Raw genomic sequence first — 472,496 nt, forward strand, 5'->3', positions numbered from 1 at the left:
AAGCCCCAGTACATATGTGCCTTGCCTTTCCCTTGAGGGTGGAGCCCTGACTCCATCTCAGATGCTCTCATCCCTGACAAGGAGGACCCCTCCTAAATGCAGTTCCTGAGAGTGTCTCTGTGTCCTCATTGTCTTATTGTCAACTGACCTGTGCAAAGCCCCCCCTTTTCGCGACCCCCTGAAGGGTGTGGTGCTTTGCTGCCTTCGATTCCTCCCACCTTAATAAAATCTTTTTTTTTTAAAAAGCTATTAGCCCCACTTTATAGATGGGGAAATTGAGGCTCAGTGAAGTCAAATGACTTGTCCAGGATCACATAGGCAGTGCTGAGGCTAAAACCTGGCAGGCCCAGCTCACAGGCTGGAGTCCCCCTCTGCACTTCCTGCAACTGTCAGCCCCTGCAAAGGGCAGATCCAGGACAGACAGAGCTCCAGGGAAGCAAGGCTCCTGCTCCACACCCCACAGCCTGTTTTTTGTTTTTTAAAGATTTTATTTATTCCTGAGAGACACACAGAGAGAGAGAGAGAGAGAGGCAGAGACACAGGCAGAGGGAGAAGCAAGCTCCTCCAGGGAGCCTGATGCAGGATTTGATCTTTGAACCCAGGGATCACGACCTGAGAGGAAGGGAGACACTCAACCACTCAGTCATCCAGGAGTCCCTTCCACTCATTATTTTAGTCAAGAGCTCCAGCAGCCCTCTGGGAAGAAGGTACTATTATTTTGCCAATTTGACAAGTAAAGAAACTAAAGTCCAGAAATGTTGAGCAACCAGCCCAACGTCACTCAGCTCATAAAAGGCAGAGCTGAGGCTTGTCGTAGATCTGAGATCAAGGTCTTGCTGAGTCCAGATGACTCCTCACCTTGTGTGCCCATGTGCATGTACCTGCCCATTTGGCTGCATGTAAGCACACCCCAGGGGCAAGGGGAGCAAATAGCAGGGAGTGGGAAACTGAGGCTGGCTCTGTACAATATGAGGCAGGTGCAGGGGCTCCCAGGAAGAGACAGAGGAGTCCCTGCCCCATGCCCCTGCTTCATAGAAGCCCCCACGGAGTCCTGTCAACAGATCTTTGAGGGAGCTACTCAAAGAGGAGGAATCTACAGCTTAAATAGGGAAAATGACCTGCCTGAGTTAGCCATGAAGTACGAGGCAGAGCTAGGATGTGAACCCAGAACGGTCAGACTCCAAAGGCAGGTTCCTCCTATGCCATGTGTTTATGGGCTGCCTTTAGGTAGGGCTCAGCATGATGGTGGGTGAACCCATGATCCCAAAAACACAGCCCTAGTCCTCCTTACTTCCAGAATATGCATAATAATAAGGGAAGGAAGGCCGCCCTTCTCTGTACCGCAAGTTCCACAAGGACAGGAAGACTCTGTCACGCTTATCTCTGAATTTCTGTGGTATACAGTAGGTGGTTGAACATTGCTTGCATGGAGGATCTGTGTGCTATGTGCACAGTGCTTTACCTGACCTGGTGACAACTCTGCAATCCAAGTGTCATTGTTCCCATTTTACAGGTGGGGTATCGAGGGTCAAAGGGGTGGCCCACTGTCTCAAGAACCATGGATCAAAACTGGATAGCCGGACTCTGCACTGGGTTTGGAGCCTGCTTAAGATTCTCACTCTCCCTTTCCTTCTACCATTACCTCCCTTCCCTCCAAAAAACACCCAAAACTGGAGAGCCAGAAATGCAGTCCTGCGTCCTCCCTGCACTGAAGCCAGGGAGCTGTCCCCTGGGGGACACTTTCCTGATCCCTATACTGCACAAAGTGCTGAGCTGTGCTACTCAGATGTGGAGGGCACAGGGCCTCCAGGGGCGGTGGGGACTTGATAAGGTTGCAATCCTTCAGGCAAGAGGGCGCTTGAAGGACAGAGGGATTTAGATGGGCTCTCAGGCCAGAGAAGAAGCCTCAACTTCCATCACTTTTTTTTTTTAACCTCCATGACTTCTAAGTGAGAGTGATGATGTCCGTTCCCCCAATGGAGATGCTGTATCTCTCTGGACCCAGGGGATTCCCACCATTGTCCAGGAAGCTCCAGCTCAATACCCCTGGCACCCAGTGTCCCAGTAGGAATAAAGAAAGTAGCAAGGTGTCAGCATGTAGTCATTATGGTGAGACAGAGTTCTTTCAGGGAGATTGTGTCACTTGCTGTCCGAGTGGCCAGGAGGATTGGAAACAACTCTCAGCTTTAGCTGGGCCAGGTGGCCAGGCAGCTTCAGGCAAGTGCTGTCATTGCTGACTGCCCGGTGATGGCGCTTCTGCAAGGCCCTGAGACCATCGGGCTTCCCGTCCCCATGCGGTATACATGTGGCAGTGAGGCCAGACTGGACTATATGAACCTGGCCAAGTCCCCAACCTCAGGTTCTTTACCTGTAGTGAGAGCTTTTTTTGTACAATTTTCCTGAGGATAAAATGAGATCCTGTCTACCGTGTCAGGAACCAAAGAGATACTTAATAGTTCCCTTCCTAGCAGATGGGGAAGCTGAAGCCAAGAGTATCTCACTCCTAAGTCTCACAGCAATTTGTCTTGGCTTACCCCTTCTTCCAGTCCAGAAAGCTCCTGACCTCCCTTGAGCTCATCTGCCGCACCCCCACCCCGTTTCTCCCCAGGTCCTCTGGTACCATCCCCCTTTCAGATGGTGACGTGGCTGCTTATATATCTGGTCTCTCCCTTGAGTGTCTTATAATCTCAGCATTCTGCACACAGTAGGTGCTTGATAGATATCCTTACTGATGATGCTAAAGGCAAGCCTATATCTGGGTAAACCTGGGTTAAATGACTGGTCTCCCAAAGTGTGGTCAATGCCCTTAAGGCAATCCAGAAGGTGTTTGGGGTGGTACCTGGAATAACTTAAGTTAAAAAAAAAAAAGAATTGTTTTAAGGAAAAAATATTTCAGCAAATTATAGTGTAGGTGGTATGCAGGTGTGATAAGAATTATGAGGGTAGAACACAAATAACCGCAAGGAAAATATACGAGAGGGCAGGCAAGTTTGACTTCTCAGCAGTTGTATGTGTGTGTGCACGCGCCCACCAGAGACTCTTGGTGAATCACATGTCCTAGCAGAGCGTCCCCTCCCCTCACCCGTCAGAGGACAGCACTGGGGAAGAAGCTGTGTAAGGATCCTCTCAGCTCTGATACCCTAAGGCATCCAGCCTCAAACGGGCCCCTAGCCCCAGAGCCCCACGTCATTTGTCAACTGACCACTGGAGGGCGTGAGTCACACAAATTCCAGCCACTGGGTAGCCAAGGTCTCCCTGGCTGTGTACCGCCTTGAATGACTGGGAGATGACAGAAGCAGAGGGATTTTTCCTGGAAATGCCCAGGTGGTCACCTGGGGTGGATGGACCTAAGGTGGCCCAAATTTGGATGACTTTGCTTGCTGAGTCCCTGGAATGTGACTCATACTGGCTGGCACTGTGGGTCAGGACCTGACTAGCTTGTGGGGGGTGGTCTAGCCAGGAATTTTCTTTAAGGGTTGGATTCCTTGTTGACACTTCCCAGAACATTTCTTTCTTTTCTGCCTTTCCATGCTGCTTCCTGGGTTGAGGATTAATATGTAAAGTGGCATCCAGGCAGCCCCAGAGGTATGGTACTTTAAGAGGCAAGGATTCACTTGCAAGTAGTATATTTGGAAAGTGCAGGGGACATTGGTAAGCAAATGGAGAAGGACAGGCAGTCATCAGGGGTACACTATTTTTTTTTAACATTTTATTAATTTATTCATGAGAGACACAGAGAGAGAGGCAGAGACCCAGGCAGAGGGAGAAGCCGGCTCCATCCAGGAAGCCCAATGTGGGACTCGATTCCGGGACCCTAGGATCATGCCCTGAGCCAAAGGCAGACACTCAACCACTGAGCCACCCAGGCATCCCAGGGGTACACTATTAAGCCAGTTACCACAACAGGCAACTGGAGCTTAACCTCACAGGGAAACATAGGATGTAATGTAGAGCCCAGGCCCCAGAGTGGTCCCACCTGAGGGGCAAGGCTGCTAGCTGTTGGCCTAGCAATTCCAGAGCATCACTGGTTGGGGCTGCTCCCAGGGAGATTTAACTCCCCAAGGCCTGTTGCAAGTAAGTGGCCTTCCTTGGTTCTGGAAAAGCTCTCAGACCCAGAGATGCAGATGCTGGCAGCCTGAATTCACAGGATGGGCTGGAATGACAAATGTGGGCAGAACACGGGCTGCATGCTACAGGTGGATAAGGGCTAACCCGAATAGAGGAGGAAGAGAAGTGTTTGGTCACTTTCTCCCCAACCTCAGCCTCTGAGGATGTTGGATGCTGATCCAAGAAGGAGTTCTAAATGCCTTCCAATCAGCTAACTGCAGCCTCTTGGATCCTTCCCTGAAAAGCTGTCCATTTTTGGTTGGGCCATGTGAGCCCTCTGGGCCTCTGTTTTTTCAATTGTGATTCTCTGGAGCCTTTACAGCTCTGATAATTTGGGCTTTCAGAGTCTCCCCACTTCATGGATGTCCTGTCTCTGGTGCTCTTAGGAGAGTCCCCTTCCTGACCAGAGTGCCCACCAAAAAGCAGAACAATAACTGGCACCCCCAACTCCAGACTCTGGCCACTTGGTGCGCAAAGATGTTCAGAGCACCAATGCATACAAGATGGTCATCACTGAAGAAAGGCATGCTGGCCAAGCTTTAGGGTCCAGCTTTATGGTGGGCCACAATATAGTCAAAGAAAGGAAGTATATCAAGAATTTTTTATGACAAGGAATAATGCGTGTGGTATCCATAGAAAAACATCAGATTATATATAGTGCTCAATGATTCCCACCACATAAAATAAAGGCACCGGGGGGTAAAAATCTGTGAGACAAAAATACTAAAATATTAACAGCACTGGAAGTATGAGCAATAGTTATTTTCTTCTTTATGTTTCTCTGTACTTTCCATGTGGGCAGGGGGTGGGGAAGGCCAGGGGAACAGGTAGTTTGTTTGCTGTGTGTATGGGGAGGAGAGCCCACAGAGGAGACTGACATTCCCCCACTGGAAGGAATGCTTTGCTTCCTCCTGCCTGGCTGGCTGCTGAACTTACTAGGGAGACACCAGAGGGAAACTGGGCCTTCAGCATTCAATACCTATACTTCTGCTACCTCATCCTGGTCCCTCGGGGCCCTTCAGAACCCCTTTTACTTCATTGTATTGTCACTTCTAGAAGGTTCCCCGACCTTCGATTCCCATGCTCCCTGAGGTTCCCATCTAGCCCAACACAGATCCTACTATTTTAATTGTGGCTCAATCATCTGTCTCCTTTACTAGACACAAGCTCCCCAAAGCCATGTCTCACACACACATCTTTGTGGCAGTAGCACTGTGCCTGGCATATACTAGGTACTCAGTAAAAGTCGTTTATTAAGGGACACCTGGGTGGCTCTGAGAGTGGTTGAGAGTCTGCCTTTAGCTCAGTGGGTGATCCCGGGGTCCTGGGATCGAGTCCCACATCAGTCTCCCCACGGGGAGCCGGCTTCTCTCTCTGCCTATGTCTCTGCCTCTTCTTTGTCTCTCATAAATAAATAAATAACATCTTTCTAAAAAATTCACCTTTTAAAATTGTACAGTGCAATGGTTTTTAGTATATTCACAAGGTTATGCAACCATCACCACTATTCAATTCCAGAACATTTCCATCACCCCAAAAGAAGCCCCATACCCGTTAGTAGTCACTGCCCATTTTCTCCTGTCCCCAGCCATAGGCAACCACTAATCTGCCTTTTGTCTCAACGGATTTACTTATTCTTAATATTGTATATAAATGGAATTATGCAATATGCAGTCTTTTGGGCCCGGCTTATTTCACTTAGCATCACCTTGTCAAAGTTTATTCATGTTGTAGGTTGTATATTCTATTGTACGGACATACCAATTTTTTTATCCATTCGTTAATTGATGGCCATTTGGGTTGCTTTTACTGTTTGGATATTGTGAATAAAGTTGCTATGAACATTTATGTACAGGTTTTTGTGTGAACAGATGTTTTCAATTCTCTTGGGTATTACTTAAGAGTGGAATTGCTGGGTCACAGGGTAACTTCATGTTTCACTTTTCTTTTTTTTTTTTATGTTTAACTTTTTGAGGACCTGCCAGACTGTTTTCCAAAGTGGTTGCTCCATTTTATACTCCCACCAACAATGTGTTCTGATTTCTCCACATCCTCACCAACATTTGTTATTGCCTTTTTTTTTTTTTTAAGATTTTATTTATTTATTCATGAGAGACACAGGCAGAGGGAGAAGCAGGCTCCATGCAGGGAGCCAGACATGAGACTCCATCCCGGGTCTCTAGGATCACGCCCTGGACAGAAGGAGGTGCTAAACCTCTGAGCCACCCGGGCTGCCCATTGCCTGTCATTTTTTTTTATTATAGCTTCCAAGTGGGTGTGCTGTGGCCAATGGCCTTTGGATGGATGGATGGATGGATGGATGGATGGATGGATGGATGGTTGGATATGTAAAAGTGAATGCCAGTATCTGAGCTATGAGCTCTGGTTTTCGTAGGAGAGTGCTCCCCAGTCACTGGAGCCCACACCAAGTAGAGACAGACCAATCTGCAGCCAGCCCTACACTGTGGTTCCAGATACCCACTCTGCCTCAGTCCTAGGTAGTTCAAGACATCCAGGGGGCTTGGACTCCCCTAGGCCCCTGGAGAGGCTCTGAAGGACCCTTTTCTGGATGGGGCAATCTCTGGCACCCCCTTAGGCCTCAGTTTCCTCTTCTGTGAAGTAGAAATAATAAGCCTGCCCTGTGGGATGACAGTAGAATAAGGGAATGTTCACAAACTGCCTACAGAGGACGCAGTACATGGTGGGTGTTCCTTTTTTCCAGTTGGTTTTCACAGAGGTTTGTCCAGTATGTGCATAAATGTTGCTTCATTCATTAACTACTGGAAAGGAACTTGAAAAGAGGGGGCAATGGAAGCGGGGGAGGGAGAGAGACAGCTGAGAGGTTCATACACAGCAGGAAATTGCAGGGGGGGAGGAGCAGTGGTCAGGTCACCGAGTGGGTGGGAGTGGAAGACATTCCCGAGAGGATTAGCACTGGCCTTAGGAGGGGATTTCTTCCCAGCCATTTGTATCCTCAAGCACTCCTGTTTTCCGGATCCCTGAGCTGGGGTCCTTCTATTTAGGGCCTCCAAGGGGGTGGGGAGATGGGAGGGGGCACCTGAGAAGTGCTAAATCCAACTCAGCAAGGGGGGACCAATCTTCATAGATTCCAGGACCAACCTTAATAGACAAATAACGGCTTCTCAGCACCTCAAGCTACTCAGAGCCTCATAGCATGGAGGATTTTCAGGTCCAGTAGGAAAAAGAGGCTGTGTCTGTCTCTGGCTGAGACATTATAATGGGATAGGTCATTGTAAGAGCAATGACCTGTGTTTACTGTTGTAGATCACTGTAAGATGAGCTGTCTGGGTCCCCTAAGTAATTTGTTGGTTGGGGTAGTCAAAAGGTCAGGAGAGAAAGAAGAGAAGGATAAAATAAATCGCTGAAATGACTGGGTGGTGGCAGCCATTGCTCTGCCTGCCCCCCACCCTGGGGGGAGCACTAGAATTATGGGGGCCCGCAGAGGCTGCCACCACAACCCTGAGAGTCCCCATGAGGGAGGGCTTTTAGAGCCAGGCCCACTTCAGGGAGATTCTTGGCTCATCTGAGAGACTCCAGGTGAGCGAGTTCCCTGATCCAGGTAACATGGTGACAGTGGTGACACACCTCACAAGGCCACTGTGTAAGTCGCCAGATGACTTCCAGGACCCTCGTCAAGAAGAGAAAGTTGCATGTATTGGGGAGGAGGGAGAATAATGCTCTCTGTTTTACCAGAAGGGAAACCGAAGCATGGGGTGGCTTGCGAGAGGTGGAGAAAATGCAGAGAAACACAGCCAACTTTGTGATTGCAATTTTGTTCCAGGCCCTTGTTTTGTCTATAATTCCATATTAATTGTTTTGTCGTTAATACTTAACTCCTGGGGCTCCTGGGTGACTCAGTGGTTGAATGTCTGCCTTCGGGTCAGTGTATGATCCCGAAGTCCTGGGATCGAGTCCCACAGTGGGCTCCCCGCAGGGAGTCTGCTTCTCCCTCTCCCTCTGTCTCTGCCTCTCTCTCTGTGTCTCTCATGAATAAACAAATGAAATCTTTAAAGAAAAATACTTCTATCTGGAGAGACTCCTTCTAGAAGCATCAGGACATCTGCCCTGGTGCAGCCACTTCTGAGAGGTTTTCTGGGCCTCAGTCTCCCTGCTGGGTACGTGACCCCTCCCAGTTGACTGGACAGGTGGGCCCCTCTCCCTGGGGCAGCCAGTGGCCCTGGAGGCAACCTGGTGGGCCCCTGCCTCAGAGGGTTTGAATTGGAGTTTCCAAGAGGAGCAGCAGTTGATAGCAGGGTAGATGTCCAAAAGACCCTCAGAGAGAAGACAGAGAAGTCACGGTGAGCAGCGCTCTGAGGTGAGGGAATGGAGGGGACATGGCCCCAGCCAGGCCCTGTGGACAAACCCCAAGCCCCGAGGCAGATGGCATTTGGGGCGTGGGACTCCCCGCCAGGCTGCACGACGCCAGACCATGCCGTCCAGCCCAGCTTCCTTATTGCCTAGAGAATTCTACAATAAACTCATTCCCTGAACCTGTGGGAAGGACTTGCCTTGCTCTGGCTCTTTAACAGAGCCCAGTCCTCCTTAATGAGGACACCGCTGCTGCTTTATTGAGGGAGTCTCTTGTTCCGGGATAAAAATGAGAGCAACTGTTTCACCTGCGATTGAGGAAGAAGGGGAGCTAGACTACGATAAGGTGTCACACTGGAAAGTACCCTGATACTGCATTTTCCCAGGCTCTGAGGAAGCAGAGCTTGGCCGAAATTCCTGTGGAAGGATGGGGATTAAGGAGGGCACTTGTCGCCATGAGCACTGGGTGTTGTATGTAAGTGATGAATCACTGAACTGTACTCTTGAAACCAATACTGCACTGGATGCTAACTACCTAGAATTTATTACTTATTTATTTTTATTAAGATTTTATTTATTTATTTATTTATTTATTTATTTGGGACACACAGAGAGTGTCCCTTTTTTTTTTTTTTTTTTTTTGCAGAGAATAAAGTTTACTTCATTCCACCAAGGTGGAATTTCTTTAAAAATACATTCTGGTAGCTGCTTTCCTGCAGCCCCAAACCCTGTGGGTGTTGGAACACCCCCTACCCACAGCCTGGACCTTCATAATCAGCAGCCAAAGCAGGGAAGCTTCAGGATTCAGGGTCTCAGACATGTTATAAAGCCCCAGGCCAGAGCCAAAACAGTTCTGATGACAGAGAGGGACACACAGAGAGAGGCAGAGACATAGGCAGAGGGAGAAGCAGGCTCCCTGTGAGGGAGCCCAATGCAGGACTCAATCCCTCGGGATCACCACCCCGGAATCACCACCTGAGCCAAAGGCAGACACTCAACCACTGAGCCACCCAGGCAGGCTCCTCAAATACCTTGAATTTAAATAAAAATTTAAAAGATAAAGAAATAAATTAATTTTTAAAATGTATAATACTATTCAGTTTTTCTTGGTTTATAGAAACATCTACGTTAACGTGAAAATAAGTAATTTAGGGGCGCCTGGATGGCTCAATCGGTTAAGTGTCTGCTTTTGGCTCAGGTCATGATCCCAGGGTCTGGGATCCAGCCCCTCATTGGGCTCCCTGCTGAGTGGGGAGTCTGCTTCTCCCTCTCCCTGATCATGCTCTCTCTCTGTCTGTCCCTATCTCTGTCATAAATAAATAAATAAATAAATAAATAAATAAATAAATAAAATCTTAAAACTAACAAAATGAGCTGCTACTTGGCTAAAGGATGGAGACACAGCCAACACCATTTTCTGTCAGCTAACATATATTTGGTCCTTACTATGTGCTAGACATGGTTCTTTTGATGTAGTAAATCCTACTCCCTCTAACAATCCTCTAAAGTATAGTGATAATGTTATTTCCATGTCACTATGGGAAAAGGTGCAAAGAGATTAATTGCCTTACTCACTCAGTTACCCTATCCCCCCAACCCAGCAACCTCAGTTTGTTTCCTATGATTAAAACTCTCTTATGGGGACACCTGGCTGGCTCAGTGGTTGAAGTGTCTGCCTTCAGCCCAGGGCGTGATCCTGGAGTCCCAGGATTGAGTCCCACATCAGTCTCCCTGCATGGAGTTTGCTTCTCTCTCTGCCTGTGTCTCTGCCTCTCTCTCTGTGTCTGTCATGAATAAATAAATAAAATCTTAAAAAAAAAAAAAGAATCTTTTATGGTTTATCTCCCTTTCTGATTTCATCTTGTTTTATTTTTTCTTCCCTTCCCCTATGATCCTGTTTTGTTTCTTAAATTCCACACATGGGTAAGATCATATAATAATTGTCTTTCTCAGGGATGACTCCCAGGTTTCTAGATGCTGTGACTGAGAGGCACAGATGCCACTTACTGAGGCACTGAAGACAGGAGGAGGAGCTGATTTAGGGGTGGGATTAGATCAGAAGCTCAAAGTTGGCCTCATTAAGGTTGAAATGCCTGTGGGACATGAAAGTGGAGATGAAGGAATGAATGCCGAATGAAAACATGTATACATGCATGAATGGTCAGCCCCAGCCAGGCAAGGGCATTCACAGTATAGGAAACACAGCTCTGGCCACATGTGGCAGGGAAGCTGTAAAGCTGAAGTGTGCCGTAGAAAAGATTCACAGAGGCTTATAACAGGCCAGAGCAGAGAGTCACAGAGACACACAGCATTTGGGGCAGGTTGTTTTCAATAATATTTATCAAGTGCCTGGAATCCAGCAATGGTTTCATCCATGAGGGGCTGCTGCTCTCTCTATTGGAAAGACTCCTCTGAATCTAGGAGTAGGGTTTGGGGTGGAGACCACGTCCAGAACAGGGTCTTGCCATCCCAGCACCCTGGGAACAGGAGGCATTCCTCACCAGTCAGTGCAGGGGGCAGGTAGAGGAAGATGGAGGGATGGGGAAGAACGGGGAGGTTTCCACCCTCCTCAGGAGACAAAGGGCTCTCTTCATGATTTAATTAAAGTGCCCATCAAAGGCCTCAGAAGATAGGGATTAGTTGGGATGAAATAAAATTAGTTGGAGTGAACATATTAAAGTTTAATTTCATTCTGGGGGCATTTATGGGGTTCTGATATTAGAGAGACAATCAATCCATCACTAAATTCCCATCTGTCCTGTAATATTGGGGGCATTTCTGAAGATGTCCAAGTCCTGTTTTGAGAGGCCCGGAGAGCTCCCAGGGGGTGAACACATTTGTCCCTTGTCTCTCAGTGAGAGGAGAACTATAGGAAGAGGGAAGGAAGGGAGGAAAGAGTGAAGGTAGGAAAGAAGAGAGGGACGGAGGGAGAGATCTTTGGATTTAGAATATGCCTAACTTAGAGGTGAGCCAAAGCCTTGCATGGACAGCTTTTCCTCCAGATAACCCCATGACTCATTTCTTCTCCTCCTTGAAGACTTTGTTCATATGTCATCTCCTCATTGAGGCCAACCCTATCACCCTTACTTAAAATTATAGTTCCTCCCCCGACCCTCCTGCCCTGGACCTTAACTTCACATCCTATATTTATTTATTGTTTGTTCCGTGTTTTCCCCCACTGGAAAGAAGGCCCCATGAGAGTAGGAAATTTTGTCTGTGCTGTTCATTGATGTACGCCCAGACCCTAACACAGTGTCTATCTCCATAAAAATTTGTTGGGTGAATGTATTGATTAATATATCAGAGAATAAATTATTTGTTAACTACAAATGCTATTACTTTCCAAGGAGAGTGGACCTCAAGGATGGTCCTGGGCTAGTGGAGCCCACGGATCTGAAGGTGCTTTATCCTCAGGCACAGCTGCCCCTGCAGATTCCAGGTACTCAGAAATAAACCACAAGTCAGGGAATGAAATACTCTTCTAGCATCAATTTGGGAGCCAAGGCCTCATCCCCATATCCACTCCCTGGTGCTGTGCCTACCAGCCAAGTCTGAACCCCACATACTCCATAAACAGTGAGAAATAACAAGCACCCTTCAGCCCCATCTTCCAGGCATCAAAGCAAGGTATAAAAAGTGGCTTTCTTGTCTCTCGTAAATGGTAGAAGGGCTGCCCAGGTTCATGTAACCCAAGAGAAAGCCCTGGGGAGTGGTCGGGAAAGCTCTGGACAGCCGTCATCTGTCTGGAACATATTAGTCCGAAGTTTAACATCTGCAGAACCTGAGCCTGGGACACTCTTTCTCTTTCACTTACAGAAATAAATAGTTTTGGATCTCACAATATTCAGGAGTTTCCCTAGTTACTGCTATTGCCAGTACTAATTTACTTACTTAGTCGTTCATAGTTTGAAGCCTGTTTTCTTCCAGAAGCAATAACTTGGCCCAGGCAACATGAACAGTAGTGAAAACATTTTAAAATGTGAAACCAGGTTCTTTTTTTTTCCAAGCGTGGTTTCTTGGAAATCTCATTTTTCCTGCAACAGCTGAAAACTCTTGGCCGGGTGTGACATCCTTCTAAGCATTATGGAGACAAGGAATTTCACAGACAGAGAGAATCTGCCTTATCCACCTTAGTGTTGCCCAGAGTATCTAAACCCCCCACCTCTTTCATCTCTTCCTCCTGGAGCATAGTCTGGAGACCCACACTACACGCATTCAGAACCCTTTTTTAGACTAGAGCCCAACCTTAAAAGCAGGGCTCCTATCATGGATGGAAATGGTGGTCCTTTCACTACCTGGTACCGGAAAAATGGATTTCCTTATGCAGTATTATGAACTTTGACTCCTACCTCACATCAAACACAAAAATTGATTCAAAATGGATCACAGACCTAGCTGAGAAAGGTAAAACAACAAAACCTGGAAGAAAAGGTAGGAGAATATCTTCATGATCTTGGGATAGACAGAGATTGCTTAAACAGAACACAAAAAGTACTAACCAGAAAAGAAAAAAAAATTGATAAATTGGACCTCATTAAAATTAAAACCTTCTAAAAAAATTTGAACTTTCTGTTCATCAAAAGACATTATTAAGAAAGTAAAAGAGCAAGCCGTAAACTAAAAGAAGATATCTGCTATATTGATATCTAACGAAGGACTTGTCTCCAAAATATATAATGAACTTCCACAAACAACAAGAAAAAGACAAACAATTCAATTTTTAGAAATAGTAGACAAGTTTTACTTCACAAAATGCCCAAGTGGCCAACAAGAATTTGAGAAAGTGCTCAACATTATTAGTCACAGGAAAATGCAAATTAAAATCCATAACACACCTATGCAAATAGATGTAACTAAAAAAACTGTAGGGGATCCCTGGGTGGCCCAGCGGTTTAGTGCGCAGCCTTCAGCCCAGGTCGTGGTCCTAGAGACCCGGATCGAGTCCCATGTTGTGCTCCCTGCATGGAGCCTGCTTCTCCCTCTGCCTGTGTCTCTGCCTCTCTCTCTCCCTGTCTCTCATGAATAAATGAATAAAATCTTTAAAAAAATAAAATAAATAAAAAAACTGTCAACACCAAGTGTTACTGAGGATGTGAAAAAACTTTACTGGTGAGTGCAAATTGGTACAACTACATTGGAATATTGTTTGATGGTATCTACTAAAACTACAGGTATGCCAGTCTTATGATCTAACAATTCCACTGCTTCCAAGCCACAGAATGAGTGCATATGTTCACCAAAACACATGGCAACAGAATCATTGTATCCAAAAGTGGGTCACCCAGGTGCCTAAAACGGGAATGGATCACTAAATATGTTGAGATATATTCACATAATGAAATTTTATACAGCAAGGATCAACACACTATGCCTCACAGGCCAGCCTGTAGCCAATTTTGCATATTTGTATCCCTCATGGCTGCATTTGAGCTACAATGGCAGATCTGAGTAGTTACAGTAGAGAATGTATGGTCTGCATACCTGAAAATATTTTATCTGGCCCCCCCTTTTTTTTAAAGATTTTATTTATTTATTAGAGATGGAGAAGGAGAGAGAGAGAGAGAGAGAGGCAGAGACACAGGCAGAGGGAGAGGGAGAAGCAGGCTCCATGCAGAGAGCCCGATGTGGGACTTGATGTGGGACTTGATGTGGGACTTGATGTGGGACTTGATGTGGGACTTGATCCCGGGTCTCCAAGATCACGCCCTGGGCCGAAGGTGGCGCTAAACCACTAAGCCACTGGGGCTGCCCTTATCTGGCCCTTTATAGAAACAGTTTGCTGACTCCTTGCACACAGCAATGATAAAGACTAATCTCTACTATACACACAAACATGGAGAAATCTCACAAACAAAATGCTGAGCAAAAGAAGCCAAACAAAGAGTGCACCCTGTACAATTCGATTTTGTATAAAGTTCAAAAACAGGCAAAATTGGGGGTCCCTGGGTGGCTCAGCGGTTTGACGCCTGCCTTTGACCCAGGGCGCTATCCTGGAGTCCCAAGATCGAGTCCCACGTCGGGCTCCCGGCATGGAGCCTGCTTCTCCCTCTGCCTGTGTCTCTGCCTCTCTTTGTGTGTGTCTATCATGAATAAATAAATAGATAGATAGATAAATAAATAAATAAATCTTAAAAAAAAACAGGCAAAATTAATTTATGGTGATGGAGGTCAATATAGTAGTTACTTCTGGTCAGGGAGTTAAGAGGAAGGGGGCACAAGGGACTCCATGCTCTATCTCTTGAAGATGGTTGTGTTCCACAAGTGTGTAATTATGCAAAAACCCATCAAGCTTCTCATTTAGATTTTATGCACTTGACCACATATACTTTCCACCTCGGTTTTTATTTTTATTTTCTTATTTTTGTGCTTGCTTCGGCAGCACATTTACTAAAATATTTTATTTACTTATTTTTTTTTTAGAGAGGGCCAGAGTGTGTGAGCAGGGGAGGAGGGGCAGAGGGACAGAGAGAGAAAGAAAAATTTTTTAAAGATTTAAAAAATTTATTTGAAGAGAGTACATAAGAGAGCATGAGCAGCAGGAAGGGGAATGCAGAGGGAGAGAGAGAGAAGCAGACTCCTTGCTGAGCATGGAGCCCTATGCAGGGCTCCACCCCAGGATCCCAGGATCATGACCTGAGCCAAAGGTAGATGCTTCACCAACTGAGCCACCCAGCACCCCAGGAGAGAGGGAATTTTAAGCAGGCTCCCTGTTGAGCACAGAGCCCACCATGGGGCTCCATCTCATGACCCTGAGATCATGACCTGAGCAGAAATCAAGAGTCAGAGACTCAACCAACTGAGCTACCGAGGAGCACCTCTACCTCAGTTTTTAAAAGGGAAAAAAAAATACTGGCCTCCATATATTTACCACAGGCAAAGCACAGTGGAGGGTATTTCTTCCTTTATCCCAGAGATTAGAGTTGACCATGGAGCAGCCACACAATGGCCCCTTTCTGAATGGGGTATGCCAAGAAGAGGACATTTTTACCCACAGGCCACCATGCTTAGTATAACTTGCTCCCATCAACCTGGCTCCAAATACCTGGGTCCAACTGATGGTCCCAAAGGCAGCCTCTACACCTGGCCTCAAACTTCAGTACACCTACCAATCACCTGAGAGCTTGTTAGAGATACTGATTCCTGACCCTTCCTCCCCCAATTTCCAGTTCATTTAGGTCTTGGATAGCATTGTCAATAAGCCCTGCTGGTGAATCTGACAAAGAAGATCCAGAGACCATACTCTAAGAGATGGATGAGAGGATGCAGAGGGGAAGGCAAGAGAGCTAAATGGCTCTGGCCGAGACAGGGAAGGAGAGCCTGAGCCAAAGAGGTGATGAATGAGGTTGAGGGAGCAGGGAGATGAGGTGATGATCATGGGCAAGGGGATTTGAGGGTCTTAATGAAGCTTGGCTGTGGTGGTGTATAGTGGAAAACCTCTTTCCTATCTCTCCATCAGTGTGTTGTAACCTACCCTTTTCTTACTAACATGCTATAACATGGCCACTTGCAACATGTGTTAAAGTGCTGAGTCCAGCTTTCCAGGATAAGAAAAGAGGCTATCCACAGAGACTCGGTCACAATCAGATTTGATAACCATACAGGAAAATGTTTATCACCCTCCTTCCAGCACTTGGGTCAGTCATTCCCATTAGACTCTCTGGTTTCCTTCATAAGGTCCAGAATTAAAGCTACTTCTCCCCACATTCAGGTAGGTGTCTGCATAGATGTGTATGTAGACAGATGTGTGGACCCCTACCTGACTGTCATGGGCAACATTACGCCATATGGATAAGAAGAGTCAGCATTACACAGATGACATGAAGTGAACTGATGAAAGTCCTCTTTAGCTATTAGCAGGAACACAACAAGTTCTTCAAATACTGATATGTAATAACCTCCAATTTTTACCTCCAAGGTAAATTTTTAAGTGTAAAAAAGCAAGATGTAATAGTATCACATGACTTGTGAAAAGCCAATGAGGGAGTGATACATCTGTATATGCTTTTATGTATTAAATATCTCAGGAAGAAATACAGGAAACTAGCACAATAGTTGCCTCTAGCAGGGACAACTGGGTGTGGGAGACAATCAAGGTTGAGAGGGAGACCATTTTTATTCTATACTCTTTAGTACAGTTTGATTTTTTTTTAACCTGGCATAAATTTTATTTTTAAAAATGTTTTTAATTAAGAAAGGAAAGGAGGAATAAAGGAAGAGAGGAAAGGGAGTAAGAAACAGAGAGAACCAAGGCAGATATTGGTTCTCAAAAAGCCAGTTCAGAGTTCAGAGCTATCTCAGAGCAAGAAGCAAGCACAGACTCTAGAAGTTTCCTGCTGACTACACTGTGATGCCCACAAGCAACAAGCCAAGTCTGTTCACCATGCCTAGGGCTGCCTCCTCCACTGCTTCACTCACAGGCTGTGGTAAGAATGTGTTGTCTTAAGGTTGTGCCCACACCCTGGGTGGAAACACTGTGCTGTGCCAACATGGAATTTCCGACAACAGTTCTTCCAGCACAGTGTAGCAACTCAGAAGACTTGAAGGCAGAAGCAGGAAGGATAAAGACCAGAAGAAGCAGAAGCTTGGCAAACATACTAAGATCTGTAAAAGGGCCCCCCAGTCAACTGTCAGAGAGGAAGAGCTCAGAGGCAGGATGGAGCAGTGCTTATAGCTGTAGGCCAAGCTATCTAGAATCAAATCTTGGCTCTTCCTCTTAGAGACTGTGAGACCCTCCAAAGCATAATTTCTCACATGTACAACAACAGAATATCCCATCTAGCGTATAGTGAGATTAAATGAATTGATGTATATAGTATTTAAATGGTGCTTGGCACAGAACAAACGCCAGGCAGATATTAGCTATTATGGCTCTTGTGTCTTATTTGAATTCTAATAGTACTCTATAAGGCAGGAAGGGATTATTGGACTATTTTACTTTGATACACAAAAGATTAAATAAATAGACTTCAAAAGGGTTAGATAGTGGAGTTGCTGATACTAAGCCTATGCACCTAACATTTAGATCAGGATATAATGCTTCCAGCTCTGGAAGGCTTCTTCATGCCCCTTTCTTGTCAATCTCCTGCTTCAGGAACTGCTATTCTGATTAGTTTTGCTTGTTCTTGAAATTCACGTAAGTGGAATGATAGGAGATGAATTACTTTATTTCTGACTTTCTTAGTTCGTTGTTATATCTATGATATTCGCTGTATTGTTGAAAGTAGCAGTAATTCATTCTTTTTCATTGTTATGTGAATTTATTTGATGGAATTTTGGGTTTTGTTGGCATTTTGTTGATACCCTTTATTATAATATCAATAAAAATACTTACTGTTAGTATCCAATTTTTTTGTTAGTATCCAATTTAATGGTGAAACATTGAACACTTTTCTTCTGAGTTTGGGAACACGAAAAAATGTTCACTATCACCACTTATATTCAACACTTTACCAGAAGTGCTAGCCAATGCAACAAGTCAAGAAAAAGAAACAAAAGAAGATTGGAAAGGAAGCTGTAAAGCTGTCATTTTTTTTTCCAGATTGCATGATTACATATATAGACAAGCCAAAAAATCCATTACTGGAACCAACATGTGAATTTAGCAAAGTCACTAGCTAGAAGGTCAATATCAAACATCAATTTCTATATATTAGCAACATTGAAAAATAAGATCTTAAAAATACCATTTACCAACAATGTGTGTGTCTGTGTGTGTCTATATACATATCTGTGTGTGTGTGTGTGAGAGAGAGAGAGAGAGAGAAGAAGGGAATGATAAAGCAAATAACAAAATATCACTATTTAGGGAATCTGGAAGAAGAGTACATAGAACTCTTTATACTAACTTTGCAAAATTTCTTTAGGTCTGAAATGATTTTAAAATAAAAAGTCTAAAAAAAAATAAATAAAATAAAATAAAAAGTCTAGGGGGATCCCTGGGTGGCTCAGTGATTTAGCACCTGCCTTCGGCCCAGGGCATGATCCTGGAGACCCAGGATCCAGTCTCACATCGGGCTCCCTCCGTGGAGCCTGCTTCTCCCTCTGCCTGTGTCTCTACCTCTCTCAGTCTGTGTCTCTCATGAATAAATAATTAAAATCTTTAAAAATAAATAAAATAAAATAAAATAAAATAAAATAAAATATCTAGGGACACCTGGGTGGCTCAGCAGTTGAGGACCTGCCTTTGGCTCAGGGCACGATCCCATGGTCCCGAGATCGAGTCCCACATTGGGCTCCCTGCATGGAGCCTGCTTCTCCCTCTGACTACATCTCTGCCTCTCTCTGTGTGTCTTTCATGAATAAATAAATAAAATCTTGGGATGCCTGGGTGGCTCAGCAGTTGAGCATCTGCCTTTGGCCCAGGGCAAGATCCTGGGGTCCTGGGATGGAGTCCCGCATTCAGCTCCCTGCATGGAGCCTGCTTCTCTCTCTCTACCTGTGTCCCTGCCTTTCTCTCTGTGTGTCTCTCATGAATAAATAAATAAAATCTTAAAAAAAAAAGTCTAAAAATACAGTTATAATAGTATCAAAAAACACCAGATATCTAGGAATAAACCTATTAAAAGATGCGCAAGAGGCACACTAACACCATAAAAACATTGCTGAGAAATTAAAGAAGACATAAATAACTGGAGAGATACTATACTCATGCACTGGGAAACTCAATACTGCAAGATAGCATTGACTTAAAAATTCAATGCAGTCTCAAAATCCAGCAGGATTTTATTTTTAAAAGGTTTTATTATTTATTCATTAGAGACACAGAGACAGAGGCAAAGACAGAGGCAGAGGGAGAAGCCTGATGCGGAACTCAATCCCAGGACCCCAGGATTATGACCTGAGCCAAAGGCAGACGCTCAATCACTGAGCCACCCAGGTGCCCCTCCTGGCAGGATTTTAAAAATACAGATATACAGAGAACTCTGTATCTGTATTTTTACAGATACACGGAGAACTTAGAATAGCTAAGCCTGGAGGTTGGGAAACTGTAAAGGGCCAGATAGTAAATATTTCAGACCATTCAATCTCTGTCACAACTCATTTCTGTTTGTAACACAAAAGTGACCATTGACAATACATAGATAAATCAGTATGGCTGTGTTCCAATATAGATTTATTCACAAAAATAAGCAGTAGGCCAAATTTGCCCTGTGAGTCATAGTTTGCTGACCTGTGGCCAAGACAATCATGAAGAAGAAGAAAAGAAAGTTGGAAACTGAATTTACCGGATATCAAATTTACTAACTATAAAGCTAAATGTGGCATATGACTAAAGTAGACTTTGGCTCCAGTCAGACTCAGTTTGTGTGATATAACCTTTCTTAATGTTAGTTTCTAAAATGTCAAGAATATAATAGTAATAAAATGTAACCTCTCTTCCCTCTAAGTGGTTAATATCAACAGAGAGAAAGTACTCTTTAATGGGAAACTGCACAGCTCTATGTGTGACCTTGCCCCCTTCAATATTTTTAGTAAACTCTCTAGTAAAGACATAACACCTGCTTATATTGACCCAAACCTGAGAACAATGTCTAATATATTAGGAAAGAAAATTGAGGTTCATAGAGACTTTGATAAGAATGAAAGAATCAGGTAAAACCAACCAAAAAGGGGTGTCTAGGTGGATCAGTCGGTTAACACATTTGTCTTCTGCTCAAGTCATGATCCCAGAGTCGTGGGTTTGAACTCTGCATCGGGGTCCCTGCTCAGTGGGGAGTCTGCTTTTCCCTCTCTCCCTCTGCCTGCTGCTCCCCCTGCTTATGCTCTATGAAATAAATAAATAAAATCATAAAAAAATAAAAGTTGAATGTTGGAAAAAGTACAATCTGGTGGATAAATTGTGAAGTCCAGCTTCAATTCAGGGAGATTAAAAGAGTTATATACCAAAGTGTTCATAATAGTCTTATTTATAACAGTGAAAACAACTGAAATGTCCAATAGCAAAATGGTTCAACAAATTATAAAATAGAATATTAAGGTACAATACACTCTAAATGAAGGAATTTTATATAGCCATTATTATTATCTTATATCGTCTCATTATGAAGTGAGGGTTTGAAAAATATGTAATGTCATAAAATATATGATCTGAGGTTTGCTTGGGTGGCTCAGTCGGTTAAGTGTCTGACTCTTGATCTCAGTACAAGTCTTGATCTTAGAGCCCTGAGTTTAAGCCCCACATTGGGCTCCATACTGGGCATGGAGCCCACTTTAAAAATATATATATACACACACACATATTTTATACATATACATACATATACACAAGTACATATGTGTATATATATGATCTGAATTTTGTTTTAAAAAATTAAAACATATAAGGGGCAGCCCAGGTGGCTCAGCGGTTTAGCGCCGCCTTCAGCCCAGGGCGTGATCCTGGGGTGCTGGGACCGAGTCCCACATCGGGCTCCCTGCATGGAGCCTGCTTCTCCCTCTACCTGTGTCTCTGCCTCTCTCTCTCTGTGTTTCTCATGAATAAATAAATAAAATCTTTTAAAAAAATTAAAACATATAAATAGACAAGAAGGTAGACTGAACACTAAACATGTTAATGATTGATTTTTCTTTTTACTTTTCTTCATTTCCCAAAATCTCTCCCTCTTTTATAATCAAGTTGGGGAAATAGCAATAAACACTCTTTTAACATATCCTTGGGTGTTTTTGCTGATCATAAGCCCAGGATGAGTCAACAGTGAGACAGACACGTCTGCCAAAAAACTAATACAACTCTCAGCTACGTGAAGGGAGCAGAATGTCCTGTAAATAGGAGGTGACAACTTTTGGTCTGAAGATGGCTCATTCTCATATGGAGCCTTGTGTCCAGGTCAGGAAACCACCTTTTTAAAGAACATTGGGACACTGGGGCAAGTCCAAAGAATAATGACCAAGGTCATGAGGAAGATTTATACCATGTATATTTATTCACTTATGAGTTCATAGTTCAACCTCATAGGCACTGTGGGTGAAATGGAAGAATTGTATCAAAATACGGTTGATATATCTACAGATCCTTACAGGGGCTATGATGACAGCGTACAATATTTAAAGACCTGTGGTGTAGAAAAGAGACCCAGAGATATAAAGGTTCAAGACAGGGCAACCCAGGTGGCTCAGCGGTTTAGTGCCGCCTTCAGCCCAAGACCTGATCCTGGGGACCTGGGATTGAGTCCCACGTTGGGTTCCCTGCATGGAGCCTGCTTCTCCCTCTACCTCTCTCATTCTCTCTCTCTCTCTCTCTCTCTGTCTCCCATAAATAAATAAATAAAATCTTTTAAAAAAATTTTTTAAATAAAAAAATAAAGGTTCAAGACATCCCAGGAAAGCATAACCAGTCAAATAATTTTCTATAAGGGCGCCAAGACCATTCAACAGGGAAAGGACAGTCTTTTCAACACATGGTGTTGGTAAAACTGGATATCCTCATGCAAAAAAATTGAAGTTGGGCCTTTTCTTTACATCATATTTTTTAATTGACTAAAAATGGACCAAAGAACTAAAACTTTAAAATTCTTAGAAGAAAAGATGGGGGGAAATCTTTGTAACATTGCCTTTGACAAAACTTTTTTGGAAATGACAGCAAAAGCACAAGCAACAAAAGAACAAAGAGATAAATTGGAATTGATCAAAATTTTAAAATTTTGTCCCCCAAAGGACTCTATCAACCAGAGTAAAAGGCAACCTATGGAATGGGAGAAAATATTTGCAAATCCTATATCTGATTTTATGGAGATAGATAGATAGATAGATAGATAGATAGATAGATAAATAGATAGATTATATGGGTACCTGTACCTCCTAATCTTTCCTGGACAATTTTAAAAGATTAATATCAAAAATATATATAACTCCAATAATTCAACAAAAACAAACCAAAAAAACAACCAAAAACAACCTATTTTATTTCATTTCATTTTATCTTATTTTATTTATTTTTTATTTTTTATTTTTTTAATTTTTTTTTATTTATTTATGATAGTCACACAGAGGGAGAGAGAGAGGCAGAGACACAGGCAGAGGGAAAAGCAGGCTCCATGCACCGGGAGCCCGACGTGGGATTCGATCCCGGGTCTCCAGGATCGCGCCCTGGGCCAAAGGCAGGCGCCAAACCGCTGCGCCACCCAGGGATCCCTCTTATTTTATTTTTTTTTTAAATTTTATTTATTTATTTGCAAGAGAAAGAGCATGTGAGCACAAGTGGGCAGAGAGGCAGAGGGAGAGAGAGAAACAGACTCCTCACTGAGCAGGAAGCCTGACAAGGGACTCTGGGATCATAACCTGAGCCAATGGCAGACACTTAACTGACTGAGCCACCCAGCTTGCCCCCATCTAACCTAATTTTAAAGATTGTATTTACTTATTTTATTTTAGAGAGAAAAAGAGAGAGCATAAGCAGGGGGAGATGGAGAGAATCCTCAAGCAGATCCCCTATTAAGCCTGGAGCCCAACATGCAGCCTGATGCCAGGCTTGATCTCATGGCCCTGAGATCATGACCTGAGCCAAAATCAAGAGTCAGAAGCTCAACGGACTGAGCCACCCAGGCACCCCTCCCCCACAACCCATTTTTAAAAAGGGCAAAGGACTAGAATTTACATTTCTCCAGAGAAGATATGCAATGGCCAATAAGCACATGAAAATATCACTAATCATTAGAGAAATGCAAATCAAAACCACAAAGAAATACCACTTCACACCCATTAGGATGATGCATATTTCAAACAAACAGAAAATAGTAAGTGTTGACGAGGATGTAGAGAAATGAGAACCCTTGCATATTGCTGGAAGGAATGTAAAATGGTGCAGCCACTGTAGGAAAGAGTATGTCAGTGTCTCAAAAAGATAAACAGAATTATCAGATCCACCCAGGCATCCCAATGTGATACTATTTTTAATCTATCATATTGGCAGGTATTTATTTAAAATATATTACAGAAGCCAATGTTGAGTAACAGCAGAAAAGAAACATTCTCACATGCCAGTTGTGGGTATGTAAAATCATACAATTTTCCTGGACAGCATTTTGGTAGTACGTATCAAATGCCTTAAAAATGCCCATACACTGAGCGCCTGGGTGGCTCAGTCAGTTAAGTGTTTTGACTCTTGATTTTGGCCAGGCCATGATCTCTGTGTTGTGGGATCGAGCCCTGCATCAGGCTCCGCACTCAGGGAGGAGTCTGCTTAGGATTCTTTCTCTCCCTCTCTCTCTGCTCCTCCCCCCCAACTACTTGGTTCATGTGTGTGCACGCTGTTTCTCGCTGTCTCTAAAAAACAAAAAATGTCCATACATTAGAGCTAACTTGAAAGTATTCTCACCAGCCAAAGATGGGACAATTTGAGCATCAAAAAGAACTGTTACAATGAATCGAAAGTCTTTCAATATTTTTTATAAATCCTTAAGTGGATAATGATACTTAAAAAAATTCATTATCTTGGAGGTGGAAGCAACAAAAATAACGAGCAACAACTCATTATTCTGCTAATTGATAAAGATTATCAAGCAGTTATCTTGCTTTTCTGGTAAGAAACGTTTACAGGCAACCAAATAAATGATAAGGATGAATACAAATAATCAGTGATAACAAATGTAAAAGGAATGTTATAATTAGAAAATCATCATTTTGTAACTCCGGTGAAATGATGGATCTAAGCAATAATCATCAATCTCCATTAAAATCATCAAGTGGAGGATTGATGAGAAACTCGATAGCAAATGAAACATTCTGACATCACCTGAATTCAATGATCTCTCTTAACATAAATTAAAGTGAGATCATAGACATTATGTTCTTTCGGATTTGATGCAACAGGTAATAGGAAGAGCTGCCTATGAAGTATAAAAAAAACTTTCAATATAATCAAATCAAATCTCTAGAGATAATTATTAGTTTAAGGGAAATACTGGGGATAAAGGAAACATTAAATGCTACCACAAAGAACAATTAGCTAAATCCAGATTGTGGAAAGGTTTACAGGAGAATTGACCCAGATTCTTTAACAAATAAATGGCATAAAAATAAAGGGACATCAAACCTACCAGAATAGCTAAAACCAAAAAGGACTGGGAATACCAAGTATGAGCAAGACAGGGAACAACAGATTCTCATTATGTTGCTGGTGGGAATATAAATTGGTACAACTTTGGGAAACTGCCTGGCAGTATCTTTAAGGCTAAAAATATGATCTAGCAATTCCTATACACTTACCCAAAGAAATGAAATCATGCGAAAACCAAAACATGCATACAAAAAAACGTTTATGGAAGATTTTATTCATAGTTAAATGCTGGAAACAAACCAAATGCCTATCAATTGGAAAATAAATGTGTACAAATGGAATACAACACAGCATAAAAAGAATGAACTGCAGGTTTGCAACACAACATAAATGAATCTCACAGATATATTGAATGAAAGAAATCAGGCACAAGAGAGTACATACTACATGATTCCACTTATATGAAGTTCCAGAACAGGCAAAACTCACTGGTGACAATAGAACTCAGAATAGTGATTACCTCTAGAGGAGGGAACAGACAGGGAAAGGGCATAAAAAGAATCTATGGATAGGTCCTGTCATTCCTTATAGAAATATTCAGTCTTAATTTGGGTGTTGGCTACATAGTTGTGTCTCTATGTAAAAAATCCTCATGCCATACACTTAAAATTGGTGTACTTTATGCACTCTCCTATTAATTTTTTTAAAAAATCCAATTTAGGATCCCATATTGCATTCGGTTGTGATATCTCTGAGACTTTTCCAATCCAAAATAGTTTTTCTGTCTTTTAAGACCCTTGATACTTTGGAAGAGTACTGATCAATTATCCAATTTTAGTTTGTCTGATGTTTTCTCATGATTAGATTGAAGTCATGCATTTTGGGCAAGAATAACACAAACATGCTGTTGTGTTCTCAGCGTCTCTTACTTTCTCCCATTTATAACTGTCTTAAATATTTTCTCTACATACATTGAGAACCACATTATAGTGTTGTAATTTTTTATTCAACTGTAAAACATAATTTGGAAAACTCAAAAGAAGTAAACTATTGTATGTACCCAGAGCTTTACTCCTCCCTTTGCTCTTTCTTCCTTTCTGATGTTCTTTGTTTACCATTTCCTTTTTTTATCCTAGAACTTCCTTTAGCCAGTTTTTAGGGTAGACAGAGTCTGGAGGCAAAGTCTCTTAGTTTTCCTTCCTCTGCAAATGTCTTGACTTATTGTTCAATCCTGAGGGATATTTTTTTTTTAAGATTTTATTTATTTATTCATGACAGACAGAGAGAGAGAGAGGCAGAGACACAGGCAGAGGAAGAAGCAGGTTCCTCAGAGAGAACCCGATGTGGGACTCCATCCCAGAACCCCAGGATCATGATCTGAGCCAAAGAAAGACACTTAACCACTGAGCCACCCAGGCGTCCCCTGAGGGATATTTTCTATGTCACTGGTATAGAATTCCAGATTGACAGTTCTTTTCTTTTGGCACTTGAAAATTTTTACACCACTTTCTTCTGGCTTCCATAGTTTCTGCTGAGAAATATACTGTCATTCAAACTGTTTTCTTCCTATAGGTAAGGTGTCATTCCTTTTTTTTTTTTTTTAAGATTTTATTTATTCATTAATGAGAGACACAGAGAGAGAGAGAGAGGGGCAGAGGGAGAAGCAGACCCCATGCAGGGAGCCCAACGTGGGACTCGATCCCAGGTCTCCAGGATCATAACCCGGGCTGAAGGCGGCGCTAAACCACTGAGCCACCCAGACTGCCTTAAGGTGTCATTTCTTTCTTGCTACTTTCAAGATTTTTATCTTTTGCTTAATTTTTTAGAAGTGTGAGTATAACATATCTTGGCGAATTTCTTTAGGATTATCTTGTTTGCTATTTTTTCAGCTTCTTGAATCTATGTCTTTTGCCAAATTTAAGACATTTTTGTCCATCATTTCTTCAAATTCACTTTAAGCTTCACTCTCTTTCTCCTCTTCTGGGACTCCAAAGACACAAACGTATCTTTTGTTATATAGTTTCATAGGTCCCGATGGCTCTTTTTTTTTTTCCTTCAATCGATTTCTCTTTATTGTTCAGATTTGGGAATTGCAATTGTTCTAACTTCCAGTTCACTGATTCTTTCTTCCATAATCTCTAATCTTTTTTTTTTTTTAAGATTTTATTTATTTATTCATGAGAGACACAGAGAGAGAGAGGCAGAGACACAGGCAAAGGGAGAAGCAGGCTCCATGCAGGGAGCCCAATGTGGGACTCAGTCCCGGGTCTCCAGGATCATGCCCTGGGCTGAAGGCGGTGCTAAACCGCTGAGCCACTGGGGATGCCTAGTAACCTCTAATCTTCTGTTAAGACCATCAGCTGAGTTTTAAATTTTTGGTTATTGTATTTTTCTGTTCTAAAATGTGTTTGATTCTTCTTTGATCTTCTGTTTCTTTGCTGAGATTTTATATTTTTTCATTTGTTTAAAGCATGTTTGTCATTGCTTGTTTAAGCACTTTCATGATGACTGCCTCAAAGCCCTTGTCACCTCTCAAGGTGATCTGTATCACCTTGCATTGGTGTCTGTTAATTTTTTTAAGATAGAGAGCATGCAGTGTGTAAGCTGGTAGGGAGGGGCATAGGGAGAGGGAGAAAAAGAGAACCTTAAGCAGACTGCTCACTGAGTGTGCTGCCCCAAACCTGGAGCTCATGACCTGAGCTGAAATCAAGAGTTGGATGTTTAACTGACTGAGCCATCCAGGTGCCCCTCTGTTAACCATCTTGTCTCATTCAAGTTGAGATATTCCTGGTTCATGGTGTGATAAGTGAGTTACAGTTGAATTTCAGACATTTTGGATATTATATTATGAAATTCTGAATTTTGTTTAAATCTGTTTTAGGAGGTCTTCCCTGAGGCAGCATCAAGCAGGGAAAAGAGGCACATTGCCTCATCGCTTCCAGGTGAGGGTAAAAATCCAGCTTCCTCACTTAGCTTCCACTGACACTCTGGGAGGTAGAGATAAGAGTGCCTTTTACCACTCATTGTGTGGTTTCCACTGATATCAGGGTGGGGAAGTGTTGTTATCACTGGGTGATAGAGAGAGTCTTGACTCTCCACTGGGCTTTCTCTGACACTACCTCAGTGGGGAGAGGGAAGTGATCCTTACGACAGACACCAAGTGTGGGGATCTAGACTCCCCATTCAGCCTTTGACAATGGAAGTAGAAATGGGGGCACAGTTCTTTCTGTGGTATTGCCTGGAGTAGAGCAGTTTTTCTCTAAAAGTTTTCTGTTTTGCTAGGTTGTCCCTTTCCCTGTACTTTGGCTGGAAATAGTAGACTTTTCTTAGGGTTTTTTTTTGTCTTTTTCTGTGCTCATTGAGTGTTTCTAGGCTGTCTGCACCCAGGACATGGTCTGGAATATAGGATGCAAAAAGATGGGATGCCTGGATGGCTCAGTGGTTGAGCATCTGCCTTTGGCTCAGGGCATGATCCCATGGCCCTGGGATGGAGTCCCACATTGGGCTCCCTGCATGGAGCCTGCTTCTCTCTCTGCCTGTGTCTCTGCCTCTCTCTGTGTGTCTCTCATGAATAAATAAAATCTTAAAAAAAAAAAAAATTCTAGTGCCCAGGTCCCTAGCTGATTGGTCTGCCTTCTTCTCTCTACCTCTTTGAGTCTTGTTATATTTGTTTTATATATCATGTCTAGGATATTTAGGTGTACTTAAAGTGGGAGGAATTGGGAAAAGTATGTCTACTTCATCTTGCCAAGAAGTAGAAATGCAACATCATTTTAAAATTGTATAAATCTGTGTATTTCAAAAGTGACAAGAAAATAGATTTTGCTCCACAGATGATATTACCACTGAAGTAAGTAAGAAAGGGTTTTATGGTTACCAAGAATGTTGTATTAAATAAAATATCTTCCTTTGAAGGTATCTACTTTTAAGGACATTTTGTTGGTCAGGAAATATTAGGAGGTGCAGGGAACACTATAACATCATTCAATTTTTTTTTAAAGATTTAATTTATTTATTTATTCATGAGAGACACACAGAAAGAGAGCAAAGACACAGGCAGAGAGAGAAGCAGGCTCCATGCAGGAAGCCCGACGCGGGACTCAATCCCAGGACCCCAGGATCAGGTCCTGAACCGAAGGCAGTTGCTCAACCACTGAGCCACCCAGGCGTCCCATCATTTAAATTTTCAATTGAACTTTTAATTTTGAGATCATTGTGGATTCACGTGCAGTTGTAAGGAACAACAATACAGAAAGATCCCACGTACCCTCTACTGGTTTCACCCCATGGTAACATATTGCAAAACTAGTACAAAATCTCAACCAGGACAGTGACATTGACACAGTCAATGTCATATAGAACATTTAAACCACCAGAGCAATCCCTCATGTTGCTCTTTTATTAACCATGTTCATATTCCCTCCTACCCCCATTCCCCTGTCCTTGGCCCTGGCAACCATTAATCTGTTCTCCATTTCTATAATTTTGTTATGTCAAGAGACTATATAAATGGAATCACACTGTATTTAACCCTTTAGGATTGGCCTTTTTTCACTCAGAATTATTCTCTGGAGCTATGTTCCAGTTGTTGGGCATATCAATAGTTCTTTGTACTTTTTTTAATTTAAAAAAAATTTTAAAGATTTTATTTGATTATTTATGAGAGAGAGAGAGAGAGAGAGAGAGAGAGGCAGAGGGAGAAACAGGCTCTATGCAGGGAGCCCGACGTGGGACTCGATCCCAGGACTCCAGGATCACGCCTGGGCCGAAGGCAGGTGCTAAACTGCTGAGCCACCTGGAAATCCCCAATTTTTAAAAATTTTTTAAATATTTTATTTAAATAAATTCATGAGAGACACAGAGAGATAGAGAGGCAGAGGGAGAAGCAGGCTCCATGCAGGGAGCCCAATGCAGGAATTGATCCTGGGACCCCAGGATCACACCCTGAGCCAAAGGCAGACGCTTTAACCACTGAGCCACCCAGGCATTCTGGTTCATTTCTTTTTATTGCTAAGTAGTGTTCCTCTGTGTGGATGTACCAGTTTGTTTGGCTCTTAACTCACTGAAGCGTGCAATTGCTGGGTTGTTTCCTAGTTGTATGTTTCATTTTTTAGGAAATGGACAGACTGTTTTTCAGCATGGCTGTACCCTACATCAATGTGTGGATGATCTAATTTCTCAGCATCTTTTCCAGCATTTGAAGTTGTAAACAATTTTTAATCTAGCTATTCCAATAGGTGTTTAGTGATATCGCACTGTGGCTTAAAATTTGCATTTCCCTAATGGCTGGTGATGTTGAACACTCTTTTCCATGTGCTCATTTGCCATCTGTAAATCTTCAGGAACATGTCCCTCACGTTTTTTTGTCCATGTTCTAACTGGATTTTTTTCCTGTTTTACAGATTGAGTTTGAGAGTTCTTTCTATATTCTAGATATTCCGTTATCAGATATGTCATTTGCAAATATTCTCTCCCAGTATGTAGCTTGTCTTTTTGTCATTATAACAGTTTCTATCACAGAGTACAGGTTTTTAATTTGATGAGATTCAATTTTTCCTTTTATAGACTGTGCTCTTGCTGTCTAGCTCTTAGTGGTGCTAGATCCCAAAGATGTTCCCCCTCCTTTTTTTTTCCTAAGAGGTTTAGTTTTACATTTTACATTTAAGCCCATGATCCATTTTAAGTTTTTTTTAAAAGATTTATTTATTTATTCATGAGAGACACACACACAGAGGTAGAGACATAGGCAGAGGGAGAAGCAGGCTCTTCGCAGGAGTCCAATGAGGGACAGGATTCCGATCCCGGATCCCAGGATCACAACCTGAACCAAAGGCAACTGCCCAACCACTGAGCCACCCAGACATCCCATTTTGAGTTAAGTTTTGCATAGAATACAAAGTTTGGAGGGAGGTTTATTTATTTATTTTTCCTAAAGATGCCCAATTTTCCTGGCACCATTTGGTGAAAAAGGCTATCCTTCATCTATGAATTGCTTTTGTCCCTTTGTCAAAAGCCATTTGGACTCATTTAAGCTTTTTCTTTGTGAGCCACCCAGGTTTCACCTGGGTGCCTGGTTTCACCAAGGTCTGGATGGGCAGTCTTTTTCTTAATGCGTTCCTTCTTAACTAAGTAACTTCAAGAGGAGTATTTTACAAGGAGCCTGAGAACCTTTTATAACAAATATGGCTTTCAAAGTTCCCTTATCATGAAGCAGACCAGGGAAGTCTCAGGAGGATGCTGACCACACTCTAGATGGAGAGTTGGACTAGAACAAGGGATAGCAGCTCAAGGAACGGGTCCCACCAAGGAGCCAGGGTAAAAAAAAATGGGCCCAAATACAGAAAGAGGTCAGAGCTGCAGGGAGAGAAGCCCAGAAGATGAAAGGCAAGAAGCCCAAGTCCCCTCAAAGTAGGGGACCTGGGGAATTTGGGGAGCCAGAGATGACCTGGGGAGATGGGGTTTAAAGGGCCTTTGTGGGCAGCCTTGGTGGCGCAGCAGTTTAGTGCCTCCTTCAGCCCAGGGCGTGATCCTGGAGACCCAGGACCCTGCGTGGAGCCTGCTTCTCCCTCTGCCTGTGTCTCTGCCTCTCTCTCTCTCTCTCTCTCTCTCTCTGTCTCTATGAATAAATAAAAAATAAAAAATCTTTAAAAAAAAAAAAAGGGCCTTTGTGCCTAGGCAGTAACTGACCTAAGGAGCTCCAGTGTGCCAATCAGGGAGAGGCCATTCCTCCCTTGGGGCGCATGCAGCTGCACCAAGGTTTGGCAAGTGAAACAAAGCTGAGGAAAGGGCCTTGGTGACTAAGACATTGGTTGTGCTGACCCCAGCCAGCACTAACCCCTAGTGAGAGCCAGACTCTAGGTGATGACACTGTCACAGAGGTTCCTGACCTGGGGCCCAGGCTTCAGTGGGCCTGGGATTTATACAGCTATTGCATGGTGGTCTGAGATGCTGAGAAGGTTTGTTTCTGTTTCCCCAAAACTGAGACCAGAGCTGAGAACCACAGGGACTAGATATACCATATAGCAAGGTCCATGAGCCACCAGCTTAGAAGGAAACCACTGGCTTAGAAGAAAGCCACCTTCCTACCAGGCCAGCTGAGAAGTGACCATTGGAAGCACCAAAGCCGCACCCCCTTCTCCCCACCCTGGTCTCTATAAAGCTAGAGGATTGTGGGAGTCGGGATATGTCTTCTGGGGGAGGAGAATGTTTGGGAAAAGAAGTTATCCCATCTTTTCTCTCCCTGGGGGTAGAGGGGGAGAGTGGGACTTCTGACTAGTTTTCACAGGGACAAGGGCCAATAAAAATCTGTGGATATCTGCATGATGGGGAGACTGGCACCTCCTTGTTTATTCGGATGTCTGCAGAGCCACCATGCAGCCCTGAGGCTACTGGTCAAGAAAGTACAAAGATCACTCCCTCCAATCCCAGCTTCCTGCCAGGTTCTCTCCGCAGGCAGAGCTGGGGCTATGGAGGGTAAGATGAGCTGGAGGCGAGGAGGCAAGCGTTGCTGGGCACAGAGGCATGAGCAACGGGTGCTTCCGGCCAGAAGTTGGCCTGAAGATTCCAGATCTCAAGGAACTGTCAAGGTCTGCCAAAGTCCCTTGACCTCATGGCACACCAAGGGTGTGTGGTCTGCTCAGGCAGGAAAAAGTACTTCATCACTGACGTTGTTTAGTATTATCTGTGCATAATGATGATAAATGATGCAAACTGACTTTTATCAGTCTAGTGATTGCTTTTAAGTTCTCTGTGGTGTCCTCACCATACTCCTCGCCCTCCCCATGTGCCACTGGACATGGATGCTGACAATGATCCCTTGTAGCAGAGCCCTTAGCAGGCACCTCCTCTGACTCAAACCAATCCAAAGATCGGTGAGGGAGTAACCAAGGGGGATGGAGGGGTCGAGCAAGAGCAGACATCTCCCACACACTGCAAACACGCACCCCTCAGAAGAAAAGGAGCCTCCTGGTAGCCTTGGAGGAAGAGGGAAGCTTGGATCTGAACACAAGACTGAAAGCTTTAAATGGACAGAACTTACATTGTTAATATTAAGATTTAATAACTTAAACAAGACCGATTTTTACTCTGGCTTTACTGAGGTACACTTGACAAATATAACTATATGATTTAAAGTGCACAAAACGAGACTGTTTTGATGAATACAAATGACTAAGGTGTTATGGAAACAGATTGAGACATCCTTTGGCCTGCTCGTCGACAGAGGCATACCTACAGAAAAGACGGTTGGTGAGCAGACAGAAAAAGAATGCCATTCCTTGTTAAAAAGTGAGTTGGCAATTCCTCAACTAAAGCAGTCCCATTGGAATTTCTTCTGTGCTAAAGCATATACACACTTTTCTGGAGAGAGGTTATAGGCTTTCAGCATATTCTCAAACCCTCAAAGGGTTTCAGCATATTCTCAAACCCTCAAAGGGTTCCTGACCCAAAGAAGATTCAAGAGCATAAGGGACTCACTAGGCTGGCTACTGACCACACAGACCATCACCTAAAACCACTCTTTCCGATGACATTTTCTTAGTAGCCTGTGTTCAGCAGACATTTTCCTACCACTGTGTGACCTTGGGCGAGTCCCTAAACTTCTCTGTTCCTAAAGTCCCTGATTTGTAAATAAGGATAACCACCCCCACCCACCTCACAAGGCTCTTGTGAAAGTGAAATAAGTAAATGTGCAGGAAGCTGGTACATTGTCATTGCTACATAAGAGATGGCTGTTATTACTAACATTTTTACGAATGTATGTGCTGGACCTCTTGGGGGGAACCTAGAGAATTTCTGCATGGATATTTGGCTCCCTCATGAGTGGCTCAAGTAAGCAATACCCGTTTCTGAGAAGTGGTTTTTTTGTTGTTGTTTTGTTTTGTTTTTAGCAAAGCGAAAACTTAGAGCCCAAAACCAAGAAAAAAAATTAGCCAAATAGCTGAATCACTTGTCTCACCCAGACAGGGGAAACCCCATGCCGCCATGCTCAGAACTGATCCAGGTGCCTCAGAATGCACCCATTTACTAAACTGGGGAAGTTGGGGAGCTCTGTTCCTGTCCTTTGACTTGACAGTGGCTTACTGTCTGTCCCTCCAGTAAAGGGACAGCCCAGCCCCATTTCACAATGCCAACTCATGCCCTCTGCTGGTCGTAAACCAGCATACATCCTCGAAAGAAGACTTACTCCTCAACCCTGCCACTCACTTGGCACCCTGGAAGGAACCTATGCCTCCCAAGGGGTACACAGTTGGAATCTGAGCTGACCTCACTGAGCTGTCCCCCAAGTAGAAATGTCCTCATTAAAAGGGATGGAAGCAGGAGATGGAATGTCTGCATTTAACCCTGTACCTATCTCCTGTGAGCCATGTTGGTTATTAATCCCAGGGAAGCTCCCCTGGGAATGGCCTACAAGAGTGATAGTGGTCATTACTGTGCTAAACACTAATACTTGCAATGCAGATGTATGCAGTTGGTTGTAAAAGAACTAGCTGAGAGAAGACAAGAAAACTAGCTAATTGAATCTCTTGCAAGTGCTTCAGAAAAGCTGCCTTTTGTGTACAAAGTCAAACATTGGAACCAGGCCAGTTAGTCTTCTGGTTCAGAAGGGAGAGCTCAGGGCAAGGATATTTGCCCTTGAGCAGGAACCACTCTTACTACAGATGCCAGGTCTGGCTTTCTGCCACCATCCCAGGAAGTCCACACTCTAGGTGGAAATGCCAAAATGGGCACAGATTTTGGGAATTTCCAATAGCTGAAGCTCCTGCTCAGTCCACAAAGTCAGTGCTATTCTTTGTATCTCCTTTGGTCAAGACTCTCCTGGTTATTTCACTTTCTCTTTTGACACATCACATGGGGGCAAATACAGTATTGGGCCACCAGTGGGGGAAAAAAAGGCATGGGAGTTTCCTGGTGGTTTGCTGGAGCTCGCTTATTTGTATTACTTGTATCAGCTGTGTTTCTAAAATCCATCTTTCTGGAAGTCAACTCATTATGAACAACCATTATGAGCAGCCATTCTGGCATCCCTGAACCAAAGTTAAACATAAATGTGACATGGGATCAGGCATTGATGCGGGAGCTTGAATATGAGTTAACTGCTCTCCTCAAAAGAGTCATCATTGATCTGTGCTTTCATGATTTCATGGCAATGAGTTAGGGACAAATTGGGCTAGGCAGGGCTATCTAGGGGGCCATGGAATCCTGCTCACAAAAGTCCCAAAAATGTGAAGATGAAAGGAAACCAGAGATAAATAAACCAGACCATCCTGTCCCAGATGCCAGAGGTGGGGTCTTGTTATAACAGTTACTTGTGACCAACAAAGAATTACCTGACTCTAAAAAGGAAGTAAGCCATTAAAGATGTTATCACTAGTCCTTACTCAATGGTGATATCAATAAATATGTTAAAAGATTTAGGTTCCCTGGTTAGCTTCCAATAAAAGACAGACCCTACAAGCCCTCAGTGGCAACCCCGTTGGGACACCTCTCACTTTTGAGAGCATTCTCTGTATCCTCACTTGATGAACTTCTATCCCTTTATTCATTTTTTGTCCACAAGATTCATTTTTGACTCCATGAGACAAGAACCAAGCTCTCCCATATCAGCAAAACCTAGACCATTTTCACTCCCGCAAAATCACAGATAAAGATGTCTCTGAGCAAGTGATCTAGAGTCCCCTGCATGAGGCTCTACAAAATCTGATTTTCCAACCATGTAATGCCAGGTGAATGTCTTCTCCAAACAAAATCATTTGTATTGGGCAGCCCTGGGGCAGGGGGCTCAGCGGTTTAGCGCCCCCTTCAGCCCAGGGTGTGGTCCTGGAAACCCGGGATTGAGTCCCATGTCAAGCTCCCTGCATGGAATGGACCCTGCTTCTCCCTCTGCCTGTGTCTCTGCCTCTGTGTCTCTCATGAATAAATAAGTAAAGTCTTAAAAAAAAAAATCATTTGTAGCTGCTGCTCCTTTTCTTCTCCTTCAAAAGATGATAACACTCAAATGGCCTGGGATACCTGGGTGGCTCTGCCTTTGGCTCAGGGAGTGATCCCGGGTCTCCGGATGGAGCTGGCTTCTCCCTCTGCCTGTGTCTCTGCCTCTCTCTCCCTGTGTCTCTCATGAATATATAAATAAAATCTTAAAAAAAAAAAAAAAAAAAAACCTCACATGGCCTACCTGCCATTTTTTATTTTTGCCTTGAGTGGTAGGAAGCTCAGAGTTAAATTTCATGCTCAACCTATTTTATCTACACTCTGATTGAATATTTCCTACTTTGCCATAACCAGCTTCTAGTCTCTCTCTTGAAATTCTTCATTTCCACAGTATTTAAAATTATAAAGCCTCTCACGTCCTTTTTTTTTTTTTTTTAATACAGAGGTAGAAAAAAATTAATTAAACCTGACTTTGGGGCAGCCCTGGTGGCTCAGCAGTTTAGCGCCTGCCTTTGGCCCAGGGCACGATCCTGGAGTCCCGGGATCGAGTTCCACGTCGGGCTCCCTGCATGGAGCCTGCTTCTCCCTCTGCCTGTGTCTCTGCCTCTCTCCCTCTCTCTCTCTCTCTCTCTCTGTCTGTCTCTCATGAATAAATAAACAAAATATTAAAAAAAAAAAACTGACTTTGGGAGTAAGCTCCCAGGCCACTTAAAATAGAATTGAACACCTAATGTTCAGTGAGGCTTGGTGACTGCTATTGTTCAGAAATAATTGGCTCTGGGTGGGGTCTGTGTTACCAATTTGAATCTATTTTCTTGGAGCTGATTTGAATTGATTGGTGAGGCTGAGGGACAGTCACTTCCTATACTCTTTTGTTTGAAAGGATTGTGTTTTGCATCACAGCCCAGGGAGGCAGGCAGGTGCAGTGACTCAAAACAATCTTTTCTGCTCTTGGCAAAGCACTTCCCACAGCTACACACATCCATGTTCTTATCTCTCAGCCAAACCTTGCTACAACAAGTAGCAGCTTGGCAAAAATCTCAATAGAACAAAAGGTCTCCAAGCCCTGGGGATTAAAAGAGGTCCACTTATTAAAACAATTGTCAACTAACAAAGTAGCAGAACAGCTGAAATATTTGGACTGAGCTCAGGTTTGGCTACAGGGAGGTGCGATCGTTTCTGGTTCATGGAATGAGTAAACATGAAGTATATTCGCAGAATTGTCTTAGGGCCCCATTATTTACAAAACCAAGCAACTTCAATTCAATCAATTAGAATCCTCAGTTAATTGGACTCTTATCCACCTCATTCCTAAATGTAGGTGCTCTTACTTTTTAATATAAAAAGCTAAATTACAAGAAGTTACATTCATGTCTGAGGGGTAACAAAAGTACCAATGTTCAGGGAATGTCCTCGATTTAACTCAAGTTCTGAAATAGCTGTCTGTACCCATACTGCAGATGGCGTTGCTGTACGGAGCCCATAGGTGCTATAGCATCCTCAGTCCCTGTAAGAAAAAGTATCTTCTTTCAATTTAATTTTAACAAGGGTTCAAAAGTGTGTTGACCAAAATAGAGTAGGTTTCTGTTCAATTAAACCAGAAAGGGCAAGGGCAAGATGTCATAGCAATCTCCTCCAAGAGCACTTTGGCCAAGCAAGCTTTGCTAAAATGCTTCTTTTCCAAATGCCTCTCCTTGAGGCATTAAAAAAACAACTAGGGATGCCTGGGTGGCTCAGTGATTCTGGAGTCCCGGGATTGAGTCTCGCATCGGGCTCCCTGCATGGGGCCTGCTTCTCCCTCTGCCTGTGTCTCTGCCTCTCTCTCTCTCTCTCTCTCTGTGTGTGTGTGTGTGTGTCTCATGAATAAATAAATAAAATCTTTATGAAAACAACAACTAAAACAAAAACAAGGGACACTTGGGTGGCTCAGTAGTTGAGCGTCTGCCTTTGGCTCAGGGCGTGATCCTGGGGTCCTGGGATCAAGTCCCACATCGGGCTCCCTACATAGAACCTGCTTCTCCTCCCCCTGCCTGTATCTCTGCTTCTCTTTCCGTGTCTCTCATGAATAAACAAATAAAATATTTTTAAAAACAATAAAACAAAAACAAAACCCAGAAACCTGTGGCCTGAAAAAATGTGGCCTGAAAAAAATGTGGCCTGAAGGGTTCAATTCCTTAAGGAAGTAATTGTGTCCTTCTGGTCAACAAAAGTTACTGAGTATCTATTCTGTGTTTGGATGAAGGCAGAGATATTCATGTAGCACTGCTCTTCATCCCCCCAGAAGACACAGGGGGGCTGATGGTCCTGAGGCTCCTGTGCAGCACCCAGCAGCCACTAGCGATCCACGGTGCCCAGAAGACACAAGCAGCTCTAATCTCCTACACCAATGCTCACTGTGTACCTACTATGTGCCAGGCTGGAAAAGCAAACTGAGTAAGGTGCCGTTCTAGCAGAACTCACAGTTTAAAGGGACATGCAGACATACAGACTTCTATCATAGCAGGAATGTGCCATGACCAAGATGGGTGGTGGTGTGGTGTGAGCACCAACAGTGTGCAACAGTCCTGCCCAGCCTGTGCTGAGGGTCAGGAAAGCCTCTTGGAGGCAGACGCCAGATTCAGGCTTAAACACACCACAGCAAATATCTGAGGCGCACGGGCTCCAGAGGCAGGCAAGGTAGGTTCAAACCCTACCTCTACCATTTCCTAACCATGTGACCTTGGGCATGTTGTGTAGCCTAAGCTCTCATTTCCTCATCCAGAAAATAATAGTAGCACCCACTGCACAGCATTGCTAGAGGATGAAATTTATAGAATCCACAAAGGCTCTGCACATAGAACTTGTAAACGTCAGGTAGTCATGCACTTGACAAGTATTTACTAAGGGCTCACTGTGTGCCAGGCACTGCAATAGGTGCTTGGGTTAGAATAGCATGCAAAACACGGAGAAATCCCTGCTTTCCTGACTATGTTGGTGTGAGGACTCAGATGAAAAGAAAACAAATCAGGAAGCACATAGTTTGTTAGGAGGTGGTAAGTCCGTGAAGGAACACAAAGCAGGGCAAAGGGTTGGAAATGTGGAGGACTGCAGTTTTATTTTTTTATTTTTATTTTTTAAGATTTTATTTATTTATTCATAGACACACAGAGAGAGAGAGGCAGAGACACAGGGAGAGGGAGAAGCAGGCTCCATGCAGGGAGCCCGACGTGGGACTTGATCCCGGGTCTCCAGGATCACACCCCAGGCTGCAGGTGGCGCCAAACCGCTGCGCCACCAGGGAGGGCTGCAGTTTTAAATTGGGAGAGCAGGCAGGTTTTCACTGAGCTGGTGACAACTGAACAAGAAACTGGGAGGCAAGGGAGCAAATCACGCTGGGAGGGGAGGGGGAGCAACCAGGCCCACAGCAGGGATGGCCAGTGCAAAGGTGTTACGTGGGATGAGCCTGGCTATGTCAGGAAGGAGCAGGGAGGCCAGTGCAGTTGGAGCAGAGGGAGAGGGAGAGTACTCTCTAGAACAAGGTGTGAGAGGTCATGGGGGCCAGATCACATGGTGCCCATGGGCCGTTTTATAAACACTGGCTTTTCTCTGATAAATGCAAGAAGTCACTGGAGGGCCTTGCGCTGATGATCTGACTTACATTTTTAAAGAACCAAACTGGCCACTGCAGTCAAAAATAAATTATTGGGGAGGGTGACAAGGACCAAAGTGAGGAAACAGGTAGGAGGCCACTAAAATCATGCAGGTGACAGACGGTGGTGGCTCAGGTCAAGAGGGCAGTAGTGGAGGTGATGAGAAGTGGTCAGATTCTAGGTAGATTTTGAAAGTCAAGCTAACAAGATTTGCTAATGGACTGATTAGAGAAAGAGGAGGAACAAATGACCCCAAGGATTTGGGCCTGAGCACCCAGAAGGGTGAAGGTGCTTTTAGTGAGAAGGAGAACATGATAGGTAGGTCAGGAGTGGAGAAACAAGGAGGTCAGATTTGAGAACCTCCTGAGTGGTGAGGAGGAAATGCCATCCAGGCAAGTATGGTGTGCTGGAAGGTAAGTGAAGAAGGTGAGGAGGGACTCACTCTGCCAAATGCTGCCATGGGTCAGCTAAGATGGGGAGTAAGAATTAAACTTAGCAACACAAAAATCATTGGTGACCTTGACAAGTGCACCACTAATTAGTGAAGGTCACAGGCACTGCACCAAGTACCTGGGATGTGGAAGATGCTGGAAGGAAAAGCAGGCTCTTCACTCCAGCTTCTCCTGCTGGCTGAAGAGTCACAGCAGGGAGCCTCACCCAGACCTGCAACACTGTAGATTCTGAGTGTCCCATTGCTGATACCAACTAGTCCATTCGTGTGAAAGCAGATAGGTAGCTGCTGGGAGTTCAAAAGCGGGATTCCAAGTTCCCAGCCAATTCACTGGCTCCTAGAACACATACTGAATACCAACCAACCAACCAACCAACTAACCAAAATAGCTCAGAAGCAAAGCAAAATAGTAGTGGAGAGACCTCAGCAGTGACTTCATGAAAGTGCCAGAGACCTAATCTCTGTTATATCCAGAAAGAAGCAATAAGAATCATTATGTAAGTTCCCTTAGGGGAGGGACTGCTCTGCTTCACAGCTGTACCCGGTGCCTGTCACCCAGCAGACACACAGTAAATATTTGCTTATTGACTAGCTGCCATACAACTTGCATGTTATCCCATCTAATAATCTCAGCACCCTGCAATTAACAGGTGCCAATAAGAGACATACGAGAAAGACAAACATTGGGCAGAGTGAGTTCTGATGAATGTGGCCAACACAGAGAAGCGCACACCATCTAATTCATTCTGAAGTTGTGATGGTACGGAACAGGGGCAAGAGGCTATCGAGTAACGACCACACCTATCAAGCGTGTGTCTAAAGTCAGCTAGGTGCATTACCAGGTGGTTTACATGTATCTGTAACTCCATGACAATGCTCCAAGGTGGGTAATATGATTCCCCATTCTACAGATAAGGAAAATGAGGCTAAATGAGCTGAAGTAGCATATTCTAGACCAGTGCTGAATTCTGGCTATACCTCAGAGTACCTGGAAAAAATATAGTAAGACCTTGAAAGTAGGGATGCCTGGGTGGCTCAGTGGTTGAGCATCTGCCTTTGGCTCAGGGTGTGATCCCGTGATCCCGTCCTGAGATTGAGTTCTGCATCAGGCTCCCCTCAGGGAGCCTGCTTCTCCCTCTGCCTGTGTCTTTCATGAATAAATAAAATCTTAAAAAAAAAAAAAAAAAAAAGACCATTAAAGTAGAAGACAAACTATCATGCAGGAAGAAGTAGAATAAAATTAACCCCTTCTGCTTATGCAATTACTGTGGCTGAAGACTGCGAGTGGGCATCAGTGTACAACAAACAGAATATAGATTTTGGAGTTGGATAAATTTGTATTTGACCCAAATTCACCATTTCCTCATTGTTAAGCTCTGGGCATTTTTACTTTTTTTGAGTTTCAACGTCTCATCTATAAAATGAAGAGGTAATAATTACTTGGAGGGTGTTGTATTAAATAAAATGAGATGATTTACATGATTATAGATATGTAATAAAATGATTTATTTTATACTATATTCTAATACTAGAATTATTGTTTCTATGCTTTGCTTGGGTAGTTTTCAGAGTGTTATTCCTGCTCAGCATCTCTTGGGAACTTGTTAGGAATGCAAGTTCTCTAGCCCTGTATCAGAACCTCTGGGCGTGGGGCCCAGCAATCTGTTTCCAGGAGTCCTCCAGGCCATGCCCTGTGCCCTCAATTGCAGAACCTCTGGGCGTGGGGCCCAGCAATCTGTTTCCAGGAGTCCTCCAGGCCATGCCCTGTGCCCTCAATAGAACCACTGTTCTATCTCATCCTCTCAGGCTGCAAGAGAGCAGTGGAGAAAATCTGAGTAGCCAGGTAACTTGGTGAGATCACAAAGTTATTCACTGGAGATACCTTTCGAAGGTGAGTCTTGGGAGGAAGAGTGCTCTTACTGGGAATAATAATTACCAATAAAACACAGACTTTTGTCATTTTGTAGGGGGAAATAGGGGAGTCTGCATCTATGAGTCATACTGATGAGATTTAGAGACTCTTATAAGGGAGTATCCCTGTTCACGTTTCTCTACCCAAATCCACGCCTGAAGGCAAGTACTTTATATATCTTCCGTTCACCCACAGGGAGGACAAATATGTTAACATGTATACATATGTGTTAAATAACCAGGCTCAAAGTAAATGGGACACACACTATCAAGGAAATCCTCCTAATGCACCCACAGTGTAATTCCAGGAGTAGGGGGACTTAGCATAACACAACTGTGGAAGAAGAGGGACACTTGGGTCTTTGTTCCATGGGCTTGCAGTAGGCTCAGTATTGTGGCCATTGAATCATACATAGTTCGATGTGGGGGGTGCTCTGATGTGTATATAGCATTTGCTGATTTCTGCAATGAAATTACTCTTACTATGGAAGATTTCAAGTTACTAATAGTTGAACGGCTTGCTTTACAAAGTGTCTAAATATTTGACCTTCAGCCCTAGAGCCCGGGGTGTGTCAGCCTCGTACACCACTGTGACTGTGACGTCTGCTGTGGGTGGGCTGAATTTTGACATGGCAGGTGTCATAGTATTTTATTTATAGTGCTTGTAAGTACCTTCAGAATATTTATGATAAATCTTATGAAGATTCAATTACACTCAATGTGGTTTTATGAACCCTGCCTTGTTCTCAGAAGACCAAATTTGCACAAATTTGACTTCTTTCAGTAAAAACAATTCTTAGAACTAGAATCTCATACAATGGCACCTTTTTTTTGACTAGTACTTGTGAAAATAGAATCACCAATATTATATTGAGTTATGACATTGAATTGAATAGAAAGTTAATAATAATATTAAAAAGATTATAAGTAGCAATAAAGTCCTTCATTGATAATCTCTTCAGAAAAAAATAAGTAATTATATATATTTATATTATATTTAAAAGTTATATAAATATTAAATAAGTTTTAAAAATTGACATTGGGGCACCTGGGTGGCTCAGTGGTTGAGCATCTGCCTTCGGCTCAGGGCATGATCTCAGGGTCCCAGGATCAAGTCCACATCAAGCTCCCTGCATGGAGTCTGCTTCTCCCTCTGCCTATGTCTCTGCCTCTCTCTGTGTATCTCTTATGAATAAATAAAATCTTTTTAAAAAATCGACATCATGGGCAGCCCAGGTGGCTCAGCGGTGTAGCGCAGCCTTCAGCCCAGGGCGTGATCCTGGAGATCCGGGATCGAGCCCCACATCGGGTTCCTTGCATGGAGCCTGCTTCTCCCTCTGCCTGTGTCTCTGCCGCTCTCTCTCTCTCTCTGTGTGTCTCTCATGAATAAATAAATAAAATCTTAAAATTGTATTTAAAAAAAATCGACATAATTTAAAATCATCAGGAGGTTTTTATTTATTCTAATGTTGCTATTTATTGGATCACAATCATCTGGAGACATTACATGACAATCATCAAAAGGAAGGGTGGGGAAAAGTAGGGAGAAGATGATGCCAGGTTATGGTCACAAAGGTCCAAAGAGAGTAACAACTCAAAATTCCCTGCCCCTTGTTCCATATGCTCATGTACTTTTGGAAGTTCCCTGGAGGCTTTTCCTGTGAGCCCATGGTTGAATCCTCTCCTGCTGAGCCCAGGCTTCTTCACAGAGCTGTCATAGAGCACTACCATGGCACCAGACACCACCATCTCCTGTCATAGCCAAGACCTAGGGGCCCTAAGTACTAAAATTGCAGGGTTTTCTGGTGCAGAGGAAGGGAACTTCTCTTTGCATTAAACCCTCTTTGCATTAAACTCCTTTGAGAAGGGGTGCCTAAGCAGTCCAAGAGAGGTTGGACAGGTGTGCAAATTTGAGAGATCCTCCCCTCTTTCCCTGCCTCAGTCATTCTTATGGGCTCCTTTCTACCCATTCGTCATCCATGGCTATATCACCTTCTTCACTTAGAATAAGTTCTTGGGGAGGCTCCATCCTTCACGCAAATAGTGTTCGGGAAAGTCATCTTATTGGGTCTTTGGATGCATTTGGATTCCAGATGGTATCACCATTCAAGTCACAGTCAATAAATGCCAGTAGCAGCTATTGATACCTAGGGGGCAAGCAAGGTGCCTCCAGAATCTAAAGAAGCCCCTCCAAGAGGCAAACCAGTCAAATCGACACTTAATAGAAGAGATTACCATCCCAAAGTAGGAGAAAGGAAGGGGAGAAAATGAACATTTCTTGAGGACTGGCAATTTTCTAAATATTTCATATATTTTGGCATTGAGTGCTTACAACACTTTTGGAGGTGGGTATAATCACCCCTATTTTACAGATGAAGAAACAGAAGCTCAGAGAGATCATGTGACTCAGGTTTTGTTCTCAGATATTTGGCAAGCATTAATCAATTTTCTGTCTCCATAGTCTCACCATTTCCAAAATGTCAAATAAATGGAATCATTCAGCATGCAGACTTGAGTCTAGCTTCTTTCACTTAGCATAAGGCATTTGATGTCCATTCATGTTGTTGCAGTTCTCTTCTTTTTATTGTGAAGTAGTATTTCATTGTATGGATGTACCACAGTTTGTTTATATAGTCCTCAGTTGAGGACTATTTAGGTTGTTTCCAGTTTGGGGCAATTACAATAACACAGCTGCAATCATTCATGGACAGGTTTTGTGTGGTCATTTCTGTAGGACTGAGACTTCTGCATTATATGGTAGATGTATGTTAACTTTATAAGGAAGTGCTGAAGTGATTTCTAAAGTGGCTGTAGCATTTCTGCATTGTCATAGGCAAGGTATAAGAGTTCCAATTACCCTGCATCTTAGTCAGCAGTTGTATTATCCATATTTTTTTAATTCTTATTTATTTTATTTTTTAAGTAGGCTCCACACCCAATGAGGAGCCTGATGTGGGGACTCAATCCCAGGATTCTAGCCAAAGGCAGATGCTCAACCACTGAGCCACCCAGGTGCCCCTGGTTCCACCTTTTTAACCACCTGATGCATGGCGAACATAAACACGCTATTAAACACACTTGTGTGTTAAAAAAAAAAAAAACCATACACTTTGCCAATGAGAGTGTAAATTGATCCAACTTTTACATAGGGCAAATTTTGCCATATTGGTTCAAAATTACAGGTATTTGCCTTTTCACTCATCAATTCCCTTCCAGGAACTTATCCCACAAATCGACTTGCCCATGCATGAAATGGCATTTGTCTGGGGTTATTCACTGCAGTGTTGTCTATAATAGCAGAAAAATGGAAGCACACCAGATGTCTCTCAACAGGAGATCACAGAAAAGTCGTGATGCCTCTACATGGTGGACTAAAACCAACCATAAAAAAGAATAATGAAGGCTTTTATGCAATTTTTGAAAAAATTCCAAGATTTATTATTAAGTTTTTAAAAATCAAGGTTCAAGAGAGAGTTTATAAATGACTAACATTTATGTGAATTAAAAAAAAACAGGCACAGGAAAAAAATATGTACAGTTTTCTGTGCATGGTATTTCTCTGGCAGGAGATATAAGAAATTGGCACTGGTGCTTGCTTCCAGGCCTTGGGTAGGCTAGTGGGTTGGAGGGGGACTTTTATAGTGTACTTCCTGAATTTTCAACCATGCAAATATCTTACCTATTCTAGAACTAAAAAAAATTACATGACAATTATTCATTGATTACATGAATTAGGAAACTAATTTGTTAAATAAATGCCTTCTGGTCAGTACTCCCCTATACTATTAGAGGGAAAGGATTGAGGGAGTCCTGGCCCGCAGCCCACTCCCTGATTCCAGCATGGTCCACAAGGGGAATACACCAACAGAGGAGTCCTTGGGCCTTGGGAGTGGGTAGTGGGATAAAAATGTTTATTTCATTCATTTGCCATCAGGGGCCCCCCTCTGTACCCCTGAAACCAGGGTCTTGTGGCCCCACAGAGTCACATTAATTTGGGGTTTTCTCAAGCTTGTATAATTAGGTTCTTTGCTGAAAAGCTGCACCATTAATCTCTAAAGTGGCAACTGGCCTCCAGAGATGCAATCTCCTCTCCACAGGAACTTTTATTCAAAAGCCTGATATTCAGTGCTTTCCTGCATAAGATAAGCAGCACAAAGTGAGTAAGGCCAGAAGGTCTTGAGCTCCCCAACTGGCACAACCCAAAGAGTTGGTCTGTGAGTTCTGATTAAATTCCAGCAGTTGACAGCGCAGGTACATGTCACTGACCACTCAATTTCAACGCCCCAGCTTGATAAGGAAGATGAAAGGGAGACCAATGGGTTCACCTCCAGGAGTTCCCTGTTTCTCTAGGCAGGGGAGGGGGGCTCCAGGTGCTAATGAAGGAAAGCAGCTGTGAGCTCTGCCCTGGAGTCCCCTCTGGCAGGTTAAGATTTGGAGGAGACAAGAGGATCAGGGAGGGGAAGAATCATGGGAGGAGCAACAAGAGAATGAGGACAAGGTGGAATGGGGATCTTGAACTCCCAGTCTCCATTTGTGATGTAATATGGTAATTTCTCTAACAACCCTACTGAGAGAGGATTACTGTCCTCTGCTCTATCCCATTCTACAGGTGAGGAAGCTGAGGCTCAGAAAGGTACTGTAACTTGCATAAGGTCTCACAACTAGCAAGTGCCCAGGTCAGGATATGAGCCTAGGCCTCTCTGATGCCATTCTCTTGCTTTTGGGGCGATTTTAATATATCAGAAGTACCCTCTTTTAAAATCAGAAATGAACTACCTTTAAAGATCTGTGCCATTTGAGGGTGCCAGGGTAACTTGGTTGAGTGTCCAACTCTTGATTTTGGCTCAGGTCATGATCTCAGGGTTGTGGGATCGAGCCCTGTGTTGGGCTCTGTGCTCAGCGGACAGTCTGCTTGTGATTTTCTCTCCCTCTCCCTGTGTCCCTCCCGCCTTGCTTGCACTCTCTCTAAAATAAATAAATAGGGACACCTGGGTGGCTCAGCAGTTGAGCGTCTGCCATTCGCTCAGGGCATGATCCCCAGTCCCGAGATCAAGTCCCACATCGAGGACTTGCACGGAGGCTCCCTGCATGGAGCCTGCTTCTCCCTCTGCCTGTGTCTCTGCCTCTCTCTGTGTGTCTCTTATGAATAAATAAATAAAATCTTTTTAAAAAATCTTAAAAACAAAAAACCTGTGCCATTTTTCTTTTCAATGTTGCATCTCAAAATGATATTTGGCATTTGTATATTATTTCTATTCCCAAAATTTCCTTCTCATCATGAGCTGATTAGGGGAATCTCAAGTCCTTCTGTTAGTCAAAGAGACAGAGAAGAGGCCAATGGCCTGCAGAACAACATGGCTAAGTTTTGTTGTGACTACTGCGACCCATACCTTGACTCTCTATCTGTGAGGAAGATACATTGCAGTGGTAGGACACAAAGAAAATGTGAAAGACTACTACCAGAAATGGATGGGAGAGCAGGCTTAGAGCCTGCTCAGCAAAACAACTGCAGCATTTCAACAAGGAAAGATACCACCTACTCCATTCTTTGCTCTTCCTCCTGAAGGGGAACAATCCTACCTCCTCCTACTCTTTCCAGTCCTCCTTGCCCTGATATGATGCCAGCATCCCAAGGGAAATAAAGGTAATAACAGTTTATCTGCCTTGTCACAATCCATAGGGGTGGATTAGAATGGGTCTTTATGTAAATTAATGTTTGTAAGGTGCTTAGAACAATAACTGGCAGAGTAAGCACAATATAAGTGTTTGCTATTACTATCATCCTCATCTTCATAGTGATCATCTACTACCTGCTTAGAATAACACATTCTAGCCACCTAATCCAGCTTTCTCAATCCCTTGAGATAAAGTCCCAAATCCATAGCGTAGCTCTGGCTAGGCTCTCCTAGTTCATCTCCTATGACTCACTCTTGTGATCTGAAACACCTGGACTTCCTTTAAGCTTACAAATATGCCAAGTTCTCTAGACCTTGGTCCTGTTGTATTAACCACTGAAATTCATCCTTCCATTCACAGCTGGAATCTTACTTCCTCTTCTTCCTTCCTTGTATCCATTCCTTACTCTCCCCAACAATATTAGTTTGAGTCTTCCTACCACACTCTCCTCTAGCATCCTTTGCTAATTATCCTAATGGCATATAATTACTTCTCTAATGTCTGTCTTCTCACTAGACGGTAAGCCTCCTGAGAATAGGAGCCCTATTTAAAGACGCTGTGGTATCCTCGGGGCCCAACAAAATGCTTTGAATGAGTAGGAGCTCAAAAAACTACCGAATTGCATTAAACTGAATCAAGATGGATTGAAAATGATGATGACATTGATGACAGTGAAAACAATGACCTTGAAGCTTAATATACTATTATTAACTATATATGCCATGACCTATTAAAAAGTAGGACCTAGAATCCAATCAATAATAAAAGGATGAAATAATAATAATAATAAAAGGATGAAGAACAGAGGAAACAGATAATAGAATTAATGCTTCTTTATGCGATAGCATCTACTACTATTGCTATCTGGAAAGAAGACAATAAATAAAGCTGAAAGGAAGAGATGGGGGTCCAGGCATCAGGGTTCTACCTCAACAAGCAAGTTACTCATTCCTGATTGGTCAATCCAGAGGGTATTTAACTTTGCCCTGTGTGCAAGGATATTGCCTGGTACTTCTGGTGATGTCATTTGAGGACTTTTGAGAATGTTCTTGCCAATCCAAACAAATCTGAAATGACCACCAAGGGAAGTAAAGGTAATAAGAGCTTATCTGCCTTGTCACAGTGACCATTTCTGTCTACCAAGACCCAAGGTTCAACTCACTTCCAGTCAATAAGGACCTACCCAATCCCTCTCTCTGCCCACAACAGCTCACCAAGTAACTTCAGTTTCCATTATGAGCACTGGAGGGCTTGCCTCACAGGATCCATTAGGGTTTATCCATTCCTCTCAATTTTTAATACCAAGAGCTTTTGGGTCGCCTGGGTGGCTCAGCGATTGGGTGTCTGCCTTTGGCTCAGGGCGTGATCCCGGGATCCAGGATTGAGTCCCACGTCTGGCTCCTTGCATGGAGCCTGCTCCTCCCTCTGCCTATGTCTCTGCCTCTCTCTGTGTGTCTCTCATGAATGGGTAAAGTCTTTTAAAAAAAAAAAAAAAAACAAGAGCTTTTTACCCCCCGTGGATTAGGGGCAAAGGGTCTCCTGACACTTCACTTAATGGAAAGTGAGAACCAAATGAGATAATGATCTATGATGGCTCTTTGAAAAAAACAAAACAAAACAAAAATTACATTCAAAGGTCACAATTTAATTTTGTTAATAATAGTGATTGTTTCTTGCTCTTTCCAATTAATTTTTTCTTTCCTATTTTTAGAAAATAAAAATTGCTGCTTCCTTCTCAGGAGCATGAGAATGCTATTTAATGAGCTTTTATTTTATTTTATTTTTAATTTTTATTTATCTATGATAGTCACAGAGAGAGAGAGAGAGGCAGAGACACCGGCAGAGGGAGAAGCAGGCTCCATGCCCGGGAGCCCGACGTGGGACTCAATCCTGGGTCTCCAGGATCGTGCCCTGGGCCAAAGGCAGGCGCCAAACCGCTGCGCCACCCAGGGATCCCTAATGAGCTTTTAAATGGCTGTTTAGGGCAGCCCCGGTGGCGCAGCGGTTTGGTGCCACCTGCAGCCTGGGGTGTGATCCTGGAGACCCGGGATCGGGTCCAGCATCAGGCTCCCTGCATGGAACTTGCTTCTCCCTCTGCCTCTCTCTCTGTGTGTCTATGAATAAATAAATAAAATCTTTAAAAAAAAAAAACAAAATAAAAATAAATGGCTGTTTATTATGAATGCCCCCCAAATTTCTTCTTTTGCACATCCCTTTTGGATTAGAAATTCCTCAGAGGATTGGCTGATGGAATGGCCTTTTTGGTCTGACTCAGTGTGGATGATGAAGTTGAGTGACTGATCATCCTGACATGGACACATAACTTTCTACACCTGCATTTCTGCCTTCTGCTTCCCTGATCTAGCCCTCTCCCCCCAAATTTTTCCTGAGTTCATCCGCAGTGTCAGGAAAGGGGTTTCAGCACTCCATAATCTCTATCAACCTGCTCTAAAACTGCCTTATGTAAACATACAGTTTATAAAAAGCAGTACGATGGCTTTCCAAATGCAGCTTCAGACCACCCCTTAGCTGCTCCCTTTCCAACCAGACTGCTCTTCCGTGCCTATCAGGGAACTACTGAGAATGCAGGGGATCCCTGGGTGGCTCAGCGGTTTAGTGCCTGCCTTTGGCCCAGGGCACCATCCTGGAGACCCAGGATTGAGTCCTGTGTCGGGCTCCCTGCATGGAGCCTGCTTCTCCCTCCTTCTGTGTCTCTGCCTCTCTCTCTCTCTCTATGTCTATCATCAATCAATCAATCAATCTTTAAAAAAAAGAGAGAGAGAATGCACAACCACCACTACGACCTGTAGCAGCCACCACATGGCTGAGTAACCCAGTTCAAGTTGGCAAAACTTGACTGAGTGTTGGAATCACACAGACCCAGTGTCCATTCTGGCTCTATCATTAATGTCTGTGAGAGCCTAGACCAATCCTTCACTTCTCTGAGCCGCAGTGTCCTCATCAGCAAATGGGAACAATGTCTCCTCCCACAGTTGCTGCCAGAATTTGAGATAATGTATACCAAGTACCTAGTTCCATATCAAGTGCCCACTAAATATATGTAGAAAGGGTAAATATTGAACAAGTGCAAAAAAGGTTCTAGAGAGGGCGGTATTCTTAGGGAGAGATCAGCGTTACCCATGGATAGAAGTCAAGAAAGGCTTTGTAAAGGAGACTTAAAGGAGCCTTGAAAGAGAGGTGAGGTGTTTGGCAGATGGGCCAAGGGAAGGGCACACCAGCAGGGGACTTGGAGCCCAAAACACTGGGCCCATGTGGGCAGATAACATGATGCAGCTGGAGCAAAGTAAGAGGAGGGAGGGAGCCCTGGGGTAGGAGCCCAGGACCAGGAAAGAGCTAGATCAGAAGGGCTTTGCAGGGTTGAATTGTCAAGTTGTAGGGGATGTAGCTGGCCCACAGCATAGCCAGATTCTTGTCAGTAAGAGCCCTGTCAGGATAAATGAAGTACAATAGTGATTGGAAAATGTAAGATTGAATATCATATATTCAGACCCCACAACATAAGGGTCTTTGAGCTAATGGAGATCTTTGCACCATCTGAAAAGTAATTCCTAATCAGAGAGGACGGCAGAACAATGAGAATATGGGGGATAATGATGAGGCTGGTTTAGGAGAACTGAATCCCCCAGTTGCCTCTTTCCATACTGGTGCACTAATGACTCTGTGAATTTTGTAAGTACCATCTGGTCCCAGAGGCTTGGCTGGCAAGTCAAGTCACAAGTCATAAATAACAACCTGGAGATGCTCTCTATTCAACCCTTACTGTGTTCTTACTACACACAGGGCATTGCTTTTGACCTCGGGGGCTCCAAGATGATCAAGACACAGTCTCTGTCCCCAGAAATGTAATTTCAGGGCCCAGCCCAAACTGGTACCCACAGGCAGTGCTCAAAGATGAGCACAGGTTGACTGAGGCTGGACAGGGCCCCAGAAAACCCTAAGGTGGGTAACTATACTCTTGGAGAAAGAGAGGAGCATGGGCCCCCAGAGGGTCTTCTTCACTATCCTGATACCTAAAGGGTTTTCCTCTGGTATTAGGCCCATGTTTCATCTTATCCGTTCTGAGGTGGCTGTCTTTTAAATAAACATGGAGGTTTTTTTTTTCACGAAGACATATTTGACAAATTCAGAAAAATAGAAGGAAGAAAAAATTACCCACAACTTCACTACCACTATTCATACTTCAGGGACTCTCTCCAGGTTGATTTTCTCTACACAGGCAAGTTTGTCTGATTGTTTCTTTGTTAAATGAACACACAGTACATGCAGTTTGTGTACTACTTTTTCTTGGGAGCATCACATCATAGGCATTTTTCTTTTCATTAAAAATTCTTTGGGGAGGGGGATCCCTGGGTGGCTCAGCAGTTTAGCGCCTGCCTTTGGCCCAGGGCGCAGTCCTGGAGTCCCGGGATCGAGTCCTGCATCAGGCTCCCGGCATGGAGCCTGCTTCTCCCTCTGCCTGTGTCTCTGCCTCTCTCGCTCTCTATGTCTATCATGAATAAATAAATAAATAAATAAATAAATAAATAAATAAATAAATAAATAAATCTTTAAAAAAAAATTCTTTGGGGAGCCTGGCTGGCTCAGTCGGTAGAGCATGTGACTCTTGATCTCAGGGTCATGAGTTCAAGTCTCATGTTGGGTGTAAAGTTTACTATTTAAAAATATATATATATATATATATTTAATGGTCATCCCTTTAAGAGCCTATGCCATTGATCACATGGCTATGTCAGAGACCACTTGGACTGGTTTCTCTCAGTTTTCTCTTCTCAGTTACAATGGAAGGTTTTCGGGAAATATTAAAATGAGTTTGTTCCCTCTGATCAGTGTAAGAATATGGAGAGAAGTCAGTCTGCAAGCCCAAGTTCACCCCAACCACCAGTGCCAAGAGACTACATGCAATTAACAAGCACAGCAACTACATTTATTGAGTGCTAGCTGTGTACCAGGCTCTAGCTAAGTATATTCCATGCAATAGCTCATTGGATCCTCACAACCACACAGGGAGACAGCTATGATTTTCATCTCTCTTACACAAATGACAAAATTGAGGCTTACTGAGGTTAAGTAACTTCTCCCAAAGTCACTTAGCTATTAGCCCATTCTCTACAGCATCAAGCCTCTTTTTCTGGATTGTGGTGGCCATATATGAGTCAGAGAGACACCTCAGTTCAGTGCTTTTGGTCACAGAAAACACCAAGAAGACTCTAGTGCTCTCCAACCCTTTTCATTCCCTGGCATACATAGAGAGTGGCAATGTCAGTAGGCACACTGGAATGATGGGCTGAGGTTGCATCAGGCAGAGGTGACAAGCTGAGGGCATTCCAGTTAAAAACGTAGTTAAACTATTTGTAATTTAAAGTCACTTCATTTTCCCAGGTCCTTTTGTGCCTCTGAGACTTCTAAGAGGGGGTGAGAATAAAATATTTTTCAAGTATAACTTAATGGCAACTGGTTATCATCTCTTTGCACCTTTGGGAGAGCAGCCTTCAACCAATAGAAAGGACTTAACTTGGGACGTATATGTTCTTGAGATGTGACCTTGGACTGTCTTAGCCTCTCTTGGGTTGATTCTCTGAAGAAAGGTGAAAACCACCCCACAGGATTACAAGCTGAGGGCAGGGGGGTAAAGAAAGAGAAGCCCAGTAGAAAAATTCAATTTCAGACACCACTGAAGGGAGAAGATAATTGTTCCTTTCAACCGAAACTAATCAAGAAGGTGAGTTTTCTAGAAATTGGTGATAGTTTAAGTGGTACCTTCCAGATACACTGAGATTTATTTGGTTTTCTCCTGGCATTTGACTTCTTCTTGGTACTTCTTTTTTTAAAGACTTTATTTGTTTATTCATGAGAGACACAGAGAGAGGCAGAGACACAGGCAGAGGGAGAAGCAGGCTCCATACAGGGAGCCCGACGTGGGACTCGATTCTGGCTCTCCAGGATCACGTCTTGGGCTGAAGGCGGTGCTAAACCGCTGAGCCACCGGGGCTGCCCACTCTTCTTGGTAGTTTTATTAAGCTAAAATTCACTTACCATACAACTCACACATTTAAAGTGTACAATTCAGTATACACTTTATTATTTTTTAAAAATTATTTATTTATTTATTCATAGAGACACAGAGAGAGAGAGAGAGAAGCAGAGATACAAGCAGAGGGAGAAGCAGGCTCGATGCAGGGAGCCCAGCGTGGGACTCGATCCGGGTCCCCAGGATCACACCCCTGGCCGCAAGCGGTGCTAAACCACTCCGCCACCAGAGCTGCCCTATTTTTTTTTTTTTTTAAAGTAGACTCCACACCCAGTGTGGAGCCCAACACGGGGCTTGAACTTGGATCCTGAGATTAAGACATGAGCTAAGATCATGAATCAGACACTTAACCAACTGAGCCACCTCGGCACCCCCAATTAAGTCATTTTTAAGGTATTCATAGAGTTGTACAGCCATCACCCCAATCTAATTTTAAACTGTTTTCATTATTCCAAGAAGAAACCCTGTATCAATTGGCAGTCATTCCCATTCCTGCCGACACCTGCCCCTCTCAGCCCTGGGCTAATTTACTTCTTGTCTCCATAGATCCTCCTACCGCGGATATTTCATGTAAATGGAATCGTACAATATATCCTTGTCTTTTTGTGACCGGCTTCTTACACTTAGTACAGCGTTTTAAAGGTTCATCTGTCTTGCAAGGTGTATCAGTACTTCATGTTTTTTATTACCAAATAATATTCTACTGTATGACTATGTTATATTTCATTCATTCATTCATCAGTTGATGGACATTGGGTTGTCTGCCTTTTGGTGTGTGTGGCTATTATAAATAAAGCTATGAACATTTGTGTACAAGTTTTTTTCTGTGAACATATGTCATTCCCCTGGGATATATACATGGAATTGCTGGGTCTATTGTAACTCTATGTTTAACATTTTGAGAAACTTCCAAACAGTTTTCCAAAGCAGCTGCACCATTTTGCATTCCCACCAGCAGTGCATAAGGGTTGTGAGCTTCCTCAAGCAGTGGTTTCTGACATAGCCAAGTATACAAGGGAAAGACCTAGCATCGAAGCCAAAGAGAAATCAACACTGCAGCCAAAGCGAAGAACAGGATGAGAATGTTCATTTACCTTCATGCCTGGGGGCTAGAGGCTGAGGCGGACATGGCAAGTTGGCCCCTTGGACCTCTTCTCTTGGACCTCTTCTCTCTCCAGTTTGATTATAAAGATTTATGGTAATAGAAAGGTAACAATGTCAGAAAAAAAAAAAAGTGTTTTCGAAGTGATTCGCCATTTTCCAGCCAGACTTATTAGCAACAAATGTTATGTATTTGTGTGTAAATGTGGGCTAATGTCTATAAATAGGAAAATTTTAGGGAAAAAAACTTTTTCCCTAAAAAAAGGTATAAAAGAGACTTCTGGATTCCCACGGGTCTTCATGAGTGCCTAAAATGGAATCTCTCCACACATTTCCAGAAACTTTTCAGATCAATAGGGGGAGCATATTAAACCACCTTAATCTCACCTAGATGGAGATATAGATGGAATTTTTGATACATAAGAGGTGCTCAGTATCTGAGGAATGAATGAATGAATGAATGAATGGCAACATTGCAGAGGAAATGAAACTATGAAGGATGATTAACATGACAGAGGACAGATCTAACCAGTTTCTCAGTCACTATTTCGGCAGAAAAAAGGTGTTCCATGAATAAAAAGCAGTTCGTTTAGCTCACATCTCAAATAATTGTGTGCTTTCCTCCAGACAACTGTCCTGCTTGTATGTGCAATACAGGTGATTTATGTGTGCTTTTCAGCTCATCGTACAGAATAGTTTTATACTCAAGGTTTGATTTAACAAAATTAGTAATTTTGCCATTCCATCAGGGACATTCATGAGTAAGCTGGTGGTGATAAGCCCTATCTTGATTCATGCTTAGGTACTAGCAGTTTTACTCATCATTGCTTTTGCACCATCAGTGTAAATGTTTGCAGAGTGGGAACGACGAAGTCTTAGTATTATTATGAAAGTAGTTTTGACTTTGAGGATCCTATGAGGGTGCTTGGGGGGATTCCCAAGAAGCCATGGACCACACTTGAAAATCACTGCTCTTGGGGATCCCTGAGTGGCTCAACGGTTTGGCCTCTGCCTTCGGCCCAGGGTGTGATCCTGGAATCCTGGGACCAAGTCCCACATTGGGCTCCCTGCATGGAGCCTGCTTCTTCCTCTGCCTGTCTCCGTCTCTCTCTCTCTCTGTCTCTCTCTCTCTCTCTGTCTCTCATGAATAAATAAATAAAATCTTAAAAAAAAAAAAAAGAAAATCACTGCTCTAGATATAATCTGAGTAAAGAAGATACAAGGAGGATTTTCACCTACCTTCTTCTTGATACCATGTCTTTCTTAATTTGGTCTAAGATTGCATTCCTTTTTCAAGAAACTAGTGTCATCTGATTGGTTTGCATTCAGTAGTTAACATGAAAAAAATCTTGGAAGATGCGATGCTAGGGGGAGCTCAGTCTTGACAGAGAAAAGATGTTTTTTAGGTTAATAAGGTAAGCTAAGAAGGGCACTGCAGACAGGAGGAGAGCATGGGCAAATACACATGGAATGAACAGGTTGGGAATGCTGGGAGAGTGAGGAAATCTATGTGCAAGGTGCAAGGTTGTCAGACGACATCAAGGACAGGGTGGGAGTGAGGTCAGCATTGGGGGTAGGAAACCCACATCAATTTGGCAATGGGATATGTAAGACTGCTAATTAGAGGTGCCTGCTTTGGGTTTGTGGCTAAAATTGGCAGGCATAGGGGCTAGTGGGCTCAACCAATCTCAAAGTTATGAACAGTCATCAGTTTCAGAGGTCTAATGAAGCTCGTCTTGTGCAACCATTGTTCAAAGCCCAAAGAGAATGAGGTAGCTCCCAGACGTTGGTGGGAAGAGAGTCGCTGTCTCCAGACATGCTATGACTTCATGGTATTGGCAGCACCCAGCAGCAGCTAAGAGATGGAGGTAGAGGTAGCTCTTAACCTGCTAAGGCACAATTCTTGAACTTTTGGTGTTTCCCTTGAACTACAATCACCCATCCCGTTGTTAACAAGGTCATTCCCTCACACTGAATCTGCCAAATTTCATCCCGTCATTCAACAAAGGTAGTTTGTTTTGTTTTGCCCTGAGTATTCATATTAATCCCCATCTGCTAGGGAAGCAAGATGGACAGGCGGACAGGTTCATTTCAGGAAGTTGGGAGGAAGTTTGGGTCTTAATTCTGGACAACCTTTGCTTTGAGAGAAATCTTTTCTCTGCCTCAAAACAAACTTCCTGGAGGATGTCTGTGAGAGGTACCCAGGCCTGCCCACCGTACAATGAGGGTAAATGTTCCCACCTCCAAGTCAACACCTGAGCATCAGTGATAAGGAGAGCTCCCCCACGCCCCCACGCACAACCAGTACTTGGCCAAGAAATAATCAACCATCTCCCAGCCTCCACCATTATTAGATAACAATAAAAATCTAAATGAAAGAGAGACATCCATTTGCCTAGTATTATCATTCTTCCATTCAACAAAATATGTAGAATTCACTACTTGGAGAGCAGGCATACAGCTGGCCCAGAGGATTCTGGGTGCATGCTCCCTGCCCTAAAGGGGCTCACTCTCTGGTAGGGGAGTTACTTCTGTGAAGACATGATGACAGAACTATCTCTTTGATCCGTGATTTCTCAACCACATCAAATAGCATGGGCGTTCCTAAGCAAGTGGTGTGGTTTCGTACTTTGCTTAAACTGTCTCTGGCTGTAAGGCCCCTCCACCCCCAGCCCCACCCCCAAGCTATTGAAAACCACACACCCATGTTCCTCTTCTCTGCCAGCAGGTTTCTTTTTTTTTTTTTTTTAATTTTTTTTTTTTTTTTTTTAATTCACGATAGTCACACACACAGAGAGAGAGAGAGGCAGAGACACAGGCAGAGGGAGAAGCAGGCTCCATGCACCGGGAGCCCGACGTGGGACTCGATCCCGGGTCTCCAGGATCGCGCCCTGGGCCAAAGGCAGGTGCCAAACCGCTGCGCCACCCAGGGATCCCTGCCAGCAGGTTTCTCACCTGTCCTAGATTCCAACCGGAAGAGGGGAGAAGCCACAACCTTAAATCAGGTTCTGGAATTCTATTTTTACCTTCAACTGGACCTTTCATTACTGACTTGAGACTGTTTTGTGACTCAAGGCAACCATATCTTTGGGCTTTTTTAACCTAAGACTGGCCCCCAAATTTTGAGGGCTGAGCCAGTTTTAATCTAGGAAGAGGGGAAGTATGGAAATCTCCAGAAAAAATATAAAGAAATAATGAGAGGGGGAAAAAACTCTAATGATAACATTTTAGAAGCCATATTTATTCAACCTTCCAGCTACCCATACCTATCCATACCTTAGATTGGGAGTGCCTTCGTGTTTAGCACAGGGCTGTGCAGAAAGCCAATGATCGGTTAAGATGGGCATAGGCACAGGGGAGGGAAATGAAACTAGATGACAGAACAAGGCAACTGTACCCCGGAGCAACTGCTGGATGTGCAGGCTGGTCCAGGTAAGGAAAATGAGGATGACAGAGAAGGAACTCACCCAGTCCCAGCACTATCAAGTGACAGAGCTGGGACCTAAACTCAGATCTGTCTGGCTCTAGAGCTCACACTAAATGAGCCTCTAGCTCAATAAGCCTTCTCCTCTTTGGCTTGGAGGCTACTTTGTAACCCTTCATCTATATGCATTTAAGAGCTGGGGCCCTGGGTAACTGAGAGCCTACCAGAACACAGGATCCATGCAGGGATCAAGACACATTCCTGTCTACCAAGGGATGCCTCTCGCCCCGATTTCAAAAGGGTTAAACCACAGGCAGAGTGGGGCTGGCTCAGCTGTGCCACTGGCCAGAAAGCCCTTTGCTTCCCCCACCCTGGACGGGCAAATCTGCACTCAACAACTGTTGTCTGGTGGTGGGACCAGTGTCTGGTCATCCCCTCTGAAGAACAGTCCCTTCCTGGGCAGCTTTCTATAGGCTTGTCTCTAAATCTTCAATATCTAGTATGACGGCACACAGTAGGTGGCAACATGTGTTTGCGAAAATGAATGAGCATAACGTTCAAGACACCAGAGCTTTCAAAAACTGATATATTTACTTCACTACTTGCTGATCAGTGAAGTGCATACAGATGTCTCTGAGTAACTTTAAGTCATATAATTCATGGCAGGTCACAAACATGCTGGCTCATCCCTCTGGCTGAGAGTCCTTGGAGATATTCAAGTCCTAGTGCGACTTTTCTGCTTTTGGCTGCTCCTTTGCTGAAAAGGGGCTCAAACTGCCTGTGCTTCCATCTCCCCATCTGCAAAGCAGGGCTTCCTCGCTGTGGTAACTGGCCACAGCCATGCAGGCAGCTCCCTGAGCCAGCTTCTGTATGAAGCCCCTCGCACGCATGAGAGCTCCATAGTCCTCACTCCCACCCTGGCAGGTAGGTGTGGGCACCACTCCACAGGAGATGGGGAAACCAAGGCTGAAGTAGGCCAGGTAAGTTCCCAAAAGCAACTCCTATGGAATTGGGACACGATCCAGTCTGTCTCTCCACAGGGTTTCAGGCTCACCATAACTCACAGGAACGCTTGCTCCCCACCTCCCTCCTTGCTTGCTCCCGACTTCCATTTTTCCTCCCAAGATGGTGGCAAAGAAGGGAAGGGCCAGCAGAACAGACTGCAGGTTCACAAGAGGTCTGTGTGCTTTAGCGTCTGCTGTAGCTGCTCTGCCTTTCTTCCTTGTTCCATGCAGCCTGCATTTCACCAATTCATGGTCACAAGAAACTCCATAAAGGCAAGGACTGGACTTCAAGGAAGGACTTCCCACCAAGCCTAGAGGAGTGGCTGCTTGATGGACTGCTGGGCATGGTGGGACCCTGAAGTTCAGGGACACCAAGCAGGGCAGGACAAGATCACAAACAACCTGGGCCCGATGAGGAACATGCCAGAGAGATGCATGGAGCACCGTAGTCCAGAGGAAGGAGTGGTGGAGGATGGCGCTCCCAGGGGGGACATTTACTTGCATTACCATGTATCACATCCTGCATGAAGCTCTTCAACATCATCATATTTAATCTTCACAAAGGAGGAATCTGAGCTCAAAGGCAAGACCCTTGAAAAGTTGCAGAACTGACATTCAAATCCAGACCCGACTGGTTCGAAAACCCACACCGTGTCCTCTCAGCACAGCCTGAGGGGATGCCCACTCTGGGTCTCAAAGGACAACATCCAGAATAAATGCATCACCTTCAGAGCAAAGTGACAAAACACAGTATCCCCAAGTCCACATGGCAACTGGCCAGAAAAGCAAATGTAAGGGATGCTGGGGAAAACAAACATGGCAAGAAGAGCCAGGTGAGCAATAGTCAGCTTCTCCTACTCCTGATTTCCTGCTCTAGGCCAACAGGCCAATGCATATTCCATAAGTGCCGCTGCTGAGTAGTTCTATAAGCGAGGTCTCTCAACGTCAATGTCTTCAGGGCAACTCGTTCTCTAGGCCCTAGAGCCTCAGTTTTGTTTTTTATACTGTAAGACAGAGATCATTAGAAGTGGGTGAGGGAAGCCAGTGGGGGAGGGAGGACCCAGAAAGTCCCAGGAACCATGTTCTTGCAGGTGTTAGCTGCTTCCTGCAGGGGCTTCTCAGAGGTAGCAGGGCAGGCACCAGACAGTCAGATCTCTAGCTGGCACTGGGACCCCCTTTCTTCTTTAATGTAAAAGGAATCTGACGGGGTAAGAGGGTGCACATAAGACAGACACGGAAGCATCAGAAGGGAACACAGGCATGTCATCCTATTCTTTAAGCCGAGTCTTAGTTCAAAGGAAAAAAAAAAATCTCAGATAGAGGAAGACCCTCAGAAGCCATTCAATCCAATCACTGACTTTTAAAAATGAACCCCGGACCTCACATCTGGAGATTCTGATTTAGAAGGATGGAGGGTGGGGCATGCTCCACCCAGCTGTCTAGGTTGTTCTAACACCAATGGATAAGGACCAGCAAATTAGTCTGTATTTCTGATCCTTCCCTTCCTCTACCAAAATAGATACTTGAATGTTTCCTCAAGAACCCTGCTTCAGTATGAAGAACCCTGGAAATGAGGAGCTCACTACACTCCAAGACAGCTTCCCTGTCTGAGGTACCACAAGGCTGCTGCTAGTTCTGGCACTATTGCTTCCAGAAAGCCCTTTCTCTTCCTTCTTTCTGCTACCCCATCTCAGCTTCTTCAGCACTGTTTGCTTTTAGGGACTGAGAACTCCCCACCCCTGCAGAAAACAGACACAACCAGAAGGGCATCTGCCACCATGTCTGGGCTTCTGGAGGAGAGGAGCAGGGGGCTGGTGGCACTGGGTGCCTCTGCAGCACTGGTTGGGCTCAAGCGTGGGGCAGGGGTGACCCCTGGTGGCCACGGAGATTACAGCTGTCAATCCCCTAGCTGGCAGGTGGAGCTGGGAGCCAAGCACTTACTTTGTTCATGATCCAGTCTGCATCTTCTATGGCTCTTTTAATAATCTGCTGGATTCTCTCAGGATTGTCTTCATCTGAATGAACCCGGAAACTCTAGAAGTTTAAGCATAAAAAAAGATACAAGGCAAAATTCACAGGACCAGCATCTTCAGAGCCCCAGTCATAGGCCAGATACACTGTGGCTACTTTCCACTCAGCACGGTTCTTACCCCTCGAGAGACAGAACACTACCACCTACAGATGAGGATACAGAGGCTTGGATGCCCTAACTGGCCACTGTGCATAGCGCCAGCATTCAAATCCTGGTCCATTCAACTACACAGGCTGTCCTCATGCCAGCAGAGCAGCTACAAAATGGAAGACTGGTCCCCAAGTTACCCCAAATCAAGCTGGGCCCAAAGATTATCAGGCAGCAGGAGTCCAAGGAAACTTTCATATCTCAGTTTCATTTGCTCCTCTGAGGGAGCTGCTTGCACCAGGCTGCACAATAGGAAGGAACAGGGCTTCTCCAGGCCCATGCTGGAAGGCCAAGTAGATGGTGGGCAGTGGAGGTAGTGACTGGAAACTCTAGCCAGGCCCGGTGCTGAGCAATTTGGTGCCCTTTGACCAGATGTTCACCCTTGAGAAGGAACGTGAGATTCGGGCTCATTGGTGTGGCACCCAGGGCCCTTCACAAGAGTACCTGGCACCTCCTCTGTCCCCTCACTCTCAACCCCACAGGTCCTAGTTGTCTTTAGGAGCACCTCAAATGCTCACTCTCGGAAGTCCTCCCTGATGCCCTCAGACAGCTAGCTGCTCCCTCCTCCATGTTTTCACAGCCTGTCTATTGCTACACTTTTTTTTCCTTTCCACATTATATTTATATTCATTTTAGTTTTTTATTTGGAAATAATTTCTCATCTACAGAAAAGTTGCAAGAATATGAACGAATTGGCTACCAGAATCACCAATTGTGAACATCTTACCATATTTGCTTTATCATTCTCTCCTTATGTGAGTTTGTACTCAATTATCTGGGAGCATTTAGAAGTTGCAGACATCATGCCCTTGACCCCCAAATGCTTCAGTGTTTTAATGAGGAGATGACATAACCCATTAATACAATACTATCATCTCATCTGCAGCCCATATTCAATTTCATGAATGTCTCCAACAATGTACTTTTTAATAACTTTTTTTTCTGGTCCAGAATCCAATGCACTCATTACATTTAGCAGTCACACTTCTTTACTCCTCTTGAAAGCAGAGCAGGGCTGCCTTTCTCTGAGCTTCATGACACTGACATGTTGGATAAGCAGAGGCCAACTATGTGGGAGATGATCCCTCCATCTGGATTTACCTGATGTTTTTTCATGAGTATATTCAGGCTGTGCATTATTGGCAGGTATGCCTGTCAAAATGATGTTTTGTCCTATACTCTATTTTAACTATCCATTTAGCTGCCTTATTTGAGTCCTGGCACCAAGCTGGTGGCTAGATCACATATCTTCTGTCTTCTGAGCAGAAATCAGAGTGGTTTTTGGTGGCCTTTTATCAGACTGCCATCCCTCCCCTCCACCACCACCCAAAACATTATCCTGCCCTCTGCCCCCACCCCTGGTCCCCAATGCTGAGGCAGGCCCCCTATTATAGGGTACCCCCACTCCTAGCCCTGTATACCCTGCTCCCACCTGCCTGACAGCATGCTTGTAATGCTCCTGGATGCCCTTGGTTGGCAGCTGCTGGCAACAGCGCAGCAGGTACCGGTAGAGCTGCAGTGGCCTCTGGACCAGCTCTGCTCCTGGGAGTGGGGCCATCTGCAAGACCCTCTGTCCCTGGAAAACACAAAGCATTACTTCTAAGGCAGCGAGCCAATCCTTGGCCCTGACCCCCACAACTCTGCAAGGCACGTCAAATACAAGGTGGAGGCCAGGTCCCCTTTGTGCCACACCCCACACAGCACAGACCCCGGGCTCGGTAGGGCAGTCAGTCCTGCAGAAGTCTCAGTCCAGAGCTAGCCTGCCAGGACCAAAGACAAGATGCACAGTCTCATCCTCGCACCAACTTCCGGTGGTGGGTGAGGAGGTGTCAGGGACCCGCAGAGTAGGGGAGACTGGCAGGAAGACCCTGAACTGCAAGACAGAGAAACCAGCTGACTACCCGCAGCAGAGGAGAACCACCAGAGGTCTGGCTCCACCTTTCCCTAGACCCAGCCGGCCCATCTGAGCCCTGCATCCACGGGGTTACAGGGATTGGGGGGGGGGGGGGTTTACAGATGGGCATGTGATGGAAGTGGTCCAATCAGGGCACATCGCTCCACCTCTGCAGGGGTCACAGGAAGTCCTCGTTCCTTCCCTCTAGACTTTGCCCCTGAGGCGGTTTCCTCCTCTCTCATCTTGCCTCCTCTGGAAGCCTGAGACTGGAGCCACACAGCAGCAGGTGGTGCTAATAGTATGCGCGGAATCAAGTCTGAAGAATTCACTGGAACCCTACAACTATCCACCTGAAGGCAGTCCCACCTCTAGACTTTTCAGTGACCTGAGCCAATTAATACCCTTTGCCAAAGCAACTTGGGTTTGTTTTTTTGTCATTAGCAACCCAAAGAGTCCTAACTGATGGACATGGCTCCAGCTTTAAGGAAGAGTGCAAACAGGGCAAGGCCCCTACAGTTCTCCTGCCATGAATATCAGCCTACTAGTCTGATGACTGTACTAAAGGCCCCGCCAAAGAAAAAATCCAGAAGGGAACCCCATACAATGGGGGCAAAGACCTTCCAGGGCCACCACAGAGGACATAACACCAAAGTCCCTACCTGATGGGCAGACTCCACTGGCAGGCTTCCCCAAACTATATAAAGTGCTAATCAAATATTGTAAAATGCTAGTCGTGTAACAGATGGTTACCATCTGCAGTCTTCAAAATTAACATTTGGAAAGAGCACAACTTTGTTTCGGTAGATAAAAACCCAAGCAATACTTAGAAACCAACCCAGCAAGTATGGGCGGGAGATTATTTTCAGCTCAATTATAATACTTAGTCATTCTCAGTAATAAGTAGCAGAGAATGCATGTGTGGGTCCACTCAGAAGAGTTAAACTAAAAATGTTTTAATTTAATTTAAAGTGTGGGTTTGCTATTAAGGGGCAATGAACTTCACAGCATCCTTGCTAAAATTGTAGTCAAACTCTGCCACCCCTAATGATTGCTTGGCATATCCTGCTCTTTGCACTTGACTTTAGCCCCTCCTAGGCTCCTCTGTGAAGGCACCTCTGTCTTCCCAGGCAACCAAACCAAAAGCATCACCAAGCCAACCCAGACTCCTCTTCCATGTCGCTATCTCGCTAAGTCCTATCAAATTCTACCTCTGAATGCCCCTCAAATCTGCCCCCCCCATTCCCACTGCACATCCTTGCTTCAGACTTATCAGAGCTCCCATAGACAACTACCAGAATTCCTAGCAGGTCTCCTTATCTTCCAATCTATTCATCACTCAACAGCCAATGAATCCTTCCAAAACTAAATCTCAGCATGGAATGTTTCCTTAAAACCCCAGATCTGATATCCACCCCTACCCTTGTAATTCATGACAACTTTCCCAAAATATAGGAAAAATATGAAATTATTTTAAGCAGTATATGGACCAATGTCTCTTTATTATAATGATTTTATATTTATTTTCATGTGTAATGAAAAAAAAAATCCCAGAATTTCATACATATTGTGGCTTAAACGGTTTTTAAAAGGAATGGGCATAAAACTGATATTTTTAAATGTGTCAAGCAAATAAGAATGCAGTTGAAATGTGTATATGACATAAATCATGAAAGTGGTACTAAAGTTTGGACAGCACTGGCCTTTGGAACAAAGTCCATACTCCTTCCTCCAAGGCCCATGCCTACCCCTCATCACATCTCCCACCATTCACCTCAGAGTCCAAGCAACCAGAGCTCTAAGTGGCACACTCCACGACAGCCTGTGTATGTGTATATATATATATATATATATATATATTATATTCCTATACATATATTATTTATAAGGAATTGGCTAACATGATTATTAAATCTGGCAAGTTTGAAATGTGCAGAGCAGATGTCCCAGTTGGAGTCAATGTTAAACCAGGGAAAGCCAATTCCCAGGCTGAAGGCCATCAGCCAGGAGAATCCTCTCTCACTTGGGGGACAGTCAGACTGTTGTTCTATTCGGGACTTCAAGTGTTTGGATAGGCCCACCCACATTAGGGAGGGCAATCTGCTTTACTCAGTCTCCTGATGTAGATGTTAATCTCATCCAGGGGTTCCTGGGTGGCACAGTAAGTTAGGCATCTGAGTCTTGGTTTTGGCTCTGGTCCTGATCGCAGGGTTGTGGGAAGGAGCCCCAGGTTGGACTCAGTGCTCAGTGTGGAGTCTGCTTAAAAGATTCTCTCTCAGGGCAGCTCTGGTGGCTCAATGGTTTAGCACTGCCTTCAGCCCAGGGTGTGATCCTGGAGACCCAGGATCGAGTCCCAAGTCAGGCTCCCTGCATGGAGCCTGCTTCTCCCTCTGCCTGTGTCTCTGCCTCTCTCTGTCTCTCATAAATAAATAAATAAATAAATAAAATTAAAAAAAAAAAATTATCTCTCTCCCTCCACCCCTCGCTCCCACTCTTACTCTCAAATTAATTAATTAATTAATTTAAAACATATAAATGTTAACCTCATTCAAAAACAGACTCACATACACACCCAGAATAATGTCTAGCCAACATCTGAGCACCCTGTGGCCCAGTCAAGTCGACACATAAACCTAACCATGACAGTAGATGTTTAATATTCATGTGACCAATGAATCCTCCCACTCTTGCCTACAACCTGTTTCCTGCAGGTCTGATCCTTCAACACTCAACTGTTAGGTCTGGCACCGCCTCCTGAAAGTCTTCAGTGATCCACCATCCTTGCCACCGTGTTCAACGGGAGACCTATGGGTACCTCAAACACCCCTTGTGAACCCCCCATCACTCTAGTTTAGGCTTCATCATCTGTTACCTGCATTACTGGGAGGGTATGTACCTGCCCTCAGCCTCCTTCCAGCCATGTTCCATGGCCACCACAATGCCTTGTCTAATGCCCAACTAAAAATCTTTCCACAGCTGGACAAGACAGGATATTGTGAATTATTTTCAATTATTAATTTTCTGAGGTAGAATAACAATGTGTTGTGTGGGAGAACGTTATTCTTCAGAGATGCAAGTGGAAGGAAGTATTTAGAGGTGATGTTTCATCAAGTCTGCAACTCACTTTCCCATGGTTCCACAAAGAGAAGAAACGGGGTGAGAAAGACAAAGCAAATGTAGTGAAATGTTAAGATTGTGTTTAGATGGCAGGAAAAAGGGTAGACATTGTGCTGTTATTTCAACTTTTATATATTTTGAAATTTTTTGTGACAAAGTTATTTTAGGAAAAAAACCCTTCCATGGCTTTCCCAATTACCTAGGGGATCATATTAAACATACTAGGCTATACCAACTCCTAAAGCCTTACTTACCCACCAGATCCATCCCTCATCATTCCTCCACCTGCCAGGCACATTGATATACCACCTATGGTTCCTTTAGTAATAATAACAAATAATAAGCACTTACAATTATTACTCCAGCAGCCTTACTAAATGTGTATCATGTGAGATGACACGATTCTAAATGATCACATGAATTAACTTATTTTGATTTTCACAATTAATTCTTTTTTTTTAAGATTTTATTTATTTATTCATGAGAGACACAGAGAGAGAGACAGAGAGGCAGAGACATAGGCAGAGGGAGAAGCAGGCTCCAAGCAGGAAGCCTGATGTGGGACTCGATCCTGGAACTCCAGGATCATGTCCTGAGCCAAAAACAGATGCTCAACCGCTGAGTCACCCAGGCGACCCTTCACAATTAATTCTACAAGAAGGTACCATTATGTTCTCCTTTTATAGATAAAGAAATGGAGGCAAAAAGAAGGCAAGAAGTTTGTCCAAGGTCACATAGCTGTAAGTGCAGAAGCCAGGATTTCCACCTGGGAACTCTGGCTCCAGGGTCCAGGTGGGTGCTATTCTTCCTAACTGCACCCCCTTTCCCAATTTATTTTTAAGGGATGACTTCTTCCCGTTGAGTCTAGCCTCCTGAGACTGTTGTCCGTGGCTCCATCTCTCCTGGGCCATAAGAGACCAAGTGAGTACTTCCCACCTCTGGAAATGGGTTCTTGAGCAGGGTTACAAAGAGCCTGAAATGGGACACCTGGGTGGCTCAGCAGTTGAGTGTCTGCCTTCAGCCCAGGGAGTGATCCTGGAGTCCTGGGATCGAATCCTGCATCGGGCTTCCTGCATGGAGCCTGCTTCTCCCTCTGCCTGTGTCTCTGCCTCTCTCTCTCTCTCATGAATAAACAAAATAAATATTTTTTAAAAAAAGAGAGAGAGAGCTTGAAAATGAGTTCATGCACCCCAGCAATGGAGCGTCCTGATCAGCCTCTTCCTGCTCTAAACTATCCTTGTAGCTCCTGCCTTCTGGTCTTCCAGAAACATCTAGATTTCTGCCCAGTTTTCCAGCCTTCTCCCTTGATTCTGTGTGTCCCTAATACTCTTCCAGAATTTCTTTTTGGTTAAGTCTTTCTATCCCCACTTACTCCCTGCACAGAACTAGACTTTCTCCCTCATCTGTTGGCCCACAGCCTGTGGGGCCTGCTTAGGTCAGCAGGAATCGCCCCGGGCTCCAAGCGTTTGCCTCCCCATCCTCCCCACCGGCCGCATGAAACTCCCATGAGGGCAGGGCCTGTGTCACATTCCTCCATCTCTGTCCTCTCAGTGCCAGCACCGTACAGCCTGGTACCAAGCACATTCTTCCATCAATACTTGCTGGCTGATGAACCTCAGAATCTAGGCCCTAAGTAGTCTTGCTCATCACCTCTGGCAGCAACACCCTCCCTTTACCACCCATCTATGCCAAGCCTTTCTGGTCACCTCAGCTTCCCTCCAGCTCACCTGCTAGAACTCCCTCCAGGCAACTGATGCCTCCAGCCTCATACAGCCTGGAGAGACCATCAGGCCAGAATATCCTCAAATCCCCTCCTCCATGAAATTTATCCTTGCCTGAGAGCTGACTGATGTGCTAAGCATGGTGCTAGACATTTTTACATCAACCCTCTGACAAAAAGAATTATCCCATTTTGCAGCTGTGGAAACTGAGGCTGATCATGAACACATGGCCAGGGAGTGGTGGGGCTGGGACGTGGACTCTAGCTCTCACTCCAGTGCTCCAACCTCCCTGAGTTCTTGAAGGAAAGGGGCCCTTCCTTTTCCTTGTCTCTGTTAGGCTCTCAGAGCCTCTCTCCTGGATTAATCCAACATCCTTCTGAAATGTCTCTTCTCTAGTCCCTCTCCTATGCTCAGCCACCATGAGCAACTAAAAACAAAAATCTCATCTTTGAGACCCTTGCTTGCTATCCTTTAATGGTGCACTCAGAACAAAGTCTCAGCTCATCAGAGTGTGTGTCTAGTGCGTATAGTGGTGGTGGTGTGTGTATGCTTGTGGGGGGGGGGGGGCGGGGGGTTCAAGGCTTTCCCCAGTCAACTGCCAAGCTCTATCCCATTTGCAACCAAATTCCAAATTCCCCATTCCTTTCAACGTCTCCCTGGCTCAGCCTCCTCAGCGCCTTTGTTACGTATAATGTCTAGCATGCAGTGGTCACTCAACAGAAGGGTGTCAAACTGAACCCTTCCTCCCTGACACCTTCCAGTCAACTTTCTTGCACCCTGAAGACCAAGTGGAACAGTGGAAGCACATGGGCCTCAGGTCATAACAAGACTGATGTGAGGATTAAGACAGCACACATGCCTGGCTCACAGCAGCAGCAGCTCACTAAAGAGGAGACCCTTCTCTACCCCCTGGAAAAGCAGCAAAAGGGAAAACAATACGTCATGATGCCTTTCAGTGCTTCTATCCAAGGCAAAAATGGCCTGCTGAGGGGTAGCTGCTCATGCAAACTGACCCTGGGAGAGGTTGTGGATTTCACTGATTTAGTTACCTCTGTGGACATCAAAGAAAAAAAAATACATCTTTTTTTCTTTGAAATCGAACTAAAAAGCAGGTGAAACTTATTTAGCTTTTTCTCAAATCAGAACTAAGCTCTGGTTATTCATCCTGTAGCCTCCAATGAATTAGGAAGTTATAAAAATACCTAAGGTGGCATGGCTTGACTCGTGGCAGGTGCTCAGTAAGAGGTGTTAACTGAATGAGCAGAAAAGTCATCCAAAGTAGGGACTCTTTTAAGACCAGAGCGCTGAAGGCGACCTTTTCCCATCCAGGGTAAAAGAAATCTCTTCTCCACATCTCTGGCAGGGAGTCACCCAGCTTTTCTCCCTTAACATGCTCCCTTGTGGTGGGGAGCTCATGACCTCCCAAGTCTGAGCTCTCCACTTCATTCAGCCAGAGCTGTCAGAGTCCCTTTGGCTCTGAGCTAAAATCTGCTCTGTAAACTTTACTGTCGGCCTGAGCTCTGCCCTCTGGGGCTTAAGTCTCCCTAGACGACCCCCACCCCTACCCCCCACCCCCGCCCTGCAACCAAATCCAATCTGTCACTCTTCAGTCAATGACCTCAGCCCTGGATTCTCTTCCAGGATCCCCACCCTAAACGCCTCTCCCAGGGCCTGCCCCGTCCCACTTATGCTCCTCTGGACATACACACACCCTCATTATCAATCTCACTCTCAGATGTATTGTCCAGTGGGAAAGCCACAGTTTTCCCATGTCCTGACCAGCTCCATGGGTTCTGGAGCTCAGGTGGCAAGGTCACGTCCCCTACCTGGCAATTCAAGGAATGCCGCTCAGGCTGCATTCTCTGCTTGGGCGCCATGTGACCCTGGCACTCAGCTCAGGGGAATCTTTTTTCCATGAACTCTTTTAAATCTGTTTCCCATCTTGTATTTTGTTGGTTCAGTCCAGAGTCACCATCTGCCACCATATCTAGGGTACCTGACCCTGTCTGTTAGCCAGCTCAGCTCAATTCCATACAACAAAAGCACAGAAACAATCATATCCCAGGCACAAATGGGGTACAAAGAGAAAGACGTTAACTCCAGCAAGCCATGTCACTTACCCATCCAATGCCATTCAGGGCGACTAGCATCTGTGTGTCTCTGGGCTCGGCCCTAAGACCAGAGATGAATGGCCTGACATGTTACCCAGTTGTCCTACCTTAAGCTTTCTTCACCACTGGTGCCATGTCTAACAGTCTACCGCTCAGGGAGTGATCAGCCTATGTGCCAGGTAGGTGTTGGGAACTTTTACATGTGTTACCTCACGTATCCTCACAACAATCTTATGAGGTATGTATCATTAGCCCCATTTTTATAGATGATAAGACTGGAGCTCTGAGAGGTTAAGTAACTTGCCAGAGACCACACAGGTATTAGACAGCAAGACCAGGAAAGAAACCACGGGTTGTTGGATTCCAAAGCCCCTGCCCCTACCTGCTTTTAACACTACCTGCTATGTCCATATTTGAGCCATCCACAAAATGCTGCGTGGATCAGGGCTAAGGACCCCACGGAGAACTCCCCTGGGGCTCATTCAGGACTAGGACTGCATTCATGAAAGCACTTGACTGTGCTATTATCCAGTACTTATTTTTCAACTTTCTCCATAAAACTTTGCTCCATCCTTTTCTGATACCAAGGACACCATCTATAGCTTCCTGCTGCATAAAGATGAAAAAAAAAAGTCAAAAGGCTGATGTCAATTACACAGACAAAGAAAAGGGGGCAACTAAGGAAATGCTAAAAAAGCTCTTAGGAAAGCCAAAAGAGAATATAACAGAATAAAGGAAAAGAGTGATAATAAAGCCACAAAGGGAATTTCCTGGGAGCCAAGTGCTATCACTGGTACAGATGCTGAGAGGTAGGCCTATGGCCCCATTTAACCCCACTGTCTCTTTCCCTACCCTGTGCCCTGACATAGGGCACCTAAAAATAATTGGGGAAAAGTCATCTTTTTTAAAAAAAGAAAGAAAGAAAAGAATTGAACTATAGAACATGACCAGAAATTATGTCCTATTGAGCACTGATACAAGACTAAATTAAGCCTGCACAGGCCATTGTTTAAAAATGCAATTATTTCTCTGGATGGGGAAAGTCACAATATAGAAGCAGAGTGGGGGATCCCTGGGTGGCGCAGCGGTTTGGCGCCTGCCTTTGGCCCAGGGCGCCATCCTGGAGACCCGGGATCAAATCCCACGTCAGGCTCCCGGTGCATGGAGCCTGCTTCTCCCTCTGCCTATGTCTCTGCCTCTCTCTCTCTCTCTCTGTGTGACTATCATAAATAAATAAAAATTAAAAAAAAAAAATAGAAGCAGAGTGGTTCTGCTCCCCCAGCTCCGGGGCTCCAGCTTGCACACGCACGTTCTCCCAAGCTAGAAACGAGGCAGCAATCCACACTCCTCCAGTCCCTTTCCTTCACAGTCAAGGCTCTTAAGACGGACCCTTCCCATGCCCCCCACCCCCCCACCTTGACGCACCTGGCCAGTACCTGGGCTCCCAGCTTTGCAGCTTTATAACATTGCCTTGCTCTGAGGATCCAAACAGCACTCTCTCCAGCCCAACCCAAAGATACTTCCTAAAAAACACATCATGTCACTTCCCTTCTCCAAAACCTCTGTGAAGTGTTCTTGACTCACTGCCTTCTGAAATCTGGTTCCAACTTCTCTTGTCAAACTCATCTCCTGCTATCTATATGCCCCGCATTCTAAGTACATCCTGAACTTAGCAGGTAGGTTCATGGGCTATGGGATAAGGCGTTCAAATCCTGCCTCAATCACTGGCCAGCTGGGGGTCCTGGGGATGTTTCTCAACTTCCACCTGACCAGAGTCGGTTGCACATCTGTCAATGGGGCAACTAATAATATTTCCTACACACACACACACACACACACACAATTTCCTACACAGAATCGTTGTGAGGATTAAATAATGCTCCCAAATCTAACTTAACACGGTGTCCGGCACAGACAATGTGCTTAGTAACTATTGTTTAATAGCATCTCTGAAACTGCTGTGCTCTTTGAAGTCTCTCTTTCTCTCTTTCTCCAGATCCTTGCCTCAAGAATTCCTCTGGATTTTAGCTCCCATGTCACTTCCTCAAGGCTCACCCCCCATGCTGCCCATACTGCTCTAATAAGGTCTCACGTTGTGCTGTAATCATTTCTGTACCAGTGTGATGGAAGAGCACAGAGTGGATTTTGACAACAAACGGCCCTGGTTTAGGAGCTTACCTCTGTCATCTATAAGCCATGTGATCCTGGGCAACTTGTGTGACTTCTCTACATTCTGCCTCTTCTGTAAACTGAAGAACCAAATACGTACCTCCTGGGGAGGAAGGTGTTGTAGAGATCAAGCAAGCTAATATAAGTGCCTAGCACTGGGGCTGGCACATACTAGGTGCTTGAACATCTCTTACCCTTGCCTACTCCACCTGGCTATCTGTTCCTTGCTGACTATAAGCTCCTGGAAGGACAGACTGTGTTGTATTATAGGTACCCTGCCACGGTTAACTGTATCCAGAACATGACAGAAGCTCAATAAATGCGTGTTGATTGAGCTTCATGTACCACAGAGGAGACTAAAGCCAAGACAGTGCCTATCCTGATATCACAAAGCCGGCAGGTGGCAGAGCCAGGTCTCAAACTCAGGCTCTGAATCCCTGGCTCTGGATCCTCAGCTCTCTTCCCACACCTGCTGCCTCAAAGGCTAAGGAGCCACCCTGAATATCACATTTATCAGTTCAACCACCCTGAGCCAGTTCACCAGTTTAGAGTGAATCTGGTGAGCTATCCGAGGCAAAGCAACCTGGAAAAATCAGACAAAAGGCAAACATGCTGGTCTCAGAGCAGAGCAACCAGCAATGTGGAGTCAAACTGCTTTGTGCCAATGGCCTTCCACACACAGGCCACAACATACCACTCTGGTTTGGGGGCAAAAGAAGGGAACCATTATACACCTGCCAGATGTCAGCCACTCAGCTGTGTACTTCATAGGGGCTATTTAATCTACAACCCTATTGCTTCCATTTTTTAAAAAGATTTTTTATTCATTTATTCATGAGAGAGAGAGAGAGAGGCAGAGACACAGGCAGAGGGAGAGGCAGGCTCCATGCAGGGAGCCCGATGCGGGACTCAATCCTAGGTCTCCAGGATCACGCCCTGGGCTGAAGGCAGCGCTAAACCACTGAGCCACACGGGCTGCCCTATTGCTCCCATCCTACAGAGGATGAAAACTGAGGCTCCAGGTCACACAGAACTAGGTGAGAGCACAGCTGGGCTCTGTACTTAGGTCTGTACCCTCCTAACATGCTCTTTCTACACACATGCAGCTCTGATCTCTTGAGCTGAAAGCTCTGGATTTATCCTCTCATGCTCTCCCTCCCTCCCCTCCTCCCTTACCCAACTACTCTTCTAGGCCCCCACATTGCTCTGCCCTAAAGGAATCCAGGTCTCACCTAAGAGGACTTCTCTGACCACTCTGCAGTCCCTTCTATCTTTCTTCATGATACTCTTCACCACCCGACATAGATTTGTCTATATTCTCCCACTGGAATGTAAACTCCATAAAGCTGCGAGTTTTTTTGTTCATGGCTGTGTCCCTAGTACAGTACAGTGCCTGATACATGGTAGGCATGGGTGCACATGTATTAAAATAGTCATTAAGGACCAACAAGGTGCTAGGGGTAACAGAAGCAAACAGAAGCCCCTGACCCCATGTAATTTATACATTAACAGAAAATCAAAACTGATTATTTGGTTATAACTAATTACTACAAAGTAGAATTCAGGCACCAGAGACTAGCTCAGGGAGTCCCTCACCCAGTCAAGGGTCAGAGGTTTCTTGAGAAAAGGACATTAAATCTGAGGTCTGAAAGAGGAGCAGGATTTAGTGAATGGGTGGTGAAGGCAGAGAGCAGTTTGCAGGAAGGCCTAAGGGAGGAAGGGACTGCCAAGCCCACAGGAGCCCAGGGAGGGGGAGTCGAGGGGGAGCAGAACAAACAGGATGCTGGCCAGGAAGGCGGGGTCAGGTCCAGAACCTTGGTAAGAGCTGAGGAGTTAAGATTAGTCCTAAGGTCCATCAACTCATGATGGATAAATAAAACATGGTACATTCATACAATGGAATATAATTTCGTAATAAAAAGCAATGAAGTACTGACACAGGCTACAAAATGGCCAAACCTTGAAAACATTACTCTAAGTGTAAGAAGCCGTTCACAAAAGACCATATATTGTATGATTGCATTTCCAGGAAATGTGCAGAATGGGCAAAATCCATAAAGACCGCATGTAGATGAGGGGTTGCCCAGGGGGCCGGGGCATGGGAGATTGAGAGTGACAGCTAAAGGAGAGGTTTCTTTTGGGGACAATATGTTCTAAAATCGATTATGAGTATGGATGCACAACTCTGAATATACTGGAAGACATTTGATTGTGCACTTTGAATGAGTGGATCGGAAGCTGTGTAAAAAACGAAATGCGGGGGATCCCTGGGTGGCTCAGCAGTTTCGCGCCCGCCTTCAGCCGAGGGCCTGATCCTGGAGACCCGGGATCGAGTCCCGCATCGGGCTCCCTGCGTGGAGCCTGCTTCTCCCTCTGCCTGTGTCTCTGCCTCTCTCTCTCTCTCTGTGTGAATAAATAAATAAAATGTTAAAAAACAGAAACAAAAACGAAATGGTCCTGAGGACTAAGGGGTTTCGGACTCAGCGGGTCCTGAAGCGTTATGCAGACGCATCCATCAAAACGTGAAGGTTGCCGTGGGCAAGCTCGCTCGGGCAGGTGGACCCCGGCGGGCCCCGTCCGCTGTCAGGAATGCACCAGCCCAGGCTGAGCGCGGGGGGTGCGCCAGGCAGCGGGCATCTCTCAGGGGTGACGAGTCCCCTGGGCTCCCCGCGGCCCGCGGCCCGGGGCCTGCTCCGCTCCCCAGAGGCGTCCCGGAGCCGCGCGCCAGGGCACCCGGCCGGCCGGGCCACGAGCGCCAACAGCGGGGCCCAGCCGGAGGCCCCACGCCCCAGCCCGCCCCGCCGCCCCGCCGCCCCGCCGCCCGCGCGGCTCCGGCCCCCGCGCGCCCGCCCCTCCGCGCCTCCCCTCCCGCCCTCCGCCGGCGCCACGCGGCTCACCCGCCTCCACTGGGGAGCCACAACCCCGAATGCGGCGGCCGCGGCAGACACGAGTGCGCCTGCGCCCCGGCCCGGCCCCGCCCCCGCCCCGCCCCCGCCCGGCGACTGCTCGCCGAGCGCCCCCTGCCGGCCGCACGGGGCACTGGGGGCTGTTTATCAGGAAACCCTAGAGGCCCGACCCGCCGGGTGCCCCTTGCCTGACCCGACCCCACCCAGATGAAAAAGAAACCTGTCCCACGGACAGCCTTCTCTGCCTTGCACACTCGCTCTTCCTTCCGACTCCTGCTACCTCGCATGTAAGCTCGGAAGGCAGGCTCTCCCCATGTACCCGATTGTTGGGCCGCCGCTAGAACATTAGGGGGGCTCAAGATTCCTGAAAAGGCTTGCTGGAGGACTTTCCGTAAAGCACTTGGGTTGATGACAGGAATTGTATTTGTAAAGGAATCTGCGTTTTGAGTCATTTCATCAACTTACAGTCCCATAACACCTGTCAAAAGAATAAATATGACAGTAATAGGCATGCTTCTTTTCAGACCCGTCTATAATTATAATTGAGGAAAAGAATACAGAATTTAAACCCAGAGCTACTGCCAGTATCATTCTTTGAAAATGAAATAATGCTGTTTTATTAAATAGGCTCTCCCCGCTCTCTAATGTTTAAAGCTAAAGTGCTTCTCTGAATTGATTTAAATACAAGTTTTATATCCTCAAAGAAATAAAGATGAGTCTTTATCTCAAGACAAACCCCCTGTTCAATGATGCCGCTGATCCTCTGCTGTCTGAAAGAGAGTTGGGTTCTTAGTGGATAATATTGCTTCTGTTCACGTCTCACTTCTCTAGGGCTTTTTAAACCCATTTGTAATGAAAAGGCTGATTTCCTTACACAGACTGACTCTATGGGTAGCTGATTTAACAGGACATTCCTTTTTCTCTCTCTCTCTCTTTCTTTCTTCTTCTTTTTTTGAAAGGAAAATATTGCTCCCTGGTGGCACCTGAGAACTTATTTTTCTCCTATTCGACTAGGAAAAGGCAGGGGATGTTTCTTAACAGAAGTGAGGGATTTTTTTTTGTTTTGTTTTTTTAGTTTCAGCTTTTCACTCTTGTTTTTTTGCTAACTCCCTTTATAGCTTTTTCTCCCTTGTTTTTGTTTTTTCGCTTCACCTCATATACTAGCCTTCACCTAACATACAAATCATAGGGGCGTTCCTCCTGAAATATCCTGATAATTGCCTCAACCTTCTCTTTATTTTCAATATGTAGACTTGGACCAAATATGTCTGAAAGATACGATTGTACCCTCATAAATCAGCCCTCTTAGTTACACACACAGAGTCAGGGGCACATCATTAGTGAAGATCCAATCAATACATCATTAAGCTTTTAAATCCCTTATTAGGAATAATCTGCAGTATCACCATCTATTCCTGTTTTCAGCCTTGGGATCACTTGATATTTTGAAGAAATTTCAGTCTGTTCTTTGGCCCCATTTCCCTTTTTGTTCCTAGATCACTGTGTTCCTGCATCAGAAACATTGTTCTAATACCTAGATCTCATAAAATATTTAAGATGCAAGCTGTTCACTTTACCTCAGAAAGACACTACCTTCAGAATTACTTGTGCCTCTTCTGTCTACAAACATACACGATTTTACAGTTCACAAAAATTCCTTATAAACATCCAAACAACAAGCAAAAGTTAATCCAGAGTTGACTAGGTTTGGACAAAAATTTTCAACTTTTCCAAAAATAATGGAAAACCTAGTTTTTCAAAAATAATTGGATTATAATACTTTGAACTTGACAGCAACCTTAGATTCTTGACAGCTTCAGTAGTAAAACTAAAGCATTCTTTCTTACCAGGCCAAACTCACTAAAAGAACGGCACCAGGCCCATAATCTAATGAAAATCCAAACATTCTTATTATGTCAATTTTCTTTACATTGAAATTTTAGTAGATGAACACCCTCATGTCGGACAGTGCACGATATTTTACAGATAAATGGAATTGAAAGACTTACTTGAGAAATTTGTCACTCGAGAGTTGACTGTCCAGGGGACATGTTCTCACAGGGGAGTTCATCGACTCTCCTGAGAAATACATCTCCACATTCTCTTGATTTCTGACATTATGTCATTTAACCCTAACAACTGCTGGTTTGTAACCAATATTTGTAGAAAAAGACACAAGTCCTGATGCTTCTTCCAGTTTAAACCTGTTTTTAGATTTCAAAGAGAAATGATAACATTTGCGTCCTCTGGTTAAATCGGGTTATTGTCTCAAAGGTTGACCATGTAAATAATTCAAATTAATTCATCACTGTACAATAGATTTAATAAGCATAATAAACACTTTGAAGAAAACACTTAGGACCCTAGATCTGCCCTTGCTTTCACTCCCATTATCTCAGATTTCCCTGTGAACAGAATGAGTGGTGCCGTGTTGTTCCCTTCTATTCAAAATATGCAAAGTTGCTACTTACCAGTTTGCTATTTGCATGTCTCAAATCCTGCCAGAGCACAGGGTGAGGGGCATGGTGACCGGTGAATGTGCCAAAAGGGGACACCAGGGCGAAAATGGGAAACCCAATGAACAGATAGATCTTCTCCACCCCAGGCTATTACAAAACATAACCCTCACCAACTACTGAAGATTTGTTTTTAAGATAACAAAAATATTGGGTATAAAAGGTTAGGTGAAATTGCAGATACCTAGTGTCTTTTTTTTCTTTAATTGCTGTGTTGAAGAAGAGGATGAGCAAGGATTTCAAGATTTTTGTAAAAAGGAATACAAGAGGGGCACCTGGGTGGCTCAATACGTGGAGTGTCTGACTCTTGATTTTGGCTCAGGTCATGATCTTGGGGTCAAGAGATTGAGCCCCACATCAAGCCAACATGGGGCTCTTTTTTTAAAAAAAAAAAGATTTTATTTATTTATTCATGACAAACACAGAGAGAGGGAGAGACACAGGCAGAGGGAGAAGCAGGCTCCATGCAGGGAGCCCGACGTGGGACTTGATCCTGGGTCTCCAGGATCCAGCCCTGGGCTGAAGGCGGCACTGAGCCACCCAGGCTGCCCAACATGGGGCTCTTTGCTCAGTGGGAAGTCTGCTTGGGAGTCTCTCTCTCTCTCTGCCCCTCCCCTGCTCACTGTCTCTCAAATAAATAAATGAATCTTAAAAAAAAAAAAAAAAAAAAAAGGAGTACAAGAGAGACGAGAGAACAGTAGTGACTATTTACAACATACCCTAGGAGAGTAATTTACAGCCTGGGTTTTAGCCTTCCTGGACCTCTGTCCTGTGTTACTTTCAGCAGCACCTAAATCTAAAAACTCTTTTTTTTTTTTAATTTTTTTTTATTTATTTATGATAGTCACAGAGAGAGAGAGAGAGAGAGAGAGAGAGAGAGAGGCAGAGTGAGAAGCAGGCTCCATGCAGGAAGCCCGATGCGGGACTCGATCCCGGGTCTCCAGGATCGCGCCCTGGGCCAAAGGCAGGCGCTAACCCGCTGCGCCACCCAGGGATCCCCCTGCAGCACCTAAATCTAAACTTGCTGACTGGCATATATCATTCAATAACTCCTGCTGTGTTCACAGTAATATATTCACAGTGGCCACATGTGAGAACACATTGATGATCGGATGTGTCATCTCTGAATATGAGTCTGAATATGAATTAAAGGGCCAAAGATAAGAGTTAAATGCCACAGTTAATAGAAATGTAGACTGTAAGATATGAACCACTTTATTAAATAGGATTATTTGGGAAGAGGAGAGGCAGAGAGCTGCAGAGGAAAAGGTGGGAGACGAAGAGAGAAAAACAGAACAGTGGATAATGATAAAAGGTAGAAGGCAGTTATCATTTCGATGCTGTCCCAAAGAGAAAGGCCTAAAAAAGTTAAGTGGGGCGTTGTTGATTAAGGAAAACCATTATTCATGTTGGCCAGGAAATAGGGTGTTCTGGCCAATCAAATATGTAGTGAATAGTTACCTTCCACTTTAGCGAACATTTATTGAGACTCTATCAGTGTAAAGCCCTGGGTCCCCACAGAGTCCTCCGGACCCCCTCTCTTCCACTCCCCTTCTCCTTTCCTTCTCTATTTCTTGTTGGGGGCAGATCCCATCTCGACACTGGCCTGTCTCTGCCTTCTCGGTATTCTCTCCATAGATGTGCCAAACTCCTTACCTGCAGGGTCTAACCTCTTAGGCTTCACTCCGTGGTTCCAGTCCCCTGCTGCAGCCTTTCTGACCCTCAAATGCACCATGTTCTTTCTTCCTGCTCCTCTTTTAGATCCCAACTTACAGGTCTCTCTCTCTCGACTTCCCTGATGCGCCTACTCCCACTTGACCATTGGTACTAATAATCCTTTTGCCCCAGAAGAGTAGCCTGTACTTGCCCCATGGCTTGCATCACAGTTTATAATGGTAGATACCTTATCTTGGATTTCCCCCGAAGAAGACTTCGAAGCTGTCAGTGAGGGTGGCAAAAATGACACAGAGTTGATGGGTTTTACTTTCAATTTATGATCTAAACTCAAAGGCATACTGGATGCTGCCCAGGTCTCTCAGAACTCCCACCCTCGCTCTCAGTGGATGACACCATCACTCAAGAGCTTCCTCTTCTTCTCAGCCTCTCTTCTTCCTGGGGATTTGCCTTCTGCCTTTGAAATACCAATCCCTCTGCTGGTTCTTTGGACTCTATCCTCTCTGCCTTCCTAAAATCTTTGCTTCAACAGTTATCCCCTCTCTCCTGTTCCATTAATTTCCTTTTCTTCACCTGCTCATTCTAAGCGACATATCCATGGACCAGGAGCCCTGGCCTCATTGGGAGGTTGTTAGAAAGGCAGAATCTGGGGTGCCTGGGTGGCTCAGTTGGTTAAATCTGCCTTCAGCTCATGTCATGATCTCAGGGTCCTGGGACCGAGCCCCTATCAGTCTCCCTGCTCAGGGAGAGTCTGCTTCTCTCTCTCCTTTTGCCCCTCTCCTTGCTCATTCTCTCTCTTGTGTGTACACACACATTCTCTCAAATAAATAAATAAAAAGTCTTTTTTAAAAAGGCAGAATCTTCCACCCCAGAGCAGCAGAATCAGAATCTGGATTTTAATGAGATTCCAGATATATAGTTCCTAGGCATATTAAAATTTGAAAAGCACTGGGCTATTTCTCCACTCTTCATTAGAGCCAAATTTGTATCCATCCATTCAACAAATGTGCATAGAACATCTTCAAGGTACCAAGCAGACTTCCCACATTAGAATCATATATGTGTGATGCTCTAGGGGCAGAGAACAACAAAGGAAGAAAGAAGATATGATCAGGTCATAAGGAAGACCTTTGCAGAGAAATAAAATATGATTACATGACAGTCACCAAATGGTTACTTTAGATCATTCCAGAGAGGCAACACTTAGAGATCAAAATGACAAGAAGCCATCATTAGGGTTGTCTACACAGGTAATCCCACCTCCTCACTCATTCACCCATTCACTCTTCCGGAGGTACCTTTGGCTTCCACCTTCATGTCATGGAAACTGCTTTTCGCAAAATTTTGGATGTCTTCCATATTGTCACAAGCAATGGCTCCTTCTCTGCCCTTAGTCTCCTCTGCTTCTCAACAACCTTTGGTTCCACTGACCACACCCTTCTTCTTGAAGCATTGTAAGATTAAGTTAGTCACCCAAGTAACCTTTTCCTTACCATATATTGTTCAATGTAGCTATTGTTGGGGGGGCGGGGGGATGAAAGACCTTTTTTGAGAAAGAAGAGAGGGCGGAGAAGAGAAGGTGAAGGAGACAAAAGATATCCCTTTTATTCCAGCATAAGCACAGAATTCCAAATCAGAAAAAAACAAAACAAAACCATTTTATTTTATGTTTCTAAAACACTTTTGTTATGTCAGGTGTATCTGGAAGTGAGATAGATAGCTGCTTTGATCCAGCTCACAAAGGAAAAAGCTGGTTCAACATTCCTTCCACACCTGCCTCCCTGAGCCCTACATTAGCTCTCAGGGAATCTGAGTGGGAAGGAAGGGCTGGCAGGGACTCTGGGCTCTCTTGCAGGACCACCAGTCTAAACTCCAGGCTAATTCTGGAGGGCAGATTGCTGCAGTGAGGGGCATGGGGCGGGGGGTGCAAAGGTTGAGGAGGAGGAAGAAATCACTTGCTGGAAACTATATAACCTCACGCGGGAGGTGGATGGAAGTTATTATTAGCCTGCTGATGTACAGAAAGACCTAATGTAGCACAGGGAAGGTAGCTGAGGGTTGCTAGTGTCTAGCTTATCGAAGTGTGGATTCATAAAAACAGAGGACAGTCTGTGTACAATGTTTTCTACACACATATTGTCAAAACTCTTGACCTAAGTATTTACTTTTTATTACCAAATACCATCAAGCCTATTAGGAGCGTGCAGCCCTCATGGTGCTCAAGAACTACATGCTAAAGCTTAGCCTTAGCCTAGGGCAGAGAGGCTATTGCACATTGCTGTTGTACACGTGCACCATCAGAGTCATTTGACACTCTGACTTCATGGCCATCTCCCCAGGTGGATCCAGGCTCATCAACACTTGGCTCTCTGCTTATGAGGATATGGCCAACGGTAAAGAAAAACTCACAGGTTAGAAGATATTTATAGCTTCACATCCCTGCCCTGCCCCAAAAGCAGGGTACAGTAGTAAAATAAAAATATATATATATTTTGTGACACATAGAAATTATATGATATTCCTATTTCAGTGTCCACAAGTAGAGTTTTATTGGATCACCCATTTGTTTACGTGTTGTCTATGGCTGTTTTTGTGCCACAATGGCAAAGTTGAGTTAGCTGGGACAGAGACCGCATGTCCCCCAAAGTCTAAAATATTTACTCTCTGGCCCTTTACCAAAAAAAGTTTGTCAGTCATGTCTACAGAAAGTAGTGTGGATTCTAGGTTCTGTGGAGTGGAGGCCTGTCCTATATTCACAGCATTATCTGTGGGGCTTTCTTTCATATTTTTCCTATAATGGCTGTAGCAAGCATCTTGTTCTTCATTTAAATTTCATGCTATCCCACCTCTGTGTTTTCTTCCCGCTGTTCCTCTTGTCTGGAAACCACACCTAGTACTCTCAGTTTGCTTTTATGCCAATTTTCCCCAACCTTCAAGCAGGCCTTCTTGAATCTCTCCGCTATCATTTATTTCTCCATCTTCTTTTGGCCATAATTCTTTCTGTACTGTCTCACGACATACCAGTTTCCTACTTTGCATTATAATTATTTATGCACATGTTTTATTCCCCGTCTAGACTATAAACTCCTTGAAGAATGCATTGGCTCATTATGAAATTAGCATTCTGAGAACCCTTATTTGCATCACACATAAGATCTCTTGTCTTCAGCAAAAAGAAGTATACTATGACACATATAATTGGCACTTATCACACAAATCAATGATAATAGGGAACAGGGGCAAGATGGTTAATTAAAACCCACAGCAAATTCCTCCAAAATTCATTTTGCCTTACCATTTTACCAACGTAATACATACTGGTTTGGATTAAATGTCCTTTCCACATACTTTGTAGATGTGTAACTGCATTGGCCACCATGCAGTTAGTGGGAGCGAAAAGATCAGAAGTGAATAATAATCCACCAACTGAAATCATCAGGCGTCCGGCAATGGAAAGCTTTCGGGGCATCCTTCCAGTGAAGGTTACGAGCCTCTGAACTTTCCACCCCCAGGGCTCCATAAAGATTTAAATTTGTGTATATGCCATTTGGAACTTAGACATGGAACAATAATCTTTTAGTATGGCCTGGATGCCCAAAAGAATAGATGAATCTAAAGCAAAAGAAAAAAAAATAAAACAACCAAGTTCCCCACACATATGCTTGATTAGGCAGGCCAAATATTCTATTGCAAACATTAATTCAACAAGAAATGATAAGGCAATAAAATAAATATGAAGAGTAGCCCTGCTTGCCAAAGCAACATATGCGTTTGGGCTGATTCTCTGCACCCATGACTAGTGTACACAAATATTGTGTTAAACCTCTCCTCCTAATAGCCTCATTTCTCACATGCTCTTCAGAGGGAAAAATGTGATGCTAATTTAAGATGACTTATCCTGCTAAGCACATAAATAAAAAATAGTTCAGAATCCAGAACATGACAGAGCTCCCCTTTCACGTCTAATTAAGTACTTTTAATTGGCAATTCAATTGGCAGACTGTATGTTTTGTACTGGAAAGTGGAAGGCAGAACAGACCCCTAGTAAGATACAAAAGAGATGTGGGCCGCGTACAATTGCTTTACCGTATGTGATTCAGGAAAGTTATGTTAGGCATGGAAAAAAGGCAGCTATCTGTACATCTGGGGAGGAATTAGCAGCAAACAGGGCAAATGCTAGAGGATCTGATCATGATTATAAAATGTCATTTAGGAAGATATTTACATTGTTAATTAAGCAATGAAGCTGATAACCGCTACTCTGTAAATTGTGCTAATTACCCCAGTGCCTTGGAAGGTTCTCTAATCAGCCAGATCAATAGGTTCCTGGTTTATGCTAATAATGCAGAGTCATCCTCCTTCTGAAGTGCTCTGCTTACAGCATTCCGAACCCAGTCCAGCTCCCGCCCACTGTCCTGTGCTACAGGCAGCTAGCATTCATCTGTCTGCCCACATTACAGCGGTGAGGCTGATGTCTGCTCACCCCCAAGGCCCACAGCGAGAAAACAAGAATCCTACCATGCACTGTGTCTCCATCAATTGTTCAGGGGAGAGGACTGCCTGAGCCTTTGTGTTTCATGAGATTTTTATGTAGTCACAGCCCCATTCTCTTCCAACAATTAGAAAGACCACATGGCCCTGAGGGAGAAGGACTTCCTTCGAGGGAAGGAAGACCTAGATTCAAGTCTCCACTCTACCATTGACTTAATGGCACGACCTTGACAGGATATGCCAACTGTTTTTGATGAGCTTGCGTGTGTGGACCAAGAGGGTCAATCTGGTTCAACTATCAGGTGGACTTTCAGGGGTTTCTGTCTGTTTTTGTTTTTCACTGAATTGAGCAGTTGTTAGTATGAATAGACTGGGCTCTTGAGCCAGAAGAACTAAACTTTGTCATCAGCTTCTCCAGGACACCAGCATGGGAAGGGATCTGAGATATGTAATACAGGCAAAGACAGGGGGATCCCTGGGTGGCGCAGCGGTTTAAAGCCTGCCTTTGGCCCAGGGTGCGATCCTGGAGACCAGGGATCGAGTCCCACATCGGGCTCCTTGCATGGAGCCTGCTTCTCCCTCTGCCTGTGTCTCTGCCTCTCTCTCTCTCTCTGTGTGACTATCATAAATAAATAAAATTTTAAAAAAATACAGGCAAAGACAGTTTCATGTCAAGTGCTCTCATGTTCACCTGGCTCTTGGTCATCCAAAGGAATGGGGAGAGTGTGCATGAAGGAGACCCAGAGAGAATTCATTTACCTCATTGCAATTTACAATTTCCATCTCTTTCCTCCATCAAACCTCAAACAAAAAATCACCAGCTGGTAGCCAAGTGTCCTGGTTTGAAGATTAACTTATTTGCTTTCTCTCTCATTTCTTGGTAGGTGTCCAAATGAACAGTCAAAATCCCACCTGGAAGGTAAGAGGGTAGAAAAGAGAATTAGCCAACGGCTTGGGTAACTCATGGATTGATAGTCAGCCCCCAGGTAACTGAGCTGACTACCCAAGAGCCATGATGGCAGCCAAGAGAGGGCTTGGAGGTGGAAAGCCAAGGTGAGAGGGGCACACAGCACAATTAGGGTTGGAAACAGCTGGGATCCATTTCTTCACTTGAGAAATAGAACTCCTTCTGTGCATCTCTGCATGGGGCTCCTGAGCTTTCATCACCAGCTCCCCAGCCCCCGCAGGCAGAGCCTCTGTGTTCAAGGCCAGCTCCTGTGCTGGGCTTTGGGATGGAGCCAATTTGTTGAGTTGTTTCAGTGCTTTGATGTGTAAACTAATCATCCGTCATTGTGCTCTAATTAAACCTAAGTGGTGCAATGGATTTGCTGTCATAGAGGCCAGGGCCCTTCCTGGATTGGAGGAGGGAAGGGCAGTGTCCTCTGAAAGCAACCCTGCCCCAGGAGAGCCAGAGCAAGGAAATGCCAGATATGAATATAAAAGAGCTGGAAACCCTGTCCTGGTCCAGGAGGCTGGAGAAAATGTGACAAACCAGAAATCAGGACGGATCTATGCGTTTCTGATTTCCTGGGTGATGTTGCCCTCAGTGTGAGTGTCTAGACATAACAAGCTCAGGTCAAGTGGGTAATCACAAGGTGACCTTACAGTTTGCCATGGTAACAGACCTCACGGGGGCCAGCTGGCCCTGGCATCATCAAAATGTAACCCAGTTTCATAAGGCGAATGAGCAATTTCCACTTCGACACCTAAACCAGACAACCAGAATGTACAGGCAGGACAGTTTCAGGACTCTTTAGAAAATGCTGATTTCCATGACTAGGTTCCCTTTCCCTCCAAATATTTGCATTCTAACTCAAAAGAAGTGCTTCTAAATAATGAAGGGAAGAGTGAGTCCTCCTTATAAAGGAGAGCCAGAGGAAAGGGGGAGAAGATTGTGGTGGTATGGTTGACATTGTGACATGCATCCTGGGAGTAAAGCCACCTAGTCTCAGATCCAGCTTTCCCCTGGCTTAGGTGCATCACCAGAGAGGGCAAGCAAGAGGTTTATGGCTCTCACAGTTCCAACATTTTGTGAGTCCTCACTGTGGACAATGTTGATTTATTCGTGCCCTTGGCTTGATGCAATTGATAAATCCCACTCCATAGAGAGTGGGTAATGGCATAATGAAAAAGCTCTTCTCTTTTTCACCCATGTATTCATTCAGCACTATTGATTGGGCATGGAGGTACAAGGCATGTTTAAGATCAAGGCTGTGCAAGATACAGACGAAAGAGCTTATGCTCTCAGAGGACAGATAAGATGACCACACATGATTGGACAATTGCAAGTAATTCAATAGTAAATGTACCTTGGAAAGAAAAAAATAGGTTGAGCATATCATATGGAACGTACAATAGGGCAGTAGAGGAAAAGAATGTGGCAGACACTGCTACCTATCTCTGTCCTCCCCATGCCCCATATCTGATCTCTCCTTCTCTGGTAGTCTTAAATGGTGCCTCAGATTCCAGGCAGCCCGGGTGGCTCAGCGGAACTGGGTGGCTCAGCGGTTTAGCGCCACCATCAGCCCAGAGCGTGATCCTGGAGACTCAGGATCAAGTCCCACGTCGGGCTCCCTGCATGGAGCCTGCTTCTCTCTCTGCCTGTGTCTCTGCCTCTCTGTGTGTCTCTAATAAATAAATCTTGAAGGAAAACAAAACAAAACAAAACAAAACAAAAAAAAACCCTACCTTTCCCAGACAACCTTATAGCTGGATCTGGCCCCACAACTAGGTCCTGAGAATGGGACCTAAATGGATGTGATGTGTTCTATTTTCAGGTTACATGTTTAAAAAGAAAGCAGCCTGCCTTCCCTTGCCTCTTCACCCCTTCCTGCTGTCTAGAATGCAGATGTGGCCGTGAGCCACCTGCAACCATGCAAATTAAAGTCACATACTCAGGGCAATAGAGCTACGAGCTATTAGGATCCTACACAGCCAGTACTCTGAAGGCACCACAGCAGTTTGGGTCACTTCCAGTGTTATTCTTTCATGGAAACAATACACTATGTTATTGAAATCACTGATATATTAACTTTTGCCACTTTAGGTGTATCCAAACCAAAACAGAATGATACAAACCAAATAACAAAGAGATGCCAAGGAGAGGAAACCAACATGAAAAATATTCAGTTAGTCCAAAAATATTTTTTATCAAGTACTCATTATGTGCCAGGCCCTGGTTTTTTTTTTTTGTTTGTTTGTTTTGTTTTCTTTTTTTTTTTTTTTTTAAGACTTCTTTGTTTATTCATGATAGACACAGAGAGAGAGGCAGAGACACAGGCAGAGGGAGAAGCAGGCTCCATGCAGGGAGCCCGATGCGGGACTCCATCCTGGGACTGACTCCAGGATCACACCCTGGGCCAAAGGCAGGTGCCAAAACGCTGAGCCACCCCGGGATCCCCTGGGCCCTGTTTTTTCTCCGGGGATTCACACATGGATGAAGTGAAGTCCCCCACCTCAAGAAGGGAACACACAAAACAATCATTAAATGTGGCAATAGCAGCAATAGACGCCTGGGTGGCTCAGTGGTTGAGCGTCTGCCTTCGACTCAGGGCATGATCCTGGAGTCCTGGGATCCAGTCCCACTTCGGGCTCCTCGCATGGTGCCTGCTTCTCCCTCTGTCTATGTCTCTACCTCTCTCTCTCTGTGTCTCTCATGAATAAATATATAAAGCCTTAAAAAAAAAAAAAAGAAAGAATCACAAGATGTCACAAGGAAGTGGGAAGTGGACACCTATTTCAGCCAAAAAGAGCCACACATTTCTTCAAGCTGGGCCTGGAAAAACTGGGTTGGGGTTTAGTGGTGGAAAGAGTGGAGGAAAGCCTGCTTAGCAAGAGGCTGCCTCCTTGCCTGGCTTATGTTGGTTCTTTACCTGGAATGGCTGCCTGGGAGGTTCTTTTCTCTCTCCAGGTCCTAACCAATCTCGCCCGTATGGTTTCGTGGAAGACTCTGCTGAGCCTCCTGCACCCTGATGCAGAAGGAATATCTCCAGTGACTCTGCACCAAATTCTGTGCAAGGCCACATGTCAAGCATACTTGCATGCTTGACTTCTCTCCCCATTTAGATGAAACTCCTCCAGGGTTGGAATGATGTTTTCTGAAGTTCTGAGCATCCCACTCAGCACATGGCACAGAGCCTGGAGTTGGGAGCCCAGAGCCATGTAAAAAGAACTTGGACTTTGGACTGAAGCTGACACAGGTTCAAGTCCCAACTGACTATGTGGGACCTGGAGCAAATTACTTATCCCTCTGTGCCTCACCTTCCTCATACATGAAAATTGGAATAGCAGAATTGTTGTAGCTATTGAATAAGATAATGTTTGTAGAAGTATCTAGCCAATGTCTGGCACAAAGATAATCTCTTTTCCTTTTTAAAGTTAATATTTATTGGGGTGCCTGGCTGCCTCAGACAGTAGAGCATGTGACTCTTGATCGTGGGGTCTATGAGTTCAAGCCCCATATTGGACATAGAGATTACTTAAAAAATAAGCAAACAAATATTTTTCCAAAACCAATCCTTAACTCTGCACATTATATTATTTATTAGAAACTGCAATAAACGAGGACTCTGCTTGTTCACAATGACTACATGCTGGGGAGTTTGGAAGATTCCCATAGATAGAGCCTAAATTCAACTGGTTTAAATGTTATGATCATTGCTGGTGCTAATCCAGGGAGGTGTGTGTTGAACGTGTGAGAGGCAGAGGAGGGGAGTTTGCTGGTCATTCTTGGATCTCATTTACAAAGTTGATTATTTATTAAGCCTTTAACAGTTGTCAGATTGGACCTACAAAGCAAAGATTGTTGTCAGCAGCCCAAGCTGGGAAAACAGATCCTCCATGTCCTGCGTGCCTCCTGGAGGCACTTCTTTTGCACAGAAAGGAGATAAGGCATAGTATTTGCAATTGCCTGGCCTTGAGTTTTTGATCCCTTCTTCGACATAGTCTCCAATCACTCCCCCCACTCCCTGAAAAAAAGCCTATCCCTACCCTGGACTTCTCTGTGTCAATAAATGGCCACCACCATCACCCAGTTACCAAAGCCAGGAACCCAGAACTTGTCTTTAATTCTCCTTTCCCTCATTGCATGTATGTCCTTCAGGAAGTCCTGTCATTCTATCTTCAACCCATCTCTTGAATTCATTCTCTTCTCTCCATCCTACTGCCAACCTGCTTCAAGCCACTGTTGTCTGTTGTTTGGAGCCTTGATACTCAAAGAATGATCTGCAGACTGGCAGCATGGGCATCATTCCACAGCTTGTTAGAAATACAGAGTCTCAGGATACCTGGAAGGCTCAGTCAGTTAAGCATCTGCCTTCAGCTCAGGTCATGATCTCCAGGTCCTGGGATGGAGGCCCACATTGGACTCCCGACTCAGCAGGAAGTCTGCTTCTCCCTTTCCCTCTGCCTGCTGCTACCCGTTTATGCTTACTCTCTCTCTGTCTGTCAAGTGAATAAATAAAAAAAGTCTTCAAAAAAGAAAAGAAAAGAGGGGTGCCTGGGTGGCTCAGTGGGTTAAGCATTTGCCTTCAGCTCGGGTCACGATTCCAGGGTCCTGGGATCCAGCCCTGCATCAGGTTCTCTGCTCAGTGCGGAGCCTGCCTCTCCCTCTCCCTCTGCCTATCACTCTTCCTGCTTGTACTCTCTCTCTCTCTCTCTAATGGGTGAATAAAATCTTTTTTAAAAAAAGGGCAGCCCGGGTGGCTCAGCGGTTTAGCGCCACCTTCAGTCCAGGGCGTGATCCTGGAGACTCAGGATCAAGTCCCACATCCGGCTCCCTGCATGGAGCCTGCTCCTCCCTCTGCCTGTGTCTCTGGCTCTCTCTCTCTCTCTCTCTCTCTCTCTGTGTCTCTCAAGAATAAATAAATAAAATCTTTTTAAAAAAAAAGTTTTTTTTTAAAAAAAGAAAGAAAAAAAAGAAATGTAGAGTCTCAGACCCTGACTTAAACCGAGGGAATTGGAATCTGCATTTTAATAAGATCCCCTGGTGATTCATTTGCACATTAAAGTTCAACAAGCACCCAAAATCCTGCAGGAGCCTAATTGGTCTCCCCCTCTTCCTGCCTACCTCCAATCCTTAGGGCTGGGATCAGATCTGCCAATTCCCACACCACTGGGCAGAACTATTTTACTCCACTCCTCCACATGGCACAGGATTGAGATTCTAATGTTTTACAGATTCTTTTTTTCTGCAAGACAAAGACAAGGTTTCTTGTTTCCTGCCTGGTTGCTGAGGGAAGGCATTTTAGGCTCTTGCATGAGGGCATAGGGGACCACTTTGAGGGTTTCAGTTTTAAGTCTCCTTTACAAGTAGGTCCAAGCCTTGTCCCTTGTCCTAGCACTAGCAGAAAAACTCTCACTCATATCCATTAGGGTTTCCTCCAACTCCATCTCACCTCCAACCAGCCAGAATCTACTCGGGCTCTGCCTACTGTGTGTTTAACCCCCCCCCCCCCCCTTTAATTCTCTGACCCATGATTATTTAGTTTTCTTTCTATCAAACTCAGCTACATAGTTCAGTTAAGCTTTGTTTGACTTTGTTTTTTTTTTTAAATGAAGGCATTTCTGTGTGTTTGTAGGGGGAAGGAGGAGTGAGGGGTCTCTATTGGCCCAATTTATTGTTACCAGCCAGAGCCAATTTTTATTTTATTTTTAGGATTTTATTTATTTATTCATGAGAGACACAGAGAGAAAGGCAGAGACAGAGGCAGAGGGAGAAGCAGGCTCCCCGTGGGGACTCGATCCTGGGACCCTGGCATCACAACCTGAGTAAAATGAAATGAAAGGTAGACACTCAACTGCTGAGCCACCCAGGTGCCCCCAGAGCCACCTATTAAAAACTGAGATCAGATCCTGTTTAAAAAGATCAGTGGTTTCTCTTCATGTTTAGGAAAAATCCAAAATCCTGAGTAGGTAGTCTGGCCCCTGCCTGCCTACTCAGCTCTTCTGCCATTTAGGCCCAAACACACAGCCATCTTTTCCATATCCTGTATGCCCAGGGTTTTTCAGCCTCAGGGCCTTTGCACTACCTCTGCCTAGAAAGTTCTGCCCCCCTCCTCACACTGCTGCTCCCTCTGTCCATTAGGCTCCAGTTCAGATGTCCCCTCCTGAGAGAAGGCTGTTCACCCCCACTGCCCACCATGTTCATGCTCATGTGTCCTCCAAGTCACTCTGAGGTAATTGTTCATCACAACGTACAATTACCTTGTGTATTTTTGCATGTTTACTTGTCCTCTCTAGAATGTAAATTCCATGAGGTCTCAGCTAAGGTCAGCACCTCACAGGTGCTCGTATTGGAGAAATGAAGTTGTGGAGTTATGATCTATAGCTGCATTATCCTATACAGTGACCACTAACCACACAGAGCTTCTGAACACTCAAAATGAGGTCAGTCGGAACTGAGTTGTGTGCTCAAATGCAAAACACACACTGGATTCAAAGGACTTCATGTGAAAAAAAGAATGTAAAATACCTCGATAATAAATTTGTATATATTTACGTGTTGAAATGACACTATTTGGGATTATTATGTCAAATAAAATATATTTTTTAAATTAATTTCACCTTCTTAAAAATAGAGGATTCTAAATGATGTGTGTAGCTTACAATATCTTTCTATTGGACATTGCTGTCCTGAGAGTGAATGAAGTCCCTGGAACCCAAGGGGATGGCAGGTGTCATTTGAACTCGTATCTCATTTCTGTTTGTTCTAGTAATACTGGATGCCTCTGGAAATCCCGGTGGTTTGGGAAGCAATTCCTTTGGCACTGAGCGACATCTGAGACCTCTGAGCTCATTCTTGACTGTGTTGAGGGATGGGCCACTAGGCGGGGGTGGGGGTGGGGGTGGGGGTGGGGAGACAACCAGCCCCCTCAGGCTTTGTTCTTAATGCTACTCCAAAGTGCTGACGACACCCCTGCTGGGTCCAGCCTCCCGGGAAACAGTGGGGAACTGATTGACAGCCATTAAGAAAATGGAATCGAACATCTCAGATCAGGCATCAAGGCAGAATCTTTATCAAGCAAGCATCAGGCCTGTTGGCTCTCCAGCTAAGAGGAGGGCTTGCCTTGAGGACCTTCACTGCTTGTGATTGTGTGATAGTCTCCCATCCTATTTAATATTCCAGAATTAGAATTGTAAAAGAACATTATTGTGTAAATGCTTGCTATTCATTAGGCGTGTAGGCAAGTTAGTTAACCGCTGTGTCCCTCGGTTTTCTCTCATGTAAAGTAGTGATAATAATTGTACCTACCTCATAAAGCCTCATGGAGTTGTGAAGACGGGAGGTACACCAAGCAGTACCCTTAGAACAGTGTCCAGTACACCCTAAGTGTTTGATAGAGATTAGCTGCTGTTATCAGGATTGCTATTTATGTTTAATATGAAAACTTATTCAGAGCCGCCTGGGTGGCTTAGTCGGTTAAGCATCTGACTCTTGGTTTTGGCTCAGGTCATGATCTCAGGGTCCTGAGATGGAGCCCTGCATTGGGGCTCGGTGCTCAGTGCAGAGTCTGCTTGTCCCTCTCCCTCTGCTCCTCCCCCTGCTCTTTCTCTCTCTTAAATAAATAAATAAACAAAATCTTAAAAAAAAAAAGAAAGAAAACTTATATACCGAGAACCCTTTCCTAAACCCCAAAATCCTAAGCTAAAACTGAGAAATGTGCTCTTTATCACCCCTACAAGCCCAAGAGCCATTTCTGGAGACTGGTGATGACCCTGTCCTGAAATATTTTGCAAAAAGGGATACAAATGCAGACTCTTTTGCTGCTGTAATGGTCATTTATCATTTTGGCTGTCACACATGCATTTCCCTTCTTAATAGTACCCCAATTTTTGGGGGGGGAATAAAGTTCCCCTTGTTTTCTGTAGGTGGTAATTCCTAGCACCCCTCCCTGAATAAGTGCAGTGCCTCTCTCTGTCCAGGTACAGACTGAGGCAAGCACGTGACCTAAGCTGCTCAGCTGGACAGATGTTCTCTTGAGCACTTTGCCCAAAGAAAGAGCTGGTTCGGGCAGCCCTGGTGGCCCAGCGGTTTAGCGCTGCTTTCGGCACCAGGGAGTGATCCAGGAGACCCAGGATCGAGTCCCACATCGGCCTCCCTAAAGGAGCCTGCTTCTCCCTCTGCCTGTGTCTCTGCCCCCCTCTCTCTCTCTCTCTCTCTCTCTCTCTCTCTGTGTCTGTCGTAAATAAATTAAAAATCTTAAAAAAAAAAAAAAAGAAAGAAAGAGCTGATTCCAGGTTAGTCTCTGCAGCCACAGAGGGCTCACCAGGCTGTCCCTGTGGGGAGACTAATGCTAGGGCTCTCATGATCCATCTACAGGGCACTTTTTCCTCTCAGCTGCCTGCCTCAACGATATTCTTCTAGTCCTTTCCTTTCTGGGTAACTTGATGAAAATCAGTTTCTGTTGCCACCAAAAGCCCATTGACAAAACCCTTCTTCCCTTTCCTCTCTCCCTGTTCCCCACCCCAAGCTTTCCTCCTGATGCCAGAATAGAGAGCAGAGCAGATGGTCAGAGGAACTGTACTTCTATCAGTTCTTTCGTCAGAGTTTGAGGGTGAGGGAGTGTTTGTTCCATGCTCTGCCGACAGTCTGAAATCACAGGTCTTCTCACCTGCAATTGAAGTGTTATGACTGGAGCGAAAGCATCCTTCACGGAAGTCAGCGTGTGGTGAGAGGGACCTGGGTTCAGGTCTCAGCTGCTACTTCCTGGTGATATGACCTTATGCAATTACTTAATTTCCCTGATCATCAGTTTCCTTACATGTCTATACACACACACGCGCACATGATTGTGCTGGCTGGTAAGGCTGGAAACTTAGGCAGGACTTAATGTTGGATCTTGAGGCAGCATTTCTTCTCTGGAAAACCTCAGGTTTTGCTCTTCAGCCTTTGACAGATTGGATGAGGCCCACCCATATTATTGAGAGTAATCTCCTTAATTTAACTGATTGTAGCCATTAACTACATCAACAAAATGCTCTCACAGCAACACCTGGATTAGTGTTTGGGTAAATAACTAGATACTGGAGCCTAACCAAGTTAATACATAAAAACCATCATAGGGATCATAATACAACTTTATATCCTTGAGGATTAAATAAGAAATACATAGAAATTACATAGCACAGTGCCTAACATTTAGTAGGTACTTTTCCTACTATTACAGGCAGGAAAGGATAACGTCATTCACACAATGTCCTATACACCAGGCTCTGTTCTAAACAATACAAATATTAACTCTTAATTTCATCGCCAGGCAACCCTAGGAATTAAGTAATGTTCTTTAAATGAGAAACTGGAGGTTCAGAGAGGCTAGGTAAGCTGCCCAAGGCCACACGGCTAGAATGTGGTAAGCCTGGATGCAGATAACCATCCCTTTGAATCAGGCTGCCCTTGAGCTGTCTCCCCAGGATATATAATCCAACTACACTCAAAATCCCAAGATAAAGTGTCCCTTGTCTTGTCATATAAGTAAAGCTCCACCTAATCCCACAAACATGGCCAGATTTAGCTGCCAATATGTTTTAGAAAAATATTTTAAGGTAGAGTATCATACCCTGCTGCCATCCTCCCTGCTTCGCTATCACCCCCTACCCACGATGACAAAAAGTCAACACCTTTCCATCTAAGAAAACTTGGCAGCAGTCCCCCCACACACAACGAATGGCTCCTTCTGCCCACTCCCGTCAGGAGCATCACATAACAAATGAACTTTCCAAACAAAGAAATGTCAAGTCAGAAATAAAATCACTGGTTAATTGTAGTTTTTTTGGAATGGATGACTATATAATATCCTAATCAAAAAGTTGGAATCACATTTGCATTTAGATAAAGGCTTGTTTCAAAAAAAGTGATGGCAATAAAAGAAGGCTCGAAATTATGGGTACTTCTCCCAAGGCCAGTCACCACTGACAGGGGCAGGCGGCCAGTATTGTGCCCAAGATAGCGAATCCGAGAAACCACCAAGGAGCCGACGCAGATGCAAGTGCACGAGGGTTTATTTGCAAGCTCGAGCTTGGGTCCAAGTATACCCGACCCAGTGATGCAGGGACTTGGACCTCGAAGTGGGTTACGGCTGGGTTTTTTATAGGCTAGTCTAGGGGATTTTCAGAAGGGGTGAGGAATTTCTCAAGTTCTGTTTACATTCTGATATGAGGCTTTCAGGGGCATTGAGCTCTGTTCTCATTCTAATATGGGACTTTCTACCACGGGGATGGGCTCTGTTGTCTTTCTGATAGGGGATTCCCTGCCGAGGACATTGAGGACATTCTGCAGTTTTTCCCATAAAGTTCAGCTCTTATTCACAGGGCCCTAAGATGGCTGTACTTGTGCTAATGCTAAACGTTAGGTGGGATGGCCTTGATTTTTCTCGGCCTCCACAGCCAGTAGGTGTCAAGGTGCCAAATTTTGGTCAAGTCTAGGGTTTCAGGATTCCAGAACTTCAGGAATGCTGCCTTGTGTCCACAAGTTCTTTCAGGGGCCCCCCAATTCTACTTCCACTATGGCAATTAAGGGCCTTCAAGCAGCTCCCCTACCAATTTGCTGAAATCCTCTCTCATAGTAGATGTTACTTTGTGTTTTAAGGATGTCTGGGAATTTATAAACTAATTTATATTAATATTAATTTGTATTACTCTTCAGTCAGATTGAGTGCCATGATAAAGATGTTTAAAATCTAGGGCCAGGGATCCCTGGGTGGCACAGCGGTTTGGCGCCTGCCTTTGGCCCAGGGCGCGATCCTTGAGACCCAGGATCAAACCCCACATCGGGATCCCGGTGCATGGAGCCTGCTTCTCCCTCTGCCTATGTCTCTGCCTCTCTCTCTGTATGACTATCATAAGTAAATAAAATTTAAAAATAAATAAATAAATAAATAAAATAAAAATAATAAAATAAAATCTAGGGCCAAGGTGGTGGGGCACTTGGGTGGCTCAGTCAGTTGAACATCTGCCTTTGGCTCAGGTCATGATCTCAGGGTCCTGGGATCCAGCCCCAAGTTGGGCTCCCTGCTCAGCAGGGAGTCTATTTCTCTCTCTTCCTCTGATGCTCCGCTGCTGTGCTCTCTCTCTCTGTTAAATAAGTAAAATCTTGAAAAAGAATAAATGAAAATAAATAAAATCAAGGGCCAAAGAATTCTTAACTGTGACTGCTTTTATTTGGGCAGAAGACAATTCCATATGGCAGCTGTGGGATAGTGAATACACAGGAAGACATTCCTGGGTGTTCTTTCCTCTCAGATTAAGAAAGATCTCCCACAGACCATGGGCCATGCTTGGGTGCAACTGTGAAATATAGACATCTCATCTTTGTGCAGCTTCACATTTTCTATCTTTCCTTGTTCTTCCCTGATGTCAAGCTTTTTCTCTTCTCCCCAGAACCTGGACTCAGGAGCCCCAGATCTCAGTATTGGGATTTCTGGTTGGGCAAAGAGCTCCTCTACATGATGATTCCAAAGTTACTCTCCATTTTCAGACCAAGCACTGGAGATTTAGATTCCAGGCTGGCATGATCCTGGATCCTGAGAATTAATTTGGTAGAGCTTGAATGATACTGGTTACACCCTGGGGTTTGGCTTTTCTCTTGTCTTTATCTGTCAATGTCAGTGTCAAATTAGGGAGAAAAATGAAATAGGACAAGCCAAGGGCAGCCTTTCTGGGAGTTATGCCAGGCTGGCAAGATAAGGCAATGTGCTGGCAGGAGGTCATGACCGGGTCAGATGACAGAGAAAGAGGTGTGTACAGGGAGAGAGATGGTGTTTTGAGTCCAGAGGACCAAGCTAAGGTCGGAGGTTGTGGAGGTAAACTGGAGTCAGCATTCAGAAATCCAAACTGGACAGGAAATGTGCGATCTAAGCATGAGCTCCAGGCCGGTCACAGAGAGAAACAATCACAATGCAACTGTGTTTTTTTCCGGGCCTGGGTTAGAGAAGAAATGGAGCATGTGGATCATAAGGGAACACATTTCTCTTGTTCTCCTCCCTGTCAGCGACTTCAGAGGCACAAGGCTCCTGCAAAGACAGTCCTATCCCCCCTCCAAAACACATCCAAGGGTCCAGGGGGTTTCTCAAGTGGTGGCCTCACAAATAATGATATGGCGACCATGAAACTCTGGGCTTGCCTCTCCAGCCTCCTTTCTGCAAGATTCCCTGGTGGGACCGCCACTGCCATCACAGCGCAAGCACATGCTTCACCATCACCAGCCCCCAGAGGCAGAGCAAGCTGTCCCCCAGCACGGGCCATATGCCTGGCCCTCTGTGGTAACCTCTGCAGAGCCCACTAGCTCTCCTGGGCCAGACCAGTGCAGACCACACCTGCACTCCTGCCCCTCTCTGCTGGTGGGACCCTGTTCTGCACACAGCAGGACGGCTGGAGAATTGACACCTCTGCCAGCCGCTCCAGCACCTACCCTCTGCCAGGGACTGAAGATAGCGGTGTAAATACCCTGACCTCTTCAGGCCTAGAGCAAGAGAACTTGATGGTGTGTGTTGTTTTTTTGTTTTTAAAGATTTTATTTATTCATGAGAGACACAGACAGAGGCAAAGACACAGGCAGAGGGAGAAGCAGGCTCCCCAAGGGAAGCCAGATGCAGAACTCAATTCCAGGACCCTGGGACCATGAGCTGAGCCAAAGGAAGACAACCCCTGAGCCACCCAGGCATCCTGAAGGTACGTGTAGACTGGCTCCCAGAGTCAGTAATTCTCCTCCAGAGAATTACAGTTGACTTTTCCACAGTGGTAACTCAATTAATGCATCTTTCACTGACGACCTTCCCTTCCCAGTCCCATGTCCCCACATGTGTCCTGGCCTTTCTGAGACCCCTCCTGAAGAAAATCCTTGCACTAAATTGCTGGACTCAGGCTGTGCTTCTGGGTGAACCTATTGTAAGTCACCTAGCCTGTCTCCCTGCCCTGTCACTGTTGACATAGCAACCTGAGTGGCCCCTGATAACTTCCATCAGAGCAGATCACTGCCTTGCTCAAAACTTCCTAACAGTTTCTCCTTACATCTATAATGAAAAGATGGAGACCAGCTAAGGAGCTACAAATATTCTGTGCCTTGATCCAGGTGATGGCTGCATGGACATACATGTATGTAAAAATGCATTGGGTGGTGCATGTATACATATGAGATTTGTGTAAATTATGCCTTGATAGGGCAGCCCGGGTGGCTCAGTGGTTTAGCGCCGCCTTCAGTCCAGGGTGTGATCCTGGAGGCCCCGGATCGGATTGAGTCCTGCATCAGGCTCCCTGCATGGAGCCTGCTTCTCCCTCTGCCTGTGTCTCTGCCTCTCTCTCTCTCTCTCTGTGTGTCTCATGAGTAAATAAATAAAATCTTAAAAAAAATATATGTGCCTTGATAAAAAAGTGAGAAGGGGGAAAAAAAAAGAAGAGAAAGAGGGCAATAGACTGAGAATAAGACTAGAATTTTCTTCTAAACCAGCTGAATTCCCACTTTAGGCCTAATTAATATCAGAGCTGCTATGGATATTTTGGCAAAGAAGAAAAAGCTGAAGCTGAAAAAAGGCTCTTATAAGTATTTATTAATTGCACAGGGAAAATGGTAACTTTATAGTGTTTAAAAGAACAACAACCACAAAAGCTAGTATCACCAACACAGAACCAACATCATGTGCCCCCTGATATGATGCACCAGAAAGACACAGTATCACTTCACTGAGGTTTCTGCTGAAAAAATGTGGAAGCTGAATCTAATCATGAGAAAACACCAGACAAGCACAAATTTAGGTACATTATACCACATAACTGGCCTTTAATCTTCAAAAATGTCAAAGTAAAAAATACAAAGAAAGGCCGAGGAGCTATTCCAGATTAAAGAGATGTGATAATTTAATGCAGCGAGTGATCCTGAAATGCATCATAGACCTGGGAACACATCTATAAAGGACATCATGGTGATAATTGGGAAAAACTTAAATATGAATTGCCAAGTAGATGACACTCTTGCAGCAATGTAAAATTTCTTGATTTTGATAACCACTGTGGTTATGTAGTTGTTCTAGGGAAACATACACTGAAATATGCAGGAGTGAAAGGGAAACTTGCTTTCTAATGGTTTAGGAAAGAATGCAGAGAGAAAACTAATGGGGCAGAATGAGGACAATTGGTGAATCTGGGTAAAGGTCATGTGGGAATCCTTCTACTAGTCTTGCAACATTTCTGTAAGTATTTTTGTTTGTTTGTTTGCTTGCTTACATTTCTGTAAATGTCACCAAAACACAAAGTGGAAATGACACCAAAACACAAAGTTATTGGGATGCCTGGGTGGCTCAGTGGTTGAGTGTCTACCGTCAGCTCTGGTTGTGATACTGAGTCCAGGGTCGAGTCCAGCATTGGGCTCCCTGCGAGGAGCCTGCTTCTCCCTCTCTCTCTCTCTCTTTCTCTCTCTCTGTGTCTTTCATGAATAAATAAATAGAATCTTTAAAACAAACAAAAAACCCCACAAAGTTATTCAAAAAATCTAAAGCAAAGCATGACGATTTAATGAACAAAGCAACATTTGTCTATATAAATGTAAAGACATCTTTTAAAGAAGGGGATCATGAATTATCTGTCCCTTTCCTTTACTTGTCATGGAAAGCAGAGGGCCAAGGCTGGTTTTGTGAAAGACCTAGGAAAGGGAACACCATTTCTACCCAGGGTAACGTGACTTTCCTGGCTTGAATCAGGAAATGAGAGAGGTACTCTTTTTTTTTTTTTTTAATATTTTATTTATTTATTCATGAAATAACCAGCGAGAGAGAGAGGGAGAGAGAGGGGCAGAGATACAGACAGAAGGAGAAGCAGGCTCCATGCAGGGAGCCTGATGTGGGACTTGATCCTGGGACTCCAAGATCATACCCTGGGCCAAAGGCAGGCACCAAACCACTGAGCCACCCAGGGATCCCCCGAGAGAGGTACTCTTGGACAAGCAAACAGAATACATTAGACAGCCGAAGGACCAGGCCCTCAGCTTCAGGGATTTCCTGGTGATCCTAATAATACATTACAAAATTTTCTTCAGGGATCCCTGGGTGGCGCAGCGGTTTGGCGCCTGCCTTTGGCCCAGGGCGCGATCCTGGAGACCCGGGATCGAATCCCACGTCGGGATCCCGGTGCATGGAGCCTGCTTCTCCCTCTGCCTATGTCTCTGCCTCTCTCTCTCTCTCTCTGTGACTATCATAAAAAAAAAAAAAAAAAACCACACACACAAAATTTTTTTCAGTAATAATAGTGTAAAAAAAAATCTCTTCAGGAAAGGACTAGCTGAGACTAAGCTCTGTCCATTCTGAAGTAACAATATCTCAGAGTATTAAAGTTACACACCTCAGAGTTGGGTCTGGGTTCAAATGCTGACTCCAACATTTACCAGATAGATGGCCTTAAGAAAGCCCACTTGACCTCTGCAGGGCTCAATGTACTCACCCTTGAGCCAAAGTTTTCAATAGTATCTACCTCTTAGGCTGTTTTGAGAAATCAACAAGAGGATGAATGAAAGGCACTCAGTACTGTGGCTGGCACATAGAAAGTGTTTAGTATGTGGAAATAAAAATATAAAAAAATAATAATTCTGGGGCACCTGGGCCGTGCAGTTGGTTGAGTCCCTGACTCTTGGTTTTGGCTCAGGTCATGCTCTCAGGGTCATAAGATCGAGCCCTGAGTTGGGCTCCATGCTTGGCACAGAATCTGCTTGAGTTTCCCTCTCCCTCTCCCTCTGCCCCTCCCTCACTAAAACAAATAAATCTTTAAAAATACTACTACTACTAATAGTCCTAAGAGTCAGATGTGTTCACAAAGCTGGTTAGGGGCTGAAGAGTTTCCTAAGAGTAACTTATATTTATTGAATATTTACTCCATGCTTGCTATATGGAAGACTTGATTTCATTTAATTTTCACAACCATCCAATGAGATAAGCATTATTCCCATTTTACACATGAGAAAATAGGACCTAGAATGGTTAAGCCACTTGCTGAAAGTCACACAGCTAACAGAGTTAAGTCCGCTATAGAAAGTTAAGGCAACCTAGCTGGTTCAAAGACAAGGGGCAGAGGGGTGATATGAGCACAACCAAATATCTGTCTCTGAGATAAGCGGGCTCCAGGGTCAAGGGGCCTACACTGACTTTTGAAGAAAGTCAGCAAAAACTATTGCCTAAGATAACCCAGCCTGGGTTCTAGAAGCTTAGGCCACAACCAACAATGACTCAGAAATGGGTCCAGCTGCAGCAGGAAATGGTTTTCTTGGCACAGATATAACAGCTCTCAACACTGGGCCCTGGCAGCCTCAGTAGAGATGCTGGCGGGCATCAGCTGTCATGTATCTTCAGCTGGTATCAGCAGGAAACACCTGGTGACAAGCTGGAGTCCTACAGCAGGAACATGGAGCTGGGGTGGGAGGGTAGGACAAGAGGACCAGATTTAGGGACACATATTAACACCACTGCCAGGGACTCTCATCACAATGAGAGAGGACTCAACCACAGTTTGGATCTCCCCATGGCAAATGGCAGGAGACCAAGAAGTCTTATTGCTTGATAAGAGGATTGTATTTTTCACCCCTAGACCAAAGAGGCTGGACGATTGATTATAGTTCGCATATCAGAAAAGAGTTCTAATGCACACATTATGTTAGCCAGACAGTAGACAATAGCCAGGCCATTTATTTTCTTGTTTCTTACATTAGCGAAAGGTTTGGGGTTTGTTTGTCTAATAACAGTCTTCATTTAGATCTTTGCAAATAGCCTTGAATGAGAAATGTCCTTATGGGTATGGGAATATCCCAGACCTGGAACAGACTTTCTTAGGATAAGACTCACCCATTGAACCTCAAATACACTGACTCCTGCCTCTGCTGAGTGGGGGGAAAAATCCCACAGACTCTAAATTTTAAAGCAGGACTTTGCTGTTTTTAAGATCTGTAATGCAGGGAAAAAGAAAGAAAATGCTTCCCCACCAGGAAATGCTTTCAAAGACCATCAGATCAGCTTCTTAACACACTAATTTTACATGCAGGCTTTCTTCTTTATATACCTGGGTACACCTAAGACCTCCCCTTACACACACAAAGTTCCAGGAATTGCTTTGTGGTCCACAGGAGAGAGAGGCCTCACACTGGCAAAAAAAAAAAAAAAAAAAAAAAAAGATTCCAAAAAAGAAAACTGATAACTTGCATTTGCAAACAGATCAAATATGCATTTGAAAACTGGGAGAGTTGGAGTATTCTGAAGAAGAAAGGGGAGCATGATGCTGAAGATCTGTAACGTGGTCATGATGGTGGGTCAGAGGGACAAAATACTCAGAATCATTTCTGTTGGTTTGGTTTTAACTGAATACGTGACATGACTGATTTTGGAGTAGTTGGTTTCCTCATCCTCTTCTGTAATTCTGCACAACCAAGGGTCCATTTGCAGCCTGGATCCTAGCAGAGAGTAACTCCTGGAGGGGGATTTGGGTGTAAGATGCGTCCCCCACCACACCCGATCTCCATGGCCATAATGCAGATGATGGCAAACACCACACAGTCTTCTGGTTGGGAGCAGAGTGCTGCAAACCCCACAGCCCCAGCTGGAGGGGGTACACAGAGGGAAACAGCCTTCCAGAGACAGGGACTGTTAGCAGCCCAGTTCTTGAAGTCTGAGCATTGAGCTAGTAAAGAACCAAATGCTTGGTACTCGGCTTTAATAATAAAGGTCAGGAAGGGAGAGGCCGGGACTCTGCTCAGACAGCTCAGGGCAAACCAGTGGGAACTCAGAAAGATTCTGGCTGACTAGGAACTGCTTCCATAGCCATTCCCAGGCCACGGGGACCACCATTCTTTAGAAGGGGGAGGTGGGGAGGTGCCTGCTGCAGGAGCCACTTCAAGGCTTGATCATTTACAGCCTATAAATATGTATTGCACTCTACATCTCAGTTTCATTTCAGAGTGTGGGCTCACTTACTCTTAACAAATCCTTTTGTCACTTTCAAAAAGTCTCAGCTTAGAGAAACCTTCTCCTATTACAAATGGGCACCCAGACCCACAGAACCATGCCTTCTAGGGTCAAGATGCTGGTAGTTAAAGAGGGCAAAACCCCCCATCTCTTATCTTACAGAATATTGTTTTAACACAACTAACTTCCATCACAGTGTGCCATGTACATGTATACCACATTTTTCTTATTTTCATTTTGTCACCGGTGTGTGTGTGTGTGTGTGTGTGTGTACCAGTTGGGAATCTTTCAGTAGCCAATGACAGAAAACCCAATTTAAACTGGCATAACCAATAAAGGGGTTTTATTAGTTCGTTTACTCAAAAAATGTTTATGGACAGCCTACTGTCAGTAGTGTCAGGAAACTGAGACATTTGGAGGTAGTATTAGCTTCAGGCAAAGCTTGATCCAGTGGCTTAAAATGTTTCATCAAGAGTTTGGTTTGTCTCTGTCTCTTGGCTCTGCCTTCCATCTGCTGGCTCTTAAGCTCCACAGGTTAGTTATTCCACTCCTACTTCTCATCCAGGAGCTCCTCACTAGGAGCCTCACATTACTCTGTCCTGTAGATGAGAGAGTCTCCCTTGGATATCTACTTCAGAATTCAGAGGACTCAGCCTCTGTGGCCAAGTACCTGTTTCCGATGGATCAGGGTGACTGGGGTTAAGATATGCTAATTAGCCTAAACTGTTAAAGATCCACCCTCTGGGCCACACTCACCCCAATCACCTGGAGGCGGGAGGTGAATTCCCCAAGAAAAAATAGGGATGCTGTTGACTAAGGAAGGGTGAATGAATACTAGAGAAGGAAGCAACAAATGGTCATCTCTGCATTCTATCCCTGTCCCAGTTACATGGCTGAGAGTGCAAACCAGAGCCAACAACCTGAGTTAGAATCCTGGCCCCAGGCTCATGCAATGTGTGACTTTGGGCAAGTTACTTAACCTCTCTGTGCCTCAGTTTCCTCACCTGTAAAATGAGGGTAATGCTACTACTTGTCTCATAGGAGCATGATGAGAATGATAGGAGTTAGCATTTGTAAAGCAGTTAGAAGAGTGGCATTTAGCAAGCACTTATACCCGTTCGTCAAATAAATGTGATCAGAACTAGTGCAGGAGTGTGCACCCAGCAGGTGGTCCAATAAATGCCTACAGAACGAATGGAGTGAGCGACAGAGCTGGCAGGAAGTCCCACTATCTCGATTTTCTCTCCCAGCCACTTCATCTTTTAGGGCTGGCCCTCCTACCCTGGGGTCTGTTGTTGAGAAGCTGTTTTCCCAGGCAAGTGGCAGCTGGGCAGAGATGGGTGCTCTCCACCCTTCATGATTAAGATGGCCCTGCCCTAGAAGACATCATTAGAGCAGCAGCCTTTCCTATAAACTGAAGAGAAATCTGTAGGGTGGATCCCAGGGGCCCATCGAAGCACTTCTGGAATAAATGATCTACATGTGTCACGATCATCTGTATGACGATTTAGGGCTGGTTTATCCCCAGCCTGTGACTTTTCACGCTTCTCAAGCTGTATAAAAATGAACTGTAATCAGGGTGATCTATAGATAGACAGCTCCTGTTTCTGAGCACTCTGAATGAGGGTGGGTGTGTTTATACATTTGCATAAAGCTGATGGATGTAGAGGGCTATGGTGTTTCACATTGCTTTTTTAAAGAGGGGATGGGGTAGTCTCTCAGAAGTAGAGCCAGAGAAGGAGGGGTGGAAACAAGGGAGGCAAAAATAGGGAAGAATCACAGCTTTTCCAAATGACAAGGAGAGAGAGTAAACACAAGATAAAGTTTATCAATGCTTCATCTGCAAGGGAAGAACAAGCTGATTTAACAACAACAAAAAAACCCCACTGACCAACAGGTGAATGTGAGGACAGAGGAAGGAGAGTACTATCTGATTTTCCTGTCTGCTCTTCCCTGCCCTTTTCCTGTATATACATTAGGGGAAGATGGAATCGGCTCTGTTTTCTATGTACAGGGATATTTAGATATGCAAATGAGCACAGCTTGTTAATGAGCCAAGGGTGATTACACTGCGGGGAGCTGCCAGCCCTGCTGAACAATAGGTGAAGGGACACCAGGTGTCTGCGAGGGGAGGATGGATTATTCTGAACACCTTCCCCGCCCCTGCCTCAATGTCACAGACCTGTCTGCAAAATCAAAGTGGTTCCTTCTAGCTTCCAGATTCTAAACCTAATAGGTTAAGATGAGAAGTGGGAGACCAGGTAAGACTTGGTGTCTCATCAGAGAGCTGCCCCAGAAGCTACTGAACTTGACTTGCGACAAGAAGGGAAGATGGGCAGCCTGTGAAACATGAAGCTTCCTCAGCCGGGAAGAACCGCCTGCCAGGTGTGGTGGAATTGGGGCAGGAGAAGCCGGTCCCCATGGAGTCTCTTTGGACAGCACTTGGCTAAAAGATGGTGATTGGGAATCCACCTGCTTTTCAGAAGTCAGGGCAAAATTTTACAGTGGGAAACAGGAAAAAAAAGAGTCTGCTTTGGATTTCTAGGGTGAGATGCTCAGCATTATTGAAAAGGGCATGGACTTTGTAATAAAACAGACCTGGGTTTGTTGATCCATTAGATCTGTTTTATCCATGGGCCCTGGCTGACTAGGTGCACAGCTGACCTTCCCCTATGGAGAATATGTGGCCTGTCCCATATTACTGTCCTGAAACCACTTGACGATTACCCAGCATAGGAGGCAATTACAGAAGAATCTTGTGAAAAACTTCTGTTGCTCATGTAGATGCTCAGCCTGGACATCCTGGTCAGGAGGAGTGGTACAAACCCAGCCAGCTCAACCAAGATCTGCAATGCATTTCCAACTGTTGTTGAACAACAGTGAGCAACAAAACAGGACACCACCATTTCCTGTCAGCCTCCCAATCTCCGTGACACCCAAATAAAGAAACATGGGCTTTTTTTTCCAAAAGTGAGAAGTCTCTGCTTGAACTTTTTTTTTTTTTTTTTTAAGATTTTATTTATTTTTTTCGTGAGAGACACAGAGAGAGGCAGTGACAGAGGCAGAGGGAGAAGCAGGCTCCATGCAGGGAGCCCGATGTGGGACTCGATCCCGGGACTCCAGGATCATGCCCTGGGCCAAAGGCAGGTACTAAACCACTGAGCCACCCAGGCTGCCCTTTTTTTTTTTTTTTTTTTTTTTTTTTTAAGTAGGCTCCACACCCATTGTGGAGTCCAACACAGGGCTTCAACTCACAATCCCAAGATCAAGACCTGAGCTGAGATCAAGAGTAGGACACTTAACAAACTGAGCCACACAGGCACTCCTCTGCTTGAATTTTTATAGATCCATGAAAGGCTTGAAATGATATCAAAACAGTGCAAGTCTTTGTTAGGGCCTCTCAAATCCCCTACATCTGCCACGTGCCTTGATTGCTGCAGGATGAGGATATGTTCCTAACCTTCTATTAAGGACATCGACTTTGCACCATGTCACCACAGCATCACTCAGCCTTGTCTATAAATATGGATGCTATGCTAACAAGACTTATTGCTAATTTAATGGCAGTGGAGTACAGGCTTGCGTGCTGCACACATACACAGAGAATGGTATTGAAAACGGGAAAGATAATTAGAGTTTAATAAATGGTAATTTGCTCCTTGCTGCTGCGTATGTCAGGGGTTGGGAAGGGATGAAATAGAGCAGGGCCTTCCAGAAAGTGAAATTTAGATGGCGGCTCTACCATGACAGCTTCATTTTGATTCTAATGTTGCCTACGATTGAAGTTAATTCTCATTTACCTACAGATCCTCTTCCCTGAAAATACCCCCCTGTGGAACATGAGTAGAGAAAACAATTAGATCAGAAATATTTATCACTGGGATCAAATCTTAACTAGAGTTATAGAATGAAGAGGCCAGGGCTCCAGAGACAAAGTGAAGCTGGGGATTAAAACAATTATCTGGATTGTTCAGGAGGGGAAAAAAAAGAATCATTTTTGCTTAAATAAGTGTCTGAATTTTCTGAATAATTATTCCCACCCTTTATTTGATCCAGTGTTGAAGACCTGGCCAATGGACCCAGTAGCAAAGAATGGAAGCTGTGAGTAGCAGAGAGAGACAAATGGAGGCTGGTTAAGCCTGAACACCCCTGGCCTCTTAGAGCATGGTGGGCAGAGGCTGGGGCAGTCAGGAGCTGGAGGGTTCTTTGGAGAGGGTGGCAAGAAAGTAGGTAAAGCTAAAACCAAGGCCCAACAAATCAGAAATGTAGCCTGAAGGGGATTGGATTTGGTGTGGAAAGTCAGGAAGTTGGAAGACCAAGCAAAACAGATCAGAAGCTCTGTGTGTGTGTGTGTGTGTGTGTGTGTGTGTGTGTGTGTGTGTGTATGTGTGTGTGTTTAGGAAGGGTAAAACAACTGTCTACACCAGAGGTTCCCAAACCCAACTGTACATCACATTCACCTGCTGAGCTTTCAATACAGATTCTTGGGCTCCTCTGGTAGACCAAAAGAAGTGGAATTTCGGGGGCAGGGGTGGACTGCTGGTGCGTAGGTGGAAGATATGGTGTCATCTGATGGGGCCTGGAAGTCTTTCCTTTTCAAAGACAGCTACTATACTTAAATGTCCAATGATCTATCAGTTAAGATTCATTCATTGCCCACTTAGGTGTTCATTTGTTAAACATAAGTTTCCCTTGGAAGGCAACCCAAGTTTCCAAGCCTGCTATGGTAATTAAGAATAGCTAATTGTGGTGGACTTAAAATGCCACAAATCATTTTCTCCTTTCAAGAGCTGGAACTTAATTTCTCCCTCCTTGAGTGTGGGTTGGCCTTAGTGACTCACTTCTAATAGACAGAAAGAATATAGCAGAAGTGACGGTGTGAAGCTTTCAAAGCCAGGTCATAAAGGGCATTGTAGCTTCTTCCTTGTTCTCCCTTTTGGGTTGCTCACTCTTGGGGAAGCCAGCTGCCATGTAATGAGAACAGTCAAGCAGCCTATGAAGATGTCCATGTGGTGAGGAACTATGAGTTTCTACCCACAGCTATGTGGAGAAGCCATCTTGGAAGTAGACCCTCCAGCCTCAATCAAGCTTTCAGATGATGCTGCCCCAGTGGCCATCTGACTGCAACCTCATGAGAGACCCTGAACCAAAACAGCCCAGCTGAGCCCCTGCTGATACCTTCAGGAACAAAGTTATCTAATAAATATTTGTTGTCTTAAGTTGCTAAATTTGGGGGTAATTTGTTACTCAGCAATAAAGAATGCACCAATCAGGGCAGCCCCAGTGGCCCAGTGGTTTAGCGTCGCCTTCAGCCTGGGGTCTGATCCTGGAGACCGGAGATTGAGTCCCACGTCGGGCTTCCTGCATGGAGCCTGTTTCTCCCTCTGCCTGTGTCTCTGCCTCTTTCTCTGTGTGTCTGTCACGAATAAATAAATAAAATCTTAAAAAAAAAAATACACCAATCATAGCTAGGATTTACATCTCTATATGTTCACCTACTTAAACCTCATAGCAATCCTATGATGTAGTTACTATTATTAGCATTTTAAAGATAAGGAGACCAAGATTTTTTTTTTTTTTTTTTTTTTTTTTATGATAGTCACAGAGAGAGAGAGAGAGGCAGAGACACAGGCAGAGGGAGAAGCAGGCTCCATGCACCGGGAGCCCGATGTAGGATTCGATCCCAGGTCTCCAGGATTGCCCCCTGGGCCAAAGGCAGGCGCCAAACCGCTGCGCCACCCAGGGATCCCAAGATTTTCAAAGTTAAATGTAGGGGATACTGTTAGTTCCCTTTCCTGGGTAGATGTCCCCACTCCCCAAGCTGAAAGTGTTGGCTTCTAGGGAGCACCTGGGTGGCGTAGTTGATTAAGTGTACAACTCTTGGTTTTGGCTCAGATTGTAATTTCAGAGTCATGAGATCAAGCCCTGCATGAGGCTCCATCCTCAATACAGAATTTGCTTGAGACTCTCTCTCCCTTTCCTTCTGCCCCTCCCCCACCCTGCTCTCTAAAAATAATAATAAAAAAAAATATCTTTTTTTGTTGGCTTTTAGTGACTCACAGCTTTTCTCCTCTCCAGAGAAATATACTTGGCTGAATAGGAATAGTCTCACCTAGCCTTTTTCTCTACTGTGACAACCATTAGTCAATGACTAACTGTTGTGGGATGGGACTCTATAATGTAGGACCAACTCTATGGCACAATTTATTATCCAGAGTTACCTGTGGGGTCAGGTGAAAAACTCTAGGTGGGATTGCATCCTTGCTTAGATTTGTCTGCCACCCCTCACCTGCCTCCTTCATCCCCTTTCTCCTAAGAGCACTCTCTCAATAAATCAAATGTACTGAAATCCTGTCCCAGGTTCTGCTTTGAGGGAACCCAACCTAAGGCAAATTACCAAATTAACTAATGGTAATTTGCTCAAAGTTAGGCAGCCTGGATTTGCACCTAGACTGGCTGACTCCAGAGTCCATGCTCTTTTTTTTTTTTTTTTTTTAGATTTTATTTATTTATTCATGAGAGACACAGATAGAGAGGCAGAGACACAGGCAGAGGGAGAAGCAAGCTCTCCCGGGAGAGACTGATGCGGGACTCAATTCCAGGACCCTGGGGATCACGACTTGAGTCAAAGGCAGACGTCGAACCACCGAGCCATCCAGGTGCCCCCTGAGTCCATGCTCTTGTTAACACCTCTGGTAGAACAACTAATACCAGTAGGTATCAAATTCTGGACCTCTATTCTACTACCAGACAAACTAGTTCAGTTTGGGTTTTTGGACATGCTAGTCCTGCCTACACAACTCACACAGATCACACTATATAAAAGCCAGCCGCCTGCCCCATCTCCACAGTCTTCATCTTTTACCACCACCACTCTTCTGCCCTTACCAGTCTGATTCTTACCCTTGCCATTAGTTTTAGCCTCCTCCTTTGGAAAGGATTTAAACTTTCCTTCCTGTAATGGGCTGAATTGTGTCCCCCACAAAAAGATATGTCCCAGTCTTAACCCCTGGCACCTGTGAATGTGACCTTACTTGAAAATAGAGTCTTTGCAAATGTGATTACGGTAAGGATATCAAGATAAGATCATCCTGGATTTAGGGTGGGCCCTAAATCCAAAAACTGGTGTCCTTATAAGATAAAGGATAGACTTGAAACAAAGGGACACAGGGAGAAAGCCTGTGAGCGCAGGCAGAGATTGGAGTCGAACATCTGTAAGACAAGAAAAAACAAGGGTTACCAGACCCACAGGAGCTCAGAGAGAAGCACAGAACAAATTCTCCCTCAGAACACCAGGAATCAGCCCTGTGGATCCCTTGATTCCAGTCTTCTGGCCTCCAGAACCATGAGAATAAGTTTCTGTTGTTTTAAGCACCCCCACCCCCTGGGTTGTGTCCATTTGTCATGGCAGCTACAGGAAGCAAACGTACATCCTTTCAGGGCTCCTGGTTCAACTCAGCCTGAACCTTAGCTACAGAGTGAGCACTAGGAATTATTTTTGTTTTAAAGATTTTATTTTTTTATTCATGAGAGACATAGAGAGAGGCAGAGACACAGGCAGAAGGAGAAGCAGACTTCTCACCGGGATCCTGATGTCGAACTACTCCAGGATCAAGTCCTGAGCTGAAGGCAGACGCTCAACCACGGAGCCATCCAGGCATACCAAGCACAAGGAATTACTAAAGCCACTTGGTCTACCAAGCACACGTTTATCTCACTTGGGTCTAACCATGACCTTGTGATGTTTCTTAGGAAGATGGTGCTATTACTCTTTCTTTCTTCCTTCCTTCCTTCCTTCCTTCCTTCCTTCCTTCCTTTCTTTCTTTCTTTTTTTCAGCAGCTCAGGAAAAAGGCTCAGGAAATTTACATGATTTGTCCAAGGTCCCCCAACTGGATGGCATAGAGGCTGGAATTTGGATCTCTAGATTCCAAATTCTGACCTCTTTAGTCCACAAGAGGATACTGGAAGGAGTACAGTGGACAGTGCTGCAGTCTGTCTGTTCACTGTTTACAATCCCTCACTTGAAAATGTAGTTACTGAGTGGGGGCAGGCAGGGAGGTGGGATCAAGCTTGCCACCCTTCTGCCTTGTGCAGAATTACAATAGACCTTTGAGAGCATCTAATATCTTCCATAAACTGCGGCAGCAAAGCCTAACTGAAACATTTAAGTGACCTCTTTAGATTTTTAATGATGCTATAAATACAATGCTGGTGTGATTTATACAACTATTAAAATAAATGCTTCCACTAAAATAAACATTGCTACCCTCAGCATATGTTTACTTGCATAACATAGGCACACGCTTACCTGAATATGCAAAACCTGAAGCCATGATGATAAAGGCAGGGAAAGGGGCCACACGCAGAGGAACAGGGTGTGTGTGTGTGTGTGTCTTAAGGAGTGTCTTCTTCTAAGGAGAGGTGGCCTTTCAGCCTTGAAGCCCTTGCCTCGCTTTTCAGTTTGGAGAAATGCCTCCATGGCCTGTTGCCCAGCTGCCACTCCATCCATGAATTTCAAATTATGCACAGAAAAGCACTTTTAAAAATGCTCTCCCTGACCTTTCCGCATGGTTCAGCTCACACGGAGAGCCTCACTTGGGTCTTTACCATTTCTCATGGCACAGAGATGTTCTGTAGGGCCCCGGACTGCCGGGAGGTTTGGGAGCAGGGGAGGGGCATGACCAGATTTGCTAATCCCATTTTGAAGGCATGAGCTATTGGGGCTCTGTCAAAGGAGACATGACCCCAGGGTCTGAATTTAATTCATCTTCAACATTCTTGAAGTTCTTGGATCTGCTATGTTTGTTCATTATGTGAGATAGAACATTTGAGAAGAAATTAAATAGGTTGGAGATGATGCCCAGGGGTCATAGGACTCATTGAAGGAGCAAGGGGACAGGGTTTGCTCTTGCCTGTCTTGTTTACTGTGACATCCTCAGTGTTTACCTTGGGTGTCTGGCACACAGAACCTGCTGGAAATAGTGCAGAAGGGAGGGAGGCAGAGGGGAAAGAAGGGAGGAAGGAAAGAAGAGGCAAAGGAATTCTAGATAATCTAGAGCATGCGGAGACCCAGTTTCAAGCCCTGGTTCCATTACTTACTAGCTGAGTGGGCTTTAGGAAAATTCCTTAATTTCTCTAGATCTCCATTTCCTTATCCCAAATTGAGGATAACAACACCTTCCTCTTATGAGTCTTACACAATATATCTCATATTAAAATGTCTAGAACAGTGCCTGGCACAGATTAGGCACTCCATTCTATGCATGTTTGTTGAATGAAAAAAAAGGAAGGAAGATGGAGGGAAGGAAGAAAAGAGACAGGGAGAAGAAGAGAAGGAGGAAAGGAAAGAAGGAAGGGAGGGAGGCAGGAAGTCTGGTTGTTTCCCTGTGGATAAATAGCCCTGGAGCTTGGGGGTGCACCGGGTACAGCACACAGAGCCAAGTCAATCACTTCTCCGGCAAGTCAGTGGAGCATTGCCTGCCTCCTTATTTATGTGCCAGATTTTCATCATTTACCATGCACATTTAGGGAATTCATTCCCGGGGAAGTGCAGCCAGTAACATGCCAGCTAGTCAGACAACACAGATAAGAGCAGTTAAGGCTGTAATTCCTATCCCATTGACAGCCCTTCAACACAAAGAAAAATAATGATTTGACTGAAAGCTTCTATTCACAGTAACAATAAGTTACCAGGGACGACTTGGGTGCAGGGCAGGCGAGAGGTGGGCAGGAGGATCGTGGGGAGTCAGCCCCCACTCTTTGTGCCAGCTGTGAAATAGAAAGTCCAGTCAAGCTGTGCACCATGAGCCTGTTTAGATTTTAGGCGAATGATTTAATTTTTCCAGTTTGAGGGTGGGGGGAGTGTAAGAGCTTACTTCTTTCTTCTATTTCACTCAATACCTTTGGAAACTTTATAGTTATGCCATTTGGAATACAGAATGTTTCAGCTGCTGTAGAAAACAGTCTGGTGGTTCCTCAGAAAGTTAAACACAGAATTAGTTTATGACCTGGCAATTCCACTCCTGGCAAATAAACTCAAAGGAATTGAAAAGAGAGGGCACCTGGTGGCTCAGTGGTTGAGCATCTGCCTTTGGCTCAGGTTGTGACCTGGGGGCCTGGATCAAGCCTCACATGGAGCTCTCTGCTCAGCAGCAGGGAGTCTGCTTCTCCCTCTGCCCTTCTCCTCTGCTCGTGATCTTTCTTTTTCTCTCCCTCTTTCTCTCAAATAAATAAATACAATCTTTAAAAAAAAATTGAAAAGAGATACTCAAACAAGTACATGCACACACATTCATAGCAATACAATTCACAACAACCAAAAGGTGAAAAAGCTCCAATGTCCATCATCGGATGAATGGTTAAATACACTGTGGTATATCCATATAACGGAAAAGTATTTAGCTATGAAAAGGAATGAAGTACTTAGGCTACAATGCAGATGAATCTCCAAAGCATTATACTAAGTGAAAGGAGCTAGACACAAAAGACACAACTCCTTTTTTGGGAAATATATAAAATGAAATGAAATATCCAGAATAGGCAAATCTACAGAGACAGAGTGAAGATTGGTAGTTGCCAGGGGTTAGGGAAAGAGGTAATGGGGAGAAACTGCTTAATGGGAAAGCAGTTTTACCTTAGCATAGTGGAAATGTTTTGGAACTAGATAGAATTGCTGATTGTGCAACATCACACAAATACTAAATACCACTGAATTATTCACTTAATTTTTTATTTTTTAAAGATTTTATTTATTTATTTATGAGTGACAGAGAGAGAGGGGGGCAGAGACACACAGGCAGAGGGAGAAGCAGGTTCCATGCAGGGAGCCCGACATGGGTCTCGATCCTGAGTCTCCAGGATCACACCCTGGGCTGCAGGCGGCGCCAAACCGCTGCGCCACCAGGGCTGCCCGAATTATTCACTTTAGACTGGTTATTTTGAGATCCCTGGGTGGCTCAGCGCTTTAGCGCCTACCTTTGGCTCAGGGTGCGATCCTGGAGACCTGGGGTCGAATCCCACATCGGGCTCCTGGTGCATGGAACCTGCTTCTCCCTCTGCCTCTCTCTCTCTCTCTCTCTCTCTCTCTCTGTGACTATCATAAAAAAATAAAAAAAAATAAACTGGTTATTTTATGTTATATGAATTTTACCTCAGTGAATTATTTGTAATTAATTAATGTACTTATTTTAATATATGCACATGATAAAGAAAATTCCAATCTCATGGATGGGTGTAAATGAAAGATAGGTCTCCCTTCCATACCTGACCTTCAGATCTGACAATTTCTAGAGATTTTTATGTTCACTTCAGAGATATTTTAAGCTTTTGCAAGTATATATATAAAATGGAAGCACACTATACACACTGTTCTGCAGTGGCAAATTTTTTTTAAGATTTATTTATTTGAGCAAGAGAGAGAGAGAGAGCGAGTGTGTGCACACACGTGTATTGTGGGGTAAGGGCAGGAGAAGGAGAGAGAAACCTAAGCAGGCTCTGCGTTCACGTGGGGCTTCATCTCACAACCCTGATATCATGACCTAAGCCAAAAACGAGAGTCAAACACTTAACTGACTGGACCACCCAGGCATCCCTGCAGTGGAGAATTTTTTAAAATATAATTTCATGGGCCTTAACCCAGATCCAATCAGAATTTTCAAGGATGGGCACAGGATCTGTTTTTACAAAGCTTTCCAGGGGCTGTGAGTGTGCAAGCGGTTGATGGGGATGGGGCTGGCCCAACTTGTGGCTTCACTGCCATTCCTGAGTTCCCAGGCCTCCTGCCTTCAGCTTGGTTGGCCTCCTGGGGTCTTCTTAGTGCTGGCAATGCATATGATCCCTGGCCCTCAGTTCTCCTCCTTAAATACTCCTCTGTGCTCACCATCTCCCTGAGACCACCTGCCACCCTTCCAAGGATTTGGCTCCCAGGGGTCCCAACCACTGTGGGCTGTGAGGCTCCAGATTCCTCAAGATCCAATCTGGCTCTGCCTGTTGGCTTTTCACAGGCCATCATCCAGGGTCAGCATCTTGGAGGCTAGATCTCTAGAACCTGATGGAATTCTCACCTTGACTCTGTTCCTACCGAATAGCTAAGACGAGAGACTCACAAGAGACTGACAAATCAGAATGTTAATGTGTTTCAAAAATGTCTACCATTCATTGAGCCCCTACTATGTGCCGGGTATGGGGTTAGGCATTTCTTACAATAGCTCCCTCAGGGTAGATCTTGTTAAATTTCATTTTATAGGAAAGGAAGGAAACTGCAGTCAAGGAGCTGGCAGGCTAAGAAGTGGGGAAGCCAGTCAACCCTAAAATCCATATTCTTTCTTCTAGTCCACTTTGCCACACGGTCCAAAGCCTGGCAGTCATGATGCCAGGAAATATGGGAAAAATGGGTCTAGTTAGGAATGGAAACAAATATGTCTGCATCTAGGAGAGCCCTTCCTGCTGGTGAGTCCCTGGGAACTAAATTATAATCTGAAAATGAGAGTCAAGGGAACAAAGCATCTAGAAGTATTGTCCACAAAGCTACAGACACAGTAATCTTGACCCACAAAGAACTCTCATCTCTACTGGACTTAATGTTGGCATTTCCCCATCACCGAGAACCCACCCCCCCTTACAGAATGTTAGGTAAAACCTGGCAGATTCCTGTTCTCTCTTCCATCTACGTACGGACTAGCCCAATCCATGGACCTAAGTTCAAATCGCAGCTCCTCCATTTATCAGTCACGTGACTTCAGACTTGAGATGTCTCACTTCCCCTCCACCGTCCAGGATGTCTCCTGCATAAAGATTGTGTATAAAGCTCTCGGGAGGGGTGGGGGTAGGGGGCTGGTGTTAGCTCCCTCCCCTCCTGCAGACACAGCGTTCCTCCAGGCTCTTTTCTTCTGCTACATTCCAGTCCTGAGGGCTGTCTCCGGTCATGTTTATGGGACTTGGGTAATTCTTAATCCTCTCTGTCCTGGCCCTCTCTCCCCTTTGCCCTCAATCCAAACAGGCATATGATCAGGTCCTGGCCCAGACGCAGGGTAGATATAAAAAGGACATTGTATCTGAGACAGGGAGCTTGGAGCTCCTTGGGGGTGGATTTCTACCTCCCACGGCTCACTAATAAGGCTTGGGGAGTCACATGGAGACACGTGACCCCCCCCCCACCGGGGCCCAGATGGTCCCCCATCTCACTGCAGACTGGACAAGTTCTTTGGGACAACAAATCAGCTTCCCACTGCCTGATTCCCGGTTAGCCTCATGGCAGGCTTACCTGAATTCATAAATCAAACCCTCTTGTATTCCTAATGATCATCATTATTTCAAGGGATCCTTGGCCTTGGCTTATATTCACCAGACTGTATCTGCCTAAGATGTGGGGCAGAACTAATATCCATGGAACATTTACAACATGCTAAGTGAGTTATACATGAGTTATTTCATTTTGTCCTCAGAACAATCTTGGGAGGTGGGTTCTGTTTCTATCCCCAGCCCAAAGGCAATGACTAACATTTATACAGCACTAGGTAGCAGGGGTCATTCTCAGTGCTGCATGCTTATTAACTCATTCTATTGTCACTGCAGGCCTATAATGTAGATACTCCACATGACTCTCTTGACTGAGATTCAGAGAGGTTGAGCAAGTGGTCCAGGTCACACAGCCAAGCAAATGACGGAGCCTACGGTTCAAGTCCAGGCAGTCTGACTCCAGAGGCTCCCGACACTCTGCTGCACTGCCTCTTGTTTTTCTCAAAGCACGTCCCACATGCAGTTTCAGCAACCCACAGATACCATGACAGATCAATAGGGAGTGAGTCAGATGAGGCCTGGCTCAGCCACACAGGTTCCCGAGGTGCTGAAGGACAGACCATGCTGATTGATTTCTCGGCTGAGTCTTTAAATGTCAGCGTGTGCGTGACCATCTCAGACCTTGGGCACAGAAATAAAATGCAGAAGGAAAGGGCATTCTAATGCCAGGGATGAGAGGGAGTCTGGGCAACAACAGAGCAATGGCCTGGAGCACACATGTGTGCGGGCTGGTAGGCATCCTGTACCATGGGGACGGGCCCCTTGTAGGCAGTGGGGGATGGGGAGGAGAGTGGAGGGGGGGCACTGGTGAGAGCTGCACCCTTGACCTTGGGCTGCTGGGAAGCCATTTATAGCATGACACCAACCCAGGAGAGCTGGGTCTTAACCTGATTTAGCTCCTCTATCTGTATTGATTGGTCACTGTTAGGAACTGCTCACTTAGATCAGCCTGGCTGCCTGAGCACAGCTCGTCATCACAAATGCTGTGCACAAGAGCAAAGACAGCTCACCCTGCCTCCCACCCCCAGAATCCACCCAGACTCCCTCCTGCATGACCCTCTGGGCCTGCCCAGTTCAATCATTCACTGCTCTATGAGCCGGAGGGACAGACACACATGACAGAAATGGCTCCACCTACTCTCCTGCAGCCTGGAAGGAAAGACTGGCAGGATAAGGAGGAAACGGATACATATCTAACATGAGTTTCAGATGTGTTGTGTGCAATAAAGAAAATAAAATGGGGTGAGGTGAGAGGGACTGGGGGCTGTAGGGGGAGGAGAAGGCAGCCCAGGAAGGTCTCTTCAAGGAAGTGACATTTAAGCTGAATTCTGAGTGTTGGGGAAAATGGACTACTCTGAGATCTGAAGAGTTTTCAAGGCAGGGGAACAGCAGAGGCAAAGGCCCTGTGGCAGGAGCAGACTCAGTCTTTTTTGACTGGGAGAAGATCAGTGCTATGAACGGCAGAGAGGGAGGTGGTGAGTGAGGAAAGGAGGGTGGGAGCAGATACACTCCCAACCTGGGTGCTTTGTCCCTGTGGGATGGCTATCCTTCAAAAGTAACCCAAGTTCACCACCAGGACTTGACATTGATGGACCTTTCTCCTCCTCCCATCCATATTCCCAGATATGATTTTGGATAGGCCCTTTGCCTTTGTAATCTGGGTAAAGGGTTAGAGAAAGAAGATGACTCTTGCCCCACCATGCCTTAGAGAAAGATCCAAAATGGGAGGCTCAGAAAGGACCATGGGGAACTTCCCCACCACTTGCACATCCAGATCTGCCCTAGGTTCTGTCTGGGCCTCTGTTCCTGCTGGCCTAACATTGCCAATGACCCTGCCCTCATTCCACTTAGGGAAATCCTTCTCACTTGCCTAACATAAATGATTCTGACTCTGTGTAGCCTTCCTTTTTTTTTTTTTTTTTGAAGATTTTATTTATTTATTCATGAGAGACACAGAGAAAGAGAGGCAGAGACACAGGCAGAGGGAGAAGCAGGCTCCATGCCGGGAGCCTGATGTGGGACTCGATCCTAGAACCACGGGATCACGACCTGAGCCAAAGGCAGACGTTCAACCGCTAAGCCACCCAGGCGTCCCCGTGTAGCCTTTATTGACTCAAATCACATTTAACTGCTGGGCTGGGTTGGCTTTTGTTTTGGGGTTTTTTGTTTGTTTTGTTTTGTTTTGTTTTTACTGTTCAGCTGGCATTTGTTTGAAGGTCTATTTGATCTTTCATTTCCTTTTGTTTTATATTATAGCTTTCTGAATGCCTGTTTCTTCCATCACGCCACAAGATCTGTGAAGGGCAGGACTTCAGATGTCCTGGCTGTGAAGCTCTAGGTAAGACAGACTTTCCAGACCTCTGCTTCCTTTAATTCCTGCAAACCAAGATTTAATATCAGAAGTTTATTGGGAGTTGATTCCAGGAAGTGCCAGAAGGCAAATGGGGGAGTGAGACAAAGAAAGGAAGGAACCCCAAATAGGGTGCATTACCAAGCAATTTACCGAACTGGGCACCTGGAATTTAATCCTGTTGGGCAACCTGGTGAGACAAAGGAGAATATAAGTGCACAATTTGGCTGATCAGTCAGTACAGATACCTCAGTTCCACCCAGAGATTTGGAAATAATTGGTCTGGGTGTGGTCTGGGCATCAAAGGCTTTTTGTTTTATATTCCCCAGGCTATTGAATATACAGCAAAGTTCAAGATCACTAGTGTAGGGTGCACCTCAGAGCTGAGTTGGGGGGTGAAAAAAGTGAGATGTTAGCTACCAACTCTGTTCATTGTCAATTGAAGAGATATTTCCCAGCTTATTCTGTGAGTGGTCTTAGCATGCTCTCTTGGCCAGAAAAAAAAATAAATTAATTAGTTAAAACCAAACCCCCAAACTCACAGATGTTGGTAGTCAGCAGTCCCGGGTTCATGAGGGTGAATATGGGTAGGGTGTTGCCTGCCTGCATTGCTACATGCTTCATCTCTAAAATGGGGGTTCAAATAAAGTGAATTTTTTGAGAGGATTAGCAAATGTCTGCTCAGTACCTGGTACACAAGAGGCACTCAATAAACGTTGTTATTATGATCTCTGCTGTGGGTTATTGCCGTATTCCCTTCCGCACCCAGCCGGGGGATTTGCACAGAGCAGTTGCCCAGTATCGTAATTATCTCCCCTCTAAGACAGCAGTGCTGGAAATCTGAATCGATGGGGCTGCTGAGACACATCATTCAATCCAGCAGTTCCTGAGAATCTGAAATAGAGTCTTCCCCTAGATGATCTGATATTTTTAACCTTGGCAGCACACCGGAATCACCTGAGGATTTAACAAGAAAAATCCCTGTGCCTGGGTCCCACCCCCAGAGATTTCGGATTTAATTGGTCTGGGGTGAGGCCTGGGCATTCCAGATTTGTAACAGCTCTCCTGGAGACTTGAACATTGCAGACAAGGTGATTATTAACCAAGAGTGGGGGGTCAGGTGGAGGGTTGGGGGATGAGCAGGGATAGGATGGTGGCATAATTTTCCCCTCTGGTCCATCCAAAGCCTGTCCTCCACTGTGTCCTGGGGCTTTCAGAGACTCTGGTGTCTTGGAAAGAGGCGGGATTGGGATCCTGGTGGGGGTCCTCCTATCAAAGGGGGACTGTCCCCCTATCAAAGGGTGCTTGGCCGGGTCAGTTGGTAGAGCATGTGGCTCTTGATCTCCGGGGTCATGAGTTCAAGCCCCACATTGGGCATGGAGCTACTTAAAACAAAACAAAACAAAAAAGAAGGAATTGAAGTCATTAGGGAGAGAGATGGGAGAAACGATCTCAGAGCCTTCATGAGCTCCTTCCAGGCAGGGTGCTGGGCGCTGTACACACATGGTTAGTAAAAGCAGTCACAGCTCACCCATATGGGTTACCTGCTGTGTGTCAGGACTCTTCTAAGTGCTCATTTGCTGCTCTCATGATGCATAGCTTGTATCCCCATTCCACAAACAAGGAGATTTGGAGAGGAGGAGTGACTTGCCTGAGGTCACACAGGGGTGGCGCCGGACCACAGCCCAGTGAATGAGCTATCATACTGTCTTAATCAGACGTGGTAAAAAGCAAGGAGGCCACAATCACACCAAGGGGACAGAACAGTCTCTGAGTCCAATCCTGGCCTGCCCAATTCTGAAACTCTTCCTGGTCCCTTGCCCCAGCCTGTTCCCATGGCCCAATATTCCTTCTCTGGCTCCACTCTGGGCAAGTCTGGTCTCTCTTAATCATTTCCTCCCTATTGATGACCAGGCCCATTAAAGCAGACCCTGCCAGTAGCCCATGTAGCCTCACTGGGTCTCAGCCACAGCCAGGGCCTCCATCCCAACTGGTCCCTACATGGACTCCCACCGTCATCAAATCAGGCCCACTTAGCACAGAACGTACATCTCTAGCCCAACAAGGATGGTGCCTATTGGTAGGTCCCAGGGTGGCCTGATGTTCCTGCTGGGGTGTCTTACCACATTCCATCTCCAACATATTTTTAACCAGGGCTGTGGGGGCACCGGGAAAGATGTGTTTTGCTGGAGTGTGCACAGCCCAGCCGGTCTCAGGCACCCACCAGCTCCTCATACCCAACTGGGCAGATAATGCAGGACTCACCCTCTTTCCCCTCCCAGGCTCAGATCTATGTCCTTTTGAGAAAGTTCAGGAAGGCTGTGCTGCAATCTGGTAACACTGTTACCAATCTAAGGGCTTATAATGAACCAAATTATGCTGAATTAATTGGTTGTCATTAGCAGTGTCAGGGAGGGGGCTGGGGAGCAAGCAGCATCCACCAAGCTTGGGAAAAAGAGAGGCGGAGGCAGGACAGCCCACAATACAAAATGCGCTGCACAGCTTGTGCGAGAGAATTCCTTACTGTCAGCTCTTGCCAAAATAGCCAAGGCACCCACTCTTGCCTCTGACAGCACCTCTATTCTGAAACTGGATTCCCAGCCTTCGGCTTTGAACACTGCCTCCAGGTGCACCTGTCCTTGTTCACAAGAGCCACAACACAGCCTTGATGACAAGAATGAGGCTGTACCAGCCCCCCACTTCCCCAGTGAGCTTCAGGGTCAAATTACAAAGGAATCGGGAGGCCCCATCTCTTGGCCTAACATCCTCCTTCCTGCCTTGATGGAACAGGCAAGTGAGGAGTCCCCAAGTTAGTAATCACATCTAGTTAAGTGCTTGTAGGAAACAGAAAACAGAGGCTCAGAAGAACACACATGGTCTTGATCTTGAGATGGTGCAGAACAGCGCTGGCGTAGAGCCAAGAGCACCTGCCAGAGGCTACTCAAGCCCAGAGGTCTCATCCTGGCTCTGCTACTGATGAGCTATGTGGCCCTGGACCAGTCCTTCCCTTCTCTGATATTGAAATGACCAGTTGATGTGAATCTGGGGGTCTCAGACACTGAGAGGAGGCAGGGGTCTTGCAGCCATTACTGAGATGTAGGAATCTTCGTGTATGTCCTGCACACACGTTTGTGGGTGGGGAAAGGAAAGCCTCACACTCACATGTACTATTGTTTTTTCAAAGGAATATCGAATTGATGGTTATGAATAAAATAAAATTCCATTTTAAGGCAGTCGCTGAATTCACAGGAGTTTTTGGTCATTCTTTTCTTTTTTTTTAAGATTTTATGTATTTATTCTTTTTTTTTAAGTTTTTTTTTAAGCTTTTCACTTATTTATTTATTTCTAGAGACACACACACAGAGAGAGAGAGAGAGAGAGAGAGAGAGAGATGAGGCAGAGACACAGGCAGAGGGAGAAGCAGGCTCCATGCAGGGAGCCCAATGTGGGACTAGATCCGGGTTCTCCAGGATCACACCCCAGGCTGCAGGCAGTGCTAAACCGCTGCGCCACCGGGGCTGCCCTATGTGTTTATTCTTGAGAGACACAGAGAAAGAGGCAGAGACACAGGCAGAGGAAGAAGCAGGCTCCCTGCAGGGTACTTGATGTGGGACTCGATCCCAGGACCCCAGGACCACGACCTGAGCCAAAGGCAGATGCTCAATCACTGAACCACCCAGGTGTCTCCATTATTTTCTTTTTTTTTTTTTTTAATTTTTATTTATTTATGATAGTCACACACAGAGACAGAGAGAGAGGCAGAGACACAGGCAGAGGGAGAAGCAGGCTCCATGCACCGGGAACCCGATGTGGGATTCGATCCCGGGTCTCCGGGATCGCGCCCTGGGCCAAAGGCAGGCGCCAAACCGCTGCGCCACCCAGGGATCCCTCCATTATTTTCTTTTTTGATGAGACTTTATCTTTTAAATTTCTTATTGTGGTAAAATATGCATGACATAAGACGATCTCAACCATTTAGAAGCGTACAGTCGAGTGGCATTAATGAAATACATTTGAGCTGTTGTGCAACCACCACCACCATCCATCTCCAAAACTTTTTCATCCTCCCAAACTTAAACTCTACCCATCAAACACTAACTCCCCATTATTCCCCTTCTACCCAACCCCTGGTAACCACTGGCTATTATTTTCTTCTTATTTTTTTTTTTTAGGGGGGTAGGGGTTTAGAGGGAAAGGGAGAAAGAAAATCTCCAGCAAGCTCCACTCTCAGCATAATGCCCGGCACAGGGCTCGATCTCACAACCCTGAGACCATGACCTGAGCCAAAATCAAGAGTTGGATGCTTCACTGACTGAGCCACCCAGGCAACCCTGGTTATTATTTTCTTAATCAAAAGACACCCGGGAGGGGGCATCTGAGTAACTCAGTGGTTGAGTGTCTGCCTTCAGCTCTGGGCATGATCCTAGGGTCCTGGGATCGAGTTCTACATCAGGCTCCCCACAGGAGCCTGCTTCTCTCTCTGCCTATGTCTCTGCCTCTATGTCTCTCATGAATGAATAACTAAAGAATCTGAAAGAAAGAAAGAAAGAAAGAAAGAAAGAAAGAAAGAAAGAAAGAAAAGAAAGAAAGAAAGAAAGAAAGAAAGAAAGAAAGAAAGAAAGAAAGAAAGAAAGAAAGAAAGAAAGAAAGAGAAAAGAAAGAAAGAAAGAGAAAGAAAGGAAGGAAGAAAGAAAGACCCGAGAAATCAGAATAGTGGTTTCCTCACAGGCCTGGAAAGGGCACAGAGGAGCCTCGTGGGCAGCAGGAACTGTCCTATATCTTGATGTGCTGGCAGTTACAAGGGTGTGGACGTATGTAACATTCACTGAGCTATTCAATTACAAGTTATGCACTTTGCCGTACGCTTATTATACCCGAAATAACATAATTTTAAAAAGGGGGTGAGCCATGAGTTCAAATGGTTAAAATAACAACATCACAGGCAGGGAAGGGCCACATCTTTCCCCTGGTCAGGTTGTTAGGTGAGTGTATACCTTGCTTGTACAAACAGGGCAGGATTTGTCCTATCCTGAAATAATGCTAGGTAATGGACCATTTGTTTATTTATTTGTGAGAGAAAAATCATACCTTCTTTGAGCCAGGCCCTGTATAAGTCCCTGGAGATGCTGAGAGGGTCCCTAACCTCATGCAGCTGCATCAACCAATGCTATCTCCCTCACCCACCTCCGACATGAATGACCAGGTTCTGTGCCACCCCACCTAAAAGCTCCTGCTCAATCTCAGCTCACTTCCTCTCCTGTCCTCTCAGCAGAGGTCACCTTAAAGACTCTCTGAGGGCACATGGTGAAGCTCTGGCCAGATGATCATTAGTAGGGAGTAATCCTCTTTGCCAGGCAAAACAACCTCTACTCCTTCATAAACCTGTTACTCCTCAAACCCTCTGATCAAAGCACCTTGGTTTAACTCTAACTGGATGGTGTTGCAGTTTATCTGCTTTTGTGTCTTTGACCTGGAACTTCTGGAAGAAAGGGACTTGCTATATTCCATCGTGGTGTCGATTCTATTTATCCAGTGCCAAATATGTGCAGAGCGCAGAGCCTGGCACGTGGTAGATACTCACGAAGTTAATTGAATGGATCGGTGAGTTGGGTAGAGGAGTAGCAAGTCCAGAGTGGGTCCGAGGGTCACACAGCCATGACTGCAGGCGACACTCATGCCCAGACTCAGGCCCACCCTTCTTCTCTTGGCAGGCAGCAGCCACCCCATAAAACTTTCTGTCTATCCCTTTGAAGAGGTGGGTTTGATTTACATCAGCCATCACGCAGCAAAAATATGGGCCTTCAAACTTTTATTGCCTTTTTATTATTCCTGGTGACGCACAGAAATATCATCCAAAACATTAGCAATTACTTGAAGTTGCATGTTCTAGCAGTGTGGGGATGGGGGCTTTTCTAATTTGATAAGTCAGGGTGTTTCTATCAGGCAGGCCCAGGAGCCTCGGCAATACTGCAGCTGATTCAAAAGCAGAAATGATCTTTCAAGCCTCATTTTCATCTCCATCAGCACCCTATCAGACACCTTACGCCTGAGCCAATTCCCATCCATGTATAATTTATACATTTGATTTCAATAGATTAATCTCTGCCTCATTCACCAGGGGGTGGGGCAAGGAGAGCTCCCTCTTTTATTTTTCATGGTGAGTGATCATGTATTTTTCCATAGATTTCATTCTGCTCCCGCCTGGAGAATCATTTTTGTAAGACTAATCTCAAGCTTGCTTTCCTTAAGTTTTTAGGACTAGGTGGACTGGTGGCCACATATGTGGTTTTTTTCCAATTTCTGCAAGAGGTGGGTTCATCGCAGGCAGATCAGAGGGGAGACCACCCTGTCCCCTCCTGATGCTTAGAAATGACCACCTACTTTGGGGCTGGAAGATGGATGCTGGGAGAAGGCTGAAGCCACACTCACCCGGCACCAGGGAGCCCACTGACTTTTTTTTTTTTTTAAGATTTTATTTATTCATGAGAGACAGAGAGAGAGAGACAGAGAGGCAGAGAGGCAGAGACACAGGCAGAGAGAGCAGGCTCCATGCAGGAAGCCCGACATGGGACTCGATCCTGGGTCTCCAGGATCACGCCCTGGGCTGAAGGCAGCGCTAAACCGCTGAGCCACGGGGCTGCCCAGCCCACTGACTTCTGAGGCGGGTGTTCGCTCCCACCCCCTAAGTTCCCAGGGCCCTCCTCAAGTAGCTTAAATAGGTCTCCTGGAAGAAGACCAGAACATCACCAGAGAAAGACTAAGTGCTATTTCCTAAGCCTAACAAATTCTCACAATGCCAGACTCTGTTGTTCTCCCCTTTCTCCAGTTTTCTGCCCTGTTGGCTACTGTGAGAATCTCACCCAATTTTGGAGTCCCAGGGTTCCAAGAACTACCTTGGCAGTGATAGAACCCCTCCCCACACCTCGGACCCAAAGCCTCTCCTCAAGGGACTTGTGCTTCTCTGTGCCCTAGCAACCTCATGCCTGGCAGTCCAGCCACAGCCTTCCTTCTAGACTTCTAGAAACTCTTCCTGGTGGGCCAGTGTGGCAGCTTGTATTCTCCAAGATGGCTGCCACAAGGTCTCCCATCCCACATGTCCTCACATTGCGACACTGATGATTCTCCCATCCGGAGACGTGGGCTAAGTTTCCTCCACTCGAATCCAGGCAGACATGTGACTGGGGCAGAAGTAATGTTCTGTTTCCACCTGGTTCTCTTGGAACCCAGCTGCCGTGTTGTGGGGAAGCCCAGACCACATGGAGAGGCTCCGTGCAGGTGGCTGGGTGACAGTCCCTGCTGAGATCCTAGCCGACAGCCAGCATCATGGCCTGTCACGTGAGCGAGGAAGCCTTTGAAATGTCTCCAGCTCCAGCTACCGTCTGACCCCAGGGATCCTTAACCAAAGCCGTATAGCTGAGGCCAGGTAGTCTATAGCACCATGAGAGATAATAATAAAATGTTGTTGTTTTCTGCTACTACTTACGGAGATGATTCATTTCAAAGCAATAGATAACTGAAATAGGCCTGGTGAGCAGAGCAAGTAAAGACAAAAGTGGGCCTCTGGCAGCTTTTCCACCTCCCCAGCTAAAAAAGATACCCCATCTTTATGCAAAATCACATGCACACGAGTGCTGGCAGCCTCTGGTCCTCCCTTAGCAGATGCTTGGAAAGGAGGACAAGGTGGGGGGGATCCCTGGGTGGCTCAGCAGTTTAGCGCTGCCTTTGGCCCAGGGCGCGATCCTGGAGTCCCGGGATCAAGTCCACGTCGGGCTCTCGGCATGGAGCCTGCTTCTCCCTCTGCCTGTGTCTCTGCCTCTCCCTCTCTCTCTCCTTGTCTATCATGAATAAATAAAAAAGGAGGACAAGATGGGGAAGAAAGAGAAACAATATCCATTTAGTGCTTGCCATATATGAGGAAAGTGACTTCTTGCCCATTATACAGATGAAGAAACTGATGTCCAGAGAAGTTAAGTGACTTGCGTGAGGTCACCCTGCTAACACGTGTGCTGTTTGTGAAGCGAGGTCTGCATAAGTAGCCTATGGTCTAACTAACACACATGTGGAGGAAAGAGATACTCAATACATATCAGTTGAATGAATGAATGAATGAATGAGTGAATGAATGAATGCATTCTGCTTGCCTTCTCTCTCTGGCCTTTCTCTTTCCTGGTGGCTCAGAAGGCAAGTTGAACAGTCAATCAGACAACCCACCTGATTTGCTTTTCCTAGGAAGGGGAAGAGAAGGGAGGACACGGGTGTGAGCTGAACCCAGGACCGCACTGTGGCTAGTCTCATGGAGACAGGCTGGCCTTCCTGCTGGGCAATGGTCACCATCCCGCCCTCCCTCTCTGGCCAGGGCCTCGGGGCTACCTCCTCTGGTCTCAGCTCTCTTGAAGGTTCAGCTACCTGCCTGGGTTCCTGGTTGTCCTGCCTGTGTGTGCAGTATCTGGTGTCAGTTCCTAGATGCAGGGCCAGCGGGCTTCTCTGTGCACCCTTGTCCTCTCCAAGCACAGCTGGAATCAGAAATAACTTTCTCCAGTGCCACAGGCTTTTGAGAGGGCTGCAGGTCCTGTAGCTGCACTGCCTTTCCCTTGTTCATTTTTTATTTATCCCAATCATTTTTTCCAGAAAGGGGGAGAAGGCAAGCATGCAGAGGAAGCTACACTGACCAAGCACTGACCATGTCCAAGCACTGTATAATGTACACAAATCATCTCATTTGATTTTCATAATAAGGCTACAAGCTACATATTATTATCCTTATTTTACAGACAAAGAAAGCGAGGCTCAGAGAGGTTAAGTAATTTTCCTGAAGTCACATAGTTATATGATTTGGAACTTGATTTCAAGCCCCATCAAGTCTGTATCTAAAGCTCTTTTCCTTTTTCCCAGGAATGAGAGTCCTCTTGCCCCCAAAGCAGATAGGACCATTATGGGACCAGGTGATAATCCCATCTCTGTCACCCACATATGGAGCTGGGGCAATAAACACTGGCAAAGATCACAAGGGCGATACTCAGTAAAATGAATCTGAGCTGGCCTGAGCTTCTTTGCTTCTGTCTGCAAGACAAGTGAAATTCAGGTATTTAGTTCTGGCCTGAACTCATCCCTCAGCCAACTACCACAACCTGCCACAACCCTGCCTCCCAGAGCTCAGACCAGGCCAGACGCCTCCCCCACGTAGCTGACCTAACCCACCACTGAACTCCATTTCTGCTGAATCCCATGGCGGCATAGAGGTTCAACACCTAGGCTCAGGAAGCTAAACAGCGTGGGTTCAAATCCTGGTTCTTAATACTAATATGACCTCTAGCAAGTTATTCAACCTGATCTTGGCTCAGTTTCTCCATTCGCACAATGGAGCTAATGAGGGAAAACTCACCCCTGAGGACTGTGAGTTAGCTCGTTGAAAAGGTTTATCACATAGGAAGTTGGTTACCAATGCTATTTCTGGTTTGATTTAAACGCTGCCTGAGCATACGTCCTCCACACCCAGAAAGAACACTTTCTAGGGCTTGCAGCATGCCATTCCAAAGCCCATATGAAACAGCCCTGCCGGCCCCCTCACCCCACCGATCGCCCATCAGAGAGCCAGCCAGGGACTGGCTGGGAGGCCTTTCCACATAAAGAAGGATGCTCTTTGAAATTGGCCAGGTGTGGCCTTCATAACTCACAAGCCAGCTGCACCCTTCTTTCCCTTCATGTGGCACAAACTGCTTCACCACATTCAGGCCTCACCTTGAACCCTCAGATCATTTCCTCCAATTGCCTGTGCCTGGCCTGGAGGCAGTGCCCCACGCAGAGAGCAGGAGAAACAGCTGCTCATTATTTTTGCCTCCTCCCCTCCATTAGGATATGAATCACTTCACAAGAGAGGACTCTACAGCCCGAGGGTGAAGTGGTGACCTCACTGCTCCGTTCACTAAGTTCCAGGCATCCCCAAAATGCCAGTGACCTTTTCGTTCCCTTTGATGAGTTGATGCCAGGCTTCAATGGCAGAGATTGTGCCCCCAGCCCCCAAGTTCAGGTGCAGAGCCATTCCAGCACATCAAGGGATTCTAAACTCTAAATGGCACAGGTTAGAGTTTATTGAGTGTGTTTGTGGCTTTTTCCCATCAGTACCCTGACCGGTAATAGCAAAGTCAAGTTGAAGCCAGGTTGGCCCAAGATGTAGAAGCAGAACACTAATTCTGTTAGGCTTCTCAACAGAGCCATCCCGAATCGCCAAGGTAACCCCACACACCCTGTCCACCTGCCTCACGTGTATAGCAGCACACATTCATTCCCTGGTTCCTTCTGTCAGCTGACATGTATTTACCTCCTATATCAGAATTTTTAAAAAGATACTCACTGAGCTCCTGATTTGTAGCAGGTCAAGTGCTAAGTGATAAACAGGTACTGTCTCATTTGTTCCTCATAATTACCCTGTGAGGTAGGTAGTATTATTAAACCCATTTTATTGAGGTGGAAACTGAGGCTCGGCATGGTTAAGAAACTTGTCTAGATTTCACATCCAATGAACAAACAGCTGAGCCAGGATTTGTTTTGTTCTCTGTTTTTTTTTAAGATAGATTTATTTATTTATTTACCCATTCACTCATTCATTCATTCATTCATTCATTCATGAGAGACACACACACAGAGAGGCAGAGGCACAGGCCCAGGGAGAAGCAGGTTCCATGCAGGGAGCCCAATGTGGGATTCGATCCTGGGACTCCAGGATCATGCCCTGGGCCAAAGAAGGACACTCAACCACTGAGCCATCTAGGCATCCCATCTTTCTCTTGTTTTAATATCAAGAGGTCTGAGTTCCTGGACTTTTCTACAACATATTCATTAACTGTCATTGCGAGAAATGCCAAAGTTAAAGATGAATAGGCAAAGGGGAGCCTGGGTGGCTCAGTCAGTTGAGTGTCTGCCTTCAGCTCAGGTCATAACCTCAGGGTCTTGGAATCGAGTCCTGCATTGTGCTCCCTGCTCAGTGGGGAGCCTGCTCGCCCTCTGCCCCTCCCCCTGCTTGTACTCTCTTTCTTTCTGTCTCTCTTGCTCACTATCTCTCTCAAATAGCTAAATAAAATCTTCAAAAACAAATGAATGGGAAAAAATAATTTAAGATGCTGAAATCTTGCAATGGATACCTAGGTAGGTATTATGATATAATCATCCCTGTTATGGTTAACATTTTAAATTTTCATCATGTTTTAAATAAAAAAGTTAATAATAGAAAGAAAGAAAGAAAGAAAGAAAGAAAGAAAGAAAGAAAGAAAGAAAGAAAGAAAGAAAGAAAGAAAGAAAGAAAATACCAGGGACCCCTGGGTGACTCAGTGATGGGCATCTGCCTTCAGCTCAGATCATGACCCCAGGGTCCTGGGATCAAGTTCTACATCAGGCTCACTGCAGGGACCTGCTTCTCCCTCTGCCTGTGTCTCTGCCTCTCTCTCTGTATCTCTCATGAATAAATAAGTCAAAAATCTTAAAAAAAAAAAAAAAAAGGAAAGAAAGAAAGAAAAATACCAAAGTTGAAAACCTAGAAAAAGTAGCCCCACCAATAGCTGTATTCAAAATCCACCATCCTGGTACCAGATCTGAGCACCTCAGCATGGTCACCTAGACTCAGTATGTGAGGAAAGCGTAAGCAGTGCTTCCCAAAGTCTGTCCTATGGAACTCCTACCCCAAGAGATGCTATACCATAACAAACAAACAGACAAAAATGCCAAAAAACTCAGTTCCATAATTAAACAGGTTTGAGAGACTCTATATACTCTAGTTCCTAAGGGTTTACTACACTCCTTAGCAAATTGTAAGTTTGAGAAGTTTTTCAGTAAAGAGATCTGTTTCCCTTTCTTTAACTCAGCACCTCTTCAATTTATATAATCCCAGAATCCTTTTATCCTTTTTAGGTTCCATGGAATCAGTGTTCAGTGGAACAGACTTTGGGAAATGCTGTTCTGGTATCTCCACCCTCGCCTGAATCAGACCAGGTTCATCTGCAGATCATCAGCCTGCCAGCTATAACCACCCACTCCTCGGGCAGTGCCAACGAGGCCAGCAGCACGTGGCCTGGGCCCGTGGAGCAGAGCTCCCGCTCCCACTACTAGCAGAGGGGCCCCCTGGCTGCCTCTCAGACCCCTGGACTCCGGAGCCAGCAGCCAGCCCAGCCCACAGATGACCTCCCTTGACTTGATCCCCCGCCTTCAGGGAGAGCCTCCCGGACTCCCAGTGCCAGCCCTGTCACAACAGCCCCCGCAGCATGCATGCCTGATCCCTGCCTGAGAGGACCCGCCAGGAAGAAAGCCTGGGTGACAAGCTTGACCCACGAGGTAGGGACCCCCTGAGCAGCACTTGAGCAGAGCCCTGTGCTGGGGAATCAGCCTGTGTTTAAGCAGAGGCATCCGACAGCTTGCAGGACGAAGACACAAACAGCTCCCAAGCTCCAAACGCCTTCACAAACTTCCAGTGTGTGAAAGAACCCACCTGCCTCTCCAGCACCCCACCCACCAGGTGACACCGGCAGCAGCCACTGCCACCGCCTCCACCCCCGACAGCCAAAGTCATGCGAACACTACCAGCCTTTGCCGGTCGGCTCCTAAAGTTGGGGCCAGCATCACTGGTACATTCTGTCCAGCTCAGAGCTGAGGGCACAGGTCAAGGAATAGTGAGAATCCCAGGATGGGATGGTCTGGGGATGTGGGGTGTGTGAAATCAATATAGTTGTCTACTTCCTCATGAAATTTGCTTCTCCAAGACAAGCATCCTCTTTTTAAAGCATTGGGATTAGGGACGCCTGGGTGGCTCAGTGGTTGAGCGTCTGCCTTCAGTTCAGGGCCTGATCCTGGGGTCCTGGGATCGAGCTCCACATCGGACTCCCCACGGGAGCCTGCTTCTCCCTCTGCCTATGTCTCTCTCTGTGTCTCTCATGAATAAAAAATAAAATCTTTAAAAAATAATAAAGAAAGAAAATAAAACAATGCTGATGGCTTCATGTGTGTATGTGTGGGTAGGGGAGGGAAGTCCAGAACACAGGAAGAAGCCAAAATGTAAGGGTTCTATTAGACAGCACTGCCTTTAAAAGGTCCATGTTTCCCATGATTGATAATGAACTTCGGCATCAATAAACTGCTCACCTTCTCCGCCTTACCCCCACTCCCAATGGGTCCCCCCACCGTGAAATTTATAGTGCCTCTCTTGGATTGCTACAGTCTACAGCATGCGTAGAACCGAAACAGCAGCTAGAGGGCAAGGCAATTAACCACTTCCCTAGGCTGAAGTTCCAGCCTCTTACTGCCTTGATAATTTACTTGGTAAAGTGGCAGGCACCTTGGCTCAGAGTCACTTTCCAAATCTATTTAAAAGTCCCCGAGTTCTGCTGAGTCTGATTTCACTCTCTGAACAGGACAAAAAACAATAAAGTCTTCAACAGTTCATTGTCTGGTGCTAAATATCACCCGTGATACTTACTTAAAAGCTTGTAATTACAATACAACTTGGTTTTCCTGCAGAGCTTCCATTCCTGGTATACTAGGAGACAGAATTAGTGGTTTTATTGTCTTAGCGCATCTTTGGAGCAGTGGGCCAAAGATTATATCACTGGGTGTCATCCCTTCTCCACCACGTCTTCTTATTTCTGCAGAGATCCTGCAGCCCTCAGACCCAGCCTCATGGTTCTCCTGGACGAGTTGTGGAGGTTCTGAGCTTTTGGGGAAAATACAAGAAATGGAAATGCTAAGACCAAAAGGAGCCAAAATTATATCACAATCTGTCCAATTCTGAACCAGTGATATTGTCTACCCTGACCTCTCCTTGCCCCCCACTGCATTTTCTCCTGCTTCTTATTCAGTGAACAGCTCCACCATCCACCACTGGCTCAAGTCACCAACTTGGCGGTCATCTGGGACTTACCCATTTCCCTTGCCACTATCCCCTTGCCAGATTCACCCAATCTCCTGAATCCTGTCAGGGCTATTGTTTCTTCTCAAGTTTACCTCTACCTTCTCTGTTCTGACCACCACCACTTTTCCTGGTTTAACAACAGGCTCCTACGCAATCTCCCTGCCTCCAGGCTTGCTCCCTTTTCTCTATTCTCCACACCACAGCCAGGATAATCTTTAACATAAAACCCAAAATAGATCAGGTCACTGCTCTGCTTAAAACCCCTCAGGAACTTCCTGCATTCACCAGGACAAAATTCAAATTCTGACCTTGGTACCTAATACCCCTCCTGTCGGCATCATGGTACCTAATACCCTTCCTGTTGGTGTCTGGGGCCACCTCTCCAGCTTCCTTTCTTGTACCCTCTCTCTCTTTTTTTTTTTTTTTCTCCAAAGATCTTATTTATTTATTCATGAGAGACACAAAGAGAGAGAGAGAGGCGGAGACATAGGCAGAGGAAGAAGCAGGCTCCACGCAGGAAGCCCGATGTGGGACTTGATCCCAGGTCTCCAGGATCACACCCTGGGCTGAAGGTGGCACTAAACCACTGAGCCACCAGGGCTGCCCTTGTACCCCTTCTCTTATCAAATATTAAACTATTGTAGTTCTCAGAACACATCATGCCTTTCATGCTTCTAGCTTTGGCACATACTGTTTCCACGTTCTGGAGCAAGTTTCCATCTTTCTCCCAGCTAAGTCCATTCCATTCTCCAAGACTCATCTCCTGCAGAACTTCCTCTGGAAAACTTTCTAGAGAGGTAAAAAGACCATCTTGCCTCCCTACTCTTCCCAAGTGTTCACATAAAATCATGCTGTTGTTGTTGTTTCTTAACCCTCTGGTATACGACACAAAGTGAGGCAGATCTCTGAGTAATGCCTGACCCATAGCATTCATCCTTCCTTTCCTCTACCATAAGGGAGCCCCACTTTGCTGTACTCACTCTCTCCGAAGAAGCTCCAAGCTTCAGGGAAAGCTGACCGCATCTGATTGGTCCAAGGGTAAATGCACTTCCTTTCACTAGAACTGGCTCAAGAATGTCACGTGACCTAGTTCGGACCAATGAAATATGCTATTTCTTGAAAGAAACAGAAAAGAGAGGGATCCCTGGGTGGCGCAGCGGTTTGGCGCCTGCCTTTGGCCCAGGGCGTGATCCTGGAGACCCAGGATCGAATCCCACATCGGGCTCCCGGTGCATGGAGCCTGCTTCTCCCTCTGCCTGTGTCTCTGCCTCTCTCTCTCTCTCTCTCTCTCTCTCTCTGTGACTATCATAAATAAATAAAAATTAAAAAAAAAAATCTTTAAAAAAAAAAAAAAAAAGAAACAGAAAAGAGGTGCGAGATGTCCCTGCTTCTGCCTTCATATCAGATATATATTTGGTGTCAGGATCTCTTTGGCAGTTGGGTGAATTCTATGGACCCCTTCTTAGAATGATATTTTTATTTATGTATTTTTTAAATTAAAAAAAGATTTTATTTATTTATTCATGAGAGACAGAGAGGCAGAGACACAGGCAGAGGGAGAAGCAGGCTCCCTGCAGGGAGCCCAATGCAGGACTCAGTCCCAGGACCCTGGGATCACAACCTGAGCCAAAGGGAGACACCCAACCACTGAGCCACCCAGGTGCCACGGGAATGATATTTTTAGACATATCAAATAAACTATGTGCAAACAATTATAATGTCACACAACTATTAAAATATGAAAACATAAATACTTTTACTTTATTAACCAATAAAGTATTAACTAATTAATAAAGTATTAATACTTTATTAACACATTCCATATCAAGATCTAGTGGCAGGTCTAATAACTACTATAATTTCAAATTTTTAAGCATAAAATATATTTCATGATATATTCACAATTATAATGTTACTTAAAAATACATGTAACTTCTATTGGTGGCAAACTCATACTATTCTACTACTACTGTAGTTTGTTGCCTACATTCATAATCAAAGGAAATACCAAATTTTAGTTAGAGATTGGTTTTGTGATTCTTTTTCCTACTGAGGTTTGTGCATCCCTGAGTTTGTCCATGGAGCTCAGAAAATTCCTGCTCTGGACTTTTATACTCTCTGGTTGTGATGGCTGGAACCACTGCAGCCATTTTGCTAACGACCTAAGGATGAATTAGTATGGAGGTTAGCATAGCAAAAAGATGAAAGACTAGGTCAATGCTGATGCCGAGTCTCTAAACAACCAACCCCAGAGCCCATGGACTTCAGCTATGAAAAATGATAAAATTACATATTGTTTAAGCCCATTTGAGCCAGCATTTCCATTACTTTAGCTAATTTACAAAGTATAAAAAATATTTAACTTTATATCAGAGTCACTGTCATAGGACAGAATAAATTCGACATCTACACTATAATGAATACATTACATTTTAAAAAGGTAAATACTCAGAACTCCTCACTTTTCAATTATCTTACTACATTTTATTACTATGTATGCTCTTGAGGTTATTTACATCTATTGTGTCTGTGTGGTAGAAATACTACATGTAATGTAGTGCTACCATGGATCTCTTTCCAAATCCACATTCCATGACTTAAAGGTGGTAAATTGAAATCAGCCACAGTGGGAGTATCCATCATGGATACTGTTGATTGTAAGAACTTAAGAAAATGATGGTGAAATGTCAATAATGCAGACTCGATTTAAACACATGTAGTATCTCTACTTGCTACATTGTGACTGGCACAGAAAATTCAGGAAATGTTCTTTTAGAGCTCAAAAACTACTACTTGATTCAGCAAAGAAGTCACTATGTCATTAGTGAACAAATGAAGAGCCAATAGACATCGGTGGTGTTTCTCTCCTGTATTACTCCTTAACAGAAACGAAAATGTCAACCCATACTCACATTGGAATTATACTCACTTATTTAGTGACATGTGTGCCTTCTTTGCTGAATAGAATAGTAATCAAGCATTTATTCATAGTCTGATTTTGTCAAATCATGGTTGAATTGCAGCCATAGTTTAGCTATGGGCATAAGAGTTCAACAAAGGTCAGGCATCATGAGAATCAATTGCCTGTATGGGATTTACAATACTGCATTGTGTATCTTGTTATTTGTGAATTGTGTGTTACATTCCTTTTCTATCTATAAAATTTATAAAATTTTATAATAAACATATAAATTATATAAAGTTTATGACAAACATTTTTTTCTGGAGAGCTGTTTTTTTTTTAAGATTTTATTTATTTTATTTATGAGAGATCCATAGAGAGAGGCAGGAGACATAGGCAGAGGGAAAAGCAGGTTCCCTACAAGGAGCCCAATGTGGGACTGGACCCCTGGACACGGGATCACACCCTAAGCTGAAAGCAGATGCTCAACCACTAAGCCACCCAGGTATCCTCCCAGAAAGCTGGTTTTTAAACATTTACTAGCACCCTATTTTAACCATCTTTGAATCCTGAATAGTGTGGGCCCTAGCTGATTATTAAGTTTATGATTCTGTCACACAGAGTAAGCAAAACTGGGTGAACAGCTCCCTTACAGAATTGTTTCACCAGGGGACTCCTGGGTGGTTCAGTGGTTGAGCATCAGCCTTTGGCTCCGGGCATGATCCTGGGATCAGGGATCCAGTCTCGCATCGGGCTCCCTGCGTGGAGCCTGCTTCTCCCTCTGCCTGTGTCTCTGCCTCTGTGTGTGTGTCTCATGAATAAATAAATAAAATCTTAAAAAAAAAAAAATTGTTTCACCAGACTTATTTCTTTTGAATGTGCTGTCTGTAACAATAGTATCTTTCATACTTGTTGCAATTGTCCTTGAGTGGGGACACTGGCGCTTTCATCCTCATATGCATAGCTTGGTGCACTTGCCCTAACAGGGGGATGCCCTGAAAGTAACAAAACTTGCAGAACCGGAGCCACACCCAGCCTTCCAATAGTTGTCTTTTCCTGCAAGTTTACCATGACACACATACCAGACCACTCCCTGGAGAGTATTTCCATGATAACAGGACTGGGGAAGGGAGCTTCCTTCCTCACCAGAGGTCCAGGGCAGTGGGGCAGCATGCTAAGAGGATAGTCCAGAGGCAGGCAGTGCCACAGAAATAGGGCACTCTGGGCAGGGGTGACTGTTGTGCAACAGGAGGCACTGAGCTCCATCGGGAGCGAGGGTCTTTCCAGAGCTGGGGAGATAATGTCAGACCACCTGGACTTGTTCACCAATACCCTTGGGGACTCCCAGATATGTTAGGGAAAGCCTAGTCCTACAGTTACTCAGGTGGGACTACCCAGCAGCAACCTTCCAGTTTCACTACTCAAGAGACCTCATTTGTACATTCGTCAAGCTTCATTTTGCAGACAAGAGAGCCCATCTCAGGAGAGAGATGACTCAACCAAAGGAGTCACATGGTGAGTCAGAGTCCAGCACTGTGGATGTGTCTCTGTTTCATCCAGTCTGCTCTAGGCAAGAATTCTCCTTTAAATAAGCAATAGAAGCATCAGCTCCTTGCATAGAAACACTCAGAGCCAGCTGGCATGTCTGTGAACCAGCAATTGTGCTTCTCCCAGACCATTTACAGCTTTGGAAGGAGAGTGCAGGGTGAGGGTGCTCCAGAAGCACGACGCCCAGGGCTTTTACACAACGGCCAAGCCGTCCCCACCTTGGCTCATCATCCACCTGATTCATCTGTGTCTGTGTCCGTCTGGCCCCCCAATACAATGCAAGTTCCCATATGCAGAGAACATGACATACATGAGCTATAGGGTCAGAACTGGTTTCAAATAACACTGTTGCCACTTACTAGCTGTGACACTGGGCAAGTCCAACATATCGATTAAAGTAAAGGTACAAAAATTCACTGAAGGCCTATAGAAGTCAGGATCTCTGTCGTTGTGGTTGAATCCCAATTCAAACAGGATTAAGCAAAAAAAGATAATTTACTGGCTCAGCCACCCCACTAATCCTGGAACAGATCTCGCAGACTTCGGATGGGGCCGGACCCAGAGGAAGGATTTCTTCAGGACCCACATTCACTCTCTCCGTCTCTGGCGCTCCCATTCTCTTCTTGGCTCTATTCTCCAACAGGCTCTTTACTCAGAGGAGGAAAGCGACGGCCCAAACTCCAGGCCCACCCACCGCGGGGCTCAGACCAGGTGGAAACGAGACTCCCTCTCTTCTCAGTAACGCCCACAGGAATCCTGGGAGTCGCTTGGATTGGACCGATCTCAGTCACGTGCTGGACCTCTGAGCCAATTACTGCGGCGAGATAAATCCAGAGCACTGATTGGCCACGCATGGGTCACATGCTCCTCCCCGAGGGGATGAAGCCCCGCCCAGAGCCCAGGTGCTACAAATGCTGTAGCGAGTAGAGAGAGTTCCTCAAAGAGAAACAGAGGACTGTTCCCGAAAGCGAGGGCAGTGGATTCTGGATCGCTGAAAAGATGGCATCAAATGCCCACTCTGGGGGCAGCCCGGGTGGCGCAGCGATTTAGCGCTGCCTTCAGCCCGGGACCTGATCCTGGAGACCTGGGATCGAGTCCCACATCGGGCTCCCTGCATGGAGCTTGCTTCTCCCTCTGCCTGTGTCTCTGCGTCTCTCTCTCAATCTCTGTGTCTCTCTCATGAATAAATAAATAAAATCTTAAACAACAGCAACAACCAAATGCGCACTCTGCCTACTCTCTGCCAGGCCCTTGTTTCATTATTTTCATCAAACTCCACAACAATGTAATTTAACCTTTCAGAACTGCAGTTTCCTCTTTTAAAATGAGAATAATGAGATCTAATAAGAAGAATAGCTACCGCTTATTTAGTACTTACTGTACCAGGCACTGGGCTAAGTGCTGTATGTATTCCAACTCACTTAATTATTTATGTCTTAAGATGGTTGTTAGACATAAATTAAAATAGATGACATAAAAGGTCTGAGGCATTGTACCTGGCTGTAATAGGTGCTAAATGCTTAAATGTATTTTATTTGTTTCAGCCACTCACTTCCTTCAGTATTAAGCATCTAATACGTAGTAGAGAAGTTGCATTAATGAATGAAAGTGGATTATTTCTGCATTTAATTATTTATATTTTACCTGGTTGCACAAAGGATGTGATATACAGGACATACATCCAGCAATATAGTGCAATTATATAGGGGAAAATGAAATCAGAACCAATGGAATATGGAACTGAGAATGGAATAACAAGATAAGTGGAAAAATAAAATGTATTCGTGGAGACCATGAAATTAGTTTTTGAATTTGTCTCTGAGTTTCCTGGTAAACAGAGAAAAGGGAAACTGCATTAATCGTAGTTCTACAATTCCAGGGTGCGGGGGTGGGAGGCAGAATGTCATTCCTCAGCGAAAAGAATTTAAAACAATTAATGCAGGCAGCCGGGGTGGCTCAGTGGTTTAGCGCCTGCCTTCAGCCCAGGGCGTGATCCTGGGGACCTGGGATTGAGTCCCACGTAGGGCTCCCTGCATGGAGCCTGCTTCTCCCTCTGCCCGTGTCTCTGCCTCTCTCCCTTTCTGTCTCTCATGAATAAATAAATAAATCTTTAAAAAAATAAAATAAAACAATTAATGCCTTTAAGATAAAGGAATTATAGGGCACCTGGGTGGCTCAGTGGTTGAGAGTCTGCCTTTGGCTCAGGTCAGGGTCCTGGGATCGAGTCCCACATCAGGATCCCCACAGGGAGCCTGCTTCTCCCTCTGCCTATGTTTCTGTCTCTCTGTGTGTCTCTCATAAAAAAATAAACAAAATCTTTAAAAAAAAGATAAGGGAATTATGGTCAGAGGCGGGACAGGTACAGAGACAGAGATAGATTGTGTTTGGGGGAAAGAACAGTGGCAACTCTAGCCCAGGAAGTAATTGGTGAGGCAGTATTTCACCTTTTGTGGGACAAATGCCTGAGGTACTTCTGATAACAAGATGAGATGCCACTTGTGGTCTCTGATAAGCACTCATCTCTTTCCGTATGGTGCCTCCCAAAGCCTTGGAAGGACTTTCCTGTGACATGAGTCCACGTTTAGAGAGGAAGTATAAGCCTTGTCTCTGGGAAGAGGCTGACCCTCTCCCAGGGCCTGCACTCTCTCCTCAAGAAGAGGCTCTGAATATGTTTCCCATGGAGGCGTGGGAGGAGAAATCAAGAGGTTCTCACCTAGCATCTCTCCTAGACCGGGCACTTCCTTTTGACTCCCAGGCTCTGGCCTGCAGCTGGGAGAGAGTTAATTGTGGTGACCCAAATCTGCAGTCCCATTTTCAGCATGCTGAAAATTACTTTTTAATCCTGGCTTTCAAGGCTTGCCTGGGGAGCCATCTGCTGCACCCTCCCCCACCTCGGGCACATGGGATTACTCCCACCTGCCCCGCCTAACTTGCTTTTGCGGGGCCTAATTCTGCTCCTGCCCATCCAGATAATAATAATTTGGAGGATGACAGTTTCATTTGTGGGGTGGGAAGAGAGCCTAGGTTTTAAAACAACAAAAACCCAGGTCTTCCAGCCCAGATTAAATAGGAAGCAATTTGAAAGGTCAGAATCCACAAACAATTTGCAGGTCTAGGATAATCAGACCTCCCAGACTCAGTGATGCGGTGCCATCTGCTGCAGGCTTCTGAGGCTGGGCAAACAGGGAGCTTGGGGTTTTTCTGGGCTCCAATACTTGGGCAAGAGTGGGTTACAAAGGGGGTGATGCACCCGTGTGGGTTCGTTCTACCCAAGGAAACAGCAGAAACCCCTAAACTCCCATTGGACAAGACTCCGAGATCATGGACCAATTTGTTAGACCACCTAATGTGTGTCTCAGGCTACAGCCTTAAGGACCTCACTAACCAGCGGAGGACAGAGATGAGTCAACAAAGAGGACCCAGTATGAGACCCAGTATAAACTGTGATGTGTGCTACAAATCCCCCGCTGAGGGAGCACCAACTCAAAATCTCAGTTGGGTGGGGTTTAAGATGAGCCTTGAATAGGAGTTCACCAGATCGACAGATGAGACCGGACATTCTGGGGAAAGGGAATCGCAGAGCCAGAGGTCTGAGAGGGGATGGTGCTTCTGAGGAGGATGCAGGGAAGGAGTTCTCATCTGCATGGCTGAGAGGGTTGATCGCTTGGGTACCACCCCTATGAAGGACAATCCGGCAATAATTTTTGAAATTTCAAATGCACATACCCAGAAATTCCACTTCCAAGAAAATTGTCTTGCAAACACACTCCCACATGTGCAAGGTGACGTACTCAACAAGGTTATTTAATGCAGCATTGTTTGTAATACTGAAAGGTTTGGAATGACCTAAATGCCCACCAACAGGAGACTGGTTAAGTATGGCCATACGAAGAATTCTCTGCAATGGAAGAAAGAATTAAGTAGTTCTTTTATGTTCTGGTATGAAATGATCTCCAAGAGTATGGTTAGGTGATTAAAAAAAAAAAAAAAAACAAGGAATCAACCAAATGCAATGTGTAGACCTTGCCTGAATTTTGATTTGAACAAAGCATCATCTGTTAAAAACGAGGGAGAGAGAGGGACGCCTGGGTGGCTCAGTGGTTGAGTGTCTATCTTTGGCTCATGGCGTGAGCCCAGGGTCCTGGAATTGAGTCCTGCATCAGGCTCCCCTCAGGAAGCCTGCTTCTCCCTCTGCTTATGTTTCTGCCTCTCTTTCTCTGTCTCTCTCATGAATAAATAAATAAAATCTTTTTTTAAAAAGGGGAGAAGGGGGGACCATCAGGGAAATCTGAATGCTGACTGGATGGTTTATGGTATATATATGTTTTACATGTAATAGATATTGTGGTTATGTTTTCTTGTCATTTTAAAAGCAATATATGCTGATTTATTTAGAGAAGAAATTATATGATGTCTGGTATTGGCTTTAAAATAATCAAGGGTAGGGAGGCACCTCAGTGGTTCAGTTGGTTAAGCAGCTAACTCTTGGTTTCAGCTCAGGTCATGGTCTCAGGGTCCTGGGATCAAGCCCCAAGTAGGGCTCAACACTCAGTGAGAAGTCTGTTCAAAGATTCTCTCTATCCCTCTGCCTCTCCCCCTGCTCATACTTTCACTTGCCCTCTCAAATAAATAAATAAATCTTAAAAAAAATAATCGGGGGTAGGGTGGGGGTGTCGATAAAATAAGATTGGCCATGTGTGAAAACTCTTGAAGTGGGCTGATGGCTATATGGGGGTTCACACTATTTTCTCTACTTTTGCATATGTGTGATTTTTTTCTATAATAAAAAGTTTTTAGAAAGCAAGAAGCAGAGTAGTATATTTAATATGCTGCCACTTTAAGTAAAAAGAGCAGACCCTCACAAAATATTATATATGTGTGTATACATATATATGTATGTATATGTACGTATATGTATGTATATGTATATATACACACACAGATGTGTATTTATTGAATGAATGAATATCTTTTGGGGAATTATCAGACTATTTGGGAATAAAATTAGCTTAAAAATAATTATAGTATATTCTGAAAAATGTGAGGATATGAAGAAGGAAATGAATAACAGTAAGCCAGGAGAGGGGGTAGTTGAAGATTTCTCAAAAGGAGATGACATCTGTGCTATAGCCCAAAAGATGCCCAGGAGCTTGCCAGATGAGGAGTGTGAGGAGTCACACATTTTGAATTGAGGGAAAAGCAGGAGCAAAGGCAAGAAACTTGAAAGAATATGGCATGTTTAACTAAAAATACTATTTTTGTATAAAAATTACCAAAATCAATACTGTACTGTTGACTTATATATAGAAATTTAACAATAGCTCTTCAATTAAAAAGAGGTACGCACCCACAAGAAGAAAAAAAAGTAGAAACAATAGACCTGCCTCTTTGCTCCTATATGTGTAACAAGTCTCTAGAAGAAACACATGCAGCTGGTAAAATCAGTTGCCTCCAGGAAGGCGGACTCTGGCTGGAGGACCAGGCAGGAAGGAGAGACTTTTCAGTTTTCTTTTTTGCATTTTTTTAAACATAAGACTGTTTTGTGTATTTATGTATTATTTATTTATTATTAAGGAAGCTCTGCCCACAATGTGGGGCTTGAACTCACAACTGCAAGATCAAGAGTCACATGCTCTACTGACTGAGCCAGCCAGGCATCTGGCTTCTTTTGAATTTTGAGTCAAATGAAAGCCTTACCTAAGCTTTTAAGTTAAGTTTTTTAAAAACAAAATAAGATTTGGAATCAGAATTACCTGTTTAGCTTGGTCAAGTTATTTAGTCTCTACTTCTATGAACCTGTTTTCCATCTATGGGATGGGGACAATAACATTAGAATCTTCATCATGGCAGTGCTGTGTGATTAAATGAAATAACATACTAAATTAAATAATGTAATAAATGAAATTCTGCATGGAGAGCACCCTTCTGAACCCCTGTTGACATAAATGGCAAGGCCAGGACTCAACCCACGACGATTTTTTTTCTTTTTTAAAGATACTTTATTTATTTATTCATGAGAGACAGAGAGAGGCAGAGACACAGGCAGAGGGAGAAGCAGGCTCCATGCAGGGAGCCCGACGTGGTACTTTTTTTTTTAAATATTTTTTTTTCAATTTTTATTTATATATGATAGTCATAGAGAGAGAGAGAGAGGCAGAGACATAGGCCGAGGGAGAAGCAGGCTCCATGCACCGGGAGCCCGACGTGGGATTCGATCCCGGGTCTCCAGGATCGCGCCCTGGGCCAAAGGCAGGCGCCAAACCGCTGCGCCACCCAGGGATCCCCCGACGTGGTACTTGATCGGGAACTCTGGGATCACGCCCTGAGCGAAAGGCAGACACTCAACTGCTGAGCCACCCAGGCATTCCCCCGCTTTTTTTTTTTTTTAAGATTTTATTTATTTATTCATGAGAGACAAAGAGAGAGAGGCAGAACCCACGATGATTTGATTCCACAGGCCGTGCCCTTTCTGATCCAAAAGTTAATCACCCAATCAAGTTCAAGACAGCCTCCAGGTTGAAGATGGGAATGGGATCAGTAGGATCTCTGAAGTTTAGATGTTATGGTCTCATGGATCTTTATTATTCATGAGCCGCTCTGCCAGGGAGCATGTGCAGGTGCTCATCATCAACACTCCGGTATTTTCAGTGGCCTTGTCTCTCCTAGGAAGGATCACTGAAGGTCAAATGGATGAAAGGTGTAGTCTTGTCTATAGGACTAGGACCAAATCTTACTCTCTGAGAGATAAGTGGTTCTTCCCAGAGCTCCTCACAGAGTGCTGGTTCCAACAGTAGAGAACCCTGATCTGAAAGTCACGAGGTTTGACACCCAGGGTTGGGAGTTGAGGTTTGTCTTTATTGACAAAACATATAACATAAATCATATACCTTAACCTCACCAGGCCTCAGTTTTCTCATCTGCAAAATGGGAATAAAAATGCTTGCCCTAGCTACCTCTCGGGGTTGACGTGAATAGTTAATGGAAAGATATGTGTGAAATGACTTTTTGTAACTTAGACTTGAGGCTATTAGGATATTTCCCGATCCACTTTACCCACACATATTCTTTGGTCCACAGATATATATCTTCTATATAAGTTAAAAATGTGATCAAAGGTAAGTTGAAAACGCTGACCTTCCATTAGCAACTCGAAGCTGTCACTTTGAAGTTCCTGAAACTGTCCTCCTCTCCTCTGTCAAAAAGATTACAACACACACAGGTGGGTGGGAAGGATCCTGTGCCCCATAAATACACGTAGGCGATATCCATCTATTTCAAATGTCTGTCCTTGGTGAGAGCTGCAGCTGTCTTGATGTGGCTAAATGAAGTAGGGAAAAATCAGAAAAATGCAAATGAGATTCTTATTTTAGGCAAATCAATCTCAGCAATGCTCATATCTGATCAAGATTATCTTTAGGACGATCATTAGGATAATGGATTAATGCAAAAGTTTATTTTTGCCCTGTCTGTTCTCAGCCCTTGAGATCCTTCAAATCACATCTTGACTCTGCCAGACTCCCCCCACAAGCCCCTTACAAGCCAGTGTGGTAACAGTATCCCCAGCCTTAGTGCTGGAGGGGACCTTGGCAGTCACAGGGTCTAATCTAGCTCACCACAGGTCACCGGCACCGCACTGCCGTACTCACGTGACGTGAGCCAGCTGCAGCCTCCCTTGGACTGGAGGGTTTCCTTTGGGGAGCCCCAGAGAGGGGATGAGGAAGACTTTGGGGACTTTTTTCATGAGGAAGTCTTTGAGGGATAGTGCAGTGAGGAGGTTAAGGGCATGAGCTTGGAAATCAGGCAGTCCTGGTTGAATCCCAGCTGTCTTGCTTACTTCCTATGTGATCCTAGCTTCTATGAGACTCATTTTCCTCATTTGTAAAATGGGGATGACATCTATTTCATAGGATTGCAGTGTGATTTAAATGAGCATCATGTGTACAAAGCACTTTGTGACATGTCTGACATGGGGTAAAAGTAAGAGCTTTTCTTTTTTTTTTTTTTTTTTTAAATTTTTTATTTATTTATGATAGTCATCACAGAGAGAGAGAGAGAGAGGCAGAGACACAGGCAGAGGGAGAAGCAGGCTCCATGCACCAGGAGCCCGACATGGGATTCGATCCTGGGTCTCCAGGATCGCGCCCTGGGCCAGAGGCAGGCGCCAAACCGCTGCGCCACCCAGGGATCCCGAGCTTTTCATATAAAGCTGAGCACTTCATATATATCGGCACTGTCTCACAATTTTTCTGTGCACTTATTTAACACCAGCAACAGCCTTACAGCATAGGTGTTACTAGTCCGCTCTTTAAAAAACACACACAAGGGGCACCTGGGAGGCTGAGTAGTTGAGCGTCTGCCTTCGGCTCAGGTTGTGATCCCGGGATCTTAGGGTCGAGTCCCACATCAGGCTCCCCACAGGGAACCTGCTCCTCCCTCTGCCTCTCTCTGTGTGTCTCTCACGAATAAATAAATAAAATCTTAAAAAAAATACATACATACCAAAAAAAGGAGGAAACTGAAGACCCTGAGAGGTCAAGGTACACGCAAAGTGGCAGAGTTAAGATTTGAACCCATGGCTCTAGAGCCCAAGCTCTCACTCCTACCATTCAGCTATCGCTAGCTCACTTTTTGAACTAGCAAAGATGGAGAAGGAGTCTTCCTGCCTGGCACAGAAGCTGTACTTGTAGTGAACCCTTCCAGAATTCTGTATAATGAGAAAAAGAGGGCACCAGGTCAAGAAGGAAGGGGCAGGTAAAGGAGAAGATAGAGGGAACACAGTGCTTTCACAATGCAATATGGAAAGAGAGAAAGAGAGAAAGAGAGAGAGAGAGAGGAGAGAAAGAGGCAGTGGCATCCCATCGGCAGGCAGCCACCTTCTGGTGTGGAAAGTCCATCACCTGGTCAGAGCCCCCAGCACTCCTGTCCTGAGCCTGAAGCTTTAGTTAAGGATCTCTCTCCCCTGCGTGGTAGGAAGGGGGCTGGAGAGACATCCTAGGTCTTTGTAGAGATGAAAGTCAAGGCACACTCCCAAAGCCTTTTTCATTTCAAGCATTAGATCACTTTGAACCAGAGCCACAATGGGACTGGAAAGTGGGAGTCAGACCGGAGAAAATGGTATTTGGAAATATCCTCCCTCTGAGTCCAAAAATGTCTGGCTATGGAAAAGCCCAGATTCTTAGGAGCAGCATAATGATTGAGACTAAAGACTCAGAACTCAGGCCTATTTCAGCTGTAACACTCACTAGATCCATGACCTTGGGAGACAGCTTAACTTGGGGGCTTGGTTTTCTTATCTCTGAAGTGGGGCTAACAATACCTTCCCATAGGGTTTTGAGGATTAAATATGAGAATTTGTACAGAGCCGAGATAGGGTCTGGCACAGAGCAAATGGTTAATAAATTGTAACCAGTTATTGTTACATGTGGTGGTTTAAAATTTCTGAAAGACCAAAATACTGAAACAAAACAAATGAACATGGGGGAAAGAAAAAGACAAACAAACCAAGAAACAGACTCTTAAGTATAGATGGAACAAACCGAGGGGGTCTGGCAGGGGATGAGGGAAATAGGTGATGGGGATTAAGGAGGGCACTTTCAATGAGCAGCGGGGGTTGTATGGAAGCAATGAATCACTAAATCCTACACTTGAAGCTAATATTGCACTTGTGTGTTAACTAGCTGGAATTTAAATAAAGATTTGGGGTACAGGGAAAAAAATAAAAGACAAAACTGCATACTCGGTTGACTGTGTGTGTCAAGTCGGGGGTGTGTACATACATACACATAAAATGCATTGATACACGTTTCCCCTGATATGGAACTGAAAACCAACACATGCTTGAATCAAAACGGGGCACGGTCTTCCTACTCCTCAGTCCAATGGGGCCTCGGCAAAACAGAGATTATTACCCCATTTTCCAGATCAGGAATCTAAGGGACTCAGCAGTATCTAAGAAGCTTGCTCAAGGATTCAAGGCTAATCCAATGTCCCTTCTACCCTTTTCTTAGCCTTCCTCAGAATTTATGCCCACCTCCCCCTCCCACGCAAATTCTTTTTCAAACAATAGGATATGGATTTCCCCTAAACCTCAGTCTGGTTATGGGGAGGAGGAGACATGTAAGAAGAGGGGAGACGACAAGGAAAGCAGAGGATGACAGAGGAGGGTGAGGTGAAGTTACTGAGACCCGGTCCCCTCCTCAAAGCCAGGGTAGCACCCTCCCCCCCTGCCTGCCCCACCCCCAGCCTCGCGTCTTCGCCGGCCTCCCTGCCTCTTCCTAAGGGCTTACAGGGATGCCGCGAAGGTTTTCCCCACAGCGGGGTCTCTGGGCTCCTGGGACCCTGGGGTGTCTTCTGAGCCTCTTGCCCACCCTGCTGCCAGCTCCGTGAATGCTGCCTGGCTCCGGGCTGTGAAGGGCGGGTGGTACAGAGGAGATTCCAGAAGGGAAGATTGGGTTGGGGGGTGCAGAAGCTGCACTCTGACGATGGAGGCAAAGGGAAGGTTCTGCAGAAAAGACATCATTGTGAGGACTGTAGGAAATAGGCTGTGCAAAGGGCCGGGCGCCGAGCCTGGCGCGCAGTAGGACTCTGCATGCAGAGGACGGTCCTCCCTGCCCCCAGGGAGCTCTTGGAGACCCCCACCTGCCAAAGCTGCGTGTCCATTTGTCTCACACACTCAGGCTTCACTCCATTACACTTGGAAATTTGGCTTCATTGATATGAAGGGGCTAATTACTACATGAAACATAATTACAAGACAGGAAATGGATTTATAGACACTGTCAGTGGGCGGGGCGGCGGCGGCTGGGGATGCTCTGTGCTCTACAGGGCTGGTCGCTGCGCTGCCCGCTGCCCGGGAGCAGGCTCCGCTTCCGCTGCTGGGAGTTCTCGCTTTACAGAAAAGTGTGCTTCGGGAGGGGTCGGCGGTGCCACAGATTTCTAGAAATCAAATCCAGTTTTCCCTCTGATTGTGTTACACAATTGGCGGTATGTTCCCACTGGATTCCGCAACGTAATAAACACCATTCTTAAGAATGGAGTCAGTCCAGGGACCCCTGGGTGGCTCGGTGGTTGAGCGTCTGCCTTTGGCTCAGGTCCTGGGATCGAGTTCCGCATCAGGCTCCTGGCAGGGAGCTCCCGCAGAGCTCCCCTCTGCCTATGTCTTTGCCTCTCTCTGTATGCCTCTCATGAATAAAAATAAAATAAATCTTAAAAAAAAAAAAAAAGAATGGAGTCAGTCTTAAAGGAATCACTTCAAGAGAAAAATGACAGTAAATGATAGACCTTAAAACTAGCAAAAAAAGGGGATCCCTGGGTGGCACAGCAGTTTGGCGCCTGCCTTTGGCCCAGGGCGCGATCCCGGGGACCCGGGATCGAATCCCACATCGGGCTCCCGGTGCATGGAGCCTGCTTCTCCCTCTGCCTGTGTCTCTGCCTCTCTCTCTCTCTGTAACTATCATAAATAAATAAAAAAAATTTAAAAAAACTAGCAAAAAAGGAGAAGACTGTAGAAAATATACAGCAGCAGTGGCTGCTTTTCTCTGGGCGACATGAGCCCAGAGAAAGAGCCCTATGTGCAATGGGTTACTTGAGAAGTACGCTCTTTTCAAGTCCTTTATGGTGTAGTGGTTTTGGCTTTAAAATAATATATCTTAATTTATACACACATACACATGCACATGCACACGTGCAAATAAAAACAACAATAAACATAAGCCAAAAGGTCCATCCTTGTGGGTAATCAGATAGACCAATTAATTGTAGCTAATATTTATGGAGCACACTCTGCAAGCACTGGGCTTTGTGTATATTGATTGTCCATCTTCACAAAGTCCCCATGTAGAGGATTCAATCACCCCTAATTTACAGCTAAGGAACCAAGACTTATGGGAAAGCTCTGCCAGGGTGCCTGAGTTCACAGAGGTAAATGCCTGAGCAAGGGTTTGTGCACAGCCTGTCTGAATCCAGAGCCTGGTTTCTCAAGGAAAATGAGAGAATCCCCCAAATTAACAATGACGTACTTTCAAGAATCTCAAGAAATATCCCTCTCTGAGATCAAGCCTTTGACCCTTGATCACCTATCTTTAGGAAATAATCTTAAATATGAAACAGCTTTATTGCACAAAGATCATCTTTGCAGAATTCCTTATCTATAATAGGGAAGAAAATGGAAGTTAAATGATCAACAACAGGGGAAATGTTAAATAAATTATGGTACATCCATAAAATAGAGTATTAGTCAACCTTTAAACCTGATATTTATGAAGCGTTTATAACAACACAGGGAAATGTTTCTGTTATAGAGAATTTTTAAAAGCAAGATTCAAAAAATACATATGCATTACAATTTCTACAAGAAAGAGATGTCCAAAGGAAGACATACCAAATGTTAGTTAGGGTTTTTAAAGCATAATCATGACTATACGAAACAAGTTTCTGTCTTTTATGATAGCCCTTCATTGTTTGTATTCTTAACAGCCTTTCACAGGCTCTACCCACGATTGTAAGGCCTTTGTGGTGAGATCTTGCTTATCTTTCCTCACAGATGTCTGTCTAAAAAAACCACCATCATCATAATTTATTATTCCAATAACTGTAAGTTTTCACACAATGGGCTTCCCTTAAGCAGAAGATAATCTGTGCCAAAATTACCCCCATTGTCCTGGTTAATGACATCAGGTACACAGTAAGGACTTTTTAAAAAGACCAGAGAGCGGGATGCCTAAGGGGGCAGAGCTGCAGGTACCTATGAGTCTTCCCCACTCCTGAATCATCACGGATTCATTCATTCATGCAGTCAACAAACCATCATTGGTTGCCTACCTTCTGTCAGGCACCACGCTAGGTTCCGGGAATGTGGAAATAAAAAACATGGCAAATGGGCAGCCCGGGGAGGAGGGGGGGCGGGGGGGACTCAGCGGTTTAGCGCCACCTTCAGCGCAGGACCTGATCCTGGATTCCCTGGGTCGAGTCCCGCATCGGGCTCCCTGTGTGGAGCCTGCTTCTCCCTCTGCCTGTCTCTGCCTGTCTCTCTCTCTCTCTCTCTCTCTCTCAGTGTGTGTGTGTGTGTGATGAATAAATAAAATATTTTTTTAAAATGGCTAAAAGGGACACCTGGGTGGTTCAGCGGTTGAGCATCTGCCTTCGGCTCGGATGGTGATCCTGGGGTCCTGGGATTGAGTCCCAGATCCAGCTCTCTCACAGGGAGCCTGCTTCTCCCTCTGCCTGTGTCTCTGCCTCTCTCTGTGTGTCTCTCATGAATGAATGAATAAAATCTTAAAAAAAAAATGGCAAAAAGTTTAAGTCATGTTTGCTTGAGGAGCCTCTCTGCTGCATGCCTAAGAAAATGGGAGGAAACTGAGGCCAAAATAAGTAACTGAGATGATAGCAAGTCATTGGCTGAAGACAGCACTAGAAACCAAGTCATCCAACACTTGGCATTTGCTCCTTTCTTGGTAGAAGGAGAAGGGGAACTGGGGAATATGAAGTCCTCTTGAGTCTGGGATGGCAGGTTTTTTGTAGTAATAATCAGTTCAATCAGTATTTTCTGGTACCTACAGTGGGATGAAGAGGACAGTAGCATGGGTGGCTTGTCTTCTACCAGCCAGGCCTGTGCCTAGGTACTTGTAGACTAGGACACCTTAGCCCCTGTCTTCTGAAGACAAAGGCCTATGGGTGGTCAATAGGCTTGGTCTCTCTAGAAGCTCCATGCTTTTTCAATCCAGGAGGACACTCCATACCCCCACTGAGCAGGGGTTTTCTTTTTTTTTTTTTTTTTTGCGCAGGGGTTTTCATGCTAGAGTAGAACGAGAATCAGACAGACTTGGGTCCTGCCCCCCTACTCCACCATTTGCTAGCTGTGTGACCTTGAACAATTTGTTTTTTCTAATTCAGGGTCCTCAGGATTGGGGTTGTGGCCTGAAGCCACAGCATCATTTTAATAATGATTAGCCTGCCTAATAGTTCGGGCTTTTCCCCAGGCCTAGTGAATTGGATTTCCAGAGAGGGACTCAGAAACTATATGTTTAATAAGCATCCCAAGTGGTCCTTATCGTAAGTGTTCAACAAGTGGTAGCTTTATAGAGTTGTAATTTACTTATCAATATCAATCATCAGTTTAACAGTGATGTCACTTTCCTTCAAGAACAATGTTTTACACCTGGATAATTAAAGGACTATTCTGAGATTTTTCTTTCTTTCTTTTTTTTTTTTTTTTTTTTTTGAGATTTTTCTTAAACAGCCATCTTCCCCAAAGGTGAATTAAGGTCTCTAAATCCAGATATGAAAAATGATGATCTGTAAATTGCAAATGAGCACTTCCTCTGCTTCTACCTACTAATGTTTCAAACACTTTAGAGCCTGGCCATATATGGACATTATCATGTCAAGCATGATATATTGCATACAATATTTCGCCTTCATAATTACATTAAATTCATTTACAATTCAACACTTGTAAAATTTTCAAAATGTAGCAGACTTGGGAACACAATCTTTGTATATTTTGGGAAGTGGTCATATATGTTCTTATTACTCAGTTTATTCATCCTTTTAAGTCTTTACACCCAAGCATGACCAATCATGTCTATCCTTTATTATTATGGATTTTTTGCAATCTTTTCTACAAATACTCTAGTATCCTTTCTGAAACACCACTTCTCTTCTAATATTATCTGGTTTTCCAACTCGTTAGACTGATACTTTCTTCTCAGTGTAAAATTGCTGACATCAATGAGGTGTGAATTCACTCTCCTGGGTTTTGTTCCTGTATGAATTCTCTGGAGAACCGTGAGTCATGACTTCTAGATGAAAACCTTTGTCTATTTTTGCTCATTGATTTCTTAAAATAAGCTGTCTAGATGAGCTTCTTATGTCATGTGAGGGTTGAGCTATATCTGAAAAGTTATCCCATGTTCAACAGACAACAGGGCTTTTTCACATGAATTCTCTTTAAGTTTTAATTCCTTTTTGAGGTAGTCTCTTGGTATCTCCAGTGGCCTTTTATTCATTTATTTGTTTTTCAGGGAGATACTCATCAAATTGTCCTCCACAACCCTGGTTTGGAAGACCCTGCTGGTTCCTACCACTTGCCTAGACCCCAGCATAAATAATCAAGGCAGGACTTCCAGTTTGGTCTCCTTCCAGGAATAATAGCAATATCAACTCTTCATGTACATTCTGCTAAAAGCTTTACCTACATTATTCCATTTAATCTTTAAAATAGGAATCCCTGGGTGGCTCAGCGGTTTAGCGCTGCCTTTGGCCCCGGGCCTGATCCTGGAGTCCCGGGATCGAGTCCCACGTCAGGCTCCCTGCATGGAGCCTGCTTCTCCCACTGCCTGTGTCTCTGCCTCTCTCTCTCTCATGAATAAATAAATAAATAAAATCTTTTTAAAAAAATCTTTAAAATGAAACTTCAAAGTGAACACTATTATAATCCCTATTTTGAATATTTAGTTCAGAGTGGTTTTTTTTTCTTTTCAGAGTGGTTAAACAACTTCTTCAAGGTGACACAGCTAGTAAGTAGCAGAGCCTAGTCCTTTGGACGCTAATGGCAGTGCTTCCAATCTCTGTAGTGCTGCCTAAAATCCCTCTCACTTTGGTTGTGTCCCTTGTGACCTATTGGAAGTCCCAACCTTGCCAAGGGTAAACCCATAGTCTTTAAAACCTGCAGCCCACACTTGGCGCTAAGGCCTTGCCCAGCCCAGCTGGACTTGTACTACAAAGAAGCTACTCTCCAGCTTCTTCTCCACAGCCATTCTCTGATGGATGGATGATGAAATTACTTCTCGTTGCTCCAGGCACTCTCTTGCAACTCCAGTGCCCTCAACACACTCCTGTATCCCAGTTCTAATTATCACCAGGCTGAGTGGACCCTGAAGGAGCTTCAAGGTAGAAGAGAACCAAATTAAAAGCCCAGGTGGCAAAGATGCTATATTATCCCTCTGTATAACAAATTATCCCCCAAAGTGTAGCAGTTTAAAACATTTATTATCTCATAGTCCCCAATTGGCTAGGAATCTGGATGTAGCTTAACTGGGTGCCTCTGGTTCAAGTTTTCTCATGAGATTACTTACAGTCAAGCTGTTGGCCAGGGGTGTGGTCTCATCTGAAGGCTCAACTGGAAAAAAGGAGTCCAAGCTCACTCACATGTTTGTTGGACTGAGCGTGTTGATTCTTCACCCTGCCACATGGACCTGTCCATAGGACTATTTACGTGGCAGCTTGCATCCTCTGACACAAGTGAGCTAAGTGAGAGAGCAAGGAGGAAGCCCATCTAAGGTCCAAGCCACAGTCTTTTTGTAACCTAATCTCAAAGTGCTCCATCACTTCTGATGAATTCTATTTGCTAGAAGCATGTCCTAGTCACCCAAGGGGAGGGGATTATGCAAGGGCATGAATACAGAAGATGGATATCACTGGAGTACTAGAAAGCATTAATGGAACTAATTCTTTTTTTTTTTTTTTTTTTTTTTAGAATTTTTTTTTTTTTTTTAATTTTTTTTTTTTTTTAATTTTTATTTATTTATGATAGTCACAGAGAGAGAGAGAGAGAGAGGCAGAGACACAGGCAGAGGGAGAAGCAGGCTCCATGCACCGGGAGCCTGACGTGGGATTCGATCCCGGGTCTCCAGGATCGCACCCTGGGCCAAAGGCAGGCGCCAAACCGCTGCGCCACCCAGGGATCCCAATGGAACTAATTCTTTACTGCCATCGGCCCTCAGAAAAAACATACACACTAACTCTATCTATCTTAATTTCTTCTCTAGATAGTAGCTTTTACAAACTCTTCTGACTGATTTTTGGAGTCTCCTACAACAAAACAGTATAATAGTTGACACCCGTCAATGTTTAGCATCTTTTAGATGCTGGGTCAAACATCTTAAACTTGAAAGATGCAGAAACTGAGGCTTTGAGAGGTGAAGTAACTTGTCCAAGATCACATAGCTTGTAAAGACCAGGCATATTATTTAAAAACAAAACCATCTTGGGATGCCTGGGTGGCTCAATGGTGGAGTGTCTGCCTTTGGCTCAGGTCGTGATCCTGGGATCCTGGGATCAAGTCTTGCATCAGGCTCCCCATGGGGAGATGGGGAGCCTGCTTCTTCCTCTGCCCATGTCCCTGCCTCTCCCTCTGTGTGTCTCATGAATAAATAAATAAGATCTTTTTTTTTTTAGATTTTATTTATTTATTCATGAGAGACAGAGAGAGAGAGAGAGAGAGGCAGAGACATAGGCAGAGGGAGAAGCAGGCTCCACGCAGGGAAGGGAGCCTGACGGGGGACTTGATCCCGAGTCTCCAGGATCATGCCCTGGGCCAAAGGCAGGTGCCAAACCACTGAGCCAGCCAGGATCTCCTAAATAAGATCTTTTTTTAAAAAAAAATCTGACTCCAGAATTTTGTTCTCTTTACTATGCTAGTCTGTGCACACCCTTTATTTTCATTCCTGCTTTTTGTTTAAAAAAAAAGATTTTATTTATTTATTCATGAGAGACACAGAGAGAGAGGCAGAAACATAGACAGAGGGAGAATCAGACTCCTTGCAGGGAGTCCAATGCGGGACTTGATCCCCGGACCCTGAAATTATGTCCTGCGTTGAAGGCAGACACTCAACCACTGAGCTACCCAGGAGTCCCTATTTTTGTTTCTGTTTATTCCCACTTTATGGTGACTATGACTTCTACAATTTGGAAGAGGTGGAGGATACTTTAGGCAAAGGGAAGATGTTTCATTTTAGGGATCCTCCCAACCTATCTGTGAAAGGTAGAGGGGACACATTTGAAAAGTGAGTGCTGAGATTTGCAGGAAGTCCCACAGAAATTCCAAGTATAGTAATAGATTGAATATGGAAGAGAAAATTATCCATTGGAATCCCTTGCTAGAATGAAAATTCCTAGCCAAAAGTTGTCAGGCAAAACTCTTCCAGGCTCCTGAACTATGCTCCCACAAACTTAGATCCACTTGTGATCTCAGGGTCAGTGCTAAACAAACTGCTGATTGGTTGTTCCCTGTACCTCAGACATCATGCAAAGAGTTTTACCTACACTGGGTCATTTAACTCCTACAAATATTCCTGCTGATGTGCATACATCATCTTGAGGTGGCTCAGCTGGAAATGATCACTATAATAAGGGCAATGTGACTCTAGAAGTGACCCCAGTATAAACTAGATGGTTTCATTCTGCTCCCCCAGGGAACACATATGCACTTGATCACAAGGCAAAAGAGGAAGAATGGGTCAGGGAAAATCCATCTTGGACCTCATTCAGGCAGGCTCAGCCATACAGTGAGCTGGGACCACAGCCACATGCCTGGTGAGCAGCAGGCAGAAGTGTGAATGGACAGGGACCAAGCTGGGGAAGCTGAATCCCTGATTGCATCCTGGGATAATGACACAGCCAGATGCAAAATGAGCAGTTCATGCTCACCTGTGGTTTAGCTAGCACAGGCACAAAGGTTTCCCAATCTGTAGATTAGGGTGTGGCAGAAGGAATCCAAGTGAAATCAGGCTTCCTGGCTCCATGTAACTTTCTCTTCACAGCAAAAATCAGGCCAGAAGGACTTAGTATCCCTCTTCCCCATCCTGGAAATAGAGCTTCCAAGAATGAAGTAGGGTACTAGGACCCCAACCAAAAAAGCTTGATTTAAGGCAGTGCTTGCATTCCCAGAAAGAGCTAGAGTCCTCTGTAGGTCCCTCAGGCAGAAGGTGAGTCATCATAACAGTACCAGCATGGTGGGGTTGGGGGTGGAAGGATGGGAAAGAGAGAAAAGAAAGGGAAGGCAATGGAAAGTTTATTTTGCTAAGAATTCAGGAATCTAAGGTTCCAAGCATGTCATATCCAGATCTTCATTAGTAAGACTAATTCCAGACTCCATTGGCCATTGGGTTGAGACAGCAGATGGAGGAAAACCCTTGACTAGAACGATAGGTTTAAAAGTTCAGAGGAATTGGAACTTCACATAGAAAGCATCAGTGACTAATTCAAAGGAATGAGGGTTGAAGGGGTGGTCAGGACCTTATGACTCTTGCAGGAAAAGCCATTCAAAGCTCTTGTCTCTGTACTTGCATCTCAAGATATCAAGATAAGAAACCATGATCTCAGTAACCAAGAAAGTAACCAAGAAAACAGAGAAAAAAATGGGGATCTTGCCTTCCAGTTGTCACTTTGCCACTACTTGTTTTGCAATTCTGGTCAGGTCACTTATCTTCTCTTATCCTTGATTTTCCTGTGAGGAATGAGCCCCTAGACCGTAGACCCCATGGGGACAAGGATCTTGTCTGAAGTAATTACTCCTGTGCATATCAAAGAAAGCAGAGTACCCTACACAGTGATAGCTTAATGAATATGTGCAAATTAATTAATTAATTAATTAATTAATGATGTCAAAAGGTTGTGAAAATCAAACATGATAGTTGAATATTATAAGTCACAGAGACCTAATTCTACAGAATTGTAACTACATCAAGGTCTGAACATCAAAAATAGACTAAGGCATGCTTACAGTCAGAATACTACCCTTCTCCCCTCTCTCTGTGTGTCTAAAGCAAGAATCTCAGCTTCAAGATGGTATGGCCTTGAATTACCTGTTGTTCACTTGGTGACTTTCTTATCTTTTTTGTTTTCATACCAAGTCTACTACAACTTAACTTTTCTTCATCTCAAGTGTTTGATGGCCATGCTAGAATCCAAGTTGTCCAATCTGATGTATAGCATGTAGATAACTTGAAGATCTTTGAAGCATAGTGGTAGTCTTAAGAGTGGCAAAACAAACAAACAAACAAACAAACAAACAAACAAAAAAACCCTGGAATTGAGGGCAAGATTAGTGATGCCATCCCTTGTGAGGAATGTGAAAGAACATAAGGGCCAGAAAGGCAACCATTGGATGTTTTTCCTCTTACTCTTCATTGTAGGGTAGGGGTTTTTATGGGACACAGGAGACCGAACAGGGAAGAAATGGAAAAGATAGTGGCAAAATCTTATCTGTAGAATCCTTGTAAAGTCTTTTCATCAATGAACTTGAGGTGTCATATCATTCATTCTTCTGTGGCTTCTTGGCTTCATGGAGTTAATAAATTTCCCTTATCTCTGCAAGCTGAATTAATTCTTCTGTATGACCTAAAAGTCCTTGTCTAAAGAGGAAAGATTCCTTATACAAACAATGGAGATAAGGAATAGAAGGTTTATGGAAGCTGTGAAGCAGCGTGTCTGAATGCATGCATGATCCATAGACTACCTGCGCCAGATCACCTAAGGTACTTGTGAAAACTTAGATGCTATGCCTTCACCCTAGCCCTACTGAATCAGACTCTCTGGGGAAGAAGAAGGAGGAAGAGTAGAAAAGCTGTCCAGTACCCCCTTGGTAGAAAGATGGGAAGAGAGTCAGGGAATAACCGTATATGATGACATTCCAGCCAGGTAGAGTGTTATCCATGGCAGACTAACTGGAGATGCAAGACCATTCTCGAGACCACTGAAAAAGTAGAAATGCTGCAGTCTATCTTTAAATTATAGGAAGAAAGAAAAAAGAAAGAAAGAAAGAAAGAAAGAAAGAAAGAAAGAAAGAAAGAAAGAAAGAAAGAAAGAAAAGACCAAACAACAACAACAACAAAAACAGAAGCAGAGCTGAAAGCAAAAGATTAAACCAGTGGGTCAGGAACTTAAAAGATTCTTTCATTAGTCAAGAACAGGAGCAAATTGAAGGCCTAGATGAACACTGATAACAGAAAGGGACTTAATTTTTTTTTTTTTCCAGAAAGGGGCTTCTTATCTGCCATGTTAGTGTGGTTCATGGGTGGGTCTGCCTAGCCTAAAGGTTTTTCTTCAATTGTTGCAATTTTTGCACACCCAGGAGGAATGTCCTGGTCCACCATTTCCCCTGCTGTCACCTTCCATGACTCTAACTCAAATTTGCTGAGATTGACAGAGCTGCCAGAGGAGACAGCCTGGCTGTCTGGTATGTGTAGTTAAAAATAATCTTTAGAGTTTTCTAAGCTGGCTTCTGAATATCTATGGCTCTAATTGGTGGGTGATCTTCATGCTGTTATATGAATTTGAAAACTATTGTTTCCAGAATGCAGTGTTGCCCTGACTGATATCTGCCAAGCATCTCCATACTGTCCCTGTCACGTGCTGGCCCCAGCCCCACATAATCTGTCACCTCCAGGGGCCACAATCAATACGTTGATCCACTGGATTCCAAGTCTTCTCTTGCTTACCAAAAGATACCTAAAAAAGCCATTTGAACTTGAAAGAAAACAAGGGGGCTTTATTGCAGCTTCTTATTTTATTTGTTTCTTCTCTGGGATTTCTTTGTTTCAGCCACCTCAGAGGGCAGGTACAACAAAATGACAGAAATGAAAACACTGAGCCACATTAAAATGCTCTACCAGCAACTGCCAAATTCTGAGCATTTGGAGAATAAGCTGATGGAAAGTACAGCTGTCCCTCTACTAGCAACAGGGTGTGTAGGCTCAGATTGATGGTTTTGGACTTAAGCCCAGGAGTTTAATGATAATGATAATGATGATGATAATAATTATTATAATAATAACTAACATTTATTGAGTGCTTTCTACGTGCCAGCACAGTACTACACACTGTGTGTACCTATCTGTATCTATATCTATCTGTATGAAAAAAAATCTTATTTAATTCTTAATAGAGTCCTATGATGTAGGTAATATTATTACCCCCATTTTACAGAGAAGGAAACTGAGACACTGAAAGTTTCAATGGCTTGAACAGAAACCCAACTCAAACTAGTTTAATCCAAAAAAAAGAGATTTGTTGGCTCATATAACTCAGAAGGATGGGGTGGAATGGAGTGGGGTTAGAGATAGCTTCAGGCACATCTGGATTCAGGGGCTCAAATAATGTCTCTGATGTACTTTGCCACTTTCTCTTGGTCAATCCCTCAGCTCTGCTTCCCTGTCCATATTGACTTCATTTTTTGCTGTTTTAGTTGAACATCCAGGTGACCACAGGCAATTCCAGGCTACATTCAGAATCCATGAGGCTATGCTTGTGAGTAGGCAAAGAACTGATGAACTTAGGAGGACTTGCCCCTTTGATTTTTCTTCTCATAGTTGCCAGACCCACGAACCCAATCATGTCACTCCTTTCCTTAACACTCATCCTTGCCCCTCCATTGTCACTACAGGATTATCAAATCTCCTTAGCATAAACCTAGGGCCTCCCATGATCTGGTTTCTGTGTTTCACCTCCCATGACCCTCCCACAGATACCCTATGTCCCTGGTAGGCCACAGTACTGACACCTCCTGAATGTTCTTTCACACCTTCATGCTTTTGTTCCTGTTGTTTCCTTGGCCTGCAGTATCCTATCCTCACTTCTGATTCCTCCTGGAAAATGCTTATTTATCCTTGAAGATTTAAATAGCCTCTGAACAGCGGACTCTATGATTGGGTAGGAATTCCCACTCCTGGTTCAGACTCCTTTCTTAGCATCACCCACCAGGACTACAGGCAGACTATAATAGATTTACTACCAAAAGAACCCACTCCATGAATTGAACCATGGCCAGGTTACTGACAGTGACTGTCAGGGTAACTTGTGGGTCCCAGGAGCCCAGCAACAGTGGAGAGGATGAACAAGTGATGTGGTCAGGATAGCAATAATTATAAGGAACACAGAACCTGTGGCTTTGAATTCTCACAGTAAAATCATGGATCTTTCCATCTTCTTCTTCTCCTAAAAGCTATCCTCTTCTTTTCCTCCACCATCTGCCTGCTCCAACCACAGCCCCAAGAGAATCCCTGAAGGGTTCACTGGCCATCTTCACTACAGAGATGTGAGGACTTATGCAGAGGACCCTGGCTGAGAGGCCAAGGTCAGAGACTTGAGTCCCAAGAACTCAGGAACTGGGGCAACCAGAGCAAAGTCATGCATTCTTTTTCTTTCATCGTAAATGAAAGGCCAGTGTAATAATAACAACAATAATAACAATAATCCTTTTCATTTTCAATGTGCTTTTATATCCATTATTCCAAGAGGTATGTGGCATGCACCCATCTTACAGATGAAGAAGCTGTGTCTCAAGAGGGTAAGAAATTGCCCAAAGGCCACTTAGCTAATTATAAAGGATCCAGAACCAGGAGTTGGTCTCCCGCTTTGGGATCTTGGCACCCCTGTTAATTGCCATCACCAATGGTTACCCAGCAAGTGTGATTCCCAGTCTCTCAGTGGAGGACAGGGGAGCTCAGATTCAGAATATAGAGTTCCCAAATGTCAACATTTTAGCTTTAACAAATTTATTTGAAAACACATTTCTTCAAAATGATTTATTCCTAAACAAACAGTTAAAGCAGGGTGGGGGGTGAGGCAGTTGTCAAAGAATGAATTGAACAGACGGGATAACAGACAGGTTAAGAGGAATAATTAGGGGTTTTTTTCTTGTTATTCAACAGCTTCTTTTTCAGGCCTGTCAATCACTGTTTATCACACTTGAAGCAAAACAATGTTTTTTTTGTTTTGTTTTGTTTTTTCATTTCCCTTCTCTGAGGCCAGGAGGACCTACTGGGGAGATAGTTGCTAACAGTGAAGTTGGACCAGCATGACATACAGGCTGGAACTGGGGTGGCTTAGAAGTGTTTACAGCAGCATGGAAACCAGGATGTCCTTGCCAATGGGAATAGTCCTTACTAGTAGATACACCTGGCAAGAAGGGGGAGCAGATGGTTTCCAAGCCCCTATGGTGGGCTGGCATCTTTATTTTAACTTATCAACAACCCTGCCAAAATGACACTCTTAACCCCATTTCACAGGTGAAGATGCTGAGGCTCAGAGATATTAAAAAGCACATATGAAAATAAAATGCACAGCTAAATGCAACAAAATTCAGTGTTAAACAGAACTGCATCATGGTTCCAGAAGAAATGTCTATTTTTGCAATGAAGATGAGTGTGGAGCCAGGGAACGCTGTGGTTCAAGGAAGTTCCTGTCCTTCTGGGACCCTGGGGCCTAAGCCAGAGCAACCAGCCTGATTCTAAATAAGGCAAGAAACAGAGGAAGAGCAAGTACTTAACTCAGGGGCAGAGGGCTGGAAAGGGGACTCACTCCTGGAAGAATAGATACTTAACCTAGTTAGTGGCACAACCACATTCCAAATCCCACCCAATGAAGCCCTTGGCCTATGGATGGAGTTCAGACATAGACCCACCTTGGAAAAACTGAACATGATAGGGGAAGAGAATGGAAAGTGTAAAGGGAGCATAGAGGTGAGAATCTGACCCAGGAGGAGGAGGTAAGACTTCCTAGAGAAAGGGAAAATTCAGCTGAGTGGTGAAAAAAAAGCGAAAGAAGAAAATTCCCAGCCTCCAAGCAGAAAAGACAATAAGCAATATACATGCCAGAAACTCAAGAAGTGGGGAGAAAACTATGATTAGATGTAATGTGAATGTTAAACTTGAAGCAAGAAGTGGCCATTAATAAGGCAATAGCTGATAATAGCTAATTTCTATAGAATGCTTACCACATGCCAGATACTTCTAAGAGCTTTACATATATTATTCATTCATTCACTCTACAAATATTTATTGAGAACTCCAGGGTTGGCTACATGATGTGTGAGGCTCAGTACAGTGTGAAAATGTGGAAAGCCTTGTTCAATAGCAAGAAAAAACTTCTTACTTTCTTCTGCAGTCTCTCTTTCCACTAGTCATGGTACTTTACATTTGGTTTTTAATGTTGCATTCCTGGAGCACAGAGATACTGGCAGGGCAAGTATAAAACATCACAGATGCCCAGTGCCTTGCCCTGGGACTTGGACCAGAGGCATACATATACCTGACTCTGATCTTCCCTGTGCCCATACTGAAGTCTCCTCGGAGACATAGAGTGGCAGTGCTTGCTGGGTAAGGGCAGAGGAACAGGTAGTTGAGATCCCATCTCAAAGAAGTGGGGAATGATAGGGGCAGGATCACATGTAACCTGAACTCCAAACCCTGGAGTGTGCTCCACCGTTCCATCATACTACTTTTAGATACAGATTCAGGGGATCCCTGGGTGGCACAGCGGTTTGGCGCCTGCCTTTGGCCCAGGGAACGATCCCTGAGACCCGGGATCGAATCCCACATCAGGCTCCTCATGCATGGAGCCTGCTTCTCTCTCTGCCTGTGTCTCTGCCTCTCTCTCTCTCTGTGACTATCATAAATAAATAAAAAAATTTAAAAAATCCATATTTAGATACAGATTCAAAGATAAAATTATTAAGAATTTCAAGATGGTGACTACAAAGCATTAACCTGCAAAAATGGGGGTCTCCATTCCCTTTTTAAAAAGATTTTATTTATTTAATAGAGAGAGAGTATGAACAATGGGGAAGGGCAGAGGGAGAGGGGAGACTCAGCAGGGAGTCTGATGCAGGCCTTTATCCCTGGGATCATGACATGAGCTGAAGGCAGATGCTTAACCAACTGAACCACACAGGCACCCAAAGGGTCCCAATTCTAAAATTGGACCCTGTACAAGTGCTCCAGTTGTGTTCCCATGAAGCTGTTCTTGGAATACTGCCATGTGTGAGGTTCTATTCCTGACTATAGGAAAAACCATTGAACAAAGCAAACAAATAACAATTCCACCTGGGGGTAGCAAGCCAACAAAACAAATGAGGCAAATAGATAGTGATAAGTAAGATGTGGAAAGCAATGTAGGAAGAGGCCATAACAGTGCTAGGATAAGTGTAGTTTTTAAAAGAGACGTCAGGCATAGGCTCATTAAGAAGGTGACTTGGGCAAAAATTTGAAGGTAAGAGGTACGAGTGTAAGAAGGAGAAGATTTCCAAGCAAACAAAACAGCAGATACAAAGGCCTTAAAGCAAGAGTGTTCTTGGCTTATTCAGGGAAGCCAGTGTGGTTAGAACTGGGCAAATGAGGGGAAGCTGGTAAGGGATGAGATCAGAGAAGAAGTAAGGATTGCATACCATGCAAGTCCTTGTAGACCATTGTAAGGACATGGCTCAGACTTTGAGTATGATGGGGACTTTTGGAGGGTTTTAAAGAGAGAAGTGATATGATCTAATGTATTCTAAAAGGATCACTGTGGCTTATATATGAAGAAGAGATGACTGAATTGACTGAGTCTCAAATATTTAGAGGTATCAATGCGAGTGAAAGTTTATGATAAGGACCAGGAAGACAGCATGAACCAGAGACTATTGCAGTAATCTACGAGAAAGATGATAGTATCTTGGGCTAGAGTAATAGCAGAGTGATAGCACTGAAGGGCATGAGAAATTATTGGATCTTAGATATATTTTGAAGGGAAAATCAACCCATTTCCTCATAAATTAAATATGGAGTGTGAGAGAAAAGGAGGACTCCAAAGTTATTCCAAGAATTTTAGCCAGGGCCATTGAAGGGATGTTGCCATCAACTAAGATGGGGGGAAAATTTGGATAAAACTGGTATTAGGAGAAGAGTGTTTTTTTTTTAAGATTTAATTTATTTATTCATGAGAGACACACACACACACACAGAGAGAGAGAGAAAGAGAGAGAGAGGCAGAGACACAGGCAGAGGGAGAAGCAGGCTCCATGCAGGGAGCCTGACGTGGGACTCGATCCCGGGACTCCAGGATCAGGTCCTGGGCTGAAGGCGGTGCTAAACCACTGAGCCACCCAGGCTGCCCGAGAACAGTGTTTTGAGAAGGAAAGGTTTATCCTTAAAGTTAGATGCTGCTGGTGCATCAGTATGAGGAATGAGAAGTAACCTTTGAGTGTATCAACATAGAGTTCATTGGTGACCTCACCAATAGTTGATTCAATGGTGTCATAGGGGTTATGAAATCCTTAGTAGTGTAGGTTTAGAAGAAAATGAAAGTGGACCAACTCATCATTATGAAAATTAGTTTTAGAAAGAAGGAAAATCAAGTATTTCTTCTTTTTTCTCAGGATAACCAAATAGTTTATGAGAAGAATTTTCTTATAACAGAAGTATTCAGCTAGCAAATAAGGAAGGAATAATAGAATATCATTATTTTGCAGACTGATGAATAAATAGATCTTAACAGTGTTCACCATTGGCATTATAAAAAGATATGTACTCCTGAATAAAAAGGACCTTGAATGTGATTAAGCCTCTAGATCTAACTATCAATTTACAAAAACCATAGGAAGAGAAGAATCCATTTAGCAACACCACAGGAAGGCAATCAGGAAAATCCAGTCTATGGAAAACTCTACAGGAAAAATGGTTAGTTTCTTTAACAAAAACATTTCAAAAATGAAAAAAAAAAGAGATGGAGGGAGAAACTTATACATTAAAAGAGATTTAAGGGTAAATCAACAAATTACAGTGAATGACCCTTATTTAGATCTTAAACAAACTGGGAGAAAAAAGCATGACATTTGAAATGATTGAACATTTGAATAGTGGTTGGATATTTGATTATATTAAGCAATTGCTGGGTTTTTTTTTTTTTTGGATGTGATAAAGTACTGAAGTTTCTGGTAAAGAGTTTTTACCTATTAAAGGTACATAATGAAATATCTACAGATGAAATAATCTGTCTGAGATTTGCTGCAAGGTAATCTAGAAGAAGGGGTGGTAGATAAAACAACATTTGCCATAAATTAATAATTATTTAAAATAGGGTGATGGATCCATGGGGATATATTAAACCATTTTATTTTCTGTATATGTTTGAAATTTTGTACAAAAATGTTTGTGAAAAATAGAAATCTAAAGGAAAGAAAGAAACTGAGACTATGGGTATAGATATTTCTTTCAAGGAGTTTTGCTATAAAGGAGACTAGAGAAATAAGGCAATGACTGGCACTATTCTATTTAATCCTTAATAACAGCTTTTTGAAGGAGGTGCCATTATTATCAGCCCTATTTTACAGACACAGATATGGGAAATTAAGTAACTTGTGCAGGGATACACAGTAAACGGCAGAGCTGGGATTCAAACCACAGTAGTCTGGTTTCAAAGCTTTCACTTTTAGCCACTATGCTCACTAGATTAAATGTAAGGGATTAACATAGTCAGCTTTGCATTTTTTAAGAGATATTTATTTATTTATTTATTTATTTATTTATTTATTTATTTATTTATTCATGGGAGGCAGAGACATAGGCAGAGGGAGAAGCAGGCTCCATGCAGGGAGCCTGATGTGGGACTCGATCCAGGGTCCCCAGGATCACAACCTGGGCCAAAGGCGGCACTAAACTGCTGAGCCACCCGGGCTGCCCAGCTTTGTGTTTTTTAAACATCTCGTTGGTAGCTATAAGTGATAGGTTTCTAGTTGAGGGAAAAGATGAGCGTTATTTTTACCAAGTGTCCCTATCAGAAAGAAAAGAGGCAATGGAGTTAGCATGGTGCCTTCAGATTCTGGCCTGAATGCCTGCCTCCTAAATTTAATTTCCCAGGCTCACTCTCCTTTCCATGTAATAGGCATGGTTCCACTTAGGTCTTGATGTCAGCCCTAGGTAAATGTCAGCTGGTAAAAGGATACAAGCTTGGAAGTAAGACAAATTCATATGCAAAGACTAGATTTCAAGTAGAGGGACACACCACTTATTACTGTGTGGCATTGGGTAAATTTACTCAACCTTTCTGAGTCTTGGTTTCCCCAGTTGAACATGAGAATAATGATAATTGTCTCTTAAAGGTAAAATGAGTGATTGGAAGTAAAGAACCTGCCAGAAGCAATTAGGTGCTCAACAAATATCAGTTCTATTCCCTTTCCCCTTATGAGATTCTTGGGACGTGTTACGCCCCAAGCCTTTGTGGTATTTGTGGGTTAATTTCTACATTTGGGCAGAGCAAAGGCCATCAGGCTTTGACAGCCTTATCTGATCCAGTTGCATTCTATCCTGATCTGGTATAGAATGCATCCCAGATCAGAATATCCATCCCCATATCCCCGTAAATTCACTAGGTAAGGCTCTCTTAGGACTGCAAGACTGTTCCACATAAATTGTTTCTGCCTGTAGCTTCACAATGGGTTCCCTGCTGGGGGTATCAGCACCAAAGGCATGGACAGCTCCTTCCTCAGGCCTTCCTTCCTTTAATTCCAGAACCTGGCCTCTGCCCGTGGTTCTGATCAGGATTTCCCTGCTTTGTTGCCCTCTTGCCACAGCTTTAAGCACTCAAATTAGAGTCCATAGATTTAGCATTTAGTAATACCAAAAAGTACCTGGTTCCAAACAAACCAGATTAACTAATATCTTCCCAAAATTGCTCAAATAGACAAACTTTCTAAACCTGTACCACTGTTTAACTGTTTAGGAAATATTGCATAGTTATCCATTGAGGCTATTCTGACATAAAACTTATGTTTTGCAAACAATATAACTTTTAAAAGTTTTTAAAATGATCTCCTACAGGTTCAAATTAATGTCTTTCATAGTTGCATTTTCTGTGGCTTTGTTGTCCATGTGTTAAGAAAATGCTTGTATAGCTGCCTTAGCTTTTCACAAATTATTGAGGGATTAAGGGCACATCTGGGGGGACTTGGTATTCTAGACTTGCATTGAGAGTATACTGCTTAAATAATTCTTTTCTCTCTTCTCCCCCAGAGACAGGCATGGACTACAGAAAGAAAAAAAATAGTAACTGTTGCCATAGGGAATAGGTTTGTTTTGTTTAAAGGAACTCAACTGAATGATACATACATACATTAACAAAAAAAGTAGAAACTTAAATGTTGATATATAAAACTAAAATGTTAAATGCTCCATGTTGTCTTCAAGCCTCCTTAAGTTGAGGTTTTTCTTCTCTTCGCCCGAGTGCTGAGCTGATATCAGCACTCTGGTATTAGGGTGCTTGGAGAAGGAGGCCTGATAAAGGCTTCTTGAGAGTACTCAGATGATCCCACTTCTGGAAGGTGAGCCAGCATTTACTGTGTTACTGCCGCATACCCAAATCTCAGTCAGATGCTTTATCCATATTATCTCAACAAGTCCTTATAGCAACTCTGGAAGGTAAGTGTTAGTATCCCCATTTCATAGATGTGGATGGAACTTAAGGCTGAGGATGGGTCATAATTTACTCAAGACCATGCTGTTTGCAAATGGCAAAGGCAAGATTCAAACAGTTCAGTCTTAACACCAGAATATACTACCTACCTATGACTTCAGAGACTCCAAGAAGGCAAAAGGCTCTGATGGCATAATAGGGGCTGAGCATGGAGTTGATGGTTCCAGGATGAATGTGGGAGGTTCAGGGGCATCCTTCACATCTGTGAGCCAGTGTCTTTCAAAAGTTTATCTTAGAAGCACAAGCTGGTGCTAGGATGACTGCAGCAGATTCACTTTTTGGACATGTTAAAAGTACAAATATATGGTCCTCATTTCCAAAGATTCTAATTCAATAGGTGTGGAATAGAGCCCAGGAATTTTAGTTTTAAAAGATTTCTAGGGGGGATTCTGAAACACAGATTTAGGAACCACTTCTCCCGGCAACCTTAAAAGCCTCAGGCTTTCCTTTTCTGCCTTTGGTTATAAAACACTATTCAAGGGACTCAGAGCCAAGGCACTACAAGGAACTACAATTCTCATGGAAATGGTCACACAGCACTTAAAGACTGGTCAGGACAGTGATTCTCAATCAGAAGGCCATGGGTCAAAACCAGGGACATGTCCTTAACACCGACATATTCATTTCATCTGAGAGCTACTGCCTATCCAATGAGCCTAGAAATGAACTTATTGGAAGGAAGAGATAACCATTTCCTCAGGGATTAATGTTAACCTCTTCTGCACTATTACAGAGCAACCACTATATTCTTCACCATCTGGTATGTCTTCCAGAAGGGCTTCTAATTAATCTCTGGGGAACTTTCCATGTGTTTCCCCCATTACAACACGAGGGGGTTTGCACTTGGAGACTCCTCTTAGGCTTTTCTATATAGGAGACTGGTGCTTCCTTTTCATTTTTGAGTGTTCTGGGAACATTGCCTGCTGCCTGCACACCAAAGGAGGTCTGAGTTCAAATAGATATAATAGTACATCTATATTCTATGTGAGTAGTGGGGACTAAGGTCAACAGTCTAAAGGGAGATGCTGCTTCTCAGTGCCAGTCAATCCTTGTTATACAGAAATGCAGGCTCAGTATTACCTGATTAGGATGTAGGAAAAATAAGGCCAGAAATAGGGATTTCTAAAAGTTGGTTGGAATTAAAATTTAAAAATATCAAGTGCATAAACAAAGGATTTCTGTAGACCACATCTCCACATCTGGCCAATTTACAAACCAAACGCAGCAGAAGACAACTACTTCTTGATTTTTGGTTAGCTTGAGAGCAGGCTGCCACACATGGCCATGTCTGCCAAAGGAATCAATTCCATTTTGGAAGCTGTAATTCTAAAGCTCTTAGTCACTGCTGTGTTGATTTGGCCACCTGTCAGGATGAAGCTCTTAGGGTAGCCTTTGGTTTTAGGGAGAGGAGGGAGAAGGGCTGGGACAGAGTCACTTCTTACTACCACCAAACATGCTCTGGTAGATTGTGCTGAAGCATCTTACTGACATGCTAATAGACTTAAAATGCCACTGCTAAAGACCACTCATCTCTTACTGTTGTCCAGACTCAAAAAATCAAATGGCCAACTCAAAGCTGTTAGAATTCAAACAATTATACTGATTCCTTTTCCTCCTTCACATATTGCAAATCTCCCATGGAAAAGAATCACTTCCATTGACAAGCACCACCTTCTATAGCTGGAACAATTTGAAACTGGCATTACAATCTGCTTATCTTGCCAACCCAGATGCCAAGTGAGTTGGGGTATTTGACCATTTGTAAAGAATATTTAATCTGCTTCTTTACCTTCTACCATCACAAAATGACTGTGAATTCATTCATTTTCCTTCACTTTCTAAAACCCTTTAGTCAGTCTTTTCTGTCACAAAGAAGTTGTGGTGGTGGGGAATCAGTCATCAGAAGAAAAATATTCCTCTTGCCTTGCAACTCCCACTTCCACCAGTCCTCTTCTTTCCCACTCTCTGGTGGGTGAGAACTCTGGTGGATAAATGCTTTTCCTGAGAAAGAAAGCCTCAACTAGGTGGGTGGTTCTGAGACAAAAATAGTGGCAAAGACCTGGCTGATGGAGAAGTATCCAAGGAAGTTTTGTGGGATCTTCCTGTCTCTTCAAAAGCAGCTGGGCTCTGGAATTGCAGATTAAAGGTATAGTTCCTTTGCTAAAAGTGTCTGTGTGTCTCAAGTTCCCAGCACAATCAGTGGCTCCCTTGAAATATATGAGAGTTCCCACAAAGATGGAGAAGAAAGAAAAAGATTTTCAGAATCACCTCTGGAGCTTATCCAAAATATTCATTTTTATTCTCTTGATCCACCCTAACCCCCTGGTCTATCAGAGTTGTTAATAGGTATAATGTCAATCATGTAAAGTTCAGAAAATCTCCCTAAGTGACTTTGTTTTTTTTTTTTTTTTTTTTTCCCTAAGTGACTTTGATTCACTTCTCTTTCCACTCCCACAATATCTTCACCTCTGGATTTATTTTTTTAAAAAGATTTTATTTATTTATTCATGAGATACACAGACTGAGAGAGAGGCAGAGAAACAGGCAGAGGGAGAAGCAGGCTCCATGCAGGGAGTCCAACATGGGACTCGATCCTGGGTCTCCAGGATCACGCCCTGGGCCGAAGGCAGGCGCCAAATCGCTGAGCCACCCAGGGATCCCCTCACCTCTGGATTTAATTGAAAATCATTGAATTGAGAATTGCCCAGATTCTTGGGTTACTTTGAGAGTATTGTGGCTACATGGAGTCTATAAATGAGGTGTCCATTAACATACACACACACACAACTTGGACCTTAAATAATATAATGGATGGGATTAGACATATGCATAATCACCTGAAAGACCAGGGTGACTCCTTTGCATAACTAAAGACATTAACAAGCCTAAAGAATGTGTGAAAGTGAACAGGTGAGTAACACTGAGGTAAGAGAAAGTTGGTCAGTTGGAGAACATAGACAAAAGAACATGAAGCAAGAGGTTGGTAGTGCCCATCCCCAAGGGAGCCTCGAACAATCAGATCTGAAGCATCATGAACCATTGGCAAAACCACCTCTGCCATGAGGAGAATAGATCAGGCCACCTGAGACTGGTATTAGTTATTGGTAGGCATCCTCTAATCTATTATCTGTGGGGCTAATTTCTTGTTTGTTCAAGCAACCCTCTGACCTCCTCTCTTATAGGGAGAGAGGGTGCTAGTTTATATTTCTGGTTCCTGAGACAGTACGCTTTCATGGTAAATGGCTTTTGGTGAATCATGATCTGGCATCCCATGAAGCTTGATCCTAAGGCCCTGCCTGACATGGCTCAAACTGCCTCTTCAACCTAATCTAAAACCACTAAAGATGATACAATATGACTTCTTTTTTTAAAAGGACTATTCTCTTTTTTTTAAAAAAGTGAAATTCACATAACATAAAATGAACTATGTTAAAGTGAACAGTTGAGTATAATGTAGTACATTCATAATGTTGTGCAACCACCATCTCTATCTTCCAAAACATTTTTATCCCCCAAAAGGAAACCCTGTACCCATTAAACAGTTGTTCCCTACTCTCCCTTCCCCCAGACCCTGGCAATTACAATCTTCATTCAGTCTCTGTTTTTCCTATTCTGACTATTTTATATTAATGAAATCATGTAGGGTGCCTGGTTAGCTCAGTCGGTAGAGTGTGCAACTCTTGATCTCAGGGTCATGAGTTCAAGGCCCACACTGCACATGCGTCCTACTTAAATAAATAAACAAATGAATGAAAATAAATGAAATCATGCAATATATGATCTCTGTGCCTGGCTTCTTTCATTTGGCATAATGTTTTCAAGATTTATTCACATTATAACACATATTAGTACTTTGTCCACTTTTATGGCTGAATGTTACTTTCCATGCTACAATTTGTTTATCTACTCACTGATAGACATTTGATGTTTCCACCTTTTGGCTACTGTGAATGTACCCCTATGAACATTTATGTATGTGCATTTATTCAAGTATTAGTTTTCAATTTGTGTATATACCTAGGAATGGAATTTCTGGGTCAAATAATCCTATGTTTAACTTTTTGAGAAACTACCAAACTGCTTGCAACAGTGACTTAAACCATTTTTACATTTCCATCAGCAATGTAAGAGAGTTCCAATTTCTCCACATCTTTGTCAACCCTTGTTATTATCTGTCTTTTTTATTATAGCTATCCTAGCAGGTGTGAAGTGGTACCTACTGAGGTTTTGATTTGCATTTCTCTAATGACTAGTGCTATTGAACATCTTCTCATGTGTTTGCTGAATATATATATATATATACAAATACATGTATGTATATATTCTTCAGAGAAATGTCAATCTATTGCATAACTTAACAAATACCAAGAAAGAAAAGAAAAAGACTCAGTGCTTCTCAATAATAGTTAAGGGACACCTGGGTGGCTCAGCAGTTGAGCACCTGCTCAGGGCATGATCCACAGTCTCAGGATCGAGTCCCACATCAGGCTCCCTGCCTGGAGCCTGCTTCTCCCTCTGCCTATGTCTCTGCCTTTCTCTCTGTGTGTCTTTCATGAATAAATAAATAAAATCTTTAAAAAAAAGAATAGTTAATATTTATTGAGCGCAAACTATGTGCCCGGTACTGTGCAAAAGGCTTTACAGCACCTCATCTATTGCTCACAGCAGATGTAACATCACAAAGGCCTGAAGCATTGTGTTTTCAGTGCGAGGGTCACATGCTTTGGAATGTAAGTTTGTGCATATAGCCAAAGGGAAACGCTGAGATGGGTACATTCATTTATTTAAGTGAATATATCTCAATGTTATTTAAAAAAAAAAAAAGAGTGCAGACTTGTGCCAGCATAAATAAAGCCTTGGAGAATCATGCAGTTGGGTAAATGAGTACCTGCAAGTTAAAAAATCCACCAGGCAATAAAATGTACTGAGCCCTATTATACACATATTTGTGAGAGTGAACACAAGACAGAGGATATGGACTTAGCTGGGTAGAGTTGGAACAAAAATGCAGATGGGTTATCAGCAAGCCCTGGAAGTCTGTCCATTTGTAGTCTCTCTCTCCCACTAGTAATCTCAAGGGTTCACAGAAGGCCCTGTACAACTGAGTATGGTTTGTAAAGGCTTCTAAATAGCACTGTCCTAAAAAATTTCAAAAGCCAACCCATAGTGATCTATCTTACAATGGTGGCTCCAAAGGGTTTTGCTAAGGAAGGCAAGAAGCTATGTCAAAAGGACACAGACCTGTGTTCCACCCTGTGTGTGGGCTGCACTTGGTGACTTGCACTCAGAGAGTCTGATGTGGCAGAAGGGGTGTAGGGAGTAACTTCACAATGGGGAAATGGGCAAACACTACCTTAGCCAGGTGACTGGTCAACATCAACAGTGATATGTCATCTTGATACTATGTGTTCTTGATATATGATGAGAATGACACTTTACCTCAATGTTAAGTTTTTCCTACCAAAAACCCATAGCTCCAGTTTAACACTGAGAAAAATATCAGACAAACACAAATTGAAGGACACTCTACAAAATAACTTACCAGTACCCCTCAAAACATTCAAGGTCACCAAGAACAAGAAAAGTCTGAGAAATTGTCACAGACAAGAGGAGGCTAATAGATATGACACCAAAACATTTTCTTTTAGTGATAATTGTTCTGTGTTTCAAGTGTTTACATTTCTTTAGTGAGAGGGACTCTAATATAGTGGTTAAAAGTAAGAGCTATAGTGTTAGCTGGCCCTGGGTGTGAATAGTAGTTCCCTCTACTTATTAACTATAAGAACTTGGTCAACTTAAACTCTTTGAGCCTCAGTTTACTCATCTGAAAACAGAAATAAAATTATAATACCAACCTCATAGAATTGTCATGATGCTCAAATTAGTAAAGGCTTGTGACATGCTTGGCATCAGGTCTGGCATATAGTAAACAATAATATGAGTTATTTTTGAATTCATCTTTATTTATTTTAGTAAATGGTATTATGTAGGGATTTAACTTTTCTTTTTACCCTACTTTTTAAAAAAGATTCTATTTATTATTCATAAGAGACACGGAGAGAGAGAGAGGCAGAGACATAGGCAGAGAGAGAAGCAGCCTCCATGCAGGGAGCCTGATGTGGGACTCCATCCTAGGACTCCAGGATCACGCCCTGGGCTGAAGGGAGGCGCTCAACCACTGAGCAACCCAAGTGTCCCTTTTACCCTACATTTTTAATCAATCTGTCCCAGCATTTTCTGAATGATCCACCCTTCCTAATTGATCAGAAAATGCCACTTTCATTGACTATTACTTATACAAACTTTTATTTGTTAGGGGTTTTTCTGTTTCATTGATTTGTCTGTTTATTCTTGCACAATTAGCATACTACTTTATTTTGTAGCCTTGTATAGATTTGTAATATGTTTTACAAATACAAGTAGTACAAGTACTCCCATGGTATCATTCTTCATAATTTGTTTGTTTTTATTCAAAATTCATTGAACAACTTCCATGTGGAACACTTTCATAAGCTTAGTGAAAGGGGTACTGGAATTAGATCAGAGTTCCCGCAATGTGTGTGGAGGGAAAGAGAGAGAGAGAGAGAGAGAGAGAGAGAGATTCTTTCATTAGCCACTTAAAAGCATTTCGTGAGTGTTAGTTTCATGCCAGGCACAGTGTTTGGTTTTGGAAATACAGGCTGAGTAAGACATGGACTCAGCTCTCAAGGAGCATTCAGTGTTAGGGTCAGAGACAAGAAAACCTATGATTCTAGTACTGAAAGGTTTTAGAGAATGCTATGGGAACAGAGAAGTAGGTTATCTTAATGAAGAAGCAACAATTGATAAGACTTTTGAAGGATTAAACTGTGATGGTAAAGCAGAGGGAAAGTGGGGGGTGGGGAGGGACTGAAGGGGCGGGCTGCCTAGTGAAGGGGAACAGAATGAGTGAAGGCATGTCAGTTTGTGAAAAAGGACAACCAGCTCAATATGGCTGGAGGGGATGAGGAAGGTAGAGGGGGATGGACTAGAATGTACTTGTACGTACACATAAAATAACTCCAGGATATTTAAAGGGCAACTTCACTGCCTAAGTTCTAGCTGATGTCCTTTCTTCTCCCTGAAGCTTTTTAGCATGTTCCATTCTACCAAGATCTTGTCAATCCAGATCACTGAGGAAGAATCCTGTGATACTTTGTGACATCTCTGTTCATTTTTTTAAAAAGATTTTATTTATTTATTCATGAGAGACAGAGAGAGAGAGAGAGAGAGGCAGAGACACAGGCAGAGGGAGAAGCAGGCTCCATGCAGGGAGCCTGACGTGGGACTAGATCCCAGGTTTCCAGGATCACACCCTGGGCTGAAGGCGACTCTAAACCGCTGAGCCACCTGGGCTGCCCATCTCTGTACATTTTCATTTAATTTCTATTCCTGAGCCTTGAAAGCAGCTTCTAAATATATTAACTTATCAGGCATTCCTCTAGAAATTGGAGTATAGAAGTGAATAAAACAAAAACTCTCATGGAGTTTATAGTTTTAGTAGAGGGAGAAAGATAACAAATAAACAAGTAAATATGGAGTTTGTTGGATGGCAGTAAAGGATACTTTGGAGGGAAATAAATCAGGATGAGGGGGATAAGCTGTCTATTGTGATAGTTGATACACTGTATTATAATTATCTGTACCTCCTTCTTCCCCACTAGATAATTTTTTTAAGATTTATTTATTGGGGTGCCTGGGTGGCTCTGTAGGTTAAGCATCTACTTTAGATTCAGGTCATGATCCCAGGGTCCTGAGATTGAGCCCCACGTCGAGCTCCCTGCTCAGCGGGGAGCCTGCTTCTCTTCCTCACTGCTGGTGTCTCTCTCCCTATCTCTCAAATAAAAATATAAAATCTTTTAAAAAATTATTTTTTTATTTGAGGGGGGAGGGGTGGCGGGAGAGGGAGAAAGAATCTTTAGCAGACTATGCACTAAGCACAGCAGAGCCCATAAGGGTGCAGGATCTCACAACCCTGAGGTCGTGACCTGGGCCAAAAAGAAGAGTTGGCCCTCAATTGACTGGGCCACCCAGGTACCCCTTGATAGAGAATTTTTTGATGGCATACATTTGATTTTATTAATCCCTATAGCTCACTGGTCCAGTACCTGGAATAGAGCATGTGTTAAATAAAAATAGAGGAATGGTTTAGGTTAAACCTGGGTGAGACTCCCTTGTTCAAATCTAGTCTCTGTCACTTATTATGACTTTGGGTAAGGTACTTAGTTCTCTATGTTTTAGTTTCCTTGTCTTAAAAATGGAGATAATGATAGTATATCCTCATAGGGTTGTCAGGAAGATTAAATAAAGTAATATATTAAACACTTAAAATACTTCCCCTGCCTGAATAAATAACTTTATTTATTATTAAACTCTTTTAATAGATTATTATTAAACTCTTTATTATTAAAGAACCTACTATAATCTGAATATATTCTAATAGTATGGACTTTAGAGCAATTAAAATAATTTGCTAGTTGAAAAATCTGGTCATGCTTGGATAGGTCTTCAGGTGAACCTTCTGAATTTATACCAGCATATCCTTGCAGTCCAAATAAGGTTTGAGAAGTTTACCCAGAATATGAAGTTATGAGCAGCTCATGGCTCTAGCTGTCCTACTGCAAACTTTAGACTCCACTTTGCATCCAGCATCTCACCAGAGCTGAGCCTCTCTGCCTAGTTTGGGGACATGGCGTTAAAAATAAAATTATCCAGATTTATTTGGTGATAACGTGTTCTGACAGTATTTAGCCTACAGGCCATGTACATTTTCAGCATCCCTTCTCAGTAAAGAGATTGCCTGGAGCTATATCATGTGTCTAGAAATATTGCCTTCTCAATTGTCAACAAAGTAAAAGGGAGTCATTTCTTAAATTTGTCTGGGACGCTGTAGTTTGCAAAGCACCCTCCTATCCATTATCATTCAATCCACAGGCAAACACTCCAGAGAGACAAGGCAGGGTGATCATTTTCACTTAGCAGCTATGGAAACGGAGGCTTATAAGGTTAAGCCTCAGCCAAGTTGGCTGAGCTTCTTCTCACTCATGATTTAGTCTCTAATGCCCTACACCAGGCTTCCCACAAATCCTGGGTTCCGTCCCAATATTCAACATGTAGATGTGGATCCTTTCTCTTGCTGTTTATCCATTTTATATTTGTTTCAACTTGTCCTATATATCCCCCTGTTTAGAGCCACAATATTGACAATGGTGCTTTTTTCAGGTCAAGTGAAGTTGACCTCAATCCACTAGAGCATCAGAGGCCCTCTGCTCCAGTCTCTTGCATTTCTGTCACTGGGGCTGACACCCTCTAGTTGGAGGATGGAGGCTAGAATTCTGAAATGACTCCAAGCAGGTCCATAGTTGCCCTAAGTAATAATGACAATAGACAATCTATTACCATAGCACAAATCTAAGCATACTGAGGTTATATATTCTCTGTTAATTCTCAGGCCAGGAACATCTTTTTCATCACTAGTATCTGATAGTTTAAGTTTGCAAACGTATTTTACCAAATAATGGTAATGAATAACCATCATCATAAAATAACAATATAGGGACATTTTCACACCAAAAAGATAGGAGAGATAAAATCTCAGAATAAGGGACAATGCATTTAGCTTCATGAAGAACTCACAAATCATCCTTATATTTCTTGTTCTACAGAGGTCTGTGTAGACACTTAATCAGGCTCTTGCTCTAAGGCTGGCATTTGGAATCACTGCTCTGGGAATTATAACATCGTTTTTACACTTTTTGTCCTAGTATCCTTAACTCCTGCTGTGTTCAAAGCTGGAGAACTCCAGGCCTAAGAAGATGTGTGTGTGAACTAACAAAGTTTCTCTGTACATCTGAACTGGAGCCAAGATTTATGAATCATTCTTTCTGGATATACTATTAAAAGCATTGAACGTGATATAATTAGGCATCATTTGGAACAGTGCATTTGTTTTTGTAGTGTTTGGGATAACATGTTAATCCCAGGAAGTCTTAGTCTGGGAATAATTATGGAATCTGCAGTCAGCAGAGGGAAGTACCTAGTTGGATGTCACATGTTACTGTGACCCATAGGGTTGTCATCCACTGATGAGATCTTGACCTTTCTATGTGACCAGTACCCATTAAAAAAAAACCTATTGTGAAATTTGGGCAGATGTTATAAATGTCATTATTAAGTAAAAAACATGTTACAAATATAAGGCAAGAGATAGAAGGAGGGTAATAATATCTTTTTAGTGTCTACTATGTGTCAGATACATGCAAGCAAACCAAATATCATTCACAATAAGCTTGAAAATCTACTTAGTTATCATTGTTTAACAAGTGAGGAAACTGAAGTGAAAGACAAAGAATTTAAATAGGTCACATCACTGTAAAATGGAAGAGTTTCAAGCCTGTTCAACTCCAAAACTATGCTTTCTATATCACAATGCTAAAGAAAACAGAACCAAGACCCAATACCTTTTAGAGTAGTGAAATGTAAACAAAAATACTTGGAACTAAAAATACTTGCAGGTTAAAACTAAAGAAGAGTGTCTTAAACTTCACAAAAATTATCTATTAAAAACCAACCAATAACATCATACTTAATGCTGAAACACTGGATGGTAGAACACTATTTCCTAAGATTGGGAACAAGGCAAAGAAGTTTGCTTTCATCATTTCTATTCAAGAGTCCATTGGAGGTCCTAGCCAGTGCAATAAGACAAGAAAAGGAAACAAAAGGCTTAAATATTGAAAAAGAAGAGATAAAATATCTTTTTAAAAATATATTTTATTTATTTATTTGTTTGTTTGTTTGTTTATTTATTTATTTATTTCAGAGAGAGAGAGAGTACAAGCAGGGGGAGGGGCAGAAGGAGAGGGAGAAGCTCCTTAGCAGGGAGTCACATATGAGGCTTGATCGAGGGACCCTGGGATCATGATCTGAGTCAAAGGCATAGATGCTTAACTAACTGAGCCATCAGGCCCTGAGATAAAATTTCTTTTTCTTTTCTTTCTTTTTTTTTTTTAAGATTTTATTTATTTATTCAGGAGAAACACACAGAGAGAGAGAGAAAGAGAGAGGCAGAGACATAGGCAGAAGGAGAAGCAGGCTCCATGCAGAGAGCCTGATGTGGGACTCGATTCTGGGACTCCAGGATCACACCCTGGGCTGAAGCAGCGTTAAACCGCTGAGCCACCCAGGGATCCCCTGAGATAAAATTTTTTATGTATAGAGTAATAAGATTAGAAAATCTTCAAAATCTAGGGAAAAAAAGCTAATAGAACTAATAAATGAATTTAGCAAGGCCACAGAATATAGTGTCACTATAAAAAAAATCTATTGTAGGGGCACCTGGGTGGCTCAGTTGGTTAAGTGTCTGACTTCCCCTCTGGTCACAATGTCGGGGTCCTGAGATTGAGCCCTGGGGCAGGCTTCCTGCTCAGCAGGGAGTATCCTTGTTTTTCTCCTCTTCTCCTGCCCCTCCCTTTGCTTGTGCTATCTTTGTCTCTCTCTCAAATAAATAAATAAAATATTAAAAATAAAAAATATTATATTTCTATATACCAGCAATGAAGCAGTGAAAAATGAAATTTAAAAGCCACTTATAATAACATTAAAAATCTTAAAATACTTCAGATAAATTTGACATAACATGTTCAAGATCTATGCATTGAAAAGTATTTAAAAATATGCTCAGGGGAATCAAAGAAAACCTAATTAAATGGAGAAATATACTGTATTTATAAGTTGGAAGATTCAGTGCTGTCAAGATGTCAATTCTTCTTAGATTGATCTCAATCTGGACTCGTGAAATAGCAATCACAGATTTGTTCATGCCTTGTTTGTAAAAGCTAAAACATGTGAGCAACTTAAACGGGACATTATTTAATAAAGTAAGGCAGACCCTGTCAGCATTTTACCCATATAACCTGGGACTTACCATATCTCTGTATGCTGGCAGACTTCCAACTGCTAGCACCTATGTATACTGACTGAGGACTTTCTCTGGCCACCAGGGCTCTCTCTGCCCAGGTACATGGTAAGCCTTGGGAGTTAATACTTCTCAGAAGCAGCCCGCAACCAATGGTAGATGGGGGGATTAATAGATAAATATTCCAGCTCTCTTTAGATAGAGGGCTCTATACATGCATATTATATATTGGCTCCTGGAGTTCCTCAGTGCACTTGAACTCTGGTTATCTACAGTGATGACTTGCTTAATGAAACACCCTTTACTGGCTTCCTTTCTCTCCCTTGTCTTACTTTCCCACTTCCCTATTGGTAGTTTCTGGGATCACCTCTCACTTGAAGTACTTGTACTTGAATTCTTATCTTAGGGTCTCCTTTCGAATTCAGCATTTTGGGTTTTGTTTGGTTTGGTTTGGTTGGTTGATGGGTTTTGTTTGTTTTAAAGATTTCTTTATTTATTTCAGAGAGAGTAAGAGTGAGCATGAGCAGGAGGGGCAGCAGGAGAGGGAGAAAGAATCTCAAGCAGACTCTGGAAGCACCAAGCACAGAGCCTGACGTGGGGCTTGATCTAATGATCCTGGGATTTGGACCTGAACAGAAATCAAGAGTCAGTCACTTAACTGACTGCACCCCCCAGATGCCTCCGAATCCAGCATTTTGAAAGAACAATTAACAGATTATTATGGAAAGATCACCAAAAACATACTGTCAAGTAAAAATGCATGTTATAAAAACCATAAGTGCAATATAATAACATGTATTTTAAAACATATCAAAGCCCCCATATATTTCCAAATGTGTGTGCAGGTGAATACACACAAAACAGTTTAGTTTGGATGCACATGTAACCTATAATAGTGATTACCTCTGAGGAGAGTAGGACAGGATGAAAGAGTCAAGTGAGATTTTCACTTAAATAGCAAATTTTGAGTTTTTTTTTTTAAGATTTTATTTATTTATTTATTTATTTATTTATTTATTTATTTATTTATTTATAGAGACACACAGAGAGAATGAGAGGCAGAGACACAGGCAGAGGGAGAAGCAGGCTCCATGCAGAGAGCCTGACGTGGGACTCGATCCAGGGTCTCCAGGATCATGCCCCGGGTTGCAGGCAGCTCCAAACCGCTGCGCCAGTGGGGCTGCCCAAACTTTGAGATTTTTAAAACAAAAATCTACTTGTGAATTATTTGTGTTTTTAAAAGTAAGTTTAGGGACACCTGGGTGGCTCAGCGATTGAGTGCCTGCCTTCAGCCCAGGACGTGATCCTGGAGTCCCAGGATTGAGTCCCACATCAGGCTCCTTGCATGGAGGCTGCTTCTCTCCCTGCTTATATCTCTGCCTCTCTCTCTCTCTCTCTCTCTCTCTGTGTCTCTCATGAATAATAAAATCTTTTTTTTTTAAGTAAGTTTAACATAATTTATAACATGATGGACAGATTCACTTTACTTCAGCTAAGAACCAACACTAGGGACAGGGGGAGTGGGCAGAAAGAGGAACACAGTCTCCACCCTTAGGGAGCTTCCAGAGCTTCAGACAGGTAAACATTTGTGATGCTGTGTGATAGATAGCATGACAGAAATAAGCAGAAGGGACTGCAGGAACCCAGAGATGGGGCCAGCCATAGGAAGAAAATGTGGAGGTTTAGGTACACTTCAACTGAAACGACTAGGGTTCAATCAGCACAGATGAAGGCATAACAATTAAGAATTAAACCAAGTGCTTGCCACCTGGTCAGAATAAAGCTGTTTTTAACAGAAGGGTCATGATATCCTTAGAGGGGTGTCCTGGAGCAGGAATTTATTAGTGTTTCCAGGGCCACCAGGAATTTCCAGTTACATTGGCACAATGACCCCGGCTCATCTGCTCTCCTACCAGCCTCCCCTCCCTGCTCATACTGCCAGCCATCCCATGCTCTGAGACCATGACCACTTAGCAACCTTCTGCTGGTGATCTAGTTTCCCGTGAATGCTTGCCTAGTGGAAGAGAATGTACTCACTTGAGGAGGCAAGTATTATCATCTAGCTGCATCTGTCACTCAAAGGCAATCAAGTACCCTGTTTCTTGCTTCTGGACATTCGTTATGAGGCCCCTTAGCTCAGAAGTTCCACGTTTTGCTGAACATAAAAATCTACCGGGAAGTTTATAAAATCCTGATGCCCAGATCACACACTATACCAATTAGATAGGATGGGTGCCAGGAAGTGGTTAGCTGCTACCTGGCTCAGAAGACCCTATCTTGTCTATCTCTGCCCAACTCCAGCTTCAGTGAAGTCATATTGGGAGCTTAAAATCAACTGTGGTGAAAGTTTTCACACCATGGAAATGGGCTATAGATAAGAGCATCCTCCCTTCCTCCCTCCCTCCCTCCCTCCCTCCCTCCCTTCCTTCCTTCCTTCCTCCCTCCCTCCCTCCCTCTCTTTCTTTTTCTTTCCTCTTGCCAGTTGTTACAGATTTACCAGCACATCACTGAAGCCAGGCATCAGTAGTTTGTAAAGATGCCTACCTAGGTGGTTCCAATGTGCAGCAAGATTTGGGTAGCACTCTTAGTCTTTCCCTACACTGTGCTCAGTGAAGTCTCAGGGAACTTGTTTTCACCTGCTAACTCTAGGAATGTCTACTTAAGGCTCAGCCCTCTTTCTAACCTGGGACCAGTGTCTTTGGGAACTTCCCAAGACGGCAACCTTTATTCTGTTCTGGAGGCTGAGCTCTGTAAATTGATGTGTTAGGGGTGTATAGGTGGAAGTTTTGTGTGGGGCTCATTATTGCCTTTTAGAGAAAACTATCTTGTTTTATTTGGAGTCCAAGTTGAAAAGGGATCCAAGGCATATTTCCTGTACAACATTATGAAACATGACTTATTTTATTGTATGTCCAATGCATGTGAGTTATACTTTTCTCCATTGACTTAAGAAGTCAAAGGAATAAAGGGCGCATAAAATGTTAAACATAATCATTTAAAAATATATTTAAAAAGTTTATTTAAAAATCAATTTTAAGATAAAATACTCATTACTGACTCATTTGGGAAGGGGAAAAGTGTTGGACATTGCCTGGCTATCCTGGACAGAGATGTGGGTCAGGGCTAAGGTTTGGTCATGGAGTATGGAGATGGGACAAATATTCCATCCAGGGGCAGAGGGAAGTAAGATAAAGCCAAAGTCCTTGGATATATGCAAAGGATATTCTGTGGAGCTTAAGTTATGTTGTTGAGTTGAATGGAGACCCAGCTGCAGGGAAAGAACATCCTAGACCTTCAGAGGAGGGCCTGGGCAACACATGAACTTGAATTTGGCTGGCCTTCCCCAGTCCCTAGCTTGTTACCATTCCCCATCTTACTCTTAGTTGCTATTGGTTACTGACACCATACTGTGGTCCAGACTGATTGTTCCACTGTCCTGTCTGGCTTCCCTTGCTATGTCTCCCTGCTGTTGATTGTGAACATGGTCTATGTCCCACAGTACCATCAAATGCTCAAAGGTTTACAGCCTTGCTCACACTCTCTTTTATCAGGCCTCTGGCTTTACTTCGGCACTGACAGCTGTATGCCTTGTCACAAGGCTGATAAAGGGCTACAGGAAAATAGATGAGAGGAAACACGAGAAGTGATTTACAATTTATTAAGTATCACATCCCATCCTCAAACCCCAACTCCCCAAACTGAAGAGCACTTGAAATGGAGACACCAGAAAAAAAAATTTGACCAGTCAACAATACATAGGGGTGGGAAGGAAGCTATTGAGTGGTTACTCTGTCTCAGGTACTGTGCTAGGTATTTTGTTGTGTTAACATATGAACATATTAAATCCTCTCAATATACTTTCAAAGTAGGTATTACTTTATACTTCAAGTAGGTATTACTACCCCCTTTTCACAGATGAAGTAAGTGAAGCTCACAAGTGTTAGGTACACGAAGTCACACAGCTGAGAAATTTTTCACAGGTTCACCTGTTTCAAATAAATGTTGCAGACATTGGATGTCTAAGTTCTTCAGGGAAGGGAGACATGCAGAGGGCCTAGGATAAGAGAAAGGCTTCAAAAAAAATCTGAGGTTCCAGGAGCAGAGCCTTGAAAAGTAAGTAGAACTTGGGTAGAAGAAGTAGAAGGATGTTCATGGCATATGGAAAGGAGGAAGAGCATGGAGAAGGTATGTGTGCTGAAAGGCCAGGTCCTACCTGTGTGCCACTGGGGGGGTTGGATAACAAATGTTGAAAAGGTATCATGGACTCAGTGATGGAGGCCTTTGGCTACTAGAGTCCTGAGCAGAAGCATTTCTGCCTATTCTTCCCTGTACTTCATAGCATCACTTCCTTGGCCATTCCCTCCAACTGTGTGGGGCAGTGGGAAGACTATGCCCCAGGGAGCTGGCCACTCCCTAACTTCGTGAGGTTTGGGTAATTTCCTTTGGCTTCCTGACTCTATTTCATTTGCAAAATGGAGTGTAGTGATGATTTATCACACGAGATAACACAAGTTGAAGCACCCAGCTCTGCTGAATGTGAGTTTCTCCCACTGTAGTCCTTTAACACCACCCCCCACCTCTCGGCCTGGCCCAAGTTCTACAAAGTCTCCACAGACAACTCATGGTGGGGAGCCAGTTCTTGGAAGAAAGGGAAGATCACCTCCCACTTCCTGCACATTCTATTCCTGCTTATGCATTCTGATGTCCTGCTTGCTTTTTTAGGCTCTAAGTGCTATCCTGCTGACTCACTTCCGACTTCTCGTTCATCATACTCAGCTCCTGAAAATGGAACAGAATGGAAAGGGCCGGATATTGTACTGTCTGGTGATGTGTTTAAGGGGAATTGGGTGTCTGTCAGGCCAGCTCCACGTGGATGGAGTGCTGGGGACATGAACTGAGCAGTGTCCAAAGTGTATTTCTCATCTGACACTAAGGACACTTTGCTTTGGATAGTAATACTAATAATAACCACCACTCTCAGTGTCACTGATGAGGAGCTAGGCAGGCGCCAGGCTATGTGCTTTCCATGATTGTCAATTTAAATCACCACAACTGTAGAAGTCAAGGATCTTCTCTATTTTATAAGCAAGGAAATTCAGACTAAGATAAGTTAAGGAACTTGCCCAAGATCACACAACAAATAGGAGAGAGCAGGGAGTCAAACCCATAATCTAGGTCTGTGCTATCTAATATGGTAGCCACTAGCCACATGAGGTTATTGAGCACTTGAAATGTGAGTAGTGTGACTGAGGAAATAGAATTTTTAATTCAATTGAGATGTGCTGTAAATGAAAAATATACATCAGATTTTGAAGACTTAGTATCAGAATATTTATACATATGTACAATTTTTTACACTGATTACATGTTTAACATGACCATATTTGGGTATATTGTCAAATATATATTTGTATATATTGTTCTCTGCTGAGCAGGGAGCCTGATGTGGATCATGACTTGAGCCAAAGGCAGGCACTTAACCAACTGATCCACCCAGGCACCCCACTGCTAGAATATTTAAAATTTCATATGTGGCTCTCATATTTCTATCAGAGAGCTAATCTAAACCATGAACATTAAATAAGTAAGCCAGTGATTTCTCAATGTGTTCTTTAAAGATTTATTTATTTATTTGAGAGAGAGAGAGAGAGAGAGAGAGAGAATGTACATGCAAGCTGGGGAGGGGGGAAAGAGAGAGGGAAATAGAGTCGTAGGCAGACACTGTGCTGACTGTGGAGCTAGACGCAGGGCTTGATCTCAGGATGCAGAGATCATGACCTGAGATAAAATCAAGAGTTAGATGCTTAACTGATTGGAATGCCTGGGTGGCTCAGTGGTTGAGCGTCTGCCTTTGGTTCAGAGTGTGATCCTGGTCCAGGGATGGAATCCCACAATGGGTTTCCTGTGAGGAGCCAGCTTCTCCCTCTGCCTATGTCTCTGTCTCTCTCTCTGTGTCTCCCATGAATTAATAAATAAAATCTTAAAAAAAAAAAAAAGATGCTTAACTGAGCCTCCCAGTTGCCCCAGATTTCTCAATATTTTTGATATAATTTTTTGAGCATAAATCCCTAATTATATTTTTGTTTATAAGTTATATACATTACACTCTCTGTATATTACAAACCATTGACAAAATAGACATTTTCTTTTTTTTAATATTTTTATTTAAATAAATAAAATAAAAATAAGAGAGCCTGATGTGGGACTCAATCCCGGGTCTCCAGGATCACGCCCTGGCTGCAGGCAGCGCTAAACCGCTGTGCCACCAGGGCTGCCCCAAAATAGACATTTTCAAAGATGAAATAGGGGCACCTGGTGGCTCAGTCAGTTAGGAGACTGACTCTTGGTTTTGGCTCAGGTCATGATCACCAGTTGTGAGTGCAGTTTGCTTCAGATTCTCCCCCCCTCTGCCCTTCTCCTTGGATAGGCACATGAGCATACTCTCTCTCTCTCACTCTCAAATAAATAAATAAAGTCTTAGGAAAAAAATGATGAAATAAAAAATAGGCAGAAATAGAAGTTGTACTAATTTCCTCCTGGTGCCTAATGGCTCCCTTTGGCCATTAAGGGTGTACTCATATCATTTTGGGAACCCCTGAATCAGACTTAGAGCTCCTTAATGGTAGAGACTCTGTTAGGTCAGGTATCTTACCTCCCCTATTGTTGAACCTAGCATCATGCCTAGATATAGTTGGTGCTCAATAAATGTTTGTGGCAGGAATAAACAGTTCCTATCACACAATCATTTCTGGTAGATTGAATCTATTTCCTTATTTCACATGTATTGAGTACTTTCTAGGTGCTGAAAAGTAAACAAAGTTTAAGACTCAGCCCTTTTATTCTAGGCCAATGCTTTTCAAATTTTAGTGTGTGTAAAAATCCCCTGGAGGGCTTATTAAACAGATTCCTGCCCATGAGACTCTGATTCAGTAGATCTGGGGTAAAACCTGAGACTTTGCATTTCTAATAAGCTTCTAAGAAACTATACTTTGGAGGACACTGATATGCATGGGGAAACTGGAAGCACATCTTAGATATCATGTGAAGATGGAGGTTAGGAAATAAAATTAACATATTTTGAACTTTTACTACTTCAAGAACTTTTGAATACATTACCTCATTTAATCCTCAACTCAACTTGATGAGGCACACTTTATTATCTCCATTTTAAGTGGAGGCAACTGAGACTGAGGAAGGTTATATTTAAAGGGCTTAAGTCCCAGAACTAATAAACGGCAGAGCTTGGATTGGTATCTACCTCTCCTGCACTCAATAACTCATGCAGCTCCTTATTAAGTATCTCCACCTTTTAGACACTGCCCCAGGAACTGGGAATACAACATAGAGTGCGACAGATAAGTTTTTTTAATTAATTAATTAATTAATTTACTTATTTTCTGTTTATTTATTCATAAGAGACAGAGAGAGAGGTACAGACACAGGCAGAGGGAGAAGCAGGCTCCATGCAGGAAGCCGGATGGGGGACTCGATCCCCGGAGGGGATCATGCCCTGAGCCAAAGGCAGACACTCTACTGCTGAGCCAGTTAGGCGTCCCATGTGGCAGATACGTTTTAGATCCTGGTCAAACTCAGTAAACAATTAAAATATAGAGTTCTCAGCGCTATGAGAGAGGCAGTGCAATGGAAATACATAACAGAGATACATACTCTACAACAGAATTAGGAAAAATTTTCCAGAAAAAAAAAGATAAAATTTACGTGAAAGGTAAAATTCATCTGAACGATAAATTAGAGGAGTGGATAGGGAGTGTTTGGTGCCAAAGATAAGCATGAAGGCCTGGAAGCCACAAACCATTTGTGGAACTGAAAGTTCAGAATGTATGAAGTATAGAGGGTGGAGGTGATAGATAAGGTCATTGAGCAATATGAGAAACAGATCAAGCGGATCTATTATTGACTTTTTTCAAAAGTCCACACGATCAGACTTGTGTTTTTAAAAGGTTGCTATACTCCCAGTGGAGGATGGAATAGAGGTGTGTTAGCCTTCAGGCAGGGAGATGTGCTAAAGATGGTAGTGACATAAATTAGGGTAATATTGTGGTAACTAGGGAGGAAGGAGGGTGTTTAGAAGTGGTTTAAAATGTCCAAGACTTGACGATTGATTAGAAGGGAAGGAGTGGGCAGACAGACATCAAAGATGATCTCCAGAGTTCTGAGTGAAGTTTTCCTAAGGATAACATTACGTGAGCTTATCATTTGGTATTTTAAAATAAAGTTCAAGTAAGTGAGGTTATGTGATAGTGAAAGATGCTATTTCAGTGAGATTTCAGTAACGAAACATGCAAGAGAAAATTACGATCTCCGTGGTTAAGTTTATCATCTTTGTTGCTTTAATTTGCATCGAGAGCCTTCTCGCCCCTTGAGAGTGTAGTGGTGAATGCTGGAGACCGCACCTCTTTTTGCCAAGATGAGGATTAGCCATGGAGGACCAGCCATAGGCTGGGAACTAGGAGTCTACTGAGTTTCTTCTGTGATTGTCTTGTTGGGTAACCTTGGAACTGAGTTTCTGAAGTTTGACATCCCTTTTTGCTTTCTCTATTTCTTCTCCACACTTGATGACTTAGAAACGGATAGGACATGGCTCTTATCAATGGACCAGCGACATTGGGACTCCGCCTTCTTCCTCGAAGTCCCGCCTACCTCTCTTTAGACCACACCCCTTTCACTTGGCCCCACCCCCGAAGAGGTCGTCGCTGATACGACAGCGAATTCTCCACAATCTTGACCTATAGGAGACCTGGAGGGTGGGACCGAGATCAATCTTTTTTCCATTTGTCAAGTCAAGTGTCTATCTGGCCCCAGTCCCATCCCACTTCGTCTTCAAGCCAAGGATTGGTTGCCTCTGTTCTTGGTCCCCGGTTCATGATTGGTTCTTTTATTCCACCCTCTCTTCCAGCTTTTGCGGGCGGGATTAGCACGCAGCTTCCTGCTCCTGCCAAAAAAAATAAAAGAAGAAAAAGAAAAGAGGAGAGAGGCGAAAGAAAATGTCACGGAGATCTTTGGGTTTTAATTCGCTTTCAGTCTTGTCGGTCAGGCCCAACTCTGCCTTTTGATTGGTCTTTCTATCTGCCCATCCCGGGTCGGGGGCGGGATTTCCCCAGGAGACCCACACCTTGTTGCCACTGGCCGAGCAGTGCGCCTGTCTGAAGCTCCGGGCTCAGGATTGGAGGCAGACGCAGACAGGTGGGCGTGGATTGGCTAGGGCAGCCGGTCAGTGTGAGGCGGGGGCGGGGCCTCGGTGGCTGGTTGCGCGTGTCCGCCGCTGGCTCCGCTCTATCCGGCTTTGCTAGGGGAGGTGAGTCCGGCCGCGGCGGCACCGGCGGCTGAGGAGGCGGCGGCTGAGGAGAAAGCGGCCGGCAGCGACTGAGGAGAAAGCGGCCGCGGGGACGGGAAGCCGGGTGGGGGGGAGGGGGGGAGACGGAGCAGCCTTGAGCCCTGCGGGGGCCGTCGCGCGGGGGGACCCACCCGCTCTCCCCCCCAACCCTCCTCAGCAGAAGGGCTCAGCAGCCAGCGGCGGGGGCAGGAGTCAGCCCGCTTCCGACTGCACCCCGCCCGCCTCCCGGGGCTCCTATTCTTCGGCCCCGGGACCCTAACCTCCTCCCGGGGCGGTTCCCCGTCTGGGCGTCCGAGTGCTGCCCACCTCTCTTTCATTCCTCCCTGCACCTCCTTACCTTCACTTTGCCCCGGTTCTCTTTCTCCTCTCCGTCCTGCCCTGTCGCCTCCTCTGCTCACCCTATCCCTCCCGCCTCCTTCCCTGGCTCTTCTCTGTTCTGGAAAGTTTAGTGCCCCCCTCCAATCAGGTCAGCCCGACTAGGAGTAGGGGGAGATGTAGGAAGGCCCGAGAATCCGAGGGGGGGGGAAGCTGGTTTCCCTGAAAATTTCCCCCCACCTTTTTGGGGTGGTTGGAATTCTTTTCAGTTGTGTTTTTGAGGAGGTGGTAGGTGTTTAGAAAAGGATGTGGGAATGGAAGGGGTAGATGAGTCAACCCTCTTACAAGATTCCAAGGGTGGCGTGTTACCTGATCCTTTTCGTGTGTGGAGTTCAGGGGGTCGGGAGGTTTGGCCTTTATTCCCACATTCAAAGTTGGAACCTCCCCCCAATTAAGGATGGAGTTTTAGTACCCACTTGTGGCAGGAAACCTGGGGGGAAGGGGTCCCTTTTTCCTTTTCCCTTTTCTTTTTCTTTTTCCTTTTCTTTCTTTTTTTCTTTTTTCTGTTTTTCTTTTCTTTTTTTTCTTTTTTTTTTTTTTTTTTGGCAATCCACACCCTTCTACACACGCTCACCCCAAAACCAAACACCAAGATCCTCTAACTTGTTTGGATTGACTGATGAAGACATAAAGCCAGTTCCGCTCCATGTTTTTTGAGGTGGAGTGAGTGGTTTTTCTTCATTTTTAAATGGCCAAATGACAGCTTGACCCAGTTTGCTTTCCAATCAAAGGGCATTTTTTTGAATGTCTCTTTGTGGCGCAAGAGCCAACGCAAAAATGATGGCGGCTTATAATGGCGGTACATCTGCAGCAGCAGCAGGTCACCACCACCACCATCACCACCACCTTCCACACCTCCCTCCTCCTCACCTTCACCACCACCACCACCCTCAACACCATCTTCATCCGGGGTCGGCTGCGGCTGTACACCCCGTACAGCAGCATACCTCTTCGGCAGCTGCCGCAGCCGCAGCAGCGGCCGCAGCTGCAGCCATGTTAAACCCTGGGCAACAACAGCCATATTTCCCATCACCCGCACCGGGTCAGGCTCCTGGACCAGCTGCAGCAGCCCCAGCTCAGGTACAGGCTGCCGCAGCTGCTACAGTTAAGGCGCACCACCATCAACACTCGCATCATCCACAACAGCAGCTGGATATTGAGCCGGATAGACCTATTGGATATGGAGCCTTTGGTGTTGTCTGGTGAGTATCAAAAGAAGAACACAACTTCTCCTGATTTCTTCTCACGGTTGTGATTGGGCGAGTCATCTGTCATGCGTTCTCCATGTTGACCCAAGTGGAGCAACTCAACTGGAGGAAGCCACCCTCACCCAGAGAGGCCCAGGCCCAGTGTGTTGGCTGGCTGGGTTTATGCTTTTGAGGCCTGGACCATTTTGGTAGAACACCCTCAGACGACTCACACACGTTTGCTGTCTACCAAACTTTTTGTTTAGAACCTCAGCAAGCCACCAAATGTAGGACCAATAGATGGATGTATGAAACGTGTATTCATACAGACCTTGGTCATCTCTTAGGTTTGATTTAGTTTGAGTCAGTTGCCTAATTGCAGCAGATGTCATGTCACGGATGACCCAAACTCGAGTCCTTAACAATAGTCTTGTCATTGGGTCATACTCTTCATAGCTACTTTGCTCTCCTTTTTTGCCTTTTCATTCCTTAATTTGTGATCCTGATCCCCAGAAGGAAGATAGGGTTCATACTTGAACCAGTTAAGTCGTTGCTTAAGTGGTTTATTTTAAACCATAAAGCTACAGTTGGGAAGTATGTAGCTTTAGCTTTTTGATAAGAATGCATTAAATATAGCATCACACATGAGTACCACAAATGAGGTCAGTAGACTGTAGCTATGCCATGGCCCACATTCAGTGTAATGTTTTAGTGTCATATAATGTTATTTAGTGCCTCTTAGGTTGCTGTTATCCCTTGGTTGGTTACTATAGTAGTATACTTTTTAAATATATGAAACTGCTCCACTTTTGCTAGTGCTAGGGTATTTTAAAAAGTCTGAGCACTTCTTAAATGCCACATTTTGTCTATTTGCTTTTCTTAGGAAGATTAGTAGTTTATAATAGAATGAATTTATCATCCTAGGTCCTGTTGCTAAAACAACTAGAATGAACTGAATTTTTTTTTCAAGGGTTAAGTATTCTGGTGTGGACAAATGAATTGATGTTTTCAGTGCATTCAAAAATAGATTCTTGTTAATGTCTAGAAAAGCCCCTATCACCACAGGAAAATGAATTCTTTGGAACTAGCCTGGTAAATGTCTCCTTTTGTCATTGTTTTTCAGGCTATAATTGATATAAGTGTCATGTTTGCATTCTATCTGGACATCTTTATATTTCATATATTATTATCTAAGCTACAAAGTGATCTGTTTTTTTGTTTTTTTGTTTTTTTTAAACTAGTCGGCTCTAGTGTTTTCTCGGCTAGCTCTCCAAGGAGGTTGCTGCTGCAGTGCTCCCTCTAAGGTGTATGGGATTCCTGGTGGGAAAGAGTGTAGCTGATAATGGTGCCTCTTCAGTCACTCCGCTCAGGGACCTGTCTGTTCCTGCCTTCGTCTCTTCCATATCCTGTCCCCAGGGATTGCACTGTGAACTTCCATTCCTGCCTAACCCTTGAGGATTTCAAAGCTTGGGGCTTACTTAGTGGGTGTGGACAGGAAAAAGGTTGTTCCTTGCTTTAAATTTTGTCATCTACTTAGAATTTGTTTGGATTTTCTTAGACCTGGATGCCCTCTCTCATTTTAGTGCTTTACATACTACACTAAGAACTAGAACTACTGAAGGGGAGGTGGATTGCAGCACTCCTGACTATATTGTAAAACTGTTCTACATTTCTCTCAAATGGTGATATGACTTGTAGAAGTTTTCACTTCAAGTCAGTGCTAAAGGAAAAGATTTTTTGACTTAAATCCATTCTAGATTCTTTAATTGATTGACCCCTTCTAGATTCTTTAATTGATGACCCCATCAGAGTTCATTCCTTGTACTTCAAGTGTACTTCCTTCTGTATACCATCTTCCGTTGTACGCTAGTTGTTTTGGGTTTGCTTTGTCTGACTACATATTTGTAAGCCACTTGAGGGTATGGACTGTGTTACCAGAGTACACCTTTTTCTCCCCAGCACTTAGCACAATGCTGTGGACTCCTTGCTGCTTGATGACTTGATCTGGTCAGGCTGTTCTTTTTTCTTTAACCAAGTTTTTCTGGTTAGCTGCATTGAGTGTTTTTAATCAGTTGTTACAGGTGAAGTACAATTCAGTATGAAAAAAAGGAAGAGTTCCAGGTGTGTGTTTTAGTATGCAAATGCTTTTCTATTTTTATATTTACATATTGATGACTTGCTGTCTGAATTGCTTATTATATTTGGAATTTAACTGCTATATGACCTGTTAAAACTAGAGATTTGAATACCAAAACCAGACTGAATTGCACTAGTGTTCTAAAATCCAAGCTAAAGATATTAGTGAGGTTTTTTACGTTTTAACTAGCTGAACCAGAATTTTTTTTTAATTTAGAGAACACCTACTAATGAACCTGAAACTATTTTCTAAAATGATTAAAATGGGACATAAAAATATTTTCCCAGTGATACATCATTCGATTAAAACATATGACTACTTGGGCATCATAAGATTCACTTAGATTCTTGTATTTATTTAATGCATTTTGCAGGTATTTTTCTTTTGGCATACTGCACAAAAGGAAACTGTATTTACTCTCATGTCTGTTTCTGGACATGCACCCATAATTACTAACTGATGGCTGAAAACATTGCATGTAATTTTGAGAGATACTGTTTTTTCTCTGTGTAGACACGGAGAGATATTTGTAGAAGTGGTATAGCATTTTACCAGTCAGATTTATCATTAAACAATTTAGTTGATCAGCCTTGATTTATCTCTCTGCTGCATTTAACTAGTGGAATAACTTATCAATATTGGACAGTTGTGTAAAAGTAGTGAATTACCTATTAGCTTGCTGGTAAAGATGGTGCTTTGACAGTTCAATTAAGGTTTCATTAACAACTGTCTGCTGTGCTTTATCTCAAAGTAAGGGTTCTGGTTTACCTGGTAAATATGATCATGGGGTAGCCTGAGATACATTCATTCCAGTGATAGAATATTGTTCATGGGTTATCAAAGCATCATATATAATTTGAGCCTTCTTTATCAGATGCCAAGGCTTCAAATGCCCATATGGACATTTTCATATTGCAAAACCAAAACATAAAACAACCCACAAACAGAAACCTCAGTCATTTGGTGAGGATAATATCAATCTCTATTTGTTCGTAGTTCACATTTGCCAGAGGAAAGTGAATATGCAGTGCTTAAAAATGTGACAATCTTGGGACAAAGAATAATACAGTATAAGGCTTCCAGGGGCTCATGAAGTGCATATTTTTTAAAGTTGGAGGAAGTTGACCACACGAGAGAGGTTTGAGGCCTGCTAATAAACTCAGGCAGTTTTGACATGGACAATCTGAAATATTGATTGGATTAATGGCACATAATGCCACCTTGATAATGAATCTGGGAAAAGCTTCTACTTAGAATATTAGTGTTTTGGTTTTTAATTTATCTGATTAATTGAAAGATCAAAGATCCTGGGATTCATTTGATCTGTTGCCTTTGTATTCCAAGTAAAGTTGGAGAACTTTGAATTTTATTATTCTAATACCTTTAGCCCATTACTTTTATGTCAGTGTCTCAAAACCTAAGTATCACTGTAGTGATACTTTAGTTACTTACTAGTTGAGTCAGCTTAATAAATTGTTTAACCTCTCCATTCCTCATTGTAAAATGAGGATGATAACAGCACCTCTCCTAGGATTGGTATGAGGATTAAATGAGGTAATCCTTGTAAACCAATGATTATACTGTCTAGCATATAATAAACATTCAATAAATGTTAGCTGTTTTTATTGTAGTTATTGTTGATAGAAAAAACCTGTTGTGTTAATGTATGCAGAAGTGGCTTCATGTATGGCCAGATTTATCAGGTGAAACCAACAACCTGCAGACTGTTTTCGGAGGCATGACTTCTAATACCGTAAAGTGCCCCCTTAGTTATGCTGTGTGCTATATATCTGCTATTAATAATTAAAAACAAACATTAAAATATATAAAATACATGTTTATATGGACTTGGCAGGTGTTCTAGTCAGTTCATCTACACAGTTTTAGAAAGTGTTGTGGATTTACATAGTGGGAAGGAAATGAACTTTTTCTTCTCAGAATGTAACAAATGAAGGACATCCTTATCATCAAAGTTCAGCTTTAGTGAAAACTCGTTTACTTGTGTTTGGATGAAAGAGTGAGAATTGCTAAAGAAGATCCCAGTGAGGTGGGGGAAATATGTGTGATTTAATGAAAAATTATTCAGTGTAAATCCTCATGCGTGGCAGATATCATCTAGCTTGCTCATCTTGTGAAAATTAGAGGCATCATTTTTTTTCTAATGTTTTCGCTGGACCTTTTCCTCCTCAAATAGCTGATTTTAATTTGGAAAAATGGAGAATGCTTTTGGGATATGTTTGGGGAAAATCCTAGAGTTAGTTGCATCAGAAAGAGTAGTATACTGGAGTATATTCTATTAACTATGTTTTACAGGTTAAGAATTTGTAGTTTTGAGAAGTTTCTCTATCAGCCAAGATTAACTGCCACAGCTGGATTCTTGGGGCGGGGCGATGGGGGTGCTGCTTTGTGAGAAGAGCTTTGAAGACGGCAGAGCCTGCACCATAAAAAGGAAACGGTTGCTCTTCTAGACATAACAAAGCATCCGTGTGAAACTGGAAATGTGGAAATCTATATTGTTAATTTTAACTACAGACAGACTTTTAGAAACTGCAGGTTCATGGTCATAAAGTAGAGAAGGCAAAGAGAGAGAATAAAAGTAACACAATCTAATGATATTGAACTGGTTTCTTGGTGATACAAACTCCATAGCCTTTAACATTGGAAGTCATTTTGTACTTAGGCTCCTGACAAAATTTTTCCAAATTATATTAAAAAACCAAAAATAGAGGTGCCTGGGTGGCTCAATGGGTTAAGCGTCTATTCAGGTCATGATCTCAGGGTCCTGGGATCAAGCCAGTGTAGGGCTCCCTGCTCAACGGGAAGCCTGCTTCTACCTCTCTCCCTTTCCCCTGGGAAGCCTGCTTCTACCTCTCTCCCTTCCCCCTGCTCGTGCTTGCTCTTTCTCTCTCTTTCAAATAAATAAGTAAAATTTTTAAAAAATAAAAATAAAATCACAATACAGCAAAAGAACTCATTCACAATACAACAAAAGAAACTCTTTATTCTTGGGCAGAAGTTTTATGTCATACTATTGATTATTAGAAGGAAAGAAGATAAATATTTTTTATTAAGAAAAAACATTTTAGAAAGAATTGCCTTTTCAGACAAGCTAAAACGACAACATCCCTCAAAATTACATGCAACTTTTTTTAGTCATTACTTAGTACCGCTGGTGCATGTCCTGAAAAAAAGATGGGAGCAGATAATGTTACCTTTTAAATGTTTGCTAGTAGAAGAATATTTGCAAAATGTATTAACTGAATATATGTTTGAATGTAAGTTCTAAGGTTTCTGGGGCTTTACCCTCAAAGCATGAGCAATTATAGAAATGTTATTTCATGATATTAAGGCTGTCCTCTAATAGGAGTATTGGAATATTTCATTATCTTCACAACTTGGCATATTAGAGTTTTCACTGACTTCTGTATTGTAGAATGACTATTCTTGGTGATTTTTATTAGATTTGGTGATGGCTTAGCAGTTCAAGAATCAACTGTTTATGTAATGTATGTTTCTTTCTTATGCCAATCTGATTTCTTTGATGGAAATTGTCAAGGCCAAAGTAACTTTTCCATTTGTCATCCAGCCAAACAGAAGTCATTGGGTAGAAGCTCTTTCATTATAAAGTTCTATTTGGGTTTTATTTATGAATCCATGTGCATCCATAATACTCCAGTGAATTATTTGTTGATTAGGTCATCTAATATAGCTTGTCAGTTTGATCCAATTGTTGCTTAGGGGTAACACAGAGAGTGCCTGAGGCAACAGTTGTAATACTGTCAATAAGCCTGTGACATGTCCTCATAGACTTAGGTGGTAGTTCTAAGGTACCTAGCTAAGAGACATTAGAAAGAATTCTAGTACTCTGGAATTAGGAAAAGGAAACTAAGGAAAAAATGTTGAGTTGCACTTTAACAGTTAATTATAATGGTGTGAGTAGAGGGAGTGTGTATAGTGATATCTGTCATTGATTATGATTGGCAGTCTTTACACCTAGCTTCATACCTGTGTTTTGAATTGCTTTGGCTGATTGAATCATATCTACTATCAGACAGAAGAAGGTTTTGATGTTGTTAGAACTCACTAGTCAGTGTATTTTTATTTTCAACCTGCTATAGTCCAGCACTATTGTATGCACTAATGAGGATATTTAGTTCTATAAATAATTTTACAAACTCTGTCAAGCTTTTGTTATTACCTGTTCTGTACTTGTACTGGCATATAAAGATGTTTAAGTCATGATAATTGCCCTAAAGTAGCTTATAGTTAAGTAAACAGTATGCAAAATAATATATCCCTGCTTTCAGGGAGTCTTGATCTGGAGTTAAACTAATTTTAAAATAAAAATATAAGGATATATTTTCACTTGTTCTTTAACAATACTTATTTATTGGTTATTGATTATTTCCAGGCCCTGTGCTAGATGAGAGGGAATTTTTTTTTTTTTTTTTTTTTTGAGAGGGAATTTAAGAAAGATATAATCTGGTGCAGGAAAGAGAAAGAGACTTGTAGTGGGATAATTATTATCCATTTGCCATCAATGCAATAGTAGCAGGTACATAGTAGTAGATATGATTCAATAGAGATATTCCCTGGATATTATGAGAACATAAAGGAGAGATTTCTCTGGAAGGTATGAATGCTTTCTAGAAGAGGTAATACCTGAACTGAGTTTTAAGAATGAGAGCTAATGGGGAAGAACATTCTAGATGGATGGACTCAGATGCAAGAGACTATAGGGCTGGAGTTGCTGAAAGTTAAGTGTAGTGGAGAGGGTGGGAGGTGATAGCGTGGAGGCACAAACTAAAGCTGGACCCTGAAGTTGGAGTGTCCAGCTGAAGAGACCACTGGTACTGGGAGAGGGGCAAAATCTTACACTTTTAATGAATAAAGCACATATATACCTATACCGATGTATAGCATATCTATGGTATTAAAATTTCACAGGGAGTGTAGTTGCGGGGAAAAATGTTTAAAAAGGGTCCTTGGAGGGGGTAATAATGAAAAAAGTTGAAACACTGGGATTAGCAACCATTGAAAGTTTTTAAGAGAGTGACTTGTTCAGAGAGATAAATATATAGATGTTAAAGAGAAATGTGGAGGTAGTTGAGGTCTGAGCCTTAGGGAATGTTCTCAGTTGTAGGTGGAAGAAATTGTTGGAGGCAGAACTAAAGGGCAGTCAGATAGGAAAATATATTCATAGTGATTGACAACCGATGCATGGCAGAAGATTGTTAGGAAGATGGGAGTGATCTTTGGTACAGATAAAAAAAAGTCAGAAAATGAGAGGGGAAAAAAGGCCATTGAATTTAGCAGGTAGATCTAATGATGGCATTTGAGAGAATAATTGTGTGATTTTTTTTCTCTCTGATATGTAAATATATGTGTGTGTGTGTGTGTATTTGATTCTAAAGAATGTCTTAAGTATTAGTAGCATGTTGTTTTATTATTAATAAAATTCTCCCAAATCCTAAGTTTTTATTTCTAGTTTAATAAGCCAGAGAACTTGGTGTTTATCGTGTTCAAGGTGCCATTTCCTTGGAAAGAATTTTTTTTAATGACGAGGTAATAGAGTACTCAACTTGTTAGGAGATGAGGTTCTGGTCCTACCTTGCTGCCAACAAGACCTTGATAAAATTATTTAAGTTTTCTGGGTCTTGGTGGTTTCCCTATTTATAAAACTTTGTGTTTCCTAAGTTTCTGTTATAAAATTGCATTGATATTTATAAAGCATTATAGCTTTAACTTGTGGTCAAGTCTGTTAGTGACCATATGACATCTTTTTGCAGGATTACAGATGTTGAATAGCTTCTAAAATGTTTAAAGGAAGAATGAGATCATGTAACCCTATTCCAATATGGTGACTTTCATAGAATTTTCAAATGTGGGATCAGATTTTAAATGTGTAGTTTGTCTAAGATTTATTTTCTTCTATTGACTTAGTGGTAAGGATTATACATATTTAGTTATGAAGAACCTGCATATTTGCAAATGGGCAATCAATTCCTTCCTAAGTGTAAATTTGATACTATTTTTCTGGTAATACTTTACCCTTTACTGTTTTAGATATATTTTCTTTCCTAAATATTTGGAGTGATTTAAAAAATTTTAAAGTTTAATATTAAATATTTTGTCTGTGTGTGTGTGTGTGTGCGTGTAATCAAATAAGATGATCTGGGGGCCAGTGCTTACATTAGCCAAGTTGATTTACAATTTTTTTTAAAAAGATTATTTATTTATTTATTCATGAAAGACACAGAGGAGAGAGAGAGGCAGAGACACAGGCAGAAGGAGAAGCAGGTTCCATGCAGGGAGCCTGATGTGGGACTGGGTCCTGGGACTCCAGGATCATTCCCCTGGGCCAAAGGCAGGCACTAAACCACTGAGCCACCCAGGGATTCCCCCAATGTTTTGTTTTTAAGAATCAATCTATCTATCTATCTATCTTTCTTTCTTTCTTTCTTTCTTTCTCTCTCTCTCCTTCCTTCCTTCCTTCCTTCCTTCCTTCCTTCCTTCCTTCCTTCCTTCCTTCCTTCCTTCCTTCCTTCCTTCCTTTCTTTTCTTTCTTCCTTTCTTCCTTTCTTTTCTTTTCTTTCTTCTTTTTTAGGAATTGCTTTTAAATTCTGAATTTGGGTAGGGAATTCACTAGTTTGCAGATCGACCTCCCACAAAATGAGCTGTGTCACAGCTTTAAGGATGTAGTTGTTTAGGGCATGCAATGCCCAGAGATAGAGCAGGAGTGTGACTTCCTAAAGCCCTTCCACAATTGGAAGGGAGCATTTTCATAGAAGCCCTCAGCTGACCAGCAGCACTGCCCAGTAGATATATAAGCCACATATGTGACTTTAAGTTTTCTAGTGGCCACATTAAAGAATGTGAAAGGAAACAGGTGAAATTAGTTTTAGTAATATATTTTTATTTACCTGCATTTATCCAAAATGTTGTCATTTCAGCATGTTATTACTATAAAAATTATTTTTTAATAAAAATTATTAATTAGGTATTTTACATTCTTTTTTTCCCCCCCATACAAAGTGTACTACCTTATTGTCCAGCACAGTACTAGAGTCTCTTTGGCCTCTATTGGGTTGTATACTGATTTCTGAACCAATCATGTCAGTAGAGATAGGATTGCTCTGGACCTAGGCGTGGAGATAGAGATGGAGTCTGTTATAAGTGGTAAGGATGAATTCCCCCAACAGATACTGGGAAGGCAGTCATTAATTACCAAGAACGCATTCATCTTACTTATATCAGACTCAGAAGATCTTGACTGGGTGCATTTATAGAACAAAGTGGAATGATGTTCTCTATAGAGAAGTTGTCCTATCTGCCCTGAATTATTTGGAGTATTTTCCTTTTCTTTTCTGAAGCCTTGTTTGCCTAAGGTACCAGAAGATAAAATTGGTACCTGATCCTTGCCATGTTTGCTTTCCTTCCCAGTTAGATCAGATATACTCCATTGATTTCTTTTCCTCTCTCAATGTTGTGGTTTTGCTATCTAGATAAAGTTCTCAGTCTTGTTTTCAATTTCAGTAGTATAGGGCTCAGTATTGTCATGCAGCAAACTCCTTACAGGGAAATGGACAACACAGAAACTTTTGGTTTATCCATTCCTTGACCTAAAATTCTTGCTCTGAGCTACAGAGAAAAGGTGAAGAGAGACATTTGAACAAATAGATAAAATTAGTCATTTGACCCAGATTGCAGCTATTTTTTTTTGTCTGCATAGATAAAAACCATCCTCCAATTTACATAAGCAGGTGATTTTTTCTTACATGCTTATTTCCTTAATGTACTATGGCAGAGAGCTGCAGATTTGCAAATTGTGTAAGTAAATTGAAATAAACCAGGTGACTTGGTTTCACTTTATTATTTTACCAGTACAGAAGTACCCAAAGGGTGCAATTATCGAGTGATTATCTCATTGCACATCTAAGTTAACAGGCAGCCTGGTGCAAAGTTTTTTTCCCTCTCTTTCTTCTTCACTTCCCTCTCATTTTAGTTTTTTAAAATAGGAAACTATTGATTTCTATATTTATCTTTACATGGCTAAAATCTGTAGTAATACAGATATGGGGAAATTTGAGCTTTATTCAGAGTAATCCAGAAGCCATAAAAATTGGCAAGTAATGTAGGTAATGTGCAGAAAAAGGGACACATGTATACTTGGTTTGGGTTTGAATTGCCTGAGAAAGAATTAGGTGAGAACTTCAACCACGTTTAATTGGTTGGCTTTCTCTGTTTTCCTTTTCCCAGGTTCTTCATGTTGCAGTCATTGGGGTTATTTTGAAATTAACTGGGTGGGTATTAAAGCCAGTGTTCAGAATAAATAGTATGTATATTCTTTGGAAAATCAAAATAATTAATTACAATACACTTTAAAGTACCATTTCTATATGTTAGACATTAGAAAGGTACAACAGTTAGTTTAAGGGGCTCTTTTCCCAGAAGATTCATGAGGACAAAGACTCAAAGTGCCTTCTTTGTAGTAAAACAATGGTTTTCGACAATATTTTCAAGCAATAAATTCCAATATTAACCTTAGCAATTAATGCTATTTAATTCCTCAGATGTTATAGTAGTATTTACCTAGTGATATGTATGAAGATTAAATTACACTCCTTTTAGCTTTGAAGTTATGAATCATAATTTTAAGCTAGCAAATTAAAAGTTTAGCCAGTCTTTTTATCTTAGCACTTACATATTATTTCTTTTCAGTTTAAAGAAAAGTAGTTCAGAAGAACTTTGAGAACAAAAGCAGTTAAAGAATGACCAGAGAAGGACAAAAGTTAAGTACAAAGGGACTTTATGGGTTAGTGATTAGAGCCAGTAGTACTGGATGATTATGGACTGGATTTAAATATATTTTTTAAATATATTTTTTTATTGAAGTTCTATTTGCTAACATATACTATGACACCCAGTGCTCATCCTGTCAAGTGCCCTCCTCAGTACCCATCACCCCGTCACACCTCTCCCCCACTGCCTCCCCTTCCACTACCCTTACTCGTTTCGCAGTTAGGAGTCTCTTATGTTTTGTCACCCTCTCTAATTTTTCCCCACTCATTTTCCCTCCGTTACCCTATAATCCCTTTCACTATTTCTTACATTCACTGTATGAGTGAATCTTGACTGCCTTCTCACTAGCTGTGGGCTATTTAACCTCTTTGTGCCTCAGGGCTGTAATGTGTAAAATGGCGATAGTAATAGTATATTTATTTCATAAGGGTTATTGTATGGATTAAAGAATCAATGTATATGTAAAGTCATAGCACTGTGCCTGGCCCTATGTATGTGTTGACTCTTATAAAATTACCAGTTTGAGTAAAAAATTTAGTATCTCCTTAAAGCTTACTAATTGAGGATAAATAACCCAACAGCTTTTGTCTGACTCTTGATAGGTATCAGATAGGTGACTATCGCAGAGATTTTTTTTTTTTTTTTACCGATTAGCTCCAATGGTTTTTGAAAAATCATTCAAATTGTAGAATGCCTTCCAAATGTAAAATTCCCTTTAACACATAAAAGGAGGGTTTTCCTTTCTCTTTAACTCCCTCCTCCCACTCTATTATCAAAGTAATAATATATTTATGGTAGGACTCTTGAAAAATAGAGAAAAGTTATAACCTACAACTCAGAGATAGCCACTGATAGCATTTGATGAATTTTTTTTTTCTAGTTTTGTCTCTGGAATGTGTGTATGTGTAATGAGTTGAGATCATGATTGCATTGGGTATTTACATTTTTGTATCTTGTTTGTTTCACTAACAGCACAAAGATATTTATTTATTTGTTTGTTTATTTATTTATTTATTGGGCTAATTTTTTCATTTTCACAAGCCTAGAGCTCTATCTTGAAAGGAATTAGAGTTGGAAGATACTTTAGAATGCATCCAGTGTAATTGCCTCATTTTATAAATGGGAAAATTGAGAACCCAGGGAAGCTAAGAGATTTGTTCAAGGTCACACAGCTGGTTAGAGGCTGAGCCAGAACCTTTTGCTCTTTTGCTGTTTTACCAGTAATACCTGTTCAACTAATGTGCATTGAAACTGGAGGAAGTGTTCTTATAAAAGCAAAACAAAACAAATAAACAAAAACTCTGAATGAAACCAGGAATAGTGCATCTTAAAAAAAAAAATGTACTCAGTTGCTTTTTGTGTGCCATGACTCTAAGGTTTCTGGTAAAAGTTTAACGTCATAAACTGCAAGGCTTTTGGTGGAAAACTCAATCTTTTCACATTATGTATAATTGTGTTGTGTATCTGCTTTGAGAATATCATGCACTATTTTATTTTTTGAAAAATCTTAAACCTCAGAAAATACGAAAGAATTGAACAGTGATGTCCCCATAAAACCATTCTTCTGGAGTAACATTTTGTGACTTTTGCTTTATCTAGTTGGAGGCTATTTCTATAGAATTTGCTGTGGTTGGGTTAATGGTCACTGCATTAACTTGCTGTTCCATGTAGTAAGTTTTGTCAGCTCTCCAACTAGAAAAAGAACTGGAAGTTTTCAAACTGGTGACTTTTGGAATGCTATTTATTCTCCTAATACTTAAAAGAAAATTCAGTGTGAATCAAATGTGTAACGGGAAACACATACCAGTCAAAACTAGGCTTCAGGCAGAATAGAAATATTCCATTCTGCAAAGTTTTTCTTTTTTGTGGTATTCATCTCAGGTTGGGAGTAAAGAAGCATTTTCAAAATAACATAATTTCTGGTTTCACAATTTTGTTCAGGGGACATAACGAGGATATTTACATTGTTGAAGCTAAATTTTAAGTTACTGTAGGTTTTTTTTTTTTTAAATTATCCTGTTAGTTACATGAGCTGATGATGCTGTGATTTGAGTCACCCAATTCACTGCTCTGTATTTTTCAGTACCAAATAATTCCTTTGTTAAACTCATTTTCATTAAATGAGCCATTGTTTCCCAAAGGGTAATGATTATTTCTATGTATAGCACAAATCCCTAAGAAATAGATTTCAAAGTCTAAAATATTAGTTAATGATTGGAAGTGGTTGAAATCATTGCTCTGTGTATATCAAGGCACAACTGTGTCTATGAAAGGAGCAGCTGTTGTGTTTGCTCCCTAGGCTATAATATGAGATATTATGCTTACTGGAAACCAACTGACAAGTCTTTAAAAGTGAAATCTTTTCGGTTTATGTGCAAAAGGGTTTTATTGAGTCTAGCATGCTATTATATTACATAGTTTCATAACATAAACACCTAGAATGAGGTAGCTGGAATTCAAATCTGAATGGCTTGTGACAGGTAAGGAAATACATAGACAGCAGATATTGATTTACTTGATACAGCTGATGTCAGTATCTGCAAAGAAATTGTTGACTTCTTAAAGTACCTCAGCAGTAAAGACATTAAAATAGGGACACTGTGATGGTTACCTGGTATAGATGCTGAAGATCTGGTTATCAACATGTATCAGCTTATCTCTGTAGGGAGGCAAACTTTAACTAGTTTTTAATACCTTGATTTTTTTTCTTTTAAAGTATATGCTTGTTTCCTAGACAAAATCAAAATCATTTTCTGTCCTTCTTTCCCTCTCAATGCTAATAAAAGCAAATACTTATAACCACTTACGACACATTCTTTATCCACTGATACACGGAAAATGATGAGAGTTTTGGAAAATTATGAGGGTTTTGAAGGCTGGGACCATGTCTTATTTGTATCTCCAGAGCCGAATATGGTCCTGGGTGTGTATTTATTGTTTGTTGTTAATGGAGAAAGTTCCTAGTGCGAAGTTTGACATGATGATGACTATCAAAGAAGAGTGCTATCATTGGCCCTTGCATTATGTAGATCCCCACTTCCTCATGCACTGTAGGAATTTTTATGAGGGAACACTTAGAATGGTATTCAGACTGTTCTATGATAGTGATTTTGTTTTATGGGGTTTGGAATTTTTTTTTTTTTTTTTAGAGTAAGGAGCCCTAATCTAAAAGTAGTTTACAGTAACCAACTATCCCCCAAATAGTCCTTGTTTTGCTACTGCTTTCTATAATCTACATTTTTTTTTAGGGCAAAGAGGGGCAGTGTGGGGGGAGAGGGAGAATCTTAAGCAGGCTCCATGTCTAGTGCATAGCCCAGTATGGGGCTCAATCTCATGACCCCAAGATTGTGACCTGAGCAGGAATCAAGAGTCAGATGCTTAACTGACTGAGCCACCCAAGTACCCCTATGTAATCTACTTTTAAGTTAAGAATGCTGTTGAGTTGTTTAGGAAAAAATACATTCTCAATGCAGAGCCATGATCTCATGTTAGAATAATAGAAACTATGTCTAAAGTCTCATCTCCTACATACCAAAGCCATCCCTGATTCTAGCACAGAAAAAAAAAGTACATTGAATTCTATCTCCACATTCTGTTATATAAACTTGTGAATAAATGACAGATTAGTATGTGCTAGCCATCCTCTTTAAAATAATAAGAATGGCTTATTTCAGTAGTGTACTGCTATATGTTTTGCAGGATTTCTGAAAGATAAAATAGTCCTGGTTTTTAGGGCTTGCCATATTCTGGTGGTGTAAATATTCCTGTAGTGGCCAATTGCAAGCTACCATCGTGAAGTCACCAAACGCTTGAAGTAGAAAAAGAAACATAGTAGCACAACATTATAAAGTATTTTTACTCTACAGATAAACTAGGTGTTAACCTTAAGAATATAAATCATGGGGATTCCTGGGTGGCGCAGTGGTTTGGCGCCTGCCTTTGGCCCACGGCGCGATTCTGGAGGCCCCGGGATCGAGTCCCACGTCAGGCTCCCGGTGCATGGAGCCTGCTTCTCCCTCTGCCTATGTCTCTGCCTCTCTCTCTCTCTCTGTATGACTATCATAAATAAATAAAAAAAAAATAAAAATAATTAAAAAAAATATAAATCATATTAAAATAATTAGGAAGTGATGATATCTGAGTATTTAGTTTTAGTAATCATTTACTTTTTTGTAAGTTTATATAATTTAATTTTTAATAATGCTTATGTTTCACAGCTTGCAAAATACTAGAAAATGTTATAATCTCTCAGGAGCCAGTATGAACCAGCTCTAACACACCATTGGTTTATTAAATCTTGCTTGAGAGGTTTAGCTAGTGGTGGAGAGAGATGAAGTAGGATCCATATTTGTAATGTACAAAAAGTCCCAAGTGGATTAGAGATTTAAATGTAGGGACACCTGGGTGGCTCAGTGGTTGAGCATCTGCCTTTGGCTCAGGGTGTGATCCCAGAGTCCCGGGATTGAGTCCCACATTGAGCTCCCTGCATGGAGCCTGCTTCTCCCTCTGCCTGTGTCTCTGCCTCTCTCTCTCTGTATCTCTCATGAATAAATAAATAAATAAAATCTTTTTAAAAAAAAGATTTAAAGGTAAAAAATAAAGCCAAAAATAAGAAAATATGCATAAGTGTTTTTATCATCTTTAATACATAAAGAACTCTTAAAATCGGGGGATCCTTGGGTGGCTCAGCGGTTTGGCACCTGCCTTTGGCCCGGGGCGTGATCCTGGGGTCCCGGGATCGAGTCCTGAGTTGGGCTCCCGGCGTGGAGCCTGCTTCTCCCTCCTCCTGTGTCTCTGCCTCTCTCTCTCTCTCTCTCTCATAAATAAATAAAACTTAAAAAAAAGAAAAAACTCTTAAAATCAATAAGAAATAAGGGTGAATAACTGGAAGGAGCCTCGGTGTCCATCGAAAGATGAATGGATAAAGAAGATGTAGTTTATGTATACAATGGAATATTACTCAGCCATTAGAAATGACAAATACCACCATTTGCTTCGATGTGGATGGAACTGGAGGGTATTATGCTGAGTGAAATAAGTCAGTTGGAGAAGGACAAACATTATATGGTCTCATTCATTTGGGGAATATAAAAAATAGTGAAAGAGAATAATGGGGAAAGGAGAAAAAATGAGAAATATCAGAAAGGGAGACAGAACATGAGAGACTCCTAACTCTGGGAAATGAACTAGGGGGGGTGGAAAGGGAGGTGGGCAGGGGGGTGGGGGTGACTGGGTGATGGGCACTGAGGGGGGCGCACTTGATGGGATGAGCACTGGGTATTATTCTATATGTTGGCAAATTGAACACCAATAAAAAATTTATAAAGGAAAGAAAGAAAGAAAGAAAGAAAGAAAGAAAGAAAGAAAGAAAGAAAGAAAGAAAAGAAAGACAAGAAAGACCTAACTAAAAATAGGCAAAAGCTAGAGAACGGGCTATTCAGGAAGAAATAAAATTTATTTTTAAATATTTTATTATTCATGAGAGAGAGAGACATAGGCAGAAGGAGAGGCAGGCTCCCTGATGCGGGACTGGATCCCAGGAGCACCCCCCCCCCAATCACGCCCTAAGTGGAAGGCAGATGCTCAAACGCTGAGCCACCCAGGTGTCCCCCCATTTAAAAACATTTTTTAAAAAGATTTATTTATTTATGATAGACCTAGAGAGAAAGAGAGAGAGAGAGGCAGAGACATAGGAGGAGGGAGAAGCAGGCTCCATGCTGGGAGCCCGAGGCGGGACTCGATCCCGGGACTCCAGGATTGTGCCCTGGGCCAAAGGCAGGCGCTAAACCGCTGAGCCACCCAGGGATCCCCTTAAAAACATTTTTAAAAGATTCTTACTTTCATTCGCAAAGAAATACAGAAATAGGATACCACTTTTAACCTGCTAGGTTGACTTTTTAAAGATTTTATTTATTTATTTGAGAGAGAGAGAGCACGGGCAAGGGGAAGGGGCAGAGGGAGAATGACAAGCAGACTCCCTACTAAGCCCGAAGTGCGGCTTGATCCCAGGACCCCAAGATCATGACCTGAGCTAAAGTCAAACACTTAACCAACTGAGCCACCCAGGCTTCCCACTAGTTTGACATTTGGAAAAAAGTGATGACTCCTTCAGTTGTTGCAGATGTAGTGAAACAGACACTCTGAAACTTATGATGATAGTGTATATGGATAGAGACTTTCTAGGAGAACAGTTTCTCAAAATTTACACCCTTTGACTAGAGATGTCATTGAGTTTATAGATGCAAAGAGGAATTTTGGAGTGATTATCTTTGAAAGATACAATTTATTGAGTGAAAATCAGTGTCAAAGATTGTCCCCTTAAATATTAAAAAAAAATTACTCCTACGTTCCTGGAAAGTCTGGAAGGGTATCTACCAATAGTGCTTATTTCAGTGAGGTGAGAGTATAACAGATTTGCACTTTGAAGTTTATAGTAACTTCTACTTTAAAGAAAGACTCTTCTTTATTATAAAGTATAGCCCTAAGGAGGTACGATAGTATCCCTCTTTTAGAGAGGGAGCTGCAGCTCAGAGAGGTCTTAAGTGACTTGGCTAAGACTTCAAAGCTAATTAAGAGATACAGAAAAGATATGTGATGGAGGTGATTAAGAATAATAAAGTATCCCCAACCCAGCCTAAGAAATAGAACATAAAACCAACACTGTGAAGCTGTGCATAAACACCTCCCCATTCCATCTCTCTGCCTTATCTGCCCCACCAAGAAGAAACTACTGTCCTGAATTTTGTTTTTTACTTGCCTAAAAGAAATGGATTTCTTGATGACAGTCACATATCATATAATTCACCCATTTAAAGTGTACAATTAAAAAATGTACAATTTAATGGTTCTTAGTATATTCACAGAGTAAATTTTCATTTTAGAACATTTTCATCACCACCAAAATAAACCTATCCATTAGCAAATCACTCTCTGTTCCCCATGCTCCTGGCAACCATTAATGTTTGTTTCTATAGATTTGCCTATATTAGACATTTCATAAAATAGAATCATTTGATATGTGTGGTCTTTGTGGCAGGTTTCTTTCACTTACCATAATGTTCTCAAGGTTCATCCCTTTTTATGCCCAAATAATAACCCATTGTTTGGATATATTACATTTTGTTTATCCAGTTGGATATTAGGGTTATTTCCACTTTTTGGCTATTTTGAACAGTATTATTTATGAACATTCACATATAAGTTTTAAGTGAACATATGTTTTCATTTCTCTTGGGGGTGTATACCTGTGAGTGGAATTGCTGAGTCACTTAGCATCTAGTAACTATGTTTAACTTTTTGAGGAATCACTAAACTGTGTTCCACAGTGTCTGAACCATTTTACAGTACCACCAACAATGTAAAAGGGTTCCAATTTCTTCACATCCCTGTCAACACTGTCTTCTTGATTATAGACATTTTAGAGTGAAGTGGTACTTCATTGTGGTTTTGATTTGTAATTCCCATTAATATGATATTGAGCATCTTTTTGTGTGCTCGTTGTATGTTGTCTTTGAAGAAATATCTATTCAAGTCCTTTGACCATTTTTAAATTGGGTTGTCTTTTTGTTTTTAAGTGCTTTTCTTATCAGATACATGATTTGCAAATATGTTCACCCATTCTTTAGTTTGTCTTTTCACTTTCTTGGTCGTTGGTGTCATATCTGAGAAGGTTTTACCTAACTCAGAATCATCAAGATTTACACCTATATTTTCTTCAAAGAGTTTTATAGTTTTAGCTTTTTTTTTTTTTTTTTAAGATTGTATTTATTCATTCATGTGACACACACACACAGAGGCAGAGACATAGGCAGAGGGAGAAGCAGGCTCCTGAGGGGAGCCTGATGTGGGACTTGATCTCAGGACCCCAGGATCATGACCTGAGCCGAAGGCAAATGCTCAACCACTGAACCACCTAGATGCCCCTATAGTTTTAGCTCTTATATTTAGGTCTGTGATCTCTTTTAATTTTTTGTATATTGTGAGGTATGGGTGCAGTATCACTCTTTTACATGTGGCTATCCAGTTGTCTCTTCACTATTTGTTGGAAGAATTATTATTATTTCCCAATTGAATGGCCTTGGCACCCATGTTAAATCTTTTGGGCTTAAATGTAAGAGTTTATTTCCAGTTTCTGGATTCTGGAAATTTTATTCCATTGATTTATAAATTTATCCTTATGCCACTCCAACCCTGTTGATCACTATAACATTGTAGTAAGTGTAAAATTGGGAAATGTGAGTCTTCCAACTTTGTTCTTTTTTAAGATCATTTTCGTTATTTTGGGTCCCTTGCATTTTCATATGAATTTTAGGATTAGCTTATCATTTTCTTTAAAAAAAAAGCCAGCTGGGATTTTGATAGGAAATTAAATTGAATTTATAAATCAGTTTGGGGAGTATTGTCTTCTTAACAGTATTAAGTGTTCCAATCCATGAACATGGGATGTTTTCCCATTTAGATCTTCAATTTCTTTCAACAATTTTGTAGTTTTAGAGTATGTTTTACACATCTTGAATTTATTTCCATGTATTTTATTGTTTTTAACAATATTGTAATTGGGATTGTTTTCTAAATTTCATTTTTGGATTAGTCATTGCTTGTGTATATAGTAGATTTTTGTATATTGATCTTGCTCTGCACCCTGATTGACTTGTTTTATTATCTTATTTTTTTTTATTTTAAATAGACTTAATTTTTCTTAGAGCAGTTTTAGGTTTACAGCAAAATTGAGTAGAAAGTACAGAGGGTTCCCATAAACGCACTGATCCTGGGCGTATGCAGTGTCCCTCACTACGAACATCCTGAACCAGAGTGATAACATTTTTTACAATCAATGAACCTACATTGACACATCATTATTATCCAAAGTGCATAGATTACATTAGGATTTTACTCTTGGTGTTCTGCATTCTATGGGTTTTGACAAATGTATAATGACATTGTATCCTATGGAATAATTTTGCTGCCTAAAAATTTTCTGTGATGTATTTATTTATTCCTCTCCCCTAACCTCTGACAACCATTTATCTTTTTATTGTCTCCATAGTTTTCCCTTTTCATGTCATATAATTGAAATTAAAGTGTATGTAGCTTTTTCAGATTGGCTTCTTTTACTTAGTAATATGCATTTAAGTTTCCTCCAGATTTATTTATGACTTTATAGCTCATTTCTTTTTAGTGCTGAAAAATACCCTGTTGTCTGGATGTACTACAGTTTATCTATTCACCTACTGAAGAGTGTGTTGGTTACCTCCAAGTTTCTGCAATTGTGGTTAAAGTGCTATAAACATTTATGTGCGGGTTTTTATGTAGACATAAGTTTTCAGCTCCTTTCATTAAATACTAAGGAGATTGATTGCTGGATTGTATGGTAAGAGCATGTTGAGTTTGGTAAAAAAAAAAAAAAAAAAAAATTGACAATCTGTTTTTTAAAGTGGCTGGACTATTTTGAATACATTCTCACCAGCAATGAATGAGAGTTCCTGTTGCTTCATGTCCTTGTCAGCAGTTAATGTTGTTGGTGTTCTCGACTTTGGCCATTCTAAGCAGTGTGCACTGGTATCTTCTATTTGCATTTCCCTGATGACATGGTTGTGGAGCATCGTTTCTTTTCTTTTCTTTTCTTTTCTTTTTTTTTTTTTAAGATTTTATTTATTTACTCATGAGAGACACACACACACAGAGGCAGAGACATAGGCAGAGAGAGAAGCAGGCTCCATGGCAGGGAGCCCCATGTGGGACTCCATGATCAGGCTCTGGGCCAAAGGCAGACGCTTAACCTCTGAGCCACCCAGGCATCCCTGGAGCATCTTTTCATATGCTTATTTGCTATCTGTATCTTCTTTGGTGAGGTGTCTGTTAAGGTCTTTGGCCCTTTGGTTTTCATATTTTGAGAGTTTTTTTGTAGATTTTAAGTTAACAATCCTTTATTAGATATGTCTTGCAAATATTTTTTCCTTGTTTGTGTCTTGTCTTCTCATTATCTTGATACCTTATTTTTAAAGAATATTGAGGTAAAACATGCATGCTATTAAATTCTCCCATTTAAAGTTCATTGAATTTTAGTGAATTTTTACAATTACAATACAAATTATGCATCCATTATGAGTTTTTTTTTTTAATTTTTATTTATTTATGATAGTCACACAGAGAGAGAGAGAGGCAGAGACATAGGCAGAGACACAGGCAGAGGGAGAAGCAGGCTCCATGCACCGGGAGCCTGACGTGGGATTTGATCCCGGGTCTCCAGGATCACGCCCTGGGCCAAAGACAGGCGCTAAACCGCTGCGCCACCCAGGGATCCCCATTATGAGTTTTAAAACAGTTCTATCACTCCCCCCACCGCCCCAAAATTCACTAAACAATATATTTAGTTTTGCTTATTTGGGGAGTTTATACAAATGGTAAACAGATTTTTAGAGTACTTGGAGCTCCTTACAGAAAAGTATAAATACAGAATGCAGTAACTTTAAACTTGGGGCCCTTTTTCTAATTAACAAATGTGATAAAGAGTTGAGATGAGTTTGTTTTTCTTCATCAACAGTTTAGTGGATCTTTGAGGGAACAGATGAATCAGGATTTATACAGAATCTGTATATTTTAGAGCATGGTTGCCCCATTTATTCAAGCTCCTCAAAGCGGAGGAAATGCCAAACTAGGTTAAATATAAAAATGGTTTTTTGAGGCATATCTTTAAATTTTTCTGTAGCTAACTTTTTATGGTGTCCATGATATCTTCAAAGATAGCATAAGTCTCACCACCTTTTAGCTTTAGCAATAAAAATCATTCTTTTCTATTACAATAAACTTAGTTGGGTTTCTTACTTAAACTAATGATTCTGTTGTTTTTTGAATCTGAGTTTTGAGGAATTTGATTTTAGGGATAACCCCTGAATTTCAATACTGAGCAGCTGCTATTACTTAACAGCTGCATCCTCAGATAATTTGATTCTTTGCAGAATGCTGTGAGAACATGGTTTATATGAGATGGTGGGAGGAACGGTTAGTTTTACAGACTTCCCCCGTTAGACAAGTTGCTGAGAGTTAAAGGTTGAAGTACTAGTTTTTCCAGTTTCAATGTTTTACCATTCTGTAATTCCATGAGGTATTTGTGAAAGGAGTTCATAATCTTATCCTAAGAAAATTGAAAAAAAGACATTTAAAAAAATGACTTTGCACAATCCCAGAGATGATTTTTCTGTTGCCTTAGTTATCATTCAACAGTGCTAGTGACAAAAGTAGCACCAACTAATTTGGGTTGTATTTCAATATCACTTGAGTTCCTAACTTGAATTTGAGAGTAATATAAGTTGTCACATGGCTTGTGGGGTCTCTGTGGAAGTGTTTAATGAGACCCATTCTTCCTCAAAACCAGAAATGTGGCTTATTTCCATGGAAGCTCTATTTTGTGGTTGTAGAAGTAGAAGAGATACAAAATTCATTTTGTCCAGTATATTCATGTGGTGTTCTAGTAATTGATGATTCCTTCCTTCATTTTTTTCTATACAGGGGTATAGACTGGATTTCTCAAATTATTATAAAATCAATTTTTTAGAAAATAATGTCATGTAATTTAGTGTGCAAGATTGGAAACGTGATGCCCGTTGAAACTGCATAAATTAGAATAGGGTATTCAAACTCCAGAGAGAGAGAAAACAATTATAGATGAGGCAGGTCTTAACATTTTTTTCTTAGAATCCCTGTGGTAGTAACTACATAGTCCTCATTTAGTGGCTTTAATTCTGAGTGTTACTGTCCTTTTGCCCTTCTGCTCAAAAGAGTTCTGTATCTAATACTAACTTTATGCCCATTTCCTTTCATTTCATTCTCTTTCACTAAATGTTAATACCATTATTAAGCTTCTTTTAGCACTTAAAAAGTGAGGGTGAATGAAGATTCTCAAAGAGAATTTCCAGATTAAAAGAAAAATCCTTACCTAACTAAAATCAAAACCTGCAATTGGGGATGCCTGGGTGGCTCAATGGTTGAGTATCTGCCTTCGCTCACGGCGCATCCCAGGATCCTGGGATAGAGTCCCACATCAGGCAGCTTCTCCCTCTGCCCATGTCTCTGCCTCTCTCTCCTCTCTCTGTGTCTCTCATGAATAAATAAATGAAACCTAAGAAACAAACAAACCTGAAATTGTACAGTGTTTTACGTAAACATTCTTAAATTTGCTAAAACATACTGTGATGCCTTTGGATAGTGATGAAAAGTTTAATATTAAAGATGTGTGTAGTATAATTAGCACAGGAAACTATGAAATAAATGCTTTCAGCAAAAGTTATTAAATTATGATGGATTGACAACTGTTTTCTCACTAAGATAATAACCATGTCACCCCTTACCTTTTTTGTTATGTTCTCAGTTGAGTAGCACAACTGGAATAATTTATCCCTAAATAAACATAATGGGTAATATTAGTGTCTGAAGAGAACATACTTCAGTTATAAAGCTTGATATATACCCTCCAAGAGGAAAAAATAAATTTGAAGATGACTTATGTAAATACACCATTTTTTCCTCAGTCTACTCATTTTCTTATTTGATGTCTCAGGATTTGGGTTGTAAAACCAAAATATTTTATTGTATCTTTCCTATTAAACTGTGTTCTTTTAAAAGTATTTGCTAAAATGCTCTCCTGAAAGGGGAGATAACTTTATAATATGAAAGTCCTTTTGTGTTTTGTCTGTATTTGTCTGTATAAAGAAAGTTCCTAATTCTTTCTCCAGAGATGTTGTTTGTAGAGTCAACTTGTGGAAGATTTATCCCTTCACTCTCATAAAAGTTCAATTAGTAATGTGGAACATCTTACTCCCTGCTCTTTTCTGGAGCTTTTATGACAAATAGGGGGTTCATAGAAAGGAATCATGATATAATGAGAAACCTTGAGAGGTGCATTTGGAGACAAATAAATAATTAAAAACTGAATGAAATGAGAAGGAGTGATTATTTACCTGTTGAGAAACTACAAGCCTTGAGAAAAGTTGAGGTAAAATAATGTTTTATGGAAAACCCTATCAAAATAATGGGTCTGTTCTTTAACCTTTTAAATAGTTTAAATAACTGATTTCAGTTAAGTAGTTGGGCGAATGTACAGATTTAAGATGTCAAAAATTTTTTTAAGATGTCAAAAATAATTTTCTGAACACAAATATAAGACTGCAACATTTTTATTGCTAACTTTGACAATAACATAGAAAGTTTATCAGATTTCCAAATCAACAGGAGCTAGAAAAGACAGCTAACATAGTAGATGACAAGTATTCAGGGAGAGTACTCTAAGAATGATAGGCAGAAATTGACAAGTAGAAATTTAGGAGGGTTAAAAGTAAAAGTCTGAAGTAATCTTTTTTTTTTTTTTTAAGATTTTATTTATTTATTCATGACAGAGAGAGAGAGAGAGACAGGCAGGCAGAGGGAGAAGCAGGCTCCGAGAGAGAGAGAGAGAGAGAGAGAGAGAGAGAGAGAGAGACAGGCAGAGGGAGAAGCAGGCTCCGTGCAGGGAGCCGGGTCTCCAGGATCACACCCCCTGACAGCACTAAAGGCGGCACTAAACCGCTGGGCCACCCGGGCTGCCCTATCTCTTTTTTTTTTTTTTAAGGTTTATTTATTTATTTATTTATTCGTCAGAGACAGAGAGAGAGAGACAGAGAGACTGGAACAGAGACTAAAGGGGGATGTTTTAGGTTTCACCCTGCGATATCAATCCCAGCATTCTGCTACTTACTGGCCATGTGACTTTAAGCAAGTTGCTTTAGCTCTTTGAGTCTCTCAGTTCCATCTTCTGTAAAACAGGAATTATAATGGTACCTTTCTCGTGTTCTTTGAAAATTAAATGAGATAATATATGTAAAATGCTTAATATAATGCTTACCCGAAGTAAACAATAAAAGCTGTTTCTGTGGTTATCTCTTACTGTTTATCATCTCTTTTTAAGGAGGAAGGTAGAGTGATTATGGTACCTAGTCTAATTGGTGAGCCCAAGAAAACTTCCCTGACAAAATTACTACCTTGAAGAAGCTTGTACTCTTTGTAAACAAATTGCAGTTAAGATATGCATACAGATAGGCACAGGATGCATACTGGGGGAAGATAAGGAGGGATACCCAGGTCCTCAGTTTGTACAATTCCAAGGGGACATTTCTTACAACATTATATTATAAATGGTAGTCCCTGTGTATTTTTTTGTAGTAGTCCAAATTAGGGGAGGGACATCTGAGTTAAATTTTGATGGCAAAGGTCAAGGGATGACCAACAGAGGGAATTTCACGTACAGAGTAATGGGGACATGTGAGACCCTGTACGTTTGGGGACCTGGAATTACTTCATTATGACTAAAGTTAAAAGATGAGGGCACCTATGTGGCTCTGTGGTTGAGTGTCTGCCTTTGGTCATGGTCCCTGGGTCCTGGGATTGAGTCCCCCATCAGGCTCCCTAAGGGGAACCTGCCGCTCCCTCTGCATATGTCTCTGCCTCTCTCTGTGTCTCTCATGAATGAATGAATAGAATCTTTAAAAAAGGAAGGAAAAAAAAAAGATGAGATGGGGTGGATGAAAGTGATTGTTAAGAGATGAGATTAAGAAGGACCTTGTTATTTTAATGTTTTCAGATTTTATCTGAATCTAGGAGGCTATTGGATAAGTTAAACAGAGGATTAAATGATCAGGTTTATTTTTATAATGTCCTCAGCAGTACCTGATAGTACTGAGGGGGAATGGTTTGCCATAGGGACAGGTCCAGAGACTAGGGGAAGGCAAGTATAGTAGTCTAGGTCAGTGCTACTCCTAGTATGGACCACACACTTTATTATGGTCTGGGAGTGGTGAAAGTACCTTTTTCCTTACTTGCTTAAGGCTCATCCCTAGTCATTTAGAAACTTGGTTGGCAACTTGAGGTAGTTCAAAGTTGATAATCTGCTGAACTTTGAGTGTTCTTTAGCAGGTCTTACACTTGTCTCAAGACAGCCCCTTTTCTCTACTCCCACAACAGCTGTTTCAAACCTCTGTCACTCTCAAGTTCCTACTCCAGCTCTTCCTCACTTTCCACAGATGGCTTCATCCTCTATTTCATATAGAAAATAAAGCTAAAGGATGCAGGAACAGGATAACTTCCTGTTCCACCTACAGACAAATATGCGTGTCAATGTTATTCAGCTTTTCTCTACTTTTCAAGTTGTCTCTAGATCCTATTCTCCCATTTTTTTTTCCAGGGCCTTTTTTCCTTTTATTATCTTTTTATTTAGGTTTTCAACCTCTGCCTCGCTGTAGTATCTTTACTGATAGCCTATAAACGTGCTCAAGGCTCACCCCTAAATTCAATCTTTATTGTCCTTTAGATTACCAACCTAACTTCTCGCTTTCCTTTTCATAGCCATGCTTCTTGAAAGATTAGTTTTCAGTTATTGTCTCCACTTCTCATTTTCTCCCAATCCACTGTATGCTCCTTTCTTGTACATGCTGTACAGCTCAAACTGCTCTGACAAACTAGCAAGTAGGTACAAAATCCAGTGAGCACATTTCAGCCCTATGATTTATGATTTATTAACCTAATGGGTAATGATTTTGAGTATCTATCTTATTTACCATCTCTTTATACTTTTTGGTAAAGTATCTGTTCAAGTCTTTGCTCATTTTTTTTTTCTTTGCTCATTTTTAAGTTGGGTTGTTTATTTTCTTAATACTGGGTTTTGAATAGTCTTTATATATTTTGGACATACGTCCTCTTTTAGGTATGTGATTTGCAAATATTTTTCTCTTATTCTCTATTTCTTTTTTAAAAGAATTCTCTCAACAGTGTCTTTCATAATATAAACATTTTAATTTTGGCGAAGTTCAGTTGATTAATTTTTTTTAATGGATCCTGCTTTTGGTATCCTATGTACAAATCATGATTTCTTCTGCGTTTTCTTCTATTTTAGTATATGTGCTGCCGAAGCGAGCACATCCTACGTTTTCTTCTAAAAGTTGCATAGTTTTATGGTTTATGTTGAGATCAACAATTCATGTGTGAGTTAATTTTTGTATAAGTTGTAATGTTTAGGCTGAGCTGCTTTTTTTTTTTTTTTTTTTTAATATATGGCTATCTAGTTTTTCCAACACCATTTGTTGAAAAGCAGATCCTCTTTTTCCATTGATTTGATTTTGTACCTTTTAAAAAAATCTACTGGCTGTATTTGTGTAGATCTCATTTCTTCTTTAACTGATAGATTTTTTAGAAGTGTGTTTTTAATTTTAAAAATTGATACTTATTTTTAATTTACTACCTTGTAACATTTTGTTATGATTTGAATATGTGGTCTGCATTATATCATTTTATTTGAATTTGTTGAGATTTATCTTATGGCTTAGTATGTGATCACTCTTTGTAAATATTCTTTGTGTCTGAAACATGTTTCTTCTACAGTAATTTAGTGTAATGTTTTGTATATGTTTGTTAAAGTTTGCTAATTGTTATTTAAATGTTATTGCTTTATGTAATTAAATATTTATGCAATTAAACTTTTTATATGCATAATCTTTCAGTTGGTAAGTACTGATAAATGTATTGTTAAAATCTTACTCTGGTGAATTTTTATTCTTTGAGTTCTATCACTTTGCTTTTATGTTTTGAAGCTTTTATTATGTACAAGTTTAGAATTTATATCCATATTGAACCTCTAAACATGTATTCACCCTTATCTCTAAAAATTCCTTTCCCACAAAGTTTATCTTTTAATAATGCAGCTACCACTTTATTTTTAATTAATTTCTGTTGTAATTATAATTTACATGCAACAGAACATACTTACATAGTTTGATGAGTTCTTTTTTTTATTATTATTATTTTTTATTTACGATAGTCACACAGAGAGAGAGAGAGAGAGAGAGGCAGAGACATAGGCAGAGGGAGAAGCAGGCTCCATGCACCGGGAGCCCAACGTGGGATTTGATCCCGGGTCTCCAGGATCGTGCCCTGAGCCAAAGGCAGGTGCCAAACCGCTGCGCCACCCAGGGATCCCCAGTTTGATGAGTTCTGACAAGTAAGCAAGCATCACCCCAGTGAAGATACAGATCATTTCAGTACCCCCAGGAAGTTCCCTACTATGTGCTGTTTTCCTCCCGACCTAGGCAACAACTTTTTTTGTTGCTATCACCTTTGATGAATAAGGAAAAACTTACTCTTATATTTTATTTTATTTTATTCATTTATTTTTAAAGATTTTATTTATTTATTCATGAGAGACACAGAGAGGCAGACAGAGGCAGAGGGAGAAGCAGGCTCCATGCAGGGAGCCCAATGTGGGACTCATCCCGGAACTCCAGGATCACGCCCTGAGTGAAAGGCATACACCCTCAATTGCTGAGCCACCCAGTCGTCCCATTCTTACAGTTTATATAGTTGGAATCATACTATATGTACTCTTTTGTGCCAGTCTTATTTCACTCTTCATGTTTTTATAATTCATCCATGTTGCTTGTCTGAACCCAAAGTATTTGCCTTTGCTTTTTTTCCTAGAAATTATATACTTTTAGTTTTTATATTTCATCTCAATTATTGTATATGGAATAACATAAATATTTGAAGGCTTTTTATTTTTTAAAACTGATAAGCAGGTCTTACAGTACTTTTTGTTGAAAAGACTTTCTTTTTCTTATTGAATTGCCTTTCTCTGCAGTGGAAAGTCATATGATTGTGTAATATAGTATAGTCTGTATTTCTATTCTGCTTCATTGGCCTTTTTCTGTTTTTTTTTTTTTTTCTTATAAATTTATTTTTTATTAGAGTTCAATTTGCCAACATATAGAAAAACATCCAGTGCTCATCCCGTCAAGTGCCCACCTCAGTGCCTGTCACCCAGTCACCCCCACCCCCCGCCCACCTCCCCTTCTTTTTCTGTTCTTATGTTAATGCCATACGGTCTTGATTATTGTAGCTTTAGAGCAGGATTTCTTAACCTCAGCACTATTGACATGTATATATCATATTGTTGTGAAGGCTCTCTATATATTATAGGATGTTTAGCAGCATCCCTGGCTTCTGCCCATTAGGTGCTAGTAGCATCCCTCTAGTTCTAACAACCAAAAATGTCTCCAGAGAATGCTAAGTGTTCCTTAGGGGACAAAATCACCCTCAGTTAGAACCACTTCTTTAAAGTAACTCTTGAAGTCAGAGAGTGAAAGTCCTCCAACTTTCATGGTCTCATTCAGGATTATTTAGCTATTCTAGAACCTTTGCATTTCCATACCATTATAGAATTAATTTGTCAATTACTGTTTAAAAATCTGTTGGGGTGTTGATTAGGCGATGTCGAATATATAGATCAAATAGAAGAGAATTAACATCTTAACAAAATTGAGATTTAATCCATGAATATGGTATGTCTCCACTTATTTTTGTCTTTAATTTCTCTTGGCAGTGTTTTTGTTTTCATTTATAGGTCTTACGCACGTTTTATTAAATTTGCTCCTAAGTATTTAATATTTTCTGGTGGTATTGGAAATGGTATTTTTATTTTTAAATTCACTCTTTAATCTCATTGACTAGTTGTAGGCCCTCTTGCCCTGTTCACAACTTTATATTCAGTTAAGGCACTGTGGTATTTGAAGGGGATCTCTTTCACTCGTCCTATTGCTTCATCCTACTGAAGGCCTTATGGAAAAAATTGTCAGAAAAGGTACAGATGTTGGGTCTGCAAATCCTCAAGTTTCTAGTCAATCAAACCAATCCACTTTCAGCAAATAAAACTTTGTTGTTTTCTCCTTAGCCACCTTTGTGGTCAGTTTGCTTCTCTCAGTATCTCAGAGTGCAAGGGGCTTTGGATGTTTTCTCTCTTAGCAGGGACTTATCTTGCTGGAATATATTTACTTTCTTTGAATTCTTAACTTTCATATATACAACCAACCAGGAAACTATGATCTTGCTTTTTCTTTTGTATTTGTCTCTGGTAAAGCAACATATATTTAAATTTTTTATCTAGACAGACATTTAATCCATTTACATTGAGCATGAGTAGTGATCTTTTTAAATTTATTTCTACCATCTTACATTTTCCATCTGTCCTGCTTTTCTTTCTTTCTTTCTTTCTTTCTTTTCTTTTCTTCTTCTTTCGATTATTTATTTATTTATTCATAGAGACACACAGAGAGAGAGAGAGAGAGGCAGAGACACAGGCAGAGGAAGAAGCAGGCTCCATGCAGGAAGCCTGACATGGGATTCGATCCCGGGTCTCCAGGATCACGCCCTGGGCTGCAGGCGGCGCTAAACCACTGCGCCACCGGGGCTGCCCCAGTCCTGCTTTTCTTATTTTTGTATTTCTTCACTTGATTTTGAATTGCTTGAGATTTCCTATCCCCTTTCTCTAATAAGTTTCATCTTTTTTCTTTTCTTTTTTTTTCAGTTGTAGAAATTTTGTTTTATTTTTTTAAAGATTTTATTTATCTGGGAGAGAGCAAGTAGAGAGAGCACGAGTGGGGGTAGAGCAGAGGAAGAGGGAGAAGCAGACTTTCTGCCTCCACCGAGCAGGGAGCATTGAGCAGGAAGCATCTTGAGGCCAGATTCCAGGACCCTGAGATCTTGACCTGAGCTAAAGGCAGACACTTAACCAACTGAGTTACCCAGGTGCCCCTGTTATAGAAATTTTAAAATGCATGTTTTTTTTTTTTTTTAATTTATTTATGATAGTCACACAGAGAGAGAGAGAGAGGCAGAGACACAGGCAGAGGGAGAAGCAGAAGCAGGCTCCATGCACCGGGAGCCTGATGTGGGTGGGATTCAATCCCGGGTCTCCAGGATCGCGCCCTGGGCCAAAGGCAGGCGCCAAACCGCTGCGCCACCCAGGGATCCCAAAATGCATGCTTAAAGTCCCTAGGCAGTAATACTGTTTTCAGATTTGGTCTTTTTTTTTTTTTTTTTTTTTTTTTTTAAGTATTTTTAAGTAATCTCTATACCCAACATGGGATTCAAACTTATACCAAGATTAAGAGTTGTAGGCTCTACCAACTGAACCATCCAGGCACCCCAGAATCTGGTCAATTTTAATAGTCTCCTATTCCTATATCATACTTTTCTCCCTATCTTATTTCTTCCTATTAAAAATACTGATTTCACATTATGCATCTAATCATTCTTTTATCTATAGTCTTTGTTGGCCTAATTCTATAGTTTGCTATTCTTTAGCTCAGATTCATAGATGATTCTTGTGATTTCTTTAAATTATGAACATATGGCCTTTGGAACTTTTTTGTAATTTTTTTTGAGGCTAAGAATCAGATCTTTTTTCAGAGATAATTTGAGTGTCTAGGGGTATCACCTACTTTTAAGTAAATTTTTGACCTTAGTTTTTTAGGTCATACAACTAGTCTGAATTGTAGCACCACAAGGGTACAGACGTGTGGTTAATAATTCTTAGTGAAGACATGTTTCTGTTTAATTGCTCTACCATGAACCAAAGCCGATAAAAACCCTATTCCCATCATTTGCCTCTGCAGAATGAGTTTTTTCCTATTTTACAGTCTAAGGATGCAGCTTTTGGGGAGTCTTGGCATTAGACAGGTATTAATCCATTCTGTCTCCATGGTAGGCCTCAAGGTAGTCTTCTCATGTCAAACAGTAGTCTATTAAAACCTATACTTTTGTCCCCCATTAAAACCTATACTTTTGTCCCCCCCAAAACTCTAGTTCTAGTGTTCCTCACTTTTATGGATTTATGCTTCTTTGTTTCTGCTCTCAAGACTTCCTTTGCTTCCCTCCCAAAGTTAGCCATATATTTAAAAGCATGTCTATTTTAAAATAGATTTTATCCAGCATTCTAGATATATTTTTCACCCTGATTTCCTATTATCCTATATACCAGTCTATCTTTGAGAGTTACCTGTATTTGTTTTTGAAGTACGACAAGCAACAAGGTATCATATAAGGTGAAAAATAAAGTTCACATTCAGCAATGCCTTTCCCTACTTCTATGGTGGCAAAGGCATCCTACGCTTTTCACTCACTTCAGATGTTCTTTTTTTCTCTAGATATTCTTTCTTTCTGGCTCAACTCCCATCTTCATCTATACCCCAGACAGAATGAATTAATCTCTTACATTTGTTTCCATCCTGCTTTATATATATATATCTTTCTTAAAAGGGGAGATACCCTGTATACATGAAGAAAGAGACTGGATTTTATTTATTTCTATGTCCCTAGCATGTATTAGGCATTCCCTAAAGTTTATTGAATTGAGTTTTCAAAATCTTTGTAACTTAATTTACTGTTTATTTTTAGGAAATAACTTTTTAAGCAGTTATAGTTTATTTAACATATTGGAGATAAAATAATTTTATCTGGTGTTTGCTAAATTGCTTGGGCTAATTATATTTAAGGAAAGATTAAAGTGTGATTAAAATGTTATCTGTCTTACAATCTCCAGAGGGACTGGGATGGTATGGTTTTGGAACAAATGGATATTTAGATCCCAATTCTAATTTCTGGTTTATCTTATAATTATGGAATATGTAGGGGTGTTGGGCTGGCTTAGTTGGAGGATCATGCAACTCTTGATCTTGGGGTCATGAGTTTGAGCCCCATGTTGAGTGTGAAGATGACTAAAAACAAAAAACCCACGAAAAAACCAAAAACTTAAAAAAATGGAAGCAGCCTTTGTGTCTGAAACATCAAAGGGAATTTTGCCTTTGGGGCACTATTTTAAAAAAAAGAAAAAAAAGGAAGTTTTCTAAATGACTTTGATTACTTTGAGGGGTTTGGGATGGGCATGTATGATGTTATTTTGTTGCCTGAATTTAATTCTCTTTTTCTATGGAAAATTACATGGTCATTTTGTGGCTATTATAAACTCATCCTATAATAAGAAAAGCAAGTAGGTGTCCATTGGAGCAGCTGATTTTATAAACACATATCCCTTCTCCTTAGTATTCATTCTAATATTTGAAGATGTATAGATGAGGAAAAGTAGTAGTAGTGTGAAAAAAAAGAGATGGGAAGAACACATAGAGAACAGAGACAGGTTGGGCATAAGACCAGCTAGAAGAGAAGTTGTGATGACTTAACAATAGAGGAAGCACAGGTCAGAGAGGGCAACAGGAAGTGCCAGTACCAGAGGTTGGAGAGTGGACAGCAAGGTGGCTCATGTTGCCCAAAGGAATGGGTTTTCATGTAAATGTTTTTTTTAATAGCCACTTTTTGTTTTAACATCTCTACAATCAAGATGTTTCTTACCATCAGTCATAACCCATAGATTAATAAGCAGCATGTTTGCTTTTCTTTTTGGTGGTACATAAAATACTGGCACGTTTACCATTAGTGGCGTCTTACAGTTAATGAAATAGAATATGACTTTACATTGCTTATAAGGAGGAATATTGGCTGTATTAACCTGTTTACATTATATGATCTGGCAGTCAACGCAGTTTTTTAAAACATTCAGAAACAGACTGGCAGTATTAAACTGACTCAGACAGCTGGCTCTTGGTATTATTTCACTAGAAATCTCTATCCAAGGTGATTTATGTGAAATGAGCAACTTCTGCAAAATGTCCACCGCTAAACAGACTGCATTTATAATTGCCAGATATTCCGAATTGAGTGTAAGTAATCACTAGACAAATGAAGGTAATAACCTTTCCCATCCTTGTTGTTAGGGGCTGTTTCCTTGCAGCAGCTAATTGTTCTTTATTAGGCAAGAAAAACTTGTGTTGTAACTTCTTATTGACATTGCTTAGATAATAACATCTTTACACAATTTGTGCCTCAAGTTCATTTCTGTATTTTATTGTTGAATTTCTTTGGAATTTTGACATGAACTGTTGAGCCCATGGACTTACTTTTCTTGTTTGACAGAATTGGGCATTTGAGCGAAAATTCCTCAATTCAACAACTGTTAAGTTTTCCTCTTTTGCTTTGGCTGTTATAAAGCTCATAGCCAACTGTGCAGCCTTCTTGGTTAAGGAATGTAGAATAATTTAGCTTTGTTTTGCATAGAGACAACCTTCAGCCCCCTTCATCCTCACTTCAAAACTTTCCTACCTTTTTTTCACCTTCCCCAGACTTATTTCCTCTTTTTTTTTTTTTTTTTTTAATCCTATACCGTATGTTTCTTAGGTACCTCTCATTTGTTTTGGAATGGGTGGGATATAAATATCCCACCAAAAGGCTAAAAACAAAATCCAGCTTTTATTTTTTATTTTTATTTTTTTTAAGAATTTATTTATTTATTCATCAGAGACACACAGAGAGAGAGAGAGAGAGAGAGAGAGAGAGAGAGGCAGAGACACAGGCAGAGGGAGAAGCAGGCTCCATGCAGGGAGCTTGATGTGGGACTTGATCCTGGGTCTCCAGGATCACACCCCCTGGCTGAAGGCGGTGCTAAACCACTGAGCCACCCGGGCTGCCCCCAAATCCAGCTGTTAAAACGTTTTTTCCATATGGTCAAATAGCAGATTGAAACAGGTGAAGCGGAAAGTCCATTACTGTTTTCCTTTCCTTATATGTGTATTGAATGGGATGAGTTGTTTTGGGGAAAAGAGAATTTTGTTTTTGCTGAACATTTGTGATGGTTCTAGTTTTTGGGGGCTAAAAGGGATGGTGAATTCTTTCAAGTTATTTCTAATTAGAGGGTGGATTTTTAGAGAAATGATAAACATTTGAATGACTTTTAAAGTTAGTTACTATTGATTAGCTGAAATAATGTGAGAGAGCTGTATACTTTTCTAGGAAAGGTGCTTTTCTCATGGCATTTTGCCTGAGAATGGAAAAGGTAGGGAAGTACCCATGTTTCTATACATCTGTGGGTATGTGTTTTAAATTGAGTTAATTATGTGAATAAAATACAGAGACCCTTTAGTTTCTAAAACAGTGGAAGGAAAGAAATGGGGATGGACAGGGTTAGCTGTCATTGGTGTCTACATTGTATTCAAACATTTGTTGTCTCTTTCACCAAATTGAGTCTAAAGAGGTAATTGGACTCCTCTTATGGTTGGCATATTTTGCTCTTTCTCCCTATTCCGCCTTTAAAGTAACAGTGTAGCATGAAATATTGAGAATTATAGACAAAGGTATACATAAAATTATATTAATCTAATGCTTTGTGTCATGCCAATTCTCTTATTTTAATATTTGCTCTCGGTGCTTTCTGTTATTTGTACTCACATCCCCTTTCCTCCCTTCTCCCGTTCTTATCTTGTTTTGCTATGTGCTTCTCTTTCTATATTGGATATAGACCTTCTTTCCCTTTCTTCCCCTGTTTGCCAACCCTTGGGGATAAAAGTCATTCCAGAGAATTGTCTTGGAATACTGAAATTATAACTATTTCTAAGCCTATTAGGCATCTGGCATTGTAAATTAATCTGAAACATTAATCTAGAGATTAAAATAAGGCATCTTGATCAATTCGATGCAGAGAATACTATTATATTAAACCTTCATTAATATGGAGGGAATTAATAAGAAAATGTTCGGAAACTTAAGCTGCTTCTTGTCAGTGATGTGCTATTCATTCATACTAGAGATGACAAATGAATTCCAGATATTCATGTTTTATAACACTAACCTTACATTACTATCATAGTCTCTTTCCTATAAGCTTTGAAAGATTCCTTTTAACAAATATAAATTCACAGAAAATTCCAGTCTTCCTCAAGCATTTTATAATTCAGACTGTAGAACAGAATTCTTAAAAGGTGTTCATTCTACCTTAAAGTGTATGTTGTTATTTAAACACTGAACAGAATAAGCAAATAAAATGGCATTGAATGAAGCTTATTAATGCCTCTATTCAGTCAGCTAAAATTATGAAAGAGTACTGCTTCAATCTGTTTCTGTACATTATTTTTTTCTTCCTGGAAGCTGTATGTCATTATTGTTGTTAAAGAAAGCTGAATGGGAGTTTAGATCATTGCCTATCTAAAAGAAGAAAATTAAAATTTATTTATTAGATTATTTCTTGACATACCTTTTTTCAAGCACTGAAATAAAAATGTCTGTAAAATCTTTGAATATATTATAAAATAGATCACGTTATTTTAAAAAGTTAATGGACTTTATTTTTTAGAGCATTTTTTTTTAGATTCACAGCAAAATAAGTTAAAAGTACAGTTCCCAGCTATCTCTCTCACCTTCCCCTTCAGTCTGCCCACCATCAGTATATCATACCATTGTGGAACATTTGTAACAGTTGATGAACCAACATTGGCTCATTATCATCCAAAGTCCACAGTTTACATTAGAGTTCACTCTTTGCATTGTGTATTCTGTGGGTTTTTGCCAAATATGTAATGACATATCCAGGCTTAAAGTATCATACAGTGTAGTTTCACTGCCCTCCCCCCCGCATTCTTCATCCTTCTCCCCAAACTGATAATCACTGATCTTTTTACTGTCCGTAGTTGTGCATTTTCCCAAATGTCATATAGTTGAACTCATGTAATATGCAGCCTTGTCATATTGTCTTTTTTTACTTAATAATATGCATTTAAGGTTCTTCCTTGGTTTTTTGCTGCTTGATAGCTCATTTCTTTTTAGTGTTGAGTATTATTCCTTTTTAGGGATTTAGCATAGTTTATTCACCTGCTGAAAAACATAATGGTTGCTTCCAAATTTGAGCAAAATGAATAAAGTTTCTGTAAACATTCATGTGCAGGTTCTTATATTGGTCATAAGTTTTCAGCTCATTTGGGTAAGTGTCAAGAAGTGTGACTGCTGGATTATATGACCATGTTACTATTTTTTAGAAAATAAATTCTATAGAACAAATAAAACCCCCATAAAAATCTTCCCCTGGCTAGCAAAATTAAACCTGGTCCAGGAAATTGTTGAAGACTCTTCTGAGGATCATTTCAGTTGTGGTGCTAGTAAATTTTATCACTGCTGTTATTTCCTTATGCCAGTATTACTGCAGTGTTCTTATAGTTAATCTCCTTATAGCTGGTTTCACCCACTTTCCATTTTATTTTGTCCTTATTTGCAGGTTTCATGGAAGATTAAAAGAGATTGTGCACCTAGTACAGGGCCAGAGTAGTCATAGAATATTTGATGTAGCGCCCTTTCTACCCCATTTCCTCAGGTTTTTTTTTTTTTTTCCTTTTTTTTCCCCCCCTCAGTTGTTTTTAATAAAGTTCATCCATAGGGGTGCCTAGGTGGCTCAGTGGTTGAGTGCCTGCCTTTGGCCCAGGCCATGATCCCAAGGTCCTGGGATCAAGTCCCCCATCAGGCTCCCTGCACCTATGTCTCTGCCTCTCTCAGTCTCTCATGAGTAAATAAATAAAATCTTAAAAAAAAAAAAAAAAGTTCATCCGTAGCCTTAGCATGCCATTAAAGAACCCCTAAAAACCAACTTCAGCCTCTCTTCCTAGATTTATTGTACTATTATGAATTCTTTTCTTTTTATCTTTTTTGTTGTTTATTGTAAAAAAATGACATAAAATTTACCCTTTTAGCTGTTTTTAAGTGTATAATACAATAGTGTTAACTGTATGCACATTGTTGTTTTAACAGATCTCTAGGACTTTTTTTTTAAGATTTTATTTTTTTATTCATGAGAGAGAGAGAATGGGAAAGATATAGGCAGAGGAAAAAAACAGGATCCCTGTGGGGAACCTGATGCAGGACTTGATCCCGGGACCCTGGGATCACGGCCTGAACCCTGAGCTGAAGGCTGACCTCTGAGCCACCCAGGTATCCCTAGAACTTTTCATCTTGCAAATCTGTAACTCTATATCCACTGAACAACTTCTCACCTCCTACCCTTCTAACCCCTACTATCCATTTTCTACTATGTTTCTGAGTTTGACTACTTTAGATAGCTTATATAAGTGGAGTTATGCAGTATTTATTTTTGTGACTGGCTTGTTTCCCTTAGCATAATGCCCTCAAGGTTCATTCATGTTGTGGCATATGATAGGTTCTCCTTTTGAAACTTTTTTACATATATATATGTGTAAGGAGTATTATGTATATACATATTTTCTTGTATCTGTTCTGTTGATGAATCTTCCATCTCTTGACTATTATGAATAATGTTTCAATGAACATGGGTGTGCATATAGCTCTTTGAGATCCTGTTTTCAGTTCTTTGGATATATACCAAGAAGTGGGATTGCTGGATCATATGATAATTCTATTTTAAATTTTTTGCGGTACCTCCCTACTGTTTTCCATAGCAGCTGCATCATTTTACATTCCCAGCAACAATGCACAAGGTTTCCAGTTTCTCCACATCCTCACCAGTACTTGTTTTATTTGTTTTGTTTTGTTTTTTTTATAGTGGCCATCCTGGTGTAAGGTAGTATCTCCTTGTGGTTTTGATTTACATTTCCTGAATTATTAGACTGTTGATTGAATATCTTTTCATATGCTTGTTGTCCATTTGTGTATCTTTTTTGGAGAAATGTCTGTTCAACTCCTTTGCCCATTTTTTTTTTTAATTTTTATTTATTTATGATAGTCACAGAGAGAGAGAGAGAGAGGCAGAGACACAGGCAGAGGGAGAAGCAGGCTCCATGCACCGGGAGCCTGATGTGGGACTCGATCCCGGGTCTCCAGGATCACGCCCTGGGCCAAAGGCAGGCGCTAAACGGCTGCGCCACCCAGGGATCCCCCTTTGCCCATTTTTTAATCAAGTTTTTTCGTTGTTGAATTGTAGGAATTTTAAAAATATATTTGTGATATTAATCTCTTATCAGATGTTTGGTTTGCAAATATTTTCTCCCATTCTGTAAATTGACTTTTCACTCTACTGATTGTTTCCTTTGCTGTGCAGTTTTAAGTTTGGTATTGTTTCATTCATCTTTTTTTACTTTTATCACCTGTGGTTTTGATGTCATCTGAGAAATCATTGCCAAATCCAGTAATGAAGGTTTTTCCCTTGTGTTTTCTTCTAGGAGTTTTATAGTTCCAGGTCTTATATTTAGGTTTTTAATACATTTTGGGTTAATTTTTGTGTATGGTATATGGATGTCCAGTCTTCACAATATAATGGATTATACTATGACCTTTAGGTCAACAGCTTCAGAAAATCTGTGAATCCCTGAAATTGTGTGCAATACTGTGTGTGTGTGTGTGTGTGTGTGTGTGTGTGTGACTTTTTAAGAAGAGGATCCATTAACTTTGATCAGATTTCGAAGTGATCCCCTCTACTCTCAAGGCTAGGACTATGAAAGTCTAAAAGAGGTAATAATCTAAATGTAAATTTGTCATTGAGCCTGGCTACGGAAAATTGTGGTTATCATTGGAACATAGCACATTTAAGAATGCAAGGTGTGTTCAGGCTACTAATGAAGTGGAGAGCCTTAGTGAGAAGCAGGATGGGACCAGTATCAAGTGTAGCCATCTGTAGGCACTTTAGTTTTTCAGTTAGTTTATAGTATCATGGACCTGGTTGGCATCATATCTGTTCTTGTCAAATATTCTGAATTTTTTTTGAAAACAGAAAACCAAACATTCGAATACAAACCACAAAGAACTGGAGGAAAGTCTCTTCCACTGTGGGGCAAGGTTAAAAAAAGCTTATCTTTGAGCTTTATCCTGAGGCTTCTTTTTTTAATCCTTCACATAGACCATTATATATATATATATATATATAATATATATATAATGGGGGAGCAAATGTATGTGGGTTTTATGTTGGTTTGAAAGTTACCTGTTTGGGATGCCTGGGTGGCTCAGTGGTTGAGTGTCTGCCTTCAGCTCAGGTCGCAATCCGGGGGCCCTGGGATAAGTCCTACATCAAGCTCATGGTAGGGAGCCTCCTCCCTCTGCCTATGTCTCTGCCTCTCATGAATTTAAGAAAAAAAGAAAGTTACTTGTTAATCAGGTTTGCATTTGATGGATGCTTCCAAGCAAATTCACTCTTTAGAAGCATTGTTAGAAATACTTTATTACCCCCATCCCCACCCCCACGTATCACTGAAAACTTGTCATCTACACAAGGGAAAGCTTCCTTCTGCCCTCAAATTCATGCTTTTTTTTTTTTTTTTTTTTTTTTTTAAGTAACTCTTTATATAGTAATGTTGCATCTACAACACATTAGAACTGGCTTTTTCTGACAGGCTCAGCCAAAGAAAATAGTTTTCTGTGCAGTCTTGTATCTTAAAAACATTATTGGCTATTAAAAAGGGTGGTTGGGGGGAAGAGTGCTAGCATAGCATACAAAATGCATTTGAAATACCTGAATTATAAGAATATATTTTGGCAAAATGCATCCTTACAAGTCCCAGATGCCTTATTATGAGTTTCTGTTAATATATTCATCTAACAGTTGAATTTTGTCTTTTAACAGTTCCTTTTGTCTGAAACCAGGATGCCTCCCTGTCCTTGTGAATAGGAGTCTGGGAAAAGGGAAATGTGTACAATCCCCTGTGTTTCCTGTAGCTCTTCTTTTTGTAGAATCAGTTTGGATTGTGAGATGAAATTGAAAAGTGGAATTTAATGTTGACCTCAAAAGTTGATAGTCCAAAAGGCTATTTATCTTGACGAAAGCCTGTCAGTTGTTGAATTGAGTAGAGTGCTTTTGGCTGTAAAAGCTTTAAAATGTAAACATTGAGGAAATAGCATGTTTGTAATGACTAAGTAACATAACATATGCAGGTGCACATCTTAAGATTTTCTAATTTATCCTAAAAGTTACACCTAAGCAGTCATCTATAAGGGAAATTTTAATTGTTAGAATGGGTTATACTGTGTAGTTTAATGCCAAAGTTCCTTTTGTGGCTCTTCTTAAAAAGTATTTTGCTGGGACGCCGGAGGGGCTCAGTGGTTAAGTGTCTGCCCTTCAGCTCAGGGCATGATCCTGGAGTCCCGGGATGGAGTCCCACATCAGGCTCCCTGTATGGAGCCTGCTTCTCCCTCTGCCTATGTCTCTGCCTCTCTCTCTGTGTGTGTCTCTCATGAGTAAATAAATACTTTTTTTTAAAAAAGATTTTATTTTGGTCGATCATAAAAATGGTGTTCGGAGGACTATTTGAAATAATAGACCACATGGTTTAGAAATAAGCAGAGGGCAGCCCAGGTGGCTCAGTGGTTTAGCGCCGCCTCTGGCCCAGGGCGTGATCCTGGAGACCCAGGATCGAGTTCCACATCGGGCTCCCTGCATGGACTCTGCTTTTCCCTCTGCCTGTGTCTCTGCCTCTCTCTCTCTGTGTCACTCATGAATAAATAAATAAAATCTTTTTTTTTTTTTTAAAGAAATAAGCATAGGAAAAGAACGTCCTTATGTTGTATATCACACCTACCTTTCCTCACAGTATTATTTCTATACCATCCCTTGGAGCTGTTTGATAGGTAGAAACTTGTCTTGTGTGAAGTCTTCCATCTATTTTCAGAGTTACTTGCACCAATGAAGAGGCTTGATTTATAGAATCTAATTGTATTTGTTTAATTACTAGATTGAAAAGTTCGTGATGTCAGGATGGGTGTCTGTTCCCTTTGTGTATGTTGATAGTGCCTAACAGCGCCTTATAGGTGATTTGTAAATACTTGTTGAATTAATAAATTAACATATTATCCTTTTTTGGATAATACCCCTAAACATGAATTTATGTTTGAAGATTTTAATTAAGCAAATTTTTTTTGGAATAGAAAAAAATTGATTTTTTTGTGATATTGATAGGAATTTACCTTAATATCACATTCAGAAAGGAAAAGGTTGCAGTTCTAGATTATTACATAAATATGAAACACAGAGTCTGAGCCTTTGTAGTGAATATTAACCAGGGATGTGCATTAGATGTCCACTTCCCAGCCCAGACTTGCTAAATCCTAATCTCTGGAAGTAGAGACATCCATTTTTTTTTTAATAAAAAAATTTTTTTTATGTTTTAAAAAGATTTTATTTATTTATTTTACAGAGAGAGCACAAGCAAGGGGATCAGCAGGCAGAGGGAGAGGGAGAAGTAGGATCCCTGCTGAGCAGGGAGCCTGATGTGAGGCTTGATCCCAGTATCCTGGGATCATGACCTGAGCTGAAGGCAGATGCTTAACTGACTGAGCCACCCAGGTGCCCTTAAAGCTCTTTAAAAAGCTCTATCAGAAACTCTAACATATTGTTATTGTTTGAGGGTTCCTTTTTTGATGGTTTTATAACAATTAAATATTGCATTGTGTGGCACAGATTTTCAAATATTTAGAATTTGAAAAAAGTCATGAGCACAATAATTGCTTTAAATCTTACTGGCTATTTAGTAGATATTATGTCAGTTTTCTAGAGGTGGGACTTCATATTACCATATAACCATGAAAATTCTTTGTATGACCTTTAAGTAATATACAGATATGAGGAGAGTATAGAGAAGTAGCAACAGAGAAGAGATTTAGGATGTGTTAAGTGGTCCCTAGATTTTTCCCTCAGTTGATAGCGTTTTTGAGAACTGCTTATTGCACAATGCCTAGCACAAAATAATGTGGACAGAATGAATTGTATTATGACACAGTAGGTTGAGATGGTATAGAAGATCCATTAGGCCAGTATTTGAGAAGATTAAAGCCCACTGAGGTTACATATAGTGGGTTTAGCTCTGGACACAGAAGCAGCATCCTGGCTCATATCTAAGTTTTGCATTTAGTAGTTCTGTGACTATGAGCACCTTCTTTAATACCTAAGAGTATTGTTTTCTCATCTGTAAAATAAAGATAAAATAACCCTTACATGGTTATCATAATGATTGAATGAGATCCTGTATTTTAAAAAGTTTGACAAATGATAGGTATCAGTAAATGTTGCAGCATGCCTTCACTAGCTCATAAGGATGCTTAAATAAGAAAATATTGTTTTGTTAAATGTCTAACCCAAAGTCTGAAAGCTGCTGAGTGATAGAGCTAGTAATAGATAGAACCCAGCCACTTAACTGCCAGTCCCAAAAAGAGGCATTGATGGAGCATAAAGTCTTCTAGGTTTTGAATCGTCTGGGCTGTGAATTGTCAATAAGACTATAAGTTCTGTATCATTGCATTTTATTATATTTTGCAGTATTGTGCATGCTGGATAAATCAATTTCACTGCACTGAAGTTCAGTATATGGGGTGCCTGGCTGGCTCAATCAGTGGAACATGTGACTCTTGATCTCAGGGTTCTGAGTTCGAGCCCCATGTTGGGTGAAGAGTTTACTTAAAAATAAAATCCTTTTTAATAAAAAGTTCAGTGTATGATTAATCAAAAATGTAGCTAGGAAAATTATTTTATTTCAACTATTCAACATTTTTATTTGATTAAGAAGGATCATATGTTTTATGTTTCTTTGCATTGACACTATTCTGTTAGCAAATTTTCTCATACTCATAGAATATGTTTTTAGAGCACATAAGATTCAGAATACTAAAGTATTGCCTTAGAAAATTACTACTGCTTTCTTATAGAATGGATGTATTAATTGGTTTACTGAGTTAGTTGGCAACCACAGCAAGTATCTCTTCTGATACTCTGAAAATACTGAAATTGCTATTTTCTTTGCTAAACCTGATATAGTTTTTTAAAGTTACTATAGTCTTTTTTTAAATTAATGTGTAGTTTTTTAAAAGAATAAGTAAGAATTTACATGTCTCAACACTCAAAAAAGATACAGAAGTTTACACAATTTTCCTTCATCTATCTCCCCAGTCACCCAATTACCCCACTTAGAGGCAATTACCCCTCTTAGAGGCAATGTTTCTAGTTTCCTTTTAAGGATCCTTCCTGAAAAATAACACAATAATTCCATCTATATTTCACTGGACAAAATTGGATCACCTGGACACACTGGCTGCAGAAGAGAAGGAAAATAATCTTATAGCTGAATGCATTGCTCCTTTGAAAAAAGATGCAGTTCTGTTTCTTAGGAAAAGGAGAACATCATGGTATTGGATGGCAGACAGCCAGGAGTCTTTGCCTAAGATTGTTCTGATTTTTTTTTTTTTTTTAAGATTCTATTTACTTATTCATGAGAGACAGAGAGGCAGAGAAAGGAGAAGTAGGCTCCATGCAAGGAGCCCAATATGGGACTCTATCCCAGATCTCCAGGATCACTCCCTGAGCCGAAGGCAGAGACGCTCAACCGCTGAGCCACTCAGGCGTCCCAATATTGTTCTGATTTACATTCACCAACAATGTAAGAGTTTGCGGTATTGTTGTTTTGTTATTTTTTAAAGTAACTGTGTATAATTGAATTAGTATAAGCTAAAGAACTTAAGTTTTTTGCCTTAACTTTAGAATCAAATTCCAGCATAAAGTGTGACTGATGGAAGTTAGGAAGACCTTGGTTATACTTTCACCTCATTTAAAAATAGGAGTTAAGTCAATATTGAGTATAACTGCAAGGAAAATACTTCTTATAAGGATTATGAGTGAATCTTTTACTCTTAGGCAAAATAAGTGAATTTTCACAGAGACAGAAAATATAATCTTACATTTATGTATATGAAGGTTATTGTTGGAGGCACCTGGGTGGCTCAGTGGTCGTGATCCCGGGGTCCTGGGATCAAATCCCACATCGGGCTCCCTGCAGGGAGCCTGCTTCTCCCTCTGCCTATGTCTCTGTCTCTCTCTGTCTCTCTCATGAATAAATAAATAAAATCTTAAAAAAAAAGAAAAGAAAAGTTATTGTCTCATTTCTAGCTTGCCTTGAGTTTATAACTTCAAAAATTATCTGGGTTGATTTTTTTTTTTTAAACTTTGTATAGGCTGCCCTATATGTACCAAATGAGAGATAGTTCAGGAAATATGGGTCAGAGATGAATTAGAGCTCTCTAGGTATTAACAAGTGGTGTTTTATACTGTATCTTCAATATCAAAGATACCACAGAAATCCTAATCATTTACCATTATTGTTGTATATAGAGTTGTAAATCAGAAAAGAAGACCATTCATGGTCTCATGTATGGTAATATTTCAGCTAATGGAAGTCATAGGTGAGGCTATGGCAGGGAAACAATTTGGGCAAAGGGCATATAGGCTTGGGAGTAGCTATTGCCTTGTTTGGTAGCCTCAAAGAATATATGTAGTAGAGAAGAAGAGAGGCAAAAGTAGAAACAGATTGGGTTTTGAGTGTTAGGATAATTATGAAACGTGTATTTTATTCAATTTTGTTTGTTCAGAGTTTTTAAAAAAGAAAATGATTTTTTTGCATTAGATGAAAGTATTAGGTAAGTGGTTAGACTGGATGATCCCTGAGATGCCTTTTATTTAGTACTATGAATTTATAACCAGTGATGGGGCTGGACTATAGACATGTCACATCTGTGATGTCAGTTTTAGTTATCAGTCATAAGGTTTATAGCTTAATACAGTAAATGAGGTCACCGAGGAGGAAAGGTTAGAATACTCTGAGAATGAATGTCCACATCAAGGGAGTGGTTTCTCCTCCGCCTTTCTCCTTTTTTTTCCCCATTGAATGTAATTTTAAGGAGTCTGGGTGGCTTTGTCTTAAAGTTTACTGAGATTTGCTACTTGTGTCCGTGTGTTTTAGCATGCTATTCTGCTTTGTTTTCTGTTCATTAGTTGGATCTAGAGGCTTGATCCCTTTTGTGTTTGTTTCTTTTTTCTTCTTTTCACAATTGAGCATGACTGCTTTACCTAGGTAGTTGTGTATAGTTAAGAGGTGCATAATATTGGGTTATCTCACCTTTTGTGATAATAGTAGACATTGATGATTCGTGCTTATATCCATTGATTTGCTAAGGTTTGCAAAATGGTGATATTCTATTATTCCCTCTTCATTTATTAGCTGAAGTATTTCTTATAAAGTGAAACCCTGTCTTCTCTTTGATTGCCTGTTGATTGATGTAGTTTGTTATTGAAAAGGTAGAATAAATGCATAATTTGTTCCCTTTATCTGTTTTAAAAAATGATGAGTTGGTTTACTAGCATCCTCCAGCGGTGACCAATTAATATTATTAATTTATGGATTTAAACATATTTGATATCTTCATTTCACTGCAGTTAATTGTCTTTACTGTTGTACAAATTATACTCTCTTGGCACTGGGCTCCTGAGTCCTTTTTTTTTTTTTTTTTTTTTTTTTTTTAATTTTTATTTATTTATGATAGTCACAGAGAGAGAGAGAGAGGCGCAGAGACACAGGCAGAGGGAGAAGCAGGCTCCATGCACCGGGAGCCCGATGTGGGATTCGATCCCAGGTCTCCAGGATCGCGCCCTGGGCCAAAGGCAGGCGCCAAACCACTGCGCCACCCAGGGATCCCTCCTGAGTCCTTTCAACATAAACCTAGTAGTCTAGTAATCTAGATATGATAAAATGTTGCAAACTTAATCCCATATATTTCTCCAGAGTTCCCTGGGTAATAGAGGTACTCATTCCTTTTGGATTAGTTGTTTCTAAGTCTCACTCTTTCAGTGGACAAATCTTTTTAAAGTAAAAAGTATCAGGAGGTCATACTGACACTTCAAATTGAAATTATGAACTCTGATCTTAGACTTTATCTCCTTTCTCACATTGAGAATCCTGTTTTCAGTGACAACATAAATGACAGAAGTAAAACATCACAGAAATATGCATTTATTTCATTCCACAGTACATGCGCAGAACTCAGCATACCAGTGCTGACAATGTGATTAATGAAAACAGGTGAAGATTTTTATCAGCTTTATTGAGATAAAATTGACAAATAAAATTGTAATATATTTAAAATATACAACATGATGATTTGATTTATGTATACATTGTGAAAGGATTCCCACAATTGAGTAACACATTCATCACCTCATACACCTCCCCCCCCTTTTTTTTTTGTAAAAACACTTAAGCTTCTTAGCAAATTTCAGTCATACAATACAGAATTATCAAGTGCGTCATCATGTAGTACATTAGATCCTCAGAATTATTCATCTTATAACAGAAAGTTTGTACTGTTTTAGAAAACAGATTACAATAACAAACAGCTTTTTAAAAAAATTGAAGTATAGTTGATGCACAGTTAAATTAGTTTCAGGTGTACAGTATAATGATTTGATAACTCTATACATTATGCTATGCTCACCAAAAGTGTAGCTACCATCTATCACCTTACAGTATGCTATTACAATACCATTGACTATATTCCCTAATGCTGTACCTTTTACCCTGTGACTTATTTGTTCCATAACTGGAAGCTACTCTCCTTTACCCATTTTGCCCAAAACTCCACTCCTTTCCCCTGTGGCAACCATCAGTCTGTTGTCTGTTTCTGTATTTTGTATGTTTGTTTATTCATTTGTTTTTAAGATTCCACATATAATTCCACATGTGGTATTTATCTTTCTCTGACTCATTTCACTTAGTGTAGTACCCTCTAGGTTGATCCATGTTGCAAATGGGAAAAGCATTCTCTCTGGCTCTCTCTATCTTCTGGCTGACTGACATTCCACATTCCATGGATATATATCCATATATATATATATATATATATATATATATATATCCGCGCCACATCTTCTTTATCGCAGTTTGCTTCCATATCTTGGTTATTCTAAATAATGCCATAATAAACATAAGGGTGCATATATCTTTTGGTTTAGTGTTTTCATTTCTTTGGATAAATACCCAGTAGTGGAATTACTGGATCATATGGTATTTCTGTTTTAGTTTTTTTTAAGAATTGCCATAGTGTTTTCCACTCCGTAGTGGCTGCAGCAATTTACATTCCCACCAACGGTGCACAAGAGTTTGTTTTTCTCCACTTCCTTGCCAATACTTAAGAATTTGTCTTTCTAGCCATTCTGACAGGTTTAAACAGCTTTATTAAAGTATAATTAATATACAGTGAACTGTACTTATTTAAATTGTACAATGTAAGATTGATATATGTATACATTCATGAAACTATCAGCCCAATTGAGATTGTGAACATGCTCATCACCACAAAGATTCCTTTGTCTCTTTTTAATCCTTCCCTTCTTTTAAACTTTATTTATTTATTTATTTATGATAGTCACAGAGAGAGAGAGAGAGGCAGAGACACAGGCAGAGGGAGAAGCAGGCTCCATGCACCGAGAGCCCAATGTGGGATTCGATCCCGGGTCTCCAGGATCGCGCCCTGGGCCAAAGGCAGGCGCTAAACCACTGCGCCACCCAGGGATCCCTAATCCTTCCCTTCTGTGGCTTATTACCTCCACCCACCATGTCTAGGGTTTTGTTCATTATAGAGTGGTTTGTATTTTTTAGAATTTAATGTAAATGGAATCTTTCCAACTAACTTATTTCACTTGACCTTTTTATTTTGATATATATCCATATTATTTTACAAATCAATAATTAGTTTTTATTGCTTGGTAGTAATCTATGTAGGGATTTACCACAGTTTTGAGGAATTTCTGTTTGGGGGCTATTACAGGTAAAGCTGCTATGGACATCCATTATTTGTATGGAGATATGTTTTCATTTCATCCATGAGTGAATGGCTAGGTAATATGTTAAGTGTATATATAACTTTTTAAGTTAAACTGGTTTTCAAAATGTTTTGCCATTTTGCATTTCCATCCATGTGTGAGTTCTAGTTCCTCTACATTCTTCTGATCCTTAGTGTCATGTAAATTTTAGATATTTTAATATGGTATCTTACTGTAGTTTTTAAGAGGTTTTTATTCTCAATACAAATCCTTTATCAACTGTGTGGTTTTCAAATAAGTTCTTTCAGTTGGTGACTTAATCTTTTTATTCCCTTAACAATGTCTTTTGAAGAGAAGTTCTTAATTTTGATGACTTCTGGTGTATCAACTTTTCATTTGGATTATGAGTATTTTTTATTACTCCATTTTATCTTTTTTGCTTTTTACCTGGAAATTTATGCTTTGTTATTTTAGAGATTATAGCATACACCTTTAACTTAATACAGTGTGTTCCTTCAGTTGAGGCTATACTACTTTATGGATAGCATAAGAACCTTATATCGTCTATTTCTGTTTCTCCCCTTCTGATCTTGGTGGTGTTATTTTATGTTTTAAATCCCACACTACATTGTTATTTTGCTTTAAATAGTTGATTTCTTTCAAGGAGATTTAAGTAATAACAAGTCTTTACCCATGTTACTATTCTGTGCTCTTCATTCCTTTGTGTAGATCCAAGTTTTTTTCATCTGGTATCATTTTCCTTCTGCTTATGGACTTATTTGACCATTTACAGTACACTGGTGATGAATACTTTGTTTTTGCATATCTGAAAGAGCCTATCTCATCTTCAGTTTTGAGAATTATTTTTTTTATTTTTGTTGAATATGGAATTCTAGAGTGACAATTTTTTCATTTAAATACTTAAAAAGGGGATCCCTGGGTGGCGCAGCGGTTTAGCGCCTGCCTTTGGCCCAGGGCGCGATCCTGGAGACCCGGGATCGAATCCCACGTCGGGCTCCTGGTGCATGGAGCCTGCTTATCCCTCTGCCTATGTCTCTGCCTCTCTCTCTCTCTCTCTCTCTGTGTGACTATCATAAATAAATAAAAATTTAAAATAAATAAATAAATACTTATAAAGATGTTACTCTGTTGTCTTCTAGATTGCATTGTTTTCAGTAAGAAATATACTATGATCCTTATCTTTGTTCTTCTGTTTATAATGTCTTTATTCTTTTTTTTTTTTTAAGATTTTATTTATTCATGAGAGACACCGAGAGAGAGGCAGAGACGTAGGCAGAGGGAGAAGCAGGCTCCATGCAGGGAACCCGATGTGGGACTCAATCCCATGACCACAGGATCATGCCCTGAGCCAAAGGCAGATGTTCAACCACTGAGCCACCCAGGCATCCCTATAATGTCTTTATTCTCTTTTTTTTTATTTTTATTTTTTTATTATTTATTTATGATAGTCACAGAGAGAGAGAGAGAGAGGCAGAGACATAGGCAGAGAGAGAAGCAGGCTCCATGTACCGGGAGCCCGATGTAGGATTCGATCCCGGGTCTCCAGGATCACGCCCTGGGCCAAAGGCAGGCGCCAAACCACTGTGCCACCCAGGGATCCCTATAATGTCTTTATTCTTAAATTCTAACATACCATACAGCAATGTTAACTGTAGTTATCTTGTTATACGTTACATCTCTAGTACTTACTTAATCATATGGATGAGATTTATGTGGTAGCAGTTAATTTTACATTTAATAAAATGAAGCCATAGAAGCTATAAGAACTATACAGACCTTACATTTCAGTAATCTGCTAAATAAGTTATTCCCATAGATATAAGAACTGTTTTCTAATAGTCTCCTTTAAAAAGTAGACCAAAATTTTCATAATACTCTATAAAATGAGACTATCTGTTCTAATTATACTCTATAAATAAGACTATCCATTTCTTTTCTTGTTGATTTTAGTTTGAAGTATGCCAGAAGACATAAGTTTTATGGCATTTAATCCAAGTAAAACAGATCATATTGGATATGTCCTCTTCTCAGCTTCATTTTCAGTAATATGGTTGTTATATATTTTCCAAAATAAAAAGCCTTTGACATGGTGGCATCGGATTTCTTTTCTTTTTTGACAACTAGCCTGTCTTCTATGTCCTGCATGTCATTTTATCATTTTTTAAAATGTTGGCAGGTAGGCACTCCTTGTTGAACAAGAAAGACCTAGAAATCATTATAACTAACAATATACAAGATTTTCTTAAATGTGTTGCCAAAGAGCAAAACCTCTTTGTATTGGTGACATATAGCACCTGCACAGCGGCTTTTTCTTATTTCTAAAGTAAAATGTCTCTTTGTCAGGACCAACTTTTCTTTGGCGTCATGCTTCTGGTTTCAACACATTAAGATTGGTGTATTGCTCATAGCTTAGGAAAACACAAAAAAGGAATGAAGGAGAATAGAGGGTAAGAGAATGGGTAGGCTTCTCAGCATTTTTGTCTTCAAAAGACTTTTAGATCATTGAAATGCAACATTTAGCATGTTAACTGTTTCAGAAAACTTAATGGATATACATGTTTCTTGACAACAAATAACAGATCTAGAACATTTTTTATCACTCCATTTTATCAGTATATGGTAATTCTTCCATTTGTGTGATACTTCTTCTCTTTTTTTTTTTTTTTTTTTCTCTTCTTCTCTTTGGAGGAAGCTATAGTTTGCATGGGAATCTTCTTGTTCCCATTAACTACATAAATATTTTTGGAACGTTATCTTAGGATTTCTTATACCTTTATTAAGGTTACTCTATCCTAGAGCTCAGTGACAATATTTTTTAAAACTTGTTTTCTAACCAGGTTTATATGAATAAAGCCCTCCCTTTCAACAAACACCTCCTGTGTAACAAGTGGCAAGGAGATAGAAGTGAAAGGAAACAGACTGTCCTGTCCTTGTATAGAAAATGGCTTTTATTATATATGTAATTTTTGTCGTATTCTTAAAGTTTTCCTTAACTAGATTTCTGAGAAATACTCTCCCTCAACGAATGAATAATAGCTGGCTGGGAAGGGAGTTGAGGGGAAGAGGGGACATATATTAATGAAACAAAGAACTTTGGTTTCTTTGAGATATTCTTGTGACCAGATGCTTGAAAAATATACAATGGGTTTCTTAAATATAGTTCTGGCTCTGAAATACATACATACTTAATGAAACCAAAATTGAGCACTCCTAAAGTAGGCTGATCTATATATAATAGAATAGCATTTCTAAAAGTAGAACTTTTGTGGGCGGTCCCCATTAACTCTCCCTCCATGTCCTCACTGCATATTCTCCTTAACTCACTCCATAGACATGCCAAAAGGAGCGATTTATAACAAAAAGGAGAATTCTCTGCAATGTAACTGTAGTCAAAGGGGTCCTTAGAAGGTATAAAGGGACAGCTTTGTAATTGCTGCTTCATAGAACTTCAGAGTTCAGAGGGAGCAGCCTGGTATAGAAAAAAGAGCATATACCATAGAGTCCAGCTGACTGTAATCCAGTCCCAGTTCTCCCATTTATTCTCTGTGACCCAAGGCAAATTTGTTAACTTCTCTGTGTATCAATTTTCCTTTTTGAAAAATGAAGATAACAATCTTCCCCATGAAAATTGCACATCAAAGGCTCTCACTATTCATTTATTTCATTTGTTCAGCTAATTTATTGATGTTGTACTAGACTCTTTAATGGTGTCTGCTGGTGTTAATAATTGATGAACATTGTGTCAGGCTTTTTTCAGCTGTTAGACTGCCTAAGTCAGGATACAGTCTGCATTAGAACACATTAGATTTTCAACCCAGCATCTCTAAAAAGGGAATGACAAGAAAGATTGCAAAAAAATGGCTATTGCTCAGTAACAAGGGTAGCAGAAAGGAACTGTAATCTTTTACTAGAATATGATAGATTCACAAGTTTTGGCAGTAGCAGTTATATGCTCATCAGATGTACTTAATAACTTCTGAACAAGCAAAATGACTTATTTTTGTTTATGTGTGGTGAAATTAAACTCTCTGAAAAGGCTATAATTTTTTACAGCTTCCTTAAGATTTGCTATATAGGGAATGGTTAGATTCTTTATTCAGATTTCTGAGCAGAAGCACCACCAAAACAAAGCCAAAAGTAGTTTCAAATCCAAGTAGCTTGAAAGTTGATGTTAGATTGTTTCTGTCCTAGGAACCTTAAAAAAAAAAAAAGGAACATATTTCTGTAAGGCTGCCTTTCTTTTTTGCACCTTCAAAATTACTATTATGGATATATTTATAAATAGTGCATTATTAACCCAACTATGACCACTTGTCCTTTGCTGACCAAGTTCAAAGCTTGTATACCAGGGAAAGGAAGTAGTTTTGGGAGAGATGAGGGAAGTTCTTGACAAAGGAACTACTACTGGTTTATGTCTGTGGTAGTAAGGTCAGTGATGAAAGATTAAATGACTGGAAAGGATTATTTTAAACAGTGCATCTCCTAGGAGTATGTTTGAGGAGCAAATTAAAATGTTTATGATATAGGAAGGGAAGGAGATAAGGTAAAAAAGGTAATATTTTTATATAATGAAAATGAGCATCTGGTGGTAAAGGTTGGTATATGAGCTTGGTCTCTTGGATTATAAAATATAAAAGTTCAACTCAAACTAGCAAAAAAGAGTTGTTGGCTCACATAACTGGACTTCAAGATAAAAGTAGATCTAGCCTTATGTATATGTGAAATTTAAGACTTGAATATTATCTTGTATTCTTGTTTCTTTTCTCTTTCTCTGCAAATTGTGTTTATTTTCTTGAATTATATTTTCCACATGGACAAGGCAAGATCAGTACACATTCTTATAGGTTATCTTCTTCTTCTACTTCTTCTTCTTTGAGAGAGAGAGAGAGAGAGAGAGACCTAGAGGGAGGGGACAGAGGGAGAGGAAGAGAGAGAATCTTAAGCACGTACCACACTCAGCACGGAGCCAGGCGCGGGGCTTGATCTCATGACCCTAGGATCATGACCTGAGCCAAAACTAAGAGTTTAGTTTAAAACTAAGATGTTTAATGACTGAGGCACCCAGCACCCTAGTCTTCTATCTTCTCTTTAACCAAAGAGGAAAGGAGATCTTTCCCAGCTTCATTTTAAAATTTGCAAAGAAGTCTTTTTGTGTAATAGAGGATGAATGGATCTGTTTATCAGAATAAGATGAGAAAAAAACTTTGGGAAGGTGCAGATAACCATTAGCCATCTTAGGTGGAAATTGTTGCTACATGTGCTAGGTAAAGATGGTTTTCAAGGGAGAAGAGACTGTGTGTTATGTATAGTGGGATTACATGTTAACACCACACTGTTAACACTACTGTTGCTGCCTCTCTGTCCTAGTCCTCCTGTTTGATCTCTTGTCTCTTCTCTAAGCAGTGCAGTACCCCTATCAAATTGGGAGGGTAGTCAACTTGGACAGTGGCCTGGACCTAGGGAAGAGTTTGTTGACCATTCTACCTGGCAGTGTATCTCATTCATGCCATTCCTAAATCACATTAGTAGCTTCTACATGTGATAGAATTTCTTTACTTTTTTCCCCCTAGACTATAACTCACATAGTTGTGGAAGAAATTTAGAGTTCTTTGGAAGAGATCCATCTCTATCCAAGTTTTCACTCAGGGATCCTACTACTAAAGATTGTAGTATAACTATGTACTCTAATCTTCAGAGGCTTTATTATAAAGCAAAATGGCAGTAATACTCACTTTCTTGATCAGGATGTAAAGTATCATATGATTACAAATTTTTTGTAATTAAAATAAGTATAGTTGAAGTGATTATTTCATTAGGCACTCCCATTACATAAGTTACATTTAAAAATTACATCAATAGTGTAGCTAGATGACATATTCTAGGATTTTCTAAAATAGAAAAGTCATCTTTCCTTCAAGTATGCTCCTGTTCTTTTTTCTTGGTTGTGTGTTCTAACTCTTGCACTTGTCTTAAAATCAGAAAACCAAAATGGAGAATTTAACCTTTCCAAAATTCCTCATTTGTTTCTCCATCAAGTCTCTCATGAATGAAGTATAGTCGCATGTTTACAATAATGCCTTACTTATTAGTAATATTCAAGACATTGTCAGCACTAGCATTCTTTTATAAGTCAAGAATATGCTTCCTTTGAAAAAGTTGAAAAAGAATGATAGGGCAGCCCAGGTGGCTCAGCAGTTTAGTTCCACCTTCAGCCCTGGGCATGATCCTGGGGACCTGGAATCGAGTCCCATATAGGGCTCCCTGCATGGAACCTGCTTCTCCCTCTGCCTGTGTCTCTGCCTCTCTCTCTCTCTCTCTTCTCTCAGTCTCTCATGAATAAATAAACTCTTTAAAAAATAAAAAGAATGAGAGCTAACTCATTACAGAAGAATCTAGTTTATTTTTTTATTATTTTTTTAAAGATTATTCATGACAGAAGCGAGAAAGGCAGAGACACAGGCAGAGGGAGAAACAGACTCCACGTAAAGAGCCCGATGGTAGGACTCGATCCTGGCATTCCAAGATCACGCCCTGAGCCGAAGGCAGACACTCAACCGCTGAGCCACCCAGGCATCCCCAGAAGAATCTAGTTTAAACAGCATTCTGGACTTACACTGACTCACTAAAAATAGGAATTAGTTTTTGAAGAAGGTGACAAAAAGTATAAGTCCTTGATTCTACTATGTAAAATTATAATTTTACACATGAGACAAGAGTACAACATAGTTTACTTTTAGTGTAGTTTACATAATTAAACCTAGAAAATGCAGGCTGACCAAAACTTTGCAGAACTGTTATTATTGTGACTCAGTTGGTATAGACGTTGGGTTTTTGAAAATGTAGTGTTCTTAAATATTTTAAATCCTCCTAATCTGAGTATAGCCTTAGATCTCTAGCCCTAAGAGGATATAATCAATGGAGTATTAAAGGAGGAGAAAATGTCTATCAGTCATTGCATTTGGACTAAGAATGTCATCTGAACTTCAGTATTGGAATCCTGACACCTGGGCTTCAAAAGAGAAACTTTCAATTGGCCATTGATATAAATTGGTAAAAAGCTTACGTAGATCTTGAAGACACTTCCCTAGTTCCCCATTCCAACCTCTAGTTCCAAACAGCAGAGAGAAGAGGAAGGAGAATGTTGAAACATTTTCATTTTCTTCAGTAAAGAAATGAGACCCTAATAAAACTGTATTTTTTACAAATCAGAGGGAAACTGAGTCAGGGAACCTGTTTAAGAAATCTCTTACTATTGGAAGATAAAGAATCATTTTCTTTTCAGCTAGAAAATAAGAGGTGCATCTTCTCCCAGCAGTTGCTTTGTAGAATACATAAGTGAGACACTGTGGGGTCTAAACCGCAGTAGGATGGAGCCTTTCCCTTGTTTCATGCTTTGTATTATCTGGCCATGTCTTATATGTTGCAGCACCACATCTCATCACCAGTATCTCCAGCCAGACTTGATGGTAGTTTTCTTTTCTATCTAATGTGATTTTGCTTGGGCCAATTGCTTGTATTTCAGTTTGGTCTGGGCTGTAATTTAACTTTAAAATGAGGCACCAATGTACAAGGACCATACTACAAGTTATTTTCATTGTGTAACTTCTGAAGACAACTGCACAGAAGAATGTGCAGATAGCAAAATATTTACTTGATAATGAAAAATTGTCTATTCTCTTAAGTGTTATTTCCTTTATTAAGATTTAATAAATGAGTTACATTTCATATGTGTATGTATATATTTAACTTGTTTGGGGTTTTTAAAAAAAGATTTTATTTATTTATTTGAGAGAGAGCACAGCGGGGGATAGGGACAGAGGGAGAAGCAGACTCCCTGCTGAGTGAAGCGCAATCCCAGGACGTTGGGATCAGGACCTGAGCCGAAGGCAGATGCTTAACCCACTGAGCCAACCCAGGTGCCCTTGTATTTCACTTTGAATTGGCATTAAACAAGAAAACTCAAATCTCTCTTTCTTTCTTTAAGTCAGTTTACAAGCATTTTACATAGGTTTTTTTTTACTCTCTTTGAATTAAGATTTGCTTAATTGCAGGGTAAATTTGTTAAGACTTGTTACTGCTTGTTAGGTGGAGAAGCAGCAGTTGTATTTCATTTTTATAAATGAATTATCCTTACTTGATTTATATATATTAATGTAGTTGGATTGGAAAACATTATTAAAGTAGGCACAATAAACTAGTAGTATATTGTTTTGTCCTGTTTGAAATTACCTGTGGTTGTGGGACCATCAGACATCTTCTTACCTGATGCTGATATGGTTATAATGACAGATGCTCATACATTTTCACTGTCTTCAATTAAGATAATTGATTTTAAATTTTAGCAGCTAGAAAACCATTGAGGATATATCACTTTTCAGTTGTGATTCCTGCTTTTGTTAGTCTCTTTGACAGATTGAATTTCCATTTTATTTATAGTGAATGTTCCCTAGGTTTGAATTCATCAGGATTTAATAAGGATCCTAGTTCTTTTTTTAAAAGTTGAATATTTACAGACTCGTTCACAAAGGTTTATTTCTTGGCACTTTGCATTTGCCAATTCTGTAGTTTTTGAAAGCATTGACAGATTTTTAATAGAGTACTCTTCCTTAGAACTAGAAATGACCTAACTAATTGCACACTCAGCCATTATCTTCCTTTTGTATATAAGGAACCAAGGCCCAAATAATACCTAGAAAGTATATACTAGAACCTTCTGTTACTCCTTTATCACAGAGCAGACTGTCAGTAAATTATTGAAATAACTTACTAAATTTATGGGTCAGAGCTCTTTTGAAATAGTTGCTCATGTCAGATCTTTTGTGATAATACTATTTTGTGGTAATACTGAATCTAGAAGTTTTTTTTTTTTTTTCATTAGTCATCATAAGAATTAAACAGAAAATAAAGCCTCAAATGTCAAAGTGATGTAAAACAGGGCAGGAGTGATTAATTCTTTTTCTTCCAATGATAGAAATCTAACTTATGGTAGTTATTAGTTATTTGTTTGTATCATAACTTGTACAAGTGGAGGGTAAACGTGAAAGGAACCGACCAGCATAGAATGCATTAAAGGGGAAAAATACCAATATTGAGTACATCCTCATACATAAGTAAGGACATATGTTTGCAACTAATGACTAAAATTCTACCCCTGAAACTAATAATATACTATATGTTAACTAATTGAATTTAAATAAATTTTTTTAAAAAGACACATATATATCATTGTTCTCATTATTTTAATTTGATGGACATTTAATTATTTAACCAATCATCTATTGTTAGACATGAGGGCTTTTTCCTAGTTATTTTTCACCATTATGAAAAACTTCCCAATACCATTTTTGTATATAGTCTTACTTAGTCTGATTGTTTCTATAGTAAAAATTCCTGGAAATAGAACTGCTGGGTCAGAAAGTCCACTCATCTTTCAAGAGTTTAGGTATACAATGCCAGGTTACTCTATAGAAATGTACTAATTAGTAGCGTAATTTTTGCTAAGTCTGTGGAGAAAAAATAATCTAGCTCATGGTTTCAATGTTAATGTCATTCCTTTTATTGTTGAAGTGTAGAGCACCATTTCCTTTTTTAGTTTTTTAAAAATTAGAATTACATTGGGGCACCTGTGTGGCTCAGTTGGTTCAGCATCTGCCTTCAGCTCAGGTCATGATCTCAGGTCCTGAGATGGAGGTTGGCATTGGGCTCCCTGCTTAGTGGGGAGTATGCTTCTGCCTCTGCCCCTCCCCTCTGCTTGTGCTCCCTCTGTCTCTGTCTCTCTTTCTCTCAAATAAATAGGTAAAAATCTTAAAAAAAAAAAAAACTTTATTTACATACAATAAAATTCATGCATTTTAATTGCACAGTTTGATGAATTTGGGTAATTATATACAACTGTGCAACCACCACTCCAGTCAAAAAACAGAATGGGTCTCCAACCCTAAGATGTTTCTTCCTATGCCTTTCCAGTCAGTCCCCATCTGTAACCCCATCTGTAACCATTGATCTGCTTTCTGTCACTGTCGTCTTGTCTTTTCTAGAGTTTCAAATAAATGAAATCATACAGTCCGTGGTCTTTTGTTTTTAGCTTCTTTTAGCTGAATGTTTTGAGATTCATCCACATTGTTTTGTTGAATAATACTTCACTTGTTTGTAACATTGCGTTGTGTTCTATAATATGGATGCACTAAAGTGTATTTAACTGGGCATTTGGATTGCATATTTTTGGCTATTTTATGAATCATGCTGCTATGAACTTCTGCGTGTAAGTCTTTACATGGATATTATTTTTTCATTGCTTTTGGATAAACACCTAGAAGTAGAATTGCTGGGTCACATGAAGTATATGCGTAAGTCTTTAAGATTCTGCCATACTGTTTCCCAAAGGGTCTGCACACTTTACATTCCCGTCAGCAGTGTATGAGAGCTCAAGTTGCTCCCCGTCCTCACTAGCACTAATGGTCAGTCTTTTTTTCCTCTAGAGCTTACATCTTACCAGAATAGAGGAATACTCATAATTACAGTATAGTGTGATTAGTACCCAAAATGTCAATCTTTCTAAATGTTAGCCATTCTAGTGGGTGTGTAGTGGAATGTCACTGTAGTTTTAATTTGCATTTCTTAAAATATTTTTTCATGGGCTTATTCTCTGTCTGCATATCTTCTTTTGTAAAGTGTGCCCATCTTTAATTGGATTATTAATCTTACTATTGAGTTGAAGGAGATATATATATATATATATTCTGGATACAAGTCTTTTCTTAGATGTTTTAAAAAATATTTTCTCCCATTTTGGTGGCTTGCCTTTTCATTTTGTTACTGGTTTCTTTGGAAGAGCAAAAGTTTTTAACCTTGAGGTGAGTGATGGAATCCATTTTATCTTTTTTTCTTTTATAGCTTGTGCTTCTTTTTTTTTTTTTTTTTTAAGATTTATTTATTTATTTATTCAGAGAGAGCGAAAGAGAGGCAGAGACACAGGCAGAGAGAGAAGCAGGCTCCATGCAGGAAGCCCGACGTGGGACTCGATCTGGGGTCTCCAGGATCACACCCTGGGCTGCAGGCGGCCCTAAACCGCTGCGCCACCGGGACTGCCCAGCTTGTGCTTCTTTGTATCCTAGGACATCTCTGCCTAACCCAAAGTCACAAAATTTTTTTATTTTTCTCTCTTGAAAGCGAATAGTTTTGCTGTTATATTTAGGTCTAGGATCAACTTTGAATTAATTGTCTCTATAGTGTGAGATATGGGTCATGGTTTGTTCTCCATGTGGTTATCTCATTGTTCCAGCACCACTGGTTGAAAAAACTTTAACTCTATTACCTTGTCCTCTTTGTTCAAAATCAGTTGATATGTAAGTTTGAGTCTATTTTTGGACTTGACTCTTGTTTTATGTCTGTATCTCTTTTTTTTTTTTAATTTTTTAAAATTTTTATTTGTTTATGATAGTCACAGAGAGAGAGAGGCAAAGACATAGGCAGAGGGAGAAGCAGGCTCCATGCACCGGGAGCCCGATGTGGGATTCGATCCCGGGTCTCCAGGATCCCGCCCTGGGCCAAAGGCAGGTGCCAAACCTCTGCGCCACCCAGGGATCCCTATGTCTGTATCTCTATCATTATGCCAATGCCACATTATCTTGATTTGTGTAACTTTGTAATAAGTCCTGTAATCAGGTAGTGTAAGTCCTTCAACTTTGTTCTTCAAAAAACTGTTTTGCATATTCTAGGTCTTCTGTTTTTTCGTATGAATTTTTATTTTTTATTTTTTTTAAATTTTATTTATTTATTCATGAGAATATACAGAGAGGAGAGAGAGGCAGAGACACAGGCAGAGGGAGAGGGAGAAGCAGGCTCCATGCAGGGAGCCTGACGTGGGACTCGATCCCGGGTGTCCAGGATCACACCCTGGGCTGCAGGCAGTGCTAAACCGCTGAGCCACCAGGGCTGCCCATCGTATGAATTTTTAAGTCAGTTGTTGATTTAATAAAGCCTGTAGGACTTTGATTGGAATTGCATTGATTTTTTTTTTAAAGATTTATTTTTTTATTTGTTTTTATTTATGAGTAAGCATGGTGGGGGGGTAGAGCAGACTGCATTGAGTGAGAAACCTGACACAGGGCTTGATCTCAGGACTCTGAGATCATGACCTGATCTAAAACCAAGAGTCAGTCACTTTACCAACTGAGCCATCCAGGCACCCTCTAAAGATAAATTTTGGAAGGCTTGCTCTTTGAATAATATTAAGTTTTTGGAACCAATGAACGTGAAACCGTGGACATGATATTTCTCTTTATTTAGCTTGTCTGTAATTTCTCTTCATAATGTTTTGTAGTTATCAGTATATAGATCTTGCACATCTTTCATTAAATTTATTCTTAAGTATATGATTTTTTAATTCTATTTTGTACATTGGGGTTTTTTAATTTTTATCTTCTAATTGCTATGGCTAGTATATAGAGATAAATTGAATTTTGTATAATTAACTTTATATCCTGGAACTTTGCTACATTAACTTATTAATTCTGGTAGTTTTGTTGAAGGTTCCTTACAGTTTTCTATATGCATGATCACAGAATTTTTCTTCTTAAATTTTCATCCATATGCCTTTTATTTCTTTTTCCCCTATTGCATTGGCTAGGTACTCTAATATCTTGTTAAATAGAAATGGTGTGAGTGGGCATCCTTGCCTTGTTCCTGATGTTAGAAAGCACAGAACCTTTCATCATTGAGTATGATTTTAGCTGTCAGTTTTCATCTGGTTGAGGAAGTTATCTGCCTTTAATCATGAAAAGCGTATTGAATTTTGTCAAATGCTTTTTCTGCATTTATTCAAATGATTGTGCTTATTTTCTCTTTTATTCCAGTCTAACAAATTGCATTGATTTTCAGAAGTTAAACCAACCTTGCATTCCAGGGTTAAGCCCCACTTGATGGTGATGACTTTTCCTTTGTATAAATCATTGGATTCAATTTTGTTAACATTTGCTAACATTTTGTTGATTTTTGCAACCTATGACCTTGAGACCAACCTATGACATTGGTCTGTAATTCTCTTTTCTTGTGATGTCTGTGTCTGCTTTGGTATTAAGACAATACTGACCTTATAAGATGGATTAAGTATTGTTCCCTTCTCTTTTATTTTCTGAAAGAGTTTGTAGAATTCTGTTATTTTCTTAAACATTTGATAGAATATACCAGGGGAGCCATCTGTGTTTTCAGTTTTCCTTAAGGGAAGTTTTAAATTATGAATGCAATTTATTGATGTAGAGTTTCTTCTTGGGTCACTTTTGTTTTTTTCTGTCTTTCAAGGAATTTGCTCATCTCGGTTGCTAAATTTATGAGCATAAAGATTTTTTTTTTAAGTTTTATTTATTTATGATAGAGAGGCAGAGACACAGGAGGAGGGAGAAGCAGGCTCCATGGCCAGGAGCCCCACGCGGGACTCAATCCCAGGACTCCAGGATTGCACCCTGGGCCAAAGGCAGACACTAAACCGCTGAGCCACCCAGGGATCCCTGAGCATAAAGATTTTTATAATATTCCCTTACACTTTTAATAGCTACAGGATCTGTGGTGATGATACCCTTATTCATTCTTGATACTGATAAATTGTGGCCTCTTTTACTCTTTTTTTCTCCCTTGATCAATATTGCTAGGGAATTGGTAGTTTTATCAGTCTTTTTAAAGAACCACCTTCTGGTTTAATTGTTTTTTTGTTGTTGTTTTGTTTTTTAGATTTCATTTGCTGTTCCTTTTCTAGCTTTTTACAAAAGATTTGTTTATTTTAGAAAGAGAATGTGTGTGTATACTTGAGTTTGGGGAGAGGGGACACAAGGAGAGGGAGAGAATCTCAAGCAGACTCCCCACTGAGCATGGAGTCCATCCTAGGGTGTGATCTCACCACCCATGAGATCCATGACCTGAGCCAGAATCGCAAGTTAGATGCTTAACTGACTGAGCCACCCAGGTATCCCTCCTTTTCTAAAGCTTAGCTTCCCTCCCCTCCCCTCCCCTCCCCTCCCCTCCCCTCCCCTCCCCTCCCCTCCCCTCTCCTCCCTCCCTCCCTCCCTCCCTCCCTTCCTTCCTTCTTCTTTCTTTTTTTCTAACTTAGCTTCTTAAGGTAAAAATTCAGTATTGAGTTTGGATCTCTTTTTCTAATACAGTCATTCAAAGTACTAATTTACCTGCAAATACTATTTTAGCTACATACCAAATACTGCTTTGTGGTATTTTCATTATTTTTCAGTTCAAAATATTTTCAGATTTCTCTTGTGATTTCTCTTTGATTCACTGATTATTTAAAAGTATGTTAATTTCCAAATATTTGTGTTTTTCTCTTGATCTTAGTGTTACAGATTTCTAATTTAATTGCATTGTAGCCAAGGAATATTTTTTATATAAGATTATAATCTTTTTTAATTTATTGAAACTTGTTTTACGGGTCAGAATATTGTCTGTCCTGGTAAACATAGCATATGCTCTTGAAAAGAATATCTATTCTGCTATTGTTAGGTGTGATGTTCTATAAATACAATTAAGGAAAAGCCAGATATGTCCTTTTTTTTTTTTTTTAATTGGAGAAAGAGAACACATGTGTATGCTTGAGTGAACACGAGCCAGAAGAGGGGTAGAGGTAGGAGAGAGAGAATCTCAAGCAGACTCTGCACTAAGTGTGGAGCCTGATGTGGGACTGGATCTCAGAACCCTGAGATCATGACCTGAGCTGAAACCAAGAGTCAGATGCTTAACTGACTGAGCCACCCAGGCATCCCCAGATATGTCTTTTTTGATGTTTTGTCTAGCTGTTCTGCCAGTTAATAAGAGAGGTTATAATCACAGCTCTAATTGTGAAATTGTCTACTTTTCTCTTTATTTCTGTAAATTTAGCTTCATTTATTTTGAAGTTATATTATTGGGCACATGCACACTTAGGATTGTTATATCCCCCGATGAAAAGAACTTTAATGTATATAAAATGTCTCTTTTTATATCCTATATAAATTTTGTCTTGGAATCTATTTTATATAATATTAATATAACCATTCCAGACTTCTTATGCTTATTGTTTACATGGTGTATCCTTTTTCATTCATTTACTTTTAACCTTTCTTTTTTTTTTTTTAATTTTTATTTATTTATGACAGTAAGAGAGAGAGAGAGAGAGAGAGAGAGAGAGAGGCAGAGACAGGCAGAGGGAGAAGCAGGCTCCATGCACCGGGAGCCCGATGTGGGATTCGATCCCGGGTCTCCAGGATCGCGTCCTGGGCCAAAGGCAGGCGCCAAACTGCTGCGCCACCCAGGGATCCCCTTTTAACCTTTCTTGATGGTTAAATTGTGTCTTATAGACAGCATATGATTGGGTATTATTTTATTATCCATTCTGGCAGTCTTTACCTTTTAATTGGATTTTTAGTTCATTAATGTTTAATATGGTAAGGTTTAGGTTTACTATTTTATTATTTGTTTTCTATCATCTCTTGGTTTTTTTGTTTTTATGCTCCTTTTTGCCTGCCCCTCACTTTGGGATCATTAGAACTATATTTTTAGAATTCTATTTCAAATTTTCCTTTTGCCTTTTTGGCTTTACTTATTTGCATTGTTTTTTTTTAGTAATTGCACCGGGGATAGCAGTGTACATCCTTACTTCTTCACAGCTCTCATCTACAATTAATGTATTACTTGTCTCAAAATATCAAAATCTTGCAACATCGTAGTTCCCAAAACATCTCCTCCTTTCTGGCCTAGTTGTTACATGTAATGCAGTACGAGCCCCACAGAGTCATTTATCAGGTTTTCTCAAAAATTTTGTTAGTCTTAATTGTAATTTTGTTAAGTTTACAGATGAATCAGTAATCTACATGCTAATAATATTTTCCCACTTAATTATGGCTGTGTAATCCCACTTGAGAATTTAGGGCTAAAAACAACATGCTCATGAATCTACAGTCTGCAGACTCAATGGGGATAGTTAGTTGCTGCTTCATTTGGTGTCAGCTTCCTTCCTCAGTGTAAATGGTGGCTAGACTGGAATAGCTAGAGCTCCTCCGGTACCTTCAGCATGGTGGCTACAGGAGAGCCAGACCTCTTAGATGGTAGCTCAGCTCCAAAAGTCAAAAGAGAATTTTGACTGGCTTATGTTTGGGAAAATTTCAGCATTTGAATAACATTGTTTGTCACAAGCTTCCCCCAGATTCAAGGGAAGAAGATAGGCCCATCTCTCATGAGAGGAATGATGAGTTGCTGAAGATTTCATTTGTTTTTTTTTTTTTTAATATTTTATTTTATTTTTTTAAAGATTTATTTATTTATTCATGAGAAACAGAGGGGAGAGAGAGAGAGAGAGAGAGAGAGAGAGAGAGAGAGAGAGAGAGGGGCAGAGACACAGGCAGAGGGAGAAGCAGGCTCCATGCAAGGAGCCTGATGTGGGACTTGATCCCGGGTCTCCAGGATCACACCCTGGGCTGCAGGCAGCGCTAAACCGCTGTGCCACTGGGGCTGCCCAGACTTCATTTGTAATGTGGAATTGGTGGCTGTTTTTGGAAGATAAAGTCTGTCACCCCCTTCTCTTTCAGGAAGGCGGTTAATACTGTTTATTCAAGTGGTCTTTTGTATTTTTCAGTAAATTGTTATGTTTTTATATATCTATATTCATCTATTACCTATCTGTCCTTCATCCCTTATTAGGTTTTTTTCTGTGTATTTTGGATCATTGAGGATCTTTTTTCATAATATTATTTTCATCTTTAGTATGATTTTGACATTGAAAAAAGGCTGTCTTAGCAAAGCAAGGTAGTAGAATATTTCTGATGTTATATAAATTTATTTTACCCTCATGTGCTATACTAACTCTCTAGAGGACTTTTAAGAATTGCCATTTGGAAAGGAAATAGAACTTTCGGCTTCTGGTCCAGCATCAGGGAACTTAGAAGTTACCATTCCATCCTAAACAATGGTGAATTGGAGTGAATTTTATTTTGTAATGTGTGATTCCTACTCTGTTTCTTGCAAATTTATATATAGTATTAAAAACGTGTGAGAGAAATGCTTCTCGGCCTTTTGGCTAAGATCAAGTATAAAAATGTGTGAGAAGAGTGACAAGGATGAGTCCTGTAGGTAGCTCTCTGGAAGGGAAAAAAGTTTAGTAAACCAGCCACTATTGAGATTATGCAATCACATGCCTTTTTAGTGTGAATTAAAATCTTTTCGCACTCAACTTTCTAAGATTATGCTTTGCTCCTTCTTCTGAACTATAGAACTTTTCTGAGGTTACCTTTTATTCCAATGTTGCTTGAATAACAACGAAATACACATTAACACAAAGATGTCTCGGTGAGTCAGTTGTGGGGTTCCTCTAAGCCTGTGCTGGCGATGTCTCTCTTGCTTGGAGAGCTCTGTGATAGCATCCATCTCTGCAGGAGTGAACTTGGGGGTTAGCATCACAGCGTCATAATCAAATTCTTCATCAAGTGAGAAGGGCTGAACTTCATCTCCGAGTGTCTCTTCCATTTGTTTGTCCGGTCCTCTCACAGCAGGTCCAGGCTTTACCCCAGAGAGAGGCAGAGACACAGGCAGAGGGAGAAGCAGGCTTCCTGCAGGGAGCCTGATCTTAGATTCAATTCCAGGACCCGGGATCACACTTTGAGCCAGAGGCAGACGCTCAACCACTAAGCCACCCAGGTGTCCCACTTGGAAGAATTTTCTGACCATTTTACCTGCTGGGTTTTTGACTCATAGGTTTTTCACATTGTATATTCTTATTCTATTTTTCTTATCAGTTGTAGTTGCTACTTAAATTAGTGAAAAACTTCAGAATTCCTTTTCAACTTGAAATTCTTTGTTGATCCTTTGTCTGTTGATAAATATGTTTCCTGCCTGGTGTTGACTTCATTACATTGTTCACCAAAACTACTGCATTCTCTAAGAACAGACAGGGATTTTGAGAAAGTGTCTTAGGATATAAGTATGTAAAGCTGCCTTCCCCCCCCCCCTTAATGGAACTTTTCCAATCAGTGGGAGACAGGGGCTAGGTTTTGGTTACCTTTATTAGACATTCGTAAGTGATAGTTTTCAGACAAACTTTTCTGGCAAACAAACTTGGCATTTCTCATCCTCATGACTTTGATGGGTAGTTTTGTCTTTCCTGAAGTAAAACTAACAACAAGCAGAGCAAGGCTTTCAAGGAGAGATTCAGGATCCATGTGGAAGTAATTTGCATTTATTTGGTAGGAGGTAGTAGTAATAGTCCTGAAATCTTTTTACATGGAACCCTGTGGGTTTAGGAAAGCCTCTCTTTTTCCCTGAGATGGTATTTTGGATTTAAGTGGCAAAAGAAAAGCAAAGAACAATTTGATGCTGCCCTAGTTCTAAATCCATTTTATGGTTTTCTTATGGTTAGCTTCTCTCAACTCCCACTACTGAAACTATTGCACCATTGAATTCCACTTTAGTTCTGTTTGAATTTAATCACTTTCCACTTTTCTGGTGGTTTTATTAGGTGTTCATCTCCTCTGAATGCCAGGTAGTAGACCATTTTTTTGTATTCAACCACATTTTGCCTGTCTCAGATTGCTACCTTGAATCTTCACCTTGGTTCAAGGTTTTCTGTCTTAGCTGAAGGGAAAGGAAATAGGCACCTCCTTTCACCCAATGCAACCTTTCAAATTCATATCCCAAAGGAGGATTGAAAATCCTCCTACCGTGTAATATACACTTGAAATTCTAGCTGTGGTATAACAGGTGGCTTCTCTAACATGGCTAATGAGCTGTAGCTGACGCAAATGCGTCCCTTCTTACCTGAGATTTTATAGTTCGCAATTATATAAATCTCCATATTATATTAACCTATAAATATATTTTAAAGTGGTAATATAGCATTCTTAAATGTGTATTTGATCCAAAGGCTGGTTTGCTTCAGATCTAAACCTGGGATGATGTTTTTATCTCTTTTCCTCCAGCTAGCTGTCTTTTCAAGTGGGAGAAAATATGGATTACCCTTCAAAGGGTTGCAGGTGTCATTTGCTGGTGAAAAATGGATTTGAGAAAAAGTGAGGTCTCAGTCATCAGATACATCCCTGCCAGCTGTTTAAGCAGCCAAATCCTCCCCTTACCTACCCCTTCTTAAGTGAGGTATGAAGAAGATCTGGTAATTTACCTGTAGATGGACGATAGAAGAAAGCCCTTATTATTTCTTACCAGCAACATTTAAGCCCACCTCTGTTTCCTCATGTGGGTCTGGGGTAGACATCATTAGCTAATTATGATCACTTTGCTTATTTAGAGCTATTTTGCTACCTTCATCATGCCAACAGGCTTTAGTGCAGAGAGCCAAGGTTGTGTAGAGCCCTGTGTTAGAACACCAACGTATGAAAAAGTTTGGTGTTCCTATTGTCGGTGATTTACTTGATTTCCTTTATTGTTCTGCATACAATAATTAAAAATCAGAGGTAGAATAAATTATAACATTTGCCATTGCATTTTTCCAAATATGTTTCCCAAAATTTATCCTTTATCTGAAGTGTTCATATTGTGGTTAACCTAGCATGAAGTATGTAGAATGATGATTTGTGCACCTCCCTGTACTTAGTTTATTGAAAACATACCTCAAACAAGATTAATTTCTTAACTCTTAGTTTTTAGAATATTTTTGCAGGGCAGCCCCGGTGGCTCAGCGGTTTAGTGCCACCTTCAGCCCAGGGTGTGATCCTGGAAACCTGGGAACGAGTCCCACATCGGGCTTCCTGCATGGAGCCTACTTCTCCCTCTGCCTGTGTCTCTGCCTCTCTCTCTCTCTGTCTCTCTGTCTCTCTCTGTGTGTCTCTCATGAATAAATAAATAAAATCTTAAAAAAAAAAGAATGTTTTTGCATATTCAGAAATTATCCTTAACTAATAAAATAGCATGCTTTTTTTTTTTTTTAAGATTTTATTTATTTATTCATGAGAGACACAGGCAGAGGGAGAAGCAGGCTCCATGCAAGGAGCCCGATGTGGGACTTGATCCTGTGTCTCCAAGATCACGCCCTGGGCCGAAGGTGGCACTAAACCACTGAGCCACCCGGGCTGCCCCTCATGCTTTGTTTATATGGGCAAAATACTGTTTTCCTTTACATTACTATTGTAAAATAATTACCAATTCATATTTAATGAAAATACATATTTATCCCAAAATTTCATTTGTAAAATTGGGATATATCTTATACACTGTGCTGCTTATATGCCAGCAGATGTATTCCAGATTATATAACAGGAAAACATGGGGGAAGAAAGCTAATAAATGTAAGAACTATACACCAAGAACACTTGAGCAAAAGACAATATCTCACCATCAGAATTTCAATTCAAATGAACCAAAAATTCCTAATAAAATAAATTTTTGAAATAAATGAAAATAGGCAAATACTTTATTTAAATTTGAATACTTTCAGCATAAATACTCAGCATTTCTTCATAAATACTTTCAGCATAAGTTTTCTATACAGCATCCTCAGATCATGGTTCAGTGAGATTACAAATGAGTAGCAAAACAGCATATTTTCAAATAGATAAAAAGGGAACTATGTATTACAAAAAGCTATACTACTAAAAAGACATAAGAAAAAACCCTCATCACCAATTATTCAACTTTAAAGCTGGCAAAGCTATAGTTTTATTCAGCTCTATATGCCTATTTCAACAAGGAAAAATACAATGGACTAGTTAATCCCCAAAAGACCTACAAAAACAGTAATAATGAAAATTAAGTTGAGAACTATTGAAATGGTTGATTTTTTTGGGAAAAACTTAGAAACTAGACTATAAAAAATTAGAACAGTACACTTAATACTTTGAATAAGTCAGTTGCAGTAGGAAACACAAGAAAATTTGTTGGGATCACTGTTGAATATTTTTCAGCAGATAACTGTATCATGTAATAGCTACTAAATGCTGAAAGATACTGGTTTATTTTGTGAGGCAGATAGATATGGTACCTGATATGGCCAGAGCATAAAAATGAAAACCAATCTTGTTGATGAACACAGATGAAAAAATTCTAAATAAAATAATGAAATAGAATGCATATTAAAAGGTATTCAACATTTAAAAAAAAATTCACCACAATCAAGTAAAACTTAATGTAGAAACTTAAGGTTGCTTCTGTGTGAGGAAAACTATTAAGATAATCCATGTAATTATTAGGAGAAACAGTAAAATCAATTAAACCAACATTCACTGACCTAGGATAGAGAAGAGAAAGTATTATTCTAAGCAATGGGAAGTTTCAAAGATAAATATAGTAGAGTCCTTGCTCTCAGGGACTTATAATCCAGTAAATTTAAAAACAAAGTTAGTGTAATTCATGATGTCACCGTAATATTTTTAAATATTCTAAAAATATTTTATAAAAGTTAACATCCATTTCTGACAACTCTGAAAAACATAAAGGAAATAGATTTACCCTATTAAAAAGGTTTCCCTATATATTTGTAACTAAAAGTCAACATTAACCAAAATGAAAAAGTAGAGGCATCAGCAAAATAATGCTGTTATTGAATGTCAGCAAATATACAAGGAAAACAAGGTATAGATACATGCAAGAAGGAAATTAAGTTATAGCAATGTAAATGATAGTTATAGACCTAGAAAATCTCAAGAATTCAATGGCATAACAATTGAATCTAGGAAAGTTGCAAATTGTAAATTGAAAGTTATGTTACTGTATTTTAACAATAGATTATATGACAATAAATGTAAACTTACAGTGGTACAAATTAAATACTTTAGCTTAATGTATGTGAAAAATAAATCTTTAATGGCAAGCAGAAAAGAAGTTTGAATAAATAGGGAGTTATATCCTGGCTAAAGGGAAGGCCAAATGTACTGAAATTCTGTGTTTACTATATTAGTATATTTAATATTTAACCAAATAAGATACATATTTTAAAGGCTTGCCACTAGCATCACCTGGAAGCTTGTTATAAATGCAGAATCTCAATTCCCCACCCCAGGCATAGTGAATCAATTTACATTTTAAGATTTTAAGAATTACAGGTGATTCTTATGTACATTAAAATTATAAATACACTGTTTAAAGCAATAGTTCTTGAATCTTGTTAAAAGTCAAAGTCAGCTAGGAGCTCTTTAAAATACAAATTTTTAGGGGTGCTTGGGTGGCTCAGGTGGTTAAAGCATCTGCCTCCAGGTCAGGTCATGATCTCAGGGTCCTAGGATCAAGCCCCACATAGGGCTCCCTGCTCAGCAGGGAATCTGCTTTTCCCTCTCCCTCTATCCACCCCCCCCACACACACACACACACTCATACTCTTTCTCTCTCAAATAAATAAATAAAATATTTTTTTAAAAAATACAAATTTTTAGGCCTGCCACAAGTTTAATGAAATAGAGTTGCTTTGGCTTTTGTGTTTCTTTTTCTAAAGCCCACCAGTTGATTATGATATGCTAAATTTGATGGTAGCTGCTTTAAAGAATTTGATAAAGTGGCAATGAAGTGTATATGAAAAAGTTGTAAGACATTGGCTGAAAAATAAGCCATAGAACAAAATAGCAGTTTTGAAAATTGATTCATGGATTATATTACTATAAACCAATACCTCATTGTATACATTATAAGAGTTAAAACATTGATATTAAAAGAAAAAAGAGAAAGACAATTTTTTCTATTTCTTTGAATAAGTGATTAATATGTAATCTATGTGGATAAATGGAAAAACTGTAAATATGAAGGAAAGAAACTATACAACATAAAATTATTCAGAATAGGGCCTAGAATATTGTAAACTGTTTATACTCTGAGGTGACGATTTGTTTTTGTTCTAACAGCCTCCGTGAGGCATAATTTACATACCATAAAGTTCACCCGTTATGAATATGACACTCCCCCGTTATCCACAGGGGAAATGGTATGTTCCAATAGATGCCTGAAACTACAGATTGTACCAAATCATATATGTATGTAAAGATTTATTTATTATAGAGAGAGTGAGGGTGCACATGTGGGTGGCACCTGAGGAGGGGCAGAGGGAGAGAGAGGGAGAATCCTCAAGCAGACCCCCCTGCTGAGCACAGAGCCTAATAGGAGGCTTGATCCCAGGGCTCTGAAATCATGACCTGAGCCGAAATCAAGAGTTGGCTGCCCAAACTGAGCCACCCAGGTGCCCCCCAAATCTTCTATATATTGTTTTTTCCTATACATAAATGCTTATGATATTGCTAGGTATTTATGATAAGGTTTAAATGTTTTTAGCTTTTTTAAAAGTTTTAATTTAAATTCTAGTTTACATGCAGTGTAATACTAGTTTCAGGTAATAGAGTTTAATTTATAAATTAGGCATAGCAAGAGATTAACAGTAATAAGGAAAATGGAACAATTACAACAATATACTGTTAATACTTATGTCAATGTGGTCTCTCCCCTTCTTTCAAAATATTGTACTGTATTCATCCTTCTTGTGTTGAAAAATGTTGATGATTGATGAACATAGGCATTGTGACGTAGCATTAAGCTATTGTATTGACCTTTTCACATTTTGTCAGAGGAGGGGTCGTCTGTTTCCAGATAGCAGTTGACCACGGGTAAGTGAAATTGTAGATAAAGGGGGAGTACTATAATAATTCAGTGACTTTTAGTAAATTTCACTATTGTGCATTTATCACCCTAACCCAATTTTAGGACATTTCATCATCCTAAGAGAGACTTAACCCTTTACAGTCAATCCCGCATTCCATTCCCACACCTAAACAGCCACTGAAATGCTTTGTCTCTATGAATTTGTCTTTTCCAAAAATTTTTTGTAAATGGCCAGCTTTTTATTTCATTGATTTTTCTTGATTTGTAATGTGATTGTTTCCATTCTCATTTTGCTTTCTTTGGGTTTAATTTGCTCTTTTTCCAGTATTCTTCACATATGCTCTTTTTCCAGTATACATTACTGAGTGGAGTCCTTTATTTCTGTTATAGCTGTTTAAAGGTGTAATTTTTCCCTCTAAGCAAGGCATCCAATAAATTTTATGTATTATGTTTTAATTTTCATTCAGTTTGAAATATTTTCTAATATCCCTTGTGATTTCTGTTTTGAACCATTTGTCAATAGAGAAATGTTTTAATGTCCTAATATTTCTTAATTTTATTTCTATTATTTGTAATTCTGTTGTGGGCTGAAAAAAAAACATAGTTGGACTCATTTCAATCCCTTCCATTTATTGAGACTTGTTTTTTGGTCTTTTCTAGAGCAGGTTCTAAGTGTGCTTGAAGAAAAATAAGTATTCTATTCTCATTAGGTATAGTATTCTATAAATGTCACTGAGGTCAACTTAGTTAATATTATTATATTTGTTTCTATCCTTGCTTAATTTGTGTCTAGTTGTTCTGGTTTTGAGAGTGGAATATTAAAACCTCCAAATGTAATTGTTGAATTATCTGTTTCTTCTTTTCTGTCAAGTTTTGCTTTGTGAATTTTTGGGTTCTATTTTTAAACATGTATAGATTGATAATTGTTCTATCTTCTGATATTGACTATTTTACTATTATGAAATGTCCCTTATTGTCTGCAGTAATACTTCTTATCTTAAAATCTTTCCTGCCTTTTTTTTTTCCCCTGCCTTTTATTAATATACCTTCTCCAGCTCTCTGATGGCCACTATTTGTATGGTATATCTTTTCTATTCTTGAACTTATAACCTATTTCTATTTCTGAATATAAAGTGTTTTGTTGATAACATGTAGTTTGTATTTTGCTTTTTAAAAATTGAGACAATCTCTGTCTTTTGATTGAAGTGTTTAGTCCATTTACATTTAGTGTAATTAATAATCTGTATATGTTATAAACCTAACAACAGGGGCACCTGGGTGGCTCAGTGGTTGAGCATCTGCCTTTGGTTCAGGGGGCTCAGGTCATGATCCTGGGGTCTTGGAATCGAGTCCTGCATTGGGCTTCCCACAGGGAGCCTGCTTCTCCCTCTGTTTGTATCTCTGCCTCTCTCTGTGTGTCTCTCATGAATAAATAAATAAAATCTTTAAAACAAAACAAAACAAAAAAACCCAACAGCATATTCTTCTAGCCTACAAGAGACTTACTTCAGACATAAAGACACCTGCAGACTGGAAGTGAAGGGATGGAGAAACATTTATTATGCAAATAGAAATTAAAAGAAGCCAGAGTTGCAATACTTTGGTCAGACAAAATAGACTTTAAAACAAAGGCTGTAACAAGGGACAAAGAAGGACATTATATAATCATAAACAGTACAATCCAACAAGAAGATCTAACAATTATAAATATTTATGCACCCAACATGGGAGCACCCAGATACATAAAGCAATTAATAACAAATAAAAGAAATAATGGATAGTATGGATAATAGTAGGGGACTTTAATGCCCACTTATATCAATGGATAGATCATCCATGTAGAAAATAAACAAGGAGACAGTGGCTTTGAATGACACATTCAACCAGATGGGTCTAACAGATATATTCAGAACATTCATTCTAAAACAGCAGAATACACATGGAACATTCTCCAGAATAGATCATGCATTTTTTTAAAAGTTTTTTTTTATTTACTTATTCATGATAGACATAGAGAGAGAGAGAGAGGCAGAGACACAGGCAGAGGGAGAAGCAGGCTCCATGCCAGGAGCCCGACATGGGACTCGATCCTGGGTCTCCAGGATCAGGCCCTGGGCCAAAGGCAGGCGCTAAACCGCTGAGCCACCCAGGGATTCCCGAATAGATCATGTATTAAGCCACAAAACAAATCTCAACAAATTAAAAAAAGACTGAAGTCATACCATATATCTTTTCTGACCATACTATGAAACTAGAAATCAGCCACAAGAAAAAACCTGGAAAGCACACAAATATATGAAAGTTGAATAATGTGCTACTAAACAATGAATGTGATCAACCAAGAAATCAAAGACAATATAAAAAAATATATGGAGACAAATGAAAATGAAAACAAAATAGTCCAAAAGTCCTTGGGAAACAGCAAAATCTGTTCTTGGAATTTTATAGAAATACAGGCCTACACCTCAAGAAGCAAGAAAAATCCCAAATAAACATCTTAACCTTACATCTAAGGGAAGTAGAAAAAGAACAACAGGCAAAACTCAAAACCAGTAGAAGGCAGGAAATAATAAAGATCAGAGCAGAAATAAAATAGAAGCTAAGAAAAACCCCCCAAAAAAACAAAAATCAAAAACAAAAACCAATAGAACAGATCCATGAAATGGGGAGCTGGTTTTTTGAAACCATCAACAATATCAATAAACCTTCAGCCAGATTCATCCAAAAAAAAAAAAAAAGAGAGAGAGAGAGAGAGAGTGAGGACTCAAAATCAGAAATGAAAGGGGAAATATAACGAGTGACACCACAGAAATATAAAAAGATTGTAAGAAAATATTATGCAAAATTATATGCCAACAAATTGGACAACCTAGAAAAAATGGATAAATTCCTAGAAACACATAACCTCCCAAAACTGAATTAGGAAGAAATAGAAAATAAGTACAGACTGATCACCCACAATAAAATTGAATCAGTAAGCAAAAAAAGTTCCAGCAAACAAAAGTCCAGGGCTACAGGGCTACAGGTAAATTCTACCAAACATTTATTTTATTTTTATTATTATTATTATTATTATTTTTTTTTTATTATTTTAAAAAAATTTCTTCATGAGAGACACAGGCCTAGACATAGGCAGAGGGAGAAGCAGGCTCCCTGCGGGGAGCCCAGTGCAGGACTCCGGGAACATGCCCCGAGCCAAAAGCAGACACTCAACCATTGAACCACCCAGGTGTCCCCTCTACCAAATACTTAAAGAGGACTTAATACCTATTCTTTTTAACTATTCCAAAAAATCAAAGAGGAAGGAAAACTTCCTAATTCATTCTTTCTATGAAGCCAGCATTACTCTGATACCAAAACCAGATAAAGACACTGTAAAAAGAGAGAAAATTACAAGCCAATATCCCTGATGAACATAGAAGCAGAAATTGTTAAAATATTGGCAAACTGAATCCAACAATACATGAAAAAACCCATTCATCACCATCAAGTGAGAATTATTACTGGAATACAAGGGTGGTTCAGTGTTCGCAATCAGACTGATACATCACATCAACAAAAACTGTGATCATTTCAGTAGATAGAGAAAAAGCATTTGACAGAAGTACAGTAGCCATTCATGATAAAAACCCTCAACAAAGTAAGACTAGAGGGAATATACCTCAACAAAATAAAAGCTATATATCAAAAACCCACACCAACATCACGATGAGATGCATTTTCTCTGAGGTCAGGTACAAGACAGCAATGTCCACTCTCACCACTGTTATTTAACATTGTGCTGGAGGTTCTAGCTACAGCAGTCAGAAAAGAGGAAGGAATAAAAGACATCCAAATTGGTAAGGAAGAAGTAAAACTTACACTATTTACAGACGTGATACTATATATAGAAAACCCTAAAGACTTCACCAAAAAAACTAATGGAACTGATAAATGAATTCAGTAAGGTTGCAGGATACAAAATCATGGTACAGAAATCTATGACATTTTTATATACCAATAACAAAGCAACAGAAAGAAATGAAGAAAGCAGTCCCTCTTACAATTTTACTTAAAGATAATAAAATACCTCGGAATAAACTTAACTAAGGAGATGAAAGACTTGTACTCTGGAAACTATAAAACATTGATTAAAGATATTGAAGAGAACACAAGTGGAAAGATATTCCATACTGATGTATTGGAAGAACAAATACTGCTAAAGTGTTGGTACTACTCAGAGCAATCAACAGATTTAATGTAATCCCTACCAAAATACTAACAACATTTTTCATAGAACTGGAACAATCCTAACATTTGTATGGAACCACAGAAAACCCCAAGTAGCCAAAACAATCTTGAAAAAGAAAAACAAATCTGGAGGTATCACAATTCCAGATTTTAAGTTATACTACAAAGCTGTAGTAATCAAAACAGTATGGTACTGGCACAAAAACAGGTATATAAGTCAGTGGACTAGAAGAGAAAGCCCAGAAATAAACCCACATTTATGTGGTCAATTAATCTTTGACAAAGGAGTAAAGAGTATGCAATTAGAAAAAGACAGCCTTTTCTAACAAATGGTGTTGGGAGAACTGGACCACTGGCCTATACCACACACAAAGAAATTCAGAGTGGAGTAAGGACCTAAATGTGAGACCTGAAACTATAAAAATCCTAGAAGAGAGTACAGCCAGTAATTTCTCTGACATTGGACATATCAACTCTTTTCTAGATGTGTCTCCTGAGGCAAGGGAAACAAAAGCAAAGATAAACTATTGGGACTACATCAAAATAAAAAGCTTCTGCACAACAAAGGAAACAACAAAACTAAAAGACAACTAACCTGAATGGGAGAAGCTATTTATTTGCAAATGACATTTCTGGTAAAGGATTAGTATCTAGTTAGTATCTAAAATATACATGGTGGCAGTACAAACGGATGCAGCCTCTGTGGAAAGCAATATGGAGGTTCCACAAAGTGTTAACAATGGAACTACCCTATGATTCAGTAATCACACTGCTGGATATTTACCAAAAAAATATAAAAGCACTAATTAAAAGGGATACATGCACTCCTATGTTTATAGGAACATTATTTATAATAGCCAAATTATGAAAGCAGCCCAAGTGTCCATTAATAGATGAATGGATAAAGAAAATGCAGTATGTGTATATTATGACTAATTCTTTTTTATGGCTGAAATAGTATTCCATATATGTGTGTGTGTGTGTGTGTGTGTGTGTGTATATATGTAATTTTCAGCCATAAAAAATTAAATTTTGTCATTTGCAACAACACAAGTAGATATAGAGAGTATCATACTAAGTGAAATAATAAGTCAGTTGGAGAAAGACAAATACCATATGATTTCATTCATATGTGGAATTTAAGAAACAAGCAAAGGAGGGGGGCAGGAGGGAGAGAAAAACAAACCAAGAAACATACTCGACTATAGATAACCTAGTTACCTGAAGAGAGGTGGGTAAAATAGGTGATGAGGATTAAAGAATACTCCTATTATACTGAGCACTAAGTAATGTATAGAATTTTTTTAAAAGATTTATTTATTTATTTATTTATTTATTTATTTATTTATTTATTTATTTATTTATTTATGATAGACATAGAGGCAGAGACACAGGAGGAGGGAAGAGCAGGCTCCACCCTGGGAGCCTGACGTGGGACTTGATCCCGGGACTCCAGGATTGCGCCCTGGGCCAAAGGCAGGCGCCAAACCGCTGAGCCACCCAGGGATCCCCTGTATAGAATTTTTTAAATCATTGTATTATTGTACACTGAAACTAATATAGTACACATAACTAATATAACTAATATACAATTCCAGTATAGTTAACATATATAAAAATAAAATAAAAATATATGTAATCTTCTGCCCACATATTTGCCATTTTTCATTTTTCTTTTTTTCCTGTGGATTTGAGTTACCATCTGGGGTTATTTCCTCTAAGGCAAATCTGCTGACAACAAATTCTGTCCATCATTACGTATTTTGGAATGCTTTCATTTTGCCTTTATTTTTGAAGGATAGGGTCTTTTTGTTGTTGAATATAGAGTTTTTGCCTGCCTATCACCACCCCTGCAAATATGGCATTCTTCTGCCTCCTGACCTCCATTGCATCTGATGGGAAATCAGTCAACAATTTTATTGTTTATTCTCATTATTTTCAAGAGTTTCTTTGACTTGATCTATCTTTGACCCTGAGATGTCCACGTGCAAGACTCCTGTGTCTATCTTATATGGGATTTTTGAGCATTGGGGATCGTATATTTTTATCAGATTTGGGAAATTTTAAACTGTTATGTCTTCAAATACTTTTTTCTGTCCCTTTCTCACCTTTTCTTCTGGTACTCCCATTAGGTGTTATGCTGGTACACTCAGAGTTCTTGCATAGCTCTCTGAGGCTCTGTTCATTTTTCTTCAGACTTTCCTCCCTGTTCTTGAGATTGTATAATTTCTATTGATTGAGCTTTTCAGTTTACTGATTTTTATTCTATTTCATATCCACTATTAGGCCAATCTACAGAGTTTTTCATTTCTAGGATTGTACTTTTCAAGTCTAGAATTTGATTTCTTTTTTTCTTAGTTTTCATATTGTGTATCCTATTTGTTGTCATTGTCACCGTTAAAAAAAATTCTTTAAAAAATAATTTCCTTTAATTCTTTGAACATATTTATAATAGTTGCTTTTGAAGTGTTACTGAATGCAACATCTGGGCTCACTCAGAAACTATTATTTTTTTTTCCCAGAAACTATTTCTATTGACTGCTTCTTCCCCTGAGTATGAGTCACATTTTACTGTTTACATATCTTGTAATTTTTTTGTTTAAAACTGGACATATTTAATAATGTAATAGCTCTGGATCTGATTTCTCCCCAGCCTCCCTGCCACCTGAAGGTCGTCATTATTGACATGTTGTTGTTGTTGTATGTGTTTGCTTATATTTAAGTAACTTGACTTAATGTGCATAATCTTTCTGTGTCCATTCAGTACAACTGCTCAAATTGCTCAGGTTTTTAAAAATTATTATTTTAATTTTTAGCCCAGCCCTTTTGGAGTTCCCCTTTGTGTCTGTATCGCTTGGTGGTCAGCCAGTGATTGGTTAAAGGTTGTGCTCAAACATCTTGAGCCAGTGAGGCTTCTATCCTTTCTATGTTAGGGAGCTCATCTAATTTGCAACTATGCCCCAGCTTTTATTTTCTGCTGAGCCTCTCAGTTCTTCTCTTCACATGTGGGAAGCCTCTCAGTCAGCCACGGGTGTGTACAGAGCTTAGGCCCTCTCAGGTCAGCTCTGAGTATATAAGCAGCCTCCAGTTAGCCAGGAATCTATGGGAGTTTACCTAGCCCCACTGTGGCTCTCATTTCCAGAATCTCCTTGTTAAATTCCTGGATTTATGTTGCTCTATCCCACTTCCCAACTAGGATAGCAACCTCAGACTGGCAGAGCTGTAGGCTTTCTCTTTTCTTCTCCAGTTGAGTTTAATGCTTTTATAGTCAGTGCTCCTGAGTGTAGGGTTTGCATCCTCCCCTTCAGATCACATCAGCAACCTTAGGCAAGTGAAGCTGCTGATTTTCATGGCCAACTACTGCATGGACTGTGCTTAGGTGGGGGTAAGGAGCAGCCAAGCAATAACATCACTCACTTTCATTGTTCTTACCCAAAGTTCCACAGTTTTTCATAAACACTTTTGAATGTATTGTTTGACTTGGGTTGTTTTCTGGAGTCCTGAAATGGTTGTTTTTGACATTTTTGTCCAGTTTTATAGTTGTTTTGAGGGGAAAGGTTTTGCTGACCTCTTCAGCTTGCCACAGCTGGAAGTCCTGCCTCCTGCTTTGTATTTGCAGCATTTTGGGTTTTGGTTATTTTTAAAAGGCTAACTAATTAAAAAAACCTGAAGCATTGTAGCTGCTTCAGCACTTTGCTTTACAATGGAAGAAGTTAGGAGATTGTGATTAGATTAGGGGTGGGACTATAGTTCTGCTTTAATTCTGCTGACAGCACTCTCCTGTGGAATGTTTCTTATAGCATATTCCTGTGTAATGATGAAGAAAACGTTTATTTTTTTTGAAGTAAGCAAATTCCTTTGGAATTCTACCAAAACATAAGGAAGATATTATGTATACTCACTACAAAATAAATCAGTGGCACAAGGAAGTATATGACAAAATTCATTGGTTTGGTATGGATGTGTATTTTTTACAAAAAAAAAATAATAAAAAGAATTGTCCTCTTTAAAATTACTCATTATACAAATTTCAACCTGATGTGTGTTTTTATCCTCAAAATTTTAACTGAGAAATTTGTCCTTTTAGTTCTATAATAACACAATACAGAAATGTACACAAAATAAGATATATAGCTCAGTGATTTATCACAAAGAACACACACCTCTATAGCTACCATTCAAGTGAGAAATAGCATCACTAGCACACAGAAGTCCCTTCTGGCCCTCCCGCACACACACCCCCACCTTGTATCGCTTCCTCCAAGATAACTACTAACCTTAACTTTTATGGTAAGTACTTCTTTTATGAATAGTTTCTGTCTCCTAAGCATACATCCCTAAACATTAGAGTTCAACTTTGCTTATATTTTTAATATTATGGAAGTGAAATCTTACATTATTTGTGACTGATTTCTTTCGTTCAGAAATTAGGTGTATGAGATTCATCTGTGTTGCTGCATGTAGCAGTAGTTCAATCCCTGTAGGGTTTTTCAATTATATGAATATACAACAATCTGTTAATCTGTTCTACTGTTTATGGATGTTTGGATTGTTTCCCGTTTTAAGGGTACTAAAAATATTGCTGCGAACACATTTGTATGTTTAGTGATGGGTGTGCACATTCCTTTGGGGTATATACTTGGAGTCAAATTGCTGGGTCACATTGTATTCATATATTCATTTTAGTATATAAAGCCAATCTGTTTTTCATAATGATTTTACCAATTTACATTCCTACTAGCAGTCTATAAGAATTGCCATTGTACCACATCTTCACTAAAAATTTGGTATTGTCCACCTTTTATTATTAGCCATTCTGAGAGTTATATAATCATTCTCATTATGGTTTTAATTTTCATTTTCCAAATGACTAATAAGGTTAAGCTCCTTTTCATATGTTTAGTGGGTGTCTGGCTTATCCTTTTTTTGTAAAATGCCTGTTCAAACCCTTTTTAAAAATTGATTTGTATGAATTCTGCACATGTCCAGATAAACACTTTGTTGCTTATATGTGTGTTACAAACATCTTCTGAGTGACTTGCATTTTTACTCTTAACAATACACAGATAATGAACAGATGTTCTTGATTTTAAAGTAGTCAAATTTTTTTTTACATTATGATTTGTGCTTTTTGTGTACTGTTGAAGAAATCTTTCCCTGCCCTGATATCTTGAAGGTATTCTACTACATATTATCTTCTAAAAGCTGTACAATTTTGCTTTACACATTAATATCTACAATCCACCTGGAATTTGTGTATGGAGTGAAGTAGGGGTGAAGATTCATTCTGTTTTACCCTATGTATATCTAGTTGTTCCATACCATACATTAAAAAGAATGTTGTATCTGTCAGGGTCCAATGAGGAGAAAGAAACTACACATTTTAAAGTTGCGGAGGTGGGCAGCCTGGGTGGCTCGGCGGTTTAGTGCCGCCTTCAGCCCAGGGTGTGATCCTGGAGACCCAGGATTGAGTCCCACATCAGGCTCCCTGCATGGAGCCTGCTTCTCCCTCGGCCTATGTCTCTGCCTCTCTCTGTCTCTCTCTCACTCATGAATAAATAAATAAATAAAATATTTTTTAAATAATAAAAGTTGTGGGGGTAGAAGGGAATGCTAATTAGCTGTAAAGTTGTTTGTAAAGTTTAAAGTTGTAGTTAGACAAGAATAGAAAACTAAGGTATCGTGAAAGTAACAGCTACCTCTAGCTATGGCTAGAGGAATATCATGGAAGAAGTTGGAATTATTAAGACTTAGAACCCCATGTAGCAGGAATTCAGATATCTAAGGAGAGGTTACAGACTCACTAGTGCTGGTGTCTGAGGTGGAGGATACAGTGAGGCTGGTTCTGCAAGTGGGAAAGCTATAAACTGGGTTCAGCTGCAATTATAGAAAGGCATTGCCACTGCTGGGAGTGAAGAAGTATTGCTAGGGTGACACAGAAACAAGAGACAGACAGAAAGCCCACAGGAAGGGGCAAGTCCCCTTTTCCTCTGGCCTTGTAGTCTGCTCTAAAGCCGCGTATTAGCAGAGCCTAACATGGAGCTAGTTGGCAAAACCAAAATATGGTTTGCAGAGTCCCGATATTATAGAGTTGTGTTTAGACAGATAGGTTTGAAGCTGTGAGACAATAGCGTATGGCACAGACTACCTGTCTACAAAGACACCTTTATGATTAGTCACGTGTCTGTATATGTGAGAATGTTTTGGGGTCATATTTCTGTTTCATTGATCTTGCTCCAAAATTGCATTATCTAAACTATTTTAGCTTTATGTTAGGTTTTCATATATGGTAGAGCAATTTTTTCCCACCTTCTTCAAGGGTATCTCAGCAGTTCTTGGCATATTTGCATTTCCATAAAGACTTTAGAACTGATTTGTATAGATCCACAAAAAGAAAATCTTTTGGGGGTTTTGGCTGGAATTTCACTGAATCTGTATAAATCAGTTTGGGTGGGGAGAATTGAAATTTTTATACTATTGAGTTTTCTAGTCCATGAATATGGTATGTCTCTCCGTTCATTTACATCTTTAATTTCTCTTGCTAATGTTTTTTAGTCTTTTTATGTAGAAATCTTGCTTACTTAGCTTTTGTTAACTTTAATCCCAGATACTGGATGTTTTTTTATATTATAAATAGTATCTTTAATTTTTTTTATTTCAATGTTTTTATTTTGACAAGTTTCTTCATTCTTTAATAGTTTTACTTCATTATACCAACCACCAGATTCAATTATTATCAACATTTGCTTCATTTGTTTCAACAATCCTTGATAAAGTATTTTAAGGCAAATCTTAAATCTCATGTCATTTCACCTGTGGATAAACTTAAGTATATATACATTCCTAAAAAATAGGGACATTTGATTTATAACCATAATTCGAAGCCATATTCAAATTTTTCTTTTTATTTCAAAAATTACATTTTACTGGTATGTTGGTTCGTATGCTCAGTTTGCTTTTAACAGCATATTAGGACTTATATTTTAAGTAATTATTAAAATATTAGCCACTAAAATATTGAATAATACGTAATTAAAAACGATTTTTTTTCGAATGATGTGAACTTTGCATTTCTGAATTCATTGTAATTTTTCGATATCATCAAAACCATGTGTTATAAACCTACTGTGTAAACAAACCCATTCTTTTCTTTCATTTGGTATCTTCTATATTTATAAACCTAATGTGCAACAAAAATTTCCATTCTTTAAAGGAAATCTTTATATTTCTCAGTTTTCCTTTTCCTAAGCACATATCTTTTAAGAAGTCATCATTGGGATTAAAAGCACATTTTTATGTGACATAGTTTTGATTTGGTTATCTTTTATAACTTTTTTGCCACAAATTGATAAATGTAAAAAGGAGGCACAGTTTTGATTTTTTTTCCTTTGTGGCATTGTACAGAAACCTGTCTTTCATTGCAGGTGGTTCTCCTTCCCATACAATATTCATGGATCTGTTTCTAGGAGAGGACTGTGGCTAGTGGGCCATGAAAACTTCCTATACTTGGCAGGCTAGGCTGTGTCATGTTCACTTTCCAACATGAGAAAATTCCTACTGAAAAGACAGTGTGGCAACTTTCCTGCAGGCAAGTCCTACTCCTCACAAAGATACTTGACAGTGAGGAGTAAGAATCTCTATGTCTTTCCCAGCATCTGCAGCAAGAATGGAGCTAATTATTAATTCATGGTCTAAAGAACAAAAAAGTGTTCTTGAGTCAATAATAATTAGTATAAAAGGATTTTGCACTTATGTTTTAACTTAATTATGATTATTGATGGGGAGTTGGGGTCTTAAAAGTTAGATCTTATCCATTGGTAACAAGTATTTGAAAATGAATATGACAACCTGCTATTGGATAATTTGTGTCTTATTTCTCCTCCCTTATCAGGACCCTTAATTATCTCACTACAGATCAGAATGGATGGCCCATGGATGCCTCACCTGCCGGGATCATTGTTATTTATACTTGTTTGATCACAGAATTAGAGGATGTTTAAGCTCATATGTAACTCTTTCAATTAAATGTATATGTTTTGCTTTTTCTGATCAATAGTGGAATGTTAGGATATTAGAAAAAGAATGAACCATTTCACTGCTTTGGTTTAGCTGTTATATAGGGTCTTTTCTCCTTATAATATCAGATTAACAAATTTAAGTATCAGTTTAGTAGAAGTATCTTGAAAAAAAGGAAAATGATCTCTTTCTTATGTATAAAGCTAACTCAGCAAATACCAAATTTGGATAAATAAAAGAAAAACCAAATATCAGAAAACCCTAACTGATGGAACAAAGTATCTAACTATGAAAGATGAGAATCTTTTTTCATGCATTTTTGGGTGGAGGCAAGGAAGCCTAGAAGGTTTATTCCTCTGAATAATGCGCAACTCTTTAAATTATGTCAAAGTACACAAACTGTAGCCTGTTAAAATTTTGGTTAGGAAGACCAAAGAGATGTAAAAATAAATTCCTTATTTTTTAACCTATAGTGTCCCTGAACATATAACAGGGACTAAGATACAAATAAGATATATAAATATTTTTTTTAGACTCGTTTGTTGTCAGAAATTTCACCTCATAGTTTGCAGTTGTTTTCTCAAGCTGACTTAATACAAGTAAAAATAACTTTTAAAGAAATGAATGCAAAGGCAATAATCTAAATATTTAGAATCTAGTTAGGAGGTTCTGTTACTGAGATACATACTGTATTGGTACAGTTGACGTAGTAATTGTAGTGTGTATAGCAAAAAAAAAAAAAATAGAAGATTGCTGATTATAAGTTTATGTGAATAGAAGAACCTGATTTTCTCAATCCGAGTGAAACATTCTCATTATAAATTATTTATTTGCTTTGAATAAAAACCCGTAGCAGAAACATGAACTTAAAAACTACTAAACCATGTAGGGAAAAAATTCTATGTGTAAAATGAATGAAGAACATATAATTTCTTGGAGATTCTTGTTTAGTTGTTAAACTTAAAGTTATACTATAATTTAAAGCTGTTGTAATATTAGGTTCTAGTGCCTAAGAATGTATCCCCAATAAGCTTCATTCGTGTTTCATTCCAATCCTTCTACTTGTCTGTAATTTAAGCAGATTTGTGGCAAGTAGTCAGAGTTTCCTGGGATTAAGAAAGCTCTACAACAAAACAACCACACCAGATCTAAAAAGGTTCCTATTTTGGTTTTGCACTCTTTTGGCTGACTATATTTCTCTGAAGAATGGCTTGTGGATTCTTCTGGCTGTTTTAAAAAAAGTTAAACTGGTATTCTCAGTATTAGAGAAGGATTGATATTCTTCAGGCAGATGTAAGAAAGGGTTCTTTTTTACAACACTTAGAACTGTATTTTTAATATAGTTTACAGAATCAAATATTGATTTAAAAGTTACGAAGTAAATATTTATTTTAGTGTAACTTGATTGCTCATGAAGATAATGAGGTGAAATGACAGATGCACTGTTTTATGTAGCGCTTCCAGTATTTAGTAGAGAAAGTAACTGACCAGTAAGTGAACCATTGATCACGGGATGGCTCCTTTTTTTCTAAAACGAGGCAAGTTGCCCTAAATGTTGTTTATTATTTCTACAGCTGGAGCTTCATTAACAAGTACAGTTGGAATAACCAGGGTATTGCTGTCGCAGAGGAACTAAGCACAGCAAGCCTTTCAGTAACAAAGAAAATAAAAGAATTCCTGTGTAACAGGCTTCCACACTTATCTGTGTTCTGTGGTACTGTTTGTGCTGAACTAAAGCATCTGCTACCTCAGGTTAAGAGAGAACAAACTCAACATGGCGTGAAATTACTGCACAGCCATTCACATTCATTAGAGTTATATTGTTACCAGCCACAGGAATGACTGGCTTTTGCATGAATAATAAAATGCTGCTTTTGAATTTTACCTTAAAACATTGCAAGGCTCAGTACTAACCTTGAGCCAGGAGTGGGTTTATCTTAGAGCAGTTCTCCTCACTACAGTAGAGTCAAGACCAATAAGAAGTTAGAAGTTAAAAAAAAAAAAGAAAAGTTAGAAGTTAGGAAGTATTGCTGTATGAGGCCTGGGGGAAGGGCCTTGTGTTAAATCAACTTACTCATTTTTAAAATGAACATTTATTGTGTAGACTAGCTGTTTGAAGACGTTAAAATTAAGCCAGCATTTGGCAAACATCAGTAATAGTTGACTCAGGAAGAATCATCAGTGGATGCTAAAGGTTATGGGTCAGAGTTTGATGAGGAATAGAACAGTTACACAGTTATCAAGGGAAAAAATAGTAATTTTGCAATGTGGTAACGTGACCGACACTTCATCAAGTTATCAAAGTTAATCACCAGAAATGGGGAAAATTCATGTGCCTCCTAGTAAGTTGCAATGAGAAGGCATCACTTATGCGTTATTCCCGTTAAAAATGCATAACCTGAATCTAATCATGAGAAAACACCACACAAACCCAAAATGAGGAGCAGTCTACAAATAAGTAGCCTATACTCTTCAAAAATGGCAATGTCATGAAAGACAAAAGATGCTAAATAACTATTCTGCATTAAGGAAGACTCAAGAAAAACAAAAGGAAGACTCAAGAGACATTGACAACTAAACACAATGTGTGATTCACAATGTGTGGTTCAAATTTTCCTTCCTTGCTTTTTCATTTCATTGACATTTTTGTCTTCTAGTATTTAGTTATAGAAGTGGTGTATTAAACAGAAAAAATATTTTTAACAATCTGAATATAATACTATACCGAGTTTCCTGCCTGTTTTACTTAACCTAGTTTATGTGAATTTTTTAGGTAGTGTTGTGGATTTGGGTTAGGATTTGATTTTGTTTTGTTTTTAATATGGGACACTTCACAAATTACATGTCATCTTTGGACAGGGGCCATGCTAATCTTTGTTATGTTCATAATCTATGTTATGTGTTGCCAAAATGAGCACTGGGTAGGTGTTTTTTAAGCAGTAATCACTAATGTTAGGTTTCTTAGTTGAATTACAGTTTAAGCCACTGAACATCTAAAAATTACAATTCTTGTTTTACCAAATTTTGAGTCCATGGAAGAATAGAGTTCTCGTATTGTTTATATACTGGAATGGACCATTTAGGAGTTTCACAAGCACTTAGGAAAAGAAGTAGTGATCACAAAGATGAATTTATAAAGAAGTTTGGTATAGTTTTTAGACAGGTTAGTAGATAATAGGAATGCTTCGTTTTCAGGAAGGCAACTTGATGAGTGATTTCTTGTGGACAAGATGAAGAAATAAACTGATATAATATATAACTGATATAAGTAATACTATATTAAATAAGTAATGAATGAATAATAATTTGATGCCAGACTCATGGGTGGTTTCTAGTATTGTAACTGTTGCAGAGATCTATTCTGTCCTGTTCTAAATTTTAATAACGTGGATAAAGTCATTGATGACCTTTAGAACAGACTTTTAAATGACACAGATCTGGGAGGGGTAACCAAAGCATTGGATGACTGAACCTAGAACTGATAGATGGTAGGCAGGAATCAACAAAATAAATTTGACAGGAATAAATTCTACAGGGACAACCAGTCATAGGTGATGGGTGGAAAGGAAACCAGCTTTCTTTAAGATAATTCATGAATAATCACTTGCAAAATGGTCAGTTGGTCGTATTTAACAAATTTAGTGCTTTGTTTCCTTTAACTGATTTAATATGTATCATTTGGGTCCAGTCAGAAAAATGGAAACCATACTAGTATGTCAAACAGGGAAATTTAATACAAGAAATTGGTTAAAAAGGTATTAGAAGACTAAAAGATTAAAAAGTGGTGGGGGGACACTGAACATTAAAGAAATTACAGAAAAAAATAAAGAAAGAAATTACAGGAGGCAACTGACACACCAAGAGCCTTGTAAGAAGCAAAAGGGAAGAGGTCTTCATAACCCAGAAGCTACAGCCCTAAGCTGGCACTCAGGACTTCTGAGGAGGAGACACTGTTCAGCTACTAGTGGGATTGAAATTCATATTACTAAAAGATGTTCATTTATGTAAGAAGCCAAAATAATAAAACTGTTTTCTCCATGTTGAACTAAATGTAATGGTATCTGAATGAACATCTTTTCCATCTTGAATGTGGTTCTGAACATGAAGCATGAAACTAATTTGACTTTAGCTGTATTAATCTATACTTCCCCACTCATCTTTAAAATGGCTTTATCATTAAGAACCCTCCTACCTGAGATGTTTTGCTAAGTGACCTCTCAGAAAGTATTTATAGAAATTTAGAGGAGGATTAAAAAAAATAGGATGGCAATTAAGTGGAATGGGCTAAACGTTCTCTTTGATTTTAAGTGTATAATTGTTTTAAATATTCTTTCTCACTGATACCTTAAGCATTGTTAAGTAGATTGAGTAGTCTAAGATAAAGATAATTGTCCTGCTCTGAAACATTGAAGAACAAAGTTTAGAATTGATTTCTCTCTCTCTTGTTTTTTTTTCCTTCTCCCCCAAATATTGCTTCTTTAGGTCAGTAACAGATCCAAGAGATGGAAAGAGAGTAGCACTCAAAAAGATGCCCAACGTCTTCCAGAATCTGGTCTCTTGCAAAAGGGTCTTCCGGGAATTGAAGATGTTGTGTTTTTTTAAACATGATAATGTAAGTCTAATTGGGTATTTGGGATAGGCTATTTCTTACGCATGCTTAATTGTGTTAGTAGAGAGCAAAAGAGTTAAAAAGGAAATGTGCAAATTATTAAGTTTGGGAACCTGAGACAAATTAAACTTTTTTGTGAACAACGAGCAAGTTTAAGTGAATTCTAAGATGTGTTGATCAACAGATAAATAATATTAATTGATGTAAAGCAAATGTTAATACTTAGCTGAGGAACAATACTACTATTTAACATAAAAAGAGTATAATATGTAGAATGAATGACTTAAGTGGAAATAATTGGTCCCTGATTTTAAATGCTTTATTCTTAACCTTTAATATTTTTAATCAGAGATTACTTTAAAGATGTAGGAAAACCGTTTCTTCTCTTAAGAAACAGTATAGCTGTTAAAGTAACATAGGTTAGCTTATTAATGACTATGTTTAGAGATGTCAAGACTCATGGGTAAATAGAATCATAGTGATTTGAGATATAGCTTCTCTTCAATCCTTAATTAAATGTTTGATACATGTAAAATTTGCCTAGGAATGTTAGCATTGGACTCTTGCGTTTTCGATTTCATGTGAAAAGAAAACCTGCCCACGTTCTGCATTTGATACTCAACCTATGTTATTTTAATTGTTAAAATAAAAACTTTTCAGAAATGTAATGATTCCTCATGAATCTGCTTCCTTTGCACAGGAACCTTTAGAACTTTGGCCAAAGTGTAGGTCTCACTTTAAGAAGAAATTTGTAGAAGTTTGAGGTATTTGATAAAACTAGGAATATCAAACAGATAATGTTTACTTGAAACTCCTTGCTTTGACATATTTCATTTTATTGATAACTCCTCTTGACATCCATTTTCCTTAACTTTTTAAAAAAGTTATTACGGTCTTTCAGTCCATTGGAACTGGCTAAAAATGTGTTTGTTTCAGTGACTTTGAAAAGACCACTCGAGTTGCTATTTTATGACTAGTCGCTCAATTTTGTAAGTGATTTAGGATGATGTCTAGTGCTTGCTTAGTTATTTATTTCTTAGATGTGCGTACCACCCCAACATTAAAGAGGACAAACGTTATTTACATTGTTAGAGACTCAAGTAAAGGGATCTATGGTGAAGAAATTTTTTGAAAGAGGCATTAGAAATTTGCTTACTAAAGATTTCAATGGTTTATTATATTCAGACCTATCTTGGCTTCTTTTATAAAGGAGGGATGGTGTAATAGGCTGCTATCTATATATATTGGTATCATTGCTCGTGACTTGTTTCTATGGAGTAACTATAGGTATAGGTAGTTACAAAGATAGTGTCAGTGAGTAGTGTAAAAAAGAAACAAACTAAATTCTTGAAAATCATACCTATCAAAACACAGCAATGAATTAGAGCTCCTGAGCTCTGTCATAAGTGAGCGCTTGTGACTTCTGTGGGAATATTCAAAAGTGAGACGTTAGAGATGAAGATAATATGGTGCCACTATTTTATATATCATGAATTTAGCTATACTCTGAGATCTACAGATGCATCTCAGGACCACAAACCTGGTATGTATGGAATACCATTCTTAAGTAGCAACTGGTATTTGATGTAATTAAGGCAACAAATGTCTATTCATTGTGTCCTGTATAGAGGCAGTGCTAGGTCATGTGGAGGTTACAAAAAAGGTTTAAAATGTCCTTGAGGGATCATGTATTTAACACTTGTTACTCTATGTCAGAATGTATGCTAGGTGCTTTCCATACATTAATTCATATAATCCTTAAAAATCTTGTCAGATAGGGCTTATTATCCTTACTTTGCAGAGGAGGAAACCAAAGCTTTGAGTTAAGTAACTTGCCTAAAGTCAGGGTGGCACAAGACTGGAGTCTGTCTTGCTTCAGAGACCATGTTCGTTAATTCAATAAACACTTATTCTACACATCCTATATTCCTAAACTACATTAGCTTCTAGGGCTTTGTATCCTTAAAGAGTTTAGTAATGTAATGAATACTATGATTACAGTGCTCTGGGAGGACTGCCTGCATGGTTAAGCATTAATGCAAGATAGTCTGTGTTCTGTACATGGAAAAAGCTGGGGAACCAAACCTAGAAGTATATTATAATCACCCAAGGTGATCCTTAAAAGGCCAGATTCATAGGTCTCATCCCAGACCCACTAAATTGGAATCTCTGGGGTTGAGGCCCAAGGATCTCTAATTTCTAAAGCTCAGATGAATACTGCCACACAAGTGCCGTAATATGACGGAAAAGATAAATTGTTGTGGACTTTAGAAGCCCAAAGATGCTTTTAAACATGGAGGAGGTAAACTTTAAGATGAGCCTTTTGAGATTAAGATTTGATTGAAAGAAGGAGAAGAAAAGAATGTCATGATGAAAATGGCATTTAGAAAGATTAACCTGGTCATTGTAGGAAGGTTGAATTTTAATTTGGATGCTTTTAATGTGTCAGAGAATATCTACAAAGCCCTGGGAGGCTTTGGATTTTCTTTTGAATGGAACTTTCAAAGTCACAGCATAAGGGCTGTGTGTGGCTGGCTTAGTCGGCAGAGCATGTGACTCTTGATCCCAGGATGGTGAGTTCAAGCCCCACATTGAGTATATACAGCTTGCGTTTTCAAAAAAGTCACTGTATCAAATTCATTGATTTTAGTTGATCTGACTGATTGAAATATACACACACACTTTTTTTTTCTTTAAAGGACGTTTGGTTCATCATCTTAAGGATAGATTCACCTTGATGTAGTAACTTAGGAAAACAGTAATGGTTTTAACCTTCTATAGGTTGTTGTTGGCTAGGCTTATCACTAGAGTCTAGTCAAAATCTGAGCTATTTTAAAATCTGGCAAAAATATTCTCTACTTCACCCACCTGTGCACTTGTGCATGCATTTATACACACATGTAACAGTCATATTATCTGTCATATTATCATCATGGAAAAGGCATGATTTTTTTTCAGTTTTGTACTCTTTTGAATCTCTGATAAAAGCTCTGATAAAAGCTAAGCTCTTTTGGAAGGATGCACATACACACAATATTCATGTCATGTTAGACTTTTACTAGTCCTCTAAAACCCACTTGGAACCGAACCCCCTTAGGGTCCACTAATTCATACAAAGATCCCCTGCAATACAAATCTGGGGCTTTTTCTTGCTCTTAGGCAATAGCACTAAGTGTGCAGTAAGCAGTCAGTCTATTTGAAGAATGAGTAAGTAAATGAAAGTGAGAGAAAAAGGAAATCTCTGAGTCTGGAATGATAACCTCAATGATCTCTCTCTTGGAGTTACTTTTTCCAATCTTTTAATTCTGAAATATACTCTAGGAGAATAGAGAAGACAAAGAGGAGGTAGGAGAGGCAAAGAAAAATGATTCACTTTCCTTTGTAGAGTCTGACATAACTCAGGGCCTTGAGTTCATAAGTAGGATAAAGAATCCTACCGATTTGGTGCCAATAGGACCCTTCCCTGAATGCAGACATACTGTTTAGCTGCAGACATTATTAATGCTAATGTTTCTGCTGCTAAGGAGTGTGAAAAGGCAAAGGATGCTGTAGACTAGATTGCTTTTCAATAAATTTGGTTTTGCTGACTCTCTGCCTAAAATTTGTGATACTGGGCAGATTCTTGGTGTATTTAAAATAACACATTCTTGTGTTCATGACTTGGAAAACTCTATTTGGTTAATATGTATGTTCTCTCCAAGTTGAGCTCTATATTCAGTGTAATCCCAGTCAAAAACCCAGCAGTGTTTGTATGTATGTGTGTGAGGAAATTGGCAAACATTCTAAAGTTTATGGACACGGAAGAGACGTAAAATACCCGAGACAGTCTTGAAGAAACAAAGTCTCTTTCACAACAGATATATAAATTAACTCAAAAATAGATTGTAGACTTAAATGTAAAAGGTAAAATGATAAAGCTTCTGTAATAAAACATAGGAAAATATCTTTAAGACTTTGAGATAAGCAAAGAATTCATTAAGAGCATTAGCCATTTTTTAAAATTGATTGATTGATTGAGGCAGGGAACACAGCCAGAGGGAGAGGGAATCTTAAGCAGGCTACACATTCAGTATGAAGCCTGATGCAGGGCTCAAACTCAGGACCCTGAGATCATGACCTGAGCCAAAATCAAGTTTACCTGACTGAGCCACCCTGGTACCCCAAGCATTAACCATTTAAAAAAAAAAAATTTGAAACTGGACAGCATTAACATTAAGAGCTAATGCTCATCAAGTTAAGAGAATGGAAGGACAGACCTCAGACATATATTCAACAAAAAACTTGTTTCCAGAACATATTATGTGATAGACAATTATAAATATTTAGCATCTGAGGAAGACCATTAGAAGTATTTTACTTGACATTTTTCTAATTATAAATTCTGTATCTAAACATCATATATCTTACAAATACCTTCTACAAATTAAGAACTTTTGCCCATTAGTAAAAGACTTAGGAATTTGACAAAAGAGGATAACCAAAGAGCTAATAAGCATATGACAAAGTGCTCGAAGTCATTAGTTGTCAGAGAAAAGTAAACTAAAAGCATAATGAGATACTAATATACCCACCAGAATGGCTAAAATCAAAAAGATTGACAATACCTGCTGTTGACAAGAATGCAAATCAACTGAAGTTCTTCACATTGCTGGTAAGAGTGTAAATTTGTAAAACTACTTAAGAAAACTGGCAGTTTTTACTAAAGGTAAATACATACCTACCCATCAGTCCAGCAGTTCTGTTCCTCAGTATACTCAAGACAAATCATATATCCATCAAAAGACATGTACAAGAGTGTTCATATCTGCTTTTTCATAATACCTAGAAATTGGAAACAACCCAAATGTCGGCCAGTAGTACTCTGCATAAGTACATTGTGTTACATTCCGTTCACATACTACACCAATAAAAAGGATGAACCACTGATCCACACGTCAACAAGGTTGAATCTCATAGGCATAACAGTAAAGGAAAAACGATATACACAAAAGACATAATTCTTTGTGATTCAATTCAATAAAAATTTCAAGGACAGGCAAAACGAATCTGTTGGAAATAAAAATAGTGGTGACCTCTGAGCAGGGATGGGTTTTGACCAGAAAGGGATGAGGGGGCCTTCTAGGATGTTGAAATATTTAACTTCTTGATGCAGATTCTAACCACGGAGTAAAAATCCATCATACTATCTACTTTGTGTAAAATTAATCAAAATATACACTTAGGATTGGCATACTTTATTTTATAACTCTATTGAAAATGATTGTAATTACATAGTCTCTACTTTAAAGAACTTAAAATCTATTGGGGATTAAGAATGGGGAAGGGGTAGCTCCTTTGCTAAACATGGGATTTAACTTGCCTTTATGAACAGTTAAATTTCTAGTATTTATATTTAGGATTAAGATTATTTACAGTAGTTTTATTGGTAAAGGGCTAAGAAAAAAAGCCACTATGCATTGTATAACCAATTTATAGTGAATCTTAACATCACAGAAGTTTTTCTGTTAACTTTAACAGAAGTTAAAATTCTAAAAAAAAAAGCGCATAATCGGCTTTTGTCCAGTTCTTAAAAGATTAGAGAAATGTGCTGAGACACTGTTTGGTTATGACCATTATTTACAGAAGTGTTTTACTTCATTTTTTTAATTAGACAAGTCTGCTTGCTTTTTTTTTTTTTTTTTTTTTTTTTTTTTTGAGATCCTTTGAAGAGTTGGTGGTTGGGCAGCCCCGGTGTCGCAGCGGTTTGGCGCCGCCTGCAGCCTGGGGTGTGATCCTGGGGACCTGGGATCGAGTCCCATGTCGGGCTCCCTGCATGGAGCCTGCTTCTCCCTCTGCCTGTGTCTCTGCCTCTCAGTCTCTCTCTCTCTCTCTCTCTCTTCTCTCTCTTCTTTCTCTTCTCTCTCTTCTCTCTCTCTCTGAACAAAATAAATAAATCTTAAAAAAAAAAAAAAGAAGAGTTGGTGATATTTTAGGTTACTCTGACTCCTTACAAGTCAAAGTCTTTACAAGAGTCTCCTATTTACATCATAAGGCTAATCTCACACACTTTATTCCCACAAATAATAGTGGGGTTATAGAAGGACTCAGGCTATTTAAATGGGGATTCAGGCATGAAGTCTAGAGTTTGAAACTGGTACTATTCCTTCTCACTTATTTACATTACTTCTGAGATTCCTGGATCATTTCTACTGATCTAAAAGCACTGTTTTTGCCCCCCTAGAAACACTGTGGAATGCCATCCTCTGATAAACATTTTGAGATAAAATAACAGTAATATAAAATAACAGGCATTTTAAAAATTCTAAGCAAAAAAAAAATTTTTTTGAAGCAGAGTTTAAAATATTGTACCTTTAAAGCTAACAATCACAGCTAAATGCTTTAGTGCAAATGTCTGACCCTGTTTTATATGCCTTTTCCACAAAAAGCCTCATCAAATCTGGAATAAGAAAGCCTCATTCTTCTCCATCAAGGTTTAAAATGTATGGTTGTCACTTTCTCTAGATAACCTCTAATTATAGCAGATAGATTTGAAGTGTAAAATAGCTTTGTCTAATGGACGCTGTCACTCATTGCATTCTGGTTTCCCCCAAGACAGGATGTATGTTGTTCAGATACAGAGTTGAGAGTCCGAAAGATGTCAAGTAAAACACTAATTTCTGCCTCCCTCAAACATCAAATATTCATGTTAAAAATTGTTCTATCGCATAATGAGAAATGAACTTGCGTGAATTTGTGACACTAGATAATTATAGGGTTTTTAATTTGTAGGAATGAAATAATTTAACTTTTGTATGATAAAAATTATTTTTTGAAGAAACTGAAAGATATGTTACCTTTCCTTTATACCAAGATTCTACATATGAACATTTTAATTCAGAAAGAAAAGATCAAGATTCTTTATAAAACATCTAAACTATTTTCAAACTTTTATGTGTAACTGGCTTTAAAGTGAGTAAAGGCTTTTTCATTACAGATTTTAGCTTAATTTAGAACTTTAAAGTGACAAATGCTTGGCTAAAAAAATGAGCAGGGTTTCTTCCACATGTAAATTGCAAGGGGAAAAAAAAGAGAAATCGATAGGTTATAACTTAAAACACAGATCAACCATAATATGTAAATCTTATTTAGCTCCTGATGTAAACTAAAAAACTTATAAAAAGGAAAGAAAATTGGAAGTTTGAGACCTAGATATTTGATAGTATTAAAAAACATAAAATTTTTAATTTGATAGCTATATTTTTTAAGGTTTTTTTGCATTTGAGGTGAGCTTTTTAAAATCTCTTTTCAACTTTTTTTTACATTTTTAAATTTAATTTGCCAACATATAGCATAACACCCAGTGCTCATCCCATCAAGTGCCCTCCTCAGTGCCCATCACCCAAGTTACCCCATCCCCCCCACCCACTTCCCTTTCCACAACCTCTTTGTTTCCCAGAATTAGGAGTCTCTCATGGTTTGTCTCCCTCTCTAATTTTTCCCACTTAGTTCCTCTCCTTTGCCTTATAATCCCTTCCACTATTTATATTTTTTAAAAGTTTTTAATCTTTGGGGTGCCTGAGTGGCTCAGTTGGTTAAGTGTCTGACCCTTGATCTCAGCTAAGGTCTTGATCTCAGGGTTATGAGTTCAAGCCCCATGTTTTCATCTTTTAGCAATACTTACTGATGTATGGCTGAAATAAGTCTGGTATTTGCTTCAGAATTATATAGATAGAGTGGAGGTATAGATGCCATAACATGGCCATATGTAGGTTACTAAGACTGGGTATTGATTACATGAACATTCCTGATACTATTCTGTCTACTTTTACATGTTTGAAATTTTCCATAATAAAATTTTTTTTCTTGAAAACTTGGCTAAAGATAGAAAATTTGAACATGTACCACACAGTTTATTTATTTCCTATTAAATAACTTCTTCCATATTCTTTGAGCCTCAGATTTCTCATTAGTTAGATTATATTCAAATTTTTAAGTGTGACATCATAGATGGAACTTAAAAGAATAGCTGGACAGCTGGTAGGGGAAGTAGGCCTATTTATTATGTTTCAAAGGCAGAAGTGACTTTGTTAGTATGCTACTTTTATAAAGGACTTGAATTTCAGATGCCTTAAAGTCTTTCTACCCTGGTGACTGACTTCTTTTTTTGTACTTGGAATAAAATCCAAAATGCTTAACAAAATTTGAAGAGATTTTTATGTGATATATCTCCTGCCTTCCTCTTCTATTTTATCCCAGTCTGTTTTCCTCCCACCCTCTATGTTCCATAAGCACTGGCATTTATGTTTCTAGAATTTGCCTGGTTTCTTCTTGCTTCTGTGCCTTTACATGACCTACTCATATCCTGACCAACTCCTATTCAGCCTTCACCTCCTAGTGTTACTTCAGGGAAACTTTTTGTCCCCATTCCTCTTGACTTTTACCCTTCAGATAATATGTGTCATAATTATATTATTGTGTGACTGTTGGCTTGTTTGTTTAATACCTTCCTCTCTACTAATTATGAAAGCAGGATGGTATCACTTTTGTTTATCAGTATAACCAGAGAGCCTACCACATTGCCTGCCAGGTAGAATGTACTTAGTAAACATTCTAAGTACATAGAGGAAGGAGTAAAGGAATGAATGGTAGGTGTGTCTCCTCATGCTCTTAGAGCAACACTGATTGTTAAAAATAGGGCAATTCTTTTCAACACACTTTCCGTGCAGGTGTCTGGTAGCATGTAGTAGAACCCAATTGCCCCTCTCATTTTAGTTTAGATAGAATGGTCTTTTACATAGTAAGTTTACAAATCCATCTGAATGCTTAGGACTGTTTCCTGACTGATAAATTTAGTTGACCTCAGTGGGCAATTGTAACTAAGCCTTATTAGCTCATTAAAGAATTTATAGTATTTACTTGCATTTATGTCTTATTTTGCTTCCTTTTTAGTTCTCTGAATTTGACTTTTTTTTTTTTCCTTTTCTTAGGTACTCTCTGCCCTTGACATACTCCAACCTCCACACATTGACTATTTTGAAGAAATGTATCCTAACCAGGGAATGTGAAAGAAGGGGACAATTTTTTGTTAATTTATTCTTCTAGCACCTTTTGGGTTTTATGCTTTAAGGTGTATAAAATCTCATCCTTGCAGAAGTGGTTGAGTACCTGGAACCAGGTAATTTTGAAATCCCAAGTATCTGACAGCAGTGTTATCAATATATCCTGAATTGTGATACCATAAAACAGAACTTTGGAGGTCATATTTTACTTAATCTCCACACAGCCTTATGAGATAGGTTATTTCCATCCCCATTTTACAGATGAACACAGTGAGGCAGCTATGTTGTATGAAACTCAAGAAAGTACTCTTGTTGCTATATACCAGCTGCCTATCAGTTAAGAGGTCTAATACTGCCCCTTTTTTCTACCACTTGAGTAAGGTGAAAATTAAAGAGATAATGTAAGTCGAATCCCGAGTTCTTTGGAATAATGGTGGTGGTGATGGTGCTGGTAAGAGTCATTACTTATGTAAGTTTTTATCAGCTACCAGGCACAATTCTAAGTTATTTACACATAGGAGTTTATTTAATCCCTATAGCAGTCATCTGGGAAAGACACTATGATTATTCCCGTTTTACAGAAGAGGAAATTGAGGCACAAAAGATTAAAAAAAAAAAAAAAAAAAAAACTTGACCAAGATCACAGAGCTAGTAAGTATTGAGATTGAGATTCAATTCCAGACGGTTTGATGCTATGGTCTTTATTTCAACTCCTATCTATGTGATTCTTTCAGGATAGAGGCTTTAACATTATATTACTACTGTTAATGTGTAAGCATAGTATGGTAGCTATCATGGATAATAATGAACTGTAAAATAATGCCTGGTATTTGTTCCTGGGACTGTGCATGAAAATAAAAATTGGGACATAGGTTAGCCCTAGGCAAAGCATTACCATTTACCATTCTGCATTTAACTAGGTAAAACTTTAAATGAAAGACAGGGAGTCCTAAATCATTGAATTTGGTGAGCTCATGACAGTATAGTTTATTTACTCTAGGCTTTTAATTAACACTAGGACTATGACTTAGAATGGAAACCTGTATAAAAGCAAGATACTTTTTCTGACTTAGCAGTGAGATAAAAATCTCATTCTTACACAGGTGGTAGGTAATTCTATACTACACAATTATCTTTGATAATTCTCTTTCCCTAAGGGAAAGAGAATGGCGAAGCTGACTGGGGAATTGGGAAATGTTATAAGGTAATAGAACTGTCACTGATCAACACTGCTGGGATGTTGTGATCTGATAAGCCTAAAGCTCTTGAATGCTGTAATCCTTGGTGCTATTTTAACCCATGCATCTTTTATGGAATTAATAAAGTCTTATCTCAGTGTACTTGGGGTTCTCCAACCCTGCACTTTCCAGAGAAAGGATGTGTCTTGACCAGATTTTGGCTGATAAGAGTATCTTTGTATACCTGAGATCTTGGGCCTAGTCAGGTGGTTCTTGACATATGCTTTGTTTTTTAAAAGCACAGAATTACCCTGAGGATAGAAGAATTGAGAAAGTTCTTTTCTCCCAGATCAGAAGTAACAACTGAGGAGAAAGCATTGATGATTCCATTCCAAAGACTCCCTAAAGATTCCTCAGGGCCTCGTTGAAGAAGGGAAATAGTGGTAGTGGGGCCATACTTACATCATTTATCAGAAGTTGCTTCCTACACCTGGCCAAGTCACCTTTATCCTTTTAGTTGGCCAAAAAAGAACCTACATATTAGAAGGTATTCCTATGGATGTGTAATGCTATTTCTACGTGTTTGGAAATGAGGTTGCTGACAACAAACCTTGAAATTAGAAGAAATCTTCTTTATTAAATAAGAATTTTATTGTATTATAGGTTGTGTTGGAGTCCCCAAGATCACCCTCAGGTAAATTGCTGAAAGAACTCACAAGATCCAGGAAAGGTGTTCTATCATGGCTTTAGTTTATTACAACAAAATGATACAGATTGAATCAGCAAAGGAAAAAGGTACATAAGGCAAAGTCCAGGAGAAACCAGGTGCAAAGTTCCACTTGGCTTCCTGGTAGAATTGCACAGATCTTGCTTAATTCTCCCAGCAACAGTGTATGATAACACAGACAAATGTTGTCAACCAGGGAAGCTCACCTGAGCCTTAGTGTCCAGGGTTTTTATTGGAGGTTAATCAGGTAGGCCTAGAGCACTTACATGACTGACCTTAGCTACTCAGTAAGCAGCCCTCCTCTTTCCCCACCCAGAGGTTAAACTAATACAGCTGGCCCACTGCCCCAAGCATACAAACACTGGTGTCACCATAAATCATATTGTTAGCATAAACTGTCTGATGTGACCAAAGCCCCAGGTATACTATGATACTCTTATGAGGCAGAACATTGCAAGGGCTCAAAGATTATTTCCCAGGAGTTGGTCCTAAGCCAGTCCTAAAGACTCTTGGAATATGTGGGGTTTGGGCAGCCTAGAGCTACTGAGTTGACCCCTGCATGTAGGCCATCTATGAGGAAAGAAAGTTTTCAAATAATTAATTGGTGAATATGGATATATTTAAATAACTGCCAGATATATTTAGATTCTCTTCACTGGGTACTTAGCTAATTCATAATATTCATTTTCTGTCTTAGAGTTCAAGCATGAATTGTTTATATCAGGCATTAATTTTGTATACTTGGGTTTGTCATTCCTTTAAAAACTGTGCTTCTAAAAGCTAGGAGTTCTCAATCACTTAGTATTTACCATAATTGGAGTCTGAGAGATCCTTGATTGATTATTATTTCAAATATTTGCAAAGAGAAAGTTAGCATAGTTATGGTTTAAAACCACGAATGAAAAAAACTAAATAAATAAATAAATAAAACCACGAATGACATAAGTGGTATAGTACCTGTTGGTGGCTGATTTCAGCCCATTTTGTTAGTTAGCATAATGTTTCTATGCAATTCCACTCCCCAGGATTGTTTGTGAATGTTTAATTAAAAGTCTTTGCCATAAAATATTTGTGGAACCATCTGATATATCATTTACATAAATGTTTTACTCTCTTATTTAGTTTTTTTACCTTCCAGTTAAAAAATTGACACCTGTTGCTTTCATAGTAATTAGCTACAGAAGAGTCTTTCAAACCTAAACCTCAACTATTCTTGTTTTCTGTTGTATAATTTTTAGCTATATATAAAATCATGCACAGAAAAAGGGTGTTTTCCAGGGGTGGGGCTACTTGGAAAACATTGAATCCTTTTAACATAAAAAGGAATTATTCCTATAGCTGCCCCAGGATTATAAAGACTTTGTTGGGAGGCATGGTTTAGCTTGGAGTATAGGATACAAAAAATTTGTGTTTTAGAATAGCTATTAAATGGAAATGTAAGAAATGCCTTAATTACATACAAGCTCTGCCTTTGGTGATTCTTTTAATATCCTAAATAGAAAGTTTTCTATGTCCTGTACTTTTTAATACAGATAAATTTGTTGTAGCCAATGCAAAAAAAATTTTTCCCTCAGTTTCCCTCTGAGAAATAAGAAAACTTACTATCAAAATATAAAAATATTGAAGATTAATAATACCTCAAGTTAGTATTTGATTTTCAACTTAATGTATTATTCATCTGTGTCAGCAGCTCCATCTGTAGTATCTCAAAAACATGGCATATACACATTACTCATGGTTTTAGACTGTGGCTTTTTTTTTTTTAATTGGAAGACTGTTGCGTCTTTGCAGATTTTAGAACGGATAATATTTTGAGTTTTAAATGTTTAATCATGGAATTATACTTTGAAGAAACTTCGAGGTCTGAGGCTGTCATTTTAGGTAAGTTCTAAGTATGTTGCTATGCATCTAATGGATGTTCTAATATTTACTTAGCTGATAAAAGAATCAGTTTTTAGAGTCAAGAATATATATTTATCTTATTATTTGTTAAAGGAAAGAAATAATTTTAAGTAACCTTCCATTATACATACAGTACCATATCACTGCACTTTTTTCTAAGATTAAAAATTTGTGCTGTTATATTCTATATATAACTGTTAGTACAGAAACATTTTAAGATCTCTCTACATGGACTTAACAGTTAATATCATTTTAGAAAACCTGAAGTCTTTGAATTTTTGATGTAATCATATATACAATTGGAGTATAAGCATATAGTATCATACAGTTAATCATACATTTTTCCCTGAAGCTGTAATAAAATGATTGCATCAGTGCCCACCAAAAGTTTGGCTTGAGTTTTCAGACCATGCATGTTTAGATAGCTCCTTAAGCAGCTTTTAAAAAAACTATCTAGATTATGACTGTTTATAAATCTACCTATAGGGTACAACAGATTTAGCAGGAGTCCAATATGGAAGGAGCAATAATCTACCATGATCTCTGTATCTTGTAACTTTTCTATTTTCATATTTTTAAAATCTGATGTATCAACCTGGAAAATATATTCTGTAGGAAAAATTATGTATTTTTTTTTTCTTAACCCATCAAGGTATTTTTTTTAAGACTTTATTTATTCATGAGAGACACAGAGAGAGAGAAAGAGAGGCAGAGACACAAGCAGAGGGAGAAGCAGAGTCCATGCAGGGAGCCTAATGTGGGACTCGATCCCAGGACTCCAGGATCACACCCTGGGCCAAAGGCAGGCACTCAACCGATGAGCCACCCAGGCATCCCCCCAAATTATGTATGTTTTTAACTGAACTTTTAGCTGTTAGAGGATCACATTATCCGTTTTGCACTTTGAGTTTCTGTTTGGAAAACTGTATGAAAACACTTTGGCACTTAGTTACTTTGAGCCTACTGAAATTTGACCCAAGAGAAACCAGTTGTAATTATATGATTGGAAATCATTTATCATGCTTTAGTCAGGATTCTGAATTCTGCACATAAACATGCCTTTTCCCAGAAAGTACAGGATACCTGATGGATTGGAAATAAAAATTTGACTTGCCTTGGGAAAAGTTTACTTTTGACTTGAAACATAATCTTAGAGTTTTATGGAGAAGAATATGGATAGTACAAGTTTTCTGTGCTAGAAGCAATTACAGCCTAAAACCCAGTTGAAATGAGAAGTCTAATGGGCGACCATGTGTCTGGTTTGTCAGGGCCCCTGGATTTTACCTGATGGTCCTGTATAATTAATAAGTTCCTCCTTTTACTTTCAGAAGTGTCCTTATTCAGATAATAGGTTTGGCCTTTGTAGGCATTGTTAAATGGGGAATCTCTTGTCAAAAAGGCAGTAGGGGAACCTCCATGCCTATTTTGACCAGTTAGCATCCTTGGTGAGCAGTAATGTAGTTTGGGGTTCCTCAGATGTAGTCATTTAATTTTAACTGATAGTATTTGTATACTGTATTTTATAGAAACATTTTGTAATTTAAAGAATACACAATACATGATACCCTGGTGCTATGAAATAGCTCTATAACCCTCAGGGAATTTTCTAGGAGTCTGTGAATTGCAAAGAACAAACCAAATGAAATATGTATATATATATGTAAGTGCACTCTTACTCCCAATCAGACAGTACCAGTAAGGACCAGAAATCTACATCCTAGGACCTTTGAGGATTCCCTTATTGTTAGAATTTCCTCTTCATTTATTCTGTAAACTTAAGCATCAACTATGTGCCTAGAACCAGAATTTGTTTTTCTATTATGCTTATTGTTGTATTCCCAACTATTAGAATAGTGCCTAACATATAGTAAGTGCCACATAAATGTTTGCTAAATGAAGGAATAAGATAGTGTCTTCCCTTCAATTTGTAATCTAGCAGGGGATACAATCATATAAATAATAATTATAATATAGATTGGGAAGCATAGCAATATAAAAGAATTAGCCTATTCTGAGAGCATTGGGGGTATGATTTTCACTCATTCCCATTTTAGTGTCCAAGCTGGATTACTTGAAAAGCATTTGATGACTTGAAACAAAAACTTGCTTACCCACTGTCTTACCAATTCTGGCTCCTTACCCCTGAAGCCTAGACAGAAACAGAGAAAGACAAAACAAAGGAAAAGGTACCAGAAAAATCCAGCTGAATTCCTGACTTTAATTGTCACTTATGTAGTATCTGGTCTGCCTTATTTATTCGTTCAGCCAAACATTTAGCAATACTTTGTACATAACATTATACTAATCTCTGTGGAAGATACAAAGACAAATTGTTCATTTGTTTAGCTTTTTTTTTTTTTTTTTTTTTTGGCATTTAATGTACCAAGCACTGTTCTAAATACCTGACTCTTATCTCCATTTTACAGATGAAGAAACTATAGCTCAAAGAGGTAAATAACTCATCCAAATTCACTAAGAAATGACACAGCTGATCCAGGGAACCAGGAGTGCTCTTAATTCCCTGCTCTCTATTAGTGCTTTTCCTTAGAGTCTATGGAGTGAGATAAGATGTAAAGAAATAATCATCATATATGGTAGAAAGTGCCAAAAGAATATGGGCAGGTGGTATGGAACTTTATTATTTTTTTAAAATATTTATTTATTCATGAAAGACACACACACGGTGGGGGGGGTGGGGCAGAGACACAAGCAGAGGGAGAAGCGGCTTCATGCAGGGAGCCCAATGTGGGACTTGATCCCGGGACTCCAGAATCACACTTTGGCCTGAAGGCAGGTGCTAAACCACTGAGCCACCCAGGGATCCCGGTATGGAACTTTAAAAGAAAGAATTTTTCAGGCAGAATTTAAAAACAGTAAGACTTCATGAAGAAAATGGCATTTCAGATGAGGGTTGAAGGATGAGAAGAATTTGGATAGGTAGCATTGAGGAGGGTGGATATTCATTCCAGATGGAGAGACTTAAGTATCAGGAGCATCTTTTAGGGAATGACAAATCATCCAGTTGGCTAGAGTTTAGCATCATGTATAATGATGGGGCAAATCATGGGGAGGGGACCTTGAATGTTAAACTAAGAAAATTTATGTTTATTCAGTAGGAATTTGAAGGCACAATGAAAGATTTTTTAATGAGAATGACAAGACTGGAAATGTCCTTTATAAGTTTAAAAAAAACTTATAAATTTAACTCTTTTTATTTATTTTGTTTTGTTTTAACAAAGTTTCTATTTGGGATGATGAGAAAGTTCTAGAATTAGTGGTGATAGTTACACAACATTGTGAATGTACATAATGCCACTGAATTGTACATGTAAAAATGGTAAATTTTATGTTATGGGTAGAGGCCACTTTTAGACGACAGACTTGAGTAATGGAAACTTGCTCAAGGTAAAAAGGCCCACAGTGACCACCTGGCTGAATACATACAGACCCATCAGGCAACCCAGCTCAAAAAATCCATAGTCCCTAACTGACCAATGGGCTACTTACAACCAGGTGCAATTACCCAAAAGGAGAAAATTCCATAGTCTCCATACCTCCTCACTTCCTACTTTAAATACAGCTCCCATTCACTGCCTCTTTGCAGACAGTCTTTGCTGTCCTGTCCCTCCACCACTTTGCAGTGTATTCAATAAACTTCTGTCTCCCGTGTTCTGCCTTGGGTGAATCCTTTCATTCCCCGCGCCACCGGCTTCCACCTGATCATCGTCCCACATTTGGGAGCCTGCATCTGATGGAGTGGGACACCACATTATGTATATTTTACCACAATTAAAAAAGAAAAAAAAAACCCTTAAAAAGGTCGCAACTCTTAGGGCTGAGAGGCAGCTACTGTTGTGTAGACCAAGAAAGTTGAACAGAAGGATTTTTTAAAAATATTTATTTATTTATTCAGAAAGAGAGAGAGGCAGAGACACAGGCAGAGGGAGAAGCAGGCTCCATGCAGGAAGCCCTATGTGGGACTCAATCAGGGTGTCCAGGATCACACCCCGGGCTGCAGGCAGCGCTAAACTGCTGCGCCACCGGGGCTCCCTGAACAGAAGGATTCTTGGCAATTGATTGGGACCTCTTTAGCCATGTACTCAACAACTGGGCTTTAATATTGATGGTTGGTTGCGTATTCATAGAGGCCTGGCAAGAAAATGAAAAACCAGGAGGAACGTCCCTAGAACGTCACAGAATGGCTGGCCACATTGACAGAGAAGTTGACATCAGAAGAGGAATTGGTGTACTCCGAGAAAGGAGAGGCAAGATCCAAAGACAGATGTTGGGGTGTTAGCAATCAACAGGTTCAGCAGGAGTAATAGTGTGGTTAGAATGTGGAGATTGTATTCCAAGAAAGGAATTTGTAGTTAGAACAAGTTGTTGCTTCAAGAGAGAAAGTAGAGCCATGCTTTAAGGTAGATGGATGGAGTAAAATAATAAAGTCCTTAGGGTTCAGATGGTTGAGAAATTGAGGGGTAGAGATTCTCTGCCCTGATTGCACATTAAAATAACTTAAGGAGCTTTAAAAAAAAAAAGTTCAAACCCTACATTTTTATTTAATTGGTTTGAGTTTGGTTCTCAGCATCAGTAAGTATTTTTGAAAAGCTCTCCCCAGTGATCTGAATGTGCTCCTCCAGGTTGGGATCCACTAGGCTAAAGCACCAGAATAATTATCAGCATGAATGTTGAAGGTACAGTGACTACGTGAGGAACTTTAAATGTGCACATGTGAACCAGCTGTTTGTGTCACCTAGCTAAGATCTGGATTGTTATAAAAGCTGCTAGAAAAGACAAGGATAAGAAACTATGGAATTAATTTCTGGTATGGTTTTCTTTCTTTCTTTTTTTTTTTTTTTAAAGGGGAAGTCTTTGAGCAATAGCGCTGGGACCAACCATAGCCTGGAAAATGGGGGAGATGGAAGCAGCTTACTCTGTCTCCACTTGTTAGGTCTTTACATGTGGACTGCTTTCAGAATCATGTTTGTGCTCTTCATATATTCATCATAAATGCTTTTTGATGACCAAATTAACTGTGATTGATCTACCAATCTTTAAAAACTTCAGGACATAATTCATCTTCTGTTTAATCTTTAAGAAAGTTAGAATATATTCTATTTTAGGAAAAAAGTTCCAACTTTATTTTCATTCTGACACAACAGTGGAAAGGATTTAAAGTGAAGTATCAGAAGTTTAAGGCTATGTGTCTTTGACTTGGAGCCTTGAACTAATCACCCAAAATATCTGTTTCATATATTCTTTCAATTTTTAAACCTGACTAAAAGAGATAATTGATTTATGTCCAGTTCCATTCATTTAGCTGATTTTCCAGAGTGAGCATGAGCTAGGAATCAAGAATGTGCTGTTCCCTCAGGTAATTTCAGCTCCCATAGGCTTCCCTAGTGAGAGAATTTCACCAAACTGAGCATGATGCTTTGAGAGGTAGTTTTATATTGTATGACCCCTTAACAAGAGCCAGCTGCTTCATATGGGGTTCAGTCAAAAGAAAGCAGCACTGTTTCAACACCAGAGAACACAGTACTGTTGAATTTAATGTTTGACACATTGGTCTCCAACATGACATCTTCCCAGATAATTTTTTGTGATAGTGTTCATTTTATGCCCTAACTTTAGAACTTTACCCTCGAAACAGAGGTAGTAGTAGGGTAGTATGATGTGTAATGACCATTGCTGTTATCCTTACAGGGTTCATGGTTCAATTGGGGATGATTGATGATTTTCAGATAATTAGAATACTAGGGTAATCTGTTTAACACTAGAGAATTAACCAAATTTTCTAAGCAGAAAAAACCTCTGCCTTTCTCTCCTTCCCAAGAAACTAGTTTGGAAGACTTACCTGATGCTTAAAGATTTCATAGAATAAAACATTTTCTCTAGTCCTTCTCTTATAGGAGCCATACAAGATCAATGATCTATTAGTGGGATAAATCTATTTTTAGTATTTCCAGTTGAATTTTTATTTTCCCACAAAGTTTTAGGCAGTATCTGATTTCATGTTTGTGAATCCGTGTAACTCCCTCTGCATAGCTGTTATAATAGTGTGGAACAGTGCTAATAGGTGGCACATCTAAGTGTATATTAGATCATTCATTACATAAATGTTAGAAAGTGGGCATCTGAACAGATGAATAAGGCACTATATCAGATCTTCTACCTTTTTATAAAGATATAATTGACATATAGTAAATCTATCTTGTCAGAGAAGCAGACCCCTTTAATTGGACCACCATTTTATTTCATCTCTTCACTGCCATAAAAAGTACTGACTTCTCTGATATACCTCTCCTAGTTTCTTTCTTCTTAGAGATTTTTGTTCTCTGTATATTTTGAATCCTCCCTGCCCTCCATAACTGTTTTTTAATAACTTTGACTTTTAAAATCTTTAACCAAAAATGAATTTCATTAGTAATGGGTAACACTGGGTAGGTAAGGAAGCATCTGTAGCTTCACATTGAGAGGCTTGTCTTCCCTTCAGAATGCTGTTTGTGGTTGTTTATACCACTGATAGCAATCTGCTCTCAGGTTTTAATGACATCATTCTTGCAGCTTTACAATAGATCAGACTGGAATAAATTGCTCTCAAATTCTGTTGGGCAGAAGGATATTTGAAACCAGATTGTCTGGACACGAAGTAAGTTTTTTAGACCTGTTAAGAAAGGTTGGTGGGTCTAATGTGAAAGCTCATTGTCCTTAGAAAGCATTAAGATTTGTTGTAATAGCAGTAAGAAGCATGATGCAGTTTATATGATACATGCATTTATCTTCTGAATGGATTAAGAAGTGATTGAAGAATTTGCCCTTTCTCTTCATGAATTAAAAAACTGGAAAAGTAAAATGTTTCTAATCTAGGAGAAGGCTCTTCTTTCAGATATCTTTTTTTTTTTTTTAATGTTCAGAAAAAATGACTATTCCAGTCATTTCTTTTGGCTTCTATATCTTGGCTCTTAATCTCTTATTTTTGTGTGTATGTGCATTTACTTTGGAGGGTTATGATGGAAAATTAGTAAATCACCAAGCCCTACTATCTATATTTGACACAAACCAAGTTTGCCTCTTCAGGGTACTTTGGAAAGAAGAGAGCTGAGGTTTGAAATAACCTCTTTTTCTCTAGGATGCTCTTTCTGTTTTATTCCTATGTGTTTATAGCCTTAGTGACAAGGACTCAGCCAATAGAAAGAACCCTCTGGGCTATTGACAGTATGTAGAACAAAGTATGTAGTATGTATCTTTCCAGTGATTTCCCCTTTTTTCTGGTGATAGAATTGATTTTTAATTAGTTTTAAATTGCAAATTGAAGATAGTTTTTAATTTTTAAATTTTTGACATTCTATACACAACAGATTAATTACCTTAAAAAGAAAAGGAATTTGTCATTGCCTGGGAAAGATTGTTGTATTCAAACATTTTAACAACGTGACCTTTTATTCCATTGATTTCTATAGAGAAGCACAGGCATGCTTCAGAAAAGGTCAGTGATTCTAATTGAAGCACACAGATTTTTTTTTTTTTTTTTTCTAGTTGCAAAGGCGCCCATGCTTTTTGTTGCAAACAAGATGATGAGATTTAGGGCTGACCATTTGTTACAGGAGAAAGCAATTCTCTGTGATGCATTGCTGTTTTTCTTCCACATGGAAAGCATTGTTTGAAATCAACAATATCCATAAACTAGATTTTCATTATCCGTGCTATTTAATGCCCTCATTTTTATTTCAGAGGCAGTTACATTCTGAGATCTAGGTTGAATTTTCCTCCTCTATGGACCTGATTTTGGGGGGCGGGGGGAATGTGAATCTATTAAGTCTCACATATTTATGGTTGTGAGATTTTCTTCTTTCAAATAGGAATGGCAAGGTTTCAGAATGAATGCTTAATGTGAATTTAAGCATGTTTTCACTGTCATTCTTGGACTTTTCATATAAGAGAATTCTTGGCTAGAGGAGCTAGACAGGACTAACTACATACTATAATTTATTAAGCCACAAATTCACTGTGTCCTTTTGGAAAAATCACCTGACTCGTGTTTGTTCTATGTATCACAAAGATGAAGACTTAAAAAAGGAAGGGGGGGAGGATTGTAGAACCTTTGACCAATATGATGCCTACTTGATAAATATTTAATGTTGCAAGATTTCTTTTTGGTCTGGCTTAGTGTTGATTTTTGTCCAATATGCAATGGAAAAAAAAGAATGATCCAGTTTTCATTATCTGAAATCAATAAAGACTGTTTAGGGATTAAAATTGTATTTTCAGAGCTTTCTGTCCATATTCATTATGTAGGAAATAATTTGACACAATAAATTCTCCATTTTCTTCTCCCAGTCCAGCTAAACCAGTTAAATACCCTTATTTTGCTTTCTGAAAGCTTTTAACATATCATTAATAATTTTTCATACAAAATCAGTTGCTCATTGCACATAAAACATTAAATGTGTTCTCAGACTTGAGTTCAATTGAACAGGCAGGTCAAATCACTAGTTTTGAACTGCAGATGGTGAGAGTTTTTGAACCTGATAGGTAGTCTTTTTACATAAGACCATATCACAAATTTTCATTTATATACAATGTGAGCTGTCCAGGATGATTAGCTATTAAAGTTTTCGTTTAGCAGTGTTTTTTTTACGACATTAGTACATTTTTATTAGTAAACATTAATTCCTAACAGCTTATAAATTCCCCCAGTGTTTATTGATAGTAGAAGCTGTGTAATGAATTGGTTTTATTCTTTCTCTTTTGTCTAAGAGGTGGGAACATTCTAAGTCATAGACTGGCAGGCCTGAATATGGGAATGTGGAATGTTGACTTTCTCCTATATTTTTGTTATATTAGGAAACTATTGAGTGTCTCCATTTCTTCTCCTACAATGCTTTGATGGCTCCCTCAGTACTAAATACTAGAGCCTAAGTTGATATTCTTGATTTTAAAGCACTCTATAATCAGTACCCTTCTCATCCTTCTGCCTGCCATACTCTCATCATCCCTTAGTTCTGCTGCCCGACAGTAATGGTCTTGAGTTTAATGACTTGCTATCACATCATGAAACAAGAACAGAGGTCCTTATCCTCTGTTTATTTCAAAATCCTTATGATTAGTTCAGGGCCTACCTAGTCAGCATTCTGCTAGCTTGATGTAATAGAAACAATCTGTTGTTTAAAAAAAAAAAAAAAAAAAAAAAAATCTGTTGTAGTGGCAAGGAGCGTGGAGTCTGGAGCCAAACTACCTAGGTTTGGATTCCAGCTTTACTTCTTACTACCTGTGTGACTTTGTGATCTTATTGCCTGTAACCTCTCTGTACCTCAATTTCCTGGTTAATAAAATGAGAATAATAATGGACCTATCTCATAGAGTTATTTTAAAGATTAAATTGGTATAGATTGACAGACTGAGAACTGTAAGGGAAGGCCTTATAGAGGAGATAGAACTTATAGAAGCTGAAAGATGGTAGGAATTCCTGTGAATTTTCTGATGCAAACAAAATGTGTCAAGCCAACTACCAACAGATGGCATTAGCAAGTACTCATCACAAACAAATGGACTTTCATAATGGCCTACCATTAACAAACATAGCCTGTCTTTATAGAGGATTCTTATTTTTAAATAAGCTGTGAATTGTTAATGACCAATGGGTTGTTAACCTCAGTACCTCATGTTTTACCTGGTCTCCTTTTCCCAGAAAAATGTATTCAGCGTACAACTCACTGACACCTCCAAGACTTCCATTCAGACTGAATCCACATTATGTGTTTCTTAGTGCTTTTTCCAGTACCTCTCCCAAACCTTTCTTGTTAATTAGAAAGATATGACAATTTCCTCCTTTAGCCCACGTCCCAAGAACCATTCCCTTTCTTCTGCCCCATGGTTACGTCTCCTAGTAGTGCCCCTGCCTGCCTGCATTCAGTTTACCCAGGCTCTAGTGTATTAGCAAATCATGAGGTTGTTTTAAAGAACTGTTTAAACTTCCAACTCACAGTTGGCATTTTTTCCCCCTGCTTTGAAGAGAATCGCTATAGATAGAGCCAACTTATTCACACCAGCTCTTTGAAACACCTGTGTTCCAGGTGAAGCAAAAAAAAAAAAAAAGAAAGAAAGAAAGAAAGAAAGAAAAAAAGAAAGCTTGAATCTAGTCTTTTCACCTCTCCATTAAAAAATAAATAGGTCTCTAAAACTTCCCAGCTGTGGGAATGAAATGCTGTCAGGCCTCCCAACTATTAGAGGGTAATATTGGATGACAACAAAGCCACACCTAATTTGAGCTGTTGAAAAGCCTCATAACCCCATTATCATTCTCCTGAACTGCTTAACCTTCTGATTATTAGCCTCTTGACACATTTAATTCAAGTGTGAGAATTTAGGGAGACTCATAGGACCATTTATTTGATATTTTTGTATATCCCACTGTTCTGACTTAATTTGTATTTTTTTTAAGGTTGGTAGATTCTAGGAGGCATGTCTTATGTGGAGACCCAGAGGTTTCAGAAGCCACTAAATATATCAAACCTGCCTTAATTGGAGGATGTGGGGAAGCAGTGGGGCTTTTAGCCACTTCATAGACCAGCTGAGTCTCTGCTACCAACTCAATTTATTTGAGAGCAGTACTTCAGGGAACTTCATAGAGTTACAGCACAGTAGCACAAATCTGTATTTTAGCCAGATACAATTTATTTATGTACTACTTACTATATTTGCTCTCTGCATACTATATGAATGCCATTATTAAGTATTGAGAGCACTGATTTGTGCAGTTGGTAATGGATTTAATAATTGCATGTTTAATTGATAGTCTTTCCCTCTTATTGATACATCACTTATAAAGGTGGCAGGAGAACCAAATGGTAGAAAATAGAATTAGGTTGAAGTGGCTTTTTTCCAGAGGAAATATGTTATGCATGAGCTGAGCAGTTTTGTTTTGCATGTGTATGTTTTTACTGTTTTGGATATGTGGAATACTAATCAGTTACTAATTTTTACTACCCTGAGCTCAAGACAGAAAACCCATTAGGTTACTAGAAGCCCTTTACCAAAGCCAGGGTCCCTGTGTGGAGGTTCTCAAAAGTCTCACAGAGATTAGCACTTTTATAATTGCTCCCTTGAGTTTCCAATCTGTCCAAAACCAACCCTGCGTCTCTCTCAAAAATAATATGCCCTATAGAAAACTTTTTTTGGTCTGAAAAGGTTTTTATGTCCTCATATGAAGGAATGTGACTATCGTTGACATACTGTTTGGTGCCAAAAACCCACAAGACCCCATTTAATAAGTGACTAAAAATTTCCTCTTGAGCGGTGATATCCTTTAGAGGTTGCCTTGATCTTTCCTTTTACGATCAGTAACTAAAAAGATCTTTTTAAACTGGTTGCCTATTTTGTGTTTTTGTTTTTTAAGATTTTATTTATTTATTCATGAGAGACAGAGAGGTAGAGATATTGGCAGAGGTAGAAGCAAGCTCCCTACAGGGAGCCTCATGTAGGACTCAAACCCAGGACCCTGGGATCACGACCTGAGCCAAAGGCAAACGCTCAACCACTGAGCCACCCAAGTGCCCCTATTTTTTGTTGTTGTTGTTGTTGTTGTTGTTGTTGTTGTTTGTATTTGCATTCTTTTGGCCTTCAGGGAGGGGGAAATGTTGGAAAGAATAAGAACACAGTCATACATTTTGGCAAAGGCATAGACTCTGATATTGGGCATTCCTGAGTTCATATCCTTATTTCCCCTCCTCCCATTTGCTTTTGACCTTCCCTGAGTTACATGTTACTCTTCCCAGTTTTTTCAGTGATAAATGGAGATATTTTTCTTTGAAGGACTGTTCCAGTAATAAGTGAATTAGTGTATATAGTACATTTGGCACCATGCCTAGCTTATTGATACTTAATAAATTTAGTACCCTTCCTCCCTCCCATCACAATGATGATGATAGTAGCTACCAAGTAGTTCTTGTTCCCTATGTGCCAGGCATTTATATGTGATTCACATACAACATCCAAAACCTGGCAGTAACCCTGTGTGGTAGATATCATTTGTGCCTATTTTATAAATGGAGAAACAAAGAGAAGTTATTTAATTTGCCCAATGTAATCAAGCTAGTAAGTAGCAGTTGAGATTTTAACCTGGTATTTCATTCCAAAGCCTACACCACACTGCCTCCCACTGCCTAAATTCGTTAAACTCCTCATTTTAAAAACCATCCTCTTGGTCTTCTCTCTTCTGAATTAGAATTATTTCCTTAGCCATGTTCCCTGAAGTTTACTTTATCCTTTGAAAGAGAGCACAAGTTAAGAACAAAGGCCAGGATCTTGTATTTGTTCTGCTGCATACTAGCTATGATCTTTGGTTGGTTCCTTTACCTCTCCTAACTCTTCACTTGTTTGTATAATGGAGCAATGATAGGACTTATTTCTTGCAGTAGTTAGTAGTAAGTACATGAGGCTAAATAAATTTAAAGCTGGATGGTTAGTCTATAGAAAACTCTCAATAAATATCAGCACTTTTTTCCTCAATATTTTTCTTTTCCAGTCAAGCTTCTGTGGCCATATATAGTACATTAAAATCTTTTTGCTTTCTTATTTTCTCTACTTGATTTTTACATATCAATCTCCGACTTTTCTAACCTCTTGAATGTTGTCTTGCCTTCATCTATCTTTTTTCACTATTTTGTCATTGAGTTGGCATGCACTGTACACCCACTTGGTGCCCAGTCAGTATTTATGGATGCTAATGATGATGGTTACACAAAGATGCTGCTGGCACCAGCCCTGCAGCCTCTGAGGCTGCTTTGAATAATCATGACTTCCTAAGAACAGAAAAAGAGTCAATCATCTTACTCATAATTAAAGGTCAGAATCTGGTGTCAGCATTTGTTTCTGTGGTGATTGTGTAACTTTTTCTGCAGAATTACCTTTGACAGTCGGAGTAGTCAGGTTTTCTGGCATGAAGCTGATTATCATACACTCTTACGTTACTTCCTAAAATAGATGCAGTGTCATAGAGGTGAGTTAAGCAAATATTGATCATAGTACAGATTTGTTTTAATTGGAATAGGGGGTCAGAGGAAGCTTACCATTGAGAGTATGTTGGGCTGCCAGGCTCTAGATTAGTTTCCTAGCCTTTCCCATAATCATTTTTGCATCAAAGAAAATTGTGCAAAACTGATTTTAATCCTAAATACTTCTTTCTCTGCCTCTCTGGTATCTTTAATATATTCCCACCTCATTTCTTTGATCCTTAGAAGAGTCATTTGCTTTTTTCCTGCTTCCATCTCTGTCCTTCATTTTTTTTTAAGATTTTATTTATTTATTCATGAGAGACAGAGAGGCAAAGACATAGAGAGAGAAGCAGGCTCCCCGCAGGAAGCCTGACGTGGGACTTGATCCCCAGACCAGGATCACACCCTGAGCCAAAGACAGACACTCAACTGCTGAGCCACCCAGGGGTCCCTCTGTCTGTCCTTCATGAACACATTTTCATTCTCAGCAACTTTTGTGAAAATCTAGTCTAGCAGGATGCCCTGCATATTATATTTCGGCACTATGCATTAAAAACTGCTAATGACACTGATGTGCATTATTCTAAAGAATGTTAAGATGTTAAGGTTGAATTTATAACTCACTAATGGTGATGTGCTTCCCTAATTTCAATATCTAGGGTTTTTTTTAATAAAAGGGGAAAAATGAAAAAAAAATTTTAAAAATTTTTGTGCAAAAAAATAGGAAGATTGTGACCAAGAGTAAAACCAACAAAAAAATCTGTTTATGGCAGATTTCATTTAGTAGAAAATACAGATTATTTCTTACCATATCTAATGATTCCCAGATTTATATTCTCAATTTAGACCTCTTACCAAAAGCCTGTCCTATAATTCCAGCAATCTCGAGTGAAGACTCTTTGTTTTCCTTCCCATTTTCTTGTCAAAGGCTGCTAGCCCAACCCTCTACCCCCACACAATATGTTAGCTGGGGGTTCCTATTATTTTTATATTTATATATTTATGAATACATAATTGAATATATACTAACGTATATACACATGCTGATTTTTAAAATTCTCATCTATTTAAAGAAGTTAATAATGAACATGTAGCTATTCAAGAAGCTATTTCAAGTAAGCATATATGATTCATAGGTACAAGGAAATGTTTATTGAGTATCAATTTTAGCTTAATTTGACTAAAAGGAAAGAGGAGTAAGATTTGAATGAAGTGAAATATTCAGGAGGTAGAAAGAGATGGAGGCAAAGAATGCGAGGTAGAAAAACTCACCTCTATGAGATTTTTTAACTTCTGTCTTATTTTTCTGTTGATGGCAAAAGGAGAATCATTATTTAACCTGTAAGCCTGACATTCTGCACCCCCAGTCTAGATCTGTTACAAGGGAACCTGTCTTAAAAATAGCATATTGGAGGCTCATATACTTTTCAGCAAACTGAGATAATCCTTTAGCAAATTGTGGGGTTATTTCTTACTTGAGGTTGTGGCCTTCTAGTGACAGAACTAAGACTAATTCAGGTGCTAGAAGAAATGAATAAGAGTACTTGTGTGGATTTGGGCAATTATTTCAGACATCTTCGGATTCAGTTCCTTCCAAAAGGAAAGACAAACTCAAAAAGAGAACAATTAGTTCTTTATAATAGCCTGTGACTTGTGAGAATTCTTTGAGATAATTCAAAGTGCTTAGAATGTGCCTGGTGCCTAGTAAGAACTCAGTAAGTGTTAATTGCTTTTATTTTTATTATTTCTCCTGTGTTTAAAAAAATTTTTTTAGGTGAACCATTTTAAGGAAGTCAAATGTATGTAAGTGTTTTTACAGATAGAGGTAAATTGCCAATTAGAATGTGCATCTAATTTAGAAATTCAGTAGGAGCTGAAGAAATCTTGATGGTTTTCTCACATTTTTTTTTAAGATTTTATTTTTAAGGAGTCTTTACATCCAATGCGGGGCTCGAACTTAAAACCCCAAGATCAAGAGCCACATGCTCTACCAACTAAGCCAGCCAGATGCCTGGATTTTCTCACATGTTTAAAGGTCTAAATCTCTGTAGTTATTAGAATTTAGTAGTCCTAAGGATTTAGCAATTTCTCTCTTTAAGGACATCTCTTGGTTGTGCTATTTTGTTTGTCTTATTTCTATTGGCTATGCGATGGCAAGTCTGGCATATTCAATTGCAGAACAGTGCCTACGGGGCTTTATGCGATTAACAGCCATGGCATTGTTGTAATCTTTGAGTAAATCTATTGTAATTGCTTAATTGTCCATCTCCCTTGTTAGGCTATAAAGCTAGTGAAGGCAGTGACATTCTTGCACACCATTGCACTTTTCAGTGCCTAGAACAGTATCTGGCACATGCTCCTGGTCAGAATATTTGTTGAAGAATAGAGTGACTTCCCGTTTGAAAACCCAGGGCAAGAGAGAGGTCCTAAAAGATGAATTATGTATTGTAGTATTGAATCTCTGATTTTTGTTTAAAACCTAGTTTTGGGGACACCTGGGTGGCTCAGCGGTTAAGCATCTGCCTTTGGCTCAGGGCGTGATCCTGGAATCCTGGGATCAAGTCCCATTTCGGGCTCCCTGAGTGGAGCCTGCTTCTCCCTCTGCCTATGTCTCTGCCTCTCTCTCGGTGTCTCTGGTGAATAAATAAATAAAATATTTAAATAAAGAAAAGAAAAGAAACTTGGTTTTGTATCATGCAAGTAATGGCATTCTCATGAATTTCATTTTCTCTCTTAATAGTAAATAAAGTGAGGGAAATTTCATGGAAAAGGTCAGACTGCAGAATCATTACAACCTAGGTTTGAATCCAAGCTCTGTGTCCACAGCTTAAGCTCTCCCAGCCTTGGTGTGCTCATCTCTTAAATAGGAATAGTTTCAAATTAGCTATTATGATAACTAAATGAGGTGACATATAAAATGGTACATAGAAGCTTCAACAAAAAGTTAGATTCCTTTCTCCTTTTTTTCTCCTCATAGCACATAATTTAAAGCAATTTGGGGGCACCTGGCTGGTTCAGTCGGTGGACATGCAACTCGATCTCAGGGTTGTAAATTCAAGCCCCACACTGGGTGTAGAGATTACTTAAAAATAAAATCTTAAAATGTAATTCAGCTTTTCTTTATTTCAGAGTGATCTGCATACTCTGATGATATTTGGGTAAGAAATAGGAATAGGCCGGCTCCTATGGGAAACATGTTTGTGGGGTAGAGAGTGCACTGAACTAGGAATTGGGAAACCAAAGGTAGTTCTAGCTTTTTTCAGACTAGGAATATGACCTGGGGTAAACCACATAACCGTCCTGGTCTGAGTTTGTTTCTATTAAGTGATATCCCCCAGTGTCTAATAATATTTGAGAAAGCAGCAAAAGGACTGTTTTCTACCCCATTAAAAATAAGCTCCTAAAATGTCAACATTAGCAACAATAACAAGATCCACAACAGGATGCTCTTTTAAACAACGCAGAAACACTGTTGTTTGTCTTGGGCACTTGAGGCATCAAAGCTGCCCCCCACTCTTGAATTTATAATTGTTAATTTGCATCATTCATTTTTTTGAAGCAAATCAGTACATTTGGAAATCCATATTTCGTGGAGCTACTTAACTAATTGCTGCAATCAGCAGCAATTTATTTTATAACAGGGCTGTTCAAATCACTCTGAGGTTGGCATACCGTACAGTGTTTTTTATGATCATATTTTCAATGACAAGTTTTAATAGGGGAAAATGGTTAATCTGTTAAAAACTCTCCTGAAAACCGTAACTTTAATCCTATATTTTCTCTTTAGCCAAAGGTAACTTAAAAGGCCATAGCAAAGTCATTGACCTAGTGGATACACCAGCTGTTGGAGAGGCATCCCATTTAGAAGAACCAAGAGAGGGAAAGCATACCCTGTTTTCCCTCTTGTTTAGAGACCCTCATTAAATTACTCAGAAACAATAATCAGATATCTGCTGTTCAAGTTAATGGCACCTCTGAGTCCCTGTCAAGAGAGCTTTATTTAATGCGCAACAGACCTGGAGTGATGCAGGTGCTTTTTCAGGCCCTCATTTAATTTAAGCTGCTTTAGTTGGCATGGCAACTAGTTGAGACATCTGGGAGACATTATGCTGGGGATTGAGACTTCAGAGGATTTATGCTGGAGCAAAGCAGAAACCTTATCATAAAGTGGTGTGTGTTGCTTCTAAATTTCTGAAGTTGTACTGTTAAATCTTCAAATTCAAGAATTCTTTGTACAGAGAAATCAAGTTTTTAAAGGTTGGCCTATTTGTTGGCTTGTTTCCTATGAAGAAAAACTCCTTTATGTGGAGTGAAAAATGTATCTCCCCTGAAGAATTTACTTTGCTAAACTAAAGGTTGATAAAACTTACTCTCTGCAGATTCGCCGTTTTAATCACATTATAAAAATAATACATTTAACATTTTTCAGTCTTTTGTGTTTAAAATATTTTAGAAGAGAAGAAAGTATCTCTGCACAGAGGTAATAAGCAAAATGGTTAAGGTGGACAAAGCTCTGTATGGTTTTGCCCTAGACTTTCTGGTTAATTTAAGGGTTTATCAACCTATGCCCATTCTTTTATATATATATATATATATTGGTTTTATTTTAATTCCAATATAGGTAAAATACTGTGCTATATTAGTTTCAGGTATGCAATATAGAGATTCAGTAATTCTCTGCATCACTTAGTGCTCTATCCCCATTCTTTTAAGTCAGCTTGTCATCATCTTAACCAAAGGTATGAAAGTAGCACTCTCCTTTCTTAAGTATTGTAACAGACAGTTGAATAAAAGGTTTTTCAGGTTCACAGATCCTGAGGACAGTGACATGGTAATGTAGTCATTTGTGTTTAGCCCGGGGAATACCGCCGGTTTATATTTTATGAAAAATTATGCACATATGTATGTGGTTTTGGTAGAAAAGAAATGCCTTTACCATTTGAAATCATGCTTTATATTCATTTTGAATGCCTTGCTTTTCATTTTGATACCTGATACACTTTGCTCCGTGTTAGGGTTGAACCATATGAAATTATTATTTTTGTTGGTCAGTAATAGTCCAGTATTACCAGTTCAAATCCAATAGATTTAGGGTGAATAACACCCTTATCTGGAAATATATGTTTTGAAATGCTAAATGAAATGTAGGAATTTTTTTCTGAAATGAATAATTATTTGTAAAAGATCTGGTTATAGAATCTTAGCCATTCCAGCCAGCCAATGTTTTCCTTCTCCCCTTTCTTTCTTTTTTTTTTTTTCCTTCTCCCCTTTCTTGGAAAAGGTAGTCTCTGTTAGAAGAAAGCATATGACGTTATTTCATACTTACTCTCTGTTTTTGGCTTCTGTATCGTTTATACATTTTATAAGTCAAAGCAAGATTTTTCATGTGCCAGCAATATGAATTCAACCTGATAACTTGAAAATTAAGATGTTTTCTCTCTGCTACTTGCATGCGTACCAACTGTCACTACTAACAGTAAGGATTCTGGCATCATAATTTGGCTGCCCGTTTGTAGATATTAAAGGCAGAATAGAATATAACCTGCTCTTCACTTCCATGCAACTTTTCAATCCTTGCAGGAACAAAAAGTTCTCAGATTCAGCAGACATGACTGACATCCCAGATAAATACATTTATACTGTCTTTGGGAATTTTTTTTTTCCTGAGTAAAATCTCAAGTTGACAACACTTAATACAGTGATGGCAGTTGTAAAGTTTTTCTGTTTGTGTTGTTGTTGTTTATTCATAATATTTCTGTGTTTTAGTCCCTTGAGATTTCTGGAGCCAACTCAAGAATTTTGGGAGTTCTGATTAAGGCTTAATGGTACAAGTAGAAATTTTTTTTCCTGTCTCTATGATTAAGATTTCCTAGTGGGTAAAAAAATTTTAATTTTATGTACAGGAAAGAAATAGTAGGACTCAGATCTTTTTCTATCCTTCAAAAAACTAAAGCTTTATTTCCTGGAAGCAGCATGAGTGAGCTATGGGGTCTTTGAACCCTTCTCTAACTCATACAGAACCCTGGCAGCCTGGCCCATGCCTTCTAAGACAGAAGTTTGGAAAACTCTTCTCCAGAGAAATGGATTAACTTAAGAGAAAGCATCTATTCATAATTGAGGATCCCTCATGAAACAAAACTATAAAGCACTAAGCCATCCCACAGAGCTACATTATAGTCACATAGTAATAAGCTAAGCATCCAGTGATAGGGATTGCTTAAGTCATGACATATTCCATAAAACAATACTATTTAAATTATATAAAAGAGATATATACCATGGAAAGGTGTTCACAAGTTATTTTAAATGGGAAAAAAAAGTATATGTAATATGTTCTATTTCAACACTATAATTATGCTTAAGGAATGTATTAGGAAATAATCAAATTCACATAAATATATGGATAGAGATATGTTTATCTCAGATTTATTTAAAGTAAGAAAATTAGAAATAACTTGGATTTTCAACAATGATAGATTGGTTAAATGAATTCTGTATGGTAGAACACTATGGTCACAAAATTTCTGCTTATTAGAATATTTAATAACAGGAGAAAATGCTTATATTTTATTAAGTTAAGAAAACAGGTAGCAACGCCACGTATACGTCATAATCCCAATTTTAAATATACATATACATATGTATGTACAACATTTTCACAAAAATGTTACAGGTTCATTCAAAGAGGTAGAATTCTGGGTAATTATTCTATTCCTTGGCTTTTTTGTATTTCCCTAGTTTTCTACAGTGTTTTGTTTTGTTTTGGGTTTTTTTTTAATACTTTTTTGGAAATTTTCAAAAATACAGAAAAGTAGAGACAATATAATAACTCATTTACCTAATACACAGATTCAACAATTGTTCATCATTTTGCCAATCTCATGTCCTCTCTCCCTTTTTATTGGGAAGGCTGGAGTTATTTTAAAGTAGATCTCAAACATCAAATTATTTTACCTATAAATACTTGAATATGCATTTCTAACTGATAAGGACTTAAAAAACCTAATGATTGTCATTATCATACCTAGTAAAATTAGCTAATTCCTTACTATTCCCTGATTTCCTCAAAGATCTCTTTTTTAATCAAGTTTGTTTAAATCGGGTTCTAAACAAAGTCCATATATTGCATTTGGTTATTACATCTTTTAAGACTCTTATTCCAAACATCCCTACTTTCCCTTCCTCTTAAATACCCATCCTACTTTTTTGTCATTTATTGGAGAGATTTTCTTAAGGAATGATCCACATTGTGTGTTTAGCTGATTGCTTCTTCATGGCATCTCTTGTTCTTTTATTCCCCATATTTCTAGTAAACTGGTAATTAGAGCTAGAGGATTAATTATATTGAGGTTTGTTTTTTGTTTTCTGAGGCGATGGGGCAAAGGGAATTTTAAGCAGGCTCAATGCCCAGTGCTGAGCCCAACACAGAGCTAGACATGGGAATCCATCATGACCCTGAGATCGTGACCCAAGCTGAAATCAAGAATTGGATGCCTAACCAATTGAGCCACCTAGGTGCCCCTATATTAAGGTTTTGTTTTGTTTTGTTTAAGATATGAATATTTTCCGGGCAGTGGTGTGAATATCACAGACACATGATGTCTTCACACATTAAGTGTTGCTAAGGTTGAGTGGTCAATTGAGGTAATGCTGATCGGTCTCATCCCTTTCATCCCTTAGCTTCTATAAAAACACAGTGAACATTTAGTATATTTTATTACAGCTTTTAAAATTATAACTCAAAGGAAGATAAAATCCAACCATTGAAACAGTCCTCAACATAGTCAAGTCCAGTTTTACTTCTGTATAACCTTAGGTTACCTGCCTTCTGTTAACCTTAATTTCCTCATTTATAATTGGGAATACCACCTCCTTCCCTGTAGGGTTGCCATGAAAACTAAATGAGTTGATATTTTTAAAATACTTAGGGTGCTGGTTTACCTAGTAGGTACTCAGTATGTATTAGTTCATTCACTCAACGGATGTTTACAGGAGACTTAACTGCATGCAGGCATTTGTTTCTGAGCTTTTGAGATAGACTTGGAAACAAAACAGACAACAACCCTTGCCCTCATGGGGCAGAGTTGGGGAGACAAACAATAAACACTGTAAGTAAATTACATAGGATAAGTACTAAAGGAAAAAAGAAAAAGAGCTGTGCGTGGGGGGTAGTTTTTGTATAAGGCATGCAAGATGTAATATTAGAGTGGTCAGGATAGGCCTCATTCAAAAGATAAGATTTGAGCAAAAACACAAAGGAAGTAAGAGAGAAAAACACACTCCAGGCAGAGGGAGTAGCTAAAGCAAAGGCCTAAGGTCAGAGTATATCTAGCATATTTAAAGAATAGCAAAAGTGATAGGAGAAAAGGTCAGAGAAGTAAGGAGATCAGATCATTTATGGCCATATGAGAACATTTTAAGGACTTTGGCTTTGACTATAAATGAAATGGGAAACTTTTGCAGAAGAGTGACCTAATCTGGCTTTTATTCAAAAAGATGTCCTGTGAAATGCAGCCAAAAAATAAGATAAATTGAAGAATGGAAAGAGCCATGGATAAACATGTACTAAAGCAAATATTGCAAAATGTTAAGTGTAAAATCTAGGGTGTGTGTGTGTGTATGGATGATCACTTTAATTCTTTCAGGTTTTCCACATGTTTAAAAATTTTTGTAAGAAAAAAGGTTAAGCCATTAAGAAAAAAAAAATATAAATCTAACCCTGGTAATAATATAGTAATTTAACTTAGATGTATTATTTTATAGAATGATTCTAGCATATCACCAAAGACTGTCCTTAGGAAATTCTACATGTAAAATCTCATGTCCTCACTAACCTTCATTATGGAGTAGAATGTAATTCTTCAGAAAGTCCATTAATAAAACCTAAAATAAAAGTAACCTAAGAATATAAAAACATTAAAAATAATATTTTCTATATCATAAAGTAACTATCAATATGTAGACAAAATAGAAATGTAACAGTCAAAAATTTATTCTGGCTGCTATGTTTTAGAAATCTAGAAATACAGAAATCTAGTCTTGGGCCAAGGGAGGTAACAGTGGCCATGATAAGTAGTCTTAATTCTGTGGCTAAATTTTGAAAGAACCAACAAGATTCTCTAATGAATGGATTGGAGGTAGAGTAAGAGAGAAAAAGAGAAATCTAGAATGACTCCAGGGTTTGTAGTTTGTGGTATAAGCAGCTTGCTGGAAAAATAGGTTTGCTGTGGCAATGCCTACAACTAGAATAAGTGATTTGGTGGGGGAAGGATGGAGAATACATGTTTGGACAGTTTTGAGATGTCAATTAGACATCCAGAGAAGATGATGAGTATACAAATTGATTAACAAGGCTGGATTTAAGGAAACAAGATTGACTAGAGATAAAAGTTGGGAGTCATCTGCATATATGTTGTTTAAAGTCTTGGGATTGGATTCAATTACCCAAGAAAGTGAGTGTGGAAAGACAAGAGGACCACACCTTGGGGCATTTCAACATTACGTGGTTGGAAAAGAGAAACAACAAAGGAGGATTGAGAAGGAACAACCAGTGAGAGAGAAGAAAAGCCAACAGTTGGGTATTCTAGAAGCCATTTGAAGAAAATGTTTCACGGAGGGCGTTTTGACTGTGTGTCAGGTGTTATCATTATTAATTCTCCTCTCTCAAGTTGTTACTACTTACTTTTGCTAAAACGTTAAATTAGAAGAGTTTTTAAATCATTCTATCATTCTCCCCAGATTATGACCCCAGATTATGACTACAAGAGTCTTTAAAGCTCATAAAAGTAAAATCCAAAGTATAATAGCACTTTTGAAAATTTTAAGTTTTGAAAGCAAACCCCTTCTCATCTTTAGTTTTATATGCCTAGCATTTACCCTTACAGCGAGAATGTAAATGCTAAAATAAGAGTCCTGGGACCCTCTTAGTTCATTTATAGTTCATGCTAAGCACCCTACAACTACAGCTGCCCCTACGATGGCCTATCTTCTAGGATTAGCTATGGGACAATACTGATGTAAAAGGTGTTTTATAGGCTGTCAGATGAGTTGTCCTTTCAAAAGATTCCATGATATCATTCTGGAAGAAGAAAGTTAGGATCAGAAGAACTGTGTAAGAAAGGAGAATAACCCTGCAGCCCAATAACATCTCTGCTTTGTTGCTTTGCCTTTCCCTGCTTTCAGTTGTACAGGGCTAGGGGAGTTTTAGTGTTTTAACTCAGAACATGAAACTAACTTTCACAAGGTGTCAAAAGAATTTGAAGCCTGGTGGACATCTTGTAAAGTTAAGAGTACTCTCCCCTTGTTTTAAGGAAGGTTAAATTTAAATCACAAAATTCACCCAAACTTGTAATGAGTCCTTTGTGGGCAGGGTAAGGCATGAATTTGCCCTATTCTAGGTATAGCAAAAGAGTTACCTTCATAAGAGTTCTGAATTCCACATCTCATTGCTCCCTAGGCTCCGGCCTTTGATCATCTCCATGTGTAATATGAACAAAACCCTGAGTGTATAAAAGTACAAAGCCTAGGAATCTTAAAACTTAATAAGGGAGGGATAAATGTAAAAAAAGAAAAAGTTAAAAAAAGAATTAAGATGGTAGATAGACTTGGGTTTGAACTAATCATTTTGCACATTTCTAGGAGTACTGTTCTTTATAAAGTAACTTAAACCCCATAGTTGATGGGTAGGTTGTCATACTTTTCATTGGTGCCATGGTGGCTTAGTGTGAGACCACCAACCCTCTCTTGCTTGGATTCAAAGGATGCTCCAGTAACATGTCTGAATACACCCTGAGACTATTTAGTCTTCACATTCTTCCTGGTCCGGTTGTCATTTAAAATGTTTATCCTTTTTGAGAAGATATTTCCCGATGACATATCCAATTCAGGATTAATATTCAATAAATATAAAGAACTTATGCAACTGAACATCCAAAAAACAAATAATTCAATTAAAAATGAGCAGAAGACATAAACAGACATTCCTCCAAAGAAGACATACAGATGGCCAACAGACACATGAAAAGATTCTCAACATCACTTGTCATCAGGGAAATACAAATCAAAACTACAATGCAATATCAACTCACAGGTCAGAATGGCTAAAATAAAAAACAGAAGAAATAACAAGTGTTGATGTGTAGAGAAAGGAACTCTGTTACGCTCTTGGTGGGAATGCAAACTGGTGCAGCCACTCTGGAAACAGTTTGGAGGTTCCTCAAAAAGTTAAAAATAGAACTGCCTTGGATCTAGTATCACTACTGGGTATTTACCCCCAAAATACAAAAACACTAATTCAAAAGAGATATATGCACCCCTATGTTTATTGCAGCATTATTTACAATATCCAAATTACGGAAGCAGCCCAAGTACCTATTGCTGGATGAATGGATAAAGATGTGGTACATATATACGCAATGGAATATAAAAAGAATGAAATCTTAACATTTGCAACAACCATGGATGGATCTAGGGAATATAATGCTAAGCAAAATAACTCAGTTGGAGAAAGACGAATACCATGATTTCACTCGTACATGGAATTTAAGAAACAAAGGAAAAACAGACTTAACTATAGAGAACAGTTACCAGAGGGGAAGTGATGGGGGAGGGTGGGTGAAATAGATGAAGGGGATTAAGAGTGCATCTATCATGATGAACACTGAATACTGTATAGAATTGTTGAATCACTGTATTGTAATCAGCGTATTGTACACCTGAAACTGAATACTGTATGTTAACTACCCTAGAATTAAACATTTAATTTCAAAAATATTTACCCTTATTTTTCTTTTATAATGCTAATTATAGAGAAGTCAATTTATTTTTGTTAACTTTTACATGGTAAATTCTTTAATTTTGGCGATTTTTTATCTTGTAAGGGCTGGAATTTTCACTTCTGTCATACTGTCTAGAACCTTCCTTTCCCTAAGCTTTTTCCAGCTCTAAGAATGGAAGTTATCCTTTAGACCTAGTGCCTACTTTGAGGGTATTGGGGGCTGAATTCTCAAAACTCTCCTTAACTTAAAACCTCAAGATATGTTGTCACAGAATTGATGCAGAGTGACCTACATAAAATTATCGTCTCTCCTCAACCACTCAGCTCAGATCATGTCAAAGTTTTTCTTTATCAGATTTTGCGAGGTAAGCTTTTCTTTGTGAAGAAAAAGGTGGTGTCACTGTATAAGTGAAATGTTTTACTTTTCATTTGAACTTTAATCTGACCTTTCAAGGCTTTCTTCTTCCCTAAAGACTTTTCTCTTTTGACCAAGGAATATTTATTTGATGTTAAGAGGTTTTTAAGGTGTCCAAATGGTTCTTATTTTCACTGATAGAAGAGAGACCTCTAATTCATTACTCCATTAAGTAGGTCAATCTAGGGAGGTAAATAAGCAGGATAGTTTGTGGAACCCTGTGGTCTGTCACAAAGTTTCTAGTAAGCAGCTTTTAGTAAAAATATATGGCTGGCATCAGGTGACTACATTGAAAAGTAACTGTGTTCCCTATTGATGACATTTATTCTTCAACTGTGGGCAAAATGTATACCTGAGTCCAACTCTAGAAAAAGAAAATGACTCTTAAAGCCAAAGTATTGAGATTGAGAAACATCCAGCTAAATAATTCTCCAGACTGGTTCATTAAAGAGACTTGATAGAGAGGCAGTTTGAGCCGACATTGCTGGAGCTTCTTCTGGCCATCATTTTACCATTACAAATGGAGAATTGTTTAAAGCTGAAACAGCTTTCTTACCTAGTAAAATACTCTCCCTGCTCCACTCCCATACCAAGATTCATAGAATTCAGTTATTCTTTATAGAGGTTAAAAAGCATCTGCCAACAGAATGAAAACACACAATATTAAAACTAGGATGTTCACCTTCCATTGATTTGTTGATATTCTGTGGTGGGGGACAGAATGAAGATACTGGATATTGAATTTTTTTTTACACTGTAACAATATATATATGATTTGCTGTGTTTTATTCAAAAGACTCAGCCTTGAAGCTGTAGCCTTTTTCTACCAGTGCTAAAACTCAGTCTTTTAAGATGTCAAAAATATTTTAAAGGCACTGATTACTCTCTTGTATCTCAGGGGTGGTGAATACTACTGACAACCCTGTGCAGGTTGCTGAATTTAGTCTTATCCATGAAAATCTGCCTTGGGAAGGGCTCCCTATCGGGTAATGAGAATTATTTTTGTTGGAGCATGCCCAGAATCACAGGTTGAGAGTACCCATAGCAGAACTCCAGTAGCCACCCACATTTATGAGCCATTCAAGGATATTGGTATGATCAACTTTAATTCCAGTGCCTGAAAAGCTTATCTATATTTAAACCTAATTCATCTTTTGAGTTACAGGCATTATTTATAGGTTGTGCAAACCTTTGATGACACTTATCTTACTGTTGCAAAATTATAGTTTTTCGAGGTGGGACTAAGTCAAGCTTTTCATAATGGTTATTATGCTGTTATTTAGAGAACAATCTTATATCCTATATTCTCTGTTTCTCTTGTTTCCCCCAAATCATTGGTTGACTGAAAAGAATTAAATGTCTGCAATTAAATCCATTTGTTATTTCAGGTTTGAAATATCTCCATTCAGCTGGCATTTTACATCGAGACATTAAGCCAGGGAATCTCCTTGTGAACAGCAACTGTGTTCTAAAGGTAGTTTTCAGTTTATTCAAATATCTGGGAAAAATTTAGAATGCCAAGTCAGTTTTAAGAACAAGGTGTTTTTGTGAAAGAGTTAAATTTATTTTCATCACTTTACCAAAAATTAAAGAACCAAGTTTTCTCTAGCAAAATTGCTAGTCATGGCCATAGTAGCCAATTTGTAGTCTTGACTCATGGTTTCTTCATGATAGTTTGCATGTTTTAGAAACACTGAAATTGGAATTATGATGTGACCAGAAAGAAGGTAGAGAAGGTGATTTCTTTTTTGATTCCATTGCTAAAGGAAGTATATATCAAAAGATATACTAGAAGACCAATAAGTTATTTATATGAGTATAAATGAAGTATGAATTTTAACACCATCTGTGTTGTGGTTTGTTGTGTGTGTGTTGTTGCTTTTGTTTTTTTTTTTAAGATTTTATTTATTTATTAATGAGAGACACAAGAGAGGCAGAGACATAGGCAGAGGGAGAAGCAGGCTTCTCACAGGGAGCCTGATGCAGGACCCCAGGATCACGACCTGAGCCAAAGGCAGATGCTCAACCACTGAGCCACCCAGGCATCCCTGTTGTGTGTGTTGGAGGGGGGGGTTGTTTGTTTGTTTGTTTGGGGTATTTTTAGATTTTATTTATTTATTTGAGAGCGCACAAGAAGTGTCAGTGAGAAGTGGGAGATGCAGGCTCCCTGCTCCACAGGGCTCTATCCCAACCCTGGGATCATGACCTGAGATGTAAGGCAGACACTTAAGCTCCTGCGCCACCCAGGCACCCCAAGATTGTCTATATTTTTACACAGCTAACATTCTTATACCCTGTGTGACTGAGATAGCAAAGTAGAAACACTTAAAAGTGAAAATAGCCAGAAAAGCGTCAGATGTATTTGACAATATATAGTGGCCAGTCCCTCTACTGCCTTTGAAGAGGAATTACAGGATTTAATTACAAAATCTCAAAGCCATCAATTTCAATTTTTACTTTCCCTTAGTATTTCCACCCACCCACCCAAACCTCTGCTCATTGTTTTTTGTTAGAGTGGCACACAAATCACAAAATCCACATATGTGCATTTATAGATGTTTTTGTGGAACTCCTAGTGAGAGGCCCACCATATTTTCCCTATCATAGAAATTAGAGATAAGGGCTGCCCTAGGGCTTTGTCATTTCTGTGTAAGCAAATTTAAATTTCCATTTATTTTATGAGTGGCTACAGTATTACATGGTGCTTCAGTCTATTGTAAATATTCTTAACGTTCCAACTGATGTATTTGAAAAAAATCGGTGTTTATTCTGTTTTAATAAATAAAGTTTATTGATGTTTATGTTTAAATAAATAAATATTTATTTGAGAGAAAGAGAGCGCACAGTGGTGAGGGGCAGACGGAGAGAGAGAGTTCCAAGCAGACTCCATGCTGAGCACAGAGCATGACACAGAGTTCAGTCTCACAACCCTGAGATCATGTCCTGAACCGAAACCAAGAGTTGGATGCTTAACCAACTGTGCCACCCAGGCACCCCAAGAAAACTGGGTTTTAGGTGTTGCCTGCTTTATAAGTTATCAAGCTGTCATTGTTACTTAGCTTGATGGCAGTTAAGCTAAATATTAAAAGCAAGTATATAAATAAGATCATTTTGTATTTTAAATGCTTTCTTTAAACTCTGGGCAAATTTTCTTTAAAAGCTGGTATGTTATACTGTGAAAAAAATTCTCCATTATAGCCTTGAAGAACTGTTCCTGATTTAACCCTAGAAAGATATTTTTTTTAAACTATCGTTCAAGGGATGCCTGGGTGGCCCAGCAGTTGAGCGTCTGCCTTCGATTCAGGGCATGATCCCCGGAGTCCCAGAATGGAGTCCCACATCAGGCTCCCTGTGTGGAACCTGCTTCTCCCTCTGCCTGTGTCTTTGCCTCTGTCTCTCGGTGTCTCATGAATAAATAAATAAAATCTTTAAAAAAATTTTTTTAAGTAAAAATAAAACTATCTTTCATATTTTCCCTGAAAACAACTAATGTTGTAGTTCACTCTCTTTCCACAGAGAAATTAATTGTTCCCAGTATCCACTAAAGTAAATACTCCTTCTATAGGTCATTGAATTCATTTCCCTGCTACCTTTCCACTTTTTAAAGAGAGCAACAACCTATCCGCATAACATTCATTTTAATTTTTAAAAAATTAAAAACCTTAGGAGTTCTTTATTCTGTTCAGACCAAATCAGCTTTATGTGCAGTTTAAGTCAGTTTCTTCTTATTTTGGTTTTTGGTTGGAGAACTTCACAAAGCATTTTATTTAGAACCCGTCATGCTTGATGCCATTATCTACTTGAAGTTTGTGTTTTCAAATTGTCTGTTATGGTATTGTAACTTATAGTTATACAAATGAGTAACTAGAGAAAAATGTCATTTATGAATAAACAATACACAGCTCAGGATAAATTGAAATTGTGTCCACTCCTTTGACTTGTCTTAGCAGCCTACTTTTAAAACCCAGAATGGAGTGCCAAGCTACAGACACTAATTCTTTCTTCTCAAATGTACAAATCCATCGAAAACAATTATGATAAAACATTTTTAAAAATTAGTATCCTTTCATATTGTGAATATATTTTGTTTCCTATTAAGCACAAAATGGTTAATTTTGTTGGATATCTCATTATCTTTTTGGTTATCTGATCATATCAGCTTCTTACTTTGGGTTTAGCTTCTCTTCCAGATAAATTGCCAAAAATGAATCCAGACAGACTGATGTTTTTAAAAACAAAGGACTTGCTTTAGAACAGAAAACATTTTCTGTCCGGTGGGTGGTTGGTTTTTGTTTGTTTGTTTTTTGTTTTTTTACTATAAACACAAGAAAGATATAGGAAAATGGATTTAAGTTCTCTGGTTTTATTTTGTATTAAAAGGTATCGTAAAATGTCAGGCCCACGGAAGAGAGTTTTAAAATACGTGTTGTTTGAACATTAGCCTTTGGGAGAATTTGCTAAGCAACTTATAGGGCTTTTTTTTTTTTTTTTTCTTTTTAGGATGGCTTTCAAAGATTTTTTAAGTTGTCAGACCCTTTTTTCAAATAAAATCTTATGCTAGGACTTCAATTTAGAAAACAATGTTATTTCATTATTTATAATATTGACTCATGAAGTTAATCATTGAGAGTGCTGGGGCTTAGAAAGCCATTGCTCTCCTATCTTAACCCCAGTGTTCCCACCTTTTGTTTTGATAGCCCAGTATTAAGAAAATCTTAATTCCTGAAAATAAGCAGAAGTTGCTTTTGGTTGTGCCGCTGCTGTCCACTAACAGCTCACGTTGCAACCTCAGCATACTTTTCAATTGAACAGAAATAACAAGAAAAGATTTATTCCTGTGTCTGCATATAAATTAACCAATCTTTCTCATTTACTATTGTGTTACCAGGTTCTAACATACTATGCAGAACATAAGAGGCATTCAGTTAAACATTTACACCATGAAGAAATGAATGAACCTAGTAGCATTGGTATTCTACAGTGTGCTACATTTTAACATACACATTTGTGAATAGTATTTTAAATAGAGAGGAACATGTGAAGTTTAGGATTCAGTTTGAAACCCATAGATTTAAGGAAATTTTATTATGTTTCCCATAAAGACAGTGAACATAGCTCGAGGTCTTCAATATAGGCCCCATTTTTATTTCCTTATAATACCTTTCTTGATAAGCCTTGAAAATAGTTTGGTTTATACATTAAACCTAGAAATATGCATTGAGCTGTCTTTTTGGTTTAGTTATCAATTGAAAACAGATTAAAGGTCAGAAGAATATTATTAAGATACATCATTTTGTATAAAAATAAGGAAGTTTTAGATTTTTATCCCTCTTATGCAAATAAGATCAAATTATATATTGACACAAATATACTCTACCTGTGTCATTGAAAACTTTTTGAAGTTCAGAGATATATCAAGATTTTGATTTTTTGCTTATTTTGTTTTACTTCACATTTGTAAATATATTTGTCTCTATAACAATATTTTGATAATCCTTTCTATTTAGATTTGTGATTTTGGATTGGCCAGAGTGGAGGAATTAGATGAATCCCGTCATATGACTCAGGAAGTTGTTACTCAGTATTATCGGGCTCCAGAAATCCTGATGGGCAGTCGTCATTACAGCAATGCTATTGACATCTGGTCTGTCGGATGTATCTTTGCAGAACTACTAGGACGAAGAATACTGTTTCAGGCACAAAGTCCCATTCAGCAGGTATGATTTTACTTTAGGCTCTCATAGCTTTCAATTCTATTATAGCTTTAAAGGAAAAAACGTCTTGCACACATGTCTTGGGCTTATTCGTTGTACTGTCTAAATTGCTTTCAGCAAATTGAGGTTCATTTAAAATTCAGAAAGTTAGGAAGTTGAAGATTACAGAGAGATTCATTTTGTAACTTACGAACCTATTAGAGGGGGTGTTGACTTTATTACATGCACTGATGCATAGCAGCCGACTCTGCTGTAACAATTTGCACAGGTGTAATCTTTCATAGTTAGAGGGCCTCTGTTCTTTATGACTGAATGGGTCAGGCTTGAAAATGTATTTGATTGCTTAATGTACTTTGTGCTTTGAACATAAATTTTGAGTGTTGATTTCCTTAAATCTGAACATTTAGGAACATTTCTAACCATTATTTTTGGGCTAACATATTTAAATATAGCAGAGAACATTAGAAGCTTATTAAAATGTAGCTTTAGGAAACCATTCATGATGCTTTATCTGCCCGAAGAGCTAATTCATTACCCCACATATTTTCTTTTTCTTTTTAATAAATTAATTTTGTATTGGTGTTCAATTTACCAACATACAGAATAACACCCAGTGCTCATCCCGTCAAGTGCCCCCCTCAGTGCCCGTCACCCATTCACCCCCACCCCCGCCCTCCTCCCCTTCCACCACCCCTAGTTCGTTTCCCAGAGTTAGGAGTCTTTATGTTCTGTCTCCCTTTCTGATATTTCCCACACATTTCTTCTCCCTTCCCTTATATTCCCTTTCACTATTATAAAAATATGGAACGCTTCACGAATTTGCGTGTCATCCTTGCGCAAGGGGCCATGCTAATCTTCTCTGTATCGTTCCAATTTTAGTATATGTGCTACCGAAGCGAGCACCCCCACATATTTTCTTGGGATAATTTCTAAGTATTTATTTTCTATCCATAAATCTTAACAGTAGTGTTTGCATGAGAATAATGTAACAATGTGCTCAAGCTGCAGAATCAAATTCGTAGATTCAAATCCTAGCTCTGCCACTTACTATCTATTAATTCTTAAGCAAATTAAACCATTTTGAGGATTGTTGTGCAGATCAAATGAAATAATAAAGACAAAAATGAGGCCTGGCACTTAGTAAGCACTCAGCAAATATTAGTAACTGTGATAGTGGTGATATGCCAGGATGCTAGGGATGCAGTGGTGACGAAGACAAAGTTCCTGCCTTTGTGAAACTTTCACATAAGACAAAATAAATATGTACACAAGTAAATATAAATCCAAATAATGATAAATTCTGTGAAGAAAAATTGAACCAGGTTAGGGATAGGGAATGATGATTGAAGAGAGCAGTGCTAAAGGATTCTCTGAGAGGATGATATGTAAGGAGTGACTCAAGTGAAATGAAGGAGCGAGATACTTGGTATGTTTCAGGAAAAGGGACAACCAACATAAGTAAGCCTCTGAGGCAAGAGCAGGTGTGGCCTTTGGAGGGATGGCATGATCAAGGGGGAGATTATAAGAGACAAGATCAGAGAGAGAGAGAGAGAGAGAGCGCGCACGCGCATGCCTGACTGTGGTGACCAGATGCAGACTTTGGATTTTATTCTGTCCAAAGTATAATGGAAAGCTGTATGAAGGTTTTGACCAAGGAAGTGTTAAGATTTGATCACATTTTAAAAGATCACCCTGACTACTGTGTATCTTTGTAAATAATTCATGTACTTGACCCAAAATGGAATTAGTTCTTTTATATCCATCTACAAAGAATTAATTGATACATTAGAAACTGTATTGCTATGATCAGCATTTGAAATTATTTCTCTGCTATACTCTATTTTTATCAAGTTTACATCTTAAAAATTTATCTTAGTGACAAAAAATTATCATATATAATTTTAATGTTGGGTACTATTTTTTTTTTAAGATTTTATTTATTCATGACAGAGAGAGAGAGAGACAGGCAGAGGGAGAAGCAGGCTCTGCAGGGAGCCCAACGTGAGACTGGATCCTGGGTCTCCAGGATCACACTCCAGGCTGAAGGCGGCGCTAAACCACTGGGCCACCGGGGCTGCCCCAGTGTTGGGTACTATTAGCAGTATCCACTTTACTATTCAGTTTCTTTAGAAAGTAGATTTTAATGGACTTGCCTATAAGACCCATCATGTCTGGACACAAGAGGCTGCCATACAGAAAAGTTTAAATAAAAGTTAAGGGGTTTTTCAGGATGCCTGGATGGCTCAGTCAATTGAGTATCTGTCTTGATTTGGCTCAGGTTATGAACTCAGTTCCTGAGATCAGCCCTACATCAGTCTCCTTGCTTAGCAGGGAGTCTGCTTAAGATTCTCCCTCTCCTTCTCCCTCTGCCCCAGCCTCGCTCTCAGTCGCTCTCTCTCAAATAAACAAATCTTAAAAAAAAAAAAAAAAAAAAAAAAAGTTAAGGGGTTGTTCAAATCCTGTATATTGAATTAAGGATCTTGAGTTGCTGCTGAAAAAAAACGTGTGTGTGTGTGTGTGTGTGTGTGTGTGTATACACACATATGTATGTATATATTTTATATATATATATAAAGTATGAAACAACTGGCATAGGATTCAGATATCTTATTTTCTAGAGAAATGCATACATAAGTCTGAGCTTGCCAGTCTGATGTAGCCACTAACAGAGAATGCATATCTTTCTAAGTTGCATAGGATTCAGAATGCATATCTTTCTATCATCAGTATATTTTAGGATGAGAAATCAAGGATCTAAAGTGCTAAAAGAATCTATAACTTCTAAATGGAAGTAGTTATTTCTGTAGCATTTTTTTCTGTATCTTTGAGAAATAAAAACCCTAGGAACTATAGTTCCTAGCAGACTTCATAAAAATGTTTCTCACTCATGGATCTTACCCATTTTAGACAATTTTCTGAATGTTTCCATTGGTTTTCATAAGCCAGTCATTTTCTTCTGCCTTGAGGGTAGTTGTTAGAAGTCTAAAAGTATCACCAACACACTTGCCCCAAAAAGCTTTGTATGAGATCTTCTTTGGAAAACAAGCTACTTGATCATCTCCATTATCCTGGAGGACAGGGATCCTTATCTAAACTTCATAGTTTTGATTAAGTGCAGAAAATAGTACTTTGTATCTGGCAATCCCAGTACTAGGAAAAGAAGTATTCTGTAGGTAAGAATTTTCCATCCTGGAGGAATCCAAATGACATGTTACTGCTAAATAGGTTATGAAGTTAGAGCAGTTTTCACACCACAGAAAATTGTGAAGGTGGCTTCCTACCTACCAAGACTCATGAGAAAACCATTTTCTGTCGTGCTCAGCTGACTAAATGTGGCCTTATGCAGTGTCAATATTCCTAAGGACTGCCATTTTCTATCAGTGTAAGAGATTTCTAGCACAACTAGAATGTAAATGTGTCCTGGCCCAAACATCAATTGCTTAGCTTTCGTTTCAGATGTGAATGTTCAGACTATTTACTAAGTCACAGCTGCTTGGTTTATGGATTAGCCCCTTGATGAGCCTAAATCCATCTGAAGCATGAGAATCAATTCATTAACGTTTGAAAACAACAGTCGGTAACCATGAGCAAAAGAGCAGTTCACCTCTTCAGGGATCACAGATACTGTCTAATCAAGACCCAGGCCAGGTAGATGCAGACTCCTGAGTTACTGTAGCCTTAGAATGCGCTGCTTGCCAGAGTGTATTTTATTTCTGTCATGTGGATTCCTAATAAAAACATTTTCCTGGCTTCTTTAAGTCTGCAAAGTGAAAGTAGGGGCTTCTACCAGTTCATGGTAACTCACTTTAAGGGCTTGTTTTTCCTCACACTTTTGGTCCTCATCTCCAAGAGTGGTGATGTAAGAGTGATGGAAAGTGGTTTCTATGAGCTCTTACTATCTGTGTTTCATGTTTCTTTGCAGCTGGATTTGATTACGGATCTTTTGGGCACACCATCGCTGGAAGCAATGAGGACAGCTTGTGAAGGCGCTAAGGCGCACATACTCAGGGGCCCTCATAAACAGGTAAATGAGAGGGCGGGGCTTGAAACTGGTAACCACCTGGACAGGACTTCTCTTCCAACAGAATGACTTGAGACTTTTTAAATAAAAACATTAATTACAGGTTTTATTTAGTTTTTATGTCATGGTCATAAATAAAATGTTAGATATTTGTCAAACCAAATAAAATATCATCATTCCCAGTGCTGTGGGAGAAAGTAAATACTTCTGTAGCACAGCTGCTAAGAAATGACTCCTGGCTTTTTGTCTCCTGGTTTTTGATGTGTCTAGGAAAAGTTACTGGGGATGGAGCTTTCACTTCAGTGCCGTGTATATCAAAATGTCTTTTCTAAATACTGAGCCAACACTTGGTTTCTCAGAATATGAAGCTGTTTCTGTTGCATTCTTGCCACTAACACAGAATCAGATGTGAATGCTCATAGAAAAGAAGTATGAAGTGAGATAGCCAGATTTACACTGAACAGTATTGCTTGTAACCAGAGAAAAACAAGATGGCTTTTATCTCCACTTGTTGGTTTAGCAGCATTTTTTAGAAGCACTTTTCCTAATCTCTTTTGGACAGAACAGCTTAATGATGTGAAGAGTAAACAAGGGAAATAGTTTTCCTAAAAATGACAAACTGAAACAGAAAAGAGAAAGATTGAACAGGAAGACTCAGCAACTGATTTTCTTGGGCCCTGTCTTGTTTTTTTTTTTTTTTTTAATTAGGCATTTAGATGATCTGATTGATTTCAATGGCCAAATGACAGACCAAATTTGACACTGTTCTCAAATTACCAGCCAGACATTTAGGTGAGGCCTTGTCTTCCCCTTTTCTCTGTAATTCCAGTGTGACTCCAGAGCTTCCGTTTTCATACTGTATAGGTAAAGTGTGTTCTCTTCTAAAACCAGCCCAAACTAGAAAAATAGAGATGTACATGCTGATATTTTAAATAACCCCCTGCCAGTTACCTCCTTCTGTTGCATTTAGTTTATAAACTATGAAATAATTTGAGGCCCCAACTCTCTTAGAAGAGCACACAGTAAGTCTTAACCTAGAGGAAGGTTCTGTATTAATGGAGAGAACTCAAAAGATCTGTTATGTTCTATTTTTTGGCCATTATCAGGAATATTAAAGTAATTTATCAATACTTCATTGTAAATGTGTCCTTGTAACTAGCAAAATAACTTTCCTCTTTTACTGATCTTAGGTCAGTAAATCTTTCCTGGCTAAAGGTAGCCAGTAATGAAATGTGATTAAGATCACATACCCTGGTGCCACCCTTCCATCTCTAGAGGAATTTTAACTATTGCTAATGGTTGCCAGCTAATTAATCCTTTGTGTCAGAGCTGCTAAACTACAACCGAGAGAGCAAGGCTTCCTAAGGATTTCCTGCCTGCCTTCTAGAACAGCTCAAAAATGTAACATACTACACCAAAGGTAACTATGCTCTCCTTTGAATATTCTTGGCAGTGAGTCCTTTTCCTACTAGAAATTTTAAAAATCTATTAGTCATAAAAACCTAGAACTTTCAATTAAATAAAAAAATAGTAAGTATCATATTATTATCTAAAACAAAGGAGGGAAGAAAGGAAAATTTAAAGTCCTATATTTATTTAACTAGTTAAAAATAGGTTAAGATGTTAAACAGAATTTTTTCCTATACATTTTTACGTGAATCCGACTCTTAACAGTAATGCCTCTTTGAATTTATTTTGCTTATCGTTAAATTTAGTGATGGTCTTAAGAGAGCACCACAGTAAAAGTTAGGGGTAGACCTGGCTAGCCTTGCTATTGTAATATTTTGGTTTGAAGAGAAAGACTGGTGGAGTGGAAACAAATTAGCCAACCATTTTTCCCTCAAAGTCTAGATATAGATACAGTTTGCACAAGACTTTAAAGTCTTAACTTTAGATGCTTTTAATCAATGCTAGAAATTGTCTCCTGAGTCAGATGTTCATGGTCTTTGAACACTAAGCCCAGGTAGATTTGTATAGAGTAAGTTACATCTACCATATATAATTGAATGTAAATGAACTTAGCATAATCGTTGGTTCCGGTTTTCCCCCAGTATGGAAATTCAGGGTTTCATCTACATTTGCTAGTTGATCTTTATACAACACTTCTCTCTAGAAGTTAGCAGACCCTTGAAGCTCTTTACTTAAAGCCATGAGTCAGACTCTACTTTTCCCCTTCCCACTCTCTAAATTTGGTCCAAAGTCTAGTATATACACTATAGCTTGTGTAGTTCTGTACATCATGACTATTCTGCAAAGGGCATAGTTCTTAGCACCCCACACCAGATATATACTCTGTTTATATTTCTTTGGTCTGTAGTGATGAAGAGTACAGGCTGTGGTGGCAGTCTCAGGCTCACCACAGGGCACAGCATGTTGACGGTGTCCCAGGAGTTGTATGCTACAGTTTTCAGACAGACTGAATATGAAACCTGCCTCAACCGGTAACTCACTTTAGAATAGTATCTGACATTCTAAACACTTGATAAATATTAACAATTAAAGTTATCACCCTAAAATTTTTAGATACAGCTTGTGATGATTTTTTTTTTACTAACAATATTATGATCAAGTGGAGTTTGTCCCAGGGATTCAAAGATGTTTCACCTACAGAAAATCTACTAATATGTTTTTACATTTTAAGTGAGAAAAATCACGATTATCTCAATTGATGCAGAAAGGGCCTTAGGTAGGTTTGGTCCTTTTTATGCATTACCATGATAAAAGTTCTTTACAAAAAAACTATAGATAAATTTATAGAAAAGTACATGAACAAGGCAGAATGAGCTGTATTAACACATTACTAATTACATGAGATAAAAATGCATGCACAAGAAAAAGCCTGTAACTTTTAGAAAGGACTCTGAATTCTCAATGAAGCTGCTTAGACTATTGGAGGTCCTTGCAGGGCAAGTTATACTTTATGGTACTTATTCTAAATTACTTGATATAGGAGTTAGATGAACTATATTTAAACTCATGAGGAATACTTCTAAAATTTCAATAAAAGTTTTTGAGTTTGGACTATAAAAAAGAAAAACAAGCCTTTTTCAAGTAGTTCCCACTTAAGTAGCTACTCAAAGTTAGATGGAAATAACCATTCTTTACTACTAACAATAATTAGAAGTTTGCTATACACTAGCCACTGTCCCAACCACTTCTTACGCATTAGTTCATTAAATCCTCATAGCACTATAATGTACCGTTTGTTCCTTTTTACAAACAGGAAATGAAGGATTACAGCACACTGCCTGACAATACACCTTCACAGCAGATTTTTTTTTATTAGTTTCATTTGTATATATGCAAGTAATATGCAAGTACATGTAAAATAAAAATTTTAACAGTTTGTCATCCTTCACTACCCCAGGCTATCCCTGTCACCTCTGGATTAATTTGAGAGTAACTTCCCAGACATGTTTTTCTAAGCATTTATTTATACATATTTGTACAAACAGAAATATGTACTATTATTTGTTGGGACTTCTTAAAAAATATAACCATACATATACAAAAGGAGAATCAAATTAGCTATTATATAGTTATTATATATATTATTATTATATAGTCACAGATTACTGTCTCAAATTAATTTTCTTATGTGGTTGATTAATATACTTCCATACACTCTATCAGTCAGGACTCTTCAGTGAAGTTCAATTAAAACTGGCTTAAGCAAAAAAGGGAACTTACTGGCTCATGGAACTTTTTATATGAAGTTGTTGGTCTACAGCTAACGCAGGCCTAGCTAGATTCAAGTAGTCAAGTGATGTTCTGAGCCAGGAATCTGATTTTCTCTGTTCTGTTTTCCTGTGTGTTCACAGGATTCATTTTCAGACAGGCTTTCTTTTCCCCTGTGTGTTTGTAAAAATGGAACCAGCAGTCCAGGCCTACATTCTACTAGCATATCAGTCCTTCAGGAAAGAGCTTTCTCAAACAGATCTAGAGAAAATATGTGGAAGGTCTCTGATTCAGTTATAAATATGTTTGGTTATGAGCAATAAAAAATCTTGCTTCCAGTGGTTTAAAGAAATAGGGGTTCATTTTTTTTCTCATATCAAGAAAGTCCAGAGGTAAGCAGCCTGAAGCTGGTACAGCAGCTCAATTATGTCATCAAGGACCTAATTTTTTTTCTTTCTTTCTGCTCTGCCATATGTAGAATATTGATTTCATACCCCCTTGCTTATTTCCTCCTGGCTACAAAATAGCTATAGCTTGGAATCCTATTCACATTCAAAGCAAGAAAACAGAGGAAAGAAAGAACACTAGTGGTGTCTGTCCCTTTTATCAGGAAAGGCTATTTTCCCAGAAGCCTGCCTAGCAAATTTCTGCTTATATGTCCTTGTCTAGAACTGTGTAATATGTAACCTCCCAGATGTAAGACAAGCTTTAAAAAAATGAGTGTTTTCTAACCTCTATGATAAAGGTGGGTATAGGAGAAGAGGATGGGGGGGTATGTGTTGGATTAGCCAGCCCATTGGCTCTCCCCTGTTTAAGAACATGTGTCTTTCCCAGAGCCAGTCAAGGTGTTCAGGGGAATATTTCATTCGATTGGCCAGGCCTGGGTCAGGTGCCCATTCTTGGAGTTAGATTGCAATCAGGCTTGGCTTGATTTATGAGTAAAAAGGGAGTGGTTCCCCAAAAGTCAAGGAATGCTCAGTAGACAAAAACACTGTTCGGTATTTTTTATTTGTTGTTTCTTTTCTACAACTCAGAATCTTGGATGAATGCAATCTTAGCTGCCATGGCCCAAGTATCTTTTAAAGTAGATACTTGTTGGGGCACCTAGGTGGCTCAGTTGGTAGAGCTGCTGACTCTTGATTTCAGCTCAGGGTCGTGGGATTGAGCCCTATGTCAGGCTCTGTGCTCAACTCAGAGTCTGCTTGAGATTCTCTCTCTCCCTCTCCCCTTGCTTGTTCTCTTTCTAAAATAAATAAAATCTTTAAAAGAAAAAAAAAAAGTAGATACTTGTTGGGGCACTGACCTGTTGGTAAGATTGAAAAGTCTATTGTCAGCCCTTAGTCTTTTGTTCGTCTAAAGTTTAGATTTTCCTTTTTTCTCAGATTGTTCCTGACCAGTCATGACAGAAATACATGTAATATGTTCACTAGAGTGAAAATAGTTCTATCTCCTGACAGGAACCATGTCTTACATTTAATAGATTATGTTAGAGTTCATTCAGTTCAAACCAATTATTTTTCAGGTCGGGATTTCTTTTATATAACCCCGGAGTGCTCACTATACAGTGCACTGTGCATTGTGCATTCTTAACTAATGTTGCTGACTGATGATCACAGCTTCTTTGCCACTAGCTGAAAATTTACAGGACAGGACTTAAAGAGCTGAGCCAGCCAAGCCAACTCTATTGTGGTGACGAGCACTCTGCACTTGGCTTCTGATGACTGTGACATAATCAGTTAGGACCCCTCACCTTTCATGTGTCCAGAAGCTCATCCTTGCTTCATTTCACTAATAGTCATTAGTCATTAATGGAGTACTCTTTAACCCTTCCTGTCCTCGTGATTAAACACTGGCACCCACTCACTCCTAAGTGGCTTATAAACTTGCAGAACAAACAGAAAATGGACTGGTGTGTCTTAAAGGGGAAAAAGTAATGTGTATGGGAATGCCTGGGTGTCTCAGCAGTTGAGCATCTGCCTTCGGCTCATGGCATGATCCTGGGATCCCAGAATCGAGTCCCACCTAGGGCTCCCTACATGGAGCCTGCTTCTCCTGCCTGTGTCTCTGCCTCTGTGTGTGTGTGTGTGTGTCTCATGAATAAATAAATAAAATCTTAAAAAAAAAAAAAAGTAATGTGTGTGAATGTTGGGGGAAATGACAAAAACTTTCTCCCAAATGAAATATTTAGGGCATATTTCTAAGCATTCTGGTTTTTTTTTTTTTATTCAAATTGATTCTGTTGTACTCCATGAAAAATATAAACTTCTTGTCTAGTTCTAATACCCTGTGCCCAACTGGTTTCAACCATAATGGCTGGTGAATTCAAGGGGAAGAAAATCCAGCATCTCTAGTATTGCATCTTTCCTGTGGAGCCTGTGCTATAACTAAATTATTAGCTCCTTCTGGAGAGGTATTGGCATAACTGACTGACTTCTTTTTCTCTGACCCCTTTCTTAACATGCATATAAACACAGAAAAGGAGAAAACACATAAGATAGCTGCTCCAGGCTGTGGTGAAACTTGGCCTTAATTTTAATGTGTTTCTTAGGGTATAATTCTACAAAGAAATATGAGATGGGAGAGGGTATAAAATTTCAGGTTGCATTAACATTCAGTCATTTGATTTTCACAAGCTCCTCATGTATCCAGTCATCCTCAAGTCTCAACAAAATTTGCCTTCTAATTTGTTCTCTATTCTCCATCCTCTAAGACTGTTTGTTCATATGTTTTCCTTGCCCATCTGAGACCTGATATTCATCTTTATTGCTCCAACACCTAGCCCAAACCCTGGCATTTGGTGGATGATAGATGATTAGCAATGCTTTGGATCAGTAGGCTGCTCTGTGCCAGTACAGTCTAATAAATGAAGTTTAAGCTGAAGTTCTAGTGACTTACCTGAGTCTAACGTTGGCAAAGTTAGAATTGGAACCCACCTGTTCTAGTACTTATCCCAGTATTCCTGTCCCTAAGCTATAACACACCTCCACCAGAAAAATAGGATTAAAGGTTGAATTCACTTAGAAAATGGAAAGGAGGGGTGCCTGGCTGGCTCAGTCAATGGACCATGCAACTCTTGACCTAGGTTTGTGGGTTTGAGCCCCACGTTGATGTAGAGATTACTAAAAAATAAAATCTTAATTAAAAAAAAAAAAGTCAAAAGGGAAGAATTGCTTATGGTGAGATATTTTAGTCAGTAAGAATAGGCTGGAATTTGGCTGCCAACCTGCATAAGCCATTGAAAAAGACCAGCTATTTGCAGTCAAACCAAGAATCAGAATCTTTCAAAACTATAAATTACTTCATTTTACACAGTAAATAAATTCTTATAGAAAATATGTAAATTAAAAAAAAGAAAATATATAAATTAAGTTGTAAATTAAAACCTCTTGCCTTCACTCTCCACACGTCACTCCTTATCTTGACTAATATAGATCATTTCGAGGCTACCATAGACTTAAGTATTTTTAACAAGAAATACTTCTCTATCTGCAAACAAATATTTGAGTGCCAATTATAAATGGGTTCTGTGCACATAATGCTTTTTATCTGTTATAATCCTATCTAGTTTCATATAATTTTAGAACTAAAGTAAATTTCAAAGATCATTTAGTTCAACCACCTTGTTCTGTGCTAAAGGATATTAGGATTCCGACATGTTTATTTATCTAATTAGTGAATTAGAACCCTCATCTCATGGCATCTCTGTCCTTGATCCTGCAGAAAACTTCTGTGAGGTGAATAATTATCTCCTGATGACTTTGAGATGGCTTGCTGCTATTCTTATTGGATTTTATTATGTGGCTTTGTTGAAAGTAGGCAGACATGTAAGACATAGTTTACATGCTTCCTTTGCACAGTTTACATGCTTAACTTTGCATGTGGCTGTGGCTTTATATATTTTTGCCTCCCATGTCCAGGCATGTTTAGTTTCCCTTCTTGCCAGAGCATTTATGGTTTAAGGCTAACAGGAGTACCATATTTACAGGATTAGTTTTCATTTTTTGTAGGCTCCTTTGTGTGCTAACCTACAATAGGTAATCCTGCAATATAAAATATGCCATTGGAAGTCAGTGACAGTTGTTGCTTCTGAAGATTGGTTAATGAGGGGAATACTCATTCCTTTTGAGGTTAGACATATGTGCACATGTTTTTTGAGCTGGGTACTTACCTTGTAATAAATTGGCTGTATTCCATATCTTCACAGAAACTCACATATTTTAATCCTTTATTTTTTTACAGCCATCTCTTCCTGTACTTTATACCCTGTCTAGCCAGGCTACACATGAAGCTGTTCATCTCCTTTGCAGGATGTTGGTCTTTGATCCAGTAAGTAGTATTTATTTTTATTTTTTTTTAATGAATTAAAAATACATGTGTTCTAAGAAAAACATCCTGGCTTTAAATAAATGAGCAATATAAAGAAGGACTTTTCAAAGATAAACTTCAATCCCCAGTTTCATATGTATCATCGTGCTCACTTGCTCACTCATTGCACAGAAGTTTGATTTCTAACACATAGATATGTAGGTGAAGAGAGATAGGGAACTGTACCATCCTTATTTATCTCAGGATTTGAAAAAGGAGTTTGACACCAAGGTAAATCAGGAGAAAAGAATTTTAACATTCTTGGAGGGATCCCTGGGTGGCGCAGCGGTTTGGCGCCTGCCTTTGGCCCAGGGCGCGATCCTGGGGACCCGGGATCAAATCCCACGTCAGGCTCCCGGTGCATGGAGCCTGCTTCTCCCTCTGCCTGTGTCTCTGCCTCTCTCTCTTTCTCTCTGTATGTCTATCATAAATAAATAAAAAATTAAAAAAAAAAAACATTCTTGGAAAAGAATCTGTCCATTATATTGTATAAGAAGCTGTTTTTACTCTTTTGGTGATTGAGATAGTAGCTTTATCAAATGCCATTTCTAGACTTGACTCTTCTGGGACAAAGTTCAGGTCTTCATTTATCTACTTATCCAAAGAATATTTATTATTCATCTCTGTGCTGGTAACTATTACCAAAGAAGACTCAAAAATGACAACATTTAGAAAAGAACATCTTACTTGCCAAGAGTATAAGGAAGTCCTCAAGGACAAAACACAATAGGTACTTAAAGGGGGAAAAAAACCCACAAAAGTACCATTTGTGATGTTTACATTGGTATGTTCATAATGAGAAAACAGCTACATCTCAAGGGACAGAGTGAATTTTTTGTTCATTTGGTGTTTACTTTTTGGCTTCCATTTGTTTATTTTGGTATGTGAGGTGCCTCATGATATAGGAAACAAAGCAGAGTGGCACTTCTCGTTTCCACACTCCCTCCTTGTGGTCAAGTTCCTATCATTAAGGATAGTTTCCACCATATAACCTGTTCAGTGAGCTAGTGACTTAGGTCGTTAGTTTGATTTTTTTGTTTTATTTGGCAAGTTTATCTACATAGCTAAACTATATATACAACAGGAGATGTTAATACATAATGACCTTTTACATATGTTTTATATATCTTTTGTGGTTAACAAAACTAGAACCACATGAACTTCAGTCTTCCAAGGTCATTTCTGTCTACCTCTAGAGGATGTTATAAAGGCCCTGAGGTTAAATTTTACTTTTATGTGTTAGAAATATGTTACACTCTTTATTCTGTTTAGATTAGGAACCAAGAACCATATGATTCACCTGTACCAGGTTTTACTTCCAATACTTGAAGCTGTAAAGTGTCCTATTTCTCTGAGATCACATGATTATTAATGATCCTGACCTGACAGGAGCTCATAATCTTTACAACCCTAAGACTGGAATTTTGTAAGCCATATGGTGGATACCAAGCATGTTTTCCTGAGACGCCTTTTAGACATCAGTTCTATACATGAAATGTAGTCCTTTTTCCTAAAGAGTGAGGTTGTCACACCTAATTAAAATGAAACTTTTAGTATGCTTATAGTTATACATTAGATTAATCTCTAAGAAGGAGATAAGATTTATCTGGTAAAAAAGGATAGATTCTTATTGGACCTATGTAAATAACTACATGGTCATTTAAGAATTTTTTAAAAAGAATTTGTTAAGCCACCCCATGTAATATTTACCTATTTTTATCATTGCCTTATAGAACAAAGCCAATTGATATATATTATTTGTTTACAGAATCATTTTTAAATGGGCCTGATGCTTTATTATGACTGATATAAGGATTCTTTCCAATTCGGAGGGATTTTGAGATCTATTTCAGTTAGAAATAGATACCATTTTTAAAGAATGTTTCATTCTGACTTTAATCTATTAAATTGAGGGCTAGCAAGAAGAAAGAAATGAGGTTTTTAAAAAGTATCCATTAAAAATAGAACATTAACCATAATTAAATCAGTTTATTTAGTCCAGTTAGTCTGAGATAATTATCTAAGTACTTTTTTTATCTTAGGTTAAACAGTCTACTGCCACGTGTCTGCTCCTAGACTGACACATTCCTAAAAATCCTGACTCAGTTACTTGATGTAGTCTAGGTGATAGCTGTCTGTGGTGATAATATCAGCTATACCCATATGTTTATATCCTGAATTCAGTAGTCAGAAGTATCTGGTGTTAACAGTCCCCTACTGGGGTTCTTGTGATGTTTCTCATGGAAAACTTAATTCCTTAGCTTGAAGTAGAAGCCTTTAGGCAAATGTAAGGAGAAGACAGAAACCACTAGAGGATAAGGTTAAAGGTCTCTGTCTCTTTATTACAATAATATCAACAGTATTGGAAAGGATGGGGTGTAGTAAATAGTCTATAAAGATGTAATTAACTATTAACTCAAATAGTGAAGGCATTAAACAAACCTCCAGAGACATTAATTTATCTAAATGCAATAGACAGTTACAAGCAATATTTTTAAAAAATAATTATTATTCGGAATTTAGATAAAATTATTCACTTTTTTCTCTTGCCAGACACATAACTGTTACCTTGCATACCCATCTTCCTATTATCACATACTCTTCTACACTCTTTACAAAAATACATATTACGTTGACCCAAAGAAATTTGCACAGCTTTTTTAACCCCTTTCTTTTTTTTTTTTTTTTTTTTTAAGATTTTATTTATATATTCATGAGGGACACAGAGAGAGAGAGACACAGACACAGGGAGAAGCAGGCTCCATGCAGGGAGCCCGACATGGGACTCGATCCTGGGTCTCCAGGATCACAACCTGGGCCGAAGGCAGCACTAAACTGCTGAGCCACCCGGGCTGCCCCTTTTTTAACTCTTTATTGATGGCTCCTCTATAATGTATTAATGAAGAGCCTTTGTATATTAAAATTAAATTGTTCATATATTCAAACATGGTTTATTAACTCAAATTAATTATTACTAAGGTCTTAATGTTAACTAAGAATCGGATTAAAATTTAAGTTGGCAAATTAAGTCCTTATGATTTGTAGCATTCTAAAAACTAATTTCTTTTTAGCACATTACCTATTATCATTCATCTAATGTAGTTGAACACATAATTTTACAATTCTGTAATCTTATACAAAGGGATATTAGTTTATCTGGCCAGCAAAATCAGTAGGGAAAAAAATCAAATTCAAGACGATAAGGCTTTTTGTGAGAAAACAAACCCAAAACTTCTAGAATGCTGTAGTGGCATTACTTGTACGTGGCAGTAAGATCAGGAAGAAAACAGAGATATTTATAATTTTATGACTATTGGCTTGGACTGATTTGTTCAAAGAGTCACCTTGCATAGAAATATCACATGACCTTTTTATCTTATACAATTATATACCAGATATTAAAAGTTTTAAGTTAAGAGAAACATTTTGCTTCTTACTCTATAACTTACTAACCAAGAGTACCTTTTTAATTTACAGTTTAAAGCTTTAATCTTATCTTTGAGTTATAGCTTTTTTTTTTAAAGGTTTTATTTATTTACTTACTTACTTACTTACTTACTTACTTATTTGAGAGAGAAAAAGAGAGCAGAGAGGAGCAGAGGAAGAAGGACAAGCAGGCTCCATGATGAGCGTAGAGCCTGAAGCAAGGCTTGATCCCACAACCCTGAGATCATGACCTGAGCCTAAATCAAGTCAGAAGCTTAACTGACTGAGCCACCCAGGCGCCCCTTTGATTTATAACTTTAGCAAGAAAAAAATTTTCAGTAGCCCACCTATTTAATAAATAAGGAGAATAATGTTTTAAAAATCTCTTCATTTCTTCATATGTGTCTTTAATATGTTGAGATTGGTTCTAAAAGCCAGTTGGAATAGGAGTTTGCCACATTTACTTTTTTTTTTTTTTTTAATTTTTTTTTTTTTTTTTTTTTTTTTTATTTATGATAGTCACACAGAGAGAGAGAGAGAGAGAGAGGCAGAGACATAGGCAGAAGGAGAAGCAGGCTCCATGCACCGGGAGCCCGACGTGGGATTCGATCCCGGGTCTCCAGGATCGCACCCTGGGCCAAAGGCAGGCGCCAAACCGCTGCGCCACCCAGGGATCCCCACATTTACTTTTTAAGAGATCTCAGGGATCCCTGGGTGGCGCAGCGGTTTGGTGCCTGCCTTTGGCCCAGGGTGCGATCCTGGAGACCCTGGATTGAATCCCACATAGGGCTCCCAGTGCATGGAGCCTGCTTCTCCCTCTGCCTATGTCTCTGCCTCTCTCTCTCTCTGTGACTATCATAAATTTAAAAAAAATTTTTTTTAAATAAATAAAATTAAGAGATCTCATAACATGATATATTAACTCCCCTCAGAAATATACAAAGTACATCAATGTGTTTGCTTAGAAATATTTTTTATTGGGATGCCTGGATGGCTTAGTGGTTGAGCATCTGCCTTTGGCTCAGGTCATGATCCAGGGTCCTGGGGTCAAGTCCCACATCAGGGTCCCACAAGGAGCCTACTTCTCCTCTGCCTGTCTTTCTGTATATCTCATAAATAAATAAATAAATAAATAAATAAATAAATAAATAAATAAATAAATAAATAAATAAATTTTTTAAAAAAGAAATAGGGGGTCCCTGGGTGGCTGTGGTTTGGCGCCTGTCTTCAGCTCCAGGGCGTGATCCTGGAGACCTGGGATCGAGTCCCACATTGGGCTCCCTGCATGGAGCCTGCTTCTCCTCTGTCTGTCTCTGCCTCTCTCTCTCGGTGTCTCTCATGAATAAATAAATAAAATATTTTTAAAAATATATTTTTATTTGTAAAAAGGGAAGTTTTATCAACTCTTCAAAACTAAAAGAGCCAACTCTGATAACAAAATCTAGGGTAGAAATAAGCATCCACTTCTATTATAAATGTTGATAAGTTAAGGTATATATACAATAGGTAATTAAGAATATATATGATATGGGATGCCTGGGTAGGTTAGTCAGTTGACCATCTGACTCTTGGTTTCAGCTCAGGTCATAATCTCAGGGTCTTAGGATCTAGCCCCCGTCAGGCTCCCTGCTCAGGTGGAGAGTCTGCTTGTCTCCTGCTCTCTCTGCCCTTCCCCTCACTCACATGTGCACATTCTCTCTCTCTCTCTCTCTCTCTCTCAAATCAATCAATCATTTGGGGGGGGGCAGTATAGGACATAATTAAGCACCACTAGATTCTTCCAAAGAACATTATTGAAAATCGAATAATTTTGTGATATCTTTCTCAATTTAGTAAGGCAGTCTTTCTTTTAAGTGTTCATACCCTTTACAAAATGACAGTCTCCTTTCTTTACCCTTGTTTCAGAAGTTCTAAAGAGACGTTAATTTGTTTAGAGAAATGAAAGTTGATCATTGCATGGTAGGGATTTGATTTACTTTTTGTTCAAAGGTTTCCCTTAGGTAAGACACTTTAGAGGACCCCATGTTGGTGCACACAGAACATACAAACACAGAGCATCCTATCAGTAGTTGGGATAATACCAAAATCTTTTCAACCCTGTATTCTGAAATTTCAGGATATATCAGAATCCACAGACAAAAAAATTAACAGGGAATCCAGATTCCAGCTGCTCATGGCAACTGAGAGACCCAATTTCTGACATCTGCCACCTGACAGAAATGACTTAATGGTCAGATGATAAAATTAAAACTCAGATTTAACCACTGCTGCCACCAAGTGTGTTCACGATTGACCATGCTCAATCAGAAACAGAAATAGACTTGGCCAGGAACCAGTTGTAGTGTGCAAAAGCCAAGGAACTCAGTCCCTCACATGAGACTGGCCAGAGGCACTGAGGCCTTCAAGGGACCCAGTCCCAGGAAAAGGGTACTGTCAGCCAGCTTGTTTCTTTTGGTTCTGGTAATAGATCTTGATCCCAGTGGAACCTCCGGGAATAGCTGGACCCATTTAGAAAAAAAAGAAGAAACTTACTTGCTGAGAGTACCAGCAAGTCAGGCTTCAGAAGGGCTGGATCACCAGATATACCATATGAAAGGTAGTGAAAGACACAAAATCAAGGTTGTCAACTTTACATTCTTCTGTTTGTGGTAGATAAACAGCAACTGTCTTTTGTGATTATCATATCCTGAAAAGTTATGACTTGCCTTTTAACATCAGCATAAAAATCAGAGATATAAGTGTTTTTAGGGAAATCAGGTTCACGGAAAATATTTAACATTTTGTTATTTGGGGTGCCAGAACCAGTCAGGATGACCCAGTTAGTTTTGATTTGAGTACCAAATGGTTTTCTTGGTTTTTGTGTTATGTGAAGTGCTTGATTATACTCAAAATGAGGTAGAGTGTTCATTTTTCTCTGACTCTGTACTAAGTCCATCCTTAAATACTTTAAAATGTACCTACATGTCCACAGAGCTAAAAAAGAGGAATTTTTCTTAATGGAGAAATGAGTTTATGATTTATGTAAATCTGAAACTTCATTAAGTATTCTGATCTAAAGTGCTAGAAAACCACAGGCCACTGGTATTCAGATGGTGCTAGCCACCACAACATGGCATTCAGACCTTGTCTGCTGCCCAACCCTAGCACTTTCCCCATAGGCTTTTGCCCTAAGTTCATTTGGCATTCTAAGAGAATAAAAGTTTCAGGCAGCTTTGTAAAATTGCCACTGTGATCACATCTCTACCAAATGCTGAAACATATTTAGAAAATATAACTGTTATTTAAAATGTAAACTTATCCCCTTCGAAGCATTGCATATTTAAATGTCATGGTATTTGCCACTTTTGACCATGCATCTAACTATTTCAAGGTAGGAACTCTAGGATCTTAGCAGAGTGCTTTCTGGTGGTATATGGTGGTTGGTTGTCCTGAGTTATATACTCCCTGCTGCTATGTCACCTGCCTATACATTCGCTCATTCCTCTTTATACAAGATGTATTATAAATTAAGGATAAGCTATGAAGAGCAGTTACTGTGTCTTATGAAAGATCCTGTGTGGACAGTCGTGTTTATCTGTAGTGTTGATGTCCTGGTCTCCAAATTTGATTTCAGTCCAAAAGAATATCCGCTAAGGATGCCTTAGCCCACCCCTACCTAGATGAAGGGCGACTACGATATCACACGTGTATGTGTAAATGTTGCTTTTCCACCTCTACTGGAAGAGTTTATACCAGTGACTTTGAGCCCATCACCAATCCCAAATTTGATGACACTTTTGAGAAGAACCTCAGTTCTGTTCGACAGGTTAAAGGTGAGTATCTTTTTTGGCCCTTGGCCAGGCAGAATGAATAATAACATTTTCCATTATGTGGCCATGAAAAGCTGAGTCTGGATGGTGACCAAAGTTCCTCCATACGTTTATTTTACAACCTTGTGTATAGCTGTTTGTCCAGGGCATATATGCCAAGAAAGCTATGTGTGTTATAAAAACACTGATTTCATATTACATTCAGTGGTAGGTCAGGCAGAGGAGCTTTCCAAACTGACTTACTTAGTAAGTGTGACTCAAAGTAGATAATATGTATTCACTCAGTGTGATTTCACTGAAACATATTGGACTGTCTTATATAACATGCAAATTTTAAAAAGAATAAACATCCAGTGAGGGAATCATTCTTTGAATGATCACAAGAGAGGGGAATTTCTGATAGTCTACTCATAAAATTTCCTGACATGATCTCCTATTGGGGTAGGTTAAGGACATCCAAAATTCTGAATGATTTTAGACATTTTAGAAGAGAGTAGTCCCCAAGATAAACAGCCTAGAATTGTGTACCTATACACGAGCTGTGGTTTTTTTAAGTGATTTTCGAAAGGGTAATAATTACCAACAATTTAGAAGATTCATTCATAATGCCAACCCTGTGGAATCATTCAAGTTTATAGACCATTTTACTCCTCCCACAGATGGGGTTTCAAACCCATATAACACCACTTGGTCGATGGGGTGAAATGGGGAGGTTGCCTCTGTTTAGCAGGCACTGTCATTTTGATTTCAGGAAAGTTCCACTGGATCCTGCCTGATACATGATCTGTACGTTTGATCTTAACTAAACCAGTGGGAAATGCTGTTCAGAATGCTGGCCAGTTAGCCAAGAATCCACTGCTCCCATGCCTGCAGATTGTCAAGAATTATATGATGTTTGTTTTCTCCACAGAGATTATTCACCAATTCATTTTGGAACAGCAGAAAGGAAACAGAGTGCCTCTCTGCATCAACCCGCAGTCTGCTGCTTTTAAGAGCTTTATTAGGTAACTATATGTATATAATTCTTACTTTGTTATTGAAAGGGTGCCATTGTGATTTGGTTGTTCAGCATATTTGTTTTTATTTAGATTAGATAATACAGATAAAAAGATAAATATAGATAAAACTTCTTTTACAAGTTTTGGTTTTAGTCAAAAGCAAATTAAAAATGTACGCATTCATTTTTACACTGATGCCAATTTAGTGGTTGATTTGGGGTGGTGCTTTGGCAGTTGTGTTCACAGATGATCACCGTACGGCAGCATGGCAGCCACTGCCCTCAAGTTATTTTTTTTTTTTTTTTTTTTTTTTTTTTTTTTTTTTTTTTTTTTTTTTTTTTTTTTTTTTTTGCCCTCAAGTTAAACATGGTCCTCTTGGTTCCTACTACCATCCCCACCACCTTAATAATAACTACAAGCAAGATTATTTTATAGGTATAGTGCTGGTGTGTCCTATCTAGAGTTTTCATAGCTGCTTTGGAACCCAGCAAGCCTCATTTGCTTGTGTCTCTCTCTGTCCTTTCCTTCTCAATGTCTTTTTCCCTAATTCCTTGCATCAATTAAAGCCCAGTAAGGAGAAAGAAACCACACCCATGAATGTGAAGAGGGAAAAGTTTTTTTTTAAGATTTTATTTATTTATGCATGAGACACATAGAGAGCGAGAGGCAGAGACACAGGCAGAAGGAGAAGCAGGCTCCATGCAGGGAGCCTGATGTAGGACTCGATCCTGGGTCTCCAGGATCACGCCCTGGGCTAAAGGCGGCACTAAACCACTGAGCCACCGGGGCTGCCCTGAAGAGGGAAAATTTAATAGAAGCATTAACTAGAAAAGATGGTTAACTTCTAAAAGGTATATAAGAAGATTCTGGAGGGTCCCAAAGTAACAAAGGCAGAAGGCAGGTACTCCCTTTAGACTGAGGAAGAGTGAACAAGGAGGAAATTAAAAATTTGGAGGAGACCCCTCCACTCAAGCCTAATAAAATTTGGACCACTTAGTAGAAGATATGGCTGCCACAAGAACACACACAGTTTGAGGGTGCTGAAGATGCTTTTCAAAAGGTGTGGGTGGAATTGGTCTATCAGAGAAGCCTGCTGGGTCCCAGAGAAACTTGCCAGAAAATTTGGGTAGAACAAAACTGGGCCTTCCACATTAAAAAATCCGACACCAGAACCAGGAAGGAAAGCTGCTTAGGAAGCCTTGGCCTTGCAGTATCCTTCCACCACAAGCCAAGTAGCAAAGGATAACTGTGAGTAAGTGTCTGGCTCCAGTATAACAAAGCAGGACAGAGAAGGGTGGATTTAGATATCTGAAAGGCCACACTCTTCCTCCTTTCTTCCCCACCTGCCTTTCTGCCTCTCCCTTTTCTCTCTTCCCCTTGCTTCCCTTTTAATTGGCCTTAACATGGTGTTGAAATTGATTAAATTTATTGAATCCATTTTTCACGAATTTTTGTTTAGAACTTTTTAAATCAGGGTGACTTTCATTTCTTCCTTGTATTTTTCTGTGGAAAGAAGGAATTAGGTTGTATGTTTATTCCTCTGTGGTTTAAAATTACTTTATTATTTTCCCCTAAGAGTCAGTGACCCGGGAAATCATGTGTTTTAATACCTTTCAGGTGTAAGTTATTCATTATCCCAGGCCCCAAGGAAGCAAAGTGGTTACACACACATCCTCAAGTTTATAATCTAGTTAACAAAATTAGATACGTGAAATAACTGAGAAAATTGATCTATGGATAACAAATGCTAAATGATTATTCATTACTACTGAGTTCATACTTGATAAAAGAGTGCTTATAAGGCTCATTCACATAGGTTTCCACTTAAAGTCATTGTGTTTTGAGAGGCTACTTTTAAATGGATAATTCTGCATCCTGTAAGATTATTTTCTGGTTGATTGTAGACATTATTACTTCCTTTATATTACAAAGTAGGCACAGTGGAAGGCACTTTGCCTACATTATCTCATGTATTCATCACAATGTCCTATGAGGTGGATGGCAGGCATTATCCCTTTCCAAAAGAGGAAAGATGAGGGAGGGCATTTCCTTGATGTCCCACAAGTAAATGACACATCGTCCTCAAGCCCATCACTGTTGCCTTGCTTATAGATACAGATTCTTGAATGAACAATTTGGAACAAATACAGCTTTAGAGAAGTTAAATAAAATCCAGAAATGGACTTTATAATTTTTTTAAAGGAAGAGAGGAAAATACACAGCATTGACTCTCCCTTTTGCCTTTTGTGGTGTCAATAGCTGGTTTCACCATATTTCCATTTTCTTCCAGTTCCACTGTTGCCCAGCCGTCTGAGATGCCCCCATCTCCTCTGGTGTGGGAGTGACGGTGGAAGATAATGTACTACTGAAGATGTAATGTAGCTTTCCACTGGAGTCTGGGATTTGCAATTCTGGAGGTTAATCATGCTTGTACTGTAATTTTACTAATGAAGTTTTAAATTAACAACCACTACTTGTATGATATGAATAATATTTAGAAATGTTACTAGACTTTTAATCTTGTAAAGTGGTTGTGCTTTTAGAAGAAAAATATTTTACCCAGAGTTGCACATGTTTTATGAATTTAGTGCAGCTGTTATGGCTCACCTCAGAACAAAAGAGAATTGAACCAAATTTGGGATTTTGGGGTTTTGTGTTTTTGTTTTGTTTTTCTTTTTTTAAAATGAAGTGAGATTGTTCACACACATATACACACACATAAAGGACAGTCATACATTTTGATATTTGAGCCATTCCTGAAAATTTGGGGTTTTCTAAAATGAAAGAATCTAGAAACCTTGCCTGCGACCAATCATGGAGCCACATGAGCTGATCGTGGCTGCACCTGGGGGGGTGGGGGGTGGGGCATGCCACCTAATGATCAAGCCCTATAATTAGCTTCTCATTAGAGCCGTGACGGTGATGTGTGCTGTCTAAAATCCAATGTTGTGGGTAGAGAGAATGAGTTTGTGACTAGGAGAGACGAAACTTCTGTTTTCCTTACCCAGTATAAATATATATATATATATTTAATCTATTTTTATTAGAAGTTTTTCTGCTCTTTCTTACATAAAGAAACCCCGAAGCATGCATCTTTCATGTGTGTAAATAATTCATTTCTGGGCTAATTTCAAAAGAATCCCAACATTGCTGTATAGAGAGAGAACTAGCTTGCACATTTTAGGTCTGTGAAATTTTGTGAGACTTTTCCTGCACTGGACAGTAAAAAAAATAAATAAATAAAGACAAAAACAAATTTTTAAAAATTTTAAAGCCACAAAAAAGGCACATAGGGAATTATGTCAAATGTGTTTGTGTCCTTAGGCAAAGCTGTGGGAGTCTTGAAATGTCACAGTAGTAAATAACTTATTACTTTTTGACAAATTCTTTTTTCTGTTGGAACACTGAATTCTTCTGTGCATATGTATATATGAATACAAAATTGAAGGCCTCTACCTCCTGGAGTTATACAACTTGGCTTGTTTACCTCCACATGCTGATGATGACTATTTTTTTTTTTTAAGTTCAATGTGGAGACTTGAAACTTGAATGTCCCTTCCAACTTTTATATTAAAAATAAAAAGACAAGAAAATTGAAGATTGTTTTTCACCTGTACAAGGAATACTAATGGATCGTCTTAAAATTGGTCTAGGAAAAAACCTTGTTGTGTGTTATGGACAATTAACTGTTAAAGTTATTGTAAGTTATCTGTATTTAGCAGAGTATTTTCATCTTGAGTGATCTGAGCTGAATTTGAAGACTATTAATAAGTTATGTTTGGAAGTTTTAACTTCAATGAAGTAATTATTTGCTGTGAAAGAAACAAACATTGAATTACTAAACAAAGATGGTGCAATATCTTTGTTTTTTTTTTATGAGGCTCCTGAGAATCAACCCAACTGAAGCATTTCAATTCACTTGAATGAGAAACGTGTTTAGTATCAAAAGAGCCCAAGAAGACACTGGTGTGAAAGGTACAATCTCAGAGGTTGGTCAATTACCGTGGCACACTTACTGGTCACTTTGTACAATGTAGATTTGAAGTACAGTGGTGAAAACATTAAATGTGACATTCGAAAAAGATGTGTCATCTGTTTTCTTTCAATTCTTTTCCTTTGTTTTCTCTTTAGTATAGCTTTTATTCCTGATTTTGCAGTTTTAAGACATTTCCTATTCATATTTCTATTTTGATCTTTGAGGAAATTAGTTGTGGTTTTTAAAAATCTTACCAGGATCTTTACATTGCCAAAAATATATCAAAAACTTAATATTTAAAGACATTATGAGTCAAATATATATAATTTGAAAGTCTTTTCAGACCTTAGAGTCTAATCCAGTGGTTTAAAAGCCTTTTTTTTCTTTTTGAGCAAAGAACTCTATTTTCATGTGAAACCAAATTTCAATACATTGGAGTCCAAAACATTAAATACATAAACTGGATGAAGCAGACTGCTGAGGACTTGACCTTACCCTTCCCTTCTTTTCTGCCTCCTTCCCCCGGCAGCCCAAAGGTAATTCCAGTGAAGGACAAAGTCCCAACTGGGTGGTAGTATAATTATGACCTGACCCCAGACTACCTAACTTTGGAATACTTCCCTGTGGTAGATAAGGCAACATGACTCTTGAGTTTGTAGATGGCATGTATTTCCCCTGTCTTTTCTTGATTTAGCAAAATGGATTTTTTTTCCTGACATGGAGGGAACTGACTGTTCTAACTCGTATAAATTAATACACTTACACATATTAGTTTGTACATCCAATAAACTTTTGAATACCTAACTGAATACAAGAATTACTTACTATCAATAAGCTTGAATAAGGAAACTAGTTGTCATTACTTACAAGAGAACAATATGAATTGCACATATAACAGTTTGAAACAAATTCTTCACAAATATTAGAGAAAATATATTGACCTGTTCCCACTGGAACCTGTTCAGCTAACCAAGGATGTGTGTCTCGTTTTTTGTTTTTTGTTTTTTTTTAATTTAAAATTGTTGGTAATTGCAAAAATGTGGAATTTCTACAGTCAGTGGAATCAGTATGGACAGATAAGTTAGGGCTCTAATCAGCTCCAATTTGTTTGCAGTTTAGGTATAAGAACCCAGAAGATGGAGGTAATTTCTTGTGATAGTTCATAAAGTTTGGAATTTTGTTTTTCTTATATGCTAAATCATTTAAAATACTACTTTTATATTAAAAATATATTAAATAATAGAATACAACATTTGCATGAATTTTGAAATAAAGGCCCCTTTTGGGGGAGCTATTCCTACTGTGCTCTAAGTAGTGTCTAAACACCATGGGTAGTAAATGAGCACTTTGAGTCTTCTCTCCACCTCTCCTTCCTTAAAGACTCTTTCCTTGTCTTCCGTAATACCACTCTGTTTTTCTCCCTTCTTGGGGGCCTATATAGGCTCCTTTTTCTGCTCAATCCTCATAATGTTGTGCTCCCTCGGCTAGGGATAAATCCTGGCTTCTAAAGCCACAGGTTTTTGATGTGGCTACTTGGTAGAGTCACCTGGAGAACTATCAGAAATTCTAGTGCCTAGGCTACCCCCAGACCAATTAAATCAGATTCTCTCTAGAGGCAAGTCAGGCATCAGTTTTATGTTTTGTTTTTTTGTGAGATTTTTTTTTTTTAATTCTCCAGTTGATTCCAATGTGCAGCTAAGATTACAATCCACTGTTGACTACTCTCATCTTGTGACCTCATCTGCCCTCATGGCCTCAATGAGTGTAAGAGAATGAACCCAAATCTCTTACCTATATACCCAGATTTTTCTGCTAGGTCCCTATTAGAAATTTCCACTTGGTTATCTTCTAGGCATTTCAGACATGTCAAAAATGAAATTAAGGGACGCCTGGGTGGCTCAGCGGTTGAGCATCTGCCTTCCAATCAGGGCTTGATCCCAGTCCGGGAATCGATTCCCAAATTGGGCTCCCTGCAAGGAGGCTGCTTCTCCCTCTGCCTATGTCTCTGCCTCTCCCTGTGTGTCTCTCATGAATAAATAAGATCTTTTTAATAAAAAAAAATTAAATTAATGTTTCTCACACAACTTTATTATTATTCTCACTTTTCCATACTGGTTCTCTTTTCCCCCATCCTAGACTAGGGCCATCCTTAGCAATTCATGAGGAATTGTGGAAGAAAAAGGAATTTGTATGTTTGGGGGCAAGAGGACAGAGTTGTGAGCTGGCCCAGGCTATAGCACCCTCTTCACATTAAGTTAGGACCTGTGCCAGGATGGTACTCTTGATTTAACTTTTTTCTGGAAGAGGAGGTAGAAGACAATGGCTCAAGTTACAGTGTTCCATCTGCTTCCTTCCCCTCAATCCTGGGCCTGGACTTCACCATCCACCCCATTATTTAAGCCAGAAGTCAGAGTCTTCCTCACTCCCATCTTTCCTCCAGAATTCATGCACATTTTGCATTCCATTCTTTAATATTCTTTTAATGTTCTAAATGGTATGCCATAAAATAAAAATAAGTTTCTTAGTTAATGAGTTAGAGGCTAGTGACTCTAACTTTCCATTTTGGAAATCAGGGCTGAATTGAAGAAACTGATAATACTTGCTGAACTTAACATCCTGTTTCTTCTCTCAAGATTAAAGTAGTTTAAGAATCAAACCCATAAGTGGTGACATTTTTCCTACACTTTTTTTTACATATGTGTCAGGTGTACAGCTCTATACTTTGACATCTGTATACACTACGAAGTGATCATCAGCAAAAGTTAAGTTTACCATCAATTACCAAACGGTTGCTCCTCTTCACCCATTTTGTCCACCCCCCGCCCAACCTTCTCTAACCATTAGTCTGTTCTCTGTATCTATGAGTTTGGTTTGGTTTGGTGGTTTTTAGATCCCACATGAGTGAAATTATATGGCATTCGTCTTCATCTGACTTCTTTTGCTTAGCGTAATAAATACATGCAAGGTCCATCCATTGCAAGATTTCGCTTTTTTAATTGGCTGAGTAATATTCCATTGCATAAATATATCACATCCTCTTTACCCATCTATTGATGGACACATAGGTTGTTTTTATATCTTGGCATTTTGTAAACAATGCTGCAATGAACATAGGAATACCTATATCTTTTCAAATTCATGTTTTCATATTTGTCAGATAAATACCTAGAACTGGAATAGCTAGGTCATATGGTAGTTCTTAATTTTTTGAGAACTCTCCATAGTGTTTTCATAGTAGTTGCACCAATTTGCAATCCCAAACATACAAGGGTTTCCTTTTCTCCACATCCATTACAACACTTATTTTTGTTGTTTTGAGAACAGTAGCCATTCTGATAGATTTGAGGTGATATCACATTGCGATGTTGATTTGCATTTCCCTAACAACTAGTGATGTTGAACATCTTTTCAGGTGCCTGTTGGCCACCTGTATGTGTTCTCCAAAGAAATGTTTAATCAGATCCTGTGCCAGTTTTTTAATTGTGTTGTTTTTCTGTTGAGTTGTATGAGTTCCTTGTATATTTCCGCTAATAACCCCTTATCACATAAATGGTTTGCAAATACCTTCTATTTAGTAGGTTGCCATTTTGTTTTGATAATGGTTTCTGTTGCTGTGCAGAAGCTTTTTAGTTTATTTTTGCTTTAGTTTCCCTTGTCTTTGGAATCTGATCCACAAAAATGCTGCTAAAACCAATGTCAGGGAGTTTACTATCTGTGTTTTCTTGGAATTTTATGGTTTCATGTCTTATATTCAAGTCTGTAATCCATTTTTAGTTCATTTTTGTGTATAGTGTAAGATAGTGGTCTAGTTTCATTCTTTTGCACATGGCTGTCCAGCTTCCCCAGCACCATTTCTTGAAGAAACTATCCTTTCTCCATTGTATTTCTTGGCTCCTTTGTCACAGATTAATTGTCCATGTATGTGTGGGTTTATTCTGGGCTCTCAATTATGTTTCATTGATCTGTGTGTCTGTTTCTGCACCAGTACCATACTGTTTTGATTACTATAGCTTTGTAGTATAGTTTTTTTTTTAAGATTTTATTTATTTATGAGAGACAGAGAGAGAGAGAGAGAGAGAGAGGCAGAGACAGAGGCAGAGGCAGAGGGAGGAGCAGGCTCTCTACAGGAGCCCAATGTGGGACTTGATCCCAGACCCCAGGATCATGCCCTGAGTCAAAGGCAGACGCTCAACCGCTGAGCCACCCAGGTCTCCCTGTAGTATAGTTTTAAATCAGGGAGCCTGATATGTACAGTTTTATTGTTCCTTCTCAAGATTGTTTTGGCTATTCAGGATCTTTTGTGGTTCCATACACGTTTTAGAATTATTTTGGATAACTTTTATTTCTTGAATAAAAGTGAAGTATGCCATTGGAATTTTGATAGGTATTGCATTGAATCTGTAGATTGCTTTGGGTATTATGGACATTTTAACAATATTAAGTCTTCCAGTCTACAAACACAAAATATCTTTCCATCTGTATACTCTTAGTTTCTTTCTTTCATCAGCATCTTATAGTTTTGTTGTTTTTTTAAAGATTTTATTTATTATTCATAAGAGACAGAGAGAGAGAAACACAGACAGAGGGAGAAGCAGACTCCTCACAGGGAGTCTGATGTGGAACTTAAACCCTGGACCGGGATCACGCCTTGAGCCGAGGCAGATGCTCAACCACTGAGCTACCCAGGCATCCCAGCATCTTATAGTTTTCAGTATACAAGTCTTCTACTTCCTTGGTTTAATTTATTTCTAGGTAATTTATTCTTTTTGGTGCAATTGTAAATGGTTCGGACTTTAAATTTTTTTTTTTAAGTAATCTCTACACCCAATGCAGGGCTCAAATTTACAACCCCAAGATCATGAGTCACATGCTCTACTGACTGAGCCAGCCAGGCATCCCAGTATTGTTTTCTTAATTTCTCAGTTGTCATGTTACTGGTGTATAAAAATGCCACAGATACCTGTATATTGATTTTATAACCTCCAACTGTACTGAATTAATAGTTCTAATTGTATTTTGGTAGTTTTTATTTATAGATATAGATATATAGACAGATAGGGATATATAGATATAGAGAAAGTCAGTCATGTGTGCAGATACTGGCAGTTACACTTCTTTCCTTTCCAATTTGGATAACTTTTATTTCTTTTTCTTACCTAATTTCCATGGCTAGGACTTCCAATACTATGTTGAATAAAAGTGGCATCCTTGTCTTATTCCTGATCTTAGAGGAAAAGTTTTCAGCTTTTCACCATTGAATATGATTTTTTTTTCATTGAGTCTGATTTTAATATAGGATTCTCATATATGACCCTTATGAGATATGTTCCTTCTATTCCCACTTCATTGAGAGTCTTTATAAATGGATGTTGAATTTTATAAAATGCTTTTCCACATCTATTGAAATGATCATATGATTTTTCTTTTATTTTGTTCATGTGAAGTTATCACATTGATTTGTAGGTGTCGAACCATCCTTGCATCCCTGAAATAAATCCCACTTGATCATGGTATATAATCGTTTTAAAGTATTTTTGGACTTGGATTGCTAATATTGTGTTGAGGATTTTTGCATCCATGTTCATCAAATATATTGATCTGTAATTTTTTACGGGTGTCCTTGCCTGGTTTTAGTATAAGGGTAATGCTGGCCTTGAAAAATGTGTTAGGAGCTTTCCCTCATCTTTGGTTCTTTTTTGAAGAGTTTGAGCAAGGTCAGTATTAAATCTTTGAGTAAAAAAAAAAAAAAAAAAAAAAAACTTTGAGTGTGTGGCAGAAATCTCTAGTGAAGCTGCCTGGTCCTGGACTTCTGTTTGTTGAGAGATTTTTTCATTACTGCTCCATCCTCCTTACTACTAATCAGTCTATTCACATTTTCAATTTATTCATGATTCAATCTTGGAAGATTGTATGTTTCTAGGAATTTATCCATTTTTTTTAGGTTGTCTAGCTTGTTGGTATATAATTGTTTTCCCTACTTTTTTTTTAAGATTTATTTATTTATTTGCATGAGAGAAAGCACAAACCAGGGGGAAAGGCAGAGGGAGAGGGAGAAGTAGACTCCCCACTGAGCAGGGAGCCTGATGCAGGGCTCTGTCCCAGGACCCTGGGATCATGACCTGAGCCAAAGGCAAATGCTTAACCAACTGAGCCACCCAGGCATCCCTGCTTTCCCTACATTTTTAGGTGACTTTATCAGTAAATGAACAAGGCCCAGAATCTTGGAAAGAAGTAGTAAATTGCTATTGGTAGAACTTTAAACAAGTAGACCTTCTTGCTGGGAGGTCAGCATCTATGTTAGGTAGCAGACTTCAGAGGTCTCTGATCCAGTGGTCAGTTTCCTCATGTGTCAGGGAAATATTCATCAAAGATCTCTAAAGAGGGGGCAGCCTGGGTGGCTCAGCGGTTTAGCGCCGCCTTCAGCCCAGGGCATGATCCTGGAGACCGAGGATCGAGTCCCACATCGAGCTCCCTGCATGGAGCCTGCTTCTCCCTCTGCCTGTGTCTCTGCCTCTCCCTCTTTCTTGCTGTGTGTTTCTCATGAATGAATAAATAAATAAAATCTCAATTAAAAAAAAAGATCTCGGGATCCCTGGGTGGCGCAGCGGTTTGGCGCCTGCCTTTGGCCCAGGGCGCGATCCTGGAGACCCGGGATCGAATCCCACGTCGGGCTCCCGGTGCATGGAGCCTGCTTCTCCCTCTGCCTGTGTCTCTGCCTCTCTCTCTCTCTATGTGACTATCATAAATAAATAAAATTTAAAAAAAAAAAAAAGATCTCTAAAGAAGAGTTTTTTTTTTTTTTTTTAAGATTTTATTTATTTATTCACTAGAGACAGAGAGAGGTGGACACAGGCAGAGGGAGAAGCAAGCTCCATGCAGGGAGCCCGATGTGGGACTCGATCCCAGGTCTCCAGGATCACGCACCGGGCCAAAGGCGGCGCTCAACCGCTGAGCCACCCGGGCTACCCAGATGAGTTTATTTTTATTTTTATTTTGATAATAACACTAATTTTCAGAGCTCATCATCCTCACAGCCAACTTACCTTCATCCAGTTCTTAATTGTAGCAACTATATCATAATTTTTAGAATGAACAGCTTTAGAATCTTTCAGAATGCTTATCCTTAAGAAAAATCTTGTACAGACAATATTGCAGGTTCCTTTTAAAAATATTAGAGTGTGTGTGTGTTAGTATTGCATTCACATGGCACAATCTACAAAAGGACAGTGAAAAGGGAATCATTTTCCCTAAAGCCAAACCACCATTTCTAGTTTCTGTGGATCATTCCAGAGACACTCTGCATAATCAAGCTTATATATTTTTATAGGAATGATAGCATAATCTGCACACTGTCTTCCACCTCCCTTTTTCCATGTGATATATGTGAAAGATTGTTCCACATGAATACCTACAGAGCTAATGCTTCTAATTTGAGCCACATTTTTTATTATGAAGGTAAACAATGAATAACTTGAATTAATGATCCCGTATCCATGTTTTTATCCTTTGTCACAACATTGTTTTCCATGAGGACAAATAATTCAAGGTAGAACTAACCCAATTTTCTCCCAGGTAAGCCATTGTGCATGTATGTAGTAGTACATGTTTTTTACATCATTTCTTATTTTATTACAGATTCTTTTTTTTTAAGATTTTATTTATTCATTCATGAAAGACACACACAGAGAGAGGCAGAGACACAGAGAGAGAAGCAGGCTCCGTGCAGGGAGCCCCATGCAGGACTCAATCCTGGGACTCCGGGATCATGCCCTGAGCCAAAGGCAGGCACTCAACTGCTGAGCCACCCAGGTGTCCCTATTACAGATTCTCTTAAACGACATATTCAAGCCACATTTTTTGTAAACAAACCATTTTCCATCTCCCTAAACACACTGGGAAAATCTAGAGGCATTTAGTTGACAGGTTCAGATGTGTCTCTGTCTACTCATCTCTGTACTTTTTTTCATCTATCCTATTTGCCAAAACTCATGTCATTCAAGAGTTCTTCAGTTACTTTACCAACAAGGGCCTTGAAAATCAACATGTCTTCACATACATCATCATACATATGGCAAATAAACGCCAATTGAATGACCACATATTTAATATCCATGCTCTCAGCTAACTCAAGAATCAGGGGAAGTTGAGTTTTGCAACTAGTTTTGTTCATATGTCTTTTTAAGTACAGCAAAAATGTTTTTATTTCCAGCAATACAGATGATTTGATATTCTAAAAAACTATGAAACAAACACCTAAGAATCCTTGATGAAATATAACAATAAGTAGCCAAACTTCTAGAAAGAAGGGAAATCTTTAAGGACCAAAACCAGAGAACACTAGAGCCATTGCTTCCCTAAGGTCATTTGCCAACTGGTAAAAAATATAGCAGCTAATATTAAAGCTAATATTTATCAACTGATTATAATATGTCAGGCCCTGCTTGAAGTACCATACAAATATTAATTGTACAACAACCCCATAATGTGGGTACTATTATTAGTCCCATCTTTCAGTGGAAGACACAGACTCGAACATATTAGAACCTTGACTAGTAATACTACACGGGGGAGACAGGAGACATGACCCTGAGCAAGAAATGGAATTAAAATTTAGATTCCCACATATAGCTGAAATATTCAATGAGCTATTCCTTCAGTTAAAGGAAAAAAACAAAGTCCAGCCTGTCACAAGGAAATGTATCTGTTACAACCTTAGCTGTTGGTGGGAAAGAAGTCTTCCACAAGAATACTAAACCATACTTAGTTTACCCATACTCATCATTTAGAGTTCAGATTTATGCTACAATCAAAGCCTGGGAAATGCAAATCAAAATACTAAAGTGGCTCCCAGCTAATAGTGCCCTGGAGTGCCTGGCAAAAGCAAACATAGATAAAACACACCAAAATATGAGCTCACAACCCCAAATTACAAAACATAAAGAAATAAGCGACTATATAGGAGAGACCATTAAAAACTAAGTACTGGGGCAGCCCAGGTGGCTCAGCAGTTTAGTGCCACCTTCAGCCTGGGCCCTGATCCTGGAGACCCGGGATCAAGTCCCACGTCGGCTCCCTGCGTGGAGCCTGCTTCTCCCTCTGCCTGTGTCTCTGCCTCTCTCTCTCTCTGTGTCTCTCATGAATGAATGAATAAGATCTTAATAAATAAATAATAAGTAAATAAATAAATACTAAGTACTAAAGATATGGAAGTACTGAATGCAAAATACAAAATGATTATGCTTTAAAATTTTTAGAGAAATGAAGGTATAATATTGTACTTTACAGGTTGGGGGGGGGGGCGCCTGGGTGAGTCAATCAGTTAAGTATCTGACTCTTGATTTCAGCTCAGGTAAGGATCTCAGGGTTATTAGATTGAGCCCAACATCAGGCTTTGCTCTGGGTATGGAGCCTGCTTAATATCCTCTACCACTCCCAACCCACTCTCTCCTCTTAAAAAAAAAAAAAGAAGGCCAAGCTAGAAAGAAAAGTCATTGAACCATGACCAGGCAAATTTGAAAATTAATAAATTTATGCAAATGAAAAAAATCATTGAAAAAATATAGAATGAATCAGTTAAACAGTTCGATTGAACACTGCCAAAGGAAAAACTAAAACTTGTGAAAGATTACGAAGAATACATTACCTATTATATAGCAGAAACACACAAATATGCACAGGAGATAATAAAAAACATTAAGAGACTTGAGGGATATAGTGAAAAAGATCAAATCCATATAAAATGAGAGTTCAAAAAAAAAATGGGAGTTCCAAAGATAACAGAAGAGAGTAAAAATTAAATAGATGAAAATTTTCTAGATTTTGTCATAATAGGGAATCTTTGGATTTAGGAAGAACACAAATCATAAGCAGGATATATAATGTGTAGTGAAATGGCAGGATGACAAAGCAGTCCTATATATAACAGAGAAAAATTGCCTAAAAGGATTAACATTGAAAACGACTTCTCAACAGCAACAACTGAAGCTAGAAGACAACAGAATGAAATTCAAAGTTTTAAGAAGAAATGTTAACCTAAAATTATAAACTGTCATTTAGTGCAAAGACTTAAAGATATTTTCAAAACACAAATTCAGTTTGCTATGAATAGATCATCACCAAAGGATGTACTTCAAGAAGAAGAAGGAACGCCTGGGTGGCTCAATGTTTGAGCATCTGCCTTCTTATCAGGGCGTGATCCTGGAGACCGGGGATCTAGTCCCATGTCGGGCTCCCTGCATGGAGCCTGCTTCTCCCTCTGCCTGTGTCTCTGCCTGTGCGTGTGTGTGTGTGTGTCTCTCATGAATAAATAAATAAAATCATAAAAAGAAAAAAAAAAAAGCAGATCTCCAATGCAAGAATTGATGAACATGTAGGGAAAACTAAGCAAATGCAGATTGCATAAAGCAATAATAATAATGTCTAGTTGGGAAGGGGATAAAATCAGACCGGGATTCTCTAAACTAGGATACACACACCTGTGGAGGTAAATGAGACTCTTGGAGTTGCAGAGGCACATCTGTTTTTTTAAGAGAGTCAGCTTCAAATTGTTCCTACCATCCTCATTATCCCATGTGACCACCACCTCCCCCTTCACAATTACCATTCTCCTGCTTTACAAAAGAAACATACTTCTTAGACCATAATTACTACTGTGGCACAATGACCCTGTGTGTAAAAAGCTTGGTCGCTAAGTAAAAGGGACAATATGAAAGTTTTTGTTTATAAAGCCCCCACCTCTTTCATCTCCCTGCTGCCAAATAATACATCAATCCTGAGAGAGAACTTCTTGAAAGTAAAGCAGAGAGCATTACTAAGAAATATTGAGACTAGCAGAATTTTCGTTCACTCAGGCAACAAATTCATACCACAGCTCTGTCTTAAAATTCAGAAGTGCGAGGGTTTTTTATGGAAACATGTATAAAATGAAGCCAGACTTTTTCTAACAGAAATTAAATTTTGACTGCTTGGTTTGCCAATAAGGACTTTTCAATCAATTCGTATGGTAGTCATTTTTTCCATAATTAGAATTAGCTGGAATCCGCAGCTACCAAGTTCTGACAAAAATAGGCAAAAGATTTAAAAATTATCAAAAAATATTGTACAAATGTTGGCGAGAATGTGAGAAGTTGGAACCCTTGTACATGGCTGATGGGAGTGTAAAATGGCGCAGCCGCTATGGAAAAGTATGGCAGTTCCTAAAATTATAATTATTTTTTGATCCAGCAGTCCCATTTCTGGGTATATACCTAAAAGAATTATAAGCAGGGACTTAAACAGATATTTGAATGCCAATGTTCATAGCACTAATTCACAATAGCCATAAGGTGGAAACTGCCCAAATGTCCATCCATGGATGCATGGATAAACAAAATGTGTATTTATATATTTTTATATATGCATATACACCATGGAATATTATTCAGGCTTTAAAGGAAATGCTGATACATATACACAAATGAGCCTTGAACACATGTGACATGAAAGAAACCAGACACAAAAGAAAAATATTGTATAATTCTATTTATATGAGGTACCTAGAATAGTCCAATTCATAGAAGGTAGTATAATGGTTACCAGTGGAGAATGGACAGTTAATGTTTTATAGGTATGGAACCTCAGATTGAGATGATGAAAAAGTTCTGGACATGGGTAATGGTGCTGGCTGCACAACAATGTGAATGTACTTAATGCCACTGAACTGTATAGTTAAAATGTTTAAAATGGTAAATTGTGTGCATATTTTACCACAATATACACTACATATGTAAAGCTGTGATGTCCCAGAAATAGAAGTTTATTCATTAGATAATTTGTCTCTTTTCTAAGTAATAATTTATTTTAGATCCTTAAAATGATTTTAATTGTAAATTTAAGGCTTCACTTCTGGACTCTCAATTCCATTCTACAGTGTCTTGATTATTGTTGCTTTACAGTAAGTTTTGAAATCAGGAAGAGTGAGTGGAGTCCTCCAACTTTGTTCCTTTTCAAGACTGGCTCTTCTGAGTCCCCTGCATTTCCATACGAATTTAATTTTTTTTAATTTTTAAAAAAGATTTTATTTATTCATGAGAGAGAGAGAGAGAGAGAGGCAGACACATAGGCAGAAGGAGAAGCAGGCTCTCCACAGAGAACCCCATGCGGGACTGGATCCCAGGACACCAGGATCATGCCAAGCTGAAGGCAGACGCTCGACTGCCAAGCCACTCACATATTCCATATTTTTAAAAAATTTTAAAAGATTTAAAAATCTTTATTTACTTGAGAGAACGAGTAAGAGAGGGCACAAGCAGGGTGAGGGGCAGAGGGAGAAGGGGGTGTCTGCTGGGCTCAATCCTGGGACTCTCTGGGATCATGACCTGAGCCAAAGGCAGATGCTTAGCCCACACTAAGCCACCCAGGGGCCCCTCCGTATGAATTTTAGAAACAATTTGTTAATTTCTGCAGAGGCCAGCTAAGATTTTGATAAGGATTACACTGACTCTTATAGATCAGTTTGGGGAATTTGTCATGTTAACCATATTAAACCTTTCAATCCATGAACGTGGGATGTCACCATTTATTTAGCTCTTCTGTTCTTTCAAGGTTTTGTAATGTTCTATTACAAGTCTTGTACTTCCTTTATTAAATTTATTTCCAAGTAGTTATTTTTTATGGAATTGTCTTGATTTCATTTTCAGATTGTTCATTACTAATATATAAAAATACAATTAATTTTTGTGTATTGATACTTATCCCACAACCTGGCTGAACTCATTGATTAGTTCTAATAATTTTTTTACATAAAATTTATTATAAAATTTATTATTTGGATTTTATAATAAAGTTTAACGTTCTCTGGAAAAAACACTGTAATCCAAAAATTTTATATAAAACCTTTTCTGGTTCCCCCCCCCCCCCCGCCCCGGGGATAAAACAGAATAATGAAAAGTTTCCAGTTATTTTTTTTATTTCCAAACAGGAAAGCAGCAGGTCCCTCCTAGCACCTCAGCTGTGATTCCAATGGAAGGATTCCACTTCCACCACCAGGGCGGCCACTGCTGGGCTAATGGTGTTTGTCTCATCACAATGCAAATAATTTTCCAAAGGTGCTAAATATTGCCTCATCTCAGAAAGACAAGGAAACTGTTCAGAGCCTCCTCCCCCCTTTATAAAATCAGTCTTTCACTTACCCTTTGCTTTGGGCGGGGGAACCTGCTGGTGGATCAGCCCCGTCCTCCCTCCTCCCCAGGGCCATTTGCCTCCTACCACTTATCTGACCTCAAGTGAAGAGCTGGCAGTTCCCCCACTAAAGGAATTTCAAACATAAGGCAGCAACTGCCCAGAGATTTTTTTTCGGGTAGAAAATCCTGGTAGGGAAAGTGCTTGGCTTTGAAAGTCTTTATCTACAGATAACAAACTTGGCTGGGTGAGAGGTTTTCTGAGGAATGGTCACATTAGCAGCTGTATGCTTACACGTTCCCTGGGCAAATCCCGGCTTAGGGGCCCCACGTGCTGCTCCCCCCACCCCCACCCCCGCCAGCAAGCAGTGTTAATCAGCATGGAGTACAGCTTAGGAGGGGCGGCCTGGTCCCCAAAGCCACTGTTGGGGCTGGGCTCCTCCGGGCAAGCTGTGTGGGAGTGCTCCACCTGCCCCGGCCAGCCCTGGGCCACCAGCACTCGGGGTCCGACAGCTTCTGTCACCCCTGCCCTTCATCCTGCACACCACGAAGAACCTTCACCCTCACCTTCACCTCCTCCACCCCCTCCCGCCCCATGCCCTCCTTCCCCAGGGCTCTGTCCTTCTGTCCCACCTCCTCTCCAGGGCCCAAACCCCTGCACACCCTCAGCCTTCTCCTGTGGCAGGACCTGACACCAGGCACCGGCCCTCCCAGGTCTCGGTATCCCCACAGCCCTCACCAGGGGAGGCTGTTCATTTGTTCACACACCCCAAGCTCAGGGTCAGGAGGTGGGCTCACCAGCCTCCCTGCTCCCCCAGGCTACCAGCACACCGTTTCCCCTCCACCCTGTGAAGTTTAAGCCATGCCTCAGCCTAAGCCCACCTTCCCCGGGTTACTCCCCGGTGGTCGTCCCCACCCATCCACCCCACGCCCTGGTTCTCTGGCCCTTGACCCCATCTCCAAACACCTTCCCCCTCCTCTCCATTTCAGCCACACCTTCCCATGCACAGAATTTCTTGTGACACCAGGAATTCCAACCCTGTGCCCCCCTGTCCTCATCTCCCCGCCTTCAGGCCCACTCCCGCAGGAACTCCCACCACACCAGCCCTGCCTCCTCACATCCACTCCCTCACATCCATTCCCAGGCTGTAGCCCTCAGGCCCCCTCGGCCTCCTCCCCTACCTATTCTGGAGCACATGCTCCGTCTCATCAACCCCTCCTGTCCAATGTCTCAAAACTGCCACTCTCCCTGAACCCCAAACCCAGATTAAGTCAAGCCCTTTTTCCTGAACCAGACCCCACAGTGCAGAAAAGCACACAGCCTAGGAGACCGGGCCCCCAGATCAATGGCCACCTACTTCGGCTGGGCCCTCTACACTGCCACCAATTTCTCTGTCCCAGTCCCCACAGGCCCACTCTGACCTCACCTTAATCCTTCCATTCTCTCCAGCAACTTGGGGGCCTTGAACCACATTTCCTGCTCTCTTCTATAATGTCAACCTCTCCCCGTGACCCAGAAACTTCCAACAGCATCTAAACAAGTGAAAGTGTCCCAGTCTCTCTCATCTGAGAAAGAAGCCCTCTGTGGGGCACATCTCCCTCAAGCTCCTGCCCCATCCTCTCCTTTCCTCCTAACCAGATGTCTGCACTCCCTGCCCTGCTGTCACCTGGCCCCTGCCTCCACATGCCACAAGTGCTCTCAGAGGGCCACTGCAGGGCCATTCGGTGCTGCTCTGACCCAAGTGATCACACACACACCGTGTTTCCATGGCATCACATTCCTGTTGTGCACCTGTGCCTCGGCGCCCTCCTCACACCACCCTTGAGGATGGAGCTCCTCCAGGACCTCTTACGGGGCCCCTCTGCTCTCAACACTTCCACTCCCATCAAACGCTGATGCCACACAAATCTACACCCCCAGACAGGTTCATCCAACTGCCTCCTAGACTTCTCCACTCAGAGGCAGCAGACACTGCTCAGTGTCAACACAGCCAGAAACAGATTACCTTTCTCTTCAACTCACTTCTCCTGTATCCCACTCCTCAGTGAATGATTCAGTTAAAGACCCATATTTGCAGAATGAATAAATCCTCCCGCATTCTTCGGGGCCAACCAAGACCTGTCCATCCTCTTACTATATCCCTGTGTTTCTTGTTTAATTGACGCTGGCTGCCTCCCAGGCAACCCCTGGGAGGCTGCGCGACCCCTCGGTTCCGACGGGACAGGGATCCTGCCGGTGTCCCCACGGCCCTGAACGCCCCGCACACGGGAGCCGCTCAGTCGGCGTTACGGGCTTGCGGTGAATGGACGAAGTGCGAGCGAAAGGGAGCGCAGCGCGCGGCGCACTCGGCGGCCGGAGGGGCGGCGGGCGGCAGCGCGGGGCACGCCAGCTCAGTCTGCACGCCGCGCGCCCAGGAGCCGGCCCACGCTGCGGGCGAGGAGCCCCGCCCCCGGCCCACGCGGCGCCCCCCGGCGGCCAATGGAAATGGCCTGCGGGGCGCCGCCTCGACACGCTATAGACGGACGAGCCAATGGGAGCGCTCGGCGACGAGCACCGCTCCCGCCGCGGCTTCGCAGCCAGCCAATGGGAGAGGCCGGCGTAGCGCTCCAGGGGGCGGAGCGGGCGGCCGGGCGCCGGGTGCCGTCGCTGGGCGGGCTCGGGCCCGCTTCCCACGTCTGCGGCCGGGGCCAGCGCGTCCTCGGCTCCTGCCCGGCGCAGCAAACGGATGATGGGGTCTCCGGGCGCCCGGCGCGGCCTGGAGTGGCTGCTGGGCCTCTACTTCCTCTCCCACATCCCCATCACGCTGCTCATGGACCTGCAGGTGGTGCTGCCGCGCGAACTCTACTCAGTCGAGGTGAGGGCGACGTCGGTCTTGACCTCCGGCCGTCGAGGTTGGGGCCCCTGCGCGCGCTGCGGTGTGCCATGGCGCTAAGACCCCCCCCCCCCCGGCTCTGATTCTGCCCCCCTTTCCCTCCCGCCTCTCCTTGGGCCTCGCTTAGGTCCTGCCGTGCCCCAGGCCGTCCTTACCTTCAACTCCATGTCTTGCTTGGGGTTTTCTTTGCCCCCGACGCTCACCTCAGCTGCTGGGGGCAGACGCTTTGGTCCTTTGGGAAAGTTAGTTCTTCCCTGGGCGTGCATAAGGCTCCCCGCCACCCCCCGCCCCGGTCAGTTGTCAGTATTTGACGGAAGTAGCCTGGATGAACCAACGTCTCAGTCACGCGCTGCATTTGTGTGTTCCTCGAAAGAGCCCTAATACCGTCTAATTCCAAAGAAATAGTGCGAGTAGAATTAGACCCGTACAAAGGGCATTCACAGATCGTCATTACTCCAATAGCAGGATCCAGCGGCTTCCAAAGCTCCTAAGTAACTTAAAGACATCTTTTTAAAGTAGCCTTTTTTGTTAGGTTTGAACAAGAATGATCACCTGAATAGAGAGGCGAAAAGCTCCTTTTCCTGGTTGTTGATGAGTATTCTTTACCCCAAACTTTGCTTTAATGCTTTTCATCCCTTCAGAGCTACCGTTTTATTTTCCCTGGTCTTTTCATGTCAGGACCCCGAACGTCCTTCCACGGAATCCCTGTCCTCAGTTCTGTGCTCCTCCAAAATGCAGAACTGCGAGCAAGACTGAGCTGTCTACTTAAAGACTTGATTTTGCCTGTTTTTCTTTAGCTTTTTCTCTGTAGAGCAGGAGTTCTTCAATCAAAAGTCCATGAACCCCCGATGGAGTATATGCGAAACTGTGCCTTATATTTTCTGGGAGGAGAGTCTGTAGCGTCCATTAACTTTTCTACCGGTCTGACCCTCCCAGAAATGCCACTGCTCAAGAGTACCCCACGCCATAGTCTTTTTGTTTGCTTCTCGATCCAAGCATGACTGGGAAGACCTCTGACTTACCTTTTCTTGGGAAAAATGTAGTAGTGTGTGACAAGAGCATGGGACTCTGCAGGTGCAGCCTGGGGACCTGGTTCTTTCAAGAACTGCTATGGTATTGTGGGCAAGTCAGGGCTCTGTAGCCTCACCAGCCAAGTAAGAGAGCTGGGTTACAAGGTCAGACATGCAAGGCCCATGCAAGTTTCCTGGTGCCACTGTAACAAAATGCCAGAAACACAGTGGCTTAAAACATTTGTTCCCTCCCTTTGGCGGTCAGGAGTGCAGAACGAATCTTGCACGGCTGGTTCCTTGAAGGTTCTTCGGTAGAATCTGTTCCTCGCCTCTTGCAGTTGGTGGTGGCTGCCAGCGTTCCCTGGCTTGCGGCCATATCACTAAGTCTCTGCTTCTGTCATCAGTTTGCTGCCTTTTTCTCTATAATCCAGTCTCTTTTATAGAGGTACACTCAATCTAGAGGAACACTTAGGACTACACTTAGAGTCAACCAGGTGGCCAGCATAACCTCCCCATCTCAAGACCCTTAAACGCATCTGCAAAGTCTCTCCTGCTATATAAGGTTACTGGCAGATTCCAGGGATGAGGACGGGATATCTCTGGGGACCATCATTCAGCCTGCGGCGTAAGCCCAGGTAGCACATACCCTTTCTCAGCAGGTCGCCACAGCTCCACACCCTCCACACCCTCCACACCCTCCACACCAGCCATTAGTTGCCAGGAAGAAAGGAGAGCCTTGTCTGGCTTACAGAGGCTGCATGGCCAGCAAAACTCAGGCAGGCCGCCTGTTTACAGTCTTCAGTGTTACAAATCCTTTTAATACTGGGCACCTGGCACGCCTGGGTGGCTCAGCGGTTTAGCGCCTGCCTTTGGCCCAGGGCGCGATCCTGGAGACCTGGGATCGAGTCCCCACATCGGGCTCCCTGCATGGAGCCTGCTTCTCTCTGCCTGTGTCTCTGCCTCTCTCTCTGTGTCTCTGATGAATAAATAAATAAAATCTTAAAAAAAAAATACTGTGCAATGTTACTCCAGGTATTCCAGCTGGCACTTTATCTTTTCTGAATGTCCCAATTCCTATAGGTCCTTGCTCGCCACTCACAAAATATAATTAAAATGTGTCCAGCATCATAAAGACCCCTTTAAGCTTATATATTTGATTTGTTTAAGTTTTATCACCTTTATTAATGTTGACTTATTATTAAAAGGTGAAGGGCCATTGCAAGCAGGATCTGGCCAGAAATTGTGTGCGTGTGTGTGGGTATCTGATGCTGTTTGAAGGTGTTAGCAACACAGAGGCATTCTATTTTGGAAGGGCTGTCTCTTCACTCTTGTTGCTTTGGAGTAGAGATTTATGGTTTTGTTGTTTCTTTGTGGGTAAATAATAAAATCCTTGAGTTATTATCAGACTCTTTCAAAAAATGCCAAATCTTAACATCTGTTGTGTTTTTCTTCCCTGAATAGAATGAATTTCCCTAGAACTAAAAAGTTTATGGAGATCCAGTAATGGTTTGGCTAAAATTTGCCAGTTAAACATCTTCCTTGGTTTGAACCGATCAACACTGGGAAGAACTCTTACTATGAAACAGTAAGAATTTTAGTTTTACTTAGAACATGGAGAGGATGGGGAAGCATTTTGTAGTATCATTTGCAGCTGGGCAGCATTGCATCTCTTAAAGACAGGTGAGCATCTATGTGTGAAATCAGTCTGTGCTTTTTCTTTCTTTTTTTTCTTTTCCCATAGATAGAGCATAAGTGGGGAGGGGCAGAGGAAGAGAATCTTAAGCAGGCTCCACACCCATTGAGGAGTCCAATTCGGGGCTCGATCTTACAACCCTGAGATCATAACCTGAGCCAAAGTCAAGAGTTGGACACTTAACCAACTGAGCCACCCAGGCGCCCCTCTGCCCTCATTCCAAGGTAGAAAAGTGCAAGATTGTTTAGTAGCAACTCTTGGTTTAGAAATCCTTGTGCATAGGGCCAGGTACATAAGTTGCATGGATAACAGTGGTAAGTTAAGTCAGATGTGAGTCCGGTATAATCCTTTTCTTGGATCTTACCTAATAAGGATACTTATGAAAGACCAGTTGCATGTTGAGATTTTTTTTTTTAAGATTTTACTTATTTATTCATGAGAGACAGGCAGCGGGAGAAGCAGGCTTCCCACGGGGAGCCCAATGTGGGACTCGATCCCAGGACCCCGGGATCACAACCTGAGCCAAAGCCAGATACTCAACCACTGAGCCACCCAAGTGCCCCTACTTGCTGAGATTTTAATAGGATGAAATTTGCATTTCTCTGAATATGTGTTATTTACGTTCCATTAAGTAATCATAACATTTCCTGTGTGCGTGCCATTGTTGTAAAGACCATGTACATTAATTCATTTTATCTTACCAATAGTGAGAGGTAAGTACCGTAACAAGTTCAGTGAGATTAAGTTCTTTGCTCAGAGCCAAGAATTGCAGCCCCTAGGTCCCATACTCTTCATTTGGCGAGGGACCTGTGATTTGCCTTCCATCTGCCCTTGATCCATGCCCTGTTCTGGCTTCATGTGGCTATTATGTGACTGTGGGCAGGTGTTTGGATCATAATTGATTACTACAAGAGCTAGCTGATTAGATTAAGTTTTACTAATTTTTTTTTTTTTTTAAAGATTTTATTTGGGCAGCCCGGGTGGCTCAGCGGGTTTAGCGCCACCTTCAGCCCCAGGGTGTGATCCTGGAGACCCGGGATCGAATCCCACGTCGGGCTCCCGGTGCATGGAGCCTGCTTCTCCTTCTGCCTGTGTCTCTGCCTCTCTCTCTGTGTGACTATCATAAATAAATAAAAATTAAAAAAAAAAAAAAAACTAAAAAGTTATATTTAAAAAAAAAAGATTTTATTTATTTATTTATGAGACAGAGAGAAGCAGAGACACAGGCAGAGGGAGAAGCAGGCTCCATGCAGGGAGCCCGATATGGGACTTGATCTTGGAACTCCAGGATCATGCCCTGAGCTGAAGGCAGACTCTCAACCCCTGAGCCACCCAGGCATCCCAAATTTTACTAATTTCATCTTGCAGCCCTTAGAAGTGACCATGCTGTTAGAGCTGTCCAGATTTATGAAATAGGTAGATCTGAGCAGTTGTATACAAATTGAATAGAAAATGAAATTCAAACAAACCAGAATGCCTTTTAAATTCTAGGGTAAATCTTCAAAGCAGGTCATTCCCACCAATATTTCTTTAAGAAAATCTAGAAAGCGAGAAAGGATCTTAACCATTTGGTTCAAGTTGCTTGTTTTACAGATGATGAAACAGAGTCCAGGAGAGTTGCAGGGACTTAACCTTTATGAGTATTTTCTACCCCATTACTTCCCCTAAAAAGTGCCTAGAAGGAAGCTAAGGATATGGCCGTGGATTTCAATTTCAGATCAAGTACAAATTTGATTATCACTTGGTCAGTAAACTGGCTATCTAGCCAGAGCCTTTCTGAAATTAATATCGTGCTAACAGAATGTTTGTTTCTGGATATTTGCTTAAAGCTTACTTTCAGCAGTGGGGCCTCTATTTCACAATAGTGAGCCTTTATCTTTTGATTAAAAATTAACAGGAAAAATTATCTTTGGGTTTTCCATTGCAAGCTAAATTCTTAACATTGGAAGTTACCTTTATTTATCATAATATCGAGACACATACTTGGCTTTGGAGGCAGGTATGTTAAGACAGGATGTGCAATGCCACAATCTGCAGTAGTCCGTATAGTGTGGGGAACCCTACGCTTTGGACCATTAGAAAGGGCTCAGAATGGGCAATCTCAGACCTTCCTGCTGCTTTTGTCTGCCAGGAGCCACGTCCTCACGGATCTGCATCTTGTGATTTAACAGTGTAATTAGTAGGAGGGTGGGCCCCAAGCTGGAACTAAGACTGCTGACCCTCCTGCCAGTGACATGGCCTAGCAGCTCTGTAATTTGTGGTTTGGACAGTTTGTTCTACAAATATCCCACTGGGCTCCTAAAAGAAAACTTCAGAACTATGGTAGTTAAGAATGAGGAGGAGCAAAAAAAAAAAAAAAAAAAAAAAGAATGAGGAGGAGCTTGAGATTTAGGGATTAAATTGTCTAAAATTGCATCTTTATAGAGGTCAGATCTCCCTTCCAACCCCACTCCCTACATACACGCGCGCGCGCGCGCGCAAGACAAACTCAGTTCATTTCTGTATGTGAGGCCATCTGGCCCTCGGAGCTTTATGTGCAGCCGCTGTTGTTCAAGGCCAGATGGCAGGATGCTTCTCACAACTGTGCTTTACCAAGAATGAGTGTTGACAGATACGGGCCTCTGTGTGTTCATTCCGCAAACTAAGAAGCTACCAATGCTAGGCATTGTTGCTCTTGGTAGTGGGCACCACCCCGGGATATGTGTTGTCACCGAGTCATGGTGCCAGCTAGCACGGGTCACTGTCAGAGCTGGGGAAAGCGGCCCGGAGGAGGGAAGACTGGAGTCAGAGCTGGTGAGTTTCTGTGAAGTGACCATCTAGGCTGCCCTGGGGCTGAGTAATGGTCTCCTCCCGCGGGGTGGAGCTGCTAGCATGTCACGCCAGGCAGCTGTACTCAGCATGATCTTTCTGTCTCCTCAGTTGACAAACCTGCTGAAGTGGTACACTACGGAGTTCAAAGACCCTCTGCTGCAGGCTCCTCCGACGTGGTTTAAGTCCTTCCTGTTTTGCGAGCTTGTGTTCCAGCTGCCTTTCTTTCCCATGGCAACATATGCCTTCTTAAGAGGTTGGTGACTGGTGGGGAAATCACATTTTTGCCCTGAAGTTAGGTCCCAGGAGTCTTTTGGGAAAGTGTCTCAGAGAAGGGGAGTGGTCTGTGTCATTGGTGTGAGGGTGACCCTGGCTGGGGTGGGAACGGCCTGGAGAGATCTCGGGCAGGGACGTGGATGCGGCTCCAGCTGGAGCCTGCTCAGCTGGGCTGTACAGCTGCCTCAGTCAACTGGAAATCTCTCGTACACCCAAGGCTGCTTACAGATTGAACCTGTCGCTTTTGGGGGGAAGGGGGGGCGGGTATTTTTACTTTATGCCCCTGCAGAATTTTTTTCTTATCATTGGCTTTTCTGATGTGGGTAGCACCACACTGGCTTTTAAGCAGTAGCATCAAGCTCACCCCTCAAGGGCATAACTTCTCATTTGTTCTCACAGTGTTCCCCTGTGACTACTGCTTCTAGAAAGACGGTGGCCATGTTCCTGTCCGTGATCACTAAGCTCCTACAGCGTATTTCCCCTCGGAGTCCCCAACTCCATGTCTTGGCAGAATCTGTTGGTCTTCTCACCTGTAGATAATTACTTAGCAGATGCTGTCGGCACCCCCTCCCCACCCCACTAAATCGTCATGGCCATTTTACTGCCCTAGAGTTTTTCCTGCAGTAAATTCTGACCCCCGCCCTTGGTTCTCTGGCACTCAGTGTGCTAGAGCCCCAACCCTGTGCTCGGCAGTATTATAACACTTCCAGTTTTCCATGTGTTTGCACTTAGAAGGGAGGTGGAAGCGTTCAGCTGAAGGGAGCAGAGGTGGGGAATATTGCGCCCCTGGAGTCACAAACAGACCTAATGCTTCTCTCTTCCTCCCACTTTAGGAGGCTGCAGGTGGATCCGCACCCCTGCAATCATTTACTCCGTTCACACCATGACCACTCTAATTCCAATTCTCTCCACGCTTCTATTTGAGGATTTCTCCAAAGCCAGTGGCTTCAAAGGACAAGGACCTAAGACTTTCCGTGAACGACTAACCCTCGTATCTGTCTATGCCCCCTACCTTCTCATCCCTCTTATGCTTCTGCTTTTCATGTTGCGGAGCCCCTACTACAAGTATGAGGAGAAAAGAAAGAAAAAATGAAATAATGACTGGCCCAGCAGGGAGATGCCCAGAGGGCAGTTTCCTGTTGGACCCAGTCTGAGGAAAACCTCTCAGAACCCATGTCTTCAGCAGCATTTGAAACATACCAGCAACACATAAGAGCAAGATTCTGGCAGGAGCCAGAGTCAAAACCTCCCTTTCTGAGGATACTGGCGAACACAGACCAGTCACCTGAGCACGGACACAGGGGTGTGGGCTAGGCTATCCGGAAGTGGTGCCAAATACCTCATCATGTGCCCAAGTTCCATTGTGAGCATGACCAGACCAGATACTGGATAAACTTCCAAGAAATGTGGCCTGCTTGGCATGTTCATGAGTCACTTGACCCATAAGGCACATGTGATTAAACCCTTAATTCCTGATTCTCTACAGCATATCCTTTATCAGTGAAATGAAGGGTGGCATGTTTCAGGCCATTTTTAAGTTTGATTTATGCCTCTTTTAATATTAAAAACTATCATGGGGTTGGTTGGTTTTATTGTTTTATTTTTTTTTTGCCTCCACCCTTGGTTGGGGAAAAGGTTCTGCAAGAGGTTCAAACTTGGTTTTACTCAAGGGTCAGGTTCGGCCTGACTTTCAGAAATGGGTTAAGCTGGAAAGTTTTGTTTCTGTCTCAAACAGGTCATCCCAGAAAAGATTTTTTTTTTTTAAATCTCCTAATTCATCCTCTTTCCAAACCTTAGTCTTGTTTTTACAGACCACCTGACATAAGTCCCTTCACTCTGAGGTCTGGTGTCTCAAACCTGATGTGGAAGTGCGCTTCCTATTGGATCACTTCACCCTTCCTTATACTTTCATCATCCTTCCTAGCTTGTTCACCAAGTGGCTTGGAACACCACTTCATTGGTGTTCCTTAGCTTTCTTTAAATTTATACTCACGGCCAACTCAAAAAATCAAACACTTGTGAACACACATGGAAAATAGTAACTGGTCCTGTTTGGTTGCCCTTTTTTGTCTGTTTTGCTCACAAGCCATACTGGTCTGATTGTTGGGAGTATCATCTGACTCATATGTCTGGTCCAAATAAAGGTACCTGCTGACCACTGCCTGGTTTGTTTTATGGACTATTAAGGGGCTAACATGCAGGATTCTTTCAAGGTGTTAAATATACACTTCAAGGGCACCAGGAAAAGAGATAGATCAAGCCATTTGAAAACAATAATTTATTGCTCTTCCTTTCCAAAGCTATGTGAATTTACAAAAAAAGAAGAAAAAGAAAAAAGGATCAGAGTGTACAGACTGCTCAGTTCAGGCTAAGAATGCCAAGAAGCGAGAGCCTGGACCACCATGGCTACTAGGTGTTCACCAGCAGATGCACATGGCCATCTGCAATAAGCTCCCCCATATTGGTTTACTGCCTTCAGAGATGCTGTGTTCCTTACACACCATCTCTCAGGACAAACGTGGGTCATTAGTCAAGTCACTGGAACGGCACAGAGGTTTTTTGGGTTTTGTTTTGTTTTTTTGCCCTCCTGCTATAAAATGAAACTTTCAGTTCATTTCTGAAAAATAAATTGGTCAATAAATTCATTTTGTTCTGCTTCTACTTTACACAAAGCTTCATATTCAACCCGATACCTGAAAAACAAAATTGTGAGAAGCCCTAAGAATGGATGAAATCAACCATGGATTTAATTCTACAGAAAAATATAACTGATTTGAACAATGTCAAGACATGGTGTGAGTTCACAGTGATGTTAGGATAAGAAAGAACAAAGGAAAAAAAAAAAAAGAAGAACAAAGAGGCAAAGCCCAACCTAGGGCCACCCTTAAGAAGTCTCCAGCCCTGCCCAAGAGGTTCTTTCCTTTCAGAGAACCAGCCAACTCCACAGACAATTGCTACCTGAGCTTTCAAGCTCTCAAACTAGTAGAGGTGGTTTTTTACTAACAAATTTTCTATTCTCATCAAATGTAATTTTATTTTTTAAATCTTCAAATCAGGATGACAAATGAGATACTATTCTGGGAGGACAATGATGAAAGGTAAGAGGTGACCAATCATGAAGGAAAAGTAGAATTGCAGTTGAGTAAAGAACTTGCTTTATACATCATAACTTCTTACCTTTCAAGCTGCATTTTCTTTTCTGCTATTAGTGCTTGGAGTTGCTGCTGTTGGGCTTCTCTTTGTTTTGCTATAGATTTGAGCAAGTTCCGAGCACCAATGGCCTAGAAAAACAGTATTATCAAAGGTCATGGCTTCATTAATATCATCTTCAGCATTAAGTCCTCGGCCAAGGAAGGGCCACTTGACTATCTCAGCCCCCAGCCAGCAAGACAGTCAAGCCCCAGAGCTTCGGGAATGAGGAGGAATGACTGATCCCAAAGTGCCTGATAAGACCCAGGCTGCAGTCTCCGGGGCATGTCTACAAGTATCCCTGAGTCTGGCACACAAGTGGTCAGTGGCCCATTTGGTGTGCCATTTTGCCTTGTGTCCTTTGCCAAGTCCTCGGTACCACGTATGCCTTCATTGCTTCAACTTACAAAATAAGCATAAAACCAACTATCTCAGTGTTGTGAAGATTAAAGAAAAGAATAACAAAGTGTACTAGCATGTAAGAGTTCAATAAGAGGGTAACTGGACTTGTTACTTAAAATCCTGTTATAAATAAATAAAAATCCCACAGCCCCCACCCCACCTCCAAGAAAAAGTCAAGATGGTAGGAGGAGAAGCCAGTGAACCATGTCCCAGGCCAAGATTTAGAAGACATGCTGATCTTACCTTCATCTTTTCATTTTCTGCTTCTTTTGCAAGTTGGTCAACAAGCTCAATTAAACCACCAACTATTTTCTGAAACTGGCCAATTTCTTTTAAGGAAAGAACAGAAAATAAAATGTTTTATTTTCTCCATGTGTTCCCCTGTGGCAAGAGGGCAGGGCTAACTGCCCCTTCTAACTTGTGTCAAAACAGTTTGGTGCCTGTTGGCCTAAAGTCTTCTGCCCTTGATCTAAATCCAGAGAAGGGTGCTCAGGTACCCAGGACTCGACCAGGGTGTACTTGGACCTTGAGTCCCAACTGAGCCAGCCAGTGACTGTTAACCTCAGGTAGGAGGCTCCTGATGGGCCCATCCTCTGCATAGACTCCATCCCGCTTTCCCAGGAGTGATGGGAAGCACAAAGGGCCATGTTCACAATAGGACTGACTGAGGACATGAAGAGAGCCTCTTGCCTAGCCACAGATAAAGCACTAGATTTCAGTTCATGGTAGTTGGAGGGGGTGGGGGGAGGGTTGCCAACTGTGACCAGAGCTAATAACTCAAAGCATTTAAGTGCCTAATCTCCCATTTGCTTTTTTCAATGTCCTTGGGTGTGGTGGGATCTCATTCTACTGAGATCCTGAACTAGGACCCAGGAAGAAAGGACAATACGCAGTGAGAAAACTGGCAGTGGAGCTCATGCTGCCTTTCACCAGTCGAGCTCTCTACAGACTATGGAGTGCCCAGAAGGCTCAGAAATCCCTGCTCTTCAACCAACAACAGAAATCCCTGCTTCAGCTAGAGCTGCTCTGTATTCACTGCCACTGGGCTTGCTTGCCTGGATATCAACCAAAAAAAATGACTTCGTTGAGTCTGTTGAGCCTCCAAGAAATCCAATCCAATCATGAGTACATAACTATTTCCCCACCCCAAGCCAGCCACAGTTCTGCCCCCCATGAAGTTCAAGCAAAAAAATCAAGGATGAGATACCCTCTCTCCATTTCACCATTGGTTTTCATTGGTGCTCTGTGTCTGACTACATGAGAACATTAGCAAGGAGACAAGGCGATTGGTTTCTGGGAATTCACAAAGGCCTGACACAACTTCCAGGGAGCCACTAGCTCCATTCTGGCAGAGACAAGAACTGCGAGTGGGGGTGGGGCCAGCCAGAACAGCTCCGAGCCAAGTGGCACCATGTCTCCCTGAGTGACACTCACTGTCCACAAAGTCCTTGCACTCCTCCTTGAGCTCTATGGTCTGCTGGGTGACCTCAGGGTCCAACACGCGCAGCTTGTTCAGTTCATCAAAGTGCAGCCCTGCTTCACCCAGGATGTCCTTGGCCATAGCTGTGAAGAAACCAGCCTCAGTCCCTGATCACTTCCCAGCCACCCTAGGAAATGCCTGCATCCAGCCCAGGCCCACTCCCACTCCCAGACACCAGTGCCAAAAACCCAGATTTTCCTCCAAAGGCTCCCCTTCCCTCTGCCTCCATCTCTCTGAGCCTCACCTGTTTCCCTTCCGGCTTCCCTAGAGAAGAGAAGCTCTGTGATAGTGGCAGCCAGGAGGAAGTGTCATAGGAGCAAGGGTCAGGAAAGAATAAAGTCCAGGTGGCTTGTCACTGGCATCGTTCATTCAACACACATTTCTTGAGTGCCTACTACATGCCAACACTGCTAGATGCTGGGGGTACAAAGATGAGCGCAACATGGTGCCCGCCCGGGAGGAGTACATAGTTTAGCTGGAGGAAGACAGACATGGAAACTGAGAAAGTATACTGTGTTAAGTGCTTTTACAGAAATATCACTGTTGCAGGAGAACAGAACAGTTAACAAGGTGAGGGAGTAACATTTGAACTAAATTCTGAGAAGCCATAAGCATATTTATCCCCAATTATGTACCCAAAAAGACGTGAAAGATCTTTTCCAGCACAGTACTAGCATAACACCAAAAGCAAGTAAAAGAGGAAATCTGCGTGAATTAAAAATCAGAGTTAAAAAATAAGCCAGGAATAAGAACATTACCCACAATGTATGCCACAGGCTATGGCATGCTGGCCTGCACTAGAACCAAGGTCCGTTCCATCGCTTTATAGCAGAAAACACAAAAAGGAATGAAATATCAGCAAGAACGTATCAAGTGAGGAGGCTACGGAAAGGCTTTCCAAGCAGAGAAAACAGCCTGGACAAGAACGTGAAGTCACCAAACAGGCTAGATCTAAAAGTTGAAAGCGCCGAGGGCAGAGCTGAAAAAGTCGGCTGGAGCCAGACCAGGAAGACCCTGTGTGCCCAGCTAAGGAGTCTGGATTTCTTTCTGTAGGCAGGAGAACCGGCAGATTTATCTTTTCCCTTCCCAGGCCACCCTGCATCCCTGGTCCAAAAGATGCCTCCATTCTGGGAAGAAAACACTGAAAACTCACATTCATCCTGGCAAACACACACACACACACACACACACACTATATATATATATATATATTTAGGTTTTATTTATTCACAAGAGACACAGAGAGACAGAGACACAGGCAGAGGGAGAAGCAGGCTTCCTGAGGGGAACCTGATGCGGGACTCGATCCCAGGACCCTGGGATCACCACCCAAGCCAACGGCAGATGCCCAACCACTGAGTCACCCAGGCGTCCCCAATGCACACAAATTAAAAAGCACACTCCCTGTCCAAAAAGGGAGGCAATTCCCAAACGCCAGGTGTTCCAAGGGCTACCACCAGCTGGCCCTGCGCCAGCACTTTCCTCTGCTCTCACCTTCCCTAGTTATTTTCCTTCCAGCTTCCTGAGAGAAGTTCTGTTCCACATGGGGTTGTTATGGGAGTAACTTCCCAGAGCAAGTAGACCATAGGAGGAGCAGTGGTTAAAAAAGAATTGTGTCCCGTGGCTGCCAGAACTGATTTTCAAGACAGCCAAAAATCCAGATTTATATATGAAATCTGATATTTATTTATTTATTTATTTATTTATTTATTTATTTATTTTTGAAATCTGATTTTTAAAGGTAAATACTGAATTCAAAACTTTAAAGGAAAAACCACATCCAACACTGTGGGCCAACTAATGCATGTCTATAGATTGTGTATGACTGGGACACAGAGTCTCTGGCCTACTGGAATCCACTGAAGGAAATAGGCTAGCATCTGAAACATTTTAATCATCTCAAGCTTCCTTTTAATTGGGCTTTTTTTTAAATATAACACACAGTAATATATTAATTTCAGGTGTACAATATAAAGATTCAACAATTCTATATTCTCAGTGTGCATCAGGATAAGTGTATTCTTTTTTAATAAATTTATTTTTTTATTGGTGTTCAATTAATTGGGCTTTTTAAAAAAAGATCTGCCTTCCTGGGACCTGCCTGAGTGGCTCAGTGGTTGAGCGTCTGCCTTCAGCTCAGCTCGTGATCCCAGGCTCTCGGGATCGAGTCCCACATCGGGCTCCCCTGCAGGGAGCCTGCTTCTCCCTCTGCCTATATCTCTGCCTCTCTCTGTCTCTCATGAATAAATAAATTAAATCTTTTATTAAAAATCTGCCTTCCTGTTGTTCTATTACATTTACACACAGAGTTTGAGCATTTAACACCTACCAGGTGATTAATCAGACCAACTGCTCTAGAAAGCTTCCAGTAATCTTAGGTAGCAAATATCTACCTCCACTTCCACTCCCTGCCCTGAGAGGATGCATTTATTCAGAAACACCTACTGAGTCCCTGCTCTGCAGACAGAGTGGTGAAGAAAATGCTTTAGTTTCTGATCTCTGGACAGACAGTAAACAACCACAAACTGTGAGGACAGTATGAGGAAAAGCACACGGTGCCATATGAAGCTGCAGCAAGAGGACAGAATTCATATGGGGCAGGGAATGTCTCAACAAAAGCTTCTGAAAACATGACACTTAAGCTGAGACCTAAAGAATGTCCAAAAGTTTGCCAAGTGAAGCAGGGAGGAGGCATTCCAGGCAGAAGGAAAAGCATGTGTCAAAATCTTGAGGCTAAAAGAAATGTAATGCATTCCAGGAACCATAAGGCTAAAACCCAGTGAACAAGGGGGCATGTGGAAGAGGTAACTCTAGATGAGGAGGCCTGAGCGTTCATGGAGAGCTCTGAAAGCCACAGTTATGAACGTGGGTTTTATCATAAGGGTAGTGGGCAGCCAGCAAATTCTCAGCAGGAAAGGCAGACATATGTGTCTTTTACAACCATCACTCTGACCCAGGGTGGAGGAGGGAACAAGAGAGTGGGGCTACACATACCTTGTTCATCGCTGTAACCCTAGCATCTAGCAGGGTGCCTGCACTCAGTAAATGTCTGTGGAATGAATGACTGGAAACAGAAAAGGCTATTACAGTACCCAAGGCTTGGAAGAAAAGCGTCCCCATTTGCGATGTTACATAAGCTGATGTAATTAGTAAAGCCCCGACTGAATGTAGGAGTCTGGGATGAGGGAAGGAAAGAGGCAGGCAAGATTCCCCTGTATCTGGCTCGAGCGCCAACTTTTAAGTTCGGTGGGCAGAGCTGAATGAGACGGATAAGACCGGATAAGGAGGGCAGGGAGAGGGTTCACAGCCGACTATCAGATTCCCTCCCAACTCCCACCACACGTGCGTGTCTGAGCATCTGAGGAACACCGGGCACCAGAGCCGCGCGGGGCTCCCCGAAGACGGCGGCGGCGGCGACACTCTCCGCCTCCCTGGCTCTCCCAGACCCATTCCCGGCCCCGCCGGCAGGCGCCATTCGCGGGATAGTCGGCAAGGGGCGCCGGGCACACAGGTAGGAAGACCTGGGTGATGGAGCTGGCTGTCCACACTACGGAAACGCCTCGAACTTCTGGGCCGCGGTTTCGTCACAGGGCCGCTGCGAGCATCCACGCAAAGCTCCAGGCCCCAGCTGGAGTCTCACCGCTCGCAAAGACGCGCGCGGAATCCCCACGTTTCTTTCGGCCTGTCAGGTTCAGTCGCCCCGGGTCCGCCCGCGTCCCCCGGCCCGGAGTCGCTGCCTACCTGGCAACCCCGTAGCGGCGGCGCGCTACCGCCCGAGCTGTTTCCTGCAGGCAGCCTCTCTCCCCGGGCAGCAGCAGCCGGTGCCTCGCCCGCCGGCCTCAGCCGCTGCCACGGCTACTGTTTACCCGTAACGTCATTACCTGACTGCGGAAGTACTTACCCCGCCCAACCCGCAGAGCCTGCTGGGAAAAGGGCCTGTGGGGAGGGACGGCTGCCTACAAGATCCAGAGGCCTTTGCGGCGGAAAGGCTGCCGGAAGTAGCCGAACGCCAACAGCGGAATTCTCCCAGGGGCCCCTCCCTCTCCCGTGATTGGGTGCTGGGCATGGCGGCGGGGCGGGCGGGGCTGGGCCGCGGCTCAGGGCGGAGTCCGCGGGCGGAGGATGTGAGCTCACGGCCCGGGATTGCTGGCGGGCAGGCGGCCACAGCCCCGGGCGGCACGGGGTCGGCTTGCAACCCAGCTGAGAGGAGACGTGCCCCCCGGGAACGGTGAGAGGCGGGGTGCGGATGCCCTGGGGGACAGGATGGACGGGCCGCGGGCTGGAGCAGGAGCAGGGGCAGGAGCCCCACCCGGGGCTGGGGAGAAGGCGTGGGACGGCGGAGGGGAGATGGAGAGCGCAAGTCCTCCACTGGGGTGCGTGTCAGAATCGGTCGGCTTCTCGGTGTGAGGAGGGGTGCGGCCCGGGGAAGACTCCACCGACCACGGAGAGGTTGGGTCTCGCTAATCTTTCCAGACCTTTGGGACGAAACCTAAGATTTACACCTCGGATTTCTGCTGGATCCGCCTCCTCTACCCAAGATTGGCCACCCGCCCCCCACCCACCCCACCGAGTGTCATGGACCCATGGGTCCGTCTTCTAGGACCCCGCCTTCTTCCACGGCCGTGGTTGTGGTCCTGCCCTTCATTCTGCTTAGGTTCCCATTAGCCTCACTGAGGGAGACTCGGATACGCCCTCAGCCCCAGGCATCCCCAAATACCCACACACAAAGTCCGGAAGGAACTGCAGTGAGGCTATCAGTGGAAACTTCATTCTCTCTGGAATTACTTTCTGGGGCGTCACCTGCCAAAGATTCCTGGAGCCCATTGGCCCGGGAGGAATCTGAGCGGTCGGCATCTGAGCTGACGTCATCCAGGGGCTCAAAGCAATTGCTTTGTAGGCTCTGTTGGCCACCCCCTAGCCTTTGAGTTCCTTTACTTTGGCGGAACATATGTTTGCTTTCTTTGATCCTGGGGAAATCGGGGCTAGACTCAAAATGCATAGGGGACTTGCTAAAACCTGTTAAGGAGTGGATTTACTCCATTGGGGTGGGTGGGGGAAGGTGAGGTGATTTCATACTATCACGTGTTACTTAGGGATTGGACAATCTGCTGGTGAGGTTCATCTCCTCCGTACTCCATCCTTGAGGCAAGTGAGTCTCCAGGACAAGCCACCAAAGAAATTTGGCATTTCAGAAAGCAGCCGCTCTGGTCCTTCCTTGGACAGTCTTCCTAGAGGGCTACCTAAATCTTTTCAGGGACAATTTCAGTCTAACAAACTGAAATAGATTAAATACTTTCAGATGTGCATGACATTGTGCTAATCACTGTTTGGGATAGTAGAGCAGTAAACTTGGGGAAGCCGGTGCACTGCTTCTGGATCGCACTTGCAGGAGGTGATGTGCAACAGTAAACTTTTGCATACTGTGATGACTGCTGAGGCAATCACACCTTTTTTTCTGTCTGCATTACCAACACTGCAGGCCAGGCGTCCATCAGTTGCCTAGACTGCTGCTTCCTTTACTCTTCCTGCTTGCTCTCGTGCACCATTACAGTCCATTCTCTACAGGGCAGGCAGAGTGATCTTTTCAAAATGCAAATAACTCAGGACCTATCACTCCCCTGCTTAAAACCCGCCAATCGATTACCATTGCAATTAATCTAAAATGCAAACTCTCTAATGTGAACTGGCCCGTGCATTACCTGATTTTACATCAAGCCAACTACCCTCTTCTTTCTAAGTACTGGACATCTTGGCCTTCTTTCTGTTCCTGAAATTTGTGTCTGATTGAGAAACTTTGCACTTACTCTTCCATCTGTTTAGAACACTCTTTCAGACTTCAGCTGGAATGTCACCTTCCCAAAGAGGGCTTCCTGTGCCCCCATCCGTCTTAGTACTTCTCCCTAGTCATTCTCTTATCCCTAGTTTATTTATTGCATCTTACCTTCTGGAACTGCTTACTTAAAGGTAAGGTTGGTATCTATCTCTCTGTTCCTACTGCTTAACATAGTAGGCACTCAGTCTTGTTTTACTGCTGAATGAATTAAATGAAGTAATGTATATATTGTCTACACACTACCTAGACCATGGTAAACATGCAGCAAATGTTTGCTCTTTTTTTTTCAGTGAATGAATTTTAGTGATTCCTTAGAAAACCAAGATGTATATATAGTATAGAATCTAGCTCCTGAGGGGTGACCTGGCTTTTCCCTCCTCTGCTTTCCTCACTCCTCCTTCCTGTGAATGCCTATCTGTGTTTCAGTTTCCAAATCACTTAAAAGTTGTTTTTAGATTTATCATCTGGTCTTTTCCAGCCTTGTGGGTAGGGAAGAAAGGAAGGGATAGGGCTGGGCCCTATCCTTTCAGGAAAAAGAAGTAAAAATAGCCATCCTGTAGTTGTTCTAGCCTGAAAAATGGTGACAGTTTCAGGAACTTGGGACAGGGCGGGGATCAAGAGAGGTGAAGGTGAGGAAACCGCTGGGACCTGGGTAACTCTGCCGGGAACATTGACCAGTACCCTCCACCCCAGCTCATACCATGCTCTCCTGGAGCTGCTTTTACTTTACTTTCTGAAGCCACACTGTGGGTGGTGCTCAAAGTAAGCACTGGCGCAAGCTGCTTTGGAGCTTGGAATCTTTAGAAAGGAAGTGCATCCTGTCCCTCTGGCTCCTGGGACTCTCCTGCACTGGCAGAAGTCTTGGGTCCTAGGAATCTTGGGAAGAAAATATGTGGCTCCTCAGGGTAAAGACTTCTGCTGCCCCATCTGCTCCTCAAACCATCTCAGACTAGCTCCAAGGGTTTACTTGTCCTCTGTGCTGCCTTGACCTGTGCCGAGGCTCAAGGAGGCTGGCGAGATGATGGGCAGGCTCTGGAAGACTGTGCTGGTTCACAGTACCATAAAGAGGAGCAGGAATGCCTCCTTTTGCTGTTGCCTGGGGCCTTAGCCTCTGCCAGGGAGTCTTTTGCTTGTCAAGGAGAGAATGAGTACATAGTCCCTGCCTGTCCCCTCTCAGCTGAGGGCTCTTCACTGCTAACTCCTGTCTGCTCTCCTGTCTCCTGCTTACAGTGCTGAGAGTATGAGGCTCTGGCCTCCGCTGGCCACTTACTCGTGATCCTTCCACCACGGCGGAGCCTTCCAAGCCAACCTCCTGCCGTGTGGTGATCTACCTGCAGCGGGAGATGTCAGGAGATACCTGTCTGTGCCCAGCCTCAGGAGCCAAGCCCAAGCTGAGCGGCTTCAAGGGAGGAGGCTTGGGCAACAAATATGTCCAGCTCAATGTGGGGGGCTCACTGTACTACACCACCGTGCGGGCCCTAACCCGGCATGACACCATGCTCAAGGCCATGTTCAGCGGGCGCATGGAGGTGCTGACTGACAAAGAAGGTGAGGCACGGGGTCTCATTGGGCCAGCTGAGGAGGGAAGGAAAGAGTTCCTGAGGAAGTGCTTTGGGGTAGGGCTTAAGCCTGGCAGATCTAGACTCCGGATTCTCTTTTCCTATTACTCGGTACAGGACTCTTTCACCTGGAATCCTTGGTAGAGTTTCAGAATTCTTTGAAGTTGTACATAGAATGGTGTGTGCTTCCACATTTTCCAGGGAGAAGATCCATACTTTTTTTTTTTTTTTTTTTTTTTTTTTATGATAGTCACAGAGAGAGAGAGAGAGAGGCAGAGACATAGGCAGAGGGAGAAGCAGGCTCCATGCACCGGGAGCCCGATGTGGGATTCAATCCCGGGTCTCCAGGATTGCGCCCTGGGCCAAAGGCAGGCGCCAAACCGCTGTGCCACCCAGGGATCCCAGATCCATACTTTTTAAACATGCACAGAGGACTAGATTCTCATAAGAACCACCCCTGCCGTGACTGGGCAGTGCACAGAAGGCAGGCAGGGCCTGGTGGTTCCTGTGTTGCCAGGAGGTGGGCCTGAGTGCTCCTGAGCTTAGAACTCTCTGGGCTGCCACAGAGGCTGGAGGACCTCTGCCTTCCACAGTATGTGCCATCTTTGGTTGAAAAGAACAGCCACAGACCTAAGAGGTGGTGTGCCCACTTCTGTTACCCTGTGCCATGGGCTCTATGCTTATATGCTGCTTACCCCCTGCCACCAGGCTCGTCAAGTGGCCTTTGCCTGCTGCTTGGTATCTGGGAGCAAAGAGTAACTGTCCGGGGCTGTCTGAATCCCTAGGTTGGATCCTCATAGACCGATGTGGAAAGCACTTCGGCACCATTCTGAATTACCTCCGAGATGACACCATCATCCTCCCACAAAACCGGCAAGAAATCAAGGAACTGATGGCTGAAGCAAAGTATTACCTCATTCAGGGGCTGGTGAACATGTGCCAGACTGCTCTGCAGGTATGGGAATAAAACGGGGTTAGGTCGAGGAGGTTGGGAGTTGGTGCCACCCTTAGCGACATAAAGGTCCAATTCCTGAAAGGTTGCGTGACAGATATGGTTGGTGAGTCCAAACCTAGTTAGGTACACCAGCTGTTGGCCAGGCCAGGGACACTGGCAGCCAGTCAGTTTGTATGGTGATGGACTCAGACAGTATGACTATGCCCAGCTTCCAGTTTCTGTGTCGTGATATCCGGATTTTAGGTTTTCTGGAAATGGGGTTCCGCTTGCCAGCTGACAGTTTTTGTTGCCAGGTGCCTCAACAGGCAGAGGGTGGCTTTGACAGAGGGGTCTGACAGCTCCTGGGGAAAGCCTGGCTTGGCCTGGCAAGTAGGCGATCTCAAAAAAGGTTCTCAGCTGTGTGTGTCCCCCAGGACAAGAAGGACTCCTACCAGCCTGTGTGCAACATCCCCATCATCACGTCCCTGAAAGAGGAAGAGAGGCTCATCGAATCCTCCACCAAGGTACTGGGACCTCTGAGGGCTACGGGCAGGGGAGGACGGGACCTTGGCCTGGCCCTCATGCTCTCCTCCCTCCCAGCCCGTGGTGAAGCTGCTGTACAATAGAAGCAACAACAAATATTCTTATACCAGGTAGGGTGGGCATCTGGGGGCTGAGGGCTTGGGGGCCGGGCTTGGGGAAGGGCTGAAGAAGGAGCTAGAAGGGCTAGGCAGCCAGCGACAGGGCAGCTCACCCAAGAGAAGCCACCTGCACTCCTGGCACCATTGACAAGGTCTGGGTCTCAGGCAGGAAGAACAGAGAGAGAAGGGAAATTAGGGCAGAGGCATTTGGAACTTGCTGCAGGGCCCTGGCTGTGATATAGATGAGAACAAATCGGAACACACACACAACACCCCCCCATCCCACCCCACCCCCACCCAACATGTCCTGTCAGGCGGCGTGCCAGGTGTTTTCCCAGCATTATCTTATGAGGTGGAGGAGGGACGCCGGGAAGCCCGTGGCTAGGACTCCTCCTAAGCCAGTGTTCATGCTTCAGAGCTGGGCCAGTTTCTCCCTTGCCCGCCAGTGTCCTCTGAGCTAGCCACAGGTATATGCCGAAGGCCGCAGGCTCAGTGAGTCCCCGTGGACAGACATGTAGCCAGCATCCCCCTACAGCAAGGGAACGAATCCTCTTGCTACTTCTCTTCCTTTGGAGCCTAATGAAAGGAGGCCTCCCTCCCTCAGTTCTCTCTGCTTTAACTTCAAACCAACTCCCCGCCTCTTCCTCACAGGCCCCCAAACCCAGAGGGTGCCTGCGACCCTTCTTCCTGCCCCCTCTGGCATCTCAACTTTTCCTCAGTTCTGCATGACAGGGAGGAGGAGGGAGGGAGGCACCCAGCTAGCACCCTCCCTCGTGCTGAAACCTCACTCCCAGGCCTGCTGGCCTTCATGGGTTTTTCAGCAACTCCGACGACCACTTGCTGAAAAACATCGAGCTGTTTGACAAGCTCTCCCTGCGCTTCAACGGCCGCGTGCTCTTCATCAAGGACGTCATTGGCGATGAGATCTGCTGCTGGTCCTTCTACGGCCAGGGTCGCAAGCTGGCAGAGGTGTGCTGCACCTCCATTGTGTATGCCACGGAGAAGAAGCAGACCAAGGTGTGGGGGCTTCCCTCTGCGCAGGTCGAAACACCCCAGTGTAGCCCCAGCTGTGCCTTTTACCACAGGGAGTGAAAGGGCATTCGGTTTACTCTGTTTTCCCCAGATTCACATGATGGTGCTGGGCAAGGACAAAGCCAGTTCAAGGAGTTCGGGGAATGGCTTGGGAATCCTTTGTCAGCTGAGAGGTGGGGGCTGTTGACCAGCAAGGAACAGTGTGGTGCAGTGGAAAGGACTGGGTCTTTGGAGCTGGCCCAATTCAGGTCTGAATTCTGGTTCTACCATTTACCAGTTTTCTGACTTCATCCAAGCTATTTAAACCAGCTGGACCTCAATTTCCTCACCTGCAAACATGGGCATGACGGTATCCAGTTAATGAAACTATTAGGGAAATGACGTGCTTCCTAGGAGCAACAGTGCAGGGTCTGATCTCTCTGGCTCCTGCCAGTTGGGTGTTCCTGGTCAATCAGCTTAACCTCTGCAGTTAACAACACCGCGCCAGGTACATGTGAAGGGTTTGACAGGTGATAGTTAACACAAACTCAGCAAACCCTGACCTCCCAGACTGCGAGCAGTCAGGTCCTTCCCAGAGAGAAGCTGTCCGCTGTGTGTATAATGGAGGCAGCAAAGGCCTTTGCTGGGCTAGAAGGGCAGCTCACTCGGGAGAGTTGCGTGTGAGGGGCTTGAAGCAGCCAAGCTTGTATAGCACATGCTCAGCCCCCAGGCCCCCGAAATGCCTCGAGCTGGGCAGTCTGAGGGTTGGGGTAGGACAGCTTACAGGAGGTGGCTCTGCTTCCTTCTGCTGTTTTGTGGGTGGGGACTCCCGTGTATCCGTATCAACAGAGTCAGGGTTCAGGGACAGGTCTCATGCGGGCAGTTACACTGCAGAAGTGACAGCAGCACCTGTCACCTTCCTTAGTGTTTTCTTTTTCATGAACTTTTTGACTCCTAACACCCCACCTGTGAGACAGGCAGGGCTAGAGCATTGTCCCCATTGACAGATGAGGGAGCGGAAGCTCAAGGTAGGCTAGAATTCAGGCACCTTTCATGTAATGTTCACAACAGCTCTCTGAAGTAGATACTAGCCTTGATTTTACACAGGTGGAAACTGAGGCATAGCAAGGCTAAGCCCAAGGTCCCACAGCTAGTAAGGGGTGGAGCTGTACTTAAGCCTAGGTCTGACCACAGAGCCAAGGCCCTAAGCTCCGCACGTAGTAGTTCATCAGTCTGGGATCAGGTGGGGTGTGGGGCATGTGCCCTGTGGCATTCTTATGGCCACAGAGTACAGCTCCTCAAGTCTCCTTCAGAGAGCCCTCCCTGCCCTCATGAGACAGAAAGCTCTATGAGGAACTCATAGAGCCAGCAGAGTCATGGGCCCTGACAGGTTGCTGCCTTTCTGGGATGAGACGCCACTCAGTCCTCCTGTCTTCCTTATCCCAGGTGGAATTCCCAGAGGCCCGAATCTATGAGGAGACACTCAACGTCCTACTGTATGAGACCCCCCGAGTCCCTGACAACTCCTTATTGGAGGCCACAAGCCGAAGCCGCAGCCAGGCTTCTCCCAGTGAAGATGAGGAGACCTTTGAACTGCGGGACCGGGTCCGCCGTATCCATGTCAAGCGCTATAGCACTTATGATGACCGGCAGCTTGGCCACCAGTCTACCCATCGCGACTGACAAGACCCTCAGGGAGTCAGGACACCCTGTCTCCCCTCCTATGGAACCCCGCCCCATTGGCCACCCCCCACGCTGGCGCTGGCTGGGTTTCTGCTCCAGCACCCAGAGGCATGACAGGAAGGCAAAGGGCCCGGCCCAAGCAGGAGAGGGACCAAATTCATTTGCCCTGCTCCCTGAGCACTTCACGATGACCATATCCTGGACCCTTTGCTCACCTTTCCTGACAGGGAGCTGCTTCTGCCCCTGGGGCAAATGGACTGACCTGCCCACCACCTATGAGAACAATCTTCTCAACTCTTTGCTGAGTGTCCTTTTGCTCCACTGAAGGGCTGCCTTGAGGCCTCTGAGGAACAGGCTCGTTCTGGTGCTGTGGAGGCCCAGTTTCTTACAGAAGGTGGGGCTCCTTTTTCCCTGACGTGTTTAAGCACAGGCTTCATGATTTTGGTTTTTAAAAAATTATCTAGGAAATGAATAGTTTTAGGTCTAACAATGAGGGGACTGGGTATATGTGCTACCCCTCTAGGGGTAGGTCCCCTCTTGGCCTTTCTTGATGCCTTTGGGGTCGGTTTCTTTAAAGCACTTTGTACTTTTATTCAGGAGATTTGTATTCTGCCCTGATCCCCATCATCTTTTTCTGACTCTAACCCCTCTTCCCTGCAGAATCAGTCTGAGAGGGGCTAGAGAAGCAATAAAACAAAGAACTAGCTTTGGCTTTGCTGAGCTGGCCAGGCAGCTGTTTCAGATAGCACACGGGAAGGAAGGGCATTTACGCTGGGAACTGTGGTCCTAGTAATGCTCACGAGAAAGAACACTTTAAGGTCATATAACTGACTCCTAGCGCCTTACATGATTGCTAGGTTCTCTTGCCCTCAGCTCCAAGGCATGCTTTGCTTTACTTACTAGAAAGCCAAAGAGCCATAATGGGGCCAGGAGCATGAGGCCCAGAAGGCAAGCTGTGGAGCCTGTGGGTACTGCGCTCGATGCCCATCAGCCGAGGATGGGGAACCCAAGCTCTGCATTCCCAGCAGCCCTGTGCAGAAGTGGCATGTGCTTGGCCATTGGCTAGTTACCTCCTGCCCGCCCCGTACTATTGGTTTTGTGTCCTGGCTGGGATGGTGGTTCTGCCCAGCCTTGGGTCTGAACGCAGGGTGATGTGAGCAGCCTAAGTCCTTTGAAAGGCTGGGTCATGTGGCCACGGAGCTGCTGAGCCCCAGCTCTTGGGCAAAGGAGCAAGTTCCTCCTTGGGGCTTTTTTTCACTATCTTCTGTTTGGCTTGGCCCTTACCTGAATTATTTTCCAAAGGAATGCCATCAGGGAGAGAGCTGCTCAGCCAGCCTAGCAAGACCCCATAGCCACTGAGTGGTAGCCACTGGGCAGGAGCACAGGTTATCAGGGCCCTCTCCTGACTATGGTCACTGTAGCTAAGTGGCCTGCTTGTGGCTGACCCACTGGAGCCTCTGGGCAAATGCCAGGCCATGGTTCAGACACCCACAAGGACCTGAAATGACATGATGGGGCAAGGGAACCGTGACTAACCTGGCATTTTATGCTCGTCACAGCCTTGAATATGTAGACTTTCAGGTGAGGCACCCTGCTCATCAGCTCCAAACACTTCTTCCAGCCCTCACTGGAGTAACAAGATGAAGACAAATCCATTTCTTTGGCCAGATTCCGACTTTGGCTTTGTGGCTTTCCCACAGAGACTGGAATGCTCCTGGCCCAGGCTGAGGGTCTATTTCCTCAGCCCTGGCTCTCTAGCCCTCCGGCCCTCCCTCCTGAGGCCTGCTAATACTCAAAGCCTTGGCTCCCCACTGAGGTATTTTAATGCTTGTCCTTTGACCTCCCCTGCCCTGCAGCCTCTTTGCAGCTTTGACATTTAGATCCTCAGCTGTCTCAGTGGTGATTAGTCTTTCTTCCTGAGAAAGCACAGTAATCCTGGACTGATCAAAGTATCTCCCTGGTCTTAAGAAAAATACTAACATTGCAACCACTGAAGTAATCTTAACTTCTTTACTCAGACTTTGTGGCATATGGGTTTGGGGAATTTTCTTTGTGCCTCTCAGCCCCATTCGGAAAGCAGCTCTTGGCTGTGTGAATTTTTCAATTCGGAGCCCGTGGGGGGTGGGGGGGAGCAAACAAAAAGTGTGGATGAAGGTCAAACTTTGTCGGTTTCTGAGAAAACTAGAAGCCCGCTGTTCATCACATGGGTTTTATTCTTATCTCACCCACGTCTGCCTAAAGGATGGCCCAACTCCTGCCACCGAGAGAACTGCTTTGCCACTTAACTGCAATCCTTTGTTGCTCACCACAGGTGATGGAAACAAACACTAATTTCTAATAAAATTGTGTTACATTGCGGTAGTACAGAGTCGTGCTTGCAGTGATTAGAGCTGGGTCAGCTCACTGCTATGGACACAGTTGGATTTCCCATTCACCACCTTGTGTTCTCCCGGAATCATAAATCCTATTGCACTCAGTTGCCCTGCAACCCGGGCTCCCCCTGGTGGAGGATTAAGGACAACACTAATGAGGGCTGGAACTGAGATTTAATATTAAGAATAAAACGACCTCTTTAACAATCACTATGGTAGTAGGGAAGCAGGAATCCTAAGACTCGGGAAAATGCAGCACATTTCACCTCTGGCTCTTGGAGATCTGCAATCAGCTCAGAAAGTAGCTTGGCTCAGTCACCGTCCATACGTAACTAAAGCTCCTTGGCTGAGTTTCTGCATTTGCGATGTGGAGGCCTGACAGGCTCAGGGCTGGCAAGCTATTCCAGGGAACTTGAAGGGCTTGCCTCACTCCTTCCCAGGCCCAGTGAGGCCAACGATGTCAATGGTTAGCCAGTGCTGAGAGCCTGAGCCTGCTGCTGGCCTCCTGCTCTGCACTTAGCAGAGGATAAAGAACGAGTCCAGTCTAGCCCCCAACCAACTGGCTGAGAGGCATGATGACCCCAGGAGACATCCAGCCAAGCCCCAGCCTCAGGAGAGAAAGAAACAGATACATACTCTAGTAGATGGGGCAGTTTCCTGGAAAGGCAGCAAAGGAAAGCAACCAAGGGCCCCAACTACACCAAAAAGGGAGCCTGAGACCCCGGGGGGGCAGAAATGGCGAGGGTGGCCAAGTGTGCACTGGTTTATTGACCAAACCTCATATTCCAAACAACTTGTGTGACAGGCCAGGAAACCCCAGGCCTGTGGCAGCTGAACATAAGAATTCCTGGTGGAAAGCTTTACTGGAACACAGTGTAGCCAGGGCTTACAGGGGAGGCCAGCCTTGGAGGAGTCCTACACAGGTCTTCTGGAGAAAACGATTACACCCACGCACTGAAAAAGAACCCCACAATCAAATGGCGCAAATGATAAAAAGACCCACTGTGGCCCATGGTGGAGAGAGAGTTCTGCAGCAATTGTGGGATGAGAGCTGTTCTTCAGGGGCTGAGCCTAGGCACTCAGGCCTCAGCTGGCCTACCAGTGAAGGCCTGAAGGTGGGGTTTTCTCATCTTTATTGCTTTCCAGGGAGAAGGGAGGGATCCGGACATCAAAGTGGGAGCCATCAGGCCTCTCAAAGCGGAATGTGCCCCTGTGGGTTAGAGAGAAGCTGGGTTAAAGGGAGCGAGGGCTGAGGCCTTACTGAGGCTCTTGAGAGCCATAGGCCCTCCGTTCCAGAACTGAACACAGTGGATGAGGCAGGACGGGCTCTCTCTGGCCCAGCTCATGTCAGAATAACGCTGGTCCAGAAACCTAAGAGCCCTTTCTGGCCCTACATGAAAAGAAGAAACGCAGCTGTCCTGATTCTGGCCCTTAGATCATACTGCATAAGCTACCCAACTATACTATCAGGTTAAAGAGTGAACCACCGGGAAAAAAACCAACTCCATGGGCAACTCAGTGCAGCATCAAACCACCAGACCTCTTAGGCCTAAGTCCTCAGTCTGTGAAATTACAGGGAACTAGAAAACAGGTAGAAAAAAATTAGACAAGTCCCATGCAACAATCAAGAGCAAATAAGGCTGCATCTCAAGATGTTAACCACAAACTATGAGCTCTCACTTTTCTGACCTGCGGCTGTGTCTGCGGGGTTGAGGTAGCCCTGTCCCCTGCCCGCACTCACTTACCACATGTGCCCGCTGGAAGCTTGCAGGGAGACGTGGCTGCTATACTGGAATGCGGGCTGCTCCTTGGATAACACTGGTTCCTGTAAGGGTTCAGGCAAAATCGGTAAGGCCAGACAAGCTCCCTGTACCCCAGGCCACATGCTGACTGCCAGAGCATCAGGAGGATGCCCCTTAGGCCTCCCACAGTGACTGCCTGCCAGTACCACCTCCCACGGCATAGCCATTGACCTGGGCCTTTTATTCTGATTCTGGGAAAGAGAACCTCAGACTTAACATCTGTGGGCATGGAGCAAAGATGCTAGGCATAGGACCTCCTCGGTAAATAGCCCTTCCAGAGTCCATTCACTGAGTGCCTAGATGCCAGGCACCACGGTGGTGCTCTGTAACCTCTGCTGACTTAAACCTCCTAGTAATTACGAGGTAATAGGTGTGACCCCCATTTTATCAGGAAAAAAACTGAGGGATCCCTGGGTGGCTCAGTGGTTTAGCGCCTGCCTTTGGCCCAGGGCGTGATCCTGGAGTCCCAGGATCAAGTACCACATCGGACTCCCTGCATGGAGCCTGCTTCTTCCTCTGCCCGTGTCTCTACCTCTCTCTCTCTCTGTGTGTCTCTCATGAATAAATAAAATATTTAAAAAAAAAAAAGGAAAAAAACAGATTTTTTGTTAAACTGGCCCACAGTTATGTGGTGAGTAAACCACACATAGCTGGCATTCAAAACCAGACTATCTCACTCCAAAGCCCTATTCTCAATATCCTACCCTGCTTCCCAACTCCCTGCTAACATGGAAAAATGGATGTTAAATGTGGCCCCTGGCCATTTCTTGTGACTTTATTTCTCAAGAGACAGAGTTGGGTAGTGCAGGATTTGCAAAATCAGATCTCTGTGGACTAGCAGAGGATGCAAGTATGTAAAGAGGCAGAAGAATGACAACCAGAAGCGATGGGATGAGTGGGGACCTGGGGGAGCCCCACTGAAGGGCACTCAAAATCATATTTTTAGTAAGGCTCTGTGCTGGCAATAAGACCTCTACATAAGCTTTGATGTCAGACTCCCTTGGATTCAAATCCAGGTCCTTCCACTACCAGCCACACGACCATGGGCCAGTTATTCACTTCACAACCTCTCTCTTCATCTGTGAATCAGGTTGTAAGAAAACTATCTCATGGTGGTGTTTGTAAGGTGTCACCCAAAACAGCCCAACACATTCACACACTGCCTCTGTCCCTAGCCACAGAGGAGGAGAGCAGGCACTCAGCCCCCAGGCCTGCTGGGAAGGAATAGAAAGTAGGCATTATTGGCCCGATGATGCTTACCCTGCCCACCACTCCTCGGCCTCTCACTGTCTCCAAGGTGCCAGATAAACTGAATATCCTCCAGTGTCGCTCCCGGAGCTGCACCACATCACTATCGAGGTTCTCTAAGCGGATACAGTAGCGCCACTGTGAGGAGTGGAGGAGAGAGTTCACAGCTGAAAAAGAACACCTCGGGCCACCCCACCCAGTATTCTAGGAAAGCAAAAGGCAATAAAGACAGACAACCTGCAGTGCACAGCCCCACCCCCTCACCCTGCGCCAGAGGCAAACTCCAACCCCCACCACCACCCTCCTAACCAGTTCCCCCAATCCTATCCCCCCAAGCACACACTCACCCAGTAGACATGGGAATTCTGGGCTTCCTGGGGAAAAAAACAAAGAATTTAAGTCCCAGAGGGCAGAAACCTCTGTTCCAATCAACAGTTCTCCAACTGAGTAGGTGTGTTCCAGGAAGGTTACAGAGACAGAACAATGCTGTTATGTGTGGGATGGAGAGTGGACTACAGCCAACAAACCCAAGAGAAGGCAGCCTCCCCTGGCCTCATCCCTGGCCTCCCTCCTCCTTATCCTATCAAGATCACCAACAGAGCTGGGTGCCAACGGAAGTCAGCCACAAGGCCCTTCCCTTTCTCCCCAGTCATCCAGCTAGCTGCTTCCCCCAACTCCTGCAATCACTGCTGGCCCAGGCCACTGCCCTCCTCATCGGCCCTTCCATAACCCAACACCATGACAATACTTGATGTGGTAACCTCTCCCACTACCATGAGCTCCTGTAAGGCAGGGACACGGTTTCATTTTTATTTGAAGCTCACAGCCAGGCAAGAAATAGTTCAATAAACATCTGACTAATGCATATAAAGTGTGAAGATCAGCCTATAGAGATTTAAACAAGTATGTGTATACTCTTCATAAACAGGAATCCCCAGAACCAGAACAGAAGGAAGAGTCAGCCTGGAGGACTCCATCCCAGAACTTGAGGATTTACCTGCTGCTCTAGGTCCCAGTGTCTGCCCCATATGTGCAGCCCTGGGAAGCAGAACCACGGGGCACACAGTTTAAATCTGGAACCCACTCCAGCAGTCACACTGGGAACAGCACAGAAAACCTGGGGGCCTACCCCTGGGGGAAGGGGCCCAGGCCAGGTACACACCCTCATGCCCATGTAGAAGGGGATGACAGTGACACGAATGTTCTCTGTTGTCTCCCGGTGAACATCAGAGAGCTCCAGCCAGGGGTGGTTCTTCTCTTGCCAGGCCCGTAGTGTCTCCCGGGCCACAAAAGGGGGTGCTGAGGCAAGAAAGGACTAATCAGTCAGGCCCAATCCCAGGGGTTCTCCAACTGCCCCTCCTAGAGAATACTCCCCAAGGCTGGCTGGGGAAACGAGGGACCCAAACATGAAGCAAATGCACAGTCTGGAAAAAGGCACGAGGCCACCAAGAATAAACCCTGAGGAGTTATGTGACATCCTAGGAAGAGAAATGGGCTAGGAGTGAGGAGCTCGGGTTTTCTGACCCTATTGTAACCCTGACCTTGCCACTCACTAGCAACCTTGAGTCCCTTCCATCCCTGAGCCTCAGCTTCCATGTCTATGAGGAAGAGATAACAGCCACCCACCCGATAGGTCTAATGGGACGTCTAATGGGACGTCGAATAAGGTTGTGGATAGGGAGCTTTGAAGTTACTTCTATAACACTATCTTTGAAGAAAGGGCCCTCTTGCTCCAGCTTCCCTTCTTGAGAGAACTCACCTTTTGTCTGGTCATACAAAAGAAATCTTTCAAACAGCTCATGCTGGATGGGAACCTGATCGGTAGAGGTATAGGGGAGGATGTCTTCGTGGCTGACATAGTCCAGGCCTGGCACAGGGAGGAAAAGAGGCAGTGAAACTCACACAGGAAAAAGGGAGGAACAAGGCTGAGAAGAAACACAATTCCAGGGGGATCCCTGGGTGGCTCAGCTGTTTAGCGCCTGCCTTTGGCCCAGGGCACGATCCTGGAGTCCCAGGATCGGGTCCCGCATCGGGCTCCCGGCGTGGAGCCTGCTTCTCCCTCTGTCTGTGTCTCTGCCTCTCTATGTCTATCATGAATGATGGATAAATCTTTAAAAAAAAAAAGAAAAAAGAAAAAGGAAAAGGAAAAGGAAAAGGAAAAGGAAAGGAAGAAAGAAAGAAAAAGAAACACAATTCCTGGCCTTGTCTCAAGGTTGGATGAGCCTGGTACCATCACTCTCAGCTTGTCTCATCCCTCCTAGCAGATTAGAGGCATCAGAATCTTCTCATTGAGACCCACCAGACCTCATCAATAGGCATATTCAGATGCTCACTACTCACCTGGGATGGCGTAAAGGGCCCGGCTGTCATCATGGTTAGCCAAGAAAGTCACAGCTTCTGTCTGAGATCTCTGAGACTAAGGCAAGAAGCAAGTCAGAGATTTTCTTAGTCACTATCCAGTCCTGAGAACGTGGGCCCAGTGCTGATCCAGGCTCTCTGGGACCATCCTCCCTCTCTCTGTTCAGGCCTTTCACATGGAGAGAAACCCCCGGCCCAGCCATCTTGCTTACTTACTATATGTGGACAGTCTCGGGCATCAATCAGCACCTGATAGTAAGTGTGAGTTTTGCCTTTCACCTCCTTAGAACCATGGCCAGCAGGATTCTCTGCTCTACAGGGTAAGAGAAGAAGCCCAATATCACCCCAAGAGAAACAGAAGTAGTGCCTGCCCTCGCTCCCTCCCACCTCCTTACCCCCAACAGACTAGTTAATGCCGGCTCTGAAGGGGTTTCAGCAGCAGCTGGGTATCTGCTCAGCAACACCCAGGCTCAGCCCCTCCCCAACCAGAGGCCAGTAAGGGAATGCGGAGGGCCCATGGCTCAAAGTCACCATTTGTCTTACTCGCTGGCTGCTTCTTGGAAGAAGGGGACCATGCTGAGAAAGTCAAATTGCCCTTGGCCTTGGCTCCATCCATGGAGCCGCAAGCACCCCACTCTTCTCACATCCATGGGGATGTCTATAATTACTTAATGGAACTAGGCCTTTTTTTTTTAATTTTTTTAAAGGATTTTATTTATTTATTCATGAGAGACACAGAAAGAGAGAGAGGCAGAGACACAGGCAGAGGGAGAAGCAGGCTCCATGCAGGGAGCCCAACGTGGGACTCGATCCTGGGTCTCCAGGATCAGGCCCTGGGCTGAAGGTGGCACTAAACCGCTGAGCCACCGGGGCTGCCCCGGCCTTTTCTTTTTTAATGTACTTGTGTAAGAGATCGAAAGAAAGGTTCTAACTGAACAACAAAAAAATCAAGAAAATTAGTCCCTCAATGCTTTTTGGGTGACTTATAATGCAAATAGAGAACAGCTTGGGAAAGCATCCTGGGGAGGCCTACAGGGACCCTCTGACTTAAGACTGTCCCTGGCACTCAGCACTTTTATCTCCATGGTGTCAGGGAAGTACCCTGGGACTACTTCTATGGCCCAGGAGAATGTTGAATTCACCCCAGGGACCCTAATTACGTATGTTGACCATGAGTCAGGCCTCCTCCTGGGGGTACTGCAAGGTGCAATGACAGGGGTACTTACTTCTCCGGAGCTGCAGAAGCCACATCCCGGTCATATAGTCTGGCCTGCCAGGGAAACAGGACGACACCTCGGTAGCCAAAAACACTATGAAGGAAGAGCTAGGAGGAAAGAGAGCCTCAGTGAGGAAGCAGTCCACGTCCACAAGTCCTTCCAGGTGGGACTCAGACTGCTAAGCGGCACAGGTGGCTACAATCCCAGCACAAGATCTTGCCAATCTTTCCCTTGAACTCTGTGATCTACCCTCACCAGCTTCAGAACACTCTTACCTCCTCTTTACCTGGCTGACTTCTATTGATCCTTTAGACCATAGCTTAGAGCTCTAGGAAGCCTTCCCTGACCTCCCCTCCACTTAGCATAATGCTTAGCCACAGACTCCATCTAGACTTCCTCTCTAGACTGCCAGCGCTACGAAGGCATTGCTTTCTGAGTCAAGTTCAATGCACAACACCTGGTCCATTGCAGGCATTCAAGCGGGAAGTTGAGTAAACAAAAAGTCCTTACTTACAAGGGGCCTAAATCTATCTCAGTGGATCTCGCACAAAGCTGATAACGAAAACAAGAATCTCACACCCACAGCTTATATTATACTGCAATCAGTTCAACTATGACAAAGAATCAAGAGTTTGTTTTTCTTTTTTTCTTTCTTTCTCTTATTTTCTTTAGAGAGGGAGGAAGGGGAGGGAGAGAGACAATCTATAGCAGGCTCCACACCTAGGCCAGAGTCAGACGTGGGGCTCGGTCCCAGGACCCTGAGATCATGCCCTGAGCCAAAATCTAGAGTTGGACATTTAACTGTTTGAGCCTCCCAGTCACCCCCAAAGGTTTGCTTTTCTTTCTTTTTTTTTTTTTTTTTAAGATTTTATTTATTTATTCATGAGAGATACACAGAAAGAGGCAGAGACACAGGCAGAGGGAGAAGCAGGCTCCCTGTGAGGAGCCCATTGTGGAACTCAATCATGGGACTCTGGGACCACGCCCTGAGCTGAAGGCAGACGCTCACAACCACTGAGCCACCCAGGCATCCAAAGCTTTGCTTTTCTGAAAGCTCCCTTCACTGGCTTCCCACCTTCCACTAAATTATAGGATTCAACAATCTGGCTCTCTCCTTCCTTTGGTTCAAATTATCTCTGTCCACGCTAACTTAGAAAGAGAACCCTTTGATACATGAAAAGGATTCAGATCCAGGAAAACAGAAACCCCATCTTAAAAAATCTGTGATTCTGGTCTGGCACTGAACACCAAGGCAGAAAACTATAACATTCGAGCCTATGACCGAAGCTGACCCTTTCAAGATGCAGGGCATATCCTGAAAATGAAAAATGACCCAGCCCAGCACTCACCTGCCCGGTCTCATATTTTCCATTCTGTTTTGGCACCTCAAATACACCAACCGTCTCCAAAACTTTGCCCTCTGGTCGGTTTCTGGTTAGGAAGGAAAAGAACAAGCAACTGAAAGGCTGAGGAGGTAATGGTACCTAGCCCATCAGAAAAAGCTACTAGGATACCGAGGGGCCAGGCAGTGACAGCAGAGAAAGGCCCAAGCCGTGGGGCAGGTGAAGCAGGGAAGGGTCCTGCCAAACCACCACTCCAGATCCCGTCTTTTCCTCTTTGAGATCTAGCCACAGGCCCTGCCTCGGTTTCTGTGTTATGTCTGACGGCTCCCACATCACTTTCTTCTCTCTTCACTCTCAGCATTCCTCATATCATGCCCTCGCACCCTGCTTATTTGTACCTCTTGCCTGTTTCTTTCCTGACCTCCCACAGCATTTTAACCGCCCTTCCCACCTTGCATTTCTGTTATTTGTGCCCATGTCTCATCTCCACTAGAGACCGTAGGTTCTCTGGGAGCAATGCCTGCGTCTGATGAGCCTGTGTTCCCCCTCAGAGCCAAGTGTGTAAAACATTTGTTCTAATTCCATCTCTGTCTATGCCCAGAAACTGCAGCCTTCACCCTGCCCTTGAAGGGCTTAACCATTATCACCATACGTCCTACTGCACTCCCCGCATTGCACCTAGTAGTCTTTCAATCTAGTTTTTGTTCAGATTTACATCAAATTTCCCTCGGGTCTTAAGGTGCAAATACTTATCATCCATCTTTCCCCAACACCAGTGTCTAATTTCAGCCCCCCCCAAAAAGGTCAGTTCTCTCAGTGGTCTCTCTGGACAGGGCTGCTCTTTCTAGGGGTCCTTCCAAGGTCTGCTATTCTTAGCCTTTTGGAGATGTGAACCGTATGCTCCCCCTCACTTGATCCTCCAGGCCGTCTGACCTGCCTGTCCCATCGCTAGAGGCCATGCTCACACCATCCCGTGACCTCAAGCCCCCTCCCCGGGTCACACACTAAGAACCAGTCTCCCCAAGGTCACGCTGAAACCTGGGCCCTACGCAGGGCCCTCCTAAAAGTCCTGTTTCCCACTTCGAGCATCTTTCTGAGGGAGGCCTTGTCCTAACCCGGGGCTGGGGTTCATGTCAGAGCCCTAAAGTCTAATTAAAAGGCTGCCCACTAGCAACAGCGCCCGAGATCCCCATCTGGGGAGGCAGGATTCGCTCTGGGAGGGTTACTAGCTCCCGCTCGGGGCCAGCCCGGCGTAACCCGGGGCTCTGGGCCGCGCTCCCTTCTCTGTTCCTGGCGCACGTCCCAGGCAGGGCGGGTCGGCTGCCGCCGGGACCCTCTCCCAGGTCGCACCCCAGTCACCCTCGGCCGGCCGAGCCTCCCGGCCGCCTCGCTGGCCGGAACACGCTCCCCGGGCTCCGGGGACGGGCCCCGCGCTCAGTCCCTCACCGGGACGAGAGGTGCCTCCGCGTCGTCGCTGCCGCCGCTGGCGGGAAGGCCCCAGCTCCACCTGCCACACAGAGTGGCCTCGGCCCCCGAGCCCCGGTTAGCGAGCGGGCCCACCAGCGGCTGCCCACGGCCAGGGCCCGCCGGGCCACGCAGCCCGCCATGTCCCGCGGAGCGCCCGCTCGGCGGCCGACACTGGGCCCAAGCCGCGGCCGCGGGCCTTCTGCCCCCGCCCCACACTGCCCCGCGCCGCGTCCCCGCCCCCTCGGCCCCCGGCCGGGCTCAGCCCGCCCCGCGAGCCGCAGGCTCCTTCCGGCGCGCCGTGGGCGGAAGTCCCGGCCCCGCGTCACCTGACCCTAAGTCCGGCAGACATGGCGTCCTGCCTGCGTGCGGGTGGTCGGCTGGTGCGCGCTTTGGCTCCCGGTGGGGAGCTGGAGCCAGAGCAGCTGCCCCGGAAGCTGCGTGCAGAACTTGAAGCCGTGCTGGGGGAGAAGCACAAGGACGGTGATTTTCCCAGTGGCCCCTCGCGCCTGGTTCCCTTCCGCCTGATCCGAGATCTGCATCAGTACCTGAGAGAGACGGGTGAGCCCCAGTCTCCAGCCCGGACTCACCTCCCTTTTTCCAGAGTCTTCTCCCACCTCTGGCATCGTTACGAGGGGGAAAAAAAATGCCATCACTCTCCGTCACCCGCGGAACGGTCATCTAACCAACCCAAGAGTCACCTCATAAACCGTAGGGCAATACACTCCCTTAACAGCTTCCGTGGATGGGGCTTTCTCGGGATGGCCGAGAATTTTCTTGTGCCGTTTCTGCTCTCTTGAGAGTCTCCCCTTCACTACGCAGCCCACTCCGGGCCGCCTGACCTTTGAGGAGGTCTAGTTTTAAACCAGTACCGCCGCACAAGTTCAATTTCTTAAAAGCCACATTAGAAAATGACGTAGGACAGTGAGCTTGTCCTGTTTGGGAATCTGAATTTCTTTCCATCTCAAAAGCAAGCCAAATCTGATAGGGTTTTTTATTTTTCTCTTTTTCTTGTTTTTTTTTTTTTTTCTTCCACGTAGGATGATGGAAAGCCGTATTGAAAGACCTGATCTGGGAGTAGCATCTGAGTGCTAGTCCTAGCTCTGCCACAAAGTCCTCTTGGAGAATTCATTTCTCTTCCTTGGGTCTCAGTTCCCTTAACTGTAAAGGAAGGGAATAGGACAAACTAGTTTGTAAGGTCTTTTGCCAGAGTTAACATAGCCTATCCAGAGGTACAAAGGGTAGACCACTCAACTATTAGAACTAAAACATACTTGTTGACAAAGATACTTAATTCATTACTTTGTACTATGACAAGTCTAAAGATGCTTTCCTTCTTTACTTACCTACACACAAAAACTTTGATATTTTATATCATTCAGTTCAAAGACATTCCTAAAGTCCTTTGTAACTTCATATTTGACCCATGGACCATTTTAAAATGTATTTCTAAATGTTTAAACATATGGAAAACTTATCATTATGCCTGTTATTGATTTCAGATTCAATTGCATTATGAACAGAGAACATACTCTGTGATGATTTCAATTCATTGAAATCTGTTGAGACTTGTTTTACAACCCAGCATACGGTCAATTAGAATAAATGTTACATGTATGTTTGAAAAAAAAAAAAGAACTAAAACATACCTTAATGATCATCTAGTACACTGTTCTCTGAGCATTTACCATCACTGTGACTTAAATCTATTCAGGGCAGTTCTATTGTGGCCACAGCATGACTTAATCTAAAGGTGAACTTAAGTGGCTTACGTGTTAGCTGTGACGTGAGCAAGATAATTGAGAGCTAACACTTAAAGTCAGCTATGTGCACTAAGAGATATTTATGTGGAATTGTTCTTGATTCTTCTCAGTTGAAAATGAGCTTCGAAATGAATTAAAATAGGAATAGCCATGTTTTATTTTGATAGGAAAAAGCAGAAAGGCCAGGCCCTTTTCTGATCTTAATTCTTCAAGCTCAATTCTATGGGTCATTATGTTTGTGGAAATCTTTTCTTCCTAGGTTCCACACTATACCTTCATGAGCTCCTAGAAGGCAGTGAAATCTATCTCCCAGAGGTTGTGAAGCCTCCTCGGGTATGTAAAAGATATATTTGTGAGAAGGGGTGTTGACTAAATTAGACTTATTCACAGTACATTCAGATTTATGAAACAGCCTTTGGGCTCAAAAGTTAGTCTTTTAAATCCCTGAGGGCTGGGGTGGGGAAACTGGATATCATCCTCCCGGCTTGACAGCTTGGAAAGTAGATCCAAAAAAAAACAGGTTCCAAAGCAGAGGAGGCAGAACTAGTACATGGGTCTCTTGGCACCCTTAGCAGTGCTTTGCCCCCTGAAACCAATGATTGTGGCATGGTTTTCTAGCAAGCTGGGAATATTCTTCTCCTTTGATTTTTCTGCCTCAGAACCCAGAACTAGTTGCCCGTTTGGAGAAGATTAAGATACAGCTGGCCAATGAGGAATATAAGCGGATCACATACAATGTCACCTGTCAGGTAAGGGCCTGTTCTTCAATACAAGGACTGAGTAGCCCCTGCAAGCAGAGCCCTGCACTGGGAAGAGGTACAGAAGGGAAAAAAATATCATAGAAGCTTGGTTTTTATACCCATCAGGGACCATAGAAGTTCTGTGCTGCATACAAACCTAATATTCCCACCTCAATTTACTGAGACTCAGGGCTCAGGTGGTGACTGATTCTTAAAAGTTGTAGAGCTAGGGGATCCCTGGGTGGCGCAGCAGTTTGGCGCCTGCCTTTGGCCCAGGGCGCGATCCTGGAGACCCGGGATCGAATCCCACATCGGGCTCCCGGTGCATGGAGCCTGCTTCTCCCTCTGCCTGTGTCTCTGCCTCTCTCTCTCTCACTGTGTGCCTATCATAAATAAATAAAAAAAATTTAAAAAAAAAAAAAAAGTTGTAGAGCTAGAGATAAGCCTTAGAGCCTTTCTTCTGACAGGGCTCCCTGTCATTCTGTGGCATGTTCCTGCCCTAGAGCAGAAGAGGAATGGGTGGGTACTGGGAACCTATGTCCTTTCTCTGAAATGTTTGATCTGTGATCCACAAAAAAAATCCAGCTGGTCCCAGACAACAGAATCCATGGAGAAGGCAGAGTTAATGTTTTGGGAAATAAAGAGAGCAGAGCCCGGATTGACAAATGATTACTCTGGACTGCCTCTGAGCTGCTTCCATTTGGAATCATTTGTGTTTTCTTTTCCCCAGGATTCAAGGCATGGTGGGACTCTTAGTGACCTGGGAAAGCAAGGTGAAGTACTGGGAAATCACCCTGTAAGCCTCTCCCCTGGGAGGGGTTGGTCACAGCCCTTCTTCCCACTCCAGTGTCCTGGGTTTAAACCTGAGCTATTCAGGCTTGACATATGAGGGAAACCCAATTGATAGGGGAGGTAGCCCTGATATAAGAGGGCCTTGTGGAGGATGCTGACCTAAAGGTTTCTTCCTTGGCTTCTTCCCTGAAGTGAGGTCAGTGAAAGCGCTGGTCATCACCATCTTCAACTTTATTGTCACGGTGGCAGCTGCCTTCGTCTGCACTTACCTTGGAAGTCAATATATCTTCACAGAAATGGCCTCAGTAAGTAGGCACTGGGCAGGGCAAGGTGCCCCGGGTGGGAGTGTTGGTGGGAGAGGGAGGACATATGTGAAGGTGCCTTGAACAAGTTAGATGTTAAATATTTATGCAGCGAACAAGAGGAACATTTGAGCTGCCCAGCAGTCGTGGGTACCTCAAAAGAGAATCCAGATCCTCTTTTCTTCTCTTCCTCCCAACTTATGGGCTGGGTTTTCTTCCCTTCCCCCCATCCTTTCTAGAAGTGCTGGAGGCTGCAGAGCTGGATGCTGGCCTGCATCCCCTAAGCCTGGTTCTCTCTCTCTCTCCCCAGCGAGTACTAGCTGCATTGATCGTGGCCTCCGTGGTGGGCCTGGCCGAGCTGTATGTCATGGTGCGGGCGATGGAAGGCGAGTTGGGAGAGCTTTAACTCATGGTTCATTGTCAAAGTCTGGAGCAGGTTTTGGGGGACTTTAGGCTCCCAGCTGCCTGACTCAGAGTCAACCTATCAGGCTCTTTGTCCATAACTCCGGTTAGTCAGAGAGCTGTACCAAGGCTGTTCCTGCCGGAGCCCTGTCCTCTGTCAGTTTCCAGAGGGGCAGGAAAAGAGACTCAGACAACAAATGAAAAGAACTGCTCTTTCAGTTCCTTCTCCTGAACCCAGTGCCCATCTGCCTTCTCTAGTCCATCTCGGCACTGCCAAAGCTGGTTTTTTTTTTTTTTTTTTTTCTATCAGGAGTAAATGGAATCCAGGTCTTCCCAAAGTAGACCATACTGTCTTGAACCTCCCCAGGTACACAAATCAATGGTCATCCTTGCTCCAAAGATGCTTCACACAGACCTGTAATTTAGATCAGTAACCTCCAAAAAAGCAGAAAGGATTCCTTTCCTCTAGTTTGTTTGGGAAGAGGAACTGATCACAGGTCATTAAATAAGAGAAGGACAGGTTGGTACAAGGATGGTGAAATTGGGAACTAAGATGCCACATTTCCAGAATCTTAGTTTCGGTCTTCATCCTCTCCTGGCCTTTTTCAGATTTTCTATATGCTTTTACCTGTCTCTTCCACTCACCAACCCTCCTCAAACTTCTCACCTTTCCATCACCCTTTGCTCTGCCTCCAAAAATGAAAACAATTCAGATGGCAAAACAGTATGTCTGCTTTTAATTGAAAATCTCTTGTGCTTGTATATGTTGGTGGGAAGAGTATCCCTACTGTGGATTATCTCAGCTGATAAAGGGAGATGTTCTTTGTAGATATGGACTGTTTCCAGATTTAACTGTATATATGAATATGAATAAGCATACACATGAATATGTATATGTAACATTACAAATACGTGTACGTATTATCCGTTAGCCTAATGGGGGAGGTTTTATGTAGGTTATTAAAATGTCTGAGTTTAGGGGAGTGCGAAAAAATAGTTTGTTAAGTGTGCACAGCTGAGTAATTGCTTTATGTGATTACTTTTGGTCTTTGTAACAATCCTGGAGGTTGGAAGAGGAAATGGCTTTAGGCCCCTTTTCCCAAAGACAAAACTGAGGCTGAGAAAGATCAGATGATCTTTCCTTCTCTGTTCTGAAGTCTGAAATTCTGTGTAATGTTAAACTTCTAAGAACTTAGATTAGTAGGCATACTGATAGAATCTGTGTAAAGGTACTTAAAAACTATCAGCAATAGTTATTTATCCAATAAATATTTACTGTATCCCCTGTATTCTTATTTCAAATCTTGTGACAACACAGAAGCCCAAAGATTCCTCAGTTCTTTTTTTTTTTTTTTTTTTTTTTTAAGATTTTATTTATTTATTCATGAGAGACACACCAAGAGAGAGAGATTGAGGCAGAGGGAGAAGCAGACTCCATTCAGGGAGCCCGATGTGGGACTCAATCCCAGGACCCCAGGATCATGCCCTGAGCCAAAGGCAGACACTCAACTGCTGAGCCACCCAGGCGTCCCAAGATTCCTTAGTTCTGATAATTGTTCATTGTTTTTGTTTTTGTTTTTTTTAAGATTTTATTTATCCTTGAGGGACACAAAGAGAGAGACAGAGACATAGGCAGAGGGAGAATCAGGCTCCATGCAGGGAGCCCCACATGGGACTCGATCCCAGGACCCCAGGATCACGCCCTGAACTGAGCCACCCAGGTATCCCTCAGTGTCTCTTTGTAATGGTATACTCCTTTCCGTTTGTTCACAGTATGAAATCCTGTGGTCTTTGGTCTTCCTCCCCCACCCCCACCCCCTCACCCCCAGGATACTCTTCTGTTTTTAGAAATTACATACTCAGGGGACACCTGGGTAGCTCAGTTAGTTAAGCATCTGAATCATGATTTCGGTTCAGGTCATGATCTCATGGGTTGTGAAATTGAGCCCCAAATCAGGCACCACATTCAGCAGGGAGTCTACCTGAGTCTCTCCCTCCCTCTCCCTCTGCCCTGGCCCTGCTCACTTTCTGTCTCTCTCTAAAACAAATAAATCGTTTTAAAAAGAAAGAAAGAAATTACATGCTTGTTGGTTCAGTAGACATTTGTTCTAGTGTTTGTCAGTTTCTGCTTGATACATAACCAGCCTGAACTTCTCTAGACAGCACATGAGAGAGAGGAAAGCTTTCATTCCTTCTGTTCCACCATAGATCACTTTGTTGAGAAATCTTAGAATTTCTATTGTTGGTTGAAAGAAATGTCAACTGTGAGAAGAAGTGCAGGTGGCATTTTATAATGTCTGTAGCAACCCAGACCATTTAAGACCGAGTTTAAAAGCCACACTGAATTTTTGTGGAGATTCATGGCTATACTACTTGCTCCTATAGCCTTAAGCTTTCACACACACCCAGATAACTGGATTGGAAGGTTGGAAGACTTGTAAATGTTAGATAAAGAGCAGGCCTCTCGAACAGCTTCTGACCCGAGGCATCCTCTCCCCTGACCCTAGAATGGGGTCCTTACCTGATCCCAAGCCTCTACTCACAAGCCAGTGGGCTTCTGTGGCATTGAACACTTATTGAGAGCTCCTTTATGAGCCGAGTACTATGCCAGCTTCTGGAGATCAAGAGGTAGAAGACCTAGTTCCTGCCAAGGAAATCTTTCCTGTGCAGTGTTTTCCATGTGCAGGGGCTAAGTTGGAGATAGCAATCAGGCGGTCTGTTCTCCGGTTCTTGTTGCAGAGAACTCTGCTCCCAGCCACTTCCTCTATCTCTCAATGCTCCATATTTTTTTCCAGCGCAGTCTGGGCCTGGTGCTTCCCAGGGCAAAAGGGGGGTGCTTGGCAGGAGGCCAAAGGAACAAGAAGTTTGGGGTCTTCCCAGTCTCCTAGCCTATTGTATGGCAACTCAGGTGAATTGAGAGCTTTTATAATATGTCACAGCACGTGAAGCCTTTCACTTAATACTGCTTCTTATTCCCATAATGGAAAGAAGACAAATATTATCACCCCCTTTTTGCAGGCTCATATGCTTTCAGAGAGTTGCAAGGTTACGTAGCAAAGCCAGGATTCGAATACCCTAGACTGATTGCAAACTACATGCTTTTTTGGAGCAGAGCAACTCCAGAAGTGGAGGCAGCTGGAGCGTCCTGGAACCAGTGGGAAGAAAGAGCAGAAGGTGCCAGCAGAGCCTCCCATCTCTCTAGGGCCTGTCAGCCAGAGCCCTAAGCCCTTCAATTAACCATCCTTCTAACTAATCCCAGTAGAATCCTGGGTAATGCCTCCCACCCAGGATCTGTGTGGAACCTGGCCCTATTTAGGGATTAGGTGATGGAGATACATTTCAAAAGCAAACGGCGCTTGTCCTTATTCGTTTGCAGCACACAACAATCCAGATTAAGGTATAGAGTTTGGGTTTTATTTGGAGATTAGTTGGTAATACAGATGATGGTGATACAAAAACCCAATGTTGCCAGAGTGCATACCCCAACCCCCTGCTAAATCTGTCAGGTTGTCTCCACAGCCTCAGGTCAGAGGGCAACCAATCTGATCTTTGTGAAAATTAAATGAACACAAGCCCCGGGCTCCTCTTTCTACTTTATTCCTTTGATAGGACTTTCTCTTCAGATCCATGGTTCTGATTAATTTGTCCAGGTGGGAATAGTTCAGAAGAGGGGAGCTGGTTCCTAACAGTCTGGAATGAGTTTCAGTCCTCTCCTCACCTAACTCAGCAGTTAGCCAATGGCCTGAAAATGAGGAGGGGCTGCCTATTCTTTAGAGGAAGGAGGTATTGTCAGCTGGGGTAAGAAGAACTGGTGGCCAAGCCTGGCCTGAGAGATTGAAAACAGGGCCTTTACCTCATTTCTCTGAAGGTACCATTTGCCACGGCAACGGGCAGGGCTCTGGGTGCTAAAGCCCAGCCCTGGTGACTCTGGGCTGGCCTGGAAGACGGGAGGGATCCCTGAGCTAACCTTCCTTCCGATAAGAGAACTTCCTTGTGTAAAAGGAGGGGCAGGGGACCTATCTCTGATATGTTCAGTCCTAAGGGGCAGGGAGGGCTGCAGAGCCAGAGGAGTGGTCTCACAAGTTCTAGACTTAGATTAGGAGTGGTCCAGGTTGGTGACAATGGCCGAGGCATAGATGAGGTCCGATAAGCTGCCCAGTGAGGTCTGGGTAGTGGCTCGCTCTGAAGAAAGGTGGACCCCTGATGCTCCAGCTGGTCCCCATGGGGCTACAGCTTTAGCCCCTGCCCAGCTTTGCCCTGGACCCAAGCCAGGAGCTGGGCAGGAAGCTTGTCGACACATTGAGGCACACAGAGGCGTGTTGGAGGGCGGATGCTGGCCTAGTGTTGGGGGCTCCTGGGACTGCTGGAGGGTATCTGGAAGAGAATGGGCTCTCTGGGTGTGTTCAGGCCTGGGGCTTAGGCCTCCTGCCTTCCTATTCTTGATTCTCTTGGCCCGGCGGTTCTGGAACCACACCTGGTAAGGGAAAAAGGAATCTCTTTGGGCTCCAGCTCGCCCTCCCCCGGCTACCAGGAAAGCAAAACCTGGAAGCAGGATACTCAGAGAAAGGGGGCTGAGCGAGAGTACCGCCACCCTGAGGGAAGCTCACCTGTATCTTGTCCTCAGGAAGGCAGGTGACCCGAGCCAGGTGCTCACGGGTGCCAATGTCAGGGTAGGGCCATGCTGCAAACACCCGTTCCAGCTCCAGCAGCTGCCCTCTGCTGAAGGTGGTCCGCTTTCTCCGGTGGGAACCCAGCCCACTGGCATGGCCTGTAGGCCAGAGTAGGGGGGTCAAGCCAGGACTCCCTGTGAGAGCCTCCATTCCAGACTCAAAACCCCCCAGCAGGCCCTGAAGCCCCTACTCCGCTCCCCCCCGCTTCAGCCTTCCCCCATCACACCTTCCCCACGTTCTCCCCCTGCCCCCCTGTCCCCACCAGATCACCTGTTGAGGGTGCATCCACAGGGCTGGCCATGAAGCTGGCAGAGAATGAGGAGCCAGAAAGCCATGCCAAGGCTGTGCCCACGCCACACCCCTCCTCGTGGGTTTTATCCTGCTCAGAGGGCTGGCCCCGCCTCCAGGAGGAGAGACGTTTCAGGTCCAGCTGGAGGGGAGCAGAGCCATCCCAGAGGAAAAGGGAGACCAGGGGCAATCTTGGGGCTTGGGTGGTATAAATGGGGCAAAACTTTCATGGCCCCTGCCCCTCCAGAGCTTCATAAAGGAAGCTGGCCTGAGTCCCCACTCTTTACACTGCAAACTGGCAGCCTGTGTCTGAAATCCTGTATTTTGTGAAGATCTTCCCCGGACTTGTTCCAGGAAGCCAAAACAATTCCTCTCTCGAATGCTCTCGTGCTTTACCTGCGCCTTCTGGAGCCCTTAGTGCCCTAGTGCTGGCTGCCTGCAGGGGAGAACAGGCGGAGTCCTGTGCCACAGCTGAAGGGCAGGCTGGTGAAGCTGGGCAGGATAAGGATGGTGACAAGGGAATGGCAGGTGAACTGAAACCACCTTGCCCTCAGCAGGGCTGGGGAGCAGACATTACCACCAGCTTGGCCCCAGGTCGGCTTTAGAGATCTGTCTGCATCTTACCCTTCCTCCATGGCCCCTTGAAAGCCCATATGGGCTCCTTAGAGTCCACGATCCTAGAACCAGAAGAGGTTCCACAGGTACAATCAAGGTGTTCTAAGATTAGGGATCCCTGGGTGGCGCAGCGGTTTGGTGCCTGCCTTTGGCCCAGGGCGCGATCCTGGAGACCCAGGATCGAATCCCACGTCGGGCTCCCGGTGCATGGAGCCTGCTTCTCCCTCTGCCTGTGTCTCTGCCTCTCTTTCTCTCTGTAACTATCATAAATAAATAAAAATTAAAAAAAAAAGGTGTTCTAAGATTAGATGTTTGTACCGAATATTCATCCTTGTAAGTCTTCTGAGTTACTTTTCTAAGAAATGGGTACATATGAATTTCCTTTGAGTTCTTGTCCTTCCTTCTCATAACCTCAGTGCTCCACACCCCAGACCCAAGATGGAGGCCTCAAAGAAAAGCTCATCCTTGGGGTAGGTTTGGGGGAGCACACCAATTCCCTAGGCTAACCACACTGCAGGCTCAGGATGGGCAGAAAAGCTGAACTAAAACCCCACCCCCTCTGCCCCTTCTCTCTCCTCCAAGACCTTAGTCAAGTCCAAGAGGCGAAACAAGCCCAGGGCAGGGAGGGGCACTTGGTAGCAGCTCCTGTCATCATCAGTGGGGTTCAAGCTCCTGTTAATGTTGGTAGGTTGGTAGGGGCTGCTTAGCTCAAGAGGCAGGCTAGTATTCATGAGGCCCTCCCCAGCCCAAAGCTTTTTGGATTCACAGAGATGGCCTGAGCCCAACATGGACTGGACACAAGGATGCTCTCCTCCCCCAAGATATCATGACAGCTCAGCCTCCCCTCCTTTTCCCAAGCAGATCCCAGTCTCCTGCCTGTCCATCCCAGTCAGGACAGTAGCCTTAAACTCAGGGGCATAGAATCTTTATTGGGCTGGGAGAAAGAGGTTGAGGAGGAAGCAGTGGAGGGATCAGCTGTGTAGGCTCAGATTCCTACTGGGGGCTGGGGGCTGAGCAGCCTAGCCAGTACTGGGCGATGGAGCGTGGGTAAGGAGGGCTCACAGTGTCCACTCGCCGTGTGCGAAGGTTGACTCGGTAGTACTTGTCTGGAAGAGAGGTCAGGAGAGAGTGTGTGAGGGCCAGCCTGGCCCTGCCCATTCCTGCCCTAAGAAAGAAGACCCAGGTCTCTCCTGGAAGGGTAGATGAACATCCAAAATGCAGCTAAGGGCTCACATCCTGGCTTTCTGGAGTCACCACCCAAGGGCCATGTTCAGCCCATGAGGATCAGGGACAGGAGGGAAGACCAGCTAGACCAGCTACAGGGGATGGCAGAGGCTCCCACCTTCTGAGAAGAAGTAAACACTTTGGATGGGCTCACAGGTGGCCGGCACAAGCCAGTCCATGTTGTAGTCATCATAGTTGTAGGTGTCTAGGCCACTCTCCTCACTGGAGAACCAGGACAGCCAGGCTGAGCGGGATTGCCGCTGGGAGGTCCGGCTACGGCCTCGGCCACGGTTACGGCGTGAACGGTAGCGTTTACGGTTGCGCCGCTTAGGATTCAGCTTCTTGACCCAGGATCGGGGTGCCGACCCTGAGATGTAGATGCGGCCAGCCATGGCCGCGTCCACCTGCCTAGGCAAACCAGGCCAGTCCTGGCTGATGAACCCGGGCTCTCCAGCACCACCTGTGGCAGAGAATGGGTTAATGAGTCTTGGGAACATGTAGAGTTCATCTGGTGCCCAATGATGGGCTGTGCCTTGCCGAAGGACACAGCAAGCTCATGGCAGAGCACAGTGCCCAGGCCCTCTGACTCCCTCTTTGGTGCTCTTTCTCCTGGCCCTCCTTCACCTCATCCCTCCCCACTTGGCCTCAGCCACAGCCCCTCCTCCTGCTAGCTGTGCCCTTGGCTGTGCTAGGCAAAGTCCGAGGTGTGGGATTGGGTGGACCTCCCCCCAAAAGTCAACAGAAACAAAGTCTGGCCTGAGTAAACAGCTTTTGATCTGTAGCTCTGCAATCACAGCCCCCTCTGGCCAGCTGTGCCCTGCCCCTACCTGGGGGATCCCAGTGGGAGAAAGTGAGATTTGCCCTCCTTCCATACCAGAGGGTCTGTTCCAGAAGAGAAGCTCAAAGAAGGTCTCCCAGCTGTCCCTCTGCAGCAGGGCAAAGTGTTCAAACACGGTGGACAGGGAGCTGCCCTCACACTCCTCCTGACTGGGCTGCTGCTGGAACTCATACTCCCAGTACTGTCTCCCTGAGCGGGGAAGTGGGATGGGGGAAGGCATGTGAGCAAGGCTGGAAAGGCAGCCCCAACCTGCTGAAGATAGGAGTTCCTGGCAGGGGGTGAGCACAATTCCACTCTGCCCCTCCAGAAGTGTGCAGGCAAACCTAGACGGCCCCACTGCCTGCCTTTCTCCCACCCACTCCCTTCATACCCTTGAAGAAGTAGACCCGCTCCCGGCCACTGTAGCTGCGAGCAGGGAGAGCAAAGGCTGCGTCCACGTTGTCCGGAATGCCCTTGAAGCCTTCAGAGATGTTGCGGGGGTAATCTGGGTCCAGAACACCATCCTCGAAGCGCCAGTACTGACTACCCTAAGGGGCAGGGAAGGAGGAGGGAGTGCGGAGGTGGCTGGCTGGGCACAGGCAGAGTGCCCCACCCAAGGCAGCAGTCCCAATTCTAGGCTTGTCACCGGGGACCCAGAGCCTCGGGCTTCCCCATCCTCAAGAGGCCCAGCCAGGGCCCACAGGCCAGGATCCAGCCTTCTTGCCCACCCTAGTCCTGGGCACAGCAGCCCTCAACCCCTGCCTAGATACCCGTGACCCTGACCCACATCCCCTGGCCCTGGTACCTTGAAGAGATAGGTCTTCCCCTGACAGTTGATGCGGGTGAAGGCTGCATCAATGGGGCCCTCAATGCCCCAGACATCTCGGATAAGCTTGGGGTACCCAGGTCTCACTGCCTTTTCATCCAGCTCATAACAGTACTGCCCTAGAGTGCAGGAGGCTGTGTGAGGGAGGGGATGTTCCGGGGGCAGACCCTGACCCACCAAGACTTGCCCCTGGAATCACCTCGGAAGGCAAAGAGGGAGCCATTCTTGAGGTCAGTGAAGGCGTCAAAGGGTTTCCCACTACATAGCTCCTCCTCTGCTGCGGACTCAGAGATGTCTTGATCAGGGGCCTCAAGCACTAAGGTCCCCTGCCCGGGTCCTGGAGCCTCTTCCTCAGGGATCAGAATAGGTACCTGGGCAGGAAACTTTTCAGACTGGGCCTGTAGGCCAGGGCTCAGGGTGGTACTCTCCAGCTGTGTGAGGACGCTCTGTTCTCTGGTCCCCTCATGATCGTCAATGACCCCATACTCATCTTCTGGCAGAGCGAATACATCCCCACGAGTCACTGCAGGCAGAGTGGGTGGTGGTGAGTCTCCAGCTGCAGAGGGGACCCCAGGCCCACCCAACCCTTCTGGACGCACCTTGGGGTTTGCACTCGGCCACGTAGTCCTCGCAGCAGCTCTGGTAGTAAGAGCAGAGCTCGTCACACTGACACTTCCTGTCAGCATTGAAGCCCTCTGTGCAGCGGCCCTTGCATGATTCTGTGGGGAGGAGGTGTCAGTTGGCATGGCCAAGCCCAGACCACCATTGCCCACCCTTCACTGGCCCAAATAGTCACCAGCGCCCTCTTGTACCTTGGTCAGCCAGAACAACCCATGCCAGCAGGGCTAGCACCAGCAGGGGCCTGGGGAATGCCATGGTAGGGCTGCTAGCTTCTAGCCCTGAACTGGGCTCTATGCGGTCTCCACTGCGATGCCTGAGGAAGGGAGGGAAGAGGTGTGGACAGGGAGGGAGGGAACCAGAAAGAGGAGCTGCCTTGTCTGCTGCTCTGTTTGCTCAATCTCTGGCCCAGCCCCCAGTACCCTGGACCCCAGAGGTTGCTGCTGCACTACAAAGGGTCACATTCCTGGAACTCTGGGCCTGGGAGAACTGTGAACAGGATCCTTGCCAAGCTCAATCTCATCCCAGGAGGGGAATAGCACAGCGGGTCTGAAGGACAGAAGGAAGGGCCACTGTGCCACTCACAGGCTGTGTGACCATGGGCACACTGCTTTACCTGCCTTGGCTTTCTTTTTGGTAAGGAGAGATTAATACCTGCCTTGTGTCCTGTTTTTGGGGGTGGGGGTGTTTACACAAGCTAAAGCAGACAAAATGCCTGGTGCCTGGAATAGCGCCAACTTCATTCTCCATAAATGGTTATTTGTCTGTGATCTGTTTGATCAGGTGCATCCCTGACTGAGTGTCTCACCCACCCATTGTGTATTTAGGGTGGTAAAAGGGGGGGTGAAGGAATGCTGGTGAGCACTCTGGGGGATTTTTATTTTTAATCATAAAAAAAACAGATTTTCATGTTTAGGTTCTACTCTTGGGTGCATTGTTTTTCCCAAGCTGGGCCTCACAGAGCAGCAAATTGGATGAATGGTAACCGTTTGGACTGGATTTGATTCCTTGGTCTCTCACTAATTCACTGCTCCTTGGCAGGCACTGCTCCCTGTCTCCACTTTCACTCTCCCTGTGGTAAAGAACAGCCTCCTTCTCCACACTTTTAGACTCTTGAAGATAAGCATCCCTCTTTCCAGAAAATACCCCTGGCACAGAAGGCCTGATTCTGCACCCACTGTCAAGGGTCCATGGGCCTCCTGAAATCCTGCCACCACCTGGAAGAAAATGATTCTCAGAGTTTCCAACTGAGTCTTTCTGTTCCATAATCAGAGAAGGGTGTGTGACTTTGGGCTACGTCTTTTCTAGGAGCTTTAGTCAGTTCAGCTGTTAAATGGGAACACAAATACCGACCCTGTAGGCCTGTCATAAGGCTTGAGAAAGAGGCATAAAGGGTCTGGAGAGTTGTACCGCATCGTTATTAGGATCACTTTAACTAACCACTGTTAGGGGAGGGGGCCCGCTCCACTGTGTTGCCTTCACGTTGCAGTGTCACGGGGTTTGGGGGTGGCAGGGGAAGGAGGCGGTCGTCGGCTCGGCACCCTCTCCCCCGAGTGGCCTCCCCCTCCCTTCCGCTCTCCGTCCCCTCCCCTCCCCTCCCCTCCCTCCCTCCCTCTCCCCCATCCCCTAAGCAGGGCGTGGGCGTGGCTGAGGACAGGCCTGGGGGCGAGGCGGGGCGGGGCGGGGGGTCCCACGTGACCGAGAGGCGGGGTGTCAGCTCCCCTGCGGCTTCTCAGGGGCGGGGCTGCTGCAGATCCACACTGGGCCGGAGCCCGGCTTTGTTCTTCTCACAGGCGTCTGGGTCCATCCCTCGCAGCCCCCTCGCTCCTCCGCCCACCCCCTGCCTCCGGGCCGCTTCCCTTTACCCAAAAGCTCCGTCCGGGATCCTGCCCTCGCCCCTCCCCCCAACTTCTGGCCGGCGCCCTGCCCGGTGGGCCGCCTCCTCTCCCTCCCTGCCTCCTGCACCATCTTTTCCCTGGTCCTCTGTCCTGCCCCCCTTTGCCCAAGTCCCGGGTCGCCCGCCGGGTCCCGCCCCCCGGACCCGGGATGTCCCCCGCAGCCCCGCGCCCATGGTCCTGACGCTGCTCCTTTCCGCCTACAAGCTGTGCCGCTTCTTCACCATGTCGGGCCCGCGGCCGGGCGCTGAGCGGCTAGCGGTGCCGGGGCCGGACGGGGGCGGCGGCGCGGGCCCGTGGTGGGCCGCGGGCGGCCGGGGGCCCCGCGAGGTGTCGCCCGGCGCGGCCGCTGAGGTGCAGGGCGCCCTGGAGCGCGCGATGCCGGAGCTGCAGCAGGCGCTGTCCGCGCTGAAGCAGGCGGGGGGCGCGCGGGCCGTGGGCGCCGGCCTGGCCGAGGTCTTCCAGCTGGTGGAGGAGGCCTGGCTGCTGCCGGCCGTGGGCCGGGAGGTAGCCCAGGGTCTGTGCGATGCCATCCGCCTGGACGGCGGCCTGGACCTGCTGCTGCGACTGCTGCAGGCGCCGGAGCTGGAGACGCGCGTGCAGGCCGCCCGCCTGCTGGAGCAGATCCTGGTGGCCGAGAACCGGTGAGGTCCTGGTGCTCACGGGCTGAGGGGAGAGCGGGGGTGCTGCGGGGGCAGCAGGGGCGGTCGGCAGCCTGGGTCTCTCCTGCGACTCGCACTGTGCGCTTTCGCGCCTCACCTCATCAAATCCCAAATCCCTATACTACACCCCTGTTGGGGATCAGCGTGTCCATTTTACAAGTGAGGAAAACAAGGCTTGGGAAAGTTTCATGACTTGCCCAGAGTCACAGCACAGTGAACTGGTGGTGCAGCCAGGATTCACTCCCAGAGCTGGTGGGGGTAAGTAATTAGGGGGAGGAAGAATGTAGCAGGACAGGAATTTGTCCCTGGTTATGAGGATGGACCCGGGATCCTACTGCCAATGGCCCCTAAACCCACAGACCACCTCCGCACAGGCCTGGGTGCCCTTCCAAGCTACCTTTTCTCTGCCACTGAGAAAGGAAGAGAACACAATGCTTAGGAAATGGGACAGGAGGAGGGGCAATGATCACTGAAATGAGTGCTGACCTGAGGGTTACTTGCCCCTTTGTGTCACCCTCAGTCCACCTCCTGCTTCCTCCTCCTTCATTTTGGCCCAGGTTACAGGCCAGACATGATCTCATTCTGCAGCCACTAATGGGGAATGGAAGGTTTTCAGTGGGATGAATGGGTGAGAGAAGAGGAATCAGGTGAGGAGCTAGGCAGGAGCCAGAGTATGTGTTCTCTGTCCCTTCCCCACATAGTGCCAAGATGGAGTAAGGGGGTGGGGTCCAACTGGGGCCTGGCTGCCCCTCTCTTGCCTGCTTTTGAGATCTCCCCTGAAATATGAGGACCCTTTGCCTTCACTTTCTCTCATCTCTGATGCCAGAGCAGACCAAACTCTCACAAGTCTCGTGCTGAATTCTCTGGCCCCTTAGGTTTAGAAGGGTTTGGGAAGGGTCGCTTTCAATTCATGCTTCTCTCACAAGTATGGGCATGGGTGAGGGATGCTTTTCTTGCCATTTTCAAGTATTAAAAAATAGCCTTGTGGGTGGTGGAAATGATACAACTGTCAAAAATGCATGAATGAGGCCGTTTAAATTCAGAGAGCAAGTTAGGGTTCTGCTTGCCCAGCAAGTCATTAATCTCCCATCTAACATCAATCATCAGACATTTGCAGGGCTGGCAAACAGAGTGGGCCCTCACTGGAAGCAGTGGGCACAGGGTGGCGGTGGACTCTGTAGGCCTGGTATGTAGGGCGTGGCAGTTAGAGTGCTTGGAGAAGGGGTGCAGCCAACACCCCCGGAAGAGGAGGGCTGCAGGTTGCAAACCGCACTGATATTTTTCAAGGTTGAAAATAACAATACTCAGCTGATTTAGAATTACTGAGGAAAGAGTCACAGTAACAATTGTCCCCGGCCTCATGAAACAATGTGCTGGCACTGACAGCACTTCAGGACCAAGGACAGAGCCCAGCAAGTCCCGTGGCCATCAAAATTTTTCTGAAGGCAAATCTCCTCTCCCTCTGGCCAAGGCTGGAAGGGAGAGAAGGGAGGTCACACATTGAGAATTCGTGTTTATGAAATCTTGCCCTTCCTTCATCAGCCAATCTCATCTTAAAGAAAGTTCCTCCTCCGTGCACCCACTCCTTTTCCCATTTCCTTCCTCCCAGGGTGCTACTACTACACCCTCTGCCCAGGAGCCTAGGTCACAGCATCCCTCGCCCCCAAATGCCAAGAGAAGTCCAACAGGGTAGGACCCTTGAACTTGGTCTCGTGACACCCAGTGAGGGCCCCATGTAACTACTAGCCTTTGAAATTTACAGCCCAGCCCCATCAGGAGACCATAATTAGGTTAAATGGTTTAACTCAGATTAAATGGCTTTCCCAAAAATACACAGTGAATAAGTGGAGGAAACATATTAAAAACAAACAAACACCGGAAAGCTATTGCATGTAAATTCAAAACGTGCAAAGGTACAAAAAAAGATACACACTTAAGAATTATTTTTTCCTACCCAGACCCCCTCCCCGGATGCAAACCAGCAAAACAAGTTTCTTGCACAGTGTGTCCTTCCAGAGAAATTCTATGCATACAAGGATTTTACACATAAATGTGTAATATATATATATATATATATATATATATATATATATATATTTGTGTGTATAATTTCCCCTCTCCTTCGGAGCTGGGATTTGAACCCAGATTCATAGCCTCTGAGGCTGCAGAACCTGGGAGCTGAGTTTATAGTTCTCAAAACAAGCACACAGTTCAATTTCTGTGAATGTGCCAAGTACATAGGGAAAGGGGATGGCTGGGGGTGAAGAGACTTAGAGTAAGTCCTCTTAAAAAACAAAAACAGGGGCACCTGGATGGCTCAGCTGGTTAAGTGTCTGCCTTTGGCTCAGATTGTGATCCCAGGGTTGTAGGACTGAGTCCCACATCAGGTTCCCTCGCAGGGAGCCTGCTTCTCCCTCTGCCTATGTCTCTACCTCTCTCTGTGTGTCTCTCATGAATAAATAAAATTTTTAAAATCTTAAAAACAAAACAAATAAATACAGACAGGTGCAGGTTCAGACTCCAGCTATGCCTCTTACCAGCCGTGTAACTCTGAGCATGTCGTGTAACCTCTCTGAGCTTTGGCTTTCTTGTTGGTAAAAGAAACAAGTGAGTGATTAGAACCCATCTGTTCTTTTGGGAATGACTTTGGGGAAGCTCAGTGATCGGCTCAGGCAAAGTTGTGCCATGTTATGGGGTCACCTGGGACCTGCAGTAGACACAAAATCACAAGCACTGTGGTCACTGTGATGCTCACTGGGCAGGGACTCCATGACTGGCTGAGTCTCTTAACTCTTTGGGAGTAATGTTAGCTATGGAGGACATCATTTGTGGAGGTCAGGAAGACAGAAAACTTTCACCTCTGCCTGAAGTGAGGCAATTCTCCTGCCTGCTCTGCTGGCATCCAGGGTCCCTCCCTTGGACCTTTCCCCCCTATAGCAGTCAGAGTGTTTCCTAAAACCCTTTCAAGAGCAGGTCACTCCCCTTCCTGAAGCCTCTCAATGGCTCCTCATTTGCCATCAAGATAAAGTACAACTGCCTGGAGAGGGCTCAGAAGGCCCTTGGGACCCTTTCCATACTCTCCCCTTGAACCTCCACCTCAACTCATACTCTCCACCTCTCCACCTCCACCTAGAAATAGCTTCATTTCAGCATGGCTAAGGTGGGGACAGGTCCCCAAGTGCAACCAGCTCTCAGATATCTCCAAACCTTTGCATACATCTGTGCCTAGAATACAATCTCCACAATCTCCCCTTCTCCTCTTCATTAATGTCCCATCATCTTTCCAAATTAATGCCATAGGCACCCTTTCAATATAATTAATGTGTATTTCCTATATCTGTGTCCTAGTAAAATCTTTATTCTTATTTTGTGTGTATGTATTTTTAATTCACACAAATGGTGCTGTGTTATATAGTACATTCCAGTTCATACTTTCACCCACTCAGATTTACGTGTTTAAGATTCTTCATGTAAAAAAAAAAAAAAAGATTCTGCATGTGCTATGATATCATCTGTTCAGTCACTTGTAACTGTTCCATAGTCCTCCAGAGTGGGTGCTTGCCCATGTTACCTCTCCACTCTCCCAGGCTTGACAGCAGACTGCCACCGTCTTCCCCCACCGCAAACAACCCTGCAATGAACAGCCTTTTCCACATCCTTTTGTGGATCTGTGACAATTTTGTTGGGATGCAAACTCAAAAGCCCCAGTTTCTGGCTCATAGGGTCCATATCTCTTTAACTTTACCCACACGTCCCAGTCTCCTTTCCAAATTGACTACCCCAGGCATGTACCCACCACCCACAGAGCTTCGGGGTGTTCATGGCCCCACACCTCGCCAACCTTCTTCTTTTTTTCTTTTTAAGATTTTATTTATTTATTCATGAGAGGCACACAGAGAGAGGCAGAGACATAGGCAGAGAGAGAAGCAGGATCCTTGCAGTCCAATGCAAGACTCAATCCCAGGACCCGGGATCACACCCTGAGCCAAAGGCAGATGTTCAGCCACTGAGCCACCCAGGTGTCCCACCTTGCCAACCTTCTATGTTACCCAGATTCTGCTTTTTGCCTATCCAATAGGTGTAAAGTGATAGCTGATTTAATTCTCACTTCTCCGATTACTGATGAGTTAGAGCATCTCTTTATTTAACATTTTCAATTTCCTCTTTTGTAAATTGCCATTTATATCCTTTGCCATTCCCTATTGAATTTGCTGCCTTTTTCTTGTTGATTTGAATATGTATGTGTTCTATATATGAATCCTTGTTGATTTTTATATTTTTCTTCGTTGGTTTTAAACATTGCAAATATCTCTGGCTGGCTGTCCATTCCTCAAACATGGCAAGCTCACCAGCCCTCAGGGCTTTTGTTCTTGCTGTTTGTTCTGCCTTTTATGCTCTCCTCCCAGACACTTGTAGGCAGGAGTCTCTTGATATTGAACTCTCAGATGTTACCTCCTCCACCCAGGCACTGTCCATTACATCACCTGGGTTTGCTAGCATTATAGCCATATCACTCTTGTTCTGGTCACTCGTTGTTCACATGCTTATTGTCTCCACATTAGCTGTGTATACGTTCAGGCACCTGTACTCACTGTTCAGCTTCAGCCCCCAGCACAGTGTCTGGCACACAGTAGTTCCTCAATAAAAATCTGTTGAGTGAGTAAACGCACCCCAATCACACAGCATGGACTGAAGAGAGGTTTGAGGGCAAGGCTAAGGGTGGTGTACTTCAAAGTGATACTTCAAATGATGAAAAGAAGTTAACATTTAGTGAGTCTTCCCCATCTGCCAGGCACTGTGGGGAACACTTTACATGGATTATCCCGTTCTTTCTCATAATGACCCTATGGGGATAGGTATTCCTTTTATTTATGAGATGCAGAACTGAGGTAGAAAAATAAAGGAAGGCATTCAAGGTCCTACAGCTTTCTAGAAAAAAAACCAGGACCCAGGGGATCTTCTCCAGAGTTAGGATTCTTAACCACAACACACACTGTGGGGAGGAGGCAGCAATAAGGGAGGAAACAGGTGTGGCCAGGTTGGAGCATCCTTATAATCAGAGAAATCTGGTCCTTCCAGAAGGAGGATAATGCTCTCCGTCATGTCCTATATGACACTAGTGAGGCCAGAGAGGTCAAATGACCGGGGCGGGGGTGTGAGCCAACTTCCCGAGGACACCGCCACTGCATCGTCCCTGTCCCATTTTCTTTCTGCAGGGACCGCGTGGCACGCATCGGGTTGGGCGTGATCCTGAACTTGGCAAAAGAGCGCGAGCCGGTGGAGCTGGCGCGGAGCGTTGCAGGCATCTTGGAGCACATGTTCAAGCACTCGGAGGAGACGTGCCAGCGGCTGGTGTCGGCCGGAGGCCTGGACGCGGTGCTGTACTGGTGCCGCCGCACGGACCCCGCGCTGCTCCGCCACTGCGCGCTGGCGCTGGGCAACTGCGCGCTGCACGGGGGCCAGGCGGCGCAGCGGCGCATGGTGGAGAAGCGCGCCGCAGAGTGGCTCTTCCCGCTCGCCTTCTCCAAAGAGGACGAGCTGCTGCGGCTGCACGCCTGCCTGGCGGTGGCGGTGCTGGCAACCAACAAGGAGGTGGAGCGCGAGGTGGAGCGCTCGGGCACGCTGGCGCTTGTGGAGCCGCTCGTGGCCTCCCTGGACCCCGGCCGCTTTGCTCGCTGCCTGGTGGATGCCAGTGACACCAGGCAGGGCCGCGGGCCCGACGACCTGCAGCGCCTCGTGCCGCTACTCGACTCGTCCCGCATGGAGGCGCAGTGCATCGGGGCTTTCTATCTCTGTGCTGAGGCTGCCATCAAGAGCTTGCAGGGCAAGACCAAGGTGGGTGTGCGGTCAGGCGGGGACGGGGGGGGGGTTAGACAGCGTCTGGGAAGGCTTCCCAGAGGAAGTGGCATTCAACTGGGACTTGAAGTACACATAAGGGTTAGGTGAAGCACGGAGAAGGATGAGAGACCAGTCACTGACCTTGAAGGCAAGACCAAGGGTTTTAAGCAGGGAACACGAGTGTTACAAAGATTACCGTGGCTACCATGGGGAGATGGAATTAGCAAGGGTGACGGTGGAGGCAAGGGGGCCAGATAGGAGGCCACGGCAGGGGGACAGTTGGGAAGGTGGGCTGGAGCATGACAGCCGAAGAAGAGAAAAGCAGATGGATCCCAGGGGTGTTGAACAAACAGAATTAGGATTTGGTGGGTGGTTGGATGAAGAAAAGGGAAGAGCTGGGCAGCCCAGGTGGCTCAGCGGTTTAGTGCCGCCTTCAGCCCAGGGCATGATCCTGGAGACCAGGGATTGAGACGAGACCCATGTCGGGCTCCCTGCATGGAGCCTGCTTCTCCCTCTGCCTGTGTCTCTGCCTCTTTCTCTCTCTGTGTCTCTCATGAATAAACAAATAAAATCTTAAAAAAAAAAAAAAAAGACTTCAGCTTAACATTTAGTGGACATTGCATTATCAACTAACAGTGGCATTTAGAGTACAAGGCCTAATTGGAGGTATGAGCCAAGCTGTGGGTAAATCAAACCAGGCTGCATGGAGGGGGTGCTAATCAACTTGGATTCCACTAGGATTCCCACAAGCAGGCTGGTGAACTAAAGGTCTGGGAACACCATGACTGGGCCCAGAGGTAAGAGAGCCTTGGTGGGTGGGTGTCGGCCAAGTGTGGGCTGGAGAAAGGGGGGGTGAGCTGAGAATGGTGGGCAGGGGGTGCACTGTGCCAGGCCAGGCTCAGAGTTCATCCTAGGGAGATGGAAGCTGTTAGAGGCAGGCATGAGGTCCAGAGTTGAGCTAGTTTCAGGAGGGGAATTCGCAGAGCTACCTGACTTACTGGGTGACGGCAGGGCCAAGGCTGATGATAGGAGTTTCCGCGCTGAGAAGAGGCGGGGGGGAGGGACTGGGCACGTTTGGGGATGGCTGTGAGCTGGTGGCCCCAGACACCCCCTCTCCGCCCCTCCCTAGGTATTCAGCGACATCGGAGCCATCCAGAGCCTGAAACGCCTGGTTTCCTACTCCACCAATGGCACCACGTCGGCGCTGGCCAAGCGCGCGCTGCGCCTGCTGGGCGAGGAGGTGCCGCGGCCCATCCTGCCCTGCGTGGCCAGCTGGAAGGAGGCCGAGGTCCAGACGTGGCTCCAGCAGATCGGCTTCTCCCACTACTGCGAGAGCTTCCGGGTAAAGCTGCGCGTCCCGGGGGCGTGCGGCCGCTAGGGGCGCCCTGCGCAAGACAACAGCGCCCCCTTGCGGCCCCCACGCCCGCGGCGCCGCGCGTGGCTTGGGGGATGGGAGCCTGGCCTCAGCCGCTTTCTGGGTCGCTCGGCTCTAACCTGGGTCCCGTCGCCATCTCCAGTTCCCTTCCCTTGCATCTTATGCTTGGGCTCCAAGGGCTGAAGGGGAGAGCCCTTCCTCACATCCGACCCCTCCCCCAGGAGCAGCAGGTAGATGGTGACCTGCTTCTGCGGCTCACGGAGGAGGAGCTCCAGACCGACCTGGGCATGAAATCAGGCATCACCCGCAAAAGGTAAGGAGCCTCCTGCCCGCCAGCCCTGGCCCTCTGCCCCTGGTCAGTCCCAGGTCGGGACCTCAGCGTCCTTCTTTCCCCCCGTGGTAGATTCTTTAGGGAGCTCACGGAGCTCAAGACCTTCGCCAGCTACGCCACGTGCGACCGCAGCAACCTGGCTGACTGGCTGGGCAGCCTGGACCCGCGCTTCCGCCAGTATACGTACGGCCTGGTCAGCTGCGGCCTGGACCGCTCCCTGCTGCACCGCGTGTCCGAGCAGCAGCTGCTGGAGGACTGCGGCATCCGCCTGGGCGTGCACCGCGCCCGCATCCTCTCGGCCGCCAGAGGTCAGCCTGCCCAGCCGGGACCCCACCCCTAGTCTAGCCCCAGCCCTGGGGGGACTTCCGAGCCTCGCTGCGGTCGGTTTGAGCACAGACGCTGTGCCAGACTGGATTCTGAGGATGCAAAGATGAGTATGTTGCCCTCAAGAAGTTCCCAGTCTGAGCTGAGGAGGAGGGTGGAAGTGAGGCAGGTACATGAACACGTAGTTGACCACGGCAGGAGGCACCCCCAGGATTCCAGTGCCAGCTGACAGGAAGCGCAGCTTCCCTGTCACCCAGGTCTGGGCATTTACAGGATGCCCAACCAGGTCTTGAAGGATGTATTGGGGAGGGGCGTGCAGCAGGAAGAGCAACCAGACAAAAGGAGCAGTAAGTATATGCAGATGTGGAGGTGAGGCAGCCAGGAGGGGATAGGGGTGGGAAGACACCTAGGGGTGGGGGGCTTGTGCGATTAGCCAGCAGCTTACAAAGTATGGATTCTGGAAGTGCTTTAGGGAGGTCACCAGGGTGGAATGGATTCTAGGGCTCTAGCAACCATTTTTATTTACTAACTTATTTTAATTTGCTAATTTACTATTTAGCTAATGTTTGTCATCAATTACTATATGAATTAAGTTTTAAACATTATCTCATTAATATTTATATCCATTCTATGCAGTGGGTGTTAATTTTTTAAATCAACTTTAAATTTATTTTATTTTATTATTTTATTATTTATTTACTTTGAGACAGGTGAAAGCAAACGAGAAGGGAGGAGCAGAGAGAGAGAGAGAGAAATTTAAGCAGCCTCCATATCCATCCTGGAGTTTGACTCAGGGCTCACTCAGTCTCATGACTCTGAGATCATGACCTGAGCGGAAATCAAGAGTTGGACACTTAACTGAGCCACCCAGGCACCCCTCTATACTTATACTCTACTTTTTTTTTTAATTTTTTTATTTATTTATGATAGTCACAGAGAGAGAGAGAGAGAGAGAGAGGCAGAGACACAGGCAGAGGGAGAAGCAGGCTCCATGCACCGGGAGCCCGATGTGGGATTCGATCCCGGGTCTCCAGGATCGCGCCCTGGGCCAAAGGCAGGCGCTAAACCGCTGCGCCACCCAGGGATCCCTATACTCTACTTTTTGAAAATGTTTAAGTAATAAAAGAGGTATAACTTAACTTAAAAGTGTCTCATATGAAGAGTTTTGAAAAATGCATACGTGTGTAACTGCCATCATAATCCCAGATAAAGAATATTTCCATCAAGGGTGTTAATTTTAAGCATGATGAAACTAAGTTTTAAGAATTTAAATACATTTCCCAAAGTTATGCCTTGGGAGATCCCAAATACATATCCCAAATCCATTAAATAACAGAACTGGGATTTGAAACTCTGTCTTCCTGCTTCATAAATAGACAAATGCTATCTGTGAGTGTTAAGTCTGAAGATTATATGAGGATGGTCTTTTCATTCATCCATTCATTCAACAAGTTCAAAGCAGATCAGCTTTTATTATTTTCACATTGCAGCTCCCAATAAAACCTCAGTATTTCATTTTTTAAAATCAGGGAGGTCCTGGGGCACCTGGGTGGCTCAATTGGTTAAGTGTCTAACTCTCGGTTTTGCCACAGGTCGTGATCTCGCAGGCCTGAGTTTGAGCCCCGTGTTGGGCTTTGCGCTCAGCTCAGAGTCTGCTTCAGATTCTCTCTCCATCCTGCTCACTCTCTTTCTCTCTCTCAAATAAATAAAATCTAAATAAATAAATAAATGAAAACCAGGGAGGTCTTACTGCAAAAAGAGCTTACAAATCCCTTGTATAGGAAGTAGAGGGAGCCATGTACATTTTTAAAGTGGAAACAGGGATCCACTGAGACTTGGATTTTAGAAAGACCCCTCTGGTTGCTGTGCAAACAGATTGGACTGGTCAAGTATGGATTTGGGGAGATCACGGAGAAGGCTGAGTCGGGGGTCTGGACATAGGGAGGGTCCTAGGGCTGGAGTTCAGAATGTTTAGTAGGAAGAATCCAGAGCATGGAGTCAGGTGTCGTGAAGGTCTGTCTGTTCTTTTCACTGCTATATCCCAAGCACAAAGGATAGTGCCTGGCACACGGTAAATACTTCGTAAATATTTGTTGAATGGATGAATGGATGAATGAAAGGTAGGGGTTTAGGACAATATCCAGGTTCCAACTGTGGTAGGAACTGGGAAGGAAGTGGCCAAGGGAGGATTTGGGATATGTTGGGTTTATAGTGTCCCCATGCAGGTTTGGAGCTCTGGAGAGAGGGCTGGAGGTGCAGATACATGTCCCTAAAACACAATGCCTGCCTCCTGAAAGGGACCCACCAATAGTAGGCAGTCTTCCTGTAGGCCCAGCTCTCTATCTCAATGACCCTATTTCAAACAAGCCACCCTGCCTGGGCTGGACTGGGCTAAGAAGGCTGAGTGGGCAGAGAATGATGTACCTGAGGGTGAGTGATGAGGAGGGGTGACCCTTACCACACTGTCACCTTCTGCTTCAGAAATGCTACACTCTCCGCTGCCCTGCACTGGCTGTAAGCCCAGTGGGGACATCCCAGATGTCTTCATCAGCTACCGCCGGAACTCGGGTTCCCAGCTGGCCAGGTAAGAAGGGACAGGCAGGCGGGCAGCCTGGGAGCTAGGGGCCAGGCCAGGGCAGTGACACAGGACCTCTTCTCAGCCTCCTAAAGGTACACCTGCAGCTGCACGGCTTCAGTGTCTTCATTGATGTGGAGAAGCTGGAAGCAGGCAAGTTCGAGGACAAACTCATCCAGAGTGTCATGGGTGCCCGCAACTTCGTGCTGGTACTGTCAGCTGGGGCACTGGACAAATGCAAGCAGGACCATGACTGCAAGGACTGGGTGCACAAGGTAGGTGCTGACCTCTGTGGTCCCATTCCTCCTCATCTGCACTCCCCAGAAACCTCTGTGGCCCAGCTGCAAGGCAGGAGCCACAGCTCGGACTGTAACTGGTCTTTAGTGGGTCAGTAAGGCTCTCACGATTCTCATTCAGAAAACGGGGATAACTTGCCTGTCTTATTCACCTTGTGGGATTGTTGTGAGGGCTCAAGAAGGAGGAAAATGTTTTGGCAAATAACCTCTGTGGGGGAAGAGGGGCAAGAGAGCCTAGTGACTGGCACAGTAGAATCTCAAAGGATGCAAAGCTGTGAGTTTGAATCCTGGCTCTGGTCTTAGGTAAGTTATGCAATCAAGATGAGCTTCATGTTTGTTACTGTGAAGTGGGACGCCTATTGTCCCTAACCTCCTAGGATGTTGTTACAAAAATTAAAAAGAGCTGAAATTTGTCAAGTCCTTAGCAGAATGCCTAGTTCTGTAGTAATTGCTCTATAATGGCAGCAATTATTATTGGAATTATTATGAGTGCTTACCACTGTTTAATTAATGCCATTGGATCTTCAGTGCCTGGCACACAGTAGAAACTTACCAAATACTCGTAGAATGGACAGATGGATGGATGGATGGATGGATCCATATCACATCTACAGTTTATTAATTATTAGTGAGTAGGGGTTGAGCTGAGGGCTACAACAGTCATCTAAGATGGAGCCTTTGTCCCGAAGGAGCTAAGGAGACAAGAATAGGCCCAGAAAGGCTAGATCATATATGCATTGGTGTCAATGCTGAGCTAGGTAGGTAAAGCTCTTACTTGCCATAGGAGTACGGAGAAGGGAGAGAATATTCAGGGCTGGAATAACCAGGGAAGGCTTCATGAAGGAGGCAGAACATGAGAAGATTCTTAAGAATTTAGGTAAGTGGAAGAGAAGGCATCCCAGGCAGGGCAACTGCATGAGCAAAGAACAAAGTGGGGATGAGGAAGGTGCATCATTAGTAATTTCTTTTAGATGAAAAAACTGAGGCTCAGAGACGTAGAACACTTTTTCCCATGGCCACGCTGGCGTAGAAATCGGAAAAGCTAGGCTGTGAACTCCATCTTTCTGATTCCAAAGCCCATGCTCTTTCCCAGCACCTGACCGCGTTCCATGGCACAGATCTGAGGGACTTTGAGGGCACGTGGGAGGATAGGATTCAGCTAACACCAGAAATGATCGTCTGCATCTCTTCCCACCTCCACGTTTAATGATGTCATGTTGGTAGCTTGAAATCAGCCCTGGTGGGAGTATTTACACAAAGGAAATTGATAAATACTACAAATTAGGGTTTTATTTGTTTGGTTGTGTCTCTCCCCCCTGCCCCGCCCCTGATTGTTATTTGTTAAACATTTGCCAGCATACCACTGGCTGGATAAGAACTATGGAACCAGGGGTGCCTGGGTGGTTCAGTCATGTAAGCATCTGACTTGATTTCGGCTCAGGTCGTGATCTCAGAGTTGTGAGACGGAGCCCCAAGTCGGGCTCTGCACTGAATATGGAGCCTGCTTAAGATTCTCTCCCTTGGGGATCCCTGGGTGGCTCAGCGGTTTGGTGCCTGCCTTTGGCCCGGGGCGCGATCCTGGAGTCCCGGGATCAAGTCCCGCATCGGGCTCCTGGCATGGAGCCTGTTTCTCCCTCTGCCTGTGTCTCTGCCTCTCTCTCTCTCTCTGTCTATCATGAATAAATAAATAAACAAATCTTTTTTTTTAAACAAATCTTTAAAAATAAAAAGATTCTCTCCCTCTTCCTCAGCCCCTCCTTCCCACTCTCTCCCCTTCTAAAAAACTATAGAACCAGTTTGCAGAGTGTCTAAAAGCTGGGAGAACACTTGTGTTTAAAGCCCTGGGAAAAGGGATCCCGCAAGGGCAGTGAGGCCAGGACAGCAGGTGTAGGGAGAAGGTTCTGACACCAGAGTGCATCCATCCTGACAGTGGGGAGGAGGATCAGGCCCTGGAAGCCATGTTTTTAGGGGCTGAGTACTGGGCTTGGTTGGTGTTGGGCCAAAGAGACATCTGAAGGATCATGGTTGGTGGCTCAGAGCAGGTGGCAGGATAAACAGAGGGGTATCTGAGCTCCATATGAGATCAGACGTTGCTGTGTTCACTCCGTATCCCTGATGGCTACAACCATGCATGGCAGGAAGTAGGCTCTTGAAGAGTTTATGGAATACTTAAACCATGATCAATCAAACAGATGAAGCTGAGATAACTGGGGAAACCATACGTGTCCACCAGGTTTACCAGGTCAGAACACTTGACTGCAATCAAGTGTTTGTTCTTAACCTGCAGGATGACCTTGAATAAGCCATTCTTCCTCTCTTGGCCAGACTCTGAATCTGTGCAATGAGCAGTGTGCTGTCTTTGGTTCTGTGTAATTCTGGGTAAGACAAATGTCTAAAGGCTCTCAGATAAATTTCTGCAGGGTCAGAATTCATACCAGTTCCCAGCAGAGAGGCAGAGGGTGTGGTTGAAAGAGCCCTGGACTTGGAATCTGAAGGCATGATTCAGAAAACTGGCCCCTCCTGGGCTGGGCATTTGTGACCTGGTGGCAAGCCCCTTCCCCTCTCTGGGGTTCCTTCTTCTCATTCGTAAAATGAGAGGTTCCCTAAAAGCTAATCAAGATTGAAGTTATACAGGTTCTTTCCCCAGTAAGGCTCTGCTCCACAAGGGTGCTTGATACCCATCCCTGTCCCAGTGTACTGCATCGAGGCAGGAGGCAGGTGGGGTGGCAAGAACCTTTGCCTTGGACCAGTCCCAGAGGTTCCATCAGCCTTCCTTGGATGGTGTTAGTGCTTAATTGCCTCTGGTTTTAAAACTCCTTTCCCTGAAGCCACATTTAGTGGGTAATCAATATGGGAAACCACAAGTGAACTGCACTCAAGAAAGTCCAATCCCTGAGGCTTTTTTCCTCTTTGAAGGAAAAAACATTCAATAGGCACTTACCAGAGCACCCATTAATAGTAAGTAATATCGTCAGAACAACCTTGTAAGCGAGGTTTATTATCCCCCTTTACAGAGGAGGAAATAATAACACCTATTAGTTATTATTAAGCACACACTACATGCTGGGCACTGCTCTAACCACTTGCCACAGGACGTAGCAGGTATCTCCCCAACAGAAGAGAAAACAGAAGCTGTGAGGGCCTGTTTGCCTCAGGCCACAAAGCCTATGTCAGAGTTGATGTGAACCCCAATCTCATGATTCTAGAGTGCAGCCCCTAACTGCTATGCTATATTTTCTCTCTCATTTATTCATCCACCCATCCATCCATCTATTCATTCATTCCAACCATCCAGCCATGCATTAAGTATTTGGCAAGGACTATGGGCAAGGCTTTGTGAAAGATGCTGAGATACAAGATAGGTAAAAACCAGACATGATCCCTTATGTCTGGTGAAGACAGATATTAAGTAAATTGTTCATTGCTTAAGTTTGCCACTGTAGCATGTGCTGAAGAGTTTATGAGAGCCTATAATAGGGAGATCATGCCTGGTCAGAGAAGGGAGGAGAGACTTCCTGGGAAAGTATGGCTTAAGCTCCAATTAGAGAAATGAGTAGGCATTAGTTAGGTGAGGAAGCAGGGAAAAGAGCATGTGCACAGGGCTTGTGTAGGGAAGGAGGATGGCAAATCTAAGGGCCTGAAAGGTCTGTGATCCGGAGAACGGTGCAGGGGTGGAGTGTAGAGAAGGAGTTGTGGCCAACCACTCAGAGCCTTCAAACCACAATAAGGAGTTTTAATTTTATTCTAAGAGCCATGTAAAGTCTTGAAGAGTTTTAAGTAGGGGGTGACATGATCAGATTTGCATTTTGTATGGAACAGCCAGGTGAAGGGGCAATGTGGAGAACAAGTTAGAGGGAGCACAATGGAGGAGAGACCTGGTAGGAACAAAGATGGAGGGTTGGAGCAGCACAGTGGCAGGATGGAAGAAGAGAAAAAGTGGGTAGATTTGAGGGATCCCTGGGTGGCGCAGCGGTTTGGCGCCTGCCTTTGGCCCAGGGCGCGATCCTGGAGACCCGGGATCGAATCCCACGTCAGGCTCCCGGGGCATGGAGCCTGCTTCTCCCTCTGCCTGTGTCTCTGCCTCTCTCTCTCTCTCTGTGACTATCATAAATAAATAAAAATTTATAAAAAAAAAAAAAGTGGGTAGATTTGAGAAACAAGGACAATTGGTGGGGCTGGTGATGGATCAGTTTGGATGGAGAGGATGAGTTTTTTCTTCTGATACCAAATTGTGTTTTTCCCAACACCAACAACCAATTCTCCAATTTGCCAACACCAACTGGGTGTCCCACAATTCAGTTCTTTTTTAAAAAATGCTTTTAGATTTATTTATTTGAGGGAGAGTGTGAGTGTGAGCAGAGGGAGGGGCAGAGGGAGAAGCAGACTCCTCGCTGAGCAGGGAGCCTGACACGGGGCTCAATCTCACAACCTTGAGATCATGACCTGAGCTGAAACCAACAGTACGACGCTTAACCTCAGACATCTTCAGTTCAGTTCTGATACTGACTTACGAAGAGCAAGTATCAGACTCCAGAGGGTTTTGTGGTTTTTTTTTAAAGATTTTTCATTTTTTCACGAAAGACAGAAAGAAGCGAGACACAGGCAGAGGGAGAGAAGTAGGCTCCCTGCGAGGAGCTCGATGCGGGGCTCAATCCCAGATCCCAGGATCACGCCCTGAGCCAAAGGCAGATGCTCAACCGCTGAGCCGTCCAGGTGTCCCAGACTCCAAAGGGTTAAGGGCTCAATCCCACATGTCTGCCCTCACTTCAGTTGAAAGCCCTAGGTTCCCAGGCTACCCGAACTTCTGACTTGGCTACCAGTTCAGGAGCTCCCATGATATACAGATCCCTCCCCCGCCAGTTCAATAATTTGCTAGAATGACATGCAGAACTCAGAACACATTTAACTATTACTGGTTTATTGTCGAGCATGTAACTCAGAAACATTTGAATGTAAAAGATGCATAGGGCAAGGTATGGGGTGTGGGGGGCACAGGCAGGAAGGCACAGAGCTCCCATGCCCTCTCCAGCCACCCTCCCAACACCTAGATGTGCTCACCAACCCACCCCCTCCTTGGGAGATTTTATGGAGGTTTCGTTATGGAGGCATGATTTAGTCATTGGCCACTGGTGAGTGAACTCCCTCTCCAGCCCCTCTCCCATCCTGGAAGGAGTGCATCTGTGAATGTATGAGGGGTACTTAAAAGTTCCAACCTTTTCATCATGGCTTGGCCTTCCTGGCAACCAGCCCCCACCTGGAAGCTACCTGGGCACCCCCATCCCCAACCTCCAGTCATCCAGAAATTCCCTGTTTCAGGAGCTCTATGCCAAGGACCTGGGGCAAAGATCAAATATTTGGTTATTACACCACAAGGAGTAAGGAGAAGTCAAGGTGGACTTCAGCACCAACACCCCTCCCAATGTCTGCCTGGCCCCAGGGTCCCTAGATCGGAACCCATGTCTCATCCTCTCCTCTTTTCTTTCTGCAGGAGATTGTGACTGCTTTGAGCTGCGGCAAGAACATTGTGCCGGTCATCGATGGCTTCGAGTGGCCAGAGCCCGAGGACCTGCCTGAGGACATGCAGGCTGTGCTCACCTTCAACGGCATCAAGTGAGGAGAGGGGTGGGTACACAGCCCTCAGCCAGCAGCATCCTCTGCTGGCCCCCTAACCCACCAGCCTCTGTGCCCACAGGTGGTCCCATGAGTACCAGGAGGCCACAATTGAGAAGATCATCCGCTTCCTGCAGGGCCGCTCCTCCCGGGACTCATCTGCAGGCTCTGACACCAGTTTGGAGGGTGCTGTACTCATGGGCCCAACTTAACCAGTCCTTGGTTCCCAAGGCCTGTTGTGACCCCCATTTCCATCGTCCTTCCCGAAGAAGCAGCTCCTCAAACTGGTCTCTCTCAACTGCAACAGCCTGGGCCCTTCTCAGAAAATGGCTGTCACTCTGCCCCCACCCTCATGGCCCACCTCAAACCCAGCCTCCTCGGTGTCTGGAAAGGGAAGGGAAGGCAGGCATTGAGGGTGGTAAGGGCCAGACCTCCCTAGTCTCTGCCACCAGGTTCTCTATCTCAGGTGTGGGAGAGACTCTGGAGGTTGAGACTACACACACTATACCCACCTACCTCGTGCCCGCCCTGTCAGCAGCCAGCTTGGCTAGGGGGAAGGCAGGCAGCCTCTGACAAGAGTTAGGGCAATGCCCACCCCCCTGGGCTAAGCAAAGGGCTGAGGCCTAGCAGCCAGCTGGAGGTGGGGGTTCAGTGATGGCTCTCCACCTAGATGGTGCCTGGCTTCTGGGATCACCACTTCCTGCCACCCCGTGGCCTTGACCTATAACCACTCACTGTCCTTAGCTGGTCTGGTCCCAAGTCCCCTCCCAGCCTTCCCGAGGTGCAGTCCTCTTACCACACCCGGGGTCAGGGTGGGGCTAAGCCAGCCCTCACTCTGGCTGGTCTGCAGCTGTGGTCAGCTTTGCTGCACTCACTGGTGCAAGGGAGCTGCCTGCTTGGGTCTGGGCCTGCTTGGGTCTCGCCAGGCAGCTAGCTACCCTACCCATGCCTTGTTGCTGTGCCTCAGTCCCTGCTGGCCAGGCTCAGCTGGCTCCCCCAGCCAACCCCTCCCTACCCACCTGCTCAGGGGATGGCCAGGAGAGGCAGCCCCTGCCTCGTGGCACAGCAGTCGGCTGGACAGCCTGTAGCAACACGGGAAGAGGCGGTACTCTGAAGAAGGGTGGGGGGCTCATTGGAATCCCCTGGGAATTTTCCTAAAACTGCATTCAGGAGACCTGGGCAGGGCCTAGGTTTCTGCATTTCTCACAAAATCCCAGGTGAGTGGATGCAGATGGTTAAGGAATGACACTTCAACTAGCGAGGCTCTAAAACACAAATCCCTCACAAATCTTTGCCATTTCCCCCGACATCCCACACCATAGTTTCTGCCATCACCTGAGCAACCCAACCCATATTTTCTCCATTTTACAGAGAAGGAACTGAATGACATGACATTTCAGTAGAGTCAGCCCCAGGATCCAGACCCGGCCTTCTGGTGCTCAGTCCACTGCCTGTCCTGAGAATCCTCCTGGAGGCTGTGCCCTGGGCAGGGCTGTCACTCTACTGACAGCTCGCTTCTCCTCTGCCCCAAGGGTCTGGCAGTGGGGGACAGGTTTTCACACACAAAATAGGCTGGCCCAAAAGCTATGCAGAAGTAAAGCAAGAACATCCCTCTGCCCCTTTCTCCACTAGGTGGGAGAGCAAGAAGGTCTCCTCCTTCCAGTAAACCCGGGCTTCAGCTAACAGGATCAGCTGGAACCCTCCCTTACCTCCCCTCCTCACACCTCAGGCTGGCTCGGCTTTCAGAGCCACCCCCCACAAGTGCTAGCCAGGTCACTCGTAGCTCTTGAGCCACATCATCAGAGGATCAGAGGTCTCACTCCAGGCTTGGGACTCCTTTTCTGCTCCCTATCCTGCCGAAGATACACTTTAGCCCATCCTGGCCCCCGCCACTCTTGACCCTGCTTCCTTCATGCCACAACAGTGCCCACCAGTGCCAGGCCCTGGATGTGGTGGTGACTGAAGTGGCCTAGACACTGCCCTCATAGAGCAGAGAAAGTAACAATACAATGGGATGAGTACCCTCCAGGGGAAGCTTTCTCTTTGTCCCTGATCAGTCTCACTCCCTCGTGAGGCGCCCCAGGCAGCATTCTGGGAGGTTGCCAGGCCATGTCTTCTGTTCATACACCTTCTCTTGCTGCCCCTTCCTGCCTCTGGGGAATCAGAGCCCAGCCTCCAACCTCACCAGAGCAGCCGAGGTGATGGGGTGATGGCCCTCACCTCAGCCGGGCCAGTGTGCCATGACAGACTGCCCAGGTTATAGCCAGGGCAGGCACCTTAACCATCACCTTGCACCCAGGCCTGGCCCCACAGGGCTGGTCCTGAACCTGAGCTGAGAAACAGCCTTTCCCCACAAAGCCTGCTCAGACATTGGTCTGCTGGGTCAGGGTTTTCTACTTGGCTGGGGTGTAGATGCTGCTTCTAGTGAGGGCTGTCAGCTAGGTCCCTACCTACCTCACCTCGCCCATCCCCCGGGACCAAGGACTGCTCAGGGATACTCCGAGATCAAGAAGTCCAGCTCCAACTCATTCCTTCTCCCCTGCCCAGGAAGAGAGGCATCTCATTCTAAAATGTATGAGGTGAGAAGGGGCTCAGAACATCATCTAACCCAGTGTTTCCTAACTTGTCCACCTGTGACCAGACAATTCATGGGCGCTGTTTATCTAGCCCTTCATAGAAGGGCTTGCTCAAGGTCACAAGCAAGCCAGAGGCAGTGCCTAGAGTATAGCCCAGGCCTGAGGCCAGCCCAGAAACTTTCCCTGACTCCTCACTGCCTCATGCTGAGACAAGACAGTGGAAGGCCCTCTCCTTGCTTTGGTCTCCCAATGACAGAGACATTGACCCTGGTCTGCCCTGCACCACTCCATTTCACTGGTGTGATTTTCAGGGCAGGTGAGAGGAGGGTAGCCAGGAGCCGAACCCTGTTGGCCAATTCATGTTTGCAGTCAAGTGCCACCTGACTTGGGTCTCTGTGGGGGCTTACAGCCCTCATCAAAGCAGGTGCCTAAATACTGATTCCAGTTCTTTTTTGTTTGTTTGTTTTTTTTTTGTTTTTCTGATTCCAGTTCTGCCTTTCAGCTGGTGGGCCAGGCTTTCCCAACACCCTGGAGAAGGGCCCTTGAATCAGTCAGGCCCATCTCCAGGTTCCCATTGACCTAAAGATGCACAAAAGATGGTCTCAGCACACAGCCCTGCCGAAATATGTGGCAATTGGAGTGCTAGAGAGTTGAGTAGTAACAGACTGATCCTGCTTGGGCTAGTGTAGCTGGGTAGACCAGTAAGGTGCCTTCGGGGAACGGATCTCTGACTGACCCTCAGGAATGGCCTCTGCCCTAAATCTCTCCGCTGGCCAGATGCCAGCCTGGCAACCCCACAGCACCACCCTCTCTCCTAGCCCAGTAGCTCAGAAGAGAATGAGCAGTCAGATGCCCAGCATCATCCCATGGTAGTTCTGGGGGCTGCTGCCCAGCCCAGAAGCTTACTGCTATCTGACCTATAGTGGGCAGACTGGGAACAGGAAAGCAGGGGGCCCCATAGCCCAATGCCTCGGGGGCCAGAAGGTTCACTTCAGTGTGATTATATGAATTTATTGTGATTGGCACTGCTAAGCCCAGAGGATGGATTTCCCAGCCAGAGACAGCAGCACCTCTCTCCAGAGGGCACCCAGCCCCTCCCATAGCCTTCCCCCCAGAACCATATCCATCACTGAGGAGTGACTGGTGGCTGCACACCAGAAACAACCCTGTGAGCTGGGCAGTCTGGGTTGAAGCTATCAACCCTTCTGCTTCAACTGGTCCCTGAGGTGCCCTTCCAACAGGACCTCTCCTCTCCCGTGAAGGGTTCTACGTGACTGATGGTATAAAGGGTAAATGGACCCCTGTTTCACAATGGCGCCCCCACTGTCTCCTGGAGTAGGACTGTCTGCATTATAATTCTAGATTAGAGTCTTAGGCTGGCACAGCTGTCTGGTTTGACCACTTTGTCCAAGGTAGACACTTGCCCTTGGAAAGGAGGTGCCCATGCTGCTGCGGGTTGGGATCCAGATGTATACTTTCAGATGGTTAGTGTTCACTTTGTTCCCTTTGCCCTCTGTCCTCCAGGCCAGGCCGATCAGGGGCTCTGAGGAAACTGCTGGAATTCGGGATGAGGATTAGCCTTTTCCAGCACCCTGTGAAAGACCAGAAAAAGGGTTTGGATTTGATCTGGGGAGACATCCTCAACTCTTAGAGATGTGACACAGGCTTTACTGGGTGGGCTGGGACAGGTATTCCCTCCCAAAGCTGAGAGGCGGAAGACAAGGCAATGTCCAGACACAGAGGGCTCTGGAAAGAAACTCTGAAGGCTACGGGGGAGGAAGTCAGGCTAGCCTCTGGCCTAGCCATAACTAGTAGGGGAAGCTCTCCCTGGCTTCCCTTTAGCATATTTCTGCCACCAGACTTCCATGTGCAAAACAGGAATAGAGGAGGGGAGCTAAGGGAGAGAACACAGCCTTGCCAGCAAACAATGTTAGCCAGAGCCTTCCCCCGGCCCCTCTGCCTTGTCCTTGGGGAATGGTTCCCAGATGATTAGGCAGCCGTCCCTCAAGGGCAGAATCAGGGGGAATGGTTCCAGGAATGACTTGGGAGGAGAAGAAAGCAGAAAACTTTGGGATAAAGGATATTATAAGCATGGGTCAGAGCCCTGCATTACCCAATCAGAATGGCCGGGATGAAGAGGAGGCCAGCTCCCAGGAGGAAGGGGAACCCCTTCATGAAGTTCAAGGTGGCTGGGTAGAGTGAGTTGAAGATGCCAGAAGCCATCAGCATGGCCAAGCTATTGATGCAGGCCACCGAAGAAAAAAGAGCACCTGTAAAGACATAAACATCACACTTTGGGGTCTGAAAGACCTAGACTCAATCCCAGAACCCCTAGCTTGCAGCTGTGTTACCTGGGGCAAGTCACTTGGACTTGGAGTCTCACCTTCCTCAATGATAAATCCTACATCGTGTGTTGTGATAAGGATTCAATGACGTCATGCTTGGAAAGCAGTTGGCACAGAGGGGCTACAAAACTAATGGCTGTTATTAAATCTGTGTATTAAAAGTATATGTGATATCTTCTACCAAAAGCCCAGTATAATGGGTTTTGGTTTATCCCTTTTTGGAATCATCTCCTTTCTGGGATTAATTATAGGGTTAATTCCCATTAACTCATTATCCCAGATAATAAGTTCAAACACTTATCTATGTGATCACTCAGTAAGTTGCTTATCCTTCTGGGTTTCTATCCCCCTTCTATTAAACAAGGATAATACCTATTTCATAGATTGATAGCAAGATTAAATTCACATGGAAAGCATCCATCGCAGGCCCTGGCCACCTGGAGGTAGTAAGGGCTGCTCTTTTCTCCTGTTCCCCTTGGCATCTCTGGGTACAGTGAAAATGCTAGACAAAAAGCTTACTGAGTGAATGAATGAAGGTACATGGGTTCTGGGGGGCAAGGGAACGAACCCTTAGTTACATATAGCACCAGATCCTCCTTCCAGGGCAGATGGGGAAAAGTGGATGAGCTAGATATTTCCAGACTAGGATATAAAAGACCCAAAGGTCCGAGAAGCTACTCCTTAGAGATATGCCAATAGAACTCAAATTTCGCAAAATGAGCAACACCCCAAAAGAAGTTGAGTTTGAACTCTGTCAGAGCGTCAGAGCTAGACAGAGCTCTTGTCAAGAGCAAACCACTCGGGCAGCCCCGGTGGCGCAGCGGTTTAGTGCCACCTGCATTGCAGGTGGTGTGATCCTGGAGACCGGGGATCGAGTCCCACGGTGTGATCCTGGAGACCAGGGATCGAGTCCCACGTCTGCTTCCTGCGTGGAGCCTGCTTCTCCCTCTGCCTCTTTCTGAATAAATAAATACATAAATCTTAAAAAAAAAAAAAAAAAAAGCAAACCATTCATGTTACAGAGGAACAAACAGGTACAGAGACAGAAAGGGACCTACTCAAGATCACACAGCCAGTGGGTGACACAGCCAGAACCCAAAACCATATCCCCAGACCTGCTGCTCTTAAAAACAGCTGGGTTTGCATCCTAGCTCCACCACTTACTGAGTGACCTTGGGTGACCTGATTTAACCTTCTGGGTCCCTGCTTCTTCATTGGTCACTTTGGGACAAGAAAATATCTAATGGTTGTTGCTTCCTCTGTGCTCTGCCACGAAACTGCCATCACCACATCTTTCTTACAGATGGAAAAGCTGAGGTCCGGAGAGAGTAAATCCCTGTGCTCAGGTTACCCAAAAGAACAAGTGTGCTCTGCTGACTGCAAATTCCAACCCTGTGATCTGAAAATCCAAGGCACTACGGTCCTCTGCCAGCCCTTGGCAATTTGACAGAAGTGCATTGGTCTTGGCTACTAACTTCTCCAGGGTGGGAGGAAGGTAAACTGCCTCCCAACTCACAGCTGCCCTCTGCCCAGGTCAGGCAACACTGGGTATGAAGAACCAGATGGAGGCTGATCCTGGCACTCACCCTGCTCTGACTTGCCCACCAGCTTGGAGAGCTTGGCCCGGATGATGGGTGTAGTGACTAATGACAGGAACAGAAGCCCATACCCTGCAGAGAAAGAAACAAGAAAATGGAGTCAGGGGGAGGGATGCCTGAGCACCCTACATCGCAGAGCTCTTATACATATATACCCCATGGGGGACTTAGGTCGGACACAGGAAGAACTTCCTTATTGGTGAAGGAGTCCACCTTTCTCAAGGCTTGACCTACCTGCTACCTCTTTCATGGATGAATGCTTATTCCCCACCAATTATGTTCTTGTCAGAACAGCTCCCATAGTCCCAGCAGGCATCACCCACCCACCTTGCACGGAGAAGGTAGATGGCCTGGCACAGAAAACAAGCATGGGCTTTAGAGTCAGCCCGGAGTTCTAAACCTGACTCCGTTGCTTACTGTGTGGCCCTGGACATGACTGCTGTCTGTAAAAGTATAACAAAGCCTTCATCACAGGATGGTTCTGGGGTATAGGAGACTGAATAATGGCCCTCCTAAGATCAGGCCATAATCCCTGGAATTTGTAAATGTTCTTATTTGGAAAATGGATCTTTGAAGATGTGATTAAGTTAAGGATCTTGGGGGAAAAAAAAAAAAAAAAAAAAAAGATGGGCAGCCCAGGTGACTCAGCATTTAGCGCCACCTTCAGCCCAGGGCGTGATCCTGGAAACCGGGGATCAAGTCCCACATCAGGCTCCCTGCATGGAGCCTGCTTCTCCCTCTGCCTGTGCCTCTGCCTCTCTCTCTCCCTCTGTGTCTCTCATGAATAAATAAATAAAATCTTAAAAAAAAAGTTAAGGATCCTGTGATGAGGTGATTTTCCTGAATACCAGATAGGCCCTAAAAGCAATCACACGAATCCTTAGAAGAGGGAAATGGAGGGAGATGTGAAAGACAAAACAGAGAAGGCACATAGAAGAGGAAAGGCCATGTCAGAGGCAGAGATTCAGGTGACGCAGCCACAAGTCATGGAATGCCGGCGGCCACCCAAAACCAGAAAAGGTGAGGAAAATTCCCTCCCAGAGCCTCCAAAGGGAGTGTGGCCCTGCTGACCCCTTGACTTCTGGCCTCCAGGACTGTGACAGAATAAATTTCCATTGTTTTAAGGCATCCCGGTTGTGATAATTTGTTACAATGGCACTAAGAAATGAGTACATGAGGTAAGTCTGAGGAAAGCACAAAATTAATGCAAGTTCCTTTTCCCTTTGCATTTGTTACTCACAGGCTTACAATGTTTCTTTTGTAACAATTTCTCTCCCTTGTGTGACTATTGCCTTCTAGAGGATGGTAGATCCTCCCAAGTGGGTATATGAGGCCACTCAGGGCCCCTTCAGGTGTCAGGCCCTCAAAAACCACTCTGCTGAGGCTCCTCAGAGTAATGACAGTGTCTTCATCATCTCTGCACCCCTGAGGGCATTGAGCCCAGCGGCGAGGCCATGGGAGATGCTGTGGGCAGGAGAGGAAGGTACTTGGTCCCCTTCAGCCTCACTCTCCAGGCAAGCAGCCAAGTTAAGAAATCCGCAATTACTGATGAACTGACTTTGTAAACAACATATTTTAGGACTCTATCAAAATTAATCTGTCCCTTTAAAAAAAGTTAACTTCCTCATTCCTAGCCACCCCTCTCCCACCAAAAGGAGGATGGGAAGGAAGAGGGGCAGGAGGAAAGAGAAGAGGGAGATGTGGAAGGAGGGGGGGGAGGAAGAGAAGTGAGGGGGAGGAGGAAGGGGAGGAGGGAGAAGAGATGGGAGGGAGAGAAGGGGATGAAGAAGAGGAAGGGGCACCTGGGTGGCTCAGTGGTTGAGTGTCTGTCTCCGGTTCAGGGTGTGATCCTGGGGTCCTGGGCTGGAATCCCACATCAGGCTCCCCATGGGGAGCCTGCTTCTCCCTCTCCCTATGTCTCTGCCTCTCTGTTTTTCTCATGAATAAATTTTTTAAAATCTTAAAAAAAGAAGAAGAAGAAGAAGAAGAAGAAGAAGAAGAAGAAGAAGAAGAAGAAGAAGCAGCAGCAGCAGCAGCAGCTGACCACGGATATTTGTGGTAGGGAAGGATATTTGTGGTAGGGCCTGTGATTCTTTTTTTTTTTTTTTTAAAGATTTTATTTATTATGAGAGACACAGAGAGAAGGCAGAGACACAGGCAGAGAGAAAAGCAGGCTCCATGCAGGGAGCCTGATGTGGGACTCAATCTGAACCCTAGGATCATGCCCTGAGCTGAAGGCTGATGCTCAGCCGCTGAGCAACCCAGGTGTCCCAGGCCTGTGATTCTTATCAGAGAAGTGAGTATTAAGGTATTAGTGGCATGGACTTTGTTTAAGAACACCATAAATATTGGCTGTGGGAGGCCAATGAGTGAAGTGATTAGCGTATGAGCCATACTTTTGTCTGCTGCTCTATCTTACTAATGATGTTTATAGTTGACAATGTGAATTAATTACAGAGGCTACTGAAGGTCTATCTCTTCCATTTAACAAAGATGGCATATTTTTATGAAGTTTCTTAGTTGTCTATCCTCCAGTGCAGGCAAGGAGCCTAACAATGTTTCTAGACACAGGCAGGAACCACGTTTAGTGGCAGTGAGTGCCTGACCCCCAATTTTCACCCAGCACCTTTGGGGCAAACTGTCCCTGAGCCGGCACATTTTACCTGTAAACATGAGAGGTGTGATGGTAGCGAATGCAAAGACCACCATCCCCAGAATGTTGAAGGCCAGGCCAATCTCGGCCACCCAGGTATCAGCCAGGCAGTGCTGCAAAAGCCGCAGGCCCACTAGGCTGGTGAGGTACGGGAGGTGCTGAGCTGCTGAACCATAGCCGACCAGCCTGGAGTCCCAGCAGAGGGGTTTGCTCAGCTCATAGAGGGTCAGGATGTCCTGAGCCCCAAAGTGCACAGTGATTACCATGAAGATGGCCAGTGAATACAGGGCTAAATGCTTCCTGGACTTCTCTGGGGCCGGAGTCATGTATAGCCAGACAATGGATCGGTGGTGACGGAGCGTGAAGAGCCGGGCAGGTGTCGGCTCCTTCACTGTCTCACCAAAGCATAATGCTGCATAGAAAGTCATGACTATCAACACGGCCAAGGCCAGCCAGAAGGGATTGGCATAACCCTGGGCCCGGAGCCAGTGGCCCCCCAGGAGGCTTGCCAGCATCCCTGCCACCCCGATGCATGCTTCCAGCAGGGCCATTCGCAAGGTGCGGCTGCGGTTGGAGCTGACATCTGCCACAGAGGCAAAGCTTGCTGCCAGAAGGCCATTGAAGTCCCCAAGGAGAGCACAAAGGATGCGGCCCAGCACGAAGTAGCCGACGTGGAGCTGCAGCTGGACGACGAAGATGGACACCACTGCCTGTAGCAACAGGCCCAGGGAGGCCAGCACCAGGAGGGGGCGGCGGCCCACGCAGTCACTCCAGGCACCCAGCAGGGTGGATGAGAAGAGCCCCACCAGGAAGCCGCCCAGGTTCATGTAGAGGGTCCAGTGGGAGGTAAGGGTCTCCACTTCCTGTGGGGACATGAATCTTACCAGGTGCTGTTCCTCACTATGGGTTGCCCACCCCGCAAACCGTCACTATCCTAGGAAATAATAGGGATGGGGGCTCTCTTTGGAGCCTCAGAGAATCTTCGTAAAACTCTCAAAACCTGACCCTGGGGTACAGGGACTGGACCACGGCCCCATTCCCTGACCTTTACTCCTTTCTATTAACCCTCACGGCCCTGCTTTAACCTAGGGGATCCCTGGGTAGCTCAGCGGTTTGGTGCCTGCCTTTGGCCTGGGGCGCGATCCTGGAGACCCGGGATCGAGTCCCGCGTCGGGCTCCCTGCGTGGAGCCTGCTTCTCCCTCTGCCTGTGTCTCTGCCTCTGTCTGTCTATCAGGAATAAATAAATAAAATCTTAAAAAAAAAAACAACTATGGGAACTGGACGGTCCGGGAACCAACTTCGCTCTGCCCCGCCCACTACCCCAAACCAGCAGGCCCCGCCCCCCGGCGCCCCCACCCCCCGCCCTCCAGCCCCGGGCCCACCGCCCGCCCGCTGCGTGCTCCTCCCGCCGCTACCTTCATGACCGGGTCGGCGCTGTGGTTGCTGCAGCTGCCCCTGTCGCGGGTGCCATTGTAGCCGAGCTCGGCACTGAAGCGGTGCCACAAGTATTGCGTGGTGAGCGGGCCCTGCAGGACCAAAGCGAAGTTGGCCAGGAAGACGAGGGGCTCCACGGGGCCGCGGCACAGCGCGGCAGCCGAGCGGCGGACGCGGGCCTCGCCCGGGGGGCTCGGGCGCCCCTCCATGCGCGTGCGCGTCGGGGCCGGCGCGAGGACGGAGGGCTGGGATTTCTGCGCCTGCGCCCGGCGTCCCTTTTTTTTAAAAAGAAGTCGGCGGGGGCGGGGCCGCCGTCCCCTCCCGCTGGCCCCGCCCGCTCGGGACAGGGGAGCGCGAGGGAGCGGCCCCACCCCCTGGCTCGCTGAGCTGCCTCGCCCGCGTCCGTGCAAGGATACCGCCCTGCCGCTCTCCTTTCCAGGCCCAGAAACGCTCCAAACGATAACAAAAATGTCAATAATTAACACTTATTGATCACTTGCTGGGCGTTGGGCGCTACTAAACCACGTGCGTTATCCTCCCAACAGCCTCGTGGCTAGCCATTATTAAAGGGTCACAGTCTACGGATGAGCAAATAAGGACGTGGGCATTCGAGGTGGAGGCAGGAGAACGCTTGACCTGTGATGCCTGTGCTGGCTCTGGCGCTGCAGCAGAGGCAACTCAGTGGCGGAGTGCCCCTCAAGCTCTCGAAGAGTTGCTGTGGAAGGAGAGTGTCTAGTACATTCTAAATGCTGTTATTGTCATTTATAGGCTGTCACTGGCTCCACTCCTGCCATACGATCTTTTCCTGGGAAACCGGTCTCGTTTCAGAGGCTCAGGACTGGAGCTGCCGTTGGAGGAGCAGAGGAGGAGAAGCTGATGGAGGGCCTAGGAGGCCATTGGGTGCGGCCCTCTGCTCCCGGGTGCTCCTACTGTAGGAATTGGGCCAGAAGGCAGTCAAACGTCCTGTCTGGGCATGTTTCATTGCCCGTAAAAGAGAAAAGCATTACTTGCCTTTCCCCTTTATCATTTACTCAGCCCATTTCTTGAGCGCCCCTTATATGTCAGGGATCATGCTGGGGGTGCTCCAAGAACACAGTGGTGAAGGAAACACACAAAGCCTTTACCAGGCCCTGTAGTTTTTAGAATGGTGGGGACACACATCAAAGAATCCAGTGAGTCTCTGCAAGAGTTCATCTGTGGAAAAAGCTTTAAAGGAGAGAACCTGTGGGACTCCAAGGCTGCTCACTCGGGGGCCTGGCCAGGTCTAGGAGGGTCAGGGCCAAAAAAGGCCACCTTCCCAGATAGTAGTGCAACTGAATGGATTTCTGGAGGCAAGCTCTGTGCCATTATCCATAGGCCCTAATTTTGGGGTGGTAGGGGCTCCATTTCTGGCTACCATGACTGTGTGTGGGCTTGCTGCTTGCTTATTAACCATCCCACACCTTGCCTGAGCCAGAAAGGGTCCCAAGCTCACAAAAGGTAGATGCTGGCTACTGGTAGCCTGAATGAGGCCTGTACCTTAACAGAACCATTACTACCCTGTGGTCATCCTCAAGGTAGGAAATTCCACATTAAACATACAAGCCCCCAGATTGTCTCCCTCCACTCCCCACTACCTACACAAAAGCTTGGCCCAGTTATGTCAGCTGTGGGAAGGGGAGGATTCCTATCTGAAATTGTATTGTTATTCCCTGAAGAACTAAGAATGAGAGACGTAATGCCAAGTTTCTCAGCTGAGAATGGGACAGCATGTAGCCCATTCCAGAGCTGGAACCTGTGGTGCTCACTAGGTCAGACGTGGCGGCAGCAGCTTCTTCTTCTTCTTTTTCTTCTTCCTCTTCTTTTTCTTCTTCTTCTCCTTTTAATTTATTTATTTGAGAGAGAGAGAGAGAAAGAGAGCATGAGCAGGGTGAGGGGCAGATGGAGAGGGAGAGAGAATCCCAAGCAGACTCCCTACTCAGATCATGACCCTAAGATCACGACTTGACTGAAATTCAGAGTTGAATGCTTAACCAACTGAGCCACCCTGGTGCCCCTAGACCAGAAACCTCTTTTAACTCCTTTAAAACCTAGCTACAGTCAGATCACTGATCTGTACAAAACCATCCAGTGGTTTCCATTTCTTTCAGTGAAAGCCAAATCATTAAGAGGGCCCTAAGACTGTATGCCCTCTCTGACCCTTTCCCTACACTATCATTTTTGTTCCTTTGCTCTAGCTATCCTGGCCTCTTTGTTCCTTCAATTGGTCCAGCAGACTCTTGCCCCAGGGTCTTTCATTTGTTCTTTTGCCTACCTGAAATGCTCTTCTACCAGATATCGATCTGACTGGCTTCCTCACTTTATTCTTACCTCTTGCTAAAATGTCACCTGACCCTTCTAGATATAAAAGCAACTCTCTTCCCCCATCTCCTGACACTCCCTAAACCCTTACCTCATTTATTATTTCCATAGTATTTTCACTATCTCAATTATTATAACTTTGGTTTCTTTAGGTCCATCTCTCCTTACTAGAAATGATAGCAGTGGCTTTATTTTCTTTGCTACTGTATCCCCAGTACCTCCAATCATGCCCAGTATGGGGTGGATGCTCAGAAGGTGTTAGTTGAATGAATAAATGAATCCCTCAAGCAGAGAAGAGCCCCAGCACCCATGGAGAGGGTTGCCAGTGTCAAGCTACACTGTGGAGTCCAGAGTCCAAGAATCTATACCTAAAAGGAAGTCTAGAGAGCATATCTTTGCCTACCTACTTCTTATTTTTTTATTTTCTTTTATTTTTAAAGATTTTATTTATTTATTCATGACAGAGAGAGGCAGGCTCCTCACAGGGAGTCTCACGCAGGACTCGATCCGGGGATCGGGATCACGCCCTGAGCCAAAGGCTGCTGAGCCACCTAAGTGTCCCAACCTACCTACCTTTTAAAAGATGAAGAGGGGCCCCTGAGTGGTGCAGTCAGCTAAGCATCAGACATTTGGTTTCAGCTTAGGTCGTGATTTCAGCCCCACATGGGGCTCCACGCTCCAAGCATCAGACATTTGGTTTCAGCTTAGGTAGTGATTTCAGCCCCACATGGGGCTCCACGCTCTGCATGGAATCTACTTAACACTCTCTCTTCCTCTCCCATTGCCCCTCCTCACTCTCAAAAAAACAAATCTTTTTTTTTTTTTTTAACAAATCTTTAAAAATAAATAAATACACGGGGTACCTGGGTGGCTCAGTGGTTGAGTGTCCCTCTGCCTGTCTCTGCTTCTCTCTGTGTGTCTCTCATGAAAAAATAAATAAAATCTTTTAAAAAGTTTTTAAAATACATCAATAAATAAATAAATAAAGAGGTAATTGAGGTCCAGAGTGAGAGGTGACTTACCCAGAGGGAGATAAAAATTCCTGCCCTTTCAATCCCTTAAAGGAAAGAAGTGATCGCAAAGGAAGAGCTATGTAGGACTTGATTCCATCAGAATTAAAATCCTAAATTAAAAGGCAAACAGAAAATAAAATATTCCTTTTAAACATGACAAAGCGTTAATATTTTAAGTATATTTGATGACAACTTAAGATCTCTCCCTCATCCATCAAAGAGCTGGATAAAAACCAAGCAGTGCCTGGGTGGCTCAGTTGGTTAAGTGTCTGTCTTTGGCTCAGGTCATGGTCTCAGGGTCCTGGGAATCTGGCCCCATGTCAGGCTTCCTGCTCAGTGGGAAGTCTGCTTCTCTGACTCCCTCTTCCCCCACCCCCCCAACTCATGTTGTCTCTCTCAAATAAATAAAACCTTTAAAAAATGTAAAAAAAAAAAAAAAAAAAAAAGGCACAGAGAGCTTGTAACAGAACCACATGTGAAATACACAAGCTCTTCTCCAGCTTTTGAATAATGAAGGAAATGCTGCGCCTTTGCTTTTGTTTTTTGTGGCCAACACATTAGCAGATATTTAGTTTTAAATGAGAACACCCAAAATTGGTAAGGCTTGTGTGAAGCAAACACAGCTGAGGGAGTATAAATATACCGTTTCAAGAAACAGTTGCCTAACATTGCATCAAATTCTCTAGTTTTTTTGAGGCTCTATCCTAAGGAAATAATCTGACGGACTACAACAAAAAAGCCTCATGGGTCAAGACATTCTCCATAACATTATTGACAATCGTAAAAAAATTGTAAACAATATACTTGTCCAACAAGCAGTGATTGAAGAGTAAATTATAATAGATTCATTCAATGGCTATTGACCATTACGATGATATAACCAAAGAGATTGTAATACTGTAGAAAACTGCTTATGTCATTTTTAAAAAGATTTTATTTATTTACTCATGAGAGACACAGAGGCAGAGATATAGGCAGAGGGAAAAGCAGGTTCCTGGGGAGCCTGATGCAGGACTCAATCCCAGGGCCCCAGGATCATGACCTGAGCCAAAGGCAGACACTCAACCACTGAGCCATCCAGGTGCCCCTATGTCATCATATTTATGTGGAAAAACTAGAGGACTTTTTGTCCATATGGTATGGTCATTGGTATAGAAAAGTACGCTAAGTAAAGACAAGAAGACACTGCACCAAAATATTAACAGATGTTCTCTCTGAGTGGAGAGGCGATGAGGTTATATTTTCTTCTCTTCTTTCTCTTTTTATTTATTTATTTATTTATTTATTTATTTATTTATTTATTTATCCGTGAGAGACATAGAGAGGGAGAGGCAGAGACACAGGCAGAGGGAGAAGCAGGCTCCATGCAGGGAACCTTATGTGGGACTCGATCCCAGACCCCAGGATCACTCTCTGAACCTAAGGCAAATGCTCAATCGCTGAGCCACCCAGGCATCCCTCTTCTTTCTCTTTTTAAAATATTGTCAACTCTTCTGAAATAGATATGTATTTTAATCATGGAAAATATGACATTTCTAAAAATCTGATGACGTTCCTCTACTTTGAAATCATTCTGGCTCAGTTGCCAAAGATCAGTTTCATGCCCGTTAGCATTCTGAAGCATCAATGGGAGCTGCCTTTCACTGAACCAGGCACTGTGTGAGGTCGCTCCATACACTATCTTATTCAATCCTCAACACAATCTTAAGAGGTAGGTGCTATTATCATTTTTACAGATGACATATCTGTCGCTTAGAGAAATGCAGGAAAGAGGTCCTTCCCACTCCAAGTATAGATTTTCTCCTCCTTACACCCATTCCAAGGCTTTCTGAATCTCAAGCCTTAGTATATGTTAGTCCCTTTGCCAGGAATGCCTTTTCCACCTTGCTTGGCCTATTCAAGTCCTCTTCATCCTTCAAGACTCACTTCTGTGTCACACTTCTAGGTGGAATGAGTCATTGCTTCATATGTGTTTCCACAATACCATGTTCATACATTGAACCCTGGTTTTATATGTAACCTGTCAATAAATATGTGTTCATAGTTTTGCCTACTCCTAGCCCCTACCCATATTTGACTTGAGGACAGAGATAGCACATTATTCATCCCTGCATCTCCTAGCAACAGGCCCAGCATGGAATAAGATGAAATGTTGAATAAGTTTCTTGGCGTGCACCAACTCCAATTGATTGCAGCTACTTGGATTGCTGCATAGATGGGCTGTTTCTCTGGCTTGGTGGGAAGGAGTCCTGTGATCCATACGTTATGTCTGCCATGGGCTCAGGAATGAAAAATTTGCCATTAATGACAGTGTCATCCAACCCTGGAGTGTGTGCTCAGAAGGTTTTGTTGAGAAGCTTTGGAGAAGTTCTTGGAAGCTGCAGTACTTTCTTCACTCCCATTCAGGTAATGCATGTAAGAAGACTGTCTTATGACCACAGTGAAAGAGATTATTGCAACAGGGATTCCTCGTTCAAGTGGCAGTCTGGGGGTGGCTGCATGGTTCAGTCAGTTGAACATCTGATTCTTGATCTCAGTTCAGGTCTTGATTCCAGGATCATGCGTTCAAGCCCCATGTTGGACTCCATGCTGGGTATGGAGCCTACTTAAAACAAAAACAAAAACACAAACAAAAACAAAAACAAATCAATGGCAATCTCTCACAGCTTCCACCCAAAGCCTGTACTTCCTTTCTACAAGTAAGCAACCACAGCTTCCAAAAAGCTATTTATGTTTTTGGATATTAACAGGAAATGCAGAGAGAGCATAAGGGGAAAGCCATTTCCCTGTTTTGAGTTGTGTTTCTCACATGCCAATTCTAAAATTCAAAGTAGCATCCATGTCACAGCTACAGGCGTCCCTAGCGCTGAAGTGGAAGCGTCTGTTATATCTCTCTCACCTTCAGACTTTGGCCAAGTGCCTTTCTGGCCTCTGTTTCCTCATCTGGGAAGTCATTTCTGGCCTCTGTTTCCTTCTCTGGGAAAATTGAAATAATAAGATCTACCTATGGGGTGGTTATTAGGATCAAATTAGAAAATGTGTGGCTGTGTCCAGGTGCCAGAGATGGTGGTTTCTATTGAGATGAGCATGATGGTGAAGAGGGATTTTACCAGAAAGAAGTGAGACTGTTGTAGGTGAGGGGACTAGCTAAGCCTTAGAGAGGAATGCTGGCCAGAGTCCAGAGAAGTGTAGGACTGGAGAGGCAGCTCCCCAAACACTTACTGCACAGGAGAGATTCCCCAAACCACTTCTTGTCTTGGGGCTCCTACTTTTGATCTCCTTTTATTTTTTTATTCAAAAAATTTATGTATGTATGTATGAGAGAGAGAGAGAGCATGTACATGCGTGCACACACACAGAGACGTGCATGAGTGGAGGGGAGGGACAGAGGGAGAGGGAGAGAGAATCCACAAGCAGATTCCCCACTGAGTGCCAGTGGGGGCTCGATGCTGGGCTTGATCCCAGGACCCTGAGATCATGACCTGAGCCAAAATCCAGAGCATGCTACTCAACCTACTGAACCGCCCAGGCGCCCTCAACACTTTGTTCTTGACAGAACATTCACGTCTCTCCATCCCTCCCTGTATTCATTTAGCATCTACAACTTGCCAGGACCATGCTAGGAGCTGGGGTTACAGGCAAGAGTTTACCCAGTCCCCTCCCTGGAGGAGTTCCCATGCCAGTGGAAGGTGCACCACAAATCCTAAATTGCAGTAATAAAAGCATGCAGCAGCATAAATCAGTCCAGAGCTTCCTCAAGAGGAAGTCAAAGAAGGATTAACAGCAGAGGAGCTGAAATTCAAAGCAGGAAATGATAAAGAGGAGTCACCAGAAGAACAGAGAGAGGAAATGAAGAAGGGTTTTCTATACTGTGGATAAGGCAGATCCATCTAATTATGCATGAATAGCACAGTTAAATAGCATTATATTGTGTGTATGTGTGTTAAAACATGAAATTTGTTAAATGTAAATGTTTTTACTATAAAAACCTGTCTTGGCAAGTGCTCATTTTTTTTTAAACCAATTTATTTATTTATTTATTTTTGTTTAATAGAGAGAACACAGTAGGGAAAGAGAGCAGACTCCTCCCTGGGCAGGGACCCTGACGTGGGCTCCATGCCAGCACCCTGGGATCAAGACCTGAGCTTAACCCACTGAGCCACCCAGGTACCCTGCAAGTGTTCATTTTTAATTTGCCTGGGACCTCAAATAAGGGAAGTTGTCCCAGGCCTCTTGACCTCTGAGAGACTGTGCAGGCACTCCTCATGGCTGACATCGTCTAGGGGCAATAATAGGGTAATATCTAGGGTTCTCAGGAAGGACGTCTTTTGGCCAGGCCTCCTTCCACTCCCAGGCTCAGAACCCCAGCGCCGATGGTCTGGAGCACCTGTTTTTCTAAGTGCATCAGAGAACTAAACGCAAACAAGGCTGGGCACAAATCAAAAGGCTGTGCCCAGACTGTATGGCCACATGCCTCATCTAGAGCTGCCCATTCCCAGTACAGGGAAATGGGCAATGGAATTACTGAGCACTGAGTGTCTGTGGCTCGCTCTTCCCTTCCTCGGTGGTGTTCATATACCCTATTGTCCTCTGCTGACCATTGACCACATAAACATGTTCTTTTTATAGATGTGTCAGTCATGCTGATTAAGTAAAAACTGACTTCCATTTAGGGAACTGCTCTGGACTAGCCGTTTTACACATACGGTCTCTTAGCCTCGTTAGAGCTCAGGGAAATATATGAGTTGGTGTCTGTGGACTCCTGAGCCTCCACACCCACACCTTCTATTCACAGACACAGAGCCTGTAGGCTAGATAGGGATATGGTTTTGTTTGATTCACATGGTGTTCTTAACAAATTAGTTGGTTCACAGAGTATATTTTTAATTTTGAATTAGTTGCCAACATTTAACAGTTGGAAAATTTCACACGAAAACCCAGATAAAAAAAAAAAAAAAGAAAGAAAGAAAACCCAGATTTCTGGATTCTCTTGAAAAACTCAGAGATTGATGCCTGGGTGGCTCAGCGGTTGAGCGCCGACCCTCGGCTCAGGGCGTGATCCCGGAGTCCGGGATGGAGTCCCACATTGGGCTCCTTGTGGGGAGTCTGCTTCTCACTCTGTCTGTGTCTCTGCCTCTCTTTCTGTGTGTGTGTGTGTGTGTGTGTGTGTGTGTGTGTGTGTGTGTGTGTCTCATGAAAAAATAAATAAAATCTTTTTTAAAAAGTAAAGAAGGGATCCCTGGGTGGCGCAGCGGTTTGGCGCCTGCCTTTGGCCCAGGGCGCGATCCTGGAGACCCGGGATCGAATCCCACGTCAGGCTCCCAGTGCATGGAGCCTGCTTCTCCCTCTGCCTATGTCTCTGCCTCTCTCTCTGTGACTATCATAAATAATAAATAAAAATTTATTTAAAAAAAAAAAGTAAAGAAAACTCAGAAATTGTGGCAGCATTCACACAAGCATATACTTTTGGGGTAGAGCACTCATCCTTCTGTTCACCATCACCCCACCACTCACCTTGACTCAGAGGAAGGACACCTACCTGGCTTAGGGGCTCTGCTGTTGTCTGGGAATGGGATCCCAAAGTTTCTTTCTTTCTTTTTTTAAAATATTTTATTTATTCATGAGAGACACAGAAAGAGAGGCATAGACATAGGCAGAAGGAGAAGCAGGCTTCCTGCAGGGAGGTTGTAGGACTCCATCCCAGGACCATGACCTAAGCCAAAGGCAGACACTCAACCACTGAGCCACCTAGATGCCCCAGGATCCCAAAGTTTCTATAGGGTCTACACGGAGGCTTTCTGAGCATAAAGCAGACGAGTCACTGACACTATGCCAAGCAGCTATTCTAAGGGTCTGAAAACATTCTGTTGCCTTCCATCTTTAGGTTAATTTAATTAGCTGTAAGGCCATGTTCCTGGCAAGCCCACTACCAGCTTACTATCTGGTAATGTTATGGAGAGAGAGTGTGAGGCCAGAGAAGTCAGTGGGGACCAGATGATGCCTCTAAGGAGTTTGGATCTTACTGAGATTGAGGTGTCTGTGTGGCACCCTGGTGGAGGGGTTCTCATGGGCAGCTATACCCAGATTCACAAAGGGCAGGGCTGAGAGCCAATCTCATTTGTTTTACAGAGCCAAGGGAGTGAACAGACCATCCTGAGAGAACACAAGTGACAAAGAGCCCGGGTCAGTGGGGAACACAGCCACTTCAGAGGAGTTGGGAGAAGACAGAGGGGCAGGAGGAGGAGAAGAGGAGACCGTTAAGGGAGCCAAGAGAAGAGAATCTATAGGTAAGATTGATGACATGCTGGTTATTAAGGAGACATATTAAGGAGAATTAGTGGCAATTAGGGGTCAGTGCTGGGCACTCCGGAAGTTCTAGCAGCTGAGATAAGAGAAGGGAAGGATAGAAATCAGATTGCAGGGATGCCTGGGTGGCTCGTGGTTGAGCATCTGCCTTTGGCTCAGGGTGTGATCCTGGGGTCCTGGGATCGAGTTCCGCATCGGGCTCTCTGCATGGAGCCTGCTTCTCCCTCTGCCTGTGTCTCTGCCTCTCTCTCTGTCTCTCATGAATGAGTAAGTAAAATCTTAAAAAAAATAAAACAAATTTCAGACATTGTGATGTTCTGTCATTTCTAAAATATATAGATATTTTCTCACATAAGCACAATGTTATTATCACCCTTAAAAATGTAACAATTTTTCGACATGATTTAATACTGGGTATTCAATAATTTTTGCCAAAAATGTCTTTGTATGACTGATATGTTTGAATTAGACTTCAGACAAGCCCACACAATGCATTTTAAGGGCAGGCCATGGTTCTTAAACCTCTTTTGTTCTGGAACAGTCTCTCCACTCTCCACTGTTCCCTGTGTCTGCCTTTACTGACTTGTAAAAAAATACTCATAAAAATTTGTATAATAGGGATCCCTGGGTGGCTCGGCAGTTTGGCGCCTGCCTTTGGCCCAGGGCGCGATCCTGGAGTCCTGGGATCGAGTCCCGCGTCCGGCTCCTGGCACGGAGCCTGCTTCTCCCTCTGCCTGTGTCTCTGCCTCTCTCTCTCTCTCTGTCTATCATGAATAAATAAATAAAATCTTTTCTAAAATTTATATAATAAATAGGGGTATTTATGGCACTTGTGGGCACCAGGAATGGACTCCACCCTAAGACATGTAAATCTATTTCTCAACTTTTGCTACCTTAACTGCCACTATAGGTAAGAAATGAGGCACTGCTTGTGGTAGGAAAGTGTATCAATAGAAAAGAGTGGCCCAAAATAGGTTGGGAGAAATGTCCAGAAAAGGAGATCAAAGGGAAAGATGAAATTTGATAAATTATCCACTCCAGGGTGAGAGGTGTTGAGTCCAGCATTCACTTCCCCAGCAGCATGGATGCATTAGTGGACAGCAGTCCTCACCAGCAAGCTGCTCGTGGTTGTCATAAATAGCCTTACAGTGTCCCCACACACCCACACCCACACTTTCCTTCTCCTTCTCCCCTGGTGACCTCAATGACCCTTCCAGCCTCTAGGATGAGTGGGTAGAGGTGCCCAGTGAGTGGCACATGAACTCTGCCCCTCTGGGAAGATCTATTTAGGTTTTCAGAATTTTGATTTTCTACTGGGAATTAACACATCAGTGCTTGAAACTTTGAGCCAGTCCCCTATGGGTTTCATCACTGTATGGCAGCCTCTGAAAACTAGATAGTCTGGCTGTTCTGACAAAGTGTCATTTGGCTGCCCAAGGTTCTGTTGCCATGGCCAGGGTGGCTCTTTGGAAGACCACCTGCCACCCTCATGACTAAATGTCTCACCCAGTGGACAGGCCTTCTGGGACCTCATCTTTTCCTAACCTCCCCCGTATGCTGCTATCCCAGCAGCCCTCCAACGATTCCTTCCCTGTCCCCACTGCTGTTCCACCAGCCCAGACCCCTTCTCTCTTCAGACTATTCCAACCAACTCCTGACCTGTCTTGTATATTCTAGTCTTGCTCTTTTTCCAGATCTTTTCCACAGTGATTTTGTTAAAAATGCAAAGCTCATTTGGTTGCTTCCCTCCTTAAAAAACTTCAATGAGGGGCACCTGGGTGGCTCAGTCAGTTGAGCATCTGCCTTTGGCTCAGGTCATCATCCCAGGGTCCTGGGATCAAGCCCTGCATCGGGCTCTCTACTCAGCAGGGAGTCTGCTTCTCTGTCTCCCTCTGCCTGCTGCTCCCCCTGCTTGTGTTCTCTCTCTCTCTCTCTCTCTGTCAAGTAAATAAAGTCTTAAAAAAAAAAAAAAAACCTCCAATGATTCCCTTGGCATGACATCTGAAGTTCTCTGATCTGATGCCAACTCCCTCACAGTCCCTACACCATGCAAGACACCATACCCGTTCCCCATACAGCCCTGGCACCAGCTACTGCCATTGCCTTGAAGACCCCTCTCCTATGCCCACCCCACCTGCCAGAGTATCTGGCACATCTTTCTAGACTCATCTTTCTAGACTCATCTCAGATACTCTCTCCTCCAGGAGGCCCACGCCTCATCTAGAGCAGGCACTACCACAGAGCCCTGTACCCCCTGCCATTGGGTTACTAGACTGTTAGTTCTCTGAAGCAGAATATGTCTTGCCTTATATAGCAGTGCCTGACATGCCAGGAATTTTCATTGGATGACTGAAAAAAGTGACATTTTAAGATTGCATGCCTTCTTGGCTCTGGGCTGAACAACTCAGCTTCTTTCACTTCTCCTCTGACGGATGTCCAGATCCCTCCCTGTAGTGGCCTTTCTTACAGGAACAGAGCACTCTGCAGGGTGCTGCACAAGCATCACCTGGCTTGTCCAAGTTCTATGACCCATTACTGAAGCCATAATTGTGGGGAGAAAGGGCATTCTCACTGCCTTGCTGGCTTCTGCTGTGTTGTTCTTGGGAATCCCCAAGCTCTCACCTCACACTCCACTCCTGGGTCTACTTCCACCTTCTGGCACATATGCAGGTGGTTTTAGACGCATTGTCAGGCTCATACAAGTATCCCATACATATGATGTCACCTTGTTAGATTCAGCCCCTCTGTGTCACTTAGCATTCTCTAGTTGCAAGGAAAAGAAATAAATTCTGGCTGTCTTTTTTGTTGTTGTTGTTGAAGATTTTCTATTTTATTTCATTTATTTGAGAGAGAGCAAGCAAGTACCAGCAGGGGGAAGCAGCAGAGGTAGAGGGGGAAGCAGACTCCCCCCGCAGAGCAGGGGGCCCCACGCGGGGCTGGATCCCAGGACCCTGAGATCAGGACCCAAGGTGACCCCACAGAGCCACCCAGGCACCCTCTGGCTATCTTTTGAAAATGAATTTGTTTGAAGTTCCTGGAAGGGTAACAGAATGCTGAACAGCCAGGTCACAATTAGGACAAGAAGCAGGACAGTTGTGGGAATCCTACCAGCAGGAACCATCAGACACACTGTAAGGAGAAATCAGCTATAACCCTTTTCTATCACTCTCAAGATTCCAGTTCACAGGAAATAGGCTGACTGGCCTGGCTGGGTCATGTGCCCACGCTTGGCAAGGAGTGAGGCACCTTGATTCTTCCATGGCTGCATCTAGTGGGGCAGGCAAAGCAAGATGCTGTTATCAGAAGGTGAGTTGATTGCTAGTCGGAAAACACTGATCTCCATGCTGCTGGCCTTTTGTTATAACTTGTACAAATAAAAAATAAAATAAAATAAAATAAAAATTAAAAACCTTGTACAAATACTAGAGATCAAGGAAGCCAGGATGAGGAAGAGTCCGTGCAATGTTCAAAGGGTAACCTTGGGTCAGGCTTCAGCAGGTCCACCCAAGGCGCTATTCTGAGTAACTCAACACTGTGGTAGGTGGTCCCATGAGGAGCTGGGCAGCCGGTGTGGCTCCAGGGCACCAGTCTGTTCAGAGCCAACAGCACCAAAGGACAGGCTAGGACTTATGGAGTGTGCATAGGCTCAGTGCTCACCACCCCACAGTTAGCACCAGGGACCAGCAGCAAGACAATTCCAACCTCCATGGCCTAGGAGGTTTTCCTCTTTCTGGGAACTGAGAGCCTTAGCTGCCTCCTTCCTTTCCTTGGGTCTTGCTTCTTCTTCCTTTTTTTTTTTTTTTTTTTTTAACATTTTATTTATTTATTCATGAGACACAGAGAGAGAGAGGCAGAGACACAAGCAGAAGGAGAAGCAGGCTCCACGCAGGGAGCCCGACGTGGGACTCGATCCTAGGACTCCAGTATTATGCCCTGGGCTGAAGGCAGACGCTAAACCGCTGAGCCACCCAGGTGTCCCTGGGTCTTGCTTCTAATGGATTATTTTCTCTGTCCCATCTGCTCTTGCTTGCTTCCTGGTGGCCATGTCTGGTATGACATGCTCTCCAGTCTCAAAGAAAAAGTCCCCAACCTACAGGGACCTAGCTCTACATCTTGAAAGTAAATCCAGCAGATTAGGCAAGCATTTTCAAAAACAAAACAAAACAAAACAAACCATCAAGACAGAGGTTTTTTTCCAGTGGGTTAATTTATGTAATGACAGTCCTATAAAGATATGTATGAACAATTACATCCAGCAAGCCACAGTTTAGTCACCTATACTGAAATAAGAAGTGCATGACCCTAGGACTATCCTGGAATGTTGCAACTGTCAGAGAGACCAGCCCTCTTGGCTCTGTGGGGCTTTACACTGGGATGAATGGTATACACTGCTGACATGTTAGCCAGTCAACACATCACACTCTTCTACAGAAACTTCCTTCTCAGCACACACACCCCATTTCTCAGGCTTCCTTGATCACACAACTCCTCTTGCCTCCTCCAGACCTGACTGCCAGTATTTCTCCTCTGGATTCCATCAGCCTTTGATCCATCAACCTGCCATTTTCAGCCTTCATGTATTAGGCATGCCCGGAGGTTAGGCTACACCTCATTGTCAAAAAGAAAAAAAAAAGGAAGAGGAGGAAGAAATGGAGGAGGAGAAGAAGAAACACATTTCATAAAAGAGCATGTTTGAATGTCTGATAAACATGAAAAAGAATTGCACAACTTCATTTGTCATCAGGGAAGCACAAATTGAAGCCACAATGTGGTATCACTACAGACCTGACTTGCTCAAAGGAAAAAGAAGATAAATATCAAGTCTTGACTAGAGTAGCCAACTATCTGGAAACAATTCAAATATGCATCAGTAGAAAAGAGATGTTATGGGTATTCACACAAGGGAATATAAAATAGCAAGAAGTACAGCTACACCTCACCACATAACACTGAGGGAAAGAAATCAGATGTGAATGAATACACACTGTGAGTCCACCACGTAGCCTACAAAGAGCCCATAGGACAAATCTATTTCATTAACTGTCCCAACAGTGATTACACTTGGCAGGGTGACAGCAGGAGGTGGTAACTGGGAGGCAGTTTGAGGGCAGCTGTGAGGAGCTGTTAACGTCCCTTGAGGTGAGTGCTAGTTACATGGGTTCGCTCCCCAGCAAGTCATCTAGCTGAACATTTGGTTTGTGCACTTTTCCGTTTGGATATTTTATCTCAAGAGAAAAAAAAAATTAATCCTTTTTCCTCTATTACTTTGCAGCTGCCCTGATGTTTCTCCATTTCTGCCTCCCAAACCCCTCCTACCCTGTTCTCCTTGACACCAGTCACCCACTCAGGGTCTTTTCTTTCCTTCTCTCTTTTCAACCACCCCCATCTTATTTCCCTTTGCCCTCTCCCAGACAACCTCACATCATTCATAAAAAACTCTCCACTCCACCTCCTTGTGTCACTCATTGATTTCTCCAGTTTTCAAACTGAGACCAGGAGCTGGAGGGAAGAAAAATACTCATAGGGTAAGTCCTTCAGGGACAAGGAGAGAAGGGAAGAACCTGCAGATAGTTTTAACATTCTGATAACTTGTGCCCTTTTAACAAACAAGGAGTCATGTTCTGGTGTTTCACCCCTTTGTTAAGGCCTTTCTACCAGTTGCCTTTTGTTTTGTTTTAAGAAAAGAGTTATCGGTTCACTGCAGTCTAATGTAGGGGTAGCATGCATCAGGCATGACTTGATCCAGAGGCTCACAGACATCTTCAGGACAAAGTATCTCTCCGTCTTAGTTTTGTTTTCCTCTGTGCTGATTTCATTCATGCAGGATTTACACACCTGATAGTAGCAGCCCCCAGCTTAGATCCTGCCCTCTCAGCCTACCCCTGGCAGAAATAGAACTCCCCTTCCAACAAAAGTTGGTTTTAGCAAAAGTCATCATTAGTGGTGGGTTATAGACTTGTGAATTCACCTCCTCGTTTAAATGTATTTTTAATTCCAAAATCAATACCAGGCACTTTCACCATGCTTTCAAGGTCATTTGTAGGCATATGTGGAGACAAAAATTTTAGGTCACCCAATGCACTGCTTTTCAGCTAAGGTCCAAGAAGTCAACACTCTGCCTTCTTGCTTTAGCTCATCCTGTAGCAAGTGCCCCTTTTGCAGTCTATTTAGTGCCATGTTTTTGGCATTGTTGTGCCGATTTCACTATTTAAATGGCCCCCGAGGATAACACTGGAGTACTGTCTCGTGTTCCTAAGTTCAATCAGGCTGCCTGTAATGTACTTTAGGGAGAAAATGCATGCGTTAGATAAGCCTCCTTCATGCATGAGTTATAGTGCTGTCAGTTGTGTGTTCAACCTTAACGAATCGATAATGTATTAAATAGGATGTTTAAACAGAAACATATAAATCGAGGTATATATATATATACACACAAATATACATACCATGGATTGGTTGAAGAATATATGAGCAGAGGCTTACAGAAACCTAATCTTTTATTTCTCCTGGGAGCAAGGGTTCCACATTTGCTTATTTGATGTTTCCGCCAACTTTATAGAACATAATGATCACAGATAATGAGAACTGACTGTACTAGCATTAAGTGTCATTAGCCTGGCTGGAGTAGTGTGCTGTGAACAAATCACCTGAGCAGGAGGAGGGAACATCTGAATGGCTAGGCCTGCATCATCCTTAGATCTGTCTGTCCAGTGGAGATTACTTCAACCCCACTGCAGAAACTGAATGGGAGAAGACAAGTTCCCCAAAAGGAATCAAAAGGAGAGGAACGGAAACTAGGCCAACAAAAGACAAATGCCCACTACTCCCAGCCTCTGCTCTGAATCCTGTCTTACTTTATAGACAGCAAATTACATTAAATGATTGGGTAAGAAGTGGGACTGAAATGGGTATGAATCTGTTAGTAGCAATAGACACTGATGTTAGCTAACTTAAACAGAAATGCTTCAGGATGTCATTGAGGAATCCAGAGAACTGGCTGCAAGACTAGAAAACCAGGCTTGGAAAAAAAAATTTTTTTTCAGGCTTGGAAAATTATCAGAAACCACAGCCATGGCTTGCCCATGAACTGTCTGGTTGGGAACCAGCTAGTCACTACTGTGGGCAGGATGTTGATAGACAGGGACCTTGCTGTTAAATACCACTGCTGGACATTGACCCCATGGATGGAAATATACTCTGCTTCTCTTATCACCAGACATAAAACTGCAAGCATGGCAGATGCTATAAACTTGATTTACTCAGTGCCATTCCAACCTGTTTCTATCTTGCCTTCCTGTATCGTAGAGGCCAGAGGAGTCTGCACTTTCTAAACTCCCATGCAACTGCAGTGATCTAGTCTCCTTCCAGCACAGGAGAGTGTTAGAGGCCAGGAGTCTAGAAATTCACAGTGGTTCAGCTATCCTCTACTTTTGGGGGTAGCTAGAGATGAGGCTCCGCGCTCCAAACTTCCCATCGGCACGCAAAGCAGCTATCACCTTTAAAAATTTTCTTTAGCCATATATTCTCGTATGCCTCTACCCTTTCCTATTTACTTCAAATAAATAAATACATATATTTGCTTTGTTTTCCTTCTTTATAAAAGTAAACCAAATTCAGAGGACTGGCTAAACATTGATCTGTGCTGATTAGAGGTTAAGGAACCCAGAGAAGAGAATAACATTTGAAGTCTGCCATAGGTCTAATCTGGATTCTGGGAACAGAGTTTAAAGAGAATGAAAAGAGATAATTTTTGAAGAGGTATGGGCTGAGAAATTCCCAGAATTCAGAAGGACTCAAATCATCAGATTCATGATAAGTTCAATTTAGAATAAATGATCCCCAAAGCAAGTTTGGGATGGAAGAAGAAGTTGAATGTCAATAACAGGCAAGAAAATGTGTAAATCTTGGGGCAGCCTGGGTGGCTCAGCGGTTTATCGCCCCCTTCAGCCCAGGGCATGATCCTGGAGACCTGGGATTGAGTCCCACGTCGGGCTCCCTGCATGCAGCCTGCTTCTCCCTCTGCCTGTGTCTCTGCGTCTCTCTCCCTCTCTCTCTGTCTCTCATTAATAAATAAATAAAGTCTTTAAAAAAAAAAGAAAATGTGTAAATCAAAGTGAGCATTAACTGTATGTACAAAGCAATATGATGACAATGCTTAATTTGGGAGAGAGGCTATAAAAAAACCCCCACACAAATCAAATAACAAAAGACAATCACATGTAAGATAGGGAATGATTGGTGTTCAGGATAATGATAGAGATACTGAATAATTCTAGATTGTAAATAAAGGATGCATATTAAATGGTTCACATTCTAAAAAAGGGAAATCAGAGTTTATAACTTCCACATGAAAGAGGGGAGAAGAGGGGTTGATTTTGAAAAGTGACTTACTTCCAGTTTAAAATGCAGATTCAACATACATGACTAATCTCACCTACACCAAAGTCCCATTAGAAGAATAATCATTATATCTTAAAAGATAATTTACTTTTTAAAAGGAAAGAAGTAGAGAGGAATTAGAGAGGAGGGAATAACAGTAGCAACACTCACAAGACAGTCAGCATATGGACCAGGTGACTTAACTGAAGAGAGAAGCAGACTTCTGAGATAGCATGGAAGCAACCATATTTTCATTACGGAATCCTCAAAATTGCAACTAATCAGAAGCTGCAATTATATCTGGAATTAGAGAGAGGGTGGGAAGGAAATTTAAAATAAGGAGGATTGGGTGGAAGCTGAGAAGTCAGTACAACCCCAGCAGATGAATGGGGGATTATTCTTAGTCAAGGAACAATGAAGGGTCTTTGCATGGGGGAGGTCTACCAGCCCAGTTGAGGATTGCACTGAAAGGTGGAATTAGGTATTATATCTACTAACTATCTATACATGCTGAAAGCTGACACCTCCATGCCTCCCCCCAACTGGGCTCCCAGAATGCTAGAAGTGAAACCTACATCTTCTACCAGAAGATTAGAAGAATCTTTTCTGAGTAATTGGAACAGCCAAAGAGGAGAGATCTAAAGATAGAGACACCTGGGATTTCCAAACAAATAACCAATCCAGGTCACCCCAGCAAAACTTATGGTTCACTGAGAGCATCCAATTTGCTCTTTGTTTCCCCACTCTTAATTATAGCCAAATATATCTGAGATCATTAGCATCCAAGAAAAGCCTCTAACACTGATCATAGATACTAAAGCAAACAGAAAAAAAAAAAAAAAAAGACTCAGAAGAAATAGAAACTATGCAGGGAAAAGAACAATTTTTTAAACCCCAATCATTGGGCTTCTGAGTGACCCAATTAAATGTCTGCCTTTGGCTCAGGTCATGATCCCGGGGTCCTGGGATCAAGCCCCACGTTGAGCTCCCTGCTCAGCGAAGAGTCTGCTTCTCCCTCCTTCTCTGCCTGCCACTCTGCCTTCTCTCTCTCTCTCTCTCTCTCGATGTCAAATAAATAAATAAAATCTTAAAAAAAAAAAATCCCATCCATTGGGGCAGCCCGGGTGGCTCAGCGGTTTAGTGCCACTTTCAGCTCAGGGCCAATCCTGGAGACCCGTGATCAAGTCCCACATCGGGATCCCTGCATGCAGCCTGCTTCTCCCTCTGCCTGTGTCTCTGCCTCTCTCTCTCTCTCTCTCTCTCTTTCTCTCTCTCTCTCTGTGTCTAATGAATAAATAAATAAAATCTTTTAAAAAAATCCTAACCATTAATATCATCAGACATACGAGAAGATACCGAGTCTGTGAAACAGGAACAGGATGCAATCCAGAAAAAAACAAAAAACAAAAACAAAAAACCCAACAACATTAAGAAAACAAGAAACATGAGAATAGAAAAGTGCAAGAGGAAATTGTGGAAAACCCCAAGATCCTAAGTCAAAAAGGAAAACAAAACCCAGAAAATATGAAAGAAAAGATAATAAACTTGGAGAGACTGCAACCCCCCAAATCAAATAACCCAAAACAGAAAATAGAGATTAAAACATCAGTAAATTGTTCAGAAAATGTCTCAGAATTGGAGGATGTTTGCGTATAGATTGACAAAGCTCACTGAATGTCCGCACAATTGTTGAAAATAGCCCCAAATAATCCAAGTACGTTATTGTCACATTTTGAGTCTTAGAGACAAAGAGATGACCTACAAGTTTCCAATGAGAAAAAAAAAAAACCTACAATTTTCATAAGAAGATCAGAAATCAGAATGACTTTGGGGCACCTGGCTGGCTCAGTTGGTAGGGCATGTGACTCAAGTTTTAGCCCCACCTTGGGTGTACAGTTTATCAAAAAAAAAACATCAAAATGATTTTAAATTTCTCAAAAGTGTCCCTCGAAGCAAGAATGGAGAAATGACTTCAAAATTCTAAAGGAAAATTATTTCCTACCTAGAATTCCAGTGTGAAGGTACAACCAGGCACTTTCAGGTATGCAAGTTCAAAAAGTTTACTTCACATATCCTTTCTCAACAAGCCATCAGAAGTTGTCCTCTACCAAAACGAGGGTGTAAATTAAGAGGCAAGAAATGGATACATGAATAGGAGATTCAACACAGAAGAGGAGGGAAGGAAATCTCCAGAATGATGATACAGGGAGATCCCAGAATGACAGTTGTTCCCTGGATATAAAGGGCCACCCCTCCGCATTGGAGCAGTGTGACTCATGAAGCATTCCTATTGAGGTTGGTCATGATCATGCCCTCTGCTGGCAAATGCACTTTCCACTGAAAGAAGGAAGTAAATCAAAGAGGAAGGCTTAAGACCCAACTCAAGAGAAAGACAAAGGAAACACCAAGAAAACAACAAAAGAAGTCCCAGGACGATAGCTGTGCAGCAGTGCTGGAGAACAACTAGCCTAGACTAAAGGAGATTGGAGGTCTTCAGGATGGAGGAGAATGAAGAGCTCCAAGAAATGATGTGAAAGCGATTTATCACCGAATGTGAATAGCCTTTGGGAAAACTGCTAAGAAGAGGCTTTTAGGGATGCCTGAGTGGCTCAGTATCGGGCGTCTGCCTTTGGCTTAGGTCTTGATCCCGGGGTCCTGGGATCAAGTTTCGCATTGGGCTCCCCGCAGGGAGCTCTTCTTACTCCGCCTGTGTCTCTGCCCTCTCTGTCTGTGTCTCTCATGAATAAATAAATCGAATCTTAAAAAAAAAAATAAAAAAGAGGCTTTTAGATGGCATGAGAAGGGCTAACAATGTGTACATAGAAAACTATGCCAACAATGCAATTATTAGCTTTAATAAAAACAAAGGAATCATAATCATCATACACTGCAACGCCTGTCTACGAATATCTGAGTAAGTGTTGTAATGTAAATACTGAATACTGGTTCAAGTTTAAATTGAATCAGGGGTGCCTGGGTGGCTCAGTCTGTTAAGCATCATCAGGTCATGATCCTGGGGTTCTGGGGTCCTGGGGATCCAGTCCAGCATTGGGCTCCCTGATCAGCGGGGAGGCTGCTTCTCCCATTCCTTCTGCTTGTGCTCTCTCTCCCTCTCAAGTGAATAAAATCTTTTTAAAAATTATAATATAATCACATTTGATTTGAGAGAGCTAAATCTTCCCCGTATAGTTATAGTGAAATCATTCTCTAATCTGAAGCTGATAGATAACATTCAAAATTGATGAATAGGAGAAATTAGGTGGCTCAGTTGGTTAAGCATCTGCCTTCAGCTCAGGTCATGATCCTGGGGTCCTGGGATTGAGCCTGCATCAGGCTCCCTGCTCAGCGGGTTGCCTACTTTTCCCTCTCCTGCCACTCCCTTTGCTTGTTCTCTCTCTCTCTCAAATAAATAAAATATTTAAAAAAACAAAATTGAGGAATAAAATATAGATGTATGCATTCCGTTTAGAAACAGAGATTATATTGGGGCAGCCCTGGTGGCTCAGCAGTTGAGTGCCTGCTCAGGGAGTGATCCTGGAGACCCGGGATCAAGTTCCACGTCAGGCTCCCTGCATGGAGCCTGCTTCTCCCTCTGCCTGTGTCTCTGCCTCTCTCTCTCTCTATGTCTCATGAATAAATAAATAAAATCTTAAAAAAAAAAAACACAAATTAACTTAGAAACTCCATTCAATCCTAAAGAAAGCAGGAAAATATAAAATCAGCATAGAAAAATCAAGAAAAATGTAATTGCAAAAATAATATAATAGGAATATTTCCAAGTAAAAATTTTTAAGGATTTATTTATTTATGTGAGGGAAAGAGCAGGGAAGGGGCAGAGGGAGAGAATCTTTCAAGCAGACTCCCCGCTGAGCACAGAACCCCTCTTAGGCTTCATCCCAAGACCCATGAGTTCATGACCTGTGCCAAGCCCAAGAGTTGCACACTTAACCAACTGAGCTACCCAAGCACCCCAGTATATTTCTAAAATACGTTTGCCATTCTGATATCATTGTGTCTGGCATGAAGCCAGGTGCATATAATAAAAAATATTAGCTAAATGAAAAAATAAATAAATAAAATATGTTTGCACCTAATAACAGATTCAAAATATATGAAGAAAAAATATGTATAAAAAACTAAAGGTGGAAATACACAAATCCACAACCATAGTTGGAGTTTTTATACCACTTTCTCAGTAATTGATTAGAACAAGCAGATGTTAGGGGAGCCTGGGTGGCTCAGTAGTTGAGCATCTGCCTTCAGCTCAGGTTGTGATCTTGAGGTTCTGGGATCAAGTCCCGCATTGGGCTCCTCAAGGAGAGCCTGCCTCTCCCTCTGCCTATGTTTCTGCCTCTCTCTCTCTGTCTCTCATGAATAAATAAAATATTATGAAAAAGATTCATATATATGATTTGGTTTTTATTGTAGAGCACACATATCAGGGCAAAGTGCTGCACACACAACTACAAATCATTTTGGGAAAAAAGCTGTAAAAAAAATAAAACTGCAACTGCTTTAGTTATGCAGTCTCGACTTGAATCCATGCTGGCAAAGGAGTTCTGGCCCCTGAGAGGGGCTTCTTGAGGGCTGCCCCAGATTTCTGCAGCCTCAGTCCTAGGCCTCTGTGAGTCAAAGCCCCTCTGGGGTGGTGGCAGCCCAGAGACTGGGAGGGAAGCATCTCAAGTTATTTTTATTTTTTTAAGTAATCTCTATACCCAACGTGGGGCTCAAACTCACAACCCTGAGATTAAGAGTTGCATGCTCTTTTGACGGAGACAGCCAGGCAGCCCTTCGCAAGACTTTTTAAAACAAGGGCAAGTGAAACCAAGATGGCCCTCCCAGGAAGATACGTAACTTTAGGGGCCTATATTGGAAAACAAAAGGGTTTATCTTCAGCTAGCTCTTAAACTAGGAAATTAGAAAAAGAACAATGAAAAAAATCCAAAGGAAAGAAGAAATGCCTCCATCAGAGAACACAGAGTGATTGTACTGAATTTTAAGTGAGACTGTCACCTGGACTTCTGTCACCTGGACTATACACCTTCTTTGGTGTAGGCTTTTACACCACCAAATGATCCAGCAAAAGGTGGGATTGCAATATTAGCTTAAACTATTGATTCTATTTTCCAAAGAAAAATGGGTTGTTGTTGTTGTTGTACAATAAGAGCATAAAGAACCATCTGGAATACAGAGGAATGTCTAGAAGATGCCTCCTGAGACTGCATGAAAGAGATTCTGGTGTTTACCCTTCAGTGTAATTCGTGTAAACTGTGATGTCTGTGCCCAGGAATTGTGGCACTGAGATCTTTGCTCGAGGAGTCTTTTGGTCTGGGTTGAGTTTTGTTACTGGTGGTAGAGTCTCTAAGCCTGACCTCTGGCTGTCCCAGGGACTTATCGAAGCCTTTACTAATTCTTTTCTGCTAAATTATTTCTGCTAAAACTAGCTAATTAAGAACCCTAACTGGGCGGCCCCCGTGGCTCAGCCTTTAGCACCGCCTTTGGTCCAGGGCCTGATCCCTGGAGACCCAGGATCAAGTCCCGAGTCGGGCTCCCTGCATGGAGCCTGGTTCTCCCTCTGTCTCTGCCTCTGTGTGTCTCTCATAAATAAATAAAATCTTAAAAGAAAAGAACCCTGATACACAGAGTTGTTGTTGTTGTTGTTGATTACAAAAACAGGATCATCTTGCTGTGTTCATTTCATAGTAGATCGTGAAAGTTTTTCTGTGTTCATTCACATAGGTCATTCTTTTTAATGGCTGCATAGTATTGTATGGATACTTCATAATTTATATATAATCATTAGCCATTAAAAATAAAGTTTCAGGGGACCCCTGGGTGGCGCAGCGCCTGCCTTTGGCCCAGGGCCTGATTCTGGAGTCCTGGGATCGAGTCCCACATGGCGCTCCCGGCATGGAGCCTGCTTATCCCTCCTCCTGTGTCTCTGCCTCTCTGTCTCTATGTCTATCATGAATAAATAAATCTTTAAAAAAAATAAAATAAAAATAAAGTTTCAGTGAATGTTCTTGTACAAAAACGTTTGGACACTTGAATAATTCTGTAGGATCGGGATCCCTGGGTGGCTCAGCGGTTTAGCGCCTGCCTTTGGCCCAGGGTGCGATCCTGGAGTCTCAGGATCGAGTCCAGCGTCGGGCTCCCGGCATGGAGCCTGCTTCTCCCTCTGCCTGTGTCTCTGCCTCTCTCTCTCTCTCTCTCAATGTCTATCATGAATAAATAAATAAATCTTAAAAAAAATTCTGTAGGATCAATTTCGTAGGAGGAAGATTGCCGAGTCAAAGGGATTTGTGTTAAAAATTTGGATGGGGGCACCTGGGTGGCTCAGTGGTTGAGTGTCTGACTTTGGCTTGGGTTGTGCTCCTGGGGTTCTGGGATCAAGTCCCACATTAGACTCCCCGCAGGAAGCCTGCTCCTCCCTCTGCCTGTGTCTCTGCCTCTCTCTGCCTCTCATGAATAAATAAATGAAATCTTAAAAAAAAAAAGAAATTTGGATGGTTACTGATATATTATGCCCAGACAAGTTGGTTGTACCACTTGAAATTCCCACTCCTCACTTTCACCAATTCTTTACAAAATTTTCTAATCTGATGGGCAAATGTTGCTTTATTTGACTATTTATTTGCTCACTGCTGAATTTTAGTTTTTCATGTTTATTGGCCATTTGCTTTCTTCTGCAAATTGCTGGGCCTTTTTCTTAGTGATTTGTAGCAGTTCAAAATAATTTTATATAGAGCACCTGGGTGGTTCAGTCAGTTAACCACTCAACTCTTGATTTTGGCTCAGGTCATGATCTCAGGATCATGGGATTGAGTCTCCCCACCCCCAACCTCCCTGAAGGGCTCTGTGCTGGGTATAGAACCTGCCTAAGATTCTCTCTCTCCCTCTCCCTCCATCCCTCCTCACACCCGTGTGCAGTTTCTCTCTCTCTCTCAGAAAACAAAACAAAACAAAACAAAACAAAACAAAACACCACACACTTTTATACAGCAACTGATGTTTGTTATGGATGTTCCATATATTTTTCTCCTCAGCTAGTCACTGTCTCCCCTTGTTTATAGTCTTTATTTTTTTTAAAGATTGATTGATGATTGATTGATTGATTGATTGATTCATGAGAGACACAGAGAGAGGCAAAGACATAGACAGAGGGAAAAGCAGGCTCCCTGAGGGGAGCCCGATGTAGGACTTGATCCCAGGACCCCAGGACCATGACCTGAACCAAAGGCAGATGCTCAACCACTGACCCACCCAGGTGCCCCTGTTTACAGTCTTTAGCCTTAGAGAATTTTAAGTGTTTGTTATTAATACTTCAAGTCTTGAGTTTGTTTACTTTGTTTCAAAAAGAATTTGGAGGGCTTATAAGAATGTTTGTCATTGGGATCCCTGGGTGGCGCAGCGGTTTGGCGCCTGCCTTTGGCCCAGGGCGCGATCCTGGAGACCCAGGATCGAATTCCACATCAGGATCCCGGTGCATGGAGCCTGCTTCTCCCTCTGCCTATGTCTCTGCCTCTCTCTCTCTCTCTCTGTGACTATCATAAATAAATAAAAATTAAAAAAAAAAAAAAAGAATGTTTGTCATTAAAAAAAAAAAAAAGAGGGCAGCCCCGGTGGCGCAGTGGTTTAGCGCCGCCTGCAGCCCAGGGCGTGTTCCTGGAGACCCCGCATCGAGTCCCGCGTGGGGCTTCCTGCATGGAGCCTGCTTGTCCCTCTGCCTGTGTCTCTGCCAGTCTCTCTCTCTCTCTCTCTCTCTCTCTCTCTCTCATTCTGAATGAATAAATAAATCTTTAAAAAAAAAAAAGTAAAAAAAAAAAAAAAAGAATGTATGTCATAGGCTAAAAATGGAGAATAAGATCAGGCCAAGGTGACAACAGGTGGAATACAAAGCTAGGACTGCCAGACAACTCAACAGCCACAAATGCCGGTGGTTGGTGTTAGCACAAGTCCAGGCATGCTCCCGGAGGCAACTTTGTCAGGGAGCTGTGCTTGAGGCTGACACTGTGGGGCATGTCCCCACCTCCCGGTTACTTCTCTCTCCAGTTAGATGGAGAAGCTGACTGGCTCTCTCCGCCTCCATTAACCCACCCTGGAGCTGCCCTGGGTGTGCACTTCTGTGGTGGCTCCTGCCTCTGCCTGTGCCTCTGCAAAGTGACTCCACTACCTGGGGTGATGGCCTGTCACAGGAATCGCCCAGTTCTTGTATGGGCCCCTGGAGTACATAGAGGGGAACACAACACGGAGACTCAATCCTGAAGAAAGTAAGTCTGGGGTGGGCGAGGGGGGGCATCCCGTCTAACCCAGCACAGAGCTGCTTGTCTGGCAAGCCTGGCTCATCCTGCTTGAGTGGGCTGGTCAATTCTAACAGCAGAGGGGCCCAGGGAGCCCCAGCACCAGGGCCAGTCTAAGGCCCTCCTAGGGCCAGGACTTATTTCCCCGTCTCACTTGACATCATCTATTAAGATGTGCATCCCAGAGTAAACAAACTTTATGCAATGAATTGAATTGCCCTGACAGGTTACTTTTGGAAAAACATATAATTAATTATTAGGTTGTCAATTTTTTAATAAAAGATTTTATTTATTTATTTGAGAGAGAGAGAGAGAGCAGGGGCAGAGGGAGAGGGAGAAGCAGAGTCCCTGCAGAGCAGGGAGCCCGATGTAGGGCCGGAGACAAGGACCCTGGGATCATGACCTGAGCTGAAAGCTGATGGTTAACCATCTCAGCCACCCAGGTGCCCCTTAAGTTTTTAATTTTTATTTTACAATTTGATTTTTTTAATGTGGTGCCACTGTAAATTTATTTTCAGGTCTCAAGTGTTCTCATAGACTGTTGAGCTCTAGGTCCAAGGCCCTTCAGATAAGCTCTCCCACCCTGCAGGGCTTACCACCACTCCCCTTTAGTTTACATTACTAGAGATCCCCTTCCCAGTCTCCAGCTACTGCTGGGAATTGAACTCCTCTCACCACGGGGATTTACCACCTGGGGCTTCAATGGACTCATTGAAAGGAGGAAGCTTGGGAAGAAAAATAAGGAAACTCTGACTCTCTGTGCCTCCAACCCCAAAGAGACCTTGGGCTGCAAGTAGAATCCTAACAATTCAAAAGGCTCTTTAGGAGGCTGGCAAGGCAAGGACTGGTGAATCCAAATTTGAATGAGGCACTTCTTTGACTGGTAGAGCTGGGTAAAGTGCTGTGAAATATTCCCTGACCTACTAAATGTGGGTCCTAGAAACCTTAGCATGGTTTCTAATGCATATTTATTTTTGTCACTGTTAATTAGTCTGTCTCCATCAAACTGTAGACTCTATGAAGACAAGGGATTCCCCCCGCTCCCCTCCACTGCCCAGCGGGGTGCCTGACACAAAATAAGTGCTCAGTAGATATTTGCTGAGCAAATGAAAGTTGAAGGGATATATTCTGTCCACATGAAATTTTGCTAGATTCTCAGTGAGAAAGCCCCAGGCCTAAATATCACAGGAACACACCTGGAATCAAAGTTAGGCTTTTTAACTTGACAGAAAAGGAACATAGACACCATAGAGAACTATAGCACATGGTACTAAGAGATAGTTAGGATGAGCTTGTTATAGGATTCAGGGTTGTGCTGGGCAATTTCGGAGAGTATTTAAGGAATCAAAAGTTTGTTCTGGGACGACTGGGTGGCTCAGCGGTTGGGTACCTCCCTTTGGCCCAGGGCGTTATTCTAGAGTCCCTGGATTGAGTCCCACATCGGGCTCCCTGCGTGGAGCCTACTTCTCCTTCTGCTTATGTCTCTGCCTCTATCTGTGTGTCTCTCATGAATAAACACATAAAATCTTTAAAAAAAAAAAGTTTGTTCTGGGTTGTGCTGACAAGAAACAAGAGCAATGTGATGATTGAGCATCTTAATAATTTTTGTCTAGGATTTAGGAGGAGCAAAGCAGGACTTGAGTTGTCATGGGTAATGAAGCAGCCATCACTTGAGCTGGGAGAGAAGGACGTTTGGTCGCTTCCGACCAAATGCATAATGTACTTAATGTTTCTCATGGTCGCAGAGTGACCTCATGTGATGTTGGTCTTCTGTGAAATCATTTACGTTCATCAGGGAACATAGTAACCTGTTGCTTGTCAAGCCAATAGAGTGACCAGCCATCTCAGTTTGCCTGAGACTGAGGACTTACCCAGGACTCAGGACCTTCAGTGCTAAAATTGGAAGAGTCACTGGCCAACTGAGACAATTGGTTACCCTATAGGCCAGCTAACCAACTGTCAGGGTTTTTTCTTTCTCACTAGGTACAATGATACTTCATGGAAAACTTGACAAAACCCCCTGCCCAGTCACTGGAATATATACCTGTAGACATACATCCTGACATCACATGCATGCATCCATCACATACACATACCTTTATAAACACATTCATGTAAGCGCATATTACAAATACATACACACTGTACTCATTGTGCACATTATATATACATAAATGATGAAGTTTTGGAATATAGGTGAGCTTTGGTGGGGTGAGGTCCAGAGCCGATGATCAAGAAAGAATTCTTGAGATGTCTTTGGTGCAAAATGGTGGTTTTGCATGGACAGGACCTGTGGGCAGGAAGAGTGGCTGCCCTGGGCCTGTGAGGGGTGGCTGATTGTATACCTGGGAGTTGGGAGTGTTTGAGGATAGCATACTTTCTGAGGAATTTTGGAAGCAAGGTTTCCAGGACCTTGAGGGGGCCAGCTATTGTTGGGAAAAGGTCACTTATTACTGCCTAATAAAACCTGAATCATGAGACCCTTCAGATGTGTATCAGTGGGCCATGTGCTTGGGGGATGATTGCCAACATGTATCTTGGGTGGAAGGTAGAGATGAAGGAAGTTTCTAAAGGATTTTTATATGTTAAAGTGGACTTACAGGATCCTGGGCGTTGGGCTAAGATTGCCTTTTGCCCTTATTAAAGTATGAACATAGAGGCAACTGAGTCTGTAGAGGAATGTCCCTTTGCCTGTTTCAAGGACTTGTCAATGGGCTGCCCTGGGCTTACGCTCTGTCCTCGGCTAGCCCTGTGTTCTCCCATCACACATATGTATCACAGACTATCACAGATCCTGTATAATACAAATATGTGTATCTAAACACTCATATAAGTACACACACACCCAAACACGAGCATGCACATTTAGGCCATTGAAGAGATCGGGAAGACACAGAGGGGATCAGTGAGTGGACTTGTGTGGTTGGAGCTGGGATTGCAAAGGGAACTTGAGGCAGGTTATGGAGGGAGGACTTTCAATAGCAAATAACAAGAATATTGTACTGCATGGAAAGAGACCTGGATTTGGAGTTGGATCGTCCTGAAATTAAATCACAGCTCTGCCATTTACTAGCTGTGTGACCTAGAGCAACTGAGCTAACTTCCCTGTGCCTCAGTTTGTATTGTAGGTGCATAAGTCACAGCTGTTGTTATTATGAGGTGTAAGTGAGGACTAAAAGTGTTTGAACAGAAACTTGACCTCTGAGAACAGGAAGTGGTGTTTCAGGAAAAACCCTTCATATAGACCAATATTATCGTCATCATCCCCTCTGAGGTCAGGAAATCAAGACCCAAAGGAATGAAAACTGTTGGCCCCAGGCAGGGCGTGCAAAGATGATGCTTGCACAGTAGGACAGATGGTAGGACGGTAGGACTTGTGCAACAAATGTAAGCCACGTGAGCCAGGCCTGGGAGCCAGCCCCTATCAGGAAACCCAGCTTGTTGGGACTGCCTACTGTCAGCTGTATTGCGCCAGGGAGCTGTCCTGCAGCATTCCTGAGGACTTTGAGGCCCATTTGCTTGTTATGCAAAGCAGGGCCAGAGTCTGCCAAAGGGCCATTGTTCTGGCCCCTGGCCATCATCAGTGGCACCCAACGTCTCCAAGAGACCTAAAACCTTACACTTTCCTCTTAGCTGGGCATGGGTGCCAAGTCCCCCAGCTGCCTTTCAGGAGCAGACAGGAGGGACTGCAGGCCTGGTGAAAAGAATACTGAGCTGAGAAATCCAATTGAAAGATCTAGATTCAAGTCCTAACTTGGCTACTTACTAGCTGTGAGGTCTTGGGCCAGTCATTTCCCTTTGCTGAGGCCTGAGTTTGCCCCTCTGTTCAATGATAATGATAATAACAACCACAAGCAGCATGCGGATGTTTAGCCTGCGAGGGCATCCCCACCAACTCCATCTGAGAGCCCAGCAGGAAGCAGAGGCTTAAGAGGAAAGAAAGGAAGAAGGTAATCTTTGCCTCAGGACCTCCTGGGTGCCACACATCCTCTCACATAAACACCACACCAGTGGTTCCAGGCAGGTTTTTCTTGTGCTCATTTTACAGATGAGGCAACCGAGAGACTCACAAGGACCAGGCACTGTGATTGGAAGCTGGGTCCAGAACCACAGCCCCTCTTCCCACCCGCAGAAGCTGCTTTCTAGGCTTTGAAGAGCCTCGGTGTCCATCGAAAGATGAGTGGATAAAGAAGATGTGGTTTATGTATACAATGGAATATTACTCAGCCATTAGAAATGACAAATACCCACCATTTGCTTCAACGTGGATGGAACTGGAGGGTATTATGCTGAGTGAAGTAAGTCAGTCGGAGAAGGACAAACATTATATGTTCTCATTCATTTGGGGGATATAAATAATAGTGAAAGGGAATATAAGAGAAGGGAGAAGAAAAGTGTGGGAAATATCAGAAAGGGAGACAGAACGTAAAGACTCCTAACTCTGGGAAACGAACTAGGGGTGGTAGAAGGGGAGGAGGGTGGAGGGTGGGAGTGAATGGGTGGCGGGCATTGGAGGTTATTCTGTATGTTGGTAAATTGAACACCAATAAAAAATAAATAAAATAAATAAATAAAAGAAAAAAAAGAAAAAAGAAAAAAAAAAAGAAAGAAAAGCCAAGGATTGTTTCTCAAGGGAGGGAAGATCGCGTCTCCCCCGGAGGACCAATCAGGCCTCTCCTTCTGGGCAGCCTTCCAGCCCATCTCCTAGTCAGAGAGTTCTATGATCCAAACAAACACTGTGACCAGCTCTATAGCCTTATCACCACTCTCCACCCAGAACAATCTGATTAAAGATTGCTGTCATCAGTGAAAGGTTTTTCATAAAAAGTCTTTGCTTTCCACAAACACAGCTTCCTTGACAGACAGAACACACTCCCCACTTTCCACCCTTCAAAGGTCAGGACAGGAGGGAAACTTTGTCACTGTCACAGCCGGGGGAGGCTTGTCAGGCAAAGTCCTGCTACGCTTATCAACCAGGAATGATCTCTTGAGCAAACGAACTGAAGTCAAACCCAGAGAGAACATTAATTCCTTGATCTTGAGACTCAAGCGACCCCGGAGAAGAGTCCATTACTCAGTACTAGCTACCAAGAAATAAGAGCGGCTGCCATTTATTGAGCACCCAGCCCGGTCGGCCTCTTTGCACACTGGTTGCCTTCTAGCTCTTCCCACAACCCAGCAAGGTAAATTCAAGTGTTCTCTTCTGGTTACATTCCCAGTTCCTTTTCTGCTTTATTCGGAGAGAACTGAAGCTCAGAGAGGCTGTTCTCAGAGGCCCAGGATCGTGTATGTACTAAACTTACAAAGCCAGGATTCAAACCTGGCTTTTTTTATTTCTTTTTTTTTTTTTTATTTATGATAGTCACAGAGAGAGAGGCAGAGACATAGGCAGAGGGAGAAGCAGGGTTTTCTGCTTTATTCGGAGAGAACTGAAGCTCAGAGAGGCTGTTCTCAGAGGCCCAGGATCGTGTATGTACTAAACTTACAAAGCCAGGATTCAAACCTGGCTTTTTTTATTTCTTTTTTTTTTTTTTTTATTTATGATAGTCACAGAGAGAGAGGCAGAGACATAGGCAGAGGGAGAAGCAGGGTTTTCTGCTTTATTCGGAGAGAACTGAAGCTCAGAGAGGCTGTTCTCAGAGGCCCAGGATCGTGTATGTACTAAACTTACAAAGCCAGGATTCAAACCTGGCTTTTTTTATTTCTTTTTTTTTTTTTTATTTATGATAGTCACAGAGAGAGAGGCAGAGACATAGGCAGAGGGAGAAGCAGGGTTCACGCATCCACCCAGGAATCCTTGATTTCCAAACCTCTGCCATACTCCTCTGTTAAGTGTTTGATGAATGAATACTGGATGATGAATGAATGAATGATGAATGAATGAATGAATGAATACTGGATGGATAATGAATGGAAGGGATCAGGTTCAGAGACCCAAAGATTGGAAACTCATATTTACCTTACCATCTCCTCCTGGGTCTGTGGCCTCCGTACAATATTGAGATAGGTGAAATCAGGTTAAAATAAGGGGCAGCCGGGTGGCTCAGCGGTTTAGCACCTGCCTTCAGCCCGGGGCATGATCCTGGAGACCAGAGATCGAGTGTTACGTCAGGCTCTCTGCATGGACTCTGCTTCTCCCTCTGCCTGTGTCTCTGACTCTCTCTCTGTGTCTCTCATGAATAACTAAATAAAATCTTTTTAAAAATAATAATAAAATAAAATAAATGTCAAAAGAAAGTATAAAATAGAAAACAGAGAAGCCTCAAAAGAGCTGGGTATATGTATCTAAGGACACAATCAATAGAGTGAAAAGGCAACCTATGGAATGAAAGAAAAATATTTGCACATCATATACCTGACAAGGGGTTAATATCCAGAATAAATAAAGGACTCCAACAACCCAGCAATAACAAAAACAAATAACTTGTTTTAAAAATGGGGAATGGGGCGCACCTGGGTGGCTCAGTGGGTTAAGCGTCTGCCTTTGGTTTGGATCATGGTCCCAGCGTCCTGGGATTGAGCCCCCTCAACTCTCCAACCCTTGCAGGAGCTCCCTGCTCAGTGGGAGTCTGCTTATCTCTCTGGCCCTCTGCCTGCTCATGCCTGTGCACACACACACACTCTCTCTCTCTCTCTCTGAAATAAAGTTTTTTTAAAAAACAAAAAATAAATAAAAATGGGGAAAGGGTCAATAGACATTTCTCCAAAACATATAAATGGTCAACAAACATATGAAAAGATATTCAACATCCCTCATTAGGGAAATAGTGAAATGCAAATTTAAACCCCAAAGAGAGATATCACCTCATACCCATTAGGATGGCTGCATTAAAACGGACAAGCAAAAAAAAAAAACCTCACAAAAGCAGAAAATAAAAAATGTTGGCAAGAATGTAGTGAAATTGGAAACCTCGAGCACTGTTGATGGGAACGTAAAATGGTGCAGCCACTATGGAAAACAGTATAGAATTTCCTCAAAAAACTAAAAATAGAATTATCATCTGATCTAGCAATCCCATCTCTGGGTATATAGCCAAAAGAATTGAAATCAATTTTGAAGTGTTATGTCGTACCAGCATTATTCACAATAGCCAAAAGGTGGAAGCAACTCAACTGTCCCTGGATGAACAGATAAATAAAATGTAAAATGTGTTGTAAGCATACAATGGAATACTAGCCTTAAAGAGGAAGGGAATTCTGATGCGTGCTGTAACGTGGATGAATCTGAGGACATTCTGCTAAGTGAAATAAGGCAGTCACAAAAAAACAAATATGTATGATTTCACTTATATGAAGTGTCAGGAGTGGACCTGGAGGGGGTGGCCTGGCTGACTCAGTCAGTAGAGCATGTGGTTCTCGATCTTGGGGTCATGAGTTCGAGCCCCACGTTGGGCATGGAGCCTACTTTAAAAAAAAAAAAAAGTAGAATCTATAGAACCA

At 42.4% G+C, this 472,496-nt stretch overlaps 11 protein-coding genes, 1 long non-coding RNA gene and 4 other non-coding genes across 20 annotated transcripts; 6 read left to right on the forward strand and 10 right to left on the reverse strand.

Moving 5' to 3' along the window:
- Positions 1–51,613: 51,613 nt before the first annotated feature.
- On the forward strand, positions 51,614–51,686 carry TRNAK-CUU. Its single transcript has one exon. It is a non-coding gene; the product is annotated as a tRNA-Lys (tRNA).
- Positions 51,687–58,165: 6,479 nt separating this feature from the next.
- Positions 58,166–74,763, reverse strand: LYRM9 (LYR motif containing 9). The gene is made up of 4 exons (XM_038548219.1): positions 74,687–74,763; positions 62,213–62,356; positions 60,543–60,635; positions 58,166–59,605 (listed from the first exon to the last, which is right to left on the reverse strand). The coding sequence occupies exons 2-4, from the start codon at positions 62,336–62,338 to the stop codon at positions 59,588–59,590; spliced, it is 237 nt and encodes a 78-aa protein (XP_038404147.1). The 5' UTR covers positions 62,339–62,356; positions 74,687–74,763; the 3' UTR covers positions 58,166–59,587.
- Positions 74,764–117,578: 42,815 nt separating this feature from the next.
- LOC111097441 lies at positions 117,579–137,043 on the reverse strand. The gene is made up of 3 exons (XR_005364704.1): positions 135,825–137,043; positions 131,409–131,642; positions 117,579–117,975 (listed from the first exon to the last, which is right to left on the reverse strand). It is a non-coding gene; the product is annotated as an uncharacterized LOC111097441 (long non-coding RNA).
- Positions 137,044–184,690: 47,647 nt separating this feature from the next.
- On the reverse strand, positions 184,691–188,593 carry LOC111097442. 2 transcript variants are annotated; one of them, XR_005364706.1, is made up of 3 exons: positions 187,921–188,593; positions 187,360–187,612; positions 184,691–187,181 (listed from the first exon to the last, which is right to left on the reverse strand). It is a non-coding gene; the product is annotated as a WW domain-binding protein 11-like (transcript). The 2 variants fall into 2 exon arrangements; XR_005364705.1 differs by having other exon boundaries at positions 187,360–187,587; positions 187,921–188,503.
- On the forward strand, positions 187,521–345,903 carry NLK (nemo like kinase). The gene is made up of 11 exons (XM_038548220.1): positions 187,521–189,160; positions 277,651–277,780; positions 286,744–286,799; positions 315,652–315,758; positions 317,197–317,282; positions 321,316–321,525; positions 325,445–325,546; positions 333,461–333,547; positions 340,626–340,824; positions 341,732–341,825; positions 344,110–345,903. Exons 1-11 carry the CDS (start codon positions 188,703–188,705, stop codon positions 344,162–344,164), a joined length of 1,584 nt encoding a protein of 527 aa, XP_038404148.1. The 5' UTR covers positions 187,521–188,702; the 3' UTR covers positions 344,165–345,903.
- On the reverse strand, positions 275,984–276,086 carry LOC119873470. Its single transcript, XR_005365062.1, has one exon. It is a non-coding gene; the product is annotated as a U6 spliceosomal RNA (small nuclear RNA).
- On the reverse strand, positions 322,318–322,425 carry LOC119873538. The gene has a single exon (XR_005365036.1). It is a non-coding gene; the product is annotated as a U6 spliceosomal RNA (small nuclear RNA).
- A 15,696-nt stretch (positions 345,904–361,599) lies between the features above and the next one.
- On the forward strand, positions 361,600–369,773 carry TMEM97 (transmembrane protein 97). Its single transcript, XM_038548222.1, has 3 exons — positions 361,600–361,807; positions 367,448–367,592; positions 368,446–369,773. Exons 1-3 carry the CDS (start codon positions 361,679–361,681, stop codon positions 368,703–368,705), a joined length of 534 nt encoding a protein of 177 aa, XP_038404150.1. The 5' UTR covers positions 361,600–361,678; the 3' UTR covers positions 368,706–369,773.
- Positions 369,774–369,872: 99 nt separating this feature from the next.
- On the reverse strand, positions 369,873–376,587 carry IFT20 (intraflagellar transport 20). Of its 3 annotated transcripts, none has more exons than XM_038548225.1 (6): positions 376,425–376,587; positions 372,928–372,963; positions 372,638–372,766; positions 371,447–371,532; positions 370,790–370,893; positions 369,873–370,305 (listed from the first exon to the last, which is right to left on the reverse strand). In XM_038548225.1, exons 3-6 carry the CDS (start codon positions 372,762–372,764, stop codon positions 370,224–370,226), a joined length of 399 nt encoding a protein of 132 aa, XP_038404153.1. In that variant the 5' UTR covers positions 372,765–372,766; positions 372,928–372,963; positions 376,425–376,587; the 3' UTR covers positions 369,873–370,223. The 3 variants fall into 3 exon arrangements, with proteins under 3 accessions (XP_038404153.1, XP_038404151.1, XP_038404152.1); XM_038548223.1 differs by having other exon boundaries at positions 372,928–373,158; positions 376,425–376,586; XM_038548224.1 differs by lacking the exon at positions 372,928–372,963 and having other exon boundaries at positions 376,425–376,585.
- Positions 376,588–376,765: 178 nt separating this feature from the next.
- TNFAIP1 (TNF alpha induced protein 1) lies at positions 376,766–386,705 on the forward strand. The gene is made up of 7 exons (XM_038548226.1): positions 376,766–376,911; positions 379,747–380,064; positions 380,861–381,030; positions 381,444–381,533; positions 381,610–381,662; positions 382,472–382,667; positions 384,108–386,705. Exons 2-7 carry the CDS (start codon positions 379,860–379,862, stop codon positions 384,342–384,344), a joined length of 951 nt encoding a protein of 316 aa, XP_038404154.1. The 5' UTR covers positions 376,766–376,911; positions 379,747–379,859; the 3' UTR covers positions 384,345–386,705.
- Positions 386,539–396,342, reverse strand: POLDIP2 (DNA polymerase delta interacting protein 2). The gene is given in 11 exon segments (NM_001253903.1): positions 386,539–387,926; positions 388,462–388,541; positions 389,779–389,904; positions 390,114–390,140; positions 390,929–391,065; positions 391,526–391,633; positions 392,107–392,182; positions 392,341–392,437; positions 393,351–393,448; positions 394,691–394,772; positions 396,131–396,342. Coding segments are annotated over 11 exon segments (1,107 nt in total). The 5' UTR covers positions 396,292–396,342; the 3' UTR covers positions 386,539–387,811.
- Positions 396,343–396,445: 103 nt separating this feature from the next.
- On the forward strand, positions 396,446–403,546 carry TMEM199 (transmembrane protein 199). 2 transcript variants are annotated; one of them, XM_038548229.1, is made up of 6 exons: positions 396,446–396,709; positions 398,171–398,244; positions 398,571–398,660; positions 399,382–399,424; positions 399,636–399,748; positions 403,260–403,546. In XM_038548229.1, exons 1-6 carry the CDS (start codon positions 396,499–396,501, stop codon positions 403,347–403,349), a joined length of 621 nt encoding a protein of 206 aa, XP_038404157.1. In that variant the 5' UTR covers positions 396,446–396,498; the 3' UTR covers positions 403,350–403,546. The 2 variants fall into 2 exon arrangements, with proteins under 2 accessions (XP_038404157.1, XP_038404156.1); XM_038548228.1 differs by lacking the exon at positions 403,260–403,546 and adding an exon at positions 400,056–401,436 and having other exon boundaries at positions 396,449–396,709.
- Positions 403,546–405,011, reverse strand: SEBOX (SEBOX homeobox). Its single transcript, XM_038548230.1, has 2 exons — positions 404,755–405,011; positions 403,546–404,621 (listed from the first exon to the last, which is right to left on the reverse strand). The coding sequence occupies exons 1-2, from the start codon at positions 404,965–404,967 to the stop codon at positions 404,244–404,246; spliced, it is 591 nt and encodes a 196-aa protein (XP_038404158.1). The 5' UTR covers positions 404,968–405,011; the 3' UTR covers positions 403,546–404,243.
- A 1,618-nt stretch (positions 405,012–406,629) lies between these two features.
- On the reverse strand, positions 406,630–409,595 carry VTN (vitronectin). The gene is made up of 8 exons (XM_038548227.1): positions 409,400–409,595; positions 409,187–409,306; positions 408,787–409,110; positions 408,567–408,706; positions 408,153–408,309; positions 407,819–407,971; positions 407,063–407,404; positions 406,630–406,826 (listed from the first exon to the last, which is right to left on the reverse strand). Exons 1-8 carry the CDS (start codon positions 409,461–409,463, stop codon positions 406,714–406,716), a joined length of 1,413 nt encoding a protein of 470 aa, XP_038404155.1. The 5' UTR covers positions 409,464–409,595; the 3' UTR covers positions 406,630–406,713.
- Positions 409,596–410,994: 1,399 nt separating this feature from the next.
- On the forward strand, positions 410,995–435,255 carry SARM1 (sterile alpha and TIR motif containing 1). Its single transcript, XM_038548231.1, has 9 exons — positions 410,995–411,744; positions 416,979–417,597; positions 418,730–418,942; positions 419,197–419,288; positions 419,379–419,614; positions 422,112–422,214; positions 422,291–422,480; positions 427,990–428,111; positions 428,194–435,255. Exons 1-9 carry the CDS (start codon positions 411,275–411,277, stop codon positions 428,321–428,323), a joined length of 2,175 nt encoding a protein of 724 aa, XP_038404159.1. The 5' UTR covers positions 410,995–411,274; the 3' UTR covers positions 428,324–435,255.
- Positions 427,403–438,936, reverse strand: SLC46A1 (solute carrier family 46 member 1). The gene is made up of 5 exons (XM_038548232.1): positions 438,700–438,936; positions 437,294–438,146; positions 434,619–434,702; positions 432,801–432,957; positions 427,403–432,279 (listed from the first exon to the last, which is right to left on the reverse strand). Exons 1-5 carry the CDS (start codon positions 438,925–438,927, stop codon positions 432,222–432,224), a joined length of 1,380 nt encoding a protein of 459 aa, XP_038404160.1. The 5' UTR covers positions 438,928–438,936; the 3' UTR covers positions 427,403–432,221.
- Between the last annotated feature and the right edge of the window lie 33,560 nt (positions 438,937–472,496).

Source organism: Canis lupus, chromosome 9 (genome assembly GCF_011100685.1).
Source record: "Canis lupus familiaris isolate Mischka breed German Shepherd chromosome 9, alternate assembly UU_Cfam_GSD_1.0, whole genome shotgun sequence".
NCBI lineage: Eukaryota > Metazoa > Chordata > Mammalia > Carnivora > Canidae > Canis > Canis lupus.

Bases quoted from the DNA above. Each gene is read 5' to 3' on its own strand.
- SEBOX (XM_038548230.1), bottom strand. From the start codon at position 404,967: ATGGAGGCTCTCACAGGGAGTCCTGGCTTGACCCCCCTACTCTGGCCT. The intron at 404,622-404,754 runs GTGAGCTTCCCT...TTCCCTTACCAG, and splicing joins TTCCTGAGGACAAGATACAG to GTGTGGTTCCAGAACCGCCG.
- VTN (XM_038548227.1), bottom strand. From the start codon at position 409,463: ATGGCATTCCCCAGGCCCCTGCTGGTGCTAGCCCTGCTGGCATGGGTT. The intron at 408,310-408,566 runs GTACCAGGGCCA...CCTGCCCCTTAG, and splicing joins GGAAGACCTATCTCTTCAAG to GGTAGTCAGTACTGGCGCTT. The intron at 406,827-407,062 runs GTGGGAGCCTCT...CCTCTCTTCCAG, and splicing joins TGTTTACTTCTTCTCAGAAG to ACAAGTACTACCGAGTCAAC.
- TNFAIP1 (XM_038548226.1), top strand. From the start codon at position 379,860: ATGTCAGGAGATACCTGTCTGTGCCCAGCCTCAGGAGCCAAGCCCAAG. The intron at 381,031-381,443 runs GTATGGGAATAA...TGTGTCCCCCAG, and splicing joins TGTGCCAGACTGCTCTGCAG to GACAAGAAGGACTCCTACCA. The intron at 381,534-381,609 runs GTACTGGGACCT...CCTCCCTCCCAG, and splicing joins TCATCGAATCCTCCACCAAG to CCCGTGGTGAAGCTGCTGTA.
- LYRM9 (XM_038548219.1), bottom strand. From the start codon at position 62,338: ATGGCCCCACTCCCAGGAGCAGAGCTGGTCCAGAGGCCACTGCAGCTC. The intron at 60,636-62,212 runs GTGGGAGCAGGG...TTAAACTTCTAG, and splicing joins ACAAGCATGCTGTCAGGCAG to AGTTTCCGGGTTCATTCAGA.
- SARM1 (XM_038548231.1), top strand. From the start codon at position 411,275: ATGGTCCTGACGCTGCTCCTTTCCGCCTACAAGCTGTGCCGCTTCTTC. The intron at 417,598-418,729 runs GTGGGTGTGCGG...GCCCCTCCCTAG, and splicing joins GCTTGCAGGGCAAGACCAAG to GTATTCAGCGACATCGGAGC. The intron at 419,289-419,378 runs GTAAGGAGCCTC...CCCCCGTGGTAG, and splicing joins TCAGGCATCACCCGCAAAAG to ATTCTTTAGGGAGCTCACGG.
- IFT20 (XM_038548225.1), bottom strand. From the start codon at position 372,764: ATGGCCAAGGACATCCTGGGTGAAGCAGGGCTGCACTTTGATGAACTG. The intron at 370,894-371,446 runs GTAAGATCAGCA...CTGTTTTTCTAG, and splicing joins CAGAAAATGAAAAGATGAAG to GCCATTGGTGCTCGGAACTT. The intron at 370,306-370,789 runs GTAAGAAGTTAT...TTTGTTTTTCAG, and splicing joins AAGAAAATGCAGCTTGAAAG to GTATCGGGTTGAATATGAAG.
- SLC46A1 (XM_038548232.1), bottom strand. From the start codon at position 438,927: ATGGAGGGGCGCCCGAGCCCCCCGGGCGAGGCCCGCGTCCGCCGCTCG. The intron at 434,703-437,293 runs GTAAAATGTGCC...CTTTCTCTGCAG, and splicing joins CACACCTCTCATGTTTACAG to GGTATGGGCTTCTGTTCCTG. The intron at 432,958-434,618 runs GTGAGTGCCAGG...ATGTCTTTACAG, and splicing joins GGTGGGCAAGTCAGAGCAGG to GTGCTCTTTTTTCTTCGGTG.
- NLK (XM_038548220.1), top strand. From the start codon at position 188,703: ATGTCTCTTTGTGGCGCAAGAGCCAACGCAAAAATGATGGCGGCTTAT. The intron at 189,161-277,650 runs GTGAGTATCAAA...TTGCTTCTTTAG, and splicing joins GGAGCCTTTGGTGTTGTCTG to GTCAGTAACAGATCCAAGAG. The intron at 286,800-315,651 runs GTATCCTAACCA...TAAAACCTCAAG, and splicing joins ATTGACTATTTTGAAGAAAT to ATATGTTGTCACAGAATTGA.
- TMEM199 (XM_038548228.1), top strand. From the start codon at position 396,499: ATGGCGTCCTGCCTGCGTGCGGGTGGTCGGCTGGTGCGCGCTTTGGCT. The intron at 398,245-398,570 runs GTATGTAAAAGA...TTTCTGCCTCAG, and splicing joins AGGTTGTGAAGCCTCCTCGG to AACCCAGAACTAGTTGCCCG. The intron at 398,661-399,381 runs GTAAGGGCCTGT...TCTTTTCCCCAG, and splicing joins CATACAATGTCACCTGTCAG to GATTCAAGGCATGGTGGGAC.
- TMEM97 (XM_038548222.1), top strand. From the start codon at position 361,679: ATGATGGGGTCTCCGGGCGCCCGGCGCGGCCTGGAGTGGCTGCTGGGC. The intron at 361,808-367,447 runs GTGAGGGCGACG...CTGTCTCCTCAG, and splicing joins GCGAACTCTACTCAGTCGAG to TTGACAAACCTGCTGAAGTG. The intron at 367,593-368,445 runs GTTGGTGACTGG...CTCCCACTTTAG, and splicing joins AACATATGCCTTCTTAAGAG to GAGGCTGCAGGTGGATCCGC.